This window comes from Bos taurus, chromosome X (assembly GCF_002263795.3).
Source record: "Bos taurus isolate L1 Dominette 01449 registration number 42190680 breed Hereford chromosome X, ARS-UCD2.0, whole genome shotgun sequence".
Taxonomy (NCBI): Eukaryota; Metazoa; Chordata; class Mammalia; order Artiodactyla; family Bovidae; genus Bos; species Bos taurus.
The window spans coordinates 88,222,956-88,799,671 of record NC_037357.1 but is presented as its reverse complement, the minus strand read 5'-3'; the positions used below and the strand labels follow the sequence as shown (position 1 = coordinate 88,799,671).

The 576,716-nt window shown below is 39.8% G+C and overlaps 2 protein-coding genes, 2 non-coding genes and 1 pseudogene across 6 annotated transcripts; 3 read left to right on the top strand and 2 right to left on the bottom strand.

Moving 5' to 3' along the window:
• Positions 1-125,499: 125,499 nt before the first annotated feature.
• SHROOM4 (shroom family member 4) lies at positions 125,500-387,912 on the top strand. Of its 3 annotated transcripts, XM_015461686.3 has the most exons (11): positions 125,864-125,952; positions 129,019-129,110; positions 259,092-259,243; positions 336,638-336,772; positions 339,072-341,559; positions 348,404-348,465; positions 372,540-373,352; positions 377,589-377,738; positions 378,627-378,807; positions 382,662-382,931; positions 383,818-387,912. In XM_015461686.3, the coding sequence occupies exons 3-11, from the start codon at positions 259,128-259,130 to the stop codon at positions 384,085-384,087; spliced, it is 4,485 nt and encodes a 1,494-aa protein (XP_015317172.1). In that variant the 5' UTR covers positions 125,864-125,952; positions 129,019-129,110; positions 259,092-259,127; the 3' UTR covers positions 384,088-387,912. The 3 variants fall into 3 exon arrangements, with proteins under 3 accessions (XP_010820251.1, XP_015317172.1, XP_010820254.1); XM_010821949.4 differs by lacking the exon at positions 129,019-129,110 and having other exon boundaries at positions 125,500-125,952; XM_010821952.4 differs by lacking the exons at positions 125,864-125,952; positions 129,019-129,110; positions 259,092-259,243 and adding an exon at positions 332,422-332,816.
• Positions 302,262-302,334, top strand: TRNAG-UCC (transfer RNA glycine (anticodon UCC)). The gene has a single exon. It is a non-coding gene; the product is annotated as a tRNA-Gly (tRNA).
• Positions 323,785-323,887, bottom strand: LOC112445231 (U6 spliceosomal RNA). Its single transcript, XR_003033599.1, has one exon. It is a non-coding gene; the product is annotated as a U6 spliceosomal RNA (small nuclear RNA).
• A 47,377-nt stretch (positions 387,913-435,289) lies between the features above and the next one.
• LOC784528 (V-type proton ATPase subunit D-like) lies at positions 435,290-436,064 on the bottom strand (annotated as a pseudogene).
• A 55,612-nt stretch (positions 436,065-491,676) lies between these two features.
• On the top strand, positions 491,677-492,159 carry LOC107132069 (histone H2B type 1-H-like). Its single transcript, XM_015461687.2, has one exon. It carries the CDS (start codon positions 491,677-491,679, stop codon positions 492,157-492,159), a length of 483 nt encoding a protein of 160 aa, XP_015317173.2.
• The last annotated feature ends 84,557 nt before the right edge of the window (positions 492,160-576,716 follow it).

Here is a 576,716-nt window from a genome sequence, read left to right as displayed (position 1 = left end):
TTTCCTATGACCAGAATTGAAAGAAGTTGACATGATTATTTCCTGGAAATGTTGCCTGGTGGGCCTGATACATGCTATTGCCCTAATCCCCCAGAAGAGGGCAGGAACTGTCTTTCTAGCCTTTATGGTTGGAGTGTTGAGTTGGAGTGGAGGGACAGGTTATAGGCAACTAGAACAGGATCTACTAAAGGATATTTAGAAGGTCTTTCTGCTTTAGAAAAAGTAATATGTGAAAACATTAATTATGTAAATTGAACAGTTTAGGAGGTGATTATTGACATAACAAAAAGGGTTCTTTGAAACAACAAAATGGGTCACCTCAAATTGCTCTGAGCAACAAGAAACATTAATGTACAGTATGGGTTAACTTTTCAAACTATAATGTGCTGGACTGGTAAGAGGCATAAAAATTTACAAAATTTTACATGAATTATGCATGTTACAGGCATATGTTCTAGACACTACTAGACCCCAGTAGTACAGAAATTAATAAGACAAGTCCTCTGTCTTTCACACTCCTAGTACTATGCTAGGCACTGAGATAGGTTGGGGTACACCAAAATAAAACAGGTAGTTTCTATCTCAAGAAGATAACAACTTTAATAGAGACATAAAAGATAGGATATATTTCCCATAACCATGATATTTCCTCTAAGTAGTCTTCTGAGTTCTTAAAAAAATTACCTATTTTCTAGATGTTATGTTAAAAAAATCATTTTCCTTAAAACAAAGAGTATCATATATTTTATAGAAATCTTTATTAATTTGGCATTAGACTATATCCTTTTGCATATTATATCTTATTTTTATCTTCATATCAACTCTGTGAGTTAAGCATTATATTCCCATTTATAGGTAAGGAAGTTTATCAGACAAGAAAACTCGTCCAAGGTTGTACAGTTCTTAAATGGTGGAATACATTGGGATTTGGATCCAACTAAGAGGAGACTTCGGAGAAGGCAATGGCACCCCACTCCAGTACTCTTGCCTGGAAAATCCCATGGATGGAGGAGCCTGGTGGGCTGCAGTCCATGGGGTTGCTAAGAGTCGGACACAACTGAGCGACGTCACCTTCACTTTTCACTTTGATGCATTGGAGAAGGAAATGGCAACCCACTCCAGTGTTCTTGCCTGGAGAATCCCAGGGATGGGGGAGCCTGGTGGGCTGCCGTCTATGGGGTCGCACAGAGTCCGACATGACTGAAGCAACTTAGCAGCAGCAGTAGCAGCAGCAGCAAGAGGAGACTTGAGTCCCTCTCTTTGTATCTTATAGGTTGCTATATAAACTGTCAACTAGTATTTAGCACCTTAAGAAGACTCAGTTTCCCTGTAAGATAATCCCACATGGATTCCTGAGTATAGAATTTTGACTCTTATTGTTGCTTATGAACCATATGACTCCCAGACAACCAGAAGATTATGTTTTCTTTTAGCTAAGCATGACACATTCTGAAGGTCTGTTTGGTATCAGAGATACCTGCTATTTTTGGAGTTTTTGGTCATTTTTGGATAATCAAGGCATCAGTAACCAATTGACCACATTCTCATCCTATCAGTTTAGTTCAATTGCTCAGTCATGTCCAGCTCTTTGCAACCACATGGACTGAAGCAGGCCAGGCTTCCCTGTCCATCACCAACTCCTGGAGTTTGCTCAAACTCACGTCCATCAAGTTGGTTATGCCATACAAACATCTCATCCTCTGTTATCCCCTTATCCTCCTGCCTTCAATCTTTCCCAGCATCTGGGTCTTTTCCAATGAGTCGGTTGTTCGCATCAGGTGGCCAAATGATTGGAGCTACAGCTTCAGCATGGGTCCTTCCAAAGAATATTCAGGACTGATTTCCTTTAGGATTGACTGATTTGATCTCTTTACACCCCAAGGGACTCTCAAGACACTAACACCACAGTTCAAAAGCATCAATTCTTTGGCACTCAGCTCACATCCATACATGACTACTGAAAAAATCATAGCATTGACTAGATGGACCTTTGTTGACAAAGTACTGTCTCTGCCTTTTAATATGCTGTCTAGGTTTGTCATAGCTTTTCTTTGAAGGAGCAAGCATCTTTTAATTTCATGACTGCAGTCACCATCTGCAGTAATTTTGGAGCCCAAGAAAATAAAGTCTTTCACTGTTTCCATTCTTTCCCTATCTATTTGCCATGAAGTAAAGGGACCAGATGCCATGACCTTCATTTCTTGAATGTTGAGTTTTAAGCCAGCTTTTTCACTCTCCTCTTTCACTTTAATCATAGTGTCACGTGCATATCTGAGGTTATTGATATTTCTCCCGGCAGTCTTGATTCCAGCTTGTGCTTCATCCAGCCTGGAATTTAACATGATGTACTCTGCATATAAATTAAATAAGCACAGTGACAATATACAGCCTGGATGAACTCCTTTCCCAAATTTTTAAAATTTTTTAATTATTTTTTATTGAAGGATAATTACTTTACAGAATTTTTTTTTTGTTTTCTCTCATACCTCAACATGAATCAGCCATAGGTATACATATATCCCCTCCCTTTTGAACCTCCCTCCCATCTCCTTCCCAATCCTACCCCTCTAGGTTGATACAGAGCCCCTGTTTGAGTTTCCTGAGCCATACAGCAAATTCCCGTTGGCCATCTATTTCACATATGGTAATGTAAGTTTCCATGTTACTCTTTCCATAAATCTCACCCTCTCCTCCCCTCTCTCCATGTCCATAAGTGTATTCTCTCTATGTCTGTTTCTCCATTGCTGCCCAGTAAATAAATTCTTCAGAACCATTTTTCTAGATTCCATATATATGCATTAGAATATGATATTTATCTTTCTTTTTCTGGCTCACTTCACTCTGTATAATAGGTTCTAGGTTCATCCACCTCATCAGAACAGACTCAAATGTGTTCCTTTTTATGGCTGAGTAATACTTTGCCAACAAAGGTCCGTCTAGCCAAGGCTGTGGTTTTTCCAGTAGTCATGTATGAATGTGAGAGTTGGACTGTGAAGAAGGCTGAGCGCCAAAGAATTGATGCTTTTGAACTGTGGTGTTGGAGAAGACTCTTGAGAGTCCCTTGGACTGCAAGGAGATCCAACCAGTCCATCCTAAAGGAGATCAGTCCTGGGTGTTCTTTGGAAGGAATGATACTAAAGCTGAAACTCCAATACTTTGGCCACCTCATATGAAGAGTTGACTCATTGGAAAAGACTCTGATGCTGGGAGAGGTTGGGGGCAGGAGCAGAAGGGGATGACAGAGGATGAGATGGCTGGATGGCATCACCGACTCGATGGACATGAGTTTGAGTGAACTCCAGGAGTTGGTAATGGACAGGGAGGCCTGACGTGCTGCAATTCATGGGGTCGCAAAGAATCAGACACGACTGAGTGACTGAACTGAACTGAATATTCCATTGTGTATATGCACCAATACTTCTTTATCCATTTATCTGTTGATGGGCATCTAGGTTGCTTCCATGTTCTACCTATCATAAATAGTGCTACGATGAACAATGGGATACATGTGTCTTTTTCAACCCTGGTTTCCTCAGGGTATATGCCTAGGAGTGGGATTGCTGGGTCATATGGTGGTGTTTTATTCCTAGTTTTTTTAAGAATCTCCATACCGTCTTCCATAGTGGCTGTATCAATTTACATTCCCACCAAAAGTGCAAGGGTGTTCCCTTTCCTCCACACCCTCTCCAGCATTTATTGTTTGTAGACTTTTTGTTGAGGGCCATTCTGACTGGTGTGAGGTGATATCTCATTGTGGTTTTGATTTGCATATCTCTAATAATAAGTGATGTTGAGCATCTTTTCATGTGTTTGCTAGCCATCTGTATGTCTTTGGAGAAATGTCTAGGTCTTTTCTCCACTTTTTGATTGGGTTGTTTGTTTTCCTGGTATTGAATTGTATGAGCTGCTTGTATATTTTGGAAATTAATCTTTTGTCAGTTGTTTCATTTGCTATTATTTTCACCCAATATTAGGGTTTTCTTTTCACCTTGCTTATAGTTTCCTTTGCTGTGCAAAAGCTTTTAAGTTTAATCAGGACCCACTTATTTACTTTTCTTTTTATTTCCATTACTCTAAGAGGTGGGTCATAGAGGATCTTGCTTTGATTTATGTCACTGAGTGTTTTCCTCTAAGAGTTTTATAGTTTCTTGTCTTACATTTAGGTCTTTAATCCATTTTGAGTTTATCTTTGTATATGGTATTAGGAAGTATTCTAATTTAATTCTTTTACATGTAGCCAGTACCATTCTGGAGGAGGCAATGGCACCCCACTCCAGTACTCTTGCCTGGAAAATCCCATGGATGGAGGAGCCTGGTAGGCTGAAGTCCATGGGGTCACTACGAATCGGACACAAATGAGCAACTTCATTTTCACTTTCAGGCATTGGAGAAGGAAATGGCAATCCACTCCAGTGTTCTTGCCTGGAGAATCCCAGGGAAGGGGGAGCCTGGTGGGCTACCGTCTATGGGGTCGCACAGAGTTGGACACAACTGAAGTGACTTAGCAGCAGCAGCAGCAGCAGCAGTACCATACTGTCTTGATGACGGCAGCTTTGTAGTATAATCTGATGTCAGGAAGGTTGATTCCTCCCTCCCAATTCTTCTTTCTCAAGACTGCTTTGGCTATTTGGGGTCTTTTGTGTTTCCTTATGAATTGTGAAATTTTTTGTTCTAGTTCTGTGAAAAAATGCCATTGGTAATTTGATAGGGATCACATTGAATCTGTAGATTGTGTTTGGTAGTATAGTCCTTTTCACAATATAGATTCTTCCTATCCAGGAACATGGAATATCTCTCCATCTGTTTATGTCATCTTTGATTTCTTTTATCAATGTCTTATAATTTTCTGTGTACAGTTCTTTTGTCTCCTTAGGTAAGTTTATTCCTAGATATTTAATTCTTTTTGTTGTAATGGTGGATGGGATTGATTCCTTAATTTCTCTTTCTGATTTTTCATTTTTAGTATATAGAAATGCAAGTGATTTCTGTGTATTGATTTTGTATCCTGTAACTTTGCTAAATTCACTGATTAGTTCTAGTAATTTTCTGATAATATCTTTAGGGTTTTCTATGTACAGTATCATGTCATCTGCAAACAGTGAGAGCTTTACTTCTTCTTTTCTGATCTGGATTCCTTTTATTTCTTTTTATTCTCTGATTGCTGAAGCTAGGACTTCCAGAACTATGTTGAATAATATTGGTGAAAGTGCACACCCTTGTCTTATTCCTGATCTTATGGGGAATGCTTTCAGTTTCTCACCATTGAGAATAATGTTTGCTGTAAGCTTATCATATACAGCCTTTACTGTGTTGAGGTAGATTCCTTCTATGTCCATTTTTTAAAGAGGTTTAATCATAAATGGGTACTGAACTTTGTCAAAGGCTTTTTCTGCATCTCTTGAGATTATCGTATGGTTTTTATTTTTCAATTTGTTAATATGGTATATCATAGGGATTGATTTGCATATATTGAAGAATCCTTGCATTCCTGGAATAAACCCAACTTGAGCATGGTGTATGAGCTTTTTGATGTGTTGCTGAATTCTGTTTGCTAAAATTTTGTTGAGGATTTTTGCATCTATGTTCATCAGTGATATTGGCCTGAAGTTTTCTTTTTTGTGTGTTGTCTTTGTCTGGTTTTGGTATCAGGGTGATGGTGGCCTCATAGAATGAGTTTGGAAGTGTTCCCTCCTCTGCAATTTTTTGAAAGAGTTTTAAGCTTCCCCTGTAGCTCAGTTGGTAAAAAATCTGCCTGCAGTGCGGGAGACCCAGGTTCGATCCCTGGGTTGGGAAGATCCCCTGGAAAAGAAAATGGCAACCCACTCCAGTATCCTTGCCTGGGAAATCTCATAGACAGAGGAGCCTGGTGGGCTGCAGTTCATGGGGTCCCAAAGAGTTGGGCATGACTGAGCAACTAACACTTACTTAATTACTTACTTAGAAGGATAGGCATTCTCTAAATGTTTGATAGAATTTTCCTGTGAGGCCATCTGGTCCTGGGCTTTTGTTTTGGGGTAGATTTTTTATCACAGCTTCAATTTCAGTGCTTATAATTGGGTTGTTCATAATTTCTATTTCTTCCTGGTTCAGTCTTGGAAGATTGGACTTTTTTAAGAATCTGTCCATTTCTTCCAGGTTATTCATTTTATTGCCATATAGTTGTTCATAATAGTCTCTTGTAATCCTTTGTATTTCTGCATTGTATGTTGTAACCTCTCCTTTTTCATTTCTAATTTTGTTGATTTGATTCTTCTCTCTTTTTTTCTTGATGAGTCTGGCTAAAGGTTTGTCAATTTTATCTTCTCAAAGAACCAGCTTTTAGCTTTGTTAATCTTTACTATTGTTTCTTTCATTTCTTTTTCATTTATTTCTGCTCGGATCTTTATGATTTCTTTCCTTCTACTAATTTTGCAGGTTTTCTGTTCTTCTTTTTCAAATTGTTTTGGGTGTAAAGTTAGGCTGTCTATTCAATATTTTTCTTGTTTCTTGAGGTAGGATTGTATTGCTATAAACTTCCCTCTTAGAACTGCTTTTGCTGCATCCCATAGATTTTGAGTTGTCATGTTTTCATTGTCATTTGTTTCTAGGAAATTTTTTATTTCCCTTTTGGTTTCTTCAGTTACCTGTTGGTTATTTAGAAACATGTTGTTTAATCTCCATGTGTTTGTATTTCTTACAGTTATTTTCTTGTAATTGATATCTAGTCTCATAGCGTTGTGGTCAGAGAAGATGCTTGATGTGATTTCAATTTTCTTAAATTTACTGAGGTTTCATTTGTGACCCAAGATGTGGTCTGTCCTGGAGAATGTTCCATGTGCACTTGAGAAGAAGGTATATTCTTCTGCATTTGGATGGAATGTCCTGATGATATCAATGAGATCCATCTCATCTAATGTATCATTTAAAACTTGTGTTTCCTTATTAATTTTCTGTTTTGATGTTCTGTCCATTGGTGTGAGTGGGGTGTTTAAGTCTTCTACTATTGTGTTCCTGTCAATTTCTCCTTTTATGTCTGTTAGTGTTTGTCTTATGTATTGAGATTCTCCTATGTTGGGTGCATAGATATTTATAATTGTTGTGTCTTCCTCTTGCATTGATCCCTTGATCATTATGCAATGTCCTTCCTTATCTCTTGTAACCTTCTTTATTTTAAGGTCTATTTTGTCTGATATGAGGACTGCTACTCCAGGTTTGTTTGCTTCCCATTTGCGTGGAATATATTTTTCCTTTCTCTTACTTTCAGCCTATATGTGTCTTGAGGTCTAAAGTGGGTTTCTTGTAGGCAGCATATATATGGGTCTTCTTTTTGTATCCATGCAGCCAGTCTGTGTCTTTTGGTTGGAGCGTTTAATCTATTACATTTAAAGTAATTATTTATATATATGTTCATATTGCCATTTTCTTAATTGTTTGTGGTTGATTTTGTAGATCTTTTTTCTTCTGTTGTATTTCTTGACTAAGTCGCTTTAACATTTGTTGTAGAGCTGGTTTGGTGGTACTGAATTCTCTTAACTTTTGCTTGTCTGAAAAGCTTTTTATTTCTCCATAAATTTTGAATGAGATCCTTGCCAGGCACAGTAATCTTGATTGTAGATTTTTCCCTTTCAGTACTTTAAATATATCCTGCCATTCCCTTCTGGCCTGCAGAGTTTCTGCTGAAAGATCAGCTGTAAGCGTGTGGGGTTTCCCTTGTATGTTACCTGTTGCTTCTCCCTTGCTGCTTTTAATATTCTTTCTTTGTGTTTAGTCTTTGTTAGTTTGATTAGTATGTGTCTTGCCATGTTCTCCTTGGCTTTATCCTATGTGGGACTCTTTGTGCCTCTTGTATTTGATTGACTATTTCCTTTTCCATGTTGGGGAAATTTTTAACTATAATCTCTTCAAAAATTTTCTCATACCCTTTCTTTTTCTCTTCTTCTTCTGGGACCCCTATTATTTGAATATTGGTGCATTTGATATTGTCCCAGGGGTCTCTGAGACTATGCTCAGTTCTTTTCATTATTTTTACTTTATTCTCCTCTTCAGAAGTTATTTCCACCATTTTATCTTCCAGCTCACTGATTTGTTCTTCTGCTTCAGATATTCTGCTATTGATTCCTGCTACAGTTTTTTGTTTGTTTGTTTGTTTTAATTTCAGTAGTTGTGTTGTTTGTCTCTGCATGTTTATTCTTTAATTCTTCTAGGTCTTTGTTAATTGATTCTTTCATTTTCTCCATTTTGCTTTCAAGGTTTTTGATCACCTTTGCTATCATTATTCTGAATTCTTTTTCAGGTAGTTTGCCTATTTCCTCTTCATTTTTTGGACTTCTGTGTTTCTAGTTTGTTCCTTCATTTGTGTAGTATTTCTCTGCCTTTTCATTATTTTTTTTAACTTATTGTGTTTGAGGTCTCCTTTTTCCAGGCTTCAAGGTTGAATTCTTTCTTCTTTTTGGTTTCTCCCTCTAAGGTTGGTCCAGTGGTTTGTGTAAGCTTCTTATAGGGTGAGATGTGCTGAGTTTTTGTTTGTTTGTTTGTTTTTCTTCTGATAGGCAAGGCTGAGTGAGGTGGTAATCCTGTCTGCTGATGATTTGGTTTGTATTTTTGTTTCGTTTTATGTTTAGATGAGGCATCCTGCACAGGGTGCTATTGGTGGTTGGATAATGCCAGGTTTTGTATTCCAGTGGCTTCCTTTGTGTGAGTTCTCACTATTTGATACCCCCTAGCATTAGTTCTCTGGTAGTCAAGGGTCTTGGAGCCATTGCTCCCACTCCAAAGGCTCAGGGCTTGATCTTGCATTTTGCAGGAGTCTATATATTCTTTTCTGCTGGACAGGTACTCCTGTCCACTCTCAGCTGGTGTTCTGCATGTACTTCTGTGTCTGAAGGTGTATTCCTGATGTATCCATGGAGAGAGAGATATTCCATGTCCACGTACTCCTCCGCCATCTTGCTCCTCTCCTTTCCTAATTTTTAACCAGTTCATTGTTCCATGTCTGGTTCTAACTGTTACTTCTTGACCTGCATACATATTTCTCAGGAGTCAGGTAAGGAGGTCTGGTATTCCTATCTCTTTAAGAATTGTCCATAGTTTGTTGTAATCCACAAAGTCAAAGGCTTTAACATAGTCAGTGAAGCAGAAATAGATGTTTTTCTGGAATTCTCTTGCATTTTCTATGATCCAGCAGATGTTGGCAATTTGATATATGGTTCCTCTGCCTTTTCTAAATCCAGTTTGAACATCTAGAAGTTCTTGGTTCAAGTACTGTTGAAGCCTAGCTTGGAGAATTTTGAGCATTACTTTGCTAGCATGAGAAATTAGTTCAATTGTGTGATAGTTTGAACATTCTTTAGCATTGCCTTTCTTTGGGATTAGAATGAAAACTGACTTTTTCCAGTCCTGTGGCCACTGCTGAGTTTTCCAAATTTGCTAGCATATTGAGGGTAGCACTCTAACAGCATCATCTTTTAGGATTTGAAATAGCTCAGCTGTAATTCCATCACCTCTACTAGCTTTGTTTGTAGTGATGCTTCCAAAGGCCCACTTGACTTTGCATTCCAGGATGTTGGGCTCTAGGTGAGTGATCACATCTTTGTGATCTGGATCATTAAGATCTTTTTTTATATAGTTCTTCTGTGTATTCTTGCCACCTCTTCTTAATATCTTCTGCTTCTGTTAGGTCCATACCATTTCTGTCCTTTCTTGTACCCATCTTTGCATGAAAGGTTCCCTTGGCCTCTCTAATTTTCTCGAAGAGATCTCTAGTCTTTCCCATTCTATTGTTTTCCTCTATTTCTTTGCATTGATCCCTTAGAAAGGCTTTGTTATCTCTCCTTGCTATTCTTTGGAACTCTGCATTGTGATGGATATAGCTTTCCATTTTTCCTTTGCATTTCACTTCTCTTCTTTCCTCAGCTATTTGTAAGACCCCCTCAGACAACCATTTTGCCTTTTTGCATGTTTTTTCTTGGGAATGGTTTTGATCACAGCCTCTGGACAATGTTATGAACCTCTGTCCATAGATCTAAGTCCATAGTTCTTCATGCACTCGACCAGATGTAATCCCTTGAATCTATTTGTCACTTCCACTGTATAATCATAAGGGATTTGATTTACATCATACCTGAATGGTCTAGTGGTTTTCCCTACTTTCAACGTAAGTCTGAATTTTGCAATAAGGAGTTCATGATCTAAGCCACAGTCAGTTCCCAGTCTTGTTTTTGCTGCCTGTATAGAGCTTCTCCATCTTCGGCTGAAAAAAATATAATCCGTCTGATCATGTCCATGTGTAGAGTCATCTCTTGTGTTATGTTGGTGGAAGAGGGCATTTGCTATGACCAGCACATTTTCTTGGTAAAATTCTATTAGCCTGCTTCATTTTTTACACCATGGCCAAACTTGCCTGTTACTGCAGGTTTCTCTTGACTTCCTACTTTTGCATTCCAGTCCCCTATGATGAAAAGTACATCATTTATTTGGTGTTAGTTCTAGAAGGTCTTGTAGGTCTTCATAGAACCATTCAACTTAAGCTTTTTCGGAATTAGTGTTTGGGGCATAGACTTGGATTACTGTGGTGTTGAATGGTTTGCCTTGGAAGTGAACTGAGATCATTCTGTCATTTTCGAGATTGCACTCAAGTACTGCATTTGGGGCTCTTTTTGACTATGAGGTTTACTCCAAACCATGCTGTGTAGGGCCACCTAAGACATATGGGTCATGGTGGAGAGTTCTGACAAAATGTGGTTCACTGGAGAAGAGAATGGCAAACCACTTCAGTATTCTTGCATTGAGAACCCCATGAACAGTATGAAAAAGCAAAAAGAAGAAGTTTGGCCTTAGAGTACAAAATGAAGGAAGGCAAATGCTCACAGAGTTTTGTCAAGAAGACACACTAGTCATAGCAAATACCCTTCTCAAACAACACAAGACATGACTCTACATGTGGACATCACCAGATAGTCAACACTGAAATCAGATTGATTATATTATTTGCAGTCAAAGATGGAGAAGCTCTATACAGTCAGAAAAAAAAGACCTAGAGCTGATGGTGATTCATCAGTTCCTTATTTCAAAATTCAGGCTTAAATTGAAGAAAGTAGGGGAAACCACTGGGATATTCAGGTATGACCTAAGTCAAATCCATTATGATAATACAGTGGAAGTGATTAATAGATTCAGGGGATTAGATCTGATAGAGTGCCTGAAAAACTGTGGATGGAGGTTCGTAACATTGTTCTTGAGGCAGTGACAAAAACCTTCCCAAAGAAAAAGGAATGCAAGAAGGCAAAGTGGTTATTTGAGGAGGATTTACAAAGCTGAGGAAAGAAGAGAAGTGAAAGGAAAGGGAGAAAGGGAAAGATTTATACAACTGAATGTGGAGTTCCAGAGAATACTGAGGAGAGATAAGAAGGTCTTTAATGAACAATACAAAGAAGTAGAGGAAAACAATAGAATGGAAAAGACTAGAAATCCTTCAAGAAAATTGGAGATACCAAGGGAACATTTCACGCAAGTATGGGCATGATAAAGGACAGAAATGGTAAGGAACTATTAGAAGCAGAAGAGATGAAGAAGAGGTGGAAAGAATACACAAAAGATCTATAAAAGAAAGGTCTTAATGACCCAGATAACCACGATGGTGTAGTCACTCAGATAGAGCCAGACATCCTGGAATGTAAAGTCAAGTGGGCCTTAGCAAACATTACTATGGACAAAGCTAGCAGAGGTGAAGGCACTTCCAGCTGAGCTATTTCAAATCCTAAAAGGTGATGCTGTTAAAGTGTTGCATTCAGTATGTCAACAAATTTGGAAATGTCAGCAGTGGCCACAGGACTGGAAAAGGTCAGTTTTCATTCCAAACTCAAGGAAGGGCAATGCCAAAGAATGTTCAAACTACCATACAATTGCACTCATTTCACATGCTAGCAACATTATGCTCAAAATCCTTCAAGCTAGGCTTCAACAGTATGTAAACCAAGAATTTCCAGAAGTACAAGCTGGATTTTGAAGAGGCAGAGGAACCAGAGATCAAATTGCCAACATTAATGGAATCATGGAGAAAGCAAGGGAGTTCCTGAAAAAAATCTACTTCTGCATCATTGACTATGGTAAAGCCTTTGACTGTGTGGATCACAATAAACTGTGGACAGTTCTTAGAGAGATGGGAATATCAGACCATCTTACCTATCTCCTGAGAAACCTGTATGTGGCTCAAAAAAGCAACAGAACATGGAACTATGGACTGGTTCAAAATTGGAAAAGGAGTATAACAAGCCTTTATATCATCACCCTGCTCATTTAACTTATATGCAGAGTATGTCATGTGAAATGCCAGGCTGGATGAATCACAGGCTTGAATCAAGATTGCCAGGAGAAATATCAACAACCTCAGATATGCAGATCATACCAGTCTAATGGCAGAAAGCAAAGAGAACTAAAGAGCCTCTTGATGAGGTTGAAAGAGGAGAGTGAGTAAGCTGGCTTGAAACTCAACATTCAAATAAGATCATGGCATCTTGGTCCCATCAATTCATGGCAAATAGAAGGGGGAAAATGTGAAAGCAATGACTGATTTTATTTTCTTGGGCTCAAAAATCACTGCAGATGATAAGTGCAGCCATGAAAATAAAGATGGTTGCTCCTCAGAAGAAAAGCTATGACAAACCTAGACAGCATATTAAAAAGCAGAGATATTACTTGTTAACAAAGCTCTATACAGTCAAAGCTATGGTTTTTCCAGTAGTCATATATAGATGTGAAAGTTGGAACATAATGAAGGCTGAGCACCGAAGAGTTGATGTTTTCAAATTGTGGTGCTGGAGAAGACTCTTGAGAGTCTCTTGGATAGCAAGGAGATCAAACAAGTCAGTCCTAAAGGAAATCAACCCTGAATGAATTTGGAAGGACTGATGCTGAAACTGAAGCTTCAAAGTTTTGGTCACCTGATGTGAAGAGCTGACTCATTGGAAAAAACCCTGATGTTGGGAAAGATTGAAGGCAAAAGGAGAAGTGGGCAGCAGAGGATGAGATGGTTAGATAGCATCGCCAACTCAAAGGACATGAATTTGAGCAATCTCCAGGACATAGTGGAGGACAGAAGAGCATAGCATTCTGCAATCCATGGGGTTGGACATGAGTTAGCAACTGGAGAACAACAGCAACAGAAATTCTCCACCAACAAGTATGAGAGCTAATATATAGATTCAGTAAATTGCAGGGTACAGGATTAATATACAGAAATCTGTTCCTTTTATATACAGAAATAATGAACCATCAGAAAGAGAAAACAAGAAAACAATCTTACTTAAGATCACATCAGAAAGGGTAAAATACCTAGGGATAAATTTTACTATGGAGGTGAAATACCTATATTCTGAAAACTACTTTGATGAAGACATTTAACCATAAAGCTCCTAGAAGAAAACATATGCAGAACACTATTTGACATAAATTTTAGCGATATTTTCTGGATCAATCTCCTAAGGCAAAAAAAAAAAAAAAGCAAAAATAGACAAATGGAATCTAATCAGACTTAGCATAGCACAAGAAACCATTGAGAAAATGAAAAGACAACCCATGGAATGGAAGAATATATTTTGCCAATGATATGACCAATAGGGGGTTAATGCCCAAAATATATAACCAGCTCATAAAAATATTAAAATACCAAAATGTCAAAAAAGCCAAAAGTGAAATTGAAAGTGAAAGTTGCTCAGTCGTGACCGACTCTTTGTGATCCCATGGACTGTAGCCCATCAGGTTCCTTTCTCCATGGAATCCTCCAGGCAAGAATACTGGAGTGGGTAGCCATTCCCTTCTCCAGGGGATCTTCCCAACCCAGGGGAAAAAACCAAACAATGTTATTAAAAGATGGCAAAAGACCTAAATAGGCATTTTGCAAAGAAAGCATACAAATGACCAATAGGCACATGGAAAAATACTCAACATCGCTAGTTATCAGAAAAATGCAAATCAATACCACAGTAAAATAATCACACCTGTCAAAATGGCTATCATCAAAAAGAACACAAATAATAAATGTTGATGAGGATGTGGAGAAAAGGGAAACTTACTACACTGTCGGAATGTAAATTGGTTTAGCCACTGTAGAAAACAGTATGGAGTTTTCCTCAAGAAACTAAAAATAGAACTACAATATGACCCAGCAATTCCACTTCTGGGTATATATCAGAAGAAAAACAAAAACACTAATTTAAAAATACATGCACTCCATGTATGTACAATGTTCATAGCAGAAGTATTCCCAATAGCCAGGACATGGAAGCAACCTGAATGTCTATCAGCAGGTGAATGGATAAAGAAGAGTTTATACACACACACACACACACGCACACACACACACACACACACACACAATGGGCTATTACTCAGCCATATAAAAAGAATGGAATTCTACTATTTCCAAAAATATGGACGGACTTAGTAGCAGCAGCAGCAGAGAGTATTGCACTTGGTATAATAAGTCAAAGAAAGACAAATAGCCTGTTATCACTTATGTGTGAAATCTAGAAAATAAAGCAAATGTATATAATAAAACAGAAGCAGAGTCTCAGATATAGAGAACAAAGAAGTGGTTACCACTGGGGAAAGGGCAAGAGGAAGGGGCAATATAAGGGTGGCAGATTTAGAGATACAAACCTCTATGTATAAAATAAATAAGCGACAAGGGTCTATTGTATGGCACAGGGAAATATAACCATTATTTTGTAAAAACTTTAATGGAATATAATATATAAAATTATTGTATACCTGAAACTAAAATAGTATTGTAAATCAGGTATGCTTCAATTAAAAAAAAGAAAAAGAAAAGCTGGTATAAATCCCCGGGGAGAGGCCTTGGGCCAAAAAAAAAAGAATAAGGGAGTATAACATCCAGCTCCAACTTGGGAAATGGTTTTAGAAGTGTTTAGTATCGTGCATCGAACCTGGACTGGCGACTCGTTTCATACATGATATTATACATGTTTCAATGCCATTCTCCCAAATCTCCCCACCCTCTCCCTCTCCCACAGAGTCCATAAGACTGATCTATACATCAGTGTCTCTTTTGCTGTCTCGTACACAGGGTTATTGTTACCATCTTTCTAAATTCCATATATATGCGTTAGTATACTGTATTGGTGTTTTTCTTTCTGGCTTACTTCACTCTGTATAATAGGTTCTAGTTTCATCCATCTCATTAGAACTGATTCAAATGTATTCTTTTTAATGGCTGAGTAATACTCCATTGTGTATATGTACCACAGCTTATCCATTCATCTGCTGATGGGCATCTAGGTTGATTCCATGTCCTGGCTATTATAAACAGTGCTGCGATGAACATTGGGATACACGTGTCTCTTTCCCTTCTGGTTTCCTCAGTGTATATGCCCAGCAGTGGGATTGCTGGATCATAAGGCAGTTCTATTTCCAGTTTTTTAAGGAATCTCCACACTGTTCTCCATAGTGGCTGTACTAGTTTGCATTCCCACCAACAGTGTAAGAGGGTTCCCTTTTCTCCACACCCTCTCCAGCATTTATTGCTTGTAGACTTTTGGATTGCAGCCATTCTGACTGGCGTGAAATGGTACCTCATAGTGGTTTTGATTTGCATTTCTCCGATAATGAGTGATGTTGAGCATCTTTTCAAGTGTTTGTTAGCCATCTGTATGTCTTCTTTGGAGAAATGTCTATTTAGTTCTTTGGCCTATTTTTTGATTGAGTCATTTATTTTTCTGGAGTTGAGCTGTAGGAGTTGCTTGTATATTTTTGAGATTAGTTGTTTGTCAGTTGCTTCATTTGCTATTATTTTCTCCCATTCTGAAGGCTACCTTTTAACCTTGCTAATAGTTTCCTTTGATGTGCAGAAGCTTTTAAGTTTAATTAGGTCCCATTTGTTTATTTTTGCTTTTATTTCCAATATTCTGGGAGGTGGGTCATAGAGGATCCTATGGGGAGGGAGGAGGGAGGAGGGTTCAGGATGGGGAACACAGGTATACCTGTGGCGGATTCGTTTCTATATTTGGCAAAACTAATACAATATTGTAAAGTTTAAAAATAAAATAAAATTTAAAAAAAAAAGTGTTTAGGAACTTTGTTGAGAATTTCACTGAATTGTCAGAAACAGATGTCAATCTTTCAGACTATCCACTCATCAGATACTGAAACATGCCACCCAATTTCAGATGGCCTTTCTTCTTCATTTTAAAAACATATTTATTTATTTGTTTTATTTGGCTGTGTTGGGTCTTAGTTGAGGTGCATGCGCTTAGCAGTTGCAGTGAATGTCTAGTTGCCCCATAGCATATGGGAGCTTAGTTCCCCCACCAGAGATTGAACATGTGTCCTCTGCATTGAAAGGCAGACTCTTAACCACTGGACCACCAGGGAAGTCCTGGCCTTTCTTCTTTAGTAGGAGAATATATGCTGTATGAGAAAAACCTGTAGTTTCACTCATTCATATCTATATTCACTGAATGAATATTTATTAACTATATGCTAAGTTAGTTCTCAGTGTGGAGGACACAGATGAGAACAATACTTGTAGTGTCCCTGTACTCATGGAATTTACAGTCAAGTAGGGGAGATAGATAGTATGTAGACAACCTCAAAAGATAAATATTTCAAATTGTAATGGAGTGCTATGAGAAAAATTATGGACCCCCAGGAAACATAATTCAGGGAGAGGGAAAGGTGTGATTTGTTGTTGTTGTTCAGTTGCTAAGTTGCGTCTGACTCTTTGTGACCTCATGGACTGCAGCATACGAAGTTTCCCTGTCCTTCATTATCTTCCAGAATCTGCTCAAATTCATGTCCATTCAGTCGGTAATCCCATCCAACCATCTCATTCTCTGCTGCCCCCTTTTCTTCCTGCCCTCAATCTTCCCCAGCATCAGGGTCTTTTCCAATAAGTCAGCTCTTCACATCAGGTGGCCAAAGTATTGGAGCTTTAGCTTTAGCATCAGTCCTTCCAATGAGTATTCAGGGTTGATTTCCTTTAGGACTGACTGGTTTGATTTCCTTGCTGTCCAAGGGACCCTCAAGAATCTTCTCCAGCACCACAGTTCAAAAGCATCATTTCTTCAACACTCAGCCTTCCTTATGGCCCAACACTCACATCTGTACATGACTACTGGAAAAACTGTAGCTTTGACTATACGGACATTTGTTGGCAAAGTGATGTCTCTGCTTTTTAACAGGCTGTCTAGGTTTGTTATAGCTTTCCTTCTGAGGAGCAAGCATTTTTTAATTTCATGGCTTCAGTCACCATCCACAGTGATTTTGGAGCCCAAGGAAATAAAGTCTCTCACTATTTCCATTGTTTCCCCTTCTATTTGCCATGAAGTAATGGGACAGGATGCCATGATTTCAGTTTTTTGAATGTTGAGTTTTAAGCTAGCTTTTTCACTCTTTTCTTTCACCCTCATCAGAGGTTCTTCAGTTCCTCTTCACTTTCTGCCATTAGGGTGGTGTTATCTGCATATCTGAGGTTGTTTTGTTATTTCTCCTAGCAATCTTGATTCCAGCTTGTGAGTCATCCAGCCCAGCATTCCATATGATGTACTCTGCATATAAGTTAAATAAGCAGGGTGTCAATATACAGCCTTGATATACTCCTTTCCCAATTTTGAACCAGTTTGTTGTTCCATATCCAGTTCTAACTGTTGCTTCTTGACCCACATGCAGGTTTCTCAGGAGACAGGTGAGGTGGTTTTGTACTCTCATCTCTTTAAGAATATCCAGTTTTTTAAGACCCACACAGTCAAAGGCTTTAGCATAGTCATTGAAGCAGAAGTAGATGTGATGTGTGTGATGGAAGAGCCAATTTAGTCAGATGGGTTCAGGAATATTTATGCAAGGAAATGACATTCAAGTTGAGACATAAAGCTTAAGTAGGAATTCATCAATGGCACCCCACTCCAGTACTCTTGCCTGGAAAATCCCATGGATGGAGGAGCCTGGAAGGCTGCAGTCCATGGGGTTGCTAAGGGTCAGACACGACTGAGCAACTTCACTTTCACTTTTCACTTTCATGCATTGGAGAAGGAAACAGCAACCCACTCCAGTGTTCTTGCCTGGAGAATCCCAGGGACAGCGGAGCCTGTTGGGCTGCTGTCTATGGTGTTGCACAGAGTCAGACACGACTAAAGTGACTTAGCAGCAGCAGCAGCAGGAGTTCATCAGGTAAAAATTCATGGAAAGGATGTTCCAGGAAAGAGGTTTCATAAATATAAAGAGTTTGAGGCAAAAACAAAATAAAACCCACCCAGGTGTCCTGGAAGAATGGAAAGAAGGCAAGTTTGGCATGAACACAGAACATAAAATGAGGCCAGAGAATTCAGCAGGGATCAAACCATACAGCCACCATTTAGACTATAACAATTATTTTGTATTTAGGAAAGGAAGCTCTCAAGAATAGTTGAATTCTGGTATGCATCACTGGAGGAATGGTGGTCTTTTTAGCAAGTTTGAAAAAGAGGGAAGATGAGTTTGGTTTTGGATGAGTTTGATTTCAGATGTACATCAAGTAAGTGATTGGATATATTATTTTGAAGTTTAAAAGTGAAGTCCAGAGATACTGGGAGTTGTTGGCATATATGTTATTATTGATGACATGGGAATGGTTGAGTTCATCTGGAGGAGAAAGCACAGTATGAGAAAAGGCAAGGGTCTAGAGTGAAACTTAGATGATTCCAACATTGTGATATAGAGTAGAGGTTAAGAGGGTAAAACATGCAGGAAGAGAGCCAGGGGAAGGCTGGACTCAGAAGCTAAAGAAAAAGTTTCAAGAAGGAAGTGATTAACTATATTGAATTATGCACTGTATTGAATTAAGAAAAGAATATGAGAACAAACAAGTGACCATCAGATTTAGCATTAAAGTTATTGATAACCTTAGTCAGAGCTGTATTTGGTCAAGTAATGGTAGCATTAACCTGATTGTATCAGGGTGGGGAGTGAGTAGGAGGTGAGACAATAAACAAGTGAGACTAGAAATACCTTTCAGAAGTGTGGTTGCAAAGGAGGAAAAAGAGATAAAGTGATAGCTAGAGGAATGTGTGGGATCCAGGAAGTTTGTTTTGTTTTGTTTTGTTTTTTAATGGGTGATGCTAAGTTTTTTTAAATGGGAGAAACTCGTAACTGCTGATGGGAAAGTATCATGTACCAACTCTATTTTTCAGGCTCCAAGGACTATAAATTAGTCAAGGTCAGGTCATAGATAGAATGCTTGGGCCCACTGCCAACAAAAGCAGAATCCCTTGGGGTGTCCTGAGCAGACACAACTGTACTACTCTCAGCTGCTTTTAAGTAAGCTATAATTTAATTTTTCTGATGACCCTTATAAACGGAGAGGGATTTTCTGGTAACTTTTATAGGCTAAGGACCTGTTAATACATTTGTTTGATATCTTGAAGCTGTCTTTAGTTTTTCTCAACATTATCCACACTGTGACTACTTGAGTAATTTTTCTAAAACATACATCTGATCATCTCACTGTCCTGCTTAATGTCTTTCAACTGTTCTCCACTACCTTCAAGATAAAGTCCTAAACTCCTCAGAATGAAAAGCAAGGCACTTTCTGATCTGACCTGTAATTATTTCTCAGGTCTCATCTATATTCTCATGCACATTTGCATCCTGCATGTCTGCTAAGTTGCTTCAGTTGTGTCTGACTCTTTGTGACTCCATGGACTATAGATGACCAGGCTCCTCTGTCCATGGGATTCTCCAGGCAAGAATACTGGAGTGGGTTGCCATTCCCTCCTCCAGGGGATCTTCCCAACCCAAGGATTAAACCTGTGTCTCCTGCATTGCAGGCAGATTCCTTACTGCTGAGCCACCAGGGAAGACCCACATTTGCATCCTACACTTCATTTAAGTTCAAGAACTTACAGTTCTTAGAATCAGGCAAGCTCTTCCTTAAACAGACCCCCCCCCCATATTTTCGCATGCTGTTCCCCTTGCCTAGAATGTCTTAAGCTGAGGTGTTTGACCAAAAAAAAAAAAAAAAAAAAGAAAGAAAGAAAGAAAGTTAAATGAATAAGTAAGTGAATGAATGTGTTTGCCTGTTTCCTTGGCCATTTTTGAGAGTGGCTACATGGCTGTACATGGTCATAAGTAGGGTATTTATTGGGGGAAGTCAGAGTATATTTACATGGTAGGATTTCAAGATATCACTGAGTTCCTCACTGTATTAAACCATCACTCCTGTTAGCTTCCCTAGTGGCTCAGACAGTAAAGAGACTTCCTGCAATGCAGGAGACCCGGGTTCAATCCCTGGGTGGGGAAGACCCCCTGGAGAAGGGAATCGCAACCTACTCCAGTATTCTTGCCTGGAAAATCCCATGGACAGAGGATCCTGAGGGGCCCCAATCCATGGGGTTGCCAAGAATTGGACATGACCAAGCGACTAACACTCACTCACTCACCTGTTAGCTTATCACTGGAACTTATCCCATGAGTTTTGTTTCCCTGAGCAAGGGTTTGGTATTACTCGAAGTCTCTGAGGAAAGGAGGAGTGCTAAAAAAGAAAAAGGGGGCCAGAAAGAGAAATTGAAAGTGGAAGGGAGCTGATGGGAAAAGTTAATAGTAACACTTTGCCCAGAACTGATATTGTGATGGCACTGGAGCAGAAACAAGCCAATCTGAAATATAACCAAGAGCAGGGGGAAAAAATGACTTAAAGCCTAAAAAAAACTTTGAGCAATTTTAATTATCCTGTTGTTGACCTAGAAAAGGCAGATTGAATCACGTATACTCCCAATCCCATATGCCCAGGGTAGAGAACTAAGTGGGATGTAGCAGGGAGTTGGGGCTATTTCCAGAGATAGATCATTTTCAGTAGAGCCCTTGGGCTTGATAAGGACAGACATGGGTGGATTAGGATCCCCTAGCATAAACCAAGTCCATAAGACAAACAGATTAAAAAAAAAAAATCTCAGTTTTTTCCTAGTACCCATGGAGGGACAAAAGTCTGGCTCACAGATATCATAAAACCTTGTGAAAGATGAAGATACCTCCTCCTCTGGCCATTTTCAGACCTACCCTAAAGGAAATCAAACTCACCCAGTCTACCAGGCTCTCCTTGGATGGCTAGGATTGATGTTTATGGGAGGCCAATATCCCAGGTCAAAAGATGTCTACCCTTTTCCAAGAACCTGGACTAGACTAGGAAGGGAGGAATAAGAAAATCAAATTAAGCTCCATTGTACTTTTCCCCTATACTCTAACTCCCTACCAACTAAGAATAATTTTCTTCCATGGGTGAATTTTGTTAGTTCTTTGAAGAAACAGGAAGTTGGAGAACTGGATAAGAGACAAAGCTTGGGAAACATAGGATACAAATGAGCCTGGTAAATAAAATTCCCATAGAAGTTATCAAAGGGTAGTGGAAAGAATATGGACCTTGGACTCATTTTGTTCAAATTCCCCTTTGCCAACTTATCAGGTACATAACCTTAGGAAAGTCCCTCAATGAGCCTCAGCTTCCCACCTGTAAAACGAAACTAATAGTACCAGCTTTGCCCATATGAAGATTGAAGCCCTGGTGCCTAGGTGATAGTCAGTCAATGTTAGTTAAATTTCCCCTATTTGTGGAAAATGGTGGAGTGGTGAATCTTGACCTGAGGGATAAGAATTTTGAAATCCTGAGGTCTGGGTTGAGCAGATCTTATAGACTGTGTATGTAGAGGGGAGGGTCATTGCATGGATGAAGTACACCTCTAGCTGGCAACTATTGTCTGGATACTTTTATGGGTAAGCTGAGTTTGGGGGTATTATGTAAGTGGATGATGTAATAGGCCCTGTGATATCATAAAATCTGGGTTTCTCACTCTGTCTGGCTCAGCTTAGCTTTGTTGAGTTGTCTTGCATAAGCCACTATGTTTTCCCAATTCTAATCACTTTCTCTTCCCTCGTACCCTCACTCCCACCATCAAATCAAGATGTTATACAGAGTAATTATTATTTACAAACTATGAAGCTCTGAATACTCTGTGGGTAAGGAGAAAAGAGGGTAAAATTGAGAGAGAAAGGAAAAAGAGAAAGCGAGGCAGGGTGTCATCAGAGGAAGAAGGTGGTCTAGACAGGTGCTCTGGAAAGATGTTTTTCATAAGAAGGGATGTGGTTTGGCATTTAACATATGAAACTGGAGACCAGAAGTCATAACTATTTCTTCATCAAGAGGGTAATTTTATTGATGGACTCATTAGGAAGATTTTGCTTTCAGCCATGTAAGATAGAAGTTGAGAATATGAGATTATATTGCTTGACATGGACATTTTTACAGGATTGGTAGGAGTTTGTGGTATGCATATGAGTTTGTGGGAAGGACTGGAAAATACTATTTGCCATGCAATCAAATGAGTGATTTTTAAAAATTGATCAGTCGCTTATGTAAGGAACTCTACAGTAAATAGCCATATTAAACATGCTTTTCTCTCACCCCTTATACTCCCTAGAGATGTATTTCTGTCTCTCTCCTTCCTTTTGCATCAAATTTCTGACTTCATAATACATAATTCTAAACTATTTGCTTTTTAAATTAACTAATTAATTTATTTTTGGCTGTGTCATGTCTTAGTTGTGGCATGTGGGATCTTTCGTTCCAGCACACAGGCTTCTCTCTAGTTGTGGCCTGGGGACTCAGTAGTTGTGGTGCATGGGCTTAGTTGCTCCACAGCATGAGAGATCTTAGTTCCCGACCAGGGATTGAATCTGTGTCCCGTGCATTGGAAGGTGAATTCTCAATGACTGGGCCACCATGGAAGTCCCTCTATACTGACTTCTAATCCTGTGATTCAAACAATACTATTAATATTATCTCAGATGTTTCAACAACCTTCACATTGTGCAAATCTCTGTTCTCTTTTTTTGTGATCCTCTAATATTGCTGATTTCTTCCTCTTTGAAATTTCCTTTTCTTCCCCCTAGGCTTCTATGAGCCAGCACATATCAGGTTCTCTTATTATCTTTCTGAGAGCTCTTTCTCTGCTTCTCAAGGCATCATTTTCTGCCCCCTTGGCCCACTCAGAGCAAATTTTCCTCATGACTCTCTTCCCAATTATCTTCTCTTTCTGCAGACTCTTTGCCATCACATTTTCACAGCATCAGCTATCTCCTCTGAGTGAGTTTGATCTCCTTATCTCAATCTCAAGCTCCAGTTAGTATTTTTGCCAGCTGGGCATCTCTGCCTGAATTTCCTGATGTCATCTGCTACTCTGGTCCTAACAACACATATCTACTTTCCCGAGCCAGTTCTCCATCATGTATTCCCTTCTTTTATTGCACCAACACTTTTCTCTGCCAAAAAACCCAATCAATTCAGTCATTCTTGACTCCTGTCTCTCCTTTAGCCTTCAAATTTGGTCTCCACATTTCTATTGATTCTACTTCTCAAAAGTATCTTTTTTTTTTTTCCATAGCACCATTCTTTATTTTCTATTTTTTATTTTATTTTTAATTTCAGCTTTGTTGAGGGATTGACAAATGAAATCATGAGATAATTAAAGTATATGTGGTAATGATTATATATATATATATATATATATATATATATACACACACACATTGTAAAAGGATTCCCCCATCTAGTGATGGCACATCCATCACTCTGCAAACTCACATATTTATCTTTTTTGGTGAGAATATTTAAGGTCTACTCTTTTAGTGAATTTTTATTATATAGTATGGTGTTGTCAACTTTTAGTCACCATGCTGTACATTTAATCATCAGACCTTATTCATCTTGTAGATGAAAGTTTCTACCCTTTCACCAACTTTCCCTATTTCCCCCACCCTCCAGTGCCTAGAAACTACTTTTCTATTCTCTCTTTCTGAGTTTGACTTTTTATTTTAGATTCCATGTATTAACCTCTTTATTACTATATCACGATGTGCTTTTTCTCTTGTTACATTCTTTTTTTTTTTTTAAATCTGTTTATTTACTTGGCTGTGACAGGCCTTAGTTACAGCATGTGGGGTCTTCATTGAATCGTGTGGAATCTTTCCTTGAAGCACATGGACTCTCTAGTTGTGGCTGAAATAGTGCAAGGGCTCAGTAGTTGTGGTGTGTGGGCTTAGTTGCTCGGTGGCATGTGGGATCTTAGGTATCTTAAACCCATTCCTTCTTTGCCATTCCCATTGCCACAACTCTAAGTCTGAATCTCATACTTCTCCCCCAAATAATTAAAATAACCTCTTTACACATTTCATTACTGTTACATATACTCATTTCTTCGACAAACATATATTGAGTCAGTTAACAACATGCTGGGTGCTGGGTATACATGTATCTGATCTCAAGAACATGCAGTTTAGTAGGGAAGACAGATATTCAAAAAGGAAATAAACACACAGAGATAAGTGTCAGACTAGATGTAAATACAGGAAACTGTGGGACACAGAAGGACAGTTCCTAAACCAGACTGCAGGGTTAAGGAAAGCTTCACAGAGAGTTTATCTAGCACAGGAAGATTAATGGGATATTCTAAGCAGAGGGATAAACATGATCAGAATCATGGGAGTGAGAACACACTTTGGGGAAATTTGTGTAACTTATTAGAGATTACTAGTTATGCACCAAGAGAGGTGGGTCAGGATGCTAGATTTATTGGCAGGGATCAGATCATGAAAGGTCTAGTATCCCTGCTGAGGAGTTTAGAGAGTTTGGGAATCTCAAAATATTTTAATCAAGAGAAGAACAGCATCTATTTGCACTTGAAGAAGTTTTCCCTGGCAGTAGCGTGCAGGCTAAATTAGATGAAGGAAATTTCAATGCAAATCCTAGTAATAATAATTAGAATCCAGAAAAATACACTTGGAAAAATAATCAGCAAATAATTAAGAAAGTTGTACAAAGGGCCAATTAATAAGTATCAAGGAGGGTGACTGTTGGTAAAATAATTCCATGGTTAAACCACTGTGATGGTCAATTTTGTGTCAACTGAATTCCCATACATTTGGTCAAACATTATTCTGGGTGTGTTTGTGAGGGTGTTTCTGGGTAAGAATTATGTTTGAATTGGTGAAAGTCATTCTGCTGCTGCTGCTGCTAAGTCACTTCAGTCGTGTCTGACTCTGTGCAACCCCAGAGACGGCAACCCACCAGGCTCCCCGTCCCTTGTGATTCCCCAGGCAAGAATATTGGAGTGGGTTGCCATTTCCTTCTCCAGTGCATAAAAGTGAAAGTGAAGTCACTCAGTCGTGTCTGACTCCCTGCGACCCCATGGACTGCAGCCTACCAGGCTCCTCCATCCATGGGATTTTCCAGGCAAGAGTACTGGAGTGGGGTGCCATTGCAAGTCATTCAGTCGTATGCAACTCTTTGTGACCCCATGGACTATAGCCTGCCAGACTCCTCTGTTCATGGAATTCTCCAGGTCAGAATACTGGAGTGGGTAGCTATTCCCTTCTCCAGGGCATCTTCCCAACCCAAGGACTGAACCCAGGTCTCTTGCATTGCAGGCAGATTCTTTACCACTTGAGCCACCAGGGTTGAATTAGTAAGCCAGATTGTTTTCCCTGATATGGGTTGGCCTATCCAATCTGTTGAAGGCCTGAATAGAACAAAAAAATGCTGATTCTTCTGTGAATAATAGGGAACTCTTCCTGCTTGAGTATTGAGATAGGACATAGATATTTTCCTGACTTTGGACTCAAACTAAAAAATCAATATGTGGAGAGGGGGTGGTGGTCTTGAGCCTGCTGGTTCACAAACTGGAACTTACACCCTTGGTTATCCTGGTTCTCAGGTCTTTGGCCTAGGATTGGGTCTACACCATCAGCTCTCCTGGGTCTCCAGCTTGCCTATGACAGATCTTGGGATATCTCAGACTCCATGAGCATTTAATATAATTCCTTACAATAAATTATATATATAAATATCCTATTCTCTCTCTTTCTCTGGAGAACATTTTTAATACAGATTTTGGTAACTATAAGTAGAGTGCTGATATAACGAGTGCCTAAAAATGTGGATCAAGGTAAATTGGAAGTGGTCAAACAGGAGATGGAAAGAGAGAACACTGACATTTTAGGAATCAGTGAACTAAAATGGACCAGAAAGGGCAAATTTAATTCAGATGATTATATCTACTACTGTTGGCAAGAATCCCTTAGAAGAAATGGAGTAGCCCTCATAGTCAACAAAAGAGTCCAAAAGGCAATATTTGGGTGCAATCTCAAAAATGAAAGAATGATCTCAGTTTGCTTCCAAGGCAAACCATTTAATATCACAGTAATCCAAGTCTTTGCCCCAACCACTAACGCTGAAGAAGATGAAGTTGAATGGTTCTATGAAGACCTACAACACCTTCTAGAACTAGTACCAAAAAAAGATATCCTTTTCATCATGGGGGACTGGAATGCAAAAGTAGAAAGTCAAGAGATACCTGGAGTAACAGGCAAGTTTGGCCTTGGAATACAAAATGAAGCAGGGAAAAGGCTAACAATTTTGCCAAGAGAACACACCAGTCATAGCCAACACCCTCTTCCAACAACACAAGAGACAACTGTACACATTGACATCACCAGATGGTCAATACAAAAACCAGATTGATTGTATTCTTTGCACCTAAAGATGAAGAAGCTCTATACAGTCAGCAAAAACAAGGCTGGTAGCTAACTGTGGCTCATAACATAAACTCCTTATTGCAAAATTCAGGCTTAAATTGAAGAAAGTATGGAAAACCACTAAGCCAATCAGCTATTTCAAATCCTAAAAGATGATGTTGTTAAAGTGCTGCACTCAATATGCCAGCATATTTGGAAAACTCAGCAGTGGCCACAGGACTGGAAAAGGTCAGTTTTCATTCCAATCCCAAAGAATGGTAATGCCAAAGAATGTTCAAACTACCACACAATTGCACTCATTTCACATGCCTGTAAAGAAACCCTTAAAATTCTCCAAGCTAAGCTTCAACAGTACATGAACTAAGAACTTCCAGATGTTCAAGCTGAACTTGGAAAAGGCAGAGGAACCAGAGATCTAATTGCCAACATCTATTGGATCATAGAAAAAGCAAGAGAATTCCAGAAAAGCATCTACTTCTGCTTCATTGACTATACTAAAGCCTTTGACTGTGTATATCACAACAAACTGTGAAAACAGAGACTTCTTAAAAAGATGGGAATACCAGGCCACCTTACCTGCCTCCTGAGAAACCTGTATGCGGGTCAAGAAGCAACAGTTAGATCTGGACATGGAACAACAGACTGGTTCCAAATTGGGAAAGGAATACATCAAGACTGTATATTGTCACCCTGCTTATTTAACTTATATGCAAAGAACATCATGAGAATGTGGGGCTGTATGAATCACAAGCTGGAATCAAGATCACTGGGAGAAATATCAATAACCTCAGATATCCAGATGACACCACCGTTATGGCAGAAAGTGAAGAGGAACTAAAGAGCCTCTTGATGAAAGTGAAAGAGGAGAGTGAAAAAGCTGGCTTAAAACTCAACATTCAAGAAATGAAGGTCATGGCATCTGGTCCCTTTACTTCATGGCAAATAGATGGGGAAAGAATGGAAACAGTGACAGACTTTATTTTCTTGGGCTCCAAAATCACTGCAGATGGTGATTGAAGCCATGAAATTAAAAGACGCTTGCTCATTGGAAGGAAAGTTATGACCAACCTAGACAGCAGATACATCGCTTTGCCAACAAAGAGCTGTCTAGTCAAAGCTATGTTTTTCCCAGTAGTCATGTATGGATATGAAAGTTGGACCATAAAGAAGGCTGAGCGCTGGAGAACTGATGCTTTTGAAATTTGGGTGTTGTTGAAGACTCTTCAGAGTCCTTTGGACTGCAAGGAGATCAAACCAGTCAATCCTAAAGGAAATCAATCCTGAATATTCATTGGCGGGACTGATGCTGAGGCTGAAACTCCAGTACTTTGGCCACCTGATGCGAAGGGCTGACTCACTGGAAAAGACTCTGACACTAGGAAAGATTGAAGGCAGGAGGAGAAGGGGATGACAGAGGATGAGATGATTGGATGGCTTCACCTACTCAATGGACATGCGTTTGATCAAGCTCCGGGAGACAGTGAACGACAGGGAATCCTGGCATGCTGCGGTCCATGGGATTACAAAGAGTCAGACACGAATGAGCAACTGAACAACAACAAAAAGATGTGGAAGTGGCTTCAAATTTCGGTAATGGGTAGAGGCTGGAAGAGTGTTGAGGTACATGCTGGAAATACAGATGTTAAAGGAGATTTTAATGAGATCTCAGGCAGAAATGAAAAGCAGGCTATTGGCAATTGGGGGAACAGTGATCTGGTTTTAATGTGGCAATGAACTTGAGTGAATTGTGTTCTAATGTTTTGTGGAAGGTAGAAATTGGAAGTGATAAAATCAAATATTTAGCAGAGGAGATTTCTGAGCAAAGTATTGAAGATACAGCTTGGATCCTCTTTTATTTTTATAGTAAAATGTGAAAGGAGAAAGATGAATTTAAGAAGGAATTGTTAGTCAAAAAGGAAGCTGAACCTTGAGATTTTGAAAACATTTAGTGTATGCATATTGCAGAAAATGAGAAAGCTTGTTTTGAAGAGAACAGTAAGGGTGTGGCTGACCAAACATTTGATAAGGAGATCATGGGCACACTCAGAAATTTGATCTGATCTGCTGAGCCATGTGTGCAGAAGCCAGGAAGAGTGATGGGATTACACGAATAGAAACACTGCCAGGTGGACCTAAAGAGGACAGAAAAAGTGAACTGAAGGAAGGCTGTCAGACTTCTTAAGTCCCGCAGGACCAGAACACAGAACTCTTTGGCTTGAAACATGCACTATTCTTCAAGAAAAGAGAAAAAAATGGTTCTGAATGTGATTCAGAGACCACCAGGACTACCTCTTTGGTTTCAGAGTGATGTTGTACCCTCAGTGCAAACAAGCCATATGACCTTTGACTAGAGCCACAGGCACAGGGCTGCCTGGAGCCTTGGGGTGGGATTGCCACCTCTGTGGGTCCAGAAGGTGGGGCTTTGAGCCAAAGAGGATCATTTTCTAAACAACATTTAATGGAATTTGCCTTGCTAGGTATTGAACTCACTTGGAACCCTTTACTCCTGTCTTCTTTCCTACTTCTGTCTTTTGGAGTGAGAATGTGTATCCTTTGTTCTTTCCATCACTCTATTTCAGAAACATATAACTTGCCTGGTTTCACAGGTTCACAGCTGGAAAGGAATTTTGCCTCATGATCAATTGTACCTTGAGTTTTACCCATACCATATTTAGATGACTTTTAGATGAGACTTTAGACTTTAGAGTGATACTAGAATGTACTAAGTCTTTGGGGGCTTTCAGGATGGAATGAATATATTATGCATCCAATAAGGATAGGAATTTTGGGGGAAAGCAACAGAATGCTTTGAATTGATTTGTGTCTCCCCCAAATTCATATGTGGAAGCCCTAATCCTCTGTGAGACTTCATTGGAGATAGAATTTTTGTTGTTGTTTTTCAGTTGTTCAGTCAAGTCTGATTCTTTGCAACACCATACATACCACAATTCACTGTCCCTTACTATCTCCTGGAGTTTGCTCAAACTTATGTCCACTGAGTTGGTGATGCCATCGAACCATCTCATCCTCTGTTGCCCCCTTCTCCTCCTGCCCTCAATTTTTTGTAGCATCAGAGTCTTTTCCAATGAGTCAGCTCTCTGCATCAGGTGGCCAAGTATTGGAGCTTCAGCATCAGTCTTTCAAATGAATATTCAGGATTGATTTCCTTTAGGATTGACTAGCTTAATCTCATTACAGTCCAAGGGGCTCTCAAGTCTTCTCTAGCACCACAGTTCAAAAGCATCAATTCTCTGGTGCTCAGCCTTCTTAATGGTCAAACTCTAACATCCGTGCATGACTACTGGAAAAACCATGGCTTTAATTATATGGACCATTGTCAGCAAAGTGATGTCTCTGCCTTTTAATATACTGTATAGGTTTGTCATAGCTTTTCTTCCAAGGAGCAAGCATCTTTTAATTTCATGGCTGCAGTCACCATCTGCAGTGATTTTGGAGCCCATGAAAATAAAATCTGTCACTGTTTCAACTTTCCCCCTTCCATTTGCCATTGAGTGATGGGACCAGATGCCATGATCTTAGTTTTTTGAATGTTGAGTTTCAAGCCAGCTTTTTCATTCTCCTCTTTCACCCTCATCAGAAAATCTTTAGTTCCTCTTTGCCTTTTACCATTAGAGTGATATTATCTGCATATCTGAAGTTGCTGATATTTCTCCTGGCAGTCTTGATTCCAGCTTGTGATTCATCTAGCCTGGGATTTCACATAATGTACTTTGCATATAAGTTATATAAGCAGGGTGACAGTATACAGCCTTGACATACTCCTTTCCCAATTCTGAACCAGTCCATTGTTTACATACAGGTTTCTCAGGAGGCAGGTAAAGTGGTCTGGTATTCCCATCTCTTTAAGAATTTTCCAGTTTGTTGTGATCCACACAGTCAAAGGCTTTAGCATAGACAATGAAGCAGAAGTAGATGTTGTTCTGTAATTCTATTGCTTTTCCAATGATCCAACAGATGTCGGCAGTTAGATCTCTGGTTCCTCTGCCTTTTCTAAAACCAGCTTGAACATCTGAAAGTTCTCAGCTCATGTATTGTTGAAGCCTATCTTGAAGGATTTTGAACATTACCTTGCTAGCATGTGAAATTAATTGTGTGGTAGTTTGAACATTCTTTGGCATTACCTTTCTTTGGGATTGGAATGAAAACTGACCTTTTCCAGTCCTGTGGCCACTGCTGAGTTTTCCAAATATGCTGGCATATTGAATGCAGCACTTTCACAGCATCATCTTTTAGGATTTGAAATAGCTCAGCTAGAATTCCATCACTTACACCAGCTTTGTTCATAGTAATGCTTCTTAAGGCCCACTTGACTTCACACTCTAGTATATCTGGTTCTAGGTAAGTGACCACACTGTCGTGGTTATCCAGGTCATTAAGACCTTCCTTGCATAGTTCTTCTGTGTATTCTTACCACCTCTTCTTAATCTCTTGCTTCTGTTAGGTCCTTACTATTTCTGTCCTTTTGTCCTTTATTGTGCCCATATTTGCGTGAAATGTTCCTTTGGTATCTCCAACTTTCTTGAAGAGATCTCTAGTCTTCCTCATTCTATTGTTTTCCTCTATTTCTTTTCATTGTTAAGAAGGACTTCTTATCTCTCCATACTGTCCTCTGAAACTCTGTTTTCAGTTTGGTATATCTTTATCTTTTTCCTTTACTTTTTGCTTCTCTTTTTTCGCAGCTCTTTGTAAGGCTTCCTCAGACAACCACTTTGCCTTCTTGCATTTCCTTTTCTTTGGGATGGTTTTGGTTACCACCTCCTGAAGAATGTTGCAAACCTCAACAATAGTTCTTAGTTCTTCAGGCACTCTGTCTATCAGATCTAATCCCTTGAATCTATTCATCACCTCCACTGTATACTCATAAGGGATTTGATTTAGGTCATATCTGAATGGCCTAGTAGTTTTCCCTATTTTCTTCAATTTAAGTCTGAATATTGCCTTCAGGAGTTCATAATTTGAGCCATAGTCAGCTCCTGATCTTGTTTTTGCTGACTGTATAGAACTTCTCTATCTTCATCTCAAAGAATATAATCAATCTGCTTTCAGTATTAAAAAGATAAAATCTTTAAGTAGGTGAGTAAGGCTACATGAGGTTATAAGAGTGGGGCCCTGATCTGATAGAACTGGTGTCCTTAGAAAAGAAGCTGAATCACCAGAGATACAGTTCTCCACTATGTGAGGACACAGGGAGAAGGCTGCTGTCTGCAAATCAGGAGCAGAGCTCTCACTGAAAACTGAATTCTGCCACGACCTTGATCTTTGACTTTTCTATCTCCAGAACTGTGAGAAAATAAATTCCTTTTGTTTAGGCCACCTGTCTGATATATATATTTTTTTATTGTAGAGTGACCAGACTGACCCTGATTGCTGCATTGCTTGACTTCAAGACCCTATTTTACCATTTACTAACTGGGTGAACTGGGAGAACTGACTTGGCTATCCTGGTCCTTTAGTTTCCTCACCTCTCACATACAGTTTCATGTTTCTACACAGGTTTTATAACTATAATTTTAAATTTGAAGAGCCCTTACCATGTTGTTGAGTTTCAGGTATTTTCTGTATTTTTACTATTATAAAAATATTCACACATTTAACTTTTTCTTTCTATTGAATTACCCCCTTAGGATTGACTCTCAGAAGTAAGATTACTAGGTCAAAAAATATAAGTATTTTTATTGATTATCCATATTGCTCAATTGCTTCCCAAAAGGACCAAACCATTATGGACTGATTTAATAGGTATCAAAAACTTCCTATTTATTATTTCACTTTACATTTCCTGTTATTACTGATCTTGAACTTGTCCCCACATGTTTATTCACTTTTTACATTTCTTCTTTTGTGAATTATTTTCATGTTCTTTGTCTACTTTTCTAGTACATTCTTGATATTGCTATACATATAGGTATTAATCTTTTTCTGTTGTATTTTATGTACATATTTCCTTAACTATTTCTTTACTTTTTAGTTTTGTTCCTTTTCTCTATAAAGAAGATCTTAAATATATAGTAAATTCTATTGAGCTCTACTTCTGTAATTTTTAAAAACTGAATTAAAAATTTGAAATCATTCCAAAGGATATCTAAAAATTATTCCAATTCTTTTTTCAAAGTTTCTTATGATTGAATTTTTAAAAGTATACCTTGAATTTACTTCTGTGTACTTAAGATGTAAATCTAATATTTTCTTTCCTGCTTGTTCAATTATTATCCTAATACCAATAATTAAATATCCTTTCCACACACCATCAGTATGTATTTTTCACTTCATCATACAGGCAAATACTTTAATAATTATTAATATCAGATCAGATCAGATCAGATCAGTCGCTCAGTCATGTCCGACTCTTTGCGACCCCATGAATTGCAGCACGCCAGGCCTCCCTGTCCATTACCAACTCCCAGAGTTCACCCAGACTCACGTCCATCGAGTCAGGGATGCCATCCAGCCATCTCATCCTCTGTTGTCCCCTCTCCTCCTGCCCCCAATCCCTCCCAGCATCAGAGTCTTCTCCAATGAGTCAACTCTTCACATGAGGTGGCCAAAGTACTGGAGTTTCAGCTTTAGCATCATTCCTTCCAAAGAAATCCCAGGGCTGATCTCCTTCAGAATGGACTGGTTGGATCTCCTTGCAGTCCAAGGGACTCTCAAGAGTCTTCTCCAACACCACACTTCAAAAGCATCAATTCTTCGGCCCTCAGCCTTCTTCACAGTCCAACTCTCACATCCATACCTGACCACAGGAAAAACCATAGCCTTGACTAGACGAACCTTTGTTGGCAAAGTAATGTCTCTGTTTTTGAATATGCTATCTAGGTTGGTCATAACTTTCCTTCCAAGGAGTAAGCGTCTTTTAATTTCATGGCTGCAGTCACCATCTGTAGTGATTTTGGAGCCCAGAAAAATAAAGTTTGACACTGTTTCCACTGTTTCCCCATCTATTTCCCATGAAGTGATACGGTCTATTGATCTGTATTTGGATAAGCACCACTGCCTTTCCATTATTGTTACTTTATAAGAAGTTTTAAAATCTTGTGGGAAGCCTACCTTTACCCATTATTGTTCTGCCTTTCCAGTTTTCTTTGATATTATTTCCCATTTATTTTCTCAGTAATATTTTAGAAGTCATCCAGAGTAATAGATTGGATCATGGTCCCAGTGCTTTCTTTTACATTCTCTTCCTCTAGGTGCTCAATAAACATTTGTGAAATTAAAAGATAGAAGAAATTATATAGTGTGGTGTTTGCTGAAGGATTCCAAGATAAAAACAAGTTTCTATCTGCTTCTCCAAACCCCTTACACTTTGAAAAAACACCTAGAATCTAGAATGTGTATTTGAGAAACCCTACTCTGCTGTTGGAGATTACTGTTTGCTCATGCACTCAACAAATACTTATGGAGTACCTATTTTATCCTAACGTTGTTCTAGGTACAGGGGGTAAAGCAAATGAACAAAAGAGACAAATAAATTAATATATTATGGAAGCCATTTATATATTGGTCTTCCCTGGTAGCTCAGCTGGAAAGAATCCACCTGCAATGCAGGAGACTCCGGTACCCACTCCAGTATTCTGGCCTGGAGAACTCCATGGACTGCATAGTCCATGGGGTTGCAAAGAGTCAGACACAACTGAGAGACTTTCACTTTCATTTTCTTTCTTTTATTTTTATACAGTACATGAATTGACCCAATGGCCAGGCTCCTCTGTCCATGGGATTTCCCAGCAAGAATACTGAGATGGATTGTCATCTCCTTCTCCAGAGGATCCTCCCACCCCAGGGATCAAACCTGTGTCACTTTCACCTCCTGTATTAGCAGGCAGATTTTTTTTACCACTGCGCCACCTGGGAAGCCCCAAAATAAATAAATACACATGCACAAATAAATAATAAAGCATAAAATAAATATATAATATTAAAATAAGTAGCCATATAAAATAAATAAGAAATATGAAATACAATATCTGGTTGATATAGATGCTCTAAAGTAAATCAGGGTGAGGACACAGAGAGCATCTGGGGTAGGGATAACCTTAGAAGGGACAAAGATTTCTCTGAAAAGGTGCCATTGGGCTAAGACCTTAATGATAAGAGTCAGGCTTGAGAAGCCCTGTGAGAAGAGCATTCTAGTCAGAGGGACCAGCAAGCATAAGTATTCTTAGGGATACATTTTATGCTTAAGGAGGAAAGGATAGCTATTGCGATAGAGTGGCACAGACAAGAGAAAGACTGGCAGCAGATGTTGCTCAGGTCTGGGTTCCTCTTTGACTCCCTAGTCTGAGCTTCTCTTTTGATGACAAGCTTGCTGAGCTTGAGTGAGGAAAGTCCTGGGGAAAGGCTGGTTTTTTTCCATGGTTATTAACCATCCAGCCAAACTATATTACAATTGTCATGACTAGCCCCCTCAAGTCATGTTTGCAAGTCAGCATCTGGAGAGTTATTGGCTTGGAACTATCAGGCCTTGGATCACCAGCCTTTCCTCTGTTCTAGAAGAGGCAGAATCAAGCATTGCTATCCATCATTAAAAAGTCTGCAAATAATAAATGCTGATGAGGTTGTGAAGAAAAGAGAACTCTTGTACACTGCTGGTGGGAACGTAAATTGGTAGAGCCATTGTAGAAAACAGCATGGAGTTTCCTCAAAAAACTAAAAACAGAACTACCATATGACCCAGCAAGTCCATTCCTGGGTATATATGCTAAACAAAACCCCACTAATTCAAAAAGATACATGCACCCCAATGTTCATAGCAACATTATATACAATAGCCAAGATATAGAAGCAACCTATATCTTGGGCTGCTCTGGTGGCTCAGATGGTAAAGAATCCACCTGCAATGTGGGAGACCTGGGTTTGATCCCTGGGTTGGGAAGATCCCCTGGAGGAAGGCATGGCAACCCACTCCAGTATTCTTGCCTGGAGAATTTCATGGACTGAGGATCCTGGATGGGCTACAGTCCATGGGGTTGCAAAGAGTCAGGGACATGACTGAGCAACTAAGCACACAGAAGCAACCTAAATGTCTAACAGCAGATGAATGGATAAAGAAGATGTGAGATATATATATATATATCTCACATCTTCTTTAGTATGTATATATACTAATATATATATATATATATAAGTATACATACATACATATATACAGTGCAATATTACTCAGCCATAAAAAAAGGAATGTAATTTTGCCATCTGCAACAAGATGGATAGACCTGGAGAGTATCAATGCTTAGTGAAAAAAGTCAAGAAGAGAAACATAAATATTCCGTAACCTCTTATATGTGGAAGCTAAAAAATAAGGCAAACCAATTTGTATAACAAAACAGAAAAAGACTAATACATACAGAGAACAAACTAGTGGTTACCAAAGGGGAGAGGGAAGGGGCAGGGGAAGGCTAGGGGTATGCGATTAAGAGATACAAAGTACTATGTATAAAATAGAGAAGATAAAAAGATATATTTACAGCACAGGGAAATATAACCATTGTTTTGTAATAACTTTAAATGGAGTGTAATCTATAAAAACATTGACTCACAATGTTGTACACCTGAAACTAAATAATGTTGTAAATCAACTGTACTATAATAAAAAAAAAAGTAAGTTATCTGGGAGAATCAATAATTTGGTTGCCCCCAAATTATTTCTATGAGCCTAGATAGAAAAAAACAGTGAAACTAGTTGTAACTGTTTTGCTCAGAGTGACTAGTTATCAGCTACACATGGTCTTTGAGAAATCAACTTCAGATCTCAGAGTTGATTCTCTTCCTATGGCTGAGCGACTAAACAAGAAGAAGAAGAAATGAATAACACACTGTGTAGCATAGAAGTAGCTTGTTGATTTTTCTATCTAGCCTCATTTGTCTCTATCCACCTCCTTATCCTGCCACATTTGTTCTTCCCACCAGCACCCCTACACACACACTTGCTATTCCGGAAATACTACACTGTTTATAGACTCTGAATTCTCTCAGAATCCCCAGGCCTCCATCTTTGCACATCCTGATTTCTCTGCATCAGTTCGGTTCAGTTGCTCAGTTGTGTCCAACTCTTTGCAACCCCATGGACTGTAGTATGCCAGGCTTCCTGTCCATCACCAACTCCCAGAGCTTGCTCAAACTCATGTCCATCAAGTCAGTGATGCCATCCAACCATCTCATCCTCTGTCATCCCCTTTTCCTCCTGCCTTCAATCTTTCCTAGCATCAGAGTCTTTTCCAGTGAGTTGGCTCTTCACATCAGGTGGCCAGAATATTAAAGTTTCAGCTTCAGCATCAGTCCTTCCAATGAACATTCAGGACCAATTTCCTTTAGGACAGACTGGTTGGATTTCCCTGTAGTCCGAGGGACTCTCAAGAGTCTTCTCCAACACCACAGTTCAAAAGCATTAATTCTTCAGTGCTCAGCTTTCTTTATAGTCCAACTCTCACATCTATACATGGCTACTGGTAAAACCATAGCTTTGACTAGATGGACCTTTGTCGGCTAAGTAATGTCTCTCCTTTTTAATGTGCTGTCTAGATTGGTCATACCTTTTCTTCCAAGGAGCAAGTGTCTTTTAATTTCATGGCTGCAGTCACCATCTGCAGTGATTTTGGAGCCCAAGAAAATAAAGTCTGTCACTGTTTCCATTGTTTCCCCATCTATTTGCTGTGAAATGATGGCATCAGAAGCCATGAGCTTAGTTTTTTTAATGTTGAGTTTTAAGCCAGCTTTTTCACTCTCCTCTTTCACTTTCATCAAGAGGCTCTTTAGTTTTTTGTTTTTTTTTTTTTAGTTCTTCACTTTCTGCCATAGGGGTGGCGTCATCTGCATATCTGAGGTTACTGATATTTCTCCTAGCAATCTTGATTCCAGCTTGTGTTTCATCCAGCCCAGCATTTCACATGATATACTCTGCATATAAGTTAAATAGGCACAGTGACAATATACAGCCTTGACATACTCCTTTCCCAATTTGGAACCAGTCTGTTTTTCCATGTCTGGTTCTAACTGTTGCTTCTTGGTCTGCATACATATTTCTCAGGAGGCAGGTAGGGTGGTCTGGTATTACCATCTCTTGTAGAATTTTCCACACTTGTTGCATTTCTCTGCATGGCATTCTCTATTGCCACCTTTCAAACCCTTAATAATCTTTTAGAAGAAGCTGAAGACATGGTACGTTCTGAAATAAGGCTGCCTGAATTTTTTAAATTAATTTATTTTTTTATCGAAGCATAATTGCTTTACAGAACTTTGCTGTTTTCTGTCAAACCTCAACATGATTCAGCCATAAGTATACATATATCCTCTCCCTTTTGAAACTCCTTCCTGAATTTAAGTTCCAGTTCTGTTTATTAGCTGTGTGGCTTCAGGCAAATTATCTAACATATCTGAGTCTCTGTTCCTCCATCTGTAAAACAGGGCTAATAAAAGTATCTACCTAATGGGCTTTTTATCCAGATTAGATGAGTTAATAAATTTAAATTGTTTACAAGCATATTTGGTACACAGTAACCTCTCATTGCCAGGAGAAACATCAATAACCTCAGATATGCAGATGACACCACCCTTATGGAAGAAAGTGAAGAGGAACTAAAAAGCCTCTTGATGAAAGTGAAAGAGGAGAGTGGAAAAGTTGGCTTAAAGCTCAACATTCAGAAAACTAAGATCATGGCATCTGGTCCCATCACTTCATGGGAAATAGATGGGGAAACAGTGGAAACAGTGTCAAACTTTATTTTGGGGGGCTCCAAAATCACTGCAGATGGTGATTTCAGCCATGAAATTAAAAGACGCTTGCTCCTTGGAAGGAAATTTATGACCAACCTAGAAAGCATGTTCAAAAGCAGAGACATTACTTTGCCAACAAAGGTCCGTCTAGTCAAGGCTATGGTTTTTCCAGTGGTCATGTATGGATGTGAGAGTTGGACTGTGAAGAAAGCTGAGTGCCGAAGAATTGATGCTTTTGAACTGTGGTGCTGGAGAAGACTCTTGAGAGTCCCTTGGACTGCAAGGAGATCCAACCAGTTCATTCTAAAGGAGATTAGTCCTGGGTGTTCTTTGGAAGGACTGATGCTAAAGCTGAAACTCCAATACTTTGGCCACCTCATGCGAAGAGTTGACTCATTGGAAAAGACCTTGATGGTGGGAGGGATTGGGGGCAGAAGGAGAAGGGGACAACAGAGGATGAGATGGCTGGATGGCATCACTGACTCGATGGACATGAGTTTGAGTGAACTCTGGGAGTTGGTGATGGACAGGGAGGCTTGGCCTGCTGCGATTCATGGGGTCCAAGAGTTGGACACGACTGAGCAACTGAACTAAACTGAACCTCTCAATGGAAGAGTTTGCTGTTATAATTTAAATCTTAGCATCAATACTACCTTATATATATGCTGGGGTCACAAATGGGCAGTTTGCAGGCTATATTTTACTAGGATCACATGGTGTTTACATTTTTTATTACAAAACTCACTTTGTTATTGTTTAGTCAATAGGTCATGTCTGATTCTTTTGTGACCCCATGGATTATAGCCCATCAGGCTCCTCTGTCCATGGAATTTCCCAGGCAAGAAAACTGGAGTCTGTTGCCATTTCCTTCTCCAGAGAATCTTCATGACCCAGGGACCAAACCCCCATCTCCTGATTTGGCAGCTTCCCTGGTGGCTTAGATGGCAAAGCATCTGCCCGCAATGCAGGAGACCTGGATTCGATCCCAGGGTTGGAAAGATCCCCTGGAGAAGGAAATGGCAACCCACTCTAGTACTCTTGCCTGGAAAATCCCATGGATGGAGGCGCCTGGTCGGCTACAATCCATGGGGTTGCAGAGTCGGACACGACTGAGCAATTTCACTTTCACTTTCTTTACTACTGAGCCATCAGGGAAGCACACTATACCCTCTAGTTTAGTAGAAATTCTACTACTCCCTGTATCCACCTGTTTTATTAATTTGCCTAGTCTTGGAAGCTTTGGGTTTGAAATCTTTTGTAAGCACATCTCTTTTCTGATGCCCTTGGACAGAATCCCATGGGTTCAGTGCATACCTCCTTTAAAGCAGTTCTACAAATAAGTTCATTTGTATCACTTTTTTTTAGATTTCACATATAAGTGATGTCATATGATATTTGTCTTTCTCTGTTTGAGTTACTTCACTTATTATGATAATCTATAGGCCCATCCATGTTGCTACAAATGGCATTATTTCATTCTTTTTAATGGCTGAGTTATATTCCAGTGTATATGTTTACTACATATTCTTTATCCTTTCATCTATCAATGAACATTTAGGTTACATCCGTATCTTAGCCATTTACCAAAGGGGAACATGGGGTGGGGAGGGATAAATTAGGATTTAGGGATTAACATATACATATATAAAATAGATAATCAATAAGGACCTACTGTATAGCACAGGGAACTCAATTCAATATTCTGTAAAAACCTATCTAGGAAAAGAACCTGAAAAAGAATGGATATATGTATATGTATAACTGAATCATGGGCTTCCCAAGTGGCTCAGTGGTAAAGAATCCACCTGCCAATGCAGGAAATGCAGGTTCAATATCTGGGTAGGGAGATCCCCTGGAGAAGGAAATGGCAACCCACTTTAGTATTCTTGCCTAGAAAATCCCATGGACAGAGGAGACTGATGGGCTATAGTCCATGGGGTTGCAAAACAGTTGGACATGATCTAGTGACTAAACAAAAACAACAGCAAATAACTGAATCACTTAGCTATACACCTGAAACGAACACATAGTAAGTCAACTATACTGCAATATAAAATAAAAATTAAACTTAAAAAATAAATAAATTACATGTGCTATAAATTAATGTCTGACTTAATCAAGATTATAATAGGTTATACTAATTTTGTGTGGTATATTTGTATTTAATGATTCTTAATCACAGTGGGTAAGTACATGTATAGTGGGGAAATTGTGAAAGCACAGATGCTAGTCTTCAAATGACTCTGTAGCACTGATTTCCAATTATAAAAATTTATTTTAGATGATCAAATTAGTAGTAGAGGGAAACTTTACAGTGCTAACTTGGGAATTTCCCCCTACACCTGAGTTTTAATGTCACAAGTTATTAATTACCTAGAATATAGTTTAGATGTATTTTTCTGTAAGACTGTTTAAAAGAACTGCAGGGCTACTGATAGTATCTCACACAATCACCACTGTGCAATAAGCCAGATAGTATAATAAACTTACGTTGTTATTCCAAACAAACATAAAAGCTGTTCTACAGCCTTTGATTATTTTCTTGTTTGAGTCTTCACTGTGAACTTCTTGAGCAAAGGGATCTCAGTATTGCTAGTACCTACATGGCGCTGGTGGTAAAGAACCCGCCTGCCAGTGCGGGAGACATAAGACATGTGAGTTCAATCCCTGGGTGGGAAGATCCTCTGGAGAAGGGAATGGCAGCCCAATCCAGTATTCTTTCCTGGAGAATCCCATGGAGAGAGGAGCCTGACGGGCTGCAGTCTGTGGCGTCACAAAGAGCTGGACATGACTGAAGTGACTTGGCATGCATGCATCCAAAATAGTGCCTTAAACAAAGAATTGCTCAATAAACATTTATCGTGTGGCTGACTGGGTGAATGAGATGAATAGTTGATGTAGACCCTATTGTCACTTAAGAACAGGCTTCTGGAGAGAGTTATGGGGTTTCTTTGCAGGCAAACCTAAACTTAAGAAGCCATTTACAGAGAGCTTTCTGGTCCTGGCTGACTGATTTAAAGAGTTCTCTTTAACTTCTTTCCTCCAAGGCCTTATCTTCTTTGATAGATAATGGAATCAAATATTTGCATGGCAAATAGAAGGGGAAACGGTGGAAGTAGTGACAGATTTCCTCTTCTTGGACTCCAAAATCACTGCGGATGGTGACTGCAGCCATGAAATCACAAGACGACTGCTTCTTGGCAGGAAAGCTATGACAAGCCTAGACAGTATTGAAAAGCAGAGACATTACTCTGCCAACAAAGGTCTGTACAGTAAAGGCTGTGGTCTTCCCAGTGGTCATGTACAGTGGTGAGAACTGGACTGTAAAGAAAGCAGAATGCCAAAGAATTGATGCCTTCAAACTCTGGTGCTGGAGAAGACTCCTCAAAGTCCCTTGGACAGCAAGGAAATTAAACCAGTCAGTCTTAACGGAGATCAACCCTGAACATTCACTGGAAGGGCTGATGCTGAAGCTGGAGCTCCAGTAGTTTTGGTCATCTGATGTGAGCAGATGACTCACTGGAAAAGTCTCTGATGCTGGGAAAGATTGAGGGCAGAAGAAGAGGGCGTCAGAGGATGAGATGGTTGGACAGCATCACCAATGCAATGAACGTGAACTTGGACAAACTCCAGGAGATGGTGAGGGACAGGGAGGCCCCACGTGCTGCAGTCCAGAGAGTCAGACACAACTGGGCAACTGAACAACAACAATAATGGTATCAAACTAGTGGGACTTAGCCACAAAGGCAAAAGAGGCAAAACACAGTGCAACTCCCTATGCCTTTATAAATAACTTGGAATTTGTCAGAATAAGAGGCGTCTTCTAAAATGAAAGGGCGTGAATCCTTTATTGGAAGACCACAAGCTCAGGTTTTGCACAAAATTGTCCCAAAACAACATTCCATCTTTAAAAGTGATGAATTGTTTTTTCCAAGTTATGAAAGTAGGGATGTGTCCATCCATCAGTTGGTTAGGACCCCAGAACCTAGGTCTCTGTGCTTAGAAAATGGACCTTTAATAGTTGTACATACATTTGGGAGTAGTAGGACTGGATGCCATGCATCCCTAATTGTAACAGCGTGATTCAGTGGAAAGATCACTGGATTTCAGACAAAGCTAGGTTAGAGTCTATGGCAAACAGACATTAAGATGGCAACCACAATCTCAATTTCTACCACTCACATACCTGTGTAATCATCTCTCTTTGAGTGGGAATGTAACCTATAATTTGCTCCTAACCAATAGAATATGGCAAAGGTGAGGGAATATTTATTCATGATTACATTGCATGATACAGTTGTCCCTCCGTATCTGTGGAAGAGTGATTCTAGGACTGCCTGCAGATATCAAAATCTGAGGATGCTCAAGTCCCTTACACAAAATGGTATAGTTTTGGTACAAAACCTGTATAATCCTCTTGTATACTTTAAATCATCTGTAGATTACTACTTATAATAAATAAGAAAATATAAATTCTATGTAAATAGTTGTGAATACAATGTCAATATTAATAATTACCAAGCACAACAAATTCAAGTTTTGCTTTTTGGAAATTTCTGGAACTTTTTTCCTAATAATTTTTGATCCATGGATGTGGAGCCTACAGATACAGAGGGCCAACTGCATATGACACCACCCTGGTAGCTGACTTATTCTCTTCTTCTTGACTTTGAGGAACAAGCTACCATGATTCCTACAGTCACAAGGAACTGAATGCTGCCAACAACCACACAGGTGGGGAAGTAGATTGTCCCTTAGTTGAGCCTCCAGATAAGAACTCAGCCCTGGCCAGCACTTTGATTGTGGCCTTGCAAGACCCTGAGCAGAGAATTAATTTAAGCCCTTCTGAACAGACTTTCAACAAAATTAGTTATGAAATAATAAATATTTGGAATTTTAAGCTGCTAAGTTTGTGGTGTGTGCATGCTAAATTGCTTAAGTAGTGTCCAACTGTTTGGAACCCTATGGATCCAGGCTCCTCTGTCCATGGGATTCTCCAGGCAAGAATACTGGAGTGGATTGCCATGCTCTCCTCAGGGGATCTTCCTGACCCAGGGATCGAACCCACGTCTCCTACATCTCCTGCATTGCTAGGCTTGTTTGTTAGCACTAGCGCCATCTGGGAAGCCCTAGGTTTGTAGTGAAAGTGAAAGTATTAACATTCAGTTCTGTCCAACTCTTTGCAACCCCATGGACTATAGCCCACCAGACTCCTCTGTGCATGGAATTCTCCAGACAAGAATACTTGAGTGGGTTGCCATTCCTTTCTCCAGGGTATCTTCCTGACTCAGAGATGGAACCTGAGTCTCCTGCATTTCAGGCAGATTCTTGGTTTTTTTTTTTTTTAATTTAAATTTATTTATTTTAATTAGAGGCTAATTACTTTACAATATTGTATTGGTTTTGCCATACATCAACATGAATCTGCCACGGGTGTACACATGTTCCCCATCCTGAACTCCCCTCCCACCTCCCTCCTCATACCATTCCTCTGGGTCATCCCAGTGCACCAGCCCCAAGCATCCTGTATCCTGCATCGAACCTGGACTGGTGATTCGTTTCTTATATGATATTACACATGTTTCAATGCCATTCTCCCAAATCATACCCCCCACACAGAGTCCAAAAGACTGTTCTATACATCTTTGTCTCTTTTGCTGTCTCGCATATAGGGTTATCGTTACCATCTTTCTAAATTCCATATATATGCATTAGTATACTGTATTGGTGTTTTTCTTTCTGGCTTACTTCACTCTGTATAATAGGCTCCAGTTTCATCCACCTCATTAGAACTGATTCTTTACCATCTGAGGCACTAGGGAAGCCCAGGTTTGTGGTAACTTGTTACAAAGCATAGCAAACCAATAATGAGTCATAGTTCCACCATTAGCTGCGTAGCTCTGGGCGTGCGCCTTCCTCTCTCTTTGCCTCGATTTGCTCATCTATAAAATAAGAAATGATAACCATGCAAATGCTTGCCCCATCTCCTTTTGAGGGGGACTTTAGAAGCCAATGAATGTGGGAGTTCTTTGTAAATCATAAAGCCCTATACAAATGTGAGGAATGCCTATTGTTTTTCTTCCCAGCCTCTCCAGAGCCTAGCAGCTCAAGTAGGTGACCTTGAGAAAAAGAGAAGATTGGAAACAAATAACCAAAAAACTACAGTGGCCTTAACATTGACACTGGCTTGTCTGACCCATGTTGGAATATATGATTTAATGAAAAAGAATCCCTGTGGGTAGATTGAAACATCCTAACTGTTTGGAAGACATCCTAGCTAGATCCTTAAGATGTCTGGCTCCTTGTCTTCAGACTGTCCAGCAGCCAGGTGGACAGTCCTTTTTCCATCCTTTTTCTCTCTACCCCCTCCCATTCCCAGATTCTCACTTTACAGACATCAGTTCTAAAAGCCATTGTACAATAACCTTATTGCTTCTAGATCACTGCCTGAGGATGTGGAGGTTATATAGGGATGTGATGACCTGCTGGGTGGAGCAGAAGGCTGCTGACAACTGAGGGAGAGTAGAGTTCCTTTCAAAACAGACCAGTAGTTCATATGTTTGTTTACAGTTATTCAGCCTTGTGAGCCTGAGCTAGCAAAAAAGGTTTGCTGCTGAGGGCACTACACGACATGCACAGGTTGATCACCCAGCCTGCTCTTCCTTGAAATAGCAGAAATGTAGGTGTTAATCAACCACCTCTTCAGATACCCTGCTCCAAATTCATTCTGCCACATAGCTTGCATGGCATAATGTATGGCATTCAAGACCATGAATGATCTCGTTCCTGCCTGTTTTTTCTTGGTCCTCCTTCCGAAGCATCTTCTGGCTCTTCCTCAGACGCTGGTTTAGAATCTTCTCTTAGCCATTAGGTCTCTACCATAGAACAGAGAAAGCACCACTAACAATAACAACAACAATATGAACATCTAACACATTATGTGCTGGGAACCTTCCTAACTTTATTGTATATATTAATCCACTCATCACCATGACAAACCTAATAAGGAATGTACTGATATTTTTACCTGTTTTATGGATGAGGATATCAAGGTGCAGGTCCCCACTGCTAATGTGTAGTGGTGTGATTTGAACCCAGATACACTGAGCAAGAGAGCTATGCTATGGTTTGCTTTTTGTTTATTTGTTTGTTTCTCCCATCAGACTGCGTGTTCCTTATGAGCAGCAATTTTGTGCCTAGTGCTTAGTACAATGTTTGTCACATAGTCGTGCTTAAAAGATGTTTATTGGATGAGAGGATGAACAAATACACAGAGAAAAGAACACAGAATTTGGAGTCAGAAAGCCTAGTGTCCAGCTTAGTGTCTATCATCTAACAGTTTTGTGGATTTGAGCAAGTGAGTTAACCTTTCAAACTTCCAAAGTCCGCATAGCATTGTGTTTATACATGTGGACTCTGAACCAGGATACCTCTGCTCAAAATGAGGCACTACCACTTACCAGCTGTATGATCTTAAGCAAATCCCTTAGCCTTTCTGGGCCTCAGTTTCCTAAACTTTAAAATTAGAAAATTGTAATAACAATGTCACAGGTTGTTGTGAGGGAAATATGAGCTAATACATACAAAGTGCTTAGAACACTGCCTGGGACATAGCAAGTGCTTGATACATGTTGGTCATTAATGTTATCACGCTTTCATATTTTCCCTTATGAAGATGGAGACGAGAATATTTATCTCACAAGGTTGTTTTAAGGATCATATGAGGCAAGATGTGGAAATACCCGTCATCTTAATAGCGCAGTGTAGCTACTACAACTAAACTTAGAAGTTCAGGCCCTGAAGCTCAGTTTCTATGTAGCTTAATGTTACACTCACAGGCAAAGTGGCAATCCCCCAAAAGTTGGGTAAATACTCTAGTGTTGATTCTGCCGGTAGTAAGGGGCCTACAACTCCCAGATTATGTGTGAGCATGGTGTTATATAAATAGAGACCTTCCCTCGTGTAAGTTGTAGGCCACAAAGTCTTCTGAATATGTGACATTTACCCCTAAAAGAGGCCAGGAGGTGGTCAGAGTTTGGCAGAAAGAGTGATATGACAAGAATAAAGGACTGTTAGGTCTTAAGAAAAGTTTCCACCCTCTGCACTGTCTCCCCTGAGACAGGAGAGTGACTAAGGCACAGAGCAAATGAGGGGCTTGTGTTAGATGAATGTGTTACAGTCCAGGCTACACACTGTCAACTCTGGACGCCATGAGTGAGAGAGAGAAGTGGGGAAGAGGATAAGGACTCAAGCAGTGGTCCAGCAACCCTGGTTCCCAAGAAGAAAGGGAATAGGGAGGAAAATAACCAAACACTGCTCTAAAATATCTTGGGCCCAAGAAGATGATTGCAGTTTACACATACTAAGGTTCCCAGAGACAAGGGTGGCTAGATTTTGCTCAAGCTGTGACCCTCTTTGGCTTGCCTAGGACAAGGGCCTCATCCACTTAGCCTTACTAAGAGAAAGAGGGATATAATAACTTCAAGTGAGAAAAATGCATTTTTTAACAGTGAGGGAAAAGTAGAGTGTCTGGAAAAATCTCCATTTGGGTTGTTGGAGCCCCTTAATGCTGGCAGCTGCTGACTGAGGTTTGAGTGGGAGGGTACAAAGGAAAGGGAAGGGAGGGAGAGATTTATGCCTGGACTGGACTGAGGGACTGGTCTAAGGAAGGCTGGGTTAAGTATAAGTACAATGCCTGGACTGGAACCAGAGGGACAACAGTGAGTGAAGGTTGCAGACATTTTTTCCCGTGTAGAACCTGGAGCAGATCTTTTAACATTTTCTTTTCACTTTGTAATGCCTATAGTGACTAGAATAGGGATGGCCACACAAACAGCTGACTGAATGTTTAATAGAGGAGGGGCTGCTGAGGGAGGCCTTTAGTAAGGTTTGGAAAGCATAGGAGACCTCAGACTGGACGTCAGGGCTCTGCTATACATATGCAATTTTTTTTTCCTTTTAAAATAAACTTTTATTTATTTTTTTAATATAAATTTATTTCTTTTAATTGGACATTAATTGCTTTACAGTATTGTATTGGTTTTGCCATACATCAACATGAATCCGCCACGGGTGTACACGTGTTCCCCATCCTGAAGCCCCCTCCCACCTCCCTCCCCATACCATCCCTCTGGGTCATCCCAGTGCACCAGTCCCAAGCATCCTGTATCATGCATCGAACCTGGACTGGTGATTCATTTCATATATGATATTATACATGTTTCAATGTCATTCTCCCAAATCATCCCACCCTCTCCCTCTCCCACAGAGTCCAAAAGACTGTTCTATACATCTGTGTCTCTTTTGCTGTCTCGCATACAGGGTTATTGTTACCATCTTTCTAAATTCCATATATATGCGTTAGTATACTGTATTGGTGTTTTTCTTTCTGGCTTACTTCACTCTGTATAATAGGCTCCAGTTTCATCCGCCTCATTAGAACTGATTCAAATATATTCTTTTTAATGGCAGAGTAATACTCCATTGTGTATATGTACCACAGCTTTCTTATCCACTCACCTGCTGATGGACATCTAGGTTGCTTCCATGTCCTGGCTATTATAAACAGTGCTGCAATGAACATTGGGGTACACGTGTCTCTTTCAATTCTGGTTTCCTCGGTGTGTATGCCCAGTAGTGGGATTGCTGGGTAATAAGGCAGTTCTATTTCCAGTTTTTTAAGGAATCTCCACACAATTTTAATGTGGTTTCTACAAAAATATACAGCTCCAGCTATGTGGCTAGCTGCTTGACTGCCTTGTACTGCATCCACTGCTCAGTACTGGATTTTAATCAGGATTTCCTAAGCACTTCATTGGGACCTAGTCTCAGGAGAAGGGGATTATAGTAGATAAAAAAGGTTAAGACAGTCTTTGTTCTCTAGCTGGAAAGATAAACTCATGTGTCCCATTATAAAACGTATCAAAGGGCCAAATGAGTGAGCTCAGAGACCCTGGAAGGTGAAAATGACTGAGCTGCTTGACCTTGAAGAATTATTAGATTAGTGAAAGGAGAAAAGGGAAAAGGCAAGAATGGAAGGGAAGAGAAACTCCAGGCAGGGGAGCAACTTGAGTAAAGGTTTGGGGGTAGGAATGAGCATAGTGTCTATTCCAGATACACAATCCTCATGTGATAGAACATATGACCTGTATTCAAGACATTTCTTCTACTCTTTAATCAAACACAGGTTTGGCTATGTAGATAGATGTACAGATGTTAGATGATAGATAGATGACAGATAGATAGATAGATAGTAAGTAATCCTGGGCCAATAAACAGAACCATGTTTAATTATTCTAGGTTGGCCATTAATTCACTATATACTAAATCAGTAATCCATTATGACTTTGGACACATCATTTATTCTCTGTGGCCTCTGCTCTCTGCTCTACAACAGAATGGGGGCAGGCACCCAGACTCTTTAACGAAAGAGATTCACCCTCTTACTAGCCTCTCCCTCACCCACACACCCTTTGTAATGCTGTATACTCCCAGGAACCCAGAGAATAACTGTGAAGTGAACAATGTTTCCCAGATATAATCAGAAGCAATGACACCAAGAGCCAAAGCCCATGACAGCCTGAGTCATTTTTAATCTCCTGCTCCTGGGATTAAACTTTAGATTCCAGGCACTGGGCAGAGGAAGGGGCCCCAATGTGGACATGGTGCCCTGGCTGTGGCAGGAGAAGCAGCCCTGTGTCTTTGGGAGGCAGAGGTTTCAGTCTCCCACCTTGAACCTCAAAGGCTCCCCTTGGCCACCCAGGAAACAGGTGGGGCTGAAGTTGGGCAAGCAAGAAACAGCTGAACCAAGGCACCCATGTGTGAGGTACAGAAGGGTCCACTTCATCTGTCCTCCTCCCTCCAGGCCCTCATCAGACTTGGGCTAGAACATTTTTCAGCTCACCTGCTCCCACCTCTACCTGGTGGAGGACTCACCTTCTCTGCCTTCCTGCCAAGCATCCTCACCCAGTTTCCAAGTGAACTGGGGCAGACCTGGAAGCTTCTTGTCTCAGCTGGTGCAGGATTCTGCTTGACAGAAAGTTCTTCCTGCTGGTAAGCCAATCTTGCTCCCCTGTAACTTCCTTCCACACATCCATGTTCTGCCCTCAGGACAACCAACCAGACAGGAATGCTCCTTGTTCTCAGGAACTGTCCTTCACATATTTGAACACAGCTATAGCTGCCATTCTTGCTCCCTAGCCAGGCTTCTCTTTCCCTCTCTCTCTCTCAGAGTTCTAGTGATATATAATTAACATACTTTATGATTTTTTTCATCCATTTAAAGTATACAGCTCAATTGTTTTCATTGTCTAGTTGCTCAGTCGTGTCCAACTCTTTGTGGCCATGTGGACTGGAGCTTCCCAGGCCCCTCTGTCCATGGGATTCCCCAGGCAAGAATACTGGAGTGGGTTGCCATTCCCTTCTCCAGGGTGTCTTCCTGACCCAGGGATTGAAAACACATCTCCTGTATTAACAGGTGGATTCTTTATCGCTGAGCCACCAAGGCAGCCTGTACAATGCAATACTTTTAGTTTATTCACAAGGCTGGGCAACCATCACCACAATCAAAAAGAAATCTTGCACCTACTATCAGCCCATTTCTCCCCAGCACCTGAAGCCTAGGCAGCCATTAATTTACTTCATGTCTCTATCAATTTGTCTATTCTGGAAATTTTTTATAAATGAAGTTGGAAACATGGGTTTGATTCATACTCTATGAAATTTTGGGTAACTCACTTGACCTCTCTATGACTCAATTTTTCCAGCATAAAAATAGTAATATTCATTTTAACTTCATAGATTAATAATGAGGCTTAACTGAGCTAATGAATATAAAACACCTAATAGAGAGTATGCTTTTATTACTGCTTTTTACAAAGTGAATTTCCGTATCATTGCTCTCACCTTCAACTGATATGTTCTCATTGGAATGGAGCAGAGCAGGACTTAGAGTGATAATGTAAATATTTAGGTGATATTCAATACATTTAGCAGCCCATTAAAGCGTGACCCATCAGAGTGACCTCAGCACTAAAGCAGGTCCTATATATAGGCTTTCTGTTGAACTGTGCACTAACTCACTGATTTCTGAACTATGGAAAGGTCAAGGGTTCGGGGGATTATTAGGGTAACAGAAGAGACACTTGGCAGCTTCTGTGGTACTACTGTTTACCAATCAGGATGGAAGGATTTCAATATTTTAACAACTGCTATGGCTATCCAGAGGCTTCCCAGGTGGTGCTAGTGGTAAAGAACCTGCCTGCCAATGCAGGAGACAAGTGAGGGTTCGATCCCTGGGTCAGGCAGATCCCCTGGAGGAGGGCATGGTGACACACTCCAGTGTTCTCTCCTGGAGAATCCTATGGACAGATAAGCCTGGCGAGCTATGGTCCATAGCGATACAAAGAACTGGACATGACTGAAGCAACTTAGCACATATGTATGGCTATCCCATTGTGTACTGGCTGGAGGTTGGGCCTGAGCAGGATCATCATCTTCCTTGCTGTGGACACTGTACTTCTCACTACTGTATCCTCACCACTTTTTAATAACCACCTCATGCTGCACTGAGAATTGAGATTGAAGCCCTTAAACCTTTTCTATTCAGGCTGCTGCTAAGCTCTCTCATCCCTTAACAACCTCTACTAGATCATGTTTTGAATCTAAGTTAAAAATCTTAGATTTACAAATGTGATTCACTTTGATCATTAAGCTCCTTGACTTCAACTTCATACCCAACCTTCTAGAGGGGCTTCAAGGCTGCCATGCAGGCAGGGCTGGCAATGGCAATAATGACCCCTGGCCCCCACATTTTTTCCTTGGCTCCTCAGAAGTGGAAAGGGCTCTGTTAAGCTTTGCTCTTGACCACGAATTTAGAATATACTACACATTGTGAGAAGAGGAGATGGCTTGAAGAAGGAGGAAATGGAAAGACTATACAAAAAAAATTAAAACTCCAGTCTGAATAGAGATGTGGCAACACCAGACCAATTTCAGTCCCAAGCAGGTCTCCAGGTGGAGGATGATCTGGGAGCAGCACCCAGGAAGGAGTCTTCCAAAGTACAGAAAGAAAGAGCCTCAGGCCAAGTAGAGACATTCCAGGAAATCTAACTGAGAAGAAGAGGAAGGTAAATAGAACAATGACCCCCAAATGAGGACAGCAAATAGGCTTCTGGTCCAATGGTAGTGTGTGAAGTAATGAGTGTCAGGGGCAGATAAATGGGGTAGAAGTGGTATCTAGAACTTCTTTCCTGGAACCCAGACTAGCAAGATATTTCCAATTTCATTACTTGTAAGGTTGCTTTTTGCTATCTGTCTGACTGACCTCTTGGTGGTGGTGAAAGTGGGGAGAGAGAGGGCAGCTAGTATAAACAGCTGGGGCATAGCTCTATCTAGGTTGTGGACAGATAATCTAAGGGTCCGATGGGGTGATGAGTGCAGCCTGTCTAATGAGGAAAGCGGAATCTCTTTCCAGCTAGGCAGTCGGTGTGCTGAGAAGTTTAGTTGGCATCTGGGGACTGGAAAAAGAAAATGTATCTCCTCAGAAGTCAGTGTAGCAGCTTGGAAGAGAAGAGGGAGGGTAGAATTTCAGCTTCATTTCTTGCTCAGCTCTGGTGGCTGAGTATTGCAGGGTTGGGAGCAATTGAAGGGACCATAAGATGCTCTGTATGGGCCTCCAAATGTATGCTCACTGATGCTGACACCTACTCATGAAATGTCTCTTGAATTATGCTAGGAAGACTTGCTAATGAAAACTCTGACCTGTTTAACAAGGCAAAGGTGTCTTTCCAGTGTGAAACCCCCAAATGTAGATTGGATATTTTTCTCCAGAAGACAGGGCTAGGAATCTCCACCCACAAGGCTAGATCTCTCTTCTATTTTGTTTGCTTTCATAATGTTGTGATTAACAGCAGTCTCACCTGGGTTCAAATTCTAGCCCTGCCACTTACTGTTACCTTCACGTCTCTGTGACTCAGTTTCCTCATCTGTAGAATAGGTATAATGAGAAAATCTCTCTCTTAGTGTTATTGAGAGGAATCACATTGTAGATCATACACAATTAGAGCAGAGCTTATCATGTATTAATAATTCAACATATGTGATGATTTGGATTCTGACTCATGATCTGACTTAGTCATAGCCCTTCTTGCTTTACATCTTCTGTAAATATCCCTAACTAAGCCACTTAAAAAACAAGGTTGGCACAAAGAGGGATCTCCTTTTTCCTTCTTACCAGCTTCCCACTCAGTTCTCCAGCCAGTCTGAATACATGGTATATACCTGTATATATCCTGCAGTTACTGTGGTCTCAACTCTCACCTCTACTGTGTTGTTCTAGGACCACTCCTCTCATCCTCTATTCCCCTATATTACCACAGACTTGATCCCCTGGGAAGCTGCTCCTTCTATCTTTTCTCCTTTCCTGTCTGCCTTTTTCTTCCCCTACATCCATCCAATCCATCCAGTCATATAAGCCAGATATCTAAGAGAATAATCCTAGATTAAGAGTCAGAAAACTTTTATTGTAAAGAGTCAGATGGTAAGTATTTTAGGCTGTGAGGGCTAGATATAGTCTCTGTCACAATTACTCAAGTCTGTCATTGTTGTACGAAAGCAGCCTTAGACAATGCTTAAACCAATGGGTGTAACTGTATTCCAATAAAACTTTATTTATAAACACAGGCAATGGGCCAGATCTGGCCTGTGGGCTATAGCTTGAGGATAAGAATCCTTGCAGCACATTATTTTATGAGTAAAATCCAATCTCTTTTCCAATTCATTAAAAAAATATCTCAAATCTGTTCACTTCTTGCAAACTACCTCCACCCTGGACCAAGCCACTGTCATTTCTTCCCTAGACCATTCATTGTAGGAGCCTCCTGTTTTGTTTCTCTGATTCCAATCTTGTTCCCCTACAGTTCATTCTTCACTTGACAGCCAGAGTGTTCCCTTAAATTTAATCATGTTACCCTTCTAATTAAAATCATTCAATAATTTCACACTTTTCTTAGGATAAAGATCCAGATCCTTACTATGGTTTATATCATGCTGCATGATCTGACCCTGCCTATCTTTGTAGATTTTTCACCTACCACTTCCTTCCTATTCACTATGCCTGAGTCACCTGGCCTTCTTTTAGTTCTTCAAACATGCCAAACTCTTATATCCTAGGGCCTTTACATTAGCTGTTTCCTGTACTAAAATTCTGCTTCCTCCTCACCCCTCCACCTCTGTTAATCCATGCTTAATTAATGGCTATTTATCCATCAACCCTCAACCCAAAGGCCATTTTCTTTGGAAAGTCTTCCCTAGTCATTCCCAGACTAGAATAAGCTTGATATTAATACAATTTCAGAACTCCCCATAATTTTCCTTCCTATAATACATCCCAGTTTCTAATTAAGCAGTGGTTTGTATGATTGTTTGAGTAAAACCTATCTTCCTTACTAAGGTATAAGCTTCATGGCAGCAGAGATTGGGCCTGTCTTGTTGATTATACAGATGTAGCCTTTATATTATGTTGATGAAACCAGAAGGGAAAGAGACACGTGTACCCCAATGTTCATCACAGCACTGTTTATAATAGCCAGGACATGGAAGCAACCTAGATGTCCATCAGCAGATGAATGGATAAGAAAGCTGTGGTACATATACACAATGGAGTATTACTCAGCCATTAAAAAGAATACATTTGAATCAGTTCTAATGAGGTGGATGAAACTGGAGCCTATTATATAGAGTGAAGTAAGCCAGAAAGAAAAACACCAATACAGTATACTAACGCATATATATGGAATTAGAAAGATGGTAACAATAACCCTGTGTATGAGACAGCAAAAGAGACAATGATGTATAGAACAGTCTTATGGACCCTGTGGGAGAAAGAGATGGTGGGAAGATTTGGGAGAATGGCATTGAAACATGTAAAATATCATGTATGAAACGAGTTGCCAGTCCAGGTTCCATGCACGATACTGGATGCCTGGGGCTAGTGCACTGGGACGACCCAGAGGGATGGTATGGGGAGGGAGGAGGGAGGAGGGTTCAGGATGGGGAACACATGTATACCTGTGGTGGATTCATTTTGATATTTGGCAAAACTAATACAATTATGTAAAGTTTAAAAATAAAATAAAATTAAAAAAAAATAAAAAATAATTGCAGTTTCGGGTCATGAATTTTAAATCATTATAACTAGGTTCAAACACATATTTATTCATCAAAATAGGAACCATTACAATCAACACATTTTTGCCAACGAGAAATAAGTTTGTTTATTCCTGCAGTGCAAAACTCTGAGCTTCAGGATTCAACAAACTCTTGGAAAGCATTTTCTGCCTTCTGCTGGTTGTTGAAGCGTTTTCCCTGTGAAAAGTTGTCAATATGCTTAAAGAAGTGTAGTATGTTGGTGAGAGGTCAGGTGAGTATGGCAGATGAGGCAAAACTTCATAGCCCGATTCGTTCAACTTTTGAAGCCTTGGTTGTGTGATGTGCAGTCAGTTGTTGTCTGGCAGAAAAATTGGGCCCTTTCTGTTGACCAATGACAGCTGCAAGCATTGAAGTTTTAGTGCACCTCATTGATTTGCTGAGCATACTTCTCAGATGTGATGGTTCTGCTGGGATTCAGGAAGCTATAGTGGATCAGACTGGCAGCAGACCACCCAACAGTGACCATGACCTTTTTTTTTTTTTTTTTGGTGCAAGTTCAGCTTTGGGAAGTGCTTTGGAGCTTCTTCTCTGTCCAACCACTGAGTCGGTCATTACTGGTTATTATATAAAGTCAACTTTTCTTCACACGTCACAATACGATCAAGAAATAGTTCATTGTTGTTGCATAGAATAAGAGAAAACAACACTTCAAAACAATGATATTTTTGATTTTGGGTCAGCTCATGAGCGGAGAAGGCAATGGCACCCCACTCCAGTACTCTTGCCTGGAAAATCCCATGGACATAGGAGCCTGGTAGGCTGCAGTCCATGGGGTCGCTAAGAGTCGGACACGACTGAGCGACTTCACTTTCACTTTTCACTTTCATGCATTGGAGAAGGAAATGGCAACCCACTCCAGTGTTCTTGCCTGGAGAATCCCAGGGATGGGGGGGCCTGGTGGGCTGCTGTCTATGGGGTCGCACAGAGTCAGACACGGCTGAAGTAACTTAGCAGTAGCAGTAGCAGTAGCAGCTCATGAGGCACCCACTTACTGAGCTTTTTTATTTTCCAATTTGCTTCAAATGCCAAATGACCATACAATGGTCAACATTGAGTTCTTTGGCAACTTGTGTAGTTTTAAGAGGATTAGCTTCGATGATTGCTCTCAACTGGCCATTGTCAACTTCTGATGGCTCGCAAACTGGACTCCTCATCTTTAAGGCTCCAGTCTTCTTTGCAAAACTTCTTGAACCACCACTGCACTGTTACATTTGTTAGCAGTTCCTAGTCCAAATGCGTTGTTGACCTTTCAAGTTGTCTCTGCTGTTTTATGACACATTTGAACTCAAATAAAATCACTTGAATTTGCTTTTTGTTTAACATCATTTCTATACTATAAAATAAATATAAAATAAACAGCAAGTAATAAGTCATTAGCAAAAAAAATCGAGAAATGGTCATTAAAATGTATATAACATAACCACATTTATTTAAGAATGTATTTCAATATCCAACAACAAAGTTCAACAATGCAAAACCGCAATTATTTTTGCACCAACCTAATGAAACTGTTTCCATTTTTTAAAAAAACTATGTTGTTGAGGTGTAATTGGCATATAATAAACTACATGTCTTAAAATATACAATTTAATGAATTCTGATGTATGTATATGTCATGAAACCATCCCTGCCATCAGCATAATGCTTATAACCATCACCCCCCAAAATTTCCTCTTACTCCTTTGTATCCTGTTCCTTCCCAGGTAATCATTAACCTGACACAATTATTTCTGACACAATAAGTTGGCTTGAATTTTTAAATTTTTATTTTTCACAACTAGGATATTATTTTTACTGTTGTCATTTTTTCTCATCCAATTCACCACCTCCTCTCCCCACCCTTTTATTGTGGTAAAATATATATAGCATAAAATTTTCCATTTTAACCATTTAAAACTGCACAATTCAGTGGCATTAATTACATTCACAATGTTATGCAATCATCACCAGTGTTGTTGTTGTTATTCAGTCACCCAGTCACTCTTTGCAACCCTGTGGACTGCAGCATTCCAGGCCTCCCTGTCCCTCACCGTCTCCTGAAATTTGCCCAAGTTCATGTCCATTGCATTGGTGATGCCTTCCAACCATCTCATCCTCTCCTGCCCTAAATTTTTCCCAGCATCAGGGATTTTTCCAGTGAGTCAGCTGTTTGCATCAGGTGACCAAAATACTGGATCTTCAGCTTCAACATCAGTCCTTCCAAAGAGTATTCAGGGTTGATTTCCTTTAGGATTGACAGGTTTGATCTTGCTACTCAAGGGATCCTCAGGACTCTTCTCCAGCACCACAGTTTGAAGGAATCAATTATTTGGCACTCTGCCTTCTTTATGGTCCAGTTCTCACAACCATAGGTGACCACCAGGAGGACCATAGCCTTAACTATACAGACCTTTGTTAGCAGGCTGATGCCTCTGCTTTTCAACACACTATCTAGGGTTGTCCTAGCTTTCCTGCCAAGAAGCAATCGTGTTTTGATTTCGTGGCTGCAGTCACCATCCGCAGTGATTTTAGAGCCCAAGAAGAGGAAATCTGTCATTTCTTTTACCTTTTCCCTTTCTATTTTCCATGAAGTAATGGGGCCAGATGCCATGATCTTAGTTGTTTTAGTCTTTAGTTTTAAGCTGACTTTTTCATTCTTCTCCTTCACCCTCATCAAGAGGTTCTTTAGTTCCTCTTCACTTTCTGCCATTAGAGTGGTATCATCCACAAATCTGACCTTGTTGATATTTCTCCTGCCTATCTTGACTCCAGCTTGTAACTCATCCAGCCCAGCATTTCTCATGATGTGCTCAATGTAGAGGTTAAATAAATAGGGTGACAACAGACAGCCCTGTCACACTCCTTTCTCAATCCTGAACCAATCAGTTGCTCCATATACAGGGTTCTAACTGTTGCTTTTGACCTGCATACAGGTTTATCAGGAGACAGGTAAGATTGTCTGGTATTTCCATCTCTTTAAAGGATCACTACGAACAAAGCTAGTGGAGGTGATGGAATTCCAGTTGAGCTATTTCAAATACTGAAAGATGATGCTGTGAAAGTGCGGCACTCAATATGCCAGCAAATTTGGAAAACTCAGCAGTGGCCACAGGACTGGAAAAGGTTAGTTTTCATTCCAATCCCAAAAAAAGGCAATGCCAAAAAATGCTCAAACTACCACACAATTGCACTCATCTCACACGCTAGTAAAGTAATGCTCAAAATTCTCCAAGCCAGGCTTCAGCAATACATGAACTGTGAACTTCCAGATGTTCAAGCTGGTTTTAGAAAAGGCAGAGGAACCAGAGATCAAATTGCCAACATCCGTTGGATCATCAAAAAAGCAAGAGAGTTCGAGAAAAACATCTATTTCTGCTTTATTGACAATGCCAATGCCTTTGACTGTGTGGACCACAATAAATTGTGGAAAATTCTGAAAGAGATGGGAATACCAGACCACTTGCCCTGCCTCTTGAGAAATCTGTATGCAGGTCAGGAAGCAACGGTTAGAACTGGATATGGAACAACAGATTGGTTCCAAATAGGAAAAAAGTACATCAAGACTGTATATTATTACCCTGCTTATTTAATTTATATGCAGAGTACATCATGAGAAACGCTGGGCCGGAAGAAGCACAAGCTGGAATCAAGATTGCCAGGAGAAATATCAATAACCTCAGATATGCAGATGACACCACCCTTATGGCAGAAAGTGAAGAGGAATTAAAAGCCTCTTGATGAAAGTGAAAGAGGAGAGTGAAAAAGTTGGCTTAAAGCTCAACATTCAGAAAACTAAGATCATGGCATCTGGTCCCATCACTTCATGGGAAATAGATGGGGAAACAGTGTCAGACTTTATTTTGGGGGACTCCCAAATCACTGTAGATGGTGACTGCAGCCATGAAATTAAAAGACGCTTACTCCTTGGAAGGAAAGTTATGACCAACCTAGATAGCATATTCAAAAGCAGAGATATTACTTTGCCAACAGAGGTCCCTCTGGTCAAGGCTGTGGTTTTTCCAGTGGTCACGTATGGATGTGAGAGTTGGACTGTGAAGAAAGCTGAGTGCCAAAGAATTGATGCTTTTGAACTGTGGTGTTGGAGAAGACTCTTGAGAGTCCCTTGGACTGCAAGGACATCCAACCAGTCCATTCTGAAGGAGATCAGCCCTGGGATTTCTTTGGAAGGAATGATGCTGAAGCTGAAACTCCAATACTTAGGCCACCTCATGCGAAGAGTTGACTCACTGGAAAAGACTCTGATGCTGGGAGGGATTGGGGACAGGAGGAGAAGGGGACGACAGAGGATGAGATGGCAGGATGGCATCACTGACTCGATGGACATGAGTTTGAGTGAACTCTGGGAGTTGGTGATGGACAGGGAGGCTTGGCGTGCTGCAATTCATGGGGTCACAAGGAGTCGGACATGACTGAGTGACTGAACTGAACTGATGTTCCTATTGCCATTTTCTTATTTCTTTGTGATTGATTTTGTAGCTCTTTTTACTTCTCTTGTATTTCTTGACTGTATGTCCCTTTAACGTTTGTTGTAAAGCTGGTTCAGTGGTACTGAATTCTCTTAGCTTTTGTTTTTCTGAAAAGCTTTTTATTTCTCCTTCAATTTTGAATGAGATCGTTTCCAGGTACAGTAATCTTGGTTGTAGATTTTTTCCCTTTCAGTACTTTAAATATATCCTGCCATTCCATTCTGGCCTGCATAATTTCTGTTGAAAGATCAGCTGTTAAGCATATGGGCTTTTCTTGTATGTTATTTGTTGCTTCTCCCTTGCTGCTTTTAATACTCTTTCTTTGAGTTTAGTCTTTGTTAGTTTGATTAGTGTGTTTTGGCCTGTTTCTCCTTGGGTTTATCCTGTATGGGACTCTTTCTGCCTCTTGGACTTGATTGAAAATTTCCTTTTCCATGCTGGGGAAGTTTTCAACTATAATCTCTTCAAAAATTTTCTCATACCCTTTGTTTTTCTCTTCTCCTTCTGGGGCCCCAATAATTCAAATATTGGTGCATTTGGTATTGTCCCAGATGGCTCTAAGACTATACTCTGTTCTTTTCATTCTTTTTACTTTATTTTGCTCTACAGCAGTTATTTCCACCATTTTATCTTCCAGTTCACTGATTCAATCATCTGCTTCAGATATTCTGCTACTGATTCCTTCTAGAGTATTTTTAATTTCAGTTATTGTGTTGTTTGTCTCTGTACATTTATTCTTTAATTCTTCTAAGTCTTTTTTCTGTATTTATTTATAAATTTATTTATTTTAATTGGAGGCTAATTACTTTATAATATGGTAGTGGTTTTTGCCATACATTGACATGAATCAGCCATGGGTTTACGTGTGTTCCCCATCCTGAACCCCCCTTGCACCTCCCTCCCCATCCCATCCCTCTGGGCCATCCTAGTGCAACAGCCCTGAGCACCCTGTCTCATGCATCGAACCTAGACTAGAGATCTGTTTCACATATGATAAAATACATGTTTCAATGCTATTCTCTCAGATCATCCCACCCTTGCCTTCTCCCACAAAGTCCAAAAGACTGTTCTATATATCTGTGTCTCATTTGTTGTCTCGCATATAAGGTTATTGTTACCATTTTTCTAGATTCCATATATATGTGTCAGTATACTGCATTAGTGTTTTTCTTTCTGGCTTACTTCACTCTGTATAATAGGCTCCAGCTTCATCCACCTCATTAGAACTGATTCAAATGTATTCTTTTTAATGGCTGAGTAATACTCCATCCTGTATATGTACCACAGCTTTCTTATCCATTCATCTGCTGATGGACATCTAGGTTGCTTCCATGTCCTGGCTATTATACACAGTGCTGTGATGAACATTGTGGTACACGTGTCTTTTCAATTCTGGTTTCCTTGGTGTGTATGCCCAGCAGTGGGATTTCTGGATCATATGGCAGTTCTATTTCCAGTTTTTTAAGGAATCTCCACACTGTTCTCCATAGTGGCTGTACTAGTTTGCATTCCCACCAACAGTGTAAGAGGGTTCCCTTTTCTCCAAACCCTCTCCAGCATTTATTGCTTGTAGACTTTTGGATAGCAGCCATTCTGATTGGCATGAGATGGTACCTCATTGTGGCTTTGATTTGCATTTCTCTGATAACGAATGAGGTTGAGCATCTTTTTGTGTGTTTGTTAGCCAGCTGTATGTCTTCTTTGGAGAAATGTCTGTTTAGTTCTTTGGCCCACTTTTTGATTGGGTCGTTTATTTTTCTGGAATTGAGCTGCAGGAGTTTCTTGTATATTTTTGAGATTAATTCTTTTTCAGTTGCTTCGTTTGCTATTATTTTCTCCCATTCTGAAGGCTGTCTTTTCACCTCGCTTATAGTTTCCTTCGTTGTGCAAAAGCTTTTAATTTTAATTAGGTCCCATTTGTTTATTTTTGCTTTTATTTCCATTACTCTGGGAGGTGAGTCATAGAGGATCCTGCTGTGATTTATGTCGGGGAGTGTTTTGCCTATGTTTTCCTCTAATAGTTTTATAGTTTCTTGTCTTATGTTTATATCTTTAATCCATTTTGAGTTTATTTTTGTGTATTTGATTAGAAAGTGTTCTAGTTTCATTCTTTTACAAGTGGTTGACCAGTTTTCCCAGCACCACTTGTTAAAGAGATTGTATTTTCTCCGTTGTACATTCTTGCCTCCTTTGTCAAAGATAAGGTGTCCATAGGTACGTGGATTTATCTCTGGGCATTCTATCTTATACCATTGATCTATATTTCTGTCTTTGTGCCAGTACCATACTGTCTTGACACTGTAGCTTTGTAGTAGAGCCTGAAGTCAGGCAGGTTGATTCCTCCAGTTTCATTTTTCTTTCTCAAGATTGCTTTGGCTATTCGAGGTTTTTTGTATTTCCATACAAATTGGGAATTTATTTGTTGTAGTTCTGTGAAAAATACCGTTGGTAGCTTGATAGGGATTGCATTGAATCTATTGATTGCTTTGGGTAGTATACTCAATTTCACTATATTGATTCTTCCAATCCATGAACACGGTATATTTCTCCATCTATTTGTGTCCTCTTTGATTTCTTTCATCAGTGTTTTATAGTTTTCTATATATCAGTCTTTTGTTTCTATAGGTAGATATATACCTAAGTATTTTATTCTTTTCGTTGCAATGGTGAATGGAATTGTTTCCTTAATTTCTCTTTCTGTTTTCTCATTGTTTGTGTATAGGAATGCAAGGGATTTCTGTGTGTTAATTTGATATCCTGCGATTTTGCTATATTCATTGATTAGCTCTAGTAATTTTCTGGTGGAGTCTTTAGGGTTTTCTATGTAGAGGATCATGTCATCTGCAAACAGTAAGAGTTTTATTTCTTCTTTTCCAATCTGGATTCCTTTTATTTCTTTTTCTGCTCTGATTGCTGTGGCTAAAACTTCCAGAACTATGTTGAATAGTAGTGGTGAGAGTGGGCACCCTTGTGTTGTTCCTGACTTTAGGGGAAATGCTTTCAATTTTTCAACACTGAGAATAATGTTTGCTGTGGGTTTGTCACATATAGCTTTTATTTTGTTGAGGTATATTCCTTCTATTCCAGCTTTCTGGAGAGTTTTTTATCACAAATGGATATTGAATGTTGTCAAAGGCTTTCTCCTCATCTATTGAGATAATCGTATGGTTTTCATCTTTCAATTTGTTAATATGGTGTATTACATTGATTGATTTGCAGATATTAAAGAATCCTTGCATTTCTGGGATAAAGCCCACTTGGCCATGATGTATGATCTTTTTAATATGTTGTTGGATTCTGTTTGCTAGAATTTTGTTAAGGATCTTTGCATCTATGTTCATCAGTGATATTGGCCTGTAGTTTTCTTATTTTGTGGCATCTTTGTCTGCTTTTGGTATTAGGGTGATGGTGGCCTCATAGAATGAGTTTGGAAGTTTACCTTCCTCTGCAATTTTCTGGAAGAGTTTGATTAATACAGGTGTTAGCTCTTCTCTATATCTTTGGTAGAATTCATCTGTGAAGCCATCTGGCCCTGGGCTTTTGTTTGCTGGAAGATTTCTGATTACACTTTTGATTTCCATGCTGGTGATGGGTTTGTTAAGATTTTCTATTTCTTCCTGGCTCAGTTTTGGAATGTTGTACTTTTCTAAGAATTTTTCCATTTCTTCCAAGTTGTCCATTTTAGTGGCATATAGTTGCTGATATTAGTCTCTTATGATCCTTTGTATTTTTGTGTTGTCTGTTGTGATTTCTCCATTTTCATTTCTAATTTTGTTGATTTGATTCTTCTCCCTTTGTTTCTTGATGAGTCTGTCTAATGGTTTGTCAATTTTATTTATCTTCTCAAGGAACCAGCTTATAGGTTTGTTGATATTTCCTGTGGTCACTTTTGTTTCTTTTGCATTTATTTCTACCCTAGTTTTTAAGATTTCTTTCCTTCTACTAACACTGGGGTTCTTCATTTCCTCCTTTTATAGTTGCTTTAGGTGTAGAGTTAGGCTGTTTATTTGACTTTTTTCTTGTTTCTTTAAGTAAGCCTGTATTGGTATGAACCTTCCCCTTAGCACGCTTTTACAGTGTCCCATAGGTTTTGGGTTGTTGTGTTTTCATTTTCATTTGTTTCTATGCATATTTTAATTTCTTTTTTGATTTCTTCTGTGATTTGCTGGTTATTCAGCAGCATGTTGTTTAGCCTCCATATGTTGGAATTTTTAATAGTTTTTCTCCTGTAATTGATGTCTAATCTTACTTCATTGTGGTCAGAAAAGATGATTGGAATTATTTCATTTTTTTGAATTTACCAAGGCTAGATTTATGGCTCAGGATGTGAACTATCCTGGAGAAGGTTCCATGTGCACTTGAGAAAATGGTGAAATTCATTGTTTTGGAGTGAAATATCCTACAGGTATCAGTTAGGTCTTACTGTGTATTGTGTCATTTAAAGTTTGTATTTCCTTGTTGATTTTCTGTTTAGTTGATCTAGCCATAGGTGTGAGTGGTATATTAAAGTCTCCCACTATTATTGTGTTATTGTTAATTTCCCCTTACATACTTGTTAGCATTTGCCTTACATATTGTGGTGCTCCTACGTTGGGTGCACATATATTTATAATTGTAATATCTTCTTCTTGAATTGATCCTTTGATCATTATGCAGTGTCCTTCTTTGTCCCTTTTCATGGCCTTTATATTAAAGTCTATTTTATCTGATGAGTATTGCTACTCCTGCTTTCCTTTGGTCTCCATTTGTGTGAAATATCTTTTTCCAGCCATTCAGTCTGTATGTGTCCCTTTTTTGAGGTGGGTCTCTTGTAGACAACTTATACAGGGGTCTTGTTTTTGTATCCATTCAGCCAGTCTTTGTCTTTTGGTTGGGACAGTCAACCCACTTACATTTAAGGTAATTATTAATAAGTATGGTCCCATTGCCATTTACTTTATTGTTTTGGGTTCAATTTTATACACCCTTCCTTTGTTTCATGTGTTTGGAAGATCCTTTACATTTGTGAAGAGCTGGTTCGGTGATGCTGAATTCTCTTAGCTTTTGCTTGTCTCTAAAGCTTTTGACTTCTCCTTCATATTTGAATAAGTTCCTTGCTGGGTACAGTAATCTGGGTTGTAGGTTTTTCCCTTTCATGGCTTTAAGTATGTCCTGCCATTCCCTTCTGGCCTGAAGAGTTTTTATTGAAAGATCAGCTGTTATCCTTATGGGAATCTCCTTGTGTGTTATTTGTTGTTTTTCCCTTGCTGCTTTTAATATTTGTTCTCTGTGTTTAATCTTTGTTAACTTGATTAATATGTGTCTTGGGGTGTTTCGCCTTGGGTTTATACTGTTTTGGACTCTCTGGGTTTCTTGGACTTTGGTGACTATTTTCTTCCCCATTTTAGGTAAGTTTTCAACTATTACCTCCTTGAGTAATTTTTTATGACCTTTCTTTTTGTCTTCTTCTTCTGGGACTCCTATGATTTGAATGTTGGGGCATTTCACATTGTCCCAGAGGTCCCTGAGGTTGTCCTCATTTCTTTTAATTCTTTTTTCTTTTTTCCTCTCTACCTCATTTATTTCTACCATTCTTCTACCTCACTTATCCTACCTTCTGCCTCCATTATTCTACTGTTGGTTCCCTTCAGAGTGTTTTTGATCTCATTTATTGCATTATTCATTATTGATTGATTCTTTATTTCTTCTAGGTCCTTGTTACACATTTCTTGCATCTTCTCAATCCTTGTTTCCAGGCTATTCATCTGTAATTCCATTTTGTTTTCAAGATTTTCAATCATTTTTACTATCATTATTCTGAATTCTTATTCTGGTAGACTGCATATCTCTTTCTCTTTTCTTTGGTTTGGTGGGCATTTATCATATTCCTTTACCTGCTGAGTATTTCTCTGTCTTTTCATCTTGTTTAGACTGCTGTGTTTGGGGTGGCCTTTCTGTATTCTGGCAGTTTGTGGTTCCTCTTTATTGTGGAGGTTCCTCCCTGTGGGTGGGGTTGGACGAGTGGCTTGTCAAGGTTACCTGGTTAGGGAAGCTTGCGTCGGTGTTCTGGTGGGTGGAGCTGGATTTCTTCTCTCTGGAGTGCAATGAAGTGTCCAGTAGTGAGTTTTGAGATATCTATGGGTTTGGTGTGACTTTGGGCAGCCTGTATATTGAAGCTCAGGGCTATGTTCCTGCGTTGCTGGAGAATTTGAGTGGTATGTCTTGCTCTGGAACTTGTTGGCTCTTGGGTGATCTTTGGTTTCAGTGTAGGTATGGAGGCTTTTGGATGATCTCTTATCAATTAATGTTCCCTGAAGTCAGGAGTTCTCTGGTGTTCTCAAGTTTTGGGCTTAATCCTCCTGCCTCTGGTTTTCAGTCTTATTCTTAGTGTAGCCCCAAGTCTTCTCCATCCATACAGCACTGATGATAAAACATCTAGGTTAATGGTGAAAAGATTCTCCACAGTGAGGGACACCCAGAGAGGTTCAGAGTTACATGGAGAAAAGAAGAGGGAGGAGGGAGATAGAGGTGGCCAGGAGGAAATGAGGGGGAAATCAAAAGGGGAGAGAACAATCTAGACAGTAAACAATTCCCTATGTGCTGTTCACAGTTTGGAACCTTCAGAGAGGTTCATGGAGTTACATAGAGAAGAGAAGAGGGAGGAAGGAGATAGAGGTGAGCAGGAGGAGAAAAGGTGGAATCAAAAGGGGACAGATAGATCTAGGCTGTATTCTGTTCCCTAAGTGTTCTCCACAGCCCAGAACACACACAGAGATTCACAGAGTTGGGTTGAGAAGAGAAGGGGAGGGAGGAGATAGAGGTGACCTGGGGGAGAAATAGGAGAGTCAGTAGAGGGAGAGAGTAATCAAGCCAGTAATCATACTCCTAAGTAAAAATCATACTGAAGATTGGATTCTTAAATGTATAAAATTGATAACAAATATGATAAATCAAAGATGAAAAATCTAGATGTTAGACTCTCAAAAATACAATATTAAAAAAAGATCACAAAAAGTATAAGAAATATATGTGAAGTTTGCTTTAAAAATAGGGGTTTTTTTGCAAGGTAATAATAGGTTATAAAAATGGAAATTAAAGGAGTAATAGAGGACTTACAAAAAGGAAAAAATTAAAAAAAAATTTTTTTAATGATAATAAAAATGTATCTAGGAATCTCTCTGGTGCTGTTGCAGGTAGTGTGGAGTCAGTTCAGTTTCAGATAGTTCCTTATTCCAGCTTATATTTCTCATGATTTATGCTGCTGCTGCTGCTGCTTCTGATAAGTCACTTCAGTCGTGTCCGACTCTGTGCGACCCCATAGATGGCAGCCCACCAGCCTCCTCTGTCCCTGGGATTCTCAAGGCATTAGTAGTGGAGTAGGGTGCCATCGCCTTCTCTGCTCATGATCTATAGGCCCCTTCCAATGTAGTCAGTGTTAACTCCAGGGAATTTAATCTGTTGCACCTGTCACTTCCTAAGCGGTTCCCTCTGTTGATTTGTCTTCTGTTTGCAGGTCTCTTCAGTGGCTAATTTCTGCCCTGACACAAGGGGGCGAAGGTGGTCTCTTGTTTAGGCTCACTGGTTCAGTCATGCTGTGGGGAAAGAGGAACACTGTAAACAAATATCACTGGCGTGTGGGGGGAGTGCTCACAGTGTATGGACCACACTGGGTTTGCCCCTGCTCACGGAGTGTGTGCTTTCCCAGTCTACACTGCTTAGGCTCCAGGTTGCTCTGCAGGGAGCGGGCCCAGGTCTAAGCCACTCAGGTTCAGGTTCTCAGGTACTCCACAAAGGCACAGACTCAGGTGGGCCTGCGTTTTTTGCCCTTCTCCAGTCCGAGCAGCTCAGGTGACCAGGTGCTTGGTGAGTGCACTCTCCCTAGGTGAGGTGCGTCTTATTGCCTCCCCCGTCCCAGCCACTCAGTTTCCAGGGTGCACCCGTCTCAGGTGTGCTGTGTATCTCTTCTGGGGAGCTGATCTCTGGCTGTGACCCTCCCGGTGGATGTCAACCATCCAGAATCTCAGAAAGTCTTGGTTAGAAACTAGAAGCCTGTTTGCAGTTTGGTAGGGGATGCCCTCTCGGGGCCGAGTTTGCCCCTTTCCAGCTCCGGCTGGCACCTGCCTGCCCCCTGCCTCCGGCGGGGGATGGGCCTGTCTACAGCCTGCTAGCTCTCCTCCCATATTCGCTCAGTCCTTTGTTCTGCGAGTGGGCTGGCAGTGCCTTCAGTTCAGTTCAGTTCAGTTGCTCAGTCGTGTCCGACTCTGCGACCCAATGAATTGCAGCATGCCAGGCCTCCCCGTCCATCACCAACTCCCGGAGTTCACTCAAACTCATGTCCATCGAGTTGGTGATGCCATCCAGCCATCTCATCCTCTGTCATCCCCTTTTCCTCCTGCCCCCAATCCCTCCCAGCATCAGAGGCTTTTCCAATGAGTCAACTCTTTGCATGAGGTGGCCAAAGTATTGGAGTTTCAGCTTTACCATCATTCCTTCCAAAGAACACCCAGGGCTGATCTCCTTCAGAATGGACTGGTTGGATGTCCTTGCAGTCCAAGGGACACTCAAGAGTCTTCTCCAACAGTTCAAAAGCATCAATTCTTTGGCGCTCAGCTTTCTTCATAGTCCAACTCTCACATTCATACATGACAAGTGGAAAAACCATAGCCTTGACTAGACGGACCTTTGTTGGCAAAGTAACGTCTCTGCTTTTTATTGTTTTTATTTAATTTTTTTATTTTTTTACTTTATAATATTGTATTGGTTCTGCCACACATCAACATGAATCCACCACGGGCGTACAGTATATTAATGCATATATATGGAATTTAGAAAGATGGTAATGATAACCCTGTATGTGAGACAGCAAAAGAGACCCAGATGTCTCTGGTTTTTAATATGCTATCTAGGTTGGTCATAACTTTCCTTCCAAGGAGTAAGTGTCTTTTAATTTCATGGCTGCAGTCACCATCTGCAGTGATTTTGGAGCCCAAAAAAATAAAGTCTGACACTGTTTCCACTGTTTCCCCATCAGGGGATAGTTCGTTCTCTCTCTCTCTCTCTCTCTCTTTTTCTGTCTCTCTCTCTGGCTATCCCAAAGTTAAGGTTAGCTCCCTCAGATTTTCCTTGGGGCATTCAGGCCTGGTCCTTACCCTAAGCAATGCAACCCGCTCCTCCCCATTCAGCCCCTGCTTACTGATGGTAGATGCAAGCGTCTGGGGTACTTCTGTGCTGGGAGTTGCCATTAGGCACGTAATCTGTGGGTTTTATTTATTTATTTTTCCTCCCAGTTATGTTGCCCTCTGAGATTCCAAAACTCCCCACAGACCCGCCGGTGAGAGGGTTTCCTGGTGTTTGGAAACTTCTCTTTTAAGACTCCCTTCCCGGGACGGATCTCCATCCCTAACTCTTTTGTCTCTTTATCTTTTATATTTTGTCCTATGTCCTTTCAAAAACAATGGGCTGCTTTTCTGGGTGCCTGATGTCCTCTGCCAGTGTTCAGAAGTTGTTTTGTGGAGTTTGCTCAGCGTTCAAATGTTCTTTCAATAAATTTGTGGGGGAGAAAGTGGTCTCCGCTTCCTATTCTTCTGCCATCTTAGCCTTACCCCTCTTCTAGGTCTTTGTTAATTGATTCTTGCATTTTCTCATCTTGTTTCAAGGTTTTTGATCATCTTCACTATCATTATTCTGAATTCTTTTTCAGGTAGTTTGCCTATTTCCTCTTCATTTATTTGGGCTTCTGTGTTTCTAGTTTGTTCCTTCATTTGTGGAGTATTTCTCTGCATTTTTATTATTATTTTTAACTTATTGTGCTTGAGATCTCCTTTTCCCAGGCCTCAAGGCTGAATTTTTTCTATATTTTGGTTTCTGCCCTCCTAAGTTTGGTGCAATGGTTCGTGTAAGCTTGCTATATCGAGCTTTGTGCTGAGTTGTTTTGTTTGTTTGTTTCTTTGTTTTTCCTCTGATAGGCAAGGCTGAGTGATGTGGTAATCCTGTCTACTGATGATTGGGCTTGTGTTTTTTTGTTTGTTGTTTGGATGAGGCATCCTGCACAGGGTGCTACTGGTGGTTGGGTAACGCCAGGTCTTGTATTCAAGTGTTTTCCTTTGTGGGAGTTCTCACTATTTGATATTCCCTAGGGTTAGTTCTCCGGAGAAGGCGATGGCACCCCACTCCAGTACTCTTGCCTGGAAAATCCATGGATGGAGGAGCCTGGTAGGCTGCAGTCCCTGGGGTCGCTAAAAGTCAGACACGACTGAGCAACTTCACTTTCACTTTTCACTTTCATGCATTGGAGAAGGAAATGGCAACCCACTCCATTGTTCTTGCCTGGAGTATCCTAGGGACAGCAGAGCCTGGTGGGCTGCCGTCTATGGGGTCACACAGAGTCGGGCACGACTGAAGTGACTTAGCAGCAGCAGCAGCAGGGTTAGTTCTCTGGTAGTCTAGGGTCTTGGAATCAGTGTGCCTACTCCAAAGGCTCAGGGTTTGATCTCTGGTCAGGAATGAAGATTCCACAAGAGGTTTGTTATGGCATTAAGTGAGATTAAAACAAATATGAGACACCCAAGATGAACCCCAGACAAATGGCAGTTACAAAATCAGGCAAACAATAAATAAAATAATGGAATATACACATATACATATACACCCATAAGCAAAGTCAAAACAGTCCAACAAAAATAAAGTACAATAGATTGACCCAGTGAACCGAGAAAACAAAAAATTATATCTACCAGTTAAGAACAAAACTAAAGCACAAACTGGAAAACAAAATGAAAGCAAATTGTCAAGAGGGAAATAAAGCAATTAAAACAAAACTAACAAATATGTTGAGAGGAAAGGAAAGTAAGAAAAGAAAGAATAGATATGCAAAGTTAAATAGAGGTAGATAAAGAAGATTTATATACATTAAAGATTAACTGCAAGGGGAAAAGAACAGTAGGAAAAGTGAACAAAGGAATAAATATAGAAAAAAATATAAAGTTTTAAAAAGTTAAAAATTAAAATTGAAAAAAGAGAAAAGAAAAAAGGTAGATGAAAGAAAGAAAAAAAAAGAAAAAGAAAAACTCCACAGAACTGTCAAAAGCCCAGAAGTTGATAACAATAAAAAGTATGATTAAAGAAAAGCTCTAAAGTGCAATTAGTTTTCATAGTACCAACAAAATTGACAACTACAATGGGGGGTGTAGGGAAACAAGGAAAAAAAAAACAAACAAAAAGAAAAAGAAATCCAAAAGAAACTGCAGAACAAGTCAAAACACAAGAATAATAAATGTTTCTCTTGAGTTACTGCTGTCAGGATCCTTTCCCTCGCTGGGAGTCACAGTCCACCTCACCTCCCTAGGATGCCCTCCAACACTGTGCTGGTCTCTGGACCTGCTGTGGGGGCAGCTCAGATTCTAATCTGGTCCTACTCCTGTATGTTCTTCCCTCCAACGTCCACAGCTATCAGAACTAGTGTGTTTTCTTTTGTGGGAGCTCTCAATGGCCTTTTATATATTCCATAGACACAGAGTCTGCCTAGTTGATCGTGCAGATTTAATCTGCAGATTGTACTGCTGGTGGGAAGGTTTTGGGACTTCTTCCTTTGCCGCACTGCACCTCGGTTTCAATTGTGGTTTTAATTCTACCTCTGCATGTGGGTCGTCCACTGGGATTGCTCCTGAGGCTGCCCTGGAGGATTGGGTCTGCCCTGTGAGGGCCAGGTGCAGAGGTGGTGCCGCTGCTTGGGTTGCAGAGGTTCTGGCAGCACCAGGTACTCAGGGGAGTTGGTGGCTAGAGCAGCAGGAAATATTGTGCTCTAGAAGGGTATGGCAACCAGTATTTGCCAATACACTCCCTATTTTTGCCTGGAGAACTCCCATGACAGAGAAGCCTGGCCGAACTCACAGTCCACAGGTTTGCAAAGAGTTGAACACAATGGAAGCAGCCCTACATGCATAGACACAAGACTTTTTTTGCCTGTAGCAGCTCTGCCCCAGTGAGGGTTGAGCATGAAGATGGCACAGCTGCTTGGGTCACAGGGACTCTGGCAGTGCCTAGTGTGCAGGGACATGGACTGCCTCAGCCACAGGAGTTATGGCCCTATCAGAGTCTTTTTTCTAGCCTCTGTTACTTGGTGATCCGAAGTCCTCTTTGGCTAGTCTTTCTCTGTAGCTCTGCCCGTTCAGGCACTTAGAGGTCCTTCTGGGGTCCTTCTATGTTGTTTGGTGCATCAAGCACATAGAGGGGGCCCCCTTGGCTGGAGTCCTACTCTGTAGATCAGCACATCAGGCACTTAAAGGGGGACCCTGGGTGGGATCCTACTCTGTAGTTCTGTGCATCAGTCACCTAAGGGAGCACCCTGAGTGGGTTCCTACTCTGTATCTCAGTGTGTCAGGTCGTTGATGGGCCAGCTTCTCTGTTGTTCAGCTGCCAATGTTGATGGGTGGGGAGAAAGGCTATGGTGATGGCTCCACCCCCTATATGTGACTCAGCAGTATCGCCTTGCTTCCATAGCTGCCTGGCTTTCATCCACAGATATTTCCCACCACAGTCTTATCCCTCACATTCCCTCAGTCCATCTCTATGCAGTCAATAGCAGCCCTAGCCCTGGGATTGCTCCACAATCCCTAAACTCCAGCTCCCAGCTGCTGTGCCTTCTAGGGGACCTGAATCCCTGTCCAGGGTACATATGGCTGTGGCAAGGACTATATAATTGTCATTCCATTTAGGCTGCCACAGATCAGCTGTTTCACTCTCAGCCTTAAATGTTTCTCCTCTAACTCAGACAATTGCCCTGATATGGGGATTGGACCCCTGCTTCAGTTCCCCCACCTGCCAAGGATAGGTTGAGTCCTAATAACACTCCTATTTTTCCCCTTAGTTCCTTCATCCCACCGAGTTTTGTGTTGTTCTGTATATTCTTTTCTGTTGGTCAGGGACTCCTCTCTGCTCTCAGCTGGTGTTCTGCATTGACTCTTTTTGATTATAGGTATTTACAGCTATAAATTTCTCCTAAGCACTGTCTTTGATGCATCCCATAAATTTTGGTATATTGTGTGTGTGTTCACTGAAGTGTCTGTTCTTTAGCTTGTGTTCAGCTAGTATTTTCGCAGAGATTTCCTTGAATGACCACAGATTAAAACAAATACCTCTTTCAAACTTTGCAAACTGGTTTTTAGCTAAGCTTGCACAAAGCCTAGGTATCAGCCCAAAGGGAAAGTTTAGGGTTTTCTCAAGTCTTTTCTGAGCGTATGTCTTGCCTTAGGCATGTATGTGGCCTTTTAGATTCCCCTGCACGCATGGTGCTTTTGAATGTCCTAATTTCCCAAAGAAACTCTCCTCAGTATATGTTCCCATGCTTTAGACCAATCTATTGTCTGTTTTGAAAGTTATCTTTTGCTCCAGGTATCTGTGGGTTCTTACTTGAGCTTGCTGTGTTTTCAAGAAGTTTCCAAGGCTTTTTCAGCCTGAGTTTCAAGTTAGATGAGATAGAGATGAGCATCTTGTGTCAGTCTTTCAGGTAACCCCAGTCAGGTTAAAACAGACATGCTCAATAATTTGTAAGCTCTTGTCTTCTTCTGGAACTAGGGACCAGTATCCCACACTGGCAATATGGGCTAAAAATGCTGCTTCTCTGGGGAGGAGTTGAGAGAAGGGCAAGTAAAAGTACCACAAAGATCTCTTACTACTTTGAAGTTGTGTTTTGTTGATTAAGCATTTGACTGGTTGTTGTAAACCCTTGACTGTTTGCCACAGTTCTCAGAAAGTTGGTTCTATTTTACTTGCTTTTGGATGTTTCTGAGGGAGCACAGAACTCCTACAAAATCACTCCAGGTGATTCTGAGGCAAGATGAATTTTAAGAACTTATGTGGCCCAAAAGATGTGGCTCAGATTCCTGGGGCATAGTAACTGGGGCTTTGGCATCTCCGTGTTAGGATTCTTTGTGAAATTCAGACCAGGAGTCAAGCAGTAAGTTGACTTCCACTCATATTACCCTTTTCTACTCCCAAACAGGACAGTCACAGCCGCTCCACCCTGGCTTTATAGCCCTGATACTGGTACACTTTTTACCTAGGTGAATCAAAGTCTGAGTAAAGCCAGACCATGTATGGATGGACACATGAAAACTAGGACTTGATCTTGGCCTAATCCCACTCTATAGAGTCTCTTCAAGAAAATTAGAGGTACCAAGGGAACTTTTCATGCAAAGATGGGTATAATAAAGGACAAAAGTGGTATGGACCTAGCAGAAGCAGAAGATATTAAGAAGAGGTGGAAACAATACACAGAAGAACTCTACAAAAAAGATCTTCATGACCCAGATAACAGGTGTGATCACTCACCCAAAGCTAGACATCCTGGAACATGAAGTCAAGTAGGCCTCAGGAAGCATCACTACAAGCAAAGCTAGTGGAGACAATGGAATTCCAGTTGTGTTATTTCAAATCCTAAAAGATGATGCTGTGAAAGTGCTGCACTCAGTGTACCAGCAAATTTGGAAAACTCAGTGGTGGCCACAGGACTGGAAAAGGTCAGCTTTCATTCCAATCCCAAAGAAAGGTAATGCCAAAGAATGCTCAAACTACTGCACAATAGCACTCATCTCACACACTAGCAAAGTAATGCTCAAAATTCTCCAAGCCAGGCTTCAACAGTATGTGTACCATGAGCTTCCAGATGTTCAAGCTGGATTTAGAAAAGGCAGAGGAATGAGAGATCAAATTGCCAACATCTGCTGGATCATCAAAAAAGCAAGAGAGTTCCAGAAAAACATCTATTTCTGCTTTATTGACTACGCCAAAGCCCTTGACTTGTGGATCACAAACTGTGGAAAATTCTTAAAGAGATGGGAATACTAGACCACCTCACCTGCCTCCTGAGAAATCTGTATACAGGTCAGGAATCAACGGTTAGAACCAGACATGGAACAACAGACTGGTTCCAAATTGGGAAAGGAGTATGTCAAGGCTGTATATTGTCACCCTGCTTATTTAACTTATATGCAGAGTACATCATGTGAAATGCCAGGCTGGATGAAGCACAAGCTAGAATCAACATTGCCAGGAGAAATATCAATAACCTCAGATATGCAGATGACACCACCCTTATGGCAGAAAGTGAAAAGGAACAAAAGAGCCTCTTGATGAAAGTGAAAGAGGAGAGTGAAAATGTTGGCTTAAAACTCAACATTAAAAAACTTAGCTCATGGCTTCTAGTCCCATCACTTCATGGCAAATAGATGGGGAAAGAATGGAAACAGTGGCTGACTTTATTTTTGGGGTCTCCAAAATCACTGCAGATGGTGACTGCAGCCATGAAATTAGAAGATGCTTGCTCCTTGGAAGAAAAGCTATGACCAACCTAGATAGCATATTAAAAGCAGAGACATTACTTTGCTGACAAAGGTCCATCTAGTCAAAGCTATGGTTTTTTTCAGTAGTCATGTATAGATGTGAGAGTTGGACTTTAAAGGAAGTTGAGTGCCAAAGAATTGATGCTTTTGAACTGTGGTATTGGAGAAGACTCTTGAGAGTCCCTTGGACTGCAAGGAGATCCAACCAGTCCATCCCAAAGGAAATCAGTCCTGAATATTCACTGGAAGGACTGATGCTGAAGCTGAAACTCCAATACTTTGGCCACCTGATGCGAAGAACTGACTCATTTGAAAAGACCCTGATGCTGGGAAAGATTGAAGGAGGGAGGAGAAGGGGACGACAGAGTGGCATCACTGACTCGACGGACATGAGTTTGAGCAAGCTCTGGGAGTTGGCGATGGACAGGGAAGCCTGGTGTGCTGCAGTCCATGGGGTTGCAAAGAGTCAGACATGATTGAGTGACTGAATTGAACTAAACTGAATAGAGTCAAGGTTACTACTGGGCTTAATAGCCATGCAAAAGGCCATAGACCCAAAATTTGGCTACTGAAGGAAATTCAAATGAATCTGCAATAAAAGATGTTCTGGGGGCAGTGGAAGCTCCTGAATTTTCATGTGGGAAAAGCTTGAATAATTGTTCTATTTGTAAATGCTAAGGGTGAACAAAAAATAGGAACTTTGTTCTGAAACTGTGTTTGTGTAGTATAGAGTGTATTTTTTTCCTCTGGGAGCTTTAGGAGTGACTAGAGGAGATTTTGAGTTTAAAGCCAGCCTTACCTCTGTCCTGATGCCAAGCCAGGTGAAGTTTTCTTGGCCAGTAATGAGTAATCATTTGCAGAAATGGACTTGAGAATGTGGTGGAAAAGACCAGTCCTATGAGACAGCAGAAATTTCCAGGTTCACTGTCTAGGGTCAGTGTCCTCATCCTCCATGAGAGTATAGATTAATAGCCTAAGCTGGAGTCACCAGACTCAAAGGCATGCACACCCAGTCCTCTGCACTCACGTGCTCCCCTTAGAGTCTGCATACCGCACCCTGCACACATGCTATGAGCCGAGACGCTGCATGAGTCTACTCTAAAACAACAACAGCAAAGCATTTATTTCCAAAAAAGGGACAAGGTCACAAGAAAAAGCCTATAATAATTAACTAAGTCAATGGAAAACTCATTTAAAAAAAATACCCCCCATGGAGGCTTAGGACAAAACAACAGCCTAGTGAATGTTTGGTTACAGTGTATAGCTACTTATTTTGCCCTTGATACACTGCTGTGATTTTTCAGCTTCTTCTGCCAATCTTGCTCAATACAAGTGGTTCAAAGATTAAAGTCCAGGTATGTGAATAGCCCTACTTGTAGCTTTGATGTGTGGGCTCTTCTGAGCCCTGAGGTACCCTGTGTTGATTTTTGTCATTTTTACCCTGGAAAAAGAAATAAAAAGTACACCAGTTAGAATCTAGCAGGAAAACAGAGACTGTATCAAGTGTCTAACAGATGACATTTAAAGAGGGAACAAAGTGGGAGGGCTGAGAGACCAGAGAGGAGAAAGCAAGGCAACCCAGAGGTTAGCCATAGTAGAAACCTGCCTATCATCCCAAGGACTGCAAAAGGACAGGGAGGAAGCAGTGTTACTATTGCCTGTGTGCCAAGTTCATTTTAGAGGCTGCCAGTTGAGAGAAGGTTCCTCAGCAGAAACTAGAACTTAGGAAGAGATGTAGCTACAGTCAAGAGGCCACTTGAATTAGAAAACACTGTGCTTTTAAATCTTTTGTTGAACTTCCCTTCTCCCATTTGTTGCAGTTTTGGTGATACAGTCATACATAGTACTCTGCTCAAGTCTGTACATGGCATGGATGGGTATGTGATAAATGGCATACCAAACAAATCCTCTCTCAGTAATTGCAATCTTGAGTTCAAGGACAGAAAACAGTTGGAACTGTTTCCGCCATATGGTGGTATCTTGAAAAGGTCACACATCCATTCCTGTCTACCTGGATGCCCAGAAACACTCTAATTTGTATTTTGTTTTATTTTCCCCCAAACCTCTGTCAAATCTTCCATTAAAATCCTTTATGTGTTCACATTTGCTTAAGTTGCTTTCCTGATAGCTCAGTTGGTAAAGAAAACAGACCTGCAATGCAGGAGACCCCAGTTCAATCCCTGAGTTGGGAAGATCTGCTGGAGAAGGGAAAGGCTACCCACTCCAGTATTCTGGCCTGGAGAATTCCATGGACTGTATAGTCCATGGGGTCACAAAGAGTCAGACACAACTGAGCGACTTTCACTTGCTTAAGTCTGGCAATTTTTAACTATGATGCTTGCCTATACATCAAGTCCTTGTTTCCAATATTCAGAATGCCCTTCCATGGTTCCTTAGTCTTAAGAGTGTCTCAGTTCAGTTCAGTAGTTCAGTCATGTCCTACTCTTTGTGACCTCATGGACTGTAGCACAGCAGGCTTCCCTGTCATCACCAACTCCTGGAGCTTGCTCAAACTCATGTCCATCAAGTCGATGATGCCATCCAACCATCTCATCCTCTGTACCCTTCTCCTCCTGTCTTCAAGAGTGTCTGCTGCTGCTGCTAAGTCACTTCAGTCGTGTCCAACTCTGTGTGACCCCATAGACGTCAGCCCACCAGGCTCTCCTGCCCCTGGGATTCTCCAGGCAAGAACACTGGAGTGGGTTGCCATTTCCTTCTCCAATACACAAAAGTGAAAAAGTGAAAGTGAAGTCGCTCAGTCGTGTCCAAATCTTAGTGACCCCATGGACTACAGCCTACCAGGCTCCTCCATCCATGGGATTTTCCAGGCAAGAGTACTGGTCAAGAGTGTCTACTCATCATTTAATACCAACTCATATGTTTTTGGAGAAGGCAATGGCACCCCACTCCAGTACTTTTGCCTGGAAAATCCCATGGGTGGAGGAGCCTGGAAGGCTGCAGTCTATGGGGTCGCTGAGGGTCAGACACGACTGAGCAACTTCACTTTTACTTTTCACTTTCATGCACTGGAGAAGGAAATGGCAACCCACTCCAGTGTTCTTGCCTGGAGAATCCCAGGGACAGGGGAGCCTGGTGGGCTACCGTCTATGGGGTCTCACAGAGTCAGACACGACTGAAGTGACTTAACAGCTTAGTAGCAAATGTTTTTTATTATGTGAAAATGTCCCCAGGCCTCACTCTTCTTAGAAAACTTTAGTTGCTTACTGCTCTCATTTTCTGTAGCATTCTATGCTGCTGCGTCGCTTCAGTCGTGGCCAACTCTATGCTACCCCATAGACGGCAGCTGACCAAGCTCCCCCATCCCTGAGATTCTCCAGGCAAGAACACTGGAGTGGGTTGCATTCTATACATATTTCCATTTCAGCACTTATCATAGTATCTGATTATTCCATATTTACTTGTCTGTCTCCCTTTCAGACTGTGAGGTTCTTAAGAACAGTCTCAGGATTCTCAATACCTAGCTGCTTGGCCGGAGAAGGCAATGGCACCCTACTCCAGTACTCTTGCCTGGAAAATCCCATGGATGGAGGAGCTATGGGGTCGCACAGAGTCAGACACAACTGAAGTGACTCAGCAGCAGCAGCAGCTGCTTGGCACATAGTAAATGCTTGACAAAAGCTTCTTGAATGCGTGAATAAGTGAAGAGATAAAGTTGCCAGCCTATCTCCACTGATTACAGTGGAAACCAAGTTTTTTTCCTTCTTTGCTTTTAAAAGGGTATGGAACTCATGGCTTTAAGGGAATAAATTAGTTCAATACATGTTCCTAAGAATAGATATAAAGAGATACTTTTGTGGCTCAGCTGGTAAAGAATCCGCCTGCAATGCGGGAGACCTGGGTTCGATCCCTGGGTTGGGAAGATCCCCTGGAGAAGGGAAAGGTACCCACTCCAGTAATCTGGCCTGGAGAATTCTATGGACTGTATAGTCATGGGGTTGCAAGGAGTCGGACATGACTGAGTGACTTGCACTTTATAAAGACGAGATAGAAGAGAGAGACAGAGAGAGAAAGGGAGGGAGGAAAAGTGAGAGGGAGGGAGAAGAATGAGAATGAGAAGAAGGCAGTGAGGAGTAACAACAAATTACATGGCTGTACAAGGAGATTCTGTTTGGGGTTCAGAGATATTGAGAGAGGTCTTAGTGTGCCACTTGAGATGATGGCCATCAGATTCCCTAGAGATTTAAGGGAGGTAAGTCCAGTGGTATGCTGGTAAATATTTAACAACTAGTTCTCGGGGGTGGGGGGATGGGAGAGGAATACCTTAATTTGTAGCATATGCCGAAGCTCCAATACTTTGGCCACCTGATGAGAAGAGCCAACTCATTAGAAAAGACCCTGATGCTGGGAAAGAATGAAGGCAGGAGGAGAAGGAACAACAGAGGATGAGATGGTTAGATGGCATCACTGACTCAATGCACATGAATTTGAGCAAATTCTGGGATATGGTGAAGGACAGGGAAGACTGGCATGCTGCAGTCTGTGGGGCTGGAAATAGTCTGAGTGACTGAACTGAACTGAAGTACTCCCACCATGGCCAAATTGAAGCTACCAATGTGGCGTGACTGAATGCAGAGTTGAGAAGAGATGTTCTGTAGTATACCATGATGTCGTATTTCCACCATATAGATACAGATATAAATAACTTTGAAATCACAGATCATAAAAAAATATAGTAAAATAATTAATGAATAATGAGAATTTATTACCCTTCTTCAAATGTGCATGCTTGCTCAGTCACTCAGTCGTGTCCGACTCTTTGTGACTCAACCCCATGGACTGTAGCCCTCCAGGCTCCTCTGTACATGGGATTCTCCAGGCAAGAATACTGGAGTGGGTTGCCCTTTCCTACTCCAGGGGATCTTCCTGACCCAGGGATAAAACCCATGTCTCTTGTGTCTCCTGCATTGGCAGGTGGATTCTTTACCACCGTGCCACTTGGGAAGCCCCTTCTCTAAATGTAAATTTATATATGTATTTTTAACTTGTGTAATTGATTGATATAATTTTTAATGATAATTGAGTTTAACCACTTCCTTGCAAAGTTCCTGAAAATTTAACTATGAGCTCTCTTGAGCAGATGTGAGGCAGTAGCACAGTACTGTGGGTAACTCTATCCTTGGGCTACCTAGGATTCAGAGAAGCCCAAATAGGCAGAAATATACCAAAGTGAGATAATGGATGTTGGTCAACTGTCATTGTAGTGTAATGGACAGGATCAAGCCTGCTAGGTTGAAAAGTGCTGGATACTGAGGCAGCAAATCTATAAACACTGGTTTCCTGGTACCCAGAGGAGAAACTATACTTAGTAGCTCCAAATACTACATAGTTTCAAAATGGAATACCTCCAATTCATTGTATAATCTGCCTTATTGCTGAAATTTATCTTTATCACTGAGATAGAGGCAGTGAGCAAAACAACGTGTTCTGTTGAGACCATCTACTGAATATCCTGGAACTGAGATGGTGCATATAGAGCTATGTTGAGGGCTATGCTCTCTGAAATTTGTGCAACCAATAGTTTGGCCTTTCTCCTAAAGTATTCAGTTCATAAAGAATCCCCTTTTACTCAAATAAGAAAAATGTATTTGGAATGCCTAGATACTGGTTCAGATTTTATGCATGAAAATAAAAGGTGGTACCATTTAGAGTCTGCCAAGAAAGTCTCAGCTTCACAAACTCAGATTGTCTCTTTGCAGTGAATTGGGCGTATTTGTGGTTCCTCACTTCAATACTGTATTTTCAGTCTTCCTTAAACCTTGGGTTCCACTTTTACAGGACATTTTCAATACCTTTGAAATGAACAAGGAGGAAATACAACTCAACATCTGGTATCGTAATTACAAAAACATCTACTATGATGGCTCAGTGGGTAAAGAATCTCCCTGCAATGCAGGAGACACAGGAAACACACGTTCGATCCTTGGGTTGGGAAGATCCCCTGGAGGAAGGCATGGCAACCTACTCCAGTGTACTTGCCTGGAGAATCCCCAGTGACAGAGGAGCCTGGTGGGCTACAGTCCATGGGGTTGCAAAGAGTTAGACAGGACTGAGCAACTAAGCACAGCACATGTGCTTAACATACTATATATATCCATCATCTCATGTAAGTTTCAAAAAAAAAAAAAAAGCCTGACAAATGGGTATTATTATTTCTTTTTTTACAAATGAAGAAATTACAATGGATAAGAAAGCTATTGTACATATACACAATGGAGTATTACTCAGCCATTAAAAAGAATACATTTGAATCAGTTCTAATGAGGTGGATGAAACTGGAGCCTATTATACAGAGTGAAGTAAGCCAGAAGGAAAAACATAAATACAGTATACTAACGCATATATATGGAATTTAGAAAGATGGTAACAATAACCCGGTGTACGAGACAGCAAAAGAGACACTGATGTATAGAACAGTCTTATGGACTCTGTGGGAGAGGGAGAGGGTGGGAAGATTTGGGAGAATGACATTGAAACATGTAAAATATCATGTAAGAAATGAGTTGCCAGTCCAGGTTTGATGCACGATACTGGATGCTTGGGGCTAGTGCACTGGGACGACCCAGAGGGATGGTATGGGGAGGGAGGAGGGAGGAGGGTTCAGGATGGGGAACACATGTATACCTGTGGCGGATTCATTTTGATATTTGGCAAAACTAATACAATTATGTAAAGTTTAAAAATAAAATTTAAAAAAAAAAGAAATTACAAATCAGTAAGGCAAAGTATCTTGCCCAAGGTCACATAGCTCATCAGAGCAATCCTGGGGTCTGAAGCCAGGTGTGTCTCATGGGCTTTCCATTACACCATGGTGTCTGAAGCAGTGTTTCTCCACTAGAGAAGCTACTGGTGGGGCCGGGGGGTATGCACAGCGTCAAAGATAAGTAGAAAAGCATATGTCTTTCTTGAGAGTCACATGGGAATTCTGAACTCTGGTCCATAACGTGGAAGCAACCTAGATGTCCATCAGTAGACGAATGGATAAGAAAGCTGTGGTACATATACACAATGGAGTATTACTCAGCCATTAAAAAGAATACATTTGAATCAGTTCTAATGGGGTGGATGAAACTGGAGCCTATTATACAGAGTGAAGTAAGCCAGAAAGAAAAACACCAATACAGTATACCAATGCATATATATGGAATTTAGAAAGATGGTAACGATAACCCTTTATGCAAGACAGCAAAAGAGACACAGATGTATAGAACAGTCTTTTGGACTCTGTGGGAGAGGGTGAGGGTGGGATGATTTGGGAGAATGGCATTGTAACATGTATAATATCATATAAGAAACGAATTGCCAGTCCAGGTTCGATGCAGCATACAGGAAGCTTGGGGCTGGTGCACTGGGATGACCCAGAGGGATGGTACGGGGAGGGAGGTGGGAGGGGGGTTCAGTATTGGGAACACGTGTACACCGTGGTGGATTCATGTTGATGTATGGCAAAACCAATACAATATTGTAAAGTAGTTAGCCTCCAATTACAATAAGTAAATTTAAAGATTACAAAAAATAAAATAAAAGTAATTAATTGCCCTGCCTCCTTATATCAAACATATGGCTAATCTTAAAACAACTTGAAACCAATATTTCCTTTTAAAAGTTGGTACTTCAGGGCAGCTTTTAAATAAAGTTATTAAATAAAACAATACATCTTTGTTCTCTTTTTCTTGTTCTTATTTGTTTTCCTTGCCATACTTTGGAAAGCTTTTCCTGGCAGTTTAGCCTGCACCTCTTGTTCGGCATAAAAATCTCTTTAGTCTTCATCTCAGCTGTCAGACCAGGTTGCCTTCCTATTTTATCTCTCCCTCTTTCAGCCTGAAAGAACACCTTACGTGAAGGCAAAGAGGTAGGAGAGAAAGACTAACAGTGATGTCCCTCCTCTAACATGTCTCCTTTCCTTCCATGAGTAACATCAAGTGCCTCACTACATTTACCTCAGTCATACAGTTTTATAGCCATTTTGCCTGGGCAGTTTTTTCACGTGTGTGTGTGTGTTTCCTCCTTCCCTATTAGCATTCACTCTGCATTCCATCCTTCCCCAAGAGCATCTCAGCAGAGAGTTGCTTACATACATCGTGGCTACCAACATTTAGCAGTTTAGGTTATTGCTAATTTCTTAGCTGGTTCCCTTTAGAAACCCCTTAATAGTGGACATATTAACAAAGTGCTCCACAAAACTGACAGAGACCATATCTATTCCATCTTAACTAAAGAATTTGAATAATATTTGAACTGAAAATTAAACCAGTTTTATTACAAGGGCCCATCCTACCTTCCTTTTCATTCCTGCTCTTTTCTTCCCAGCATCTCCCCTTTTGCAGCCCTGTCAGGAGCCCAGGATCCACTCCCTCCCCTTAACCACCAATAAAAGAAAACTGACTGGAAGCATGTGGACTAGTGGTTCTTTTTCTTTTTTCTTTTTTTTTTTCTTTAATAGAAAATTATTTAATTAGTATACATGTGTTCCCCATCCTGAACCCTCCTCTCTCCTCCCTCCCCACACCATCCCTCTGGGTCATCCCAGTGCACCAGCCCCAAGCATCCAGCATCGTGCATTGAACCTGGACTGGCATCTCATTTCATACATGACGTTTCACATGTTTCAATGCCATTCTCCCAAATCTTCCCACCCTCTCCCTCTCCCACAGAGTCCATAAGACTGTTCTATACATCAGTGTCTCTTTTGCTGTCTCGTATACAGGGTTATCGTTACCATCTTTCTAAATTCCATATATATGTGTTAGTATACTGTATTGGTGTTTTTCCTTCTGGCTTACTTCACTCTGTATAACAGGCTCCAGTTTCATCCACCTCATTAGAACTGATTCAAATGTATTCTTTTTAATGGCTGAGTAATACTCCATTGTGTATATGTACCACAGCTTTCTTATCCATTCATCTGCTGATGGACATCTAGGTTGCTTCCATGTCCTGGCTATTATAAACAGTGCTGCGATGAACATTGGGGTACACGTGTCTCTTTCCCTTCTGGTTTCCTCAGTGTGTATGCCCAGCAGTGGGATTGCTGGATCATAAGGCAGTTCTATTTCCAGTTTTTTAAGGAATCTCCACACTGTTCTCCATAGTGGCTGTACTAGTTTGCATTCCCACCAACAGTGTAAGAGGGTTCCCTTTTCTCCACACCCTCTCCAGCACTTATTATTTGTAGACTTTTGGATCGCAGCCATTCTGACTGGTGTGAAATGGTACCTCATAGTGGTTTTGATTTGCATTTCTCTGATAATGAGTGATGTTGAGCATCTTTTCATGTGTTTGTTAGCCATCTGTATGTCTTCTTTGGAGAAATGTATATTTAGATCTTTGGCCCATTTTTTGATTGGGTCATTTATTTTTCTGGAGTTGAGCTGTAGGAGTTGCTTGTATATTTTTGAGATTAGTTGTTTGTCAGTTGCTTCATTTGCTATTATTTTCTCCCATTCTGAAGGCTGTCTTTTCACCTTGCTAATAGTTTCCTTTGATGTGCAGAAGCTTTTAAGTTTAATTAGGTCCCATTTGTTTATTTTTACTTTTATTTCCAATATTCTGGGAGGTGGATCATAGAGGATCCTGCTGTGATGTATGTCAGAGAGTGTTTTGCCTATGTTCTCCTCTAGGAGTTTTATAGTTTCTGGTCTTACATTGAGATCTTTAATCCACTTTGAGTTTATTTTTGTGTATGGTGTTAGAAAGTGTTCTAGTTTCATTCTTTTACAAGTGGTTGACCAGTTTTCCCAGCACCACTTGTTAAAGAGATTGTCTTTAATCCATTGTATATTCTGGCCTCCTTTGTCAAAGATAACGTGTCCATATGTGCGTGGATTTATCTCTGGGCTTTCTATTTTGTTCCATTGATCTATATTTCTGTCTTTGTGCCAGTACCATACTGTCTTGATAACTGTGGCTTTGTAGTAGAGCCTGAAGTCAGGTAGGTTGATTCCTCCAGTTCCATTTGGTTGAATAATGGAATCATCTGCAAACTTTTAGAACTATTATGATTTGATTGTCTAGGATGGAGGTTGGGCATCAGTATTGTTTCATAGCTTCCTAGATGATGATTCTAATCCTATTCTCTGGGCCTGTCTTCCTTGCCCCACCTTTTTCACTATTAAAATTCATTCTCATCTATCAATTGCTTGGGAAAAGGTTTAATAAATTCATCTGAAATAAGGCATTGATAACTTATAAAAGCTTAATGGGCTAGATGCCAGTGAGACGTTTCATTTTGTTTATGAAAAGATAAAAAGAACCAACTCTGGTGGCCTAAATTTAGGCTTATGGGAGATATTTGGATTGAAAAAGTTTCCCAGCCCCCAAATCATATTATATAGGTTAGTGTCTTGCATGTTTTCCTCTCTCACACACAAAATATCCATTACAAACCTAACTAAAATGAGAGAACTGAATTTTAAAAATCAATGAATAATGGTAATTGATTTTCAATATTTCACAAAGACACATACCCAGATAAATAATGACTGGAGTTAAACATCCATCTATATCCCTTCGGTTTCTTTGCTTACCTGTATTTTGATTAAAAAAACAATTCACAAATTAAAGTTGTTAGGAATGGTAGTGAGTATTTGCTGGCTCTGGCAGATAGTTTTGGATATTCATGTTCAGACAGAACACTAACCTAGAAATTATGAAATGATTTCTCACTACAGGCTACATTCAGCACCCCATCAGACAGGGAGATGATAAGCATTTACACTGGAAAGCTGAAAAGGTGGATGTTTCAACTTGGAAGATAGTAGCAAATTAATCTAATCCTTTATTTGATTGAATTAAGCTCTGAAAGATATTTTTTCACATTTTATTACAGCATTTTTACATGCTGATTTTAATATATGCCGAATTTCTTTCTCCAATAAGTGAAGCTTATCCAAGTCAAACTCTTAGTGACTGAAACATTTGTATCACATTTAAGTCATCTAAAGAAATCCTGATACCATAAAATGGTAATATTTAAGCTCTGAAGTGAAAAGCTCAGGCTGTTCAAAATGCAAAATATCATGCTGAGATATACCACTTGAACTATTCTATTGAAATACTACAGATTGTCTTTGGTATTATCACTGTTATGAAGAAATACTTTGTTTCATTCCTCAAAAATCTTGAGAGTTTATCTTTGTTGAAGATAGACTTCTACATACTGCCCATTTCTTCACTTAGCATCATGAAAAAAGAACACTCAATGGGAGGTTGCTGTTCAGTCGCTCAGTCATGTCTGATTCTTTGCGACCCCATGGACTGCAGCACGCCAGGCTTCCCCATCCTTCACCATCTCCCAGAGTTTGCTCAAACTCACATCAATTGAGTTGGTGATGCCATCCAACCATCTCATACTCTGTCATCTCCTTCTCCTCCTGCCTTCAATCTTTCCCAGCATCAGGGTCTTTTCTAATGAGTCAGCTCTTCATATCAGATGATCAAAGTATTGGAGCTTCAGTTCCAATGGGAGGTATCTTATCATAATTCCAATATTGACCCTCATTTTCAACAGTGAATCAAAAAAAAATCAAGACATATATTATTGACCACTAATTTCATTTGAATACTTGTAAGTATGAATTGACATTCAGGTGCAACTTCTTTTATTCATATGGCTGCAGGATCCTTTCTTGTGGCATGCATACCTGCTGCTTTGTCAATATTGATTTTAGCCTTATTTTTTTTCAGTTATTATCACACATTACAAAATGATCTTTATGTAAATGAATATTAAGACTATACTTTCAGGGATCATTTCTATAGTTCAGATGAATATTATCTTCTCTTGAAGGCTGGTATTTCAGTGATTAATGGAACAAAAATTCAGCGGCCTTTCCTTGAATATGTATATCAAGAACTTGCACTGTGTCATCAAATAATATTATGCAACGTATGGTAGTAACAAAAGGCTTATGCCAAAAGTTTATTCTCAACGTTTATGAATATAATAGTTGCCACAGACTTTGTGGTTAGTGTTATAAGTATCTTAGAAAAGAATGTTGAATGCAGTGCATATTCTAAGCAGAGCAATTTTTTTGATGCCATTGTAATTTGGGCCTCTTACCTTGTTAGTAATAATATTCATCAATCTAGTATTAGAAAGTATTATTTTATGCCATTTCTGGAAACATGACTGGTTACCAGAGTGGTCCCTGTGCTTTCCAAGAAACTGTTATGAAGGCTATGGTGGTGTCAGTGGATCAAGTTTAATAACACTATGATCTCCACACAACAAAAGCCAGTGTTCAAATAGCCATTGTTTTAAATTCCTCTTTCCTGATTTCTGCTGCTACATTAGCAGAAATGTTTTTTTTTTTAATCTTAGAAAAGCCACATATTAATTCTATTAATCATGAAAAAGTAGCAATGTAAATTAAAAGCTTTTTTGACTGTTATATAAAATCATCATATTTTCACATTTACTTGTCCTAATGCATTGATTTTCACATTGTATATTTATACCAAAATCAAGTTCATTATTTATGTTTTTAATATTACCTTGAGAGGTGGCACTAGTGGTAAAGAACCCACCTGCCAATGCAGGACACATAAGAGATGTGGGTTCAATTCCTGGGTCTGGAAGATCCTCTGCAGAAGGAAATGGTAACCCACTCCAGTATTCTTGCCTGGAAAATCCCATGGACAGAGAAGCCTGGCGGACTACAGTCCATGGGGTCACAAAGAGTCGAACACAACTGAAGCAACTTAGCATGTTGAACTACTGTGGTTTTTCATCACTGATTTTGTACTAGAATGAACCACTTTTGAGCCATTAATAATTTGGAAGATTAGAGAGAAAATGCAAAAAATGGTAATGTGGAAACATGCAAAATTAAGAATATAACCAATAACATGACAAATGACATGACACAAACATCTTGTTAGCTATATGTTAGCTGACATGAACCAATTACTGAATTCTTTGTAGTATATGAGCAGTTTCACCTATTAACACCACATTGAGATATCTAGGGAAAAAATATGGTTAGTCAGGTTTAACCCTGAATACTCATTGGAAAGACTGATGCTGAAGCTGAAGCTCCAAAACTTTGGCCACCTGATATGAAGAACTGACTCATTGGAAAAGACCTGGATGCTGGGAAAGACTGAGGGCAAGAGGAGAAGGGGAAGACAGAGGATGAGATGGTTGGATGGATTCACCAACTCAACGGACATGAGCTTGAGCAAACTCTGGGAGATAGTGAAGGATAAGGAAGCCTGGTGTGCTGTAGTCCATGGGGTCACAAAGAGTCAGATACACCTGAGTGACTGAACAACAACAACAACCTTGCCATTATGTCCCATGAGCTCTGGCACAGAATGTAAATACGTTCCATTACCACGAAGAAAACCAACATACACATGGGGGAAATGAGTCTTAGAGAGGCAAAGTGACTTATTCAAAGTTTCACAAGTATGAATCAAACCCAAGCTGCACAAGTTGGGCAATTAGCTGCCTTATTTAGTCATCAAGATAAGCATCATCTCCTTTGGCATTGATAGGGAGTGGGTGAAAGAGATGGGGGTATTTAGTTTGGGAAGGAGAAGCCTGGCTAGGGAGCAAGAATGGCAGCTGTAGCTGTGTTCAAATATGTGAAGGACAATTCCTGAGAACAAGGAGCAGTCCTGTCTGGTTGGTTGTCCTGAGGGCAGAACATGGGTGTATGGAAGGAAGTTACAGGGGAGCAAGATTGGCTCACCAGCAGGAAGAACTTTCTGTCAAGTGGAATCCTATGACAGCTGAGGCAAGGAACTTCCAGGTCTGCCCCAGTTCACTTGGAAACTGGGTGAGGATGCTTGGCAGGAAGACAGAGAAGGTGAGTCCTCCACCAGGTAGAGGTGGGAGCAGGTGAGCTGAAAAATGTTCTAGCCCAAGTCTGATGAGGGCCTGGAGGGAGGAGGACAGATGAAGTGGGATAGGTGGACCCTTCTGTACCTCACACATGGGTGCCTTGGTTCAGCTGTTTCTTGCTTGCCCAGCTTCAGTGCCGCCTGTTTCCTGGGTGGCCAAGGGGAGCCTTTGAGGTTCAAGGCGGGAGACTGAAACCTCTGCCTCCCAAAGACACAGGGCTGCTTCTCCTGCCACAGCCAGGGCACCATGTCCACACTGGGGCCCCTTCCTCTGCCCAGTGCCTTGAATCTAAAGTTTAATCCCAGGAGCAGGAGATTAGAAGTGACTCAGGGCACTATCTACACTTGGCAGCCAACACTGGAGAAATGTGAACAGCTGAGAGGACTTACCTTAACCCTTGGCCATTCTCAAACCACAAGATACCTTCTACTTGAAAACCTTCTAGCTTACCTCTACCAAATCAGAAAGTTGCAATCCCCATATCCAGTGACTCCACATTAGCTTTAAGTATAAATGAAGCAGCAACAGAACAGCATGACTTAGGATGAGGTGAAGAAGACAGGTATTACTGGATTACAATTTATTCAAAGCTTCCTTGGTGGCTCAGACAGTAAAGAATCAGCCTGCAATGTAGGAGAACCAGGTTTGATCCCTGGGTTGGGAATATCCCCTGGAGAAGGGAATAGCTACCCACTCCAGTATTCTTGCCTGGAGAATCCCCATTGACAGAGGAGTCTGGCGGGCCACAGGCCATGGGGTCTCAAAGAATCAGACAGGACTGAATGACTTTAGTAGTGCTATCAGCACACTTTTCAAAGGTCAATGGTAGAAGATTTTAGAGACTTATTTAAACCATCTTTTTGCAATACTATTGTACTATCTATGGCTTCCCTGGTGACTCAGATGGTAAAGAAACCACCTGCAATGCAGGAGAACTGGGTTTGATCCCTAGGTTTGGAAGATCCCCTGGAGAAGGGAATAGCTACTCACTCCAGTGTTCTTGCCTGGAGAATCCCCATTGATAGAGGAGCCTCGCAGGCCACAGTCCATGTGGTCATAAAGAGTTGGACATGACTGAGCAACTAAGCACAGCATAGAGTACACATGGTACTATCTATAGGCAGAATGAGAAGAGGGTTTCAGAGGATGAGATGGCTGGATGGCATCACTGATGCAATGGACATGAACTTGGGCAAACTCCGGGAGATGGTGAGGGTAAGGGAGGCCTGGCGTGCTGCAGTCCATGGGGTCGCAAAGAGTCAGATACGACTGTGCGACTGAACAACAACATAGTACTATCAGTATGCCTAATTATATTTGACAAGAGGATCTCAAGGAATTCAAGAATTCTCTATGTCAGTGCTAGGGGTGGACACAGAATAGATGGCTAAGAGTGTTCTCCTAGGCCCAGGACTGATATACAGCTGGTATGCACTGTGATTAAAATTCTCTGGGGTTAAAATATTAAAATACTTCTGTACTGGCTTGTAAATAGCACTGCCCCAAGCCTCCCAGATGGCACTAGTGGTAAAGAACCCACCTGCCAATGCAGGAGACATAAAAGATGCCTGTTTGATCCCTGCATTGGGAAGATTCCCCTGGAGAAAGAAATGGCAACTCACTCCAATATTCTTGCCTGGATAACTCCATGGACAGAGGAGCCTGGCAGGCTACAGTCCATAGAGTCACAAAGAGTTGGGCTTGACTGAAGCAGTTTAATACACACAAGCCTCTCAAGTACCCCTTTGGCCCTGGCCACTTGAGCCTCCCCCTCCCTAGGCTCCTGCCATGCCTTCCTACAATCTAGGAACTATGGGGAAATGACTCACATGCAGGGGGCCTTCCAGATTCAGCTCCTGCTGAGACCAAAGATAGTTAGATATCTTAAAATATTACCCCTGATTAAGTCTCAGGTCTTTGGGAGAGGGGACATGAGACTTAGGGTCAAATACTCCAATGGTGAGAAGCCAAATTTGGAAAAATTTTAGTGTAATATATATATACACACACACACACACTATATAGAGAGCAAATTTGGGTGCTAAGAAAGAGTCAGTGAAGGGCTGGGTTCTAATTCCCAAAACCATGACCCTTAAGCTCTTTGTAACAAAATAGATTCAGTGTTATAAAGCTTAATAATATGTCCTAAGAGCTTCTGATGAAGGACAAGAAAGGTTTTCTTCAAATCATAAGTTGGGATTTGTCAATTACTATTATTGTTCTTCTGATAGTTCTGAGTACCAGTTTTTTTCATAATGCAGTGATCATCCTTGAAATACCTGTCACATTAATAATATCAGCTAACATTTACTAAGCACTTACTCACCCAGACACTATTCTAAGCACTTTATATGTAGTGTCTAATTTAATACAACTGTTCAGGTAGACTGGCTTCCCTGGTGGCTCAGATGGTTAAGAATCTGCCTGTAATACAGGAGACTCAAGTTCTATCCCTGGGTTGAGAAGATCCCTTGGAGAAGTGGATGGCTACTCACGCCAGTATTCTTGCCTGGAGAATCCCATGGAGAGAGGAGCCTGGTGGGCTACAGTCCATAGGGTCAAAAAGAGTTGGACATGAGTTAGTGACTAAGCACACACACATTCAGATAGATTCACTATAGTCACCATTTGATGTTGAAGAAACTGAAATCCAGGCATTATTTAACTTGTCCAGTGGGAGACCTGGGTTAAATCCCTGGGTTGGGAAGATCCCCTGAAGAACGGAAAGGCTACCCACTCCAGTATTCTGGCCTGGAGACTTCCATGAACTGTATAGTTCATGGTGTCGCAGAGTCAGACACAACTAATTTCACTTTCACTTTCAAGTCATTCAGCTTGTAAGTGGCTGAGCAAGGTTTTCAACTGAGGGAGTCTGACTTCTGAGCCCACATGCCTACCCACTATGCTATATTGTGTATCAACCGAGCCCACTACACCTAATTTAATCCTGCAACATCTACCTTAAGATAGGCATTATCACCCTCATTCTACAGACAAGGAAACTGAAGCTCAGAGATAAAACCACTTGCCCATGTTCACCCTGTCAATTATGATCAGAATTGCAGCTCCAACTCAAGTCTTTTATGCCAAAGGCTGTGAATTCTTGCCTCATGTGCTTTCCCATCTCCCAAATAATTTCCTTTCCTCTAGCACATTTATTCTTCCCTAGCTTTATGTTCTCATGGTCATCTTCAATTTACTAGATTAGTAATTCCTTTCTTGGTAGCCCTGGTAACTTTCAGCCTTTAATATTGACCATATAACTAGTCTATAACCTGCTGCTGCTAAGTCGCTTCAGTCGTGTCCGACTCTGTGCAACCCCATAGACGGCAGCCCATCAGGCTCCACTGTCCCTGGGATTCTCCAGCCAAGAACACTGGAGTGGGTTGCCATTTCCTTCTCCACTGCATGAAAGTGAAGTCGTTCAGTCGTGTCCAACTCTTCGCAACCCCGTGGACTGCAGCCTACCAGGCTCCTCCGTCCATGGGATTTTTCCAGGCAAGAATACTGGAGTGTGATGCCGTTGCCTTCTCCAAGTCTATAACCTACTCCTCATTAAAATGTCCTCTCAGATTTAATGTCCATTGACCTTCACAGGAAGCAATTTTTACTGTGATGGTTGCAAAATGATTTTCTGACTCTAGCACTCTCATTTTCCAAAACATGCACAGCTGAAATCACAAAGTTAACCCTCTAATTACTTCCTGAGCCAGTCAAGCAAACTTTTTTAATGACCTCTGTTTGGGCTGCAACTACAGATACCTGATTCATTCATACTTAGAGAGTAAAGACATTTGATGATCTCACATAGCAAGAAGTATGGAACATAACCAAGTAAATTCCCAGGTTGCTTAATTCAGCAATTCAGTGATGTCATCAAAGACCCAGGATCAGAGGTCAGCTGCCCAGAGGAGACACATGACACACCTGAGATTGCACTCCCACAGCGCACCCAGGAAACCAACTGGCTGGGACCGGGGAGATGATTAAGATGCACAGCCCACCTGGGGCAGTGTGCTTGCCAAGCACCTGGTCACCTGAGCTCCTCAGACCTGCTGCTATTGCTACTGCTACTGCTATGGAGAAGGCAAAGGGCACAAAACACAAGCCCACCCAAGTCTGTGCCTTTGTGGAGTACCTGAGAACCTGAACCTGAGCAACTTAGACCTGGGAAGTGCACAAAACTCAGGGCCCACTTTGGACAGTTCCCCTGCAGAGCAACCTGAAGCCTGAGCAGTGTAGACCAGGAAAGCACACTGGGAAAGTGCCAATGAGCTGGGGCAAACCCATTGTGGTCCATACACTGCAAGTACTCCCCACACACACCAGTGATATTTGTTTGCAATGTTCCTCCCTCCCCACAGCACAACTGAACAAGTGAGCCTAAATAAGTGACTGCCTTTGCCCCCTGTGTCAGGGTGGAAATTAGACACTGAAGAGACTTGCAAACAGAGGAAGCCAAAATAAACAAAGAAGAGGGAACCGCTCTGGAAGTGACAGGTGCAGTAGATTAAAACCCTGTAGTTACATTGACTAAACGTTGGAAGGGGCCTATAGACCTTGAGAAGAAGTATAAGCTGGAACAAGGAACTATCTGAAGCTGAAATGACCCCACACTGCCCTCAACAGCTCCAGAGAAATTCCTACATGTATTCTTATTATTATCATTTTTAAAATTTTAAGTTCTCTATTATTCCTTTAATTTTCCTCTTTATAACCTACTATTACCTTGCAAAAAAAGACCCTACTTTTAAAGCAAACTTCATATATATATTTTATAATTTTTGTGACTTTGTTTTGTTTTTTTCATATTGTATTTTTGAGAGTCTAACCTCTACTCTAGATTTTTAATCTTTGCTTTTTGGTTATCAATTTTATATCTTTAAGAATCTAATCTTCAGTACCCATTTTTACTTAGGGGTGTGATTACTGGCTTGATTGCTCTCTCCCCTTTTGACTGTCCCTTTTCTCCCCAAGGTCTCCTCTATCTCCTCCCTCCCCCTTCTCTTCTCTACTTAACTCTATGAATCTCTGGGTGTTCCAGGCTGTGGAGAGCACATAGGGAATTGATTACTGGCTACACAGCTCTTTTCCCTTTTGATTCCCCCTCTTCTCATCTTGGTCACCTCTATTTCCCTCCTCCCTCTTCTATTCTCCATGTAACTCTGTGAACCTCTCCAGGTGTCCCTCACTGTGGAGAATCTTTTCACCATTAACATAGATGTTTTATCATCTGTGCTGTATGGATTGAGAAGTCTTGAGGCTACTGTAAGAATAAGACTGAAAGCCAGAGGCAGTAGGCTTAAATCCAAAACTTGAGGACACCAGAAAACTCCTGATTCCAGGGAACATTGATCAACATGAGCTCATCCAAAAGCCTCCATACCTACACTGAAACCAAGCTCTACCCAAGAGCCAACAAGTTCCAGAGCAGGACATACCATGTTAATTCTCCAGCAATGCAGAAACTTAGTCCTGAGCATTAAAACACAGGCTGCTCAAAGTCATACCAAACCCACAGACACCTCAAAACTCACTACTGGACACTTCATTGCACTCCAGAGAGAAGAGATCCAGATACACCCACCAGAACAACAATGCAAGCTTCCTTAACCAGGAAACCTTGACAAGACATTAGTCCAATCCCACCCACAGGGAGCAGGCTCCACAATAAAGGGGAACCACAAACTCCCAGTGAACATAAAGGGCACCCCAAATATAGCAATGTAAACAAAATGAAAAGGTAGAGAATGTAAGGAGCATGATAAATGCCCACCACACCAAACAGAAGATGAGGAGATAGGGAGTCTATGTGAAAAATAATTCAGAATAATGATAGTAAAGATGATCCAAAATCTTGAAAACAAAATAGAGTTACAGATAAATAGACTAGAGACAAGGATTGAGAAGATGCAAGAAATGTTTAACAAGGACCTAGAAGAAATTTTAAAAAGTCAATCAATAATGAATAATGCAATAACTGAGATCAAAAGCACTCTGGAGGGAATCAACAGTAGAATAACTGAGGCAGAAGATAGGATAAGTGAGGTGGAAGATAGAATGGTAGAAATAAATGAAGCAGAGAGGAAAAAAATTAAAAGAAATGATGACAACCTCAGAGACCACTGGGACATGTTAAACAGCCCAACATTCAAATCATAGGAGTCCCAGAAGAAGAAGACAAAAAGAAAGGCCTTGAGAAAATGCTTGAGGAGATAATAGTTGAAAACTTCCCTAAAATGGGGAAGGAAATAGCTACCCAAGTCCAAGAAACCCAGAGAGTCCAAAACAGGATAAACCCAAGGTGAAACACCCCAAGACACACATAAAACAAATTAATGAAGATCAAACACAAAGGGAAAATATTAAAAGCAGTAAGGGAAAAACAACAAATAACACACAAGGGGATTCCCATAAGGACAACAGCTGATCTTTCAATGGAAACTCTTCAGGCCAGGAGGGAATGGCAGGACATACTTAAAGTGATGAAAGAGAAAAACCTACTACCCAGATTACTGTACCCAGCAAGGATCTCTTTCAAATATGAAGGAGAAATCAAAAGCTTTACAGACAAGCAAAAGCTCAGAGAATTCAGTACCACCAAACAAGTTCTTCAACAAATGCTAAAGGATCTTCTCTAGACAGGAAACACAGAAAAGGTGTATAAAGTCAAACCCAAAACAACAAAGTAAATGGCAACGGGATCATACTTACCAATAATTACCTTAAATGTAAATGGGTTGAATGTCCCAACCAAGACAAAGACTGGCTGAATGGATAAAAAAACAAGACCCCTATATACACTGTCTACAAGAGACCCACCACAAACCAAGGGATACATACAGGCTGAAAGTGAAGGGCTGGAAAAAGCTATTTCATGCAAATGGAGATGAAAAGAAAGCAGGAGTAGCAATACTCATATCAGATAAAATAGACTTCGAAATAAAGGCTGTGAAAAGAGACAAAGAAGGACACTACATAATGATCAAGGATCAATCCAAGAAGAAGATATAACAATTATAAATATATATGCACCCAACATAGGAGCACTGCAATATGTAAGGCAAATGCTAACAAGTTTGAAAGGGGAAATTAACAATAACACAATAATAGTGGGAGACTTTAATACACCACTCACACCTATGGGTAGAGCAACTAAACAGAAAACTAGCAAGGAAACACAAACTTTAAATGATGCAATGGACCAGTTAGATCTAGTTGATATCTATAGGACATTTCACCCCAAAACAATGAATTTCACCTTTTTCTCAAGTGCACAGGGAACATTCTCCAGGATAGATTACATCCTGAGCCATAAATCTAGCCTTGGTAAATTCAAAAAAATAATTATCATTTCAAGCATCTTTTCTGATTACAATGCAATAAGATTAGATGTCAACTACAGAAAAAAAAGATTAAAAATACAAACATATGGAAGCTAAACAACACGCTTCTATATAACCAACAAATCACAGAAGAAATTAAAAAATAAATCAAATTGTGCATAGAAATGAATGACAATGAAAACATGACAACCCAAAACCTATGGGATTCAGTAAAAGCAGTGCTAAGGGGAAGGTTCATAGCAATATAAGCTTACCTCAAGAAACAAGAGAAAAATCAAATAAATAACCTAACTCTACACCTAAAGCAACTAGAAACAGAAGAGATGAAGAACCCCAGGGTTAGTAGAAGCAAAGAAATCTTAAAAATTAGGGTAGAAATAAATGCAAAAGAAACAAAAGACACCATAGGAAAAATCAACAAAGCTATAAGCTGGTTCTTTGAGAAGATAAATAAAATAGACAAACCATTAGCCAGACTCATCAAGAATCAAAGGGAGAAGAATCAAATCAACAAAATTAGAAATGAAAATGGAGAAATCACAACAGACAACACAGAAATACAAAGATCATAAGACACTACTATCAGCAACTATATGCCAATAAAATGGACAACTTGGAAGAAATGGAAAAATTCTTAGAAAAGTATGAACCAGGAAGCAATAGAAAATCTTAACAGACACATAACCAGCATGGAAATCGAAACTGTAATCAGAAATCTTCTAACAAACAAAAGCCCAGGACCAGATGGCTTCACAGGTGAATTCTACCAAAAATTTAGAGAAGAGTTAACACCTATCCTACTAAAACTCTTCCAGAAATTTGCAGAAGAAGGTAAACTGCCAAACTCATTCTATGAGGCCACCATCACCCTAATACCAAAACCAAAGATGCCACAAAAAAAGAAAACTACAGGCCAATACCACTAATGAACATAGATGCAAAAATCCTTAACAAAATTCTAGCAAACAGAATCCAACAATCATTCTAATAAAAGATCATACATCATGGCCAAGTGGGCTTTATCCCAGGGATGCAAGGATTCTTCACTATTCACAGATCAATCAATGTGATACACCACATTAAGAAATTGAAACATAAAAACCATATGATTATCTCAGTAGATGCAGAGAAAGCATTTGACAAAATTCAACATCCATTTATGATAAAAAAAAAAAAAACCTTCAGAAAGCAAGCATAGAAGGAACATACCTCAACATAATAAAAGCCATATATGATAAACCCACAGCAAACATTATCCTTAATGGTGAAAAATTGAAAGCATTTCCCCTAAAGTCAGGAACAAGACAAGGGTGCCCACTCTCACGACTACTATTCAACATAGTTTTGGAAGCTTTAGCCACAGCAATCAGAGCAGAAAAAGAAATGAAGGAATCTATATTGGAAAAGAAGAAGTAAAACTCTCACTGTTTGCAGATGACATGATCCTCTATATAGAAAACCCTAAAGGCTCCACCAGAAAATTACTAGAGTTAATCAATGAATATAGTAAAGTTGCAGGATATTAAATTAACATGCAGAAATCCCTTGCATTCCTATACATGAACAATGAGAAAACAGAAAGAGAAATTAAGGAAACAATTCCATTCACCATTGCAATGAAAAGAATAAAATACTTAGGAATAAATCTACCTAAAGAAACAAAAGACCTATATATAGAAAAGTATAAAACACTGATGAGAGATGATACAAATAGATGGAGAAATATACCATGTTCATGGATTGGAAGAATCAATGTAGTGAAAATGAGTATACTACCCAAAACAATCAATAGATTCAATGCAATCCCTATCAAGCTACCAACGGTATTTTTCAGAGAACTAGAACAAATAATTCCCCAATTTGTATAGAAATACAAAAAACCTCGAATAGCCAAAGCAATCTTGAGAAAGAAGAATGGAACTGGAGGATCAACCTGCCTAACTTCAGACTATACTACAAAGCTACAGTCATCAAGACAGTATGGTACTGTCATCAGACAGTATGGTGCTTGCAAAAAGACAGAAATATAGATCAATGGAACAAAATAGGAAGCCCAGAGATAAATCCACGCACCTGTGGACACCTTATCTTTGACAAAGGAGGCAATAATATGTAATGGAGAAAAGACAATCTTTTTAACAAGTGGTGCTGGGAAAACTGGTCAACCACTTGTAAAAGAATGAAATTAGAACACTTTCTAACACCATACACAAAAAATAAACTCAAAAAGGATTAAAGATCTAAATATAAGACCAGAAACTATAAAACTCCTAGAGGAAAACACAGGCAAAACCTCTCTGACATAGCAGGATCCTCTATGACCCTTTATTTGGGTCCATGCTCTGGACCCACCCCCCAGAGCAATGGAAATAAAAGCAAAAATAAAAAAATGGGACCCAATTAAACTTAAAAGCTTTTGCACAACGAAGGAAACCATAAGTAAGGTGAAAAGACAGCCTTCCTAATGGGAGAAAATAATAGCAAATGAAGCAACTGACAAAGAATTAATCTCAAAAATATGCAAGCAGCCCCTACAGCTCAATTCCAGAAAAATAAGTGACCCAATCAAAAAATGGGCCAAAGAACTAAACAGACATTTCTCCAAAGAAGACATACAGATGGCTAACAGACATATGAAAAGATGCTCAACATCACTCATTATCAGAGAAATGCAAATCAAAACCACATTGAAGTATCATCTCAAGCCGGCAGAATGGCTGCTCTCCAAAAGTCTACAAACAATAAATGTTGGAGAGGGTGCAGAGAAAAAGGAACCCTCTTACATTGTTGGTGGGAATGCAAACTAGTATAGCCACTATGGTGAACAGTGTGGAGATTCCTTAAAAAGCTGGAAATAGAACTGCCATATTACCCAGCAATCCCACTGCTGGGCATACACACTGAGGAAACCAGAATTGAAAGAGACATGTGTACCCCAATGTTCATTGCAGCACTGTTTACAATAGCTAGGACATGGAAGCAACCTAGATGTCCGTCAGCAGACGAATGGATAAAAAAACTGTGGTACATATACACAATGGAATATTATTCAGCTTTAAAAAGAACACATTTGAATAAGTTTTAATGAAGTAGATGAAACTGGAGCCTATTATACAGAGTGAAGTAAGCCAGAAAGAAAAACACCAATACAGTATATTAATGCATATATATGGAATTTAGAAAGATGGTAATTATGACCCTATATGCGAGACAGCAAAACAGACAGAGATGTAACGAATAGACTTTTTGGCTCTGTGGGAGAAGGCCAGGGTGGAATGATTTGAGAGAAAAGCATTGAAACATGTATATTACCATATGTGAAATAGATCACCAGTCCAGGTTCGAAGCATGAGACAGAGCACTCTGGGCCAGTGCACTGGGATGGCCCTGAGAGATGGGATGGGGAGGGAGGTAGGAGGGGGGTCCAGGATGGGGAACACATGTACACCCTTGGCTGATTCATGTCAATGTATGGCAAAAACCACTAAATATTGTAAAGTAATTAGACTCCAATTAAAATAAATAAATAATTTTTAAAAAAAGTCCCTGGCTCTTTCTATATTTATGTTCTACCATCCTGAGAGTGTAGTAATGTCTCTCCTTTCTTCTATAGCACATATTGTATAAAATTGAAACAGTACAGAGATGACATGGCCCCATATGAAGATCCTTGAATTCATGAAGCATGCTATTTTTTTCAAATAACTCTCTTTTAATTGGGGTGTCCTCAATATCCTTTTTTTTTCTTTTCCAAGTTGTGTCTAATGGTAATTTGTCTTTTTATTATTTTTTTTAATTGGAGGCTAATTGCTTTACAATATTGTATTGGTTTTGTCATACATCAACAGGAAAAGGCAATGGCACCCCACTCCAGTACTCTTGCCTGGAAAATCCCATGGATGGAGAAGTCTGGTGGGCTGCAGTCCATGGGGTCACTAATAGCCAGACACGACTGAGCAACTTCCCTTTCACTTTTCACTTTTCATGCACTGGAGAAGGAAATGGCAACCCACTCCAGTGTTCTTGCCTGGAGAATCCCAGGGATGGCGGGGCCTGGTGGGCTGCCGTCTCTGGAGTCGCACAGAGTCGGACATGACTGAAGCAACTTAGCAGCAGCATACATCAACATGAAATATCCTTTTAAAAAATTACAACCCCATCTCTTTATTCCCTCTCTCCCTTCCCTGTTTCACTTTTTCCTTATCACTTATCATCATCCACCATGTAATATATTTTATTTGTTTCTTCTCCCCCACATTAAAATGTAAATACCAAGAAGGCAGAGTCTTTGGTCTGTTTTGCTCACTCTTACATCCCCAGTAATGAGAACATTCCCAGCACATAGGATGCACTCAATAAGTATTAATTGAGTTAATAAGTGACCACAAGATGATTGCTACAGCATTAACATCACATCCTTAACAACATTCTAAGGGGAAAAGAGACATGAGACAAAGATGCTGTTTTCTTTCAAGGCTTGTAATTTTATCAGAGAAACCCCACAGCAGACTTTTCTTAAGTTCTCATTAGCTAGAACTGGTCATATGCCCATCAGTAGGTCTCACTAGGCAAATAGGAATGGGATTCCCATGATTGGCTTAAACCAATAATGACACATTTCATAGGGCTGGGCAAAGAACAACTCTGGGTTCTTCCTTGAGCATATGAAGTGAGCATGTAAGGTTGTCATTTGAGCAACCTATAATGTTTGGCCTAGTAGCTGCACATACTCAAGAATGTCATCTAATCCCTGTTTTCCTATCTTTCCCTCATATCTGGGAAAGCCCTCTTCTATCAGGTCAGCTCCCATTGGACCTTTCTGTCATTCAATTCAGCACACATAGCATCCAGATCTTGATCTCTAATACCATTTCCCACTAAAAGAAGTCAGAGCTCTTTAGAGAAATGGATGATTCCAGACCTGGAACAGAGTAATTACAAGGTAAGCCTGAAACATCTCATGCCAGAAACTAAGGAAGTGCTCAAGAAAACAATTGGAGACATACCACAAGGATACAGGAACTGTATGTTGAAAGGGTTCCCACTGTCTAAACTTGGAACAATTTAGGCACCAAAATAATTAAGAACAGTAATGAATTATAAACCATTGATCAAAAATAGGAATCCATGAGTGGGTTCATGCTTACAGTTGAATACTGAGGATTGACTAGTAAATGTGGAGGAAGTACTAGAGTTGGAAAAAACCATCATTTTGCAACCATCATGGTAAAGATTGGTTTAGGCAGGGATCAATGGATACAAAATATGGGGACATTTTAATGAGGAGCAGTTTATTTGCAGGCTATTATTGTGTCTTCCTACAGATGCAAGAGAATAAATAGTAACTATACAATGAAATGATTGGGCAACATCTTAGTGTGGGTGCCTCCATGTACAATTCCCTAAGAAGGACAGAGCATCACCTATGTGATATTCTAGCCTGGAATATATAACCTGAACCTAACTGTGAGGAAACATCAGGCAACTACAATCAGCAATATTATACACTTTTAAAAAAGCATAGGATGGAAAAGAGCATATTCTTCAAAAATACTAATATCATAAAATACATACAAAGAAGTGCTGTATAAATGTTCTAAATCAAAAAAAAGAGTAAAATGACTTGATAGCTAAATTCAGTACCCGGTCCTAGACTGGATCTGGTACTGGCAAAAATTTTAAAATAAAAGCTATACATAGCAACCAATTGACACAATTAGAATATGGAATATCTCATATATGAATATGGAAAGTAGATGATATTAAATGTGTGATATCAAAATCATATTGATGTTAATGACATTGATAACTGTGCTGTGGTTATGTAAGAGAATACTGAAGTGTTTATGAGGAAAAGGGTCATGATATATGCAACATGCTCTCAAATGGTTCAGGAAAAATCAGCTATGACATATAGATAGATAAAGAGCTGATAAATTATAGAGCAAGCAAATGATAAAGCAAATGGGCAAAAATGTAAGCAATAGGTTAATCTGAGTAAAGGATATTTGAGTCTTCTTGGTATAATTCTTATTCTTACAGTTTTTCTATAACTTTGAAAACATATCCAAATAAAATATTAAAAAATACAGCTCATGGTCCATCCCATCCTGTTTAGAAGCCTTTCCTACTTAGTTTTGTGAAGGCTCTCAGGGCTCCAGAATAGCGAAGGTTGTCACCTGGGGATCTACATGTTTTGGCCAATGTGAACTCATCACAATTATTCATGGCAGCTCTTCCAGGAGAATAATTACTCAACGAACCTTTACTGTCTTCCAGGCATTGTGTTATGTATACGCTGGGATAAAAGGTGACTAAGCCAACTTCTTGCCCTCGAGAAGTTCACAAATGGGCACATAATCTATGTGTCAAGTACTATAATTAGAGGAATGCAGAGGTTCTAGGAGACACTAGAAGAAAGAGAGCTTATTCAGCTGGGGGTGGGGATCAGAGGTAGCATAGGCATGTGGAAAGGTCAGGGAATGTTTCCCAGATAAGATTCTTGGGTTAAGCCTTAAAGAGGTTAGCCTGTAGACAGTGAGAATGAAGGAAGGACGTTCTTGGTACACGGAAATGAATGAAAGAAGTAGGATAGTATTTAAGAACACAGACTCTAGAACTGGGCTACCTGGGCTGAGATCCTGAATCTGCCACTTATTAACTGCATGACCTTGGGTAAATGAGTTAGCCTTTCTCTGTCTCAGTTTCTTCATCTGTCACATAAGGATAATGTCACTATCTACTACAATGGATAGTTGCTGATGATTAAATTTTAAGAAGTGATATGCCTGGGCCACAACCTAGCACATACATAGGTGCCAAATAAATATGAGCTCAGTTTATGTTCCTTTCAGGAAGCAAGAATTTTCAGTCAGTAGACTGCAGAGTTCATGACAGGGAAGGTGGAGAGAAAGGAGGGCAGAGGTAATGCCAAACTAAGAAATTCATACTTTAGCCTAAAGGCAATGGAAAGTTATTGGAAAGTTTTAATAATTTCATCTAACTTGTGATTTAGAAAGGTCCTTCTGGCTTGGAGAATGAAGCAGGATAAGAATGGAGGCAAGAAAGCCAGTGAAGAGGTCATTGTATCAGTTCAGATGACAGGAGGTGAAAGTCTTGGATAGGGTAGTGAGGCAATGTTATTGATGAGGGAACATTCGAGAGACTCCATGGGAGTAGAAGTCAAGGTTAACTCTCAGATGCCTTATTTGAGCACCAAGATGGATAAAGACTCTGTCCTCTGTGATAGAAAAGAGAGAAAGAACAAGGTTTGGGAGGTAGGGGACAAAGATAATGAGTTCAATTTTCACCACAGTATCCTGAAGGGCCAGTGGGACATCCAAGTGGGGAAATCTATTCAAAGATAAGATATAAAGGCTGGGATTTGCCATTGCTTAAAACTCACAAAGCAAATTCTACCCTTTTCTACTTGTGCGGCCTTGAACTAAGTATATGTCTTTGCCAAGTCACCTTTTCCTCCATTAGAAAAGTATTGCAATGATTAAAATGCCATAGTATAAGTGAAAAGCACTCTTTATTGAATTACCAAGTATGATACAAATGCCAGATATTTTTCTCTTGGAGGGAGCTAACACAGAGAAAGGGGCTCCTCTGGTGGCTCAGACAGTAAAGAATCCGCCTGCAATGCAGGAGACCCGGGTTCGATCCTTGGGTTGGGAAGATCTCCTGGAGAAGAAAATGACAACCCACTCCAGTATTCTTACTGGGAAATCCCATGAACAGAGGAGCCTGGCAGACTATAGTCCATGGGGTCGCAAAGAGTCAGACACGACTGAAGCAATCGAGCACTTAACTAACACAGAGTAAAAGATTTACATTTTAGATTATCTTTTGGTGAAACTTTTCCTCTCTAGGGCAATAAAAAAAGTTTCAAGGATATATAGGAACAGACCTGTCCTAAGGACCTCTTAGGACCTCTGTCCTAAGCCTGGGTCTTTCTCCCCTCCTATTTTATATAAAATAGAAATAGATCAGAAACTTGAAAATAAATCCTCAATGGACTGAAAGAAACCAAAATTGAAATAAGGGACTATGGAGGCCAAAACTTAAGGTAGAATTCAAGCATTCTGGTGGTGCTTCATCTGTATTGAGATCTGGCCAGCTTCCAGACACAATAGCAACAACTCAGACCCTGACTAGAGACAGCCTTGCAAGGCCTTTTGCAAAGTGCTTTGTTCTTATCTACCCTAACGGGGAGGTAGGTGTGGTTTAGAACTACAGGAGCCATACAACAGGTAATCTAATTCTCTGTACCACAGACTTTCTCTGCAAATCCTTAGGGACTTGTCTGCAAAAACAAAACAAAACAAATGTACCCTTGGTCCAATGGCCTTGCTCATAATTTTCCTATGGAAGTCCTCACAAGCCCCCAGATTCTTTTAGAACAGCAGATATGGTATTAGCTATTCAAGCTATAAAACTGTCCTCATTTGTAGAATGTGGGAGTATACAGTCTCCCTGGGAAGAGAGTACACAGTCTTTCTATTAAGTTCAGCTTGTCAGAGATTTACTTATTAACAATGTTTTATTGGGCTGGCATTCATGTTGCATCCCCAGATCTTGTGGCCCTGATCTTTGAGTCAATCATCTTTGAATCTTAGGCCCAATAAATATACCAATTTCTCAAAATCTCTGTTATTCTCTGTGGGGGATAATGAGGAACTTTATTTTCCTCACTTGTAAAGTAGAAACATTAATACTTACCTTACAGGTTTATTGTGAGGACTAAATGAGATTATACATTGAAAGTGCCAGCCCTCCATATTCATTCAAAAATATTTACTGAGAACCTACTATATGACGTGCTTAGTTGCTGAGTCATGTCCAACTCTTTGGGACCCAATGGACTGTAGCCCTGCAGGCTCCTCTGTCCATGGGGATTCTCCAGGCAAGAATACTGGAGTGGGTTGCCATGCCCTCCTCTAGGATCTTCCCAACCCAGGGATCAAACCCAGGTCTCCAGCATTGTAGATGGATTCTTTACTGTCTGAGATACCAGGGAAGCCCATATGCTAGACACTGCTGTATGCATTGAGGATGAAGCAATGAACAAAGACACTTATTACTACCTTCACAGAGGTTATACTTTAGTGGAAGGAGTCTAATCACAAACAACTAAATAAATAAAATCTATAATATGACAGATGATGATAAGAGCTATGAAGAAAAATAAAGTAGAATAGGGGGCTAGTGAGTGCCAGTCAGAGGTGAAGATCATCACGCACAGGAGGTCCTTTATAAATGGTAGCTATTTCTAAGTCTCTTTGGTCTTTACACCTCTAGCATTACTTGGATACACAACCTAAGTGCTTGTAACAGTTCAAAGACACATATGAAAACATAACTATGGACAGAGACTCACTAGATTTTAGGAGTGTGAAGAATAACAAGGCATGATCCATAGCCATGTGGATCATTTCAACATGCTATAAGTGACTAGACATGGGATGAGGAGGACAGAGTGTAGAGGAGAGTCAATTAGCACAGTAAAGGGTCAGGAAAGGCTTTCTGGAGGTATTGATGTCTAGCTGACACTTAAAGGTTGAGAGGCAAGAAATTTAAAAGGGTGAACTTGGCAGAAAAAATGATACTGGCAAAGTCATGAGGACCATAGACTAGTGAGATGAGTAAGAAGGAGCTGTGTGAAGTTCAGGGGATAGAGAGTGAAAGGAGATGAAGCCAGAGAAGTAGGTACAAGTCGGGAGGACATGGAGAGTCAGGTTGTGGACATCACTTAGAAGAAAATTATGGAACAACTGTAAGTTCTTTGGTAGAGAAATCATATGGTCAGATTTGCATGTTAGCAAGATTGTTTTGTAGAAAAAAAAAAGTACAAGAAAAGGGATCATGCTGGCTGCAGTTTGTAAGCTAGATTACAAGAAAGTCAAAACTAAAGGCAGAGCATCCAGATAGGACTCTACTAGAATAGTCCATGTTGGAGAGAATGAGAACTCGAATGACAGGAGACAGAGAGGAAGTGATAGATTTCAAAAGCATTTAGTAAGGCCTTAGTGGCTGATTCGATTAAGAATGAAAAATCAAGGTGACTCCCAAGTTTCTGGCTTGGGTTGATGCTAGTGCTCTGATGGGAAGTACACAATGAAGGATGGATTTCCAAGGGAAAGATGATGGATTTCCAAGGGAAAGATGACAAATTCGTTTTGGATCCTCCAAACCTTATTCAATAGCTTATTCTCGAAAGGTACTCTTTAGAGACTTGGTATACTTTAAGGTTTTGTCATCAGGCATAGCTGGGTCCCGACTATAATGTGGGAATAATAATAAAAATTTACCTCATAGCATGATAATGAAGTGAAGTTGCTCAGTCGTGTCTGACTCTTTGTGACCCCATGGACTGTAGCCCACCAGGCTGCTCCATCCGTGGAATTTTCCAGGCAAGAGTACTGGAGTGGATTGCCATTTCCTTCTCCAAAATATTTCTTTGAGCCCCTTTTTTTTGGGGTGGGGTGCAAGAATACTGGAGTGGGTTGCCATTCCCTTCTCCAGGAGATCTTCCTGACCCAGGGATTGAACCTGGGTCTCCCGCACTGTAGGCAGACGCTTTACCGCCTGAGCCACCACATGATAAGGAAGACATAATGATATAACAAAAGAATTGCTTAGCACAATGCTGACACATAGTATGGATTCAGTACTAGCAATTATTATTAACATCTTTCTTTTGTGGGCTCAGATACCACCTCCCACTTCTACTCAACTCCTAAGTTTGCTTTTAAGGTTTTCTAGCTGACTTGTCTCTGACCTCTTAGCATATTCCTTTGGGGGCTGCCCCATGAATTTCTACAATCTGCATTAATCATCCTGTTTACTTTCTAGTTTCTTTATTGTTTTGAAAAGAGCTTCGTCTTTATTCTGCACATGTTTTCCCTGCTGAGTCACCATCTTGGGCTCCCCTTGACCTTCAGATCACTATGATTCATACTGCTTGCTTAGAAGGAATTTTTTAACAGGTATGCCTCTCCAGGCACCAATCTACTTGGTATCAGCATGAGCATTAAATACCCCCTTTATCATCTAATAATTTTGTTACTAGATGAGACTACCCAGTGTAGCAATTTGTTGATGACAGCTAACATATATTTAGCACCTATTATGCCAGGAGCTTGAAATTTATTCTCCCATTTCATATCTATGAACCTTATAAGGTAGGTACTAGTACTATCCCTGGAGAAGGCAATGGCACCCCACTCCAGTACTCTTGCCTGGAAAATCCCATGGACGGAGGAGCCTGGTAGGCTGCAGTCCAAGGGGTCACTAAGAGTCGGACATGACTGAGCAACTTCACTTTCACTTTTCACTTTCATGCATTGGAGAAGGAAATGGCAACCCACTCCAGTACTCTTGCCTGGAGAATCCCAGGGACGGGGGAGCCTGGTGGGCTGCCATCTATGGGGTCACACAGAATCGGACACGACTGAAGTGACTTAGCAGCAGCAGTACTATCCCAATTTTTTAGCCAGAAATGAACATTTATTTAGCATTTACATGATACCCAGTACTACATTAAGCCCTTTGCATATGCATATTTAATTCTCACACCAAAATGTAAGTACCATTATTAGCCCCAGTATTCAAATGAACAAACCTAGCAAGTTAAAGTAACATGCTTAAAACCACACAGCTGTTAGTGACAACTTGGGGATGGAAATATGAGTGTATTTGCTCCTGTGTCCTGCTGCAAGCCATAATGGGACAAGAAAAGGAAAGGCTTGGGAGTGGGAACCAGACTGAGTACGCATATTTGATAGGATGAATAGGTATGGCTACTGTATATCTTTGTATTGAAAGACAAAATTGTGTGTTTCTCAGTTGGCTTTACTTGTAAGGTGATGATCAGGAAATTGAATTAAGGGGGCTGGCATTTGAAATACTTTCTCTGGCTCCTTTGCATTTCCCACCTTCTACTCAAACACACATTAAAACTTCTGAAGTCAATAATCAAAGACATATGTATACCTATGGCTGATTCATGTTGATGTATGGCAGAAACCAACACAATATTGTAAAGCAATTATTCTCCAATTGAGGTAGAGGGGAAGAGACTATTATTCAACCCATTATCCTAATGCAAGAACTTTCATTTTCTATAGTAGTTTCTAAGTTGTGTCCATATAAAGACAGTTGGACCTGGTTGTATCTATTTTGTATTTTGCTTTATTCATTTAACATTATAGAGTTAATGTTTTATCTTTCCTATGTCATTTACTGGTGAGTCCTAATGTACATCAAGTTGTTCAACATTAAGATCATTTCCAGTTTCTCATTAGTAAAAATTATACTGTATTGAAAATATTTGTGCCTATAGACTTGTGTTTCCCTTCTGCTGAAGTCTGTCCTTAGGATAGAACCCCCAGAGGGACTGCAGTGTCAAAGGCCAGGAACATAATTATGGCTCTTAATGCAAATTACTGAATTGCTTTCCCAAAGAATCAGACCTATTTGCATTGAAGTTGTGAGAGTGCAAGCTCATCACTGGTATATGAGTCTTTTTTCTATTTTTCTTTCTGTGTTTTTAGTTGAGTCTTAACCTTTATTATTTCTTTGATTAGCTATATATTCAAAATAGTGAGAAGGTGGCAAGAAAATAAAAATTACCAATGAGAAATGAAACAACTGGCCACAATTTAAAATCCCTTTCAGATGTATTTGTGTCCATGAAGATTTGCCAGCAGGCTGGTATTTCAGTCATTTTCAGATCCATTTTTCCATAATGAGATGACAGGTAGAAATATGGCCAACCTGGCAGGAGTCCCAGTTGGCAAGGTTAGATGGAGAGTGGGAGGGACATCAGCCAGTGTTGAGGGACCTGGTGGGTGGCACATGTAACCAGGACACAGAAGACAGAATCAGTTTAAGGAAGAACTAAAATCATCATCGGCATCAAAATTTCTTCCATTGTGTAATTAACCTGGTAGTGCCTCCCTTATACAGAAACTCATTTGTGGTCATACTAAGTAGCATCAAGAAGCCGTGCCGGCAACAAAGTAGGAAAGTCCAGATCTACTGCCCCTAGGAACAATATAGAGACAGAATGATAACAATTCTTATTCAGAGCTCCTGCCTCATGTTCAGTACTGTATGAAATGTTTCCTCCAGCTTATCTCTAATCCTTACAACAACCCTATGAGTTGGGTGCAATTAAGCTGATTTTTACTGATGAGGAACCTAAGGCTTGGGGACGTTGAGTTGGCAGGCAGCATGAAAAGGTAGTTAATAGCATGAGTTCTAGGGCAAGAGGGTCTAGGTCAGAAACCTGCATTTCCCATTTACTAGTTATGTGATCTTAGACACATTAGTTCTCTGCCCTTCAGTTTCTTCTATATACTGGTAGAAGATGGTAATAAAAGAAGAGCCTTGTTTGCAAGGATTGAAGGAAACAATATATGAAAAGTGCTTTGAACAGTGATTGCCACAGAATAAGCATCCCCAAAAGTCTGACCTGTGATCATTGCTATTACCCAAGATGCCACAGTTAGTAAGAGGGACGCTTGGATTCTGGCCCAGATTTGCTGGCCTCCAAATCTCATGCTCCTTTCATTAAATCAAAGAACCCACTTAGCACTAGTGTATGATCCCTGGGTTGGGAAGATCCCCTGGAGAAGGGAAAGGCTACTGACTCCAATATTCTGGCCTAGAGAATTCCACGGACTGTATAGTCCATGGGGTTGCAAAGAGTTGGACAAGACTGAGCAACTTTCACTTTCATGTTAGTAAACTCTGTTTAGTCACCCAAATTGTTTGCTTGTAGTCTGATTCTCCTAGGAGCCACCCGCAGTGGCAATGTAAAGATTGGAGTCATCTCCTAGCTCTTGTGGAACACCAATTCTTCCCAAAGGGAAAAGGTCACTAAGAGAGTGAAGATCATAGGTTCTATGTCCAAATATAACTCTTCCAGGGCTGAGACAAGCTTCTATTCTATACTTTTTTTTTTGAAAACCTAGAAGTTGTATTCACATTCAATTTTAAATTCCTAACCAAGTGCTTTGCATCAGGCCAAGTATAATGGTTAAAGTGATATTCAAGTAGAGAGGACCTTCTGTGAATGCTAATGATAATAGTTAACACTTACTAAAGACATTAAAGTGTTCTGGGTACTATTATCACCTCCTCACCATTTCTACATTTAATCGGCACAACAACCCTCTATGGTAGGTACTATTCTTGCTTAACAGAAGAGGAAAGTAGACACAGTGGTTAAGTAAACTGACAGGTCACTTAACTAGTAAATGTAAGTGCTTAGATTTTAATCTGGGCCCTAGAGCCCACACATACAATCACTATACACTACCAGTCCCCAACATTTTGGCACCAGGGACCAGTTTTGTGGAAGACAGTTTTTCCATAGACCTGGCCAGGGCGGTGGGGGAGGGGGCGGATGGGAGGCGGGGAGGGTTGGATGGTTTCAGGATGATTCAAGTACATTACATTCATTGTATTTATTTCTGTTATTATCATACCAGCTCCACCTCAGATCATCGGGCATTAGTTCCCCAAGACTGGGGACCGCTGCTATACACTACTCTCTCTCATTAATGGTAAAAGGCTAATAGGGGCTAACCTTAATCTCTAGCATAGTGCCTGACACATAGAAGGCATTTATTACATAATTTTGAATGAACCATTCATTGTTTATGTCCCCTTACCATGCAACCCAGTAATAATTGTGCAATTAATTAAATAAATTAGTCATATTATTAATTTGCCTAATTATCAAATTGTGTGCCTGGATTAGCCTTCAGTAGGGCTTCATGTAATTTAATCATCTGTTCAAAATGCACTGCAAAGTCATTGGTTCATCCTTCATTGGTTGAGAAAACCTACTAGAAGCAAAGTCCCGATACTATCTTCTGGGATACAGAGATAAATAGACATAGGAACTCACAGTCTAGTGCAGGAGACAGACATATATGCAAATACAAATGATACCGTCTGATCAGAGCATTGAAATGGAGAGGAATATGAGAGGACAGAAGAGGAAAACTAAGGATGAACATATAGTGCTTCTGCTGCCCAACATGTTTTCTTCTGATAACAGAGCTCATTCCACCTAAACGGATACATTACCCAAGGCTGGTATGATGATTAATTTTAAATGTCAGCTTCACTGGGATGAGGGATACCAAGACAGGTGATAAAACATTATTTCTGGGAATGTTTATGAGGGTGTCTCCAGACACCTGAATCAGAAGACTGAATAAAGATCACCCTCATGTATGCCAGTGGGCATCATCCAACCTGTTGAGGAACTGAATAGAACAAAAAGAGAGGAAGGACGGATTTGTTCTTTGCTTGATCTGTCCTTGGACATTGGCACTCCTGGTTCCTAGACCATCAGAGTCAGACTGAATCACACTACCAGCTTTCCTGGTTCTCCAGCTTGCAAGTGGCAAATTAGGGAAATTCTCAGCCTCCCTAACTGTATTCCTATAGAAAACAAACAAACAAAAAGAATTGTTCTATTTCTCTGGAGAGCCCTCACTAATACATCTGGCTGATCAGAGAATTCTGTTTCTCTGGCTGTTATTAGTTCAAGGATAGACTCAATTCAGGAGCTTTTGCTGGGACTATTGATAAAGTGGGTCTGTGTTTCTACTGGGGTTGCTAAATGGTAAGATGCAAATCTCTAGCTCTTGGTGGCTATCTTGGCCACCATGTAGAGAAGGCCTGTGTGAGAACTGAGTCGATATAGAAGAGATCAGAGCCAAGAAATAGAAACATAGCTGATGATGTCATTTGAGCACCTGGATCTAGCTATGCCTAAAATCATCCCTGTGCTTTTCTATTAGTATCAATAACCCTTTTCTTTTTTCTAAAGCTTATTTGTACTGTGTTTCTGTCACTTGCATGCAAAAGAGTTGCGACTGATACAAACATACATCTAGACTCTGTGTATATGCCAGAGTATGCACACATATACAGTGGTGTGTTGGTTAGTTAGGAAAGGTTTACTGGAGGAAATAAGGCCTGAGCTAAATTTTGTGTTGGTAGGAGCTACCTAATGGAGAAGGAAATGGCAACTCACTCCTGTATTCTTGCCTGGAGAATCCCATGGACAGAGGAGCCTGGTAGGCCAAGGTCTATGAGAGTTGGACACGACTGAAGCGACTAAGCATGCTGCTGCTGCTGCTGCTAAGTCACTTCAGTTGTGTCCGACTCTGTGCGCCCCCATAGACGGCAGCCTACCAGGCTCCTCTGACCATGGGATTTTCCAGGCAAGAGTACTGGAGTGGGTTGCCATTGTCTTCTCTGACTAAGCATGCAGGAGCTACCTAAAGCTAAGAGAAATGTATTTTAGACAGAAAGACAGCATGAGTAAAAATATGGAAGTAAGAAACACTGCAAAATGAGGGAGGTGGGGATATTGTAAGCAGTTTGGCATAGTTGAATAATTGAGTGAGAGTCAGAAGAGGAAGTAACAAAGCTGGAGAGCAAGGCAGGGGCCAATTTGTGGAGCACCTGGAATACCATGTTAAGAAGATGGTAATCTGTGTTCCTTATATTCCTTTTCTACAGCTCAGCAGAGTTTTTCATTGTTTCTCTTTGTTATCAGTTCTCCAGTAACATGTACCAACAAAGAATATCAAAGTAGAAAGCTTTCTAGGCTTGGAGTCTAGTCAATCTCGGGATCCGCTTTGGATTCTGAATCACCAGAGGAGCCTCTTTGTGATGTCCTATTTGTTGAGCGTTCTATGGGAGGCAATCATTATCTTCCATTCCATGATTAAGAGATATATTAAGACACTAACCAGAATGTTCCTTCCTTATGACAAAAGTGCCTTTGGTCTTCTAAGCCCAGGGCTATAATTTCAGTGATGATTGAGCATCAACTATATTCATGCCCTGTGCAAGACATTGGGGAGCATATTGAAGAATCAGGCATGGTTCCTGCCCTCAAAGAATATCCAGCACAAGGGAGGAAACAATTACAATAAAATATCATCAGGGCCACAGTGGAGTAATATAAAGGGAGCAGTGGGAACATCAAGAAAGAATACCTTGATCAAAGAAGATATCTTCTGCCAGTGTGACCTTTGAACTGACTTGAAGTGGTAGTAGAGGTTTTCCAGATGCTCAAGGATAGAGTGGAGGGTATTCCAGGCAGGAAAAAAGTTTGTGAAAAGGCCTAGAGGTACAAGAGAACAGATTGTGCTTAAGGTGACTGCCCATAATTTGGTACTTCTATAGGTCTAAGTGTGTGTTGTGCAGGGAGGTTGGCAGAGAGTTTTGGGTGGAAGAGGGGAGAGCAGTATGTAGTGAGGAGCCACAAAAGAAGGATCTTAGTCAAGGGACTTAGATTTTATTCTGTAAACAATGGAGAGTCATTGAAAAAAAATGAACAGAGGTGTTACATACAGTTTGTGTTTTAGAAAGAGCATCCTGGTTACAAAGTCCTGCAAAGCAGAGAATGAATTCAAGGCGTCTGGGTAGAACTGCATCAGGGAGCCCAGTTAGGAATCTATTCTAATGGTCTAGTTATAAGATGATGATGGAATGCCAGTGGGCATGGAGAGAAATAGATGGATATGATAACTATTTTAGGACTATAAATGACATATCTTGATGGTTGAGTGGATGTCAGTGGTTGGGAAGAAAAAGGGAAAAGTATGCTATCCAGGTTTCTGAAGTTTAACTGAAACCAGTGAAAGAAAACACACTGAAAATTCCCCCAGTATTAGAACATCAGGTAATTGTCAGGTTCCTGACAGTTGTTCCAGAATTTAGGAATTCCTTTCTTTATCAATTTGAGTTTCCAGACTCTGAGAGAAAGGAGCCAGGCATTCCCAAATTTGAACATGAGTCCTTATGTGTGGCTTTGTTCATATATCTATATAGGTGAAAGGGTGGATGTATATACATCTAGGCACACATACACATGCCTGGGACTACCTTTCCTAAGAAAATATTTGGATAAAGTCATTTTTTTTCTGAAGTCCATCTGACACTTGTGGACAAAGGCAACTGGTTATTCTTTCCTCTTTGTGCTAGGTCATTCTAGATTTAAGTTAAAGCAAAACAGTTTCCTTTTAGCCAATACTTAATAGATAGCATTCATTTCTACTTACTTTAGAGTAAAAATAATCTATCAAAGAAAAGAAGGATATCTATATCTATATTTTTACTGTTAACTATATGTATACTTCCCCAGAACTTCATCAAGACCATAGTGGGGGTTTTGTTTTGCCCAAATGCCCATTGCATTGGTATACCTTCTCTGCTACTGTAGGAGGGTAAAATGATGGAAACTATTCAAAAGTAAAAAGGCTGGAATTTGTGTATATGTGTATGTGTGACTTTTTTTTCTTTCCAATGGCTGAAGTAATTAAGATAAAAGCTTGATATGCACCAAAATTTTGTTTTATTGATGACTAAGGAGTAACAAATGGCTCACAGAAAACAGCATTTGAGAACTAGGAACAAATGGTTAACAAACAGCTCAAAGCATGCCTTGGACCCTGTCCAAGCTCGGTACCAAGAAGAGGCCATCTTCAAGCCCACATTTTGGATCTGAGCATTCATCTGATTTTCATATCCTTGATATGGAGTCAATCCCTGGCTAAAACTTCTGTAGAGCAACAGTAAACATCTATCACAGCTCAGCTGAACCTCTACTAGATGACTGATTTCCCCAAGGGCAAATTGAAGGTTTCCAGTTGGGCTGACATTACTGTGAGCTTAGAACACAAACAAACCAACTCCTGCTCCAACAAGCCTTCCCAGAAAACACCAACCACAGCAGATAGCAGCCTGGTACACACACACACACACACACACACACACACACGCACACAAACTGTCTAGATTTGTCAGCTCAAGAAGGAAGAAATTCTAAATCTATAGTCTCAAACAGAACACGAAGTCAAGATACTGAGATTCCATGACATAACTGGTATGTTTCTAAATGGGTAAAAGCATGGGTTGAACCAAATGGCAATGGAAGGATTTTTTTTTTATAAAGTTACCCAAGGAGAAAGCGAAATATATTTCTCCAGAGGCATGTACTCACCAGCATTTATTTAACAAAAGTAGTGACTAATATTATAATAGCTTAAAACAGGCCTCTATCATAATGTCTTTCCCTAGCCCTAGGCAAAATTCCCCAGGAATCAAACTCTTTTTGTCCTTTGTTGCAACACTCACGTCCCACTCCTCGCCCCCCGCCCCACATAACATATACACTATTTGAGGTATACTGGAGGGAGGATCTTGCTATCATTTTCATGTAATCTGTATATGAATAATACCAGCCACATTAGACTTTTTCCCCCTCTCCAATAATGATTATCATTGCCATAGATCCCTTCTCTGTGTTGTTGTTGTTCAGTTGCTAAGTCAAGTCCAACTCTTCGAAACCCCATAGACTGTAGCACTCCAGGCTCCTCTGTCCTCTACTATCTCCCAGAGTTTGCTCAAATTCATGTCTATTGAGTCCATAATGCTATCTAACCATCTCATCCTCTGTAGCCCCTTCTCCTTCTGCCTTCAATCTTTCCCAGCATCAGGGTTTTTCCCAATGAGTCAGTTCTTCACATCAGGCCAAAGTATTGGAGCTTCAGCATCAGTCCTTCCAATAAATATGCAGGCTTGATTTCCTTTAGAATTGACTAGTTTGATCTCCTTGCTGTCCAGGGAACTCTCAAGAGTCTTCTCCAGCACCACAGTTGAAAACATCATTTCTTTGGCCCTCAGCCTTCTTTATGGACCAACTTTCACATCTATACATAACTACTGGGAAAACCATAGCTTGGACTATATGAACCTTTGTCAGCAAAATGATGTTTTTGCTTTTCAATACACTGTCTAGGTTTGTCATAGCTTTCCTTCCAAGGAGAAAACATCTTTTAATTTCATAAATGAAATTAAATTTCATCTTTAAAAAAAATTCATCTTTTAATTTCACTGCAGTCACTCTGTCTGCAGTGATTTAGGAGCCCAAGAAAATAAAATTTGTCACTGTTTTAACTTTTCCCCTTCTATTTGTCATGAAGTGATGGGACAAGATGCCATGATGTTAGTTTTTTGAATGCTGAGTTTCAAGCCAACTTTTTCACTTTCCTCTTTAATCGTCATAAAGAGGCTCTTTAATTCCTCTTCACTTTCTGCCATAAGGGTGGTATCATCTGCATATCTGAGGTTTTTGATATTTCTCCTAGCAAACTTTTTTTAAAATAAAACAAAGATGAATGTTTTTAATGATAAAAGGTACAGTTCACAAAGATAGACATCATAAACCATTAGACACCTAACAACAAAGAAACAAAGATACATAAAACAAAAATCAAAAGAAATATAAGGGAAAAGAAAAATATACATAATCATAATGAGACATATTAACATTTCTCTGAGAATATTTTATCAAGTGCAGAAAAAATAATAGGAGTACCTTGAATGATATCATTAATAATTTAAACATAATAGATTTATATTATATTAATTTATATTAATCTTATATCCTACACAAATATATTTAAAATTTTGTATCCCACACATTGTTATTAGATGTCCATAGGGCATTTAGAATAACCAGCAAATCTCCTGGCAATCTTGATTTCAGCTTGTGATTCATCTAGCTCGACATTTATATGATGTACTCTGCATATAAGGTAAATAAGCAGGGTGACATTATACAGCCTTACAGACTTCTTTCCCACTTTTGAACCAGTCTACTGTTCCGTGTCCAGTTCTAACTGTTGCTTCTTGTCCTACATACAGGTTTCTCAGGAGACAGGTAAGGTAGTCTGGTATTCCAATCTCTTTAAGAATTTTCCATAGTTTGTCATGGTGAAGAGGCTTATGTAATTCAATGAAGCTATGAACCATGTCATGCAGAGCCACCCAAGACAGACAGGTTATAATAAAGAGTTCTGATAGAACGTGGTCCAGTAGAGAAGGAAATGGCAACCTACTCCAGTATTCTGGCCTGGAGAACCCCATGGGCAGTATGAAAAGGCAAAGATATGATGCTGGAAGATGAGCCACCACCCCCGCCCCCAGATTGGAAAGTGATGAATATGCTACTTGGGAAGAGCAGAGGGCAATTACTAATAGCTCCAGTAAGAAGGAAGCGACTGGGCCAAAGTGAGAACAGTGCTCAGCTGTGGGTGTGTCTCGTGATGAAAGTAAAGTCTGATGCTGTAAAAAACAATATTGCATAGGAACCTGGGGTGTTGGGTCCATGTGTGTGCTCAGTCACCCAGTCATGTCTGACTCTAGCCCACCAGGCTCCTCTGCCCATGCAATTTTCCATGCAAGAATACTGGAGTGGGGTGCCATTTTCTACTCCAGGGTATCTTTCCAACCCAGGGATCAAACACACATCTCTGCCTTGGCAGGTGGATTCTTTACCACTGACGTCACTCATGAATCAAGGTAAATTGGATGTGGTCAAGCAGGAGATTAGGAAGATTGAACATCAACATCAACATTAGGAATTAGTGAACTAAAATGGACAAGAATGGGCAAATTTAATTCAGATGACCATTATTTCTACTACTGTGGGCAAGAATCCCTTAGAAGAAATGGAGTAGCCCTCATAGTAAACAAGAGTCTGAAATGCAGTGCTTGGTGCAATCTCAAAAACAACAAAATGTTCTCGATTCGTTTCCAGGGCAAACCATTTAACATCACAGGAATCCAAGTCTATGCCCCAGTCTCTGATACTGAAGAAGCTGAAGTTGACTGGTTCTATGAAGACCTACAAAATCTTCTAGAATGAACACCAAAAAAATATGTCCTTTTCTTCACAGGGAATTAGAATGCAAAAGTAGGAAGTCAAGAGATACTCAGAATAACAGGCAAGCTTGGCCTTGGAGTACAAAATGAAGTAGGGCGAAGGCTAACAGAGTTTTGTCAAGAGAGCACACTGCTCATAACAAACACCCTTTTCCAACAACACTCCTCTGTGAGAAACAGCTGAAAGAGCCAAGGTAATTGTTGGGCAGGGTGGGGATAAATGAAGAGAGGGCTTTATAAATCAAAGTAGAATAGTCCAATAGATACAATTGATGAGATTAAAAATGAACACGTTTTGATATCATTTATGAAATAGTCTTGTTTCATTAAAAAATGCTCCAAGTCTCCCTTTGCCTGTGAGTCAACTAGCCCAGGAATATTCTGGGCCCACCAATAATTTTTTTTTCCAAGGAAGCATGGAGAGATGATTAGTAAAGAAGGAATCTATTCTCCCTTTGGTTTCACCTGTAAAAAATGTGACTCTAATTTTGACTCTTACCTTATTTTTCCCAATGGAGTGATGAAATTAAAAAGATGATGATAAAATGTGCTGAGTATCTTAGAAATATGTGCCATAGTACACTAGATAACAATCACAAAACACAGGTTAGATTTCTCTAATAGGATCATTTGCCAATGAGAAATGGGAGCTTTCCTGCTGCTGCTGCTGCTGCTAAGTCGCATCAGTCATGTCCGACTCTGTGTGACCCCATAGACGGCAGCCAAGCAGGCTCCATTGTCCCTGGGATTCTCTAGGCAAGAACACTGGAGTGGGTTGCCATTTCCTTCTCCAATCCATGAAAGTGAAAAGTGAAAGTGAAGTCGCTCAGTCGTGTCCGACTCTTCATGACCCCATGGACTGCAGCCCACCAGGCTCCTCCGTCCATGGGATTTTCCAGGCAAAGTACTAGAGTAGGTCGCCATGAGCTTCTCTAGTCTGTAAATAATCTTCCAACAGTCTGTGAGCCAGCACAGAAAGGGTTTCTGAAATAGTGACTGCTAGCACACAGACAGGAAGTCTGTGACTCCAGAACAGAAGGAAATGGGAAAAAAATGGAATTAAGTAGTTTTTTGAGGTAGAGCCTGCTTCTATGGGAGAAGGTAGAGCCTGCTTCAAGGACCATTATGATCACCATAAGAAGGTGGCCCTCAAAGCCATGTTCAAAGAACACATCTTCATTCTCTCTCCCTCTCTCTCTTCCCTGCACATACTCAGATACGATCTCCCTTGAGGACTATATGCAACTTGGGTGTAACACCCACATACCTTTCTTGCTATATATATGTGGAGAAGGCAATGGCACCCCACTCTAGTACTCTTCCCCGAGGCACCTAGGCAATGTGAGCTGCATTCAGAAACAGGTCCATATAGACATTCAGAAGAGAACATGGAATAGCTAGCTAACTGACCCAGGACACACAAATTGCATAAAATGAGTTGAGTAGGTATATTTGGGGGGTAGTGGTGAATATTAACATTCTCATCCACACTCAAGTTTAGAACCAATTGAGAGACACAGGAAGCAGAGAGGCAGAGATTTAAAATATCTGTTTACTACTGTTAAAAGCTGATTAGAGAACCTGGGAATATGTAGACATCCATAATAGACTTCTTCATACCCTCTTCACTTAGCTCAACAGAATAGACAACTCACCCAAAGATGGGGAAAGAGGCCAAGAAAGTTATTCTAATAGAAGCACTTCCAAAGGGAAATATGAAGAGAGCAGAATGGAAGATTCCAAACCATTCCCTCACCTGCAGAAGAGGGGAATATGACAGAGACACTATTAATAAAGTTATCATAGGATACTTCTCCAGCCTCCCTGCCTTGAAATCCTGGTTTTACCACTTCCTGTCTTAGTTTCCTCACTTGGAAAGCAGTTACTAAAACCTACTTTGCAGGGTCTTTGTAATCTTTGCCAAAAATATATGAAAAACTGTGTTGAATGGTATCTAGCAGTTAGCAATTGTTTTCTGAATGTAAGGTAAATTGGCGGGTAAAGAACCCGTCTGCCAATGTAGGAGATGTAAGAGACTTGGGTTTAATTCCTGGGTCGGGAAGATCCCCTGGAGTAAGGCAAGGCAACCCACATGAGTACTCTTGCCTGGAGAATCCCGTGGACAGAGAAGCCTGATGAACTACAGTCTGTGGAGCCACAAAGAGTTGGGCATGACTGAAGAGACTTAGCATGAATGAATACCAAGTTTTCTGTTGAAACATTGTTTTAATGAATATGTAAGCTCTTTAAAAGAACTGTTATGGTCAGATGACACTATAGACTTAATGCAATCCCTACCAAAATTCCAATGGCATTTTTCAAAAAAAATAGAAAAGAAATCCTAAAATTGGTATGGAACCACAAAAGACACCAGACAGTTAAAGCAATCTTGGGAAAGAAGAACAAAGCTAGAAGCACTATAGTTCCTGATTTCAAAATATATTACAAAGCTAGGTGCTGTGTGCTGTACTAAGTCGCTTCAGTCATGTTCAACTCTTTACAACCTTATGGACTGTAGCCCACCGGGCTCCTCTGTACATGGGATTCTCCAGGAAAGAATACTGGAGTGGGTTACCCATGCCCTTCTCCAGGGGATCTTTCTGACCCAGGAATTGAACCCAAGTCTCTTACATCTCCTGCATTGGCAAGCAGGTTCTTTACCACTAGTGCCACCTGGAAAGTCATAGTAATCAAAACAATAGGATACTAGCATAAAAAACAGACACATAAACCAGTGGAAGAAAATAGAGAGCCCATAAATAAACTCCTGCATAGACTTTCAACCAATATTTGACAAGGGCAATGAGAACATCCAATAGGCAAAGGATAATTTCTTCAACAAATGATATTGGGGAGACTGGATATCCACATGCAAAAGAATGAATCTGTACCCCTACCTTATGCCATTCACAAAAATTAACTCAAAATGGATTAAAGACTTAAATATAAGACCTGAAATTGTAAAACTAAGAGAAGAAAACACAGGGAAAATTTTCATGATGTTGGTCTTGGCAACAATTTCTTGGACATGACACCAAAAGCATAGGAAGCAGAAGCAAAAATAAATATATGGGACTACATCAAACTAAAAAACTTCTGTACAGAAAGCAAAACAAACAAAAACAACAACAAAAACTGTAGACAAGGCAACCTATAGAATGGGAGAAAATATTTGAAAATCATATATCTGATAAGGAGTTAATATTCAAAATCTATAAGGAAATTATACAACTCAGTAGCAAAGAAGAAAAAGAAAAAAGAAAAAGTAAATAACTAGATTAAAAATGGGCAAAGGATTTGAATTTTTCCAAAGAATATATACAAATGTCCAACAGGTTTATGAAAAACACAGCTCACTAATCATCAGGGAAATGCAATGCCTTTCACATCACACCTGTTAGAATGACCATTATTTTTTAAAAAATCATATTAACCATTGTTGGCAAGGGGGTTGAAAAATTGGAATCATTGTACATTGTTCGTGTGAATGTAAAACAGTGCAGCCAGCATGGAATACAGTATAAAAGTTCTTCAAAAACTTAAAAATAGAACAACCATGTGATCTAGAAATCCTACAACTGGGTATTTATCCAGAAGAATTTAAATCAGGATCTTAAAGAGATGTTTGCACTCCCAAGTTCATTGCATCATTATTCACAAGGGCCAAGAGGTGGAAACACCTAAATGCCCATTGACCAATGAATGGATAAAGAAGATGTGAGATATATGAATATATATATGAATACATATGTGTGTGGAGATATATATATATATATATATATATATAATGGAATAGTATTCAGTCTTTGAAAAGGAAATACTGTCATACTACAACATGAATAGACATTGAGAACTTTGCTAAGTGAAATAGGCTCATCACTAAAGGGCAGCTACTTCATGACTCCACTTATATGAAAAATCTGAAACAGTCAAGTTCATAGAATCAGAGAGAAACAGTGGTTGCTGAGGGCTGAGGAGAGGTGGGAATGGATGCTACTGTTCAATGGGTCCAACGCTTCAGTCATGCAAAGTGAAAATATTCTAGAAATCTGCTGTACAACATTGTGCATGCAAATGATACTTTACTGTACACTTAAAATTTTGTTCAGAGGGTAGACTTCATATGTGCTTTTGACACAACAGAAAAAAATCTGATCTTTTACTAGAGCAAGAATTCTGAAGCTAAGGTTTATAAGCCTTGCTGCTGCTGCTAAGATGCTAAGTCACTTCAGTTGTGTCTGACTCTGTGCGACCCCATAGACCACAGCCCACCAGGCTCCCCCGTCCCTGGGATTCTCCAGGCAAGAACACTGGAGTGGGTTGCCATTTCCTTCTTCAATGCATGAAAGTTAAAAGTGAAAGTGAAGTCGCTCAGCCGTGTCCGACTCTTAGCGACCCCGTGGACTGTAGCTCACCAGGCTCCTCCATCCATGGGATTTTCCAGGCAAGAGTACTGGAGTGGGGTGCCATTGCCTTCTCTGCTATAAGCCTTAGCACAGACTATATACAACATGGGATGATCATGTATAGATTTCTAGGAATTTCTAGGGGAGATTGTGCATAGCTTTCCCTAGACTCTCAAAAGAATCTTAATTTAGAAAGGAGCTAGAGGCACTGCTTTGAGGAAAATTGTATTCAAATTGAGCTAAAAAGTAAAAAAGTTCAGAGAATAATTGCTATTTCAGTCTCCTTCCTTCCGAAAAGGTAAACTGGTCAATAGATTTCTAAAGAAGAAAAGACTCTTGTGAGGATTTTTTTTAAACTTCTCTTTCTTGTTTCTGCTGAAGGAGTTTTGCCCACCTCCCCTGTCTGCTTCTTTTTAGAGCCTTTGTGATCCTTCTTGACTTTTAAATACTAGAATGATTTTAAAAATACCATAATCCAAGATTTCATCTTAATCTTCCTTTTCCTATCATTCTATCATTCCTACCATATATCCCTGCATGAGATTATCCACTCCAAATGGCTTCAACCATAATCCAAGTGTGTTTTATCAATCACTATTCCTTGCTTGATATGTGGTTTCCTATTTCTACCTGCCTACTGGACTTTCCAGGCTTCCCTGATGGCTCAGCAGTAAAGAATCTACCTACCAATGCAGGAGACATGGGTTCAATCCCTGGGTTGGGAAGATCCCCTAGAGAAGGAAATGGCAACTCACTCCAGTATTCTTGCCTGGGAAATCCCATGGACAAAGGAGCCTGGTTGGCTAGAGTCCGTGGGGTCACAAAAGAGTTGGACATAACTTAGAGACTAAACAACCAAAAAAAAACCAAACTGGACTTTCTATGTTTTTACCCAAAGGCAATTTAAGGTATTTTAGAGTGAATTTATTATCTGTCCATTGACCGCATCGCACACAGACACACACACACAGAAATACACCCCTGGTCTCTTCATTGCTTTATTTTCACATGGTTCATCTCCATCATTAAGGCTTCGTTTGCACATATACTATGTTTAACCGCTTGCCAGGAAGTAATCCCAGAATTTTTAAAACTGTAGAGGAACTTAAGAAATCAAGTAGCACAATCTTTTCCATTTATAGAGAGGGGCAGTCATCTGCTTAATATCATACAGCAATTTAATGGCAGAACCAGCTTAAAATCCAGGCATCTCACATTCTACCCAGTATCCTTTCCACTACATAATCATGCTCCCACAAACTGTGGAAAGAATGAGATCCCTGCTACTAGAAGGGATTTTTAAAATATACTCTATTTATTTATTTTTGGTTGCAATGGGTCTTTGTTGCTGTGCACGGGCTTCTCTACTTGTGGTGAGCAGGGGCTGCTCTTCATTGTAGTGCATGGGCTTCTCATTGTGGTGGCTTCTCTTGTCGTGGAGCACGGGCTCTTAGGTAGGTGCGTGGGCTTCAGTAGTTGCAGCACCTGGGCTCAGCAGTTGTGGCTCGGGGGCTTAATTGCTCTACAGCCTCATATGGAATCTTCCCAGACTAGTGATTAAACCAGTGTCTCCTGCATTGGCAGGCAGATTCTTATCCACTGTACCACCAGGGAAGTCCTAGCAGTGATTTTTATCAGTAAAGAAGATTATCTGTCCATCTGATGTTCAAAATGGCTACTTATGTGATGTTTTTCACCAGGGATTAGATAATTTATGTTCTTTTGCTGTAATAATGGAAAGGATAAACTGAAGAGTGCTGCAAGACAGCGTGGAGTAAGCCTTGCAATGAAGATAGACTGGTTAAAGGCCAGCTCAGTGCTTGCTTTCATAATAATGTTGTGAGGATTTTGACTTTTTCCTTGCCAAAGTGTTTTCATATGTATTATTTCATTTTAGTCTTCAATAGACCTGGGAGGGATGGAGGTCAGGACTTATTAGTTGATGTTTACAGATGAATAAAATGAGACTGAAAACAGTTCAGTGATTTGCCCAAGATGACCCATTTAGTTAGTGACAAGGCCAGGGCTCAGATGTGTGTCTCCTGCTTCCTAATCTTCTTTCTTTTAGTCTAGACACATAATTCTAGTAGACCTTGAGTGATAACTACAGACCCTGTGAACTGAAATTTATGGATTTCAATATGCTGAAACTGAAACATGCTAAGTTCTAATCAAGTGACAATCATGGAGATAGAAGTCTTAAAAAGAAGGGAAAAAAGCTCAGTTGCAAGGTGGAACAGAGCAAATGAGTGTTATGTCATAGGCTGACATGTGATCCAGAATCAACAAACCCAGCTGCCATTTTCTCAAATTTTCTGCTTTCTAGTGGGAGAAATGCAAACCAAAGAAAAAAAAGTGAACATGATTGAAATGATTTTTGCAGGTCTAAAAATCTTAAAGATTGAAGGTGGTTCCCCATGTGAATCATCTTTAAAGATTCTTTATTTTTTTAAAAAAATATTGGAGTATTGTTGATTTACAATGTTGTGTTAGTTTCTGCTGTACAGCAAAGTGAATCAGTTATACACATCTAAGGAATTTTCAAAAGCAGGTTATAAACATCAAAAACTGCAGTTTTATTAAAGAAAAGTCAGGTCAGCATCATATAATGAAGACAATCCAGGAGACAAAGAAGAAACGATTGGGGGAGGGAGGAGAGCCTGTGAGAGAAATTTCAGTGGCCTGAAGAGGCACACATAGGCTGAAGTGTGTTGAAGAGGGTGTGACAGGTGAGGAAATGCAAGCAAAGAGTGACAACCTTGTCTGCAGAAAGCTGACTGTGGAAGGAAGGGTGTCATGGTGTGTGTTCTTGACGATGAAGAAGAAAGTGCATAAGAAGGCATCAAGAGACTGAACAAGCAAGAACCTTGGAGGGTCCTATGGAGGAGCCACGACTGAGTTGTCAAAACTTTCCTTGCTACTGCGAAGCTCTTTAAAAACTCACTGCCTGAATGTGGCTCCAGAGAAAACGTCTCAGAGAGGGGTGGTAACTGTGTCCAGGTGAAGACTGAGAAATCAGCCCAAGATTTGATAATAAATTCAAATATTGTGGAGACTACTAGCGTGGGTATTTGTTTGGTCAGTTCTAAAAGCTCGGCTCAGACACTACAGCCTCAAGCTTGAACAGATGAGCAGAGATGTTCTGGCCGTTGTCTAAAAGCCGATTCTTCCAAAAGGAACAACATTGTTAATTGACCAGCTTATCAATGGATGCTCTTTCCTGTAGGTTTCTTTAGAAGTGAAAACAATACTGCTAGTCATAAAGTTTGCTGATTCCTGGCTTGGTCATCTCAGTGGGGCAAGTGCAAGGCCGTGCCAGAAACTCCAGATGACTGGAATATACACAAGCACAGTGCTACCCATAAACCATAAACGCCAGCGCTGAGCCAGGGTGCGGCTGAGCCTGGGCAGGGGGCATCCTCAAAGTGCTTCTTTATTTAAACTATGCTCCAGGGCAATGTTTCATAATGACCCCACACACCTAGCTCGCACACACAGAGCAGCCTACTCACACAGCCCCACTGTGTTCCCTGGCGTGCTTGCTTGACTTTCCATCCCTCTAGGCAAGATCCACAAATTAGCAGCTTTGTAACCCTCCCAGGACCCGGTTCTCGGGGCCTTCAGAAGAAAAAGGCAGTCAGAGAAATATGAACGCGCTAATCGGGAAACCAGCATTTCAGCCCACTCAGCCACGCGGGCCATCTACACTAACGACTTTCACCTCCCCTGGCCTTGGCTGGCTGGAGGGGCGGGGAACTAGGCAGTAAGGAGGAGGACCAAAGCGGGGGGGCGGGGGGGAAGCTGCTTGAATGAAACAATGTAACAATTGATGTGAAGCCTCGCCTCACTCCCACTCCCCAGCGCTCTTATAGGCGAGGTCCCACTGACTGACCCTCCCCATTGCTCCGTTTTCTTGTCCATTACGCACTATCCTTCCGCCTCTCCTTTTCTTTTCTTTTTTCCTCCTTCTCCTCCCCCCTCCCCCTCTCTCCAGCTCCGTGTCATTTCCTCCTTGCGCTCGCTCTCTGCCCGAGCGTCTCCAGCCAGGAGAGTAGGCGGAGCTGGGCGGTGAGGGGTGGCGTAGCGCTGGAGGGCGATGGTGGCGGAGCCGCTGGGGGCGGAGGCAACGTAGCCCCCGCAGAAAAGGAGTCCCGCCGCGACTGAGCCTAGCGGAGGATGGAGAACCGGCCTGGGTCCTTCCAGTACGTCCCTGTGCAGCTGCAAGGGGGGGCGCCCTGGGGCTTCACCCTTAAGGGGGGTCTGGAACATTGCGAACCGCTCACGGTGTCTAAGGTAAGAACTGGCTGCTCTGTCTGAGCAGTGCCCAACTTTGAATGGGCGAGCGGGTGTTCAGGCTGCCGCGGGACGCGGCCCTCAGACCAACTTTGAAACTTGGCCGGAGTTGGGGATGAAAGCCCGCTCCCCCCGTCTCCCCCCACCATGGAGCATTAGCTGCACTGGGGGTCTGGCCACCAGCCCCGGCGCAGACACTCCTTCGGGGTGGCGGGAGCGCGGGATGAGAGTGCGGCCGGTCCGAGGCTAGAGTCCCGCGCGCAGACACCCCCGAGAGGGCTCGGGGGCCGCTTCTGCTCCCCAACGTCTGGCGGCTTGCTCCCCTCCGTTGGAGCTGGAGGAAGTGGTAGCTGTTGGGAGTTGCTCCTTGGAAGTTCCCGCGCCCTTGTGGCACAGCGAGGGGCTGGAGGGACAGGCAAGGCGGCTTGGCAGCTTTCTTTGCGGTGTCTGCTCCTGGATCGACCGCCAGGCCATCCCGCCTGGGCAGATTACTGGGCGAGGGTCCGGTGTGGGAACAGAGATGAGGCGTCGGTGGCTTTCGTCAGCCTCACTTCCCACGGCCGGACGCGCGCACATCCATTCAGCCGGCGGGGCGTTGCGGCTTGGGCTCGGCCTTTCCTTCCCACCAGAGTCCTGCCCCAGCGCCGGCGAGATTTCCTGCACGTTGAGGAGCGTGGAGGAAACTTTTGCGCCATGGAGCGCAGCTGTGTTGGAGCTGCCGCCGCTGCCGCCAGAGTTTGTTTGTTTTAGGAGGCTGTGGTCTGCTGGAAGCCAAGTTGCAGCTGAGGACAGGGGAGAGGTGCTCTCCCGAGCTTTCCAGAACCCCCCTGAGCAAGCCACCCCCGAGTAGGAGTGAGGGTAGTGGGTGGGGGCCGCCGGGGCTGTAACTAGGAAGAGAGATTTGCAGGACGACTCACCTTGAGGCACCAGATGGCCAAGGGAGTGAACTTAACGAACTTTATTCTGATTTTTTTGTTTGTTTTAAGATTGTTTTTGTTTCTCTGAAAAGCCCTTCCCCTTCCAACCCGCTCAAATTGCAGTTGAGGTGGAAAACGTGAATTTGTGCTGGAGACAGAAAGATGTGGTTTCTCTGTGGGTAACAAATGTCACTTTATTGTTTTAGCTTTTTAACATAGGTCACATCTCAGGAGAGGGAGGCGAATGCCCCCCGCCACACCCCTGCAGAAACCTGTGCCCTTTTGCCAGGCACCAAATTGCTGGTTAACTTATTAGTGTAGGGGGTTCTCCAGGCCTTGAGGCCACACTCTTAGCAATCCTGGGGAGTTGTCACGGGGTGTGCCTATCACCTTGAGCTGCCTGAGGTATGCTGAGGCAAAACTTTGAGGAGCTGTCAGGGAAAACTGAAATCTTTAGCTTCTCCAAACACCTATAACAGCCTACATCTTCATCCGGCACCCCTTTTCCTCATACTAGTCATTTATTTCTAACCAGCCTAAGATGACTTTGTCACCTACTGGCATGTCACCCCCCACTCCAGTATTCTCTGGAGGGAGTAATAAGCCTTTTTTTTTTTTTTTTTAATTTGAACAGTCTCAAACAACCCCTTTGAGGAGGGGAATCCTGGCCTTCAGGACTTTCTTCTAATCAAACTCCTCCTCTCCCTCCATTCCACCAAGGTCAGAACAGTCTATGTAGCCCTCCATGGTCTGGCAGTTCCTCCCTTTCTTTTTATCCTGACACTACTTGCAGACTTCCCAGTCTGCCCAGACAACCTGCCTTGGAGAGGTCATTCTCCACCTCTGCCCAGGGCTCACCCATCCTAAGAGGCACCACAGAGAGTGGTTGCTGCTGTGCCCTGGGTTGTTTTGTGAGCCAGCACAAACATGGCAGGGGGTGTTACTAAGCACAGGGCAGCCAACAATTTGTGGTCTACCTGGGGGATTATTTGAGGGTAGATGAGGCTTTCCTTGGCCAAGCTGTTGAGGAAGTGACTCGTGTGTTGAGAGGCAGGGTGCCTTTTACTGATTCCCTTTCTGCTGAAGGTACGCTTGACCCCTGTTATATATGAAGGGTCATTATTACACATATTTGGTTATGCAGGGGGTAAAATCATTTCTCCCATATATTCCAAATGGCTTGAATCCTTACAGTAAAAGCCAGCTATATATATAACCTAGTTTGTTGTTGTTGTTTAGTGGCTAAGTTTTGTCTGACTTTTGCACCCCCATGGACTGTAGCCCCCCAGGCTCCTCTGTCCATGAGATTTCCCAGGCAAGAATACTGGAATGGGTTGCCATTTCCTTCTCCAGGAGATCTTCCTGACCCAGGGATCAAACCCATGTCTCCTACATTGGCAGGTGGATTCTTTTCACTGAGCCACCTGGGAAGCCCATATAACCTGGTTGTGTGTTACTCAGTCATGTCTGATTCTCTGTGACCTTACGGACTGTAGCCTGCCAGGCTCCTCTGTCCATGGGATTCTCCAGGCAAGAATACTGGAGTGGTTTGCCATTTTCTTCTCTAGGGGATCTTCACAATCCAGGGATCACATTACAGGCAAATTATTTACCGTGTGAGCCACCAGGGAAGCCCATATAACCTGGTTAGCCCTATATTTAAAGGGGCCATGGCAGTTTTGTAAAGTTCAGTGGTTACCTGTATTTTTTTTCTTGCCTAGATAGTATGTGGCATAGTTCATTAATCCCCTTTTAATTTTCCTCCCTTTATGCTTCAGAACGATACAGCTTTCTTCTTGGAAATAGACTCAGTCTGCACACGTTGGTGGGGATGGGATAGAAGGGTATAGAAAGAGAACTGTATTGGCAGATTGAAAACTTGGGTTCTAATTCTTGCTCTGCCATTCACTAGCACCAGGATCCTGGGTACTTCACTTGCCCTCCCTGGGTTTAGATGTCTCCATGTCTACTGTGAGGTTCAAGTCTTTAAGTAAGACTGGGACAGTCTAGTAGCCAGTCTTTTCTGCTGTGCTAGCTTTGACCCTTTTCATCCTAGAAGGGTTTCTGACTGAGGAAGATGACACTTTGTTCTATTTGCACGCAGTGTTACTGTTTTATAGTGTATTTCCACATCTCTTTTTTTCATTAGCCTTCTACAGCCACCAGGTGAGACAGTCAAGGAAGGTTGTGGAGAAACTGATGGAAAAACTGAGGCTGTGATGCACTGACTGGCATGCATAGGTATGTCATATGGTGAGTCAGTGGTAGGCTCCAAATCTATCATATGTTCTACTACTTGGAGAATTTCTTTGTTAAAAATTTTTATTTTTCATTGAAGTACAGTTGATCTGGGGCTTCACAGGTGGTGCTAGTGGTAAAGAATCCTCCTGCAATGCAGGAGACACAACAGACGTGGGTTTGATCCTTGGGTCAGGAAGATTCCCTAGAGTAAGAAATGGCAACCCACTGCAGTATTCTTGCCTGAGAAATCCCATGGTCAGAGGAGCCTGGCAGGCTGCAGTCCATGGGGTCTCAAAGAGTCAGACACGACTGAACACTCTGCAATAGTATAGTATAGTTGATTTACAATTTTGTGTTAGTTTCAGGTATACAGCATAGTGATTCTTTTGTTTTAGGTTATATTCCATTATAGATTATTACAACATAATGAGCATAATTCCCTGTGCTATATAGTACATCCTTGTAGCTTATCTATTTTATGTATAGTAGTTTGTATCTGTTAGTCTCGTACTCCTAATTTGCCCCCACCTCCCTATCCACTTTGGTAACCATGAGTTTGTTCTCTGTGTCTGTCAGTTTGTTTCTGTTTTGTATATAGATTCATTTGTATTATTTTTTAGATTCCACATATATATGATATATAGTATTTGCTTTTGACTATTTCACTAAGCATAATAGTCTCTAGGTCCATGCATGTAGCTGCAAATGGCAATATATCATTCTTTTTTATGGCTGAATAGTATTGCATGCGCGCACACACACACACACACACACACACACCCCACATCTTTATCCATTTACCTGTTGATGGAAACTTGGGTTGCTTCCATATTTGGCTATTGTAAATAGTGGTGCTATGAACACTGGTGTGTGTGTATCTTTTCGAATTAATTTTTGTTTTTTCCAGCTGTATACCCAGGATTGAAATTGCTGGGTTATATGGTAGTTCTATTTTTAGTTTTTAAAGGATCCTCTATGCTATTTTCCATAGTGGCTACACAGATTTACATTCTCACCAACAGGGTACAAGGGTTCCCTTTTCTCCACACCCTCTACTTGGAGAGTTTCTTGATTTTTCTGGTGGTACTGCAGTTTGTGAAGAGACATGGGGCAATACCACTGAGGAGTGTATTCAGTCTTGGCAGCCTCCCACCCCATTGACCCTTTGCATGCCAGCCTGTGGTTCCATAGTAGGTGAGGACTGGGATGCAGACACTCCCTGGTGGAGTCTAGGCTCGGGAAATAGGAGAGGACTGTTTTGGTCACTCCAATCCACTTATGATGATCTCAGGTCAGGCAGATACAGAGGTAAGGTACCAGAACCATGGTGAGAAATATTGGAGAACTTCCTTTGGTGTCATGGGAAAAAACCCAAAAGAAATTTGGATCTGGTGTGGCATATATGCTTGGAGATAGCTTGTGGAACGGGTGGAGACATCTTGGGAGTGGAGGAGTTTGAGGAAATGTGATTAGTGGGAAAAGAGTGCATAGAGTGTGAAAGTATATTTCATAATTGTTATGGGGGAACATTTGGATCAGGAAATGATCAAGGTGAAGAAGTCATCAATTTCTATATGATCCAGTGATATCCCTGAAGGAGGGAATCACCTGTCAAAGTTGTGGAGACTGATATAGTCTTAACTTCTCTTCACTTCTTTTAACAGTTAAATGACAAAGAAGAAATGTTTAAAAAAAGACAAACAGCAACCCCTCCCCCTAACAACTATTATTATTGATTATCCTGCACATTAAGGAATGGTTTGTGATTTCCTCATACATTGTGGTGTTTCTAAAGAAACATGACCCACTAGAGAATTGGGCCCATGCCTTTGGTTAGCATCTTATACCTTATTGACCCAGGGAGCCTGTCTGAAAGAAGTGGAGATTCTCTTCTAATCAGATTTGACTATTTGGGCTGTTTGCTACCTAGGGCTCTCCCTTTGCCCCCTCTACAGTGTAGACAGTCATCCATGAATTAGGCTCCCTGTGCTGGAAAGGTCCACTTTGGGGGATGGGTGACCTTTTCAAGGTTCTGGTGCCAGTGATTATGCATCAAATAGGGCTTCTCAGAGGTCTCAGAGATTCAAACTGTATCCTCCTGTGGTGTGTGTATGTGAAAGAGAGAGAGAGAGAGAGAGAGAGAGAGAGAGTGTTACTAAGCTGTATTGTAAGATTCCTATACTCATTTTGAGTTCTTGGAAATGTGCCTTGAGGTTGGCTGAGGGTGGAGACCAGTGGGGGATGTAGGAAAAGGAGGAGGAGGAGAATTGGGGAGGAGGACAAGACATGGCAGAAACAGACTCATCCTATGTATTTGCCATCTTCCTGGTCCATTTTTGTGACAGTCTCTATCTGGCACAGTAATGGAAGTGGCCACTAGTTACTTACTGTTCTGAAACAAAGTAGGGTCAGGTGGGGCAGTAGCCTGGAGGAAAAAGAAGTTTCACCTCCTCCGCTTAGTGTGCACTGATGTATTATTTTATCCTCTTTGGACCCAAGATTTCTATATGCCACATGGGGGTAGCCATACCTGCGCCATCTTTATTAGCACAGATGATGTGAGAATAAATTGGGCAAACCTTAATACTGTGTGGCATCCTTAGCCTAGGAAGAGGCCTTTAAGTTTTTAGTCTCTCCTTCATCCCCACTGAAGGACACAAAGTGGCAGCTGAGATTTCAAGAGGATGTGGATCAAGTCAGATTGAGGCCTGGCTGCGATTTGGCTGCAACTTTGAGTTCTTGTTGGGTGCACAGGTAGTGTTACGTGAGAAGTGATAGTTCTGTGAAACCTTCTTAGTTACGTTGCAGGCCAGGACCACCCCCAGACCAGGACTTGGCATTCACAAAGGGACCTTCATGAGGTCTGCTTCTTTGTGAGCTTAGTACACCCTGGTTACTTAGATGAATCCCTTCCTCATCTCTGCTTCTAGAATCAACAAAGATGTCTACTGCCTCAGCTCCCCAACTGCTCCTCTCTCTCAGAAAGTAGGCTTTTGGGTACATGGGGTAGGAATCCATCCAAAGGAAAACAAATCAGGTTGGTGAAAAGTAGTAAAGCAAAGAAAGTGGGTGATATGTCTGCTAACCTTTGGCTGAGCTTTGGCTACACACTGCTTTGGGGCCTGCTGGGCTGTTATAATACAACTGGTAACCTATTGTGATCCACACGTGTGCTCCCTGAAGTGAAAAAAAGGCCAAGCCTGTTAGAGGCTTTTCCTTCTCTAAAACCTCAGACAGAGAAAATTCAGCTCCAGCTGGAAGACACTTGAACATTGCCTTTAAACAGAATTCAAATGATTTTGCCTCATGCTCTCTCCTATCTCCTCCTAGGACTTGTTTTTAAGAGAAAAGAGAAACTCAGATTTGAGGTTGGTGTTTATGGAATGATTATCTAGAGGGAACATCACAGTTTTTATAGTTAGGCTCCTTCAGAACGAGAGGGCAAAAAGATGCTGACCTGTCTAAGAAAAGTTAATGAAGAACAGCAGAGATTAAGTCAAGGGCTACCCTCACTAGCCACACACTCTCCTGCACCCCCACCAAAGGGCAGACTAAACTGAGGCCTACTAACTGAATACTGTTCTTTGAGGTGGCTGGAATCACAGATTCTCAAAGTGAGGCGGGTTTTGTGGAAGTCACCTGGTCTCAATTGATCCATGAGTCTCCTATGCAGTATCCCTGAGCTTGTTCTCCTCTGGTCATGGGGGAGCTCATTTCCTTCTTCGCCAGTCCTATTCAGTGTTAAAAAAAAAAAAAAAACAAAGGTTTTGACTGTAGACAGCTTTTTCTCATGTCGGGCTGCAATCATTCTCCATCTGCCTACTCTCTGTGGGTTCTAGTTTTGCCTTCTGAGACCACAAAGAGCAAGTTATCTGACTTAGGACAACCTTTGGGAGGTCTGAAGACAAAGACTATGTCCCTTTGTCTCAGTTTTCTAGGCTAAAGAGCCTTAGCTCTTTTAGCTGTTCTCTATGGGATCTGAGATCCAGCCTCCTGCTCCCACTCTGGATACACTCCAGCCTGGCCATATTCCTCTTGAGTTAGGGAGCCCACAGCTGAATGCAGTAAGTGAGGAGCTTCTGACTGAAGTTGAGTAGGACCATTCTTTAAAACAACTGAAGACTACTTTGGTTCTTTCTGGCATCCATGCCATATGAAGACTCTGTATCAAGCAAAGTGTTCTAGTGGAAGTATCTATGCTGCTGCTAAGCGACACCTGTCCAAGGCCTCTACATAGGCACCTACATGGGGACAACTACGTAAGAGATCTGGGAGGGGCACATCTCTCACTGTGTATTTAGAATTGTCCCTAGCCCTGTCCCTAGCCCAGGTCAGCCTTAGAAAAAGTGTTCTAAGGGACATGATAGAGAAGGCATAAGCCCTGACTTCCAGGAGCATATATGTTTCTACAAAGAGTTACAGCCAAGGAATTTGTATAATAGAAGAAGGAAGTGGTATTTGGTCAAAAATCAGACCTCCAGAACATCAGATTGTTTGATCTTTAACCAGTTGCTGGCTTTGAATTTGTAGGAATAAACTCTGTGAACTTAATTTTCCCCTTGTGGAACAAATAGGTGTGTTTGAGATTGAAGATGCTGACCGTACGTGACATACAAGAAGCCTCCAATTTACAGAAACCCTGGGTAGGAATTTAGACACGGCAGTCTCTAACCCTGTTAGGTTTTTATTTCTGTGCACATTGTCATTGGCACTGGTTGCAAATCTGCTATTGTTGCTGCTATTCCTCTGTTCTGAGGTCTTCTGTCTGTACCTGGAATACCCAGGGGAGTCACTCCTGCTGAAGGTCTTGCATCCACAGTCTCGTTGCCGCCCCTTCTCCATGTCCTCACATCTACCAGATTGTCACCTGAGTTGAGCAAATGTCTTTTCTTGGTACTAAACTCCTGATGGGGGAGTGTATTGAAATGGAGCTTAATCCTCATTATCACTGAAGGATGAGAGGCTTGGAGAAGAGAGTTAAAGTCTAGGAAACATGTCCCTCTAACACAGTTATTGATAGTTGTCACGTTCAGAACATTTCTGGAGAGGGCTCTTTGGTCCAGAGTATATCCTTGATGAAATCACAGAACCTAACCACCATTTTATAATATTCTATCTACAGGGAACTGCATTCAAATCTCCAAATAAGCTTGCTTATTTACAATTTTAGTCTGTCTACAGGGAACTGCATTCAGAATTTCAAATAAGCTTGCTTATTTACAAAGGTAATCTTGAAAAACAATGTGGAAGTCAGGGATAACAAGTGCTCTAGGTATTTCTGTTACACAGATCTAAGTGGGTTTGGGGTTTCTACTACTCTCACTGCCCAGGTGCTCATAGCCTTCGTGCTGGGGCCAGGATTTGTGTGTACATGCAGTGTTTGCATTGTTAAATCTCTCTGAAACTGAACTTCACAGGTTTACCTGAGTTATCTTGTAATCAGCAAGTGACCCTTTTTTATTAGTTATGTGGGTACCTAGATCACTTTCACTGTTTCTGTGGGGGCAGTTCTTTGTTTCCTGATGCTTCCCTGAAATACCTGCTTTAGACAGACTTCAAATAAGTCATTAATGAAAAAGTTGAGGTATTATATTTCCCTGCTAAAGAGTGTGCTGTAAGAACTGGGAATGGGATAGATGTTTGTCTCTTCACACCCCTTCACCCCATCTAGTATAAACAGGCCAAATGGAAAGATTGTCTTAGGCATTAGTTTTCCAAGGGATGATTTGTTCTTCCTCACATCACACTGGCATGTTTGCTTGGGCACATAGCCATCCTGGCTGGGCACCAAAATTGCAAAGATCAAGATGACTTGGTTTCTCAGAGACTAACTGCCCCCACCCCCGCAAGCCCCACTTTGACTTCATCTCTACTCCCTCCTCTTTCAGTGAAAGTCCATGACTGTGCCATGCCACAGAACGAACACTGCTTGGTAGCAACAGAGACACATTTTCCATGCATCTAGGCTACCCTTCTTTCATGTCCGGCCTTTGGTTTGCAGTCCCCACCTCCAGCACCAAGTTGCTTGAGGCCTACATGTGGGACTGTCTCACTCAAGTGCCACTGCTTCTTTGTTCATTCATTGGCTTCCCTGCTCACTGTCCAAAACCCAGCTTGTTTGTTTTTTTTTTTTTCTTTTTTGGTCACAGTGGGCCCTTCTAGTCTGCTGTACCACCTCTGTCCCTCTTGGCTCAGCCATGCATCTGGTGTGTGTGGGGGGAGGGGAGAGAAGTTCAGCATTAAGGCTGATAAAGTTTGACAACACTCAGCAAATTGGTAGCTGGGTCAGGGGGAACTTTTCTCACGCTGTGTCTCTATCCTGTTTCAGTGGAGGACCAGACCTCTGTTCCATTCCTGATACTCTCTTATCAACTCGCTGAGTAATCTTGGCATGTTACTTCACCTCTCTGTACTCTCCTGTTTCTTCTCAGCCTCTCTGTGGGGCAAGCTTCTGCCTTATTGAAGGGATGCTATGGGCTCCAAGATCTTCTCTCAGAGTTTAGGCTGTGGAGGTGTTAAGGCTGACTGACATTAGGCAGTTCATCCAGGGCTTTGCTTTCCTCTACACTCCTACTTCCTATCTTTCCACAAATGGCTGTTTCCTGGTATGTTCTCAGGGACGACATGTCTCATGGTCTGTTAACTTTCACTCAAGTCTTTTAATGTTACATCTGTGAGGAATGCAGGAGGTGGGACTAATTTGACAGGATCAACGGTTAAGCCCAGTGATGGACAGACTCTTTGTGGTGTCTTCTGGCTTCCACTCTAATGCCACTCAGCAGATTCCCAGCTGTATGGTCTTCTCTCTTCCTGAGTCCCTGGCAGGGAAGTTTTGAGTGGTTCTCCTATACTGCCTTTCATGATCCATCAGAAATTAATTTTTCTTTGGGGGGAGGACGTTGGGGGTAAGATGAGGTAAAGCTGGGAGGAAAGCTGGTTCAACTAGTTATTCTGGAAAGGTGTTAGAGTCTCATGGCTTCTGCCCCATCTTTGCTTATGAGAGGATGACAAGCTAAAGCCTTGTCTTTGTTGGGCTGCCTTGTTGCTTTCCATTTATGTGTGTATGTGTGTGTGTTTAATATAAGTGAAAGCTCCTCTACAAACTTCTGTAGGTAGGCTGTTTTTGATGTCATCTTATCTGACTGAGAGGGTGACTGATGACATTTTGGAGCCTCGGAGGTAACTATCAGGTCTTGACTCGCATGTTCTTTGAAGGACTTGACTGAGAGTTTGGAGCTCTGTGTTAATTAGAAATTGTAATCAGGGAGTAGCAAGGCAACAGGCAGAAAGTGGACCAGGCGAGAATCTGGATGCACTACTTGTGTGCTTGTGCCTCACTGGATGGAGGGAATGCTATTTGGTTGTGTCTCAGCAACCTCTTGAAACAAAATGGGCAATCCAGGCCTAGTATGATAGGATAGGAGACGTAGTGGACCTGCTGTGTGGGAAATACTGGTACTTTTAGGAGTTTTACGTATATTCTTATCTAATTTTACAATAACTCTTTGAGGTAGATATTGATCTCCCCATAAGTGATAGACTCCACATGGATAAACTGACCTTCAAATTGACTTCTGTCTGACTCCACATCCCAAGCTATTTTCATAAGTAAAAGAAAGAGAAGAAGAACTAGGTAAGAGTATGATGGGGGAAGCTGGGAAAAGAGAGAAAGAAAAATTAAAGAAATGTAATCTGCTGCAAAAACTGGTAATGTTACCGATATATGCCCCTCAGGGGTCAGGGTCAAAGGAAAGGTATTGTTTTATTTTGTTCTAAATCTCAAATCAGGGTAAGAAGTATAAGCTTGGATTCAGAAGACCCTAAGTTCAGTCTTCGATTTGCCATTCAATATTTGTGCATCAATGGGCATGTCATTTTCCTTTCTGTGTCTCCATTTCCTCACCTGCAAAACAAAATAATAAAATTCACACTTTTTTCCAGTAGGGAGGGAGATTGAGTTTATCCTTTTTTTTTTTTTTTGAGTTTATCCTTTACCTCATATAAATACTAGATGTGTATGCGATTTAAGAAGAAAGGAAAAGCATTCCACAGATGTCCCTTATTAAACAGAAAATTTCTTAGGGGAATTCTGAACTTAAACAATGAAGTGTATGAAGTTACCAAATCTTTGGAAGTTGTATGAAATGGCAGGACATCTTTAATGCAATGTTTGCTGCTGGCAGACATTGGAATACCAGACATGATTTCTGGCTAATGTTTGAAGAGACAGCAATTTGAAAGGTGATGCTAAGCCTTGTTTGGCTCCTACCTAAGAGCTCTCAATTAAGCCTCCAATCAATCAATCAGTCCGCCAGTCAACACATATTTGTTGAGTACTTTGTAAAGTGCTAGAGAATACAAGAGATAGTCACCATGGAAGACCTGTTCCATAGAAATGACTGTTTTGTTGAAGAGGGACATTACTGCAGGCCTAGGGAACAAAAACCTTACTTTAAGTGCTGAAACCATGGGCTAGGTTCTAAGAGCAACATTTTCAAAAACTTTATTGAAGTATAGTTGATTTACGATGTGTTAATTTCTACTGTACAGCAAAGTGATTCAGTTGTATGTATACATACATTCTTTTCATATTCTTTTCCATTATAGTTTATCACAGGATATTGATTATAGTTCCCTGTGCTATACAGTAGAAGCTTGTTGTTTATCCATTCTGTATATAATAGCTTGCATCTGTTCCCCACCCACCTCCCCCTTGGCAACCACAAGTCTGTTCTCTATGTCTGTAGGTAAGAGCAACATTTGTTCAGTGAGAAGAGATTTCATTGTAGGCTGATGTGGTTGGAAGCTTTGTGGAAAAAGGAAGAATTGAAGCTAGGTCTTGAGGGCTATATAGGATTTAGGTAGGCTGGGGAGGAAGAAAGGCATTCATTCTAGTTAGTACAAGTGCTGCATGTTCTAAGGACACAGACAAGTGACAGGCCGGTTGGTTCACCCTACAGTGAACTAACAGTATGAGCTCCTCAAGATCTGGGTATGTGTGGTTTGTTCATTTATTCACTTGTTAAAGCATCACTATGAACAAAGCTAGTGGAGGTGATGGAATTCCAGTTGAGCTATTTCAAATCCTGAAAGATGATGCTGTGAAAGTGTTGCACTAAATATGCCAGCAAATTTGGAAAACTCAGCAGTGGCCATAGGACTGGAAAAGGTCAGTTTTCATTCCAATCCCAAAGAAAGGCAATGCCAAAGAATGCTCAAACTACTGCACAATTGCACTCATTTCCCACGCTAGTAAAGTAATGCTCAAAGTTCTCCAAGCCAGGCTTCAGCAATATGTGAACTGTGAACTTCCAGATGTTCAAGCTGGTTTTAGAAAAGGCAGAGGAACCAGGCATCAAATTGCCAACATCTGCTGGATCATCGAAAAAGCAAGAAAGTTCCAGAAAAACAGCTATATCTGCTTTATTGACTATGCCAAAGCCTTTGACTGTGTGGATCACAATAAACTGTAGAAAATTCTGAAAGAGATGGGAATACCAGACCACCTAACCTGCCTCTTGAGAAACCTATATGCACAACAGGAAGCAACAGTTAGAACTGGACATGGAACAACAGACTGGTTCCAAATAGGAAAAGGAGTACATCAAGGCTGTATATTGTCACCCTGCTTATTTAACTTATATGCAGAGTACATCATGAGAAACACTGGGCTGGAAGAAGCACAAGCTGGAATCAAGATTGCCGGGAGAAATATCAATAACCTCAGATATGCAGATGACACCACCCTTATGGCAGAAAGTGAAGAGGAACTAAAAAGGTGTTGATGAAAGTGAAAGAGGAGAGTGAAAAAGTTGGCTTGAAGCTCAGCATTCAGAAAACTAAGATCATGGCATCTGGTCCCATCACTTCATTGGAGATGGATGGGGAAACAGTTGAAACAGTGTCAGACTTTATTTTTGGGGGCTCCAAAATCACTGCAGATGGTGAATGCAGCCATGAAATTAAAAGACGCTTGCTCCTTGGAAGGAAAGTTATGACCAACCTAGATAGCATATTCAAAAGCAGAGATATTACTTTGCCAACAAAGGTCCATCTAGTCAAGGCTATGGTTTTCCCAGTGGTCATGTATGGATGTGAGAGCTGGACTATGAAGAAAGCTGAGCACCGAAGAATTGATGCTTTTGAACTGTGGTGTTGGAGAAGACTAAAGTCCCTTGGACTTCAAGGAGGTCCAACCAGTCCATCCTGAAGAAGATCAGTCTCTTGGAGGGACTGATGCTGAAGCTGAAACTCCAGTACTTTGGCCACCTCATGCAAAGAGTTGACTCATTTGAAAAGACCCTGATGCTGGGAGGGATTGGGGGCAGGAGGAGAAGGGGACGACAGAGGATGAGATGGCTGGATGGCATCACTGACTTGATGGACATGAGTTTGAGTGAACTCCGGGAGTTTGTGATGGACAGGGAGGCCTGGTGTGCTGCGATTCATGGGGTCGCAAAGAGTCGGACACGACTGAGTGACTGAACTGAACTGAATTCATGCATTAAATTTATCGAGTGCCTGTTGTAGGAGCTGAGCTATTCTTCCTATGGCCTGTGAAACCAGCACAGAGCCCCATAAATGCCACTTTTATTTGGTTTCTATTAATATTTTCATAGTACATATCTTGAGCCAGGCACTGGTTTTCTATCTTAGTACATATTAGCTCCTTTATCAACCCCATTTTTACAGATGAGGAAATTGAGGCACAGAGAGGTTAAATAACTTGCACACTGTCTTACTGCTTGTGTGCCTGGATAAGTGGATCAGTGGAGATATGCTTGATTGTTATCGAGTAATGAGATATAAAGGTGAATGGATTTGAGTCAGTTATTCTGAAGCACCCAGAACATCAGGCTGTGGGGTGGACTCAGGTTGGAAGTACATACCCATTTTGTTGTTTTTTTGGAAGACTACTGTTAATGTGTTAAAAATAAAGCACCTAACACAGTACCACAGCTGTATATGTGCTTCCACGAGGAAAGACCTACACTGAACAACTGGAGGGGGCATTTTAAACGATCAGTCATCTTGGCAACATGTTGACTGTTGTTAATACATTAGCAAGTTGCCAGAGGTAGTGGTAATATATAACATTGGAATCTGAAGAAATGAGGGAGAGGCAGGAGTTGAGATGAATCCAATATTTCTAATCTAAAAGGCTCTTGGTGGTGATGGAGGTTGGGAGGGCTAACTGGGTTTAGTTCAGTTTTGGATCTTCTGAGACCTTAGGATTATCGAGGTAAGGTGTTCCATAGGCAGTTCAGGAAAAATAAAAGTTTATTTAAGGCCACTGGTCAGTTAAAACAACAAATTATTGTTTCAGGAACATAATGATTAACACAGATGATTTACTAATCTGCTGATTGTTGTGGAAATCAGTGAATTGCCAGACAATCTCATGCCCCAGCAGACATCGGAACAGGCCAGCATTGTTATTTAATGGGCTTTTCTGGTCATAGTTTGGTCTTGCTATCTCCAATCTGCAGGCTGCCTAGTCACCTGAGGTATTACTGGCTGCAGTTCTTTCTGCCTAACCGAGTGTTTTTAAGTGATGGGGAAGTCCAACAATCGAACAAAGAAAAAAGAGAAGAAACTCAAAATATGAAAATTCAGACAGGAATTTGGAAATGTTAAAAGGTTTGAGGCTGTTAAAAAACATCAGTTGTCTTGCCAACTTGTTTAAGGATTGTTTTCTGTATATGAAAAGTAAAATGTGTGGGCTTGATAAGGCAAACTCCACTGGAGTTTCAAGTCTGGATTGCATTTTTGGTGTCAGTAGTTTTATGCTGTCTACATAGTGGAGTATTATTAATCTGTGAATATCATTGTTCATATTTCTGCAGTAGCAAGGGATCTTTGAAAAAACATTATTAAACTTGCAAGTATGATTTGTTTTCAGTGGTGTCTTCACTGTACTTTCATCCTGAGTTTTACATTAAAATAAAAAGGAGATAGGGATTTATTTCACAAATTCATTGCTGCAAATCTGGCTAGAAAACATCACTGTATTAAGAGACTTTTGCATATTTGGAATGATTATCTAACCCGATGCCCTGTATCCTTACAGAAAATTCTCAGGAAAAGTTAACTTTGTGTACAGGTGGGTGTGCCAGTCCCTTGCCTACCTCCATTCTTCTTAGATTTGCTTTCTATAACTGTAATTTTTTTTTTTTTTGCTTTTCTGTGTGATGAAAAACTGAAATTCAGAATGTTGTAAAGATGCTTGTGCCATGGAACTTGGTCTCTTCACTCTCCTTTCCTCCCTCGTAGACAAAACTCATTTCATGGTAAAAATCTAATGGGCACATGGGTTCCTTTACCTAACTCTTCTCTCTGGCCAGGTGAAATAGCTTGTAATTTATATTTGAAACTGATTGGAATATCTAACTGCTGGGGGTATTTTTGTGACTACCCAAGTGCTCTGGCTTTTACAAGAGCCAGCTTGCCAGTTTCTCTCTGCTGTATGAGGTCTGGTGGGAGGATGATATTCTCCCTCTCTGGATGTAAAGGGTTAAATATGTAATTTTCATGTTTTCCCGTGCCTTTGGCTGGAGAAATGCACAGTGTTCTGAAACCTGCCCAGGCCCTGCACATACTGTATCTGCTTAAAGAAGGCTTTGGCTCTTAGCCCTTCTCAGCTGCATTAGGGTTCAGGTTTCATCTTTCTCCCCTTCCAGCCACTAATAAAAGCCAAAAGAATTAAGGATCAGGGAGAGTTAATTCCCACTGCTAAGACCCAGGTGGGGCCCTTCCACCTCCCATCCCATCTTCTAGGTTAGAGCTCTAATTCAGGGCTGAGCTCTAGTCTAAGCCTGTATGTGACAGCGATCTGGAACAGGCCGCAGAAAAGCACTTGACGATCAGGTTTTGCCTTGTGCTGGCATATCTCTCTCTCCCTCTCTCTCTCTCCCCTCCCTCTCTCTCTCTCTCCCCATCTCCCCGCTCCCTTTCTCCCTATCTCCTATCTCCCTCTTTCCCCATGCAGCAACTCTATTGGGATCTTAGAAGAGATGAGGGGTCAAGCCAACCAATGCTATTACAGAGATGGAAATGATGTATCATTGTTCTTTTCTTCTAAACTAGGAGTTTGGGATGAAGCTTCTGCTTTTTTTTTTTTTTTTAAAGTCCCTGACCCAACCTCAGTACAACATTAGGAATCTCATTCAGAATAAGAAATGTCATTGATATTTCACCCAACTTAAAAGAGATGCATAATAATGAGCTCTAAAATAGTGAGCTCAGTCAGAGAGGGCAACTTTGAAGGAGGATTTTGTAAGAACTGGGATAGGCAGGAAGAAGCTTCCTTCTGGAACAACTACACTATTGTAGTTGCCTCCTCAATGGTTTCCCTCCCTTTGATCACCCCCTCCCACTTAAAATTATTTACTGTTTCCCTATTACCTCCAAAATAGAGCCCAAACTATTTTAGCCTGATGTAGGGACTATTGTCCACTGGGCTCAAGTTTTACTTTCTAGCACTCCTTCCAGGACACAGATTTTCAGGCAGAGTGATTTCCTTTCCAACCCCCACCCCCAACACAGCCAGGAAGTTCTGGCCTCCAAATTTCCCATCCTGATGTTCCTTGAGTGACTTACTGGCCACTCAGAAGACCTACTCCCCTCCTCTTCCTTTCGGGCCTAACCTTCAAGCCCTACTCAAGGGCATCATTTCAGTCTGCTTTTGGTGAGGAAAGTCTCTCCCTTTTTGAAATCCTGGACCTCTGATTTTCTAGTAGAAATCTTTGACTGCCCTGTGTCCAGTTTGCTAGACCCAAATCTTCTAGAGGACAATGGCTATGTCCCCTGTATCTTTACTGTTCTCAGCACAGAGCAGAGTAGACTCTCCATAATGTTTGCTGAAAGAGTCAAGTAAAACTTTTGTACTAAATAACAGGTTATGTCCCCCTTTCTTCTCCTCATTCCAAATGAGAAAGAGGAAATGACTTGAAGAGCTGGATATACTAGCTGAGTTTTCCAGTCTCTCTGTGACACCTAGTAACTGGGGTGAGCCTTGGATCACACAAACACACACATGAACTCAGGACAGAGGGAACAAATAGAAGGAAATAGTGGTACATGTGAACATGGAGAGGGATCCCAGACACAACCCTGGATGAGAAGGGAGAGGGCAGCCGTGGAGGCTAGGGCCATCTAACTGCTTGTCCAAGACCTGCCTGCAGTTGGGTTTGCTACGGTTGGGTTTCTTGCCACTGCAGCTCGTGTGCGTGAACTGTGTTCCTGAGGCTCGCCTGTGGGAGCGGCCTGCTGGCTGATGATTACAGCATTCCCTTGCTGTTGGGAAACGTTGCTGTGAGACTCTTAAAACAGCAGCCACCCCTCTTGTTGCTATGTGTTCAGGGAGGGTCGACTGTGAGTCTTTGGCCTGACTCAAGTGTTTCATTGCTTCAACTGAAAGGAGATAGCTTTATGTGAACCTACTCTGTGTGTGTTTGTGTGTGTGTGTATTTTCACTTTTGCTTAAGCAAGCCCTAACGCGTTCTGTCTGACTAGCCTTGGATATGAGTCACCGTCTGGTATTTATACCCAGTGCCTTTTCTCACTGTTTTATTCAAAGCTGAGAATGCTGAAAAGAGCCAAAAGGAACCTTCTCCATCCTCCTTCCTAATGGGGTCTCATCTAATTGGCAGCTGTTTCTGTGGAAGCCAATTAGGTTATGTTAAGGCACTAAAGGAAACACATTGGAGCTCACACTGGCACTACTGTGACAGTTTAAAATACACTGTGGGGCCTTCTCTTAATTTGGTCCTGCCCAGACTATAGTTGGAGAGTTTGGTCTCTGGAGCAAAGTTTAGGAACAGGCCTCCAAAGGGACCCCCCCAGGGAAATGTTTGTCCCTATCAGGATCACATAGTAAGTTTGCAAGGAGTACAAGAATCTGAGAAAGTCTTAGAGGAGGTAATTCAGTCTTTGTAGGCATTGGTGGGAGAAACAGAATGTTAGCATGCTCCTCACTGCTGTTCCCATTAAGGTTCTTCCAAAGTTGACAGTTTTGTCTTGGGAGCGTGCTCCTAGAGTGTGGGAATGGTAATGGTAATGGTAACAGTGGAATCAGGGCCACTGTTGTTATCAAAAGGACAGGGCCTCAGAGAGGAAGGACATGACTTCTAGCATGGTTATTTGGAGGCCAGGCAGCCAGTAAATCATTTGAGAATGAATTAAAAGTTCAAAGGGCAGGCAGGAATGCTTTGGGTGACCTCATAGGTGCTTGAAAAATCAAAGGGATAGCTGGTGTGCTTTTATTTTTTGAGGGCTGGTTCGAAGAAGCAAGGGAATAGAAGTACACAGTAGGAAATTGGCTTTCTGTTTTCATGTGCTTGGGAGCCTTAACTCTGGGCTAGGGATGATCAAAGCTACCATGATTAAATGCCAATTACGTTCTGGGAATTTTATGTGCACAATCTCTAATCTTCTCATCATTTCTCTAAATTAACTGATAGAACTCCTGTTTTACATATGAAAAAAAAAGAGGCTCAGAGAGGCCAAACAACATTCTCAAAGTAACAAGGCCAGAAAGTGGTAGAGCTGTGGTTTGAACCCAAATTGGCCTGACCACAAATTCTATGCTTATCCCACTGTAGTTTGGAATTTTGTTTCAAATCCTCTTTTTGTGCCTCATGTTCTCTAATACCAATATTAACTATTACTCTGCCTATGTCCTGTGTACCATAGCATTGGAGAAGTGGGGGGTCATACAGACCAGTCATTCCCAAGCTTTCCTAGGAAGTTTTTAAATATGTGGATTACACTCCTAGGATTAAATAATACAGTGTATGAGATATACTTAATAGTGTCCCTATTCTGTGCTGTGCTTAGTCGCTCAGTTGTGTCTGACTCTTTGCAACCTCATGGAGTGTAGCCACCCCACCCCCCTAGGCTCCTCTGTCCATGGGAATTCTCCAGGCAAGAATACTGGAGTGGATTGCCATGCCCTCCTCCAGGGGATCTTCCCGACCCAAGGATCAAACCCAGGTTTCCCGCCTTGCAGGTGGTTTCTTTACTGTCTGAGCCACCAGGGAAGCCCAAGAGCACTGGGGTGGGTAGCCTATCCCTTCTCCTGGGGATCTTCCCGACCCAAGAATTGAACCGGGGCCTCCTGCATTGCAGGCGGATTCTTTAGTAGCTAAGCTACCAGGGAAGCTCCCATCCCTATTCTAAGAGACAGAAATTACAGTTTAGAGAGTTTCCATAATCCACTGGACCAGTAAGTAGCAGAGCTGGTATTCAAATTTCGGATTTTAGAGTGACTATTCTTCGTAATGTCCATGGTGCCTCTCACTCTGGGACAAGGTAAGTGATAAACAGAAAATTCTTCAACTGTCTGATAGTGTCTACTTGAACAATCTTTCTCTTTTTAAATCTCAAACCCCAATATATCTAAAGTGGAACTTGTTATCTTCCCCTTGCCAAACAGGCTCTGTCCTTGGCCTCCTGCCTCCCAGTCAGCTAGCATTGAAATCTTGGAGTCACTGCTTATTCACCCCCTATATCCAATCCATCACCACGTACTGTCAGTCCTTCTTCCTTCAAAATAGCCCTCTTATCTACTCCCTTCCTTTCAATTCCTGCGACTCCCACCCTCTTCCAAGCCCTTATTTATTTCTGGACTTCTGGATTCCTGGCTAGCTTTCCCACCTCTAGGCTCACCCATTTAAATTTTACCCTCTAAGTCACTTCCTCTATCTGAGAATTTTAATTTCCCTATCTGTACAGAGAATAAGCTGAACTGACAGGTTGATCTCTGCAGTTCTTTCCAGCTCTGACATTCTAGACGAGCAAATTATCATTGACACTCCTGTACTGCCCTTTCACTTGAATAGTTGCTCTGGCTCCATTCTCCTAGCCTTGCATAAATCTTTCCTCCATATTGTTCCTAGAGTCTTTATGTGAAATCAACTTACAGTTGAAAGAGGCATTTCAAGTTGGCCAACACTCACCCACTGCCTGACTACCATTTATGACGCCCTTGAATTTGGCTGACCAGGCTGTGCCTGAACCCTTCTGCTAATAGTAAAAACTTTCTCATGAGTCAGCCCTTTGCATTGTTGGGTAGCTACAGTTGTAAAATTCTCCTACCACAAACTGACAACAGTTAATTGGCCTTTGTGACACTCTGTTATTCAAAAACTTTCTTCAGTTTTGTTTAAGTACCAACCCTTCAAATTTGGCAACCCAAGTTCTCTATAATATGGTTCTACCTTCTCTCCTAGCCTTACATCCTCTCTACTCCCTTTGTATTTCTTCCAAATAAAATGGCTAATATTTATTGCACACTTACTGGATGCTAGACACTGTTCTCAGTCATTTTGCATGTTTTATCTTATTTAATCCATATAGCAACTATATAAATTCCTATTGTTCTCCCCCATTTTGCAGAGGAGGAAAATGAGGCATATAGAAATTTGAAACATGTATAATATCATGTATGAAACGAGTCACCAGTCCAGGTTCGATGCATGATACTGGATGCTTGGGGCTGGTGCACTGGGACGACCCAGAGGGAGGGTATGGGGAAGGAGGAGGGAGGAGGGTTCAGGATGGGGAACACAGGTATACCTGTGGCGGATTCATTTCGATATTTGTCAAAACTAATACAATATTGTAAAGTTTAAAAATAAAATAAAATAAAATAAAAAAGAATTGTAAATGATTTACCCAGAGTCTCACAGCTAGGACTTCCCAGGTGGCACTAGTGGCAAAGAACCCTCCTGCCAATGCAAGAGACATAAGAGACGTGGGTTCCATCCCTGGATTGGGAAGATACCCTGGAGAAGGGCGTGGCAACCCACTCCAATATTCTTGCCTGGAGAATCCCATGGACAGAGGACCCTGACGGGCTACAGTCCATAGGGTCGCAAAGAGTCGGACACACTGAGTGACTTAGCACACACACACACAGCTAGTAAATAGTAGAGCTATGATGTTAATCCAGAAAGGCTGTCGAGAACACATGTCCGTAATCCCTGCCATACACAGTAAGCCCCGAATATGACAACTCACAATTTCCTACACATACTCATTGCTTTGTTCATCATCTTCTTTCAGTGTCTTCCTAGTCCTACCTACCTGACTAAATCTTGCCTATTCTTTGAGGCCCAACAGAAATTATGCTTGCTTTTTGGTGCCATTCTACTCTTACATCCCTCCATTCTTCTCCATTTTTCTTCCCACAAAATGTTTACAGTTTTCTTTACCTCTCTGCTAGAGCTCACCATGTTCTTTCTAATTAGCAGTGTGAACCTGTTTTATATTACTTATGGAGATTTTTTTCATATTTTAAGTTTATATGAATCTTTGCTTTCTGAATCTGATTTCTTTCTTAGGCTCAAAATTTAATTTCTCTCATTGCCCTGTGATTTGTACATTTGTTCCCAAGTACCATTAGTGACTGGGACAAGAAAGCCAAACAGTTCAAGCATTGCCATCTGTAGTAATATTGTATAGTATGTATTGCATAGTTATTTACATATGTATTATTTTATATATACATTTATAAAATGCAATATAAAATTTATATATTTACAATTTCATATTATAATATTAATTATATATTGTGATATTAAATATTTATTTTAACTAAGAGCTGAATGAAGAACAACCTAAAAATGAAGGAGGAATTTTCTTAGAGCCTCTGTCCCCAAATATGACTGCCTTAATATTTATTACTTCTCATTTTCCCTCTTCCTAGCCCTTAATATTTATTGCTGTGCTATCTACAAACTAATATAAATTTTGCTTTTTTACATCAATGGATAGGTAGATAGAAGGATAGATACTTTACTGCTTAATCTAGAGATTATGAATGTGTGTGTGTGTGTGTGTGTGTGAAATTTAGGGGGAGTAGGTGGTAGTAGTTGTTGGCTGGTTGGACATAGGTGGTTCTTTGGGAATAGAAAGGTTCTTTGCCTTCTGTGCTAAGAAAAAATCCTTAATTTTTCCCCACAGTTTTATTGAGATATGATTGACAAGCAAAGTTGCACATATTTGGAGTGTGCAATGTGATGATTTGATACACTTTTTTTTGGTGAGAACCCTTAAGATCTACTCTCTCAGCAAATTGTATCTATGCGATACAGTATTATTAACTATAGTCACAATGCTGTACATTAGATTCTTAGAACTCATTCATCTTATAACTGAAAGTTTGAACCGCTTGACCAACATCCCATTTCCTGCACCCCATATCCCCTGTCAATGACCATTCTACTCTCTGTTTCTATGAGTTTGAATTTTATTTTTAGATACTACATGTAAATGATACGAGGCAGAATTTGTCTTTCTTTGTCTGGCTTGTTTCACTTGGTATAATGCCCTCCAAGTTCATCCATGTTCTCATGACACTTTGTTTATCCATTTATGTCAATGAACATTTAGGTTGTTTCCATATCTTAGGTATTGTGGTTAATGCTTCAGTGAACATGGAAGTGCAGATACGCTATGAAATATTGACCATATTTCTTTCAGATATATTCCCAGAAGTGGAGGCCATCTGGTAGTTCTGTTTTTACTTTTTCTGAGGAACTTCCACAATGTTTCTGTAATGGCTGCACCAATTTGTATTCCCACTAACAGTACCCAAGGGTTCCCGTTTCTCCACATCATTGCCAACATTCGCTATTTCTTGTCATACGTTTTCATGTAATCTGCTGGTCCTTTGTATTTCAGGTCTTTTGCCCATTTTTACCTGGATTGTTTTTTGTTTTTCTATTGAGTTGTTTGAATTCCTTATAAATTTTAGATATTAACCCATTATCAGGTATATGGTTTGCAAATATTTTCTCCTCTGTAGATTGCTTTTTAACTTTGTTGATTATTCTCTTTGCTGTGCAGAAGCTTTTTAGTTTGATATAATCCCACTTGTTTAGTGTTGCTTTTGCTGCCTGTCCTTTTGGTGTCATTTCCATGAAATCATTGCCAAAACCAATGTCATGAAGCTTTTCCCCTGTGTTTTCTTCCAGGAATTTTATGGTTTCAGGATTTACATTTATGTCTTAATGCATTTGGAGTCTATTTTTAGGAGTGGTATAAGATAAGGATTCAGTTTCATTCTTTTGCATGTGAATATTAAGTTTTCCCAATGGCATTAATCAAAGAGGCTATCCGTTCCCTGTTGTATGTTCTTGACACCCTGTCAAAAATCAGTTGACTGGATGTGCATGGATTTATTTCTGAGCTCTCTGTTCTATTCTGTTGGTCTGTGTTTTTATGTCAGCATCGTACTGTTTGGACTACTGTAGCTCCATAATATAATTTGAAATCAGGAAGTACAATGCCTCTAGTTTTGTTTTTCTTTCTCAAGATTGCTTTTGTTATTTAGGATCTTTTGTAGTTCCATATGAATTTTAGGAGTTGTTTTTTCTATTTCTGTGAAAAATTCCACTGGAATTTTGATAGAATCGCATTCAGTTTGTAGGTTGCTTTGGATAGTTTAAATGAGTTATCAATATTAATTCTTACAGTCTAAAAACGTGGTATATCTTTCCATTTGTGTCTTTAATTTCTTTTATTTTCTGTTCTTGATATTCAGCTTAGTTACTCCTTTTTTAAAAAATTGAAGCATATTTGATTTATACTATTTTGTTAGTTTGATGTATACAACAAAGTGATATACATATATATGTTTCAGATTATTTTTCATTATAGGTTATTACAAGATACTGAATATAGTTTCCTGTGCTATGTAGTAGGTCCTTGTTGTTTACCTATTTTATATATAGCTGGAGGAGGAAATGGCAACCCACTCTAGTGTTCTTGCCTGGAGAATCCCAGGGATGGCGGAGCCTGGTGGGCTGCTGTCTATGGGGTCGCACAGAGTTGGACACGACTGAAGCGACTTAGCAGCAGCATGTATCTGTTAAACCTGTAATCCTAATTTATTCCTCCCCCCTTTTCCCCTTTGGTAACCATAAGTTTGTTTTCTATGTCTGTGAGTTTCTGTTTTATAAATAAGTTCATCTGTATTATTTTTTAGATTCTGCATATAAGTAATATCACATGATATTTGTCATTCTCTGACTTATTTCACTTACTGTGATATTCTCTAGGTCCATCTGTGTTGCTGCAGATGGCAATATTTCATTCTTTTTATTGCTGAGTAATAGTTTATTATATATGTATACACACACACGCACATACACACACACATTTCTATGTTGAGTAGAAGTCTTGAGAGTGAGGAACCTTGTCATGTTCCTGATCTTAGAGGATAAGCTTTTAGCTTAATATTTATTACTTCTGATCTTCCTTCCTGCTTACCCTTAACATTTATTACTTCTGATCTTCCTTCTTGCTTACCCTTAACATTTATTGCTATGTTATCTTCAAACTAATATGAATTTTGATTTTTCACATCAATGTATGGATAGATACTTCAAGGCACTTGAACTTGTAAAATTTAGTGTGTATAAGAGTGTGTGTAAAAATGGACTTAGAGGGAAAGAAAGGTGGTGGTGGTGAGAGAGTCACTGAGGGGGTGATTCTTTTTGGATTAGAAAATTTCCTTGTCTTCTGTGCTAATAAAGCCCCTTTAAGGCGCTGCTTCCTACGGAACTTTCTCCTCCCCCTCCCCTCCTGTTTTCTTTCTTCCCTATGCTCTTCTCTATTTCTGTCCTTCTTTTGCTAGTATTTGTGGTCTCCCATTTGTATTTTGTAAATGACTTCCATCTGAAGAAACTTTAAATTTATCTGCTTGAGTGAGATATGCCTATCTAGCATGTTATACAAGAACATGATTTACTATCCAGAAAGGGCTTCCCTTGTGGCTCAGCTGGTAAAGGATGCACCTGCAATGCGGGAGACCTGGGTTCAATCCCTGGGTTGGGAAGATCCCCTGGAGAAGGGAAAGGTACCCACTCCAGTATTCTGGCCTAAAGAATTCCATGGACTGTATAGTCCATGGGGTTGCAAAGAGTGGGACACAATTGGCTGACTTCACTTTTACTTTCTTTCAAGACAAATTCAGTGTGTAACACATTGTTCTCTAAAGGATCAGGATACTTTTGCTAATTCCCTGTGTGTACCAATTTAATTAGATTTCAGAAGTCAGAAAACTTTATGCAGTTCCAGTTGCAGTGTTCTAGTTCACTGAGCATTAACTAGAAATCACTAGTGGGCACTTTAAAAAAAAGTCTGTTGATGGATTGGCTGGTATTTTACATGAATATAAGCAACCTAACCTAAGGATCTCTTAGTGGGTTTTGCAAAGTAAAAGAATGGGCTCTTGATATCTCTCTCTGGCCACAATATCTTTGTCAACCCCCACTATATTCCTATACACTTTGCATAAGGCCCCTTTTCTTCTCACTTCATATATTCCATCAGACTCTTTAAGGGCATCATAGACTGGTTGTGATTATTACTGAACCATATGGGAAACACATGTCTTCTTTTATTCTTCTTCTACTTTCTTGAATTATGGTTATGTCTCCATAAATGAATTTTAAAAAACCCCTAAAACTAGTTTTTAACTATTGAACAACTTATTAGTAAGTTCAGTTCAGTTCTGTCACTTAGTCATATCCAACTCTTTGCAACACCATGGACTGCAGCATGCCAGGCTTCCCTGTCCATCACTAACTCCTGGCGCTTACTCAAACTCATGTCCATCGGGTCGGTGATGCCATCCAACCATCTCATCCTCTGTCGTCCCCCTCTCCTCCCACCTTCAATCTTTCCCGGCATCAGGGTCTTTTCAAATGAGTCAGTTCTTTGCATCAGGTGGCCAAATTATTGGAATTTCAGCTTCAGTATCCGTCCTTCCAAAGTAGCCCAGTCTTAATTACATCTTTTGTTTCTGTAATATGTTCTGAAGGAGGATGATACTAGTTATTACAGTATGTATTAGTGTGCAGCCTTGATGACCTCTTATTGTTTTGACTAACAATCTTCTGGATTAGAAGAGTCTGGGAGTTATTATTTAGACTCATTTTCCATACTGCGTAAAGCTTGGCTATGAAATAAGTATACTTATTTTTATTTGTTTGGGAAATCAATTCCTATTATACAGATTTTTTTTTTTTAATCTAGTTATTTATTTTTGGCTGTGCTAGGTCTTTTTGCTGTGCATAGCTTTCTGTAGTGGCAGCAAGCAGGGCTACTTTCTAGTTCCATTGTGATGCACGGGCTTCTCATTGCAGTGGCTTCTCTTGTTGCAGAGTATAGGCTCTAGGGAAAGGGCTCCAATAGTTCTGGCTCATGGACTTAGTTGCTCCACAGCATGTGGGATCTTAGTTGCTAGACCAGGGATCAAATCTGTGTCCGCTGCATTGGCAGGCAGATTCTCAACCATTGGGCCACAAGGGAAGTCCCTACAAGTGTTCTAACTATTTTGTTGAGGAAATTTTGATTGATTTTATATTTTACACCTTTATTAGAGATACCAAGGGAACTTTTCATGTAAAGATGAGCACAATAAAGGACAAAAATGGTATGGACATAACAGAAGCAGAAGATATTAAGAAAAGGTGGCAACAATACACAGAAGAACTAAACAAAAAAGATCTTCATGAACCAGATAACCACGATGGTATGATCTCTTATCTAGAGCCAGAAATCGTGGAATGCAAAGTCAAGTGGGCCTTAGGAAGCATCACTATGAACAAAGCTAGTGGAGGTGATGGAATTCCAGTTGAGCTATTTCAAATCCTAAAAGATGATGCTGTAAAAGTGCTGCAATCAATATGCCAGCAAATGTGGAAAACTCAGCAGTGCCCACAGGACTGGAAAAGGTCAGTTTTCATCCCAATCCCAAAGAAAGGCAATGCCAAAGAATGTTCAAGCTACTGCACAATTGCACTCATCTCACACGCTAGCAAAGTAATGCTCAAAATTCCCCAAGCCAGGCTTTAACAGTACTTGAACCAAAAACTGCCAGATGTTCAAGCTGGTTTTAGAAAAGGCAGAGGAACCAGAGATCAAATTGCCAACATCTGCTGGACCATCAAAAAAGCATAAGAGTTCCAGGAAAAATCTACTTTTGCTTTATTCACTTTGCCAAAGCCTTTGACTGTGTGGATCACAACAAACTATGGAAAATTCTCAGAGAGATGCGAATACCAGACCACCTGACCTGCCTCCTGAGAAATCTGTATGCAGGTCAAGAAGCAACAGTTAGAACCATACAGGGAACAACAGGCTGGTTCCAAATTGGGAAAGGAGTATGCTGGTAAGTCACTTCAGTCGTGTGCGACCCCATAGATGGCAGCCCACCAGGCTCCCCCGTCCCTGGGATTCTCCAGGCAAGAACACTGGAGTGGGTTGCCATGAAAATGAAAAGTGAAAGTGAAGTCGTTCAGTCGTGTCCGACTCTTCGCGACCCCATGGACTGCAGCCCACCAGGCTCCTCCATCCATGGGATTTTCCAGGCAAGAGTGCTGGAGTGGGGTGCCATTGGGCTGTATATTGTCACCCTGCTTATTTAACTTATATGCAGAGTACATCATGCAAAATGCCAGGCTGGATGAAGCACAAGCTGGAATCAAGATTGCCAGGAGAAATATGAATACACAGATGACACTGTCCTTATGGCAGAAAGCAAAGAAGAACTAAAGAACCTCTTGATGAAAGTAAAAGAGGAGAGTGAAAAAGTTGGCTCAAAACTCAACATTCAGAAAACTAAGATCATGGCATCTGGTCCCATCACTTTATGGCAAATAGATGAGTAAACACTGGAAGCTGTGACAGACTTTATTTCTGGGGGCTCCAAAATCACTGCAGATGGTGATTGCAGCCATGAAATTAAAAGACACTTGCTCCTTGGAAGGAAAGTTATGACCAACCTAGACAGCATATTAAAAAGCAGAGACATTACTTTACCAACAAAGGTCTGTCTAGTCAAAGCTATGGGTTTTCCAGTAGTCATGTATGGATGTGAAAGTTGGACCATAAAGAAAGCTGAGCGCCAAATAATTGATGCTTTTGAACTGTGATGTTGGAGAAGACTCTTGAGAGTCCCTTGCACTGCAAGGAGATCCAACCAGTCAATCCTAAAGGAAATCAGTCCTGAATATTTATTTGAAAGACTGATGCTGAAGCTGAAACTCCAATACTTTGGCCACGTGATACGAATAACTGGCTCGTTTGAAAAGATCCTGATTCTGGAAAAGATTCAAGGCAGGAGGAGAAGGGGATGACAGAGGCTGAGATGGTTGGACGGCATCACTGACTCGATGGACACGAGTTTGAGTAAGCTCCAGGAGTTGATGAAGGACAGGGAAGCCTGGCGTGCTGCAGTCTGTGGGGTCTCAAAGAGTTGGACACAACTGAATGACTAAACTGAACTGAAATTATACATGTGTAAATGCATATACCATTTGATGAGTTTTGACAATGCCCAAGAAACTATCACCATAATAATGTTAATAAACATATGCATCACCCCAGAATTTTCTTTGTGCCCCTTCAGTATCTACCCCAGAACTCCCAGGCAACTGCTTTCTATCACTATAGGTTAGTTGGCATTTTCTAGAATTTTATATCAACAGAATCATTTAGTATGTACTTTTTGTCTGTCTTCTTTCTCTCAGCATAAATATTTCTATGTTTTTCCATATTCTTACATGGATCAACAGTTTCTTTTTATTGCTGAGTATTATTCCAATGCATGATTGTATTGCAGTTTGCTTATCCATTCAGTTGTTGAACATTTGGATTGTTTCTGGTTATTATGAATAGTTAGCTATTATGAAGAAAACTGCTATATGTATAAGTCTTTGTGTAAACATAAACTTTTATTTTTCTTGGTTAAATCTACAAGTGAAATGACTGTCATATGGTAGGTATATTTTTATTATTTTTAAAAGCTACCAAATTATTTTCTAAAGTGGTTGAAAATATCTTACACCAGCAGTGTAACAGAGTTCCATTCCATACCAACATTTACTATGGTCATTTAGAAAAATCTACCCATTCTAGTAAGTGTGTACTGGTATTTCTTTGTAGTCTTAGTCTGTGATTTTTGATAGTTAGTGGTATTGAGCATCTTTTCGTGCACTTACTTGCCATATCTTCTTTAGTAAAAGTCACTCAGTCATGTCTGACTCTTTGCGACCCCATGGACTATACAGTCCATGGAATTCTCCAGGCCAGAATACTGAAGTGGGTAGCCTTTCCCTTCTCCAGGGAATCTTCCCAACCCAGGGATTGAACCGGGGTCTCCTGCATTGCAGGCGGATTCTTTACCAACTGAGCTATCAGGGAATTTTGCCCATTGTTACTGGTTTTTCTCTTCTGATACTGAGTTGTAAGAGTTCTTTATATATTCTAGATACAAGTCATTTGATGGGTATATGTGATCTGCAAATACTTTCTCCCAGTCTGTTATTTGTCTTTCCATTTGTAAAAGGGTTTTTTAAAAAGATGTCTATATCTCTGTCTCCATCTCTTTCTAGATCTCTCTCTCCATACTAGTGGGTGTGAAGTTATATCTCATTCTGTTTCTAATTTGTGTTTCCTTTAATGACTAATGATACTGAGCAGCATTTTTTCATGTGCTTTTTGACCATTTGTATATCTTTGAAGAAATGTCTATTAAATCATGTAAACATTTTTTTAATTTTTTTAATAAATTTATTTTAATTGGAGGTTAATTACTTTACAATATTGTATTGGTTTTGCCATACATCAACATGAATCTGCCACAGGTGTAAAGGTTTTAATTTTGATAAAGTCCAGTTTAATTAATTTTTTTTAAATTTTATTTTATTTTTAAACTTTACAATATTGTATTAGTTTTGCCAAATATCGAAATGAATCCACCACAGGTATACCTGTGTTCCCCATCCTGAACCCTTCTCCCTCCTCCCTCCCCATACCCTCCCTCTGGGTTGTCCCAGTGCAACTAGAAAACGAAGAAATGAAGAACCCCAGGGTTAGTAGAAGGAAAGAAATCTTAAAAATTAGGGCAGAAATAAATGCAAAAGAAACAAAAGAGACCATAGCAAAAATCAACAAAGCCAAAAGCTGGTTCTTTGAAAGGATAAATAAAATTGACAAACCATTAGCCAGACTCATCAAGAAACAAAGGGAGAAAAATCAAATCAATAAAATTGGAAATGAAAATGGAGAGATCACAACAGACAACACAGAAATACAAAGGATCATAAGAGACTACTATCAGCAATTATATGCCAATAAAATGGACAACGTAGAAGAAATGGACAAATTCTTAGAAAAGTACAACTTTCCAAAACTGGACCAGGAAGAAATAGAAAATCTTAACAGACCCATCACAAGCACAGAAATTGAAACTGTAATCAAAAATCTTCCAGCAAACAAAAGCCCAGGTCCAGACGGCTTCACAGCTGAATTCTACCAAAAATTTAGAGAAGAGCTAACACCTATCCTGCTCAAACTCTTCCAGAAAATTGCAGAGGAAGGTAAACTTCCAAACTCATTCTATGAGGCCACCATCACCCTAATACCAAAACCTGACAAAGACCCCACAAAAAAAGAAAACTACAGGCCAATATCACTGATGAACATAGATGCAAAAATCCTTAACAAAATTCTAGCAATCAGAATCCAAGAACACATTAAAAAGATCATACACCATGACCAAGTGGGCTTTATCCCAGGGATGCAAGGATTCTTCAATATCCGCAAATCAATCAATGTAATACACCACATTAACAAATTGAAAAATAAAAACCATATGATTATCTCAATAGATGCAGAGAAAGCCTTTGACAAAATTCAACATCCATTTATGATAAGAACTCTCCAGAAAGCAGGAATGAAGGAACATACCTCAACATAATAAAAGCTATATATGACAAACCCACAGCAAACATTATCCTCAATGGTGAAAAATTGAAAGCATTTCCTCTAAAGTCAGGAACAAGACAAGGGTGCCCACTTTCACCATTACTATTCAACATAGTTTTGGAAGTTTTGGCCACAGCAATCAGAGCAGAAAAAGAAATAAAAGGAATCCAAATTGGAAAAGAAGAAGTAAAACTCTCACTATTTACTATTACCAGTTTAATTATTTTTAAAAACATTTATAGTTTCAGCTTTTTCTGCTCTGTTTAAGAAGTCTTTGCCTTAAGCAATGTAACTATGATTTCTCTGGTATATTTTCTTTTATAAGTTATATAGTTTAAGCTCTTGTACTTGGGTCTAGGATCCATTTTGGGTTAATTTTTGTTGTGTGAGGTAACAGCTGAGAGTTTTTGGTTTGCTCTTTGTTTTTATTTGTTTTGCATGTGAACATCCAATTGTTCCAGTAACATTTGTTCAAAGATTATCCTTCTATTTAATAGCTTCAGTACCTCTATCAAAAATCAATTGACTTTATACACATGGACACTTTAATATGTTATCTTTGACCTATACGTTTTTCTTTATGCCAAAGCCACATTGTTTTGATTAATATATATTTATAATGTCTTGTCGGAGAAGGCAATGGCACCCCACTTCAGTACTCTTGCCTGGAAAATCCCATGGACGGAGGAGCCTGGTAGGCTGAAGTCCATGGGGTCGCTAAGAGTCGGACAGGACTGAGCAACTTCACTTTCACTTTTCACTTTCATGCATTGAAGAAGGAAATGGCAACCCACTCCAGTGTTCTTGCCGGGAGAATCCCAGAGACGGGAGAGCCTGGTGGGCTGCCGTCTATGGGGTCACACAGAGTCGGACACGACTGAAGTGACTTAGCATAGCATAGCATAGCATAATGTCTTGTATTCAAGTAATGTAATCAATCCCTCCAACTTTGTTCTTTTTTGGAAGTGTTTTGGCTATTTCCAGTTGTTTGAATTTTCATATAATGTTTAGAATCAACTTGTCAATTTCTTTTTAAAAAGCCTGCAAGAATTTTGATTGGGATTACACTGTATCTGTAGATCATTTTGGGGAGAATTTACACCTTAAAAATACTGACTTTTCCAGTGTAGGAACAGGGTACGTCTATTTAAATATTCTTTATCTCATCTATTTTTTGTAGTTTCAGTCTACAGCTCTCAGACGTTTTTTGTCAAATTTATCTCTATTTCATATTTTTGATGCTATTATAAATGATTTGTTTTTTAAAAATTCACTTTCTGATCCTCAATTTCTAGTACATAGAAATGTGATTGATTTATGTGTATCAATTTTGTGTCGTAAACATGAGATGATTAAATAGCATCACTGACTTAATGGACATGAATCTCAGCAAACTCTGAGAGACAGTGAAGGACAGGGAATCCTGGTGTGCTGCAGTCCATAGGGTTGCCAAGACACACCTGGGCTACTGAACAATGACAGCAACCATGCTTATCTCACTTATCAGTTTTAGTTGCCTAGTTATAGATTTCTTAGAATTTTCTACCGGGGGTTCCCAGGTGGCGCTAGTGGTAGAAAAACCTGCCTGCAGTGTTAGAGACATGGGTTCGATTCCTGGGTTGGGAAGCCCCTCTGAAGGAGGGAATGGCTACCCACTCCAGTATTCTTGCCTGGAGAATCCCATGGACAGAGGAGCCTGGCGGGATACAGTACATAGAGTTGCACAGAGTCAGACACAAGTGAAGCGATTTAGCACAAGTGAAGCGATTTAGCAGAACTGAAGCGATTTAGAACTTTCTACCTAACTGATCATATCATCTATAAGTTAAAATGATTTCACTTCTCTTCCTAACAATAACTAGCAGTGTGCAAGTTAGATATGTTATGTAACTTCTCTTAAAACTCAGTTTCCTCATCACTAATATGGAGATCATAGTAGTACCTACTTCTAGGGTTTTTGTGAGAATTAAATGAGATAATGTTACTAGTACAGGACTTGGCAGAATGTAACTCCTAAATGTTCATCTTCTGGGCCCTCCTCCTAGCCAACATCCTTAGTAAGTGATGTTCTCCAAATATTAATTTCCTTTTAAAATATTTGTTATCAATTACTTTATCCAAATCTAAAAACAAACTTGTCAGACTGTTCTAAACTTTGTACATAATAATAATTTCTATGTATTATATATATAATAATACATATAACATTTATAGTATACATCTTCAGTTCAGTTCAGTCACTCAGTCGTGTCCGACTCTTTGTGACCCCATGAATTGCAGTACGCCAGGCCTCCCTGTCCATCACCAACTCCCGGATTAATATTTCTATGTATTGTACATAATATAAACTATGTAATATATTTTCTAAGTATACTAATTGATGAACTTGGACTTTGTTTATTGGCTATAAATTTACCATTTTAAGCCTTTTCCTGGACTCTCTTCAGCTTGATGCTGTTGTCCCTGAGATGTGATGACCAGACCTGTACACAGTTATCCCAGATGAGGGTAAATCTATAGGAAGGAACTGAGGGCAGAGTAAGGTGAGGGAATGAGGGAAGGGAACATCTAATTTTTTTTTTTCTATTCCTGACATGCTTAGACCAATACTTATTTTGACTGAAAGAACAAATTAGGCTGGTGTCAGTCTACAGTAAACTGTCTACAGTGAATTCCGGATCTCTTATTATTCAGAGCTGATAGTTTAGAGCCCGTATTCCTAGAGGCAAAACCCTATACTACCAAAAAAAAATCATAAAAATCATTAATTACCTTATACTTTTCCCTTTTGAGACTGTATTTAGAGTAGTTGGGAGGCCTCTTGGTCTCTCAGCATACAAGTATAAGTATCCCGGGTCAGACAAAAGCCTCCTTAGGAGTGTCCAACCACCCCCATCATTGCAGTCCCATCCCTGTCCCTCTAACCAAGAGCACTCACTGGAAATATATGAATATTTATAGAGTTGCCTGCCTGTGCTCCCTGCCGCTCTTTAACTTGCAGTGGACTTCATCTCTATTTACATGACCAGTGTGGAGCAAAATTAAGAATTTTTGTTTAGAAAAATGGAGATAAGATGTCTATATCAGATTGACCTTTCATGTTAATCTCCTATTATCATCATAGTCTAAATTAGAACAGAAAGATGTAGAATGAAGGAAAATTTGCAGCTTAACTCAGTATAGTTTGATGAGCCTTCTGCCAGAGAAGAGAATATATACCTGAGTGATTTCAAATTAATTCTAATAGTTGGAAGGGTGGGAGGTGTAGGTGGTGATAAGGAGAGGAGAATTATGCGCAGGTGCAAGTTCAATTTGGGACTGTACTGTGGGGAGGATCAGAGGAATCCTAGTAGCCTGGCTATTTAAGTTCCCCAGTGATTCTGCACATACATAGGCAGGCCCCTATCTGTCTTCTAACTTATTTTACCCCAAACTGCTTATGCATTCAGTGAAGCAAAGTTTGGCATCTCTTATGTGTGAAAGGCTCCTTCTAAAACTTTGGTAATTTCTTTCTCTGCCTATCTGTTTTTTTCTTTTTTGGGAGTGGCGCATTGTTTGTTATTGGTTTAGCAAACTATTTGAGAGAATTATTCAATTCATCTCAAGTACAGAATTAGAAATGGAGAGCATCTATGGTCCCTGACTTCACAGCACTTTATCCCATCCCACTCCACCTTCACCAGATTTTTAGTTTATGTAAAGCAAAATAACCCTACAGTCCACAGTTGAAATTATTACTTACATGATCTTACTTTGACTACTTACTTTGGGCAAGTTCCTAGTGTTCTTTAGGCCTCATTTCCTCCATCTGTTGTAAATAGGTAAAACTAAGTTTGCTAAGGACCCTGGCAGCCTCATTCTGATCCTAACTTTTGTTTTCCCTTCATGAATGTGATATGGGGCTTAATAAATTATTTAGAATGCTAGCAATTTAATTTTCAGATTAAAACAATTTTTAACTACCCATTTGACTCTTAACTCTGTTGGGAGTTTTAGCTTCAAAGACACTGGTATCTTAGTATTATTATAAGATATGTGTTCTTGAAAAGAGATCAAGTGAGTTAGAGATTAAATAGCTGGATCTATTTGGGGTTGGCACTTTAATATTTGTCTCTGTAGCTGTGTGTGTGTGTGCGCGCGCACACGCTCAGTCAAGTCTCACTCTGCGATTCCATGGACTGTAGCCTGTCAGGCTCCTGTGTCTATGAAACCCTCTGAGGACAGTCTCCTGAGCTGCCACTGGCCTGTATGGTGCTTTTATGTCAATTACAGAATGATGCTCCTTTATTCATGGGACATTCAGCCCTGTGGAAAGGCACCAGGCTTGCCAAGTGGAACCCAGCTTTCGATTTATTCCCTTAGCTTGGGAACCTTATGCAGTGCTTGGATGCTATGCAATTTCATTAATAGCACTTTTTGTAATATCCTTTTCAGGTAGGACTCAATTTTTCTTGTTTTTCTAACTCTTTAAAATTGAGTTTTCCATATATCAAAATGAATCTGCCACAGGTATACATGTGTTCCCCATCCAAAACCAATACAATATTGTAAAGTTAAAAAAAATAAAATTAAAAAAAATAAAATTGAGTTTTCCAATCAGATCTTATTACTGCAGACACAGACTCAATTTCAACTGTAGCATCCTTTGAGGCTGCCATGCAATCTTTGGTTCTTCTTATTTGCTTTCTTACCCTTTGCCTGGAGTACTATATTGTTGATCCTAGGTCCCATGACCTCTGCCTACTTGTTGATTAGCTTTTAAAAATTATCTTATTCATTTAGGTGGCTAATGTTCACTCACCTGTATGCACAGAGAATTCTGTGTCTGTTTTCCTGCTCTTGTTTACACAGGGCTGATTCTGTACTCTTTTACATACTTCCTTACCCAAAGGATTTATTACTAAGCAGCCATGCAAAGAGGTCCTCACCCATGTGTCAAACACCATATTGGGAGCTTGCTATATCTTTGGCCTCTGGGCCTTTTCTCTTTACAAGATGCTGTCACTGCTATGAGTTTGGAATACTCCCCAAGGCCCTCACTTGCCCTGCCCCCTTGCAGTCTTTTCAACAGGAGGGGAGCAGTACACTATTTTCCTAGATTTGGCCCTAATCTCAGGCATTATCTTCCTCTGACTTCTCTTAAGAACAGTGTGTGGTTTGCCTTAAGTACTGGTGGTGGTGATCATGGTCACCATGTGAATTCCTGGGTAGCAGTATCCAGGACAGGAATGTTGCAGACACATTGTGGGCCTCTCTCATCTTTCTATGTGTTTCAAATTCTCTGATTCCCACATAGAAATAACTGTACCTAAATTCCTGTCAAGAGATAGTCCAGGTAACTGCGGATACAGACAAGTTTTCATTACCCATTTCTTTGCCTGGAATACTGAGGGAGAAATCCCAGATGACTGCCTTTGGCTTAACCTTCACAAAATATCTGCTTTGTGTTTAGGTCACTGAGTACAATATCCATAATACTATTTTAATTATTCAATCAGTGAACCTGTGAACTCTTGCAAAGCTGGATCTTTTCCAAAGTCCGGGTACTCCAAACAGTCAAGCCGTAAACTTTTACCTCATTCTTTATTATCTCTTAAACCCATCAACTCTTTCTTTATTCTATTGCCTTCAAAGGCCCCTGCTTATACACATTAGAGAACATGGACTCTGAAATCCTTCAGGTCTGAATTCAAATTTAACTGTTTAAACTCTACCTTCTATAAAAGAAGACTACTATCAATCTCACTGAAGAGTTGTGAGAATTTAGAATGACTATCCATGCTAAATTCCCAGCACACACTCCATCAGGGAAATACTTCTGTAGTTACGATTGTTAATGGCCTAAATTTTGAAATAATTATCATTCTAAGGCAATATTTGTAATACCTAAAACTTACATAATGGTAACTTGGACCTCCCTGCTGGTTCAGTGGTTAAGAATCCACCTGCAATATAGGGAACACAAGTTCAGTCCCTGCTCTGGGAAGATTTCACATGTTGTGTGGCAACTAAGCCTGTGAGTCACAACTGCTCAGCCCGTGCTTTAGAGCCCATGAGCCACAACTACTGACCCTGAGTGCCACAACCACTGAAGCCCACACACTTTAGAGCTGGCATGCTGGAACAAGAGAAGCCACCACAACGAGAAGCCCATGCACCACAACTAGAGGGTAGCCTCTGCTCACTGCAAGTAGAGAAATCCCACAGAGCAGTGAAGACCAGTGCAGCCAAGAATAAAAATTAAACAAACAAACAAACATATATAGTGGTAACTGTGGTAGATGCTCTTTAAGCACTTCCTAATGTTTCACTCAGTTAATTCTCAAAATCTTTTGAATATTTATTCAGTTCAGTTCAGTCACTCAGTCGTGTCCAACTCTTTGCGACCCCATGAATCACAGCACACCAGGCCTCCCTGTCCATCACCAACTCCTGGAGTTCACTCAAACTCATGTCCATCGAGTTGGTGATGCTGTCCAGCCATCTCATCCTCTGTCATCCCCTTCTCCTGCCCCCAATCCCTCCCAGCATCAGAGTCTTTTCCAATGAGTCAACTCTTCGCATGAGGTGGCCAAAGTACTGGAGTTTCAGCTTTAGCATCAGTCCTTCCAATGAACACCCAGTACTGGTCTCCCTTAGAATGGACTGGTTGGACCTCCTTGCAGTCCAAGGGACTCTCAAGAGTCTTCTCCAGCACCACAGTTCAAAAGCATCAATTCTTCGACACTCAGCTTTCTTCACAGTCCAACTCTCACATCCATACATGACCACTGGGAAAACCATAGCCTTGACTAGACAAACCTTTGTTGGCAAAGTAATGTCTCTGCTTTTGAATATGGTATCTAGGTTGGTCATAACTTTCTTTCCAAGGAGTAAGCGTCTTTTAATTTCATGGCTGCAGTCACCATCTGCAGTGATTTTGGAGCCCCCCAAAATAAAGTCTGACACTGTTTCCACTGTTTCCCCGTCTATTTCCCATGAAGTAATGGGACCAGATGCCATGATCTTCGTTTTCTGAATGTTGAGCTTTAAGCCAACTATTTCACTCTTGTCTTTCATTTTCATCAAGAGGCTTTTTAGTTCCTCTTCACTTTCTGCCATAAGGATGGTGTCATCTGCATATCTGAGGTTATTGTTATTTCTCCTGGCAGTCTTGATTCCAGCTTGTATTTCATCCAGCCCAGTGTTTCTCATGATGTACTCTGCATATAAGTTAAATAAGCAGGGTGACAATATACAGCCTTGGTATATTCCTTTCCCAATTTGGAACCAGCCTGTTGTTTGCTTTACGGTTCTAACTGTTGCTTCCTGACCTGCATACAGATTTCTCAGGAGGCAGGTAAGGTGGTCTGGTATTCCCATTCTCTGTCAAAATTTTCCACAGTTTCTTGTGATCTACACAGTCAAAGGCTTTGGCATAGTCAATAAAACAGAAGTAGATGTTTTTATGGAATTCTCTTGCTTTTTCTATGATTTAACGGATGTTGGCAATTTGACCTGGTTCCTCTGCTTGTCTAAACCCAGCTTGAACACCTGGAAGTTCACGGTTCACTTAGTGTTAAAGCCTGGCTTGGCGAATTTTGAGCATTATTTTCTAGTGTGTGAGATGAGTGCAATTGTGCAATAGTTTGAACATTCTTTGGCATTGCCTTCTTTGGGATTGGAATGAAAATTGGCCTTTCCCAGTACTGTGGACACTGTTGAGTTTCCCAAATTTGCTGGCATGTTGAATGCAGTTTAAAAGCACCATCTTTTAGGATTTGAAATAGCTCTACTGGAATTCCATCACCTCCACTAGTTTTTCTCGTAGTGATATTTCCTAAGGCCAATTTCACTTTGCATTCCAGGATGTCTGGCTCTAGGGGAGTGATCACACCATTGTGGTTATCTGGTTCATGAAAATCTTTTTTTGTATAGTTCTGTGTATTCTTGCCACCTCTTCTTAATATCTTCTGCTTCTGTTAGGTCCATACCATTTCTGTCCTTTATTGTGCCCATCTTTGCATGAAATGTTCCCTTGGTATCTCTTATTTTCTTGAAGTGACCACTAGTCTTTCCTGTTCTATTGTTCTCCTCTATTTGTTTGCACTGATCACTGAGGAAAGGTTTCTTATCTCTCCTTGCTATTCTTTGGAACTCTGCATTCAGATGGGTATATCTTTCCTTTTCTCCTTTGCCTTTAGCTTCTCTTCTTTTCTCAGCTATTTGTAAGTCCTCCTCAGACAACCATTTTGCCTTTTTGCATTTCTTTTTCTTAGGGAGGGTTTTGATCACTGCCTCCTGTAGTGTCACAAACCTCTGTCCATAGTTTTTCAGGCACTCTGTCTATCAGATCTAATCCCTTGAATCTATTTGCCACTTCCACTGTATAATTGTAAGGGATTTGATTTGGGTCATACTTGAATGGTCTAGTGGTTTTACCTAATTTCTTCAAGTTAAGTCTGAATTTGGCAATAAGGAGTTCATGATCTGAGCCACAGTCAGCTCCTGGTCTTGTTTTTGTTAACTGTATAGAGCTTCTCCATCTTCGGCTGCAAAGAATATAATCAATCGGATTTCAGTATTGACCATCTGGTGGTGTCCATGTGTAGAGTCATCTCTTGTGTTGTTGGAAGAGGGTATTTGCTATGACCAGTGCATTCTCTTGGGAAAACTGTTAGCCTTTGCCCTGCTTCATTTTGTACTCCAAGGACAAATTTGCCTGTTACTCCAGGTTTCTCTTGACTTCCTACTTTTGCATTCCAGTCCCATATGATGAAAAGGACATCTTTTTTGGGTGTTAGTTCTAGAAGGTCTTGTAGGTCTTGATAGAACCATTCAGCTTCTTCAGCATTACTGGTTCGGACATAGACTTGGATTACTTTGTTATTGAATGGTTTGTCTTGCAAACGAAAAGCTGGAAAGTAGTGGAGCCAGATTTTTGATCTCAGGCTGGCAACTTCATATCTCATGTTCTTAACCATTGTGCCGTATTAAATACATTTGACCACAGTAAGTTTTAAATATGGCCTTTAAAGCTATTTTGAGTTGACGATCAGTTACTGAGGACCTCCTGGATTATAGGAGTTGAGACAAAGGAAAAATGTAACAACATTTTTTTTTCTGATAAGTTTTTTCCTAAAATTTGTCTTCTGTCAAAATTAATTGAAGAAAATATTATCCTTCAATTGCACTTTAATTTTTAAAAATTTTATTGGAGTATATTTGATTTACAATGTTATATTAGTTGGTATATAGCAAAGTGATTCATTTATACATATACATACATTTGTTCTTTTGCAGATAATTTTCCCTTATAGGTTATGTGAGTTAGTACTTTTTGAATAGTCTTACCATCCAAGAAAAGAGATGGGCAAACACATGTGAGAGAGGCATAAGCACAGCTTGGAAAGAGTAAATGAATCCTTCAGTTAATTATAGCTGTCAGCACTTCATTTTACTTTTACAGCTTTAGGGCCTTCTTGGCCAGTGCATCTCAGACATTACTGTGTATACAAATCACCTGGATACTCTTAGATGCAGACTTTGATTCAATAGGTCTGGCTGAAGCCAGAGATTCTGCCTGTCTAAAAACTCCTCAGTGAGGCTGATGATACTGGTTCAGAGACCACACTTTAAGTAGAAGGCTATGACACATCAAGGGTCTACTGTGTAATAATACCATACTTTCTAGTTAAGCAAAGACCTGTTGAAGACTTTTAAGCTGATTACATTGCGACTAGTATGATAGTTGGAGAATGTCATAGAAAAATTGATTTAAAAATTGGTGTGATATGCGAAGAGTGCCTGGGAACCTGTGGGAGTCTGAGCTAAGGATTAATAGAGTCTGAAAGGTGATTCTTGGTGCTTTGTGGGGGGTGGATAGTGGGGGCCAGAGTCCAGAGGACATCCAGCTCTGAGACTAGTGTGGTAATTCAGACAATGAGACGGTAAAGGCCTGGAGTGTGATTATGGCAGTGGAAATGGGCAGGAAGAGACAGATTGGCTCCAAGAGAGATTGATTTCTGCAAACCACCAAAAATTTAGCACCCTTAGAATCTCCTCAGTAATAGCTCAGAAGTGAAGAGTACTCTAATGTTTGAAAAATCACTTCCATGTCCATTATCTCATTTCATCAGCACAGCAACTATGGGAGATTAGTAGCTACTTTCACCCCCATTTTAGAAAGAAAACTGAGATAATGTAGCAGCAACTTAAACTATGTCTGAGAAAAGGCAAAGCTAATTGCCAGAGAAAAGACCCTGTGAAAAGGGTCACAATTATTCATCTTGTTTTTATAAATTGATTTTTTTCTCATTAAGAGTAATATATTTTGATTATAAGAGTAATATATATTTGAGGTCATACTACATGGCTGTATTGTCTGTATTCTTACCTCAAATTCTTCCACTTAACTTATTATGGCTGTTTTTCCTTGTCATTAGGAACTTTTTAAAAACTTATTTTAGATTACTGTGTAGTAAAGCCCCATATGGATGTATTATAATTTAATTTACTACTTACTTGTAATCGACCTTTTAGATTTCCTTTTTTTTTTTTTTTTGCTATTATAAATAACGTTGTGGAGACCATCTTTGCACATATATCTTGGTCCAAGAATCTGATAATTTACTTAAAAACTCTTTAAGAAGTCTTCTACTGAGTTACAACTGGCTGATTTAATGATTGATAAATGATTGGGTCAGCCTAGGGCTTGAGGAGTTACCCAAGCGTCTCTCATTGTCTCAGATGGCATAGTGAGTTCTTACTGGGCTACCAGATTCAGGAAATCATTCTGCTGTCATCATCGAGCTTGGCTCTCCTCATGGTGGTCCATTCTGTGCTGGGGTTGAAGTGTGACAGTGGGGAGAAATCAAATAGAAGGCCTAACTCCTGCCTGCAAGGGGTTTATCAGCTTTTTGGGGACAGACACATGTGGGATACTTAAGGAACAGATCAAATCAAAACACCAGTGTGTGTAGCTTGAAAGTATGTAGAGAAAACCAGATACATTTATGCCATTATAGGTGATTTTGTTCTCTTCTTTTTGCTTATCTCTATTTTCTGCCATATCTATATGGAAGAGTTGGGAAGGAGTGTCATATGGATCTGGAGGCTGAGTTGAACTGAAATTCTGTCAGTTACTTCTTGTGTAACCTCAGACAGGTTATTGAACCTCTCCATGCCTAATTTTTCATCTGTGGATTGTCGATAATAATAAAATTTATATGCAGATTTTCTGATATGAAGAAACAATCTAAACTAGTAAGTGCTTAGTCCTGTATTTGGTGTACAGTAATGCTGATTGCTACATAATAACTACTATGTAATGTTATTATTAATAGTCGGGCACAACTGAGCGACTGAACTGATTAATATATTGGTATTATTTAAATAAAATTTAAAATATATAGGCAATTATATATGTATGTGTGTATGCATCTGTATATTCTGTTTTAAATATAACTATATACACACATCTATATTTATAATTATATTTAGAAAGAATAAAATAGGAATATCAGGAAGCCTATAAATCCAGTTTTGATTGGCTCTAGTTCAGGCAAGAAGCTTTTCTTAGGTCACCAAGGCAAAGTTGCTGTTGCCTCCCCCTCCTGCCACCACCAGTATTGGGTCCTTGGCTTCTTAACTGTGCAGGACTGGCACTGTTCAGTAGGATGTGTTGAAAGACTACAAGTTGTGGAACCACAAGTTCAAAGCATAGAAGATATATTTTCTAGCCATGTAATTGTTGTTTAGTCGCTAAGTTGTGTCCAACTCTTTTGGGACCCCAGGCTCCTCCGTCCATGAGATTTCCCAGGCAAGAATACTGAAGCGGGTTGCCATTTCCTTTCCCAGGAAATCTTCCCAACCCAGGGATCAAACCCACATCTCCTGTGTTGGCAGGCAGATTCTTCGTCACTGAACTGCCTGGGAAGCCCAGCCATGTAATTACACTGAGTAATTTCTGTGAAGCAACTCCCTGTGTTTCAATTTCCTCATCTGTTAGATGGCAATCATTCTTAGGTCACAGGATTGTTGTAGGGACAATTAAATTGAGTAATAATGGTTGTGTTTGGTCCATGGTTGAGTACCAATTCTTTCCTTTTCCTTTCTTTTCTCACTGGAATTTCTGCCTGTCTTTTGCAACACCATACCCTTCACCTCTTCTCCTGGCCTGGACTAGACACCACCTCCCTCACATCTTACACCTCAACAAGACTTTGGCTCCTAAATCAAGACTTTGGCTTGTTCTCCTTTTTTTTGTCACCCATTGTCAGATGTTGGTCTCATAACTTAAGTAAGTTAAAAATGTCCTTTTTTACTAGCTATTCAGAATTTTGCTTCCCAGACTGTTTCTTCAACCTCCCTTGTACCTTCCCTTGTCAGCATGTCATTTATTTCTCTTTACTTGCCTCAGACTTACCCCACCTCCAGGTCAGTAGAGGTGGGGATTGGGGTTTTCCCATGATTAAAGCCAAACATTTTTCCAGGTTTGGAGTCCTTGCTCTGGCACTGTTCCTAAAAACTGAACTGTCTACTGGTTAACACCCACCTCCCCTGGCTCCATTCTCTGTATTCACACCTAGAGTTCTTTTCTCCTGAGTATGATCTTTAATCCAAACTGGGTCTGCCTCTGGTTTGGCCTGCTTGGTATTGATTTTTTTCTTTTCTTTCATTCTTTTTTTTTTTTTTTTTTGTGCTTCTGGACCAATAGGCACATTGCTGCAGTAGAAAAAAAAAAAAAAAAAAAACCTTAAATCCACCGACTTTCCTACTCAAAGCCTAGTATCAGCTATTCCTAAGGAACTAGGCTGCTAGTTACTGCAGTTAACCACTGCATAGCCCTAAACATGTTCTAGGCCCAAATGGGTATTTTTCTCTGCTCTCTGGACCTAGCATTTTTGAGATGCCAACTAAGTATCCAAGAACTTGGAGCAGATCCAAAGCTGAAGTTTCAGGAGAGCATTGGCACTGCCTGTTTACAGGTACCTCAGTAAGAGTATTGGGAAGCAAGAGAGGAAAAAGAAAAATATATCTACATAGGGAGGGTGATTTAAGATGTGAGGGTCAATTTGCGAAATGATTATATGACAGGATTACATTTTGCCAAAATGATGTTGAAGAGATCAGCCTTTTGTGGGTTTCTTTTCTTTTCTTTTTTTTTTTTTTTATTTCTTTTTTTTTAAATTTAATTTAATTTAATTTTCTTTTTTTTTATTTTTCTAATTTTATTTTATTTTTAATCTTTACATAATTGTATTAGTTTTGCCAAATATCAAAATGAATCCGCCACAGGTTTGTCCTTTGTATAATTCATATGTAGAATCCAGGGCCAACCAATAGTTTTCCTCCTGACATGTAAGCTTCTTTCCTTTTACCAGATCAAAGTTTTAGAACCTTTAGTGTTTGCCTTTATGCCTTGGCTGCTAGGAAAGTTGGAACAAATTTGAGTTTTCAATGAAGCATATATCAACAAAAGGTTTCCATCTTTTTAAATATAATTACCTCCACCTCTGTTTTTTTAAACCTCTTAATTTTATGGTCCTGTGATATAAGAATTTTTACTGTAAGGTACTTCAAATATTTTTGGATATATGTAGTGCTTCCCTGGGAGAAGGCAATGACACCCCACTCCGGTACTCTTGCCTGGAAAATCCCATGGACGGAGGAGCCTGGTAGGCTGCAGTCCATGGTGTCGCAAAGAGTCGGGCATGACTGAGTGACTTCACTTTCACTTTTTACTTTCATGTACTGGAGAAGGAGATGGCAACCCACTCCAGTGTTCTTGCCTGGAGAATCCCAAGGACGGCAGAGCCTGGTGGGCTGCTGTCTACGGGGTTGCACAGAGTCAGACACGATGGAAGTGACTTAGCAGCAGCAGCAGGGCTTCCCTGATGGCTTAATGGGTAAAAGAATCTACCTGCAATGCAGGAGACACAAGAGACTTGGGTTTGATCCCTGGGTCAGGAAGATCCCCTGGAGGAGGGCATGGCAACCCACTCCAGTATTCTTTCCTGCAGAAATCCATGAACAGAGGAGCCTAGAAGGCTACAGTCCATGGGGTTGAAAAGAGTCAGACACGACCTAGTGTCTAACACACAGAGGCACACACACATACACACACACACCTGGTTGGAAGGTCTTGTCATCATTGGTTGTTTTTTTTTTTCTTTCTTCTTTTGCAGTCCTAGAAAGTATTAAAAAGTATAAGGGAGATTCCTCAGTCTTCTTTGAGTGGGGCAACAGACCTTAATGGGAGAAACACCCCTGAAAGCTTAGCTTAGGTGGAGACAGGGAGCTGTGCGTGGTCTTTGGCGTTTTGCTTTTCAGGAGCTCTGTTCTCTACTCCCAAGTTGATCTTTTATGAAATTAGATGCAGGTGGTTCAGGTGAAAAATAGCACATTTTAGACACTTTTAATGACTGCTATTGCTACCTGACACCATTCTAAAACACTGGGGAGGCTGAGTTCAGTCTTCTTCAGCATGAACTTTGTAATATGCAATGATGGGGAACTGGGGTCCTAGCTTCCTGTATCACCTCCAGAAATGCAGTCATGAGTCCTCAGTTTGGGAACTCAAGGAGACAAGTGACATTCAGTTAGCACCTTGTTGGCCTGCACCAGTACAAGGAGCTTGTTCTGTAGACTAGGCTTTCTTGTCTGTTCAGTTCAGTTTAGTCGCTCAGTCGTGTCTGATCTTTGTGATGCCATGAACCACAGCATGCCAGGCCTCCCTGTCCATCGCCAATTCCCGAAGTCCACCCAAACCCATGTCCATTGTGTCGGTGATACCATCCAACCATCTCATCCTCTGTCGTCCCCTTCTCCTCCTGCCCTCAATCTTTCCCAGCATCAAGGTCTTTTCCAATGAGTCAGCTCTCCGCATCAGGTGGCCAAAGTATTGGAGTTTCAGCTTCAACATCAGTCCTTCCAATGAACACCCAGGACTGATCTCCTTTAGGACAGACTGGTTGGATCTTCTTGCAGTCCAAGGGACTCTCAAGAGTCTTTCCAAGACCACAATTCAAATGCATCAATTCTTCTGCACTCAGCTTTCTTTATAGTCCAACTCTCACATCCATACATGACCACTGGAAAAACCATAGCCTTGACTAGATGGACCTTTGTTGACAAAGTAATGTCTCTGCTTTTGAATATGCTGTCTACGTTAGTCATAGCTTTCCTTCCAAGGAGTAAGCGTCTTTTAATTTCATGGCTGCAATCACCATCTGCAGTGATTTTGGAGCCCAGAAAAATAAAGTCAACCACTGTTTCCACTGTTTCCCCATCTATTTCCCATGAAGTGATGGGACCAGATGCCATGATCTTAGTTTTCTGAATGTTGAGCTTTAAGCCAACTTTTTCACTCTCCTCCTTCACTTTCATCAAGAGGCTCTTTAGTTCCTCTTCACTTTCTACCATAAGGGTGGTATCATCTGCATATCTGAGGTTATTAATATTTCTCCCGGCAATCTTGATTCCAGCTTGTGTTTCTTCTAGTCCAGCATTTCTCATGATGTACTCTGCATATAAGTTACATAAGCAGGGTGACAATATACAGCCTTGATGTACTCCTTTTCCTATTTGGAACCAGTCTGTTGTTTCATGTCCAGTTCTAACTATTGCTTCCTGACCTGTATACAGGTATCTCAAGAGGCAGGTCAGGTGGTCTGGTATTCCCATCTCTTTCAGAATTTTCCATAGTTTATTGTGATCCACACAGTCAAAGGCTTTGGCATAGTCAATAAAGCAGAAATAGCTGTTTTTCTGGAACTCTCTTGCTTTTTTGATGATCCAGCGGATGTTGACAATTTGATCTCTGGTTCCTCTGCCTTTTCTAAAACCAGCTTGAACATCTGGAAGTTCATGGTTCACATATTGCTGAAGCCTGGCTTGGAGAATTTTGAGCATTACTTTATTAGCGTGTGAGATGAGTGCCATTGTGTGGTAGTTTGAGCATTCTTTGGCATTGCCTTTCTTTGGGATTGGAATGAAAATTGACTTTTTCCAGTCCTGTGGCCACTGCTGAGTTTTTCAAATTTGCTGACATATTGAGTGTAGCACTTTCACATCATCATCTTTTAGGATTTGAAATAGCTCAATAGCTAGGTGTATCCTACCTCAAATGAGAGACAACACTGCCTCAGGGGACAGGTATCACCACTATCAGGTTAATTTTCCTAAAGCCCCATTTTGATAGTTTCACTTTTCTTTTCACCACTCTTCCTTGAATCTGCCTCATGCGCATCCCTTTTGATCCATCTTGCTCATTGTGCCCTGGTTATTCCTTTTAGCTAAAACCTACTTTATTTACCAGAAAGGAAGTACCTCTCACAAAGTTGTACAAGGAGATGTGGTGTCAGTCAGACCTGAGTTTAAACTTTGGTTTTGTCACACTGAAGCAGAAGGGGCTGACGCTTTCTGAACGTCATTTACTCATCTGTAAGATAAGGTCAAGTGTACTTCTCTGATAGGGAAGCTTCTTCTTGTGAAGCTTAGTATATTAAGGCAAGATCTATCATTTACTGGGCATATATTAATAATCTTCATATCATCATTATTAACTCATGTGCCCTTTAAGACAGGTAGTAAAAATGCCACAAAAGACAGAAAACATCATGTATTATTGGAGATTCCCCTGAAAACTCCTTGTATTGCAATAACACCACATCTATGTATAGAATCCTAGACAGTAATTCTTTAAAGTGTGTGAGTCTCTGATCTGGACTAAAGAAAGGACTAGGATCTTATTCTCTTATTGGCTTTGAAGAAGCAAACTTCCATGAATATGACTTACCTATGAAGAAGGCCATATGACAAGCAAATGAAGGCAGTCTATAGCTGACAACCAGCAAGACTCCAAGAGCCTACAAGGAACTGAATCCTGTCAACAGTCACATGAGCTTGGAAGCAGATTCTTTCCTAGTTGAACCTCAGATGAGACCTTAGCCCTGACCAACACCTTGATTAAAGCCTTACAAGCAACCCAGCTAAGCCATGCCTGGAAAGTGACCCACAGAAACTGAGAGATAATAAGTGTGTGTTGTGTCAAGCCAAAAGAAAAAAAAAGAACAAATGGAAAGTGTTTATAGAGTTGTCTGCATATTCAAACCATTTTATCTCTGTGATGACCATTACATCTCTAGTAGTAAATAAGGGAATCTGTGGAAATTCTACAGATTTTGTTTGTTGGATTTATTTCATGTTTTTAATATTAAACCTTTACCTAAATCCAAGTTAACAGAATTCTGATTGTGCACATATATGTTATATGTAAAGCACTTAGCTCAGTTTCCACCACTACCAGTAAGGACTTAACAAAATGTTAGCTGCTATTTTCCTTAGTAGTAACAGTAATAGTAATACTAATAAGATATGTGACAGCACTCAACACAGAGCCTGGTACATAGTCATTGCTCATTAATGTCAACTGGTTTTGGGTGATTGAATTCATATATTTACTATTCTTTTAAAGGATAGTAAAGGAGCATTTGGCACCTGCTTCTTGTCTTTCCAAGTTTCCTGTCATGGCCCCTTGGCCATCGGTCACATTCCATCCTGAAGTTTGTGCTGAAGTAATTCTGAAGGCCCAGAGTCTGTCTTATTCATCTTTGTACCCCTGCAGTTCCCGGCACATGATAGGTACTCAGTGAAGGAATAGGTGGATGGAGGAAGCCAGGGTTTGACTTAAGCAAAGACTCTCCTTGCCTTTGTGAGATTTTAGGGGCCAGACTTCAATTTGGGCTACTACTGCTTTTCCTGGACTTCTGGCACCAGGCCTTGCTGGTTCTGTATATTCTGAAACCTCGCTCTGAGCTGGAAGCAGTTTTATACTCTTAATGGAGTCTCTCTGACATAAGTACTCAAAAATATAAAATCTGGCTTTGGTACATTGAGTACTTCAAGAGAGAAATAGCCCTTGAGAAAGAAGGCGATAGAACAGCGAGTAAGACCATGAGGTTTAGTCAAGAGGAAACCTTAGTTCAAATCCTAGTTTTGTCACTTCTAGCTATGTGACCTTGGGAAGTCCTTTAAACTTTCTAAGCCTCAGACTCCTCATATGTAAGGTGGGTGACAGTATTACATACCTCCTGAAATTATTATGAGGGTTAAAATACAGTGTGTGTGTGTTTGAAGCTTTGGTGTATAATAACTACTCAATAAATGGTAGCTGCTGTTGTTGCATACCGTATTTTCTCTCCTGTTCAAAATGAACATAGCTTTTTTTTCCCATGTCATCAAGAATAATACTGTTTGTTGCTTTAATATTAATTTAAAAGATATACACACATTTAAAGAAGAAAATTAAAGTTATATTCTACCACTTAGAGATAACCAGATTGATAGGTGTATGTATATTTCACACTTAATTTTTCTGTTTATATGCACATATTAAAAATGAGGTCCTAGAATATATAGTTTTGTAGCCCACTTTTTTATACCTGATAATACATTACAGAAATCTTTTCTAGTCTGTGTAATCATTTTAATGGCTTTACAATATCACACTTTATGACTTGATGAATATTATAAATGTTTTAACCGGAACCACATTAATGTAATTCAATTCTAATGCTTTGCTGTTATAAACTGTACTCTGGTGGCCATTTGTATACATATATTGTCACACACTTGTCTATTTTATTAAGAGATATAGAAGAAGCAGAATTGCTAGGTCAGGCAGAATACACTTTAAATATCATCTCCTTCATTAACTACAACACAGACTAGATTAATTTGTATTAAATGGAATAATGAATGGCAGGAAGCTTTTAGTGTTGGAGGTGTGGCAGACTGATGACTTTAGGGACTGGAGAGAGGAGAAGGCTCGATTTCTCTCGGATTCCCATGAAACACACCTATAGGAACATGCATACATAAGTGGGTGGTTACTGTTTATCCTAGAGGATCTATACCTTACTCCCTCTCCCAAACTTTAAAGATGAAGAAAGCCTCTTGTAATCCTAAATTGGAACAATAGCTTTTAAATATGGCTCTTTTAACCAAATGTCCAGACCTGTTTATTTGCAATCTTTAATTCTAGGAAAGCACTAGAATAAAAAAGGTCTCCCAAACTAGCTCTGCTCTGAGTTCTGCTACACTCTTGAGAACCAAGCCTGAGGGCCTGGCGACTTTATTTGTGTGTCTGGGGGTGGGGTGGGGAGTGTGGGGGTTATTGGGGAGAAAAACTTTTTACTTTTTTGAAGGCAAGGCTGGCATAAAAATAGTGAAATAAATGCCATTTGCAGCAAATGCCATTTGCAGCAAGATTATCATACTAAGTGAAGTTAGTCAGAAAAAGAAAAATACCATATGATATCACTTATGTGTGGAATCTTAAAAAATCATACAAATGAATTTATTTACAAAACAGAAACTGACTCAGACTTTGAACACAAATTTATGGTTATCAAAGAGGAAAGTGGGGGAGGGATAAATTAGGAGGTTAGGATTAACATATACAGTCCCTTGGACTGCAAGGAGATCCAACCAGTCCATCCTAAAGGAGATCAGTCCTGGGTGTTCATTGGAAGGACTGATATTGAAGCTGAAACTCCAATACTTTGGCCACCTGATGAGAAGAGCTGACTCATTTGAAAAGACTCTAATGCTGGGAAGGATTGAGGGCAGAAGGAGAAGGGGACGATGGAGGATGAGATGGTTGGATGGCATCTCTGACTCAATGGACATGGGTTTGGGTGGACTCCGGGAGTTGGTGATGGACAGGGAGGCCTGGTGTGCTGCGGTTCATGGGGTCGCAAAGAGTGGACGCGACTGAGCGACTGAACTGAACTGAACTACTATGTATAAAATAGATAAATAACAAAGACCTGTATAGCACAGGGAAGTATACTCAACATCTTATAATAACCTATAATGAAAAAGAATCTGAAGAAGGGTATATGTGTGTGTGTTTGTGTGTATGAACTTCCCAGGTGGTGCTAGTGGAAAAGAACCTGCCTGCCAGTGCAGGCGAAAGAGATGTGGGTTTGATCCCTGGGTCCAGAAGATCCCCTGGAGGAGGTCATGGTAACCCACTCCAGTATTCGTGCCTGGAGAATCCCATGAACAGAGGAGCCTGGCAGACTACAGTCCATAGGGTCACAAAGAGTCAGACACGACTGAAGCAACATATATATATATATATATATATATATATATATATATAATTATGTATGTATAATAATTACATATATTATATACATATATATATCACTTTGCTGTACAACTGAAACTAGTGCAACATTGTAAATTAACTATACTTCAATTTAAATATGATTTAATAAAAAGGCAAGGCTGATTTGGTCGGTGCCTAGCTTAAGGATCTCTTGGTCATACCTTCATTGGAGAAACTCAGCTTTCCAGCCAGCCTGACATTCCACAGAGCTCAGGCAAACCTAGATATACTAACTCACCCAACCACTCCTGGCTCCCTGTTTTTCTAGCAGCCAGAGTGCCTCTTGAGTGTAACTTTATTATAAGAATTGTTGAGTAGGGGAAGTGTGTGTTGAGAAGTCTTGAATCTGGATCTCCTCATCTAAAAGCCTGAATTCTCTCTGACTTCAAAGGCTGGGCATTCATCCAGGAATGATGCTCTTGGCCTCTGCAAGAGGGTGGGGCCAGGTGTGAGAATACAAACAGACTGTGGGGGCCTGTACGAGGGTAAAAGGCAGCAAGAGAATATGTGACCATGGTGGGGAGCAGATGCCTGTGTACTTGTCTAGCCTGTACCTTATAAAGAGTGCTTCTTGAAGGAATGTTTTCAATGATGCCTGTCAGAGATCTTGGGCTCTTTGAACCTCGAAATCTGAATTGGGTGATGTTTGCCATAAGCAATAATGAGCATGGAAATGATTTATTCTGGGACCTTGACTATATTACTATGAAATCACTGGGGCCTATTGATCCTCAACTGTTTCCTGAGTTCTTGCTACAAATCCATTCTCTCCAATTCCACCAAATCAGTTGTCACTACTGGCTCTGTGTGTGCTGCTTTCTCAAAAAGCAGTACTCTGTGGGTATTTTGGACTTACTCTTTTTCCTTTCTACCCAGGTCTCCAGCTCACTGAGCTGTGAACTTTCACCACCCCTCCCCAATCTGTTTACTTTCTCTTCTGACTGTAAGCAAGCCTGTGTACATACCTTTTCGTGTGTTCACATGCATTTCTGGGTATGCATGCTTGGCTCCCTAAGGTTATTTGTAAGTCTGTTTGGATATGGATAAGCCTTCTTGTCATTAAAGGGATCTCATCTGTGTGTATCTCATCAGGAACCCTGACTGTGTGTGCAGTACAGGCAGGATGTTATTGGCCCCTCTTTCGGACAAGCAGGCTTGAGTGAGACCTTAATTGAATTATGAACAGGGACCTTATCTCATAGTGTTGGGGAAGAGATGGAAGATTACACTGGCTCTGTAAGAGAATATCTTTATTTTTTTCTAGAGCTTGCGGGGGTAGAGTCAATGACTAATGCAGGGTCTAGGGGGAGGAAGGGAGATGGAGGGAGAGGGAGAAGGGGAGAAATACTACAATTAAGTTAAAACAAAGATTCTTTGTTCTGTTCAGGAAAAATGTGGGGTTTGAGATGTGCAGGTGGGCTTAAGGAAAGTGAGGTTTTGAATGGCTCATGTGTGTCCCATCCCCTCTAGACAGCCCTTTGAAGGTTCAGTCTTCCTTATTTTTGCATTTCCTTTCTGGGTCTTGTACAACACAGACATTTAATAGTGAATGGATTATTAAGGCAGAAGGATAGACTCCTAGGCTTCTGAGACTGTCGATGGCCCTACAGAGTCCGACATAACTCCCCAGGAAGGAAGGCTTGAGCCAGGGAGGTCTTATTTCCAGAACTGCCCCTAGACAAGTGTCCCGTCCTCCCCACTTATGAAGTAATTGGCAGAATGGCTAGAACAAGTGAATGATTGTGCCATAATTAGTTTATAACCTGAGGGCATGCCAGTTTGTAGCCCTGCCAGTCTGCTAGCTGCCACCAGTACAGATATGCCTCATAAAACTGCAAGCAACAAAGCTATGGTACTATTCCCTGAGCTTGCTAAGCCAAATGACTCAGGCCTATGAACTGAGGGTAACTGAGCTAGTACGTTAACATTCCCTGAACGCTGCTGCTGCTGCTGCTAAGTCACTCCAGTTGTGTCCGACTCTGTGCGACCCCATAGACGGCAGCCCACCAGGCTCTCCCGTCCCTGGGATTCTCCAGGCAAGAACACTGGAGTGGCTTGCCATTTCCTTCTCCAATGCATAAAAGTGGAAAGTGAAAGTGAAGTTGCTCAGTCGTGTCCGACTCTTAGCGACCCATGGACTGCAGCCTACCAGGCTCCTCCGTCCATGGGATTTTCCAGGCAAGAGAACTGGAGTGGGGTGCCATTGCCTTCTCTGCCCTGAACACTGACCTTTTATATTTTCATTTTATACAAAAGTAACCTTTATTTCTTACATTTGTTAATCTTTGTTTGAACCTAGTTGTAATATTTCTCCCCCTCTCCTTCTCTCTCCATCTCCCTTCCTCCCCCTTCCCTCCTCTACTTTCCTTCCTCCTCCTTTGTTTTGGAAGGAGGAGCACAATGAGGCTAGGGCAGGACAGAGTATCTGGCCTATACTGTGACAAGAATTGAAATAATTTCCTTCTGATATGCTTAAGAAATGGCTCAGTCAGTATCTCCTGCGGGTGTCTCACCCTCCTGGCCTGCTGCTGGTATGATTGTTGTCTAAATATTCTCTTCCAGTGTCCTAAGAGTTCAAGAAACCCAACTTTGGTCATGAGAAATCTATCAACTTGGCAATATAAGTCATATAAATGTGTACCAGAGTGTCACTGCCAGATGTCAGCAGATCTGGATTCTGAAAGTGGGTTTTAATTCTGCAGTTCCATAAACTCTTCAGTCTTTTCCTGACTATCAACCTGCATTGTATTTTTATTTCAGAGGCTCAACATATGGGAATCTTTGGATCAATTAAAGTTGAATTAAGAGTGTTCAGTCTCTCAGTCATGTCTGACTCTTTGCGACCCCATGAACCACAGCACGCCAGGCCTCCCTGTCCATCACCAACTCCCGGAGTCCACCCAAACTCATGTCCATTGAATCGGTGATGCCATCCAACCATCTCATCCTCTGTCGTCCCCTTCTCCTCCTGCCCTCAATCTTTCCCAGCATCAGGCTCTTTTCAAATGAATCAGCTGTTCGCATCAGGTGGCCAAAGTATTAAGAGTGTACAAAGTATTTGTTGCTGGCCAAAGCATTAAGCAGCTCATGTTCCTAGGTAGTGGAAAAGATGTACAGATTCACTAATACAGCTTCCATGGGTTTCTTTGGTGGCTCAGTGGTAAAGAATCCACTTGCAATACCAGAGACCATCTACAATGTGGGAGATGCAGATTCAATCCCTGAGTCAGGAAGATCCCCTGGAGAAGGAAATGTAGCCCACTCCAGTATTCTTGCTTGGGAGATCCCATGGACAGAGGAGCCTGGTGGGCTACAGTCCCTGGAGGTCACAAGTGTGAGACATGACTTGGCAACTAAACCACCACCACTGATACTACTTCTATATGTAAGAAATAAAGCAGTTTGCAGAATGACCAAAATTAAGGAATGGCTCCCATTCAGGGATTATTTTCAGAACTATTAGGATGTTTTTTTTTTCTATCACACAAGCAGAATTAACACCCCTGGCCCCATCCAGGGAACAGACCCAAGGTGGGTAATTCTTCATTTTTTTTTTTTTTATCTTCATTTCATCACAGCCAAGTTTTCACACCTTCAGTTTCTTCTGAGTGTTCTGTTTAGTCGGTTGTCATGGTCAAAATGAAGATGTCATTCTCTTTTAACATTGTCAGCAATCACCTTTTTCACCAAAACGTTCTTATTTCTATTTATCTTGAATTGCCTTTAATGTGTCTATTCACTTCTTTCATAGGCCTGGTCTAGATCTTTCACAGAAGGGCTCTAATATGTTTATGTTAGGGCTTGTATTTGGTTCTTGCATTGATTTCAGATTTGAAGGCTAATCATATGTGGCCTTAAAACCTATGACTCACAGAGAACTGATATTTGTTTTAACAAATTAGTTTGAGATTGGGTCTTTGAGAAATGTTTGAAATTGGGTCTTTGATGATAAATATGACTGTAATTTTCATATGTTTGTGAAATTCAAGCACATTATTATTTCAAAGCAGTAGTAAGCTGTAATAAAACCAAAGAAACCAAAAGTTTAAGTAAATGTATTTTAGTTAATAATAGGCATATGAGCATGACTCTTAATAAATGATTTTGCTATTACTTGTCCCCAAGTTTCTCTTTAATCATAACATGGCCACATGTATTCTCAAGACTTATAATTTATAGAGTTTAAGGCTATCTTTCCTGATCAGAGGTATTTCCATATGAAAATATTTGTAGTATGAACTGAAAGAGTTCTGTTCAAAAACATAGTGTTCATGAAATGCAAACAGTTTTACTGAAGGCTCTGTAATTAAGGCAAAACTATTTGCAATAATGCCTCACTTCTCCTGAAGCCCAGAACATAGCCTGGACCTCGGTAATAAGTTAAGGAAAGAAGAAGGCTTTGAGATCTTGAAACAGCTGTTATAAAGCCCATGGTACAGGGAAAGAGGCCCTCATCCCTTTACTTCAGAGAGACTCACTGATCCTTAATTTAGTGGGAACCTCTCAGTCCCTCGGTTATAGCAGAACACAAGCAGTAAATTAGTATTGGGGGTAGCAGCTACATAGGTTTCTGGAGGTAGTTTACCCTAGAAATAGGCACAATGACAGTTGAGTGAGTACCTAACAACCGAGATAGAAAGATTACATAAAGAAAGATCTGGCAATACGGAATAGGTAGATAGCCTTCTGCACAAAAATATAAGATTGTGGTATTCTGTTGTATTGATATGCCAGATTTTGTTTAGCCATTCTATTATAATTGGGGATTAAACTTATTTAAAATTTTCACTCTTATAAAAAGTGGTACAATAAATGGTTTCTGTACAAATTGCATTTCTTCTGTTCAGAGTTATTGCTTTCTGATATGTTACTAAACATATAATAACCAGGTCAAAGGTATGAGTTATTTTATAGCTGTTGCCTGTTGCCAGACTGTACTCCCAAAAGATTAAACTGTATGTCTATTTTCTCACAGCCCTGCAGTCCTGAATGCTATCATTTTTAATATTTTTGCTAGTTTAATAGGTATATATGTATACTCTCTGGAGAAGGGAATGGCAACCCACTCCAGTACTCTTGCCTGGAAAATCCCATGGATGGAGGGGCCCGATGGGCTGCATTCCATGGAGTCGCTAGGAGTCGGACACAACTGAGCGACTTCACTTTATTTTTTCACTTTCATGCATTGGAGAAGGAAATGGCGACCCACTCCAGTGTTCTTGCCTGGAGAATCCCAGGGACGGGGGAGCCTGATGGGCTGCCGTCTATGGGGTTGCACAGAGTCGGACACGACTGAAGTGACTTAGCTTTATGTATACTCTCCATTTGTTTTAATTTTTATTTATTTAATGAAGCTTTCCATTTCTTAATGTCATAATTTGCCATCTCTTTCCTTATTCATTTTCTTTGAGTGTTGATCAAGAAAAATCTATTGACCTACATTTTTATCCATTCCTTATATTTTGGATAGTTCAACTTTATCAGTTATATTTGTCACATATTTTTCCAATTTTGTTGCTTTCATTTTTATGTGTGCTTTATTATATTTCACTATGCAAAAGTGTTCTTTTTCACATTTATGTATTCAGATCCATTCATCCTGTCTCTGATGTTCCTTTCATTTTTCAATATTCAGAAATTTACCACTCCTCCACAGCTGGGACAAATATGTGATTCTGTCCTCCCACTCCCCCAGGGTGTTTTTTCTTTTTTGTGTTTAATTCTTGGACCCATCTGGAATTTATTGAAGTGTATGGTATGAGGTATGGATCTAAAGTAAAATCTCCATACTGATATCCAAATGTTTTAGCAATTCAATTTGGCAAATATTTCTTGAACTCCTCCTATGTGCTAAACATTGTGCTAAGTACCACAGGAAAGTTTTTAAAAAATGAGGCAAAGCCCATGCTTTCCAAGTGTGTTATCTTTTGTCTGTGTCTGTCTCGTGCTCTTCCTGTTTCTCTGAAGAATGGAAGGGTGGCAGTGGCAGTAATAAGGTAGATGTTTAAATATATTATAACAAAGCACAAGGAAGACTGATATAGGTATTATTAGAGATGTTAAAAGCCAGAAGCTGTGGGAATATAAAGATCTGAGAGATTCCACCTGAGACAAGGAAAGGGCTCAGAGTAGAGGTGACATTTAAGAAGGGCTCACATGGAAGGATTTTATTTATTAAAAAAACACATACTGAATATCTGTTCTGCTATGCCTCATGCTGGTGCTAGGGCTAGAGGTGAGATGACCTAATCCCTGACCTCAAGAAGCTCTCAGACTAGCAAGACATGGTGTGGATAAAGGAAACATACTAGGAGGAGGTAGTAGAAAGGGAAACTAATGTGGTTGGAGAAAATTATAAGTTGGGGAATAGTGGAAATTGAGACTGGAAAGTTAAGGTTGGGGCCTCAAATCTCAAGAAGAGGCATTGATTCTTCCTTTGTTTTGGCATGGAAAAAGGTTTAGAGGTATGAAGGTGCCATGATCAGAGTGAATTTCTGGGCCAGTCAATTTCATTGGGAAGGCTGTTATTTCTTTGAACTGTTCTCTGAAATATGAGTGAGGTAAACGTGTGCACCACTTTGATATTTGGACTCCCTGGCAGTATCACGTCTACCCTTTACAGTGTCTATCAATATGTGTGATACCATTATACAATTGACAGTTTGTGATATCATTCTGATATATTGCAGGTGGTTCCTTTTTAGTAATCCTTTATTCTGTCTTTCAAGTAGCTAGGATCACTTGCTTCTTAAGTTATTTAGAAGACATTTTAGAGTGAGTCCCTTATGATGGCTATAATGAAGTGTCTGATGCTTGAAGGAATAAAGTTCAGATATCAGGAAGATTTGGTTATGGGAAAACAGCTCCTTCCCAACTTCTGCTGGAAAAACAAGGGGCTATGAAACACAAAATTAACTTAAATGCAACTGCTCACATGAACATATACCTAATTAATTTGAGAAATGTTTTATTTCTTGTTGTGGGCACGAAGACTACAGTGTTGAAATTAAACTATTGATAAGTTGATCCAATCCATCTACAAATTTAAAAATGGATTGTTTTCCAGAGGCTAAGAAAAATCTTAATTAGAGGCATGAAAATTAGTGGTTTGGAAGTAGAACTTCCAGAGAGGCTGTGAGGAGCTTAACGGATCTTCTTCCCAGTGAAAAACCACGTAATTGATGAAAATGATCAAAACCAACCATTTAAGTTCTCTGGAAGTTGACCTAGAGGAATTCAAAATATTGAGAAGCATTTATTCAAGGAAATCTAAATTTCACTAAGAACTATGGGAGCCTAGTTGTCACATCTCTCCCACCCAGCTCCATGCTATGGATGCTTTACTCTGGACAATTGTAGCCAAAATATGGGGCTACCTTTACTCTTCACTCCCAGTCACAGGGCAATTGTTTCATCTCAGTGGGGACAGGCTGCCAACATCTCTTTTCCCACACACTCAGTTTTAAGTTGTGGAAGCTCTGTTTTGGGCTGACATGGGCAAGGAGCCTGGGGTCTCCCACCCTAGGTCCCATGTATAGGGCAGAGGTTCCATGATAGAAGATGCAACCATAGAAGACCATAGGCAATCAGCCTCCCCCAGGTCCTGCTTGGAGAGTGGAGGTTGTTCCATAAAAGGAAGGGCATACCAAGAAGATGGGGGCTCCCACCTCTACCTTCCAGCTCTTGCTGGATATCACCCAGGTAAAATCGGGTTGTCACTACACCTTCACCCCAGGGAAACAGTATAGAAATTATGCACAGGGCTTTAGGCAAGACTGGAGGGTCAGCACCCCAGCTCTGTTAAGGGGTCTGGTTTTATTTGGAACAGAGTGTAGAGGCACACCATCCTGAAGGTGTTGTCAAAAATAATAGAGATCTTTGTGTTGAACAATTAGTAGAAGGCTAATCTTTCCATGAAAGTAGGAGCAACAGATGAGATGGCAGACCAGCCAGAAGTTTAATTGAACCAGAGAGAGAGCGAGCTAAAAAGAGCCCTGTTAAAGTCATACTTATCCCTGGGGGTTGGAGAGAAGGCTGAGTACATATGCTACATTGTGTTCCTTCAGAAGCAACCAGAGTGGGCACTTGAGAGCTACTAGACACTTCCTGAATGTGGAGCTGACTTAAAAGCATTTCCCAAGCAACACAGAGATCCATCAGCAAATTCTGAAGCCTTACGGTCTCAAGGGACATAAGCATGACCTCTGATCAATCAATAGCTAAACATTGAACTCCTTGACCCGGGAGCAAGTCTGAGGTAGTTAAAAACAAGCAAACAACCTATTATACAGAGTGAAGTAAGCCATAAAGAAAAACACCAATACAGTATACTAACGCATATATATGGAATTTAGAAAGATGGTAACAATAACCCTGTACGAGACAGCAAAAGAGACACTGATGTATAGATCAGTCTTATGGACTCTGTGGGAGAGGGAGGGGGTGGGGAGATTTGGGAGAATGGCATTGAAACATGTATAATATCATGTATGAAACGAGTCACCAGTCCAGGTTCGATGCATGATACTGGATGCTTGGGGCTGGTGCACTGGGACGACCCAGAGGGAGGGTATGGGGAGGGAGGAGGGAGGAGGGTTCAGGATAGGGAACACAGGTATACCTGTGGCGAATTCATTTTGATATTTGGCAAAACTAATACAATATTGTAAAGTTTAAAAAATAAAATTAAAAAAAAAAACAAGCAAACAAAGAGGAAAAATTGAGCAGTAAGATCAGAGGTTACACAATGCAAAGGAGTTAGACTTTACAAACTTAATTCAGGCAAGCCACCAGACAACAAGGCCTGTGGTGGCAGTGATGGTGGTGAGACTAGTCAGAATATAGAATTGATGCACAATATTATTTAAAGTGTTCAGTTTTCAACAAAAATTACAACAGATGAAAAGAAACAGTGTGACCATTGTATAAGGGGAAAGCAGGCAATAGAGATTACCTTTTTTGGGGTGGAACACTTAACAGATAAACACAAACACTTCAAAATAGCTATTATAAATATTTTTGAAGAACTAAAGGAGTCAATTTAAAAAATGATGAAAGGAAGATATAACAATGAGTCATCAAAGAAAGAATATTAGTAAAGGGATATAAATTATATTTTAAAAAGCAATGACATGAAAATTCTGGAGTTGAAAAGTACAATAACAGAAATGAAAAACTTATCAGAAAGGAAGAAGATAGAATTAGTGAACTTGAAGTTAAAGCATTAGAGATTATACAATTTTAAGAACAGAAAAAAAAAACAAACATGAAAGAAAATGAACAGAGCCTGAGAAATCTATGGGACATTATTAAGTACACCAACATACTCATCATGGGAGTACCAGAATGAGAGGAGGGTGAATGGAGTAGGAAAAAATTGAAGATACAGGGGGTGAAAACTTGCAAAAACATTGTGAAAAACATTAGTCTGCACCTGTAAAAACAAGCAAGGTCTATACCTGGGCATATCATAGTTAAAATGTTGAAAGCCAAAGGGAAAATCATGGGAAAAGAAAGAGAAAAAAAGACTCATCATGTATAAGTGAACCTCAATAGGATCAGTAGCTGACTTTTCATCAGATGAAATGGAGACTAGAGGCAGAGGGATGACATATTCACAGTGCCTTGTTCAGTCACTCAGTCTTGTGTGACTCTTTGCAACTCCATGGACTGCAGCATACCAGGCTTCCCTGTCCTTCAGCATCTCCCAGAGTTTGCTCAAACTCATATCCATTGAGTTGGTGATGCCATCCAACCATGTCATCCTCTGTCATCCCCTTCTCCTCCTGCCTTCAATCTTTCCCAGCATCAGGGTCTTTTCCAATGAGTTGGCTCTTCACATTAGGTAGCCAAAGTATTGGAGCTTCAGCTTCTGCATCATTCTTTCCAATGAGTATTCAGGGTTGATTTTCTTTAGGATTGACTGGTTGATCTCAAAGTGCTTAAAGGGGAAAAAAGAAAACGAGTCCTATGTGCAGCAAAACTTCCAGAAATGTAGGCAAAATTAAGACATTACCTGATAAGCAGGAATGGAGAGAATTCATTGATAACAGACTGGCCTTACAAGAAATATTAAAGGAAGTTCTTTAGGCAGAAAGGAAGCAACATCACACAGTAATTCAAATCCACGTGAAAAACAGAGTGCTGGTAAAGGTAATTGTGTAGTAACATAAAAACAGTGTAACTACATATTTCTTCTCATCTGTCCTTAATTCATTTAAAAAACAATAGCATTCAAGAATCTGTATAATTGAATCTTGGGGCCTGTAGTATATGGAAATATACTTAACAATGACAGCACAAAGTAGCAGGGAGAAGTGATAGTAGAGCAAGAAGTAGTACCAGAGAGTACCTCAAATCCATAGGAGGAAACAAAGAGTATCAGTTCAGTTCAGTTCAGTTGCTCAGTTGTGTCCGACTGTTTGCGACCCCATGAACCGCAGCACACCAGGCCTCCCTGTCCATCACCAACTCCCAGAGTCCACCCAAACCCATGTCCATCGAGTCGGTGATGCCATCCAACCATCTCATCCTCTGTCATCTCCTTCTCCTGCCCTCAATCTTCCCCAGCATCAGGGTCTTTTCAAATGAGTCAGCTCTTCTCATCAGGTAGCCAAAGTATTGGAGTTTCAGCTTCAGCATCAGTCCCTCCAATGAACACCCAGGACTGATCTCCTTTAGGATGGACTGGTTGGATCTTCTTGCAGTCCAAGGGACTCTCAAGAGTCTTCTCCAACACCACAGTTCAAAAGCATCAATTCCTTGGTGCTCAGCTTTCTTTATAGTCCAACTCTCATATCCATACATGACTACTGGAAAAATCATAGCCTTGACTAGACAGACTTTTGTTGACACAGTAATGTCTCTGCTTTTCAATATTCTGTCTAGGTTGGTCATAACTAAAGTTCAATTAAAAAAAAACTTTATATAGTTTTCCCTAGTTAATTCTAATAGCATGATTATTTAAAGAAACAATTATAACACTGATGTTGGGTTTGTAAAGTATATAATCATATATGGCATTAACAATACAAAGGAGGAGATAGGGGATAGAGCCACAATGAAGCAATTTGTTAATATTTTATTGGAATTAAGTTAATATAAAACCTGAGTATGATAAGTTATGGTGTATATTGTAATCCCTAGAGCAACAAATAACATAAATTTAAGAAATAAAGTGAAAAAGTAATTTAGAAGATACATTAGGAAATATCCATTTTCCAGTGGTGGCATAAATTAAGAAATTATTATCTCACATTCTGGGGCCCAGAAGTTGAAGATTAAGGTGTCAACAGGTCAGGTTTCTCCTGAGGCTTCTCTCTTTGGATTTTAGATGGCCCTGTTTTTATTGTTCTCACATAGTCTTTCCTCTGTACACATGCATGCCTTTGTTGTCTCTGTGTACAGATTTCCTACTCTTATTTATTTTAATTGGAGGCTAATTACTTTACAATATTGTAGTGGTTTTCGCTATACATTGACATGAATCTGCCACGGGTGTACATGTGTTCCCCATCCTGAAACCCCCACCCACCTCCCACCCCATCCCATCCCTCAGGGTCATTCCAGTCTACCAGCCCTGAGCACCCTGCCTCATGCATCAAACCTGGACTGGCAATCCATTTCACATATGATAATATACATGTTTCAATGCTGTTCTTTGAAATCATCCCACCCTCACCTTCTCCCACAGAGTCCAACAGTCTGTTCTTTACATCTGTGTCTCTTTTGCTGTCTCACATATAGGGTCGTCATTTACACTGAATTAGGACCCAACCCAATGGCATCATTTTAACCTAATTACCTCTTTTAAAGGCCTTACATCCAAATTCAGTCATATTCTGAGGTACTTGGAGTTAGGCCTTCAATGTATGAATTTTGGGTTGACACAGTTCATCCTATAAAAATTGACAAACCTTTAAGTATGTTGATTGAGAAAAAGAAGAATGAAATTACTGATATCAAGAATGATAAGGATATTAACACATATATATGGAATTTAAAAGACAGTAATGACGACCCTATATGCAAGACAGCAAAAGAGACACAGATGTAAATAACAGACTTTTGGACTATGTGAGAGAAGGCGAGGGTGGGACGATATGAGAGAATAGCATTGAAACATGTATATTACCATATGTAAAACAGATGACCAATGAAAGTTCTATGCATGAAGCAGGGCACCCAAAGCTGGTGCTCTGGGACAACCCAGAGGGATGGGGTGGGGAGGGAGGTGGGAGGGGGCTTCAGGATGGGGGGACACATGTACTCCCAAGGCTGATTCATGTCAATGTATGGCAAAAACCACCACGATATTGTAATTAGCCTCCAATTAAAAGAAAGAAATTAATTTAAATATAAAATGAAAAAAATATAATAGTACAAAGCATCCTGTGTACCCTTACCTAGCATGTGAGGTGACTAAATGGTGAAATCTTATATAACTGTATATAATATAAGAGTATAATATTGTAATTATATTTATATTATCTTTATAATATAAATATATATAATATTTATAAGTACTATTATTATATAATTATATGTTATTATATTACATGATTATATATAATAATAATATATAATTATATTATAATGTAAGATTTCACTAACTGGTGAAATCTTATATAACTGTAATATAATAGTAAAGCCAGGAAACTGACATTGGCTCATTGCTGTTAACCAGCCTACAGACCTTAATTTGTTTTCATTTTTCAGTTAATAAAGGTTAAATTTTTTAACTAAAAAAAAATGAATGATGAGGGAGCATCACTATTGAACTTACAAAAAAGTGAATAAAGATTATAAGAGAAAACTATGAAGAGCTGTGTGCTAAGATATTTGGTAACTTAGATGACATGCAAAAATTATTAGAAAAATTAAAATTGTCACAGCTACACAAGAAGAAATAGAAAATCTGAATAGTCTTATAACAACTGAAGAGATTGGATTAGTATTCTAAAATCTTCCCCAAAATAAAAGCCCAGGCCCACATAGCTTCACTGGTAAAGTCTACCAAATATTTAAAAAAGAGTTAATACCAACCCTTCACAAACTCTTCCAGAAAATAGAAGAGGGAACAAATCCAATGCATTCTACAAGTATTGCCTTGATTCCAAAGCCAAAGAAATCACAAGAAAAGCAAACTAGAGATCAATATTCCTTATGTAAAAGTCCAGGACAAAATACTTGCAAATTGAATCCAACAGCATACAAAAAGGATTATACATCATGACCAAGTGAGATTTATCCTAAGAATGCAAGGGTGGTTTAGCATCCAAAAATGAGTTGATACAAACATTGCATTCATAGAATAAAGTAGAAAAAGAACATGATCAATTTAATAGATTCAGAAAAAGCATTTGGTGAAAATCAACACCCATTTGTGATAAAAACTCTCAACAAATTAGGAAGAGAAAGAAACTCAAGGTGATAAAGGGCTCAGTCATGTCCGACTCTTAGTGACCCCATGGACTTCAGTCTACCAGGCTCCTCCATCCATAGGATTTTCCAGGCAAGAGTACTGGAGTGGGTTGCCATTGCCTTCTCTGAGAAAACCCTACAAGTAACATCATATTTGATAGAGAAAGACTAAGTGTTTTCCTTTTAAGATGAGAAGAAGATGAGGATGTCTGCCCTCACCAGTTATATTTGGCATATTACTGGAGCTTCTTGTCAGGGCAACCAGAGAATAAAAGGTAAATCTGTCTCCATTTGTAGATAACATGAACTTATATATAGATAACTCCAAGGAATGTGCTAAAAAAACTACTAGAAGTAGTAAAAGAGACACTGATGTATAGAACAGTCTTATGGATTCTATGGGAGAGGGAGAGGGTGGGAAGATTTGGGAGAATGGCATTGAAACATGTAAAATATCATGTATGAAATGAGATGCCGGTCCAGGTTCGATGCACGATACTGGATGCTTGGGGCTAGTGCACTGGGACGACCCAGAGGGATGGTATGGGGAGGGAGGAGGGAGGAGGGTTCAGGATGGGGAACACATGTATACCTGTGGTGGATTCATTTTGATATTTGGCAAAACTAATATAATTATATAAAGTTTAAAAATAAAATAAAATTTAAAAAAAAGAATATTTCAAAAAAAACTACTAGAAGTAATAAACAAATTCATTATGTTTGCAGAATACAACATCATCATTAAAAGATACTTGTATTTCTGTACAGTAACAATGGACAATCTGAAAATGAAATTTTGAAAAACTTCCATTTACAATAGCACCAAAAAATAAAATAATTAGGAATATATTTGACAAAATACAAGACTTATACACTGAAAACTATAAAATATTAGTGAAAGCAATGAAATAAGACCTAAATAAATAGGACGATATCCCATGTTCATGAATTAGAAGACAGTATTGTTAAGATGTCAGTACTCACCAAATGGGTCTACTGAGTCAACAAAATCTCAGATGACTTTTTCTCTCTTTTTTTTATTTTTGCAGAAAATGGCAAGCTGATCTTAAAATTCACATAAAAATACAAAAGACCCAGAATAGCCAGAATAATTTTGAAAAGGGAATTTGGAGGGCCTATAATTACTCATTGCAAAACTTACTACAAAGCCATGGTAGTCAAGTCAATATGGTACTGGCATAAGGACAGATATATAGATTAATGGAGATTGGTGGAGATCCCAGAAATAAGCCCTTATTACACTTTTTACCAATTGATTCTTGACAAAATTTCCAAGAAAGTTCAAAGGGAAGAAATGATGCTTAGCTAATAGAATTTAGCCAATAGGATTGATTAAAATTGGTATTTAGCCAGTAAGCTGTCTGCATGCAAAATAATGAATTTGGTCCTAGACCTCACACCATACACAAAGAATTAACTCAAAATGTATAATAGGCTTAAGTATAAGACCTTAAACTATAAAACTCTTCGAAGAAAACATTGAAGTAAATCTTCATGATCTTGAGTTCCACAAAGATTTTTAGATGTGATATAAAAGCAGAAGTGATAGAAGAAAAAAATGATAAATTAGGCTTAAACAAAATTAAGCTTTTTTCATTTTAAAAGATGCCATCATGAAATTGAAATGTCACCCCAAAGTCTGGGAGAATATGCTCTAAATGGTATATTTATAAAGTATTTGGATTCAAACTATATAAAGGCCTCTTACAACTCAGTACTAAAAAGACAAGTTACCCATTAAAAATTAGGATAAGGATTTGAATACCTTTTTTTCCAAAGAAAATGTATGTATTTTCCAAAGGGGCCAGTAGAATGCAAATAGATACTCAGCATCCCATGTCTAGGGAAATGAAAATCAGAACCTCAATGAGATAATATTTCTTGCTCTTAGAATGGCTGTAATAATTGTTTAAAAATACAATAACAGCTGTTGGTAAGGATGTGGAGAAGTCGGAACTCTCTCATACATTGTTATTGAGAATGCAAAATGATACAGTTCTTAGGAAAATAGTTTAGCAGTTCTGCAAAATGTTAAAACATGAAATTTCCATATGAATCAATAGTTTTATTCCTAGATACCTATTTTTTTGTTGTTATTCAGCTGCTAAGCTGTGTCTGACTTTGTGACCCAATGAGAAATGAAAATCTGTTTACATCAAAACTTGTATGTGAATGTTCATAATATCATTATTCACACTGTCCCAAACACCCTAAATATCCATCCAATGATGAATAGATAAATAAGATATGGTATATCCATACAATGGAATATTGTGCAGCAATGAAAAGAAATGAAGCACTCTTATATGTCACTATATGAATAACCAAAATATGATACTTAATGGAAGAAGTCAGACACATAAGGCTAAATTGTATGATTCCATTTATATGGAGTGTTTTTTAATTAATTAATTTAATTGGAGGCTAATTATTTTATAATATTGTAGTGGTTTTTGCCATACATTGACATGAATCAGCCATGGGTGTACATGTGTCCCCCATCCTGAACCCCCCATCCCATCCCTCAGGGTCATCCCAGTGCACAGCTCTGAGCGTCCTGTCTCATGCATCGAACCTGGACTGGTGATCTATTTCACATATAGTAATATACATGTTTCAATGCTATTCTCTAAAATCCCACCCTCACCTTCTCCCACAGAGTCCAAAAGTCTGTTCTTTACATCTGTGTCTCTTTTGCTGTCTCGCATATAGCATCATCGTTACCATCTTTCTAAATTCCTACATGGAGTGTTTTTTCTTAAGCAAATCTATAAAGACAGAGTTAATTGGTGGTTGCCTAGGGCGGGAATGGGGACTGACTGACTGACTAAATGGCTCAAGGGTTTTTAGGATGATGGACATTCTAAAGTTACATTGAGGTGATAGTTGTACAACTCTGTAAATATGCTAAAATACATTAAATTGTACATTTAAATGGGTGAGTTTTGTCATATGTAAGTTATATATCAACAAAGCTGTTAAAAATGCAGTGATGAGAAAATAATAATGTGATGATTTTTATAAAGGATAAGTTCATGAAAACAAATTATAAAATCTATTCCCAGATAAAACTATAACTCCCCAATTTTTATTCCTATTACCTTTTCAGGACCTTGTTCCATTTGTCAGTTTCCTCCATGTGCCCCTTCTGTACCTTTCCATGGATCTCTTTGGATTCTGTATCCCACTTTTTCACTTGCCTTGAGCCTATTTACCCTTCCAGAACTTCTTTCTCTCCGAGCATTATGGTTTGTGCTCTCATCTGTCTCCTACATCTCTCATTTTCATCTTTTCTCTGAGGCTTTATTTCACTTCCAAATCGTGAGTATTTTTCTCAGACTGCTGGTTCTATTTCTTTGATGAAAAGTGGCAGATAATATCTCCTGGGATTATGCATTTGACAGATGTTTACTAAGTACCTGCTGTGTACTTGACCCTGTGATGATACTTGTGGTGGCTTATGTTGCTGATCTTTATACTTGGGGAACAATAAGAATTTTTAATGCGGCACATAAGATATTCTGTGTAGAATTTCTAAACAGATATATTTATGGCAGTATTTGTTCAACCTACTGAAAGGTCTCTGTTTCAAAATTTGAAGTGTGTAATTGCCTTCTCTTAGTCCCTGAGCTGTCCCTGTGTCTTGGGGTTTAAGCCAGTGGTGTGCTGGTAAACAGGATCTCCAGGGACATTAAATAAATAAAATGTGATTTGTATAAATTGTGATTTCCATACTGGGTATACTGCCACCATGGTCAGTTTCAAGTTATTAACATGATATTGAATGCAGAGTTGGGAAACTAGCCAGTCTGAGCCTTCTGGGAGGCAATTGCTTAGTCCTAATCCCAAGAATAGCTTTCATGCTATCCCTGAACTCAACTTAGTTGGAAGGACTTTGGGAAGAAGAGAATTAATGGTTCTGGAATACCAATTCTGTGCCCTTTATATACTCCTCATAACCCTGTGAGGGAGATACCCCTTTCATAGGTGAGTAGATGGAGACTCAGAGAGTTAAAATGGTCTTCCCAAAGCCTCACAGTATACTGCAAAGCTAGGATTTGAATCCTGATTATTTTGATGACAAATCCCATGCTAATTTCATCATACCATGGTACCTCCTATGGCAAAACTACCACTGTTAAGGGGAGAGAATGAGACAATGTATTTTTCTAGTGGTAGTGCCACTAGAAACTATATAATGTTCACCTTCTGAGGACTGGACATAAGCATATCTCCTGAAGTGCATTTTGCTTGCTAGAGGATGTTAGGGTAATCTCTCTGTGGGCAGCAGGGAAAGTGGTGAAGACCTTGGTGTGGGGTAACTTCTTATCCCTTTGACTTATTTGAACTAAGGAGGGACTGAATTGAATAGCCAGGAGTTCTTGACTTCCAGGGGAGTGGTAGAGAGATGCTGAAGCAGCACACAATTCTTTTGGGCATCAGGTGAGACCTAGAACTGTCCGTTTGAGATGTCACTGCCTTCCCTGGGGAGAAGGCAATGGCACCCCACTCCAGTACTCTTGCCTGGAAAATCCCGTGGATGGAGGAGCCTGGAAGGCTGCAGTCCATGGGGTCGCTGAGGGTCGGACACGACTGAACGACTTCACTTTCATTTTTCACTTTCATGCATTAGAGAAGGAAATGGCAACCCTCTCCAGTGTTCTTGCCTGGAGAATCCCGGGGACGGGGGAGCCTGGTGGGCTGCCATCTGTGGGGTTGCACAGAGTCGAACACGACTGAAGCGACTTAGCAGCAGCAGCAGCCATCCCTGGAGGCAGTGGTTTTCAAATCAAATTGGAATATAAGTGATTGAATCAATTTTCTGAAAACAAATCTATGCCTAATTTTTTATTAGAAATAAAACTCCATAACAGCAGGGATATTTGTCTATTTCGTATATTGTTAGATCCCTGTTATCTAGAACAGTGCTTGACAGTCAATATGTTGAGTGGATAAATGGATGATTTGCCCCCAGGCCTTCAGCTCTTTTCCAGACCTGGCTACTGCTTGAAAGTAAGTTTTTCTTCCTCAGAGATTTCTAAGAGATCAACACTGGGGCTCCTCACATTTTTCCCTGCTAAAGATCTCATTAGTTATTATGTAAAGACAAATGATGTCACATGGTGATGAGATGCTTTAGGAAGTCCTCTTCACTGTCTTTGGGTGGAATAGCTACCAATCATTGAGTGTTTATGGTATGTTCCCACCAGGGTTCCCTGGTGGCTCAGATGGTAAAGAATCTGCCTGCAATGCAGGATTCAACCCCTGGGTTGGGAAGATCCCTTGGATGTGGGGAGCGAGCTCTGCCCCTGGCAAAGGTCATGAGGAAGGAGGCTTGACATACGCAAAGGCGGGATCAAGCCTCAGGAGTCTCCCTGGAAATTCTCGAGCAATCTACCCCCAAAACCAGAGTCTGCCTACTTTCTGCTTTGTGCTTTCACCTACACCTCTGACTTTACGGGGGGGCTGTCCCCCACTACCTCTCTCTGAAAAAAGAGTTAGCTTACAGCTCCAGTTAATAATTCCTGGGTGTGACAGTGTTTCAACCTACAAACTCCCTTGGAAGTCCTCTAGCCTGCCTGAATAGGTTTTTCCGGCCACACGTGATTGCTCAGAGCCTCCAAACTGTGAGAGGCATGAGATGTTCCAAACTGTCTAAATACAGATTCCTTTGAGCAGTTAAAAGATTGATTAGAAATTGTATTGGTGAAGGGATTTTCACTTGTTGGGCCAATGTTTGCTGCTAAGTCTCCATATCCCTTACCTGCTGTGTCCCTGGCAGTGTATTGATTAATATAATTGGTGTAAATAGTAGCTTTAATGTTTGTAATCTGGGACCCTTGAGTTAATTCTTTTTCTTGTTATAGCCCACCACACCTTTGCTCTGTAGGAATGCAGCTTTATCTAATGCTTTTGGAGGGTGGCGCTTGACTTATCACCGTTAGAGAAAAATAAGTTTTCTAAAGAAAGGGTCTTAAAATGTTAACAGGCCTCCGGGCCAGAAGATGATGCAAATCACCTAAGCTTTTGCATATGATAAGTTTGCAGGAAGAAAGCCTGGCTTGCTGCATGACTCTACCCCTTCCCCCATTATCCTCTGTGCATAACTTAAGGTATAAAAACTACTTTGGAAAATAAAGTGCGGGCCTTGTTCACCGAAACTTGGTCTCCCCATGTCGTTCTTTCTCTTACCTTCTGGCTGAATTATTCAGCCTCTTTTCTCCACTGAATTTTCTCACTGAGCTATCCTTATTTCAGCCTCTTTTCTCCACTGAATTTCCTCACTGAGCTATCCTTATTCTATTACTCTTTATATCCTTAATTAAAGTTTAATTAAGCAGTTGTTTCCTGATCCTCGCCAACGCCGTCCCCGCTTCGAATTCCCTGGATCAGCCGGGGCTGGTCCCCGGCACTTGGAGAAGAACATGGCTACCCACTCCAGTATTCTTGCCTGGAGAATCCCATGGACAGAGGAGCCTGGCAGGCTATAGTCCATGCGGTCACAAAGAGTGACTGGGACACTAACAAACATAAAAATGGTATGCTATGTAGAGAGATAAATGTTTTACGTGCGTTAACACATTAAATCCAATACAGTATACTAACGCATATATATAGAATTTAGAAAGATGGTAACAATAACCCTGTGTACGAGACAGCAAAAGAGACACTGATGTATAGATCAGTCTTATGGACTCTGTGGGAGAGGGAGAGGGAGAGGGTGGGGAGATTTGGGAGAATGGCATTGAAACATGTATAATATCATGTATGAAACGAGTCGCCAGTCCAGGTTCAATGCACGATACTGGATGCTTGGGGCTGGTGCACTGGGATGACCCAGAGGGAGGGTATGGGGAGGGAGGAGGGAGGAGGGTTCAGGATGGGGAACACAGGTATACCTGTGGCGGATTCATTTTGATATTTGGCAAAACTAATACAATATTGTAAAGTTTAAAAATAAAATTAAAAAAAAAATCCTCATAATGACCTTGTGAAAGAGACACTTAATTAGGTCCACTTTATGAATGAGGAAATGAAGGCCTGGAGAGTTTACATAGATTGCACCACAAGGCTATACCGTTAGTATGAGGAAGAGCCAGGAGTCAACCCCAATTTTCCACAACAATTAATCCTATACTTGCTCTAATATACTACAATGCCTCTTTTTCTGTGTTACTAATCATTCATTGATTCAGGGAACGTTTATTAAGTCCCATGCTCTGTTGTATGCCAGACACTTAGACCTTCTGAAGGGAAAGGGAATCTTCCTCTGCTGAAATGTCATTAGAACACTTACATTTTCTAACACCGTTTTCCCCTATTTCCCATAACTATGATCCCTAGTAATTTGGAGCTAACAAGAGACATCAAGTAACTTTACCTTTCCTCTTCCCAAATGCTTCAGGAAGTTCCCTTGGTTAAGAGTATCTTATTTAGCCCCAAAAGATGAATAGAATCTCAAACAGTGGTTTTAAAAACTGTATCATAGCCAACTCCCAAAGATTTTCTTTTGGCTTTCCATACTTGAGATGCTCCCCCTAAAATGTTTACCTTATATCAAGTAAGTTAGGGCCATATAAATACAGCCTTTCATTTTAAGACTGTTCTTTCAAAAATGCTAAATCTATTTAATGCTAGTTAAAGGGGCCAAAGGGGCTTTAAAGGGTCACATAAGGAGTCCCAGCAATGCAAGTTCTGCCTCTTAGGATTGGAGACTCAGAAGGAGATGCCTCTTAGGATTGGAGACTCAGAAGGAGATTGAAAGGGATTGGATTAAACCCAGGGTTGAACCAACCATTCCTTGATACTTCTGTTAAAGTTCTTGTTCCTTTTGCTGTTGTTTTGTTCTTCAACAGACATTTATAGAATGTCAACTATGTGGCAGGCCTGGTTCTAGGCTAGCGCTGTCCAATATAAATATAATGAGAGCTATGTATATGCCATTGTAAGTGTTCAAGTCACATTAAAAAAGTAAAAAGAAATAGGTGACAGAATTCCCTGGTTTCCCAGTGGTTAGAACTCTTGTTCTTTCACTGCCAGGGCCCAAGTTCAGTCCCTAGTCAGGTAACTAATATTCCACAAACTGTGCAGTATAGCCCCCCCACCAAAAAAAAAATAGGCAAGATAAATGTTAATAATAATATGGACCTAGAGGTTATCATACTAAGTGAAGTAAGTCAGACAGAAAAAACATGATATCACTTATTTGTGGAATCTCAAAAAAGATACAAATGAACTTATTTACTGAACAAAACAGACGCACAGACATAGAAAATAAACTTACAGTTACCAAAGAGTAAAGAGGGGGAGGGATAAATTAGGATTTTGGAATTAACCTATACATATTACTATATATAAAATAAACAACACAGACCTATTGTATAGCACAGGGAACTGTAATCAATATCTTCTAATAATCTATAATGGGGAAGAATATGAAAAAGATTGTCTATATTCTTTTTCACTAAATCACTTTGCTGTACACCTGAAACATTGTAAATCAACTATACTTCAATTTAAAAATTGGGAAAAATTTAATCACTGTTTAACCCAGTATATCCAAAATGTTTGCATTTCAACATGTAATCAGTATAAAATGCTATTAATGATATGTGTGGCAATCTTGTTTGCTTATTAAGATTTTGAAGTCTGGTGTGTGTATTATACTTACAAACACAGTTCAGACTAGTCATGTTTAAGTGCTTGATAGTCACGTCTGACTAGTGGGTAGTTGGTGGACAGGACAAATCAGTGTTAGGCCTTGCTGTCAGGAATACTGGAATGTATTAGATACCTTTCTGCGAGGTGTTGAGGAAAGGCACATCAGTGGGAATGAGCCTGATAATTTGTTCAGCAGAAAGCTATTCTTTCAATTATTACCTACATGGAATGCAAATCACGAGGTTAGAACCTCATGTATATATTTAACATTAACAGTTCTTTAAATTCCTTCTACATCTCCTCCACTACTTCTGGGAGAGTAACTCTCTTAAAGAACAACATCTTTTGATTCTGCAAACATTCTTCAAGGTAGGGAGGTCCCAGACCTCTGGAGAGTGGCCATGAATTTAGGCAGAAAGTGATTTAAGGTGGGAATTTCAGAGTCATCAAAGAAGAAGCCTCTGGTATTCAAGACCTTCAAGTGAGCCAGGGAAAGTACCAGCAAAGAACTACCTACTAGCCTGGAAATTCTCTCTCTTTTCTCTGTACTCTACCTTCCCCCATTACTCAGTTTCTTCTCCCAGGACAGTCCATCTCTCAGGGGCTCCCTGTTTGTCCTCTGTTCTCTGGAGTATGTATAACTGTTTGTGTGAGAGTGTGCAGTCATGTGTGTGGCTGTGTGTGGGAATGTGTCTGTGCTGTTATGATTCAGCTGTGAAAGGGATGGATGGGTGAGTTTACGGCCCCAGTAGTGTATCTAGGAATAATCAAGTAAAAAGAATTTTCCTAGATTTTGTCCTCTCAGAAGGAGACACAAATTAATGGAGGCTCTGAATTAGGTGCTGAGCTCACCTGACAGTTTGTAGCTACAGACTCTCCCTGTCGTTGCAGAGGCTATCTGGCACAAAGGAGGATTCAAAACTGGAACTGGATTTTTCTCCTTTGGAAAACAGTATTTTTAATCTGTTTTCTCACACAAAGGGCTTTCGGAGTTATCTTAGCTTTTAGATAATCTTCCTTGATTGGTGACTTAGAAATGTGTTTTTAAAGCCCTTTGGAGAAGGCAGGTTTCTTTTTTCTTTTTTTAACCTTTCAGGGTGGAAAGAAAAGAAGGGGTGAGAAGGTAGTACTTTTCAGGTGGAGCCGTTGCAGCAGGCCTTAAGCCACATCAGGGATTCCCTTAGACTGCTTGTAAAGGCAATCAAGCTAATGGGGTTAATCATCTGAAAAGTAAGACAGGTGGCCATCTCCTGTTCTGAAATAGAACAGTCACAGATTAGCTGTTGTCTGCTTTCCCCAGGGAGAAGATGTGGCTCTAAGCCAGTGTATCAAAAGAGAAGAAAAAAGGCATATTCCTTAGGATTAAGGTGTGGGTCAGATTTACCCTGTCTGCTCTATCAGAATAGGAAGTGCTTGAGGGACCATATTTCCCAGAGGGCTTAGTCTGCTATTGAAGAACCATGTGCAGCCAGGAGTGACTAAACCTGGGTTTAAAGCTAGATGGTGATCAAAACAAGGAATCTTTGTAAATATTGGGCACAAAAAGTATGGAGTAAAATGTTTATCCTCTCTTTTTAGTCAAGATTTACTGAATACCTTATCAGAACACCCTGTATTATCTTTATCTTCCCAGATATAGGAATAGTATAGATTAAAGGGGAAAGTAACTTTTACTTAAAGAAATGTGCCAAGCACTTTACATATTATTAAGGCCATCCTATGGGGTAGATAGCATCTTCCCTACTTTATCAATGAGGGGACTAATACCTCTAAGACTTATGTGGCTTATAGCCAGTGAGGGGGAATTCAGACTTGGATATGGCTTATTTCACAGCTTATTCTTCCCACTGCCCTACACTGCTGTCTTAAACCTTACTGTTTAGCCAAGGAGACATGACATCTATTCTCAAAAAACAATTAGAGAAAAGAAAGTTCCATGGTAATGATAAGCAGTAATAATTTAAAGTAGAGACAGCATATCTTTAACATGATCAGGAACAGTTCTAAGGTCAGAACAGACTTTGTACTTCCCTAATGGTATTGCTTAGTTTCATGTTGGGTAGTAGGAAAAGTTAACAAAGAATTGTCAACAATACAGCCCAATATTACTAAAGAAAATGACTATGGTCACCCTCCTCCAAACCACCTCAAAAACAAACTGATCCAAAATTTAACAATGAACCCCAGCTCTGCTTGGTATACAGAATATCATTGGCTCCTTAGCTAACATTATTTTACCATAGTGATAGAGAAACATCCTTTTTGGTAGGGCTAGGTCTGAGTTACCCCAGTGAGTGAAGAAATGCTAGTTCTCTATTGTTCCCCCAGGAGGTATAGCTGAGCATTCAATGCCTGATATTCTTGAAGATAAAAAATTGTATTATTTTATTCTGTTATCATATCAATCCACATAACAACTTCACAGTTGATCAAAGCAGTAGTACCACATAAGTCCATCTATATTCTGAACTATGTTGGTTTTGTTAAAAGCCCATAATCATAGAGTCCATGATTTCAGTTAGAGTGATAGAATTCTCTCATTGCCTCATAAGTGTTAACAAAACCAGCTGTCTTGTTACAAATGAATAAAGAAAGAAGAGTTCAAATAACAGTGCTTCCAAAAATACGTTCTTCTATATGTGTCTTTATGAAACCTTGGGTGAAGATAATGAAGGCAAGTTTTAAATTTCATCTCCTTTTTGTTGAGCAAGAAAGACTCTTACTGTTGTATATGGGTGGTATATTAAATGGCGTCTTAATGGCTTGACAAATCTAATGGCCAATCTCTTCTAGTAACCCATTTCAGAACAGTCTTAACCAAGCTGTGGTTAGACAGCTTTTATTAAATGCCCAGTACTTTACTACTACTGTCTACCATTTTCCAACCTGATCATTTGCTTGAGGGTGATGAGGGATGATGATGAACATTATAAGGTTTCTTCCCTTATAGTCCTTAAAATCAACTGAGGTCAGTGCAGTTAGAAATAATTCAGAGACTTGACTGCTTCAGAAGAGGTGTAATCATAAAAACAGGACCTCTTTGAACCACATTAAGAAGGAAGCTACTGACAAATTCAGAAATTCATCCCTTTAGGAAGGGCAATGAGGATTCCTGACTGAAACCCTTTGTACACTTTCCCATGGAGAAGCATTGGCCTTTAGTAGCTGATGTTGGCCAGGCACGCTGGCACATGTGGCACTCCTTTCTGATCTCTCAGTATTAGAGTCTCATTGCAGATAGATCAGGGTGTAGGCCTTCCCTTCCTGGAAGTGTTGCCTAGAAGAGGCCAAAATAATGAGGCGGCTTCCTGCTCTTCTTGGTGGCTTATGACAGCTTGAAGTCCCTAAGAAATGTCTTTGTTGTCCAAGACCAGTTCACTATGGCTTTGATAATCCTCAAGAGATAGATGATGGAGGTCTTCTAAAACTAGATTTCTAGTGGCGGGGCATAGCCGAGTCTGGAGTTAGCAATAGAAGGCAGTTCAGGATATCAACAATTGTAAGCTTGCTGAAAGTCTACTTTTATTTTTTTATTTAGTTTTTATTTTATATTTGGGTATAGTTGATTTACAATGTTGTGTTAGTTTCAGGTGTACAGCAAAGTGATTATATCTATTCTTTTTCAGATTCTTTTCCCATCTAGGTTATAGAATATTGAATAGAGTTCCCTGTGCCATATAATAGGTCCTTGTTGATTATCTATTTTATATATAGTAGTAAGTACATGTTAATCCCCAAAAGTCTCGTTTTAGAGAGAATCTCCCTGTAGCAAGAATATGAAGAATAATGTTCCCCACACTTTGTATGCCCTAACTAATCCATATCTGACAATATTCTTCAAGTACACCAACAATATCTTTTCTACCACGTTGTCTTTGCACATGTTGTACCCTTCTTAGAAGATCCCCATCTTCTTTTCATATAGTAAACTCTCAACCATTCTTCAAGGTACAGCACAAATGATAGATTCTCTGTATATCTTTCCCTTATTCTGACCTTACCAGTTCTGTGGTCCCAGAGCCTTTTGTATAGATCTCTATTCTAGTACTGCTCATACCAGGGAGTAAATCATCTATGAGGAGATCTCTGATCTTTTCAAAGGTGAGAATTGTATCTTACTATCTGTTATCTCCATTAGCTAGAACAGAGACTGGCCTGCAGCAGGCTGAACCAGGTAAATGCTGATTAAGTAACTGAATTATTTATCCAGATGTGGCTGGGGTTGCATATTTCTGAATACCATCGTCAGTAGGCTTTATTTGATATCATACCCTGTGTATGTATATTTCAGGGACTTCTTATTTAAAGAAATTATTAAACTTTTTGACCCTTTTTGTTTGTTTCTTTGAGGGAAAGGTACATTTGTAGCCTTCAAGTGAATTGGTCCAATGCCCAGATTCCAGTGGAACACCACGGGCTCCCTCTTGTGAGCCAGTCTCAGAATTTCTCCTCTAATTAATTTTTTAGGAGGTCGGTGGACAAGTAGCTCTTAGTAGAGTTGTTCTAATAGTTGGAATGCTTTGGCTTCTAAGTGTTGTGTACTTAGAAACATTAAGATCTTCACTTGACAAGGGTAACGAGGCCATTCTAGGAATCTTTGTTGTTGTTTTTGTTCAGTCTCTAAGTCGAGTCTGACTCTTTGTGACCCCATGGACTGCAGCATGCCAGGCTTCCTGTCCATCACCAACTCCTGGAGCTTGTTCAAACTCATGTCCATTGAATCCATGATGCCATCCAACCATCTCATCCTCTGTTGTCCCCTTCTCCTGCCTTCAATCTTTCCCAGCATCAGGGTCTTTTCCAATGAGTCAGTTCTTCCATCAGATGGCTAACGTATTAAAGTTTCACCTTCAGCATGAGTCCTTTCAATGAGTATTCAGGACTGATTTCCTCTAGGATTGATTGGTTTGTTCTTCTTGCTGTCCAAGGACTCTCAAGAGTCTTCTCCAACACCACGGTTCAAAAGCATCACTTCTTTAGCACTCAGTCTTCTTTATGGTGCAGCCCTCATCACATCCATACATGACTACTGGAAAAACCATAGCTTTGACTATATGGACCTTTGTTGGCAGAGTGATGTCTCTGCTTTTTTAATATGCTGTCTAGTTTTGTCATTTTTGAATCTTTACCAGCTCAAAAATCTGAGCACCCTGGAGTTACAAGGCTTCCTGGAGGTCATCTTTGTAACCTAATCTCACAAATCAGCTAGTGACAGTTTTGAGTTGCTTACCATTCTGGAGGTTTCTCTGTCTTTTATAAGATTATTCCTTTTAAGTAACTGAAATATCCCTCCAACTGGTCCATACAAAATAGTCTGTACCTTCGCAATAACTAACTGCCTTTTGGGCAGTTAATGACAATGTTGGATTCCTCATGACATATTTTATATATTCAGTATTTTTCAACATTTTTGAGCACCTTCCTAGTGCTGGGCACCCTGGTCTAATCTTCTCTGGGTCTCTCAACTGTTTGCCATATGTCAAGTTCCTCTGAACTACTTATATAGATAATTTCCACCTTGTCACGGGCTCAGAAGTTTGTATCTTGTTACATATTATTCTTGTTAAATGCTTTCCATTGTTCCACCAAGTCCAGATCTTTAAAATCCCATCATATGTGAGAACTACCATGTTCTAGGTGAGTCTGCTATTTTAGATCATCAGTATAAGTTCCTAGTTACTGGACTTTGAAATAGTACCTCTCTTGAAACAGTATGATGTAGTTAAATTGGAGGGCATCAGGTATTCAATTTATTTAACCTGAGACTATTGGAGTGCCAGGTCTCCTTCCTTCATAGGGTTATTGTCAGGGTTCATGATACTATCTCTTAAGCAAGCATTAAGCCCTGTGTCTGAACACTTAGTGGGTACACAATGGAAGTTAATGTCCCTCTCTTCCTTCCAGCCTTGTCCTGCCTACTACTGCCCTCTACTGAGGAGAGTTGGTAACTGCTTTGAACTTGAGTTTCTGGTTTGAGCCAAGTAGCTCTGTTCCATTCCATCTCTTTTTAGCCCTGTAAGGAATAGGCAGTTTACATGAGATACAACACAAACTGGTGAACCAGATTCAATTTTGTGAATTAGTCCTTGTAAAAATATTGCAGTAGGTATCTTTGCCAATTTCTGACATAGCAAAACTGAATTAGAGTTTTATATTGCATGGATAGCTAACCATTGGTGAGATTTTTTTTAAGTATTACAAGATCCAAAGGTACTAATCATGGACGTTTGGAATATATAACCCAATTTGTGTTGTTCATTGTCATGGAAATAGTTAAAATCACAGCCTGAATCAATTTCATTCACAATTTTTCTGGATAGTATGATTTCCATGTTCTTTTTGAAGGAGGAACATTTATATGAATTGGTACTTTTAATTCCCTACAGGATGATGTAGGTTTGTGTAAGAACAATAAAAATACAGGACCCAAGAGGTTCTTAGTGCCACACTGGTGAAAGGCCATATCATTAGATTTCTCTTCCATGAGAGGATTTTGGGGTGTGGAGGGAGATCCTTATGCCTGGCAATCAGACATTATAGTAAAAGGTAGTGAACAAAGGGCATTCTTGGTGTCAGATCTGAGTTTCAATATCACCTCTGCGCCATTCACTAGGTATATGATCTAGACGAGTCTGTTGACCTCACCTTACCTCAGCTTTATCTTGTGTAAAATGGGGAACAATTATATCAACCTTGAGGACTTATTGTGAGTATCATAAATGAGATAAACAGTTCTGTACCACTTAGCACAGTGCTTGGCATACAGAAGGCAAGCAACAAATCATTGCTCTTAGGATCGATTCCAGTTAATAGCGGTTAAGCACCTTGGAGTGCAGTATCATTTCCCTAGTGGAGAGTGAAAGGAGCAATATCATGTACATGATACAGGGACTCAGTTCCTGGGTTCACATAGAATCTGAGCCACCCTGGATGCTTCAGATTCTGTTAGAAGTTTATAGTCGTTCTCCCGAAGGGCAATGGGAATTCACTGGGTTGCTTAATAGCCATTGGTGCCATGTGAGCAAAAACAGTGAGAAGAATTCTGGGGAGTAAGGTGCTACTTGGCTCTGGCCAGGTATTAATATTTTAATATTAATATTAAATGCAAGTATTAATATTTGGATTTACCGACCCACACAGGAGTGAAATGCTGCTGCCATTTTGGGGTTCTATAAACATATATTCATGAATCTGGTGAGCCAGTCACCAGAGCTCCCTTTTGAGAGGAGGGAGGTTGCTGGAATCTTTGTTTCCTGTTGAGGAATCTTGCCCTAGAGACAAAAAGAAAACCCTAAACTGTTCTCACAAGAAGAGAACAATCTGGCTTAGGAGGGTTCCTTAGTAAAGGATAAACTTCGCCATCAACCAGCTTTGTAAATGAAAAACAGGCACACCAATTAATCTATGGTGATAGAAAGATGATCAGCCTGTGAGGGAGCCAGGAAAGGGTATGTGGTGGTTCACAGGGCAGAAGGAAACTTTTGGGATTAATGAGTTTTGACATATATATGTTCACTATCTTAATTATAGTTACGGTGCATACGCTCATCTAATAATGTACTTTAAATATGTACAGTTTAAAGTATTTCAACTATATCTTAATAAGGCTTTTATTTAAACCCAGTGCCTATAATACCTGGCATGTAGTGTTGTTCGTTGTTCAGTCTCTCAGTTGGTTGTGTCTGACTCTTTGTGACCCCATGGACTCAGCACACAAGGCTTCCCTATTCTTCACCATCTCCCAGAATTTGCTCAAACTCATGTCCATTGAGACGGTGATGCCATCCAACAATTTCATCCTCTGTCATCTCCTTCTCCTGCTCTCAATCTTTCCCAGCATCTGGGTCTTGTAGTCAGCTCTTCACATCTGGTGGCCAAAGTATTGGAGCTTCAGCATCAGTCCTTCCAATGAATATTCAGGGTTTGTTTCCTTTAGGATGGACTAGTTGGATCTCTTTGCAGTCCCAGGGACTCTCAAGAGTCTTCTCCAGAACCACAATTCGAAGGCATCAGTTCTTCAGTGCTCAGCCTCCTTATGGTCCAACTGTTGCATCCATACACAACTACTGGAAAAACCATAGCTTTGACTAGACAGACCTTTGTAGGCAAAGTAATGTCTCTGCCTTTTAACACGCTGTCTAGGTTTGTCATTGCATTTCTTCCAAGGAACAAGCATCTTTCAATTTCATGGCTGAAGTCACCATCTGCAGTGATTTTGAAGCCCAAGAAAATAAAGTCTCTTACTGTTTCCATTGTTTCCCCATCTATTTGCCATGAAGTGATGGGACCAGATATCATGATCTTATTTTTTTTTTTTTGAACACATAAATGTTATTTCTTTACTTCGTCACCTAAGGAAGAAAAAATGTCTAAGTGGATTTTCCTCAAATATTCCAGTAATACAAATTTTTATTCAGTACAAATACAAAATATTTTAACTTATAGAGATAATGAAAAAAATTTTTTTTTCTTTTTTTTTTCAATTTTAATTTAAAAAAATTATACATGTGTTCCCCATCCTGAACCCTCCTCCCTCCTCCCTCCCCATACCATCCCTCAATGTTGAGTTGTAAGCCAACTTTTTCACTCTCTTCTTTGACTTTCATCAAGAGGCTGTTTAGTTCTTCACTTTCTGCCATCAGGGTGGTGTCATCTGTGTATCTGAGGTTATTGATATTTTTCCCAACAGTCTTTATTCCAGCTTGTGCTTCATCCAGCCCAGCATTTCACATGATATACTCTGCATATAAGTTAAATAAGCAGGGTGACAATATACAGTCTTGACGTACTCCTTTCCTAATTTGGAACCAACCTATTATTGGTTCTTGACCTGCATACAGATTTCTCAGGAGATAGGTAAGGTGGTCTGGTATTCCCATCTCTTGAAGAATTTTCCACAGTTTGTCGTGATCCACAACACAGTCAAAAGCTTTGGTATACTCAATAAAGCAAAATTAGATGTTTTTTTCTGGAATTCTCTTGCTTTTTCTATGATCCAACGAATGTTGACAATTTGATCTCTGGTTCATCTGCCTTTTCTAAATCAGCTTGAACATCTAGAAGTTCACAGTTCATGTTCTATTGAAACCTGGCTTGGAGAATTTTGAGCATTACTTTGCTAGCATGTGAGACGAGGGCAATTGTGTGGTAGTTTGAACACACTATTCTTTGGGGTCGCCTTTCTTTGGGATTGGAATGAAAACAGACCTTTTCAAAAAAGTCCATAAAAATTCATAAAATTCATAGCCCCAGTCTAATCACAAAGAAAATATCACACAAATACCAGTGGAGGAACATTCTACAAAATACCTAACCAGCACTCCTCAAAAATGTCAAGGTTGTTAAATACAAGGGGAGTCTGAAAAACCATCAAGAAAAAGAATAGCCTAAAGAGATGTGCCAACTAAATGTAATGTTGTATGTAATGTAATGTTGGCATCCTGGAACAAAAAAAAAGGATATTAGGTAAACAATAACAAAATCTTGAATGTTATGGACTTAAGGTATCAATAATGGTATCTGTATTGATTAGGTATCAATATTGATTAATTTTAGTTATTACAAGTGTATCATATTAATGATACATATTAATAATAGGGGACATTGTGTGGAGGACATTGTGTGGAGGGAATCTTGTGCTATCTTTGCAGTTTATATATCTAAACTACTCTAAAGTAAAAGTTTAAAAGGAAATAGCACTAACATCATACTTAATGATGATAAGCTTTCTCATTAAGACCAGAAACAGGGCAAAGATGTCCTCTTTCACCTCTCCTTTTCAACATTGTACTAGAAGTCCTAGATAATGCAGTAAAACAATGCTGCTGCTGCTGCTAAGTCGCTTCAGTCGTGTCCGACTCTGTGCGACCCCATCCCTGGGATTCTCCAGGCAAGAACACTGGAGTGGGTTGCCATTTCCTTCTCCAATGCATGAAAGTGAAAAGTGAAAGTGAAGTCGCTCAGTCGTGTCCGACCCTTAGCGACCCCATGGACTGCTGCCTACCAGGCTCCTCTGTCCATGGGAGTTTCCAGGCAAGAGAACTGGAGTGGGGTGCCATTGCCTTCTCCAAGTAAAACAATGAAAAGCATATTTTGGGATGGAAGAAATAAAACTATTTGTCAATGACATGGTGGTCTATGTCAAAAATCTGAAAGAAGGGACAAAACAACTTGAAGTGAATAAGCAATAATAGCAAAGTTGCAGGACACAAGGTTAATGTAGAAAAGTACATCACTTTCCTATATACAAGCAATGAACAAGTGAAACTTGAAATTAAAAACATATCATTTATATTTGAAATACTTAGGTATAAATCAAACAAAATATATGCACAAACTATATGAGGAAAACCACAAAAAGTCCAACGAGTGAAATTTAAGAACTGAATAAATGGATAGATATTCCATGTTTGTGGACAGAAAGATGCAATATTGTCGAGTCATTTCTTTTCAAATTGATATATAGATTCAATGCAATCTCAGTCAAAATCCCAGCAGATTTCTTAGTGGATATCAGCAAATTAATTCTAAAGTTTATTTGGAGAGGCAATAGACCCAGGATAATCAGCACAATATTGAAGGACAAGAACAAAGTTGGAGGACTGACACTACTTGACATTAAGATTTACTACAAAAGTAATCAAGAAAGTATGGTATTTGCAAAAGAATAGAAAAATAGAGCAATGAAACAGAATGAAGAGCACAGAAATAGTCCAATATAAATATAGCCCACTGTTTCTTGACAAAGGAGCAAAGGTAATACAATGGAGCAAAGGTGGTCCTTTCAACAAATGGTGTTGGAATGACTGCACATCCACAAGCAAAAAATAACAATAATAATCAAGACAAAAACCTTATACCCTCCACAAAAATTAACTCAAAATAGATCATAGACTTAATGGGGAATATAAAAATATAAAAGTCTTAGGAGATAGGAGAAAACCTAAAAGACTCTGGGTAAGGTGACGGATTTTTTAATAAAACACCAAAGGCATGATCCATGAAAGAAATAGTTCATAAGCTGGACTTCATCAAAATTAAAAAATTCTGCACTGCAAAGACACTGAGAATGAGAAAACAAGCCACCAGCCTGGGAGAAAATATTTTCAAAAAACATCTTTATCCATTCATCTGTCAATGGATACTTAGGTTGCTTCCATATCTTGTAAATAATATAAATAATGCTGCAGTGAACTTGGGGCAGAGGGTTCAGATATCTTTTCAAATTAGTATCTCTAGTTTCTTTGAATAAATATCCACAAGTGGAGTGGCTGGATCATATGATAGATCTAGTTTTAATATTCTAGGAAATGGCTGGATCATATGATAGATCTAGTTTTAATATTCTAGGAACCTCCATACCTCCATAGTGGCCAAACAAATTTACATTTATACCAACAGTGCACAAGGGTTCCCTTTTCTCCACATCTCCTCCAACACTTGCTTCTTAGCTTTTTTAATAGTAGTGGGTTGCAAAGAATTGGACACTACTGAGTGACTATCACTCACTCACTCATTCTGATAGGTATGAGATGATATCTCAAGGTGGTTTTTATTTGCATTTTTATTTGATTGGTTACATTAAGCATCTTTTAATGTGCCTGCTGGCTATACGCCATCCTTGGAAAAATGTTTCTGCAGATCCCCTACTCATTTTATAATCAGGTTTTTTTTTTTTTTTAATGAAGTTGTGTGATTTCTTTATATATTTTGAATATTAAACACTCGTGGGATATTTTATTTATAAATATCTCCTCCCATTCAGTAGACTGCCTATTTGTTTTGCTGGTAATTTCCTTCACTGTGCAAAGGCTTTTTAATTTAATATAGTCCCATTTATTTATTTTTGCTTTGTTGCCTTTGGCCTGAAGAGACAGACTTTAAAAAAAAATTTCCAAGACTTATAACAAAGAGCATGGTCTATAATTTCTTTAGCATCTTTTATGGTTTCAGGTCTTAAATTTAAGTCTTTAATCCATTTTGAGTTTAGTTTTGAATTTTGTAAGAAAGTGCCCCTTTTTCATTATTTTGCATGTAGCTGTCCAGTTTCACAACACCATTTTTTTTCTTTTTTTTTTAATTTTATTTTATTTTTAAACTTTACATAATTAGTTTTGCCAAATATCAAAATGAATCCACCACAAGTATACATGTGTTCCCCATCCTGAACCCTCCTTCCTCCTCCCTCCCCATACCATCCCTCTGGGTCGTCCCAGTGCACTAGCCCCAAGCATCCAGTATCGTGCATCGAACCTGGACTGGCATCTCGTTTCATACATGATATTTTACATGTTTCAATGCCATTCTCCCAAATCTTCCCACCCTCTCCCTCTCCCATAGAGTCCATAAGACTGTTCTATACATCAGTATCTCTTTTGCTGTCTCGTACACAGGGTTATTGTTACCATCTTTCTAAATTCCATATATATGCGTTATTATACTGTATTGGTGTTTTTCCTTCTGGCTTACTTCACTCTGTATAATAGGCTCCAGTTTCATCCACCTCATTAGAACTGATTCAAATGTTTTCTTTTTAATGGCTGAGTAATACTCCATTGTGTATATGTACCACAGCTTTCTTATCCATTCATCTGCTGATGGACATCTAGGTTGCTTCCATGTCTTGGCTATTATAAACAGTGCTGCGATGAACACTGGGGTACACGTGTCTCTTTCCCTTCTGGTTTCCTCAGGGTGTATGCCCAGCAGTGGGATTGCTGGATCATAAGGCAGTTCTATTTCCAGTTTTTTAAGGAATCTCCACACTGTTCTCCATAGTGGCTGTACTAGTTTGCATTCCCACCAACAGTGTAAGAGGGTTCCCTTTTCTCCACACCCTCTCCAGCATTTATTATTTGTAGACTTTTGAATTGCAGCCATTCTGACTGGTGTGAAATGGTACCTCATAGTGGTTTTGATTTGCATTTCTCTGATAATGAGTGATGTTGAGCATCTTTTCATGTGTTTGTTAGCCATCTGTATGTCTTCTTTGGAGAAATGTCTATTTAGTTCTTTGGCCCATTTTTTGATTGGGTCATTTATTTTTCTGGAGTTGAGCTGTAGGAGTTGCTTGTATATTTTTGAGATTAGTTGTTTGTCAGTTGCTTCATTTGCTATTATTTTCTCCCATTCTGAAGGCTGTCTTTTCACCTTGCTAATAGTTTCCTTTGATGTGCAGAAGCTTTTAAGTTTAATTAGGTCCCATTTGTTTATTTTTGCTTTTATTTCCAATATTCTGGGAGGTGGGTCATAGAGGATCCTGCTGTGATGTATGTCAGAGAGTGTTTTGCCTATGTTCTCCTCTAGGAGTTTTATAGTTTCTGGTCTTACGTTGAGATCTTTAATCCATTTTGAGTTTATTTTTGTGTATGGTGTTAGAAAGTATTCTAGTTTCATTCTTTTATAAGTGGTTGACCAGATTTCCCAGCACCACTTGTTAAAGAGATTGTCTTTAATCCATTGTATATTCTTGCCTCCTTTGTCAAAGATAAGGTGTCCATATGTGCGTGGATTTATCTCTGGGCTTTCTATTTTGTTCCATTGATCTATATTTCTGTCTTTGTGCCAGTACCATACTGTCTTGATAACTGTGGCTTTGTAGTAGAGCCTGAAGTCAGGTAGGTTGATTCCTCCAGTTCCATTCTTCTTTCTCAAGATCGCTTTGGCTATTCGAGGTTTTTTGTATTTCCATACAAATTGTGAAATTATTTGTTCTAGCTCTGTGAAGAATGCTGTTGGTAGCTTGATAGGGATTGCATTGAATCTATAAATTGCTTTGGGTAGTATACTCATTTTCACTATGTTGATTCTTCCAATCCATGAACATGGTATATTTCTCCATCTATTAGTGTCCTCTTTGATTTCTTTCACCAGTGTTTTATAGTTTTCTATATATAGGTCTTTGGTTTCTTTAGGTAGATATATTCCTAAGTATTTTATTCTTTCTGTTGCAATGGTGAATGGAATTGTTTCCTTAATTTATCTTTCAGTTTTCTCATTATTACTGTATAGGAATACAAGGGATTTCTGTGTGTTGATTTTATATCCTGCAACTTTACTATAGTCATTGATTAGTTCTAGTAATTTTCTGGTGGAGTCTTTAGGGTTTTCTATGTAGAGGATCATGTCATCTGCAAATAGTGAGAGTTTTACTTCTTCTTTTCCAATTTGGATTCCTTTTATTTCTTTTTCTGCTCTAATTGCTGTGGCCAAAACTTCCAAAACTATGTTGAATAGTAATGGTGAAAGCGAGCACCCTTGTCTTGTTCCTGACTTTAGAGGAAATGCTTTCAATTTTTCACCATTGAGGATAATGTTTGCTGTGGGTTTGTCATATATAGCTTTTATTATGTTGAGGTATGTTCCTTCTATTCCTGCTTTCTGGAGAGTTTTTATCATAAATGGGTGTTGAATTTTGTCAAAGGCTTTCTCTGCATCTATTGAGATAATCATACGGTTTTTATTTTTCAATTTGTTAATGTGGTGTATTACATTGATTGATTTGCAGATATTGAAGAATCCTTGCATCCCTGGGATAAAGCCCACTTGGTCATGGTGTATGATCTTTTTAATGTGCTCTTGAATTCTGATTGCTAGAATTTTGTTAAGGATTTTTGCATCTATGTTCATCAGTGATATTGGCCTGTAGTTTTCTTTTTTTGTGGGGTCTTTGTCAGGTTTTGGTATTAGGGTGATGGTGGCCTCATAGAATGAGTTTGGAAGTTTACCTTCCTCTGCAATTTCCTGGAAGAGTTTGAGCAGGATAGGTGTTAGCTCTTCTCTAAATTTTTGGTAGAATTCAGCTGTGAAGCCGTCTGGACCTGGGCTTTTGTTTGCTGGAAGATTTTTGATTACAGTTCCAATTTCCGTGCTTGTGATGGGTCTGTTAAGATTTTCTATTTCTTCCTGGTCCAGTTTTGGAAAGTTGTACTTTTCTAAGAATTTGTCCATTTCTTCCACGTTGTCCATTTTATTGGCATATAATTATTGATAGTAGTCTCTTATGATCCTTTGTATTTCTGTGTTGTCTGTTGTGATCTCTGCATTTTCATTTCTAATTTTATTGATTTGATTTTTCTCCCTTTGTTTCTTGATGAGTCTGGCTAATGGTTTTTCAATTTTATTTATCCTTTCAAAGAACCAGCTTTTGGTTTTGTTGATTTTTGCTATGGTCTCTTTTGTTTCTTTTGCATTTATTTCTGCTCTAATTTTTAAGATTTCTTTCCTTCTACTAACCCTGGGGTTCTTCATTTCTTCCTTTTCTAGTTGCTTTAGGTGTAGAGTTAGGTTATTTATTTGACTTTTTTCTTGTTTCTTGAGGTGTGCCTGTATTGCTATGAACTTTCCCCTTAGGACTGCTTTTACCGTGCCCCACAGGTTTTGTGTTGTTGTGTTTTCATTTTCATTCATTTCTATGCAAATTTTGATTTCTTTCTTGATTTCTTCTGTGATTTGTTGGTTATTCAGCAGTGTGTTGTTCAGCCTCCATATGTTGGAATTTTTAATAGTTTTTCTCTTGTAGTTGAGATCTAATCTTACTGCATTGTGGTCAGAAAAGATGCTTGGAATGATTTCTATTTTTTTTGAATTTACCAAGGCTAGCTTTATGGCCCAGGATGTGATCTATCCTGGAGAAGGTTCCATGTGCACTTGAGAAAAAGGTGAAATTCATTGTTTTGGGATGAAATGTCCTATAGATATCAATTAGGTCTAACTGGTCTATTGTATCGTTTAAAGTTTGTGTTTCCTTGTTACTTTTCTGTTTAGTTGATCTATCCATAGGTGTGAGTGGGGTATTAAAGTCTCCCACTATTATTGTGTTATTGTTAATGTCTCCTTTCATACTTGTTAGCATTTGTCTTACATACTGCGGTGCTCCTGTGTTGGGTGCATATATATTTATAATTGTTATATCTTCTTCTTGGATTGATCCTTTGATCATTATGTAGTGACCATCTTTGTCGCTTTTCACAGCCTTTGTTTTAAAGTCTATTTTATCTGATATGAGTATTGCTACTCCTGCTTTCTTTTGGTCCCTATTTGCATGGAAAATCTTTTTCCAGCCCTTCACTTTCAGTCTGTGTGTGTCCCCTGTTTTGAGGTGGGTTTCTTGTAGACAACATATGTAGGGGTCTTTTTTTTGTATCCATTCAGCCAGTCTTTGTCTTTTGGTTGGGGCATTCAACCCATTTACGTTTAAGGTAATTACTGATAAGTATGATCCCGTTGCCATTTACTTTATTGTTTTGGGTTCGAATTTATACACCGTTTTTGTGTTTCCTGTCTAGAGAATATCCTTTAGAATTTGTTGGAGAGCTGGTTTGGTGGTGCAGAATTCTCTCAGCTCTTGCTCGTCTGAAAAGCTTTTGATTTCTCCTTCATACTTGAATGAGATCCTTGCTGGGTACAATAATCTGGGCTGTAGGTTATTTTCTTTCATCATTTTAAGTATGTCTTGCCATTCCCTCCTGGCTTGAAGAGTTTCTATTGAAAGACCAGCTGTTATCCTTATGGGAATTCCCTTGTGTGTTATTTGTTGTTTTTCCCTTGCTGCTCTTAATATTTGTTCTTTGTGTTTGATCTTTGTTAATTTGATTAATATGTGTCTTGGGGTGTTTTGCCTTGGGTTTATCCTGTTTGGGACTCTCTGGGTTTCTTGGACTTGGGTGATTATGTCCTTCCCCATTTTAGGGAAATTTTCAACTATTATCTCCTCAAGTATTTTCTCATGGTCTTTCTTTTTGTCTTCTTCTTCTGGAACCCCTATGATTCGAATGTTGTAGCATTTAATATTGTCCTGGAGATCTCTGAGATTGTCCTTATTTCTTTTAATTCGTTTTTCTTTTATCCTCTCTGATTCATTTATTTCTACCATTCTATCTTCTAATTCATTAATCCTATCTTCTGCCTCTGTTATTCTACTATTTGTTGCCTCCATAGTGTTTTTAATTTCATTTATTGCATTATTCATTATATATTGACTTTTTTTTATTTCTTCTAGGTCCTTGTTAAACCTTTCTTGCATCTTCTCAATCCTTGTCTCCAGGCTATTTATCTGTGATTCCATTTTAATTTCAAGATTTTGGATCAATTTCACTATCATTATTCGGAATTCTTTATCAGGTAGATTCCCTATCTCTTCCTCTTTTGTTTGGTTTGGTGGGCATTTATCCTGTTCCTTTATCTGCTGGGTATTCCTCTGTCTCTTCATCTTGTTTAAATTGCTGAGTTTAGGGTGTCCTTTCTGTATTCTGGCAGTTTGTGGAGTTCTCTTTATTGTGGCGTTTCCTCACTGTGTGTGGGTTTGTACAGGTGGCTTGTCAAGGTTTCCTGGTTAGGGAAGCTTGTGTCGGTGTTCTGGTGGGTGGAGCTGTATTTCTTCTCTCTGGAATGCAATGAAATGTCCAGTAATGAGTTATGAGATGTCTATGGTTTTGGGGTGACTTTGGGCAGCCTGTATCTTGAGGCTCAGGGCTGTGTTCCTTTGTTGCTGGAGAATTTGCTTGGTATGTCTTGCCCTGGAACTTGTTGGCCCTTGTGTGGTGCTTGGTTTCAGTGTTGGTATGGAGGCGTTTGATGAGCTCCTGTCAATTAATGTTCCTTGGAGTCAGGAGTTCCCTGGAGTCAGGGTTTGGACTTAAGCCTCTTGCTTCCAGTTATCGGTTTTATTTTTACAGTAGTTTCAAAACTTCTCCTTCTATACAGCACCATTGATAAAACATCTACATTAAAGATGAAAAGTTTCTCTACTGTGAGGGTCACTCAGAGAGGTTCACAGCGTTACATGGAAAAGAGAAGAGGGAGAAGGGAGTTAGAGGTGACCCAAATGAGATGAGGTGGAATCAATAGTGGAGAGAGTGGGCTAGCCAGTAGTCACTTCCTTATGTGCACTCCACAACTGGACCACTCAGAGATGTTCACGGAGTTATACAGAGAAGAGAAGAAGGAGGAAGGAGACAGAGGTGGCCAGAAGGATAAAAGGGGGGAATGAAAAGGAGGGAGATAGATCCAGCCAGTAATCAGTTCCCTATGTGTTCTCCACCATCTGGAACACACAGAAATTCACAGAATTGGGTAGAGTAGAGAGGGGTTAGGGAGGAGACACAGGCGACCTGGTGGAGAAAAAGGAGAGTCCAAAGGGAGAGAGAGCAGTCAAGCCAGTAATCTCGCTCCCTAGTGAAAAATGGGTCCTGAAGATTGGGTTCTTAAAGGTACAAAATTGGTAACAAATACATAGAGGCAAAAATTAAAAATCTAGAGTAGAGTCTGGAATTTCAAAAATATGATGTTAAAGAAAAGAAGAAGGAAAAGAAAGAAAAAACAAAGTAAAACAAACAAGGTTGTGAAAATTATAAAGAAAATACAGGTACAAAATTGATAACTAATACCAAAAAGCAAAAATTAAAAATCTAGAGTAGAGTTTGGAATTTCAGAAATACAATGTTAAAAAAAAGGAAGAAGAAAAATAAAGAGAGAAAACAAACAAACAAACAAAAACAAACAATGTCGCAAAACTTATAAAGAAAATACAGGTACAAAATTGATACAAATACGAAAAAGAATAAATTAAAAATCTAGAGTAGAGTTTGGAATTTCAGATATACAATGTTATATAAAAGAAGAAGAGAAAGAAGGAGAGAGAAAAAAAAAGTCACAGAAATTATAAAAAAAAACTATAGGTACAAAATTGATAACATACACCAAAAAGCTAAAATTAAAAATCTAGAGTAGAGTTTGGAATTTCAAAAATACAATGTTAAAGAAAAGAAGAAAAAAAAAAGGTCAAAAAATTATAAAATATATATATATATATATGAAGTTTGCTGAAGAAGAAAAAAATAGGGTCTTTATTTTTTTGCAAAGTAATAGGTTATAAAAGTGAAAATTAAAGGAACAATAGAGGACTTAAATTTTTTTTTTATTAAAAAAAAAGAAAGAAAGAATGATCGTAAAAATAGTAAAAATATATCTAGGACTTTCTCTGGTTTTGTTGTGAGTATTGTGGGTTCAGTTCATTTTTGGCTAGTTCCTTGGTCCAACTTATATTTCTCAAGATCTATAGGCCCCTTCCTATGTAGCCTGTAGTAACCACAGGGTTTTAATCTCTGAGGCATTTCCCTCTGTTATAACTTCTTCTGTTTGCTGGTCTCTTCAGTGTCTAGTTTCCGCCCTGACACAAAGGGGACGGTGGAGGACACTTTTTTTTTTTTTTTTAGGCTCACTTGTTCAGTCGCGCTGTGGGGAGGGAGGGAGGGATGCTGCAAACAAATAACACTGGCGTGCGCTCGCAGTGCCTCAACCACACTGGGTCTGCCCCCGCTCACGGCGCATATAGCCTCCCTGCCCACACTGCTCGGGCTCTAGGTTGTTCCGCCGGCAACAATCCGAGGCCGGCCCTGGGCTGCATGTACCTCCCAGGTCCAAGCCACTCAGGTTCAGGCACTCGGGTAGTCCTCATAGGTGCAGACTCCGTTGGGCCTGCGTTTTGTGCTCTTCCCAGGTCCGAGCAACTCAGGTGATGAGGTGTTTGGCGAGTGCCAATGCTGCAACTTATCGCCTCCCCGCCACTCGGTTATCTGGGTGTAAAACCGGCGCACCTTCTCAGGCAGATGTTGACTGTCCAGACCCCCAAGAAGTTTTAGTTAGCAAAGAAGCCTGCTTACAGTTTTATAGATAATGTTTCTCTGGGGCTGCTATTGCCCCCTTCCGGTTCTGGCTGCCTGTCACCGGAGGGGGAAGGTCTGCAGCTGGCTATCTCTGTTCAGTCCTTTGTTCCGTGCGCGGGCCTGGTGGGACAACACCATTTATTGAAGATACTGCCTTTTTCTTACTGTATATTCTTGCATCCTTTGTTTTAAATTAACTGCCCATATAAGTGTGGGTTCATTTCTGGGCTCTATTGAGGTCCATTTATCTGTCTGTCTGGTTTTGTGCCAGTACCATACTGTTTTGATTACTATGGTTCTGTAATATAGTTTGAAATCAGGAAGCATGATACCTCCTGTTTTTATTATTCTTTCTTAAGATAGTTTTGGCTATTAGAGGTCTTTTGATTTTACATACAAAGTTTAGAATTACTTGTCTAATTCTGTGAGAAATGTCACTGGTATTTTGATAAGGAATGCATTAAATCTGTAGATTGCCTTAGGTAGCCTGGTAATTTTAATAATATAAATTCTCCCAAGCCATGAACATGATATATCTTTCCAAGTATCTGTGTCATCTTAAATCACTTTCATCAGTGCTTTATCATTTTCTGAGTATAGGTCATTTACCTTCTTAGATTTATTCCCAGGTATTTAATTTTTTTATACAATTGTGAATAGGATTATTTTCTTAATTTTTATTTCTGCTAGTTTATTTTAGTGTATAGAAAAGCAGCAGGTTCCTGTATATTAATTTTGCACCCTACAACTTTACCAAATTTATTAATGAGTTCTAGTAGTTTTGGTGGTATCTTTATGATTTTCTATGTATAGTATCATGTCATCTGTAAACAGTGACAGTTCTTTATTTCCAGTTTTGATTCTTTTTATTACTTTTTCTTGTCTGATTGCTGTGACTATGACTTCCAATACTATATTGAATAAAAGAGGCAAGGGTGGGCATTCTTGTTCCTGATCTTAGAGGAAATGCTTTCAGTTTTTCACCATTGAGTATGATGTTAGCTGTGGGACCTTTATTATGTTGAGATATGTTCCTTCTAGGGGATTCTTTAGGGGCTCAGTGGTAAAGAATCCACCTGTAGTGCAGGAGATACGGGTTCCATCCCTGGGTCGGGAAGATCCCCTGGAAAAAGAAATGACAACCCACTCCAGTATTCTGGCATAGGAAATCCCATGGACAGAGAAGCCTGGTGAGCAATGATCCATAGGGTTGTAAAAAGTTGGACACGACTTAGCAACTGAAAAACAACAATGTTCCTTCGATACCTACTTCCTTGAGAGTTGTTATCATAAATTTTGGATTTTTTCAAAAGAATTTTCTGCATCTATTGAGATGATCATATGATTTTTACTCTTCAATTTGTTAGTGTGGTATATCATATTGATTGATTTGTGGATATTACAGAAAAGAACTAGCTGAATATTCATTTCATTCATTCATATATATTTAATGTTAATTCTAAAATACATGTTGAATTGCATGTACTCTGTTTAGCCAAAATAATCTTGAAGAAGAAGAACAAAGTTGGAGGACTCACACCTCTTAAATACAAATTTAGTAATCAATTAGTATAATAAGACAATGTGGTACTGGCATAAGGAAAGACATATATAAATAAATAGATACTCTTAGATATCTGCCTAAAAGAAATGAAAACATTTATCTATGCAAAAACTTGTATGTTTCATATTCTTAGCAGCATCATTCCTAATAGTCAAAATTTAGAAATGTTCCAAATGTCCATTAATGGTGACAGAATAAATAAAACATGATACATCCATAAAATGGCATCCTCTTTGGTAATAAGGCTTTCTTATCTCTTCTTGCTATTCTTTGGAACTCTGCATTCAGATGCTTATATCTTTCCTTTTCTGCTTTGCTTTTCGCTTCTCTTCTTTTCACAGTTATTTATAAGGCCTCCCCAGACAGCCATTTTGCTTTTTTGCATTTCTTTTCCATGGGGATGGTCTTGATCCCTGTCTCCTGTACAATGTCACGGACCTCATTCCATAGTTCATCAGGCACTCTATCTATCAGATCTAGGCCCTTAAATCTATTTCTCACTTCCACTGTATAATCATAAGGGATTTTATTTAGGTCATACCTGAATGGTCTAGTGGTTTTTCCTACTTTCTTCAATTTCAGTCTGAATTTGGCAATAAGGAGTTCATGATCTGAGCCACAGTCAGCTCCTGGTCTTGTTTTGGTTGACTGTATAGAGCTTCTCCATCTTTGGCTGCAAAGAATATAATCAATCTGATCTCGGTGTGGACCATCTGGTGATGTCCATGTGTAGAGTCTTCTCTTGTGTTGTTGGAAGAGGGTGTTTGCTATGACCAGTGAATTTTCTTGGCAAAACTCTATTAGTCTTTGCCCTGCTTCATTCCATATTCCAACGCCAAATTTGCCTGTTACTCTAGGTGTTTCTTGACTTCCTACTTTTGCATTCCCGTCCCCTATAATGAAAAGGACATCTTTTTTGAGTGTTAGTTCTAAAAGGTCTTGTAGGTCTTCATAGAACCATTCAACTTCAGCTTCTTCAGCATTACTGGTTGGGGCATAGACTTGGATTACCGTGATATTGAATGGTTTGCCTTGGAAACGAACAGAGATGTCTCTGTCGTTTTTGAGATTGCATCCAAGTACTGTATTTCGGAATCCTTTGTTGACCATGATGGCTATTCCATTTCTTTTGAGGGACTCCTGCCTGCAGTAGTAGATATAATGGTCATCTGAGTTAAATTCACCCATTCCAGTCCATTTCAGTTTGCTGATCCCTAGAATGTCTACATTCACTCTTGCCATCTCTTGTTGGACCACTTCCAATTTGCTTTGATTCATGGACCTGACATTCCAGGTTCCTATGCAATATTGCTCTTTACAGCATCGGACCTTGCTTCTATCACCAGTCATATCCACAGCTGGGTATTGTTTTTGCTTTGGCTCCATCCCTTCATTCATTCTTGAGTTATTTCCCCACTGAACTCCAGTAGCATATTGGGCCCCTATGACCTGGGGAGTTCCTCTTTCAGGATCCTATCATTTTGCCTTTTCATACTGTTCATGGGGTTCTCAAGGCAAGAATACTGAAGTGGTTTACCATTCCCTTCTCCAGTGGACCACATTCTGTCAGAAATTTCAAGAAAATTAGAGATACCAAGGGGACATTTCATGCAAAGATGGGCTCGATAAAGGACAGAAATGGTATGGACCTAACAGAAGCAGAAGATATTAAGAAGAGGTGGCAAGAATACACAGAAGAACTGTACAAAAAAGATCTTCACGACCCAGATAATCACGATGGTGTGATCACTGACCTAGAGCCAGACATCCTCGAATGTGAAGTCAAGTGGGCCTTAGAAAGCGTCACTACGAACAAAGCTAGTGGAGGTGATGGAATTCCAGTTGAGCTATTCCAAATCCTGAAAGATGATGCTGTGAAAGTGCTGCACTCAATATGCCAGCACATTTGGAAAACTCAACAATGGCCACAGGACTGGAAAAGGTCAGTTTTCATTCCAATCCCAAAGAAAGGCAATGCCAAAGAATGCTCAAACTACCGCACAATTGTGCTCATCTCACACGCTAGTAAAGTAATGCTCAAAATTCTCCAAGCCAGGCTTCAGCAATACGTGAACTGTGAACTTCCTGATGTTCAAGCTGGTTTTAGAAAAGACAGAGGAACCAGAGATCAAATTGCCAACATCCACTGGATCATCAAAAAAGCAAGAGTGTTCCAGAAAAACATCTATTTCTGCTTTATTGGCTATGCCAAAGCCTTTGACTGTGTGGATCACAATAAACTGTGGAAAATTCTGAAAGAGCTGGGAATACCAGACCACCTGACCTGCCTCTTGAGAAATCTCTATGCAGGTCAGGAAGCAACAGTTAGAACTGGACATGGAACAACAGACTGGTTCCAAATAGGAAAAGGAGTACGTCAAGGCTGTATATTGTCACCCTGCTTATTTAACTTATATGCAGAGTACATCATGAGAAACGCTGGGCTGCAAGAAGCACAAGCTGAATCAAGATTGCCGGGAGAAATACCAATAACCTCAGATATGCAGATGACACCATCCTTAGGGCAGAAAGTGAAGAGGAACTAAAAAGCCTCTTGATGAAAGTGAAAGTGGAGAGTGAAAAAGTTGGCTTAAAGCTCAACATTCAGAAAACTAAGATCATGGCATCCGGTCCCATCACTTCATGGGAAATAGATGGGGAAACAGTGGAAACAGTGGCAGACTTTATTTTTCGGGGCTCCCAAATCACTGCAGTTGGTGACTGCAGCCATGAAATTAAAAGACGCTTACTCCTTGGAAGGAAAGTTATGACCAACCTAGATAGTATATTCAAAAGCAGAGACATTACTTTGCCAACAAAGGTCCGTCTAGTCAAGGCTATGGTTTTTTCTGTGGTCATGTATGGATGTGAGAGTTGGACTGTGAAGAAGGCTGAGCGCTGAAGAATTGATGCTTTTGAACTGTGGTGTGGGAGAAGACTCTTGAGAGTCCCTTGGACTGCAAGGAGATCCAACCAGTCCATTCTAAAGGAGATCAGCCCTGGGAGTTCTTTGGAGGGAATGATGCTGAAGCTGAAACTCCAGTACTTTGGCCACCTCATGTGAAGAGTTGACTCATTGGAAAAGACTCTGATGTTGGGAAAGATTGAAGGTAGGAGGAGAAGGGGACGATATAGGATGAGATGGTTGGATGGCATCACGGACTCAATGGACATGAGTTTGAGTAAGCTCTGGGAGTTGGTGATGGACAGGGAGGCCTGGCGTGCTGCAATTCATGGAGTCACGAAGAGTCGGACACGACTGAGCGACTGAACTGAACTGACTTGGTAATAAAGAGTATTTAAGTACTGATAAATGCCACAACATGGATGAACCTTGAAAACGTGCTAAGTGAAAGAAACCAGGCAGAAAAGACCTTATATTTTATGATTCTGCTTATAAGAAAGGCAAATCTAAAGAGACAAAGTGATTAGTGGTTACCTACGGTTGGGGGTAGGAACATGGACTGACTTAATATGAGCTCAGAGTTTCTAATTAGATGTGGTGATGATTGCACAACTCTATAAATGTGCTAAAAACCTTTGCAGTATACTTAAGATGGATGGATTTTATGGTCTGATAATTTTGTGGCATATAAATTTATTTCAACAAAGCTTTTCATTAAAAATTATAAATAGTTATTCCCCTAAATGCTATATATATATTGTCAGAAGACTTCGGATAAGACTTGTCATTATATCTCAAGGGAAATGATATTAATAGAAAGGGAGTGAGATGAAAAATAAAACCTGTTTTCCTGGTATTTTTTATTGAAATCTAGTTGATTTACAATGTTGTATTGTTTCAGGTGTACAACAAAAATGGTTCAGATATATATATATATATAGATATATATATATATATCTTTTTAAGATTCTTTTCCTTTATAGATCATTATGAAATATTGAGTATAGTTCTCAGTGCTGTACAGTAGGTCCTTGTTGGTTATCTATTTTCTCCTACTCTTTTTTATGCAATTGGAATTTCAAGAATGAAGTTGTCCATGAGCAGAAATCTACTGTTCTTAGACTGGGAGAGATGTTCACATGACCCAGCTTCTTATCTAGGCTGTATTTCAGAATTGTAGAGTTATATAGAGAGGGAAGCCTGGGAGGTTTTTGTAAGATTCTCCAGTTCTGCCTTTACCTATAAAGTGCTTTTGGTTCATTTTAGTGATTTAATTTCCATTGTTAATAGGGAGAACCCACACCTTGTGGGTTGTGCTGGTGCTATAGCAGCTGCTGATGGATGACCAGAGCAAAATCAATCAGAGTGCTGATTGCAGAGGAGCCAAGGGTTGCATCTGGCCTGCATGTTAGAGAGCATATCCCTCATGTAGGCTTTTGCCTGACTTATGTACATTTATCCTAGCTGAAACCCCACTGCCATCCCTCCACAGCCACATTCCCTGGCCTTCCCTGAACAGTGCTGTGGGCCCCCTCCCTCCTCTGGAATTTTAAAGAAAGATCTTTTCAGCATTGCTTTGAAATTTCATTTTCTCTCCCCCTCTGCTACTACTTAACTCAAGGACAGAGGAAATAGCTGCAGTCCAGAAACACACATAATAAAAAAAGAAGGCAAAGAAAGAAAGAGAAGTCCCAAACCCGTCCCAAATCTTTAAGAAAACAATTCCCATAGGATTTGGTTTTGAATTGCCATGCAGTGTGGGGAATGTGAAACATGTGCTCATCAGAGCCCTTTCTGCTTGGAGCCTACCTGACTTCTCCCTCCCCAGCTGGCTGGGCTAGGCTAACCCAGAGGAGCTACAAAGCTGCCAGCTCAGAAGATGGAGACAAATGGCAAGGCCCCAAAGGACAAAATAAGACTGTTACTAGTTTTGAGGCAAAAGCAAGAGATGCAGTGTTCAAGGGCTGTGGGGGTAGATGCTGCAAAGCCTGGAATCCACACTTTGAAGTTAGACTGTGGCTGACTTGCAGTGACTTTGCTCGAGGCAGCATTTTCTGATCTGGGCCTCCATTTGCTTTACCACCTGACTGTCACCTTGACTATTACCACACTTTCCTGACTTGGTCTCCCTGCAGCCAGTCAGTGCCTCTTCTGAACTGTCTGCCTACATGGTTGCCTCACTGCTCAGAGATATGATCTCTACTCCCTTTCATTTAGTTTTTCTCATCTCCTCCAAGAGAAAAACACAATCTTTAACATGATAGATGAGATCCTTTATAAACTAACCTCAACTGCTCTAGCCTCGTGTTTCATCACCCGTACTTATTCTCAAGTAACCCCACAAACTATTTACCTTTTTCCTGAAGGCATTTTTTTTTCTTTCCTTCATCAGCCCCTTCGCATCTGCTAGTCCTTCAGCCAGGAATGAATACCCTTTTCCTCTTTTTCTCCATTACATGATCTCTCACCCATCATTTGAGACCATGTGCTTACTGGGAGTGGTTTTCAGCTTTTTTTTTTGTTGCCAGAGCTCACTGAATATACCACAGGAAGGCAGTGTGATGCAATGGAAAGAACCCAGACTATTAAGTCAGCCAGACTGTGTGATAATGGGTAAACAACTTAATTTCTTCTGAACTTCAGTTTCCTCACCTGTAAAATGGGAATGTACAAAGTAGTTGATGTTTATACGTGCCAAGCACAGTACCTAGTATGTGATAGGGCCAGGTACTTGGGCAATGTCGCATGTTATAAAAGAGATGATAGAAAAATCATTCCTTCATCCTCAGTTAGGATTCTATGGAGGCATTTCCCTCTCGGCAAAATAGTGGGTGGTGTTCTCTGAGACTAGCTTTACCTAGTTGACTTCTTGAGGCTTTCCTGTCTTTGGCCACTCTAATGTCTAAACGGTGTTTTTCAAGTATCCTGCTTTCTTGGGATCAGTTATCAGCCGCCTTCCCATTCATGTCCCTTGGAAATTTAAATGGGCAGGTATGAGAGGGGAGGGGTGACATTTTAGTATCTCTTTCTTCTCCTCCTCATGTCCTAGTCTTGTCCTCAAGCCTCAAAGAGATTGTCGAGCAGTCACTCCATGTTGGCTTCATTCTTTCCTGCAACGTTCTCCCTGGGCTTTTTTTCCGCAATTGGGATTTCAGAAATTAAATTGTCCATGAATAGGAATCTACTGTTCTCCAATTGAGATGGACATACATATGAGCCCGTTTCTCATCTGGACTCTATTTCAGAAATGTATACAAGATGTCAAAAATATACCACTTGGAACGAGAGCAATATTTATTTTTTTAAAAAAATAGAGGGAAAAAAGTTGCCTTGCTTCAATTCCTACTGGAATGTAAAATAACTATGTGCTGATGCTGCACTTTGACAGCATTGATTTAGTTCTCCTCAGGGTCACTGGATGAGCGGTGCATGGACACACACACATTCAGAGTGTTTTGTTGTGAACTGGGAATTTCAGGCATTCTGATGCTAGAGCAGGGCTTTACTGGATCCAGTCATTCATTAACAATGCTTTATTAAGTGTTCCCTTGTGTGCCAAGCCTTGCGCTACGCAGGGAGAAGAAAAGAAGCCAGGGAACCAGAAATTACAGATGGAGAAATCTTCTAGAACACAGTAGGGGAGAATAAAGGAAGCATTAAGGCAATAATACAAAGTAAATTTTAAAGGAGAACGGGTTGAAGTTACTGAACTGGAGTCCCAGGACAGATTTCCTGGAGGGGATGGCGAGACTTGAGCAGGGCCCTGGAGGATAGGGTTGGAGACTCTGAGTCACTTGAAGTACTCTCTTAGCAATGCACATTAGAATTAGTATTTGTTTGCAGAATGTGGGAGCAAGAATGCTCAGTAATTATTCTGAAGGAGGCTACATAGAAAGCTGAGAGGCAGAAGAACAGAACAGGAACAAGAGGCAGAAGGCATCTTAGTCCTAGTGGTACCACTGGGCAAGTCCTTTCTCTCTGAACCTCAGTTTCCCAATCTATACAATGGAACTAAATGATACCAGTCTTACCCACCTCCCAGGACAATTGTTAAGAAAGGAAATGAGATAATTGTGTGACTGTGCTTGGAAATGTAGAAAGGATAGTTGGTATTATGAAGGTAGATGTTTATATTGCCTTCATTCTCCTGTAGCTGGAACTAGGATGACCTCAGTATTTGAATGCATTTTTCTTGGCAGGCCTCTTACCTGTCACAATTATAGCCTGCCTGCCACTAGTTGAGTGTGTATACTTTAAACAGGGTCTTTCATACAAGTATACGTGTGTGTATGTATGTATTCATAAGCTTACACTGGGCTAGGATATTCAGAGAAGGCAGTGGTACCCCACTCCAGTACTCTTGCCTGGAAAATCCCATGGACAGAGGAGCCTGGTAGGCTGCAGTCCATGGGGTCGCTGAGAGTCGAACAGACTGAGCGACTTCACTTTCACTTTTCACTTTCATGCATTGGAGAAGGAAATGGCAACCCACTCCGGTGTTCTTGCCTGGAGAATCCCAGGGACGGGGGAGCCTGGTGAGCTGCCATCTATGGGGTCGCACAGAGTTGGACACGACTGAAGTGACAGCAGCAGCATTAGCAGCAGCAGGGCTAGGATATTAGAGCCAAGACAGCATAAAGACTGGAGAACACTTAGGAACAAAAGTGATATATAGAGATGGGGATTTGTGCAAACATCTTTTAGCCAGCTTAAAGAAATGCATGCCTGTTTTCCATGGGCATGACAGGGCATGTAAGCCCTGTCATCTATTTTCCTTGGTGTATTGCAAAGCCTTTCTCTTTTTCTCCCTGATTGCAGGCTGCCTCAATATAGTTCATACTGCTGCTAAAGTGCTCTTTCCACCCACCATGGAATTCATGGGGTCCTTGGTGCCCATAAAGTAACATACATGTTCATTCACATGACATTGAAGCAGGGCACTGAAATATCCACAATTCAGTTCAGTTCAGTTCAGTCGCTCAGTCATGTCCGACTCTGCAACTGTATGAACTGCAGCACGCCAGGCTTCCCTGTCCATCACCAACTCCCGGAGTATACTCAAACTCATGTCCATAGAGTCGGTGATGCCATCCAACCATCTCATTCTCTGTCATCCCCTTCTCTTCCTGCCCTCAATCTTTACCAGCATCAGGGTCTTTTCAAGTGAGTCAGCTCTTCGCATCAGGTGGCTAAAGTATTGGAGTTTCAGCTTCAACATCAGTCCTTCCAATGAATATTCAGGACTGATCTCCTTTAGGATGGGCTGGTTGTATCTCCTTGCAGTCCGAGGGACTCTCAAGAGTCTTCACCAACACCACAGTTCAAAAGCATCAATTCTTCAGTGTTCAGCTTTCTTTATAGTCCAACTCTCACATCCATACATGACTACTGGGAAAACCATAGCTTTGACTAGATGGACTTTTGTTGGCAAAGTAATGTCTCTGCTTTTTAATATACTATGTATGTTGGTCATAGCTTTTCTTCCAAGGAGTAAGTGTCTTTTAATTTCATGGCTGCAGTCAACATCTGCAGTGATTTTGGAGCTCCCAAAAATAAAGTCTGTCGCTGTTTCCATTGTTTCCCCATCTATTTGCCATAAAGTGATGGTACTGGAATAGCCACACCTCTTGTTAATATTGTGGGATATTTTAATACCAGCTTTTCTTCTTTGTTCCCTCAAGACCTCTCCTTCTGCCCTTTTCCCCACTCCTGGGCCCTTTTTAACCTCCTCAAAGCCCAGCATCTAAAGATAGTACCCAGCATAGCAGGAAGCCTAGAGGACAGTGTTTTGTACATTGATCTACATCAGTTCTACTTGGTCAGTGCTCCTGCTGTTCTCCTTTTTAAATATTTTGAGGATTATCTCTGCATTCATGGTTCATTTCATCCAAGCTCATTTTTTTCTGGCCTCATCTCTCACAAGTTCTCCCCACAGATGGCAATAACACTGAAATTCTCATATTCTATATCTGATACAACTGTTTCTCTCAAATATACTAGAAACTTCTTGAGGGCAGAGACAGTGATTCCATCACATAATTTCAAAGCCCAGCTCAGGATCCAATACATAGTAGACACTCAATACGTGCTTGTTTCTTAACATAGAGAATACTGGTAGATGGAACCACTCTGTTTGTAATCCTGTAAATTACTCCAGGGTCCAGACCTGAAGTTGGTGCAAGGCACTTCTCTGGTCTTACTATATCCTTCCTGAATAGTATTCACATTTTTAGTGTCCCTGAATTGGAGGGGAAGAGAAAATACTATTTCCATTCTTTTACTATGAAATGGAAATATTTCAAAGGTGTTTCTTAACCACACAAAGAATGCTTAATAGAATTGAGACATAAAGTCACATCTCTGGAACTTTCGCTTACACACAGCGCTATAAAGTCCTTTGGGATTTCGGGGTGAAAACTGCTGCCCAGCTGTGAGTAATTGTAGATTGCTGCCTTCTGGGTAGGTGTTGGCTTGAAACCTCTCTAAGGGGGCATGAGGCCTTCCTCCAGCACTACCAGGGAAGACACCAGTTTGTGGGGATGAAGGTAGAGAATACATTACATCTCTCTCGATTTGGTTGCCAGCTTCTGTCTCATTAGCATGTTTTCAAAATTGGCGGTCCCTTGAGCAACAAGCTAACTTTTGTTTCAGGAACCTTTCTGACACTCTGAGTTCCATCTTCCCCACCCCAACAAGAATAGTCCACTGTAAAAAAAAAAAAAGAAAAAAAAAGAATAGTCCACTGTAGCCAGCTAAACTGTGAGGACTATAGGGAAGACCAAGCTGGGAAAATGGCTGGACCCCGTCTTCAAAGAACTTAGTGTTCCTTTGGAAGCAGACCTCTTCCATCAGGTATGACTTAGGCTGCAAGTAACTGAAACTGACTCTAACTGGAAATTATCTCACATAACAGGAAGTCCAGGGAAACTGTAGGCATCAGGATGGGTTGATTCAACTGCTCATAATGACTGTCAGCAGGTACTTGGTTTACTTTGTTCTTATCCAACAGGAAAGAGAAGAATATAATAGCTAGGAAGTCCAGGAAACCGTGTTGGTGCCCAACATTCTCAATTCCACCTATATAGATAGTAAAGAACATGAACACTGGAGAACAGTAGGGTAGATTCAGAGTACACACTGAGTTCACATTAGCTGTGTGGTCTTGCACAAGCCCATTAACTGCTGTGTGAGCACGTTCCCTTATGTGTCAAACGGCAATTGTTATATCTGACTTGCTTCCTAACAAGCTCATGATGGGGAGGGATCATGTGACATAAGATAAAGCATTTGGTAAGCCAAATACAGTACCATAAGACTGTTAAAAATTACTTTTATCAGACAAGATGTACATGGAATACCTACTGTGCACAAGGTACTGTTAGATTACAAAGTTAAAATAAAATTCAGTTAATACCCTCAAGTTCCCCCAGAGTCCAACAAACATCTACTAAACACCTGTAGGTGCTGAGGAAACAGATAAGAGAAATACATAGTCTCTGCCCTCTGGGAGTTCCCAGTAGGGCAAAGGAGACAGACCCATGGACAGACATCTTCAGTGCAATGTGGTAAGTGCATGGGACAGTAGAGGTGTGTACAGAGAGCTCTGGGGAGTCATAGGAATTATTAATCTATCCAGGCTGTACAGGGAAGGGATAGGATTAGTGTCAGGAGCTTATAAAACAATAAGAAGATAAGAAAAGAATCATTTGGCACAAGCACGCACGCACGTGCGTGCACATACACACACAAACACACACACACACACATTTATTTATTTAACAAAGCCCCCAAACAGCTTTCTTACTTTATACTTGAGGAGCAAACTAAGGAGTAGAGTCTGTAGAAAACAATGAGTAAACAATGGGGTGATGAATTCTTTCCTCCTTCATCTCCATATGTTGTGGTTAACCCACATATGCTCCCTAGAGGTTCTAATCCACATCTGCAGTCTGAAACTTAAGCATCTCCATGGACCTCAAAATGTCATGGAACACTGACCCACACTGATAGAACAATATCCTCCTAAGTTGCTTCATGATAATAGCATATCCTCTGAGAGTTGCAGAAGGTTGGACCCCTAATCACTGGGTATGTGTATCAGCTTTTTCAGAAAAGATTATTTGTAGAGTCTCACATATGCTATCATTAAAAATTACAATTCTCTCTCCTATGTTGCTGTCTTAATATACCTTAAACTAAAACTGTATTCAGAAATGGTTTATGGACATTTTAAAAACAATACAATATTCTTTAAACATAAAGTGATCTTTGTTTTTTTCACATGCTGTTTTCATCAACCTTAACAGTTCCTTGAACCTGCTAGTTGTGCTGCTAGGAGAGAGCATGCAAAGTCTTAGAATCTACTCCTTGTCTTTCTGTCTGACTTACTTCACTTAGTATGACAATCTCTATATCCATTCATGTTGCAGAAAATGGCATTATTTCATTATTTTTAATGAGGAGACAAATGTCATGATATTGCTTATATGTGGAATCTAAAAAAAATGATACAAAGAAAGTTATTTACAAAATAGAAACAGACCCACAGACAGAAAACAAACTATGGTTACCAAAGGAGAAGGTGGGGAGGGATAAATTAGGAGTATGGGATTAACAGATATACACTACTATATATAAATTAAACAACAAAGACTTACTGTATATCTTTCCTCTAATGGAAAACAATCCGAAAAAGAAGTATATATATATAACTGAATCGCTTTGCTGTACACCTGAAATGAACATTGTAAATTAACTATACTTCAGTAAAAAGAAAAAATTTTAAAGTATCTAATCCTTCAGAGTTAGATGTTGAATCTCAGTGACAAAGTGTTACTTGTCACCACTTTCTTGTGTAGAGAGATTTGCTGCTCAAAGCTTTCTGCTTCCTAAAATGCCTTAGTTAGAGCCTGATTGGATTTGACCACTAGAAAGTAGACTGCAGTTCTGGTGCCTAGTTTCCTGTGCTTCAGAGGCTCACAAAATACCTCCCTGGACAGCTTCGCAGGCCTGGGTTTCTGTTCTTTGGCTGACTCTGTGCTTTATTACCTCCTGAAGTACTTAGCCACTGCCTGTTCTTAAGTTACTCCCCCAAGCCCAAAGTTTGACAGTACTTTCCTGGGGGACACAGCCAGCCTCCCTATTGCCCCATCCCAGCTGAAGGACTCAAAAAAGCCAGAAGCAACCACTTGCATGGGACTGGCCTTGGAAATGGAATGGCTCACCTTTCTCACACCAATGTATGAAGGAGAGGATCTATATTGAGGGGAAGAATGCTGAGTGAATCCTTCCAGAAAATGAACATAAAAGCAAGAAGGGGTGGGCATGTTCTCCAAATGGTAGGGCTCTTTATTATGTTGGGAATCATCCCAGAGCTGGAAAAGATGCCAGAGCTCTGGTAGAGGGTGAGCCCATGGGCTAATAATCAACATTTTGACCTTGGGTTCAAATGGATGTGGCAGAGTAACCTTAGACCACATTGCAACATCTATCTTTTCTTTAAATTTTACTTTATACTCCTGTCCCCCCAAAATTGCTTTCTAGTTTTTGTTTATTCATTTGCAAAAGGGAGTTTGCAAACCCATAACATCTAGTCAAGGGATTGGTTAAAACATTCGAGTTTTGTACAAACACTATAATCTAAGGTCTTGGTCCAAGCTGCAAACAATTTCCAAGAAACAAAAAGTGCACAGCAAGTGAATTGAAGCTAACATAAAAGGATTTCCAAGGATGAGACCTTGTGGATCCCACAGGGTAGAGCAATAAGAAGCACTTCTTTGTGAGTTCCCTGCTCAATATAGCTCTAGTTAAATGCTCACCAATGTAATTCCACCAATAACCATTCTATGAGGAAGGTGTTATTATTCTCCCCATTGAACAGATAAGAAGGCAAGTTTCAGAGAGGTGACTTGCCAAGGTCAAACTCTGCGGCTAAATGGTAGAGCCAGGATTTGAACTCGTGCCTAACACACAGTGAAGTCTCATCTCATGCATATTGTTTGTGGAATGAGTAAATTAATGAAATCTTTTTGACAGTTATATCCAGGAGCAGTTTTGGGGCCTGTTAGTATGTTTCTGACATTTTATAACAGAGCTTTTCAAACATACAGAAAGAATTGAAGGAATTTTACATTGCACATTCATTTACCTATTATTATCATATGTGCTTGTACTCAGTCACTCAGTCATGTCTGACTTTTTGCAACCCCATGGCCTGTAGGCCACCAGGCTCATTATCATATACCCATCTATTGTTGATATGTTATACTTATTTGATCACATATATGTTCATTTATTGATTTCATCTATCCATCCGTCAGCCCCCATTATTTTCTGATGCGCTTCAAAGTAAATTGAAGACATCAGTACAGGTCTCTATAAACATTTCAGCATACATATCATTTATCCTTGTTTATGTTTCTTCTTTTGAGGTAATATTTACATACAGTAAGATATACAAATCTTCAGCATACCATTGAGTGAGTTTTGACAGACCCCGCACCTGTGTATCCCAGACCCCATCAATATATAGAACGTTATCATCAACATAATTTTTCTCAAGTATGCTGCTTTTAATTGTGCTATACAACTTCCTCAATTCCATTGAAAGCCAGACGTCAATGATTCTAACTGGGAGGCTGTGTTGAGATTGCTTTTCCTCACTGACCGTTGCTCTGGGGGTGAACCAGGTGGCACTTAACAGGATTTGGTCCTCAGGGCCCTTCACTTTGATAAATTTCACCTGGAAGCACTTCTCCTTAACTTTATCAGTTTAAACTGAAGTGAAACAATTAATTTGTTTTATTTTATTGTAATTTAATGTCAGTAATGTATAAGGGCCTGCTCTTTTCAACAGGGACTCTTTCATCTGTGTTTGTTTAAAGTAAAAATAATGCTGCTAAAGATAAAATCTTCCTGGCTTGGACCTCAAAGTGAGCTCCAGTTAGTTCACTGAAACTCACACGAGGGCTGAGAGATGAAATATACACAGAACACCCAAAAGAGTGTGTGTGCGCCTGAGCAGGCTTTAAATGAGAAACCCAAAGGGCCTTTGCCCTATTTGAAAAGGGCATATTGGAACAGATAAGCAGGGTTACCTCCTCAAAACCTTGGCTTAAAGTAATTTGGTTTGTAGTAAGAGTCAGGCTATTTTATGATCCGGGGATTGTGAAAAGGATTTAGGCTGAATTAGCAGAGATACTGATGGGCCTCCCAAATATTGCCTGTGGTTTTGGTCCTTTTGGTTAATGGTACTGTTGCTGGTGGGCAATGGGATGATCACCACTAGGATTTCTGATTCAGGAATTTTCAGAGTTTAGAGTTTATCAGAATTACCCTGAGGGATTGAAACACAGATGATTGCGACCCACCTTCAGAATTTGATATTCAGCATACCTCAGGTGGGTTCTGAAAATTTACACTTCTAACAGGCTCCCAGGAGACCCTGCTGCTGCTGGTTCGGGGACCACACTTTGAGGACCACTGCTTGAATGAATGAATGAGTAGGACCTCTTATATTGATACAAAACTACATTTTCTCCCTGTATAACCTTATGGTATTATTGATGTTGAACACTATAAATAAGAACAGGCTCTCACTCCCTACACTACATTACCATGTATGGTATGCTTGTTCCTACTTAGTTTTAGAGTTGGAGGAGGGGATACTAGAGAAGATATACACACTACTTCTTTCTCCGACCTGCACAGCAGGAATTTCACTTTGTACTGGGCTTATTATGACTCTGGCTTTTCCACAGTCCTAACTGATCTTGCTGCAGACAAGGAAAGAACCCAGGCCTCAAACCACATGGCACAGTTTTCATTCCCTCCTGTGTCAGGACCTTTAGAGATAATATGTGGCTGTGGGACCATGTGTCCCAGATTTCCAAAGATAGCTCTGATTTCACATATTCTGTCCTCTTGTCCCCATAAATATAATTGTCAGACCATGTCCCGCTTTGGGCTCAGAAAATATTGTTCCCATATGCATGGCTTAGGGGCCCTGGGGAGCCAAAAGCAAGTCTTCCCTTTCTTTCTTGAGATTGTGAAGGTCAGGGCACAAAGAGGCTCATAGAAAAGGCTAAAGGGTTGGGGTGAATCTAAACATCTGAGATCAGCAACAAGCTGCTTGTTGCTTTTTTTCCCTCCAGGCATCTCTCAGTGATCTCTGTTACAGATCCTTGAATGTTACGATATGAGATTTCGAGTGCCTAGAGGGACTGAACTGGGCCTCTGACTGCCTCTCTCTCCTCCCCACCCCCCAACCGGAAGGACCACACAGAAATAGCCCAGACAGAAGAGCCACTCCAAAAAAGGAAATTCCACATCCTTCATTGACTGACCACTCGGTCTAATATTTACCTACTTTCTCTGGAAGGAAGTTCTTCCTTCTTGCTAACATCAGTCTCCCTCATTGTGATTTCAGTTTCTTTTCTCTTGTTTTGCTTTCAGTCAAAATTGAGAACAGCTGGTCCTCACCCTCTACATTCTTTATGTGCTTAAAAGTCATATTAAACCGTCCTTCCTGGGCCCAGGTTTAACCATCCTTGGAGCTCCTTTATCCTCCTGCATGTATCTGACTTGCCAACCGTTTAATCATCTTTGCCACGGGGAAGTGGCTTAGGCAGTTTGGACCAACAGTGCAGCAAAGCCTAAAGCTTTATGGCTTGTGCTAATGGGCATGCTAAATGTTTAGTAGAGACTATTTTAGAGCATGCAGTTGTGAACAATTTAAAGTGGACTATACATGGAACCCATTTCCTCTCCCAGCTCCCCCAACAGGGCCTCCCCTTAGCAGCTGAAATGAGTTAGTGGCAATCAGCACAGAGTAGGAATCCTGTGGTTTCTGCCCTTCCCTCCTGCTGGTTCTATGACAGCTAGTCTCTAAAAATAAGCTTTCTCCTTAGTATGGCCAGTAAATGTGACTTTGGAATCAGCTGGGCAAAGAGTCTAGGAATCATGTTAGCCAAAGATCAGGGGGTGCTAGTGCTGAAGCTCCATGTGGGGTTTAGGAGAGGCTGGGGGTGAGGGCTGGGGTTAACAGGGATCTGTGAGAGACTAGATCCAGAATGTTTGCTGTCTACAGGATGATTGCACCTCAGGGTTGGACATGCCTTTTTTTGCAAGTTTGCAGAGGGCTTGTCTTGGCCTTTTGTTTGTGTGCTTGGCCTCTGTCCACTCGACCAACTCTGAAAGTGATACCAGAAATCTTTGGCAGAATCCCAGCCTCATTCCTGTTTGGTTCCTAAAGTAGAGGAGAGTAACTTGCCACACAGTTCTCTGGGTTACCTACCTTCAGTGGGATGCATTACTGAGCTGTTCATGTGGTGTGGGAAGGCTGTTGTCTTAGGTCACGCTGCAGGATGGGTTCAGGGCCTCTGCTGATCAGAATGAAATACATCTAGCTGATGGTGCTGCAGAAGAAAAGCATAGGGCCAACTGATATTTGTCCTATTCTCATCTTCTTACTGTTGGCTCCTCCTTTTTAATAAAACCTTAAAGGCTCTCCTCTTCATAAACACTAGCCAGGCTGTTTGTCACAGCAAAACTATAGGAGCAGTTAATGTACCCAGCCATAAAGAAGGAATAGAAAGAGACAGAGATGGAAAAAAAAAGGTTTCATTTGTATGAGGGTGTCATTGAAGACTTCATCAGGTGGGAGTGGGGAGAACTGTTTGATTGAAGTATTAGCTACCTTGGCACTAAGCCAAGGCAAATTTCCAGAGAACCACTAAACTCTTTGTAATTCTGTGTAATTCACAGCAGCCACAGGTAATCTGAATCAGACTCGACAAAACTTCCCTATCAGTTATTATCCATTAGTGATGAATGCATACTACGGATGTTTAAACTTTTTAAAAGTCATATCATGGTGGCCACATTTTCTAAAATCCAAATCAGGAAACCTAGCTTCACAAATTTTTTTTTCAGATTTATGAATATGTTTATATGGAAAACCTCACAAAGGTATAAATCCTAAATTCCACTTAAATACTGAACAAATGGCCTTTAAGGAAGGAACTATAGTCACTGTGAAACTGGGTCAGGGTTCTCATTCAAACATTGGTGAGGGTCTCCCACACACACCTTTTTAAGGATCTGAGGAATTGGTTAATTAAGCACTAAATCAAATTAGAATATGGTTTATGCCTATCATCTGAATTTGCTCTTAAAATTCTCAGGGATGGTAGACTGAAAGAGCCTGTTGTAATTTCTTTAACACAGGAAGGTGGAGTAGATGTTACTTTGAATTCCCAGATGTCGGGAGCAGTTAAATCTCTTTAGTGTTCATGGTCTCTTTGTGAGGGCTTGTGTGTGTTTTAAATTAACTTCCTAAGGCTGGGAGCATTGCAAACTAAAGAGAATCGTATATGGATACAAGGTATTGTTGCCATGCACCTAAGTTTACTTAAAAGCTTCATTCCTCCCACCAAATTAGCATTCACCTCTGAGCACTCATCACAAAGAGGAGATGTTTAACTCAAAGAACAATTATTCTGGAATATTCTGAGCCAATAATAATGATGTTTTTTAAAGGCTTGGAAAACTAAAGTACCTCTTTAGTCAGAACTCTTTGAGTTTCTAGTTAAGGATCATGAATAGCAATCTACCCATGGAAAACATGGGCTTTGTCACAATCTTGAGGAAGAAAATATTTGAAGCCTAATCGTGGGCTTTCCTGGTGGCTCAGATGGTAAAGAATCTGCCTGAAATGCAGGAGACCTGGGTTCAATCCCTGGGTCGGGAAGATCCCCTGGAGAAGGAAATGGCAACCCACTCCAGTATTCTTGCCTGTAGAATCCCATGGACAGAGAAGCCTGGAGGGGTCCATGGGGTCGCAAAGAGTTGGGCACGACTGAGTGACTAACACTACTAGATTTTCTATCTTGGGCAAGGTGTGTAACATCCCTGAACCTCAGTTATATGATAAGAAAAGTTAAAATAATGTTACTTGTCTGCTGTTGCTAAGTCGCTTCAGTCGTGTCTGACTCTGTGCGACCCCAGAGACAGCAGCCCACCAGGCTCCGCCGTCCCTGGGATTCTCCAGGCAAGAACACTGGAGTGGGTTGCCATTACCTTCTCCAGTGCATGAAAGTGAAAAGTGAAAGTAAAGTCACTCAGTCATGTCCGACTCTTAGCGACCCCATGGACTGCAGCCTACCAGGCTCCTCTGTCCATGGGATTTTCCAGGCAAGAGTACTGGAGTGGGTTGCCATTGCCTTCTCCAGTTACTTGTCTAGAATCAGGCAAATGAATGGAATGATATTCTGCTGCTGTTGTTCAGTCACTCAATTGTATCTAACTCTTTGCAACCCCATGGACTGTAGCATGCCAGGCTTCCCTGTCCTTTACCATCCCCCAGAGTTTGCTCAAACTCGTGTTCATTGAGTCATGATGCTATCCAACCATCTCATCCTCTGTTGCCTCCTTTTCCTGCCCTTAATCTTTCCCAGCATCAGGGTATTTTTCCAATGAATCAGCTCTTCACATCAGGTAGCCAAAGTATTGGATCTTCAGCATCAGTCTTTCCAATGAATATTTAGGGTTAATTTTCTTTAGATTGACTGGTTTGATCTCCTTGCAATCCAAGGGATTCTCAAGCATCTTCTCCAGCACCACGATTCAAAAGCATCAATTCTTCAATGCTTAGCCTTCTTTTTTTCCAATTAATTATTTTAATTGGAGGATAATTATTTCACAATACTGTGATGGTTTTTGCCATACATCAGCATGAATTGGCCACAGCTATACATGTGTCCCCCAAATCCTGAACCCTCCTCCCACCTCTCTCCCCACCCTGTTCTGGGTTGTCCCAGAGCACTGGCTTTGGGTGCCCTGCTTCATGCATCAAACTTGCACTGGTCATCTATTTTACATATGGTAGTATATATGTTTCAGTGCTATTCTCTCAAATCATCCCACCCTCGCCTTCTCCCCCCGAGTCCAAAAGTCTGTTCTTCATATCTATGTCTCTTTACTGGCCTGCATGTAGGATTGTCAGTACTGTCTTTCTAAATTCCATGAGTGAGAGAGTGAGTGAAGTCTCTCAGTCGTGTCCGACTCTTTGCGACCGCATGGACTGCAGCCTACTAGGTTCCTCCCTCCATTGGATTCTCCAGGCAAGTGTACTGGAGTGGGTTGCCATTTCCTTCTCCAGGGGATCTTCCCAACCCAGGGATCGAACCTGGGTCTCCTGCATTGCAGGCAGATGCTTTAACCTCTGAGCCACCAAATACAGGGCTTCCCTGGTGGCTCAGCAGTAAAGAATCTGCCTTCAATGCAGGAGACCCAGGTTCAGTCCCTGGGTCAGGAAGATCCCCTGGAAAAGGAAATGGCAACTCACTTTAGTACTCATGACTAGAGAATCCCATGGACAGAGGAAACTTGCAGGCTGCAGTCCATAGGGTTGCACAGAGTTGGACATGACTGAAGTGAGTAAGTAGAAGCAGCATGCGTTAATATACAGTGTTTGTCTTTCTCTTTCTGACTTACTTCACTCTGTATAATAGGCTCCAGGTTCATCCATCTCATTAGAACTGACTCAAATGCTTTCCTTTTTATAGCTGAGTAATATTCCATTGTGTATATGTACCACAACTTCCTTATCCATTCATCTGCCTATGGCTATCTAGGTTTCTTCCACGTCCTAGCTATTGTAAATAGTGCTGCAGTGAACATTGGGGTACGTGTGTCTCTTTCAGTTCTTGTTTCCTTGGGGTGTATGCCCAGGAGCAGGAGTGCTGGGTCATATGGCAGCTCTATTCCCAGTTTTTTATGGACCAGTTCTCACATGACTACTGGAAAAACCATAGCTTTCACTATATGGATCTTTGTTGGCAAAATGACATCTCTACTTTTAATACATTGTTTAGGTTTGTCACAGCTTTCCTTCCATAGAGCAAGTGTCTTTTAGTTTCATATCCTGAGGTCCTTTCTAATTTTAATTTCAACAAAAATTTATTGAACAAACACTATGATCAATACAGACTTTTATTTTCCTAGGTCCAGTAATAGGACTGTGAAAAGACATTGTCTGACTATCTCCCATTATAATGCAAGTATCCTAACAAATGTCAACATATATAGTAATAAATAAAATAATGCAAAATGATAAATTCTATGAAGAAAATAAAACAAGTAATATGATGGAGGGGGCTTCCCAGGTGGCTCTAGTGGTAAAGAACATGCCTGCTAATGCAGGAGACTTAAGAGACCCAGTTTTGATCCCTGGGTTGGGAAGATCCCCTAGAGGAGAGCATGGCAACCCACTCCAGTATTCTTGCCTGGAGAATCCCATGGACAGAGGAGCCTGGCAAGCCTCAGTCCATCGGGTCGCAAAGAGTCAGACATGACTGAAGTGATTTAGCACGCACACATACAGTGTGATGGAAAATGATGGCAGTTGGGGTGGAGGAAACAGAGGAGTCTACTTGATATTTGTGGTCAGGGAAGGCCTTCTTAGGCCTTGTGGTATTTGAGCTGATACCTGAATGATGGGATGCTACATAAAGATCTAAACAAGAATGTTCTCAAATGGTCCTGAGGTGAGGATAGACTTGACCTCTCTGAAGAACAGAAAGTTTGGTATGGTCTCACTATATGTAGGAAATGAGGCCAAAAAGGCAGTCATAGCCAGATTGTGTAGGGCTTTTTACACTATAAAAGAATATATATTTTTAAATTTACACTGTATTTACACTATAAGAATCATTCCTTGGTCTCTCTGTCTGATTCAATTAGTAAACATAAGTGCCAGATGTTAATGATAGGGGTACTTGATATTTACCCATAAGAAATCCAGGGAAAGGCACAGGGGTAGGGGGTTTAAAACAGAGAACAAAGCCTAAATGCTCAGGAAAGAGAGAGGTATGGATGGAAGAGTGTATGTACACAGGGAGAATGACTGAGGAGGGATGGAGAAAGTTTGGAGGGAGGAAGAAAAGCTCCAGAGTAACCTTGACTATGAGGAATATCCTCAGTGCCTAGGTTTGTGTAATCTGTGGTCTGAAGAAGTCAACCATTATAGGGGAAGGGGTAGGGATCTGCCCTTGTGTGTAAGATTAAAGAAGTGAGTGAGTGAGTAGGGACAGGAAGTAAAAGTCTGTTTTTCTTTTCATCGAGCCTTAACCTGAAAAGCAAGTCTGCTCTAACTAGGAGAAAAGCTTCACACTGCTTTACCCTTATTGATTCCTCAGACCTTGAACTCAAATGCCCATCATTTCCTCCTTATTTTCTTTCCCAAGAAATCCTGGTATTGCAAAGGAAAATGTGCTCTGATATGAGTCCCTACCCAACACTAGGGGCTTCCCTGGTGGCTCAGTTGGTAAAGAATTTGCCTGCAATGCAGGAGACCTCGGTTCAATCTGGGGTCTGGGTTGGGAAGATCCCCTGGAGAAGGGAATGGCAACCCACTCCAGTACTCTTGCCTGGAGGATCCCATGGACAGAGAAGCCTGGCAGGCTACAGTCCATGGAGTCGCAAAGAGTGAGACATGGCTGAGCGATACACATCCAACACCAACACACAAACAATTGAGTACATTTCCTCTCCCTTTTGATTTTTTCATTTGTGGAAACTCAGTTTTGTTTTCTGTTATTTGATGCATTTCGGTGAGCCAGAGAGTGATGGTATGTCACTTCTCAGTCACCACACAAATAGGACAGTATCTTGGAACTAAACAGTATAATGGCTTACTTGTTACCAGCATTGTAGCACTATGTGAAAGCAGCAGCAAGTGTGCCAGTTTAAGTTAAAATGGGATCTATCCTAGGGTCAGTAAAGAATAGTATTGTTGTTAACCTTTGCAATGTCCACCTGGGTAGGTTATTTCCATGGGAGTTGTTTGCTTTGTTAGCAATTGTGTACAAGGATGGGAGGAAATTAAATGCCTGTTTCCCTCACTCTTTATCTGATACTGTTCTGAGAGCTAAGTGAAGACCCAAGATTCAAATCACTGCTGCAGGACAGGACCTGGGCAGAGGCAGTGTTCTGGGAGAGGAATGCAGAGGCCCAGCTGTGGACAATAGAAAGCAAGCCCCGCAACCCCTTGGTCCACATCTGGTAGAGGGCATGTGGGTTCCTAGGAAGCTGGACAAGTGGGTTCCAGGCAGTAGAGCAGGCCTAGTGGTTTTCAGAGGCAGCCTTTTGTCCCTTCCCTGAAGGGTGTTAGTCCTTTGGTCTTTTTCCAGTCAGAAATGACTAATGTTGGGTATGTGGACTCTTTAGAAACTGTCTTTAGCTTTTTTCATAATGGGTTATAAATAAAAGGCTTCAGGGAATCATAAATAAGTTATTGAATGAAACTGGCTTTGGTATGGTTCAGACTCCAGATAGCTAATCATGTCCTCCTCTTGGGTTGGAAGGCTATATCTAACCCATTTGCATTCAGCTAGAAAGTTAAAAGGACACTATTGACCGAGTTGAAGAATAGTTTTTAAATCAAAAGTAGCTTGGTACTAGAGAAAGATTATATTAATCCAAGTAGAATTATTTCCATTTCTGTGTAGTAATCTGGTAATTAAAGTAACACTCATATTTATTTTTAATTTGGGCAGTTCTTATAAGCATTTATGCACAGTTCATAAATGCCAATAAGTTAATGTGTCCTATTTACAGTATTTTTTTTATCTTATGTGGTATATAAAAGACTATTGGTCTTTTCAGTCCCCTAGGCTCAGCCACTAGTTTTACACTCCATGGTCTCTTGATGCTAGGGGGAGTCATCAAGGACTTTAAGTTTTAGACTATTAAAACCCTGTACAAGGGAACTTATATCATGGTTGTATATAGTGAACTCTTTTGCTGGCAACTGCTTCTAGAACTCAGAAACAAAGTCTTTAACCTGCTGCCATATCCATTTGTTGAGCTTTTGATCTTTTTCCACTTCAGTCCTCCCTGAACTCTGTCTACCACGTCAGCTTTGCAAGGTTCTTTCTCACTTGTACCACTGAAATTCATAGCTTATTAGACGGCTAAGAAGCATAGGTAATACAGTAGGAGGCAGTAATGTTATCTGAAGAAGAGATCCTTGCCAGTGTGACAATGGCCTGACCTAAAGTTCTGCTTCTTAGAGTGGGTAGCAGGAATCCTAGGGACCATGACAAAGAAACATACCTGAGATAGACAGGAAAAACAAAGGTGGATGGCTCTAAGATTAGATAAGGGATTGATTCTGGTTTTATGATATATCAACATAGAAATTGGTTGGTGATTTAAACTTTTCATCTTTACTAGTTGACAGGTAAAGAAAACAAAGTGCTTGTCTCCAGCGTTATTTCCTACTAGAATCACCTACTTTATTGGAAGGAGGTGGGTGGGTGGCAGGTGGAGCAGATGAATACTATCTCAAAGCCCAGAGGAACAATCGGCAAATTCATAAGTTTTAGCCCTATCATAAAGGCTTACTCTTTAAGTGAAATACTTTTGCCTTGATTAAAGCTATGAGTATGTGGATATAGTGCCCAGTCCTTGGGTCCTACCTCAAAAAGTATAATCTGTATAGTGTAGAGTTCTTAAAAGTATCTCTTAAATTAAAGAATAAGTGTTTTATATATATATATAGAGAGAGAGAGAGAGAGAAACTTATTTGAGGTTGGCAAATTTTGGGGGCAGGATACAAAAAGCAATGATCATAAAAATACAGTATTATATTGGAGTTCTTCAAAATAAAACATATGTTCATTTTAGATGTCACTATATATATAAATTCACATATCTCAGTGAATTTTAGATGTATATATATTTCCCATGTAATCAGTTCCCAGATTAACATGTAAAACATTTCCAGCACCTCCGAAAGTTATGCTCATGTGCTTTCACAGTCAGTACACCCTCTCAGAGGGAACTACAAATCTTTTTATCACCATAGATTAGTTTTGTCTATTATTGTTCTTTAAATAAAATAGAATCATACAGTGTTTGTTTTAATCTGGTCTGTTTTGCTCAATGTAATATTTTTGATAGGCATCCACTTCATTGTGTGTATCAGTAGTTTGCTCTTTTTTTTGTTGCTAGGCAGTATGCTAATTTGTGTATAGGTATGTCTTGATGGGTCATTCTTGCATGCATGCATGCTAAGTCACTCAGTCATATCCAGCTCTTTGCAACCCCATGGACTGTAGCCTGCCAGGCTCCTCTGTTCATGGAATTCTCCAGGCAAGAATACTGGAGTGGGTTGCCATTTCCTCCTCCAGGAGAACTTCCTGACCCAGGGATCAAATCTGAGTCTCTTATGTCTCCTGCACTGGCACCACCTGGGAAGCCCCAGGGTCATTCTTATTTTTTGTCTATTGTAAATAAAGCCACTATGAACAATCAAGTCTCTTTTTGTGGACACATACACTGCTTTCTCTTAGGTACACTTGGATGTACAATTTCTTGGTCCTAGATTAGATATACAGATTTCCAAAGTGGTTGTACAATTTTATACTCCAACCAGCAATGTGGAGTTTATATTGCTGTACATATATTTTTAGTGAAGTTCCTGTTCAAGTCTTTTGCCAGTTGTCAATTGGTTGTCTTTTTCTTATTGATTTTCTGAATATAAATCCTTTGTCAGATATATGCATTATGAATATGTTTCCAGTCTGTGGCTTGTCTCTCCACATTTTTAGTGACATTTTAAGGAACATATTTTTATTTTGATGAACTCCAATATAACACTGTATCTTTTATGATTATTGCTTTTTTGTATCCTGCCTAAAAAATTTTGCCCTCCTCAGGGTCATAAAGATATTCTGTGTTTTCCTTTAAAAGCTTTATAGTTTTAGCCCTCTCATTGAAGTCTGGCCAAATTTTTTTTAGTACAAATTTACATCACTGAAAATGTTTTGAGCACATGTCTCCAATGTACATTATTTTATTTAGGATGATACAATATACCACCACCAATATTAAATACTGATAAGGCTTATTTTTTAATTAGATAAGCATAAATGTAATCAGAACTTCCATTATCACCCTTTCCAGTAGATCATTTGTGTATAGCCTGGGACATATAAATCCATCCTACAGACTACTGTCCTAAACCACCAAAAACTAAATAACATTTTTGACAAACACTGATAACATTAAATGTCAGCAAAAGATTTCAGTGTCAACAAATGGCTAGAGTTGACAAAGTGTGAACAGGATCCCAATAAGCATATTTGCTGATAATGTAAGAAACTCTGAGTTTGCTCTTGCACAGTGATTTTTTTTCCTTCCTTACCTGACTTACGGAGACAGCAGGACTGATTGACTTAGTAGGAGGAACAAAGACCAACTTGCTTTTGTTTGCTGATGTAGGATACGGAGCACTTAACTCCCTACCCCTTTCCTCATCATCAAGTTCTTAGAGCTGAGCTTGGCTCTGGATTGAGTTTTTGCAAAGATGTTTAGAATTTGACTTGGGATAATCCCTCGGGGAAATTTAATGATTTGGAGCATTGAGAGCTTTCCTTATGAGGATTAGTAAAATAGATGGCAGTTAAGCAGCTTGGGAGGAACGAGTTGTCTATAAAGATTGGTCATAATCTAGGGCACAGTTCCCTTGGTCCAAGGTCAGGAGAGCCAGTGGTTCTGATCCACAGAACTTTACATTCTGGGGCAGCCCCTTGTAGGATTCTTAGTTGGTAAGGGAAAGAATATCTTCTCTGGTGTCCACCTCCTCAATCTGGTTCCATATAGGAATTACTACTTAGAACCATGCCTATTTACATCTTTTTAGTTGGTTGATGTTATTTAATTCTCATTTATTTAAGAGAGGGGCTTTTGTTTTCTGTTTTGCCTTTGGGGAAGCTGGGGTAAGGTAGGGAAGTTTAAATTAGAAGTGACAGTTCCTTGTTTTTCAAATTTAGACTACTTTGGAGTTTGGGAGGAATTTTGAAGGGAGAGAGTGACAACCTAGAGGGATGGGAGGTAAGAGGGAGGTTCAAGAGGGAGGGGATGTATGTATGCCTATGGCTGATTCACATTGATGTATGGCAGAAACTAACATAATATTATAAAATAAGTATCCTCCAATTAAAAATTAAAAAAAAAGAAACAAGTTAGGGCAGGTAGTTTGTCTGCAGCCCAGACTGTTGAAAGCCATGGAAAATAGGCTGCGGAGATTTCAAACCCTGCATCTCCCTTCTCCAGGTCACTCTGATTGATTCCTCCTAGCATGAGCAGATTCTAGGGGATACCAATGGGGTAAGAGAGGGAAGATCAGAAACATCCCCAACTTGTGGTCTGCTCAAGTCAAACTTAGTTTCAGAATAAGCACAGACTTTATCTATAATTTGATGATCCATTCCTGATAGCTAAATTTCTCAAAGCCAGATTATCTCCATCTCTACGTTTTCTCTCTATTGATTACACAGAAAAGGCCAAATTGCTGAATTGGTGTCTGGAGTGTTACTCAAATGGAAACAGCAATGGCACCCTACTCCAGTACTCTTGCCTGGAAAATCCCATGGATGGAGGAGCCTGGTAGGCTGCAGTCCATGGGGTCACTAAGAGTTGGACACAACTGAGCGACTTCACTTTCACTTTTCACTTTCATGCATTGGAGAAGGAAATGGCAACCCACTCCAGTGTTCTTGCCTGGAGAATCCCAAGGACGGCGGAGCCTGGTGGGCTGCCGTCTGTGGGATCACACAGAGTCGGACACGACTGAAGTGACTTAGCAGCAGCAGCAGCAGCAGTGTTACTCAAAACTTGAAAATCTTTACAAAAGTTATAAAAAGACATTCAGAGAATATACCTTTCTTTTTGATGCACTGTGTCTTAGTTGTGGCATCTTTCAGCAGGGAATGCTGGCTCTTCTTGTGGCATGTGGCTCAGTAGTTGCAGCTCGTGGGCTTAGTTGTCCTGCAGCATGTGGAATCTTAGTTCCTTGACCAGGAATCGAACCCCATGTCCCCTGCACTGGAAGGCAGATTTTTAACCACTAGACTACCAGGGAAGTCCCAGAGGATATACTTATTTTTTAAAGCCATATAGTTACTATTGGGCTTCCCTGGTGGCTCAGGTGGGATAGCGTCTGCCTGCAGTATGGGAGACCTGGGTTTGATCCCTGGGTCAGGAAGATCTCCTGGAGAAGGAAATGGCAACCAATTTCAGTACTCTTGCCTGGAAAATCCCATGGATGGAGGAGCCTGGTAGACTACAGTCCATAGGTTTGCAAAGACTGACACAACTGAGTGACTTCACTTTCACTTTCATAGTTACTGTATTCTGAGTGGACCTTTTCCATTTATGTAGTTCAAAAAAGTTAATTCACACAATTAGCTATGTTGTTTGCCTTCTTAGACAGTAGACAAGCTGGTGGAGGTAGGAGAATGGCCAGGTACAGTGGTCCCTAACCCCTGTGGATACCAAAATCTATGGAAGCTCAAGAATCTTACAGTTCACCCTCCCTTTAATATATGATTTTGCATCCATGAATTCAACCAACCAGGTGAACCTGTGAGTTCAGGACTGTGGTATAATCTGGCTAGAAGCCCTAGAACTGGACAGTGAAGTTTCAGTTAATTGCCTAGTTTTTCCAATAAATATTTCATAGCAAGCAGAGGTATTCACAATTATGCCATTGACTTTTTAAAAAACTTTGTATTTTGAATTGGGCTACAGCCAATTAACAATGTTGTGATAGTTTCAGGTGAGCAGTAAAGGGACTCATCCATACATATACATGTATCCATTCTACTTCAAACTCCCCTCCCATCCATGCTGGCATATAACATTGAGTAGAGTTACATGTGCTACGGAGTTGGTTACCCATTTTAAATATAGAAGCGTGTACATGTCCATCCCAAGCTCCTTAACTATCCCTTACCCCTTTTATTCCCAACTGCAACTGTAAGTTTGCTCTCTAAGTTTGTGTGTCTCTTTCTATTTTGTAAATTCATTTGTATCATTTCTTTTTAGATTCCTCATATAAGAGATGTTGTACAATATCTGTCCTTCTCTGTCTGACTTACTTCACTCAGTATGACACTGTGGAGTGTCACATTCAAGCAACCATCCATGTTGCTGAAAATTGAATTATTTCCTTTTTCTACTGGCTGAATAGTATTCCATTGTATATATGTACCACATCTTCTTTATTCATTCCTCTGTTGATGGACATTTAGGTTCATGTCTATCATGTCTTGGCTATTGTAAACTGTGTTATAATGAATATTAGGGTGCAAGAATCCTTTTGGATCATGTTTTTCTCCAGATATATGCCCAGGAGTGGAATTGCAAGGCCATATAGTAGCTCTATTTTTAGCTTTTTAAGGAACCTCCATACTGTTCTCCATAGTGGCTGTACCAATTTACATTCCCACCAACAATGTAGGAGGGTTCCCTTCTCTCCACATCCTCTCCAGCATTTATTATTTGTGGTGTGAGGTGATTTCTCATTGTAGTTTTGATTTGCATTTCTCTAATAATTAGCTATGTTAAACATCTTTTCGTGTGCCTCTTGGCCATCTCTATGTCCTCTTTGGAGAAATGCCTATTCAGGTCTTCTGCCCATTTTTTGATTGGGTTGTTTGCTTTGATGCTGTTAAGCATCATGAGCTGTTTGTAAATTTTGGAGACTAATCCTTGTCAGTCACATCATTTGCAAATATTTTCTCCTGGGCTGTCTTTTTGCTTTGTTTATTGTTTTCTTTGTTGTGAAAAAGCTCTTGAGTTTAAGTGGATCCCATTTGTTTATTTTTGTTTTTATTTCCATTATTCTGGGAAACAGATTGAAAAAGACGTTGCTGTGATTATGTCAATGTTCTACCATGTTTTCCTCGAGGAGTTTTATAGTGTCCAGTCTCACATTTAGATCTTTAACCCATTTAACTTATTTTTGTGTATAGTGTTAAATAATGATCTAATTTCATTTTTTTTTTTACAAGTAGCTGCCCAGTTTTCCTAGCACCATTCATTGAAGAGACAGTCTTTGCAAAATTGTGTGTCTTCCCTCCTTTGTCATAGATTGACCATAGGTGCATGGGTTCATTTCTGGGTTTTCTATCCTGTTCTATTGATCTATTTTTTGTGCCAGTACCATACTATTTTGATGACTGTAGCTTTGTAGTATAGTCTGAAGTCAGGGAGCCTAATTCTTCCAGCTCCATCTTTCTTTCTCAAGATTGCTTTGACTATTTGGGGTCTTTTGTGTCTCCATACAAATTTTAAGACTATTTTGTTCTAGTTCTGTGAAAAATGCCATTGGTAATTTGATAGAGATTGCATTGAATCTGTAGATTGTCTTGTGCAGTATAAGCATTTTGAGAATATTGGTTCTTTCAATAAATGAACATGGTATATCTTTCCATCTATTTGTGTCGTCTTCAATTTCTTTCATCAACATCTTATAGTTTTCAGAGTACACATATTTTGTCACCTTATTAGGTGGGTCTGTGCATGCTATGTTACTTCAGTTGTGTCTGGCTCTTTGCAACTCCATAGACTGTAACCCGCCAGGCTTCTCTGTCCCTGGGATTCTCCATGCAAGAATACTGGAATGGGTTTCCATGCCCTCCTCCAGGGGATTTTCTTGACTTAGGGATCAAATCCATGTCTCTTACATCTGCTGCATTGGCAGATAGGTTCTTTACCACTTGCACCACATGGGAAGACTAAGCTTTCACTTTTGGGCTTGCCTGGTGGCTCAGATGGTAAAGAATCTGCCTACAATGGAGGAGACCTGGGTTCAAGCCATGGGTTGGAAAGACCCAATCCATGGGTTGGAAGACGGCATGGCAACCCACTCCAGTATTCTTGCCTGGAGAACTCCATGGACAGACAAGCCTGGTGGCTTATAGTCCATGGGGTTGCAAAAGGTTGGACATGACTGAGTGATTAACAGTTTCACTTTAGGTAGGTTTATTCCTAGGTATTTTATTCTTTTTGATGTGATGGTAAATGGAATTTTCTTAAATTTCTCTTTCTGATCTTTCGTTGTTACTGTATAGAAAAACAACAGATTTCTGTATATTAATTGTATAACCTGCAACTTTACCAAATTCATGATGAGTTATAGTCGTTTTCTGGTAGCATGTTTAGGATCTTCTATGTATAGTATCATGTCATCTGCAAATAGTGACAGTTTAACTTCTTTTCCAATTTGGATTCCCTTTATTTTTTTTTTCTTCTCTGATTGCTTTAGCTAGGACTACCAAAACTATGTTGAATAAAAGTGGGCAGAGTGGACATCTTTTTCTTGTTTCTGATCCTAGAGGTAATGCTTTCCACTTTTCATCATTGAGTGTGATGTTAGCTGTAGGTTTGTTGTATGTGGCCTTTATTATGTTGAAGTATGTTCCCTCTATGCCCACATTGTGGAGAGTATTTTTTTTTTTATCACAAATGGGTGCTGAATTTTGTCAGAAGCTTTACTGTTTGTATTGAAATGATCATATAGTTTTTATTTTTCAATTTATTGATGTAGTATATCACATTATTGATTTGTGGATATTGAAAAATCCTTGTATCAGTGGATAAATTCTAGCTGATTATGGTGATTGATATATTTAATGTATTGTTGGATTCAGATTGCTAGTATTTTGTTGAGGATTTTTGTGTCTATGTTCATCAGTGATATTGCCTTAATTTTATTTTTGTGTGTGGTATCTTTGTCTGGTTTTGGTATCAGGGTGAATGAGTTTGAAAGTTTTCCTTCCTCTGCAATTTTTTGGAACATTTTCAGAAGGATAGGTATTAACTCTTCTCTAAATGTTTCAAAGAATTCACTTGTGAAGTCATCAGGTCCAGGACTTTTCGTTTGTCGGGAGTTTATAATCAGAGTTTCAGTTTCAATGCTCGTGATTATTCTGTTCATATTTTCTAATTCTTCCTGGTTCAGTCTTGGGAGACAGTACCTTTCTAAGAATGTGTCCATTTCTTCCAGGTTGTCCATTTTATTTGCATACACTTTCTCATAGCAGTTTCTTATGATCCTTTGTATTTCTGTGGGGTCAGTTGTAACTTCTCCTTTTTCATTTCTAATGTTATTGATTTGAGTCTTCTCCCTTATTTTTTCTTGATGAGTGTGGCTAAAGGTTTGTTAATTTTGTTTATCTTTTCAAAGAACAAGCTTTTAGTTTCTTTGATATTTACAATTGTTTTCTTTGTCTTTATTTCATTTATTTCTACTCTGATTTTTATGATTTCTTTCTACTAACTTTAGGTTTTGTTTGTTCATCTTCCTCTAGTTTTTTAGGTGTAAGGTTAGGTTGTTTACTTGAGATTTTTCTTGTTTCCTGAGGTAAGATCGTATTGCTACAAACTTCCCTCTTAGAACTGCTTTTGCTGCATCCCATAGGTTTTGAATTATTGTGCTTTCATTTTCATTTTTCTCTAGGTATTGTTTTATTTCCTCTATGATTTCTTCAGTGATCCATTGGTTGTTTAGTAACATATTGTTTAACTGCCACATGTTTGTATTTTTTTATAGTTTTATTTCTTGTAGTTTATTTCTAGTCTCATTGCATTGTGATCAGAAAAGATGCTTTATGTGATTTCAATGTTCTTAAATTTACCAAGGTTCACCTTGTGGCCCAGCATGTGGCCAATCCTGGAGAATGTTCCATGTATACTTGAGAAGAATGTGTAGTCTGCTGCTTTTGGATGGAATGCTCTATAAATATCAATTAACTCCACCCGGTTTAATGTGTCAGTTAAGGCCTGTGTTTCCTTATTAATTTTCTTTTTTTTTTTTGGTGGGGGTACCCTACCTGTCTGTAAGAAACTGCAAGAAGGTTAAAATGTCTCTCCTGCAGAAATTTCCAGGTGAAGAATGCCACTACTGTGCCCGTAGATGGGAGATTATGCATAAATTAGCACTAGTTCTGGGGGAGTTAAAATCAGTCACCATTAATCTTTGAGCAAAATTGTGTAGCCATGATTCCCAGGCATCCCCTGAGACCTTCCTGGGTATTCTATACCCTGCCTCTAGGTAGAGGTGATGGAGGAAAATCTGAAGCTGTACCACATGCTGAAGTCCTTATTAATTTTCTATCTGTATGATCTGTCCATTGATGAAAGTGGGGTGTTAAAGTTCCTCACTGTTATTGTATTACTTTCAATTTCTCCATTTGTGGTTGTTAGTATTTACCTTACATATTGAGGTACTCCATGTAGGTGCATATATATTTGTAACTGTTCTGTCTTCATCTTGGATTAAATCCTTGATTATTATGTAGTGTCCTTCTTTATCTCTTATAACAGTCTTTGTTTTAAAGTCCATTTTGTCTGATAGGAGTATTGCTACTCCAGCTTTCTTTGATTTCCATTTGCATGGAATACCTTCTGCCATCCCCTTACTTTCAGTCTGTAAGTGTCCCCAGATCTGAGGTGGGTATATAGTAGATAGCATATATTCAAGTCTAGTTTTTGTATACACTCAGCCAGTCTATGTCGTTTGGTTGGTGCATTTAATCCACTTAGATTTAAGGCAATTACTGATACATATAATCATATTGCTGTTGTTATTGTTTAGTCTCTAAGTCATGTCCAACTCTTTTGCAATCCCATGGACTGAGCCCACCAGGCTCCTCTGCCAATGATCATATTACTATTTTCTTAATTGTTTTGAATTTATTTCTCTGTTGCTCTTTTCATTTTCTTGTGTTTCCTGCCTAGAGAAGTTCCTTTAGCATTTGTTGTAAAGCAGGTTTGGTAGTGCTATATTCTCTTAACTTTTGCTTGTCTGGAAAGCCTTTGATTTCTCCATGAAACCTGAACAAGACTCTTGTTGGGTAGAGTATTCATGGTTGTGGGTACTTCCTTTTCAGAACTATAACTATATCATGCCATTCCCTTCTGGCTTGTAGAGTTTCTGTTGATAAATCAACTGATAACTTTATGGGAGTTCCCTTGTATGTTATTTGTCATTTCTTCCTGGTTGCTTTTAATATTTTATCTTTCTCTTTAATTTTTGTCAGTTTGATTACTATGTCTTGGTGTATTCCTCCTTGGGTTTATCCTACCTGGACCTCTCTGACTATTATTTCCTTTCCCATGTTATGGAAATTTTCAACTACTAGCTCTTCAAGTATTTTCTCGAGTCCCTTTTCTCTCTCTTCTCCTTCTGGGATCCCTGTAATATGAATGTTGGTGTGTTTAATGTTGTCCCAGACTTCTCTTAGGCTGTCTTCATTTCTTTTCATTATTTTTTCTATATTCTGTTTTGTGGCAGTAATTTCTACCATTCTGTCTTCCAGGTCACTTATCTGCTTTTCTGCCTCAGTTATTCTGCTATTGATTCCTTCTACTATATTGTTCATTTCTGTTTGCTTGTTCTTTGGTTATTCTAGGTTTTTGGTAAACATTTTTTGCATCTTTTCCATTCTTTTTCCAAGTTCCTAGATCATCTTCACCATCATTATTCTGAATTCTTTTTCTAGAAGTTTGCCTATTTCCACTTCACTTAATCGTTTTTTCTGGGGTTTTATCTTGTTCCTTCATCTGAGATATAATCCTCTGCCTTTTCGTTTTAATTAACTTGCTGTAATTGTGGTTTTCATTCTGGAGGCTACAGGATTGTAGTTCTTCTTGCTTCTTCTGATTGCCCTCTTATGGATGAGGCTATTTTAGAGGCTTGTGCAAGGTTCCTGATGGGGAGAGTGGTGGTAGGAAAAACTGAGTCTTGCTTTGGCGGGCAGGGCTGTGCTCACTAATACCATAATGTCTGCTGATGAGTGGGACTCCATGCCCTCCCTGTCAGTGGTTTGGCCTGAGGTGACCCAGTCCTAGGGTCTACAGGCTGTATGTTAGGGCTAATGGTGACCTCCAAGAGGGCTCATGTCAAAGGGCACCTCCCAGAACTGCTGTTGGCAGTGCCCCTGTCCCTGCGGCAAGCCGCCACTGACTCATGCCTCACAGGAGACACTCCAACACCAGCAGGTATATCTGGTTCAGTCTATTATGAAGTCACTCTTCCTTACCCGTCAGTCCTGATACACACAAGATTTTGTTTATGCCCTCCAAGAGTGGAGCCTCTGTTTCCCCTAGTCTTGTGGAGGTCCTGCAATTGAATCCTGTTGGCCTTCAAAGTCAGATCCCCTGGCAATTTCTACTCCCTTTGCCAGATCCTCAGGTTGGAAACCCTGATATGGGGCTCAGAATCTTCATAATAGTGGTAGAACTTCTTTGGTATTACTCTCCAGTTTGTGGGTTGCCTACCCTACAGATATGGGATTTGATTTTATTGTTATTGTGCCCCTTCTACTGTCTCATTGTGTCTTCTCCTTTGTCTTTGGACATGGGGTATCTTTTTTGGTCGGTTCCAGCATCCTTCTGTCACTGGTTGTTCAATGGCTAGTTGCAATCTCAGTGTTCTCACAGGAGGAGGTGAGCACATGTCCTTCTATTCCACCATCTTGAACCAATCATCATTGACTTTTAATACTGCTCTTACACTATAGTAATAAGGATTCAGTACCTGCTGGTTATTGTTAATGATGATGTTTTTCCTGCTGACACATTTTTTCCACAAGATAAATCTGGTTTAACTTTTCTTTCTTTCACTTTCTCATATTTCCTCATTTAGTCAAAAGACTTAACCAAGTATCTGCCGTGTGTGTGCTTAGTCATTCAGTCATGTCCAATACTTTGCAACCCCGTGGACTATAGCCCACCAGAGTCCTCTGTCCATGGAGTTTCCAGGCAAGAATACTAGAGTGGGTTGCCATTTCTTACTCCAGGGGATCTTCCTGATTTAGGAGTGGAACCCTCATCTCCTGCATTGGCAGGGAGATTCTTTACCACCCCCCGGGAAGCCCAAGTATCTGCTAATATCTTTTGTTTAGTATAAAAGCTACTAGAAAGCCAGTAAATACTGTTAAGTCCATTTTGTTTGTCTTTACTCTCAAGAAGCCAATTTGTCACTTTGTTGACAGATATTAGAGCACTTCATGCTTCATGGATTCATCAAAAATTTCCAGTTCACCAGCTCATTAGCACAAAATAGGGCTTCAAGAGTCTATTTCTCTCAGTGTCCCAGCTGTGCTTTTACAAATGTTCCAACCTTGATGGACCACTCTGAAACAATGGATAAAGACCACAGGGAAATGAGAGATGGATGTTGATTAGTCAGTTTCATAGGAGTGAAACATGAGTGAAGGCAAAACACAGTGGGATTATCTGTGTCAGCAGAATGATAATGCATGACTTTGCTAACTGTACACAGGTCACTGAATGTCAGAGATCCACAGGTCCTCAGAGGTCATCTAGTCAGACCCTCCACTTTTTAACCAATAAGGGTAGAAGAGGCCAAAGGAGGGGAAAGAGACTTGTCCAACGTCAACCAGGCTTCCCCGGTGGCTCAGTGGTAAAGAATCCACCTGTCGATGCAAAAGATGCAGGAGACACAGGTTCAATCCCTGGGTCAGGGAGATGGCCTGGAGGAGGAAATGGCAGCCCCACTTCAGAATTCTTGTCTGGGAGATCCTATGGACAGAGGAGCCTAGTAGGCTACAGTCCATAAGGTCGCAAAGAGTCAGCCACAACTGAGTGAACACACACACACACACACACACACACACACACACACAAGGTCTGTCATCCCTTCCCAACTTTCCAAACACCAGCCAGCTTTTGGCCATTTGACTATGCAATCAGTTTTCAATTATTTGAGCCACTCACTGCTAGCCCAATGATCACTTAAATATTCCAAAGTGACACATAATTTAACCATTGTTTACACTGGGCTTTGTAAAGATGTGTGTTTATTACTGACATTCCAGTGTGTATGGGTACAATCTGAGAATTCACCACACTTCAAATGAAAGAAGAAAGAAACCCTGAAGGGCTGATTCAGGAAGAGCTGGAAAATTGACTAGCCATATTGAATGGATAGCATCAAATGATGCTATACAGCCCCTCAAGCAGAACATGTTATTCCAAACATGTTTGTTGATTCACACCTCTCCTGTACCCCAACCAGTTATAAGTTGCACTGTAGGAAGGGAAAAACAATATCTTTTATAGAAGAATATACATATTATTTTTTCTCCCTTTCTTCTTCTTTCCCTTCTCTTTCCTTTTCATTGCTTTTCCTTGCTAGAAAAAATGAACAGCTGCTTTATCTTTTATATAAACAAATATGTGGTTGAGCCATTGACCTGGAGAACTGGTTGTCAGGATGCCAAACAATAAATGGAAAACATGCTGGATCCCATGAATATAGAGGTGGAGGAAGGAGAAGGAAGACCAGTGAGCAATACTTTTTACTAGAATCCAAAAGTCAGGAGGAGTAAGAAGGAATCTGTTGTATAGCTCAGTGAATTCCCTGGGTCTGGGAAGGAGCTAGTTTGGAGTATAGTCCAAGGGCTCTTGAACCAAATGGAGTTTCATTTCCTGATCTGGCCCTGTCTGTACTTTGGGGTTGTGCTGAATGCTCATAATTTTCTGGTTTGTTGTCTGCAAATCCTCACACTTGGGCTAAAATGGAATTATTATTATTCATGTTCTGAAGGTGATGCTGCTGATGACTGAGAAAGGGCATGAAATAGAAAAAGTGGCATGAACAATTGGCTTGAGGCTACATTCCAAGAAAGAGTCCCTGCAAGGATTCAGATGGTGGCAGGCAGAGTGGCAGTAGGGAATGAAAAATGCCTGAGCTTTTGATGCAGCCATAATTAAGCATTTTGGTTTAAGAGGTACCCCCCTTTCATTTTCTCATCTAGAATAAACAAATCTTGTTGATGTAACAAAGTGCTTAATAAACCCGAGGTGGTACTTAATATCAATACATACTGAAGGAAAGACTTGCTATGGTTAATGGTAATATGGATAATTGAGTTATATGAATTTAAAAATAGGTAGAGTAAATTAAGACTAATGTACATCAACAGGAAAAATCTATTAGTATTCATTAGTTAGACTCCTGTTTATGGTTCTTTGTTAGCCTAAGGAAGCCCTTTCCGATAACTAATGCCTGTTGAAAATCCTGCCTAATAACTTTCCATGGATGCCAAAGGAATGAGTCATTCACATAGAACTTCTGACATTCAAATATAGCATTTTGCTTCTTTTTCTTTTTTTGGCAGCAGTGACTGTGAAGTAATAATAATGATGACAATGGAAATAAGAGATCCTAATTAATTTGCTGAGAGTTGTTCCCCATTTACCAATATTGGCTTGTTTTGTCTTAAGTGGTGGCCCAGGTACTAGACAAAGGTATATATATATTCAATGTCACTTGGCTAACCTATGATTTGTCAGACAAAGGTTAATTTAAAAAAATGTTGGATTAGCAGCAATAAATTTAATAACAGTCTGTGATTTAAGTCAGAACTGCAGTTTATTTGATGGGATTTTTTAAATCCTGAATTAACATTTTTCTCTGAGCTCAGGAGGTCTCATCTGCCAAACTGCACATGAGCCGGCCAACCAAAAGCTCATCAATATTCTAACTTACACAGTATGGGGATAGATTGGAGCGATGCTATAAAAGACTGAAAGAAAGATTGGAACAAGAAATGTAAAAATACCTGCAGCAAAAACCAGTCCTTAGTTGTCCAGTTTCGAACCTGACTTTCCCTAATAATTATATGGTTTAATCATCTTCAACTTTTTCTTGCCCCCAAGAGAAACAAACAAACAAACAAACAAACATCTCTTCTTGATTCCATTCATAGGTTGGACCTGTTTTCACCCGCCCATCTCCATGGACGTATGAACTTAGATGGTAATCCACCCCTGAATCTGGGAGCTATGTGTGCCTCATTCATTTCTGTATCTTTAGCAGTTAGCGTGTTGTCCCTTGCATACAAAAACTTTACCAAAAATTAACCAAAAACTTTAGAATAGATTAAAGGATGGATGAGATGACTCCTATCACCAGGATGGAATTAATGTTCCCATAGGTAGAACTCACCTCTGTGATAGAAAAAATGTTACATACAAAGGTAGATGTAAATAAGGATCCTTAGGGGACATTCTGCTTTGCTTTCACCTACTCCAGTGGCTGTTAGTTCTTCCTTTGGTTTCAATGCCCACCTCCCAGCCTCACTACATTCCTGCCAAGATTGCCCTTGACCAATGGAAATTCTGTAGGCTGTGGTGGAACAGTTAATACCTATATTCCCGTTTTGCCCAGTGCCCACTGTGTGACAGACACTGGAAGCACTGTGCTAGGCGCTTGTTGAAGAGGTATTGATAAATGACCTTTGTATATTTTACAATTCCATTCACAGAAGGTTGAGCTGGAAGCCACCTTCAAAGTCTTCAGAGTCAACCCCCTTGCTGCAATAATCAGAGCTCACATTCATTGAGAACTTACTGTCCCCAGACATTTCATATACTAATGGCCCTGTGAAGTAGGGACGCTTATTTTCTGTATTTCTCATTTGGGGCCATTGATACATGGAGATGTTAGGTAACTTCCTTGGGGTCACACAGCTAGGAAATACTAGAGCCAAGACTCATGCTCAAGTTTGTCAGACTTCAGAGCCTACTGAGAGAAAAAAACTTGCCAAAAGTCATTTTGAGCCTAGTTCTTCTGGCCCTAATTTGTTTTCACGGATTGCTATTCTATGCTCACACACTGAGGTTTCTTAAAATATCATTTTGTTATTTGGAATCACATGTCTCCCCAAATGGACTGTGGATTCCTCCAGGGCAGATATTGCATTGTATCTGTGGTGCCTTCTCCCTTGAGGGCATGCCCAGGCTTTGCTTTCAGTAAATAATGGACTGTGACCAGCTTCTTAGCTGTTCTTTCGAGCATCTTGGTGTCATCCCCCAGGACTTCTTGTGGCTCAGAGGTTGGGAGGAGCCAGGAAGTAGAATTTTGGGGAAGGAGTCACCTCACCACCTGCTTTCTATTTTGTTCTCTACAATACAGATCGAAGATGGAGGCAAGGCAGCCTTGTCCCAGAAGATGAGGACTGGTGATGAGCTGGTGAATATCAATGGCACTCCATTGTACGGCTCCCGCCAAGAGGCTCTCATCCTCATCAAAGGCTCCTTCCGGACCCTCAAGCTGATTGTCAGGAGGTAAGGTACAGGGAGATTTGCTGTAAAGTACAAGGGTCACTGAAACCGCTTGGTTGGTAATAAAGCCTCAATAGAGGTATGTCTATCAATATCAAGGAAAGAGGTGTTTCACATGAACAGAATTTTGCAGACAACTGAAGCAGAATGGCATAAGAGAAAGGGCCTTTGGTTCAAATCCTAGTACTGTCACATGCTACCCATGTTATCTTGGATAAATTTATTTTACCTCTGTAGGACTTAAGAATCCTTATTTGCCTTTGAGAGAACTAAATGACTCATTACACACCAAGGGCCTATCTGAACTACTGTTTTTCCATCTACTCCTTCACATGAAGCTGCCACTGCTGAAACACATATATTTAAAGAGACCCTATTCCCAGCATGGTAGGCCCTCTGGAGGCTGTGGCAAAGTCTAAGATGAGAAGTCTGCCCTTGAGGAGTATGCAGTCTAACAGGGTAGAAAAGACACACGTATGACAAATTAATTAGCAATACATTTTTAAAGAAAACCATAAAGGAGATTCCAGAAGATAAGGGTGATTGTCAAATGAATTGCTGACTGAAATTGCTGTTAGAGTTCAAGAGAAAGAAAAGGCACTTCAGAAGAGATGATTAGAGTAAGATTTCATTGAGAAGGTGAAATCTTAACTAAAAGATGGGTAGAATTTGATAAGAAACCATCAGGAGGGGAAAAGCTTTCCAGGTAAGTAGAGTGGCATACCAGGGGCTTCCCTGGTAGCTCAACTGGTAAAGAATCCGCCTGCAATGCAGGAGACCCCAGTTTGATTCCCAGGTCAGGAAGATCCCCTGGAGAAGGGTATGGCAACCCACTCCAGTATTCTTGCCTGGAGAATCCCCATGGACAGAGGAGCCTGGTGGGCTACAGTCCATGGGGTTGCAAAGATTCGGACATGACCGAGTGACTAAGCACACACACAGTGGCATAAGGAGGAGGAAAATAAGGACAGTCATTCTATTGTTGTCAAAGCATCTGCCTATTGGTGAGGTTTCCATTGGTCTCCCTTTCATTTTGCTGCTGTATATTTGTTTTGTACTACTGGAGTTCATACTTCTCCCCTTCTGTGTGTTTCCTTTATCTTATACATGTCCCCAAGCTTTTCCATCTTAATTATTTTTATTAGAAAAAAATTTAAGTGTCTTCCTGCAGTCATACTTCCCCTTCTGGCTTCTGCCCCATCTTCTTTTAATTCATATCCAGAAGGAGAGTCTATACTCACTGTTTCCTCTTACTTACCATTTAGCTTTCCACCCGCTGCAGTCTGAATTTGACCCCCAGAAGTCCACTGAAACTGCTCTCTTTCTCTCTCTCTCTTTATATACACACACATGCACACAGTGTATATATAAATGTATGTATGTATATATGAAACCTCCTAGTTGTCAAAGTCAATGGGTTATTTCCAGTCTTCATCGTATATGACTTACATTTGGAATGTGACGTTGTTGCTCTGGATTATGCCCTTCTTTGTGAAACTTTACTTTCTTGCTTTCAAGATATTCTATTGCTTTCTATTTCTACCTCTCTGTTCATTTTCTAAATGAGGTTCCTCTACCACCTGCTCTTCCTCTGCCCATCCCTTTTAAATGCTGGTGTTTCCCCTAGTTCTATCCTTTCTATTTTCATTAATATACCATGGAAAAATCTCACCTGATCCCCGAGTTTCAACTATCATCTATATGTTGATGACTATATCTCTTATGCCCCAGACCCCTGTGGCCAACTTCCTACTGGACATTTATACTTAGATTTCTCAGAAGCATTTCACACAAAACATGCTCAAAACCTAATACATCATCTTCTTCTCACAAGCTCCTGATCTCAGTGACTGGGACCACCAGACCCTTAGTAAACCAAGCCGTTGTTTATTTCCTCCATTTTTCTCCTGCTCTATGTCCAAATGATCTCAGTTAGTAAAGATGAAAATATATAGGATCCCACTGATTTATTATATTATTAAAGCCTGCTGGTCCTTAAGATTAAGCCATGCCTGCCCATGTACCTGGTGGCACTAATGGTAAAAACCTGCTGGCCAGTGCAGGAGACATAAGAGATGCAGGTTCGATCCCTGGGTCGGGAAGATCCCTTGGAAGAGAGCATGGCAACCCACTCCAATGTTCTTGCCTGGAATTTCATGGACAGAGGAACCTAATGGGCTACAGTCCATGAGGTCGCAAAGAGCTAGACAAAAGTTGCTAAAGCAACTTAGCATATATGCATGTCCATGTACCTAGGTAAAAAGTAATGTGTAAAATAATGTCTTATACACTAGACACACTGTCACTGTCTTGGATAGGTCATGATTTAGGTTTTAAATAAGGCTTCTTGAAGGAGCAGCTTGGTGAATTTGAAAGTTTTTTTTAAATTTATTTTTAATTAGAGGATAATTGCTTTACAATATTGTGTTGGTTTCCACCATACAACAACATGAATCAGCTATAAGTATACATATGTTCCCTCCCTCTTGAACCTCCCCCCCACCTCCCACCCCATCCCAGCCCTCTTAGTTTGTCACAGAGCATCAGATTTGAGCTGCATGCATCATACAGCAAATTCCCACTGATTATCTATTTGACTATGGTAATGTATATCTTTCAATGCTGCTATCTCAATTAGTCCCATCCTCTGCTTCCCTCTCTGTGTCATTTTGGAGTCAGACAGACACATGTATGCTGTTTCCTTGTTCTGTCACATGGGAAATAATAGTTCCTATGTAATAGCATTATTGTGATGATTAAATGAAGCAATTTATGTAAAATGCCTTTATCATAATGGGTTCTCTGAACTTCAGCCCCACTCCTTTCCCTAGGATATAAAGGAAGCATAATTGGAGTAACCAACCACCATTATGAAATAAGGAGAGCAACAAACTGTATTGTGCTTTGCAAACTAACCTTCAGAGACAAGATTTGCTGGGAAACCATTAGGAATAAAAAGATCTGACAGGAAATAGAGACCCTTGTGAAATACTGGTTATACAGAGATATCAACACTTAGAAAGAGTATAGACATGATCTGCAGCAGTGGCTTCTGATCCAGTCATAAGAATGAGAGTTTTCAGGTGTGTCAATCACTTATCCTCCATTGATGAGTTTTATGTCTTCATTCTCCCTGCTGTGGTGACATCTGCCACTGCTAGTCACTTGGAATAGCTATAATTATGGCCTTGGAAATGGTGGGACCCTTTGGTTTTCATGGTGTGGCAGGTCCTATGGCTCCCTAAGCCTACATTTTCTATCCTTTCAGCCTCCTTTCAACCCCTGTTGGAAGAAGCATTCAGTAACATAATTTATTAGGCGATGCTGCCCTCTTGTGGAAAACTTCACTTTCACCTATGTACTACCCTGGGGATGCTTTAGGACATTTATTCCTTCTTTTCCTTAGTCAAAGTTATTCTTCTAATTTATGAAAGAGCTCTTGGCACATAAATGAAATATCTCCTTGAAATTTAATATTTACCCTAGTATTTTATACTAAGGTGGAAAGTCTTTGAGTAAAACAATCAACTGACAAAGATTCAGCACTGAGGTTTAAGTCCAGACGTGAGTTTTGGGGATGGATATAAAGGAGGAACTTTAGGAAATGGCTTATTCTGAAAAGCCAGCCCAGCTCTTCCTCCTATATTGCATTTTAGATAATGGTTAATGAAGTCAGAAATCTAGGTGTTGCCCTCAGTGCTCCTCTCTTGCCTCAACCCACTTCAATTCAAGTTATACCAAGTCTTGAGTATTCTACTTGCTGGAAGCCTCTCTGTAGCTCTTAACTTAATCCAGTTGTTCATAATTTATTATCTGTGCTGGCTTAGTCACTCAGTCATGTCTGACTCTTTGTGACCCCATGGACTGTAGCCTGCCAGGCTCCTCTGTCCATGGGGATTCTCCAGGCAAGAATACTGGAGTGGGTTGTGATGCCCTTCTCCAGGGGATCTTCCCAACCAAGGAATCGGACCCAGGTCTCCTGCATTGCAGGCAGATTCTTTACCACCTGAGCCACGAGGGAAGCCCAAGGATACTGGAATGGGTAGCCTATCCTTTCTCCAGGGCACCTTCCTGACCCACGAGTTGAACCAATGTCTCCTGCATTGCGGGCAGATTCTTTACCAGCTGAGCTACCATGGAAGTCCCATTTCTTATCTGGACCATTGTAATAATCTCACTGGCTTCTCATCCTTTAGTCTCACCTTCTTCCAATCATTCCATTCTCCAAATAGACATCTAATCATGTCACTTATATATTTATGGAAAAAAACAAGACCAATAACTATATAATCATAATTGTCCCAACAGATTCATTTTACATTGATAGAAAATGCAAGCTATGTTAAGGATTTGTATTCATGAACCATTTTTTGGAAAAAAGAAGTACCTAAATATATGAAGAAAATAACCTGCAAAACAAGAAGAAAAATTATAAAAATGTCTATATGGGAGACTTTAACATAATTTAGCTATAACAGATAAAGTAGACCTAAAATATATATTTCAAGGACTTTAAAACCATAATTCATAAGGCCAAATTAATGTCAAAAATTACATTTTATGGACAGTGTTTTCAAATATTCTGATAACATTTAAAAATGATCATATGATATACCACAAAGAAAACCTTTGCAAATTCTCACAAGTAGAAATCACACTTTCTCTGTTCTCTGATGATACTGTAAAACTTTTATAAACTTGAAAACAGATTTAAACAGAAGTCTTGGAGGTGGTCCTGAGATGACAGAAGAATAGGACGGGGAGACCACTTTCTCCTCCACAAATTCATTGAAAAAATATTTGAACGCTGAGCAAATTCCACAAAACAACTTCTGAATGCTGGCAAAGGACATCAGGCACCCAGAAACGCAGCCCATTCTCTTTGAAAGGAGGTAGGACTAAATATAAAAGACAAAAAGAGAGGCAAAAGAGTTAGGGATGGAGACCCATCCCGGGAAGGGAGTCTTAAAAGAGGAGAAGTTTCCAAACACCAGGAAACCCTCTCACCGGCAAGTCTGTGGGGAGTTTTGGAAACTCAGAGGGTAACATAACCGTGAGGAAAAAATAAAGAAGTAAATAAAACCCACAGATTACGTGCCTAATGGCAACTCCCAGCAGAGAAGTAGCCCAGACACTTGCGTCAACCACCAGCAAGCGGGGGCTGGACAGGGACGTGCAGGCTGCACTGTGTTGGGTACAGATGGGGCCTAAATAATACCCTGAGGGCAATCTGAGGGAGCTAACGTGAGATATCAACCCAGCAGAGAAGTAGCCCAGACGCTTGCGTCAACCACCAGCAAGCGGGGGCTGGACAGGGACGTGCAGGCTGCACTGTGTTGGGTACAGATGGGGCCTGAATAATACCCTGAGGGCAATCTGAGGGAGCTAACGTGAGATAGCAACCCAAACTCTGGGCTAGAGAGAGAGAGAGGGAGGGAGGGAGGGAGAAGGAGGAGAGAGAGAACTATCCCGCAAAAAGCCCTAACCTAAGGCACTGCCCGGCCAGCTCTCAGAACAAAGGACTGAGCGAATACCAGAGGAGAGCTAGCTGGCTGCGGACTGGCCCATCCCCCGCCAGAGGCAGGGAGGCATGCGGGGGGCAGCCAGAGCTGGAAAGGGGCAATCTCGGCCCCAGAGACAGCATCCTCTACTAAACTGCGATCAGGCTCCCAGTTACTAACCAAGACCTGGGATTCTGGATGGTTGACATCTGCTGGGAGGGTCGCAGCCAGAGATCAGCTCCCCGGAAGAGACACACGGCACACCTGAGAAGGCGCACCCTCTGCACACCCAGAAAACTGAGCAGCTGGGACAGGGGAGGTGATAAGATGCAACCCCCCCACAACCCCGGAGGAGAGTGCTTGCCAAGCACCTGGTCGCCTGAGCTGCTCGGACCTAGGAAGGGCACAAAACACAGGCCCAACCGAGTCTTCGCCTTTGTGGAGTGCCTGAGAACCTGAACCTGAGCGGCTTAGACCTGGGAAGTGCATGCAACCCAGGGCCTACCTCAGAAAGTTCCCCTGCAGAGCAACCTGGAGACTGTGCAGTGTAGTCTGGGAAAGCACACACGCCATGAGTGGGGGCAAACCCAGTGCAACCGAGACACTGTGAGCACTCCCCACACATGCCAGTGATATTTGTTTGCAGTGTTCCTCCCTCCCCACAGCACGACTGAACAAGTGAGCCTAAATAAGTGACTACTTTCGCCCCCTCATGTCAGGGCAGAAATTAGACACTGAAGAGACCTACAAACAGAAGAAGCCAAAATAAACAGAGGGAACCACTTTGGAAGTGACAAGAGCAACAGATTAAAACCCCATAGTTAGTTAGCACTGAATACATTGGAAGGGGCCTATAGATATTGAGAAGTATAAGATGGAACAAGGAACTATGTGAAACTGAACTGACCCCACACTGCCCTCAACAGCTCCAGAGAAATTCCTAGATATATTTTTACTATTATAATTTTTTAATTAAAATTTTTTTTTACTTTTAAGTCCTCTATTAATCCTTTAATTTTCATTTTTATAACCTACTATTACCTTGCAAAAAAAACCCCTATTTTTAAAGCAAACTTCATATATATTTCTTATAATTTTTGTGATTTTGCTTTGTTCTTCTAATAGTGTATCTTTGAGGCTAACCTCTATACTAGATTTTTAACCTGTGCATTTTGGTATTTGTTACCAATTTTGTACCTTTAAGAATTCAAACTTCAGTACCCATTTTTACTTATGAGTGTGATTACTGGGTTGACTACTCTCTCCCCCTTTTGATTCTCCTTTTTTTCACCCAGGTCACCTCTATCTCCTCCTTCTCCCTTCTCTTCTCTACCCAATGATGTGAATCTCTTTGTGTGTTCCGGGCTGTGGAGAATACTTAGGGAACTGATTATTGGCTAGATCTGTCTCTCTCCTTTTGATTCCTACTTTTCTCTACCTGGTCACCTCTATCTCCTTCCTCCCTGTTCTCTTCCCTATGTAACTCCGTGAACATCTCTGAGGGTTCCAGACTGTGGAGAGCACATAGGGAATTGATTACTGGCTAGATTGTTCTCCCCCCTTTTAATTCCCCCTTTTCTCCTACTGGTCACTGCTATCTCCCTCTTCCCTCTTCTCTTCTCCATGTAACTCTGTGAACTTCTCTGGGTGTCCCTCACTGTCCCTCACCCTTACTGGGTGTCCCTCTTTTCACCATTAACCTAGATGTTTTATCATCGGTGCTGTATAGATGGAGAAGTCTTGAGGCTACTGTAAGAATAAGACTGAAAACCAGAGGCAGGAGGCTTAAGTCCAAATCCTGAGAACACCAGAGAACTCCTGACTCCAGGGAACATTAACTGATAAGAGCTCATCCAAAAGCCACCATACCTACACTGAAACCAAGAGCCACCCAAGAGCCAACAAGTTCCAGAGCAAGACATACCATGCAAATTCTCCAGCAACACAGGAACATAGGCCTGAGCTTCAATATATAGGCTGCCCAAAGTCACACCAAACCCATAGACATCTCAAAACTCACTATGGGACACTTCATTGCACTCCAGAGAGAAGAGATCCAGTTCCACCCACCAGAACACCGATGCAAACTTCCCTAACCAGAAAACCTTGACAAGCTACTCATCCAATGCAACCCACAGGGAGGAACCTCCACAATACAGAGGAATGACAAACTACCAGAATAAAGCCACCCCAAACATAGCAATCCAAACAAGATGAAAAGGCAGAGAAATACTCAGCAGGTAAAGGAATATGATAAACGCCCACCAAACCAAACAAAAGAGGAGGAGATAGGCAGTCTACCTGAAAAGAATTCAGAATAATGATAGTAAAGATGATCCAAAATCTTGAAAACAAAATAGAGTTACAGATGAATATCCTGGAGACAAGGATTAAAAAGATGCAAGAAATGTGTAACAAGGGCCTAGAAGAAATAAAAAAGAGTCAATCAATAATGAATAATGCAACAAATGAGATCAAAAACACTCTGGAGGGAATCAACAGTAGAAAAACACAGGCAGAAGATAGGATAAATGAGGTAGAAGATAGAACGGTAGAAATAAATGAAGCATAGAGGAAAAAAGAAAAAAGAATGAAAAGAAATGAGGACAACCTCAGGGACCTCTGGGACAATGTGAAATGCCCCAACATTCGAATCATAAGAGTCCCAGAAGAAGAAGACAAAAAGAAAGGCCATGAGAAAATACTTGAGATAATAGCTGAAAACTTCCCTAAAATGGGGAAGGAAATAGTCACCCAAGTCCAAGAAACCTAGAGAGTCCCAAACAGGATAAACCCAAGGTGAAACACCCCAAGACACATATAAAACAAATTAACAAAGATCAAACACAAAGAACAAATATTAAAAATAGCAAGGGAAAAACAACAAATAACACACAAGGGGATTCCCATAAGGATAACAGCTGATCTTTCAGTAGAAACTGTTCAAGCCAGAAGGGAATGGCAGGACATACTTAAAGTGATGAAAGAGAAAAACATACAACCCAGATTACTATACCCAGCAAGGATCTCATTCAAATATGAAGGAGAAGTCAAAAGCTTTAAAGACAAGCAAAAGCTGAAAGAATTCAGGACCAACAAACCAGCTCTCTAACAAATGCTAAAGGATCTTCTCTAGACAGGAAACACAGAAAGTGTGTATAAACTAAACCCAAAACAACAAAGTAAATGGCAACAGGATCATACTTATCAATAATTACCTTAAATGTAAATGGGTTGAATTCCCCAACCAAAAGACAAAGACTGGCTGAATGGATACAAAAACAAGACCCCTGTATATGCTGCCTACAAGAGACCCACCTCAAAAAAAAGAGACACATACAGACTGAAAGTGAAGGGGTGGAAAAAGATATTTCAGGCAAATGGAGACGAAAAGAAAGCAGGAGTAGCAATACTCATATCAGATAAAATAGAGTTTAAAATAAAGGCCGTGAAAAGAGACAAAGAAGGACACTACATAATGATCAAAGGATCAATCCAAGAAGAAGATATTACAATTATAAATATATAAGCACCCAACATAGGAGCACCACAATATGTAAGGCAAATGCTAACAAGTTTGAAAGGGGAAATTAACAATAACACAATAATAGTGGGAGACTTTAATACCCCTTTCACACCTATGGATAGATCAACTAAACAGAAAATTAACAAGGAAACAAACTTTAAATGATACAATGGACCAGTTAGACCTAATTAATATCTATAGGACATTTCACCCCAAAACAATGAATTGCATCTTTTTCTCAAGTGTACACGAAACCTTCTCCAGGTTCAATCACATTCTGGGCCATAAATCTAGCTTTGGTAAATTCAAAAAAAATTGAAATCATTCCAAGCATCTTTTCTGACAACAATGCAGTAAGATTAGATGTCAATTACAGGAAAAAATCTATTAAAAATTCCAACATATGGAGGCTAAACAACACGCTTCTGAATAACCAACAAATCACAGAAGAAATCAAAAAAGAAATCAAAATATGCATAGAAATGAAGGAAAATGAAAATGCAACAAACCAAACCTATGGGATACTGTAAAAGCAGTGCTAAGGGGAAGGATCATAGAGATACAGGCTTACCTCAAGAAACAATAAAAAATCAAATAAATGACCTAACTCTACACCTAAAGCAACTAGCAAAGGAAGAAATGAAGAACTTCAGTGTTAGTAGAAGGGAAGAAATCTTAAAAATTAGGGCAGAAATAAATGCAAAAGAAGCAAGAGACCATAGCAAAAATCAACAAAGCTAAAAGCTGGTTCTTTGAGAAGATAAATAAAATTGACAAACCATTAGCCAGACTCATCAAGAAACAAAGGGAGAAGAATCAAATCAACAAAATTAGAAATGAAAATGGAGAAATCACAACAGACAATACAGAAATATAAAGGATCATAAGAGACTACTATCAGCAACTATATGCCAATAAATGGACAACTTGGAAGAAATGGACACATTCTTAGAAAAGTACAACTTTCCAAAACTGAACCAGGAAGAAATAGAAAATCTTAACAGACCCATCACAAGCACAGAAATTGAAACTGTAATCAGAACTCTTCCAGCAAACAAAAGCCCAGGACCAGATGGCTTCACAGCTAAATTCTACCAAAAATTTAGAGAAGACATAATACCTATCCTACTCAAACTCTTCCAGAAAATTGCGTAGGAAAGTAAACTTCCAAACTCATTCTATGAGGCCACCATCACCCTAATACCAAAACCTGAAAAAGATGCCATAAAAAAGAAAACTACAGGCCAATATCACTGATGAACATAGATGCAAAGATCCTTAACAAAATTCTAGCAAACAGAATCCAACAACATATTAAAAAGATCATACATCATGACCAAGTGAGATTTATCTCAGGGATGCAAGGATTCTTCAATATCCGCAAATCAATCAATGTAATACACCACATTAACAAATTGAAAAATAAAAACCATATGATTATCTCAATAGATGCAGAGAAAGCCTTTGACAAAATTCAACATCCATTTATGACAAAAACCCTCCAGAAAGCAGGCACAGAAGGAACATACCTCAACATAATAAAAGCTATATATGACAAACCCACAGCAAACAATATCCTCAATGGTGAAAAACTGAACGCATTTCCCCTAAAGTCAGGAACAAGACAAGGGTGCCCACTCTCACCTCTACTATTCAACATAGTTTTGGCCACAGCCATCAGAGCAGAAAAAGAAATAAAAGGAATCCGAATTTGAAAAGAAGTAAAACTCTCACTGTTTGCAGATGACATGATCCTCTACATAGAAAACCCTAAAGACTCCACCAGAAAATTACTAGACCTAATCAATGAATATAGTAAAATTGAAGGATATAAAATTAACACACAGAAATCCCTTGCATTCCTATACACTAACAATGAGAAAACAGAAAGAGAAATTAAGGAAACAATTCCATTTACCATTGCAATGAAAAGAATAAAATACTTAGGAAGATATCTACCTAAAGAAACAAAAGACCTATATATAGAGAACTATAAAACACTAATGAAAGAAATCAAAGAGGACACAGATAGATGGAGAAATATACCATGTTCCTGGATTGGAAGAATCATAGTGAAAATGTGTATACTACCCAAAGGAATCTATAGATTCAATGCAATCTCTATCAAGCTACCAACGGTATTTTTCAGAGAACTAGATCAAATAATTTCACAATTTGTATGGAAATACAAAAAACTTCGAATAGCCAAAGAATCTTGAGAAAGAAGAATGGAACTGGAGGAATCAACCTGCCTGACTTCAGGCTATACTACAAAGCTACAGTCATCAAGACAGTATGGTACTGGCACAAAGACAGAAATATAGATCAATGAAACAAAATAGAAAGCCCAGGATAAATCCACGCACCTATGGACACCTTATCTTTGACAAAGGAGGCAAGAATGTACAATGGATTAAAGACAATCTCTTTAACAAGTGGTGCTGGGAAAACTGGTCAACCACTTGTAAAAGAATGAAACTAGAACACTTTCTAACACCATACACAAAAATAAACTCAAAATGGATTAAAGATCTAAACGTAAGACCAGAAACTATAAAACTCCTAGAGGAAAACACAAGCAAAACACTCCCCGACATAAATCACAGCAGGATCCTCTATGACCCACCTCCCAGAGTAATGGAAATAAAAGCAAAAATAAACAAATGGGACCTAATTAAATTTAAAACCTTTTGCACAACAAATGAAACTATAAGCAAGGTGAAAAGACAGCCTTCAGAATGGGAGAAAATAATAGCAAACGAAGCAACTGACAAAGAATTAATCTCAAAAATATACAAGCAACTCCTGCAGCTAATTCCAGAAAAATAAACGACCCAATCAAAAAATGGGCCGAAGAACTAAACAAACATTTCTCCAAAGAAGACATACAGATGGCTAACAAATACACAAAAAGATGTTCAACATCACTCATTATCAGGAAATGGAAATCAAAACCACAGTGAGGTACCATCTCACCCCAGTCAGAGGGCTGCTATCCAAAAGTCTACAAACAATAAATGCTGGAGAGGGTGTGGAGAAAAGGGAACCCTCTTACACTGTTGGTGGGGATACAAACTAGTACAGCCACTATGGAGAACGGTGTGGAGATTCCTTAAAAAACTGGAAATAGAATTGCCATATGACCCAGCAATCCCGCTGCTGGGCATATACACTGAGGAAACCAGAATTGAAAGAGACACGTGTACCCCAATGTTCATCACAGCACTGTTTATAATAGCCAGGACATGGAAGCAACCTAGATGCCCATCCAGAGATGAATGGATAAGAAAGCTGTGGTACATATACACAATGGAATATTACTCAGCCATTAAAAAGAATACATTTGAATCAGTTCTAATGTGGTGGATGAAACTGGAGTGTATTATACAGAATGAAGTAAGTCATAAAGAAAAGCAGCAATACAGTATACTAATGCATATATATGGAATTTAAAAATACGGTAATGATAACCCTATATGCAAGACAGCAAAAGAGGCACAGATGTATAGAATAGTCTTTTGGACTCTGTGGGAGAAGGCGAGGGTGGGATGATGTGAGAAAATATCATTGAAACATGAATATTATCATATGTGAAACAGATCACCAGTCCAGGTTCGAGGGATGAGACAGGGTGCTTGGGGCTGGTGCACTGGGATGACCTGGAGGGATGGGATCAGAAGGGAGGTGGGAGTTCATTTAGGATGGGGAACACATGTACACCCATGGGTGATTCATGTCATTGTATGGCAAAACCACTATAATATTGTAAAGTATTTGGCCTCTAATTAAAATAAATTAATTAAAATTTAAAAATAAATAAACAGAAGTCTTCAACTACATGAATATTTCAGAACACATTTATATGCAAGTATTAACTCAAAGAAGCCCTGACAGACTAATAAAAAATAACAAAAATGAAATCATGAGTTATTAAATCTTTCAGAGCCATGTTCAGAAGTAAATTCATAACCTTAAATATTTCATTATTAAAAATAAATGAAATCATGTTACTAAGAATCCAATATAATACAAAGTCAAGGAGTAAGCTTTTTTAATGGGGGGATGAATTAAGTAGATAAGCCTCTAGCAAATTTAATCAAGAAAACAAAGATAAATTATAAATAAAAATTTAAATTATAAATGGAGTATAACAAGAAATAAAGTATTTCTTAAATCATAGGACACTATTAAATTGAACTACTATAAATTTGAAAATCTCAGAGAAATTAAAAAGATCTAATAAAATGTTAAATTATAAGCATTACTGAAAAGTTGCAAACTAAATAGACCTATAATTGTAGAAACATTGAAGACAATTATCAAAGAGAAACTTCTAAAAATACTTAAGGTCAGATGTATTTATCTGTGAGTTCTTTCAAACTTTCTAGGAATAGCCAAATTCAATTCTATAGCAGTGTTATACAATTGAAAATCTTGCAGTTATTCATATTCGTTTTGAAGGTAGCATCACTCTGATACTAATGCTTGATAAACTGCTCCAAAAAGAACATTCTATCCAGTTTGTGAATTCTGATGCAAAACCTATGAATGAAATTCTATCAAATCTAGTTCAGTAATGTTGGACAATAACAATACATTGCAATTGTTAAAAGATAATTTTTGAGAAGGTAAAATCTTAACTCTCATAGTGATAGATAAACATGTATTAAACATTTTTATTTAATATTAATGAGGAAATTGTAAGGTGTTATTCCCAGTTCAAAAGATAAGCCAAAGAAGCACAAATTTAATTTGAAACCAACACTAGATCTCAACAATAAGGAGCTATGAGGAGAAATATATTCCATTCACGATAGCAACCAAACAATATAATTCTTACAAATGACTTTAATAGGAAATACATGTGAAAGAAAGAGGTTGTATATGCTGGAAATTACAAAATTGTACAGAAAGAGAAAATACATGGTTATCACATGGGTAAAGTTTCAGTGCACTGTTGTAATATTAACTTATAAGGTCTGGTCCCATTACTTCATGGGAAATAGATGGGGAAACAGTGTCAGACTTTATTTTGGGGGGCTCCAAAATCACTGCAGATGGTGACTGTAGCCATGAAATTAAAAGACGCTTACTCCTTGGAAGGAAAGTTACGACCAACCTAGATAGCATATTCAAAAGCAGAGACATTGCTTTGCCAACAAAGGTCCGTCTAGTCAAGGCTATGGTTTTTCCAGTGGTCATGTGTGGATGCGAGAGTTGGACTGTGAAGAAAGCTGAGCGCCGAAGAATTGATGCTTTTGAACTGTGGTGTTGGAGAAGACTCTTGAGAGTCCCTTGGACTGCAAGGACATCCAGCCAGTCCATTCTAAAGGAGATCAGCCCTGGGAGTTCTTTGGAAGGAATGATGCTAAAGCTGAAACTCCAATACTTTGGCCACCTCATATAAAGAGTTGACTCATTGGAAAAGACTCTGATGCTGGGAGGGATTGGGGGCAGGAGGAGAAGGGGACGACAGAGGATGAGATGGCTGGATGGCATCACCGACTCAATGGACATGAGTCTGAGTGAACTCCAGGAGATGGTGATGGACAGGGAGGCCTGGCGTGCTGCGATTCATGGGGTCACAGAGTCAGACACGACTGAGTGACTGAACTGAACTGAAGAGTGTTTTTTAACATGTATTTTTAAATGATTGGGGAAAAGAAACAAAAGACAAATAAGCTTTCATAACATGTGAAAATCATATGAAACTCGCATTTCTTTGTCCATAAAGCTTTATTGGAACAGAACCATGCCTATTCATTTACATATTGTCTATAACTGCTTTTATACTATGATGGCACAGCTCAGTAGTTGTGACAGAAACTCTATGACCTAAAATATATTTATTATTACTCTCTTTATAGAGAAAAATGTACTGACCCCTAGACTAGAATAACCATGAGAGGAGGGGCTGCTCCATATTCATTGTTGTGTCCCCAGCACCTGGTACACTTTATGGTACATAAGAAAGACTAAGAATTTTTTTTACACATCCTGATGTAGGGGAGTAGAGAATGTATGTAATTGGTCCACTTGATAGTTTTCATGGTCACCTAAGTTGATATATGAGATTGTGTCCAGTCCTTTTTGAGTATAGTTATTTGTGATCTTGTTTTTAACTCATCAACTCTAGGTACATTGATCAGAAAAAAAAAAAATTCTAGTTTTTTTTTTTCCCCTGCACACCTGATGTTCAGATCTTATACCAACATGGTTAGTAAAATGATCTATCATATTTGGGGGCTTTATGCCACCTGCCAACCTCCCTAGTTGATCTTTCTCTGTTGTGATTATACCCCTGCCATCTACAATTAAATGGAAGGGAATATATCCCTTCACTGTTCATCTGAAACTATCACAACATTGTTAATTGGCAAAGTGAAAGTGTTAATCGCTCAGTCGTGTCCGACTCTTTGTGACCCCATGGACTGTAGTCCACCAGGTTCCTCTGTCCACGGGATTTCCTAGACAGATTTTTTACCATCTGAGCCACCACAGAAGCCCTCAATACAAAATGTTTTTGGTGTTAATAAAAATTACATTAAAAAATAAATGGACAATCTAGGTTGCTTCCATGTCCTGGCTATTATAAACAGTGCTGCGATGAACATTGGGGTACATGTGTCTCTTTCAATTCTGGTTTCCTCGGTGTGTATGCCCAGCAGTGGGATTGCTGGGTCGTATGGCCGTTCTATTTCCAGTTTTTTAAGGAATCTCCACACTGTTCTCCATAGTGGCTGTACTAGTTTGCATTCCCACCAACAGTGTAAGAGGGTTCCCTTTTCTCCACATCCTCTCCAGCATTTATTGCTTGTAGACTTTTGGATTGCAGCCATTCTGACTGGCGTGAAATGGTACCTCATTGTGGTTTTGATTTGCATTTCTATGATAATGAGTGATGTTGAGCATCTTTTCATGTGTTTGTTAGCCATGTGTATGTCTTCTTTGGAGAAATGTCTATTTAGTTCTTTGGCCTATTTTGTCCATCAGCAGATGAATGGATAAGAAAGCTGTGGTACATATACACAATGGAGTATTACTCAGCCATTAAAAAGAATACATTTGAATCAGTTCTAAGGAGGTGGATGAAACTGGAGCATATTATACAGAGTGAAGTAAGCCAGAAAGAAAAACACCAATACAGTATACTAACACATATATATGGAATTTAGAAAGATGGTAACAACAACCCTGTATGTGAGACAGCAAAAGAGACACAGATGTATAGAACAGTCTTTTGGACTCTGTAGAGGGGGGTGATTTGGGAGAATGGCATTAAAACATGTATAATATAAGAAATGAATCACCAGTCCAGGTTCGATGCAGGATACAGGAAGCTTGGGGCTGGTGCACTGGGATGACCCAGAGGGATGGTATGGGGAGGGAGGTGGGAGAGGGGTTCAGGATGGGGAACACGTGTACGCCCATGGCAGATGCATGTTGATATATGGCAAAACCAATACAATACTGTAAAATTAAAAAATAAATTAAAAAAATGCAATCTGAAAAAAATTTTGAAAAAAATAAATGGAAGGGGTTAAACTGTTAAAACTCATTAAAATTGTGTTAGTCTTGTTATATATTAATATATCAGGGATAGGAGAAGCCTCACAGTTGACACAGTGTTAGAGAAGTCCTGGAAAGGCAAGAGATAGCATAAGTATGAAAGTACTTTCATAGAGCAGGGATTGGTAAACTGTAGTCTGTGGCAAAATCTGGTCTGCCACCTGTTTTTATAAAGTTTTATTGGAACACAGCCGTGTTTATTGATCTACATGTTGCATTTAAACCACAATGGCAAGGTTGAGTATTTCCTTTGGAGAACATATGGCCCTCAAAGTTCAAAATATTTACTGCCTAGCTGTTTATAGAAAAAAGTTTGCTGACTCTTGGTATAAAGCATTCTCTAAAAAGAAGACCTTGAGATTCTATCTAAAGGTTAAAAGGACTGAAAGAAAACCATTAGTGTGTACAAGTGAGACTGAATTTAAAAAATCACAGAATGTTTAAGCCAACAATATGAGGCCAATTGATGAATTCTTGAGATTCAATTACTCTTTAGAGTTTTGGTGATGATGTGGCTGGTATAAGGCAAAATGAACAGCATTTATATGTGTCTGCTTGCTTGCTTCCTCTTATTCAAACGATGTATACAGTACTATATATAAAACAAACAACATGGACCTACTATATATAGCACAGGGACCTATATTCAATATCTTATAATAACCTAATATATAAAAGAATCTGAAAAAATATATGTATATATATATATGTGTGTGTGTGTGTGTGTGTGCATTTGTGTGTGTCTGAACCACTTTGCTGTATACCAGAAACTAACACAACATTGTAAATACTTCAATAAAAAATATATTTATTGAATGCTTCTCTAATCTAGATACTGGGCTAACTGCTGGGGACAGCATAAAGAAGAAAACAGACACATTCCCTGCCCATATGGAGCTTATAGTCTATTCTGTTTGACGCTGGCATGACATTGAACAAATTTACATAACTTGTTTTAGCCATTCTTATTCCTCCTGTATAATGAGAATACTAATGCCTCTTGTAAGATTGTTTTAAGGATTAAATGAGATTTTATATATATATATTTTTTTTTCCCAAATCATTCAAAGAATATTTATTGAGTGCCAACTATGTGCTAGGCATTACTCTAGGTATTGGTCATATAGCAGTTAATACAGCAGACTTAAAGAGAAAATTTTGCCCTCAAGGAAATTGCATTTTAGTCAAATATATGAAAGTACCTGAAACAAAGTAGGCATTTGATAACTGTTCTTTTCCTTTTCCTGAGTAAATAAAAGGAAGGCAGTGCTTTCAGTACTGATTTTAGCAGGGAGTACAGTAGTGGTTAAAACTTCATTATACATATTTCCTTTTAATAGCTAGCACTTTTGACAGCGTATTCAGTGTATTATTATCAATCATAATCGTCAAATAATCATTAGGTTAGATAGCACAATTTGTGAAAACAACTAGTTCCAGATTGGTTTATTTCTCATTCCTTAAATTTGCCTTTTTGCCTTTTCTATGCTGTTCCTTGACTTAGAAAGTTTTTCACCCCTCCCTGCTGAACCAAAGCCTGGCCATACATTGAAGTCAAGCTGTAATCAAAAGAAAATGTACTGTCAGAGCTAAAAGGGGTCTCTCTAATCACGATATTCAGTGACCCCATTTTATAGGTGAAAAAAAAAACTGATGCCTAGCACAGGAAAAGACTCTTAAGTTCACATAGCTTGGAAGTGACAGAGGTAGGACTAAACCAGCAGCTTCTGCTTACCAGTCAAGCATTCTTTCCACCATTTCTGAGATGTCTCACATTTGCTATCTCCTCTAGGAATCCTTCCTGCACTTGAGGGAAACATACTCTTCCTGCACCCAAAGTACATTCATGATCCTATCCTTTACCTTATATTTTCCCTCTGCTAACTCTTTTATGAATTGATCTACATCCAAGTGTTTCACCTCTCTCTTAGATGCAGGAGACTGCCAGATCCCTCTGCCCAGCTTTACCTTCTTTTTGAGCTGCAGATTTCTATTCCAAAGTGTGTATTAACCTGTACCCAACTTCCCTGCCTAATATCTCTATTTCAGACCATGGCATATATCCCACCCCTGGAAGTCAGGCTCACAACTATAGAATTCTCTTCATTCCCTCTTTTATCCCTAATTGTCATCAAGTCTTTTCTGAGCTTCTTCTGCAGTGTTTCTAATATCCAACTCATCTATCTCCTTTGCCTTCTTCCTGCTACTGCCAGATACTCATTACCTCTTGTCTGGATGTACTCCAACCCATTTTCTGCAGTTCTGCCAAATAAATCTCCCTAAAGCACATCTCTGTAATCATTTCAATCAGCAGTAATTGTGCTTTGGGTAAGCCTTATGAGTTATGAGATCTCCATTGTGTTTAGCCTGGATCATGTCATTCCCTTTCTCAAAAAAAAAAAAAAAGCCTCAATAACCTCCAAAATTAAGTCCAGCCACTTCTTTCCAGTGTTGAAGACCTTGTATGCTATGCTGTGCTAAGTCACTTTAGTCGTGTCTGACTCTGTGCAACCCCATAGATGGCAGCTCACCCGGCTCCCCCATCCCTGGGATTCTCCAGGCAAGAACACTGGAGTGGGTTGCCATTTCCTTCTCCAATGCATGAAAGTGAAAAGTGAAAGTGAAATCGCTCAGTCGTGTCCAACTCTTAGCGACCCCATGGATTGCAGCCTAACAGGCTCCTCTGTCCATGGGATTTTCCAAGCAAGAGTACTGGAGTGGGGTGCCATTGCTTTAATAACACTAAATGACTCTTTTCTTTCTATCCTTATCTCCCTGAAATTCAAGGGATATGCATTTTAAAAAGTTTGTCTTCTTTGTTGTTCAGTTGCTGAGTTGTGTCCAACTCTTTGTGACCCCATGGATTGCAGCAGGCCAAGCTCCTCTGTCCTCCACTATCTCCCAGTTTGCTCAAATTCATGTCTAGTGAGTCAGTGATGCTATCCAACATTTCCCCCTCTGCTGCCCCCTTCTTCTTTTGCCTTAAATCTTTTCCAGCATCAGGGATTTTGCCAACGAGTTGGCTCTTCACATCAGGTGGCCAAACATTGGAGCATCAGCAGCAGTCCTTCCAATGAGTATTCAGAGTTGATTTTCTTTAGGATTGACTGGTTTGATCTCCTTGCAGTCCAAGGGACTCTCAAGAGTCTTCTCCAGCACCATAATTCAAAAGAATCAATTCTTTGGCACTCAGCCTTCCTTATGGTCCAAATTTCACATCCATACATGCCTACTGGAAAAACCATAGTTGGACTATGGCAACTTTTTTTGGCAAAATGATGTCTCTGCTTTTTAAAATGATGTCTAAGTTTGTCATAGCTTTCCTTCCAAGAAGCAAGCATCTTTTCACTTCATGGTAGCAGTCACTGTCCACAGTGAGTTTGGAGCCCAAGAAAATAAAATCTCTCACTGTTTCCACTTTTTCCCCTTCTAGTTGCCATGAAGTGATGGGACCAGATGCCATGATTTTAGTTTAGTTTTTTTTTTTTTTTTTTTTAATGTTGACTTCCAAGCCAGCTTTTTCACTCTCCTCTTTCAGCCTCATCAAGAAGATCTTTAGTTCCTCTTCACTTTTTGCCATTAGAGTGATATCATCTGCATATCTGAAGTTGTTGATATTTCTCCCAGCAATCTTGATTCCAGCTTGTGATTCATGCGAGCACTTTGCATGATGTACTCTGCATATAAGTTAAATAAGCAGGGTGATGATATACAGCCTTGTTGTACTCCTTTCCCACTTTTTAACCAGTCGTTCCATGTCTGGTTCTAACTGTTGCTTCTTGACCTGTGTGTAGGTTTCTCACCATACAGGTAAAGTGGTCTGGTCTCGATGAATTTTCCACAATTTGTTGTGATTCATACAGTCAAAGGCTTTAGTGTGGTCAATGAAGCAGAAGTAGATGTTTTTCTGGAATTCCCTTGCTTTATTTATGATGTAATGAATGTTGGCAACTTGATCTCTGGTTCCTGTGCCTCTTTGAAACCCAGCTTGTACATCTGGCACTTCTCAGTTCATGTACTGCTGAAGCGAATGCCATTGTATGGTAGTTTGTACATTCTTTGGCATTTCCCTTCTTTGGGATTATAATGAAAACTGACCTTTTCCAGTCCTGTTTCCACTGCTGAGTTTTCCAAATTTGCTGACATGAGTGCAGCATTTCAACAGCATCATATTTTAGTACTTTAAATAGCTCAGCTATAATTCCATCACTTCCACTAGCTTTATTCATGGTAATGCTTGCTAAGGCCCACCTGACTTCACATTCTAGGATGTCTGATTCTAGGTGAGTGACCACACCATTGTGGTTATCCAGGTCATTAAGACCTTTTTTTGTATAGTTCCTCTGAGTATTCTGGCTACCTCTTCTTCATCTCTTCTTTTGTTAGGTCCTTACTGTTTCTGTCCTTTATTGTGCTCATCCTTGCATGAAATACTCCCTTAATATTTCCTATTTTATTGAAGAGATCTCTAGTTTTCCCCATTCTATTGTTTTCCTCTGTTTCTTTACATTGTTCATTTAAGAAGACCTTCTTTTTTAATTTAATTTATTTAAAAAAATTTTTTTAGGATTTATTTTCTTTACTTTACAATATTCTTATCTCTCCTTACTATTCTCTGGAACTCTGCATTCAGTTGGGTACATCTTTCCCTTTCTCCTTTGCCTTTTGCTTCTCTTCTTTCCTCAGATATTTGTAAAGCCTCCTCATACAACCACTTTGCCTTCTTGCATTTCCTTTTCTTTGAGATAGTTTTAGTCACTGCCTCCTGTACAATGTTGTGAACCTTTGTCCATAGTTCTTCCCGCACTCTTATCTACCAGATATAATCCCTTGTATCTATTTGTCACCTCCACTGTAAAATCATAAGGGGTTTGATTTAGGTCATACCTTAATTGGCTAGTGGTTTTCCCTACTTTCTTCAATTTAAGCCTTAATTTTGCAATAAGGAGCTCATGATCTGAGCCACAGTCAGCTTGTTTTTGCTGACTGTATAGAGCTTCTCCATCTTTGGCGGCAAAGAATATAATCTACCTGATTTTCCACGTGCAGTGTCATCTCTTGGGTTGTGGGAAAAGGTATTTTCTATTACCAGTGTGTTCTCTTGACAAAACTGTTAGTGTTTTCCCTGCTTCATTTTGTACTCCAAGGCCAAACTGGCCTGTAGTTCTGGGTATCTCTTGATTTCCTACTTTTGTGGTCCAGTCCCCTGTGATGAAAAAGACATCTTTATGGTATTACTTCTAGAAGGTCTTGTATGTCTTCATAGAACCATTCAATTTCAGCTTCTTTGGCATCAGTGGTTGGGGTACAGACTTGGATTACTGTGATGTTGAATGGTTTGCCTTGGCAATGACCAAAGGTCATTCTGTTGTTTTTGAGGTTGCACCCAAATACTGCATTTCAGATTCTTGTGTTGACTATGAAGGCTACTCCATTTTTTCTAAGAGATTCTTACCCACAGTAGTAGATATACTGGTCATCTGAATTAAATTCGCCCATTCCTGTCCATTTTATTAATAGTTTACTGAGTCCTAAGATGTCAGTGTTCACTCTTGCCATTTCCTGCTTGACCACGTCTAATTTACCTTGATTCATGGACCTAACATTCCAGGTTCCTATTCAATATTGTTCTTTATAGCATCGGACCTTACTTTCACCACCAGACACATGCACAACTGAGCATGTTTCCACTTTGACCCAGCCATTTCATTCATTCTTTCTGGAGCTATTAGTAGTTGCCCTCTGCTCTTCCCCAGTAGCGTATTGGACACCTTCTCACCTTGGGGGACTCATTTTCTGCTATCATATCTTTTTGCCTTTCATACAGCAAGAATACTGGAATGGGTCACCTTTTCCTTCTCCAGTGGACCACATTTTGTTAGAACTCTTCACTGTGACCTATTCATCTTGGGTGGCCCTGTATGGCATAGCTCATAGTTTCATTGAGTTACACAAGCCTCTTTGCCATGACAAAGCTGTGATCCACAAAGTGGATCTTTTCACTTGGAGACACCCAGTTCTTGTGTTCTGGTCCTCATTCCCCTCTACTTCCTAGAGAATTTTTTTTTCTTTAATTCCCACTTTCTTTTTTATACATACAGTCACCCTGTTATCGTTCTCTTTGCCTTGGGTCCATCCTCTGTGTCTGAAAACCAGTTCAGGTTTTTCCCATCTTGAAAATAACCTTTGTCAGACCTATTTTATCTTTAGATATTACTCTTTTCTCGTTCATGCTAAACTACCTTGAAAAGTTGTCTACACTCACTATTGCTACTCTGCCACCTTTCATTGACAAGCATAACTCATAAGAATCTAGTTGTCCCCCACTACATTCCTCTAGTGACTGTGACTGATATTACCAGTGACCTGTTAGTTATTTAAAGTAATGGTCTTTTTTTCCATTCTTATCTTCCTCCACTTCTGCATTAGTGTGCTAGGGCTGCCATAATGAAGTACCACAAGCTGGGTTCCTTAAAAAACAGAGATTCTTTCACAGTTACGGAGACCAGAAATCTGAAATCAAGGTGTTAACAGGGCCTTTCTCTTTCTGAATGCTCTAGTAAAGAATCCTTCCTTGCTTCTTCCTGGCTTCTGGTGGTTGCCAGCAACTCTTGGCATTTCTTGGCTTTTAGACACATCACTCTAGTCTCTGCCTCCTTCTGTACATAGAATTTCCCCTTTGTGTCTGTGTCTGCATGGCCTTCTTATAAGGATACCATTTATTGGATTTACAGCTAACCTTAATCTTGTATAACCATATATTAACTAGTTATATCTGCAAAGGCCCTATTTCCAAATATGGTTGCACTTTAAGGTTCTGAGTGGACATACATTTGTGGGGGGAAGCAACCCATTACAGCCTCTCCTCAGTACCTAACACTGTTGAACACTGCTTCCTTCTCAAAATTTCCTCTTCCTTTGGCTCTGGCAACACTGTATTTCCCCTAGTTTTTCTTTGGTTTCTCTTTTCTATTCCTCCACTTTCCCCTTAAGTATTGTATTCTCCAAAATTCTATACAATGTTCTCTACTTTTCTCACACTATAAAATCTGAGTGATTTTTAATTCATTCTCATTCTATTCTGTACTTCTCTCTTATGTATCCTATTGCTTTCTGGATATTTGTATGCCCCCACATACTTCTCTGGAGAAGGCAATGGCACCCCACTCCAGTACTGTTGCCTAGAAAATCCCATGGATGGAGGAGCCTGGAAGGCTGCAGTCCGTGGGGTCGCTAAGAGTCAGACACGACTGAGCGAATTCACTTTCGCTTTTCACTTTCATGCATTGGAGAAGGAAATGGCAACCCACTCCAGTGTTCTTGCCTGGAGAATCCCAGGGACGGGGGAGCCTGGTGGGCTGCAGTCTATGAGGTTGCACAGAGTCGGACACGACTGAAGCAACTTAGCAGCAGCAGCAGCAGCAACATACTTCTCAAAAATTCCACATGTATGTATCAAACTTACCAACCTCTACCTCCAACACCTGATGAAATCTTCTCCTCTTATGTACCTCTATATACAATGGGTAAACAGTTTCCAGTGAATTCATTTTTCTCAACTATTGGCTTCTGTATCTAATTGACCAAGGCTTGGCAGTTTTTACCTACTGAAAATTTATCACATTTCTCCTTACTTATGTGTTCACTGCAATAGTCCCCCAGCTGGTTTATTTTATCTTCAGTTTTTCCATACTCTACCCCCTCCCCCGCTGCCCCCGAATTGAATCTGTTCTCCATAGTACAATGAGTCTTCTTTTTAAATGTGAATCTGGTCATGAAAACCTAACTCACCATAACACTTCAAAGTTCCCTATTTGTTTAAGATAAAATTCAAAGTCCTTAATTTTATTGAACAAGGCCCTTTAGAACATAACCCTTTTAATCTCCATACAAGCTTCCACTCTATGGAATGCCCATGCTATGCCCAACTTCCCAACTATAACATCATCTCTCATATCTCTGTCTTTTCACATTCTGCTCCTTCTTCCTATCATGATGACTGCTCCCTTCACTTGTTTGCTTAGCTAACTCAAGATTTAGCCAAGGCTTTAACACTTGTAAGATGCTTTCCTTAGCTCTTTCATCCCTGAACCGTATTAAGTTTTCCTCCCATAAACAATACTCTCTGATTTCTTCCATCTAGAACTGCTTATTCTATATTGTAGAAGCATATTTACTCATCCATTTCCCTCTGTAGATTTTGGGTGGTGTCCATGTGTTATTTATCCTTGTATTTTAACACAGCCATCATAGTGCCTAGCAGGAATACAAGTTCGATACTCATTGAATAGCTAATTGAATCAAATGAGTTTATGCCAGGCAAGGTCAATCAGGGTTACTGGAGTGAGGATTAAAGGCTGAGAACCCCAGGGATGTTGGGTTGTCAGACCTCCAAATGTTAATATCTGAAAATTGAGATGGTGAGTTCAAGAAAATAAATATGAGTCAAAGATGAGTCTAAAGTTTCTTGCATAATAGGGTACATGGAGTTGTAAGAACTAGGATTTATTGAGTCCCTACTAGACACTAAGCATTTAATTCAGTATTTTATATACATGATATCAGAAGGAAGGAAAATAAAGAGCTTAGTTCTAGACCTGCAGAGATTGAAGCATCTATAAGACCTCTTAATAGAAATGTTCAGCAGACAACTGTAACTATAATTCTTGGGTATGGGAAAGAAAGAAAGACTCAATAATTAGATTGAGAATTAATTGGGTAGATGGTAATTGAAGTCATAGGTCAGGTGGGAGGGATCTTACAAAAAAGGTAGCATAGAGGAGAAGGGAAGAGGACTGGACAAAATCCTGGGGAATGTATATCTAAGAGCTAAGCACAGGGAGAGGAACTCTTCCTTTGTCCTTCCGTCTCTCCTTCTCTTCCTTCCTTCCTTTAACAGACAAATATCTACTAGGGCCATCTTCTGGGCCAGGCACTCTTATAGGAACTGGGAATATAGCAAAGGGAAAAACAATTCTTTCTTTCATGAAGCTGATATTCTAGTGGGGTAGAGAAAGTAGACAATGATTACAAACAAGTAAATATATTATCTGATATTAGTTTTGGGCTTCCCTGATAGCTCAGTTGATAAAGAAGCTGCCTGCAATGCAGGAGACCCTGGTTTTGATTCCTGGGTCGGGAAGATCCACTGGAGAAGGGATAGGCTACCCACTCCAGTATTATTGGGCTTCCCTTGTGGCTCAGCTAGTAAAGAATCCTCCTGCAATGCGGGAGACCTGAGTTCAATCCCTGGGTTGGGAAGATCCCCCAGAGAAGGGAAAGGCTACCCTATCCAGTATTCTTGCCTAGAGAATCCCATGAACTGTATAGTCCATGGGGTTGCAAAGAGTCGGACATGACTGAGCAACGTTCACTTCACTTAATATCAGTTTGTGATAAGTTCTATAAAGGAAAACAAAGAAGTATAAGAGCATATAAAATGACTGAGGGTGGGTATGATGGTGGCAGAGGAGGCTTTAGCTAGTTCAAGGAAGGCTTCTCTGAAGATATTTGAACTAAGAAGTAAATGATGAGAGAGAGGCAGCCATATGAATATCTTGGGAGAAGAGCATTCCCAGCAGAAGGATATCAAGTGTAAAGACCCTTAAATGGGAAAATGCATGGTGTATTCAGAGATCATAAAGAAAGCTTTTGAAACTGGAGTGTAGTAAGCAAAAGGATGCATAAAAGGAGATGAAGTTGAAGAGGCAGTCAGGGACACAATCACATAGGGCTTTGTAAGCTTTGGTAAGGAGTTCAGATTTATTCTAATTGCAAAGTGAACCCGTTCTATGCAGAACAGCACTGTGATTTGTTTTGAACTCGGAGATGAACACCCTGGCTGCTGTATGGAAAACAGACTGTAGGGGGCAGAAAGGAAGCAGGGAAATTTGTTAAGAGTATAATTGATTCAGGCAAGAGATGGTTATGTCTTAGCTCAAATTTTAGTAGTGAAGATAGTGAAAAGTAGTTTGGATGTGGAATTTGTTTTAGAGTTGCTAATTGATTAGGGTAAGTTGGGCAATGTTATGGTATGGAGAGAGAGAGAGAGAGAGAGAGAGAGAGAGAGAGAGTGTGTGTGTGTGTGAGAGTGCACAGGTGCACTCAGTCGTGTCCGACTCTGTGACCCCATAGAGGGTAAGCTCACCAGTCTCCTCTATCCATGAAATTTTCCAGGCAGGAATACTGGCGTGGGTTGCTAGGTCCTCCTCCAGGGGATCTCCCTGACCCAAGTATCAAACCCAGGTTTCCTGCATCTCTTGCATTGGCAGGCAGATTCTTTACCACTGTGCCACCTGGGAAGTCTATGGAGTGGGTAGGTAAGGAATAAAAGATACCCTGGTTTTAGCCTGAAAATCAAGGTGGGAAGACTGAGGTGGGAATGACTGGAAAAGGAATGTTTGGTGAGTGGTAAGAAGAAATAGGAGATAAATAGCTTGGTTTTGTACATGTTAAGTTAAAGATTTCCATTGGGTAGCCACATGCTAATATTTACTAAGAAATTAGATGAATCAAAAATGTCAATGTTAAATATTTAAATTATCACCCTCTGATAAAGCTTTGAGACTAGATGAAACCTCTAAGGGGTTAAGTGTAGACAGCAAAGAGTCCTTGGACTGAGCCTTGGGGTACTTCAATATTTAGAGGTAGGACAGATGATCAGTCCCCCAAAAGCTGAGACATGGCCAGTGTGGTAGGAGAAAACCAAAACAAGGTGGTGTCGGCAATCCAAGTGATGAAACTGATTAAAGAAAGAGGGAGTAGTCAGCTGTGTCAAATGTTAATGAGACATTGATTCTGAGAATTGACTTGATTGTGGCAACATGGAAGTGATTGGTAACTTTAACAATGGAATGCTGGAGATAAAAGCCTGAATGGATTGTTTCATGAAAGAATGGGAAGTGATGATAACAAGTTTTCCTAGGAGTTAAGCTGTGAAGGGGTACAGAAAAGTGGAATATTAACTGGGAGGCAATTGGAATCAAGACTGGGAGGTTTAGTACTAAATATCTGACTGCTAATGGGATAATCCAGTAGTGAGGGGAAAATAAGTGGTGTAGAAAAGAAGGGATAATTTCAGCAGCAAAAGCCTTGGGAGGTCAGATTAGTAGGGGATTGAACTTTGATTAAAAAAGTAAGGATCATGATCTATATTAAGAAGAGGTATGACTTCCCTGGTGGCTCAGACAGTAAAGAATCTTCCTGCAATGCTGAAGATCTGGACTCGATCCCTGGGTTGGGAAGATGCCCTGGAGAAGGAAATGGCAACTCACTCCAGTGTTCTTGTATGAGAAATCCCATGGACAGAGGAGCCTGGTGGGCTACAGTCCATGGGGTCGCAAAGAGTCGGACACAACTGAGTGACTAGTAGATGAAACATGGAACATGTCAAGATAGGTTGGTAATGAAGTGATGGAAAGATGAGGATGTTCTCTTTTCAGTACTACTCTTTTTAAATCAAAATAAGAGGAAGATATCAACTGAGTGTGAGAGGAGAAAGGGGGTGTAAAAGAGAAAGGACAATCAGAGATGTAGGAGCAGGCATTATGGGAGAGTGGTATCATGGAAACTAAGGGCAGGGAGAGGATTTTAAGAATGAGCAGGCCATCAATCAATGGTGTTAAATGCTCTTGCATTCAAATTGTATGAATATTGAGAAGAGGCCATTTGGTTTACTAATTAGATGATTGGTTGACATTGACAGTAAAGACTTTGTTAAAATATTAGGGGCAGAAGCCCAATTTCAGTGAAGGGTAAATGGAACATAAATATATTAGTAAACAACATTCTTTAGAAAAGGAGGTAGGGGATAATACGTTGGAGAGAAAGACCTATTTATCTTTTTTATTAGACTGTGAGTTCTTGAAAAGAAATATGTCAGATTTACATGGTATACCTAGTGACTTGTACGGGATATAACACTGCTGGTTTTCAATAAAAATTGAGTATGTGAGTGAATGAATGAATTCTGCACCCAGATAGAGTCAACTAAATCCTCTAAGATATTCTTCTGAGAAATTGGATCTGTTCTACTACCCTCAAAACAACTGGTTGGGGAAAAAAAAATGGCCAAAGAAGTGCTTCTGTATCCTAGAGAAATAGAATAATCAGTTCAGTTCAGTTCAGTCATTCAGTCGTGTCTGACTCTTTGCGACCCCATGGACTGCAGCATACCAGGCCTCCATGTCCATCACCAACTCCTGGAGTATACTCAAACTCATGTCCATTGAGTTGGTGATGCCATCCAACCATCTCATCTTCTGTCATCCCCTTCTCCTCCCACCTTCAATCTTTCCCAGCATCAGGGTCTTTTCAAATGAGTCAGTTCTTTGCATCAGGTGGCCAAAGTATTGGAGTTTCAGCTTTAGCATCAGTCTTTCCAATGAATATTCAGGACTGATTTCCTTTAGGATGGACTGGTTGGATCTCCCTGCAGTCCAAGGGACTCTCAAGAGTCTTCTCCAATACCACAGTTCAAAAGCATCAATTCTTTGGCACTCAGCTTTCTTTATAGTCCAGCTCTCACATCCATACATGACCACTGGAAAAACCATAGCCTTGACTAGATGGACCTTTGTTGGCAAAGTAATATCTCTGCTTTTTAATATACTGTCTAGTTTGGTTATAACTTTCCTTCCAAGGAGCAAGTGTCTTTTAATTTCATGGCTGCAGTCACCATCTGCAGTGATTTTGGAGCCCAAGAAAATAAAGTCTGCTTCTGTTTCCACTGTTTCCCATCTATTTGTAAATGAAGTGATGGGACCAGATGCCATGATCTTAGTTTTCTGAATGTTGAGCTTTAAGCCAACTTTTTCACTCTACTCTTTCACTTTCATCAAGAGGCTCTTTAGTTCCTCTTCACTTTCTGCCATAAGGGTGGTGTCATCTGCATATCTGAGGTTATTGATATTTCTCCCGGCAATCTTAATTCCAGCTTGTGCTTCATCCAGCCCAGCGTTTCTCATGATGTACTCTGCATATAAGTTAAATAAGCAGGGTGACAATATACAGCCTTGGAGTACTCTGTTCCCAATTTGGAACCAGCCTGTTGTTCCCTGTATGGTTCTGTCGCTTCCTGACCTGTATACAGATTTCTCCGGAGGCAAGTCAGGTGGTCTGGTATTCCCATCTCTTTCAGAATTTTCCACATTTTGTGGTGATCCACACAGTCAAAGGCTTTGGCATACTCAGTAAAGCAGAAGTAGATGTTTTTTGGAACTCTCTTGCTTTTTCAGTGATCCAACGGATGTTGGCAATTTGATCTCTGGTTCCTCTGCCCTTTCTAAAACCAGCTTGAACATCTGGAAGTTTACGGTTCACGTATTGTTGAAGCCTGGCTTGGAGAATTTTGAGCATTACTTTACTAGCGTGTGAGATGAGTGCAGTTGTGTGGTAGTTTGAGCATTCTTTGGCATTGCCTTTCTTTGGGATTGGAATGAAAACTGACCTTTTCCAGTCCTGTGGCCACTGCTGAGTTTTCCAAATTTGCTGGCATATTTAGTGCAACACTTTCACAGCATCATCTTTTAGGATTTGAAACAGAATAATGGAAATAACAAAGGAAGAAATCCAAATGCAATCTGTGATGCCTGGACACCCACACCACTGCCTAGTGTATAAGCAGAGACCTGGAGGGTGTAACCCCAAAACTGCAAGAAATTAGATGATGTTCTCTGCATAGAATAGGAAATACTGAAGTAGCTAGAAGTTGTGACAGGATAGTAAAGTTTTCTCTGCCAGTGTTAGCTTAAGAATCAGCCAGTTCAATCTTGGAGAGGAGAGGGAATAGGGTTTGATAGCCGTATAGCTATATTTGAAGGGTATAAATATAGCAACAAATGAGGAATTGCAGAGATTGTGATAAGGGTTGATCAGAGCATAATTAAATGAAGTCAAGACATGGGCTATTTTAGCTAAGTCTCAGTGAAACCATCTTGACACTGAAAATTACTGGATTGTGGGCTAACCGTTGAGAGGAAATAGTGGAAACCCTTCTACTGAGTCATTTAGAATTATTTACAATGAGGCAGGACAATGTAGTTGAGAAATACTGTAACATAATACAAGGAGTGGTTTTGCTCAGTTCCCAGAGGGATGGACTGGATGTGACCTAATAGCTTTTTCCTACACTAATTTGGTTGATTGTGTCAGAGAAAAAACTGGTTGATCATTTTGTTTTCCTGCTGTTGAGTTACTCATACTTGAGCTGACCACAGGGCTGTAACAAAGAGAATGTTCATTGATTAGGCAGATGACAGAATATGGAATGGGGAGGGGGGGCAAACGATAAACTTCTTCAAAACTTAAAGAGTTCGTTAGGAACAGGTGAAGCTCCCTAAAGACCTTGTGTTGTTCACCATTGATTTCAGGACACGGATCCAGAGCTTGGAATTTGATGAAGAAATATCTGATGAGTTAATGAATGGCACCTTGGGCAGAACACTAAGGAACACCAGTATAATACAAACAGTGGACTGATAGATTGAATATGTTCCTTAACATATTTGAATCAGCTTTCTCAGTTTCTTTTCAATGGGTTCTTCTAAGGATGAGCATATAGATAAGATACTTGGCACTTAGCACCTTAAAAAGTATTAGCTTTCTTTCCTTTTTTATTTTTCCAGACTCAGTCTCTCCAGATAAGTCATATTTTGTGTTTATGTTTTACCCCATTGGGAAGAAAAAAATTATATGTTTTCTCTTAAAAATCATAGGTATTGATGTTAAAACAGCTTAGCTTAACATTAACCAACACAGCAGGCAATTTAAGAGCAATTTTTAAAAACAATAAACAGCTAAGGCACTACCAGGTATGATACTCCTTCACTTGCTTTTATCAACCCAACCCCAAATCTTAATGCAAAAATAAAAAAGCTCTTTGGCAACACGTCCTCATCCTTGGGACTTGCTCAGTATCCAAAACACCCAGGGCTGCCTCTCTCCGTGATTAACTATAATTCACACTGTGTTGGTCATAGATAAGCTGTTCCACTAGCCTTCGCTGTTACAGCTAACCAGTGGAAGGAATTCCAAATTTACCTTTTCCACCTCCTTGCTTCTGGATTTTGTTATATCATTTTTTGGTCCTTCCACACCAGACAGAATTTATAAATAAAAATAATAGTTTCATTAAAGAAGTAATATCACTAAATGTATAAAAATCTCTTTCTTTCTTTCCCTTAAACAGAAGATTGTTTTTCTCTTTTGTATTTCTTCTCTTCCTTCCACTTTGCTGCTTTTTGAGCTGGATTTAGGAGACATTGGCTTAATTTGGATACAATAACTGGGTTTGACTAATATCCCAGGGCAGCTCACTTCCTTTAGCAACACTGCCTAATACTTTTTTGTCTGAAATGCTCAGTCCAAGGGCTTATATGTCTTGCATAGAACAGAATGTTTTGGACAACATTTAAACATAGTTTTGATCTGAGAGTTAAAGTGATCCTATCATAACAGCTAAAGATGGGTTCAGAAAATTTGTTGATCAAGGAAGTGTGATAAAGTGATTAATGTATAGAAAAGTCATTCTCAGGTGAAGGCTTTGTAAAAGAATCAAGATTATTAAACCTAGAGAAGGTAAAGTTTTCAGACTGTGAGAAATAGCCACTTGCCATGGATGGTTTAAAAAATAAAAAGAAAAATGCCAGCTTAACTCATTCCACAAGCAATTTAATGTTCATGAATGATTTTCGCCTTGTAAATAAGCCATGTGTTGGATTCTTTATATATTTCTTTTGCAACTCAGGAAGACATGATGTAATAATTGCCTTTAAGTATTGAAAGATATTCTCTAGGAGAAAAATCTGCTTTTATAGAATGCTAGGAATTGGGTCCTGTGGTCTCCTCTAACCACCCCCTTTTCCCTGTCAAGCCTAAGACTTCCCTTCAGCCGCTTTATATTTCTTCAAAAAAAAAACAAAAAACACCTACTTTCCCATGCTGTCCATACCAGAAAATACATTCTGTGATACACACAACAGAATGTCTAACTGTTTTCTTTTTCCATTAAGGACAACACAAAAGGAAATGTTATCATTTGTAATAGAAGGAATTTTAGCTAGGTCTTCTAGAGGACTTCCAAATAATTTTCTGTAATCAGTGATAATTTACCAAAGAAAGCTATGGAATTTTATTTACTGACCTCAGCAGATCTTTACCTCCCCAGAGATGCTGTGCTGAGACAGAATAGGAGAAGGGAGTTGGCAGCAATGGCTGAGAAATGGATGAACTACAGCCTTTTCATCTCTTTATTTTATTCAAGCCAGAGTTCTCTAAATGTTAATGCATTGAGGGGAATCTAAACTACTTTTGTGAAGACTGAATGGCAAGCAGTCAGAAAAGAACATTTGGACTTTGCCCCATTAGTTTCTTTTTGTCTTTCACACATATACACATATCTAGCTTCTCAGTCTGTCCTTTCAGTACATAACATAATTTATTACCATGGCTTCAGCTACCTGAATACTGATGACTCTTCCATTTACAACTCTAGCCCAAACTATTTTGTGAATACCAGACTCATATTTTCAGTTGTTGAAGGACATTTTTGTCTAGAAACAAGAGTACCTCAACCTCAACTTGTTGATATCCCCCCTCCACAAACAAGAACCCCTCTTCCTTTCCTGTTCCTTATCTCATGTAATAGTCCTAGTCCCGTAAGATAAGACCTAGAGAAACATCTTGATCCCTCCTTTCTCTTAGCTACCCATTTCACTTTTGTCTAATCAGTTACCAAATCCTGTTGATTCTAATAGGTCTTCTTTCATATCTCATGCTTTCAGCCTCTTTAAACATAGTAAACATTTCCTGAACACACAATATCTTATTTTTTTAATTTAATTTTTATTTTATATTTGACTAGAGTTGATTTACAATGTTGTATTAGTTTCAGGTGTACAGCAAAGTGATTCAGAATATATATAGATATATATTTATATATATATATATATAATTTTTCAGATTCTGTTCTCATAAAGATTATTACAGAATATTGAGTAGAGTTCCCTGTGCCATACAGTAGGTCCTTGTTTGTTATCTATTTTATATATAGCCTGAGCCCAACGGCTCCTGGACGGGCATGGTGGGCGAGCTCATCAACCGGATGCTTCCCTCTTGCCGCCTCGGCTTTGTCTTTGCTCAAAGCTCAGACGGGAAAGAATCTACCTGCGATGTGGGAGATGCCCTGGAGAAGGGAATGGCTATCCACTCCAATACTCTTGCCTGGAAAATCCCATGGACAGAGGCTACAGTCCATGGGGTTGCGAAGAGTCAGACATGATTGAGCGACTAACAAAGACTTGAGTGAATGAAGGAGACGAGGAGTCAGAACTGGAGGGACTGGACAACTGGAGGAGGTGGAGAAAGCTTCCTGTGGGAGGCAGAGCTAGGAGGGGCAGCCAGGGACTGCACCTCAGGTGTGCTGTGCCCCGGCACTTGCCAGGAGGTGGACTTTGAGGTTGCCCATTGCTCTCGCAAGTCCACTCTTCCAGTAGATGTTTATTGAATGTCTAGTCTGTGCCTGGAGAAGGCACAGGCACCCCACTCCAGTGCTCTTGCCTGGAAAATCCCATGGATGGAGGAGCCTGGTAGGCTGCAGTCCATAGGGTCGCTAAGAGTCGGACACGATGAGCGACTTCCCTTTCACTTTTCACTTTCATGCACTGGAGAAGGAAATGGCAACCCACTCCAGTATTCTTGCCTGGAGAATCCCAGGGGCGGGGGAGCCTGATGGGCTGCCGTCTATGGGGTCGCACAGAGTCGGACACGACTGAAGCGACTTAGCAGCAGCAGTAGCAGCAGTGTGTATATGTTAATCCCAAACTCCTAATTTATCCCTCCCCTGACATTTCCCCAGTGTTATTACATAAATTTGTTTTCAAATATGTGAGTCTGTTTCTGTTTTGGAAATAAGTTCATTTGTATCATTTTTAAAAAAGATTCCACATATAAGTGATATAATAAGATATTTGTCTTTCTCTGGCTGATTCACTTCAGTATCTTCTGACAACTCTTTGCCATTTACAGATATTACTCTTTCAGCTTGGAGTAGTCTCCCATCCCTTCTTTAATTGGTAAGCTCCTACTCATTTTAAAGGGCCGCACTATACATAAGCCATTCCTCATGAGATTTTAACAGGAACTGCATTAAATCTGTGTATGAATTTGGGGAAAAACTGACATCTTTACTACGTTGAGTCTTCTAATCCATGAACACAGTCTGTCTGTTTACTTAGATCTTTGATTTCTTTTATCAGCATTGTTGTCCTTCTTAGCATACAGGTCCTATACAGGTAACTGGTAGATTTACACCTAGTATTTACAACTAGATTTACACCTTTTCCTTTGCAGCCAGTGTAAATAGATGTAAAAAAAAATTGCTTCCTCATATCTATTGTTAATGTATAGAAATGCAATTGATTTCTGTGTTGATCTTGTAGGCTTCAAAACTGAACTTAGGAGTTCTAGGAATTTCCTTTGTTTTTCAGATTCCTTGAATTTTCTATGTATGTCATCTATAAATAGGGACAGTTGTATTTCCTCCTTTCCAATTTGAATGTCTTTTTATTGCTTTTACTTACCTTATTGTGCTGGCTATAAATTCCAGTGCTATCTGAGTAAGAGTGGGGAGAGTGGATATCCTTCCCTTGTTTCTTATATTAGAGGAAAAACATTGTCTTCCATTATTAAGTATGATATTAGCAGTAGGATTTTTATAGATGCTGTTTATTGATTTGATGGAGCTCCCCTTTATTCCATGTTTGCTCAAAGTTATCATAAATGGATATTAGATTTTGTCAAGTGCTTTTTCTATATGAATATATGAGTTTTCTTCTTTAGCCTGTTGATACGGTATATGAAATTGACTGATTTTTGAAAACTGAACCAGCTTTACATCACTGGAATAAACCCTACTTGGTCACAATATATCATTCTTTTTATATATTGCCAAATTCTATTTTATGATATTTTGTTAAGGATTTTTTTTTATTACAAGTGTCATGAGGTCTGTAGCTTTATAAATCTGTCATTGTCTGGTTTTTATATCATGGTACTACTAGTTTCATAAAATAAATTGAGAAGTATTACATCCTCTTTGATTTTCTAGAAGATACTATGTAGAATTGGCACTGATTCTTTTTTAAGCATTTGGTAGAATTCTCTAGGGAAACTATCTGGGTCTGAGGATTTCTTCAAGGAGAGTTTTTTATTTACAAGTTAAATCTCCTTCATAATTATAGGACTATTCAAATGATCTGTTTCACATTGGGTAAGGTGTGATGCTGCTGCTGCTAAGTCGCTTCAGTCGTGTCCAACTCTGTGCAACCCCATAGACGGCAGCCCACCAAAGGTGTGATAGTTTGTCGTATTCAAGAAATTTGTCCATTTCATCTAAATTGTCATATTGATGTTTATAAAGTTGGTCATAGTAGTTCCTTGTTGTCTTTTTTATATCTGTGAAGTCTATAGTGAGAGCCCTTGTTTCAGTCCTGATATTGGTAATTTATATCTTCTCTCTTTTTCCTTTGTCAATCTTTCTAGAAGTTTGTCAATTGTATTATCCTTTTCAAAAAAATCAGCTTTTTCCCCCATTGATTTTCTCCAATTTTAAAATATAAATTTCATTGACTTTTGCTCTTTATTATTTCCTGCTTTTTGCTTGCTTTGGATTTCTTTTTTAATGTATTTTTTAATTGAAGAAAACTTGCTTTACAATGTTGTGTTGGTTTCTTCCATACAACAGTGTAAGTCAGCCATAATTTATACCCCCTCTCTCTTGAGCCTCCCTCCTCTCATCCTATTCCACCCCTCTAGGTCATTAAAGAGCACCAGGCTGGGCTCTCTGTGTTGTATAGCAACTTCTCACCAACTATCTGTTTTATACATGATAGTGTAAAATATGTTGATACTACTTTCTCTATTTGTTCCACTCTCTCCTTACCCTACTGTGTCCACAAGTCCATTCTCTATGTCTGTGTCTCCATTCCCTGTAAATAGATTCATCAATACCATTTTTCTAAATTATATATATATATGTTAATATACAATGTTTTTCTTTTTCTGACTTAGTTCACTCTGTATAACAGGCTCTAGATTCATCTACCTCACTAGAACTGACTCAAATGTGTTCTTTTTATGGCTGAATAATATTCCATTGTATATATGTACCATATCTTCTTTATCCGTCCATCTGTTGATGAATATCTAGGTTGGTTCCATGTCCTAGCTATTGTAAGTAATGCTGCAGTAAACATTGGGGTACATGTGTCTTTTAGAATTGTGACTATCTCAGGGCTTATGCCCAGTAGTGGGATTGCTGTGTCACATGGTAAGATTTATTCCTACTTTTTAAAGGAATCTCCATACTGTTCTCCATAATGATTGTATCAGTTTACATTCCCACCAACAGCATGGGAGGTTTCAGCTTTTATTGTTTGTAGGTTTTTTGATGGTGGCAATTCTCCTTGGTGTGAGGTGATAACTCATTGTACATTTGAATTGCCTTTATCTAATAATAAGTGATGTTGAGCATTTTTCATGTATTTATTAGCCATCTTTATGTCTTCTTTGGAGAAGTTCTTCTGCCCATTTTTTGATTGGGCTGTTTGTTTTTCTGACATTGAGCCTTGGGTTTCTTTTACTTTTCTTTTTCTAGCTTTTTGACATGGGAGTGTAGATAATTTATTTGGCACTTTTTTTTTTTTTTTACTTTTCAAATATAAGCATTTAATGCTATAAATTTTCCTCAACATGGCTTCATCTGTGTCACACAAATTTTGATATATTGTATTTTCATTTAACTAATGTAATTTGTATTTCTCTGGAGAGTTCCTCTTTGATCCATAGATTACTTAGAAGTGCATTGTTTAGTTTCCATTTGTTTTCTAGTCATTCCTAGTTTAATTTCACTGTGGTCAAGGAATATACTGTATATGGCTTCAGTTCTTTTAAATTTGTTCAGGTTTGTTTTATAGCCCAGGATATAGTCTATCTTGGTATATGTTCAATGAGCACTTGAAAATAATGTGCATCCTACTGTTAGGAGAAGTAGTCTATAAATGTAGATTGGATATTGTTGGTTGATGGTAATGTTGAATTTTTCAATATCCTTAATTATTTTCTGTCCAGTTGTTCTATTAATTGCTTAGAGAGGAGTGCTGAAGTCTCCAAGCTTAACTGTGTATTTCTGTATTTTTCCTTCCAGTTCTATCAGTTTCTGCTCATGAATTTTACATTCTGTTGTTTGATGCACATAGATTTAGGATTATCAATTCATCATGGTGTGTTGACCCTTTTATCATTTGGCAATGTTGTTCTCTTTCTCTAGTAAATTTCTTTGCTCTGAAACCTGCTTTATCTGGTATTAATTAATATAGCCATTCCTTCTTTGTTTTGATTAGTATTTACATATATGTTCCTATTTTTTTACTTTCAACTTCTATTATTTTATTTGAAGTGAGTTTCTTTTGATTGTATGTAGTTGGGTCGTGTGTTTTTATGCAGTCTTCCAATCTCATCTTTCAATTGGCATATTTAGACTATTTAAATTTAGTGTAGTTATTGATGTGTTAGGGCTTAAGTTTAATATTTTATTTAATTTTCTCTTTGTACTCTTTTTTTCTTACCTTACTGTGGATTACTTAAACATTTATTAGAATCCCATTTTTATTTATATCTAGTTTTTAGGTATATCTCTTCATATAGACATTTTAGTGGTTGCTATAGGTATTACACTGTATATACATAAATTATCTGTCTATTGGTGTTGTCATTTTACCATTTTGGGTGAAGTATAGAAAATTTATCTCCTTTTACAACCCTCTATCCTCCCTGATTTATAATAAAATTGTCTTCAATATTTATGCTACATACATTTACAATCATATCAAGCATTGCTATAATTTTTGTTTCCACCATCAAACAAAATTTAGAAAACTCAAGAGGAAAAGGAAGTCTATTATTTTTACCCATTTTTCATGATGTTTTCTTCCTTCCTGATATTTCAGGATTTCGTCTCTTGTCATTTCCTTTCTTTTAGGGAGCTTCCTTTAGCCATTATTTTACAATAGGCCTGCCAGTGATGAATTCTCTCAGTTTTCCTTCATCTAAGAATGTCTTGATTTCCCCTTCATTACTCAAAGATATTTTTCTCTGGATATAGGGTTCTGGGTTGATAGCTCTTTTCTTCCAGCACTTGAAAAATATTGTGGCACTTCTTTCTGGCTGCATTGATTTATGATGGGAAATCATGTCTTTCAAGTAATTATTCCTAAACAGGTAAGATATTATTTATATCTCTCTGCTTTTAACATTTTCTTTTGTCTTTAGCTGAGACTTTTGGCTAAGATGTGTCTTGGTATGAATTTCTTTGGGTTTATCCTGTTAGAATTTGCTTAGCTTCTTGAATTTCCAGGTTTATGTCTTTTGCCAAATTTGGGGAGTTTTCAGGTACTATTTATTCAAGTAGTTTTTTAGTCCTATTTTTTCTCTCTTCTCTCTTTCTGGGACTCCAGTGCCATTAATGTTAGATATTTCATTATAGTCCCACAAGATCCTAATATTCTCTTTATTTTTTTCAGTCTGTATTCTTTCTGTTGTTTATTTTGGATAATTTTTATTGTTCTGTCTTCAAGTTCACTGATTCTTTTGTTCCCTTCATTATGCTATTGAGACTATTCATCTAGATTTTTATTTTGAATATTGTAATTTTAAGTTCCAAAATTTCCATTTGGTTCTTCTTCATATTTTCTATTTCTTTGATAGGAATTTCTATTTTCTCGTTTGTTTCATGCATGTCTATAGTTGCTCATTGAAGCATCTTTATTATGGTCACTTTCTCATTTGATTCTAAGATTTTTAGCATTGTGATATTGGTGTCTATTGATTATCTTTTTAAATTCAGTTTGAAATCTTTCTGTATTCTTTGTATGACAAATGATTTGCAATTTAAATCTGGACATTTTGAGTATTATGTTATGAAATTTTGGGTCATATTTAAACTTCCCATTTTAGCTGGCTTCTTTTGACACCCCTCTGGCAGGGGGAAGGAGTTGCTGCCTCCATGCTGGCACGTGGAAGTAAATGTCCAGATTCCCTGTTGGAATGTACTAATACTCGAGGAGGGAGGCCCCTTTCTCCTGCTAAATCTGTCCTTGGTGTTCCCCATGTGGCCTCCTCTGGCACCACAGAGAGCAGAGTGGCCTCCTTACTGCTGGGTAGTAGTGAAAATTCTAACTCTCCATTAGGCCCCCTCTGATACCACCTAGAAGGGAAAAAAGTAGAAGCAGTGACAGATTTTTTTCTTGGGCTCCAAAATCATTGCAGACAGTGACTGCAGCCATGAAATTAAAAGATACTTGCTCCTTGGAAGAAAAACTATGACAAACCTAGACAGCATGTTAAAAAGCAGAGACATCACTTTGCCAACAAAGGTCTGTATAGTCAAACTGTGGTTTTTCTTTAGTCATGTATGTATGTGAGAGTTGGACCATAAAGAAGGCTGAGCACCAAATAATTGATACTTTTGAACTGTGGTGTTGGAGAAGACTCTTTTTTTGTTTTGTTTTGTTTTGTTTTTTTGTTGTTTTTCTTTTATTTTCCAACCCTATGGAAATTTATTTTTTAATTTTATTTTATTTAACTTTACAATATTGTATTGATTTTGCCATATATCAAAATGAGAGTCCCTTGGACAGCAAGAAAATCAAACCAGTCAATCTTAAAGGAAATTAACCCTGAATATTCATTGGAAGGAATGATGCTGAAGCTAATACTGTGGCCACCTGATGTGAAGAGCTGACTCATTGGAAAAGCCCCTGATTCTGGGAAAGATTGAAGGCAAAAGGAGAAGAGGGAGGCAGAGGATGAGACAGTTAGATGGCATCACCCACTCAGTGGACATGAATTAGAGCAAACTCCAGGAGACAGTGGAGGACAGAGGAGCCTGGGGTGCTACAGTCCATGGGGTCGCAAAGACTCAGACACAACTTAATAACTGAACAAGGATGACACACCTCAGTAGGGAGAGGGAGTTGTTTCTTGTTACCACAGGTTGGAATTACATTCTCTTGCTTCTTACACGATCCCCATTGAAGTTGTGAATAGAGGAGGGCTTGCTACCACTCAGCATGGATGAAAATCCTATCCTAGTATTCAGTCTTTTCTGCTACCACCTTGGCCATGGTGATGTCAGAAAAGATTTCAGTACAGCCTGGCCATAGCAAGCTCTGGGAGTTGGTGATGGATAGGGAAGCCTAGCATGCTGCAGTCCATGGGGTCACAAAAAGTTGGACATGACTGAGCAACTGAACACCTGACCAGGGTGAAGTCTTGGCTCTCCACTTAGCTTTTGTTGGTGTGAGTGGAGATGCTGGTCACAGTTTTTCTGTAGTGTTTGGTTGGAGTAGAGCGGTTATATCTAAAAGTTTTCTGTCTTGTTTGTCTACCCCTAACCTGGTTCTCTGCATAGGAAAAACAGGCTTCTTTTGAGATTTGTTTTGTCTGTGCCCATTTAGCATACCCATTGTTGCTTCTCAGCTCCAAGCCTGGGTTATATAACTCAAAAAGAAAATCCAGGAAACTTATGACTATATTTTCCTTGGGATGAAAGGTCTCTTAGTCAGTCAGCTTTTTCAATATAATAAATGTCTATCAAGGATGTGGAGCAACAGGAACTCTCACTAATTGTTAGTTGGAATGCAAAATGGTATAGCCACTATGGACGATTGTTTGACAGTTTCTTACTAAATATACTCTTACCGTAAGATCCAGCTGTCACACTCCTTGGCATTTACCCAAATGAGATTGATACTTGTGTTCACTCAAAAACATGTACATGGATGTTTATAAAAGCTTTATTCATACTTGCCAAAACTTGGAAGCAACCAAGATATCCTTCAGTAGGTGAATGAATAAATAAACCGTGGTATATCTAGACAAGGTGATATTACTCAGTGTTAAATATATTGATACATGAGCTAACAAGCTGTGAAAAGACATGGGAAAATCTTAAATGTGTATTACTAAGTGAACGAAGCTGATCTGAAAAGGCTTACTGTATGACTCCAGCTATATGACATTCTTGAAAAGGCAAAACTATAGAGACAGTTAAAATACCTGTGGTTGTCTAGGGTTACAGGGGAGCAAGGAAGGGATGAAAAGGCAGAACACAGAGGAATTTCAGGGCAGTGAAACTGTTCTGATGATTCTCTAATGTTATAAACAGTGTAATTATGCATTTATCCAGACCCATAGAATGTACAACACCAAGAGTGAACCCTAATGTAAACTATAGACTTTGGGTGATTATATTGTATCAAAGTAGGTTTATCACTTGTAACAAATGTACCATTTTGGGGAAGAATGTAGATAATGAGGAAGATTACATATGTGTAGGGGCAAGAGGTGTATGGGAAATCTCTGTACCTTCTTATTTTTGCTGTGACTCTATACTAAAAAACAATCTTTTGTATTTTCTTTCTTTTTAAAAAATTTTATTGGATTTTAGTTGATTTACAATGTTTTGTTAGTTTCAGGTGTACAGCAAAGTGACTGTTATACATATAAAAGTCCAATGTCTTTTTAAAAGTAGCTAAACTAAGCAAACCTTCAGCAACAAAGGTGTTTGTTTTAGCTGATGAAAGAAACATGAATCCTGAAGGCAGTCATTATTTTTCACCAGCCCTTATTATTTAATAGCTTCTTCAAGCCTCAGTCTTAAACTTGGATCCTGATGAGTATGCCAATCCTGGATCTTATTGCAAGTGTCAAGATCTCTTCTGGGGATTTGTCCCTGAACTGCCAGCTCTGGACTTCAGGCCAGTTTCTATTTTGAGTGAAAGCTCCAATCTAGCAAGAGTACATTGATTGCTTTCCAGCTAATCAAAGGGAAAGCATTGGTTTGCTGTTCTGGCATCCTTGTTCAGCTAAAAATGATTATGTCTCTGGCTCCTAATGCAAAGATATATTCTTCCTTCTTTTCCTGTGATGATGGTGCAGAATATCCTTCAATTTTGTTAAGTATAAAGTTAATGTATGCCTTTGAATAGTCTTTGAGGAGTTATACAGGGTATTTTTTTTCTCCCTAGGGGAAACAGCAGAATATTACCTGCCCTCCTCTTTCTCTCAGTCATAAAATTTGTGTGATTTAAATTTACATACAGTGAAAGTTACTTACCTGAGGTTGTACGTCTTTGCACTTCAGAAATAGATTTCTTAAAGTATACTCATGTCCCTTCCAACAGAATGGAACATTTGAAACAAAAATTTAAAACTAGTCTTGGTACATGAATTTTGTATGAAATTAGGAGATTTTTTTCTTGTGATATACTTCCTTCTCTCTCTCTTTGTGTGTCTGTGATTCTTCGCTACTCTGTACTTCTTGAGAGAACCTTGAGGTTTAATAAATAAAAGTTTAAGTAGAGAGAATTCCCTGATGGTCCAGTGGTTAGGACTCTGTGCTTCCACTGCAGGGGGCCTGGGTTTGATCCCTAGTCAGGGAACTAAGAGGCCACAAAAAAAAGGGTAAGTGGAAGAGGGCACTCATGAAGTGATGGAGAGTATAGTTGATCTCTTACATGTGAATCAGTATCACAATTTTGATGACTCTCTCAGAACTGGAAGAATTGCTAGAAGCCTTTTTCCATGCCACAGTAAAAAGAATTTCTTCTTTCCTCCCTGATGCTCATCACGTTAAACACTTGCCATAGCCATTGGTTTGCCATAACTGGACAGGGAAAGTAGCTCTGTGTTGTCTGTGTATTACATCCCAGGATCTGAGTGACTTGCTAGGCTGAGACCTCATGTGATCATGAGAATTTAGTTAGTAATGGCACTGTAACATCTGTTGAATTCTCACCAAAATTATATGAAATATATATTACTTGAGAAAACCAAGGCTCAAAATGGACATGTCAGTTGTCTAAAGCCATATAGCCAACAAGTGCCAGAGCCAGGACTTGAATCTGATCTCTGTGTGTGACTCCAGAATCCATCTCTTTTTCCTGTATTCACATTGCTGTGAATTCCAGTCATGGGGAATCTATCATAGTTCTACAACTCACTGAGATAGTGATGTATCCATTTTCTACCAAGTAGTTCATTTGACAGAGAAGGCAATGGCACCCCACTCCAGTACTCTTGCCTGGAATATCCCATGGATGGAGGAGCCTGGTAGGCTGCAGTCCATGGGGTCACTAAGAGTCGGATACGACTGAGTGACTTCCCTTTCACTTTTAACTTTCCTGCATTGGAGAAGGAAATGGCAACCCACTCCAGTGTTCTTGCCTGGAGAATCCCAGGGACGGGGGAGCCTGGTGGGCTCCCATCTATGGGGCCGCACAGAGTCGGATACGACTGAAATGACTTAGCAGCAGCAGCAGCAGCAGTTCATTTGAAAATGTTAAGACCAGTAAGGGATGAACTGAGTTCTCCACAGGAATTTGGATTCAGGCTGAAGGGTTTTTCCAAGGTGCTTTCCCACCTAAGTTTGAAGAGATACAATCAGAACTTTCAGATTTAATAGACATACTGTAAATATCAGTTCTGCCCTCCTATCCCAGCACTTACTACAGATCAGATGCTTGTAGATCAGGTGCTTGGAGCTCTCAAATGCATCATGTTATTTAATCATCATAGCTCTATTATGGGAGAAGGCAATGGCACCCCACTCCAGTACTCTTGCCTGCAAAATCCCATGGATGGAGGAGCCTGGTAGGCTGCAGTCCATGGGGTCGCTAAGAGTCGGACATGACTGAGCGACTTCACTTTCACTTCTCACTTTCATGCATTGGAGGAGGAAATGGCAACCCACTCCAGTGTTCTTGCCTGGAGAATCCCAGGGATGGCGGGGCCTGGTGGGCTGCCATCTATGGGGTTGCACAGAGTCGGACACGACTGAAGCAACTTAGCAGCAGCAGCAGCAGCAGCAGCAGCAGCTCTATTATGAGGTATAGGGATGAACATATCCCCATATTACAGGTGAGGAGACAAAGGTACAAAGAAATGAAGTAACTGACATGTCCATTATCTCATAGTCAGGTCCATCTAACTCCATAGTATTGAAAAAATAATTTGCTCTCTATAATACCTCATTTGGTTCCTACCTACCTATCTATTTTACTTCTGTCTCTGTAACATTTTCAGAAGCTTTAAATTGAATATTTTAGTTGAGATCTTCAAGAAATCCTTGTATGACATTAAAAATCCGTAGGCTGTGCGTGCTTTCTCACTTGCCTCACCTTGTTAGTATTATCTTCAGCAGTAAGCTTGCACCTCAGTAGAGCTCAGAGCAAAAGATGTAAGTTGCTCTGAGAGGACAGTCACCCAGGCCTTAGCTGTGCCTTGACCTGGAATGCTTGCTCATCTTGACAGAATAATCTGAGTTAATCAGCTTGTGGATAGGGTGAGAGTTCAGGTTCTAGGTGTGGGTCTGTTTGCAGCTGAACTGATGGGTTTTGGCATCTTAATTAAGGGATTCAATAGCCATCTGCTGGGTGAAGACATCTTCCTTTCTCAACTGAAGCTGGGTCAGTCTCAGTCAGTGGGAAAATGTTGTCATTTGTATTCTGTATTCCTCCTGTTTCTTTGGGTTGTGCTATGTTTAATATAGCGTGCATTAGGAGATATTGAAAAAAGAGTTTTTAATTTAGTCTTTTTCTCCCAATACGTTTAAACTGTTTCCAAAGTGCCTGTGTGTGTGTGTATGTGTGTGTTAGACAAATTTCTCTGAAGAAGTTGACACCTCATTATGTGTAGGTTATTGCATTTGTGGAACAAAAATCTCCCTTAATATATATTTCCCTTGATATATCTATGTGTCATAAAAAATTAATTCACTTGATATGAACGTGTTTTCATTTTGGGACACGACTGAGCAACTGAACTGAACTGAATAGGGAAATATATTCTAGTAGATTAGTTTATAATGTTTCTAAATAATAAATCATAAACACAGTAAAAGAAAACAGCTAAAATGTACATATTTGAGAGTCAATTATATGTTGATTAACCTTATTGCTTTTGCCATAATTCTTACTATTGCCATTTTCCTTTGCTGTCAAAAAATTCATTTTTGGAACATAAAATGCATAATTATGAATGTTAATATAGCACCCTGCTGCATCTCATCTCTCTTTGTGTTATGGCACAAGTTTACTTTGGGGACACACAGATACTTTCTGTCATTATTCATAGTAACTGTTATTAGATGCTAAAGTTGAGATATTCATTATTTACCTGTCTTGTTAGAAGCTATTCTTACATCAAGACTATAGAAAAACCATGTTTATAATTCAACTAAGAAACATAGAAGCCTGTTTAAAAATTAAACACATTAACCTGTGTTACAGACCACCTGACCTGCCTCTTGAGAAACCTATGTACAGGTCAGGAAGCAACAGTTGGAACTGGACATGGAACAACAGACCGGTTCCAAATAGGAAAAGGAGTATGTAAAAGCTGTATATTGTCACTCTGCTTGTTTAACTTATATGCAGAGTACATCATGAGAAATGCTGGGCTGGAGGAAGCACAAGCTGGAATCAAGATTGCTGGGAGAAATATCAATAACCTCAGATATGCAGATGATACCACCCTTATGGCAGAAAGTGAAAAGGAACTAAAAAGCTTCTTGATGAAAGTGAAAGTGGAGAGTGAAAAAGTTGGCTTAAAGCTCAACATTCAGAAAACGAAGATCATGACATCTGGTTCCATCACTTCATGGCAAATAGATGGGGAAACAGTGTCAGACTTTATTTTTTGGGCTCCAAAATCACTGCAGATGGTGACTGAAGCCATGAAATTAAAGATGCTTACTCCTTGGAAGGAAACTTATGACCAACCTAGAGAGCATATTCAAAAGCAGAGACATTACTTTGCCAACAAAGATCTGTCTAGTCAAGGCTATGGTTTTTCCAGTAGTCGTGTATGGATGTGAGAGTTGGACTGTGAAGAAAGCTGAGCGCCGAAGAATTGATGCTTTTGAACTGTGGTGTGGGAGAAGACTCTTGAGAGTCCCTTGGACTGCAAGGAGATCCAACCAGTCCATTCTGAAGGAGATCAGCCCTGGGATTTCTTTGGAAGGAATGATGTTAAAGCTGAAACTCCAGTACTTTGGCCACCTCATGTGAAGAGTTGACTCATTGGAAAAGACTCTGATGCTGGAAGGGATTGGGGGCAGGAGGAGAAGGGGACGGCAGAGGATGAGATGGCTGGATGGCATCACTGACTCGATGGACGTGAGTCTGAGTGAACTCTGGGAGTTGGTGATGGACAGGGAGGCCTGGCGTGCTGCGATTCATGGGGTCGCAAAGAGTCGGACATGACTGAGCGACTGAACTGAACTGATAGAAGATGGAGCAGTGGACTTGGGGGTTCTCATTGCAGGCTCTGAGTACACAGTAGAAATACTGGACAAGTCTTTAACCATCTTATAGTCTTATATTTATGAATAATTCAGGGAAATGAGTCCTACCTGACAGGAATCCATAAGGATTATTAAATAATCAATATACTTACATTAGTACTTGATACTGGGTACCTAACTAGTGAATGTATACTGTTTTTAATATGACATTTGAAAGTGAAAAAGAAAGACATTTTCTAAACATTTATTCACCAAATATCTCTTTAATTACCAAGTTCTCATATTCATCGATTTAATAAGTGTTTTTGAGTTTGTGTGCTTAGCATATACAGACAGCAAGGAGATCAAACCAGTCAATCCTAAAGGAAATCAACCCTGAATATTCATTGGAAGGACTGATGCTGAAGCTCCAATACTTTGGCCTCCTGATGTGAAGAGCTGACTCTTTGGAAAAGACCCCGATGCTGGGAAAGATTGAGGGCAGGAGGAGAAGGGGGCAGCAGAGGATGAGATGGTTGGATGGCATCATTGACTCCGTGGACATGAGTTTGAGTAAACTCTGGGTGTTAGTGAAGGACAGGGAACCTGATATGCTGCAGTCCATGGGGTTGCAAAGAGTTGGACACAGCTTAGTGACTGAACAGCAATAAGCAATATGTTAAATAGTGTAGTGGGGCTCACAGCAGGAGTGTGTTCTAGCCATGAACTCTAGTGGAGGGAAAACATATATAGGTAAAACGGTTGAGAAAGGAGGTAGGTGATTGTCAAAATGAGTGATACCAGCAGCAAGTGGTTGTAAAAATTGGAAGAAGAACATCACAAGGAACTTGAACAAAAGAAGGGGAGGTTGGCTCAATTCCTAAACAGAATGTGGTAAGGCATAAAGAGAGGATGGAGAAACTAATACAATTATGTAAAGTTTAAAAATAAAATAAAATTAAAATTACAAAAAAATAATAATAATAAAAAAATTAAAAAAATTTAAAAAAAAAAGAGAGAGGATGGAGAGAAATGTGTATGTAGGTTTGAGAAATATTAAGTGAGCCCACCCAGATTAAGATTTATAAAGAGGATCAGTGAGAGGTGAATTTGAACCATCTAATAGAAGGCCCAGAAAAGCAAAGTTTATCTAGTAGGCCATGAGGAGTCATTGCAAGATTGTGAATAGGTGAATAAGAATTGGTATCTGTGGGAAACCAGTAGGGAGGCCATGTGACATGATTGCTTGTATAAAGTAGTGACAGTAGGAATGGACAGGATGAGTTAATAGGGGATATATTTCAAAGCTAGGATGTGGAGACTAATTCAATATAAAAGCCAAAGAAGAGAAGGAAACAATTTACAAGGTTTGAGTTAGTCAGATCTTTAGGGATTTAAGACACAACAAAAAGATAAATTAGGAAGAGCTAGGCTTGATGTCAATGTTTTTGTTTTGTCTTTAATTTGAGGGGATTGATGGGAGATGTAAACATTCAATTGGCAATTGTAGAGTATAGGTAGAACTGCTGTGGTTTTGGGTTCAGATAAAGACTAGTGATTGTTCTAGACCCATAGAATGTTACTTGTAATCTAAACTAATCTCAGTTATACAGATATCTTCTGGTGGTCACTTCATCTTAAAAAACATCAGCTCTCCTTAATTTTTGTCCTCTTGCAATTACCAGTCTCTTTTCCATCACAGCCAAGCTTCTTAGGCAGTTGAAAAGTATCATTACACTCATTGTCTCCATCTTCTTCCCATTTTCTCACTGCAGTCTGGCTTCTTCCACTACATGACAGTCTTCTCTATAGGACCAAGATGAATTAGTATCCTCCAGATTGAATAAAAACTCAAGGAGCATCTTTTCTTCTTTTCCAGTCAGCAATTTTTCAGTAGCAGAAGGAGTACAATGGAAGGCACATAGCCATTGCTATTTAATAGCGCTGGTGTCAAATCACATATCAGCTGGCTGACCTTCTGTAAATTAGTTAACCAAAATTTTCTCATTTGTAAGATGAGAATAATGATATTTACCTTAAGCCCTTTAAAATAGTTGCTTAATAAATAATGGCCCTATTTAACTTTTTTCTGAAAATTTCTTCTCTTTGATTATGAAATATATCTTTCTCCTAGTTTTTTCCTACTACTTATCTTCAGCTCTCTTTCCTTAATTTGTCACTTGACTATAGGTGTACCCTAGAAGAGTAGTCTTCAAACTTGAGTGTGCATTAGAACCCTCTGGAAGGTTTGTTAAGGAACATATTGCTCCCCTCCCCAACCCAAGTTTCTGATCCAGTCAGGGTCTAAGAAATTTTCAGGTAGTGCTGGTCTGAGGACTGAACTTTGAGAACCACTAACCTAGAGTTCTGCCTCAGACCCTCTTTCTCATTCTGTGAACCTTTTTTGAGAGGCTTCAGATATCACTGATGACTCTCAGATTTCTGTATCCAGAGAAGATCATACTCCTAGACACCAGATTATCATTTTCAACAGCATGTTACTATTTGCCACCAAGATGTCTCCCAAAAACATCATAATCCAACATGCCCAGGTTTATTCTAAAGTATATGTGCTAAGTTGCTTCAGTCATGTCCAACTCTTTTGCTACCCTGTGGACCACAGCCTGCCAGGCTCCTCTGTCCATGAGAGTCTCCCAGCAGCAGTACTGGAGAGGGTTGTCATGCCCTCCTCCAGTGAATCTTCCCAACCCAGGGATTGAATCTGCATATCTTACATCTCTTGCATTGGCAGGCGGGTTCTTTACCAATAGTGCCACCTGGGAAGCCCATCTAAAGTACATATGGAAATTTAAATATAATACATATATATGATCTATAAGAGTAGTCAAGCAAAGTCTGAAAAGGAAGAGTAATAAGGGAGAAAGGGACCAGTCCTGTTGAAACATATTATAAAACTACAGTAATTAAAACAGTTTGGTACTAGCACATGAATAGACAGATCAATGGACCGTAATTGAGTCTAGTAATTGATCCAAAGGCACAGTTTAGTGTATGGTTTTTAACATATGATTTTATTAGTAAATATTGAAGGTCTTTCTAAGCACGACACAAAGGAAATCATAAAGGAGAACATTGTTAAATTTGACTACATGAAAGTTAAAATTTACAGTACCACAAAAATACATAAACAGAATCCAAAGACAAAAATCTGAGAAGGATTTGTATCTGATATGAGAAATGGCTGGTTCCCTGTATATATAAAGAGCACTTGAGACCGAGAATCACTTAGAAAAATATCAACAAACCATTATTTTAAAAATAGGAAAAAAAAAAACAAAACTAAACAACCAGTCCAGGGAAAAAGAAAAGTGGCTTATAAAATAAATAGATACTCAACAACACTCATAATTAAAGAAATATAGGTTAATTTAATCAATAATTCTCACCTTAACACCAATACAACTTTCACTAATCAGAATGGCAAAAATCAGAACATGTAATACATATTTTTTGACAAGCATGTAGAGAAATGTGTACTCTTACACCTTAATACATACCTTGCTACTCAAAGTGTGATCCTAGGACCAGCAGTATCTGCATAAACTGAGAGCTTGTTACAAATTCAGCCCTATCCCAGACCTACTAAATCAGAATCTGCATTTTAATGAGTTCCCAAAGTGATTTGTTTGCACATGAAAGTTTGAAAAGCACTGCTCTAAAATATTGTTGGTGGAAAAGCAAATTAACATAACTTCTTTGGATTTCAGGAGACTTTATCACAATTAAACATTCATATGCTCTGAACCAGAGCTCCACTTACAGGAATTTATCTAACAGATATAATCATATATGTGTGTGTGAAGAGTTGTTCAAAAATATTCATTGCGACATTAAAAAAATTAGAAACAAACTTAATATTCATTAATTGAGTAATGGTTAAATAAAGTATGAAAATTCACACAAGTACAATAGTAAGTGGTTATTAAAAATTTGTGAAAAACTACATGCAGATACAAAATTATCTCCTACATATATTGTTAAACACAAACAGCAAGATCTTGAACAGTACTCTAGTATGCTTTTTTGTGTGTCCTGTTATTGTAATAGCTATTTTACAGATAATGTAAGTGAGGCAGAGATGTTGAATAACTAGTCCAAGGGCACACTGTAGCAGTGGCAGATTCAAATCTAGACAGTCTCATTCCAGAGCTTATGTTCTTAAAACTATGTCATACTATGCCTAGGGATAAACAAGAAACTGTTAATGATGGTTTCTACCAGAGTATGGGGAACTCATTTTTCATCGTATATGCCTTTGTACTGTTTGAGTGGTTTACCTTTCACAAATATTGCTTTTAGTTCAGTTCAGTTGCTCAATTGTGTCCGACTCTTTGTGACCCCATGGACTGCAGCACGCAAGGCTTCCCTGTCCAACACCAGTTCCCAGAGCTTGCTCAAACTCATGTCCATCTAGTCAGTGGTGCGTTCCAACCACTTCATCCTCTATCATCCCCTTCTCCTCCTAACTTCAATCTTTCCCAGCATCAGGGTCTATTCCAATGGGTCAGTCCTTCACATCAGGTGGCCAAAGTATTGGAGGTTCAGCTTCAAATTCAATCCTTCCAATGAATATTCAGGACTGATTTCCTTTAGGATTGACTGGTTTGATCTCCTTGCTGTCCAAGGGATCTGAAGAGTCTTCTCCAACACCACAGTTCAAAAGCATCCATTCTTCGGCGCTCAGCTTTCTTTATGGTTCAACTCTCACATCCATATATGACTACTGAAAAACCATAGTTTTCACTGGATGTACTTTTGTCAGCAAAGTAATGTCTCTGCTTTTTAATATGCTGTATAGGTTTGTCAGAGCTTTTCTTCCAAGGAGCAAGCATCTTTTAATTTCATGGCTGCAGTCACCATCTGCAGTGCTTTTGGAGCCCAAGAAAATAAAGTCTGTCACTGTTTCCATTGTTTCCCCATCTATTTCCATGAAGTGAAGGGACTGGATGCCATGATCTTGGTTTTTTGAATGTTGAGTTTTAAGCTAGCTTTTTCACTCTCCTCTTTCACTTTCATCAAGAGACTTTTTAGTTCCTCTTCACTTTCTTCCATAAGGGTGGTGTCATCTGCATATTTGAGGTTATTGATATTTCTCCCAGTAATCTTGATTCCAGCTAGTGCTTCATCCAATCCAGCATTTCTCATGATGTACTCTGCATAAAAGTTAAATAAATAAGGTGACAATATACAGCCTTGACATACTCCTTTCCCAGTTTGGAACCATTCTGTTATTCTATGTCCAGTTCTAACTGTTGCTTCTTGACCTGCATACAGATTTCTCGGGAGGCAGGTAAGGTGGTCTGGTATTCCCATCTCTTGAAGAATTTTCTGCAGTTTGTTGTGATCTACACAGTCAAAGGCTTTAGCGTACTCAATCAAGCAGAAGTAGATGTTTTTCTGAAATTCTCTTGCATTTTCTCTGATCCAGCAGATGTTGGCAGTTTGATCTCTGGTTCCGCTGCCTTATCTAAATCCAGCTTGCACATCTGGAAGTTCTCAGTTCACGTACTGTTGAACCCTAGCTTGGCGAATTTTCAGCATTACTTTGCTGACACGTGAGATGAGTGCAGTTGTGTGGTAGTTTAAACATTCTTTGGCATTGCCTTTATTTGGGATTAGAATGAAAACTGAACTTTTCCAGTCCTGTGGCCACTGCTGAGTTTTCCAAATTTGCTGGCATGTTGAAAGCAGCACTTTCACAACATCATCTTTTAGGATTTTAAATAGCTCAGCTGGAATTCCATCACCTCCACTACCTTTGTTTGTGGTGATGCTTCCTAAGGCCCACTTGACTTCACATGCCAGGAAGTCTGGCTCTAGGTGAGTGATCACACCATCCTGGTTACCTGTGTCATGAAGATCTTTTTTTGTATAGCTCTTCTGTGTACTCTAGCCACCTCTTCTTAATATCTTCTGCTTCTGTTAGGTCCATACCGTTTCTGTTCTATATTGAGCCCATCTTTGCATGAAATGTTCCCTTGGTATCTCTAATTTTCTTGAAGAGATGTATAGTCTTTCCCATTCTATTGTTCTCCTCTATTTCTTTGCATTGATCACTTAGGAAGACATTCTTATCTCTCTTTGCTATTCTTTGGAACTCTACATTCAGATGGATATATCTTTCGTTTTCTCCCTTAGCTTTCATTTCTCTTCTTTTCTCAGCTATTTGTAAGGCTTCCCCAGACAACCATTTTGCCCTTTTCCATTTCTTCTTCTTGGGGATGATTTTGATCCCTCCCTCCTGTACAATATTATGAACCTCCGACCATAGTTCCTCAGGTACTCTATCTTTAAAAATATAAAAACTTAAAACTCAACTTGTCCAAAACTGGACTAATTTCCCTCCCTACTCTTCTTGGTGACAGACTCAGTCATTTGCTGAAGTGAGATATCTGTACACACTCTGGACCCCTTCCTTTATCTCTCACATTTGTCCAACTGGGAACCAAGATTTATTGGTTTTACCTCCTATACCATTCTCAGACAAGACTCAAATCTGCCTTACCACTCTATCCCTGAATCATGGATCATGTTGGACTATAACATTCATTTCCTAACTGGTCCACCTGCTTCTTTCTCCCTAAAAAAAAAATGCTAGCAGATGCATCTTTCAAAAATACAAATCTGACCCTGACATTATCATGCTTAGAGTTTTTCACTTGGCTCCTCAGTGCCTGTGGGGAAAGTCAAAATTCATTAGCATGGCAATCTGGATCTTCTATGTTTTGTTCAGCCTGCCTCTCTAGATTTACCTCCTACCACCCCTCCTCATACACTCTACCTTCAGAACAGTATGTTTTTCTCAAATTTCCTTGATTTTTACAAGCTACTCTTATAGAAGTACTTTTCATCTTGGTCAATTCCTACCCTTTCTTCAGGACCAGACCTCATGTTTGACCTCCTTTATGTAAGTTTCTCTGGTTTCAGGCTCTTGTTGTTGTTTAATCACTAAGTTATGTTCAACTCTTTGCGACTCTGTTGACTGTAGCCCACCAGGTTTCTCTGTCCATGGGATTTCCCAGGCAAGAATACTGGAGTAGGTTGGCATTTCCTTCTCCAGGGGATCTTCCCAACTCAGGGATCCAACCTGTGTCTCCTGCATTGGCAGGTGGATTCTTTACCATTGAGCCACCAGGAAGACCCTGCAGGCTATTAGATATTATGTATTCTGTGCTAGGCAGGTCAGGATACCCAAAAGTCCCATGACCTCTCAGTTTCCCATAGGAAAGAGCTGCTTCTCTAGCTCTTCCCCTCAACTAGTTCAGTCTTCTCCCCATGTTTCCCATAGGCCCCAGAACTCTTCTGGTTCACCTAGGACATCTGGGAGACTTTCCCTTTTAGTCTCAATTTTAGATTCATCATGCCCCCTCTTCCGATCCTTCTGTCTTTAGGCAAGGGAGATTAGAATAGTGGTTAAGAATATGGACTCTGGAGCCAGGCTGCCTGAGTTTGAATACCATCTCTGTGACTTTGTAGATCTGTGATCTTGGGCAAGTTACTGTATCTCTCCAGGCCTCTAATTTTCCTCTCTGAATAATGGAGATGACAATAGTAGCACCTGCTTTGTAGGATAGTTACGAGTATTAAGTGTTTTAATATTTGTAATACATAATAAACACTGTAAGTGCTTTTGAGATAAAAAAGCCTAAAATGTGAGGTGAAAGAATCTTCTCAGATTGACATAGAAGGCAAGCCTTTTTCCCTCCTGGAGCTGTTTTCTACTAAAGATAGCTCGTTAGTATTAGGAACAAGTATATATGAGTCAGCAAGAACCCCCATCCCTTTTCAAGTCTCCTGTACTTCTGGCTTGTTTCCCCAAATGGATGACAGATTGAAAGCTTCTTGAGGGCAAGGATCATAGTGCAGACTTTTTAGATTCCTTGTGTGTGTGTGCTAAATTGCTTCAGTCATGTCTGACTTTTTGTGACACTATGGACTGTAGCCTGCCAGGCTTTTCTGTCCATGGGATTCTCCAGGCAAGTGTACTGAAGTGGGTTGCAATGCCCTCCTTTAGGGGATCTTCCAAACCCAGGGATCGAACCCACATCTCTTATGTCTCCTGCATTGGCAGGTGGGTTCTTTACCACTAGTACCACCTGTGAAGCCCTTTAGACTCCTGAAGATCCCCTGGAGGAGGGCATAGCAACCCCCTCCAGTGTTCTTGCCTGGAGAATCCCATGGACAGAGGAGCCTGGTGGGCTATGGTCCATAGAGTCACAAAGAGTCGGACACAACTGAAGTAACTTCGCATGCACACATGCACAAACAAATAATAGACACAGGATTTATTTCCATCACTCTTACAATTAAACCCCAAATCCTTACAATAACCCATTCACCTGGCCCCTGGCTCCTTCCCCAACCTTATTTCCTACCTCTCTTTGTCTTGTTTATTCTGCTCCAACCACACAGGCTTTCATGCTGTTTTTGGACCATGACAAGCTGATCCTGTCTCAGGACCACTGCTCTGGCTGATGCCTCTGCCTAGAACATTTTCCCTCAGTATTTTCTTGGCTCCTTCCGTGACTTTGTTTATTAATACTTTTGTTGTTCAAGTATCACCTCCTAACAGAAGCCTTCCCTGACCACACACTCTAAAATAGAATTGGCCTTCACATAGATAGACCTGCCAGTTTATCCCTTACCCTGCTTTCTCTATCTTCATAGCACTTATCACTACCTGTCATATTCTATATTTATAGAGTTGAGTTCCATGGAGACTATTTTGTGTGTTTTATTGATTGGTTTGTCCCCAGCATCTTGAATGGTGCTGTCTTGGCTCTCAATAACTAACGAATGAATCGATGAATAAATAAATGAATGAATTCAATGCAAGTGCCTTATAGAAGGGGAAATACAACCAATTCTGTTCACTCCTAGCGTCTTGAAAATTTTATAATTCTCAGTCCATGGTTTTGTCTTTCTGCTTCAGCATTTTCAAATTAAATCCATATCTATGTATGAGTTTCGTTTCAATTTGACGAAAATCACCTTGACAAAAGTTAAAATCCAATATATGTCAAGTCCAGTTTTCCAAAGAGTAACTGATTTGTTTGTTCTCCATCTCATGGCGGGGAGGAATATACATGACTTTGTGTGTATGTGTGTGTATGTGAGAGAGAGAAAGAATGAACAGTTACCTGCAGTGAGGAAATTGGGTGTCCAGGTTCCCCAGAAGGAAAATAATTTTGTTTCAATTGCTGTATATTTTTTCTCAGTTGTTGCTTCCAAATCCATTAAAAAAAAAACCCAACCGAAATACAAAGAGATGAAAAGCCTGATGAACTAGAGGTTTGTAAACGTAAATACATCAGATCAGGGAATTTCCCAGGGGCTCATGCAGAGCACTGTAAAACCATATGAAAGCTTTATGAAGAGAAACTTCAGCAGAGGAGATAGATATATGGCAGCTGCTTGCCAGCTCATGTCTCCACTCAACAATGGAAGTTGCGATGTGGGAACTGCCCTTTTGGTTCTGGGATGTGCCTCACCATGAAGTAGAATGTTCCTGCCCCTGGAGCCCGAATTCTGTTCAAGCAGATACCCTCTATTGTATACATAGCCACTAGCTATGTGTACAACTGCCGCTGGCAGTTGAAGGGAGGTTCCCAGACTGCCTTGGAAGACAAGACCCCAACATAAGTAAAAGCAACAGCAGCCAGTATTTTGAAGAAGCCATTTGAAAATCTGTTTAAAATGTATGGTAGCATTTTTTTTTAGAGTGATGGGTCTCAAACTTGAGCACGAATCAGAATCACTTGGAGGGCTTGCTAAAATTCAAATGGCTGGGCTCCACTCTCAGAGTTTCTAACTCAAAAAGTTTGGAGTAGGGCCCCAGAATTTTATTTCCTTCAATTTCCCAGGTGATGCTGATGCTTCTATATGTGACAAACTTTGAAAACTATTGTTTAGGAAAAAACAGAAATTTTGAAGCAAATAATTTGGATTCAAGCCTTGTATGATTTTACCTCTGAACCTGACATGGAGGTTCTTCTTTTCTAACATGGAGTTTATAAGGTTCTTGTAAGAATTAAATGGACTGGTGTCCATGAAAGTTCTTTGGGAACTATAAATATTAGCAGTTATGGCTTCACAAATAGTACTTGCTGCCACCCCCATCATCTTTTCCTGTGCTTTGTCACCTCTCTACCCGACTTTGTCCTATCAAGTTCATCAGGCATCTAGAAAGAAACCAAAGTCAAGAAGGTCCTAAGTAGTAAAATGATTTTAACCCAATGAGTATGGCCATGATGCTGACTTTGACTTGATCTCCTTTTCCTTCTAACTGGCCTCTTCTCAACTTGCTCCTGTTCTTCCAGCTCTGGCCACATCTCACAGCAGAGAACAGCAACTAGTGCTGATATTGGGGTAAAAAAAATGTCAGGTAGAATTTTTTTTCTTTTACTTAATAGAATAAGCAGAGGAATCTACTTCCAAACAGGAAAGTATTTGTTGGGGAAACCATCTTGCTAGGTTGGTAGGCTCTGAGCTGATTTCCCTAAGGGCAAAATCCAGATGTTTAAAAGAGTTAAGTGGGATCATAAGTATAATTGCAGATTCCTAACTTAAGAATGTGTCAGACAGCTGTATTAGACAGTTGCCAGGGTAAATGATATGTCTGTATATGAGGGAGTCCTTTTTCTTTGGAAACCTTTTCTCATTTAAAAGTAATACACATGTTATGTACACAATTTTGAAATTTTCTAAAATTATAAAGAATGAAAATATCCCTTAATTCTGACACACAGAGATACTTAATGGTAAGATATTAGTAATTTTCATCTAGCCTTTTAAAAATTTTTATTTATTTGGCTGTGATGGATCTTCACTGTAGCATGTGAACTGCTGATGGTGGCATGAGGGATCTAGTTCCCCTACCAGGGATCAAAACCAGGCCCTGTGCATTGGGAGCTCGGAATCTTAGCACTGGACCACCAGGGACATGCCCATACAGGCTTTTAATATGTGTATGCTTGTACATGAATATATGCATATGGATATTTGTTTTTTGAGTTGGGCTGATACAACATACAGGTTTGCATACTGTTTTTCCTCTTTTGTAATAGCAGACTATGGGCTTCCCTGGTGGCTTAGCAGTATGGAATCTGCCTGCCTTAATTTCTCTTTCTGTTTTTCAATTGTTAGTGTATAGGAATGCAAGGGATATCTGTGTACTAATTTTATATCCAACAACCTTACTATATTCATTAAATCAGTTCAGTTACTCAGTTGTGTCTGACTCTCTGCAACCCCATGGACTGCAGCATGCCAGGCCTCACTGTCCATCACCAACTCCCAGAACTTGCTCAAACTCATGTCCATTGAGTCAGTGATGCCATCCAACCATCTCATCCTCTGTTGTCCCCTTCTCCTTCTGCCTTCAGTCTTTCCCAGAATCAGGGTCTTTTCCAATCAATCAGTGCTTCACATTAGGTGGCCAAAGTATTGGAGCTTCAGCTTCAATATCAGTCCTTCCAATAAATATTCAGGACTGATTTCCTTTAGGATTGACTGCAGTCCAAGGGACTCTCCAGAGTCTTTTCCAACACCACAGTTCAAAAGCATCAATTCTTTGGTGCTCAGCTTTCTTTATGGTCCAACTTTCACATCCATATGTGATTACTGGAAAAACCATAGCTTTGACTAGACGGACCTTTGTCAGCAAAGTAATTTCTCTGCTTTTTAATATGCGTCTAAGTTTATCAGAGCTTTTCTTCCAAGGAGCAAGTATCTTTTAATTTCAAGGCTGCAGTCACCATCTGCAGTTCTTTTGGAGCTCCCCAAAATAAAGTCTGTCACTGTTTCCATTGTTTCCAAATCTATTTCCCATGAAGTGATGGGACCAGATGCCATGATCTTGGTTTTTTGAATGTTGAGTTTTAAGCTAGCTTTTTCACTCTCCTCTTTCACTTTCATCAAGAGGCTCTTCAGTTCCTCTTCACTTTCTTCCATAAGGGTGGTATCATCTGCGTATCTAAGGTTATTTATATTTCTCCCAGTAATCTTGATTCCAGATTGTGCTTCATTCAATACAGCATTTGGCATGAGGTACTCTACATATAAGTTAAATAAGCAAGGTGACAATATACAGCCTTGACATACTCCTTTCTTGATTTGGAACCAGTCTCTTGTTCCATGTCGGTTCTAACTGTTGCTTCTTGACCTGCATACAGATTTCTCAGGAAGCATATAAGGTGATCTGGTATTCTCATCTCTTTAAGAATTTTTCAGTTTGTTGTGGTCCACACAGTCCAAGGCTTTGGCGTGGTCAGTAAAGCAGAAATAGATGTTTTTCTGGAACTCTCTTGCTTTTTCAATGATCCAGCAAATGTTGGCAATTTGATCTCTGGTTCCTCTGCCTTTTTTAAATCCAGCCTGAGCATCTGGAAGTTCTTTATTCACATACTGTTGAAGCCTGGTTTGGAGAATTTTCAGCATTACTTTGCTAGTATGTGAGATGAATATGATTGTGTAGTAGTTTGAACATTCTTTGGCATTGCCTTTCTTTGGGATTGGAATGAAAACTGACATTTTTTCAGTCCTGTGGCCACTGCTGAGTTTTCCAAATTTGCTGGCATATTGAGTGCAGCACTTTCACAGCTTCATCTTTTAGGATTTGAAATATTTCAGCTGGAATTCTGTCACCTCCACTAGCTTTGTTCATAGTAATGCTTCCTAAGGTGCACTTGACTTCGCTCTCCAGGATATCTGGCTCTAGGTGAATGATCACATCATCTCGGTTATCTAGGTCATTAAAATCATCTTTGTATAATTCTTCTGTGTGTTCTAGCCACCTTTTCTTAATTTCTTCTGCCTCTGTTAGAGCCGTACTCTTTCTGTCCTCTTGTTAGAGCCGTACTCTTTCTGTCCTTTATTGTGCCCATCTTTGCATGAAATGTTCCCTTGGTATCTCTAATTTTCTTGAAGAGATCTCTAGTCTTTCCCATCCTATTGTTTTCCTCTATTTCTTTGCATTGATCACTGAGGAAGGCTTTCTCATCCCTCCTTGGTATCCTTTGGAACTCTACATTCATTGATTAGCTCTAATAATTTTCTGGTGTTATCTTTAGGGTTTCCTATGTAGAGGACCATGTCATCTGCAAACAGTGAGAGTTTTACTTCTTCTTTTCCAATCTAGATTCCCTTTATTTCTTTTTCTTCTCTGATTCCTGTGGCTAGGACTTCCAAAACTATGTTCAATAGTAGCAGTGAGAGTGGGCACACTTGTCTTGTTCCTGATTTTATAGGAAATGCTTTCAGTTTTTCACCACTGTGGATAATGTTTGCTGTGGGTTTGTCGTTTATAGCTTTTATTATGTTGAAGTATGTTCCTTCTATGCCTGCTTCCTGGAGAGTTTTTATCATAAATGGGTATTGAATTTTGTCAAAGGTTGTCTGCATCTATTGAGAATATCATATGTTTTCAATCTTTCAGTTTATTAATATGGTTATCACACTGATTGATTTTTGAATATTGAAGAATCCTTGCATCCCTGGAATAAAGCCCACTTGGTCATGATGTAAAATCTTTTAAATATGTTGTTGGATTCTGTTTGCTATAATTTTGTTGAGGATTTTTGCATCCATGTTCATCAGTGATACTGGCCTGTTGTTTTCTCTTTTTGTGCCATCTTTGTCTGGTTTTGGTATGAGGGTGATGGTGGACTTATAGAATGAGTTTGGGAGTTTGCCTTCCTCTGCACTTTTCTGTAAGAGTTTGAGTAGGATAGGTGTGGCTCTTCTCTAAATTTTTGGAAGAATCCACCTCTGAAGCCATCTTGTCCTGGGGAAACAATCCCATTCACCATTGCAATGAAAAGAATAAAATACTTAGGAATAAATTTACCTAAAGAAACAAAGGAACCATAGATATAAAACTATAAAACACTGATGAAAGAAATCAAAGATGACACAAATAGATGGAGAAATATACCATGTTCATGGATTGGAAAAATCAATATAGTGAAAATGAGTATACTACACAAAAATAAACTCAAAATGGATTAAAGATCTAAATGTAAGGCCAGAAACTATAAAACTCTTAGAAGAAAACATAGGCAGAACACTCTCTGACATAAATCACAGCAAGATCCTCTATGACCCACTTCCCAGAGTAAAAGAAATAAAAATAAACAAATGGTACCTAATTAAACTTAAAAACTTTTGCACGATGAAGAAAGCTATAAGCAAGGTGAAAAGGCAGCCTTCAGAATGGGAGAAAACAATAGCAAACAAAATAATTGACAAAGAATTAATCTCCAAAATACACAAGCAACTCATGCAGCTCAATACCAGAAAAACAACCAACCCAATCAAAAAGTGGGCAAAAGAACTAAACAGACATTTCTCCTAAGAAGACATACAGATGGCTAATAAACACATGAAAAGATGCTCAACATCACTCATTATTAGAGAAATGTAAATCAAAACCACAATGAGGTATCATTTCACGCAGGTCAGAATGGCCACCATCAAAAAGTCTACAAACAATAAATACTGGAGAGGGTTTGGAGAAAAGGGAACCTTCTTACACTGTTGGTGGGAATGCATACTGGTGCAGCCACTATGGAGAACCGTGTGGAGATTCCTTTAAAAAAAAAACTGGAAATAGAACTGCCATATGACCCAGCAGTCCCGCTGCTGGGCATACACAGTGAGTAAACCAGAATTGAAAGAGATACATGTACCCCAATGTTCATTGAAGCACTGCTTACAATAGCTAGGACATGAAAGCAACCTAGATGTCCATCAGCAGATTAATGGATAAGGAAGTTGTGGTACATATACACAATGGAATGTTACTCAGCTAGGAAAAGGAACACATCTGAGTCAGTTCTAATGATTTGGATGAAACTGGAACCTATTATACAGATTGAAGTAAGTCAGAAAGAGAAACACCAATACTGTATATTAACATATATATATAGAATTTAGAAAAACGGTAATGATAACCCTATATGCAAGGCAGCAAAAGAGACACAGATGTAAAGAACAGACTTTTTGACTCTGTGGGAGAAGGTGTGGGTGTGATGATTTGAGAGAATAGCATTTTAACATGTATATAACCATATGTAAAATAGATGACCGGTGCAAGTTTGATGCATGAAGCAGGGCACTCAGAGCCGGTGCTCTGGGACAACCCAGAGGGATGGAGTGGGGAGGGAGGTGGTGGTGGGGGCGATGTTTCAGGATGGAGGGGCACATGTGCACCTGTGGCTGATTCATGTTGATATATGGCAAAAACCATCCCAATATTGTAAAGTAATTATCCTCCAATTAAAATAAATTAACTTAAAAAAAGATATGCATCAATAGGAACAGACATGGAGACAGAGATAGAGATGGAGTTAGAGACACTGATATAGAGAAATAGAAACAGAGATATGCAATATACAGAAGTCCTCAAAATAACTTTTGTTTTGTACATGAATAAAGACATTCTAAAAGAATGGCTGGAATATGGTTGGCAGCCTATAAATATTTATTGAATGAATAAATAATGCCTTATTTATGTAAGAAAATTTAGGGAAACAGAAGCGCATTTAAATATTTCACTTTCTATAGTTCTATTCTGGGTAAGTGTTTGAAATTAAAAGTTCAATCATATACTCAAAGGGGTATAAAAACGTTTCTCAAATTAACAAAGAAGAAAAGAATCTGGCTGCAATGCAGGAGATGCAGGTTCTATACCTGGATTGGGAAGATCCTCTGGAGAAGGAAATGGCAACCCATTCCAATATTCTTGCCTTGAGAATCCCATGGACAGAGGAGCCTGGTGGGCTACAGTTGATGGGGTCACAAAGAGTCAGACACGACTGAGCAACTAAAGAACAACACAACTATGGTAGACTATTGTTCCTTCATGTAGATACACAGTACTTCACCTAACTTCCAAAATTTTGAACAGTTCAGTTCAGTTCAGTCGCTCAGTCGTGTCCGACTCTTTGTGACCCCATGAATCGCAGCATGCTAGGCCTCCCTGTTCATCACCAACTCCTGGAGTTCACTCAGACTCACATCCATCGAGTCAGTGATGCCATCCAGCCATCTCATCCTCTGTCGTCCCCTTCTCCTCCTGCCCCCAATGCCTCCCAGCATCAGAGTCTTTTCCAATGAGTCAACTCTTTGCATGAGGTGGCCAAAGGACTGGAGTTTCAGCTTTAGCATCATTACTTCCAAAGAACACCCAGGGCTGATCTCCTTCAGAATGGACTGGTTGGATCTCCTTGCAGTCCAAGGGACTCTCAAGAGTCTTCTCCAACACCACAGTTCAAAAGCATCAATTCTTCGGCGCTCAGCTTTCTTCACAGTCCAACTCTCACATCCATACATGACTACTGGAAAAACCATAGCCTTGACTAGACGGAACTTTGTTGGAAAAATAATGTCTCTGCTTTTCAATATGCTGTCTAGGTTGGTCATAACTTTCCTTCCAAGGAGTAAGTGTCTTTTAATTTCATGGCTGCAGTCACCATCTGCAGTGAGTTTGGAGCCCCCCAAAATAAAGTCTGACACTGTTTCCACTGTTTCCCCATCTATTTGCCATGAAGTGATGGGACCAGATGTCATGATCTTAGTTTTCTGAATGTTGAGCTTTAAGTCAACTTTTTCACTCTCCTCTTTCAGTTTCATCAAGAGGCTTTTTAGTTCCTCTTCACTTTCTGCCATAAGGGTGGTGTCATCTGCATATCTTGGAGAAGGCAATGGCACCCCACTCCAGCACTCTTGCCTGGAAAATCCCATGGATGGAGGAGCCTGGTGGGCTGCAGTCCATGGGGTTGCTAAGAGTCAGACACGACTGAGCGACTTCACTTTCACTTTTTCACTTTCATGCGTTGGAGAAGGAAATGGCAACCCACTCCAGTGTTCTTGCCTGGAGAATCCCAGGGGCAGGAGAGCCTGGTGGGCTGCCGTCTATGGGGTCACACAGGGTCGGACACGACTGAAGTGACTTAGCAGCAGCAGCATCTGAATATCTGAGGTTATTGATATTTCTCCCGGCAATCTTGATTCCAGCTTGTGCTTCTTCCAGCCCAGCGTTTCTCATGATGTACTCTGCATATAAGTTGAATAAGCAGGGTGACAATATACAGCCTTGATGTACTCCTTTTCCTGTTAGAACCGTTAGGATATTCCTAATTTTACATTATAAATAACCCTGCAGCTGTTGACACTTCATGTACATAAATCAATATATTTATTTCTAATTGCTCTCTTAGGATAGAATCCTTGGAATGGAAAGATTAGATTAAAGGGTAGGAACATTTTTAAAATTTTATTTATTTATTTTAATTGAAGGACAATTATTTTGCAGTATTGTGATGGTTTTTGCCATACATCAGTATGACTCAGCCATAGGCATACACATGTCCCCTTCTTCCTGAACCTCCTCACACCTCCCTCCCCACGCCATCCCTCTAGGTTGTCACAGAACTCCGGCTTTGGGTGCCCTGCCTCATACATCAAACATTTTTAAAAACAAATATAATCTACCAACCATAAAATTAATTACTTTCAAGTGTGGAATTAAGTGGGTTTTAGTATGTTCACAAGGTTGTATAGCCACCACCACTCTCTAATTCTAGAAAAAAATATGCAGTGCTTCACAAATTTGCTGTCATCCCTGTGGGACAGCCATGCTGATCTTCTCTATATTGTTCTGATTTTAGTATACGTCAGCTAAAGCAAACACAGTAGGAACATTTTTATGTCTCTTGATAACATATGGCAAGTTTCCTTGAGGCAAATGTATACCCAATCCATTCCCATCCAGCAGTTTATAAGAATACTTCTTTACCTGCAACTTTGCTGACAGTTTTTAAAAATATATTGCCAATATCATTGAAAATTGCATTTTATTGTTTTGTCTTTTTGATTAGCTCTTCTTCCTCTTTAGCTGTTCTGTAGAGATATGTCATCCACTCTATTTCCTTTGCATGCATATACTGTGGGCAGTCACATGCACTCGGCTGCCCCCTCTCTGTGGATAATGACCACATGTCCATACCCTACCCTAACCTCTTTCTAGCACTACAGCCCAGATATCAGGCTGCTTGTGGGGCATGACTATCTACATTAGACAGCATATCAAACATGCTCATGTCTAAAGTCAAACTCGTGTCTCTGGTTCTCAACTTCCCAATCTAGATAGTGATACCGCTAGCTGTTTCATGGCCATCTTAACTTCTCTTTCCTCCATATTTAATTAGTAATCCAAGTTTCTTGATTCTGTCTCTTATGTCCTTTCTCACATCCTTTCATTCTGCTCCACTCTCACTGTCACCTCTCCAGTTCTACCTTTTATTAAGTCTATGGCACTAGCCTACTCACTTCACTATTCTTTCAGTATTTATCCACATAATTCATCCTACCTGTGGCTATGAGAAAAACCTTCCTAACATACTGCTTTTACCATCTCTTTCATCCTATTCTGGAACCTCCAAAGCCTCTGTCTTGCCTGTTGGTAAAGTAAATGTTAGGATAAACACTTAAGGCTCACCATGTTGTTGCATCATTCTAATTTTATTTCCTGTATGCCTTAGAAAAACTCTATGTTCTTCCTTCAGTATATTCCTGCTCTTCCCACTCTTGTTTTTACAAAACACCTCGCATGACCTCTTCCCCAGTCTCCTCCTGCTGAAATTATCCTGAGTTTTCAAAATTAGAGGCTCTGCAAAATCTTCCTTGATTCAACTATCTGTGCTTTCTCCTTTGTTTCCTCCTTGACTGTCTGGTTTTAGACACCACCAATTTTATAGCATTTTCAACAAAAAAAATAAGAAAACTTGCTTAATAATGTTTTTATTACATGAATGGTTTTAAATTTTTATTGAAGTATAGTTGATTTACAATATATCATGTTAGTTTCAGGTGTACAGCAAAGTGATTTGGAGATATATAAAGATATATAATATTCTTTCTAAAAATTATTTTCCATTATAGGTTATATAACATATTGAATATAGTCCCCAGTAAAGTAAAACCCTTGTTCTTTTTTTAAACTCTCATTTTGTTAGCATTTCCTTTATGACACGATATTCTACTCTGTTTAGTTACATCGATTTTTTTAAATTAATTTATTTTTTTATTGAAGGATAATTGCTTTACAGATTTTTGCTGTTTTCTGTCAAACCTCAACATGAATCAGCCATAGGTATACATATATCCCCTCCCTTTTGAAATTCCCTCCCATCTCCCTCCCCATCCCACCCCTCTAGGTTGATAAATTCAAACAGAGCCCGTTTGAATTTCCTGAGCCATACAGCAAATTCCTGTTGGCTACTTTACATATGGTAATGTAAGTTTCCATGTTATTCTTTCCATACATCTCACCCTCTCCTCCCCTCTCCCCTTGTCCATAAGTCTATTCTCTATGTCTGTTTCTCCATTGTTGCCCTGTAAATAAATTCTTCAGTACCATTTTTCTAGAGTCCATATATATGTGTTAGAATATAGTATTTATCCTTCTCTTTCTGACTCACTTCACTCTGTATGATAGGTTCTGGTTCATCCACCTCATTAGAATGGACTCAAATGTGTTCCTTTTTATGGCTGAGTAATATTCCATTGTATATATGTACCACAACTTATTTATCCATTCATATGTTGACGGACATCTAGGTTGCTTCCATGTTCTAGCTATTGTAAATAGTGCTGCAGTGAACAATGGGATACATGTGTCTCTTTCAGTTTTTGTTTCCTTAGGGTATATGCATAAGAGTGGGATTGCTGGGTCATATTGTGGTTTTATTCCTAGTTTTTTAAGCAATCTCCATACCTTTTTCCATGGTGGCTCTATCAATTTACATTCCCACCAATAGTGCAAGAGCATTCCCTTTTCTCCACACCCTCTCCAGAATTTATTGTTTGTAGACTTTTTGATGAGGGCCATTCTGACCATTGTGAGGTGATATCTCATTGTAGTTTTGATTTGCATTTCTCTAATAATGAGTGATGTTGAGCAGCTTTTCATGTGTTTGTTAGACATCTGATGTCTTCTTTGGAGAAATATCTGTTTAGGTCTTTTTTTCACTTTTTGATTGGGTTGTTTGTTTTTCTGATATTGAGTTGTATGAGCTGCTTATATATTTTGGAAATTAATCCTTTGTCAGTTGTTTCATTTGCTATTATTTTCTCCCATTCCAAGGGTTGTCTTTTCACTGTGCTTATAGTTTCCTTTGCTGTGCAAAAGCTTTTAAGTTTAATCAGGTCCCACTTGTTTACTTTTGTTTTTATTTCCATTACACTAGGAGGTTTGTCATAGAGGATCTTGCTTTGATTTATGTCATCGACTGTTCTGCCTGTGTTTTCCTCTAAGAGTTTTATAGTTTCTGGTCTTACATTTAGGTCTTTAATCCATTTTGAGTTTATCTTTGTGTATGATGTTAGGAGGTGTTCTAATTTCATTCTTTTACATGCAACTGTCCAGTTTTCCCAGCACCATTTATGGGAGAGGCTGTCTTTGCCCCATTGTATATTCTTGCCTCCTTTGTCAAAAATAAGGTACCCATAGGTGCATGGGTTTATTTCTGGGCTTTCTATCTTGTTCCATTGGTCTATATTTCTGTTTTTGTGCCAGTCCATATTGTCTTGATGACTGTAGCTTTGTAGTATAATATGAACTCAGAAAGGTTGATTCTTCCAGCTCCATTCTTCTTTTTCAAGACTGCTTTGGCTATTCGGGGTCTTTCATGTTTCCATATGAATTGTGAAATTTTTTGTTCTACCTCTGTGAAAAATGCCATTGGTAATTTGATAGGGATCACATTGAATCTGTAGACTGTGTTTGGTAGTATAGTCATTTTCACAATATTGATTCTTTCTACCCAGGAACATGGAATATCTCTCCATCTGTTTTTGTCATCTTTGCTTTCTTTCATCAGTGTCTTATAATTTTCTGTGTACAGTTCTTTTGTCTCCTTAAGTAAGTTTATTCCTAGATATTTAATTCTTTTTGTTGCAATGGTAAATGGGATTGATTCCTTAATTTCTCTTTCTGAGTGTTTTATTGTTAGTATATAGAATAGTTACATAGGTATTTTTATTCATTCCCTGGTGATGATGGTTTAGTTGCTAAGTCATATCCAACTGTTGCAACCCCCTGGACTATAGCCCACCAGGCTCCTCCGTCCACAGGATTCTCCAGGCAAGAATACTGGAGTGGGTTGGCATTTCCTTCTCCGGGGAATCTTCCCAACCCAGGGATTGAACCCATGTCTCCTGCATTACAGGCAGGTTCTTTACTGTCTGAGCCACCAGGGAAGCCCCATATTGACCCCCCCTACCACACTATAAATTTCTCGAGCACAGGAATCATATCTTCTTCATTTTGGCATGTTTCATAGTACCTCTTCAAGCACCTTAAATGTAGATAGGAGTTCCATAAATGCTTGAATAAAAGAATGATAAAGACTGCTAACTTTTTTTTTAAGAACTACTAATGACTCAGTTTCGGGAATGAATTCTGTGCTAAGAAGTTACAGATGCCAGGCAACTCTGATGGCATGACTTCTTCTTTATCCCTCACTCTCCACATCCAATCCATCAATGAATATTGTCAACTCTACCTCCAAGATATCTGTAATCAAACCTCTCTTCTCTAACCCTACTACTTCTTCCCTAGAACAAATCACCATTATCTCTTACCTATAAAAGCCTTTTTAAACTGGTTCCCTCACTTCTACTCCTGCCCTGCCTAAATCTATCAGCCTAGTGAGATCTTTATAAAACTTAGATCATTGTCACCTTCTTAACAATCTCCAGTAGTGTATTTCCCACTACATTGGAAATAAAACCCAAACTTCCTACCTTGACCTTGAAAACTCTGTGATCTGGCCTTCGCACTTCCCCAGCCTCATGTCCCTGTACTATCTACCTTGCTCACCATGTTCCAGCTCTGCTGAGCACTGATTCTCATTGTCATGTTTGCTCAAAGGAGAATGAGTAGGTTCTCTTGGTTCTATTGAGGTTCTCACTGCTACTGGACATTGTCTTTGGGCTTCATGCATTTAGTAGTGGAGATGATTTAGGGAGTGGCCAGAAGCAATTCTAAAGGGTTTTGAGACTTGACTTTGGGCAAAATCTTTGTGGAGTTCATCATTTTCCTGAAAATTGGTACTCCAATACTGAGTTGGAGATATTTGGCTTAAAATGAAAAGAAAGGAAATCTTGTATTATTCCTGCATTCATTCCCAAGGGATGCTGTGGTATTACTGATAGAAACTAAGGCTGGAGGACAAACATCCTCCACCTTCTTTATCACTCTGGGTGTTGGTTTAGGAAATTGGGCATCATAGCAGAAGCTGACTCAACAGATGCTATTCTGTGAACCTGTCGTCATTTTCCCTGTGTGCTCATATGAAGTCGCCCTCAGCCCTCTGGTGTTACACCCTTAGCTTTTATATGTACAGGGCAGAGAAAAAAACTCTCTTTCATTATTCAGATTCTTGACTTGCTCCCCTTGCTCCTAGAAGCTGCGAAATATGCACCATCCACCTCCTTGCCTTTGGGATCATTGACAAGAAACAGTCTATGATGGGTATGTTTTATCTGCCTCTACATAGATATGTAAACTAGAATATGTTTCACAGCCAAGTCTGAAAGAGAATTCTAAGTACTGTGTTTCTAAACTACTAAGCATTTTTCTAGCCCCTAATATTTGCAGAGCTCTCCCACTTCTTTCATATGGTTGCCTCCCTCCAACCTCCTTTAGAAAAATAGGTGTCCCCATGTTTTAAAGATTCTAATGTGAAAAAATGGAGAAATGAAAGCGGAAAGTCAAGTGTAAAGGCCCTAACCAAATGAGGGTATTACTCTTTACTTTCATACTTGGAAAGCCAAAAGACACCCCTTGACACACATCACAGCATTTGAGGGAGTCTTTACTCCCAACCCAGCATTCCCTTCCTTTCTTATTCACTACCCTGGGCTTCTTTTTAGCCTTGAATGTATCCTGAGGTAGAGGGTAGAGAGGCAGGGGATTCAGCAGATTTCTATGAAAGAACTTGACCTGGCTATTCCAAGAGGGGAGGGGAAGTAGAAGAAGTGGGGAAGGTGGAAGGGCAGAACTGGGTACCAAAAGTCCCCTCTACATAAAGTACCTATATCTCAGATGACCAAAATTATAGCTTCCCAACTGACAAGAAAGGTCTTGTCTTAAAGTTCTCTTTAAACTCATACATATGTATATATACACACATATACATAGATATACACATACTTACCCATACATGCACATGCATACATGCATACTTACCCATACATACACTTTCACACATTTACATACATATACATGTTCGTCCTTGGTTGGGTCTGTATAAGGAAGGTGTCCAGATCAGCAGGGTCGTCCAGCTAACAGTGTGAGGTTGTGAGGAGGCCTTCAGAGATCTGTATCCCTTCATGGTGATCAAGCGGCTTTTGCCTCCTTCTGCCAGATAAACAAGCCATGCATTGTTTTGTCCACTGGCTGTGGACAAAACAGGCTTCCCTTCCTGCTGAGCAGGCCAGAATGAGTTTGAATTCCTTCATGTGGGGCAGGTAGAATGTGCTGGGAGGGGCGGAGGAGGCTGGAAGAGCCATAGAAAGTCAACAGAGCTAATCAAGGACACCACTTTGTGCTTCTCCTTATCTAAACACTTTCAGAAGAGGAAGGAACCTGTGGTAGGTTATGACCCAGACCTCAGGCTAAGCATAACCCCAAGCAACAGGGGTTGTATTTTCCTTCTTGCCCTGGGTTGGATCAGAGCTAGGGTTCTCTTTTTGCTTACCCCCTGCCTTCCTCCCTCCAAGTAGTTCTTGAGGGGTCTGCTGAGAGCTAGGCTTGGAGACCAGTAGTTGTGTTGGAAGGTATTGGGGTGGCAGCCCTCTAGAGCAGCTAGAGAGTGACTCCTTCTAAAATTGGTCCACTTCCCTCCCCTCACCTCTCACAACAGCCTTTACAAGGGAGCCTTTCTGACAGATCTGTCATTTCCACCTGCATGTGCCCACCCTCCTTGCTCCAGGCCAGGTTCTTATCCTCTGAGTGCTTGGAAAAGATACAGTCATCTTTACCTTCCCCTGAACAGAGGAGGTGATGCTTGCTCATGTTGTCTGGAACTTAGCTCTGCTAAGTGAGAAGTTACCCCCTTTATCCCAACCCCACATCCCAGTCTCTCCTTTCTAAATCCTAAACTGGCCAAACTGCTGAAATTCCTCTCTTATTATCCTCTCCACAAGGATTTCTTGAGTATATACTGCCTGTGTCCATCTGTCCATCATATCACCTCTTCTGGTGACTTCCCAACTCTCATACTCCCATCCTGCCTCCCTACCTAAGGCAATCCCCAAAACATGCTTGCACCTCTAGTCAAAACTTCCTCAACCCATCTGACCATTGACAGGGCCAGGCTGCTATCACATTTGTTATTCTTTATTTCATTAGGAAATGGGGGTCAGGGAAGCATTTTTATGGACTGAGTTACAGAGTGGAAGGAGAAAGGCACTTGGTGACCAGATTTGGGAAGGCTAGGTACCCAGGCCTGAGTAATGGGATTAGAAGTGACTATTTACTCTGATGCTGTTTCAGAGCAGGGGTTATTCCCTAGTGTTGTGCTATTGCTAAAGGTACTGTATTCCCTAGTGTATTGTCAGAATGTGGTTATTACACCACCAACATCACCATCACTCTAGAGCTTCTTAGAAAGTCAGAATCTGGAGCCTACTCTAGATCTACTGAATCAAAATCTGATTCAAGATGGCCAGGTGATTAGTCTGGCCACTGAAGTTTGAGAAGTGCTACTCTAGAGAGTTAGCCTTGATTTTTGAACCTTCTCTTAATTAGTCCTCTTGCATTCCTCTTCATTTGGCTTGAAGAAATTCTTTTTCTTGCCACTAATAGTACCTTATCCATTATTATTTTGGGTCAAGGATGATATTAATAATGGATATCATTTACTGAATGCCTTTTGTGTGCCAGGCATACATTGAAGATGAGGAAATTGAGTCTCTGTGACATGCCCAAAGCCAAACAATTAGTGTGTAAAAGCTGAATCTTCAACCCAGATCTGCAGGCATACTAAATCCCCAAACTCCTACCTTACAGGACTTCTGATTACCAGAGGAGGGTCTGTGGGCTTACTTGGATGGCACCTGCCTTTTATAGGCACATGTAAACAAAATTCCTTTCAAACTTCCCCAGGAGGTCCAGAGGGCAGAGCAGGTAAGGGGCCACTTGGCATGGTTTCCCCAGAGAGGAAGGGCCCTTGGATATTTCTTGGTCTGAGGAAGCTCACATAAGCTCTCTCAGGCCAGAAATGGCTGAAATTGAGACCAGAGGCCAAAGGAAACTGGCCTGGAGATCCTGGAGTATTATGAAGGGAAAAATCCCAACTCTGAATCCCCAAGAAGAATTAAATTCTGATGCTTGAGCTTGGGCTTAGGGTATGTAATAAACTTCTGTGGGGCTTCTCTGGGTCCTGGCTGTTGCATAGGTCAGTGAGACATCATGTGGACCCTCAGCCTGGGGCTGGGGACTGTTGCCTCAGAGTGTGCCATATAGTTGGAGAGGTTGTTTGTGACAATGGGCTTTAATGTTTTATTTTGCAGAGAGGAAACAGAAGCCCAGACAGGGGGAGTAAATTGCCAGAGGTCAGAGTAAAGTCATGGCAGAGGCAGGGATGCTGACTCCAAGCAGCACTGTTATGGAGTTAGAGTCTCTGGTGTGAAATGCAGTTTCCTCTGGGTCTGCTCAGATGCCCATAGGATGGGCAGACTCTGAAAATACGGTCCAGAATGGTTTGTGAATCTTTCTGTCTCAACAGGATATTCATTCTGGGAGATCTCTAGGTTCCTTGCCCCCAGGTACGTAAAACCAGCTGTAGTGCTACTTTCTTGGCTGGACCTGGAGGCTGCTGGGCCTGGCTGATCTGGGTTTTCCTTTTCTGGGGCTCAGAGGACCTGCGGAGATGGCTGGGTGGAGTCAACTCAGTCCAGGAAGCACAGGAATTCTTTTAAGTGTATGTGTCTGGGGTATTTTTCTCTCTCACTTGCGTGTATTTAAAAAAAATTTTTTAGACACCCACTTTATCTTTCCCAAACATCATTTCCTTGCTCCTTTCCTGAGTTCTAGCAGTGGCTGGGGGCCCAGCTTCCTTATTGGCCTCTGAGCTATGTAAGGGGGTGGGCCAGAGCTCAGAGGAGGCTGGAGTAGGGAACAGGAGGGCTGTTTGTGCTGCTGGAACTGCCTTTCATCCTTCCCTTTGCCACCAGGGTGCTGGCTACTTTCTGGAGCAGCGTCTTCACTCCTATCCAGCTCTTGACACTGGCCCTCATTCCCTAAGGTGGTGGCCTCCTCTAGGCCCAACCAGGCTGATGGCCATACCTTGCCTTCGGTGCTACTCCTTTCTGTTCTTGGAATTGGGACCTGACTGTGCCTGAGCCCCTTGGAGCACACTCAGGGACTTGGGCTGATGGCCCCTTCTCTCACGAGGTTTTAAAGGAAGGCAAATGAGTCTCAACTAAGGGAGGATCCAGCCTGCAGAAAGAAGCCCCAGGGGCTGGCTGGAGGGGTTTTGAGGACCGTCGGAGCTGGCTGGATACCTAGCCCTCTCCTAAGCTATCTCCCCATCCTGGACAACTTCCATGGTAGGTACTACTGGTAGCCATGGCCGTCATGGCTGTTACCCTTCTTCCCCCTTCTGCTTTCTTTCTTCAATATCCCTTTCTTTTTGCTTCCTAAGAAAGGAATTTGGGGTAATGAATGATGTGTGTATGTGTGTGTGTGTGTGTGTGTGTGTGTGTGTGTGTGCTCAGTCATGTCCTACTCTGCAATCCCATGGACAATAGCCTGCCAGGCTCCTCTGTCCATGGAATTTCCAGGCAAAAATACCGAAGTAGGTTGCCATTTCCTACTCCAAAGGATCTTCGTGACCCAGGGATCTAACCCATGTCTCCTGCATCTCCTGCGCTGGCAGGCAAATTCTTTACCACTGTACCACCTGGGAAGCCCCAGTGAATGCTTTTCTCTCAGTGTTCTCAAAGCCTCCACTTTCTTGCTTCTATCTCCTTTAAGGTTGTTTCCTACTCCTGGAGAAACCCTAGAGAGAGTAGGAGGCTTTGTAAGCTACCTTTCAAAGTATGGCAAGGGTGATGCTAGTGGAACCCTGACAGTGGATGGGTAAATCTGGGTGGAAGGATTCTTGAACTATCAAGAAGGCTAAGTCTGAGCCGACAACTCTTATTACAGTACCCTCTCCTTATTGACCATATGCTATACATCAGTATGTGTCCCAGAAACTTTGACAGTGTTCTGCCTCATCCCCATAGTAACATAACCAGGTAAGGATTATTGTTTTTTGTTTTTTTTTTTTTCTGATAATAAAACCGAAGCTCAGATGGGTTAAGTGACTAACACAGAATCACACATCCAAAGTGGTAGAGTTAGGCTATGAACCTAGTAGATCTGACTCATTTGTCTTTGTCTTATCACCTTTGGGCTTGATATAGTTCATAGGATGAGAGTAATGTACATGAAATGATGATGATCAATATCAAACATTATTTTTGATGGGCTAAATTGTGGGGACTAGATTACTAAGGACAAGCTCCATGGAGTAGACATTACTTGAGTAGTACCTTGAAGAACAGGCGGGACTTAGAGTACCAAAATGGGAGGGGGCATTCCAGGCAGAGGGAACAGTCACAGTCATAACTGAAACTCTGTTCTAGGCAGTTGACAAGCACTGTATCATTTGAACATTACAACCCTATTAATTAGGTACTATCATCACCATCTTACTGTCATGGCAGCTAGACCTCTGAGAAGCAGAGCTTGTAAGTGGTGGAGCTGGGATTTTAATCAATGTCCAATTCCAGGGCTTGTGTTAGATTCTACTAGAAAACCAAAAGCAAAGGCACAAAGCTGGTTGCAGAGTGTGATTGGAGCAGAGACATGAGAGGTTAGGTTGGGTGGGTAAAGATAGCTTAGAAAGGGCTTTGAAAGTCAGGTCCAACTGGTGAAGATTCTTGAATAGGAGAGTACCACAATCCAATTGGTATTTGACATATGATCTAAAAGCAGCGACTGGAGGTAAAACCAGGTGAGACTGGCTGCCAGACTAACATAGTATTTTGGTTGCAAAATGTTAAAGGCCTGGACTAGAACAGGAGCTGTGGGTGACAGGTTCTGTGGAGAAGTATGGTTATGTAGAATAGTCTCAGTGAGAATGGTATGGGTGTGGGGAGAGAGAAAGAGGCCAAGCCAAAGAGATATTGTAAAAGAAGCTTCAGTAGAACTTTATAAGGGATCGGATGGTTGGAAAAAAGGTGGTATCAAGGCTGATTGCCCACATTTTAAACCCTGGACTCAGAACTTCAAAAATGCTGGATATGGAAGAAGAGCCCCAAATAAGAGAGGTGCCCAGATCTCCACTGTATCCTCAGTGCCTGGAACTGTGCTACATAGTTAGATACACATGGTACGTAGCATCTACTCGTACATAGTACTTCTACGAGATGCTTTATAAATAGTTGTTAATGGATGGCTCCTGGGTAACAGCCACTGGAGAGATTTCTAGCAACATGGTTTTGTGTGTGAAACTCTGGAGCAGACACCTTCCCCAAGGTCTTCTAGTGCCTTCAGCCTCCCTGCTGGCACTCTGAAATCCATAATAGAACAGTGGTTAAATATGTGGCCCTCACTTCCTCTCCTTCCCATAAATTTTCACTGCCACAGCTGATCTGTGGCTCTGGTTCCTGACCTTTGGCAGGCATCTTCCACTGCCCTTCCTTTTATATCTCCTTCTCTGTGTCTGGCCTGTTACCACTCAACACATGTTTTCCCCAGCAAGGCCATTTTCCTCAGGACTACTTTTTCAGGCCTTAGCCCTCTAGAGCTCTGCCCTGCTGGGATTTTCTGTATTTCTGCCAGGATAAGGGGCATTCCCTGCGAATATGGATTCAGCTCTAGTCTCTCTACTGCTGCTCCTGGGAGGTAGAGAGCTGATTTATCCCACTCTATAACAAGCATGTTGAAAACCAGGGGCCTTATCTTAGTCAACTCTGCTTCCTCACTGTCTAGTATGGAACCTGCCACAGTAATTGAATGAAAAAATTAGTAAATAAACTATCATCTGTTTATCTTTCTGTCCTCTCCTTTATTTATCATCTGTTTCTCTTACTCTGTCATCTTGTTCTCTGTCATCCATTTCTCCCTGTATAGTTCCCTGTACTCTTTCTCAGACTTCTCCATTTCTGTCATTTGTTTATATCTGTACCATCTCTTCCCTCTTATCTGTTATTTACCTGGCCCATCTGATATCTGTCTTTCTCTTCTTGTTTCTTCTCCTCTCCTCACCTCTCCTACTCTGTCCTCTCCTCTCTTCTCCCTTCCCCTTCCCTCTCCTTCCTTCCCTCTCTCTCTCTTCTTCCCCCTGCCCTCTTCCTTTCCCCCCCTCTCTTATTCTTGTCCTCCCCACTTTCTCTCCCTCTCTCTCTCCCTCTCTCATATCAATCTTCTCTTTATCCTCTGGCACTACCTGTGCCCCACTCTTGTTCTTCCCCACTAGCAAGGGTGGCTTCTATTCATGTGAAATATACCAGAGCACAGGGACGGGTCCTGAAGAAGCCTGTCAGTGCAAGAGCTGTGGCTGCAGCCTCCCGCACTGGACAGGTACTGTGGTTGCATCCAGGGCCTTGGCCTCAGACCTGTTTCTCTTTATTCACCCCTGCCCTGAAAGCCAGTCTTCCCTGTTAGCCTAGTACCATGCCATCTATCACGTTGTCCTATTCTCCCTGGCTGAAATGGGGGTTTCTTGCCAAACCTCTACCTACAGACTTAGCAGCCTCACCTCTGTGGCCATCTTGTCCTTCCCTCTCTCAGTGCCTTTACCAGTAAGTTCTCAGGAACAAAGCCTATGCTTGATTGATCTCTGTATCCCAAGAGGTATGCACAGATGGTACACAGTACACAGACAACAAATGTTTATCAAATTGAATGAGCCCAAAACTGGAGAATTGGCAGTCAGTTGGTGTTGACTTGTTCAAGCTTCTCAATGATTTACCTATTCCTTTCTTAGATAAAAATGGGAAGATTGGCTACATTTATTTTTTTTTTTTCAGAGAAAACTTAGAGTGGGCACACTGTTCATTGAGCAACAGTACTCACATATTCCACAAATATTTATTGAGCATCTACTATGTGTCTGGCATTGCTGTACATGCTTGGGATATACCCATGACCAAAAGAGCCCTATGACTCTCAAATTCTGAATGTCCACGGATTGTCTTTGGGGTGAAGGAGATTTGAGTTCTGGGAGCTGAGGGGGTAGCTGCTAAGATTTCTACACCAGTTCCTTGCAAGATGTGCTACTTCATTTAAGGGAAAGAGGGGGTGGGGGCGGAAGCTGCCTGGGAAGTGATTTCAGCTCTGGTTCCCTAAGTTGACTTCCTGTGCTTTTTTGCTGTAGGAGAAACGCCCCTGTCAGTAGGCCGCACTCATGGCATGTGGCCAAGCTGCTGGAGGGATGCCCTGAAGCGGCCACCACCATGCATTTCCCTTCTGAAGCCTTCAGCTTGTCCTGGCATTCCGGCTGCAACACAAGGTGAGTCTGGAACCTTCCCTTCAAGACAGGCTGGAGGCTAGACCACCCGGCCACGCAGGAGTGCTCTAGTCCCCGTTGGAGGCTATAGAGCCCAGAGTGCTATCCGGGAAAATGAAGGGGGGTGGGGCAGTCCAGAGGGCCTGGCTTCCGGTCGTCAGCTATTGCTAACTCTCTGTGACTTTGGGACAGTCCCTTTCCTTTTAGAAAATGTTTCCTTGAAATATTTCACATGGCTTGAAGACACCTCTCTTTCCTGTTCTTCACCTTATTTCCTTTGCAATCTCTTTCCCTGGCTCCCCCATCATCCTAGTCTCTGTTGTCAGTGACCCCGTGACTGGGTTCTGGTCCTCTTCTCTAGCTATAGTGACTCACAGTGACCTCATCTAGTGTTTCTCATCCAACTCTGTCACACAACCAAAGCCTTCAGAATGGGGACCTCCCTGAATAACAGGGTCCACCTGCAATAAGGATCTCTCAATTTAGGGAGCTACCCAGCAAATGCAGAGAACTTTTTAAGCAAGCCCAGAGCCAGCAAAGCTGCTAGCTTAAGCTGCCTTTTCCCTTCCACAGCAAGATCTTACCGCCGAGAAGGAATTTCTGTTGATGAGGCTCAGGGAAGCTAAGGGTTGAGTTTAGCTTAGGTATCTTTATTTGATATCGGAAGCCAGGGGCTCAGGGCAGAGGCAGGGGCAGTTTTGTTCTGAAAGGATACACAGAAACACATTCTGAGCTTGGCTTCTGTTTAAGTCGGGGTGTGGCTGTTTTCAGCAGGAAGGGTGGTGGGGTGGATAGCAAATCTCCCTGCCAACAAGGAATTGATGGATTCTTAGCCCAGAGGTCAAGTAAGCGGAGTGGCTAAGGGGCAAGGCGGTGAGAAAGAATTAGAAGAGGCTAACCTGGAGGATCTTGTGGGTGCCTGCCACTGCTCAGCTCTGGCGTTCAGAACTATGGCCTTTCTGAGCCACCTGCAACCTCTGGGGTTCTAGTGACAGGGAGTTACTGGCATGACTTGGCTCAGTTTGGCTTTGTGTGTGGGAAATGGTACTTAAAATTCAAGATTGTGTTTGATCCTAGTACCGTCATTGGTCTCCCAAGTTTGGCTTTGCTGTGGGGGAAGAGGGCAGCCTGGGTGGGCAGGGGCCACTATAATGTCAATAGTCATAGTAGAGGGGATGCTGATAACAATACTCATGAAAACAACAATCAAGAGAGGTGCTACTCTCAACCAGGTGTTGAACCCTCACTAGGCGCCTAGAGCTTCACTTTTATTATCTGATACCACCCGCAAAGCAACCCTCTGGTACAGATACCACTATCATTTCCATTTAACAGACAGTGTAGCAGAAGAGCCAGGACATTAGACTCACAGAGGCCCGGGTTCAAAATCCAGCTCTGCTTCTTTAGCAGCTGTATGAGCTTGTCATTTTACTTTCCCCCTCTAAGCTTTGGTTTTCTCACTTGTCAAGTGGAGATAATAATCTCTCCCCTTCAGTTTGAAACGAGACATTAGAAAGTGTCTGGCACATCATAGGTCCTTGGTAAACAGTGAGGAATACTATTATCAAGAAAAGAACAGGGGAATGCTAAAACTGTGGCCCTGTGTGGGCTGTGAACGAGAGCTGGGTAATCTTGAGAAAATTACTCCCTCACAATCACTTCCCTTTGTAGGGCTTGCTTGACACCAGTAGTTCTCGAAAGTGTGGTCCCTGAACCAACAGCTGTAGCATCACCCAGAAAACTGTCAGAAGTAAAAATTCTCAAGATCCACCCAGACCTAAAACTCTGGGCATGAGGCCTAGTCACTTGTGTTTCTTTGAACCCTCTGGATGATTCTGATGCATGATCAAATTTGAGAACCACTGATTTACAAAATAGGCTGACTGAAATTAAATTAGCCCTTTAGGGCCCCTCTCAAATGCTAATCGTCAGTGCTTGTTTCTCCAAGCAGAGAGCCGAGAGCTGGCTCCCAGGAGACAGCAACAGGCCAGAAGCAATTCTAGACTTACTTAAGGCAGAGAAACAGAGGACTACCCCTAGTGAGTTCTTGCACTGTTAGTCTTTGGATCTTGCCCTATTCTTCCTCCACGTATCATCTTGCCTCCCATTTTACCACATTTCTGTGGCATCCCCAGCGTCCTTCTCTTCCCATTTCCCTTCCTTCCTCTTTTGCCATATCTCCCTCTCCTTTGTGGCATGGGTGCCTCTGGGTTGCCTTGCCTTCTCCTGTGGCAGGGATGGCCAAGGTGGGGAAGTAATCTGGTGACGTGGCTAACTAACCGGTGTGTCCTGTGTCTTGCAGTGACGTGTGTGTGCAGTGGTGTCCACTCTCCCGGCACTGCAGCACTGAGAAAAGCAGCTCCATTGGCAGTATGGAGAGCCTGGAGCAACCAGGCCAAGCCACCTATGAGGGCCATCTTTTGCCCATTGACCAGAGCACATACCCCAACCAGCGTGATTCAGCCTATAGCTCCTTCTCAGCCAGCTCAAATGCCTCTGACTGTGCCCTTTCCCTCAGGCCAGAGGAGCCAGCCTCTGTGGACTGTATCATGCAAGGCCCAGGGCCAACTAAAGCCCCTAATAGTCGCCCTAATGTGGTCGAGACCTCAGGAGGTGGCTGGCGCACCAGTGGGGGTCACCTGACTGCTAGCTCCCAGATGTCATCCTGTCCTCAGGAGGTCTCCCACTCAGAGCCTGCCAAGGCTGCCAGGGGTCCCCCTCAACCTCCAGTGAGGCGAGACAGTCTTCAGGCCTCCAGAGCCCAACTCTTCAATGGAGAGCAGTGCAGGGCTTCTGAGCTTATAGATTCCTTGCAACAGAAGGAGAAACCTAGCTTGGACACCATGCTATCCCCAAGGAACCCTAATAGGTTCTGCTGCCTCAGCGGGCAAGACCAAGTGACAAATGAAGGCCATCAGAACTGTGAGCTCAGCCAACCTCCTGAATCTAACCAGAAGGGCTCTGAGAATCTACCGATGGAGGCCTCAGCCAAAGCTGTTGGAGTCCCAAAAGCATGTGACAAAACTTCCAGCATAGGTTCCAGCCCACTCAACCAGGCTTCAGCAGAGCTAGCTAAGACTTCTTCTTTTGGCAGCTCTCCACACCTCACAGGACCCACAGGGCATCGCCATAGTGCCCCTGAACAGCTGCTGGTGTCCCACTTGCAGCGTGTGCACCTTGATACTAGGGACAGCAGGGGGACAGAGCTCCAAGCTGGGCAGGATGGGCAGGAGTGGACCGTATCCCCTTTGCACATGCACAGTAGCCACACAAGCAAGAAAAGCCCATGTGCCCCTGCAGGAGGAACCCAGGACCAGCCGAGCAAAGACAGAAAGACCAAGCCAGTGGATGATAGACCTCTGGGTTCAGGTCATCAGAGCCCAAGCAGTTCCCCACATGGAGAGGCTGACGGACACCATCCAGAAAAAGGCTTCCAGGATCCAAACAGAGCAAGCAGAGCTGATAGTGAACTGGTCAGCCAGCAGTCCTCTGGCTCCCTTGCTCAACAAACCAGGGACTGTTCTTCAACCTCTAAAGTAGCTGGCAGCACAGAGGCAACTGAGGAAGGGGACAGTGAGCCCAAGGAGTGTGGCCGGGTGGGCAGTAAGCGAAATGGAGGGTTCCGGGGCCGCTCGATCCAAAACCGGCGGAAGAGCGAACGTTTTGCTACCAATCTACGTAATGAAATTCAGAGGAGGAAGGCCCAGCTCCAGAAAGGCAAGAGTCCCTTGTCACAGCTGTGTTACACCAAGGAGCCAGTGGAAGAGACCGAGGAGACCCTGGAAAGTCCTCCACTTCCTTCCTCTAACTCAGCCCTTCTATCTTCATATAAAAAACCACCAAGCCCCAGAGACAAGCTCTTCAACAAGAGCATGATACTCAGGGCTAGGTCTTCAGAGTGCCTCAGTCAAGCCCCTGAGGGTCAAGAATCTAGGATTGGCTTGGAGGGACGAGTGAGTCCTGGCCAGAGATCTGGCCAGTCCTCTTTGAGCCCAAACACCTGGTGGAAAGCATCTGACCCATCCTCGTCAGACTCTGAAAAAACAAACGTTCACCATGGAGTCTGTGGAGGTCACTGGAGATGGTCACCAGAGCACAACCTGCAGCCACATGTGGCACTAGCCATGGAAGGCCCTTCCAACCCAGGTGACAAGGAATTGAAAGCGTCTACTGTCCAAGCTGGGGAGGAAGCCATCCTCTTGCCCTTTGCAGACAGAAGAAAGTTCTTTGAAGAGAGTAGCAAATCCTTATCTACATCTCATTTGCCAGGTTTAACCACTCATAACAAGACTTTTACCCAGAGACCAAAACCTATTGACCAAAGCTTTCAGCCAATGAGCTCCAGCTATAGAGAATTGAGGCGCCATCCCATAGACCAATCATATCACTCCACAGACCAACCCTATCATGCCACAGACCAATCATATCATTCCATATCACCCCTTCAGTCAGAAACTCCCACTTACACAGAATGTTTTGCAAGCAAAGGTCTAGAACAATCCATGTGCTGTAAGCCACTACACTGTGGTGATTTTGATTACCACAGGACGTGCTCTTACTCCTGCAATGTCCAGGGAGCTGTAGTCCATGACCCTTGCATTTATTGTTCTGGGGAAATCTGTCCTGCTTTGCGAAAGAGAAATATGATTCCAAACTGCTACAATTGCCGGTGCCACCATCACCAGTGCATCCGGTGTTCAGCTTGCTGTCATAATCCCCAGCATGGTACCCTCGAGGACAGCAGCTTGAAACCTGGCAACACTTGGAAACCCAGGAAGCCGACAGTGCAGGTAAGGACTTGGTTCTTGGATGGATGAGCTTCATTATTCTCTTTGCAAAGAGAAAGCTAGGTAAATAATTTGAAATATAACAATTATAATGCCTTAAAATTATATAGTGCTGGGTCCACCAGCTGGTATCTTACTAACTTTGGGCAAGAAATCATCATTTTTAGAGGTAGAAGAAAATAACTTTGCTTCACAAAACCAACAGAAGTGGGCTTTATATCCTGACTGTATAATTGGTATCAGAGTGACCTTTTGCAAGTCATCCAACCACCAAGAGTTGCAGTTATGTGATTTTTTAAAGGGAAAAAGAATTTTTACCTCATCAAATGGCCAGTGCTAAATAAAGTCTTATTACCTCATCTTTAAATTGGAGGAAAATAATGGCTGCCTTATGAATTAGTTGGGTGGATCAAATGAGTTTGTGTAACAGAGTGCCAGGCCCAGTACCTGATACAAAACAGCATGTACAGTAAGTCCCCTACATACAAATGAATTCCACTCTGAGAGTGTGTTCATAAGTCCACCCAAGTTAGCCTAGGTACTTAACTAACACAATCAGCTATATAGTATTGCACTGTAATAGGTTTATAATACTTTTCACACAAATAATACATAAAAAAACAAATAAAAAAAATAAACATTTTTAATCTTACAGCTCAGTACCTTGAAAAGTACAGGAGTACAGTACAACAGCTGGCATACAGGGGCTGGCATCGAGTGAACAGGCAAGAGTTACTGCCTGGAGGTGGGAGATGGTAGAGCTGAAGGATCGTCAGCAGTAGGAGATGGAGGGCAAGCTATAATTTCACTCACGCCTGACGTTGATGGCACAGATTCTGGTTCCTTGCTGGATTCAATTCTATCTACCATCTTGAAAAAAACAGTTCAGTGATGTCTAGTAGTAGCTCTTTTATTTTCGTCATAGATGACCTGGTAGCCCTAGATTGCATTCTGAATGCCTGCTGCAACCTTTGTTTCATTCTACATTCTACATTCAGGTCCTGTGCTTCAAAAACTAACAGTGCCTCCTCAAATAAAGAAAATCCCTCTGGCGTTTCCTACATCGTGTATCTCTTCAGTTATTCTTCCTCTTGTCACTCTGCTCTCTCAGTTACTTTCACTTTTGTTCCCATCATTACTGCTTGGCACTTCTTAGCAGTACTGCTTTTATGCTTGCTTCTGGAAATCCTGTGCTTGAAATAAAGATACTGTACTACTGTACTCTACACAGTACTGTACCGTAAAGTACAGAAAAGCACAACCACTTGTAGAGGATGCGTGCACGTGACAATGTACACCAGACATGTGAACTGACTTACATGATTGGACATGCGAACATGGTATTTGCATCTTTGAAACTTGAATGTCCGTATGTAGGGGACTTACTGTATTGCCTTTCATTTCCTGCTTTAAAACTATTTGGAGCTGTAAAATTTGCAAATGTCTCCCAGGTTTTGCTTCCAGAGGTCTGACTTTTCTGAGAACAGAAATCCTTTCCCTTTGCTCCCGTATGAAGAAGAGACCCAGGTCTAAATTGGCTGTAACTATACACCCTAGTTATGATCTACATCCCTAATACAAGCCACCACCATCCCCCATGGTATTTCTAGGACTTCCCATGCCACTGCCTGCTTTAAAACTATTTGGAGCTGTAAAATTTGCAAATGTCTCCCAGGTTTTGCTTCCAGTGGTCTGACTTTTCTGCTCTTCTGAAGGACAAATCCTTTCCCTTTGTTCCAGTCTGAAGAAGAGACCCAGGTCTAAATTAGCTGTAACTATATACCCTAGTTATGATCTACATCCCTAACACAAGCCACCACCATCCCCCATGGTATTTCTAGGACTTCCCATGCCACTGCCAGCTCACTGCCAGACTACTTCCCCATAGCTTTCCTAGTGCCACCTTTTGGCTGGTGCATTCAAACCAGAAGTTAATTCCTGTGTTGAACTGTTGATGCATAGACTGACACTTCTGAATGACTTAGCATATGTAATTGCTCAGTACATATTCTTTGTTGAAACAAGGGAATTCCCTGGTGGTTCTGTGGCTTGAACTTGCACTTCCACTGCAGAGGGCAAAGGTTTGATTCATGGCCAGGGTACTAAGATCTTGTATGCTGCCTATGGCACAGCCAAATAAAAAAGGAAAAAGAAAGACACTTAGGGGTAAAAGAAGCCTTACACAAGAGAGTATGTACTCTACTATCCCTTCATATAAAGTTATAAAACAGCTAATCTATAGGAAAAAAATTTCAAAACAGTGGTTGCCTGTGGGAGGTGTCACAGAGATTACCTGGGAAAGAGCATGAGGAAATTGTTGTGTGATGATCTATATCTTGAAAAGAGAGTTACACAGGTGTATACATTTTCCCAAACTTAGCAGATGTATACTTAATGTTCGTGCATTTACTGAAAGTAAATTTTGCCTAAAATATTGTAAACAAATATAGAACTTTATTTAATGGATATGTATGCTTGAGTTTTTGAAATGCATTGATCTATGCAGCTTATTTTCTAGTTTTCAGCATATAGGTGTTACACATATTTGTTATATTTATCTCTTAAGATTGCATGTTTCAATGCCATTGTAAATAATATTGTTTTCTTAAGATCAAATTAAAATTCTTTACTACTATATAGAAATGCTATTTAATTTTGTATATTGGCCTTGTATCCTGCAACCTTGCCAAACTCACTTTTCTTGGTAGATTTTAAAAGATTTTCTACAATCATGTCATCTGCAAATGGTTTTGTCTTCATTTCCACTGTGTATGGCTTTTCTAGGAGAAGGGGTCCTATTGCACTCCCTAAGACCTTCAATACAGTGTTTAGTAGAAGTGGTGAGAGCAGATACTGTTGCTTTGTTCCCAATTTTTTATTATTAAGTTTGATGTTAACTGTAGATTTTTTGGTAGGTGCAGGTTGAAAATATTCCCTTTTATTCCTAGTTTATTGTGTTAGCTTTTATCAAGTGTGGATGTTGGATTTGTTTTTTCAAATACTTTTTCTGTATCTATAGAGATGATCATATAGTTTTTCTCTTTTAATCAATTGATATAGTGAATTACAGTGATTGATTTTTAAATATTTATGATTTATTTGGCTGCATTGGGTCCTAGTTACAGCATGCAAGGTCATCTGTTGTGGCCCTTGGGCTCTTCCTTGTGGTGCTTGGGCTTCTCTCTAGTTGTGGTGCATGCTCAGTAGCTGTGGCGCATGGGCTTAGTTGCCCCAAGGCATGTGATATCTTGGTGCCCTGACCAGGAATTGACCTCCCGTCCTCTGCATTGGAAGGCAGATTCTTAACCACTCCCCACCAGGGAAGTCCTACATTGATTGATTTTTGAAACAAGAACTAGCCTAGCACTGCCAGAATAAATCCCACTTGGTTATGACATCTTAGCCTTTTTATATGTTACCAGATTTGGTTTGCTAATAGTTTGTTAAGGTTTTTTTTGTTTGTTTGTTTATGCATTGATGTTTCAGGGATTTTAGTCTATAGTTTTCTCATGATGTCCATGTCTGGTTTATATATCTAGATATTGACCTTACCAAATCAGTTGGGAAATGTTTTCTTCTCTCCTATTTTCAAGAAGAGTTTGTATAGAATTGGCTTTTTTTTTTCCTTGCATGTTTGTTAGAATTCATCATTGAAGACATGTGTGCCTAGAGTTTTCTTTGTGGAAAGATTTTTAATGACAACGTCAATTTATTTAATAGATACAGAGTTATTTGTGCTATCTATTTCTTCTTGAATGAGCTTTGGTAGTTTGCCTTTCAAGGAATTTGTTGATTTCATTTAAGTTTTCAAATGTATGGGGAAAAGTACTTTGAAATGCATAAAGAATTTAAGATGAATTTGTGGATGGATAACAGAACAAATAGATATGTGATAGGGTAAACATAGTAAAATACTAATTGTAAAATCTATACAATGGTGGATATACAGATATTCATTGTAAACTTGCTCAACTTTTCTATATGTTGGAAAATATTCATAATAAAATGTAGGGGGGAAAAGGAGAGGAAATATGAAATAGTGGTTTAAGGGCTTGATGGTAGAACCAGACTACCTGGGTTTGAATTCTTAAGCATTCCCATCTAAAAAATGGGAATAATAATAGTACCTATTTCATACATTGGTTGAGAGGATTAAATGATGTAACATATACAAGGCACTTAGAACAGTGACTGCCAGATAGTAATTATCTTTTAAGGGTGAGTTATTATCTTTTAAAATAAAGGGAGATTTGGGCTTACCTTGAGAAATTTTTGCCAAAAGAAGGATCTGCAAGTAGACAGTGGAGGAAAAGGGTTAATGTTGGGGGTGGGGTACACAGAAGATGGTTGCAGAATTGTCAGCCAGTAACTCCATGAAGGAAAGCAGTGAAATTTGCACATTGTAGTAGCTGGCAGCAGCAATACAGGTGTGCCTGTGCCCATCCATGCCTCTTCTTTTATATTCTGAGGGAAGGACATATTGGTCTCCTAATGTCTGTTAGATGAGCTAAGTAGGTCTGCTTAGACGCTAGGCTTTTAGACATATGGACGGCCATCCACGAGGCATTTTGTGCCCATTTCTACCCCTGCCAGCTGAACCACCTTCCCCTCAGACGTGGGAAAAACTTTTAGCATGGGTTAGGATTCCCCAGCTTAGCTGGCTAGGTAGTTGTAATGGTGGCTATCTGAAGTAGGATTGAGATCCTGCTCGTTATGCCCCCTGGATGTGGTTGGGAAGCTAACTGGCTCCTATTCGGTGCTGTTAAGAAAACTGAAATCAGCACACATCTAAATCTTTCATGCTTCATGCCAGTTAGTTTTGCATATATATAAAATTATTTCATTTAGCAATTATATGAGAGATGTTATAATAGGACCCCATTTTCCAGCTAAGAAAGCTGAGGTCACACATCTTACAAGTGGTGAAGCCAGGATTTAAACAACATAATGATTACCAACATTTGAGTGTCTACTGTGTACCAGGTGCTGTTCTAGGTGCTTTACAGGTATCAACTCACATGGTTGTCAAAGCAATCAAGAAATAGATACTGTTATTATTATGATCACTATTAAATAGCTTGAGAAAATGAGCTAAGATAAACTGCTGTGTAGTCTGCCTGAGGTCACACACAGTGTGGGATTTGAATCCATGTAGTGTAGCCTCCAAGGCCAGGCTCCAAGTTGTGCTACGCTGCCTCTCCATAAGCTGATTGCAAAGCCCATGCCCTCTCCAGTCTGGCAGGATGCCTTCTAGCAGTACAACTTCACTCAGGCACCAAGTTCCTACCATAATCAATCCTCATCCGCAACAAGTCGTGGAGATAACTGCCTCTTTGATTCAAAGAGTGCATACAATTTACAGCAACCTAAGTGGCTCAGCGGGAAAAATAATGTAAGGTGATACTGGGGACTTGGGGGATTGAGAGTTGGGACAGGACTTTGTTTGCTTTGGACACTGCTATTTTCTGAGCACTCCCCATAGGGCTAGACAGGGAATGGACAGGAAATCCTGGCTCCCACTGTGGCCGAATGAGTAATACTGTCTTTGAAAGCAGGGACATCTCACAAGGGCGTCAGGCACAATCTGAAGTTGAACAAGTGGTTTTTGCTGCTCTAACTTGACAGGTACAGGCAGAGAGACTGTTCTGGTTATGTGAAAGCTGTGAAACCTCATCTATTCTATGGCCACTAAGATCCCTAGCCTCCTACATGCCAAGTGCTGTACTAGGCATTCTCTGCACACATCCCATTTTATCCTCACTCCTGGGAACCCAGCAAGGCTAGATAGCACAGTCCTTATTTTCCAGATAGGAAGTTTGAGGTCCTGGGAGGTGACATAGCTGCTCTCAAACAAAAAATATCTTAACCAGGATGACTGACAACCACATCTTACCTACACAAGGTAGTAAAATTTTTTTGCTGAGGCAAAGGTAATAAAAACTTGAACAGGACCAATAATCGCATTGGGGAGAGAGACTTTGGAAGGTCAGTGAGGTTTAGGAAAAATTGCATTCCCAACGGAATAAGTTCTGAGTCTCTAGGTAGAAGGTATGGAATGCTGAAATTAGAGAGGATGTCAAAGGCAAATTTTCATTAGGCTTGGAACTAGGATAGAAGGCAGGGACATTTCTACAAATGGCATATGCAGCTTGGGCTGCAGGGAAAGAATGCTTGGGCAAAGCCCTTATGGATAAAATGCCCAGGGTGAAAAGTCTGCTCCTGTAATATGGGGAATGTGGCACCCAGCACACATGTTCCCCAGAAATGAGCCCACCTCAGCCCCTTTCAGCAGGTCTGGGAGGAGGAGGAAGGGCCCCTACAGTACTGGGGTTGGCTGGCATGCATGTTCTCTAGCTGCCTCCCCCAGGACAGGGTTGTGGCAGCAGGAGCTTTAGTTCTCAAAGTCATCTTAAGGGCTGCAACGTCCAAGAAGATGCTTTCTTTGGTGGAAGAGGCTAGAGGAATGAGCAGGTCCACTAGGAAGAGCAAATAAAAAGATCTTTGCAAGAGCCAGAACAAACAGCAAACATGCTAAACTGGTTTTTAACATGGTTTGGGAGGGGAGTAGAGAAAAAGGGTAACTCAGAGTTTCTAGATCACACTGAGGTCTCTGAGTGCTATCTTAGACTCTGCATGGCCCCAGCAGTGCAGAAGGCCTCCTGACAGAAAGACAGCCCTCTAGGTACATAGTTCTCTACCCTGCATAGGAGAGTAAAAGGAATCAGCTGGTGGGGGGCAGCGGTGGCACCTGGCCTTGGACAGGCTCCTGACCGATTCACAGTTTTGAAGCCATCTAGATTACCTGGCTGTTCAGAGCTCCCTAACTTATCAGAATTTTGCTTTGCAGGAATTTCCTGGGGACAAATGGAAACCAATAACAGGAAACAGGAAGACCAGCCAGTCAGGGAGGTAAGTTGACCACTTATGGAGTTGGGTAAGTTAGTACCTCTGAGGTTTCCGTGGAAATTGATAAGGTTTTCTATTTGCTGTGTTTCCTTTGAGGAACCTGGTCTGGTGTCAATACCAAGGGGTTGACGTATAGATGGAATCCAGCCTGCCCCCCAGGCAGCTGGGCTATAGACCAAACTGACTGGTAGCACATTTTGGAATACATCATAGTCAGGAGTGTTGCAGGACATTATGCTTATCAGCTCAGAGGCCTGAGGCAAGTGCCCAGGCACAAGGACGTGGGGACTAGACCATGCTGAAACATAGATGGGAAGGCATAAACTATGCTTACCTTCCCAGTGGCCACTGGGTGATTGGAGGAGCCAGAGAGGAGGCAAGGCTGTCCAGCTACTGCTGTGCCTTTGCTTCAGAGTGTTTCTTGTGTTCTGCCACCTTTCTTTTTATAGGACTCATTGAGAGCTTCAGGTCTACTCATTAAAAATCCAAGGCAGAGCCTGCTAACGATAGGTTAGAATTCCTGAAGAAGGTAGAAACATTTTTACAAATGGTGTATGTAGCTTGGGCTGGAGGGGAAAGAGGTGCTTGGGCAGAGCCCTTAATAATGCCTTTAATAATTTATACTAATTTAATAATTTAATAAAAGGCAGAGCCCTTAATAATGTCCAGAGTAGAGACTCTGCTCCTGTAATGTGGGGAACATGGCACCTGGCACTCATGCTCCAAAGAGATGAGCCCACCTATCATAGTGATCACGACAAGGAGACAATTACCTCCTCCAGGGTCCTCTCCCATCAGCCTGGTTGGAACCCCTTTTTTGTGACGTTTCTCTTCTATCCAGTGATATACTTTTCAGCCAGTTCTTCTCCAGGACAGTATTAGATATTCAACACAACCCCTTTCCTCAAAGAGCTCACAGTCTAGTAAGGGTGCTCGGTCACATCTGACTCTTTGTGACCCTATGGACTGTAGCCCACCAGGCTCCTCTGTCCAAGGGATTCTCCAGGCGAGAATACTGGAGTGGGTTGCCATTTCCTTCTCCAAGGAATCTTCCCAACCCAAGGATCGAACCCATGTCTCCTGTATCTCCTGCATTGCAGGCATATTCTTTACCCGCTGAGCCATTGGGGAAGCCAAAATTATACTGATTCTTTTACTCAAACTCCACAAATGAAGGACAGGCAGGGAAGATGGCTTTTAGCTGTGCCTCTGTCGGGGCACCTAGGGAGAGGACTAGAATCTGGGTCTCTTGATCTCTGAAAATCCCAGGGTTCTTTCCAGGGCTCCACATTATCCCCTGTGACTTGGTAGTCAGGCAGAAATAATTTTGGTTTTCTTCTGACTCCAAAATCTGGGAAACCTATCAGTTTTCCAGTTGGCAATGGAAAGAGAGGAAGTCAACATTTATTGATCATCTACTAAGTGTCATTCATTGGGTTGGATCTTCTTATACCCATAATCTCCACATAATCTCCAATTTCCACAACAGTTAATTGTACTACCTGTTGTATAGATGAGGTCTAAAGAGGTTATATAACTTAGCTGAGGTCACACAGCTAGTTAAGTGATGGAGCCAGGACTCAGACCCAGGTTGGTCTGGTCCCAAAGTGCATGCTTTTTCCATTATAACTGCTTCAGTCAAGATCCCAGAGGAAACCCTTCAAATGGACCCCTCATCATAATTTCTCAGGAATCTGAGGCCTGGGTGGGAATACTATGGGATTCTGTGGCTGGTCTTGATTCCTCACTATAGGCTGATTTGTACCACGTTCTTGGTGAACTTTCACCATGGTCTGGTGGGTCTGCTGAGTTTCCCATATTAGACTGAGACTGTCGAGAAAGGAGACCACCCCTTGGTCATGGATGCCTCCATGCCTAGCACACTGCCTGACACAGAGAAGCTGCTGGAGATATTTTTGTCATTTGCCTACCAAATGAAGAAACAGAGCCTCTTCCACCATTGAATGGGTGAAATGACACAAAAATAATAATGCTGACTTAACATTTCTTGAGCACAGTGCTCGATTCTAGGCACCATTCAAAGCACTTTGGAAATATTAAATATACCATAACCTTAAGGGGTATATACTATTAATTGGAGAGCCAATCGACAGAAGAAACTGAAGCACGCACAGATAAAATCATTTGCATAATGTCCCACAGCTAGACCCCGGTTGTTGTTTTTCAGTCGCTAAGTCATGTCTGACTTTTTGTCACCCCATGGACTGCAGCACACCAGGCTTTCCTGTCTTTCACTCTCACCCAGAGTTCGCTCAAACTCATGCCCATTGAGTTGGTGATGCCATCCAACCATCTCATTCTCTGTCTCCCCATTCTCCTCCTGCCTTCAATCTTTCCCAGCTTGAGGGTGTTTTCCAATGTGTTGGCTCTTTGCATTAGGTGGCCAAAGTACTGGAGCTTCAGACCAGGTAATCTAACTTTAGAGACACTATACTATGCTATGGTGCTTCTCCAAAATGGCTGTCTTACTAATCAGCCAGTCAAATAAGAGGATTTTATTTAAAACCTGGTGTGTGTAATGCCTGTTTTGAAGTAAGCAGGGAAATATTAGAGAAAAGCATCAGGAAGCATAATGCCTGCTCATCCCTAGCTTGAGCAAGGAAGACTAATCTATACAAAGTTAAGTAGCAGTAATGATAAATTACCATTTGCAAGACAACCTAGGTGCCACCAGCTAAGTTATACATACTCTGTTTTATCTTCCCCAAAACTCTGTCAGATAGGCATTGTTATAGGGCGTTGGTTCTCAAACTTGAGTGTGCATTAGAAATACCTGGAGGAGTTATTTAAAAAAAAACTGGGATAGATGGTAGTTCCCACCCCACCCCCAGGGAGTGTGATTCAGTAGGTTTGGAGCATGGCTTAAAATGTGCATTTCTAACAAGCTCCCCAGGTGATGCTGATGCAGCTGGTTCTGGGATCACATTTTGAGAACCATTGACTCAGATAAAGAATCTGAGGTTCAGTGGTGCTAAGTAACTTATTCAAGGTCTCACAGCTATTAAAGGAACAGGCCAGGTCTTCAACTCAAGCCAGTAGCTATAAGGTGAAAAGTGGTTTAAACAAACAAGAAAAGCCTGACACATTATAACAGGCCAATACATGTGAAGTATCATTGTGCCCTATTTAAGTTCATTGGGGGTTAAGAAAACTGAAGGCTGGAGTCTAAAGAAGGAAAGGACCAGAGAGGACACTAAGCAGGCTGTATTGCAGGAATAAACCCTGCTGGTTGTTAAGCTTTCTGGCCTTGAAGTCAGTCTGTGTGCTAAGTTGCTTCAGTCTGACTGAAGTTGCCTCATATCTGACCCTTTGGGACCCTCTGAACTGTAGCCCACCAGGCTCCTCTGTCCATGGGACTTCCCAGGCAAGAATACTGAAGTGGGTTGCCATTTCCTTCTCCAGGGGATCTTCCTGACCCAGGGATTGAACCTGTGTCTCTTATATCTCCTGCATTGGCAGACAGATTCTTTACCTGGGAAGCCACCTGGGAAGCCCTTTGAAGTCAGTCTGCATGGGTTCAAATCCAGGCGTTCTGTTCTCTAGCTCTGTGAACTTCGCACATGGCTTTCTCTCCATGCCCCCACAACCTTTCACTCCATCCATTGGTTTCCTTATTTCTGAAATGGGCTAAGAGTACTTACCTTCTATGACTGTTGTGTGGATTAATTGAGTTAGTATATGTAAAGCATTTAGGACAAAATATGGCACCATAAACCTTCAGTAAATGTTAGTTGTAAAGAGGAGGAGGATGAGGAGCAGCAGCAGCAACAGTAACAGTAGAGAAGAAGGGTCAAGAGTGAAGTATTGTGCCCGGATAGCTAGGCCTTGAAAACTAGATAGGATGGCAAATATGGAGGCAATTGAAGATTATTGGTCAGGTAAGTGACATGGTAAATATGGCACTTTAGATAATTTGGCAGCATTTGCAGCCTAGATAGGTTGGAAGGAGACCAGGTTGGGGCAGTGATCCAGACATGAAAGAGTGTGCCCCTGTATTGGGAAGGTAGGGTACAACAGAAATAGAGAAGAAGGGACAGATAAATATGTGTGATATTTGGGGGGGGCGTTTATTGTGAAAGCAATAGTACAGGAAATTAAAAACAGAATAAAAGGTATCCTAATTCTTACCACCCTAACACCCTGATTGTTTTCATTTCCCTGCCAGTCTTTATCTATAGGTATAGAGGATTGGCAGGGGTCTCATGATTATAATAACTGTGTAGATATAATTTTGTGTGTCCTGCTTCTCTTGTTTCACTAGGCATTTCTTGGTAAACAGTTTTTCCTGTTGCCATAAAGGCTTCCTCAGTAGTTATATATTTTAATGGCTGCATAATATTTCACCAGCTTAATGTGCTCTAATTTGCTTAATCATTCCCAAATTGGTGGATAATTAGGTTTTTTTCCAATTTCTTGCTATTATAAAGTAATGCTGCTGAAAAATTTTGAGCAGCTATAACCTTTTTCTAATTTTGAATTATCTCATTAAAAACAATTATACAGAGTTGCGATTACTAGTTAAAAGAAAATGAACATTCTTATTGTTCTTGATTTATTTCCCAAACTGCTTTCCCTGAAGGTGTTTTACTCTGCCATTAGCAGTATATGAGAATACCAGTTTCCTGTAAAATTTGCCATCATGGAAAATTTTCTAATGAAGTAGGTTTAAATGGTACCTATTTTAATTTTAATTTGCTTACTTGTATTATTCTGTTTTGAAAATTTTTCATGTATTTAATATTTGCATTGCTTCCCATGTGAATTGTTGGTCCAGATTATTTGCTCACAAATACATGACAACTTTTGAGGTTAAAAAAAAAAAAAAAAGTAGAAAGAACTCAGTGATTGGAACTTGGGAAGAAAGGAGTTAAGCTAAAAAATAATTCTGAGCCCCAGTGACTTGGAGAAAATTAATGATATATTGGGGGCAGGTGAGAAGGGGACCTGATTTGGTAGAAATGACAAGTTTGAGTTGGGATATGTTGAATTTAAAGTTAGCGAGGAAGACAGGGAAATGCTTTTGAGCAGACTTGTTGATCACCTGGCCAACGAGAGTAGGATGAAGAAGAACAGCCAGCAAAGGAGATTGAAGGAGCAGGCATCTGGAGTGGTAAGAAAGAGAAGTATGCCAGGGCACCATCACAGAAGATAAGGAGAGGACTGCTATTGGCTTTGGCAGTTTGGACTCACAAGTGAGCTTCAAGAAAGCAAACTTAGTAAAATGGTGGGCATAGAAACTAGAAGGGATGATGGTCTATAAAGGGAATGCATAGAGAAGAAATGCACACAGCTTTACACATCCTAAATTCACCCGTTTTAAGTGTACAATTCAGTGAATTTTGGTTAATTTGAAAATGGAAGTGTTAGTTGCTCAGTTGTATCCAACTCTTGGGACCCCATGGCTCCTCTGTCCATGGAATTTTCCAAACAAGAATACTAGAGGGTGCAGCCATTCCCTTCTCCAGAAGATGTTCCTGACTCAGGGATCGAACACTATGTAACCATCACCACAATCCAATTTTAGAACATGCCCATCTCCCTAAAAAGATCCCTTTTGCTCAATTCTAAAGTAAAAGTTAAGTGTTAGTCACTCAGTTGTGTCTGACTCTTTGCAACCCCATGGACTGTAGCCCACCAGGCTCCTCTGTCCATGGGATTCTACAGGCAACAATACTAGAGTGCGTAGCCATTCCCTTCTCCAGAGGATCTTCCTGACCCAGGGATTGAACCCAGGTCTTCTGCATTGCAGGCAGATTTCTTACCATCTGAGCCACCAGGAAAACCCCTTGCTCATTTCTAGTGACTCTCTATTCCCAACCTCAGCCTCAAGCAACCACTAATGATTCCATTTATATGAAATGTAGAGGATAGGCAAATTCATAGAGATACAAAGTAGATTAGTATGTTGGTTGAGCCTGGTTGCTTGAGCCTGAGGTTAGAAATAGAGAGTGATTGCTCATTTCTAGTCACTGTCTATTCCCAATCTCAGCATCAAGCAGCCACTAATCTACTTTCAGTCTCTATTAATTTGCCTATCCTGTATATTTCATATAAATGGAATCATATAATATATGGGCTTTTGTGTCTGGCTTCTTTCACCTAGCATGCATTAGAAGTTCATCTTTAGTATAGCATGTAACAGTATTTCATACTCTATTTTTTTCCAAATATTTCATTGTATGGACATACCACATTTTATTTATCCATTCATATATTAATGGACATTGGATTGTTTCCACTTTTTAGCTACTGTGAATAATGCTGCCATGACTGTTCACATACAAATTTCTATGTGGACAGCTGTTTTAAATTCTCTTGAGTATTTAGGAGTAGAATTTCTGGGCCATATGATAACTCTGTTAACTTTTTAAGGAACTGCCTGTTTTCCAAAGTAGCTGTACCATTTTACACTTCCAACAACAAAATAGGAGGGTTTCAGTTTCTTTTCATTAGTTTTAATGAAATGATTATATGTTACTGTGTGATTTGAAAAATAGTTTAAAATAAGAGTGCTTGAAAAGACATATCTTCATGTGAGAAATATCAATAACTTCAGATAAGGCAGATGACACCACCCTTATGGCAGAAAGTAAAGAGGAACTAAAGAGCCTCTTGATGAAGGGGAGAGGAGAGTGAAAAAGCTGGCTTAAAACTCAACATTCAGAAAACTAAGATCATGGCATCCGGTCCCATCACTTCATGACAAATAGGTGGGCAAACAATGGAAACAGTGACAGACTTTATTTTCTTGTGCTCCAACATCACTGCAGATGGTGAGTGCAGCCATGAAATTAAAAGACACTTGCTCCTTGGAAGGAAAGTTATGACCAACCTAGAGAGCATATTAAAAAGCAAGACATTACTTTGCCAACAAAGGTCCATCTAGTCAAACCTATGGTTTTTCCATTAGTCATGTATAGATGTGAGAGTTGGACCATAAAGAAAGCTGATTGCCAAAGAATTGATGCTTTTGAACTGTGGTGTTGGAGAAGACTCTTGAGAGTCCCTTGGACTGCAAGGAGATCAAATCAGTCAATCCTAAAGGAAATCAATCCTAAATATTCATTGGAAGGACTGATGCTGAAGTTGAATCTCCAATACTTTGGCAACCTGATGCAAAGAGCTGACTCATTAGAAAAGACCCTGATGCTGGGGAGGCTTGAAGGTAGGAGGAGAAGTGGACAACAGAGGATGAGATGGCTGGATGGCATCACGAACTCAGTGCACATGAGTTTGAACAAGCTCTGGGAGTTGGTGCTGGACAGGAAGCCTGGCATGCTGCAGTCCATGGGGTCACAAAGAGTTGGACATAACTGAGCTACTGAACTGAACTGAAAAGACATTTATACATTTAAAACTATCTAAAAAGAAGTTGGCTAAGAAAAGGAAGGAGAGAAATGGGGTGGTAGTTAGAGAGGGAAGAAAGGTTTAAGTTAGTGGTTCTCAAAATGTAGTCCTAGGGCTTCCCTGGTGGTCTAGTGGTTAAGAATCTGCCTGCCAACGCAAGGGACATGGGTTCTTTCCCTGATCCTGGAGGATCCCACATGCCACAGAGCAACTAAGCCCATGTGCCATCGCTACTGAGCCCGTATTCCCTAGAGCCTGTGCCCTGCAACAAGAGAAGCCACTGCAATGAGAAGTCTGCCCAATGCAACTAGAGAGTAGCCCCCCTCACCATAAGTAGAGAAAGCCCTCAGGCAGCAACAAAGACCGAGCACAGCCAAAAATAAATTAATTAATTAATTAACTAAAAAATGTAGTCCTGGGACCAACACCCTCAGTATCACCTAAGAACTGAAGTAGAAAGGAAAATTATTGGCCCCTACCCAGATCAACTGAATCAGAAACTGGGGCAACATGGCCCAGAGATGTGTGTTTTACAAGCCCTCCAGGCAATTCCGATATAAGCTAAATATGAGAACTTCCGATTTAAGTGAACTTTTGATCAGGATTTGGGAAATTGGCTTAAGTTTAAAAACAGAAAGGGGAGGTCAAAGGAAAGGTCATATTGATGCTGAGTATGGAGCTGGCAGATCATAGTTTATGATCTCAAGGAAGATGAGAAGGCCTAGGAAAGGTCAAGGGCAAAGATGACATTTAAAGAGAAATTCTGATGGAGCTTCCAATTACCTTCCCCAGACTACACACACATTTCTAACTTTTCTTATGTCACTTCTACCCCACTTCAGTACTCTTGCCTGGAAAATCCCATGGATGGAGGAGCCTGGTGGGCTACAGTCCATGGGGTCGCGAAGAGTCACACACAACTGAGCGACTTCACTTTTCACTTTTCACTTTCATGCATTGGAGAGGGAAATGGCAACCCACTCCAGTGTTCTTGCCTGGAGAATCCCAGGGACGGGGGAGCCTGATGGGCTGCCGTCTATGGGGTTGCACAGAGTCGGACACAACTGAAGTGACTTAGCAGCAGCAGTAGCAGCATGTCACTTCTGTCACAAGTAGAATGATGAGTATAGGTGGGAAAATTAAATGTATATTCTTGAGCCACTCTGCCTGGAAGCCTGCAACAAAATTTAATTCCAGGTAGTTGTGCTCTTGGTTGTCTCCCTCCACTGTTATTTAGTTTGTGTGCAGAGAATGCAAATGCATTTTAATATTAGCAGGAGGGGAAAAAATTGGTGAGTAGCTCTGCTGGGAGGAAAAGGTACATAAATGTGAAGTATTTAATAGCTCAAAGAAATTATTTTATGGATTACCTCTCTTGGTTTTCTGTACTTACAATTGCCTCCTGTGGTCTTTTCCATTTTTCCACTTTGCACAGACCTTTAAGATGTGTAGGGTGTATATACACATATATAGCCACAGTTAATCCTCACAGCAACTCTGTGTGGTTAAGCCTTATTTTCCCGATTTGACTGATAAGGAAGCTAAGACTAAGGAAAGGTATTGCTATACTATTATTAATAACAACAACAAAAGGTATACTATCTAACATTTATTAAGTGTTTATTGTATATCAGGCACTGCTATAAGCATTTTCATGTGAATTATTTTATTTATTACTAACCATGACCCTATAAGATAGTTACCTTTTACTGACACAGTTTTAAAGGTGAAACTTATTCACAGATAGATTAAAGTCACTTGCCTAAGGTCAAACAAGCATCTGACTCCAGAGCCCATTACTTCTGGAATTATACAGCAAGAACATGACTAAATTGGAGCATTACCCAGGTTTTTCAGTTCTAGGCCTAGGGCTCTCTTCCTTCTTTTTATCATACCACATCATAAGCAGAGTGCGGACCATCCAGTACACATTTCCTGTTTGCCAATTGAGTGAAAGAAAATGGGTAATTGAGAATTGAATCTCATTTCATTAGGTAGAGTACACTTTTCAGGAAGGCTTTACCAGCTAAGAAGAATGAAACCTTCAGAGGCAAGAAAGGATTTGTCAAAGAGCATGACAAAATGAATTTAAATACTTGGGTATTAATTTAATCCTGGCCACACAAAACTTATTCAAGGAAAATCAAGAAACTCTAATGGGAGAAATAAAGACATGAATAAATGCATAGCTATTCTCTGCTTCAATTTGGGAAGACTAATACAGTAATGATTACAATACTCCCTAAGTTAATATATAGATTTAATACACTACCAATTAGAGTCACTGTGGGATACTTTATAGAACTTGTTAAATTCATAGTGAAATTTATCTGAAAGAAAAAGTGGGCAGGAAGACCAAAGAATACATTTATATAAAGAGGTAATGGTGGTAGACTTACCCTATCAGATTTTAAAGTTTGCCATAAAGTGACAGTTATTAAAACCATATGATAGTGGGTTGAAAAAATGTCAAACAGTGAAATTAAATAAAAAAGAGATTCTAGGAACAGATTCTAAGACTACAGAGCACATTGGAGGCAACTGTGAACTGCAGAAAGCAATCATCTTTCTTCAGTAAATGTTGGGAACTGTAGGTATCAATATGGAGAATAATTAACTTAGAGCTGCAGCACATACAATACTCTATAGTATAAATTTCAGAAAGCAGACCAGTGGAATAGCATATTCATTCCAGTTATGGATGGAAGATAAATTTGTGTCTATTAAATGGAGGATATCATCAGAGACAAGATGGATGATTGTTATATAAAAGTTGGGGAAAGAAACTTTTGTACAACAAAATGTAATAAAAAGCTAAATAAGAGAATGAGAAAAATGTCTGGGGTCAGCATCACAGATAACAGTTGACTGTCCAAAAAATATAAAGAATGGATACAGATTATAGAAGGTCAGCTTTCAGATTCAGCTTCATAAGGGACAAAGAAAATAAACAGCCAATTTACACTTGAGGAAATAAAGACAGTAAAATCATTGCATGGAAAAGTACAACCTCTGTACCAATTAAACAAGTACAAATAAAAACAACTTCAAGGTATCACAATCAGCTTATTAAATTATCAACAGTTGATTGAAATTATAAATAGAAATTACAAAACCCTATCTTGACAAGACTTGAGGAAACAGTATGTGTTTCATGGAGCAGTATAAATTAGTTCAGTTTTCTTAAAAGACAATCTAGAAATATGTGACAAGAGTTATAAAACTGTACATACTCCTTGATCTAGCATGCCCCCCAAGGAAGTAACCTAAAAAGGGAAAAGTAACTTGTTTAAAGATATTTGTAGTAGTGCTATTTATAATCATGGAAAAGATTTACCAATCTAATATATCATGTTGGTATAGAATATAGCCATTAACTATGATGGGTATCCAAATATTGGGTCTTGCACAGATTTGACTACTTGTAATAATATTAACAACAAAAAAAGGCTAAATTCTAAACCATGTTGAATCTGATAGTAGCCATGTACAAAGAAGATTCAGAAAGGCATCTGGTAAAATGTAAACAGCTGGAGCTGAATGCATGTGGTGTTCTTTGGGTACATGTCAACTTGCTAGAATTCATAACAAAAAAGAAAATCTGAAGAAGAGGCAACCCACATTGGTTTGATGTAGGCCTGCAAAGTTAAAGATCAAGGGCTTTGGAAAAATCCCTGTACCAATGACAGACAGTGTTATTTAGCAGCCATGCTTGATCTCTCAGCTAGAATTTGTTTTGCTAGAATTCTCCATCAGCTAGCATTTCTGCTTATCTGTCTTGACTTTTCTGAGGCAGTACATCACCAGACCTCTGTGAATCTTCAAATTTGTCACCATCACTACAACATAGAACCTCTCCCTCCACTCCCACTAATGAACATTTTATTATCTGACTTAGAGCCATTACTTTCTCAAGACCTTTACATTTGCTCTTCACTTCCATCATCAGCACTAGTTGGCAAGTAGTTTGCATTACAGAGAAGCATTTTTTCTCTCTACCAGGGTTACTGTGCACCTGTGTACCTTGATAGCAAATAGAGACCCATCAAGCCACATTAACATGCAAATGCCAAGTGGTTGACTAGCCTCCCTCCTTTGCTTGGTGACTTGCCCTGCAAACCAGTATTATAATACCTTGAAAGTCAAATTCATACCCTTTGCATAATGATAAGTTACTACACTTCATGGACCTTTAGGGTTACTCTTAAAGGGTTAAAACCTCAAATGGTATATACATGCATGCCAAAGAACTACTCTATAATAATAATTGCCGTTCATAATTCAGCACCCAGATTGCCTTTTAAACTATTGGAGATAAAATTATGTTCTTTGTAACTTTGGTATTAAATCTATCCCCCTGTCTTTGAAATTCAGTACCTTAACACCTGGTATCAGAGAAGGCAATGGCACCCCACTCCAGTACTCTTGCCTGGGGAATCCCATGGACGGAGGAGCCTGGTAGGCTACAGTCCATGGGGTTGCAAAGAGTCAGACACGACTGAGCGACTTCACTTTCACTTTTCACTTTCATGCATTGGAGAAGGAAATGGCAACCCACTCCAGTGTTCTTGCCTGGAGAATCCCAGGGACAGTGGAGCCTGGTGGGCTGCCGTCTATGGGGTCGCACAGAGTCGGACGCAACTGACACAACTTAGCAGCAGCAGCAGCAGCAACACCTGGTATACATGGGCATTCAAATATACAAAAATTGCTCTCTCCCTCTGGCACATCCATTGTTTAACAGTGGTGGGGCACTGAATTTCCTTAAATAGCATCAAGATTCCCAGAGCTTTGTGGACCTCCAGTATACTCATTTTATTTTGTAAATCTTCATCCCACTTGTCACATGGGTGGTATGTATATAGTTAATTAAAATTCCTTTTTGTTTTAAGAGTTTTTAAAAATGGGTTTATACCTCTTAAGATACCCTAGTAAGTTGGGAACCTGGAAAATAATGACTGATTAAAGCAGTGTATCTCAAAGTATGATTTGGGAGCAGCAGTACCATCATCATTCTGAAAATTGTTAAAAATTAAATTTCTACACCTTGCCCTAGATTTACCAAATCAGAAATTCTGGGGATAGGACTGAGCCACCTGTGTTTTAATAAGCCTTCCAGGTGATTCTGATGCATGTTTAAGTGTCAGAACCACTGGCTATTAGAGAATAGAGCCTCAATAACCTTAGGCAGCCTGATCTTCTGTTAAATTGTGCTGGTGGATATCAAACCCTCCTGACATCTCAACAATACATTATGTGCACTTAAAATGTCTTTTATTAAATCTTTTGAGAAGGTTATGAGAATGCTGAAGAGTCAGCATGTTGTGCTGGCATAAACCATGGGCATTGGAGTCAGATGGACCTTGGTTGTAACTTCTCCCGGCTGCTTACGTTGTTTAACCTCCCTGAGTCTCATTTCTAACATGGGCAAGAGAATGCTCAAGCCACAAGATTGTCTCAAGGATGAAATGAGATCAAGTCTCTTAACTGTCCAGCCCTGTGCCTGACACATGATGGACTTTGAGTAAACAAGAGCGATCGCTACCCTCCGTTAGCACCATGTTTGTGACACTACATAGAATTCAGAGGAATAATGGGAAAACCTTCTTGAAAACTCCAAGCTGGGGTCACTGGAGAGAGGGATCTAAGCTTCACCCAAGATAGCCACAATAAAGCAAGGACTTCTCAGATCTCTTCAAAGGACACTTTGCACCAGACTCCTGGGAGCTGTATCATGCCAGAGCAAATCATGCCACTTGTGTTTGCTGTTACCAGACTAATTGTTCCTTACTTGAAGTTCTGTGGCCCCAGAGGTAGAGAAGGGTGGCAACAATAAGCGTTTTGGGCCCTTCTCCCTCCCTGTGTACCCTCCTTGTGTCTCACTTCCTGGATCTTACAAATATTTCCTTCAGCAATAAGCTGGGAGTGGCTGTTTCTCTTGGAGCAGTCGTATCTTTTAGCTCCTGAGAAAGGGGGAAGGGGAGATGGAGCTGGAACTGTGCCATCTCGCGGCTGAGATCCTGGAATGCCAAGCTATTGTGGTGAGGTTAAAAATAAAAATTCCAAACAAGAAAGCTTCAAAAGGCCAAAGGAGGCAGGGGGAGACTTTTTCAGCCTCTGCAAATATTAGTTTTCATTTTCAATTACTATGAACCCCTCCCCAAAGAAGATTGTAACAAAAGGGGAAAATCTATTTATCAGAAGCACAGTCTACCTGTGCCAAGAGGAAAAGAGAATAACAGCCCAGGACTTGGCACATGATTTGCTTTTGTTTTTGAGATGTAGTCTCCTTGGCTGGTGTCAGCAAAGCCCTTTCTCAGACTTAGCTTCCATGCTTCCTCCCCTCTCTTCAGCAAGGAGCCAAAGTCTTTGAGAACACCTTGTGATGAATGTAGCGCGAGTACCTTTTGCCTCACTCCAGGAGTCCTTGCTTCAGTGTGATTGTCCCTTGGAGCCAAATAAGGCAAGTTCCAGTCCAGACACTACTACTACTCAGTAGCTGGTAAAATTAATTTCCCTTTCTAAGCTTCAGGATCCTCATTTTCAAACTGGCAGTAATGGCATAGTTACTTCAGTGAGCTTGTGTGAAAAGTAATAGAAATACATAGGCAGAAGTGCCTACAACAGTGCCTGACACATAGCAAGCAATAAGTAAGAAACCATAGTTCTTTTTCCTTAATGAAGTTCCTTATCCTCCACTCTAGGGAAGAATCCTTACTTGTTCGCAAAGAAAACTGTAGATTTCTATGCATATAGGGCCTCTAGAGAACACTGTTCTTGGTTTGAGCCTGAAACACTTCAGTGGAAGCCTCCCATTCACCAGTCTAGGGCTTCCCAGGTGGCACTAGTGGTAAAGAACTCACTTGCCAATGCAGGAGATGTAAGAGACTCAGGTCATGATCAAACCCATGTTCGATCCCTGGGTCAGGAAGATCTGCTGGAGAAGGGAATGGCAACCCACTCCAGTATTCTTGCCTGGAGCATCCTATGGACAGAGGAGCCTGGCGGGCTATGGTTCATGGGGTTGCAAAGAGTAGGGCAGGACTGATGTGACTTAGCATACATGCATTCACCAGTCTACTTCAGTTGTTAGTGCCTGGAAAGCAAGGACTATGGGTTTGGCTCCCCTTAGATCTGGTCATCTTGCACAGTGTAATACTGAATGACAGCTTGGAATGACATATATACACACTGGCCCAGCTGATCTCTTTGAGGGCAGTCCTTACCCTTTTCTGGAGTCTTGCCTATTTCTGCTCCCCTCATGTAAGTGACTCTAAAAGGTTTAGGCTGCCCTTATACAGACCATGTTGGTGGGAGGGATGTGCTTTTCAAATTCGAATTTATGCAGAGAATAGCAATGTCCAGGTTGCCTTGCTGGAGCCCCATGCCACGGATAGTGTTATAGTGCCATGGATTGGGTCACTGAATGTCCCTACAAGAGTGTGCTCTTTTCTTCCAACTGGTTCTGGAGTTGGCTACTTAGAGGTAAATTCTGTAAGGCTGACATAACTGATTAATGCCTAAACAAAAAACAACTTAGAATATATAGTCTTGTTGTTCTTCACACTGCTTTTAAGCCTAAACTTGGCTTTTATTCTTCCTCCTTTTTAAGTAGTTGAGAAGAGTGAGTAAATGAACCTATGGTTAAAATCCTTGTTAATCTAGTGCCTCCTGGCTCAGCAACCATGTATCTGAGCTAAGACCCAAGTTCTCTTCGTTTCTTGGCTATTGAGTAGGGCTGAACATTAACCAGAGGATGGTGCAGTTCAACTCTCTTGATAAGAACAAGGAGTAGGGCTGAAGCATATAGAAGTGAAGGTTGTACGCTGCACAGTTTGTATAATCATTTGCAGGGACCCTGAGTAAGTGACTTCACTCTAACAATAAGTATCCTAGTCATATCCGACTCTTTGTGACTCCATAGACTGTTCCCTGCCAGGCTCCTCTGTTCATGGAATTCTCCAGGCAAGAATAGCATTCAGTTCAGTTCAGTCACTCAGTCGTGGCCGACTCTTTGCGACCTCATGAATCACAGCATGCCAGGCCTCCATGTCCATCACCAACTCCCGGAGTTCACTCAAACTCACGTCCATCGAGTCGGTGATGCCATCCAGCCATCTCATCCTCTGCCGTCCCCTTCTCCTCCTGCCCCCAATCCCTCCCAGCATCAGAGTCTTTTCCAATGAGTCAACTCTTCATATGAGGTGGCCAAAGTACTGGAGTTTCAGCTTTAGCATCATTACTTCCAAAGAACACCCAGGACTGATCTCTTTTAGAATGGACTGGTAGGATCTCCTTGCATTCCAAGGCACTCTCAAGAGTCTTCTCCAACACCACAGTTCAAAAGCATCAATTCTTCAGCACTCAGCTTTCTTCACAGTCCAGCTCTAACATCCATACATGACTACTATAAAACCCATAGCCTTGACAAGACGGACCTTTGTTGGCAAAGTAATGTCTCTGCTTTTTAATATGCTATCTAGGTTGGTCATAACTTTCCTCCCAAGGAGTAAGCATCTTTTAATTTCATGGCTGCAATCACCATCTGCAGTGATTTTGGAGCCCCAAAAAATAAAGTCTGACATTGTTTCCACTGTTTCTCCATCTATTTGCCATGAAGTGATGGGACTGGATGCCATGATCTTCATTTTCTGAATGTTGAGCTTTAAGCCAACATTTTCACTCTCCACTTTCACTTTCATCAAGAGGCTTTTTAGTTCCTCTTCGCTTTCTGTCATAAGGGTGGTGTCATCTGCATATCTGAGGTTATTGATATATCTCCCGGCAATCTTGATTCCAGCTTGTGCTTCTTCCAGCCCAGCATTTCTCATGATGTACTCTGCATAGAAGTTAAATAAGCAGGGTGACAATATACAGCCTTGACGTACTCCTTTTCCTATTTGGAACCAGTCTGTTGTTCCATGTCCAGTTCTAACTGTTGCTTTCTGACCTGCATATAGGTTTCTCAAGAGGCAGGTAGGTGGTCTCGTATTCCCATCTTTTTCAGAATTTTCCACAGTTTATTGTGATCCACACAGTCAAAGGCTTTGGCATAGTCAATAAAGCAGAAATAGATATTTTTCTGGAACTCTCTTGCTTTTTCCGTGATCCAGCGGATGTTGGCAATTTGATCTCTGGTTCCTCTGCCTTTACTAAATCCAGCTTGAAGATCTGGAAGTTCACAGTTCATGTATTGCTGAAGCCTGGCTTGGAGAATTTTGAGCATTACTTTACAAGCGTGTGAGATGAGTGCAATTGTGCTGTAGTTTGAGCATTCTTTGGCATTGCCTTTCTTTGGGATTGGAATGAAAACTGACCTTTTCCAGTCTTGTGACCACTGCTGAGTTTTCCAAATTTGCTGACATATTGAGTGCAGCACTTTCACAGCATCATCTTTCAGGATTTGAAATAGCTCAACTGGAATTCCATCACCTCCACTAGCTTTGTTCGTAGTGATGCTTTCTAAGGCCCACTTGACTTCACATTCCAGGATGTCTGGCTCTAGGTCAGTGATCACACCATCGTGATTATCTTGGTCATGAAGATCTTTTTTGTACAGTTCTTCTGTGTATTCTTGCCACCTCTTAATATCTTCTGCTTCTGTTAGGTCCATACCATTTCTGTCCTTTATCGAGCCCATCTTTGCATGAAATGTTCGTGGTTCTGTCATTTATGAATCGCCTTTGCATGTACCTAGCATCATTGCTAGATCCTTTTTATATGGTTAATCCTCACAGCAGCTTTGTAAGATAGATATTTTACTAAAACTGAGATAGATAAACTTTGCTCAAGGTCACAAAACTTTTGGGCTCTGGAGACAGATTTTTAAATTTTACTGGAAGTCAGACTCAAGTCTTTCTAAACACTGTGTTCTTTCCAGTCTGCTTTGTTGTCTTCCCTGTGCCCTGGGAAGGAAAGAGTGGTAAATTTAATGACTATCACAGAACAGGGTTATTTCTCACCAGAGCTACAGGACATTGACCCCACCAGAACCTTTGGAGATGTTGCTTTCACCACCTGCATCTCATAAGATCTAGATTGGAGATGAAGGTGGGGAAAAGTGGGAGAGGCAAAGACAGAAGGTAGGAATGTGTGTGCTGAGGGTTGGGGCACATACTATATAGATGGGAAGCCAGCCTAACTGGAACAAGTAACTCTATCCCCAAACCTCTTCCCCCAAACCACAACACTCTCATCTTTTTCACCCTGGATCTTTGTAGAAACAAAGATACTATAGAAATAGTATGACCCCTGAAATATTGATATTAGAATCCCTTGGGGCAGTTGTTTATAGATTCCTGAGGTATTAAATCTCAATTTTTAGAGGTGGAGCTGAGGAATTTGCATGTTAAACAACATCTTCAGGTAATTCCAATTAAGAGCTACTTTCATTAGGAGCAACTGCCCCAGACCAATGGTTTCCAACTTTTTGGATCATGCACCCTTCTCAGAAAGGGTCTTTTGAACCTTTAATATGTGTTGGTAGTTTATTAATAAATTCCTTATATCTGCTAATGTTCTAATATTTCTGTTTTACGTGCAAAATGGTGAGTTTTGCATTAGTATTCTTCGATGAAAATAATCTCTGGTTTTCCTTTATGTATGTTCTAGTCGCTGGGTTTTGGTGTTGATGTTATACAGGATTCTTTTCATCTCCCTTTATTCTCTAGATTCCAAAATCTAGAAAGGGTAAATAGCATATGGGTTGTCTGATGCTTAAGGTTGGTAGAATTAACACTGGTGGCTCAGACAGTAAAGAATCTGCCTGCAATGCAGGAGACCTGCGTTCGATTCCTGCGTCAAGAAGATCCCCTGGGGAAGGGAATGACTACCCACTCCAGTATTGTATTGTTGTCTGGAGAATTCCATGGACAGAGGAGCCTGGTGGGCTACAGTCCATGGGGTTGCAAAGAGCTGGGCACGACTGAGTGACTAGCACTTTTACTTTCTTTCAGAATTAACACAAGACCATGGGAGTATAGGGCTTCCCTTGTGGCTCAGCTGGTAAAGAATCCGCCTGCAGTGTGGGAGACCTGGGTTTGATTCCTGGGGTGGGAAGATCCCCTAGAGAAGGGAAAGGCTACCCAGTCCAGTATTCTGGCCTAGAGAATTCCATGGAATGTACAGTCCATGGGGTCGCAAAGAGTCAGACATAACTGAGCGACTTTCACTTCACTCACATGAGAGTATGCTATCTTTTGGTCAAATTTATCAATTGTTTTTCCTATGGTAACTGGTGGTTTAGATATTTTCATTTTTCTGGAATCAGTTTTGGTAATTTTTGTTTTTCTAGAAAACTATTCTAAGTTTTCAAATTTGTTTTCATAAAGTAGATCAAAGTGTTCTCTTACTGTTTTCATTTAGTCTGTAGCTGTGGTTATTTGTCCATTTCTAATTTTGTGCATTTAGGGTTTTTAATTAGCAAGTGGATAATCTGTTTTATGGTTTTTTCTTTTAAAGAAAGTTGTTGGCTTTAATTATTAGTTCTAACATTTGTTTTCTAGTGTATTAATTTCTGCCACTAGATTTATTTGCTTAGTTCTATTTTTGTGTCTCTTAACCTTCTTTTGTTGAAAGCATAATTCATTTATTTTGTTTTTATGTATTAATGTAAGTATTTAAGACTATCATTTTTTTAACCATTGCTTTAATCATCCATATTCTCTTACTTCTGATATTTTCATTATTGTTATTTTCTAGGTAGTCTACAATTTTAGATTGTCTCCTTTTTTACTAGAGTGGAGGATATTTTCTCCCTTTCATTTTCTATGTGCTAGAAATAATTGTTTTTCATTAATTTTTAATGTTATTGTATTGTGACTAGATACAAGTCTGTGTGTATTAGTCGCTCAGTCATGTCTGACTCTTTGTGACCCCATGGACTGTAGCCAGCCAGGCTTATCTATCCATGGGATTCTCCAGGCAAGAGTACTGGAGTGGGTTGCCATTTCCTTCTCCAGGGGATCTTTCCTCCTCAGGGATAGAAACTGGGTCTCCTGTATTGCAGGCGAATTCTTTACTGCCTGAGCTACAGTAGTAGCTCTTCTACTTCTACTTTTTGGTTTTATATGTAGTCAATAAAAAAATTTTTAATGGGCCCTTAAAAAGAAAGTCGAGTCTGTTTTTGGTATATGAAGAAATTTAGATTTTTTTTCATTACTTTTTGACTATCATATCTGTCATCAGCTGAAACAGTCTCATATTTTGTTTCTGCTTTTTTCTACCTATACATTTTCTATATTTTTGCTTTATGAATTTTGATGCTATATTACTTGGTACATAAAGATTCAGGATAATTAGATTTTGTCTTTTTTAATCGTTAATATTATAGTGTCCTTCTTTGTCTTGTTTATTACTTTTTGCTTTTACTGCAACATTTTAAAAATTATATGAGTATCATGGCCCCTGGAATTTTTTTAATTACCTCATTTATTAAATATTTATGAATGCCTACTATGTGCCAGGCACTAGGTATCAGATGAATGACACACACAAGATCTCTGCCCTTGTGGGAATGTATGCTCTGAGAAAAACAAAACAGAAAAAGGATAATTAAGGATAAGTTGTCTCTATTTTAGATTAGGTGGTCAGGAAAGACCTGTCCGCCCGATAGCATTTATCATCCTTTTACTTCACACTCACCGTCTTGTTTGTTTGCTTCCTGACCAGGGGAAATGGCAGGTGGAACAGTTTGTACACAAGGAATTTTTATAATCTTAAGAAGCTAGAGGTGGGCTAAGGTCCAAATGAGAAGAGAATGGGGAATGTGTGGCTATGAATTTCTGATCCACATGAAGGATGAGCTAGCCAGGATGGGGACTGGAAATGAGGGGAGTGAAGGAGATTTTGCTTTCCATTCTGTCTCATTTTGGCCACCATTATATGTATTATTATTTTTAAGGAAATATTTTCAGGCTCCAACATGACTACTGAATGGGTATTCTGTCTGATGGTTTAATTCAACTGTTGGAATTTCCTGTCAGGAGGCAGTACTTAGCATGATGCTGATTGCTCACAGGCTAAAGCAGGAAACCAGATCTTCTGGCTTAGAGAGTTTAACTCTTCAAACTCTGAGACTAAAGAGATGTCCTTTGCTTTGGTCATTCTTTATTATACTGAAGTTTGACTTTTCATACATATTTAAGTAAACCTAGACTTCTTTTCCTTGGATATACTTTTCTATTACAAGATGAGAATTTCTTATTTCACCTCACAAGTGACAGATTTTAAGTTTTCTGATAGTTTTTTTCTTATAAGTATATAATATATACATATATAACACATATATTAACATTTTATACACACACACCCCCTTAACTCTTGAATCTGGAATTTATTTTGATATATAATATATGGTACAGCTTCAAATAACACTGCTCCTCTGCTATTGTCTCAAAAATATATTAATACATCTTTATCTTCTTGTTATGGAAGGTGAATTATACATTTTTATAGTTTGATATTAAATATGTCTCTGGACTTTCAATTCCATTCTATTAATCAGTAAAACACTGTTTTAATTACAATTGCTTTATATTATGCTTAATGCCTTACTTAGCTCCCATTCTTCTGTAGCAAAGTATACATTTCATTATACAGTAGTCCTCCCTTATCTGTGGGGGATACATTCCAGGACCCTCAGTGGATACCTGAAAACACGGATAGTGCTGAGCCCTATATATACTATGTTTTTTCCTATACATATATACCTATGATAAAGTTTAATTGGGTGGTGTGTGTTAGTCACTCAGTTGTGTCCAACACTTTGAGACTCCCACTATAGCCTGCCAGGCTCCTCCGTCCATGGAATTCTCCAGGCAAGAATACTGGAGTGGGTAGCCATTTCCTTCTCCAAGGGGAATTAGGCAGAGTAAGGGATTGACAATAATAATTAATAATACAATAGAACATTATAGACATATTCTACAATAAAAGTTATGTGAATTCTGTCTCTCTCCTTGATCAACTTCTCAACTCTGCCAGAAACATGGCAGTGGCTTCTTCATTGGCAGATGCAGCCTTTCCAGTAACTTTTATGTTTTTCAGTACATACCTATTCCTGAGTCTTTATAACCATCCCTTACTTACAATAGTCACTTATTTCAGGGAATCCCTTGCTGAAGTCTTCATATAGGCTTCGTGTTTTCTGGTGTAACACGTTGCTGTCAGCCGGAACATGTTCTCCATTTATGTCTTGCATCCACAAATGTAATGCCTTTTCATCTTAACTAAACCCTTCTCATGCACTGTGGCCACAACTTTTGCACTTTGAGGTATGATAGCAGAATGAGCACAGGTTTTTTTCCTCTCATAATTTGACAGAAGATTCATTCTTACTGTAGATCTTAGCAACCTCAGCATTTGTTCCCTTTCTTTATTAAGTCAAGAACTTTCACCTTTTCACTTAAAGGAAGATCTTTATGGTTTCTCTCTGGCAGATCTAAATTGCCAGCATCACTACTCTTGGGCCTTAGGGCCATTATTAAGTAAAATAAGGGTTACTTCTACACAAGCACTGTGATACTGTGACAGTCCATCTGATAACCTAGATAGCTACTAAGTGGCTAATGGGTGGGATCCACTGGACAAAGGGATGATTTACATCCTGGACAGGGTGGTGCAGGACAGATAGAGATTTCATCACACTACTCAGAATAGCACACAATTTAAAAGTTTTAGTTGTTTATTTTGGGAATTTTACATTTACTGTTTTTTGGACTGTGGTTGAATATAGGTAACTGAAACCATGGAAAATGAAACAGTGGATAAACGGGGATTGTTGTATCTTTCTTTATTTTGCAACTTAACAAAAAGCATTCTACAGTTAAAAATTCCTGTTGAAAATTCTGTTTAGAATTGCATTAGAAGGGTATATTTAAAATCCAAAATAGCAGATACTTCTGAATGGCCTGCTTGATGTTTTTTGGCACGAGAACATGGACAGAAAGTATACATGCCAAATTCATGATATAGCTTGCATGTAGAGAGGCGGCAGGGTTATAGAAGTAGGGGGTGAAACAAAGGGGTATTATTTATTTATTTTAAAAATTCATGGGGAATTCCCTGGTGGTCCAGTGGTTAAGACTCTGCCTTCCAATGCAAGGGACATGAGTTCAATCCTTGGTCAGGGAATGGAGATCCCACATGCTGCACTGTATGGTCAAAGCAATAAATGAATAAAATTTAAAAACTAAAAATCATGAAACATAGATGGCAACATATTAAAATATCTTAATTCTGGGAAGTAGGTGGGGATATTTATTATAGCAATCTCTGTATGTTTTAAAACATTTGAAATGTTTCACAGTTAAAACAAAAACAAATGTAGCAGGATAACTACACTTGCAAGCCCCAGAACACAGCACATTCAATCTGAGTGAGTGGGGTGGTGTGTATATCCAGACTTTGGAGCAAGACTCTCCATGTTTAAATCTAGAAGCAACCTAGATGTCCATCAGCAGATGAATGGATAAGAAAGCTATGGTACATATACACAATGGAGTATTACTCAGCCATTAAAAAGAATACATTTGAATCAGTTCTAATGAGGTGGATGAAACTGGAGCCTATTATACAGAGTGAAGTAAGCCAGAAGGAAAAACACCAATACAGTATACTAACGCATATATATGGAATTTAGAAAGATGGTAACGATAACCCTGTATACGAGACAGCAAAAGAGACACTGATGTATAGAAGAGTCTTATGGACTCTGTGGGAGAGGGAGAGGGTGGGAAGATTTGGGAGAATGGCATTGAAACATGTAAAATATCATGTATGAAACGAGATGCCAGTCCAGGTTCGATGCATGATACTGGATGCTTGGGGCTGGTGCACTGGGACGACCCAGAGGGATGGTATGGGGAGGGAGGAGGGAGGAGGGTTCAGGATGGGGAACACATGTATACCTGTGGTGGATTCATTTTGATATTTGGCAAAACTAATACAATTATGTAAAGTTTAAAAATAAAATAAAATTAATTAAAAAAAAAATAAAATAAAATAGGGGGAAAAAAAAAAAAATCCTAGTTCTGCCACTTACTGCTAATAGCTCTGTGACCCAGAGCAACGACTGGGTTATAATTGTAATAGATACTTCCTAGACTTGTTGTGAGGATTAAAGAAGTTAAGACATGGAAATCGCTTAAAACCATGTCTGGCACCTAGATGTTAGCTATCAATGTTATATATCATATATTAGTATTACTAATATTTTTTTAATCCCCCTCATTTTTTTAAATTTTATTTTATTTAACTTTACAATATTGTATTGGTTTTGCCATATATCAAAATGAATCTGCCACAGGTATACATGTGTTCCCCATCCTGAACCCTCCTCCCTCCTCTCTCCCCATACCATCCCTCTGGGTTGTCTCAGTGCACCAGCCCCAAGCATCCAGTATCGTGCATCGAACCTAGACTGGCGACTCGTTTCATATATGATATTATACATGTTTCAATGCCATTCTCCCAAATCATCCCACCCTCTCCCTTATATGGAATTTAGAAAGATGGTAACAATAACCCTGTATACGAGACAGCAAAAGAGACACTGATGTACAGAACAGTATTACTAATATTATTACATTTACTACCTATATTATATTGTTTTGTTGCCATTTTAAAATTTACATAAATGAGGTTATCTAAAGTTATGGGACCATCTGCAGTGTGCTTGTTTTATCCAGCCTTCATCTGCTGTTTTGCAGGGAAATGGCTCATTCCAAGGCTAGCTTTTCATGGGCAACCCCATTCCATCCTTGCCTTGAGAACCCAGCACTGGACTTGTCAAACTACCGAGCAGTCTCTTCTCTTGACCTCCTTGGAGACTTTAAGCACTCCTCCAAAAAAACAGAGGAAACCTCCGTTTATGAAGAGGAGAGCTCCCTAGCCTCCATGCCTCGCCCACTGCGCAGCCGTGCCTTCTCAGAAAGCCACATCACCCTGGATCCTCAGAGTTCCCAGGTCTGGGAGCAGCATAGGAAGGAGCTCTTCAACAAAGTTGATGAGACCCAGCCAGATGCTCTGGGTGCCAGGAAGAAGGCCTTTCCTCCTCCTCGTCCTCCTCCTCCCAACTGGGAGAAGTACAGGCTCTTCCGTGCAGCCCAGCAACAGCAACAGCAGCAAAAGCAGCAGCAGCAAGAGGAGGAAGAAGAGGAGGAGGAGGAAGAGGAAGAAGAAGAGGAGGAAGGGGTAGAGGAGGAGGAAGAAGAGGAGGAAGCGGGGGAGGAGGAGGAGCTGCCACCCCAGTATTTCAGTTCAGAAACCACTGGTTCTGGTGCCCTCCATCCTGAGGAGGTTCTGGAGCAGCCCCAGCTTCCGGCCTTTGGCCACCTGGAGGCCCCGAGGCAGGGCTCACAAAGCCTCCCAGCAGAGCCAGAATCCTTTGCTCTGCGTTCCAGTGATTTCCTGCCTCCAGTAAGGGGCCACTTGGGATCTCAAGCTGAAAAGGCTCAACCTCCTTGTTATTATGGCATTGGTGGGCTTTGGAGGACATCAGAGCAGGAGACCACTGATTCCAAGTAAGTGCTTATGAAAGACACTAGGTCCCTGAAGAGGGGGCAGCATGAGTTTGAATTCCATCTCCACCATTTGCCAGCTGTATGACCTTCGACTGGTCAATTAAACTATTCCCAGTCTCATTTTTTCTCACCTGGAAAATGGGCATGATTCTACCTATTTCACGTGGTTCTTGTGAGAATGAGGATAATCCACGTAAAGGACATAGCCCCATGCTTAGCACATAGTAGGTGCTCAGTAGGTGGCTCAGACGATAAAGAATCTGCCTGCAGTGCAGGAGACCCAGGTTTGATCTCTGTGTCAGGAAGATCCCCTGAAGAAGGGCATGGCTACCCACTCCAGTATTCTTGTGTGGAGAATCCCATGGGGTCACAAAGAGTCAGAGTGACTGAGTGACTAACCCTATCCTAAATAGCACTATTGAGATACTGTATTTATCGTTTCTAGTTTGTCTTTAAGGTACTCATCAGTTTCTGGCCCCTGAGGGAGAAGGCATTAAAACTTTGTTGCCTTTTCCAGAAGCCTGGTTCAAGTCCTCTTCTGCCTTTTCTTTTGCTTGCTCTCTAGAATAAATCGCCAGCTCACAACCTGACTGCCTGGGCTTCTAAACTCTTCCCCTGTGCCCAGTATCAAAGGTGTTCCTGGAGTTGACCATTCCTTACAACAGCCAAAGGCATTCTTTTCACCTTCCACTTTATTCATCACCCCACCCTTACTTCCTCTGCCTCTTTCCTCTGAAGCATTTGCTTCAGCAAGCAAATGGTACTACCAAAAGTGGTAGTTGACAGAGTTAGCTGTCTGGGCAGAGAGGCTGAAGCAGGAGTGTAGTTTGACTGGAGAACTGTTCCCTTCACCGTGCCCATGCTCAGCAGCATGCCCCACACTGTGTGGTTGTCCTCTGTGCTCCAAAACAAGAGCTTTGACTTTCAGTTCTGCCAGTCCTCCTGCAGAGAGCTCCACCCACTCTCTGCAGGAGGTGGGGATAAGGGGCAGGTGTCTATCCTTTAAGTGCTTTCCTTAAATAACATTACAGAAGGAACTTGCCTGAGTTTTGTTGCTATTAGAAGTACCTTGTTATTGTGTCTTTTACTGATGGACAGATCTGTTACTTGATTATCTGGAGCTGCTGCTGCTAAGTCGCTTCAGTCGTGTCGGACTCTGTGCAACCCCATAGATGGCAGCCCACCAGGCTCCACTGTCCCTGGGATTCTCCAGGCAAGAACACTGGAGTGGGTGGCCATTTCCTTCTCCATTGCATGAAAGTGAAAAGTGAAAGTGAAGTCGCTCAGTCGTGTCTGACTCCTAGCAACCCCATGGACTGCAGCCTACTAGGTTCCTCCATCCATGGGATTTTCCAGGCAAGAGTACTGGAGTGGGTTGCCATTGCCTTCTCCATATCTGGAGCTAGCTAAGAAGTTTTCCAGCCTCACATGCCACAAGCCCAGCACTTACAGGGCCTGGCTCCCAGACATGGAGATCTCTTATCAGATCTCTAATGGCTCTTTCTCAAGCTGCCCATCTATCTGAAAGCATTCTTATTGTAATTAGAGAGCATCATGGAGTTTCCATGATCTATAGTGAACTTTGTTATGAGTAAGAAATAAAGTTTTATCATTTTAACCCAATGAGATTTCTAGGTTGTTTATTTATTACAACAGTGATGTAGCCCAAAGTTAATAATACAACACAGATGGGGTTTTGATCCTGAACCCAAGTTCTAGTATTGACCACTTGATTCCCCATCTCACTGATTATGATAGAAATTGCAGCTCCTTGAATACCTAAGGCTACTCTTAAAATCCTGTGCTCTAGGTCTTCTAATAATTTTATAAGTACCTAATATTCTATTAAACCCCATTCTTTGAAAATACACAAAAGAAAGCTTTGTGGAAAGTGACTGTGGATTGTTATCTATCACAGCAGGGAAAAGGTAAGCCAACATAGCACATAATCGACACTTAATATTTTGGAAGAGGGAATGAATAAATGAATGAATGAATACGTATTAAGCATATGCTATATGCCAGACACTGCTTGTCATTTTAAATCTATTATTTCATTGAATCCTCCCAATGACCCTATGAGCCCTTATCCTTATTTGACAAATAATGAAACTAAAGCTGAGTAAAATAAGGGACTACTTAACTCTGAATTACACAGAAAAGACTCAAAGCCAGATCTGACTCTAAAAATCTATGCTTCTTTTCCCATTCTGGGCAGCCCCTCTCAGGGAGCTCTGGTTCCTGCAGTAGCCAGGCCTTCACTTAGATCTCATGTCTCCTGGAAGGCAATGTGCACCAGAGGTAGTAAAGCCCCAGGCTTACCCCTTCCAGCCTCCTAGTCCTTCCTCTTCTATGTACTTCTGTTCACTGTGGCACCTTGTCCAGAGAGAAGGAAATTGCTAGTACTAGGGATTTTATAACTTAGTCTACAGATTTGTTTTTGCTTAATGACTGTGGGATGTGAGGGGAAACATTTGCACAAAAACCTGGCTTGTGGTGGCAAAAAATCAATTATATATGCTTCTTTGAGTGATGGAGATTTAAGGAACATCATTCCCAACATAGCTAATATTTCATTGCCTGTTCTCTGTGTGCCAAGTATTGTTCTAAGCACTTTTGTGTATTGACTGACTTAATCTTCACAACAAACCTATGAAATAGATACCATTAGTCTCCTACATTTTTTTAGATGAGGAAAGTGAGGCACAGGGATATAAAGTAAGTTGCAGAAGATCATAAGTAGCCAGAACCCAGATTGTCTGGCTCACTGTGCCCACTGCATCACCCCGGGAACTCCTCAAGAAGATCCTATTCCAGACCCTCAGAGCACAGAGTTCTACCCAGCAGGAAGTTTTTAAGGTTTTATAAGAGAAAGTAGTACTAAGGGCAAGTAGATGTGTAATATTTTGAATCTAAAATGTAAAAAAAAAAAAAAAAAAGACATCCTAATTTCAGCCAAGTTAAACTAGAGTATCTCTATAACCCACATACTCTTTTGTTAAAAAATGTCAGGATACACATAGAAGCAGGTGAGTGGAATTATCGAGTGTTGGTTAAATCTAATAACTGATTCAAGTACAGGTATAGTTTGCTTTATGGACTCTGTGCATTTCTTCTCAGTAGTCTGGAGAAGGAATCTGCTTTTCATATCAAATTTTGTTATCAAAGTCAGATTATGATCTTATAGATCTCCAATAACCTTTGCCCTATTAATGGAGTGAATGAGGAAAGGAGCCTAGAACATAGTGCCTGATATGATACACTATAATATAGTACAGGGCCATGTCTGCTAGGGAACTGAGTCACATCCACTTTCAAAATTTTTCTCCAGTTTTATTGACATATAATTGATGTATAGCTGCATTCTTTAAAAAAATAAAACTTCTGTGCTTGCTTTCAGTATTTCATAACTCTCAACTCACACACATGCCCTAAATATTTTTCTTATATAATTCTTTTAGGAATTCCCCAAGTTCATACATTCATATTCCCTCTAGAACATTCTCTCTTCTCTGCTAACATATAATCCAGCCAGAAAATCCCTTACATGCAGGGTTTTATATGACGTCAAGTTGTCCCTTTGGCAGTATAATATAGTGGCTAAAAGCACAGATTCTGGAGTTAGGTCACCTGGGTCTAAATTTTGAATTTGCCATCTACTGTCTGATGACCCCGGGAAAGTCACTTTACCTCTCAGTGCCTCATGTTCCTTATCTGTAAAATGGTTGTCCTGAACATTACATTTTATATCTATATTTACACACACACCCACACATGTCTTAGGACAGCTCCTGGGCATAGTAAGCACTATGTGAATATTAGCTAGTAGCAGTCTTATCCATGCTATTAGCTTAAAAACCTACACATAAAATGAATACCTAGGATGAGAAATATTGGCATGCCTAAATTTCTTTTGTATGATGAATTAGGAGACAGCATAGTGTGAATCAGTAAATAGCTGTGGAGCCTTTTACCCATTATTTTTGACCTTTATCTAAGAGCTGCAAATAGCTGCAAAAATGACTAATGAGTGTCTCCTATTTTTCCTTTCAAACTGCTAGAGGTTAGTGAAGGGGCAGTGACACAGACAGGTGGAGGGTAGCGGTGGCTGGGAGGCAGCAAGAACATAGTGGGTATGGGTCTCCCCCTTACATAAACCATAGATGGAATTATTTGCCTCTCCATTACTGAACCCTAACATTGAAGCATTTCTTCTCATTTCTTTCCTCACATCAGACCAGAAGCTTTGATGGCGGAAGAGTCCAAATCCAAACCAGCATGGAGCCAGAGCTACTTCTTTCCTGAGGAGCAGTTCTCTTTCATGGGCTGGGGCTCAGATAAGCAGCACCTCAACCCTTCAGGCTTCAGTGAACCCAAGACAACAGGGTTTGCTATTACACTTGTCAAGTCCATGGGCACCGCTTGTTTTATTCCCATTTTATTCTGCAGCCATGGAAGAGGCTGGGGCCATTGGGGATATACCAGAAGTGAAGAGATGTTATCTCTTCTCAGGCCAAAGACCTGCGCCACATCAGGCAATCTCAGAAGAGCTCACGAGAGATGTTGTACACCATGACAAGTCTCTGGCAGGGGTACTAAACCCAGCCTCCAACATGGTGACAATTGCTGAGGTCCTGGGTGACCTCTTTGCTGTGGGAGAACTGCAGTGTGTGTGTGTGGGGAGGGGGGGTTATTTCCAGCAGGAGTGGCACCGCCAAGAAAGAAGAAATGATGAGGGTGTCCAGGAAAGCCATGGGATGCCTTTGTAAGCCAGCAGACTAGATAGACCTGGGGGTGGGCTGGCATCCAGGATGGGTAGGAGGGAGGCCAACAGTCTTAAAGGATGAATAGCTAAGGTCTCAGACATGTTCTTACCATGTAGCCCCTTCCTAGGGACCCGTATATTGAGACCATGAACCAAGGAGAATCATTGATGATCAGAAACCCAGAACTTCAGGAGACTATTTTTTTCTGGATTTTAGTAGGGTATTAATGATGAAACCCATTGATCACTAAAGAAGTCTCACTAGCTGTGGAAGTCAGGGATGTAGAAATAGCCTTCTCATTTCTTCAAGTTGGCCTTAACTTGGTTTCTGGAAAAAGCCTTCATATGGCCTGTTTATGTTTGAACAGGCCCTCCTAGTCCATTATTTCCTTATTTTACAACTCTTTGGTGAACCTGGGTCCCATTTTACAAATGGAGAAATAAAGAAGCAGAAAGGTTAGCAGATTCTCAACAGAGGTACTCAAATGTTCATTTTTTTGTTTCCACAGACAAGATTTTCAGCACTTCTCACCTCCTCAGGGGGCCCCAGGGATCCCTACCTCTTATTCAGCTTATTACAATATTTCTGTGGCCAAAGCAGAGCTGTTGAACAAGTTGAAAGACCAACCTGAGATGTTAGAGATTGGCCTAGGAGAGGAGGAAATTGACCACGAACTGGCTCAAAAAAAGGTGATGTTTTTGGCATGCCTTAGAGGTTTTCACCATTTGCTTGAGTGTGGCTAGAGGTTGACCTGCCTTCTACCTTCTCCAGAATATCTTGGTGCATTCCTATATCTTCAGTATAGAAATCAAATAGCCTCTCTAGGTTTCTCACAAATGCAGCTCCAGTCTCTTTTTGATCTAGGCAATAGCAATAATAATAATACAGTAACCATCATCATCATCATCACCACAGTGTTGCTCAAATCCTAAAAACAACTCCACAAGGTAGGCATTACTGTGTTCTTTTTACCAGTTGAGAGGACCAGGCTACCCAGAGTTACAGACTAAGGGTAAATCCAGGACTCGGAGTCAGTGCTCTCTGACTTTCTACTCTGAAATAAGCAAGCCTTGTTAAATAACTTGTTATCCAAGGCACATCCGAAGTTTTGCTAGTGAGCTCTAACCGGTGGCAGCAATTGATTGTATTCTCTATAACTTTCTGGAGGAGAGAACAGACTGACCAAGAAAGAAAAGAAAAAAAAAAATTATAGGCCAGTCAACTTTAATATTTATTTGCAAGTATAATCAATTATCTCTTAAAAATACTAGAATAGATAAATGGAGATGATGTTGTTGTTCTGAAGCCTCCCCTTTCTTCCTCTAAGTACCCCTAGCGTGGGTTTCTAATCAAATTCCTGGAATCACTTTGCCCTCCCTGCACTTACCCCTTTTATTTCATAAGCAAATAGGGTTTCCATGGCAACCTCAAAGGCCCAATTTACTACTTGGTAGACATCTGAGCTCAATGTAAATTGCTCTTCTGCCCATATTTATTATGAAGGACACAACCTGTACAAAAGCTCAAGGCCATTTGCAAGAGACCCCCACCACTTTCCAATCTGAAGCAAAGGGTCAGGGAAAGAATAGGAGACATGGTGGAATCAAAGTTTTATTGATTCAGATGCCTGCTTCCTTGGATTCCATGTTTCCTGAGCATGACAAGGCTCCTCCTGGCTTAGCCAGGACCTTTTTATTAGGAGCAAGCCTAATAAATGTCTGACGAGGAGAAGCAAGAAATGATCAGAAATGGCAAAGCACAGAACAGCAGATAGTGAATTGAAGTGATTGTGGGTAGACTAGGACAGTTTTTGTCTCTGAAGAAAATAGGTGAGGAAGGTCACCAATCTGCAATATCCCAGAACAGTCACTCAGCTCTAGCTGGTCTGTGATGACTCCACAGCTCTATCCACTACACTTTCCCTAGAGTTGAAGTTCAGGTTGCAAAGCCAAGTGCTGAGAAACAAAGGGCTGTGTCCACTTTCATCACTCAGGTCTATGGAACCAAAGAGCTGGGGTTGGGTAGGTGATTTTCCAAGTTGATCATTTGGCCCCCAGCCTTCCCTTGTCCTTGGCATTGAGTTTTGTTTGGGAAATTAGAGGGTGTGGATATAACAGAGCCTCTTGGCATCTAATTGTGTTGCCTGATTCATATCATTGATCCTTAATTCCCAGTGGGTTTTGAAATTTTCCCTATATGTCTACCTGTTACATTTTACATTAAGATAATGGTGATCTCCTGACTTTTGACCGCTTCTGAAATATGACAACTGGCCCAGACCCAGAGCAGGCTCTCTTGTCCTTTGTCACCTTGGACATCTCTAAATAAATGACTAGAAAGGAATATGCTCTAGATAACTACAGGCCTATGGTCTGAGAGTTCCTGGCCAGGAAGACTACACTGAAGCATATTTCCTATATACAAGACAATATTCTAAGCATGTAGCATGTATTAATTATGTTATGTATTTCATTCACATAACAACACTATGAGTTAGTAATACTGTTACTCCATCTTTTAGATGGTAAAATTGAGGCACATAGAAGTTGAGTAATTTGCTCAAGTTCACACCACTATTTTGTGTCAGAGCTGGAGTTCAAACCCATGTAGTCTGGCATCAGAGTCCTTGCCCTTAACTATAATGTGATACTGACTGCAAAGGCTGGGGGCAACCTGGGACAGGTCTATTCTTGTAAGGACCTTGCAGCTAGACAGGTTGCATTAGCTCAGAGTGCCTGGTGATTGTGGTGGCAGTTGCAGTAGCAGTAGCAGTAACAGCATCAATAAATATGTATCGAGCACTTAATGTACCAGGCACAATACTAAGTATTTTACTTCTATGATCTCATCTAACACTTACAACAATGGAGGGTTGGGGGCAGGAGACATACTTCTCCAATTTATAGATGAGAAAACAGAAGTCGTAGTAGGATTGAGTATCTTGTCCAAGGTTACACAGTTTGGAGGAGGTGGAATTGAAAACCAGATGTCTATAACTCCAAAACACCACTCTACCACACTACCTTCCCATAAGTGCAGTTCCACAACTGGTTACACCTATAGGGAGACAAATCAGAAGACACATATAGTGCTTCCCTTGAGAAACTTAGCCAGTAGTAGGAGAGGGATCAGATGCACACACAGAAAACAAAAAGTGAGCAACTTCAAATTACACTCTCAAGGGTTCTCATTTCAAAAGACTGAAGAGTGTAGAAAAGAAAAAGATAATTGAGACAGGAGTTATGGAGACAGGAGCTTCCAGTAGGGAGAGTGGGTCAGAGCTGGGCTCTAAAGAAAGAATGGGAATAGCCAAAGTAAAGGAAGAGATAAAGAGCTGGCAGAACTTCATAAGCAAATCAGGAACATAAGACTGATTGTTGTGAACACGTGAGGAGCTAATCCTCAGAGGTTCTGAGGAGTGAGATAATAATAGATATAATAATAGCTGAATAATAATAGCAGCTGCTTTTATTGAGTACTCAGTCTGTGCTAAACCTTTGGCATGCATTATGTCACTGAACCCTTATTACAATTCAGTGAAATAGGTACTGCAGTTACCCCCATACTACAGATGAAATAAAACTCCATAAAGAAATTCACCTAAGGACTTCCCTGGCACCCCAGTGGTTAGGACTCCATGCTTCTATTTCAGGGGGCACAAGTTTGATTCTTGGTCAAGGAACTAAGATCCTGCATGCTGTGTGGTATAGCCAAAAGAGAGAGAGAGAAAGGAAGGATGGGAAGATTTGGGAGAGTGACATTGAAACATGTAGAATATCATGTAAGAAACGAGTTGCCAATCCAGGTTCAATGCACGATACTGGATGCTTGGGGCTGGTGCACTGGGACGACCCAGAGGGATGGTGTGGGGAGGGAGGAGGGAGGAGGGTTCAGGATGGGGAACACATGTATGCCTGTGGCGGATTCATTTGATATTTGGCAAAACTAATACAATTATGTAAAGTTTAAAAATAAAATAAAATTAAAAAAAAAAAAAAAAGAAATGCACCTAAGGTCACATAGCTAGGAAGTGGCAGAGCTAGCAGTCAAACTTAGTCATTGTGACTCCAGAACTCCAGTCTTAACCAAAAAGCCTCAGAAGTCAAGCTGAGTGGGGGAAGATCTAGCGCAGTGCCATCAACATCAGAGGTACTAAAATGGAGTCAAGGAGAATTAAGGAAGCACAGGGAAATACTTGATGGCAGTGCTTTTCCAACCTATGCTCTCACAGACATTCCTTTTTATATTTAACAAACAGCAAGTATTTAGTGAATTACATTTGGCAAATGAGAATTAGCCGGTGGGTACCACTCATCTAACACCAAGACGTTTGGTGGTGACAGAGATTCCTGGCAGACCTGAAGGGATGGGGGAAAAGGCACCCATCCAGAAAACTGAAATTGCTCATGACTCTCAGGTTTCCTTTGTTTCCAATGACGAGGGTAGAGCCCACTATCTGTGACTTGAATCTCAAAACAGATGTTCCAGGCACAGATCTGTTTCTGTCGGTCCCCATTCTCATCCTTTGCTTTATTTCTCCTAGGTACAGCTTATTGACAGCATTGGCAGAAAACTCTCTGTCCTGCGGGAGGCCCAGCGAGGACTGCTGGAAGACATCACTGCCAATTCTGCCCTTGGGGAGGAGGTGGAGGCCAACCTAAAAGCCCTCTGCAAATCCAATGAGTTTGAAAAATACCGTTTATTTATCGGGGACCTGGACAAAGTAGTCAACCTGTTGCTGTCACTCTCTGGTCGGCTGGCACGGGTGGAGAATGCTCTCAACAGCATCGATTCAGAGGCCAACCAGGAGAAGGTAGGGTTGAGGTCTCCAGGGTATGGATGAAAGGAAGTGCCATATGCTTCTTCCCAGGACTTCTCCTTTCAGGTTTGGCTAGTCTGGGAGGCAGTAGATCGTAGTGTGAAGAATATAGGCACTGGCTTTTAAGTGGAAATTCTGGCTTTAGCACTAATTAACTGTGTGATTGTGGGCAAAGTCACCTAACCTCATCCTGTCTCCATCTCTTCAAAAGTGGGATGACCCTACTACCTATCTCATGAGGTTGTGTGACTTGAATTAGGTAATCTATGTTAATAATTTAAAACAGAGCCTAGAACAAGGTAATACTGAATCAGTGCTAGCTGCCAGTGATAGTAATAATAGTATCAAGTAGTTGAGATTAGGAGGCTGTCTATTTCATAGGTTGGAGCATTCTATGTACATTCTTAAACCCAAACTGCATTACCTCTTCCTGTCCAAGTGGATTTTAGATAAAAATTTGAATCCATAGTAAAAGGCACATATGCTTTTGCATACACACATGGATACATCCTCTCACACTCACAAACTATTTTGAAAACCATCATCACAGTGATGGTTTTTCACCAGATGGAACATGTGCCAGCTGGCTTTGTCAGAGCCTTCCTCCACCCCAACCCCAGTGGTGGTCCACAGAGTAAAAACAGTTTAGGGATGGAAAACAGTGGTCACACATCCCCCTGTCCAGAATTGCTGTTGTGTTTATCCTCCCCTTGCTACAGAAAGGAAAGTCTTTTGCATGAAGATGGCCTTCAGGGCAGGAAATCTAGACCTGGTGACTGAGCAGAGGGGCTAGTGGGTTTGTGGGAGCATCCTTCGTAGAGTACTGCATTGATGAGATAACTGGATTGGGATGGCCCTTATTGGTCTTCTGCTTCCCCAGTTGGTGCTGATAGAGAAGAAGCAGCAGCTGACAGGGCAGTTGGCAGATGCCAAGGAGCTGAAGGAGCATGTGGACCGTCGGGAGAAGTTGGTGTTTGGCATGGTCTCCCGTTACCTGCCTCAGGACCAGCTCCAAGATTACCAGCACTTTGTGAAGATGAAATCTGCTCTCATCATTGAACAGCGAGAGCTGGAAGAGAAGATCAAGCTCGGGGAAGAACAGCTCAAATGTCTCAGGGAAAGCCTGCTCCTGGGGCCCAGTAATTTCTAATTTCTACCAGCAGACTGCCTACACCATCCCTGCCCCACCACAGTGGGAAGTGCTTTCAGTCCTTGTTAGCAGTTTATTAGCAAATTAGATAGCAGTTAGTTAGCAGTTTGTTCCATATTCTCTCACTGCCCCTTAACCTAGTGGTGTTCCCAACCAGCTAAGAAGTCCTGGGGAGGCCCCAAGCTTCTACCTGAGAGAGAGCAGAAGCAAGAAGTAGGAGCTGAAGCAAAGTGTGATCATACAACCACACTCTCCTTCTCAGGTTGTATGGCCAAGTACTCACCTCACAACAGAACCAACAAAGTGCCTTCCTTCTTCTTTGTACTAGGATACCAGGAGCATCCTGCACTCACCACCCACCCAGACTTTGAAGTCTCAGAGAGCAGTTGCCCGTGCAGCTCCACTCTGTCCCAAGGCTTGTGGCCCAGACATTTCCCAGGGAGATCTGACTGTCTTGAGGACTTTACCTACCACCAGCTTTAGGGTCTCACTGCAGCTTTGCAGCAGGAAGCACAGACAGATAGATGACCTTTAACAGAACGTGAGCAAAAGTTGAGAATCCCCAGGTACCCTGCTAGAAGGAGCTATGCTTAAACAAGCTGGCTCTACTCCCACCTTCCACAGCATCTAACTGAGGGGTAGGAGGCCTATTTTTAGCCCTGGCTAGTGTGGCCCTCCCCTTGTACTAAGGCTTTGACTTACCACTTGAGGTTTCATCTTGCCTTTACATTACTGGGGGTTCCAAGTGCCTATCCTAAAGGCATCACACTATGGGGAATAGCTCTACTAAAGCTGACTTCTCGATACATGTTTTATTATTGGGGGAGAGGGGATTGTTATATTTTAAATTGCCTTTGGATTTTATTTATTTTTATGTCTTTATTATTTTTTTCTTTTTTAAACTAATAAGGTAAGAGGGGAGTTGGAGAGGGGGAAGTTAGCTGAGAAAGAAAGTATTTTCTGCAGATCAGCCTTAATCCACCATCGCTAGGTAAGTGGGCACCAAGGCCTTGAATTCTTCCCACCATAGCTGACAAGAGTCTGAGGGAGGAGTTCTCACTTCCAACTCAGAGCTATGGCCTGGCCCTATATTTCCCTTGAAGTCTGGATGACCATGAGCTTAGCGTTCCCCAATAGGCTTCAATTTTTTCTTGCTTTCTTTTTCTTGAAACCAAAGAAAGGGACAAAGGTTCAGTCATTTCTCTTCCATTTCCAAGCTGAGGAAGGCGTAGAGGTGAGCTCAGGAAGAGCTCCTCTATCTGTTGTTTTCTTAGCCTATGGCCTGGCTCAAGGAAGCAAAATTCATTGATAGCTGGAAGCTCCAGCCAGGGCCAGCCCCTCAGAACAAGTTATAATCCAGGATCTTAGGCACACAAATAATGAATGCTGCTCCTATGGTGAAGGTCCTATCACCAGTAGCCAGTTTCTATCCTGGAAAAGCCCCCAGGTGAGTGATGGCAGGAAAGGAATTGTGGCCAAACTCTGCCCTGTTATCCAGCTCAGTTACCTGTTCCTTGTTAACTGGGGCCCATGCTTGATATTGTACAATGCTGCTCAGACAGCCCAGGCGTCACTTCTAGTCACTGCTGAGTTCCTCCGGGTCCTTGGAGGTTAACTGTAGCAGCAAAGGTGCCTCATTCAACCAAAGAATTTGCCAAGGAACTCTGCTGCTGCTACAAATACTGGTTGCTAGCTTCTGTTTCCTCTTCATTGTATTTGGAAACAATGGAAGAATCCTTGCCAGCAGGGTGTCCTGGGGGAGGGGGGGACCTGAAGTACACTGTTGCTGTCAGAACCACTGTTAAAATATCAACCTGCCATTCTCCCATCAAGTGGAGGATTATACTTTATTCAGGATGGCTGATGGCTTATGAAAAGGCTAGGTTTATCTAAGCCAAGGTTGAGGAATATGGAGGAGTACTTCGAGTAGAAGCTGTGATTGCCATCTTTTTTCTTTTTAACAGGCTCTTAGACAAAGAGTGAGCAGGCTGAGACGTCCTGCTACTGGGGCAATGAGGCCATTGTATCCCATCTTTCTAAGATTTTTTTTTTTTTAGCCAGAACAACTTTTTGGGAATAGAGCCCAGGGAAAAGAGTGGCCACTTACATGGACACCATGACATGGTCTGGGCTTTTGTAGTCAGCATTAGAGTGCTGTGTGCTGTGCCTAGTTGTTTCTGACTCCTTGTGACCCCATGGACTGTAGCCCACCAGGCTCCTCTGTCCCTGGGATTTCCCAGGCAAGAACACTGGAGTAGGTTGCCATTTCCTTCTCCACAGCATTAGAATGATTGTACCTTAAATGTACCTTAAGTATATCAGACTAAAGTGGAGTTGGAGAAGACTCTTGAGAGTCCCTTGGACTTCAAGGAGATCCAACCAGTCCATCCTAAAGGAAATCAGCCCCGAATATTCATTGGAAGGGCTGATGCTGAAGCTGAAACTCCAACACTGTGGCCACCTGATGCGAAGAACTAACTCATTGGAAAAGACCCTGATGCTGGGAAAGATTGAAGGCGGGAGGAGAAGGGGACGACAGAGGATGAGATGGTTGGATGGCATCACTGACTCAATGGACATGAGTTTGAGTAAACTCTGGGAGTTGGTGATAGACAGGGAGGCCTGGCGTGCTGCAGTCCATGGGTTGCAGAGTCGGACACAACTGAGCAACTGAACTGAACTGAAAAAATACCATTGACTCTGGTTGTTTGTGTCCCTTATCCCACCTCCAGTTATTCTAAAATTGGAATCAGAGCACAAGAATGCTTTCTTCACACAGAGAGTCAATTTCCAAGGCACTTAATAAAAGAATCCCCAAACTGTATTGAGCAGTGAAGCTTGGCAGACAAAGGTGAACTACCAGACAGGCACAGATGCCCCACACTGCTGATGTGGCAGGCTCATTGTGGTGATAGCACTACAAAGTTGCCAGTATTTCTTGAGATGCAGTGTCTCTTGCCTATTCTCATTTCTTGGGCTCAGGCCTCCACCTGCCAGAAAGTAGCAGTTTGGAAGGCAGGCTGAGGAACTTCTCTAAAGACAGAGTTATTGGTCTTGACTTCTGCCTTCTCCTTTCAAATACCCATAGAGGCCACAGTGGATAATGGGTAAGCACAGTGGTTGAAATACAGAGAGAAATCAGTGTAAGGGGCTCTGGGTAATTGAGTCTCCTTGAGTCCTACCAGCTGCAAACTTAGCCAGGGAAGGGCAGTAAATACTCAAGGGGAACCCAAGAGAAAGGACAGAGACACTGAAAATAAAGCCCCAGAAAGGGAGAGAAAGAGACTGGAAGCCGAGGAACAGAGAGAGTGAAAAGATGAAAAGCCACTTTCAAGGGCCAGATTCAGGTTCTGTTCTCCATTTCACCTGATGTGCCCCAAAGCTGCCAAGGGGCACCAGAGCCTCAGCCTTAACTTCAGTCTCCCTAAAGGTGCTCTTCTGCCAGTAGCAGGCCCCAAATGGAGGAAGCTAGGCGCATTTTTAGACTACTTCCTCCTGTCTGGGGTTTGGTGTCTCCCACCGTTTTTGCCAAAGGAGTTGTCTATGCCGGTAATATTTCTGTAACAGCATATTATATTCTTTGCAAATTAGTAGGTCTTTAGAGGGGGGTGGGGCAGGGGCAATTTCTGTAGAAAAAGAACAAGTGTTTGTTGTACAACTATTGGGGGGGCATCTATCCCATGTGAAGCTATTATTTTTCTGAATCTTATTGTTTCTGCATTTGTGTCCTCCACCAATCCCTTCTTGGCTGACATTGATAATGCCTGCCAGATTGTCATCAAGGGTCATGCTTCAATAAAAGGTGCTAAGGACAAAAAAAAATAATTCTCATGTGTTTTGACTAAGGTGATGGAAATTCCCTAGCATTCTGCTGACAAGTGTTGGAAAGGAATTTGGTCACCTATCCATAGTCCTTCATAGATAACCATATGATCAGAGCCTTACCCACAGTCCTAAACCCTTACCCTGGCCCCTTAGGGATAGCACTGATACTTCACCATCTGTTATCCCCAGTACAATAATTGAAAATTCATGAAGAGTCAACAATAGGCATGATCTCAAGTGTAGACTGCAGCAGTATACAGAGTCCAGTTCTGGAGTCAATCCTGATCAGAGGTGAACCAATTTGTAAACCTCCTCCAATCCTGAATTCTGTCTACTAGTATCATCTGACTTCTACCTGATAATTTGGTCTCATACCTTTACTCTTAGTTGCTGATCAGTTCTCCAAGATAACCTCAAAATTCAGACCCAAATGCACTCCAGGCAGGTCCTGTGACCCTGAAAAGCTTACTTGCACCTCCTCCCATCTGTATATTATTCATATCCTAACTGATCTCGGCAGTGGAGTGGAAAGAGCCCAGTTTGGGCATTAGAATGAACTGTGTTCTAATCCTGATTTTGCCACTTCTGTGAATCTGGCTTATTTGCTCAGCTTCTGAGTTCATTTTCTTATCTATAAAATGGAAACTGTAATATGTATCTTACAGGACTGCTGTGGCTTAAAAATAAGAAATGATAGCCACCAGCTATGGAGAGATTGTTAGAAAGGCAGGATCCCAGTTTGCATTCAAAACCCACTGACAATAGTCTACATTTTAACTAGACTCCCAGGAGATTCATGTGCATATTAAAAGATGAGAAGCACTGACTTATCACAAACAGGCTCAGTAAATAGTAACTATCATTCTAGTCATTATTTATTCAACTCATTATTTTCTAATCCAGACATATCCTTGCTTTTCTCATACTTCTCACAACTGCCTGCCTATATGAATTTAGCAAGGTTGCAGCATACAAGATTGATATATAAAATCACTTCTGTTTCTGTACACTAGCAATGAACAATCTGAAGACAATTCTATTAATAGTTGCATCAAAAAGAATAAAATATTTAATACATTTAACAAAAGTATAAGAATTTTATACTAAAAGCTAAGAACATTGTTGACAGACATTTTAAAAATCTAAATAAATATAAATATATAAACCCTATGTTTATGGATTGGAAGACAATATTATATCACAGTACCACTCATATTGACCTACAGATTCAGTGCAAGCATTGTATTGAATGCTTTTTAGAATCCTTTTGAGAATCCTAGCTGGCTTCTTTGCATAAATGGAAAAGTCAAACCTAAAATTCATTCAGAATTGCAAGGGACCCAGAATAGTCAAGACAGTCTTTAAAAATAACAAAGCTGGAGGACTCACACTTCTCAATTTCAAAATCAAATCTCACCACAGAGCTACAGTAATCAAGATAGTATGATATATGCACAAAGATAGACATATAAAGAAATAGAATAATATTGAGAGTATAGAAATAAATCCTCATATTGATGGTCAGTTAATTTTCAATAGTGGTGCCAAGACAATAGAATGGAGAAAGAATAGTCAACAGATGATGCAGGGACAACTAGATATCCACATGGACAAGAATGAAGTTGAATCTCTTCCTTACACCATACAGCAAAATTAACTTGAAATGGATTATAAAACTCAATGTAAGTATTAAAACTATAAAATCCTTAGAAGAAAACATAGAAATAAATCTTTCTGGCTTTGGGTTAGGCAATGATTACTTAGGTAAAACCCCAAAAGCACAAGTGACAAAAATATCAGTAAGTTGGAGTATATAAAAATTTAAAACATTTTTGCTGCAAACAATACCATCAAGAAAGTGCAAAGACAGTCCACATAACTGGAAAAGTATATAATATTGGGCTTTTATTCAGAACATGTAAAGAACTCTTATGACTCAAAAATAACCAATTAAAAATGGGCAGACTTGTTTTTTTATCAAAATAGACATTCCTCCGAAGAATATATGTAAATGATCAGTAAGCACATAGGAAAATTCTCAAAGCTAAGGAACCATAAATCGAAACCACAATGATATACCAATTCATACCTAGTATGATGACTATAATAAAGTCTAACAAGTGTTGGTGAGGATATGAAGAAATTGAAACCCATACATTGCTTTTGGGTAAAATGTAAAGCGATGTGGCCATGCTGGAAAGTAATTTGCCAGTTTCTTTTAATGTTAAACATAGAGTTTCCATATGACATAGCAATACCACTCTTCGGCATACACCCAAGAGAATTGAAAACAGGCATTCAAACAAAAATATGTACACAGATCTTCAAAGCAGCATTATTCATAACAGCCAAAATGTAGAAACAACCTAAATGTCTATCAACTGACAAAGGGGTAAACATTGGTGGGTTATTATTCAGCCATAAAAAGGAATGAGGTACTGACATCTGCCACAACATGGATGAACTTTGAAAATGTTATGCTAAGTGAAGGAAGCCAGTCACAAAAGGTCACATATTATGTGATTCCATTTATATGAAATGTCTAGAATAAGCAAATCTACAGAGGCAGAAAACAGATTAGTGGTGACCAAGGGCTGGTGGGATGGGAGAAATGAGTGCATGGAGTTTCTTTTGAGGGTGATGAAACTATCCTAAAATTGGATTGCCATCAAGGTTACCCAACTCTGTGAATATGCCATAAACCATTTAATTGTACACTTTAAATGAGTGAACTGTATGGTATATGAATTATTTCTCAAAAGTGTTCTTTTTTGAATTTTTGACTGTTTCTATCAGTCTCATTCCTATTGACAAAAATCTGAATTGATGGTAAGCATGTAGTTCATGTCTGAGCCTGAAAGATACAATTTTCATACCATTTTTATTTTAAGAGGGAACTTATTACACCCTTTCCCTTGCAGACTTGGCAGACCCAGCAACACAAGGAGTAAGAGTAGTCTCAGCTCTGTCTCGTGACTTCAGTACGAATAATAGGTATGGGACCTATAGAAGAGGGCAATCTTTCTTGATAAGGAGTATAGCAGAATGGATAAGGACTTCAGCTCTTTAGGCAAATAAATCAGGTTTTAGATCCCGACTCCACCAACTTACTATGTTACCTATACAACTTACTTGACCCCTCTCAAGCTTCATCTCTAAAAGGGGGCTAATAAAAAGTACCACCTCAAAGTGTTATGAAGATTAAATGAGAGAATCCATATGAAGCACCCAAAATAATGCCTTCTATACAGTAAGTATTCAATAAACATTAGCTGCTAGATTTATTATTTTTATTGAGGTGAGTTTGAAGCAAAACAATATAAAGAAAAGTAAGGGCTTCCCTGTAGCTCAGATGGTAGAGAGTCTGTCTGCAAGGCAGGAGACCCAGGTTCAATCCCTGGATTGGGAAGATCCCCTGGAAAATGGAATGGTTACCCTCTCCAGTATTCTTGCCTGGAGAATTCCATGGGCAGAGGAGCCTAGCTACAATCCATGGGGTCGCAAAGAGTCGGACATGACTGAGCAACTAACACAATTCAAGGCACCCTCAGCTTTGGAATCAGACTGCTCTGTTAATGTGACCTGGGAAAGTCACTTCATTTATGGAGATTTAGCTCCTCCTCTGTAATAAAGATAATAATTCTTCTCTAGGGAGGCAGTTTAAAGCCTTGGCATGGGACCCCACACCACCTGGTTTTGAATACTGTCTCCACCACTTACAAGCTGTGTGACCTTGAGCATATTTACCTTCTCTGTGTCTGGGTATCCTCTTCTGTCCACTGGAGGTAACAAAAATACTTATACTTCCTTGGGTTGATGTGAAGAAATACTGAATTAATCCATGTAAAGTGCCTTGTACTTCTCTGGTGGCTTAGATGGTAAAGTGTCTGCCTACAATGTGGGAGACTCAGGTTCAGTCCCTGGGTTGGGAAGATCTACTACAGAAGGAAATGGCAACCCACTCCAGTATTCTGGCCTGGAAAATCCCATGGACGGAGGAACCTGGTAGGCTATAGTCCATGGGGTCGCAAAGAGTTGGACAAGACTGAGCAACTTCACTTTCTTTCTTTCTTTCCTTAAAGTGCCCAGAACAGTGTCTAGCATGGAGTAAGTACTCCAATGTTAATGGTGTTATAAAGCTAAAGTAGAAAACATATGAGATCCTTGGTAAAGCTAGGTATGTAGTAGGTCCTCAGTAAAAGGTGGTTCCCTTCCTCACCCATCCTGCTCTGTGCACCAGGTCAAGATTTCCTTGGACTAGCAGAGAAAATGTTTCAGACTAAGAAGATCTTCATAGTAAGTGAGAATTTTCTGGCTGGCTCAATATTACCATCTACTGGGAACAATGTCATCTCTAAGCTGCCTGCAAGATGACCACCTGTATTCCTCAGAACATACCCCATTCAGAGCAGCAAGGAAAGAATTCTTTTGCCTGTGGACTACTTGGGCTCCAATTTGAGGATGGCTTAGGAATATCTACTTCTCAAAATTTCTCTAGATTTGGCATAAATGTAAATGTAATTGAGTTCCCTATCCTAGGATAGGCACTTTTACATATCTGCCACTATTTTTTCCTATCTAGATATACAATTTTTAAACAAAAATTCTCATTTAATCTACAACATGTCTGTGGCTTTTAAATACTTGATTTTTATTCAGAAGTGAACAAAATAGGTAAATTGTCCATCCTCATGAGGCTTCCATACTAATGAGACAATTCCATAATACTTTATATATAGAAATACATACACATAGTCATTTCTTTTTACCATGATGTTGTTGTTCAATCGATCAGTCATGTCTAACTCTTTGTGACCCCATGGACTGCAGCATGCCAGGCTTCCCTGTCCTTCATCATCTTCTGGAGCTTGCTCAAACTCATGTCCATTGAGTCAGTGATGGCATCCAACCATCTTATCCCGTTTTCCCTTCTTCTCCTGCTTTCAATCTTTCCTAGCATCAGGGTCTTTTCCAGTGAGTCATCTCTTCACATCAGGTGGCCAAAATATTGGAGCTTCAGCTTCAGCATCAGTCCTTCCAAATGAATATCCAGGATTGATTTCCTTTAGGATTGACTAGTTTGGTCTCCTTGCAGTCCAAGGGACTCTCAAGAGTCTTCTCTAACACCACAGTTCAAAAGCATCAATTATCTGGTGATCAGCTTTCTTTATGGTCCAACTCTCACAGCTATACATGACCACTGGAAAAACCATAGCTTTGACTATATGGACCTTTGTTGGAAAAGTAATGTCTCTGGTTTTTAACATGCTATCTAGGTTTGTCAGAGCTTTTCTTCCAAGGAGCAAGCGTCTTTTAATTTCATGACTGCAGTCACCATCTGCAGTGATTTTGAAGCCCAAGAAAATAAAGTTTGTCACTGTTTCCATTGTTCCCCATCCATTTGCCATGCCATGAAGTGATGGGACCAGATGCCATGATCTTCATTTTTTGAATGTTGAGTTTTAAGCCAGCTTTTCACTCTTCTCTTTTACCTTCGTCGAGGCTCTTTAGTTCTTCTTTGCTTTCTGCCATAAGGGTGGTGCCATCTGCATATCTGAAGTTATCAATATTTCTCCCTGCTATCTTGATTCCAGTTTGTGCTTCATCCAGCCCAGAATTTCTCATGATGAACTCTGCACATAATTTAAATAATCAGGGTGACAATATACAGTCTTGATGTACTCCTTTCCCAACTTGGAACCAGTCTGTTGTTCCATGTCTGGTTCTAACTGTTGCTTCTTGACCTGCATACAGGTTTCTCAGGAGGCAGGTAAGGTGGTCTGGTATTCCCATCTCTTTAAGAATTTTCCACAGTTTGTTGTGATCCACAGAGTAAGGCAAAACAACTTTTTTTTCCTGGATTCCATGGCTATTAACAATAGGCTAATAAATTCATGACTTTTTGCTACTGAAATAACTAAAATATTTTTATGTTACTTTTTGGCAGCAATATTCTTATTTTCTCACTGAATGGAATTTGTAATGGGATTTTTATTTTTTAATATTTATTTATTTTTGGCTGCTGTGGGTCTTTGTTGCTGCATGTGGGCTTTCTCTGGCTGTGGCAAGCCGGGGCTTCTCTCTAGTTGTGGTGCTTGGGCTTTTCACTAGGGTGGCTTCTCTTGTTGCAGAGCACAGGCTCTAGAGCACAGGCTCAGTAGTTGTTACACACGGGCTTAGTTGCCCCAAGGCATATGGAATCTTCCTGGACCAGGGATCAAACCCATGTCCCTTGCATTGGCAGATGGATTCTTAACCTCTGGACCACTTGGGAAGTCCTATAATGGGTTTTTTAAAAAATGCTTAGCAAAAGGATAGCAAACCACTATCCCTGAAGAAGTTGATTTAGGGATGGTTTAGACAGAAAGGCTAAATTCCACTATTAATAAAGATAACTAACATATCACATAGAAAGTGAAAGTGAAGTCGCTCAGTTGTGTCTGACTCTTTGCGACCCCATGGCCTGTAGCCTACCAGACTTCTTGGTCCAGGGGATTTTCCAGGCAAGAATACTGGAGTGGGTTACCATTTCCTTCTCCAAACATATCACATGGAACTAGTGCCTATTTTGTGCATGGTTCAAACATAGCCACTGACTAAAGGTTTCTTGACAAAAGCTTCTCTCCTACTGGGCAATGTAAAAATCTTAAAAGATCTGTTTGTCAACTAAGTTTCTTAAATATGTCCCTTCACCCTGGATTTGCTCACTGCTGCTAACTGAATAAAATAACAAGGTTTGAATTCCCATTTTCCTCCCAGCTACTGATTTTCCATCTGAAAAGGATAATTAATGGAACTCACTTCCTTAGGTACTGAGTTGTTCATATTTTTTGCAGAGGAAATAATTTGGGAAAAGGCCATGAGTGATAAATCTTTCCAACTTGAAAATGCATTAGGTTAAATGTGAATAAGTCAAAGTGCTGGAAAAAATAATCTGATTTGTCCACATTTTTTAGTTTAAGAAAAGTAAAATAGCAGAACAAACCATTAGATACAACAAATGATAAATTATAATTGAATGAAATCTCTTATTTGGGCTAAGCTTAAAGAGCTACTGTTTAGAAGTCTCATACATGACTATATACTTAAACACCTTTTACAAATAGGAAAACTTCCTTTTTCTTTCAAAAGGAGGCCATGGTAAGAGTGAGGAGAGGCAAATAGAGAAGAGTAATGAAACTGTGGATAAATTAGATAATGCAATGCATTTAGGGCATAACTTTGGTCACTTTTGCACAGTCTGATATTAAGTAAGTCTGTTGTAAGAATCAGACAAATTCAATTTTGACAAAGCATAGTCTAAACCATGTCTGTTACAGAACAATCTGAAAATGAGAAAAATCACATGTTTTCTGGACCTTGCTGTAATGGCAATCAGACCCTTAGACCTAGAGCCATCTCTGCCCTCCCTCTGAGACCAAGTGTTCCTTTGTCGGGTCTGTGGAGGGGATACTTTTGTGGTTATTAAAGAAGTAATATCCTTCTTGGCTCCAGACTCTGAGTATAAGGTGCATGTAACACTTCTCCATACCAGGCTCCCAAATGGCATACATGGCCAGGTCCTTCTAACTGACCTCACTGCCCACAGGATAAAGTCCTGACTCACTGCATACATGGCTATTTGTGATTTATCTCCTGTGAATCTATCTCTTCTCCAGCTAGGACTCCTGACACCTCCTCATATTCATTGTCAGCTCTATCTAATTCTCCAAACATGTCATGCAGTCTCATCCCTCTGTGTTTTCCAAGAGACATGTTCCTCTCCCTGAAAATCTCTCCCCTGACTTCCCCCAAGTAACTAATTTCAGCTTGTCCTTTGATGTCAACTCAGATTTCACCTTTTTCAAAAGTATCCCTTTATTATACTATAAGAAAATTTTTATGCTTTCTGTCTTTTACTTTAGGCTGTGGGCTTCTTGAGAGCAAGAAGTAACTTATACCACTAATATTGATGACAGTGGCTCTGCTTCTGTTGCTGCTAAGTCACTTCAGTTGTGTCCGACTCTGTGTGACCCCATAGACGGCAGCCCACCGGGCTCCCCCATCCCTGGGATTCTCCAGGCAAGAACACTGGAGTGGTTGCCATTTCCTTCTCCAATGCATGAAAGTGAAAAGTGAAAGTGAAGACGCTCAGTCGTGTCTGACTCTTAGTGACCCCATGGACCACAGCCTACCAGGCTCCTCTGTCCATGGGATTGTCCAGGCAAGAGTACTGGAGTGGGGTGCCATTGCCTTCTCTGACAGCGGCCCTAGCTCATTGTAAACACTTCAGAAATACAGGGTAGTAATGTTTTATGAGAGTGAGGCATTCCTGAAGACTTTACTGTGAGCCTCATATTCTGGAAATATACTGGCTTCTCCACCTCAACACAATTATTAAATATTGGAGTGTCTTAAAACCTGATGCCAGCCTCTCTTGTTTTCTCACTACATTCTCTCGTCCCTCTTGTGTTCTCACTTCCCCTCTCTTCCATCAGAAGATTCATCCATCCCATCATTACAGTTTACCTCCCATATAAAGCTGCCTAAATTTGTATCTCTAGCTTAGATCTTCTCTTAGTTCCAAAGTTTTATATCTATCTGGATGGCTCAATGACATTTTAAACCCCATGTATGAAACTGAATGTAACCTTTCCCTCACCAGACTGATTGCCTCAAGTGTTCTCTATATTTCAGTGAATGATACCCCTATCCAATCAATCAGGAAAGCCAGTCCTCTTAGATCATCTTGGACATCCTACCTGCTCTCACTCCTTCCACATGGAATCCATCACAATGTGCTATCAGTTTTGTCTCCTAATTATGTATCAAATCTATTCACTTCTTTTTAAAATTAATTTATTTTTTAACTGAAGGATAATTGCTTTACAGAATTTTGCTGTTTTCTGTCAAACGTCAACATGAATCAGCCATAGGTATACATATACCCGTCCCTTTTGAACCTCCCTCCCATCTCCCTCCCCATCTCACCCCTTTAGGATGTTACAGAGCTCCTGTTTGAGTTTACTGAGACATACAGAAAATTCCCATTGGTATCTATTTTACATATGGTAATGTAAGTTTCCATGTTACTCTCAACATATATCTCACTCTCTGCTCCCTTCTCCCCATGTCCTTAAGTCTATTCTCTGTGTCTATTTCTCCACTGATGCCCTGCAAATAAATTCTTCAGTACCATTTTTGTAGATTCTGTATATATGCATTCACTTCAGTGCAGTTCAGTCACTCAGTCATGTGCAACTCTTTGCGACTCCTAGAACCAAAGCGTGCCAGGCCTCCCTGTCCATCACCAACTCCCGGAGTCCACCCAAACCTATGTCCATTGAGTCAGTGATGCCATCCAACCAGCTCATCCTCTTTCATCCCCTTTTCTTCCTGCCCTCAATCTTTCCCAGCATCAAGGTCTTTTCCAGTGAGTCAGCTCTTCGCATATGGTGGCCAAAGTATTGGAGTTTCAGTTTCAACATCAGTCCTACCAATGAACACCCAGGACTGGTCTCCTATAGGATGGACTGGTTGGATCTCCTTGCAGTCCAAGGGATTCTCAAGAGTCTTCTACAACACCACAGTTCAAAAGCATCAATTCGTCAGTGCTCAGCTTTCTTTATAGTCCAACTCTCACATCCATACATGACTACTGGAAAAACCATAGCCCTGACTAGATGGACCATTGGTGAAAAAGTAATGTCTCTGCTTTTTAATATGCTATCTAGGTTGGTCATAACTTTCCTTCCAAGGAGTAAGCGTCTTTTAATTTCATGGCTGCAATCACTGTCCACAGTGATTTTGGAGCTCAAAAAAATAAAATCAGCCACTGTTTTCACTGTTTCCCCATCTATTTTCCATGAAGTGATGGGACCAGATGCTATGATCTTAGTTTTCTGGATGTTGAGCTTTAAGCCAACTTTTTCACTTTCCTCTTTCACTTTCATCAAGAAGCTCTTTAGTTCTTCTTCACTTTCTGCCATATGGTTGGTGTCATCTGTGTGTCTGAAGTTATTGATATTTCTCCTGGCAATCTTGATTCCAGCTTATGCTTCTTCCAGCCCAGTGTTTCTCTGATGTACTCTGCATAGAAGTTAAATAAGCAGGGTGACAATATACAGCCTTGACGTACTCCTTTTCCTATTTGGAACCAGTCTGTTGTTCCATGTCCAGTTCTAACTGTTGCTTCCTGACCTGCATATAGGTTTCTCAAGAGGCAGGTAGGTGGTCTGGTATTCCCATCTCTTTCAGAATTTTCCACAGTTTATTGTGATCCACACAGTCAAAGGCTTTGGCACAGTCAATAAAGCAGAAATAGATGTTTTTCTGGAACTCTTGCTTTTTTGATGATCCAGCGGATGTTGGCAATTTGATCTCTGGTTCCTCTGCCTTTCCTAAAACCAGCTTGAACATCTGGAAGTTCACAGTTCACATGTTGTTGAAGCCTGGCTTGAAGAATTTTAATCATGACTTTACTAGCATGTGAGATGAGTGCAATTGTGCAGTAGCTTGAGCATTCTTTGGCATTGCCTTTCTTTGGGATTGGAATGAAAGCTGACCTTTTCCAGTCCTGTGGCCACTGCTGAGTTTTCCAAATTTGCTGGCATATTGAGTGCAGCACTTTCACAGCATTATCTTTCAGGATTTGAAATAGCTCAACTGGAATTCCATCACCTCCACTAGCTTTGTTCGTGGTGATGCTTCCTAGGGCCCACTTGACTACACATTCCAGGATGTCTGGCTCTAGGTGAGAGATCACACCATCGTGATTATCTGGGTCAAGAAGATCTTTTTTGTACAGTTCTGTGTATTCTTGCCATCTCTTCTTAATATCTTCTGCTTCTGTTAGGTCCCTACCATTTCTGTCCTTTATTGAGCCCATCTTTGCAGGAAATGTTCCCTTGGTATCTCTAATTTTCTTGAAGAGATCTCTAGTCTTTCCCATTCTGTTGTTTTCCTCTATTTCTTTGCATTGATTGCTCAGGAAGGCTTTCTTATCTCTCCTTGCTATTCTTTGGAACTCTGCATACAAATGAGTATATCTTTCCTTTTCTCCTTTGCTTTTTGCTTCCCTTCTTTTCACAGCTATTTATAAAGCCTCCTCAGACAGCCATTTTGCTCTTTTCCATTTCTTTTTCTTGGGGATGGTCTTGATTCCTGTCTCCTGTACAATGTCACAAACCTCCGTCCATAGTTCATCAGGCACTCTGTCTATCAGATCTAGTCCCTTAAATCTATTTGTCACTTCCACTGTATAGTCATAAGGGATTTGATTTAGGTCATACCTGAATGTTCTAGTGGTTTTCCCCATATTCTTCAATTCAAGTCTGAATTTGGCAATATGGAGTTCATGATTTGAGCCACAGTCAGCTCCTTGTCTTGTTTTTTGCTGACTGTATAGAGCTTCTCCATCTTTGGCTGCAAAGAATATAATCAATCTGATTTCAGTGTCAACCATCGTGTGATGTCCATGTGTAAATTCTTCTCTTGTGTTGTTGGAAGAGGGTGTTTGCTTTGACCAGTGTGTTCTCTTGGCAGAACTCTATTAGCCTTTGCCCTGCTTCATTCTGTACTCCAAGGTCAAATTTGCCTGTTACTCCAGGTGTTTCTTGACTTCCTACTTTTGCATTCCAGTCCCCTATAATGAAAAGGACATCTTTTTTGGGTGTTAGTTCTAGAAGGTCTTGTAGATCTTCATAGAACCATTCATCTTCAGCTACTTCAGTGTTACTGGCTGGGGCATAGACTTGGATTACCGTGATATTGAATGGTTTGCCTTGGAAACAAACAGAGATCATTCTGTCGTTTTTGAGATTGCATCCAAGTACTGCATTTCGGACTCTTTTGTTGACCATGATGGCTACTTCATTTCTTCTAAGGGATTCCTGCCCACAGAAGTAGATATAATGGTTATCTGAGTTAAATTCACCCATTCCAGTCCATCTTAGTTTGCTGATTCCTAGAATGTTGATGTTCACTCTTGTCATCTCCTGTTTGACCACTTCCAATTTGCCTTGATGCATGGACCTAACATTCCAGGTTCCTATGCAATATTGCTCTTTATAGCATCAGACCTTGCTTCTCTCACCAGTCCTATCCACAACTGGGTGTTGTTTTTGCTTTGGCTTCATCCCTTCATTCTTTCTGGAGTTATTTCTCCACTGGTCTCCAGTAGCATATTGGGCACCTACCAACCTGGGGAGTTCATCTTTCAGTGTCCTATCTTTTTGCCTTTGCATACTGTTCATATATGCATTTATATATGACATTTATCTTTCTCTTTCTGACTTACTTCACTCTGACTAATAGGCTCTAGGTTCATCTACCTCATTAGAACTGACTCAAATGCATTCCTTTTATGGCTGAGTGGTATTCCATTGTGTATGTGTACCACAATTTCTTTATCCATTCATCTGTCAATGAACATCTAGTTTGCTTCCATGTTCTAGGTATTATAAATAGTGCTGCAATGAACAATGGGATACATGTGTCTTTTTCAATTTGGTTTCCTCAGGGTATATGCCTAGGAGAGGGATTGCTGGGTGATATGGTGGCTTTATTCCTAGCTTTTGAAGTATCTCCATACCATCTTCCATAGTGGCTGTATCAATTTACATTCCCACAAACAGTGCAAGAGTGTTCCCTTTACCCCACACACTCTCCAGCATTTATTGTTTGTCGACTTTTTGATGGTGGCCATTCTTAACAGTGTGAGGTGATATCTCATTGTAGTTTAGATTTGCATTTCTCAATAATGAGCAATGTTGAGCATCTTTTCATGTGCTTGTTAGCCATCTGTATGTCTTCTTTGGCGAGATGTCTGTTCAGTGGTGAGATGTCTGTTTAGGTCTTTTCCCCACTTTTTGATTGGGTTGTTTGTTTTTCTGGTGTTGAGTTGTATGAGCTGCTTGTATATTTTGGAAATTAATCCTTTGTCAGTTGTTTCATTTGCTATTATTTTCTCCCATTCCAAGGGTTGTCTTTTCACCTTGCTTATAGTTTCCTTTGCTGTGCAAAAGCTTTTAAGTTTAATCAGGTCCCACTTGTTTACTTTTGTTTTTATTTCCATTACTTTAGGAGATTGGTCATAGAGGATCTTGCTTTGATTTACGTCATTGACTATTCTGCCTATGATTTCCTCTAAGAGTTTTATAGTTTCTGGCCTTACATTTAGGTATTTAATTGATTTTGAGTTTATCTTTGTGTATGGTGTTAGGAGGTGTTCTAATTTCATTCTTTTATGTGTAGCTGTCCAGTTTTCCCAGCACCATTTATGGAAGATGCTGTCTTTGCCCCATTGTATATTCTTGCCTCCTTTGTCAAAAATAAGGTACCCATAGGTGCATGGGTTTATTTCTGGGCTTTCTATCTTGTTCCATTGGTCTATATTTCTGTTTTTGTGCCAGTACCATACTGTCTTGATGACTGTAGCTTTGTAGTATAATCTGAAGTCAGGAAGGTTGATTCCTCCAGCTCCATTCTTCTTTCTCAAGACTGCTTTAGCTATTCAGGGTCTTTCGTGTTTCCATATGAATTGTGAAATTTTTTGTTCTACCTCTGTGAAAAATACTGTTGATAATTTGATAGGGATCACATTGAATTTGTAGATTGTGTTTGGTAGTATAGTCATTTTCACAATATTGATTCTTTCTACCCAGGAACACGTAATATCTCTCCATCTGTTTATGTTGTTTTTTATTTCTTTCATCAGTGTCTTATAATTTTCTGTATACATTTCTTTTGTCTCCTTAAGTAAGTTTATTCCTAGATATTTTATTCTTTTTGTTGCAATGGTGAATGGTATTGATTCCTTAATTTCTCTTGCTGATTTTTCATTGTTAGTATATAGAAATGCAAGTGATTTCTGTGTATTGATTTTGTATCCTGCAACTTTGCTAAATTCACTGATTAGCTCTGGTAATTTTCTGATACTATCTTTAGGGTTTTCTATGTACAGTACCATGTCATCTGCAAACAGTGAGAGCTTTACTTTTTCTTTTCCAATCTGGATTCCTTTATTTCTTTTTCTTCTTTGATTGCTGTAGCTAGGACTTCCAAAACTATATTGAGTAATAGTGGTGAGATTGGACACCCTTGTCTTGTTCCTGATCTTAGGGGCAATGCTTTCAGTTTTTCACCATTGAGAATAATATTTGCTGTAAGCTTATCATATGTGGCTTTTACTATGTTGAGGTAGGTTCCTTCAATGCCCATTTTTTGAAGAGCTTTAATCATAAATGGATGCTGAATTTTGTCAAAGGCTTTTTCTGCATCGATTGATATTATCATATGATTTTTATCTTTCAATTTGTTAATGTGGTGTATCACACTGATTGATTTGTGTATACTGAAGAATGCTTGCATCCTTGGAATAAACCCAACTTGATCATGGTGTATGAGCTTTTTAATGTGTTGCTGAATTCTGTTTGCTAAAATTCTGTTGAGGATTTTTGCATCTATGTTCATCAGTGATATTGGCCTGTAGTGTGTGTGTGTGTGTGTGTGTGTGTGTGTTGTCTTTGTCTGGTTTTGGTATCAAGGTGATGGCAGCCTTGTAGGATGAGTTTGGAAGTGTCCCTTCCTCTGTAATTTTTTGAAAGAGTTTTAGAAAGATAGACATTATCTCTTCTCTAAATGTTTGATAGAATTCTCCTGTGAAGCCATCTGGTCCTGGGCTTTTGTTTTTTGGGAGATTTTTTTTTATCACATCTTCAATTTCAGTGATTGTAATTGGGTTGTTCATAATTTCTATTTCTTCCTGGTTTGGTCTTGGAAGACTGAACCTTTCTAAGAATCTGTCCGTTTCTTCCAGGTTATCCATTTTATTGCCATTTAGTTGTTCAACATTCACAAAACTAAGATCATGGCATCTGATCCCATCACTTCATGGGAAATAGATGGGGAAACAGTGAAAACAGTGTCAGACTTTATTTTTGGGGGCTCCAAAATCACTGCAGATGGTGATTGCAGCCATGAAATTAAAAGATGCTTACTCTTTGGAAGGAAAGTTATGACCAACCTAGATAGCATATTAAAAAGCAGAGACCTTACTTTGCCAACAAAGGCCCATCTAGTCAAGACTATGGTTTTTCCAGTGATCATGTATGGATGTGAGAGTTGGACAGTGAAGAAAGCTGAGCGCCAAAGAATTGATGCTTTTGAACTGTGGTGTTGGAGAAGACTCTTGAGAGTCCCCTGGACTGCAAGGAGGTCCAACCAGTCCATCCTAAAGGAGACCAGTCCTGGGTGTTCATTGGAAGAACGGATTCTGAGGCTGAAACTCCAATACTTTGGCCACCTCATGCAAAGAGCATCAGGAAAGAGCATCAGGAAAAGACCCTGATGCTGGGAGGGATTGGGGGCAGAAGGAGAAGGGGACGACAGAGGATGAGATGGCTGGATGGCATCACCGACTCGAAGCACATGAGTTTGGGTGAACCCCGGGAGTTGGTGATGGACAGGGAGGCCTGGCGTGCTGCAATTCATTGGGTTGCAAAGAGTCGGACATGACTGAGCGACTGAACTGAACTGAACTGAATAGTCTCTTATAATCCTTTGTATTTCTGCATTTTCTGCTGTAACCTCTCCTTTTTCATTTCGAATTTTGTTGATTTGATTCTTCTTTTTTCCTTGATGAGTCTGGCTAAAAGTTTGTCAATTTTGTTTATCTTCTCAGAGAACCAGCTTTTAGTTTTATTAATCTTTACTATCGTTTCTTTCATTTCTTTTTCATTTATTTGTGCTCAGATATTTATGATTTCTTTCCTTCTAATAATTTTGGGGTTTTTTTGTTGTTGTTGTTCTTCTTCTTTTTCCAGTTGTTTTAGGTGTAAAGTTAGGTTGTCTGTTCGATGTTTTCCCTTTTTCCTGAGGTAGGATTGTATTGCTATAAACTTCCTTCTTAGAACGTCTTTTGCTGTATCCCATAGGTTTTGTCATGTTTTCACTGTCATTTGTTTCTAGAAATTTTTTTATTTCCCTTTTGATTTTTAAGTAACCTGTTGGTTATTTAGAAACGTATTGTGTAATCTCCATGTGTTTGTGTTTTTTACAGTTTTTTTTTTTCTTGTAATTGATATTTAGTCTCATAGCATTGTGGTTGGAAAAGATGCTTGATACAATTTCAATTTACTGAGGTTTTATTTGTGACCCAAGATGTGGTCTATCCTGGAGAATGTTCCATGTGCACTTGAGAAGAAGGTGTATTCTTCTGCATTTGGATGAAATGTCCTGCAGATATCAATGAGATCCATCTCATCTAATGTATCATTTAAGACCTGTGTTTCCTTATTAATTTTCTGTTTTGATGATCTGTCCATTGGTGTGAGTGGGGTGTTAAATTCTCCTACTATTACTGTGTTACTGTCAATTTCTCCTTTTATGTCTGTTAGTGTTTGTCTTATGTATTGAGGTGCTCCTATGTTGGGTGCATAGATAGTTACAATTGTTATGTCTTCCTCTTGGATTGATCCTTTGATCATTACGTAGTTGTTCTTCCTTATCTCTTGTAATCTTTATTTTAAGGTCTATTTTGTCTGATATGTGGATTGCTACTCCAGCTTTCTTTTGCTTCCCATTTGCATGGAATATATTTTTCCATCTTCTCACTTTCAGTCTATCTGTATGTGTCTTTAGGTCTGAAGTAGGTTTCTTGTAGAAAGCATATATATGGGTCTTGTTTTTTTTTTTTTTTTTTAATTCATTCATCCAGTCTGTGTTTTTTGATTGGAGCATTTAATCCATTTACTTTTAAAGTAATTGTTCATATATATGTTCCTGTTGCCATTTTCTTAACTGTTTGAGGGTTGATTTTGTAGATAATATTCTTGTCTTGTATTTCTTGACTATATACGTCCCTTTAACATTTGTTGTAAAGCTGGTTTGATGGTACTGAATTCTCTTAACTTTTGCTTGTCTGAAAAACTTTTCATTTCTCCATCAATTTTGAATAAGATCCTTCCCAGGTACAGTAATCTTGGTTGTTTTTCCCTTCCAGTACTTTAAATATATCCTGCCATTCCCTTCTGACCTGCAGAGTTTCTGCTGAAAGAACAGCTGGCAAACCTATGGAGTTTCCTTTGTATGTTACTTGTTGCTTTTCCCTTGCTGCTTTTAATATTCTTTCTTTGTGTTTAATCTTTGTTAGTTTGATTAGTATGTGTCTTGGTGTGTTTCTCCTTGTGTTTATCCTATACGGGACACTGCACCTCTTGGACTTGATTGACTATTTCCTTTTCCATGTTGGGGAAATTTCCAAAAATAATCTCTTCAAAAATTTTCTCATACCCCTTCTTTTTCTCCTCTTCCCTATAATTCAAATGTTGGTGCATTTGATATTGTCCCAGAGGTCTCTGAGACTATCCTCAGTTCTTTTCATTCTTTTTGCTTTATTCTGCTCTTCAGAAGTTATTTCCATTTTGTCTTCCAGCTGACTGCTTTGTTCTGCTTCAGATATTCTACTATTGATCCCTTCTAGAGTATTTTTAATTTAAGTAATTGTGTTGTTTGTCTGTGTGGTTATTCTTTAATGCTTCTACATCTTTGTTAATTGATTCTTGCATTTTTCCATTCTGTTTTCGAGGTTTTTGATCATCTTTACTCTCATTATTCTGAATTCTTTTTTCTTTTTCACGTAGTTTGCCTATTTCCTCTTCATTTATTTGGACTTATGTGTTTGTAGTTTGTTCCTTCATTTGTATAGCATTTCTCTGCCTTTTCATTATTTTTTTTAACTTATTGTGTTTGAAGTCTCCTTTTCCCATGCTTCAAGGTTGAATTCTTTCTTCCTTTTTATTTTTGCCCTCCTAAGTTTGGTCCAGTGGTTTGTAGAAGCTTCATATAGGGTGAGATCTGTGCTGAGTTTGTTTTTTTTGTTTTTCCTCTGGTGGGCAAGGCTGAGTAAGGTTGTAATCCTGTCTGTTGATGATTTTGTTTGTATTTTCTGTTTGTTTGTGTTTGGATGAGGTGTTCTGCACAGGGTGCTACTGGTGGTTGGGTGATGCCAGGTCTTGTATTCAGGTGGTTCCCTCTGAGGGAATTCTCTCTATTTGATACTCCCTAGGGTTAGTTCTCTAGTAGTCTAGGGTGTTGGAATCAGTGTTTCCACTCCAAAGACTCAGGGCTTGATCTCTGGTCAGGAACAAAGATTCCACAAGTGGTTTATTATGGCATTAGGTGAACTTAAATACCCAAAAATGAGAAACCCAAGATGAACCCCAGACAAATGGCAGTATGGCAGCCTGATTTACAAAATCAGGCAAATAATAATTAAAATAATGGAATATACGGCTACGGCTAAGTCACTTCAGTTGTGTCTGACTCTGTGCGACCCCATAGACAGCAGCCCACCAGGCTCCCCCATCCCTGGGATTCTCCAGGCAAGAACACTGGAGTACATATATACATATACCCCCATAAGCAAAATCAAAACAGTTCAACAAAATTAAAGTGCAATAGATTGACCTGGTGAACAAAGGAAACCAAAAATTACATCTACCAGTTAAGAACAAAACTAAGCACAAACTGGAAAACAAAACTAAATCAAGGTGCCAAGTGGGGAATAAAGCAATGAAAACAAAACTAACAAATATGTTGAGAGGAAAGGATAGAAAGAAAAGAAAGAATAGATATGCAAAGTTAAATAGAGGTAGATAAATAAGATTTATATATGTTAAGGATTAACTGAAAGGGGAAAAGAAGAGTAGGAAACAAAGGAATGAATGTAGAAAAACAATAATAGTTTTTAAAAATTTAAAAAAGAGAAAAAGAAGAAAGAAAGAAAAAGAAAACTCCACAGAACTGCAAAAGCCCAACGTAGAGGCAGAGGTTTATAACAACAATAAAAAATGTGACTGAGGGAAAAAAAAGCTCAAAAGCTTAGAGTCTTTCTTGAGCCTCTGGTAGCTTGTAATCAGAAGGCCTCTTTGGCCAGTCTTTCTCCATTGCTCTGCCCATTCAGGCACTTAGAGGGCTCCCTTGCCTGGGGTCCTTTTCTGTCCTACTGGCTTGGGTCTTACACTGTAGATCAGCACGTCAGGCACTTAAAGGGACACCCTGGGTGGGGTCCTACTCAGTAGTTCAGTGCCTCAGCTACTTGATGGGCCAACCTCTCTATTGTTCAGCTGCTGAGGCAAGTTTTGTGTGGTTCTGTACATTCTTTTCTGCTGGTCAGGTACTTCTGTCCACTCTCAGCTGGTGTTCTGCATGTACTTCTGTGTCTGCAGTTGTATTCCTGATGTATCCATGGAGAGATATGTACTCCATGTCCACCTACTCCTCCACCATCTTGTTCTCCTCCCATTCACTTCTATTTCCATAACTATTGCCTTCTAACCTACAGTATTAGCCTGCTGGCTGTTCTCCATATATCATGTCTTGCCCGCTATAGTCTATTCTTCATGCTGTACACAGAGAAATTTTGCCAAAATTGAAATATGACTCTTTGACCTCTTCTCTTGCTTAAGTCATTTAAACAGATTCCAAATCCAGACCCATCACCAATGAAACTGCATGCTCCAGTGTCTAAGGACACATCACTTTGGCATCAGCCTCATTATCTGGCCAAATCTGATTCATTTATGGCTTTGGCTTTTTTTCCTCCAGGATATTGAGATATAGTTGACATAAAACATTATGTAAGTTTAGGGTGTACAATGTGATTATTTGATTTGGTGTTGTTCAGCTGCCAACCTGTTCTTCACAATCCCTTGGACTGCAGCACGCCAGGCTTTCCTGTCCCTCACCATCTCCTGGAGCTTGCCCAAGCTCATATCCATTGAATCGGTGATGCCATCCCACCATCTCATCCGCTATCACCTTCTCCTTCTGCCTTCAGTCTTTCCCGGCATCAGGGTCTTTTCCAATAAGTGAACTACTAGAGGTTCAAAAAAAGACTCTGATAGGGCCATGACTCCTGCAGTGGAAGCAGTCTGTGTCCCTGCACATTTGACGCCACCAGAGTCCTGGCAACCCAAGCAGCTGCACCACCTTCATGCTCAACCCTCACTGGGGCAGAGCTGCCACAGGCCAAACAAACAAACAAACAAAGTCTTGCATCTATGCACTCAGGGTTGCTTTGGTCCTGTTCAACTCTTTGTGGCCCTGTGGACTGTGGCCTGTCAGGCTTCTCTGTTAGGGCAGTTCGCCAGGCAAGAATACTGGAATGTACTGGCCAACACTGGTTGCCATACCCTTCTAGAACACTATATTTGCTGCTGCTCTAGTTCCCAACTCCCATGAGTACCTGGTGCTGCCAGAACCCCTGTGACCCAGGCAGCTGCACCACCTCCACACCTGGCCCTCCCTGGGGCAGACCCAAGTCCTCCAGGGCAGCCTCAGGAACAAACCCCAGTGGACGACCCACATGTAGAGGTGGAAATAAAATCACAGTTGAAACCTGGGGGCAGTGTGTCTAAGGAAGAAGGCCCAAAACCTTCCCACCAGCTATACAGCTGCAGATTAAATCCACATGATAACTAGGCAGACTCTGTGTCTATGGAATATATAAAAGGACATTGAGAGCTCCCACAAAAGAAAACACACTAGTTCTGATAGCTGTGGACATTGGAGGCAAAAACACACAGAAGTCGGACCAGCTTAGAACCTGAGCTGCCCCCACAGCAGGTCCAGAGACCAGCACAGTGTTGGAGGACATCTTAGGGAGGTGAGGTGAACTATGACTCCCAGCGAGGGAAAGGACTCTGATAGCAGTGACTCAAGAAAAATATATATTATTCTTATGTTTTGACATGTTCTAAATATTCTTTTGGATTTTTTTTTTTTTTACTTTTTTCTTTTTTTCCCCCTCTGCTGTAGTTGTCTATTTATTGGCACTATGAAATCTAATGCATCAAGTGGTCAAAGTATTTGAGCTTCAGCATCAGTCCTTCTAGTGAATATCCAGGGTTGATTTCTTTTGAGATTGGCTGGTTTGATCTCCTTGCTGTCCAAGGGACTCTCAACAGTCTTCTCCAGCACCACAGTTCGAAAGCATCAATTCTTTGGTACTCAGCCTTCTTTATGGTCCAACTTTTACATCCATACATGACTACTGGAAAAACCATAGCCATGACTATATGGACCTCTGTCAGCAAATTGATGGTTTTGCTTTTTAATACACTGTCTAGGTGTGTTATAGCTTTCCTTCCAAGGAGCAAGTGTCTTTTAATTTCATGGCTGCAGTCACCATCTGGAGTGATTTTAGAGCCCAAGAAGAGGAAATCTGTCACTACTTCCACCTTTTCCCCTTGAATTTGGATGAAGTGTTAGGACCCAATGCCATGATCTTAGTTCTTTTTTTTTAATATTTAATTTAAGCCAGCTTTTTCACTCTACTCCTCATCAAGAGGGTGTTTGGTTCCTCTTCGCTTTCTGCCATTAGTCATATCATCTGCATATCTGAGATTGTTGTTATTTCTCCCAGCAATCTTGATTCCAGCTTGTAACTCATCCAGCCCAGTATTTCACATGATGTGCTCTGTGTATAAGTTAAATAAACAGGGTGACAATAAACAACCTTGTCATACTCCTTTCTCAATCCTGACCAAGTCAGTTGTGTCATACAAGGTTCTAACTGTTGCTTCTTGACCCGCATACAAGTTCTTTAAGAGTTTTCCACAGTTTGTTATTATCCACACAGTCAAAGGCTTTAGCATAGTCAATGAAACAGAAGTGGATGTTTTTCTGTAATTCCCTTGCTTTCTGTATGATCCAGTGAATGTTGGCAATTTGATCTGATTATTTGATACACATACATATTGTGAAATATTTACCACAATAAGGTTAGTTAAAACAATGTTGATCTCATATGATTACCATTTTGTTCTTGTTGTTATGGTGAAAGCATAGTTTCGTAGCAACTTTCAAGTATATGATCCAGTCTTGTTAGCTGTAGTCACTGTGCTGTGCCTTAGATTCCCAGAACTTATTCATCTTATAACTGAAAGTTTATGCCCTTTGACCAACATCTTCTCACTTCTCCAACTCCCCACCCCTGGAAGCCACCATTTTACTCTTTATTTCTGTTAGTTTGATGTTTTTAGATTTTATATATGTGAGACCATACAGCATTTGTCTTTCTGTGACTGATTTTTTTCATGTGGTGTAATGCCCTCAAGATCTACTCACTCTGTGGCAAATGAAAGGTTTCCTTTTTTGGCTGAATAATATTTCATTATATATTATATATGTGTGTATGTGTGTGTGTGTGTGTGTGTGTGTGTGTGTGTTATTGTCTGTGCAATATCCAGAGCAATTAGGCAAAAAAAAGAAAAAGAAATAAAAAGCATTCAATTTGGAAAGGAAGGAGTAAAATTGTCTCTACATGCAGATGACATAATGTTGTATATAGAAAATGCTATATATGTGTGTGTGTGTGTGTATAATTTTGTTTATCCATCCAGCAATGAACACAAGTTTTTTTCCATGTCTTGACTATTATAAATGATGCTGCAGTAAAACATGGGAGTGCAGCTGTCTCTACAGGATAGTATTTCATTTCTTTTGAAAATATACTTAGAAGTGGGGTTGCTGGATCATATGGTAGTTCTATTTTTAATTTTTCAAGGAGTCTTCATACTGTTTTTCATAGTGACTGTACCAACTCACATTCCTACCAACAGTGCATTAAGGTTCTCTATTCTCCATGTCTTTACCAGCATTTGTCATCTCTTGTGTTTTTGGTAATAAGTCATCCTAACAGACTTAAGTTGATATTTCATTATGCTTTTGATTTTTATTTCCCTCATGGTTAGTGATGCTGAGCCACTTTAAATGCACTTGTTGACTGTATATCTTTTTTTAAGAAATGTCTATTCAAGTCCCCACTCCAGTACTCTTGCCTGGAAAATCCCAAGGATGGAGGAGCCTGGTGGGCTGCAGTCCATGGGGTTGCTAAGAGTCAGACATGACTGAGCGACTTCACTTTCACTTTTCACTTTCATGCATTGGAGAAGGAAATGGCAACCCACTCCAGTGTTCTTGCCTGGAGAATCCCAGGGACGGGGGAGCCCGGTAGGCTGAGGTCTATGGGGTTGCACAGAGTCGGACATGACTGAAGTGACTTAGCAGCAGCATTCAAATCCCCGGCCTGTTTTTTTTTTTTTTTTTTTCATGTTGCATGTAAAATTTAATTAGAAAATTCATAGTTCACAAGAGTACATATATTTTGTTGATAGCTCATGAGGACATTATCATAAACTTACTTAAGATACAGAACAAAATTCACAGCTTGACATTTAGTACTATAAAATTTTAAGGTGAATCCACGGATATTTTTGTTAATAAGGTACACTTGAAACAATGCAGACTACCAATGAATTGACGTTTTATTGTATAACCAAGATCTGTTGGTTTTACAATATGTCTAGTAATCAATCACTTCACCAATAATTTCAATGAGAGATCCAGTTGAAAAGACCACTGACATATACTTCTGGGGGGACAGTTAAAATAAGAAGCACTAGCAGCTTTGATTTCCATTTTCATGAATACATACAAGACAGATCTATATTTTTACAGTTAAAAGTTGTTCAAAAAGTCAAGCCCTGAAGTATTTCTTCCCCTAAGAGAATAGTTCTGATGTTAAAACTTTGTTAAAAAAAAGAGAGAGAGAGAGAGAGGTAGTATGTGAAAGTATTTTTACTTAAAATGTTGAACCCCTGCACCGCTCGTAATATAAATGAAATGTAACCTTCTACTTACTAACATTTTGCCATTCAAGAGTTAAAAGTAAAACTCAACAGAATGTTAAACCTGGAATGCCATTAAAAAATAATGGTTAAATAAGTGGAAGAATTTCTATGAATTCAACAAAAAGTACACTGTGTTACATAACATTGTGCAGTTAATGGTTTAGTGATAATGTTTAGTGGTACAATGTGAACAAAATACGTTGAAGTATTCTGAGTCAAGTGATCTTCATTTAATCAACTTTACTTCATATACTTTTACCATATAAAATATCCTTCAAAACGGAGTCATTCAATTTTTCATTGTTTTACTAGCACACAATTGTTATAAGGTATCCATTCTAGCCCTACCATAAAATTAATCAATAAATAACTCTGAGCGCAACATCTGTAAGCCAGGGAACTCGTGTAGTTCATACTATTCTTAGTCTTTATATACAAGCTACGGTAGTGCCTGTGCACCTCATACAATGAAACCAGGCAAGGAACGAAAAGTTAGCAGCCTTACTCTTACCTTGTTCTAAGTGGATGCATCAGAAAGTAATAAATAGCCTCTTAACATTAATCAAGATACACTCTACCTGTCAAAGGTGAATACTACATGCTTTCCATAAAGTGTAGGCAGTGTTCCTACAAACCCCACTAAGGAAAACCCAAAACTTTCATATAAAAAGTGCACAAGGCTGTCCTGTGTATAAAAATCTCTTAGTTTGGGTGTTGTTTTTTTGTTTTTAATGAAAATCATTCACACTACTCAAACATATTAAAAGGGTATAAAAGCAGACCAACAAAATACACAAACAAGAAAGGAATGATTTTCAATGAGATTCTGAATGAGGACAAGAAGACATGGGAGAGAGTCTCCCACATCAGCAGGGGCGATGGAACTGCCTTTCACGACATCTAAGGGATGCCTGAATGGAAGCCTGTTTTTTAACTGGACTGCTTGGATTTTGGCTATTGAGTTATATGAGTTTCTTATATATTTTGGCTATTAATCCATCATCAGATATATGGCTTGCAAATATTTTCTCCCACTGCTTTTCATTTTGTTGAGTGTTTCTTTTGCTGTGCAGAAGCCTTTTAGTTTGATGTAGTCCCGCTTCTTTATTTTTGCTTTTGTTGCCTTTGCTTTTGGTGTCAAAAAAAAAAAAAAAATTCATTGTCATGACTGATGTCAAGGAAATTACGACCTGTGTTTTCCTCTAGAATTTTTATGGTTTCAGGTCATACATTCAAGTCCTTAATACCCTTTGAGTTATTTTTGTGAGTAGTGTAAGATAGAGGTATCCAATTTCATAGTTCTGCATGTGAATATCCAGTTTTACAGCAATATTTATTGAAGAAGCTATTCTTTCCCCATTGATTATTCTTGTCTTTCTTGTCAAATATTAGTTGACCATATATGCATGTATTTATTTCTGGGCTCTTGATTCTGTTCATTGGTCTACATGTATGTTTTTATGCCAATACCATACAGTTTTGATTACTACTACAGTTTTGTATTACAAAACTACTATAGTTTTGTGTAAAGGAAATCAGTCCTGAATATTCCTTGGAAGGACTGATGCTGAAGCTGAAACTCCAATACTTGGGCCACCTGATGAGAAGAACTGACTAATTGGAAAAGAATCTGATGCTGGGAAAGATTGAAGGCAGGTGGAAAAGGGGATGACAGAGGATGAGATGGTTAGATGGCATCACCAACTCGATGGACATGAGCTTGAGCAAGCTCCAGGAGTTGGTGATGGACAGGGAAGCCTGGCATGCTGCAGTCCATGGGTCGCAAATAGTCAGACATGACTGAGTGACAGAACTGACTGACAGTTTTGTGATATAGTTGAAAATCAGGATGTGTAATGTCTCTAGCTTTGTTCCTTTTCAAAATTGCTTTGGATTCTGGGGACCTTTCATGGTTCCATATTGCAGTCCAGTCTGCCTGTGATGCAGGAGACCTGAGTTCAATTTCTAGGTCGGGAAGGTCCTCTGGAGAAGGAAATGGCAACCTACTCCAGTATTCTTGCCTGGAGAATCCCATGGACAGAGGAGCCTGGCAAGCTACAGTCCATGGGGTCACAAAAGTCAGGCACAACTTAGCAAATAAACCGCCACATGGTTCGTATTAGGATTGCTTTTTCTATTTCTGTGAAAAAATTCCACTTGGAATTTTGATAGGGATTGTGTTGAATTTGTAGAGGGTTTGGGGTAGTATATCAATAACCTCAGATATACAGATGATACCACCCTTATGGCAGAAAGTGAAGAGGAACTAAAAAGCCTGTTGATGAAAGTGAAAGTGGAGAGTGAAAAAGTTGGCTTAAAGCTCAACATTCAGAAAACGAAACGAAGATCATGGCATCTGGTCCCATCACTTCATGGGAAATAGACGGGGAAACAGTGGAAACAGTGTCAGACTTTATTTTTGGGGGCTCCAAAATCACTGCAGATGGCAACTGCAGCCATGAAATTAAAAGACGCTTACTCCTTGGAAGGAAAGTTATGACCAACCTAGATAGTATATTCAAAAGCAGAGACATTACTTTGCCAACAAAGGTCCATCTAGTCAAGGCTATGGTTTTTCCTGTGGTCATGTATGGATGTGAGAGCTGGACTGTGAAGAAGGCTGAGCGCCAAAGAATTGATGTTTTCGAACTGTGGTGTTGGAGAAGACTCTTGAGAGTCCCTTGGACTGCAAGGAGATCCAACCAGTCCATTCTGAAGGAGATCAGCCCTGGGATTTCTTTGGAAGGAATGATGCTAAAACTGAAACTCCAGTACTTTGGCCACCTCATGCGAAGAGTTGACTCATTGGAAAAGACTCTGATGGTGGGAGGGATTGGGGGCAGGAGGAGAAGGGGACGACAGAGGATGAGATGGCTGGATGGCATCACTGACTCGATGGACGTGAGTCTGGGTGAACTCCGGGAGTTGGTGATGGACAGGGAGGCCTGGCGTGCTGTGATTCATGGGGTCACAAAGAGTCAGACACGACTGAGTGACTGAACTGAACTGAACTGGGGTAGTATGGACATTTTAACAATATTAATTCTTCTGATATGAACATGGGACATCATTTCATTTGTGTCTTTTTCAATTGAGAAATTGAATGTCTTACAGATTTTGGTATATAAATATTTCACCTCCTTGGTTAAGTTTATTCCTAAATATTTTATTGTTTTTGATGCTACTGTAAATGGGATTATTTTCTTTCTTTTTTTAAATTGTTATTATATTGAAGCACAACTGATTTTACATGTTGATTTTATATCCTGAAATTTTACTGAATTTGTTTTATTAGTTCAAACAGCTTTTAGCGGGGTCTTTAGGATTTTCTATGTACAACATTACATCATCTGCAAACAGAGAGAGTTTTGCTCTTTCCTTTCCAAAATGAATGCCTTTTATTACTTTTTTTGCCTAATTGCTCTGGCTAGGGCTTCCTGTATTTTGTTGAATAGAAGTGGTGAGAGTGGGCACCCTTGTTACTAACTTTAAAGGGAAAAGCTTTCCACTTTTTCACCAATGAGTAATAATGTTAGCTGTGAGTTTTTAATATATGGCTTTTACTGTGTTAAGGTATGTCCCTTCTATACCCAATTTGTTGAGAGCTCTTTTATCATGAAAGGATGTTTAACTTTTTCAAATTCTTGTTTTGCCTCTGTTGAGATAATCATATGATTTTTGCATTTTATTCTATTAATGTGGTGTGTCACATTTATTAATTTGTATATGTTGAGCTATCCTTACATGTCAGGGCTAAATCTCACCTGATCATGGTGTATAATCCTCTCAATATGCTGTTGGATTTGATTTGATAGTATTTTGTTGAAAATTTTTACACCTATATTCATTAGGGATATTAGTTTGTAGTTGCTTTCTTTGTAGTATCCTTATCTGGCTTATCATGATGCAGAGTATATCATGAGAAACGCTTGGCTGGAGGAAGCACAAGCTGGAATCAAGATTGCCAAGAGAAATATCAATAACCTCAGATATGCCGATGACACCACCCTTATGGCAGAAAGTGAAGAAGAACTAAAGAGCTTCTTGATGAAAGTGAAAGAGGAGAGTGAAAAAGTGGGCTTAAAGCTCAACATTCAGAAAACGAACATCATGGCATCCGGTTCCATCACTTCATGGCAAATAGACAGGGAAACAGTGGAAACAGTGGCTGACTTTATTTTTCTGGGCTCCAAAAGCACTGTAGATGGTGACTGCAGCCATGAAATTAAAAGACGCTTACTCCTTGGAAGGAAAGTTATGACCAACCTAGACAGCATATTAAAAAGCAGAGACATTACTTTGCCAACAAAGGTCCATCTAGTCAAGGCTATGGTCATGTATGGATGTGAGAGTTGGACTGTAAAGAAAGCTGAGCACCGAAGAATTGATGCTTTTGAACTGTGGTGTTGGAGAAGACTCTTGAGAGTCCCTTGGACTGTAAGGTCTCATTTTAAGATCCAACCAGTCCGTCCTAAGAGAGATCAGTCCTGAGTGTTCATTGGAAGGACTGATGTTGAAGCTGAAACTCCAATGCTTTGGACACGAGATGTGAAGAGCTGACTCATTTGAAAAGACCCTGATGCTGGGAAAAATTGAGGGCAGGAGGAAAAGGGGACGACAGGATGAGATGGTTGGATGGCATCACCGATTCAATGGACATGGGTTTGGCTGGACTCTGGGAGTTGGTGATGGACAGGGAGGCCTGGTGTGCTGCAGTTCATGGAGTTGCAAAGAGTCAGACACGACTGAGTGATTGAAATGAACTGAACTATCTGGCTTTGGTATCAGTGTAATGCTGGCCTCAAAATGAGTTTGAGAGTGTTTCCTCTTCTCAATTATTTGGAAGAGTTTGAGAAGAGTCAGCATTAATTCTTTTTTAAATGTTTGGTCGATTTCACCCACACGAGGCCACCTGGTGCTGGGTTTTTCTTTATCAGAAGGTTTTTGATTACTGATTCAATCTCCTTACTTGTTATTGGTCTGTTCAGATTTTCTATTTCTTTATGATTCAGATTTGGTAGGTTGTATCTTTCTAGGAATTTATCCTTTTTTTTCTAGGTAATCCAATTTGTTAGCATATAGTTAGTTATTCATAGTAGTCTCTTTTTACCCTTTTTAATGTTTGTCCTTTCATTTATAATTTTATTTATTTAAGTCATCTTTCATTTTTTATTAGTAAGTTTAGCTAAAAGTTTATCAGTTTTGTTTATCTTTTTAAAAGCCCAACTCTTGGTTTTGTTATTTTTTCTATTGTTTTTCTCATTCTCTACTTTACTTATTTTTGCTATGATCTTTGTTATCTACTTACTTCTGCTAAATTTGGCCTTAATTTGTTTTTGTTCTTCTAGTTCCATGAGGTTATTTATTTGAGATCTTTCTTTTTTCTTAATGTAGGCATTATAACCATCAACTTTCCTTTTACTACTGCTCTTGCTTCAACCTAAGTTTTGGTGGTTGTGTTTCCATTTTCATTTATTTCAAGATATTTTTGATTCCCCTTTTGATTTCATCTTTGACTTGTTGATTGTCTAGGAGTGTGTTTTTAATTTCCACATGTTTGTGAATTTTCCAGTTTTCCTTCTTTTATTGATTTCTAATTTATCATGTGGTCAGAAAAGATACTTGATATGCTTTCAGTCTTTTTAAATTTCTTGAGACTTGTTTTGTGACATATGATATATCCTGGAGAATGTGCTGTGTACATTTTAGAAGAATGTGTGTTATGCAGGTGTTAGAATGTTTTGTGTATGTCTTTAGGTTCATTTGGTCTAAAGCATAGTTCGAGTCTAATGTTTCCAGGTTGATTTTCTATCTGGGTGATCTAGATCCATTATTGAAACTGGGATATTGAAGTTCCTATTGTCACATTATTGTCTGTTACTCCCTTCAAAAATGCTTAGTATGTTTAGGTGCTCTGATGTTGGGTGCATATATATTTATAATTGTCAACCTCTTCATGAATTGAGCCTTTCATCATGGCCTTCTTTGTTTCATTACAATTTTTGACTTAAAGTCTGTTTTGTCTAGCGAATGAAATTTTTCCATTTGCACCAACGTGGATGGACTTGGGGGGCATTATGCTAGGCGAGATAAGTAATACAGAGAAAGACAAATACTGTATGATATCACTTATAGGTGGAACCTAAAAGATACAAGGCCATGTACACACTGCTATATTTAAAATGGATAACCAACAAAAACCTACTGTATAGCACACGGAACTCTGTTCAATGATATGTGCAGCCTTGATGGGAGGGAAGTTTGGAGGAGAATGGGTACATGTATATGTATGGCTGAGTCCCTTCACTGTTCACCTGAAACTACCACAACATTGTTAATTGGCTAAGCTCTAATACAAATTTTTTTGGTGTTAACAAAATTTTAAAAATACAACAAACTATCAAATAAAACAAACAAACAAAAAGCAGACTCACAAATGTAGAGAAAAAATAAGTGGTTACCAGTGGGGAGAGGGAAGGAAAGGGGGACAATAGAGGGGTAGAGGGAAAAAAGGATTATGGGATTATATGAAATCATGTGTGTGAAATATACAAATTGTAAAGAATTTTAGAATTTTAAAAATCTTTCATTCAATAAAAAAATAAAGTCTGTTTTGTCTGATATAAGTATAGTACCCCTGCTCTCTTTTGGTTTTCGTTTCTGTGGAATATCTTTTTCATCCCTTCACTTTAAGCCTATGTGTGTCTTTGAAGCTGAAGTAAGTCTCCTATAGGCAACATATAGATGAGCCTTATTTTTATTTAATCATTAAGTCACCTTCTGCCTTTTGATTGAAGAATTTAATCTATTTATATTCAAAGTAATTATTGATAGGTAATAACTTACTATCAAAATCTTATTTTTTTATTATTATTTTTTTTTACTTTACAATATTGTATTGGTTTTGCCATACATCAACATACATCTGCCACGGGTGTACACGTGTATTGTTTTCTGACTGTTTTAAAGTTCCTTTGCTCCTTTTCTCTTCCCTTACTGTCTTCCTTTGTGAACTGATAATTTTCCACAATAGTGTACTTTGACTTCCTTCTTTTTATCTTGTGTTCATCTATTATTCATAGAATTTTATTTTGCAGTTACCTCAATGCTTACTGGAAATACTTTTTTTTTGTATAACAGTATATTTAAATTAATAACAACTTAATATTGATTGTATACAAAAACTCTACCCTTTTGCACCCCATTTTATTGTTGATGTCCAAATTTACATGTTTTTATACCATGTAGTCATTAAAAGATTTTTGTAGCTATTTATAATACTTCTGTCCTTTAATTTTTATACTAAATTTATGTGGTCAACATAGGACCATGTTACAGTATTGTTGTTGTTGTTCAGTCCCTCAGTCATGTCCAACTCTTTCTGACCCCATGGACTACAGCATGCCAGGCTTCCCTGTCCTTCACTATCTCCCAGTTTGCTCAAACTCATGTCCATTGAATTGATCATGCCATCCAACCATCTCACCCTCTGTTGCCCCCTTTTTCTCCTGCCTTCAATCTTTCCCAGTATCAGAGTCTTTTCCAGTAAGTCATCTCTGCATCAGGTGGCCAAAGTATTGGAGCTTCAGCTTCAGTATTTGTCTTTCCAATGAATATTCAAGGTTGATTTCCTTTAAGATTGACTGGTTTGATCTCCTTGCTATCCAAGGGACTCTCAAGAGTCTTCTCCAGCACCACAATTCAAAAGCATCGATTCTTCAGCACTCAGTCTCATTTATGGTTCAACTCTCACATCCATATAAGACCACTGGAAAAACCATAGCTTTGACTATATGGATTTTATCTGCAAAGTGATGTCTCTGCTTCTGAATACTCTAAGTTTAGCATAACTTTTCTTCCAAGGAGCAAGTGTCTTTATAATTTCATGGCTGCAGTCACGGTCCATAATGATTTTGGAGCCCAATAAAATTAAGTATGTCACTGTTTCCATTTCCCCCCCATCTGTTTGCCATGAAGTGATGGGACCAGATGCCATGATCTTAGTTTTTTGAATGTTGAGTTTTAAGCCTGCCTTTTCACTCTCCATTTTTACCTTCATCAAGAGCCTCTTTAGTTCCTCTTTGTTTTCTGCCATTAGGGTGATATCATCTGCATATCTGAGGTTATTGATATTTCTCCTAGCAATCTTGATTCCAGCTTGTGATTCATCCAGCCTGGCATTTCACATGAAGTACTCTGCATATAAGTTAAATAAGCAGGGTGGCAATATACAGCCTTGATGTACTCCTTTCCCAATTTTGAACCCAGTCTGTTGTTCCATATCCAGTTCTAACTGTTGCTTCTTGACCTGCATACAGTTTCTCACAAGGCAGGTAAAGTGGTCTCGTATTCCCATCTTTTTAAGAATTTTCCAGTTTGTTGTGATCCACACAAAGTCTTTAGTGTAGTCATAAGCAGAAATAGATGTTTTCTGGAATTTCTCTTGCAAAACTATGATCCAATGTTGGCAATTTGATCTTTGGTTCCTCTGCCTTTTCTAAATCCAGCTTGTACATCTGGAAGTTCTCAGTTCACATACTGTTGAAGCCTAGCTTGAAGGATTTTTGAGCATTACATTGCTAGCATGTGAAATAAGCACAGTTGTGTGGTAGTTTGAACATTTTTTTGGAATTGCCTTTTTTAAGGATTTAAATGAAAACTGACCTTTTCCAGTCCTGTAGCCACTGCTGAGTTTTCCAAATTTGCTGACATATTGAGTGCAGCATTTTAATAGCATCATCTTTTAGGATTTGAAATAGTTTAGCTGGAATTCCATCACCTCCACTAGCTTTTCTGTTGTAATGCTTCCTAAGGCACACTTGACTTCACACTCCAGGATATCTGGCTCTAAGTGAGTGACGACACCATCATATTACAGTAGTAGCGTATTCTAAATCAGACTACATACTTAATATTACCAGTTTGTTATATATTTTCTTATGTTCTCATATTACTCATTATCATCCTTTCATTTCAGTTTGAAGAACTCCTTTTCGCATTTCCTGTAAGGCAATTTCTGGTGGTTATGAGCTCCCTCACCTTTTGATTTTTGTGGAAGTCTTTATCTCGTCTTCATTTCTGAAAGCAACATTGCTAGGTAAAGTCATCCTGGTTGGCAGATTTTGCTTTCAGCACTTTGAGTATATAATCTCATTATCTCCTGATCTGCAATGTTTCTGCTGGATTCCCTTGTATGAGATTTTTTTTAGATTGCTCTTTTTAAAATTTCTTCTGTATTTGATTTTAGACAATTTTATTATAATGTTTCTTAGAAAAGATTGTTTTGGAATGATATTATTGAGTGGCCTCCTAGCTTTATGAATTTGAATATCCAAATCTGTCCAGATTTGGGAACTTCTCAGCCATTATTTATTTAAACTTTCTCCTTCTCTTCTCCTGCTGAGATTCCAATGATGCCATAGATTGTTTCTTTTAATGGTGTCCCATAAACCCTGTACACATTTTTCATTCTTTTTTTCCTTTTGTCTCAATAATTTCAAATGATCTGTCTTTAAGCTCATTGATCTGTTTGGTCCAATCTGATGATGATGCTCTCTATTGAATTCTTCAGTTCAGTCATTTTATCTTCAGCTTCAAAATTTTTGTTGTTCTTCTTTATAATTTCTGTCTCTTTGTTGGACTTTGTATCTTGTTTTTGTATTTTTTCCTGATTTTGTTAAATTGTTTATCTGTGTTCCCTCAGCATCTTTAGAAAAATTATTTTGAATTCTTTGTCTGGCAATTCACATAGCTCCATTTCTTTGAGGTCGGTTACTGGAAGTCTAGTATGTTCCTTTGCTGGTATCACATTTCTCTGATTCTTTGTGATCCCTGTAGTCTTGCATAGGTTCCTGTACATTTGAAGACACAGTCACCCTTTCCAGGCTTTATGGACTGACTTAGGTAAGGAATGGCCTTCACTCACAAGTAGGGCATGATGGGACATGATATGACCCTGGATCTAGTGGTGTAGGGCCCAAGTGCAGGGGCATGTGTGGCTCCAGGTCTGAGGGTAGTCATGATGTCAGCTCAATATTCTGGGGTCCACAGCATCAATAAATGTGTGGTGAGAACTTGGTGGGTTGCAGTGGCTACAAGGGTTGGTGGGGTCCTCAGCTCTACCTCCAGATCTAGCAGCTAGGGACCAGGAGAGGCAGTGGTGGTAGCTGGAGCTGATGGCATGCCCATGCTTAGCTATGGGGGCCAGCTTCAGGTTCCTGTATAGTGGGAGGGGCTGCTTACAGACATACACAGTGGTGGGGGCCAGGACCAACAAAGGGCTTGGGCCAACTGTTTATTTACTGGCAACCATGGAATACCTGGTGATCAGCATGCACTCCTGTTGCTATAGAGTCTCCTCATGAGTGCATACATAGCAGTGGAGGCTGGGGGAGGGAATCAGGTAGAGTTATACAGGTGCACAAATGGAGAAGCTAGCAGTAGCTGAGATCAGTGTTTCAGGCTAAAAACAGGAGACAGCCAGGTCCACAGCAGTTTCAGGGGCCTTGTTTGTTGGCACACACTATAGCAGCTACAGGATCTCCACATGGTTATGTGCACGACAGTGGATTCAGGTGATGAGAGTCAGACCAGGAACATGCAGATGTATAGATAGGGGACAAGGGGAAGCTAGCTGCAGGTGAGCCCATTGGTGCTAGCTAGTGACCAAAGCTAAACCTATAAGCAGCCATAAGGACCTTGACTACAGGATCCTGAATTGGGCACAGGCATCACAGTAGAGACCAGTGATGAGAGGCAGGCTGGTGGTGTGCAAGTACACAGCTAGAGGGACTAGCCCCAAGCACTCACATAGCAGTTAGGGACAGTCACAGGGATCTAGGCTGGTGTCACATGGCTAAAGAGGCCTGGGCTGGCTACTAGTGTAGATCTCAGGCTCCAGTAGGAGCAGGGGGCAGAAGGAGCTAAGAGGGTCTTGTGTAGCTGGCATCTGTGATTCCAAATATCGTGGGTCAAAAAATGGTGAAATCTGCATGAGATCCACACGGATTGTGCTGACCATTGGTTTCTTTAGTGCAAAAGCTGCTGGGTCCTCTACAGAGCAGGTCACTGGGAAACATGAACCCTCCTGCTTCATAGCTCATACTGGTAGCCCTGCTTCCTTCCTTGTTCCTTACCACTTCTATATGCTTCAGCTTTGCTAGTCTCTGGGTGAGAAAAACCTGAAAAGGGTCCTCCATTTGGTGCCTTGAAAGGCAGGGGAAGCTGGTCAGTCAGCCCTACTCTCCCTTTCCTGGCAATGGAACTCTTTCTAGCTGGGGAGTTACTTCTTGGCACTGAGTAATGTCAGGTTGGGGGATAGGATGATGAAGGCAAAATGAAGCTGTTCTTCCTTCTCTTTGTGTGGTTATTCTTAGTTTTCTTGTTCTGTTGTGTTGCTAAAGTTTCTTAAGTGGACTCTTGTGGTCTCCCAGAGCTGTTTCTATTTACGAATAGCTGTGTAATTGTTAACATTTGTGGGAATACAGAGGCTTGGTCTCCTACTTCACCATCTTGATATCACTCCTTAGCTTTGGCTTTGATATCTGAAGACCAAGTAGCCGATATATTCTTCAATTTTGAATTAATTAGCTTTTGTAGCAGCAACAAACAATCTCTAAATTTCAGTGGCTTACAACAACAAACATTCCCTATGATTCTCAATGAGGGCTAATGGTTAATTACAGCTTTGCTGTTTGGCTAGGTTCAGGTGGCCTCATTAATCTTCTCATTTGGTGACCCAAACTAAAGGAACTGCCACACCCCTTTGGCCCACTCTTCTCTTGTTGAAAGTCTTAAGCTTGAAAGAGACAGAGCCAAACCATGAAAGGATGTTTAAACCTTTTCTGATATGAGGTATACCATATCCACTGTATTATCTATTGTTATATGATAAATTATAAAAAAACTTAGTGGCTTACAACAACACATTTATTGTCTCACATTTCCTGTGGGTCAGGAGTCTGGACATTGCTTAGCTGGGTCCACTGCTTAAAGGTTTCACCAGCTACTGCTGACTGTCAGCAGAAGGCTACCTTCATCTCCTAAAGGTTGCCCTCAATTCCTAGAGGCTACCCACGGTTCCAGTGCATTTGCAGTTCCTAGAGGACTCTCCATAGTTCCTTGCATTGTGACAACCGAGCTAACAACTTCACGAAGCTAGCAAGAAGAGTCTCTAAAGTAATTCTCCTAGCAAGACTAGATCTTATATCATGTCATATAATCACGGAAGTGACATTTCACCACTTTTGACATATTTTATCAGTTAGAGGCATGTTACAAGTCCAATCTGCACTCAGAGGGTAGAGATTGCAAAAGGGCATGAACACCAGGAGGTGAGGATCATGGAGACCATTCTAGAGTCTATACACCACATTTACTTACATTCTGTTGACTGAAGTTAGTCACATGGCTGGCCGATCCCCAAAACAATAGGGTAGTAAGGTGTAATCTTCCTAGAGAGTGGGGCTTCAAGCCAGGAGGGAATGGCAAGACATACTTAAAATGATGAAAGAAAATAACCTACAGCCCAGATTATTATACCCAGCAAGGATCTCATTCAAGTAGGAATAAATAATTTTGAATATATAATACAATCTTCCAAAAACTTCTGGCATTCTTAAGCTGTATATAATCAATAACACTATGATCAGCTGTCATATTCATTAGCATAATAATGATAGTAATATGAACAAGGGAAGTCAGTAGGACTTATTGTTAATATCTTAACATTCACTTTAAAACATAGACAAGCATTTTAGATGGAACTTGAAGATAAAATATTGTTATATATTCTTTATGTTTCAATTCTTTCCATCAGTTGAAGAATAAATGTATATTATGGCAAAAGCAAAATATAACAAAAATGGATGCTGATTGTAACACCTGTTAGTTTTACCTTTATAAAGATTAACTTTCAAATAGTTAAACAGAGAAGTATATTGGTAATTAATACAAATTTTGAGGTTATCACTAGACAACCTTAAGAAGAACAATATTTCGGTTTTGAGCTAAAATTCTTTTAAAATGTTAAGTAACAGAGATCTAAATTATAATCTATAATCTATATTATAGATTATATCTATAGATTATAATATATATATATATCTATTATATCTATATATATTTATATATATCTATAGATCTATAGATTATAATATCTATATTATATTATAGATTGCTGCTGCTGCTAAGTTGCTTCAGTCGTGTTCGACTCTGTGCGACCCCATAGACGGCAGCCCACCAGGCTCCCCTGTCCCTGGGATTCTCCAGGCAAGAACACTGGAGTGGGTTGCCATTTCCTTCTCCAATGCATGAAAATGAAAAGTGAAAGTGAAGTTGCTCAGTTGCGTCCGACTGTTAGTGACCCCATGGACTGCAGTCTACCAGGCTCCTCCATCCATGGGATTTTCCAGGCAAAAGTACTGGAGTGGGGTGCCACTGCCTTCTCCAGTCTTATAGATTATATCTATATAATCTATAATATATAATCTATATTATAATTCTAAACCGTAGACTTGTTTGAGGTATTAGCATTCATAATAATAAGCAAAATACCTCTAAGTACATACTTAATTTTTAGTTATTAATTTCATCCTTCTTTCAAGAAAAAAAAATCTTGCATGGGAATTGTTTACATCTTATAAGGATGGCTTAAAACCAGTATGTCAACTTTGCCACCTCTGATTTTTCAAGGAAGGTAAATCTCAAAAGTGGAGTTTAAAGAAATTGTTCCAAAGGAAATGATAATTAAACTAAAACCCAAAAGAGTTAAACAGGCGAAAGTTAAATGAAGAAGGTGGAGGAAAATTCCAAGTAGAACAGGTGGCATATAAAAGAATGAGATGGTTGAGTACATGTTACAGGGGCTGAAATGCTGTGGAGAATATATATTAATTTATGATGCCACTACAACTTAATGACTTAAAACAGCATGCATTTATTATCTCAAAGTTTCTATGTATCAAGAATCCAGGCAAACTTTATCTGGGTTCTCAGTAAGACTACAATAAAAGCCTTAGCCAAAACTGGTCTCTAGAGGATCAACTAGAGAAGGTGCCACTTCCAAGCTTAGTCCAGTTATTAGCAGAATTCTTTTTCTTGTTGCTTTAGGAATCGTGGCAGGTTGCTTCTTGCAATTCAGCAATGGAGAGCGAGCAACTGCAAATTTAGCTAGTAGTATTCCCTGGTGGCTCAGATGGTAAAGCATCTGTCTACAACGCGGGAGACCCGGGTTCCATCCCTGGGTCGGGAAGATCCACTGGAGAAAGAAATGGCAATCCACTCCAGTACTATTGCCTGGAAAATCCCATGGACAGAGGAGCCTGGTAGGCTACACAGTCCATGGGGTCGCAAAGAGTCAGACACGACTGAGCGACTTCACTTTCCTTTTCCTATGGCCAAGACGGCAGGGTCGGAAGATGCTGAGCTCACCTCCTTCCACGGACATACCAAAATTATAACTATTTATGGAGCAACTATCTGTGATAACTAAAGACTAGCATAAAATATTTTCCACAACTAAATATATAAAGAAGGAACCACAGTGAGAATGGTGGAAGAAAAAATATAATCAGGACCCACACCTAGGTAGGCAACCCCAAAATGGGAGGATAATGACAATTACAGAGGTTCTCCTCAAGGAGTGAGAAGTCTGAGCCCCACATTAGGCTATTCAGCCTGGGGGATCCTGCCTTGGAAGATAAGCCCCTAAACTTCTGGCTTTGAAGGCCAGTGGGGCTTGCATATGGGAGAGCTGGAGAGCTATAAGAAACAGAGACTCTCTTATTAAAAGGCATATGAAAATTCTAACATGCTCAAAGTGCCAGCACAGAGGAAGTAATTTGAAAGTAACCAAGGTCAGAAACATTTGTCAATCTTGGAGAACCTGGAGAGACAGGTGGCAACTGGGACTCCCTCTGCAAACATAGATACTGGGAAACTCATTCTACCATGAGGACACTGGTGCTGGCAAGCATAATTTTAGAGTTCTCTCTAACCTAAGAGCACCAGGAACATATTCACCCACTAGCAGGTTGCCACAAAACCCGTGACAAACAGACCCCACAGCCAGCCACCCTGTGTCCCAAGCCCTGCCTACTAGCAATCCTGGCATGAACACCAGGACCCACTGGGCCAGAGAACAAGCCATGCTGGGACCTAGCCCTGCCCACTAGTGGGTTGGCAGCCCCCATTTAAGGCAGGGCCTGGCAGCCAAATAGGCCAGGGGTCAGTCCCACCTACCAGTGCACACACAGTAATCAGGCCCACCATAACATAAGCTCCCCAACCAACTCACATGGGGAGACATGTGAACACATAGAACACAGAGCTCTGCTCACCAAAGGGGAATGCACAGCTAGGCCACATAGGATGTCTCCTACGTAAGGCCAGTTCTTCAAGATCAGGGAATGTAACTGACAAACCTAATATATAGAAATAAACACAAAGGATTAGGCAAAATGAGGAGACAAAGAAATATGTTCCAAACTAAGCAATCTGAATTCAACAATACATTAAAAAGATCATACACTATGATCAAGTGGGATTTGTTCCAGGGATGTAAGGATGGCTCAGTATCCACAAATCAATCAATGTGATATACCACATTAAAAATTGAAGAGCAAAAATAATATAATAATCTCTATAGGTGCAGGAAAGATTTGACATAATTCAATATCCATTTATGATAAAAATTCTCCACAAAGTGGGTATAGAGGGAACATACCTCACATCAGCCTCAGAGGTGAAAAGCTGAAAGCATTTCCTCTAAGATTGGGAATGTTTCAAGGATACACTCTCTCACTACTGTTTTCAACATAGTATTGGAAATCCTAGCCATAGTAATCAAACAAGAAAAAGAAACAAAAGGAATACCAAACTGGAAATAAAGTCATACTGTCACTATTTGCAGATGACAATGATGCTACATGTAGAAAACCCCAAACATTCTGCCAAAAAACTATTAGACTAATAAGTGAATTTAGTAAAGTTGCAAGACACAAAATTAACATATAGAAATCTGTTGTGTTTCTCTAGACTAATAAAAAACTATCAGAAATAAAAACTAAGAAAACCAATACCATTTATAATTTCATCAAAAATAATAAAATACCTAAGAATAAATCCAACCAGTGAGGCAAAAGACTTGTACTCAGAAAAAATAAGACATTGATAAAAGAAATTAAAGATGACATAAATGAAAAGATATAGCGTGCTCATGGATTGGAAGACTTAGTATTGCTAAAATGACCATACTTACCAAGGCAATCTATAGATTCAATGCAATCCCTATCAAAAAACAATGTCATTTTTCATGGAACTAGAATAAACCTACAGCTAGCATCAGCCTCTAAAATTTGTATGGAAACACAGTAGACCCCACATAGCCAAAATAATTTTGAGAAAGAAGAGTAAAGCTGGAAGAAACATGCTTCCTGATTTCAAACTATATTTCAAAGCTATAGCAATCAAAACAGTATGGTACTGACATAAAAACAGACACATAGATCAATGTAAAAGAACAGAGAGCCCAGAAATGAACCCACATGTATATGGCCAATTAATCTATGACAGATGAAGTAGGAATATACAATGGGGAAAGACTGCCTCTTCAAAAAATGGTGTTTGGAAAATTGGACAGCTACATGCAAAAGATTCAAACTGGACATCTTTCTCATACCATAAATAAAGGTAAACTAAATGAATTAAGGACTTATATGTAGGACCTGAAACCATAAAATGGTTTTTGAAAACCTGAAAACCATAAAATGCCTAGAAGAAAACATAGGCAGTATGCACTTTGACATCAATCTTAGCAATATATTTTTTGATTTCTCTCCTCAGGCAAGGGGCAAAAGCAAAAATGAACAAAAGGGACTATAACAAACTGAAACTCTTTTGCAAAATGAAGGAAACTATCAACAAAATGAAATGGCAGCCTAATGAATGGGAAAAGATATTTGCAAATGATATATTTAATAAGGGGCTAGTGCCTAAAATATACAAAGAACTCATATAACACAGTATCAACATAACAAACAACCCAATTAAAAAGTTGGCAGAGGACTTGAATAGTCCTTTTCCCAAATAGGACATACAGATGACTAAAAGACATAAAATATGCAATATCACCAATCATCATGGAAATGCAAATCAAAACTGAAAGGCAGTATGACCTCATATCTGTCAGAATCATCATCATCATCAACTATCATCAAAGAGACAAGAGATAAGAAGTTTAGGTGAAGATGTGGAGAAAAGGGTACTCTCATGCATTCTTGGTGGGAATGTAAAGTGGTGTAACCACTATGGAGAACAGTGTGGAGGTTTGTCAATAATTAAAGATAGATCTATCATACAATCCATCAATTCTACTTCTGGGTATTTACCCAAAGAAAACAAAATCCACTTACTCAAAAAGATACTGTACACATACGCCAGTGTCAGTGCAGCACTATTTACAATATGAAGATATGGAAGCAAACTAAGAACCCATCAATGGATAAAATGGACTATTACCTAGCCATTAAAAAGAACAAAATCTTGCCATCTGCCACAACACTGATGGGCCTAGAGGGAATTTTACTAAGTGAAATAAGTCATACAGAGAAAGACAAATACCACATTATTTCACTTATATGAGAAATAAAAAAGTAAAACAAATGAACAAACAGAACAGAAACAGAGATACAGAAAGTACACTGGTGGCTGCCAGAGGGGAGGAAAGTGGAGAGATGAGTGAAATAGGTGAGAGATACTAAGTACAAACTTTCACTTATAAAATAAATGTCACGGGGATATAATGTACAGTGTAGGGAATATAGTAAATAATAGTGTAATAACTTTGCATGCTGACAGATGATAACTAGACCTATCATGGTGATCATTTTGTAATATATAAAAAATCAAAACATTATGTTGTACACCTGAAGCTAGTGCAATATCATGTCAATTATCTATCAATTCAAAAAAATAAAAATAAATAAAACAAGCCAACTAGCAAGACAGAGTCTTACATAATGCCGTATATTCACAGGATCGACATCTCATCACCTTTGCCATCTTCTGTTGGTTAAAACCATGGCATCTGTTCTGCCCACGTTCATGGGGAAGGAGATTACACAGAAATATGAATACTAGGTGATAGGACTCTTAAGGGGTTACCTCAAAACCTGTTCACCCCAGAGAGACATGGTGGTTCCAAGTAGGTGGTAGAGGCTCACTTAATTCAGTCTGGACAAATGCTGCTTGGCCAGGTATCAAAAACATTTAGCCAAAGCTGAGGCCAAACTCCTAAATCCTCATATATTGAAATTCTTGTATACAAGAGTAAATTTGAAATTATATCAAAGAATTAACCATAAATTTATTGTTAAAGTATTAGTAATCAATTTTTTTAAAGTTTATCATTATAATCTGGGAACAACATTTCTAAGCACTATCACACTGCCTACCATACTGTTGAAACTCTCCTTCATGACATTTTTTGGCCACAATGTTACATTTATTTGTATGACTAGTTGATTAATATTTGAGTATTATGCTGAATTCTAATCTCCAGAAGAATAGGAGCCAGTGTCCAGTTTTGCTTATAGCAGTACTTTTGGTGTAATAGGGTTCTCCCCCATGTCTCCCTTACTCCTACTACCTATCCTCACCCCTCATGGCAAGGGAGATTGTTAGCATCATAAAAGTGCATTAAAATTATTCCATCTGAAGTGATCATTAAATAGCGAGAGGCGTTTATGAACAAGGAAGTTCACTTTAAGCTTTTAATAATTGTGAAAATTTTGGAAGCAATCTAAATGCCCAACAATAGAGGAATTATTATAACATGGTTCATTTAATCCATGCATAAAGAATATAAGCTATTCTTTCCTTTATTAGGTGGTTACCCTTTCCAGATATACAGAATATGAACAAGATTGCTGCCCAAGCAGCACCATCTGCACTTTCTAGTAACGGTGTAGTGAAATGTTCATGTACTTTGGAGTTGAACGTACCTAAGTTTAAACTCCAATTTTACCAATCTTGGATGGCCAAATGGAGGTCTATGTATCCTGAATGAGGTTTGTCTAAAGCAGCGGTTTTCAAACTGTGGTTCTTGAAGGAGCAACAGTAGCGTCACCTGGGAACATGATAGAAATGCAAGTTTTCTACTCTCAACACAGACACACTGAATCAGAACCTACAGGGGTGGGGCCCAGCACACGTTTTAACAAGCTTTCCAAGTGATTCTGAGTCATCTCAAGTGTGAGACCCCAAATTCAAGTCACATTTGTTTTACGGGTCCCTTCTTGATTATATTGGTCTTCAACCACAAGGTGGCAACCTCTGTCTAAAATCCAATGGGTTGACCAATGGTTACAGTATGGTTGACATTGGTCTAGCCACCTTACTGTCTAAAATGTAGTAAGTATTAATAGTAATGTGATATAGGGATGTATGAGAGAAGTGGGAGATCAGAGAAAAAGCAAAGAGGTGGAATGAAGAATAGGGATGGAGGGGGCTTTATCTTTGCTCTTAATATTGCAAGTTAACTAGGATGAAGAAGTGGTGGCAATGGAGTCAGGGTTCCTGGTATCAGGTTATTTTCCATCTAACAATTCAGCTCATTCTGGGTCCAAAACTATGCGCATGAATGTTGGAGAGTTTGTGGACAGCAAATTTCATCCACACTTTTCATCCTTTAATACACAGACACTACTCAAAGGCAAGTACCTCGCCACACCATCACCTACACTCTTCCTATAGTTATACTCTAATCATGAATTCCTTATCCACTTCTCATTACTGTTTCTCACTTTTAAAATTTTTCTATAGTTCTCCCTGGAATTCCATTGCACAGAATAGCAAGCTCAGACTGTGAAAATGTTCTTTGTTGCCCTTATTTATTTATCTCTCCTTAACTGTGACTTAGTACTCCCCTGAAGATTGTGCTTTCCACGTATCCCTCTCTGGTAAAATCTGTTAATTTATGATTCCCCAGAAATCATATGGTTTGATAAAGAGGATAGAGAATGATAAATTCCAACAACAGAAGTCTCAAAGAAGGATAAAATTTCTCATTTCTGGCAATGGGATCCATGCAGGCATGTCACCCAGCACCTTAGATTCTCAGTTCTGTTAGCTGCCTCAATTCCATTTCACTTGAGCCACTGTCACCCATGACCACACAGTGGATTTTTCAACACCTATACAAAATCCACATTGGAAATCCTTTTTCACTCAGTTATCTTTTTCTTCTTTCCTGTTTTCTATAGGATAGATGGAATTTTCATTTCCCGGTTTAGAAGTTATGCATCCTACCTTTGTTCTTATTGTGGTTTCCCTTAACACCTGGGTTTATTTACTCCTTTAATTTATCAGTATATTTTCCTCTTAACAATACAAGTATTTGAAAATGTTTTTATGTCTTTTGGTTCTATCACACCTACTCCATCATTCTGATAATGTTTAAAACTTGAGTTCTGGGTTACTAGGGATATACTTTTTCTTTCTGCTCAGTATTTTTAATTTTTCACATCAGCAATAAACTATATCACGATATTTAATCATCCCTACTTTTCATATTTCTTGAAGCATCTTTTTTTTTTTTTCTTATTTGAAGACTTCCTCCAAAATTGTCTTCAACAAGGATCTTTGTGTGGCAAGACTTCTGAGACATTGTATGCCCCCAAATATATTTATTATTCTACTATATCTAAATGAAAAATGACTGGATATAAAATTATAGGTTAAAACATGATAGATCCAGTCTCTTAAAAGTATGACTTGATTGTAATATTTAACTTTGCTAATAATAAGTCTGTTATAAATTTACTTCTTTCCTTTGTAGAGAATTTTATTTTTTGTATATGGTAGCCTTGAGAAGTCTTTGCTATTATTAAATTCAATTTTTATGTGTGTATGTGTACATACATATACATATACAGGTTTCACCTTATCTCTCTTGGTCTGTGTCAGCCACAGAGTTTTTGAGGAGTGGGGGAAAGAGAACCAGATACTATAGAACCTGTTGATCATTCCCATTTGCTGCTATGATCAAGGCTTCATCTTGATACTCTTTGAAATAAGCAGCACTATTGAGGATCCAGTGTTCCCAGGTAGTAATCTACCAGCCTTGGGGATTTGAAAGGGATGGAAGAGAGTGATACCAATACCCACACCTATTTTTAAGTACTCAAGCAACCAAGCAGGGCTTTTTTTGCTGCCTGATATACTCTAATATGTCCACAAAAACTGTTAACTGTGGTTTGGGATGTTTCTGTTGATTCCTATTATGAAGGTAGATAATGTAGGTACCATGGCAATTAGAGGAAATAGAAGAGTGAAACATAAAAAGCTTTTATTAAACATCCTCTCAGTATTGTCTCCAACTATCCTCTATTTTAGATTGCAAAAACCACAGCCATGCAGATTGAAGTCACATAAACAAATGGCTTTTATTCTTAGCTGGGCCCGGCCCCACTCAGCTATCTCTTTGTCAGCTTCCTCTCCCATTTGTTCAGTGCCTATTCAAATCTGCACCACACTCTTCAAGCCCCTCCAGTCCCTCTTCTTTTCAGCAATAGACTGAGAAACCACACCTTACACAAGACCAGAGTTACTCTCTCATACATGAATGCCAGTCCTGGAGCATAATATAGAACACAGTGAAAATTATACTTCCAGTTGTGTTAGACAGGCCCTGGAAGAACTTTGAATCCTATGTCAAAGGAAAAGGAAGACAGTGAAATGACAAGAATGGAAAATCATAGGCCACTCTCTGTATGCTGTGAATGTATCACTCAGGAGTGAAGCAGAAATCAAGACATTCTCAGACAAAGGAAAACTAAGAATTTTTCATCTGTAGGCCTAGGCTGTGCCTAAAGGAAGTTCTTGATGCATAAAAGAAATATTTTAAAAAGGAATCTTGGCACATCAGAAAGGAAGAAAGAACAATGGAAGAACAGAATTATAGGTAAATGTAATAAACTTTCATTCTCTTCTTGACTTTTCTGAATCATGTTTGATAGTTGAAATAAAAATTATAATATTGTCTGATATGAGTCTCAAGGTATATAGAGGAAATAGTTGATAAAATTATATTATGAATGGGAGAAGGTTATTAAATTTAAAGGGAAATGCTTCCCAGGTGGTGCTAGTGGTAAAAAATCCACCTGCCAATGCAGGAGACATGGGTTCGACCCCTGGGTTGGGAAGATCCCTTGGAATAGGAAATGGCAATCCACTCCAGTACTCTTACCTGGAAAATTCCATGGACAGAGGAGCCTGGGGGGCTATAGTCCATGAGGCTGCAAAGAACTGGACATGACTGAGCACTGAGCACACACACACACACACACACCTCACTGGAACTAATAAAATGTCTACACAGCCTATAGACTTTGATAAGTTATATAATATGTAATATGTATAGTATTATGTAATATCTACAGCAACCACTTTAAAAATTTATATGAAGAAATGCACTAAAAAAGGACACTAGCTAATTCAAAATGAAATTCTAAAAAATCTTGAAGTAACCCATAGGAAAGCATGAAAAAGAAAACAAAGAGTGGAGAGAATAAAAAGAACATGAACCACTCCCACCAAGCTCACACAATGAAGGACTTAAGCCCTAACATATCAATAGTTAAATTAATTGTAAACTATCTAGGGACTTTGATCAGACAAGATGGCAGAGACTCATTTCTCCCTGCCTCTCTCTGTTAACAACTATAATATGACACAAGAAGCAAACATAGGAGGACTCTGAATGATAGAGGAAAGTAGACTGCTCAAGACCCCAGTCCTGGAGAAAAGATATGGCAGATGGGCATCTTACAACTCCTCACTCAGCAATAGAAGGCAACCAAGCCTGGCATCTCCTGACCCGAACATATTGGATGAAGGTGGCTCAGGTAGGTTCATGTTTTATCCAGATTAAATGGGTATTTTATGATGACAACTCCAGTCAGGCCCAGTGGCAATGGTAAGGGTTATCAAGTGGGAACTTAAAAAACAAAACGTGGCCAGGGAAAATAATCTTTACTTCTGTGGGTCAGAAAGTTTCTTCTCTAACCTAAAGATGACCAGTGGCACCAGCAGGGGTGATACCACCACCACAAGTGACCCAGTTTGGAAAGCATTCTCTCTCTTTTTTTTTTTTTCATTTTTAAATCATTTTACTGTTTATACCATAGTCACATTTGAATTAGCAGAACTGTTCCCATGACAGACCAGACAGAAACCTGTTATTCAAGGAAAAAAATAAGTGAAGGCTTTCCTAAAGCTTAAGGAGAGATGTCCCATAGTTACTAACACAAGAATGGCTTGTAGCAATCTCAGACAATGGTGCCAAGGTGTGTGAGCAGGTAGAAACAAAGGGTGCTCCAGAGTAGCTGGCCTATGAATGTGTGTTGGCCTAAGACCACTGCCGCTTCCTAAAGAGATTTTCTTATTATGTTTGGCAAGCAGATGACTTGTAACAGATGTATAACTGAAGTAGGGTGACACTTCTGCAGCAATAATTCTACAGGTTTTGGGACAGGTTCTACAAATTTCATTGGTGATTAATTGTTGCATAATTATGATTCTGAAAAGGTAGATCCCATAAACAGACATCCAGGGAAATTTTACAACTGGTAAAATTCTTAAGCCAAAAAATAAATAGCCACACATAACAAACCTACACACCATAAATTAAAATGGTGACATGTTAGGCCTTCTGAAAGAACCAGAGCAGGAAAGCTTATTCAAACAGAAAATCTTCATCCTTCTTTTCAACCAGGAGATTAGCAGGCTCTATCATCTCTTTGGCTGCCCTCCGTTGCTCCAAGTCCTTATCAAACTTTTCCTTGAGAATCTTTTTCTTCTCCTGAATTTTCCTTAACCTGTAGAACTCCTCTTGCTCTCTCTCATCCAGCTCTGTGATAATATAAGCAAGGGTATGTTCAATCCGGGGAATGATGACATGTTCTATAGCATTTACATGCCTGTCAGTTATCTTAATAGCTTCATCCAAAGTAACAAAGGAAGTCTGCAGAGAAGCCAGTTCCACCAGTAGTTCCACTGCTTGGGCATAATTCCTCTTCAGTTTAGCCAACTGTTCCCCACCTCCGGCTAAACCAGTCAGTTCATAATTGTCAGTTCCTTCATGATAATGTTCAAATACTGGCAATGTCACACCTGCTACATTATCTTTCTTTGCTCTAATCTTCACTTGGGCCTTATTTACATTTTGGATAACTGTGGTGCTGAAGTCCCCTGCTGTGAACTTGGCCTCAGCAAGTGAAAAAGCAACCTCTCTCATCACTTCACCCATCAACATTTTAGTCTCTATTATCTTCTTAAGGATATGTCGAAATCAAAGAGTTAAGGATCAGATTTTTTCTTCAGGAGGTTTCGACCTGTCTGTGCTCCTTTTAACTGAGCCTTCATGATGGTCTGTGCCCTTCGTGAGGGAAAGATTTCAATTCAGTCTTTGCCCGACATTCTGACGATGATTGTTCTGCTTGGGTCCCTGGACGGGCAACCGTGGCTGCAACAACTCAGCCACTGAGTCTTTCTCTACCTGGAAAGCATTCTTTGTATTTTGTAGTTGAAGACTCCGTTTGCTCACCTAGGAACACTGATAGATCTGACAGCACTGGAAGTGGGGAAACCCACTACCACAAGAAGCAAAATTCAAGAAACAGAAGTAGTGTGCTCCTTATATAAAATATCCTGAAAAAGACAAATTATTAGAGAAGAAAGCAGTTTTGCCTGGGATTGGAGATAGGAGCAGGGCCTGACTACAAAGGGATTCAAGAAATTAGGACTGGGGGATGGTGGTAAATATTTAAAAACAGGATTTGGTGGTGGCCGCATAACACTATGAATGTACTAAAAACACTGAAAGGTATACTTACAATAGCTGAATTTTATGGTATGTAAATTATACTTCAATAAAACTTTTTAAAAATTCACAGGTAACTAAAACTAGAAAGAACTTCTTTAACCTAATGACAAGCATCTATAGATATAATCATACTTAATATAAAAGACTGAATACTTTTCCCTTAAGACCATGGAAAAGACAAGCATCCTTATTTTTACCACTCATGTTTAATACCATATTGGAAGTCCTAACTGGTGTGAAAATGCAGGAAAAAATAAAAGGTATACGGAATATAAAGGAAGAAACAAAATTATCTCTATTCAAAGATAACATGATTTTCTATGTAGAAAATTTCATGAAATTTACAAAAAAGCTAGTAGAACTAATATATGAGTTTAACAAGGTCTCTGGGAGCTCAGCTGGTGAATCTGCCCAAAATGCAGGAGACCCTGATTCGATTCCTGGGTCAGGAAGATCCCCTGGAAAAGGGATAGGCTACCTACTCCAGTATTCTTGGGCTTCCCTGGTGGCTCAGATGGTAAAGAATCCACCTGCAGTGTAGGAGACCTGGGTTCAATCCCTGGGTTGGGAATTCCCAATACCCTGGAGGAGGGCATGGCAACCCACTCCAGTATTCTTACCTGGAGAATCCCATGGACAGAGGAGCCTGGCAGGCTATAGTCCATGGGGTTGCAAAGAGTCAGACACGACTGACGACTAAGCACAGCACAGCACAGCAATGAACAACCAGATGTCAGATGTTTTTTAAAAAACAGTATAATTTACAATTGTACCAGAAAAAATGAAATAGGTAAAAAAAGAAACTAACAAACTATGTTTAGGATATGTACACTGAAAGCTACAAAACATTTAAGAAAAATATCAAATAAAAACTAAATAAATGGATATATGAACCATATCCATGGATTGGAAAACTCAGTATTGTTAAGAGGTCAATTCTCCCCCAAACTTGTTCTATGGATTCATTGCAAACCCAATTAAAATCCCAATGGGATTTTTTTCTAGATATTAATAATATAACTCTTAAATTCATATAGAAAAGTAAGGAAACAAAAATAGCTGAAACAATTTTGAAAAAGAACAAAGTTGAAGAACTCACAATATCTTGTTTCAAGTATTAACTATTAAGCTATGGTAATGAAAACAGTGTGGTATTTGGAGGAATCAGTCTATCCAATGTTAAGGCTAACTATATACCCATAAAAATCAAGGTAATTATTGTATTGGCACATATATAGATCAATGGAAAAAATACCCGAACTAGAAATAGTTCAATACAAGTAGAGTCAACTTATGTTTCACAAAGATGCAAAGGCGATTTAATGGAAAAGATAGTCTTTTTGACAAATGGTGCTGGAACATTTGGATATCCACATATTTAAAAAAAGAACCTTGATCTGTACCTCACACTTTATATAAACATGAACTCAAATGGATCATAAACCTAAAATTTTAATGTAAAATTATGACTCTTAAAAGAAAAAAATGAGAGAAAAATTTTGTGACATTTGATTAGACCAAGGGGTTCTTATATACCACACCAAAAACACATGCTATTAAAGAAAAAATCGGTGAGCTGGAACTCATCAAAATTAAAAACTTCTGCTCTGTAAAGAACACTGTTAAGAGAATAAAAAGACAAGCCACAGAAAATATTTGTAAAACTGATATCTGGGAAAAGACTTTTGTCCAAAATATATTAGGAATTCTTAAAACTCATTAATAAGAAAACAACACAATTTAAAAATGGACAAAACAGCAAATACCTCACCAAAGAAGATATTCAGATGGCTAATAAGCATATGAAAAGATGCTCAAATGATATGTTTGTCAAGAAATTGCAAATTAAAACAACAATGAGATATAACTACATGCCTATTAGAATAGATATAATCCCTGATAATACCAATTGCTAGTGAGGACAAGGAGCAACATGTGCTCTTGTTAATTGCTGGTGGGAATGTAAAATGGTACTCAGCCACTTTGGGTAACAGTTTGGCAGTTTCTTACAATGTTAAACTTAGTCTGATCACACAGTTCAGCAATCTTGTTCCTAAATATTTACCCAACTGATTTGAGAATTTATGTCCACACAAAATCCTGCATGCAAATGTTTATAGCAGCTTTATACATAATTTCAAAAATTTTTAACAACTAAGATGTCCTTCCAGGTAAATGGATAAACAAACTGCAGAACATCCATACTATAGAACACTATTCAGCAATTAAAAGGATTAAGCTATTAACTTATACAATGGCATGGATTAATCTTAAATGCATATTGCTAAGTGAAAAACCCAGAGAAAGCTATTAGTCTATTTATATGACATTCTGAAAATGTGAAGACTATAGAGACTGAAAACAGATGAGTGTGCCAGGGGTTTAGGGAGGAGCAAGATTGACTAGGTGAATCACAAAGGATATATTAGGGCCATGAAACTATGCTATATAATACTGTACTGGTAGATATACTGCCCATTTGACAAAATCTATATGTTACAAAATAAAAAGTAAACCTGAATGTATGCAAATTAAAAAATCAACTAGGAAATTGGGACTCTCAGGATGGAATGTAGACTGTGACAAAATTATTTAACTGTGTTACAAAAGTATGACACAACCTCACTGAAGGGGATGGGGAAAGGATGTTCTAACCTACGAAACTGAAAATTACTAGACTACACACTGTAGGAATAATAATAAAAGTAACTTTACATAAGCACTTAACCACAGGTTGTTTTTCACAAGGGTACAGGCTAACAATTCTAAAACCGCATGTATACCAGAATTTCAACAAATAAACGGACAGCAGACAATATAAGCCAGGTTTCTTACTGTTGGAATAGGAGGTTATAGATAAACAAGAGAGAAAGGCTAAAATGAACCATGTAGTACTCTGTTAATATCAGAGACATCAGTATAAACTCATATTTAACTTAATATAGACACTGACATAGAAATCACTGTTGTTGTTCACTCAGTCATGTCCAACTCTGCGATCCCATGGACTGCAGCACGCCAGGCTTCCCTGTCCATCATGATCTCCCGGAGTTTGCTCAAACTCATGTCCATTGAGTTGGTGATGCCATCCAACCATCTCATCCTCTATCATCCCCTTCTCCTCCCGCCTTCAATCTTTCCCACCATCAGGGTCTTTTCCAATGAGTCAGCTCTTTGCATCAAATGGTCAAAGTATTGGAGTTTCAGCTTCAACATCAGGCCTTCCAATGAATATTCAAGATTGATTTCCTTTAGGATTGATTGATTTGATCTCCTTGCATTCCAAGGCACTCCAAAGAGTCTTCACCAACACCAGTTTGAATGCATCAATTCTTTGGCATTCAGCCTTTTTTATGCTCCAACTCTCATATCCATACATGACTACTGGAAAAAACCATAGCTTTGATTGTACAGACCTTTGTCAGCAAAGTAGTCTCTGCTTTTTAATACGCTGTCTAGGTTTATCATAGCTTTTCTTCTAAAGAGCAAGCATCTTTTGCTTGCTCCTTGGAAGAAAAATCATTGTAGAAATATGTGTATACATAGGTTAGTCTACATACATATATTCCCCAGCTCTGTCCACTGAAAAGGCCTAGAAACAATGATACCCTAGTAGCAACAAGTACACCCAGCACCCAGATCTTGGTTTTTAATGCCATTTTCCAGTAAAAGAAACAAAAGATACTTGCAGAAATGGATGATTCTAGGACAGGCGTCTTGGAGCACCAGAAAGTAAGTCCTCAAAAAAGCCACAATGATGGAGGTATATCAAAGGGACATAAGCACCAAATGAAAGAGCTCCCAAAGGCCAAAGCTGGAACAATTTGAGCAACAAAATAAAATAGATTATCTTTCTATATAATAATTATATATTTCTATATAATTTTATAAATAAAATAGATTATATATATTTTGGATTATAACCCAAAGTACAAAATCAATATCCATAAATCCATACTGATATAAGTGATTGAATAAACAAATAAATGGAAGAAGACAAATATTCCATGCATAAGAATTCAAAATAATTTCTGTAGCTACTCTGCCTCCAAGGAAGAGGTACATAACTCCCCTCTCTAAGTATGGGCTGTGTATCATGACTTCCAAAGACTATGGTACAGAATAGAGGAAAAAATTAACTTTACAGTGGAGAAACCTGACAAACACTACCTCAGTCAGGTAATCAAGGTTGACATCAAATGCTATATGTCATGTTCACACTATTTACCCTTGGTAAGATGTTATGAGAAAGACACTTTATCTCTGTGGTCTCCCTCCAAAAACCAATAATTTCTGTAAAATTATAAGAAAAACATGAGACAAATCCCAGGTGAGAAAGATCTTTTAAAATATCTGACCAGTACTCTTTAAAGCTCTCAAGATCATAAAAAAAAAGAAAATCTGAGAAACTGTCACAACTAAGAGGAACCTATAGAGAAACGACATCTAAATGAAATGTGGTATCCAAAATGTCGTCATGGAACAAAAAAGGATATTAGGTAAAATCTAAGGAAATCTGAATAAAGTAATAACTTTATTTAATAATACTGTGTCACCACTGGATCATTAATTTTAACAAATGTTCCTTACTAATAATATGTTAATACTAGGGGAAACTGGGTATGGGATATATGAGAGCTATGTACTATCTTGGCAAATTTTCTATGAAGGTGCTTGGCAAAGTGAAAACAAGTCTCAATATAAATAGTTACTAGGGAAATGAAAATTAAAACCACATTGAGATACCTCTATACACCTATCAGAAAGGCTAATTTTTTAAAAATCTAACATTATCATGTGCTGTCAAGGACCAAAGCAACTGGAATTATTATACGTTGTTAGTGAGAATGAAAAATGGTACAGTAACTTTGAAAAACTATTTGGCAATTTCTTTTAAACACACACTTACCACAAAACCCACAAACACCACTTCTGGACAATTGCTTAAGTGAAATGAAAACTTAACTTCTCACAAAAATCTGTATATAAATATTTGTTGTAGATTTATTCTTAATTGCCAAAACTAGAAACAACTCAACTATTTCTCAAACAATAAATGGATTAACAGTAGCACATCAATATGATGGAATATCATTCATTAATAAAAAGGGAACTATTGATACATAAAAGAAACCAGACTTAAATGGCTACATAGGATTCCATATATATATAATGTTCTGGAAAAGGCACAACTATAAGACTGGAGAATGTATCCATTAGTGACAGAGGTTAAGGGTTGGGGAGGAAGTTTTAATTACAAAAGAGAAGTTTAAAGATATTTTGGGAGGTAATGGAACTGCTCTGTGTGTTCACTGTGGTGATGGTTAGACACTATTATGCATTTGTCTAAATTCTTAACTGAACACCAAAAAGAGAAACATTAACATATCTACATTTAAAATAAAACCTAAAACTCAATTAGAGTTGGCCCTCTGTATCCACAGTTCCCCATCCACAGATTCATCCAATCATGGATTGTGTACTATTGTTATTTTTGTGTGCTTATTTGTTCCTTTTTATTAAAGTATAGTTGATTTACCATATTAGTCTCATCTATAGCATAATAATTTATTATTTTGCAGATTCTACTCCATTATGGGTTATTACAAGATAATATCTATAATTATTTGTGCTATACAGTATATCATTATTGCTTCTCTATTTTATACACAGTAGTTTTACCTGTTAATACCTTACACCTAATTTGTCCTTCCTCCTTTCCCTCTCCCCTTTGGTACAAGTTTATTTTCTGTTATCTGTGAGCCTTTTTCTGTTTTGTACATACATTCACTTATATTATTTTTTAGATTCCACATAAAAGTAATATCATACAGTATTTGTCTGACATTTCATTGAGTACAATATCCTCTAGGTACATTTATATTGCTACAAGTGTTACAATTTCATTTTTTATTGCTGAGTAATATTCCATTGTGTGTGTATATATATATATATATATATATATATATATAGCGCGTCTCTTAAGCCAATTGGCTGTTGATGGGCACTTGGATTGCTTCCATATCTGGGCTATTTTAAATAGTGCTGCTATGAACTTTGGAGTGCATTTATCTTTTTAAGTTAATGTTTTTGGCTTTTCTGGATATATACCCAGGAGTGGAATTGTTGGATCATATGGTAGTTCTATTTTTGGTTTTTAGAGGAAACTCCAACTTTCTTTCATAGTGGTAGCACCAATTTACATTCCCACCAATACTGTTCAAGAGTTCCCTTTTTTCCCACATTCTTTATAACACTTGTTATTTGTGGACTTCTTTTTTTTTTTCCATTTAAAAAAATTTATTTTTTACTGAAGGAAAATTGCTTTACAGAATTTTTCTGTTTTCTGTCAAACCTCAACATGAATCAGCCATAAGTATACATATGTCCTCTCCCTTTTGAAACTCCCTCCCATCTCCCTCCCCATCCCACCCCTCTAGGTTGATACAGAGCCCCCCTGTTTGAGTTTCCTGAGCCATACAGCAAATTCCCATTGGCTATCTATTTTACATATGGTAATGTAAGTTTCCATGTTACTCTCTCCATACATCTCACCCTCCTGTCCCCTCTCCCCATGTTCATAAGTCTATTCTCTATGTCTGTTTCTCCATTGTTGCCCTGTAAATAAATTCTTCAGTACCATTTTTCTAGTCCATATATATGTGTTAGAATATGGTATTTATCTTTCTGACTCACTTCACTCTGTATGATAGGTTCTAGATTCATCCACCTCATTAGAATGGACTCAAAGGCATTCATTTTTATGGCTGAGTAATATTCCATTGTATATATATACCACAACTTCTTTATCCATTCATCTGTTGATGGACATCTAGGTTGCTTCCATGTTCTAGCTATTGTAAATAGTGCTGCAATGAACAATGGGATATGTGTGTCTCTTTCAATTTTGGTTTTCTTCAGGGCATATGCCTAGGAGCGGGATTGCTGAGTCATATGGTGGTTTTATTCCTAGTTTTTTAAGGAATCTCCATACTGTCTTCCATAGCGGCTGTATCAATTTACATTCCCACCAACATTGCAAGAGTGTTTCCTTTTCTCCACACCCTTTCCAGCATTTATTGTTTGTAGACTTTTGATGATGGCCATTCTGATCGGTGTGAGGTGATATCTCATTGTAGTTTTGACTTGCATTCCATTCTCACAGATGTGGGTTGGTACCTCATTGTTTTGATTTGCTTTTCTTTAGTGATTTCTTTTTAACATTGAGTCTTATGACCTGTGTGTATATTCTGAATATTAACCCATTGTTAGTCAAGGTACTTGCAAATATTTTCCCCCATTTCTGTAGGTTGTTGTTTTATTTTGTTGATGGTTTCCTTTGCCGTGCAAAAGCTTTTAAGTTAATTAGGTTCCGTTTGCTTATTTTTTCTTTTACCTGTTTTGCCTTAGGAGGCCAATCCAAAAAAAATCACTATGATTTATGTCAAACAGTGGTCTACCCAGGTTCTCTTCTAGGGGTTTTATGCATTTTGTTATATTTAGTTCCTTAAACCATTTTGAGTTTGTTTTTATATATGGTATGAGATAACATCCTAATCTCATTGTTTTACATATGAGTGTCCAGTTTTCCCAGTACCACTTGTTAAAGAGTCAGCCTTTTCATATATATGCTCAATTCAGTTCAGTCGCTCAGTCGTGTCTGACTCTTTGCGACCCCATGAATTGCAGCATGCCAGGCCTCCCTGTCCATCACCAACTCCCGGAGTTTACCCAAACTCATGTCCATTGAGTCGGTGATGCCATCCAGCCATCTCATCCTCTGTCATCCCATTCTCTTCCTGCCCCCAATCCCTCCCAGCATCAGGGTCTTTTCCAAAGAGTCAACTCTTTGCATGAGGTGGCCAAAGTACTGGAGTTTCAGCCTCAGCATCAGCCCTTCCAATGAACACCCAGGACTGTTCTCCTTTAGGATGGACAGGTTGGATCTCCTTGCAGTCCAAGAGACTCTCAAGAGTCTTCTCCAACACCACAGTTCAAAAGCATCAATTCTTCAACTCTCAGCCTTCTTCACAGTCCAACTCTCACATCCATACATGACCACTGGAAAAACCATAGCCTTGACTAGACAGACCTTTGTTGGCAAAGTAATGTCTCTGCTTTTTAATATGCTATCTAGGGTGGTCATAACTTTCCTTCCAAGGAGTAAGTGTCTTTTAATTTCATGGCTGCAGTCACCATCTGCAGTGATTTTGGAGCCCCCCAAAATAAAGTCTGATACTGTTTCCACTGTTTCCCCAACTGTTTCCCATGAAGTGATGGGACCAGATGCCATGATCTTCGTTTTCTGAATGTTGAGCTTTAAGCCAACTTTTTCACTCTCCTCTTTCACTTTCATCAAGAGGCGTTTTAGTTCCTCTTCACTTTCTGCCATAAGGGTGGTGTCACTACTATGTATAAAATATATAACTAATGAGAACCTACTGTATAAGCACAGTGATTTAAATGGAATGGAAATCTGAAAAAGAGTGGATATACATATACATATGACTAATTCACATTGTTCTACAGCAAGAAATTAATACAACATTGTAAATCAACAACACTCCAATTAAAATTAATAAATAAAAAAATGTACTGCCTTTTTCCCATTGTATATGCTTACTTTGCCTGGAAAATCGCATGGATGGAGGAGCCTGGTAGGCTGCAGTCCATGGGGCCGCTAAGAGTCAGAGACGACTGAGTGACTTCACTTTCACTTTTCACTTTCATGCACTGGAGAAGGAAATGGCAACCCACTCCAGTGTTCTTGCCTGGAAAATCCCAGGGACGGGGCAGCCTGGTGGGCTGCCGTCTATGGGGTCACACAGAGTCGGACACGACTGAGGTGACTTAGCAGCAGCAGCAGCATGCTTACTTTTCTATCATAGATTAATTGACCATAGGTGTGTAGGTTTATTTCTGGGCTGTCTATTCAGTTCCATTGATCTATGTGTCTGTTTTTGTGTCAGTAACATGCTGTCTTGATTACTATAGTCTAAAGTCTGGGATAATTATACCTCAAGCTTTGTTCTTTCTCAAGAGGGCTCAGGGTCTTTTGTGGTTCCATTTGACATTTAAGATTATTTATTCTAGTTCTGTGAAAAATGTCATGGGTATTTTCATAGGGATGGCATTAAATCTGTAACTTGTTTTGGGTAGTATGTCCATTTTAACAATATTAATTCTTCTAATCCAATAGCATGGGATATCTATTCATTTCTTTGTATCATCTTCAATTTCCTTCATCACTGTTTTATAGTTTATAAAACTATATTTATAGAGTATAAATCTTTCATCCACAATTAAGCTTGTGTGTTAGTCAGTCAGTCCGACTCTATGTGTTCCCATGGACTGTAGCCTGCCAGCCTCCTCTGCCTATGGAATTCTCCAGGCAAGAATGCTGGAGTGAGTAGCCATTCCCTCCTCCAGGGGATCTTCCCAACCCAGGGATCAAACCCAGGTCTCCTGCATTGCAGTAGCCACCAGGGAAGCTTATCCCTAGGTATTTGGTTAGCCAAAAAGTTAATTTTGGTTAGCCAAAAAGTTCATTCAGGGTTTTTTTTTTTTTTTTTTTTTTTTGGTAATGTCTTATGGAAAAACCAAATGAACTTTTGGGCAACCCAGTATTTTATTCTTTTTCATGCAATTTTAAACGAGACTGAATTTTTTTTTTTTTTTGGTTTCTTTTTCTGATATTTCATTATAGTGTGTAGAAATATAATAGATTTCTTTACATTAATCTTGTATCCTGAAACTTCACTGAGTTCTAATAATTTAGGGGTGGAGATTTTAAGGTTCTCTATATAGAGTATCATGTCATCTGAAAATAGTGACAGTTTTAACTCTTCCCTTCCCATGTGGAAAGTTTTTTCTGTCTTTCTTCTCTGATTACTGTAGTTAGGACTTCCAGTACTATGTTAAAAGTGGCAGGAGTGGGCATTCTTGTCTTGAATTTACAGGAAAAGTTGTCAGCTTTTCACTGTTGAGTGTGATGTTGGCTGTGGGTTTGAATAAATGCCCTTTAATAGGTTGTGATAGGTTCCTTCTATATGCTCTTTGATGAGGGTTTTTATCAAGAATGGATGTTAAATTTTGTCAAATGTTTTTTATGCATCTATTGAGATGGTCATGTGATTTTTATCCTTCCTTTTGTTAATGTGGTTTATGACATTAATTGATTTCAGGATAGTGAACCATCCTTATGATCCTTGAATAAATCCAGCTTGAAAACGGTGTATGATCCTTTTTATATATTATTAGGTTCAGCTTGCTAATATTCTGTTGATTGTTTTTGTATATATATTCATCCAAGATATTGACCTGTAATTTTGTTTTTGTAGTGTCTTTATCTGGTTTGGTATCATGGTAATGGTGTCCTCATAGAATGAATTTGGGAATGTTCCCTCCTCTTTAATTTTTTGGAATAGTTTGAGAAGGATAGGTATTATTTCTTCTTTGTATGTTTGGTAGAATTCCTCTATGAAGCCATCTGGCCCTGAAATTTTGTTTGCTAGGAGTTTTATTATTATGATTATTATTACAAATTCAATTTCACTTCTAGTGATCAGTTTGTTCAAATTATCTGTTGCTTCTTTATTCCGTTGTGGCAGACTGTATGTTTCTAGAAATTTGTCTCTTATTTCTAGGTTGTCCAATTTGTTGGCATACAACTGTTCATAGTGTTCTCATGATTCTTTTTTTTTTTTTTTTGTATCTCTATGGTATTGGTGTTACTTTTCCTTTTTCATTCCTAATTTTGCTTATTTTTGTCTTCTGCTTGGTGAGACTGGGTAAAGGTTTATCAATTTTGGTTATCTTTTCAAAAATCAGCTCTTTGTTTCATTTTTCTATTTAAAAAATGTTCTATTTTATTTCTTTCCACTCTGATCTTTACTATATTCCTCCTGTTCACTTTGGGCTTTGTTCTTTATTTTCTGATTCTTTTAGGTGGTATGTTAGGTTGTATATTTAAAATTTTTATTGTTTCTTGAGAAAAGCCTGTATTGCTATAAACTTCCCTCTTAGAACTCTTCGTGTAGCATTTCCCCAACTTTTTGGAAAGTTATGTTTCCATTTTTATTTGTCTCAAGGTATTTTCTGAGTTTCTCTTTGATTTATTGACACATTTTTTTTTTCAGTAATACATTGTTTACTCTCTGCTTTGTTATTTTCCTATTTGTCTGTTGTTGATTTCTAGTTTCATATCATTGTGTCAGAAAATATGCTTGATAAAATTGCTATCCTCTTGAATTTGCTGAGGCTTGTTTTGTGACCCAGTATGCAATCTATCCTGGAGACAATTTCAGGTGCACTTGAAAAGAACATGTATTCTATTGTTGTTGGATGTAATGTTCTATAGTGAAAGTGAAAGTCACTCAGTCATGTCTGACTCTTTGTGAACCCATGGACTATATAGTCCATGGCATTCTCCAGTCCAGAATACTGGAGTGGGTAGCCTTTCCCTTCTCCAGGGGATCTTCCCAACCCAGGGATCGAACCCAGGTCTCCTGCATTACAGGCAGATTCTTTACCAACTGAGCCACAAGGGAAGCCCAAGAATACTGGAGTTGGAATATCCAAGAATCAAACTGGGGTCTCCTGCATTGCAGGCAAGTAATGTTCTGTAGATGTCTATTAAGTCCAACTAGTCTATTTTGTCATTTAAGACCACTGTTGCCTTATTGATGTTCAGTCTGGATGATCTGTCCAGTCATGTAAGAGGGGTATTAAATCCCCCTACTATTATTGTCAGATTCTCCCTTTATGTCTGTTAGTATTTGCTTTTTATAATTACAAATTCCTGTATTTTGGTACATATATATTAACAAATGCAACATCCTCCTTTTGTTTTGATCCCTTTATCATTATATAGTACCTTTCTTTGTCTTTTGTTACAGCCTTTGTTCTAAAGTATATTTTGTCTGATATGAGTATTGCTATGCTTATTTTCTTATCATTTATATTTGCATGAAATATCTTTTTCCACACCCTCACTTTCAGTCTGGGCATGTCTTTAGTTCTAAAGTGAATCTCTTGTAGGTAGCATATTGAGGGTCTTATTTTTTCTATCCAATCACTCACCATAGTTGGAGCATTTGGCTCACTGATATCTAAAATAATAATTGATAGGTATGTATTTATTGCCACTTTATTGTTTTTCCAATTGTTTCTGTATTGTTTTTCCAATCTTTTCTGTTCTTTCTTTTTGTTTCTTCCATTGTGGTTTGATTATTTTCTGTAGTAGTATGCTTGCATTCCTTTCTTTTTGGTTTTGTGTATCTATTGCAGGTTTTTGATTTATGGTTGCCATTGGGGTTCATATAAGTTGACCCATAATTTTATTTACTTGATTTAAACTATGTCATTTAGCTTCAAATATATTCTAAAAGATTATTTTCATTCCCTTCCCCCATATTTTGTGTTTGTGATGTCATAGTTTACATCTTCATGCTTATTATTCCTTTACTGTTTATTTTAGTTACAGTTGCTTTTTACTATTTTTTGTCTTTCAATTTGCATAGTGGGTTATTTAGGTGATCTTTAATCCTTACTGTACATTTGCCTTTCCTATTGGGATTTTCCATTTCCTATAGATTCTTGCTTCTTTTCCATTTAGGAAAGACCCTTCAACATTTCTTTTATGGAAGGTTTAGTATGGGTGAATTATTTTAGTTTTTGCTTGTCTGAGAAGTTCTTTATCTCTCCTTCTATTCTAAATGATCATCTTGTTGGGTAGAGTATCCTAGGTTTCAGGGTTTTTTTTTTTTTTTTTTTTTCTTTCAGTCTTTTGAATATATCATGCCACTTCTTTCTGGCCTGCAAAGTGTCTGCATAGAAATCAGCTAATATCCTTATTGGTGTTCTTTTGTATATGACTCTGTTTTCCTCTCACTGCCTTTAGTATTCTCTCTTTAATTTTGCTATTTTAATAATTATACATCTTGGCGTGTGTCTGTTTGGGTTCATCTTGTTTGAGACCCTCTGTTGATTCCTGTACCTGGATATCTATTTCCTTCTTTAGCTTTGGGAAATTTCAGCCATAATTTTTCAAGTACATTTTCAATACCCTTCTCTCTCTCTTTCCTTCTGGAACCCCTATAATGCAAATGTAAACATGTTTAATGTTATCCCAGGGATCTCATATGTTGCTTTCATTTGTTCTCATTTGTCTTTCTGTCTGCTAGTCTGGTTGGGTGATTTCCATTATTCTATCTTCCAGGTCACTTACACATTCTTCTGTCTGCTTCTATAGTGTTATTTTGATTTTGTCTTTTTTTTTTTTTTGGTATTTTATATTTATTTGTTAAAATGACCTCTGTTTAGATCACTTCTCTTCCCAATTCAGTAAGCATTTTTTATTACCAATGTTTTGAATTCTTTATCTGGTAAGTTGTTTTTCCATTTTATTATTTATTTTTCAGGGGTTTTCTCTTGCACTTTCAAATGAAAGTTGTTTCTCTGCCTTTTCATTGTACTTATTTTTCTCTGTCTTTGTGAATTTAGGTGAAACAGTTACCTATTGTGGTCTTGAATGGGTGTTCTTATGTGGGCATGTACTTACGCAGACTTCAAGTGCCCAATGCCTTTCTTGGGAGGGACGGATTTGTTGTGGATGTCAGTCATGTCTTTCTTCAGGGTATTCTGGCAGATATCACCTTGGTAGGGAGTAGAGTTGGTGATGGAGAAGCTAGAGCCTACCAAAGGTGTATAGAAGGACTTTCTCTCTGCTCAGTGGTTATCACCACCCTTTCAGGGGTGGAATCTGCTCCCAAGTCACTGGAGCAAAAGTCCTGAGGGTCAGGGTCAAGCTGGCACTGTTCCCTTTAAGTGTGTGTTTTTCTTTCTCCTCATACTGGGACCTTTGCCCAAAGGAGGGGCGTACTAAAGCCAGTGGGATTGTATGCTTACAGAGGTGTGATGCTCTCCCTCTGTAGGTGAATATGACTGTGTCAGATGCAGCACACAGACACGTCTTTTCCCTAGTTGTGGCCAGTCTAATGCTGCTCTGTGGCTTGGAGTGAGTTTGGCTTGTGCTGGGGTGCACTGAGATGCTTGTGGGAAATCCAGCCACTGCACTGCCATCATAAGTCAGGGCTCCTTCTGGGGTACCATTTGAGTAAGTACCAACAATGGCTGCTGTGTCCCACCTGAGTTATATCCTGGGCCCCCAGGTCACCTCTGCATCCCTAGATATAGTATTTTCCAGGTCCTGGACACCCTGGATCCAGTGCCAAGCTGTGATGTGGAGTGAGTGGGACTATAGCATTCACTCAGCTCAAGGTAGGGAGTGTGGTGAGGTGGCAGTTGCTAAAGCAGAACTCTCTCCACCCTGCTGGTGGCACACCAGCACTTTCACACTCCTCACAAGTAAAGCCTAGGTATCTCTAGCCTTTCTATCTATCCCAGAAGTTTTCCAAGCAGCCAAGGGAGCTTGTCTCCTATATGTAGGACCACGGTACTGGGACAGACAGTCTGTGGCTGAACCTGCCCATTCCCCAGGGAGTGTTAGGCTGAGAAATATCCCTTTTCCTCTGAGTTCCCTCTCAGGGGCACAGGTCCCAAATCAATGCTTTTCTTCTCATCCTACCCTATTGCCTGTGTATTTTTCTTAAAATCTTGGTTGTACAGGAATCCTTCTAATTTCTGGTTAGTTTTCTGTAGTTTTCTGTGAGATTTGTTCCACACATCAACATATTTTTGATGTGTTTGTTGCAGGGAGGTGAATTCCACATCCTAGTCTGCCATTTTGATCTCCCTGTAGATTGTTAGCTTCCCTCATAGCTCAGTCAGTAAAGAATCTGCCTGCAATACAGGAGACCCAGGTTCAATTCCTGGCTTGGGAAGATTCCCTGGTGAAGGAAATGGCAATCCACTCCAGTATTTTTGGCTGAAAAATCCCATGGACAGAGGAACCTGGCAGGCAAGAATTGGACACGACTTAGTAACTAAACCACCACCACCTGGATTGTGTACTTTTTGTAATCTATGGTTGAATCCATGGATTATAAATGTGAAACACATGTATATAGAGGGCTGACTATGGGACTTGAGTATCTGTGGCTTTTAATATCCACAGTGGGTCCTGGAGCCAATGAGCCCCCAGATACTGAGGGAGGACTCTATATTTCTACATTCCATTAACAAAGAGTTAGAAAACAAAATTCTTATAAGACATCTCTACAATAGAATCAAAAACTGTTCTGGACACAGTAGCAAATCTAGCAAATTATGTGCAATAACACTTTAGGAAAAATTATGAAAATTAATTGGGATACATTGCTTTGACTGAACACATATATATATATATATATATATATATATATATATATATATATACACGTGTGTGTGTGTGTGTGTGTATAAAATTCCCAATACGATGATGTTAAGAAGTGAGGGCCTTTGGGAAGCAATTAGGTAATGAGAGTATAGCTATAATGAATGGGATTAGGGCTTATTAAGGAGGTCACAGAGATCCCATTTACCATTGCATCAGAAAGAATAAAATACCTAAGAATAAAACCACCTAGGAAGGCAAAACAACCATACCCTGAAACTATAAGATGTTGATGAAAAAAATTGAAAATGAAACAAACAAAAGGGAAGATACACTGTGTTCTTGTATTGGAAGAATCAATATTTTAAAAATGTCTATATTACCCAAGACAATCTACAGATTCAAGCAATTCCTATAAAATTACCAATGGCATATTTGAAAGAATTGGAATAAAAAATTTAAATTTGTATGGAAACACAAAAGACCCTGAGCAGCCAAAACAATCTTGAAAAAGAAAAATGGAGCTATAAGAATCAGGCTCCTTGACTTTGGATTATACCACAAAGCTATAGTAACCAAAAGAGCATGGTACTGGTACAAAAACAGAAATATAGTTTGATGGAACAGAATATAAAACTCGGAAATAAAGCCACGTAATATGGTCTATTAATCTTTGACAAAAGAGACAAAGATATACAATAGAGAAAAGATAGTCTCTCTAATAAGTGGTATGGAAAAACTGAACCTGTAAAAAATCAAGTTAGAACATTCTCTAACACCATACATAAAAATAAACTCAAAATGGATTAAATACCCAAATGTAGGACCAGATACTATAAAACTTCGAGAAAAACAGAACATTCTTTGACATAAACTGCAGCAATAGCTTTTTGGACCTGTCTCCTACAGCAATGGAAACAGAAGCAAAAATAAATAAGTGGGACCTAATTAAATTTAAAAGCTTTTGTACAGCAAAGAAAATCATAAACAAAACAAAAAAACAACCTGCAGATTTGGAAAAAATATTTTCAAATAATGTAGCTGACAAGAGATTAATCTCCAAAATATATTAACAGCTCATACAGTTCAAGATCCAAAAAACCAAACAGCCCAATCAGAAATGGGCAGAAGATCTAAAAACACATTTCCCCAAAGAATACATAGAGATGACCAAAAGGCATATGAAATGAGTTCAACATCATTAGATTATTAGAGAATTGCAATTACTAGAATTATTAGAGAAATGCAAATTGAAACTAGAGTTAAATATCACTTTACACCAGTCAGAAGGGCCAACATCAGAGAGTCTACAAATATTAATAATAAATGCTATAAAGGGTGTGGAGAAAAAGGGACTCTCCTACACTGTTGGTAGAAATATAACTTGGTACAGCCAATATGGAGAACAGTATGGAGGTTCCTTTAAAAACTAGAAATAGAGCTTCCATATAGTCCTGCAATCCTGCTCCTGGACCTATATCCAGAGAAAAAAATAATTCAAAAAATAGATGCACTGCAATGTTCATAGCAGCACTATTTACAATATCCAAGACATGGAAGCAACCTAAGTGTCCATCAACAGATGAGTGGATAAAGAAGATGTGGTACATATATACAATGGAATATTTCTCAGCCATAAAAAAGAATGAAATTATGCCATTTGCAGCAACATGGATGGATCTAGAAATTATCATACTAAGTGAAGTAAGCCAGATAGAGAAAGACAAATATCTTATGATGTCACTTATATGTGAAATCTTAAAAAAAAATGATACAAATGAGCTTATTTACAAAACAGAAATAGACACACAGACATACGAAACAAATTTATGCTTACCAAAGGATTAGGGGAGGAAAAATTAGGAATTTGAGATTAATGGATACACATTACTATATGTAAAATAGATAACCAACAAGGGCAGGAAACTATACTCAAAATTTTGTAATAATGTATAATGGAAGAGAATATAAAAAAAAAAAAACTATACCAAGATACCAAGATTTGTTATAGATCTATTGTCATAAGGAAGTGCAGTATTGGCACAAGTAAACCAATGAGACACACTAGAACATACCAAAGCACTCTCAAGTATGTGGATACTTGTTTTTATAACAAAATGGTACTAGAAAGGAATGGATAAAAGAAGATTTTTTGATAAATGGTGCTGAGACAATGGGACATCTATATGGTAGACAAAACTAAATGGAACCCTATTTCAAACCAACACCAGGTATTGGTTTATAATCGAACCTATAGATTATAGAACTAAAAAGCAAGTGGCAAAACTACAAAACTTTGAAAATTATGTATGAAAATATCTTCGTACCCTTGGAATAGGGAGAAAATATTTACAAAACATGAAATAGGACTTATAGCTAACATTTTTTTAAATTTCATGTGCATTGATAAGAGACAGACAGCCCCTAGAAAAATTAGGAAAAGGCTTGAAAAGTCACTTGACAAAGAAGGAAATCCAAATGATCAATAATCATAAAATATACCCATTTGTAAATATAAAATTTTAAATATGACAAATGCCAATTATAGAAAAGGGTATGAATCAATAGTAACTTTTATACACTATTGGTGGGAATGTAAACTGATACAAGCACTTTGTAAAACAGTTTGGTATCATCAATTAAAATACTATGACCCAATGGGTATATCCTCAGTAATGAACAGAACAGAAATGTGTGAATATATACACAAATGATATGAAACTTTATTCATAAAAGCCTAAAGCTAGACACAATCTAAATTCTCGATGGCCAATACACACATGAAAAGATGTTCAACATCACTCATTATTAGAGAAATGCAAATCAAAACTACAATGAGTTATCACCTCACATCAATCAGAATGGCCATTATCAAAAAATCTACAAACAAGAAATGCTGGAGAGGATGTGTAGAAAAGAGGAACTGTCCTGCACTGTTGGTGGTAATGTAAATTGATATAGCTACTATGGAGAACAGTATGGAGATTCTGTTAAAAATGAGGAATAAAACTACCATATTACCCAGCAATCCCACTACTGGGCCATAAAACCTGAGAAAACCACAAAGCAAAAAGACACATGTACCCCAATGTCCATTGCAGTGCTATTTACAATAGCCAAGGCATGGAAACAATCTAGATATCCGTCAACAAATGAATGTATAAAGAAAATGTGGTACATATATACAATGGAATATTACTCAGCCATAAAAAGGAATGAATTTAGTCAATTGTAGTGAGGTGGATGAACCTAGAGCCTGTTATACAGAATGAAGTAAGTCAGAAAGAGAAATACAGACACTATATATCAACACATATATATGTAATCTAGAAAACTAGTACTGATGAACCTATTTACAGGTAAGGAATAGAGACATAGACATAGAGAATGGACTTGACACAGTGAGAGAAGGAGAGAATAGGAGGAATGGACAAAGTAGCATTGATATATATATATACACTACCATGTGTAAAATAGGTAGCTAGTGGGAAGCTGCTATATAACACAGGGAGCCCAACCTGGTTCTCAGTGATGACCTAGAGGGGTGGGATGGGAATGGAGAAGGAGGCTCAAGAGGGAAGGCATATATGTATAATCATAGCTGATTCACATTGTTGTATGGCAGACACCAACACAACATTGTAAAGCGATTATCCTCCAATTTAAAATAAATAAATTCCCTTCAATGTGGAGTGATATTTTTTTCTGATTTATACAATAAACTATCATGCCTCTGCAAAGACAAAAATATGATAGTACATGAAACAACATAGATAAATCTCACAAATATAATCCAGTCATAAATTTCAAGACAAACAAAGTTTAACCACAGTGTTTAAGGATATATACCCAGGTGGTGAAGGTATAAACAGATGGTAAAAAGTCACATCATATTTAACTTTTAGCAGGGTGGAGGGGTGTGTGATAGGAAGGAACCGAGGCAGGATGCCCTTTCTGGGTGCTGACAGTTTTTTTCTTATCTCAAGTGATGGTTATATTAATACATGTGTATTTATTTTGTCATAATTCATTGAGTAATATACTCATGATTAATGTATGATACTTACATTTCAATATTTAAAAAATCTTTAAAAACAAAGAATGGAGGCTATCTGACAAACTGTCTCAGCTTGCCACCCCCTCCCCCCACTCGCTAGTCAATGCATCTGTGTGTATGCTCATCCTTGCCTTTTTCCCTCTAGCCTCAAAGATATGGCATCTCTTCTGTCTCCTCTAAGCCACTTTGCAACTAAATTACCCTCTTTCTCCAACATCTTTGACTTATCAATCCACTGTTACATCCTATCACCCCACTCCAGTACTCTTGCCTGGAAAATCCCATGGATGGAGGAGCCTGGAAGGCTGCAGTCCATGGGGTCGCTGAGGGTTGGACACGACTGAGCGACTTCCCTTTCACTTTTCACTTTCATGCATTGCAGAAGGAAATGGCAACCCACTCCAGTGTTCTTCCCTGGAGAATCCCAGGCACGGGGGAGCCTGGTGGGCTGCCATCTATAGGGTTGCACAGAGTTGGACACGACTGAAGTGACTTAGCAGCTACATCCTATAAATATGCTAAAGCAATCTAGTATGCCCCCACATTTTTCTTTCCTTCTTCTTTTTCCCCTTCCACCTCCCTTTCTCTTTTCAAAGGTTAATTTACACACACACACACACTCTCTGTCTCTCCATTTCGTTCTTCAATCAATTGAAATCTGGTTTCCACACTTTGTCTCACTGCCCTCTCTCTTTAAGTTCAGCAATGACCTTCCTTACAATCGTCATTGGCTGTTTCAGGTGTCATCTTTTTGGCCCTTTCTATTGTATATTATATTAGTAATCAAATTCATTGAAATCCTCTCCTCCTCTGGCTTCCAGGACATTGCTGTTTCCCAGATTTCCTTTTGCTTATGTTACTATTACTAAGAAGAAGCATATTTTATAGTTAACAATCATGTATCTTTTTTTTCCTGTGTCCTCAGCAACTTTCTAAGCATTTACATATATTAACTTATTCCTCATACAACCCTATAAAATAGATAATGTTGCTATCATCTTTTTACAAGTAAAGGAATGGAGGCACCTAAGGTCATCAAGATAAGTGGCAGGGGGAGAATTTGAACCTAGGTAGTCTGGATCCAAAATTTGTTCTCTTCACTTTTACCTCTCCTGCATACACAGTTGCAATTGAGGGCTTTCTTTCTTCTTTTATTTAACTGTTGATGTTCCCTGGAATTTATCCTCAACCCTCTGCTCCCCTCACTCTAAAAGTTCTCTTCAGCTAATCTTGTCCACTCTCAGGATTTAAAAAACCATCTATACGCCAATGAACCCCAAATCTTACCAACAACCCTGACTTCTCTTTGGGATTGGCCTCGTGTATCCTGTGGGAGATGATATACACTTAGAAGGGTCTGGTTCAGTTGCAAAGTTGTGTTCAACTTTTTATGACCCCATGGACTGAAGCATGCCAGGCCTCCCTGTCCCTCACTATCTCCTGGAGGGTACTGCACTTGGATTAATACTCTGTTGTCACTACCTTGAATTCTTAATTCTTGAAAGAGTGGATCTACATTTTCATTTTGCAATGGAACTTGCAAACTATGTTGCTGTTTCTGGCTAAGCTTATGATATATATTCAATTACCTAATGGACAGCTCCACCTTTCTCTCCAGATCTACACACATGTCCTTCAAATACCAACCTTACTAATATTTTATCTGATACCCTAACTTCAGTTGATGGTAACAGCCAGTCATCCAACCCAGAAACCTGAGAACCATCCTTAATTTCTCCTTGTAACTTCATCCAAACCTGCCAAGACCTGCCACCGTAACTTGCTACCTTTTCTTTGAATCATCTTCTCCTTTTCATCACTGTTGCCCTAGTTCAGACTCTCATTTTCTTTTGTCTAGAATATTGCAATGATTCTCTTTAAACCCATCTTTCCTGATGCTGCCAAGCAGGGCTGCCACACTGTATAACTCCAGGTAACATTATTCACACTGTGCAATGTAGTAGCCCTAATAACAAGACTGAATTTTCTTAAATGCAAATCAGTCAGTTCAGTTCAGTTCAGTCACTCAGTCGTGTCCAACTCTTTGCGACCCCATGAACTACAGCATGCCAGGCCTCCCTGTCCATCACCAACTCCCAGAGTCCACCCAAACCCATGTCCATTGAGTCAGTGATGCCATCCAACCAGCTCATCCTCTGTCATCCCCTTCTCCTCCTGCCCTCAATCTTTCTCAGCATCAGGGTCTTTTCAAATGAGTCAGCTTTCCGCATCAGGTGGCCAAAGTACTGGAGTTTCAGCTTCAACATCAGTCCCTCCAATGAACACCCAGGACTAATCTCCTTTAGGATGGACTGGTTGGATCTCCTTGCAGTCCAAGGGACTGTCAAGAGTCTTCTCCAACACCACAGTTCAAAAGCTTCAATTCTTCAGTGCTCAGTTTTCTTTATAGTCCAACTCTCACATCCATACATGACTACTGGAAAAATCATAACTTCGACTAGATGGACCTTTGTTGGCAAAATAATGCCTCTGCTTTTGAATATGCTCTCTAGGTTGGTCATAACTTTCCTTCCAAGGAGCAAGCATCTTTTAATTTCATGGCTACAGTCACCATCCGCAGTGATTTTGGAGCCCAGAAAAATAAAGTCAACCACTGTTTCCACTGTTTCCCCATCTATTTGCCATGAAGTGATGGGACCAGATGCCATGATCTTCATTTTCTGAATGTTGAGCTTTAAGCCAACTTTTTCACTCTCCTCTTTCACTTTCATCAAGAAGCTCTTTAGTTCTTCAATTTCTGCCATAAGGGTGGTGTCATCTGCATATCTGAGGTTATTGATATTTCTCCTGGAAATCTTGATTCCAGCTTGTGCTTCATCCAGCCCAGCATTTCTCATGATGTGCTCTGCATATAAGTTAAATAAGCAGGGTGACAATATACAGCCTTGCTGTATTCCTTTTCCTATTTGGAACCAGTCTGTTGTTCCATGTCCAGTTCTAACTGTTGCTTCCTGACCTGCATACAGGTTTCTCAAGAAGCAGGTCAGGTGGTCTGGTATTCCCATCTCCTTCAGAATTTTCCACAGTTTCTTGTGATCCACACAGTCAAAGGCTTTGGCATAGCCAATAAAGCAGAAATAGATGTTTTTCTGGAACTCTCTTGCTTTTTCAATGATCCAGCGGATGTTGGCAATTTGATCTCTGGTTCCTTTGCCTTTTCTAAAACCAGCTTGAACATCTGGAAGTTCACAGTTCACATATTGCTGAAGCCTGGCTTTAAGAATTTTGAGCATTACTTTACTAGCGTGTGAGATGAGTGCAATTGTGCGGTAGTTTGAGCATTCTTTGGCATTGCCTTTCTTTGGGATTGGAATGAAAATTGACCTTTTCCAGTCCTGTGGCCACTGCTGAGTTTTCCAAATGTGCTGGCATATTGAGTGCAGCACTTTCACAGCATCATCTTTCAGGATTTGAAAGAGCTCAACTGGAATTCCATCACCTACACTAGCTTTGTTTGTAGTGATGCTTCCTAAGGCCCACCTGACTTCACATTCCAGGATATCCAGCTCTAGGTGAGTGTGAGTGATCACACCTTCCTGGTTATCTGGGTCATGAAGATCTTTTTTGTACAGTTCTTCTGTGTATACTTTGTTAATACCCTACTTAAAACTCTTCAATGGCACCTCAGTTACTACAGGATAAATTCCAAACTCCTTAGCATTCCAATCAAGCATGATCCCGGCCTCAAAAATCTCTCCTGTCCTTCATTTCACATTATATCAATCAAGGTAAACTGGAAATGATCAAACAGGAGATGGCAAGAGTGAACATCGACATTTTAGGAATCAGTGACCTAAAGTGGACAGGAACAGATGAATTTAATTCAGATGACCATTATATCTACTACTGTGGGCAAGAATCCCTTAGAAGAAATGGAGTAGCCCTCATAGTCAACAAAAAAGTCCAAATGCAGAACTTGAGTGCAGTCTCAAAAATGACAGAATGATCTCGGTTCATTTCCAAGGCAAACCATTCAATATCACAGTAATCCAAGTCTATGCCCCAACCACTAATGATGAAGTTGAACAGTTCTATGAAGACCTAAAATTTTTCTAGAACTAACATCAAAAATGTTAGAAGATAACATCAAAAACGCCAAAGAATTGATGCTTTTGAACTATGGTGTTGGAGAAGACTCTTGAGAGTCCCTTGGACTGCAAGGAGATCCAACCAGTCCATTCTGAAGGAGATCAGCCCTGGGATTTCTTTGGAAGGAGTGATGCTAAAGCTGAAACTCCAGTACTTTGGCCACCTCATGTGAAAAGACTCTGATGCTGGGAGGGATTGGGGGCAGGAGGAGAAGGGGACGGCAGAGGATGAGATGGCTGGATGGAATCACTGACTCAATTGACGTGAGTCTGAGTGAATTCCAGGAGTTGGTGAGGGACAGGGACGCCTGGCGTGCTGCGATTCATGGGTTCACAAAGAGTCGGACACGACTGAGTGACTGAACTGAACTGAACTGAACATCAAAAAAAGATGTCCTTTCATCATAGGGGACTGGAATGCAAAAGTAGGAAGTTAAGAGATACATGGAGTAACAGGCAAGTTTGGCCTTGAAGTACAAAATGAAGCAGGAAAAAGGCTAAAAGACTTTTGTTAAGAGAACACACTGGTCATACCAAACACCCTCTGCCAACAACACAAGAGATGACTCTACATATGGACATCACCAGATGGTCAATACCCAAAATCAAATTGATTATATTCTTTGTAGCCAAAGATGATGAAGCTCTATACAGTCAGCAAAAACAAAACCAAGAGCAGACTGTGGCTCAGATCATAAACTTATTGCAAGATTCAAACTTAAATTGAAGAATGTATGGAAAAACACTAGGCCATTTGGGTATGACCTAAATCAAATCCCTTATGATTATACAGTGGAAGTGACAGATTCAAGGGATTGGATCTGATAGACAGAGTGCCTGAAGAACTATGGAAGGAGGTTCTTAAGATTCTACAGCAGACAGTGATCAAAAATGCATAAAAGCAAAATGGTTGTCTGAGGAGATCTTACAAATAGCTGAGAAAAGAAGAGAAGCAAAAGGTAAATGAGAAAAGGAAATATATACCCATCTGAATGCAGATCTCCAAAGAATAGCAAGGAGAGATAAGAAAGCCTTCCTAAGCAAAAAATGCAAAGAAATAGAGGAGAACAATAGAATAGGTAAGATTAGAACTCTCTTCAAGAAAATTAGAGATACCAAGGAAACATTTCATACAAAAATGGGCACAATAAAGGACATAAATGATATGGACCTAACAGAAGCAGAAGATAATAAGGAGAGGTGGCAAGAATATATGGAAGAACTATACAAAAAAGATATTAATGACTAGGATATCCATGATGATATGATCACTCACTTAGAACCAGACATCCTTGAGTGTGAAGTCAAGTGGGCCTTAGGAAGCATCACTACGAACACAGCTAGTGGATGTGATGGAATTCCAGCTGAGCCATTTCAAATCCTAAAAGATGATACTGTTAAAGTGCTGCACGGAATATGCCAGCAAATTTGGAAAACTCAGCAGTGGCCACAGGACTGAAAAAATGTCAGTTTTCATTCCAATCCCAAAGAAGAGCAACACCAAAGAATGTTCAAACTACAGCACAATTGCACTTATTTTACATGCTAGCAAAGTGATGCTCAAAATCCTTCAAGCTAGGCTTCTACGGTATGTGAACTGAGAACTTCCAGATGCACAAGCTGGATTTAGAAAAGGCATGGGAACCAAATTGTGAACATCCATTGGATCACAGAAAAAGTTAGAGAATTCCAAAAAAATATCTATTTCTGCTTCATTGACTATGCCAAAGCCTTTGACTGTGTAGACCACAGCAAACTGTGGAAAATTCGTAGAGATGGGAATACCAGACCACCTTACCTGCATCATGAAGAACCTGTAGGCAGGTCAAGAAACAACAGTTAGAACTGGTCGTGGAACAATGGACTGGTTCCATATTGGGAAGGGAGTATGTCAAGGCTATATACTGTCACCATGCTTATTTAACTTATATACAGAATACATTATGAGAAATGCCAGGCTGGATGAAGCACAACCTGGAATCAAGATTGCCAGGAGAAATATCAATAACCTCAGATATGCAGATGACACCACCCTTATGGCAGAAAGCTAAGAGGAGTTAAAGAGCCTCTTCATGAAGGTGAAAGAGGAGAGTGAAAAAGCTGGCTTAAAACTCAATATTCAAAAAACGAAGGTCATGGTATCCAGTCCCATCACTTCATGGCAAATAGATGGGGAAACAGTGTAAACAGTGACAGACTTTATTTTCTTGGGCTCCAAAATCACTCTGGATGGTGACTGTAGCCATGAAATTAAAAGACACTTGCTTCTTGGAAGAAAGGCTATGATAAACCCAGACAGCATATTAAAAAGCAGAGATGTTACTTTGCCTACAAAGAGACATCTTGTCAAAGCTATGGTTTTTCCAGTACTCATGTATGGATATGAAAGTTGGACCATAAAGAAGGCTGAGCACTGAAGCATTGATGCCTTTGAACTGTGGTCCTGGAGAGGACTCTTGAGAGTCCCTTGGACAGCAAGGAGATCAAACCAGTCAATCCTAAAAGAAATCAACCCTGAATATTCATTGGAAGGACTGATGATGAAGCTGAAGCTCCAATACTTTGGCCATCTGATTCAAAGAGTTGACTCATTGGAAAAGACCCTGATGCTGGAAAAGATTGAAGGCAGGAGAAGAAGGGGACGACAAAGGATGAGATGGTTGGATGGCATTGTGGACTCAATGGACATTAGTTTGAGCAAACTCCAGTAGATGGTGAAGGACAGGGAAGCCTGGTGTGCAGCAGTCCATGGAGTCACAAAGAGCCGGACATTACTGAGTGACTGAACAATAATAACAAATACTTGGTATTTCCTGTTCACACCATGCTTTTTTCTCTTCCTGGAATGTCTTTTCCTCAGCCTTAATTTTCTTAATCCTTTTCATCTGGGTAATTTTACAGTATTATGCTTCAGAGCTCAGTCAGTTCAAACAATATCATTTAGGAAGCTTAGTCTGAAACTCAACCCTCAACCACAGGCTGCTCTAGGTATCCCTCCCTCTATCATAGCACTTGTAACACTCTATGATCATTGCCTGTTTATAGTCCCCTCCTCTGAGTATAGGTGATGTAGTGGTAAAGAATCCACCTGCCAATTCAGGAGATGCAGATGACACAAGAGACACGGGTTTCATCCCTGGGTCGGGATAATCCCCTGGAGTAGGAAATGGCAACTTACTACAGTATTCTTGCCTGGAAAATTCAATGGAGAGAGGAGCCTGGTGGGCTACAGTCCATGGGATTGCAAAGAGTTGGTTGCGCGCGCACACACACACACCTTTCAGTATAAGCTCCTTTAGAGCCAACACTCAGTGTCCTCAGCACCTAGCAAAGTGCCAAGCCAGACAGAATTGACCCAAGCAAAAGACAAACTCTCCACTAACCTCAGGGTAGGAAAATTTTTTTTCAGAAATCCTATTAAACTATTTAAAATGGCAAAGAGTATGCATGTAACCCTGTTAAAGAGGATGAAAATGATAAATATATCCAGGTCCTATATGAAGCTAGTATGCAGGATTTCAGTCATACTGATTGTGAAAATATTGAAATATTTTTATACTAGCCAGTAAATAGCTATTTAATACTGAGGCTCTCCAACTCCTTCCGCTGCTCTTCCAGGCCTTCCCCTAAGATGCTGCCAGATTTATCCATGATCTAGCACTAATGTCTCTTTTGATTGATTATTGTCCATGCTAAAAAATATTTTGAATATTATATCTAAATTTACTCTTCCTCAATTGTGCAGCACTTCCTCCAACAGCATTTTTGGCTTTCCTTTTTATTTCATGATCCTTGGGACCCTGGCATAGATTCTAAGCCAAACAATCATCCACTGGAAAGAGTAAACTACAATCTAAACAGATATTTAGCATTATCAGGACTGACATTTATCAAGCTTTCCCTGCAATTGGATCACCCTCTTTTTTTGCAAATTAAATTTTTATGTGTATGGCAGGGCAATATACTACTAAGTTAATTTCCAAATAGCTTTCTCTTTTTCTTTTCAGTGGAATTTATTAATAAACAAACCATGGAACCAGGAGGTTTGGAGCAAATCTAAGGTTGAAGCATATCTAACAAGCTCCCAGGTGATACACATACACACTGAACTCTCATCTAAATTCATCGTGGAGATGAGATTAGTTGCCAAGATGGAGAGGGGACATACTATCCTGAAAGAGGAACAATGAGATCTTTGTTGCTAGAGCCTGATTACCAGGTCCTTCCTGGACTGCCTAAACCTAAGATTCTGATATAATTGAAAGGAGGTGAAAGGATCCCACAAAGCAATTGATATTGGACTTCTGGCCAATACTGCTGAGTGGGAATTCAAATAGGACACATTAATTTCTCTAACTTAATCTGCATAGATTTTATTGCACTTTTAAAAATGGATATTGCACTTTTATTTAAAAAGAGTATGAGATGGTTGAATGGCATCTCTGATTCAATGGACATGAACTTGGGCAAACTCCAGGAGATGGTGAGGGACAGGGATGCCTGGCGTGCTGCAGTCTATGGGGTAGCAAAGAGTTGGACACAACTTGGCAACTGAACAATGGAAAATGGATATATATGACATTTCATCTAATAAGCCTAATACATAAGTTAAAAACCAATATTGTTTTAGCTGCTAAACGTAATACTAACTCTGAAGTTACACTAAATTCTGCAATAAATCTTCAGGTCTGTATACCTCGAAGTTGCTCAAAAATGAAACTTTCAAAATTGTACTTATACTAGAAAGCATCTGTATTCAAAGTTATCCCAACAGCAAGAGTAACATAAGATGAAGCAAGACCACAGTTACAATAAAAGTCTATTTTTTTAATTTCACAAATCAGAGCATTGATTTTATTTTAATTAAGCATTTAAAACATGAGTTGTGTTATTTTTCATTAGACTTTTAATTTGAGATAATTATAGTCCCATGGAGTTGTGAGAAATAATCCAGAGAGATCCTGTGGACCCTTCATTCAGTTTCCCCCAATGGTAACTATATTACAGTACCACAACCATGATATTGACATTGATACAATCCACTGATCTCATTCAAATTTATCCAGCATTACTTGTACTCATTTAAGTGTGTACTTAGTTCTACACAATTTATCACTTTTTGTGTATCCACATCATAGTCAAGATACAGAACAGTTCCATCACTGCAAGAATCTCTTGTTTTGCCCTTTTATAACCATACGCACTTCCCTCTGACAATCCTCCCCAGAACCAAAACTCTTAAGTCCTGACAACTGTAAACTGTTGACAATTTCTATGATTTTGTCATTTAAAATTTCTTCCATAAATGGAATCATATTGTACATAACTTTTGGGGATTGGCTTTTTTATTTAGCATGATTACCTGGAGATATCTTTTTTCTATTAATATATTTTTCAGTTTGCATTTTGTTATTTTTTATAACTTCTATTTCCTTGCTGAGATTTTCTATTTTTTCATTTGTTTCTAGCATGTTCATAATTGCTCATAGAAACATCTTTATAATGGCTTCTTTAACATCTTTGTCAGATAATTCCAACATATGATTCATCTCTGTGTTGGCGTCATTTGATTGTCTTTTCCTTTTAAAGTTATTTTCCTGGTTCTTTGTATGACAGGTGATTTTTAAATGTATTCTAGAAATTTTGGCTATTGTGTTAGGGAAGTCTGCTGCTGCTGCTGCTGCTGCTGCTGCTGCTGTTGCTGCTGCTAAATTGCTTCAGTCGTGTCCGACTCTGTGCGACCCCGTAGACAGCAGCCCATTAGGCTCCTCTGTCCCTGGGATTGTCCAGGCAAGAACACTGGAGTGGGTTGCCATTTCCTTCTCCAATGCATGAAAGTGAAAAGTGAAAGTGAAGTCACTCAGTCATGTCCGACTCTCAGCGACCCCATGGACTGCAGCCCACCAGGCTCCTCCGTCCATGGGACTCTTCAGGCAAGAGTACTGGAGTGGGGTGCCATTCTAGTCCTATGCAAATCCTCCATTTTATCAGGCAGTCTACTTGTTTAGGTTTAGCACATAGGTCCTGGCCAATTTTTGTTTGCCATGATTCCAATAACAGTTTAATCTTCAGAGCCTTTGCTGTGCTTTGACTGGCTTGGATTAACTGGTACCTGATGCACTCCAAGTGGTCTGTGCTGGTTTAGCTAGTGGAGGCAAAATTTTCTTCTCTAGTCTAGATTGTGTGGTGCCTCTAAGTGGAGAAAGGAAGTCTCCGTGACGAAGAACACTCTGCACTTGGGCCACTTGTGACTGCATTTCTCCACCCAGGACAGCCTGGCCGGTCTATGTGGGGGAGGGGATTCTTAGGACCATGAGTGCAAACAACTTTCTTAGCTGGGTCACTTGCTCTAGAGGGGTCCCACTTTCATAAGACTCCCTGGCCTCCCAGTACCCCTCAGTAGGGAAGGGCATCTCAAGGACTACAGAACAAAGGGGTGTATTTCCAGGATTTATAGTTGTACCTAGTAGGGAAGAGCAGAGAGCAATGTTTCTATGCCATCTTATCTGGACCAGAAGCCCTCTTGTTTCTCTTTTATGCTACTTAAGATGTCTTAGTATTAAACTAATCTTTCTTTTTCTAAATTGTATAGAGCATTTTAAAAAATATTGTTCTTGCTCTACATTTAAGAAACTTAACATCATCTCTCACCTCTACAGCCAACTGGGTTATTCACCAATAAATTAACTGAGATAGTCACTGGTGTTTTATTTAATATTATCACTTAGGAAAACATTTTCTTGTTGTGTAACATAAATACAGAAAAATAAACACATCTTAAGTTTACACACCAGCAAATTACCACAAAATGCTCATATTAATATAGTGTTTCTTGAGACTAAAAATAATCTGGATATCTATTTCATAAAAATGTGAACACACTTAACACTACTAAACTGCACACTTAAAATGATTAAGATGGTAAATTTTATATGTCTTTTTTTTTTTTTACCAGATTTTTAAAAAGGAATCTGGAGGAACAAAACACCTAAATTCTGAATAATGCCAACAATGCCTCCAAACTCACAGCCTAGCAGGGGTTTAGCAGGAGCAAATTCCTAGTATATAGACCCTATGTCTTTAGCTCCTTTTTCCTTCTACATATTCAGGAAAACAATTATTGATGACTTTCACCTATGAAAGAAAATAAAGAAATGTGGCATCTGTTTGTTATACCTTAAGTGTTGTGGGAAAAGCAAAGCACAATTGTTCTAGCTGAAATCAGTTTGGTATAGTAGCCCTGCACTTTTCACTACACAGTCATCCTGTCATCAGTGTGTGTATGTATATGAATGTTACTCTGCTGTGTCTGACTCTTTTCAACCCCATGGACTGTATGTAGCCTGCCAGGCTCCTCTGTCCATGGAATTCTCCAGGCAAGAATACTGGAATGGGTTGTCATTCCCTTCTCCAGGGGGTCTTCTTGACCCAGGGATTGAACCCAGGTCTCCTGCATTGCAGCCAGATTCTTTACCATCTGAGCCATCAGTACTGTTGTGCAAATTAAGTGAAATAAAATAGGTGAATGGTTTTCTACATGGTGTGCATACTCAGTTGCTCAGTCATGTCTGAATCTTTGCAACTGTGTGGACTGTAGCCTGTCAGGATTCTCTGTCCATGGAATTTTCCAGGCAAGAATACTGGAGTGGGTTGCCATTTTCCTACTCCAGGCAGGTGTTGAATATGGAGACAAATGAGAGGGCAGTATAGACCCATAAACAAATGCTGATAACATCCCTTAAAAGGAAAACCAAGGAAGAATAGTCAAGGGGTAGGACTTAATCTGTGTGCCAAGCATCATGAATAGTGATTTATAAATGATATTCCATTTAACCTTCTACAATTAATGCTAAGGAACCACTAATTTTCCCACTTGACAAATGAAAAATCTTAATCTCAGAAAGATTAGGACAACTAGGCCCATGGACACACAGCTAAAAAAAAAAAAAAAAAGTAACAGAACCAGGATTTGAATATCTTCTCTCCAGCTTACAAAGCCAAGCTTGTCCAAAGAATAAGGCTCAAACCCATTTTCATGGAGTGCAATAATCCAGCTCCAGCAGATCCTCCCAGCTCTCTCTCTTCACATTTCCCTGTGTATTTCATGCTCTCAACTGAATAATCCATCTCTTATCCTTTCCCCCTTAACCAATCATTACACATTTACATGCTATTGTTTCTCACTTCTATTATTTGTTCATAATGCCCTCAACTTGGCATCCTCTCCCTCTCATATTTGCATGGCTAAATCACCTCTTCTTGGAAATCTTCTCAAGTCTCCATTGTCCCTGTCTCCTTAACCTGCCCATCCTCATATGTTTCCACTATGCATTTTGCTTATTTATATTGAATTGCCATTGTACATTTACTTTTTTCTCATTATCTAGGGATACATTTATTACAAAGGCATTTGACAAAAATTTTTCTTGTATATTTATATCTATGTGAGCTCTTGAAGGCACAAACCACTTCTTATTCATCTGTATTATGTCTAATATGTTTCTTGGCACATACTTGTTATCCAATAAATATTTGTTCAGTGATTAAATGATTGAGTGAACAGATAAATGCCTCTAAACAGTGTTCTTCCTCTTCAGCCATTCATCTATCTTGTTCTGAATTTTTGAACCATATTCTTGTGCCAACCACCTTTATGTTTATTATTTACTGAATTTTTTCTTTAACTCAAGTCACTTTTCAATATTTTAAATCAACCTAGCCTTATTTTAAGCAATCATGGGCTAAATATATACACATAAAATATGTTGTTGGTATTCAGTCACCAAGTCATGTCCAACTCTTCACGACCCCATGAACCACAGCACACCAGGCTTCCCTGTCCCTCACCATATACATATATATATATATATATACACACACACAATTACCAGGTGAGCCACAAGGGAAGTCCAATCTCCAATACATATTTCAATTACATTAAAATGACTACTGAAAAAATTTTGGTGCTTATCCATTTACCTCCTAGATCATCTTGTAACCTCCAGAGGTACACATACCATGCTAAGGAAATAATTACCTAATGTCACTGCTGTTGTTGCGTGCAGCCTGGATCTGATCGGCAAAGGAAGCTGAAGAGGTAAATGGCAGTGGGATACCTTTGTGTTATATCACCAGGGCAGGTGACTGAGTCAATACTGAGACTATCTTGGTTACAGCAGGAAATCCCCAAACTGCAGCAGATGCCTATGATACTGTTTGACTAGTCTTTGGAGTATGGCATTCTAGACCCCAGGATACATATGTGGTTCAAGGGGTTCAGCCCAGCTATATCTGGCCCCATCATGATGCACCTGGCTCTGTTAAAATTGAGTTCTGTGTTCTATGTTCTATGTTCTATGTTCTATGTTCAAGCCTTCCCTGGGTGGTACACACTGTATATAGTACTATATGTGAGACAGTATAGCCTATTGCTGACTGCTCACTGGATGACCTGGAACAAATTTTCTGAACTTATTAATAATTTTCTCACCTATAAAATGTATATGTTATATATATGCCTCAATTGTTCTCAATCCTGACTATACATTATAATTACCTGGGGATATTTTTTTTAATAGTTTTTGACAAAAATTTTTATTTAATTGGTGCATTGAAGCTTGGACCCTGATACAGTTTTTCAAGTTCTTCAATGTGCAACTAAGGTTTAAAATCACTGAGTTCACTGGATAAATAAAGAATTTAAAAAGCACCTGGAACACAATAAATATGCTAGAAATGTAAGATATTATTAGTGTTATAATTATTACTAATAGGCTTATTCATTGGTTATCCTTTCTAGTTTTCATCTGGTAGCCTATAATCTGCCTTACTCTGAAAAGCCTACACATCCCCCACCCCAAAGAACAGGCCAGCTGTTTGAATCATGTTTTCTCATGATGACTTTGAATGTCATCCTCTGCTCTTCTAGCACAGCTTCTGTGACTGGGACCATATGTGTTCCACACACCCTGGTTGAAGCCACTCATGACTAAGTTTGTGGGTAATTATTAACTACACCCCCATGGCTTGCTTCTCTGTAGAATGAGATAGAGTGGGTGGCCATGGCAATCACCATAGTCAGTTTCTTCTCTAGCCCTCCCTCTTATCCAGGAACATCAGGGTACAAAAGAATGAGCTGTTCTTCTAGCTTAGTAATGGGACGGGAAAAGGGGATGAGGCCAGCTGTATGCATGTGAGTCGCATATAAGCTGCGTGTGAAACCCAGGTGAGTTTTTTGTTATGGAGTGTTTTTTTCCCCGCTTTTCTCCCATACCATCAGTGACTGAAGCTGGTTTTGAACCTAAGGAAGGCTGCTAATGTGGCTACTTGTTAATGATCACCCTAAAAGCAATAGTTAGTGTTTATTGAATGCCATGCACTGTGTCAAAGTGCTTATATAATCATCCTATTTAGTCTCCAGAGCAACTCTTGGAGGAAGTGTCTATTTTTATTATCTTCATTTTCAAATAAGAAAACTAAGAGGCCCAGAGAGATGAAGTAACTTGCCCCAAGGTAGAAGGTGAAAAGTAGCCCAAGAAATCTGGCTGTGGAGACTGGGCTTTTACCCTGATTTCTGAATTTAGTCCTAGAGGTGCAAAAGACCTGAGAGATCTCCCAATCCAACCCTCTTGTATTATCAATGGGGAAACTAAGAACTAACTAGGGAAAGGGACTTTTTCCTGAACAATGGATATCTTTTAAGAAAATTCATTTAATGAATACTTATTGAACTCTAATGCCAGGCCCTGTGTTGGGTGCTAGAGATAACACAGTTGTTGTTGTTGTTGTTGTTTTTAAAGCAAAAGTCCTTGCCCTAATGAAGCTGATATTGTAGGGGAGAAACAGTCTTTAAACAAACTAGTGAAAAGTAGTATATTAGAAGTTGACAAGTACTACATGCTTCTCTCGTGGCTCAGACAGTAAAGAATCCACCTGCACTGCAGGAGACCCAGGGTCAGTCCCTGGGTTGGGAAGATCCCCTGGAGAAGGGAATGGCTACCCACTCCAGCATTCTTGCCTGGGAAATCCCATGGACCAACGATCCTGGCAGGCTACAGTCCATGGGGTTGCAAAGGGTTGGATATGATTGAGCGACTTAAGCATACACAAATGCCCATGCACATGAAAAATAAAACATAGAAGAGGCAAATGGAGTATGGGGTGATTGCAAATTTAAATAGAGCAGTCAGGGAAGAGCTCACTGAAAAGGGGTATTATTTTAATTATGATCTGAAGAAGGTGAGGGAGTGAATTATTTGAATATTTGAGAGAAGATTTTTCCAGGCAGAGAAAACAGCTAGTGCAAAGTCCCTGTGGTAGGGGCATGCTTGTTTCTGTCCAAGGACCAGCAAGGAAGCAAGTGTGGCTGGAGCAGAGTGACTATGAGGCAAAGCAGTGGGACCTGATACTGTAGAGATGAAGAGGGGACAAATCAGGCAGGGATGTATAAGCCATTACAAGACCTTTGACTTTTATTCTGAATGAGATAAAAAGTCATTGCAGAATTTGAAACAGAGGAGTGATGTGATCTGACTTGATAATTGAAAGTCTCCCTCTGGCTTCTGTAAGGAAAATGGAGAGGCAAATACAGAGACTAAAAGGAGTGAATGGTGGCTTAAAACAAGGTGGTAGTGGTGAAAAGGATAAAAACATGGTCAATTTTTGAGAAAATTTGAAGGTAAACCCAGTTGTAAAGGAAGCATAGCTGTGAAGTGTGAGAGAAAGAGAAAAATCAAGAATGTCTGGTTCAGACTCCCCCATAACACTCCCTGTTGGGCCCAAGAATTTCTTTGGCCAAGCAGCTGCCATTACTTCTCATTCTTTCTCCCTGTCTCAGTTTTAATACAACTTCTAGAATACTCTGGAGAGTCTACTGGCCTCTTGGAGAATTACAGGAAAGAGATGAAACCACAGAATTATTGAGTCACTATAGTGAAGGTGCCCTATCCTGATTCAAATTACCTGCCCCAAAACCACTGCAAGAAAACAGAATATACTGAAATTTGAGACCATTTGCAGTCTTTTGCCTGCTGGATAAGGCAGTCATTATGGCCTGAAAAGGAAATGGTGTGATTTCCCTCACCCTTCGTGCAGAAGGTCAGCAAAGGCCTACGTGACAGCCTGCAGGCAGAACGTCAGGGAGAGGAACACTCTACACCAGTTAGAGGTCATCTTTAAGAAGTGCCTCAGGTCCCATGGCAGATATTTGGAATCCAGAAGGGGGAAAATTCTTTAGTTTTCTATTTTAGGTAACAGCTCTACATTCAGATATTTTCAGACACATGAAAAGTAAGAGGCTTTGCTTCTTCTCCCCTCCCTGATCTTTTGAGTCCTGACTATCAGGATTTACAGTTTCAAGATGCTTGAGAATAGCAGCTAATTCTAGTCATGCTTTCAATTATGCACCTCTAACAACTGCATTTCCAGGAAGATATTAGGCAAGTCAAGAGTTTCCTTAGGAGATCCACAAAATAAAATAATACTTCATTAGAGAGGAAAGAGAGTGTATGAAGAAATAAGGAGAAGTCGAGTCCCACCTGGATCTCTGGACAATGTGTTTCCACAGTTATTCACTGCTATCTTCCCAGAACTGGACTAGGGTAGTTAAAAGGGGCAGGGCAATCTCCAGAGTCTAACAGTGACATATAGATCAATATCAAGAAGAGAAGTTGAGCTATAGCTTCCTTATTTCTAGTTGTCCTCAACCCATTGGTAACTCCCCAGAGAGATCACTACTCCCTAGGAATGGTGGGTACACATGTGGGGCAGTTTCCCTAGCTCAAGCCTGTCTTTGGTCATACTTGCCAACTGGAAGGCATCAGGAACCCAAGGCTATAGGTTTCTCAGTAGTCTGAGGGACAAGCTACCGGGAAAAGAAATTATTATTTTAAGTGAATATTTTCACTAGAAATTCTACATTGATGGGCTTTGAGGAATCACTAACTAAAAAAACTTTAAAACATTTATTTCAAAAGCTCTGCTGTACACTGTACCAGTCATAAAGTAATAGATAGCCTCCATTGATGGTGACCTACTCTGTGCTGGACACATTATAAATTGTTATTCATTAATCTTCACAGCAACCTTACAGAATTAGCACGGACATACCAATCTGAAAGGTGAGGAAATGGAGGCCACTGACTTTATCCTATGCCACACAGCTTATCAATGGCAGATTCAGGGTTCAAAGCTGGGTCGGCCATGCTTATTATATAATTGTTGCAATGTCTCTAGAATATAAAATCCTTTGAGGTTGGCTCCCTATTTACCTATCAAATTCTTCTATCTCACGGCTATCCCATTTGGGCCTCTATCCGCACACACCCTCATGAAAATATCTTGCACAATCCGGGAGGTAAGTAGGGTACTATTTAAGACTGTAAGCTCTAGAACCAGGTTGTCTGGATTCATAATGCCATTTTGGCCACTTTCCTGTTGTGTGGACTCAGTTTCCTAATCTGTAAAATTGGAATAATAATAGTCTCTACTTCATAGGCTTGTTTCAAGGATTAAATGAGATAGTGCACATAAAGCTCTTAGAATGGTGTTTGGCATAGAGTAAAAATTCTCTAAGTATTACGTAGTATTATTCTTGGCTCTGGGCCTTTCTTATTTCTGTTACATTTTCTTTGAAGAGTTCCCATCCTCTTCTTTCCAGGTACTTCTCAACTAACCTTCAAAGCCCAGCTCAAACCCCACATCCTCCAAGATTTCTTTGACCATCACAACTTTCCAGTACTTAATGTCTGGACATATCACCCACTCTCTGTTCACAGGCCCTAGCCTATGCTTTGAACCTAGAAGGTACTCAGTAAGTCCCTTTGGAGATGCATAAATGTGTGAATAAAGCAGTCATGTGCTAGCTGTTTTCCTTTTTGGTGAAAACTCTTCCCAGCTGCCTTCCCCACTCCTGCCCAATTAAGCAATGCAGACATTCCTGTTCTTTTATAGCTTAGCTTAACAAGACTTGGATTTCAGGGTAGGATTTTTTTGCCCAGGCAACTTGTTCACTTCTCACTCTCTGCCTGGTCTCTAGGAGACAGATTAACCTAACTTGATAACATTTTGTCTTCCTGACTAGGTGCCTTAGCTATATAGTGAGAAAAGTGTATATTTCCTCCTTTTTTTTTTTTAAACTGGCCTGAGGATTTGAGGGGATTATGGGGGATTCTGATTTGAGGTTTTGAAGTTTCTCTTCCAAATCCAATTCATGCCACTCTGTACTTATTCTACCAGGGTGATCGCATCAATTCACATAATTTTAATTTCCACCTCTCTGTTAATGGCTGCCATGAAGTGTTGTGCTGGTAAATATTTAACCATGGGTTCTCTGAGGGAAAAGAAAAACTTCCTGATTTATAGTGTTTGCTAATTTCCATTGCGTAAATACCTCCAGAATGTTGGGTTTCAAGTTACCAGCAGAACATCACTGAACAGAGAGATGGAAAGAGATACAAGATAGCATACCATCATATAACATTTCCACCATACAAACACAAAAATATAAATAATCTCAAGAGCATAGAAAAAAATAAGAAGTGGTGAGTTTTTAGTTTTTACTTTTTTAATAAATTTAATAAGTTTATATAATTTAAATTTCAATAACTATTATATTTAACATCCAGCTCACTAAATCTCTGAAGATTTAGCAGTCTCTTACAATCCATTACAAGCCAGCTCCAGCCCACCACTGATCACATGTGATGGTCTCCCAAGCGATGGTCTCCCAAGCATATGTCTGCAGCCTAGATCACTTTCCTCAATTCCACACCTGTGTACACAATCTAGATTTCACCTCTACATGGATGTTCAACAGATCTCTAACACATCTCAACAACTGTAGAAAGTGAAAATGAAGTCGCTCAGTCATGCCTGACTCTTTTCAACCCCATGGACTGTAGCCTACCAGGCTCCTTCATCCATGGGATTTTCCAGGCAAGAATACTGGAGTGGGTTGCCATTTCCTTCTCTAGTCAACAACTGTATTCTCCATCAATTCTCACTGTCCAAAGTCTGCTTCACATTTTGTCTTCCCTGTCTCAGAAAATGGTACCACTAGCCACCAATCACCCAAGTCAGAAACCTGGGAATCATCTTTGACTTCTCTCTCTTTCCCACTCCAGTACTCTTGCCTGGGAAATCCCATGGATGGAGGAACATGGTAGGCTACAGTCCATGGGGTCGCAAAGAGTCAGACACGATTGAGTGACTTCACTTTATCACTTTAAGTTACTCAAATATCCCTGGGCCTTGTCAATCCTAACTTTTTGGCCCTTCCCCCTGCTATTGCCTTAGTTTAGGCTTCTTCATCTCATGCCTAGAACATGACAACAATCTCCCAACTGGTCTACCTGAATTTCCACCATATCTCCCTAGTAATCTATCCTACACAAAATGACTAGAATGAAATTCAAAACTCACCATGTCAATAACAAGCTTAAAACTCCTCAGTGGAGATTGACTTCCAACAATGGCAATGTGAGGAGCTCCACTCACCACTCCTCAGTGAAACTGGTGAAAAGTATTTTGGAAATAATAAATCTCTGGAAATGGTCCTAAGAGCAAACAGCAAATGAAGAAACATCTGTTCAAGAAAAGCTGCAAAAAATCAGTTAAAATGGTAAGAATCTGTGGTGTTTGAACCAAGACCACATCCTCCATCCCCATTTTAGTGCAAGTTGGGTAACTGCACTCCAAACTTCTGCAGCTGATAACACAGGGTTCCTTCTCCCCAGCTCCTAATCAGAAGGTTTTCTTCCCATGAGAAGCAAGACTTCAGCATTTCTCATCCTGTCCTCAGCTACACATTGCTAAGCCTAAGTCCTGGGTGACTGTGCTCAAGAGGTGGTGTCTCACTTCTTCCACTCAGCCTCCACTCATGGCATGGAGACTCAGCCTTAATGAGCCATGCTGAGAATACTGGGGCCCTCATTGTCCTTTCCCTGCCTCTGCTGCTGCTGCTGCTAAGTCACTTTAGTCGTGTCCGACTCTGTGTGACCCTATGGACAGCAGCCCACCAGGCTCCCCTGTTCCTCCATGGCAGGAGAGGAAAGCCAAGAGGACTTCAGGTTACGAAGTGCCGCCTCCCCCGCCCCCACCACCAGAAAATTAGCTCCTGGAGTGGGAATATTGCTCAGAGAGAGGATTGCCATTTCCTCATCCAGCTCCAGAGCATTGGCTCCGCGATTTTGCCTGGGGGGCAGGGGAGAGAAGCAACCATAAAACAGATAGACTCTTACCAAAGGAACTGATTCTATTTGCAACAGATCTTGAAGATGTACAAACTTAAGGAAACTCTCAAGAGTGGTGGAGGTTGCAGTGAAAAGCAATTGAGAGGATTGGGAGGTGTTCAAGGATTTTAATAAAGATACAGTCTAGGCTGTGGGCAGGCTAGTTTACAAGAGAGAACTTGGGAATAATTCAGCTTGAGGAGCCCTCTTAGGGTCAGAACGAATATCAAACACTGAACTCAGAAACTATTGCTTCTTAGAAAATGAAAATCCTGGAGTTTAAAAATATAATAATTGAACTTCTTGCTTCTGTTCCTCATAAGGAGCTAGGAACGTTGCCACTCCATCCTAACAACAAGTAAAAAGCTGAACAGATCAAAGCATCAACAAATCTTCTTGAATCCATGAGAGAAAAGAAGACACAAGACAAACTGCTACTGTTAAGATTAGAGACAGACAGCCAAATAAGGATTATCATAGATTACTTCAGAAGAAACTTACCAGCAGAAACCACCACGGGAACCAGTGCCAGGGGGTTGGAAATGTAATTGACAGTTTTCTGGAGTCTAAATGCAGAAAACTCTGAAAAACTTAAAAACTCCATAGCAACCCAGCTGTGGTAGAGTCCCAGAGTACTTTGGGATTTACCTCCAGGAGCTCAATCAGTTTCCATAGTAAGTACTAGAGAAAAATCCCCTTAGGCTTCCAGCAGAGGAAGGGAAAAAGAACCATTTTGAGGTACTCCAGAGAACTGCTCTTAACAAGGGCTGCCGTCAGGGAAACCTTATTAATCAGAGTAACCTGCTAGAGTATTATCAGAACGTTCCAGTGGAAGAGAAATATCCAAATCTAGCTGTCTCTAGTCATGCTCTCCCACTGAGGGGGAGAGAAAAAGACTGAGAAACACTCATGAAGTTCCAAATCCAGAGGTATATGCATACTAAAATACTAGAACCTACTCATAGAACTATAGAATGTTTCCCATACCCACACTTCACCTCTACATTAATAAAGGCCCATTTGCAACGTATTTTAACCTTGTATATTTTGTTCAGCTATCAAGAAAAAAATTATAAGGCAAGTCAAAAATTAAAAACACAGTTTGAAGAAACACACCAAGCAACAGAACCAGATATGGCAAAGGTGTTGGAATTACCAGACAGAGAATTTAAAGCAACTGCAATGAATATGCTAAGGGCTTTAATTGATGAAGTAGACAGCATGCAAGAACACATGATCAATGCAAACAGAGGGATAGAAATCCCAGAAAAAGAATAAAAATTAAATTCTAAAGATAGAAAACACTATAACAAAAACAAAGAATTCCTTTGATAGGCCTCTTAGTAGATTAGATATGGGTAAAAAGGGGATGTCTATGCTAGAAGATATACCAATCAGATCAGATCAGATCAGTCGCTCAGTCGTGTCCGACTCTTTGGGACCCCATGAATCGCAGCACGCCAGGCCTCCCTGTCCATCACCAACTCCCAGAGTTCACCGAGACTCACGTCCATCGAGTCAGTGATGCCATCCAGCCATCTCATCCTCTGTCGTCCCCTTCTCCTCCTGCCCCCAATCCCTCCCAGCATCAGAGTCTTTTCCAAAGAGTCAACTCTTCGTATGAGGTGGCCAAAGTACTGGAGTTTCAGCTTTAGCATCATTCCTTCCAAAGAAATCCCAGGGCTGATCTCCTTCAGAATGGACTGGTTGGATCTCCTTGCAGTCCAAGGGACTCTCAAGAGTCTTCTCCAACACCACAGTTCAAAAGCATCAATTCTTTGGTGCTCAGCCTTCTTCACAGTCCAACTCTCACATCTATGCATGACCACAGGAAAAACCATAGCCTTGACTAGACAGACCTTTGTTGGCAAAGTAATGTCTCTGCTTTTGAATATGCTATCTAGGTTGGTCATAACTTTCTTTCCAAGGAGTAAGCGTCTTTTAATTTCATGACTGCAGTCACCATCTGCAGTGATTTTGGAGCCCCCAAATAAAGTCTGACACTGTTTCCACTGTTTCCCCATCTAGTTCCCATGAAGTGATGGGACCATGATGCCATGATCTTAGTTTTCTGAATGTTGAGCTTTAAGCCAACTTTTTCACTCTCCATTTTCACTTTCATCAAGAGGCTTTTTAGTTCCTCTTCACTTTCTGCCATAAGGGTGGTGTCATCTGCAAATCCTCAAAAACCTAAAAGAAAACAAAGATTAAAAAAAAAAAAAGATATCCAAGGACTAAGAAAACCTTCCAAACTAGAATCATATGGAGAAGGAAGACAGGAATTAAAGAAATATTTGAAACAATAATGACTGAAAATTTATGCAAATTAATGTCAGACACCAAACCGTAGATGCAGGAAGATCAAAGAATACCCAGCAGGTTAAATATCCAAAAAGCAATACCTAAGTATATCATTTTCAAGTTACAAAATGTAAAACATAAAGAAAAATCCTACAATAAGCCAAAGGGGGAGAAAACACCTTACCTATAGAGGAATAAAGATAAGAATTATATCCAGTTTCTCTTTAGAACCATACAAGTAAGATGAGAGTGGAATGTAATATTTAAAGTATTGAGAGAAAGTAACTACTAACCTGAAATTCTGTACCCAACAAAATTATTCTTCAAAAGTGAAGGAGAAATAAAGACTTTCTCAGACAAAGAAAAATTGAGGGAATTTGTTACTAGTAGACCTGCTGCTGCTGCTGAGTCACTTCAGTCGTGTCCAACTCTGTGCAACCCCATAGACGGCAGCCTACCAGGCTCCCTCGTCCCCAGGATTCTCCAGGCAAGAACACTGGAGTGGGTTGCCATTTCCTTCTCCAATGCATGAAAGTGAAAAGTGAAAGTGAAGTCACTCAGTCGTGTCCAACCCTCAACGACCCCATGGACTGCAGCCTACCAGCCTCCTCCGTCCATGGGATTTTCCAGGCAAGAGTACTGGAGTGGGGTGTCATTGCCTTCTCCAACTAGTAGACCTACTTTTCAAGAAATGTTAAAGGATGTTCTATGGAGAGAAAGTAAATAATATAGGTCAAAATCTTGAATCTACAGGAAGAAAGAAAAAGTATCAAAGAAGAAATAAAGATAAAATTAAAAGTTTTATTTTTCTTAGTTGAGCTAACAGGTAACAGTTTATTCAAAATAAAAATAGATACAGTGTATAAATAATATATGCTTATAGATATTTTATATATATTTAAGTATACTTATATATAAAATGAATAACAAGAATGATACAAGAGATAAGAAGAAGGAGCAAGTATTGTTTTGTTATTATAAGGTACACTACCTTTGAAGAGGTACAATGTTATTTGAAAATACACTTGGATTAGTTACAAATGTATGTTGAAAATTCTAAAGTGTTAATCACTCAGTTATGTCCAACTCTTTGTGATCCCATGAACTGTAGCCCACCAGGCTCCTCTGTCCATGGAATTCTTCAGGCAAGCATACTGGAGTGGTTAGCCATTCCCTTCTCCTGGGGATTTTCCCAACCCAGGGATCAAACCCAGGTCTCCTGCATTGCAGGCAGATTTTTTATCATTTGAACCACTAGGAAGCCCTGCAAATTCTAGGACAACCACTAAAAATGTATAACTGAGTGCTCAATTAAAACAACAAAAGGCAAAACAGAGTGAAAGACAATATGAACAAAGAACATACTGATTCTATATCTTGGCTATTATAAATAATGCTGAAAAGAACATTGAAGAGCATATAACTTTAGGAATTAGTGGTTTTGTTTTGTTTTGTTTTTGAAATACCAAAGAAGTAAGTTTGCTTGTATTCTTAACTGAGACACTCCAAACTATTTTCCATGTAGCTGCACCAATTTACAATCCCAACAGTGCATGAGGGTTCCCTTTTCTCCATATACAAATCCTTGTATTTGTTGTCTTTTTGATGATAGCAATTCTGACAAATGTGAGGTGATATCTCATTGTGGTTTTAATTTGCATTTCCATGTTGATTATTAATGTTGAGCATTTTTCCTGTGTCTGTTGTACATCTGTATGTCTTTTTTTCAATGTCTATTAAGTTTCTCTAATTTTTACTAGTTTTTTTTTTTTTATGTTGAGTTTTGTGGATTCTTTGTATACTTTGGATATTAAGCCCTAATCAGATATGCCTTTTTCAAACATCTTCTCCCATTAAGTAGGTTGCATTTTCATTTTGTTGACAGTTTCCTTCACAGTGTGAAAGGTTTTTAGTTTGATTAGGTCCCATTTTTTAAATATTTGCTCTTGTTTCCCTTATCTGAGGAGACATAGGCAAAAAAAAATATTGCTAAGACAGATGCCAAAGAGCATACTGTCTATTTTTTCTTTTAGGATTTTTATAGTTTCACGTCTTACATGTTTTACATTTAAGTCTTTAGTCCATTTTGTGTTCATTTTTATGTATGGTGTTATAAAGCAAACTGATTCTTTTATGGGCTTCTCTGGTGGCTCAGCTGGTAAGGAATCCACCTGCAATGTGGGAGACCTTCCCTGGGTTGGGAAGATCCTCTGGAAAAGGGAATGGCTACTCACTCCAGTATTCTGGCCTGGAAAATTCCATGGACTATATAGTCCAAGGGGTCACAAAAAGTTGGATATGATATATGTAGCTGTCCAGTTTTTCCAGCACCACTTGTGTTTTCTCTATTATTTATTCCTGCCTCATTTGTCATAGATTAATTGATCATAGGTGTATGGGGTTATTTCTGGGCTTTCTATTTGGTTCCATTTATCTATGTATCTGTTTTTGTGCCAATACTGTACTGTTTTGATTACTATAACTTTGTAGTATATTTTGAAATCATGGAGTGTGAGACCACCTTTGTTCTTCTTTCTCAAGAATTTTTGGTTATCAAGGGTCTCTAATGTTGTACTATTTGTGGCCATTCTGTGAAAAAAAAATGCCTTTGGTATTTTGATAGAGATTACATTGAATCTATAGATTGCCTTGAGTAGTGTGGTCATTTTAACAATATCAATACTTTCAATCCATGAGCACAGTGTATCTATCCATTTGTTTGTATGACCTTCAACTTCTTTCACCAGTGTCTTATAAAGTTTTCTGAGTACAAATCCTCTTTGCATAGATTTATTCCTAGGTATTTTATTCTTTTGGTGCAATTATAAATGAGATCATTTTCTTAACTTCTCTTAAATTATCTTTCTGATAATTTACTGTTAGTCTAAAGAAATACAAAAAATTTATATTAAATTGTGTCCTACAGTATTACTTAAATTATTTATTAGTTCTAATAATGTTTTGGTGGCATCTTTAAGATTTTATATAGTAAGTTTAGTGTCATGTCATCTGTAAACAGTGACAGTTTTGCTTTTTCCATTAATATTTAGATTCCTTTTATTTTTTTTTTCCTGTCTGATTGATGTTGTGAGGACTTCAAATACTATGTTGAGAAAAAATAGCTAGAGTGGGCAACCTTGTTTTGTTCCCGATCATAGAGAAAATGCTGTCAGCTTTTCACCACTGGGTATGATGTCTGTTAGCTTGTCATATGCGGCATTAATTATGTTGAGATATGCTTCCCCTCTGGCTCAGCTGGTAAAGAATCCTCCTGCAATGAGGGAGACCTGGGTTCAATCCCTGGGCTGGGAAGATCCCCTGGAGAAAGGAATGGCTACCCACTCCAGTATTCTGGCCTGGAGAATTCCATGAACGGTATAGTCCATGGGATCGCAAAAAATCGGACGCAACTGAGTGACTTTCACTTTCACTTTCATGTTACCTCTATAACCACTTTGTTAATAGTTATTATCATAAATGGATGTTGAATTTTGTCAAAAGTTTATCTATTGAGATTATTATATAATTTTTCTTCTATTTGTAAATGTTGTGTATCACACCAATTGTTTTGCAGATATTCATCCAGATTTGAAACATTGGGATAAATCCCACTTGATCATGGTGTATGATCCTTTTCATGTACTGTTGAATTTGGATTGCTAATACTGTAAGTTCCCTACACATGGAAGAGTTTCATTCTGAGAGTGCAATTTGTTTGAAAGTGCAGCAAAGTTAGCCTAGATACTCAGCTAACACAATCAGCTATATAGTATTGGACTGTAACAGGTTTATAATACTTTTCACACAAATGATACATTAAAAACAAACAAAAAATAAAGAAAACACTTTTAATCTTATAGTATAGTACCTTGAAAAGTACAGGAGTACAGTACAACAGCTGGCATACAGGGGCCAGCATCAAGTGAACAAACAAGAAGAGTTACTGACTGGAGGAGGGAGAGGAGGTAGGAGATGGTAGAGCTTAAGGATTGTCAGGAATAAGAGACAGAAGGCAAGCTGTAATTTCATTCATAACTGATGTTGATGACACAGGTTCTGGTTCCCTGCTGGTTTCAATTCTATCTACCTTCTTGAAAAAATGATCCAGTGATTTCTGGGTAGTAGCCCTTTTTTTCTCATCATAGATGACACGGTAGCACTGGATTGCATTCTGAACAGCTGTCCTGTGCCTCAAAAACTAACAATGCATCCCCAAACAAAAAAATCCCCTGCTATTTCCTGAACTGTGACTCTCTTTGGTTCCTCAGTTACTACTTCTTCCTGATTTTCTTTGTCCTTTCTCTGGGCCTTCAGTTACATCACATCTTCATTAGCAAGCTCCTCATGTTGCACAGCAAAGAGTTCAATGTTATAAGGAACGAGTAACATCTACCATCTTTTCACCTCACTCCACTCTCTCAATTATTTTCACTTTTGTTTCTATCATTATCACTTGATGCTTCTTAGCAGTACTGACTATTACTACATCACCACTGCTTTTATGCTTGCTTCTGGATATCCTGGGTCTGAAATAAAGATACTATACTACTGTATTCTACACAATACTTTACAGTAAAGTGCATAAAGGCACAACCACTTGAGGAGGATGCATGCACATGACAATGTATGCCAGACGTGTGAACCAACTTACGTCACTGGACATGTGAACGCACATTCACATCTTTGAAAGTTCACAACTTGAAGGTTTATATGTAGGGGACTTTTTTCTGACTTGTGTTTTTCTGAGGATTTTTGCATCTGTATTCATCAGAGAAAAGTTACAACCAATATTGACCTGTAATTTTCTTTCCTTATGGTATCTTTACCTGGTTTTGACATCAGTGTGACATGGCCCATGTAGAATGAGGTCAGAAATATTCCTTCCTCTTACATTTTTTGAAATAATTTCAGAAGGGTTTATGTTAACTCTTCTTTAAATGTATGGAAGAATTCAATCATGAAATGGTCTGGTTCAGGACTTTTATTTACTGGGAATACTGTTTTATTCCAGATTCAATTTCATTACATATAATTGTTGATAGTTTCTATTTTTTCCTCAGTCTGAGGGAGGTTATACATTTGTAGAAAGTGTCCCCTTTTTTTGATTGTCCATTTTATTGGCATATAATTGTTCTTAAGAATCTCTTACAATTCTTTGCATTTCTGTAATACCAGTTGTAACTTCTCTCTCTGATTTTATTTATTTGTGTCTTCTCTCTTTTTCCTTGATGAGTCTGGCTAAAGGTTTATCAATTTTGTCTATCTTTACAGAGAACCAGATTTCAGTTTCATTGATCTTTTATACGTTGTTTTTAGTTCTATTTCATTTATTTCCGCTCTGATCCTTATTATTTTTTTTTCCTACTAAGTTTAGGTTTTGTTTGTTGCTCTTCTTAGAGTTCCTCAATGTGTAAGGTTAGATGATTTATTTCAGATTTTTCTTATTTCCTGAGGTAGGCTTGTGTCACTGCAATTTCCTTTTAAAGACTCTTCCCTTGCATTCCATAGGTTTTTGGATTATTGTGTTTCTCTTTTAATTTGTTGCCGGATATTTTTTTATTTCCTCTTTGACTTCCTCAGTGGTGCATTGGTTGTTTAGTAGCATATTGTTTAGCCTTCACATGTCTTCAGTCAGTTCAGTCGCTCAGTTGTGTTCAAATCTTTACCACCCCTTGGATTACAGGCTTCTCTGTCTATCACCAACTCCCAGAGCTTGTTCAAACTCACGTCCATCAAATCGGTGATGTCATCCAACCATCTCATCCTCTGTCGTCCCCTTCTCCTCCTGCCTTCAATCTTTCCCAGCATCAGGATCCTTATCAATGAGTCAGTTCTTCATATCAGGTGGCCAAAGTATAGGAGCTGCAGCTTCAGCATTATTCCTTCCAATGAATATGCAGGGTTGATTTCCTTTAGGATTGATTGATTTGATCTCCTTGCAGTCCAAGGGACTGTCAAGAGTCTTCCCGAATGCCACAGTCAAAAGCATCAAGTTTTTTGGTGCTCAGCATTATTTATGGCCCAACTCTCACATCCATACATGACTACTGGAAAAACCATAGCTGTGACTATATGGACCTCTGTCGGCAAAGTAATGTCTGTGTTTTTTAATGTGCTATCTAGGTTGGTCATAGCTTTTCTTCCAAGGATCAAAAGTCTTTTAAATTCATGGCTTCAGTCACCATCTGCAGTATTTTGGAGCCCAAGAAACTAAAGTCTGTCACTGTTTCCATTGTTTCCCCATCTATTTGCCATGAAGTGATGGGACCAGATGCCATGATCTTCGTTTTTTGAATTTTGAGTTCTAAGCCAGCTTTTTCACTCTCCTCTTTCACTTTCATCAGGAGGATCTTTAGTTCTTCTTTGCTTTATGCCATAAGTGTGGTGTCATCTGCATATCTGAGGTTATTGATATTTCTCCTGGCAATCTTGATCCCAGCTTGTGTTTCATCCATTTTGACATTTTGTATAATGTACTCTGCATATAAGTTAAATAAGCAAGGTGACAATATACAGCTGTGATGTACTCCTTTCCCAATTTGGAACCAGTCTGTTGTTCCATGTCCAGTTCTGTTTCTTCTTCATCTGCACACAGATTTGTCAGGAGGCAGGTAAGGTGGTCTGGTATTCCCATCTCTTTAGGAATGTTCCACAGTTTGTTGTGATCTACAGAGCCAAAGGCTTTAGTATAGTCAATGAAGCAGAAATAGATGTTTTTCTGAATTTTTCTTTTTCTATGATACAACAAATGTTGGCAATTTGATCTCTGGTTCCTCTGCCTTTTCTAATTCCAACTTGAAATCTGGAAGTTCTCCATTCACATATTATTGAAGCCTAGCTTGGAGAATTTTGAGCATTACTTTGCTAGTGTGTGAGATAAGTACAACTGTGCAGTAGTTTGAACATTCTTTGAGATTGCCTTTCTCTGGAATTGGAATGAAAACTGACCTTTTCCAATCCTGTGGCCACTGCTGAGTTTTCCAAATTTGCTGGCATATTGAGTGCAGCACTTTCACAGCATCATATTTAGGACTTAAAATAGCTCAACTGGAATTCCATCACCTCCACTAGCTTTGTTCATAGTGATGCTTCCTAAGGCCCACTCAACTTTGCACTCCAGGATGTCTGGCTCTAGGTGAGTGATAACACCATTGTGGCTATCTGAGTCATTAAGATCTTTTTAAAAATAGTTTTTCTGTATATTCTTGCCACTCTTCTTAATATCTTCTGCTTCTCTTAGGTCCATACTATTTCTTTCCTTTATTGTGCCATCTTTGCTTGAAATGTTCCCTTGGTATCTCTAATTTTCTTGAAGAGATCTCTAGTCTTTCCCATTCTATAGTTTTCCTCTATTTGTTTGCATTGATCATTTGGGAAAGCTTTCTTATCTCTCCTTGCTATTCTTTGGAACTCTACATTCATTTGCATATATCTTTCCTTTTCTTCTTTGCCTTTTACATCTCTCCTTTTCTCAGCTATTTGTAAAGCCTCCTCAAACAACCATTTTGCCTTTTTTGCATTTCTTCTTCTTGGGGAAGGTTTTGATCACCGCCTCCTGTACAATATTATGAATATCTGCCCATAGTTCTTCAGGCCCTCTATCTATCAGATCTAATCCCTTGAATTGATTTGTCACTTCCACTGTATAATCATAAGGGATTTGTTTTAGGTCATACCTGAATGGTCTAGTGGTTTTCCCTACTTTCTCTAAGTCTGAATTTGCAATAAGGAGTTCATGATCTGAGCCACAGTCAGCTCCCAGTCTTGTTTTTGCCGAATATATAGAGCTTCTCCATCTTCAGCTACAAAGAATATAATCAATCTGATTTTTGTATTGACCATCTGGTGATATCCATGTGTAGAGTCATCTCTTGCATTGTTGGAAGGGGGTGTTTGGTATGACCAGTGCGTTCTCTTGGCAAAAGTCTTTTAGCCTTTGCCCTGCTTATTTGTACTCCAAGGCCAAACTTGCCTGTTACTCCAGGTATTTCTTGACTTCCTACATTCCAGTCCCCTATGATGAAAAGGACATCTTTTTTTTGGTGTTAGTTCTAGAAGGTCTTTAAGTCACATGTCTTAGTCATGTGCAATTTTTTTCTTGTGGTTGATTTCCACTTGCATACTGTTGTTGTTGGAAAAATTCTTGAATGGTTTCAATTTTATTAGATTTGAGGCTTGTTTTGAGCCTAGTATGTGATCTATGCTAGACAGTGTTCCTTGTGCACTTGAAAATAATGTATATTCTTCTCCTTTGGGATGGAATGTCCTATATGTATATTAAATGCATCAGTCTAACATCATTTAAGGCATTTCCATATTGATTTTCTATCTGGATGATCTATTCAGGATGTAAATGAGATGTTAATGTCTCCTGCTAATATTGTGTTAATGTCAACTTCTCCCATTAAGTCTGTTAATATTTGGTCTATATATTTAGTTTTTCCTATTTTGGTTACATATGTATTTATAAATGTTATATCTTCTTATTGGATTGAAGTTTTTATCATTATTTAATGTCTTTCTTTGTCTCTTGTTACAACTTTTGTTGTAAATCTATTTTATCTTATATAAGTATTGCTACTTCAGCTTTCATTTTGTTTCCATTTGCATGAAATACCTTTTTCTATCTCCTCACTTTCAGTGTATGTACGTACTTAGATCTGAAATGAGTCTCTTGTAGACAGCATTTATATGTCTTGTTTTTAATCCATTCAGCCATTACCTGTATTCAATTGAAGTATTTTGTCCATTTACATTTAAATTAATTCTTGATAGGTATATAGATGCTGTCATTTTGTTAACTATTTTCTGGTTTTTTGGTAGTGTTTTTGTTATTCTCTTCTCTATGACTTGATAACTAACTTTGGTATATGTTTGGATTCCTTTCTCCTCTTTGTGCATAGGTTTTTGGTTTGCAGGAGCCCTGAGGTTTATACATGTTGTTGCTGTTCTGTTGCTCAATCATGTCAGAATCTTTGCCACCCCGTGGACTGCAGTGTGCCAGGCTTCCCTGTCCTTCACTATCTCCCAGAGATTGCTCAAACTCATGTCTATTGAGTCGATGGTGCCATCCAACCATCTCATCCTCTGTCGTCCCCTTCTCCTCCTGCCTTCAATCTTTCCCAGCATCAGGGTCTTTTCCAATGAGTCAGCTCTTCACATCAGGTGGCCAAAGTATTGGAACTTCAGATTCAGCATCAATCCTTCCAATGAATATTCAGGTTTTATTTCCTTTAGGATTGACTGATTTTGTCTCCTTGAAGTTCATTTAAGTTTATGTACTGTTGAAGCCTAGCTTGAAGGATTTTTGAGAATTACCTTGTTATTATGTGAAATAAGCACAATTGTACAGTAGTTTGAACATTCTTTTACATTGCCTTTCTTTGGGATTGGAATGAAAACTGACCTTTTCCAGTCCTGTGGTCACTGCTGAGGTTTCCAAATTTGCTAACATATTGAGTGTGGTACTGTAACAGCATCATCTTTTAAGATTTGAAATAGCTCAGCTGGAATTCCATCACCTCCACTAAATCAACTAACAGGAAGGGATCACAGCCTCATGCATCAGCAGAAAATCGGATTAAAGATTTACTGAGCATGTCTCTGCCCACCAGAGTAAGACCCAGGTTTCCCCACGGCCAGTCCCTCCCATCAGGAAGCTTGCACAAGCCTCTTATCCATCTTATCCATCAGAAGACGGATGGAAGAAGCAAGAGCTATAATCCCACAGCCTCCAGAATGAAAACCACAATCACAGAAAGCTAACCAAATTGATCACATGGATCACAGCCTTGTGTGGCTTAATGAAGCTATGAGCCATGCCATGCAGAGCCACCAAATACAGATGGGTCATGGTGGAGAGTTCTGTTGTTCACTGGAGAAGGAAATGGCATAGTATGATTCCTTCTGTTGTATTTTTAATTTCGGTTATTGTATTCTTGAGCTGTTTGGTTCTTCTTTATATTTTTTAGTCTTTGTTAAATTTCTATGTTCATTCATTCTTTTCCTGAATTCATTGATCATCTTTACAATCATTAACTTGAACTCTTTATTGTGTTGATTGCTTATCTCCACTTGGCTTTATTCTTCTGGGATTTTGTCTTGTTCCTTTGTTCTGAACCAATTTTTCTGTCATCTCATTTTGCCTAAGTTCCTGTGTTTATTTCTATGTGTTATGGAGGTTTGGTTACATTTACTGATTTTAGAGAAATGGACTTATGTAGGATATGTTCTACTGCACTCAGAAGCATACTTCCTTCTGGTCACCAAAGCTGTATGCTCTAAGGGTACCATCTATGTGGGCCCTTATGTGTTAGTGGAGCCATCTACTGTGGGTAGACAGATGGGTGTGGCTGGTCCCTGGCCCAGTTGGCTTTCAGGCCTGCCTCATGCTGGGCTGCCTGCTTGATGCTGGGCACGGCCAAGTCCTGGTGCATCTGGTTGTGTAGACAAGTAGAACTGGGAGCTAGGTGGCTCCAAGGCCAAGGGGGCCCAGGGCTGGTACCAGCCCCCAGTGCTAATAGGCTAGAGGAAGTACTCCAGAGCTATCATTGTCAGCACCAGTGTCTTTGTGGTAGAATGAGCTCCCCAAAATGGCTTCCAAGTATCTGTGTCTCCAAGGTAAGTCCCAGTAGCCTCCTGCCCTTCAGGAGACACCAAGATCAGCAAGTGTGTATAACTCATATTCCTTTCAAATTATTGCTGCTGTACTGGGACTTGGAATGTGTAAGAGTTTGCATGTGCCATTGAAGAGCAGAGTATCAGTTTCCTACAGCCCTTCAGCTCTCCTGTACAGAAACCTATTGGCCTTCAAAGCCAGACATTCTGAGGACTGTCTTCCTAGTGTAGGATCCTGAGTCTGGAGAGCATGATGTGGGGTTTGGACCACTTGCTCCTTGGATAGAATTTCTGCAATTGTAATTATCCTCCCTTTTTTGTGGGTCATTGACCCAGAGGTGTGGGTCTTGACTATACTCCATCTATACCCCTTCCTCCTGTCTTGTTATGGATTAAAGCTTTACTGAGCAAGGCAAGCCCACCAGAGCAAGACCCAGTTTTTCCCATTGCCAGTCCCTCCTATCAAAAGGCTTATGCAAGCCTCTTAGCCTCATCCATCAGAGGGCAAACAGAAGAAGAAAGAAGAAGCACAGTCTCACAGTGGCTAAAATAAAAACCATATTACAGAAAGTTAATCATGATGAAAAAGCAGAAAGTTATGCCCCAGATGAATGGACAAGATAAAATCCCAGAAAAACAAATAAATGAAGTAGAGATAAGCAACCGTCCAGAAAAAGAATTCAGAATAATGATAGTGAAGATGATCCAGTATCTCAGGAAAAGAATGGAGGTAAAGATTGAGAAGATAAAATAAATGTTTACCAAAGGCCTAGAAGAACTAAAGAACAAACAAAGAGAGATACACTAGATACAAACTAGACACAAGCAGATATACTAGAAGGAATCAATAGCAGAATAACTGAGGCAGAAGAATGGATAAATGACCTGGAGGACAGAATAGTGTAAATCACTGCCATAGAACAGAATGTAGAAAAAAAAAAAGAATGGAAAGAAACAAAGACAGCCTAAGAGACCCTTGGGACAACATTAAGCACACCAACATTTCACATTATAGAGGTCCCAGAAGAAGAGAGAAAGGACCTGAGGAAATATTTGTAGAGATAATAGCTTAAAACTTCCCTAACATGGGAAAGGAAATTAGTCAGCCAAGTCCAGGAAGCACAGAGAGTCCCAGGAAGAATAAACCCAAGGAGGAACACACTGAGACACATAGTAATCAAACAGACAAAAATTAAAGACTGATAAAATATTAAAAGAAACAAGGGAAAAACAACAAATAACATACTAGGGAACTCCCATCAGGCTATCAGCTGATTTCTCAACAGAAACTCTACAAGCCAGAAGAGAATGGCTTTAAATTATATATTTAAAGTGATGAAAGGGAAGAACCTACAACCAAGAATACTCTACCCAGCAAGATTCTCTTTCAGATTTGATAGAGAAATCAGAAGCTTTCCAGACAAGCAAAAATTAAGAGAATTAAGCACCACCAAACCAGCTTTATGACAAATACTAAAGGAACTTCTCTAGGCAGGGAACACAAAAGAAGGGAAAGACCTACAGAAAATAAACCCAAAACAACTAACAAAATGGTAATAGGATCATACATATTGATGCTACCTTAAATGTAAATGGATTAAATACACCAACCAAAAGACATAGACTGACTGGGTGGATGAAAACATGTGCATGTATGCACTTTAACTTACCACATCACTCTGCTTGACTCCCCAAATTGTGTGTAATTGTTTTATATTGTTAAGTTAACCATGTTCCCATTATGGCTTGCAATTGTAATTCTCTTTTATTTTTTGTCTGGCTACTGATTGTGAAAACTGATAAATATCTTTTATTATTATGATTATATAACTATTACTCACTTAATACCATTGTATCATGATTGATCAACAGAAAAATAATAGAACTGTGTATTGCCAAAAATAGAAAAACCTGCAATCACTTTTTAAATTCCAGATGCGTATCAGAATTATCTTGAAATTTTTTTTTAAAATACAAATGCTTGGGTGTTGCTTTTTTCCTCCAAAGCTCCAAATGTTTCTAATGAAAACAACTAGGCTATATGATGAGCTTTTACTTTTATCTAGTTTGTTTCACTTTTTCTAGTTCATATTCAGTGCTCCCATTTCATTTAGTTTACGTTCTCTAATTTCTCCATCTCTTCTTTTTTTGATGTTCTTTCTCAAGTTTTTATCAAGTGTAGTGGAAAAGCTTTTGTATACATATATATAAATATGTGTGCTTCTCTGGTGGCTCAGAGGTTAAAGCATATAATATATACATTAGAGAACATGAATTTTTGTCTATCTAAAAAATTATGACATTTTGATTTCACTTGTTTGAATTAGTATGAATAGAATGCTAGATTTTTAATTGAAAAATAGATATGCAACAAGCAACAAAGATAGACTGTATAGCATAGGGAACTATAGTCAATATCTTGTGATAATCTATGATGGAAAATAATTTCAAACATAATCTATGTGTATTTGTATAACTGAATCACCTTGCTGTGCACCTGAATCATTGTAAGTCAACTATACTTCAATAAAATATATATTTTAAAAAATAGAAAAAGTAAGTGGATGGAAAAAATTATACCATGCTAACACTAACTAGCACTTCTGCACAGCAGAAGAAATGATCAACAAAATGAAACGACAACCTATGGAATGGGAAAAATTATTTGTAAGCCATATATTTGAAGATCTTTCTGTGTTGTTTGGTATTGTCATTATAGACATGCCTGAACCGGCTAAGTCTGCTCCTGCCCCTAAAAAGGGCTCTAAAAAAGCTATGACCAAGGCCCAGAAGAAAGACGGCAAGAAGTGCAAGAGCAGCCGCAAGGAGAGCTACTCTGTGTATGTGTACAAGGTGCTGAAGCAAGTCCATCCGGACACCAGCATCTCGTCCAAGGCCATGGGAATCATGAACTCCTTCGTCAATGACATTTTCGAGTGTATCACTGGTGAGGCATCGTGCCTGGCACATTACAACAAGCACTCGACTATCACATCCAGGGAGATCCAGACTGCCATGCTCTTGCTGCTACCTGGGGAGCTGGCCAAGCATGCTGTGCCTGAGGGCACTAAGGCTGTCACCAAGTATACCAGCTCCAAGTAAATATGCCTAGCCGCTGTTAATGGAGAAGGCAACGGCACCCCACTCCAGTACTCTTGCCTGGAAAAATCCCATGGATGGAGGGCCTGGTGGGCTGTAGTCCATGGGGTCGCTAAGAGTTGGACACAACTGAGCGACTTCACTTTTCACTTTTTTTTCCACTTAATATCCAAAAAATATAAAGAACTCAAACAACTCAACAGCAAAAACCCTAACAATCCAATTAAAAATGGGCATAGGACATGAAAAGACATTTTTCCAAGGAGACATGCAAATGGCCAACAAGTACATGAATAGATATTCAATATCACTAATCACTGGGAAGTGCAAATCAAAAGTACAATGAGGTATCACTTCATGCCTGTTGGAATGGCTTGCATCAAAAAACAGAGTTATTAAACCTGGTGAGGATGTAGAGAAAAGGAAGCCCTATAGCACTCTTGGTGTGATTGTAAAGTGTTATAGACATTTTGGGGGAAAAAATATAGAGCTTTCTCAAAAAATTAAAAATAGAACACCACATAACCCAATAATTCCACTTCTTCATATATATCCAAAGAAAATGAAAACTATATCAAAGAGATATATGCACACTTATGTTCACAGCAGCATTATTTATAATAGCCAAAATATGGAAACAGCCTTAGTGTCCATCAACAGATAAATGGATAAAGAAGTTGCTATACACACACACACACACATACACACACACACACACATACACACACACACACACACATACACACACACATGATGGATTATTCATCCACAGAAAGAAGGAAATCCTGCCATATGTGACAACATGGATGGACTTTGAGAGCATTATGCTAAGTCAGACAAAGAAGGACAGATACTATATAATTTTACTTATATGCGGAACCAAAAGAAAAAACACGCATAGGAAAAGAGGTCAGATTTGTAGTTACCATTGGCAGGAGGCAGAAGAGGTAGAATTGGAGGAAGATGGTCAAGGGAACAAACTTCCAGTTATAAGAGAAATAAGTACTAAGGATATAATTTGCAATATGGTGTACAGTGTAGAACACTGCTGTATGGTATATATGAAAGTTGTCAAGAGTGTAAATCCTAAAAGTTGTCATCCTAAAAAAATGTTTTTTTTTTTTTTCATTTTGTTCTTTTTGTGTATCTATATGAGATGATGTATGTTAACTAAACTTACTGGGCCAATTATTTCACAATACAGTAGCCCCATCCTTATCCATGGGGTATACTATTCCAATATCCCCAATGGATGTTTGAAACCATGGATAGTACTGAAACCTATATATACCATGAATTTTCCTATACATACATATGATAAAACTCCAGGAGATAGTGAGGGGCATGGAGGCCTGGAATGCTACCTTCCATGGGTTTGCAAAAAGTCAGACACAACTTAATGACTGAACAACAAAACCATATGCTAAAGCTGAATTTATAAATTAGGCACAGTAAAAGATAAACAAAAATAACTACTTATAAAATAGAACAATTATAACAACTTTCATGGCAAATAAAAGGAGAAAAGGTGGAATCAGTGACAGACTGGGCTCTAAAATCACTGTGGACGGTGACTACAGCCATGAAATTAGAAGATGATTGCTTCTTGGCAGAAAAGCTATGACAAACCTAGACAGTGTGTTAAAAAGCAAAAACATCACTTTGCAAACAAAGGTCCATATAGTCAAGGCTATGGCATTTCCTGTAGTCACATTAGGTTCATGAGAGCTGGACTGTGAAGAAGGCAGAGCACCAAAGAATTGATGCTTTCAAACTGTGGTGCTGGAGAAGACTCCTTAGAGTCCCTTGGACAGCAAGGAGATCAACCAGTCCATCCTAAAGGAAATCAGTGCTGAATATTCATTGGAAGGACTGTTGCTGAACCTGAAGCTCCAGTACCTGGTCACCAGATGTGAGCAGCTGACTCGTTGGAAGAGACACTGATGCTGGGAAAGATTGAAGGCAGAAGGAGAATAGGGTGTCAGAGAATGAGATGGCTGGATGACATTATTGATGCAATGGACATGAACTTGGGCAAACTCTGGAAGATGGTGAAGGACAGAGAGGTCTGGCATGCTGCAGTTCATGGAGTTACAAAGAGTTGGCCATTATTGGGTGACTGAACAACTGCAACAACAATACAGTAAAAGTTATGTGACTGGTCTCACTCTCTTTTTCCTCTCTGAAAATATCTTGATGTATAAATTTAATGCCTTTTCCATCTTAACTGCACATTTATGCACTATCGCCATAAATTTTGCAGTTCAATGTATGACAGCAAAACTAGCATGAATTTCCTTTTTATTCACAATTTCATGAATAGAAGAATTGTTCTTACCGTAGATCTTAGCAACTTCAGCATATGATTTTTTTTCTTTCCTTATAAAGTCAAGAACTTTTACCTTTTCACTTAAAGGAAGCACTTTATAACTTGTCTTTGGCATATCCAAATTGCTAGCATCACTATTCTTGTCCTTTGGAGCCATTATTAAATAAAATAAGGCTTACTTTGGGGCTCCAAAATCACTGCAGATGGTGGCTGCAGCCATGAAATTAAAAGACGCTTTCTCCTTGGAAGAAAAGCGATGACAAACATAGACAGCATATTAAAAAGCAGAGACATTACTTTGCCAACAAAGGTCCGTCTAGTCAAAGCTATGGTTTTTCCAGTAGTCATGTATGGGTTTGAGAGTTGAACCATAAAGAAAGCTGAGCTCAAGAGAACTGATGCTTTTGAACTGTGGTGTTGAGAAGACTCTTGGAGATATCCTTGGACCGCAAGGATATCCAACCAGTCGATCCTAAAGGAAATCAGTCCTGAATATTCATTGGAAGGACTGGTGCTGAAGCTGAAACTCCAATACTTTGGCCACTTGATGTGAAGAACTGACTCATTGGAAAAGACCCTGATGCTGGAAAAGATTGAAGGTGGGAGGAGAAGGTGACAACAGAGGATGAGATGGTTCGATGGCATCACCGACTCAATGGACATGAGTTTGAGTATATTCCGGGAGTTGGTGATGGACAGGGAGGCCTGGCATGCTGCAGTCCATGGTGTCACAAAGAGTCAGACATGACTGAGCGACTGAACTGAACTGAATTGAATGCAAGCACTGTGATTACCTCAACAGTGGACTGGATAATTGAGAAGGTGACTAAATGACCAACAGACAGAATACACTGGACAAAGGGATGATTCATGTCCCAGGCATGAGGAAGCTGTATGGTGCTTCAGACAAATGGATTATATGTGTGTATGTATGTATGTATGTATGTGTGTGTGTGTGTATATATAATGGAATATTACTCAGCCAAAAAAAAAAAAAGAAATTCTGCCACTTGCAGCAGTGAGGATGTACTTAGAGTAATTAGTGAAATTAGTCATATAGAGAAAGACATACTTTATGTTATCACCTATTGTGGAATTTAAAATATAAAACAAATATATATAGCAAAACAGAAATAGATTCAAAGAGAAGACAAACTAGTGGTTACCAGTGGAGAGAGGGAAGGGTGGAGGGGTAAGACAAAGGTATGGAGATAAGAGATACAAACTACTATATATAAGATAGATAAGCAACAATATATATAGTATACTGTATAATACAATATATATTATATAATACAATATATATATTGTATAATATAATATTTATACTATAACATGTAATATATTTTATAATATAATAATATTATGTATGTATATACAATATGTAATATTGTATAATACAGCCATTATCTTGTAATAACTTTTAATGGAGTATAATCTATGAAAATACTGAATCACTATGCTGTACACATGAAACTAATATAATATTGCAAAGCAACTATGGTGGTTTAGTCACTAAGTTGTGTCCAACTCTTATGACCGCATGGACTGCAGCCTACCAGACTACTCTGTCCATGGGATTCTCCAAGCAATAATACTGGAGTGGGTTGCCATTTACTTCTCCAGGGGATCTTCCCAACCCAGGGATTGAACCTAGGACTCCTGCATTGTAAACAGATTCTTACTGACTTGAACTATGAGGGAAGCCCTAAAGCAACCATACTTGAATGTTAAAAATTTATCATGCTACTTAGAATTTAAAACTTAAAAATTTTAACTTCATGAATTATATATTTCTGGAATTTTCTACTTAATATTTTCTGTATACAATTGACCACAGGTAACTGAAACCATAGAAAGCAAATCTGCAGGAGGGGGCCCTAAGATGGCAGAGGAATAGGACGGGGAGACCACTTTCTCCCCCACAAATTCATCAAAAGAACATTTGAAAGCTGAGCAAATTCCACAAAACAACTTCTGAATGCTGGCACAGGACATCAGGCACCCAGAAAGGTAGCCCATTGTCTTCAAAAGGAGGTAGGACAAAATATAAAAGATAAAAAGAGACAAAAGAGGTAGGGACAGAGATCCATCCAGGGAAAGGAGTCTTAAAAAAGAGAGAGGTTTCCAAACACCAGGAAACACTCTCACCGGCAGGTCTGTGGTGAGTCTTAGAATTTCAGAGGGCAACATAACCAGCAGGAAAAATAAATAAATAAATAAAACCCACAGATCCAGCAGAGAAGCAGCCCAGATGCTCGTATCCACCACTAGTGAGCAGGGGCTGGACAGGGAGGCGCGGGCTGCACTGCTTAGGCTAAGGACCGGGCCTAAATGCCCCAAGGGCAATCTGAGGGAATTATCGTGAGATAGCAGCCCAGACTGTGGGATAGCCAGAGAGAGAGAGAGGAAAAAAAAAGAGATAGAGAGAGAACTATTCAGCGAAAAGCCCTAACCTAAGACACTTCCAGGCCCACTCACAGAACAAAGGACTGAGCAGAGCTAGCCAGCTTCTGACGAGCCCACCCCCCTGCCGGAGACAGGCAGGTAGGGGCAGCCAGAGCCATGATGGGGCAATCACGGCCCCAGAGAGGCATCCTCTACCAAACTACAAGCAGGCTTCATTGCAAACCAAGACTTCTTGGGATTCTGGATGGTGGACATCTGCCGGGAAGGTCGCAGCCAGAGATCAGCTCCCCAGGAAAGACACAGGGCACACCTGAGAAGGCGTGCCCATTGTACACCCAGAAAACCGAGCGGCTGGGATGGGGGAGGTGATACGACACACCCCCCCACCTGCGGGTGCACTCGCCAAGCACCTGGTCACCTGAGCTGCTTGGAGCCAGGAAAGGCACAAAACGCAGGCCCAACCAAGTCTGCGCCTTTGTGGAGTACCCAAGAACCTGAACCTGAGCAACTTAGACCTGGGAAGTGCACGCAACCCAGGGCTCGCCGCAGACAGTTCCTGGCAGAGCAACCTAGAGCCTGAGAAGTGTAGACCATGAAAGCACACATGCCGTGAGTGGAGGCAAACCCAGTGTGGCTGTAACACTGCAGAACACTCCCCCCACACACCAGTGATATTTGTTTGCAGTGTTCCTCCCTCCCCACTTCACAACTGAACAACTGAGCCTAAAAAAGTGACCACCATCGCCCCCTTGTGTCAGGGCAGAAATTAGACACTAAAGAGACCAGCAAACAGAAGAAGCTAAAATAGAGGGAACCACTTTGGAAGTGACAGGTGCAACAGATTAAAACCCTGTAGTTAGCACCGACTACATAGGAAGGGGCCAATAGATCTTGAGAAGTATAAGCCGGATCAAGGAACTATCTGAAAATGATCAATCCCACACTATCCACAACAGCTCCAGAGAAATTCAAAGATATATTCTTACTATTATCATTTTTTTAAATAAAAAAATTATTTTTAAGTCCTTTATTGCTCCTTTAATTTTCATTTTTATAACCTACTATTACCTTGAAAAAAAAGGACCTGATTTTTAAAGCAAACTTCATATATATATTTTATAATTCTTGTGACTTTGGTTTTTTTTTTTTTAATATTATATTTTTGAGAATATAACCTCTATACTAGATTTTTAATCTTTGCTTTTTGGTATTTGTTATCAATTTTGTACCTTTAAAAACCCAGTCTTCAGAACTGATTTTTACTTGGGGGTGAGATTACTGGCTTGATTGCTCTCTCTCCCTTTTGACTCTCCTTTTTCTCCACCAGGTTGCTTCTATTTCCTCCCTCCCCCTTCTCTTCTCTACCCAACTCTGTGAATCTCTTTGTGTGTTCCAGGCTGTGGAGAACACTTAGGGAACTGATTAATGGCTGGATCTGTCTCTCTCCTTTTGATTCCCCCTTTTCTCCTCTTGGCCATCTCTGTCTCCTTCCTCCCTCTTCTCTTCTTTGTGTAACTCCATGAACATTTCTGAGGGGTCAAGACTATGCAGAGCACATAGGGAAGTGATTACTGGCTAGCTTGCTCTCTCCCTCTTTGATTCCTCCTCTTCTCCTCCTGGTCACCTCTATCTCCCTCCTCCCTCTTCTCTTCTCCATGTAACTCTGTGTACCCCTCCAGATGTCCCTCACTATGGAGAAACTTTTCGTCATTAACCTAGATATTTTATCATCAGTGCTGCATAAATGGAGAAGTCTTGAGGCTAATGTAAGAAGAAGACTAAAAGACAGAGTCAGGAGGCTTAAGTCCAAAACCTGAGAACACCAGAGAACTCCTGACTCCAGGGAACATTAATTGATAAGAGCTCATCAAAAGCCTCTATGCTGCTGCTAAGTCGCTTCAGTTGTGTCCGACCCCATGTGACCCCATAGATGGCAGCCCATACCTACACTGAAACCAAGCACCACCCAAGAGCCAACAAGTTCCAGAGCAAGACATACCATGCAAATTCTCCAGCAACACAGGAACATAGCCCTGAGCTTCACTATACAGGCTGCCTGAAGTCACACCAAATCCACTGACATATCAAAACTCACTACTAGACACTTCATTGCACTCCAGAGAGAAGAAATCCAGCTCCACCTACCAGAACACCGACACAAGCTTCCCTAACCAGGAAACATTGACAAGCCACCAGTCCAACTCCACCCACAGATAGGAACCTCCACAATAAACAGAAACCACAAACTGCCAAAATACAGAAAGCCCACCCCAAACACAGCAATATAAACAAGACGAAAAGGCAGAGAAATACTCAGCAGGTAAAGGAATGGGATAAATGTCCACGAAACCAAACAAAAGAGGAAGAAATAGGGAATCTACCTGATAAAGAATTCAGAATAATGATAGTGAAAATGATCTAAAATTTTCAAAACAAAATGGAGTTACAGATAAATAGCCTGGAGACAAGGATTGAGAAGATGCAAGAAATGTTTAACAAGGACCTAGAAGAGATAAAAAAGAGTCAAAATATAATGAATAATGCAATAAATGAGATCAAAAACACTCTGGAGGGAACCAACATTAGATAACAGAGGCAGAAGATAGGATAAGTGAGGTAGAAGATAGAATGGTAGAAATAAATGAAGCAGAGAGGGAAAAAGAAAAAAGAATTAAAAGAAACGAGGACAATCTCAGAGACCTCTGGGACAATGTTAAACGTTGGAATATTCAAGTCATAGGAGTCCCAGAAGAAGACAAAAAGAAAGACCATGAGAAAATACTTGAGGAGATAATAGTTGAAAACTTCTCTAAAACAGGGAAGGAAATAATCACCCAGGTCCAAGAAACCCAGAGAGTCCCAAACAGGATAAACCCAAGGTGAAACACCCCAAGACACATATTAATCAAATTAACAAAGATCAAACACAAAGAACAAATATTAAAAGCAGCAAGGGAAAAACAACAAATAACACACAAGGGGATTCCCATAAGGATAACAGCTGATCTTTCAATAGAAACTCTTCAAGCCAGAAGGGAATGGCAGGACATACTTAAAGTGATGACAGAGAAAAACCTATAACCCAGATTACTATACCCAGTAAGGATCTCATTCAAATATGAAGGATAAATCAAAAGCTTTACAGACAAGCAAAAGCTGAGAGAATTCAGCACCACCAAACCAGCTCTCCAACAAATGCTAAAGGATCTTCTCTAGACAGGAAACACAGAAAGGGTGTATAAACTCAAACCCAAAACAACAAGGTAAATGGTGACAGGATCATACTTATCAATAATTACCTTAAATGTAAATGGGTTGAATGCCCCAACCAAAAGACAAAGACTGGCTGAATGGATACAAAAACAAGACCCCTATATATGTTACCTACAAGAAAGTGAAAGTGAAAGTAAAGTCACTCAGTCCTGTCCAACTCTTTGTGACCCTATGGACTATAGTCCACCAGGCTTTTCTTTCCACGGGATTCTTCAGGCAAGAGTACTGGAGTGGGTTGCCATTTCCTTCTCCAGGGGATCTTCATGACCCAGGGATCGAACTCAGGTCTCCCACATTCCAGGCAGACACTTAAACCTCTGAGCCACCAGGGAAGCCCGTCTCTATCTACAAGAGACCCACCTCAAACCAAGGGACACATACAGACTGAAAGTGAAGGGCTGGAAAAAGGTATTCCATGGAAATAGAAACCAAAAAAAGCAAGACTAGCAATACTCAGAAAAAATAGACTTTAAAATAAAGGCTATGAAAAGAGACAAAGAAGGACACTACATAATGATCAAAGGATCAATCCAAGAAGAAGATATAACAATTATAAGTATAAATGCACCCAACATAGGAGCACCACACTATGTAAGACAAATGCTAACAAGTGAAGGGGGAAATTAACAATAACACAATAATAGTGGGAGACTTTAATACCCCACTCACATCTATGGATAGATCAACTAAACAGAAAATTAACAAGGAAACACAAACTTTAAATAATGCAATAGACCAGGTATACCTAATTGATATCTATAGGACATTTCACCCCAAAACAATGAATTTCACCTTTTTCTCAAGCGCACATGGAACCTTCTCCAGGATAGATCACATCCTGGGCCATAAATCTAGCCTTAGTAAAAAAATTTTTTTTTTAAAATGAAGTCACTCCAAGCATCTTTTCTGACCACAATGCAGTAAGATTAGATGTCAATTACAGGAGAAAAACTATTAAAAACTCCAACATATGGAGGCTGAACAACACGCTGCTGAATAACCAACAAATCAAAAAAGAAATCAAAATATGCATAGAAATGAATGAAAATGAAAACACAACAACCCAAAACCTATGGGACACTGTAAAAGCAATGCTAAGGGGAAGGTTCATAGCAACACAGGCTTACCTCAAGAAACAAGTTCAGTTCAGTTACTCAGTCATGTCCAACCTTTTGCAACCCCATAAACCGCAGCACAGCAGTCCTCCTTATCCATCACCAACTCCTGGAGTCCACCCAAACCCATGTCCATTGAGTCAGTGATGCCATCCAACCATCTCACCCTCTGTCATTCCCTTCTCCCTCTGCCCTCAATCTTTCCCAGCATCAGGGTCTTTTCCAATGAGTCAGCTCTTCATATCAGTTGGCCAAAGTATTGGAGTTTCAGCTTTAGTGTCAGTCCTTCCAATGAACATCCAGGACTGATCTCCTTTAGGATGGACTGGTTGGATCTCCTTGCAGTCCAAAGGACTCTCAAGAGTCTTCTCCAACACCACAGTTCAAAAGCATCAGTTCTTCTGTGCTCAGATTTCTTTATAGTCAAACTCTCACATCCATACATGACCACTGGAAAAACCATAGCCTTGACTAGATGGACCTTTGTTGGCAAAGTAATGTCTCTGCTTTTTAATATGTTGTCCAGGCTGGTCATAACTTTCCTTCAAAGGAGTAAGTGTTTTTTAATTTCATGGCTGCAATCACCATCTGCAAGAAATAAGAAAAAAGTCAAATAAGTAACCTAACTCTACACCTAAAGCAACTAGGAAAGGAAGAAATGAAGAACCCCAGGGTTAGTAGAAGGAACAAAATCTTAAAAATTGAGGCAGAAATAAATGCAAAAGAAACAAAAGAGGCCATAGCAAAAATCAACAAAGCTAAAAGCTGGTTCTTTGAGAAGATAAATAAAATTGACAAACCATTGGCCAGACTCATCAGGAAACAAAGGGAGAAGAATCAAATCAATAAAATTAGAAATGAAAATGGAGAAATCACAACAGACAACACAGAAATACAAAGGATAATAAGAGACTTCTATCAGCAACTATATGCCAATAAAATGGACAACTTGAAGGAAATGGACAAATTCTTAGAAAAGTACAACTTTCCAAAACTGAACCAGGAAGAAATAGAAAATCTTAACAGACCCATCACAAGCATGGAAATTGAAACTGTAATCAGAAATCTTCCAGCAAATAAAAGCCCAGGACCAGGCGGATTCACAGCTGAATTCTACCAAAAATTTAAAGAGCTAATGCCTATCACACTCAAACTCTTCCAGAAAATTGCAGAGGAAGGTAAACTTCCAAACTCATTCTATGAGGCCACCATCACCCTAATATCAAAACCTGACAAAGATGCCACAAAAAAAGAAAACTACAGGCCAATACCACTGATGAATATAGATGCAAAAATCCTTAACAAAATTCTAGCTAACAGAATCCAACAACATATTAAAAAGATCATACATCATGACCAAGTGGGCTTTATCCCAGGGATGCAAGGATTCTTCAATATCCACAAATCAATCAATGTAATACACCACATTAACAAATTGAAAGATAAAAACCACATGATTATCTCAATAGATGCAGAGAAAGCCTTTGACAAAAGTCAACATCCATTTATGATAAAAACCCTCCAGAAATCAGGCATAGAAGGAACATACCTCAACATAATAAAAGCTATATATGACAAACCCACAGCAAACATTATCCTCAATGGTGAAAAATTGAAAGCATTTCCCCTAAAGGCAGTAACAAGACAAAGTGCCCACTCTCACCACTAATATTCAACATAGTTTTGGAAGTTTGGGCCAAAGCAATCAGAGCAGAAAAAAAATAAAAGGACTCCAGATTGGAAAAGAAGAAGTAAAACTCTCACTGTTTGCAGATGACATGATCCTCTACATAGAAAACCCTACAGCCTACCAGAAAATTTCTAGAGCTAATCAATGAATATAGTAAAGTTGCAGGATATGAAATTAACACACAGAAATCCATTGAATTCCTATGCACTAACAATGAGAAAACAGAAAGAGAAATTAAGGAAACAATTCCATTCACGATTGCAACTAAAAGAATAAAATACTTAGGAATATATCTACCCAAAGAAACAAAAGACCTATATATCAGTTCAGTTCAGTTCAGTCACTCAGTCGTGTCCGACTCTTTGTGACCCCATGAATCGCAGCACGCCAGGCCTCCCTGTCCATCACCATCTCCTGGAGTTCACTGAGACTCACATCCATCGAGTCAGTGATGCCATCCAGCCATCTCATCCTCTGTTGTCCCCTTCTCCTCCTGTCCCCAATCCCTCCCAGCATCAGAGTCTTTTCCAATGAGTCAACTCTTCGCATGAGGTGGCCAAAGTACTAGAGTTTCAGCTTTAGCATATATAGAAAACTATAAAACACTAGTGAAAGAAATCAAAGCGGACACAAATAGATGGAGAAATATACCGTGTTGATGGATCAGAAGAATCAATATAGTGAAAATGAATATACTATCCAAAGCAATCTATAGATTCAGTGCAATCCCTATCAAGCTACCAAAGGTATTTTTCAGAAAACTAAAACAAATAAGTTCACAATTTGCATGGAACTACAAAGAAACTTCGAACAGCCAAAGCAATCTTGAGAAAAAGAATGGAACTGGAGGAATCAACCTGCCTGACTTCAGTCTCTACTACAAAGCCACAGTCATCAAGACAGTATGATACTGGCACAAAGACAGAAATATAGATCAATGGAACAAAATAGAAAGCCCAGAGATAAATCCATGCACCTATGGACACCTTATCTTTGACAAAGGAGACAAGAATATACAATGGAGAAAAGACAATCTCTTTAACAAGTGGTGCTGGTAAAACTGGTCAGTCACTCGTAAAACAATGAAACTAGAACACTTTCTAACACCATACACAAAAATAAACTCAAAATGGATTAAAAATCTAAATGTAAGACCAGAAACTATAAAACTCCTAGAGGAAAACATAGGCAAAACACTCTCTGACATAAATCACAGCAGGACACTCTATGACCCACCTCCCAGAATATTGAAAATAAAAGCAAAAATAAACATATGGGACCTAATTAAACTTAAAAACTTTTGCATAACGAAGGAAACTAAGCAAGGTGAAAAGACAGCCTTCAGAATGGGAGAAAATAATAGCAAACAAAGCAATGGACAAAGAATTAATCTCAAAAATATACAAGCAACTCCTGCAGCTCAATTCCAGAAAAATAAACGACCCAATCAAAAAGTGGGCCAAAGAACGACAGTTCTCCAAAGAAGACAGAGAGATGGCTAACAAACATATGAAAAGATGTTCAACATCACTCATTATCAGAGAAATGCAAATCAAAACCACAATGAGGTACCACTTCATGCTGGTCAGAATGGCTGCTATCCAAAAGTCTACAAGCAATAAATGCTGGAGCAGGTGTGGAGAAAAGGGAACCCTCTTACACTGTTGGTGGGAATGCAAACTAGTACAGCCACTATGGAGAACAGTGTGGACATTTCTTTAAAAACTGGAAATAGAATTGCCTTATGACCCAGCAATTCCACTGTTGAACATACACACCGAGGAAACCAGAATTAAAAGAGACACGTGTACCCCAATGTTCATCGCAGCAATGTTTATAATAGCCAGGACTTGGAATCAACCTAGATGTCCATCAGCAGATCAATGGATAATAATGCTGAGGTACATATACACAATGGAGTATTACTCAGCTATTAAAAAGAATATATTTGAATCAGTTCTAATGAGGTGGATGAAACTGGAGCCTATTATATAGACTGAAGTAAGCCAGAAAGAGAAACACCAATACAGTATACTAATGCATAGATATGTAATATAGAAAGATGGTAACGATAACCGCATATGTGAGACAGCAATAGAGACACAGATGTATAGAACAGTCTTACGGACTCTGTGGGAGAGGGCGAGGGTGGAATGATTTGGGAGAATGGCATTGAAACATGTATATTATCATATGTGAAATGGATCACCAGTCCAGGTTCGAGGGATGAGACAGGGTGCTAGGGGCTGGTGCACTGGGATGACCCAGAGGGATGGGATGGGGAGGGAGGTGGGAGGCGGGGTTCAGGATGGGGAACACATGTGCACCTGTGGCAAATCCATGTCAATGTATGGCAAAACCACTACAATATTATAAAGTAATTAGCCTCCAATTAAAACAATAAATTTATATTAAAAAACAAATATCAAGAGAAAAAAGAAAGCAAATCTGCAGATAATTGGGGTTACTATGTATGCAAATCAAATTATTTTGTTGTACATCTTAAACTTATATAATGGTATATGTCAATTATATCTCAATAATACTGAAACAAATGTAAACCCCCTCTGCCAATGAGCATTGTCACCAAATTTCTTTCCTCTTTAAATAGATTAAAATTTTTTTCTCATATTTGACTTTTTTGTCTATTTTATTCCCTAGCACCAACTGATCTCTATATCTAAGCAATTCTATTTCTTTCTGTTCTATTCCTTTCTCTCCAGTCCCATCATTATTGTATCTTTCTTTACCTTTAGCAGCTTAGGCTTGACCTTTTGCAGTAGTCTTCCAACTGCTCTATCTCCATCCTTCTCTGCCCTGTTACCAGTTCCGACTACCCAATGAAGATTACTCAAACAAAAATGTAGTTACATTTACCAGATGACATGCACAAGAATGTTTATAGCAGTACATTTGTGATAGCTCTAAACTCTGTACAACATACCAATAATAGAATGAATACATATATATTCTTCTATAGGCATACAATGCACTGCTTATGAAAATGAATAATCTAAACCTGCAAACAATAAACAGATGGACAGAGAAAAAATTTGATCAAAAGCTACAGAAAAAAACATTAAATGGTATGCTATATAATTCCATTTATATAAAGTTCAGTAACAGGCAAAATTAATATATAATGATCAAAGTAGTATAGTGGTTTTCATTGGTCAGTAATAGTGACTGGAAAGGGAACAGGAGGTCTTTGAGAGCTGGGGAAGGGGAAAGAGAATGTTCTGCTTCTTTATGAGTTTCAGTTGCACGGGTAGTTTCAGTATGTGATTATTTATTACCTTATTATCCATGTGCTTTTCTGTATGCACATTATAATTTAATAAAAATGTTTAGAAAATAACAAAATTATGGAGCCAATAAATCTTTAAATGAATCTGATTCACTCTTTTTCCGAACTCGGTACAATAGAATGAGCACAAGCTTTTGGCATCTGACAGGCCTAAATTAGAATATGAACTCTTCCAGATAATTGTATACAATCTTGGACATATCAGTTCATCAATCCTCAGTTTTCTCATCTGTAAATTGGGAGTAATAACATCTTCCTTGACTAATATTCCACTGTATGGATGTACCACAGTTCATTCATTAAGTCACCTACTGAAAGACATCTAGGTTGCTTCCAAGTTTTTGGAAGTTATGAATAAAACTGCTATAAACATCTCGATGCAGGTTTTGGTGGGAAATAGAATTTCAACTCCTTTGAATAAATAGCAAGGGGTAAGATTGATATATTAAGAGTATATTGAGATTTGTGAGAAATCACCAAGCTGTCTTCCAAACTGGCTATACTATTTTGCTTTCCCACCAGCAATGAATGAGAATTCCTGATGCTCCACATCTTCTCCAGCATTTGGCATTTTCAGTGCTCTGGATTTTGGACATTGCAATAGGTGTATAGTGGTTTCTCCTTGTTTTAATTTGTATTTTTCTGGTGGCATATGATGTGAAGTATACTTTTATATGCTTATTTGCCATCTGTTTATATTCTTTGAAGAGGTATCTGTTAAGATCTTCATCCCATATTTTAATCAAATTGTTTTATTGATGAGTTTTAAGAGTTCTTTGTACATTTTAGATATTTCTCAGGAGCTTTTAACTCTCAAGATAGTCCACACTGAAACTCTAGAAATTCACTGAAATGATCATTTAGGTCTTCCTCCCATTTCCTTGCTCCAGCAGTTTCTGCTCCTTGTAAGCTGTGTTCCTCTGTAAGTCTCTGTCTCTCCAGATTTGAGTACAGCAGTTTGTTCTATTACCTCAACTCTCTGATAAATCTAAGACAAATAATTGATTTTAAGTTTGTTTAACTCTTACTGTGAAGGTCAGAGTGACCATTCCTAAGTTATTTGCATGTTGGAACTGAAACCAGAAGTTCTCTGTTCAAGCATTTTTATAATACACGCTTTGTTGTTTGCTGTTGTTTAGTCACTAAGTCATGTCCAACTCTTTGTGACCCCATGGACTGTAGCCTGCCAGGCTCCTCTGCCCATGGGATTCCCCAGGTAAGAATACTGGAGTGGGTTGCCATTTCCTTCTCCAGGGGGTCTTCCTGACCCAGGGATCAAACCAGGTCTCCTGCACTGCAGGTGGATTCTTTTTACCAGCGAGCCACCAGGGAAGCCAATGTTTGTGCCATCTTGTTTGCTTCTTTTCCTACATGAGTTGAGATTTTCATCATTCTTTGTATGTTAGTAATTTGGGATTACAATTTGGACATTTTAACTACTCTGTTGTGGGACCTTAGAATTTGTTTAAATCCTCTAGAAAAGATTAATATTTTGTTTCAGCAGACACTTGACCTTGTTTAGCTCAAGCCACAATTTCCAACCTACTTTTTGTAGGCTGTGGTTCCAACGTCAGTTTAGTTTTCAAAGTTTTTGCAGTGCTATTTGGATCTGTCCTGTATGTGCACCACCCAGTGGTCAATCTAGAACCTGGACTGCAGTCTGTCCATTATCTCAGTTCTCAAAATCTGTGTGATGCTAATGGAGATAAAACCCATGCATGAACAAGTCAGGATTTTTGTCCAAGAATTCAAAAACATTTTTATGGGATCATTTTCACATATTCCTTCTCTGCTATCTCTTTAGTGCTTTCTGGTTTCCTGGGTCTCCCCTTTTCTGTCCTCCATCCCCAAACTGCCCACTTGTGTGATTGTGCTGCACCCGGAGTCAAATCAACAGGAGAACTGAGGGCATGTAGAATAATCAATGGAATTTGGCCTGGCTTTCTTAGCATCACAGCTCCACTGAACAGAGCAGAAATTTTCTTTTTTTCATAGATTTGGATCCTTTGGTTTTGTGTTGCCATTCACATTCACTGCTACTTAATCTGCTACTGAGGAGTCACTTGTAGGCTGGGGCATGAGAAAATGGAGAAAAAGGAAAAAAAAAAAGAACCAAGGGATTTCTTCTTCTCTCTGAGTTCTAAGAGTTCCTATTTTCTTTCGTTGATCCAGGAGTAGAATGTTTTTTTCCCTATTATTTTTCTCTGTCTTTACTATAGTGCTCACTTTTAGGTTTTGAGTTGCACTGACTTTAGGTCAGAATATTCCAGAAGAGGAAAAATAGTAAATTTGAAGTTAGTTCAGTGTTACTTTGATTTCTGTCAGTCTTCCTCTGTTGATATTTACTTTTCACAGTTCTAAAATAACTGCATATGAATTCTTTCCAGGTTTTATAGTTATACTCAACTGGAGAGAATGGCTGGGCATATATTTCTTCAATCTACCTGGAATCAGAACTCCTTCAGGAAAATTTTTGAAGCATAAATCAGATTATGTCACTCCCCTATTCTCAATCCATCACACTTACAATAAACTTGAAACACATACTTCCATCTAGTTTTCAAGAAAGCAATGTAGGAACAAACAGCAACTTCATTTTATTTATATCAATATCAACCCCTGTCAATGAAGAGATTATTAACAAATATGAATTCTTGCTGTTATATAATACACCCTCTGATTTCAAGAAAGGGGAAGCGAGAAACAAATAATAGTAAAACCAAATGAAAATAACAGAAATGAGACAAGAACTTTCCCAAGGAGAAACAGCTATCTGCTGAATATGTGAGCTCAAATGTAAATCTATGAAATTTCAACAGAAAAAGAGCCTTGTGACTTAAAGTGCTCTTATAAAGCCTCATGGAGGTGATAACACTTGCAAGAACCTCATTCATTCAGCAAATATTTATTGAGAAATTTTTGTGTGCTAGCACTCACTCTGACATTTCTTTTTTATATAATTCTCCCCTTTGGCTTTTGGATGTCTTGACTTATTTAATCATAATGTTTTAAGCACTCAGAGGCTGTTTATGAAATAAAACATTAGAATTAGTGTTTGAGAACATAAGCTAAATATTATATAAGGTATCCCAAGTATTAAGCATAGTGTTTGGCATGAGAAAAACTCTTAATACATAATAGCTGCTGTTATTGAGACCTAGTATAAATAAATATACATTAAATATATCCCTGGCAATGCCTTTAAGGTTAATTATTATTCAAATACATGGAAAAATGAGATGGTATATTGTATATGTTGCAGTGAAAGGGAGACTGTAGAGGGAACATGAAAGAGGGCATGGGTGCAGAAAAATTGAATTTGTAGCAAGAGACTGGTGAAATACGCCACTCTGTTTTAAATGAAAACTGTGCAAAAGATAATAATGGGGTCAGAAGATTAAGGGCCTTGGGTATTGGGCCTGGGATTCTTAACTCTATCCCATGGTGAGTAAAATGACAATGAAGAAACACCTTGACTTCAAAAAACAAACAAACAAACAAACAAAAAGGAACAAGTGCAACAAACATCAATGCAAAAGAGTTACAAGTATCAGATCAGATCAGATTAGTCACTCAGTTGTGTCTGACTCTTTGGGACCCCATGAATCGCAGCACGCCAGGCCTCCCTGTCCATCACCAACTCCCGGAGTTCACTCAGACTCACGTCCATCGAGTCAGTGATGCCATCCAGCCATCTCATCCTCTGTCGTCCCCTTCTCCTCCTGCCCCCAATCCCTCCCAGCATCAGAGTCTTTTCCAATGAGTCAACTCTTTGCATGAGGTGGCCAAAGTACTGGAGTTTCAGCTTTAGCATCATTCCTTCCAAAGAACACCCAGGGCTGACCTCCTTCAGAATAGACTGGTTGGATGTCCTTGCAGTCCAAGGGACTCTCAAGAGTCTTCTCCAACACCACAGTTCAAAAGCATCAGTTCTTCAGTCATCAGCTTTCTTCACAGTCCAACTCTCACATCCATACATGACCACTGGAAAAACCATAGCTTTGACTAGACGGACCTTTGTTGGCAAAGTAATGTCTCTGCTTTTCAATATGCTCTCTAGGTTGGTCATAACTTTCCTTCCAAGGAGTAAGCGTCTTTTCATTTCATGGCTGCAGTCACCATCTCCAGTGATTTTGGAGCCCAAAAAAATAAAGTCTGACACTGTCTCCACTGTTTCCCCATCTATTTCCCGTGAAGCGATGGGACCAGATGCCATGATCTTAGTTTTCTGAATGTTGAGCTTTAAGCCAACTTTTTCAATCTTCTCTTTCACTTTCATCAAGAGGCTTTTTAGTTCCTCTTCACTTTCTGCCATAAGGGTGGTGTCATCTGCATATCTGAGGTTATTGACATTTCTCCCGGCAATCTTGATTCCAGCTTGTGCTTCGTCCAGCATTTAAGTTATATGTGCTTCTCATATAAGTTAAATAAGCAGGGTGACCATATACAGCCTTGATGTACTCCTTTTCCTATTTGGAACCAGTCTGTTGTTCCATGTCCAGTTCTAACTGTTGCTTCCTGACCTGCATATAGGTTTCTCAAGAAGCAGGTCAGGTGGTCTGGTATTCCCATCTCTTTCAGAATTTTCCACAGTTTATTGTGATCCACGTAGTCAAAGGCTTTGGCATAGTCAATAAAGCAGAAATAGATGTTTTTCTGGAACTCTCTCGCTTTTTCAATGATACAGCAGATGTTGGCAATTTGATCTCTGGTTCCTTTGCCTTTTCTAAAACCAGCTTGAACATCTGGAAGTTCATGGTTCACGTATTGCTGAAGCCTGGCTTGGAGAATTTTGAACATTACTTTACTAGCGTGTGAGATGAGTGCAATTGTGCAGTAGTTTGAGCATTCTTTGGCATTGTCTTTCTTTGGGATTGGAATGAAAACTGACCTTTTCCAGTCCTGTGGCAACTGCTGAGTTTTCCAAATTTGCTCGCAGGTATTACCTAATAGATTTAAAGGACTAGATCTGATAGATAGAGTGCCTGATGAACTATGGACAGAGGTTCATGACATTGTACAGGAGACAGGGATCAAGACCATCCCCGTGGAAAAGAAATGCAAAAAAGCAAAATGGCTGTCTGGGGAGGCCTTACAAATAGCTGTGAAAATAAGAGAAGCGAAAAGCAAAGGAGAAAAGGAAAGATATAAGCATCTGAATGCAAAGGTCCAAAGGATAGCAAGAAGAGATAAGAAAGCCTTCCTCATCAATCAGTACAAAGAAATAGAGGAAAACAACAGAATGGGAAAGACTAGAGATCTCTTCAAGAAAATTAGAGATACAAAGGGTACGTTTCATGCAAAGATGGGCTCGATAAAGGACAGAAATGGTATGGACCTAACAGAAGCAGAAGATATTAAGAAGAGGTGGCAAGAATACACAGAAGAACTGTACAAAAGAGATCTTCATGACCCAGATAATCACAATGGTGTGATCACTGACGTAGAGCCAGACATCCTGGAATGTGAAGTCAAGTGGGCCTTAGAAAGCATCACTACAAACAAAGCTAGTGGAGGTGATGGAATTCTAGTTGAGCTATTTCAAATCCTGAAAGATGATGCTGTGAAAGTGCTGCACTCTTTTAGCTGTAATTGATTGTTATTATAAAGGAACACTCTTGATGTTGTAGTTAGGTGTGAGAGGAAGGGAAATATTCTATAACCCTAAGATTGGATGCCATTTTTTAGTGGGCTTGTGTTTTTACACAATTTGGTGATCTCTCATTATTTTATTGAATTTTCAAATCCATTAACATTGAATATTATTATTGAGAGATTGGATTTGTGTCTCTTGTTTTACTTTTGGTTTCCTGTATGCCTCATGTCTTTTCTGTCCTCTTTTAATGCCTTTTTTTTTGCATTGAGTGAGTATTCTTAGTGAAACATTTTAGTATCATTAATGATTTTTTCACTATGTATTCTTAGTCATATTCTTACTGGTTTCTCTAGGAATGGCCACATACCTCTTAACTTATCAGAATCTACTTTAGAATTATACTAACTTAATTCCAGTATGTGGAGTAGAAAATGGCAACCCAGTCCAGTATTCTTGCCTGGGAAATCCTGTGGAAGGAGGAGCCTGGTGGGCTACAGTCCATGGGATTGGAAAGAGTCGGGCACAACTGACTAACTAAACAACAAATTCCAGTATGATGTAGAAACTTTATTCCTATAAACCTGTATCTTCTCCTCTTTTGTGCTATTCTGGGCTTCCCAGGTGGCTCAGTGGTAAAGAATCCGTCTGCCAATGTAGGAGATGTGGATTCAATCCCTGGGTTGGGAAGATTCCCTGGAGGAGGAAATGGCAACTCATTCCAGTATTCTTGCCTGGAAAATCCCATAGACAGAGGAGGATGGCAGGCTATGGTCCACAGGGTCACAAAGAGTCAGACACGACTTAATGACTGAGTACACACATACATATCTACATATAATAAAACTAATATATATTGTTTTAATTATCATATTGTATAAATTTATATACTTGAAAGAAACTCAGAGAAGAAAGAACAGCTAGTATATTTTATACAGTTTATTATAGTAACCTTTTTAATTAACTATTTTCAGTTGTCTTTATTTCTTTCTGTGCATTCAAGCTACCATCTGGTGTCCTTTTCTTACTCCAAATCAGCTTTTTCCTGCCTGCATCCTTTGCCCTTTTATTATCAAATGGATTACATTCTATATGTCATAGGCTCAAAATATGATTGCTTTTTAAAATATCAACTAACCAACATATAAGCTTTATTGGGCAATTCCTGTGTACTAGAACATATTGGGATAAGAAAAATTCCTCTAAGATCTTATGTCATATGCAAAAGGCAGCAGATCTACAATGAGAGGGATTTGGGGTAAGATGCTAGGGCTATCTGTACATAGATATTAGATGGCAAGGATGATTAATGAAGAACAATATCCACAAGCAGCAAAATATTACTGTCCACTTTGCTACAAAAGACTGTTCAAAAAGAAAGATCTTTGTGGTGAGCAAAGTACAAAGTTAAGCAAAGCAATAGTCTCAAGAATCCTACACTGAGCATGGGCTCAGAAATTTGTTGATCCTGAGCTTATTTGGCCTCCTTGTCCATGTAGTTCTTCCAGAATTCAATTAAAAAAAAAAAAAAAAACCTACATTCAACCTGTCATGATGCCATAGAGTTACTACTTTCTTTAAGGTAAAGATGGAGAATATCTGTTTATTCTTATCAGCATAAGTGACACTTGTGTTTGCAGAGGACTCAAACTCCCCTGTTTGGGAGGTAACTTTGATGGGGTTGTGACTTGCTCTCCTCAGGTGTCTCCTGCACACGTGGGACTGACTTATAGTGAGGAGCATGTACCTCAAGGGCATTTCAGCACACCTTACTGACTGTAGGAGGTACAGGAAGAGTTGTTAGCACCAGGCTTCATTGCTGCAAGGCAGTTCTCCCTCTGGATTTGCTTTAGATAACATTTGTTTCCCAGGTAAAACAGAAGTATTGGAATAGTGCCTTACCTTGGTCTGGTAGTCTTGACTCCTGCTGAAATAAGCTTAGGACAGAAGGAGAGTCTTTGACATTCAAGTATATTCAATGGTGTAAGAAAATCACTGGAGTATTACCTAGAAATATCATGGGCCCATAACAATTTCATACATGCAAGTGTCCCATAGCTCATTTAATACAGTCTGTATGTTTCTCATGTCATTGAATGGCTTTAGGTCACTTTAGGCTTCCTCGCTGTAATTTATTTAGTCCTTGATCTGCTACTAGGTTTGTGTATGATCTTGCCAGCATGTTGGGGTGGGATATGTGGTTGCAAGCTGATGTTTAAGACTTTGCATATCTGTTGAAAAATTTGCTTTTAAATTGACTATACTGTTATAATTTTTTACAAAATTACCTTTATAAGTGTTCATTTCTTTCTTATGGATTTTAATTACTATCTGGTGTGTCACTTGCTTTCAGCCTGAGGAAGTTTCTTTAGTATTTCTTGCAAATCATGTCTGCTAACAACAAGTTCTCTCAGGTTTTGCTGATCTGAGAATGTCTTTATTTCTTCTTCCTTTCTGAAAGATACTTTTACTACTTACAGTTGATCCTTGAACAATGCAGGAGTTAGGGGTGCCAACCTTCCTTGTAGTCAAAAATCTTTATATAACTTAAAGTCAGTTTTCTTGATATGTGATTCTTTTATATCTGTAGATACAGAGGAACCTTGGATACAGAGGAACCACATATTTGCACCCTTGGGTTCAATCAACTGTAGACTGTGTAGTATGACAGTATTGACTACTGAAAAAAATTATGTAAAAGTGCACTGACACAGTTCAAACTCTTTCTGTTGAAAGGTCAACTGTATCAGACACTTGCTTGGCAGACTTTTTACCTCTTTTAAGATGTCATGTCACTGCTTCCTGGCCTCTATTGTTTCTGATGAGAAGCCATTTATCCATCTTATTGTGTCATCCTTGAACATAATGAATCATTTTTTTTCTCACTGATTTCAAGATTTTTTCTTTGTTGTCTTTCAGCATTTTGACTATTGATATGTTTGTATGTGGATCTTCTTAAATTTATTCTTCTTGGACTTTATTGATCTTCTTGCATATGTAGATTAAGATTTTCGATCAATTTGGGAAAATTTCAACCAATATTTTGATGTACTTTCCTGTTCATTTCTCTCTCTCTTCTCCTTCTGGTATTCCCACCACGCATATATTGGTATACTGAATGAGGTCCCATATTTATCTGAATCCCTATTCAATTGTTTTTTGCTCTTTTTCCTCTATGTTCAGATTGCCTAATATTTTAAATATATCTTCAAGTTCACTGACTTTTTTCTTTCTTTTGCCCACTCAGATAGATCTATTGTTGAGCCCTGTTACTGACTTTTTTCATTTTGGTTATTGTACTTTTCAAATCTAGAAATTTGTTTTGATTCTTTTTTATAATTTATCTATTTTGTAAGATATGTCATCATACTTCTACCTAGTTGAACAGAAAATCTTTATAATGAGTCTGTGCCTACTTAGTCAATATCCAGGTCCCCTCAAAGGCAGTTTCCATTGCATGCTTTTTTCCTGTATATGAATCATACTCTTCTGTTTCTTTGTATGTCCCAATTTTTTGTTAAAATGGAAATTTTAGATAATATATTAAAACAGTTCTGGATATAGATTTCTTCTCTTCCATTTAGGTTTTTATTGCTTGATTGTTTGTTTGTTTTGTGATTTAGTCAGACTATTTCAGTGAAGTCTATTTCTCCCTTGATACAGAGCTTCTGTTGCTCGTCAGAGGGTACAGCCTTAGACATGCACAGTTTTCCTGCCCACCAGGAATGACTGTAGTTTTAATCTGTCTCTCTTTGACTATCTCTCTCCCTAGTGTTCTTATTAAACTTGTGGCTAATCTGCTCCTATTAGTATTATACCCAGCTGTTGGCCTCTGTTAATTGTTCATGATTGCTCTATAGTTTTCAAGAATGCTTTGCAGCATAAATTGCTCCACGGTCTGATCTAATTGTAGTTGCATTCCTTGGCAGAGATACAGTGTTGCCAGTCTTTTAGGCTTGCTCAGATCTGCTTCTGGGAAGAAATTTTGCATTATAGATCAGGAGCTGGTGGGTGGAGTGGGAATAAGAAATGGGAAACCTGTTAGGCACTAGATACTCCACCTAGATCCTCCCTCTAGTCAGTGGTGTATGTGTGTGTGTGCCTGAGTATGCAGGAGGCACTGATACATGCAGGAGGCACTGGTGTCACCCCCAATTGCTGACACAATGTAGTATGCATTTTTGCAGTCAAGAACTGCAGAAGATAGGATCTGCAATGTTCACTGGTCACTGATTCTACCTGGAATAGGTCTTCCTCCCTGGAAATCTTGGCATTGTGGGAGCTATGACTCAATACCAAGTGCTTTGAAACAGCTCTCTCATAAGACAGAGCTCTGCTGGAAAGAGGGACTATTTTCTTCATCAGCTGCCCTGCCCTGCCTGGATTCTCCATATATCCTGGGAGTTGGGGTGGGGAACAGGTACATCCTGGCTACTGCCACCTATTGTATATAGATCTTCCACGTAACAGAGCTATGGAAAATGAATTGCTGAAGTTTACCAACTTCCAAAAGCACACAAAATAGCTTATCCATCCCAGGGGTCTGGGGAGATGAGAATCGTCACTTGGCAGCAGAGACTGTTGAAATAGTTCTGCATGACAGAGCTGCCAGGGATGCCTGCAATATCTGCCTCAAAAGCCCTGACTTCTTTCCACTATTCTTGTTTTTATATATTTTTAAAATAAAACCAATACAATATTGTAAAGTTAAAAAATAAAATAAAATAAACATTTCTCAACTTTGTTAAGACCTTTGATCAATCTCCAGAGGCTTTGATAATTTTGCCAGCTTACTAAGTGTTTTTCTGAGGGAGAAATTTCCTTCAGCTCCATAGCCATTCTGGAAGTTGGAAGATCGTCCTTTTCCCTTTTATAACCACTCGTGTACAGTGAGTTGTTTACACTTAGCCTCTCCACTTCCTCATTACTTTCCCTCCTCAACCTACTGAAGTCGGGCTCCTGCCCCTACTATTCCCATGTGGTAGGAATAGTATCTAATACCATGTTTCCTGGTAATCTCCTCTCAGTCAAATCAATGGACACTTTTCAGTTCTAATTACACCTGCAACTCTTAGCAGAATCTGACTTATTGGACCAATCCCCTTTTGAAACTCTCTCCAATGTTAGTTTTTGTAATGTTTTTCACTCCTGAGTCTCCTACTTTTCCAACTATGCTTTGATATTCTTTCAGACTCTTCTTTATTTACCTTCTTCTCAAATGAAGAGTTTTCCAAGACTCTCCTTCTTGTTATTGCTTCTTCCTCTATAAACTCTCCTTTGGAAAGTAAATTCACCCTCTTTGTTTCAAGTACTTCTGATAATAAAGTGCCTCCCAAATCTACATGTATATTATCTTGCCTGGAACTTAATACTTGTGTATCCAAAAGCCTGCTGAAAATCTTCACACTGATGTTTCCTGAGCTCTTCAAATTCAACATCTATGAAACAAGCCTTATTGTCTATCTCCCCTGAAACCTGTTCCTTCTTCTGTATTTTAATTTTCAATAAATTGCTCCATATCCACAAACTCCTCAGTACAGAAACCAGTAAGTCATCCTTAATTGCTTCCCTTTGCTCCCCAGCAATCCAATCAAGTAACCAAGTCCCATTAATTTTATCCTTTTTAAAATATGTACACATGTACACCCATGGCTGATTAATGTCAATGTATGGCAAAAATCACCACAATATTATAAAGTAATTAGCCTTAAATTAAAATAAATTAATTAATTTTTAAAAACTCTCAGATTTTATCTTTAAAACTCTCAGATTTATTCTTTCGTCTCTAGTCTTTCTGCCCCTGCCTTAATTTGGCAACCATCATGTATAGCCTTTACCTAATGGTCTCCATGTTCTAGTCCAACCCCAGTGCCTCCCCATTCTTGATACAGCAGCCAGAATGAGGTATCTATAATATATATAAATGATGTTATTCTTATTGTTGTTCAGTCACTAAGTTGTGTCCGACCCCATGGACTGCAGCTTCCCAGTCCTTCACTATCTCCCAAGGTTTGCTCAAACTCATGTCCATTGAATTGGTGATGCTATCCAATCATCTCATTCTCTGTTGTCCCCTTCTCCTCCAGTTCTCAATCTTTCCCAGCATCAGGGTCTTTTCCAATGAGTCATCTCTTTGCATCAGGTGGTGAAAATATTCGAGTTTCAATATCAGCATCAGTCCTTCCAATGAATATTCAGGGTTGATTTCCTTTAGGGTTGACTTCTTTGATCTCCTTGCAGTCCAAAGGACTCTCAAGAGTCTTGTCCACACCACAATTCAAAAGCATAAATTCTTCAGAGCCCAGCCTTCTATAAAGAAGGAGGACCATAAGGTCCAGCTCTCACATCCATTCATGACTACTGGAAAAACCATAGCTTTAAATATATGGACCTTTGTCAGCAAAGTGATGTCTCTGCTTTTTAATATGCTGTCTAGGTTTTGACAGTTTTCCTTTCAAGGAACAAGTGTCTTAATTGCATGGCTGCAGTCAACATTCACAGTGATTTTGGAGCCCAAGAAAATAAAATCTGTCACTGCTTCCACTTTTCCCACTTCTATTTGCCATGAAGTGATGGGACCAGATGCCATGATCTTAGTTTTTTGAATGTTGAGTTTTAAGCCAGTTTTTTTCACTGTCCTTTCACCCTTATCAAGAGGCTCTTTAGTTCCTCTTTGCTTTCTGCCATTAGAATGGTATCATTTGCATATCTGAGGTTGTTGATATTTCTCCCAGCAATCTTGATTTCAGCCCATGATTCATCCAATCCAGCATTTCGCATGATATATTCTACATATAAGTTAAATAAGCAGGGTGACAATACACAGCCTTGACATACTCCTTTCCCAATTTTGAACCAGTCTGTTGTTGCATGTCTGGTTCTGTTGCTTCCTGACCTGCATACAGGTTTCTCAGGAGACAGATAAGGCGGTCTGGTATTCCTGTCTCTTTAAGAATTTTTCACAATTTGTTGTACTCCACACAGTCAAAGACCTTAGCATAGTCAATGAAGCACAAGTAGATGTTATTTCTGGAATTCCCTTGTTTTCTCTATGATACAACGAGTGTTGGCAATTTGATCTCTTGTTCCTCTGCCTTTTCTAAATCCAGGTTGTGCATCTGGAAGTTCTCAGTTCATGTACTGCTGAAGCCTAGCTTGAATGATTTTGAGCATTACCTTGCTAGTATGTGAAATTAAGAAATTGTACAGTAGTTTGAACATTCTTTGGCATTGCCTTTCTTAGTGGTTGGAATGAAAAACAACCTTTTCCAGTCTTGTGATCACTGCTAAAAAATTCTATGACAGCTCCTCATCACCAGAAGGATAACATTCAAATTTTTTATGTTCTATAAAGCCCTACATGACCTTACCCCTGACCACTTATCTGATTGTATCTCTTACCAATTTCTGCCTTCCTCCATCTCTTCCAATCATATATCCAAAGTTACCAGATATTCTGTTAATGAACATCTTTCTTACTTTAGATTAAGTCTCCATTTCTCATGATAACAATTCCAACCAGTTCATGATCTCTTTGTGTTACTCAGCAAATGAACCAGGCTTTTGGTTGCTGTCTCATCTTCTCAGAAGCTCTTTAAAAAGTTAGAGTATCCTACCTACATATCTTCACTGCCTGACAATGTCTATAAATTCTTTAAAATTCATCCCAAAACCAACTCTTTCGTGAGGCCATCCTTGATATGCCTATACTAAATTAGGCATTGTCTCCTTCACTAGGCCTGTAGGTTTCAAGTGTAGTGTTCATCACTGTATCATGAGTCCTAGCACAGTGCCTACTCTAACCGAAGTTAAAGTGAAGGTGAAAGTTACTCAGTCATGTCTGACTCTTTGCAACCCCATGGACTATATAGTCCATGGAATTCTCTAGGCCAGAATACTGAAATGGGTAGCCTTTCCCACTCCAGGGGATCTTCCCAACCCAGGGATCAAACCCAGGTCTCCCACGTTGCATGCGGATTCTTTACCAGCTGAGCCACAAGGGAAGCCCAAGAATACTGGAGTGGGTAGCTTGTCCCTTCTCCAGCGGATCTTCCTGGCCCAGGAATCAAACTGGGGTCTCTTGCATTGCAGGCAGATTCTAGCCTAAGTGGTCTGTAAATGTTTCTTAAGTACATGAGTGATGGTTACCACTTAGATACTCTACCATTGTTTTGTTTTTTTTTTTTTTTACATGTTAGTGCAACACTTTCAATAACCCTGCACAATTTGTAGTATTATTATTTCTTTTTTGTACATGACGAAACTGAGGCACAGAGAAGCAAAGCCCTTGTCTAAGATCATATGGCTGATCAGTGGCAGTAACTGAATTGTAGCTCAGTTCTTCAGCACTCTGAAGCTTACACTTTATAAACTTCTGGAGTTAACCGCAGGCTGGGGATATAGTGAGTAGTATAAACAAAGGTGCAGAATTGAGAAGATAGAATACATATATGGGAAACAGTAAAGAGTTCGGCTAGTTTATAGATTTATAGAACCTGGCATGATAGGAAGAGATCTGAATGTAGATAGCTTCAAATGCCAAACAAAGAAGCATGGACTCATTTAGCAGACATATATAAGAGTGACATGCTGAATGTGTCCTTTTGAGAATATTAATCAAGTGTCACTGTGCAAGACGGATTTGAAGCCAAGAAATTGGAGGACAGGAAACAAGTCAGGGCTGTTGACGTTGCTCAGCAATCTTGTTCCTCAGCACGTCCCTCTGTCTTTCCTCTCAACATGTTCCAAGCTCTTAAATACATTTATTCAGCCCCTTACCTGCCCCATTGCTTGCACTTTCAGCAACTGACCTTTTTGAGATGAGTTAAAGGACTTCGGTAGGAACGCCTTCCATTCTTGACTTTCTACTGCCGAATTTATCTCTAGCTTGTCCCTACCTATTTTTCTTGGTAATGATAGCTACCATTTTGAGCACTTACTATCTCATGCAATCCTTGAAACTACACTGTGAGAAAGGTTTAGTTATCCTCAGTTAATAACTGAGAAAATTGAGGCCTGGAGTGGTTCAGTGCTTGGCAAGTTCATCCAGATAGCAAGTGGCTGATTTGGGATTTAAACCTAGGGCTATCTGATTCTAAGATCACCGTATTACTACTACGGAATGGGAGTGAAAGGCATACCGCTCTCCTCTTGGGCTCCATTCTTTCCATCTCCTTTCACCTACAAAGGGGGTCTTTTCCAACAGCTATTCCGTTTTTCTCCAGTAAACTGAACCTCTATTTCTGCAGACTTTTCCCTCTCAGTGAATACATACCCTAAATTCTCATGCACTAAAAAACAATATCAAGCCAACAAAAGAGTTCATTTAACCCATTTTTCCCCTATAAACATCATCCTAGTTCATATTCTTCATTCCATGTGCTGTAAATATTTGTCTACCCTGTCTCTACTTCCTCACCTCCTACCCTGGAATCTGGTCTCAGTTTCTACCACTACACGATATCACTTTTGCTAAAGCCACCAAATTGACAAATTTTACTTCAGTCCTTATATTACCTAATCTCTCCGTTTCAGTCTTTTCTCCTTGTTCCACTGTGTCCTCTGTTATTAACTTTCACACCATCACTTTACTTCAGGTCCCCATCATTGCTTGTCTGCATAAACCTTTCTCCACTTTTATCATCTCTCAGATGGATTCATTCTCCACACTGGCCATAAGACTGAGTTTTCTAAAATGTAAATCTAACCATATCATTGCCCTGCTTAAAATCCTTCAATTCAAATAAAAACCTACACAGTTCATTATACATGACCCTTATAGAATTATGGTCCTTCATCAACATTTAGCTTCATCTTTCTCCTCTCTTTCCTGCATACTCTGTTTTCCAGCCATATTTAATGTCTTTTTTTTTTTCATTCCCTGATGCCTTTCATGTGCTTTGCTTCCTTTTTTCCACACATTTCTTTTCCCTGATCACTAAACTCCTCTTACTTTAAGAGTCAGTTCAAATGTAGTTTCCTTTGTTCTATCTGACCTGCCTGCCTGCAATTTCTCCACTCCTATCTTTTCACATGTCTCAATCCATCAGACACAGTTTGTTGCTTTGTGCTCTGTTTCAAAACAGGACCTTTAATAGCAGTAACAGATTCCAATAACAATCATTAGTATGTTCCTCAAAGACAAAAACTGTGTCACAAACATTGCTGTATCTTCAATGCCTGGTACAGAGCAGATGCTCAATGAATGTTGAATTTAAAGAATGAATTGTATGTGTGTATATATATATAATTTATATGTAAAATAAATATCCAATATATAAAAATAACAGAGATCCAGTCAATGATAGCAACCATAGGAATATAACAGAAGAGAGAATTGACCTTGACTGGGTATGGAAAAGAGATGAACAAAACATCAAAGGTAATTGGAAATGTTGGTATCAATGGCAGAGAATGGAAAGTTAATAGGATTGAAGCATACATGATGATTGCCGAATTAAGGCAGGGGCAGAAAGACTAGAGACAAAAGAATAAATCTGAGAGTTATTTGAAGGATAAAATTAATGTGACTTGGTGACTTGATTGAATTGCTGGGGAGCAAAGGAGAACAACTAAGGATGACTTACTCTGCACTGGAATGCCGAAATGGGATTGGTTATATTAAAGGTAAACCTGATACATCCAGCTAGCAATTCAGACCACTGGAAAGAGAGGGACAAATCTTGGGAAAGAAATTGAGATTTCCAATACAGAACCTGAAAATAGACTTCTCATATAGAAAACAGATGTCAAGGGCTTTTCTGGTAGCTCAGTGGTAAAGAATCCACCTGCCACTGTGGGGAACACAGGTTTGATCCCTGGTCTGGGAAGGTACCACATGCAGCGGAGCAACTAGGCCCATGTGCCACAACTATTGAGCCTGTGCTCTACAGCTTAGGGGCCACAACTACTGAGCTCACATGCCACAACTACTGAAAACTGTGTCCTAGACCCGTTGCTCTGCAACAAGAGAGGCCACCACAATGAGAAGCCTGCATACCACAACTAGAGAATAGCCCCTGCTCTCTGTAACTAGAGAAGAGCCTGTGCAGCAACGAAGACCCAGAGCAGTGAAAAATAAATAAGCAAACAAATAAACAGAATTACTTTTTTAAAAAAGAAAACTGATGTCACAACTGGAATTGGTTTGATTGAAATTTCCCTCTGTCACCTTATCTCCCACAGATTTGGGGAAGATAGTTATTAAGACCTTCCTATGTATAAACTAGGACCAGATTACTTTGGTTGCATGTATGTGATTGAATGAGTGATGAGGATAGACATCTAGGTTCCCTTTCAGTCACCCATTTATTCAACAAGTGCCTACTTTCTATCAGACTCTGTGCTGGGTACTGGTCTTAACAAGACGGATTAAGTGCCTGCCTTCATGTGATACACGGGATTGTGAATAAGGCACCATAAAACAAGTAATCACGTAGATGTATATAAAAGAGATATGTATGGCAAAACCACTGCAATATTGTAAAGCAATTAGCCTCCAATTAAAATGAATAAATTTATAAAAATAAAATTAAAAAAATAAAATGTCAGAGTTAGAACAACAAAAAAGAAATATAATAGAAAATTATGAAAACTATGATGACATGAAAGTAGAGAATAACTAGGGGAATTCCCCAAGAATTCTTTGAGGAAGTGATACTTGAGACCTTAATTTTCATCAACTTCCTCAGTGGTCAGCTACTTAGAAATAAGGCAAAAACCATAAATTAGGAATCATTTAATGTCAGGGAGGCCAGTGGCACATTCAACTGATCCTCTCAACCTCACTCCCATGCATATACACACCACCACCACCATTGTCCTCATCCCCACAAATCTGCCCAGCTGTAGCTTCAGAGAAGCAAAGACTGTTGGAATCAAGGGATAGGATGTGCTTTGTGGTGGCTAGTCTCCAAAAATGACCCCCAGCGAACCATACTTCCCAGTGTTCACACCTTTGCATAGCTCCCATCCCACACTGATTTTGAGCTGGCACTGTGACTCATTTTCACCAATAGTATGTAGCAAAAATGATGTTTTGTAACCTCTGAAGTCAGGTCTTAAGGGATCTGAAGTTTCTGTTTTCGCCACTTAGTACTCTCCTTCTTGAATCCAACTGTCTTGCTATGAGGCAGCCCAAGCAGTCTTGTGAAGAGGGCTGAATGAAGGAAAACCAAGCCCTCAGCCAACAGTCCAGATGATTTCTCAGACAACAGTTAGTAATGTGAATGAGATCATTTTGGACCTTCTAGCCATCCCAGAGGGCTTCCCAGGTGGCACTAGTGGTAAAGAGCCTGCCTGCCTATGCAGGAGACTTTAGAGACAAAGGTTCAATCCCTGGGTTGGAAAGATCCCCTGGAAGAGGGCACATCAACCCACTCCAGTATTCTTGCCAGGAGAATCCCATGGAGAGAGGAGCCTGGTGGGCTACAGTCCATAGGGTCGCAAAGAGTCGGACATAACTGAAGCAACTTAGTACAGCACAGCACAGTCATCCCAGCATCTCAACTGACAGCACATGAAACAAAACTGCCATGTCAACACTGCAGAATAATGAAATTTAAGAAACCATTATTCTTTTAAGCCACTAAATTTTGCAGCAGTGATTGAAATAAGTCCTAACATCCATGAAAGACCAAAAGAAAGATAATATGTTAAACCAAAGGAGCATAAGTTCTTTTTTTGTGACTTTTTAGTCTTTGTTTATTTTGCATTTTCCAACCTTTTTCCTTTTATAAATATCAGTAATTTCTTTTGTAATTATAAAAAATAAACTTTCTAAGAATTTTAAAGTAGAAGCATGCTGGGATGATTTGGGTGTAGCCTTTGTCAGAGGATTGAGTGGTCAACTTGGTATTGAATAGATGACTGCCCACACAGTGCTCTTGCTGACTCTCCATTGATTGCACCAGTGTTTTTTACCTAGTCAGAGCAGTATCGGTAAAGTATCTTCCTGACTCATGAATCCAGTCCACAATTAGGGGTTGAATAAAAGGCACTCCAAACTTATTTGGAGATTAAGGAGTAGAACGGAGTAAAGCAAGGAAATACATCAATAACATAGAGAAACCACATCATGCAGCTAAAAGAGGTTGAAAGGTTTGGGGTCTTGGGTAGAGAATAACTGGACATTTCCGGAAATAGTTGAAACCCTGCTATTGGGAGAAAAGTCTGCAGCAGAACTTTAAGTATGTTAACAGAACTCTTGTCTTTCTCAATCCTCACCTTCCTGTTGCTGATTTCTTCGGCAAGAGGCATGCAGATAATGCAGGTAAACTTCAACTTGCCAAATAAGCAGATGAAAATGACAGCTGTCCAACTGATACTCTCTATCAGATAAGAACTCTTCCTTCTCTTGTCAGAAAGACATCCCAGTTGGCACCTAGAAACTTTGTGGCAGCAAAACAATGTAGATTAATTGGACACAAAAATGCATTTTCATGTCACTTGCCACAAAAGCAACGAGTTGAAAATTGCTATTTCAGCTTTTAAAAAGACATTTTTAAAAAACTTTCTTCAGATTTACCCCTTTGGCAAAGACAGCTAAGTTTTAAATCTTTCCTCCTCTGTTATTCCATTCAATTAGCAGGTGACAATCCCTTTCCATCCAATATGTTGATTAAATTTGCATCAACTTATTCAAACTCAGTCAACCAGCAACTTAGGTGACAGTCTTCTCTTCAGTATGTAAAATGTAGCATAAACAGATATTCACAGTTTGATCATAAATATTTCTGCTTCGAAAACACAAAAAAATGTCGTTTATTGCCTGCCTCCAAATTAGGAATAAGCTAAATCAAAACCAAGTTCAACATTCAAAATAAAACCAAGGTTATTATGAAACAGCAGAATGAGAGAAGAAATGCTTTAACAATTTCAAGATAAATCATCAGTCTCAAATTTGTGGTTTAGTTAAAAAAGCTTTGCCAAATCCTACTTGTTGAAAGAAACAACCAAAAAAAAATGGACAAAGGGATGTGATTAGTCAGTTCCCTTCTTGTACCTTGATAGTGTGGGTGTTGGACTGTGCATGAGCTGAAGGTGCAAGAAAATGAACTCAACAGTAAAATGCATTCTGCTTCTTAATCAACTATAGTTTGATCACCTCCTTTTTATCTTATACTAGAATTACAAAATAAAAAGAGTTCTGGTTCAGGAAAATACTCTGTATGAAAATCAAGGTCTGTAGAAGTAAGATACCTTCCTTCAGTGACACCTAGAAAGGCTGGTAAGAAGGTGACTGAGGGATGAGAACTTTGAGAAAATGTGGATTTTGAAATTGATGATGAAAGCTTTAAAACATGACCAGCCACTTCAGGAGCTGGGTATATAGGAAAGGGGCTTTGTTCTAGGTGATTCTGTAGACAGCATCTGAGGAACCTACAATATTTAGAATTTTACATAAAGGGCCTTGTTTATTGAGTCATCAGAAGAGATGTAAGAAAAAGTTCTGGTTTTGAATGAACAGCGGTATTCATTCATTGATTTATTCAAAGCATATTTATTGTGTTACTACTTCATATTATGCCTTGTTATAAGTTCTGGGGATATAGCAGTGAACAAAACAATGTCTTTGCTCTCACAGAACCTGAATTTTAGCAATTAAATTGAAAATGGCAGTACACAAAATTTTTAAATGCTTGTTAAGAGCAGGATTCATTTGTGAGTGATGTCTATAATTTCACTTGTACAACCTGTGCCTGACTCTTGAACTGACTTAAATTCCCTCATTGGTGTCTATATATCAACATCAGGGAGCCACACTGCACCCCCCAAGAATCTTCCCTTTCTGCTTCAGCTCATGACTTCCCATCCTTCAACCTCCTGTGGTTGACTTTTAGAGGGTTCTGGATGCATTAAGAATGTTAACTCCACATTATGGAATAGAACCTGCAGCTTGTTCCAGCCTCAAAGGAAGGTCCTAAGTGTCCCAGTCTATTGGCTGAAGCTCATACTAGATAAGAGAAAGTAGTGAGAGTGAAAGTAGGCCAGAAGGTAGGGGATGGATCTGGAAAAGGAAATGGCAACCCACTCCAGTATTCTTGCCCGGAGAATCTCATGGACAGAGGAGCCTGGTGGACTACAGTCCATGGGGTCGCAAAGAGTCAAACATGACTGAGCAACTAACAATTTCACTTTCTTTCACTTTCCCTTGTTAGTACTCTCAACCAAATTGAACACAGGATAATACACAGTTCTTCATATCTGTGTACGAAAATCATTACCTTCTCCTCCACATTATGGTCTCTTCTTTTCCTGTACTCCCAAACTCAATGAATAAATAATACCAACACCCACCTATCTGCATCAGGTGAAAAACCTAGGAAATTTCCTTTGACACATCCTACCTCTTCATTCCCACTTTATTCAACAAATCCTATAAGCCCAACCTGGCAAACATATTCTGAATTCACCTACTTCTCTCCTGCCATAGATACCTCCACTGCCTCCTCCATAGTCCAAGCCATCATCTCTCATCTGACTACCACAATATCCTCCCACATGCATACTTGCCACCTTCAACCAATCCACGCTGCAGTCAGAGTGACCTTTACAGAAAGCCAATTGGGTTGTGATACACACGTTTAACTACTCAGTGGTTTCCCACTGCTTTTAGAAAACAGAACTTCTTAACATGGCCTTCCATGGCTTGACCCCTACTGTATCTCCAACCACACCTCAAAACATACATCCCCTATTCTCTACAATCAGTCACACTAGCCTTCTTTCAGACCTTCTTCCTTCCCATGTCTCAGTTGCCATGGGGGTCTTTGAATACACTGTTCCTTCAGCCTAAAATGTTCTTTTTCTTCACCTACTTGGTTCTTATTCATTCTCAAATCTCTACTACATAGCAATTCCCCTAAGAAGCCTTACTTGATCTGCCAGTCTCAATTAGGCCTTCATAATTATTCTCTCACAGCATGTGGAAGTCTTTCTTCCCAGTACATTTCAAAGTCCGACCTTTAGGTTTGCCTAAGTGATTATTTAATTGATGTCTATCTCCCTCATTAGACTGTAAGCTGGGAGAAGGGGCAGGGATTGTATTTGTGCTTCCCATTGTATCACTGATGCTTAGCACAGTAGGAAACATACAGTGAGTGCTCAATAGAAATTTGAATCCAGTCTCCTTTATCCCTTGCATTCCAGACATACTAGCGTCCTTTCTATTCCACTAACCTGTTCTTTGAACACTCTCATGCAGGAGCTTTGGCACGTTCTGCTCTTATACCTGTAAAACTCTTCCTCCAGCTCACTTTCCTAATTGTTCAGGTCTATGCTCAAATATTTTCTTTTTGAGCAAATATCTGTGGGGTGAACCCTTGCATAAAGTGTTACTATAGGTGATGGTAAGGATCATTAACATAGTCCCAGTGGAATATAAACTTCATGAGAGCAGAGATTTGGATCTACTTTTTTCCACTGATATATCCCCAACTCTTAGAACAGCACTAGAAATACAATTGGTACTCAACAAATATATGCTGAAAAAAATGGGTTATTCCAAGCACCTAACAAAACTTGCCTATATTATGCAATAAGACAATTTGAAAGACCACTGAAAAATGAAATCATTGGAAAATTAGTTGGAAGCCATCTGAAACAATTTGTGTGAGGAAGAAATGTTGGAATATTTACCTGTTTCTTAGAGATTCCATTAATGAGGGACACAATTTGAGGTCTCTCAGAGAGTGAGGTTTAGGTATGAAGAATTTCTCAGCTTCTATTCTCTTCCTCCCAGAATTGCCTAACATTGACTTATTTATTTGACAAGTTATTCTCATAAGGATTAGTCTGATTTTCCTAACTACTATACAGTGTAAACTCCTTGAGACAAGTGAGTATATTTCCCTCTTCTCTAGGAAAGACTCAATAGTTGCCCAACTCAATAGTTGCCCCATTTAGGAAGATGCTTCTGAAGCATCCTTTTTGCTTCTGCTTGAACTAATGCTCCTTTACCTTTTTCCCTCCTTTTCCAGAAATACTGGAAGTTGTGGGGAGAGAAGAATGGAGCTGTAATTATTACTACAAAAAAAAAAAAAAAAACTTCTGACTGCTCTCAGTTTAATAAGAATACTGTTTTTTTTTTTTCACATATGATCAAACTAGTATATTGCAGAAATAGAATAGAGATGTATTTCTTAATATAGTTAAGAGAAATACAGCATCTTCTCAATGGATCCAAAAGATAATGGACTTATATCTAAAATCATTTGCTGGAAACAAGTGATAGAACCAAATCACAACTCTATACCGCAAGCTTCATAATTCATATAATTGAGAGAGGGAACTGTAGGACTCATCTAATCAGTGTCATTGGGTCCTGAGTATGGTTCAAACATCAGAAACAAAATACAGAGTATGCTAAAAGAAAGTTTTCAGTTTTCCTGAGGTTACTTACTAACAAACCTAAGATTTTCTTTATTTGCTCTTCCATGAGATGTGTGTACATCCTTTCAAGTTTCTTAAACAGAATATAACAAAATAATAACTATGGACTGCAAATAGCCAGACTTTGAACTTCTTGGGTGAATATGACCTCAAACTATCCCTAACTATTCCTTCTAATTATTTCAACATCAAGAGGGAAAGCAGTGGATGTCTTTTCCTTTATTTGTATAAAGCATTGCCAGGCTGTCTTTATAGAGCTGACAGGCTCTACACCTAGAAAAAGAACCAAACACCACAACATATGCCATTCAAAGTCTTCAACCTACCAGGCCCATTTACAATGGTCCTAATGTGTGGGTATGAAAAATGTGCCAGGCAGGGGCCTGTCTTGGCTCTGTGAATTGATTCTTGGTAACTTTCAATCTCCTGTAGAGATGACCCCCTCCACATGCGAGTCAACTCTAAGCCTGTTCTGACACATGAGACACATACCAGAATGCCCCCGACTAGATGGATGAGGGAACGTCAGAATGTGTAAGCAGGAAAGGGAAATGAACTATGACACCAGAACAATCATATACAACAAGAAACTAACTTCACTATCTTTCATAATTGTCTTTGTTTTGTTTTCTCAAAGGTATCCCTAAAACCAACCTATCTATTATGAACTATCCTGCCTTATGACTCAGTAAGCAGTATCTAGAACCAGGCTGCTTCAATTCAAATTTCAGTTCTTCCACAGGAGCCTTGGGTAAATGGTTTAACTTTTGGTGTCCCTATTTCCTCCTCTAAAATAGGGCGACTAATAGTACCTACTTCCTAGGGTTTCTGTGACAAGAAAATATGTTTATAAGAGACTGTATTAAAAGTGCCTAAGTCATAGGACATTGATATTCAATAAGGGTAGCTATCATTATTTAACTAATGGGTAGGGTAATTAGCCAGTTGTATCAGCCACTTCATGGGAAATAGATGGGGAAACAGTGCAAACTGTGGCAGACTTTATTTTTCTGGGCTCCAAAATCACTGCAGATGGTGACTGCAGCCATGAAATTGAAAGATGCTTACTCCTTGGAAGGAAAGTTATGACCAACCTAGATAGCGTATTCAAAAGCAGAGACATTACTTTGCCAACAAAGGTTCGTCTAGTCAAGGCTATGGTTTTTCCTGTGGTCATGTATGGATGTGAGAGTTGCACTGTGAAGAAGGCTGAACGCCGAAGAATTGATGCCTTTGAACTGTGGTGTTGGAGAAGACTCTTGAGAGTCCCATGGACTGCAAGGAGATCTAACCAGTCCATTCTGAAGGAGATCAGCCCTGGGATTTCTTTGGAAGGAATGATGCTAAAGCTGAAACTCCAGTACTTTGGCCATCTGATACGAAGAGTTGACTCATTGGAAAAGACTCTGATGCTGGGAGGGATTGGGGGCAAGAGGAGAAGGGGACGACAGAGGATGAGATGGCTGGATGGCATCACTGACTCGATGGATGTGAGTCTGGGTGAACTCCGGGAGTTGGTGATGGACAGGGAGGCCTGGCGTGCTGTGATTCATGGGGTCGCAAAGAGTCGGACACGACTGAGCGACTGATCTGATCTGATCAGCCAAGACAAACTATGCCTAAACTTTAGATCAGACAGCCATGATTTGTAAACCTATTTCTTTCAGTACACTGACATGTTGCTTGCTTTCCCTTAGCTTTCAAATTAAAAAAAAAAAAAAAGGCTTGAGTTCAACTTGTGTCCCTATCACTGTGTGATATTCATTGAGTTACTTAACCTGACTGTCTCACTTTCTTCAATTACAAAAAGAGTATAATAAGAGCACTTTCATGATAAGGTAATGGTGAAGATTAAATGGGCTATTTCACATAAAATTCTTGAGACAATGCCTTCTAGGAAGACTGAGTGGGACAAGGGAAATATTGAAGAAAGCCCAGGGAAGTGAATTTTAATGATGAGGAAACTGGAATACAGAGATTAAGTAGCTTATCTAAAATCTTACAATTAGAAGTGGTATATCCAGGATTTGAGTATAGTCTGAATGTACATTTCCCTCGAGTTTTTTTTCCCCTTCCTTATTGCCCAACTCTCCCTTGCATGAACTTCCTTCTTCAGAGTAGTATAACCACTGGTCCCCAAATGTACCTTTCCCCAGCACACCTTCGTACACACTGCATCCTTTGCTTGAAATGCTGTTTCCCCTTTCTTAGCACTTCTCTTAATCAGATTCTAAGTGAAATTATACCCTGCAAAATGGAGCTGCAGTGACTTGGTCTCCAGCCCACACTGATCTATTTGCCTCTCAACTCTGGAATTCTCAGTGTCTTCATCAAACTGTTGACTTTACTACTAGCGACTAACACTTTTTTTTTTTTTGCCATGAGAAAAGTACTTTATTAATCTTTCAGAAATACATTAGATTGAATCAATTATAGATCTTTCATTAACATAATTTGATTTTTTTTCATCTTTGCACTATGTAGACTGCAATAAACATAAACCAAACATTTTGAGTAAACCTTTATTTTTTTAATATAAATTTATTTATTACTGAGGTGCCTAGTGTTTGCCCAAGTATCATGCTAAGCAGTTAAATGCATGATCTCATTTAATCCTCCCATAAAGCTCAGAGCTAAGTACTTTGATTAACAGCCTCATTTTATAAATGAAGAAACTGAGGCATAGCAAGGCTAAGTTATTTGTTAATGGCTCATAAATGGAGGATACAGGGTTCCCATTCGGGGTATGTAATCCCTAAGACCACACTTTCCCCCACAACATTCCACTGGTTGATGTCCTTAGGCTTCTCTTCACATGTTTCTCTCAGCTCCCTAGCTTAATTCTTAGCTAATTGAGGGGAACAACTGTGTCTTATTTATCTTTATAGTTCCAGTGTGTCTAGTAGCATAGTACTGTCAAGAAAGAGGTATCATAAATATCTATTCAATAAAAATCGGCTTCCAACTTAATCCACAATTTCACCTTGAATACCAAACAGAAACAAACTTAAATCATGTTTATGGATGAAATTAGGCAAGGTAGTGTGGCTTGATCATCAATTTCATTAGTCATTAGTGGCAGGGTGATGTCTGCATATTCTGGAACCTGAGATAAGCTTCTTTTTGTCTTTCTGTCTTTCTTTCATCACTCACTCATTCAATAAACTGTGATAGAGGTAAAATCATACATAAGGTGCTATGGAAGCACAGAGAAAAGAATTGACTGGGGTAGGGTGGGCAAGGTAAAGGTGTTAGAAAACATTTCTCAGAGATGGTGGCATAGCCCCATTCAGCAGCCACTGCAGTGCCATTTCAATAAATGGATGCATAATAAATGGCAGTAATAATGCCATTACCTAAATAAATAATGGAAATGGAATAGAGTTGGCAGAGATCACTAGATTTTAGAATTCTTAGTGAAAACAAGTTAGAGAAAGGATCTTGAGGCTTAAGGGCATTGGATTTTCCAGGGCTTAAAGCACTGGTTCTTTATAAGAAATAAAAGATGGAGGAATAAAAAAAAATCCCCACATGCCTCTTATGTGCTGTATATTTGATGTATATTATTTCCTTTAGTACTAGAGTTTTTCTCCCATTTTATAGTAATGATGCTGAAGACAGGAAGTGAAGTGATTTATAAATGATGAAGATCAGTTTAACTTCAGTTTTAGGTCTCTTCATGAATACTGGGAACAAACTCATATAGGCCTTATTAATTATAAAGCATATTTCTTAGGGTGTTACATTTAGTAAGTTGTTTAATTCTCTTAACATCCCATTGAGGTAGGTACTAATATTGCCATGTTATTTTACAGAAAATAAAATTGAAACAGAAGGAAATTAAGCAATTTGCACTAGATCATACAGCAAAAGTGCTTCCCTGATAGTGCAGTTGGTAAAGAATCTGCCTGCAATATAGGAGACCCGGTTCCATTCCCGGGTTGAGAAGATCAGCTGGAGAAGGGATAGGCTACCCACTCCAGTACTCTTGGGCTTCCCTTGTGGCTCGCTGGTAAAGAATCTACCTGCAATATGGGTGACCTGGGTTTGATCCCTGGGTTGGGAATTCCCTAGAGAAACGAAAGGCTACCCACTCCAATATTCTGGCCTGGAAAATTCCATGGACTCTATAGTCCATGGGGTTGCAAAGAGTCGGACACGACTGAGAGACTTTCATTCACATAAAGCAAAAAATGATACAGCCAGAATTCAGACGAGATCAGGTGTGTTCAGGGTGGTATGGCCGTAGACTAGAGCCAGAACTCAAACATGAGTCATCTGTCTCTTAAACCATATATACTAGGCTGTTTCCATTATGTTAGGCCTCCTAGTTAGCTAGGAGGATGCATTTGCTTTCCCAATTCTACCAGAGCATTAGCACAATTCTTTCTGTAAAGTTGAGACTAGGATAGGTATAATAGAGAGAAGGAAAAGAGAACTGGGGTCAGCAGGGGAAACCAGCATTTCTTACTACCTCTTTTCTTCCCCTGCCTTACTCTAAGGTCAGAGAAGGGTGGGGTGGGCGACAGCCAAGGGGCACTGAGGTCACAAACTTCTCCCTCACCCTTGTCACTCAATCTAACAAGGGCATAGTCAGTCTTTTTAGGGATACTCCATGATGAACCCCCTCAACCTTATCCTAGAGAAATGCACAATGACTGACACTAGATCCTTACATTTCTCCTCAGTTTGCCCTATGTTCTACCCAGAGATACCATGCCAAAGAGCATTGGCAGAGTTAACTCATGATGGGGGTGTCCCATTTAAGGAAACTTCAGGGAAAGCACGACATTTTCTAGTTCTGAACTGCAAGGACACAAGGTAAGGAGTGAAAGAATGTTCTGAAAGTGAAAGTCACTCAGTCGTGTCAGACTCTTTGCAACTCCATGGGCTATACAGTCCATGGAATTCTCCAGGCCAGAATACTAGAGTAGGTAGCCTTTCCCTTCTCCCCTGTGAGAAATCACTGTCCTTCCAGCAACAAGCCTGTTGATTTGTTGGATATGGGTTGTCAAAATTAATGTCTTTCCTGACCGCCTCACTATCCAACTTACCTTTCACTTCTGTTGCCTCGGTTTATAACAAAATAGCTGACTATGTGTCATTAACATTTGTCAGGTCACTTTGGTGAATGATTTTCTATAATGTTTTTTAGTTGGTTTTAATAGATAGCCAAGTAGAGCAGACAGGAGGGGCTGGTCCCAACTGTGTCTCCTAAAGGCACTTCCTTTAATGAAGGCTGGGGAAGCCTGGTATGCTGTAGTCCATGGGGTTGCAAAGAGTCAGACACAACTTAGCGACTGAACAACAACAAAAGGCACTTCCATCTGAAACACCAATTGCTCGCTGCATGCCACTCAGTGAAATTCAACTCAGGTTCCCCCACACATTTGGAATTGAGTTCATCATTCCAGAGGCTGATTAAGCTGACCAGGACACCCCAGCTTACAGAAAGGCATACACTAATTGAAGTGGGCACTCTCCAATCCTATCATGAATAAGAAATGGTGCATATACTTGATCACAACTCCCTTCACAAGTTTCCAATCTGCAAAATAGTACAGAGAGTGGTTTGTAACAAGCTAGAGAATTACCATTCTAAGTGTTTTTCTGCAGCTTGACTTCATTACATCTTGAATTAAATCAATGTTGTGGCACCCACTCCCAGTAGAGGTGATGAATGGGGGTTAGCTCTGAAGATTTCAGAGAAAGAAAAGAGCTTCTCCAACCTGTAGGCAGAGAAAAGTGTTGGCTGAAACCAAGCCTGAAGCAACTGTTGTGGGAAAAGAGAGGAGGAGAGGAAGGGGGAGGGGAAGGGAGATAAGAAGTGAGAGTGAAGGGTGAGAGTGAGTGGATAACTGGATAGCAAAGACCAGAGAGAAGGTGAAGGATGCAACAGCTGCTGATCAAGCCCCAGAGCACAGAGCCAATATATATGGGAAGTTTTTTTTTTTTTTCCTCTGGGAAATAACTAGATCAGGAAGCATATTAAGAACTTCATTGAGCAGAACTGTGGCTACAGCTGCTTGGAGCTATGGATTGGGGAGGGCAAAAGACAAACTTCTAGGTGTGGGAATGACTTGAGGGGGTCAGGGGTAGAAGAGGATACAGAACAGAGGAAAATGCAACAATCTGTAAAAGAATAGAAAAAAAAAAACATTAAAGGTGAGATTCAGATGTTGACATTCCCTTTGCTGTTTAGTATCAGAGTCTCACGGGAGAAGAAAGAATTACACAATCCTCAAGGTGAAAGAAAGACATGTGCAGAATCACTGAAGGGAAGAGAAAACATCAGTAAACCATTCAAATGATGATTTGTTGTCAGGATTAGATACCCAGTGATATTAAGTAAATATTCACAAGGAGACTGTGTGGTGGGAACATTAATAATTCACACATTGGGATGCTTTCTGGGGATCTATTTGATACGATTCAAATCTGAGGCATGACAGAATTTGATGTAAGTTGGAAGCCTCAGTGATGGCTGCCTATTGTGGAGTTAGAAGTAAAGCTACAAAGGAAAGAATCAGATGAATTTTAGAACTAAGAAACCAGCTAATTGAATCCTCCCCTTGACAGATAAAGATGCTGTGGTTCATAAAGGAAAGGTATTTGCCTAGTGAATTACTGTGGGCTTTTAGGTCAGGAACAAGTGCTCCCCATACAGTTGATCACTCGTCTATCTGTGTATGTCTAGAACTGAGGATAATTGGGACAAAGAGACACCAGAGCCAAATGCCATCTCCCACCCCCAAACTCATCTCCAGGAATCAGGAAGTTGATAGATCCAGAAATAGGTGTAAACAAAAGAGAAAAATGCCTGTGAGAAAGGTCTGGCCATCATAGCAAGAAATGGGCTTTCCATCTCATTATCTCAAGTAATTAAATGGAAACAGCACCAAATAACATGCAGTCAAAATGAAACTCTAATATCATTTATAAATTGAAAAGCATTTTTGAGATGCTTTTGTGTATTCCATACTATGTAAGTCTGTGAGAGATGTAGGTGAGACATGATGTTTAATTTGCTCTCCCAAAGGAGATCCTATGTGGGTGAGGAAAACAGCTCTAGCAAGTGAATCTGGCTACTAAAAGGCCTGGGTTTTCCAGATCAGACCTCATTTAAAATATTCTACTCCATGATCCCGATTGTATATTCATAGTTGCAAAATAAAACATCTTAAACAACTTGGTTTAGAACTTTTGGTCATTCAATTATTCTATCTATCTATCTATATATATATATGTTACATATATATATTAGGTGTCTGCTGTGAGGCAAGCATTGCACAAGGTGGCTAAGGATACAGTGATAAACAAGACAAAGTCTCTGGCTTCATGGAACTCATAATCTGGTGAGAGACACAGACAAGTAAACACACCATTATAGACATTGGATAAAGGTTGTCACGGAGTGGAACAGTGCTATAGGAACATAAAGGAGGGGACACTTTTATGCTTCTTGGAGGCTGAAAAGACTTCTGAGAGGTGGTGATAGCTAAGGCAATGACTAAAGGAAAGCAGGAATTAACAAGGCAAAAGAGAGAGTTAGGAAGGAGTGAAAGGCTATTCCTGGCAAAGAAAATAACATGTGCAATGTCCCCAAGGCAAGAAAGCAAAATATGGAAATTACTTAAGGTCAACTAAGTGTCAAATTGTTGGTGTATATCACAAGGTCAGAAAGGGAAAACTAAAGGGTTTTTGAAGGGGAGGGGGTGACAAGTAGGAATGAAGTCTGGGAAAAATTCTAAAATACTGGATATTGGCAAATATAATTTTGACTTTCAAAAAATGGGGGAAAGGGAGTTCCACAAACTATTAACCAGTATGTCTGTGTTAACCCAGGTCCATATTTCTAAATGTATTGGTAGTTTAAAAACATATTTAAAAAAAATAAGTAGGCTTTACCAAGTGTTAGCCATGACAGGCTAACTTCATTTTCTTTATTTATGGAACTTTTAACTTAGGGAAATGCTACAAGCAGGGCATATCTGTATGCCAGACAGTTTCTCCTGATAATTTTTTCAACAGCTGGAGAAATGAGGGTGGTTGATAGTAGAATTTGATGATTCCCAATAGGGTGAATGAGCATCCCCAAACATGTAAATGAAATCAGATGTGATGGAAAACTTAATAAGGAGGCACAAAAATCTTTCCTCTTAACCAGGCCATAAGTACTCTATAACTAGAATGACCATATAATTTATCATCCAAACTGGAACATTTTGAGAGTGACAGGGGTAATTTTTAACAATTATATCAGTGAAATATGCATGAACCAGGACTGACCCCAGGCAGATCAGGGTATACAGTCCCTGATCTGTAACAATTTACCACATGAACGAATGTACAAATGCATGAATCTCACCTAAGAATACCACTTCTTAAGTCCTTTTAAGTGTGCTATAGTCAGGAGACGGTATCAAGGATCTTTCTGATTCTCCACTGCTGCTTCCCAAGAACTACTCCTCATATAAAAAAAAATCATTTTTTGGGGTTTATGCTTTCAGCAAGCAGTCAATACCATGCAAAAACCTCCTGGTCATTCTTCCACACTTATTTAAGACTTTGGAACCTACCCCTAGTTTCTTCCTGTCTCATACAAGTTTCAGTGCCATCCTCAGGGGACTTCAATGGTCACTAACCCATTAATCCATGTGGCCTCACAGTTCTTTTTTTCTGCTTTTTTTTAAAAAAAATTATTTTAATTGGAAGATAATTTCTTTACAGTATTGTGATGGTTTTAGCCATACACCAACATGAATCGGTCACAGGGATACATGTGTCTCCCCCATCCTGATCACCCCCTCCCACTTCCCCCATCCTATTCCTCTGGGTTGTCCCAGAGCACTGGCTTTGGGTGCCCTGCTTCATGAATCAAACTTACACTGGTCATCTATTTTACATGTGGCAATGTACATGTTTCAATGCAGTTCTCTCAGATCATCCCACCTTTGCCTTCTCCCACTGAGTCCAAAAGTCTGTTCTTTACATCTATGTCTCCTTTACTGCCTTGCATGTAGGACTGTTGGTACTGTCTTTCTAAATTCCATACATATGCATTAATATACAGTATTTGTCTTTCTGACTTATTTCACTCTGTGTAATAGATTCTGGTGACCTTCTCTTTTTCTGTTTCAACTGTAACCACACCTTAGACTTTTTTAACACTTGGAACAGTTCCATTTCTGAAACTTGAACTTGAATATCCTATTATCTGACCATGCTTTCCTGTTTCTAACTCTCTTACTCCCTAACTCCTAGGACATCAATTTTTCAGTCTCATTGAAACTTTGTTACTTCCTTTAACCACCATAGAACCCTTGAGCAATAAATTTCACCTCTTTACTGTCCTCTCCCTGACACTGCCTTTCCATCTTGTCCCTCCACTGCACCCTAGCAACCAAACTTTTATAGGGTCACCTGCCCTTTCTTCACCTATCCTAGGCTGAATGTGATAGAGAAAAATCACACAAATCTGATTTTTGTGTGAAAAATCACACAAAAAAATCTTGATCTCCAATCTTTGCCTGATCTTCAAATGACCAGAAAATCTTCCCATGCTACCCTAATCAAATTCCTTTTTCAATACCATCGGTGGCTGTTTGAAACTTTCACCAAGTACTTCAAGTCCCAATACATTCAGTAGATGAACTTGCCTCCTATCTACTAAGAAAGCAGAGGTCATCAGGATAGAAATTCTCCCAACTTTATTTCTCTACCTAGAAACTTATCTTCGTCTGCAACTACCCTAACCTTATCCCTCATGCCTCAGAGGAAAAGAGGTATCTCCTTTTAACCAAGGTTTATTTCTCTATCTGTGCCCTTTATCTCATATTTTGCTTCCTCAAGAATGTTGCTCCATTATCTTTTCTCTCTTCTCTACCTTCAACATCTCCTTTTCTACTGAAATGGCCCTTTTCAATGTCTCCAGTGACTACTTGGACAAAGTTTGTTTGTTTTTTCAAAATTTTGTTTAACTTATTTTGAAGTAATTATAGATTCACAGGAAATTACAAAGATATTATAGAGTGGTACCATGTACCCTTCATCCAGTTTTCCCCAATGATCACATCTTAATTATAGTACAAAATCAAAATAAGAAATTGTATTGGTACAATGTGTGTGTGCCATTTCATCATATCATGTGGATTCCTGTAATAACCACAGCATCAAGATACGGAACTACACCATCACCATAAGGGTCTTCATCATGCTACTCCTTTACACTCCAAACACCTCCTTACCCCCATTATCCTTAACTCTGGCTAATCATGGAACTGTTTTCCATCTCTATAATTTTGTGATTTTGAAGATGTTATATAAATGGCAAATAGTATGTGACTTTTTGAGATTTGTTTTTTTCACTCAAAACATTTCCTTTGAGATCCATCCAAGGTGTTGAATGGTTCATTCATTTTCATTGCCGAATAGTATTCCATGGTATAAGTATACGATAGTTTACCCATTCATCTGTGTAGGATATTATGATTATTTCCAGTTTGAGGCAATTAAAAACAAAGAATTTTTAAACTATCCTAGAGCCTGTACATTTCCATATAAAATAAAAAATTTGTCTAATGTCTACAAATAATCTTGTTGGGATTTATAAGGACTGCAAAGTATAGCAAAATCAATACAATGTTGTAAAGTAATTAGCCTCTAATTAAAATAAATAAATTTAAATTAAAAAAAAAAAACAGTTTAGGGAGAATTGTCATCCTTACTAGGTTGAATCTTCCAATCCATGAACACAGTATATATCTCCATTTAAATATATTTTTAATTCTTTCATCAGTATTTTATAATTTCAACATACAAATCTTGTACACGTTTTGTTAGATTTACACCTAAGTGTTTAATTTTTATTTTTGAGTGATATTGTAAATGGTGCATGTGTGCATGCTAAGTTGCCTGTCGTGTCTGACTCTTTTTGACCCTATGGACAGTAGCCTGCCAGGCTCCTCTGTCCATGAGATTCTCCAGGCAAGAATACTGGAGTGAGTTGCCATGCCCTCCTCCAGGGATCTTCCCAATATAGGAATCAAACCTGCATTTCCTGTGTTGGTAAGCAGGTTCTTTACCACTAGCACCACCTGGGAAGCCCACTGTAAATGGTACTGTATTTTAAATTTTGGTTTCTACATGCTCATTGCTGGTGTATAGAAATAAAATTGACTTTTGTAGTTGACTTCAAATCCTATGTATTTGCTGAACTTACTGATTAGTTCCAGGAATTTTATTGCACCTTCCCTGAGATTCAATACTTAAGACAATCATGTCTTCTGGAAATGGAGAAAATTGTATTTCTTCCTTTCCTATCTGTATGCTTTTTATTTCCTTCTTGAACTGGTTAAAACTTCCAGTGCTGTGTTGAATAGCAATGGTGAGAACAAAAATCCTTGCCTTGTTTTAGATCTTAGGAGAACATTCAGTCTTTAACCATTATGTTACCTGTGGATCTTTTGTATATTTTCTTTATCAACATTAGGATGTCTCACTCCATCCTAGTTTGCTGAGAGTTTTTGTTATGAATGAGTGTTGAATTTAGTCTACTGTATTTCCGCATCAATTGATATGAACACCTTATATTTGTCTTTTAGCCTCAGTGTGCTGGATGACATTGCTTGATTAACAAATAATGAAGCCATTTTGAATCCTTGAAATAAACACTCGTCTTTCTGTTAGTGATTTCTAGTTTGATTCTATTGCAGTCATAGAACAAATTCTGTATGATTTCACTTCTTTTAAATTTCTCGAAGTTTGCTTTATAACTCAGGGCATGGATTCTCTTGGTATATGTTCTTTGAGCACTTGGAAAAAATGTGTATGCTGATGTTTTGGAGTAAAATACTGTATAAACATCCTGTTGAGTTCTTCTATAATCCTTGTTAATGTTCTGAAAAGTTGTTCTACTGATTCCTAAGAGAGAATATTTGAAGTCTACAATTATAATTCAGGATTTGTCTATTTCTTCTTTCAGTTTCACCAATTTTTGCTTCAATATTTATGTAGTTTGTTGGTTTGTTTCTATACATTTAAAATTCTTATGTCTTCTTGATGAATTGATCATTTTATCATGACGTAATATTCCTCTTGTAATAATACAAGAGTTTCAAGGAGGGTTTCAAAGAGGCAGAGGAACCAGAGATCAAATTGCCAACATTTGTTGGATCATGGAGAAAGCAAGGGAGTTCCAGAAAAACATTGATTCCTGCTTCAGTGACTACACTAAAGACTTTGACTGTGTGGATCACAACAAACTGTGGAAAATTCTCAAAGAGATGAGATTACGAGACATCCTTACCTGTTTCCTGAGAAATCTGTAGGCCAAGAAGCAACAGTTAGAACTGGGCATGGAACAACTGACTGGTTAAAACTTGGGAAGGGAGTACTACAAGCCTGTATACTGCACCCTGCTTATTTAACTTATATACAGAGTACATCATGTGAAACACTGGCCTGGATAAATCACAAGTTGGAATCAAGATTGCCAGGAGAAATATCAACAACCTCAGATATGCAGATGATACCACTCTAATGGCAGAAAGCAAAGAGCCCCTTGATGAGGGTGAAAGGGGAGAATGAAAAAGCAAAGCCAGCTCAACATAAAGAAACTAACATAAAGAAACGCAACTCAACATAAAGAAACTAAGATCATTGCATCTGGTCCCATCACTTCATGGCAAACAGAAGAGGAAAAAGTGGAAGCAGTGACAGATTTTATTTTCTTGGGCTCCAACATCACTGTGGACAGTGACTGCAGCTATGAAATTAAAAGATGTTTTCTCCTTGGAAGGAAGGCTATGACAAACCTATACAGAGTATTAAAAAGCAGAGACATCACTTTGCCAACAAAGATTCATATAGTCAAAGCTATGGTTTTTCCAGTAGTCATGTAAGGATGTGTCTATAAAGAAGGCTGAGCACCAAAGAATTGATGCTTTCGAATTGTGGTGCTGGAGAAGACTCTTGAGAGTCCCTTGGACAGAAAGGAGATCAAACCAGCCAATCCTAAAGGAAATCAACCCTGAATATTCTTTGGAAGGACTGTTGCTGAAGCTGAAGCTCCAATACTTTGGCAAAGAACCATTGGGGGAAAAAAAAAAACAAACCTGACACTGGGAAAGATTGAAAGCAAAAGGAGAAAGCAGCGACAGAGGATGAGATGGGTAGATAGCATCACTGACTCAGTGGACACGGATTTGAGCAAACTCTGGGAGATAGTGGAGGACAGAGGAGCCTAATGTGCTGCAGTTCATGGGGTCCCAAAGAGTCCAACACAATTTAGTGACTGAACAACAACAAATATTCCTCTTTGTTCCTGGTGATTTTTATTTTTTGCTCTGAAATCTGCCTTACATAAATTCAATTTATCCCCTTTTGCTTTCTTCTTTTTTAAAAAGTTATTTGTTTGTTTGTTTGTTTTTGGCTGGGCTGGGTCTTTGTTGCTGCTCGGGCCTTTTTTTTAGTTGTGGAGAGCTACTCTGTAGTTGTGGCGCACTGGGCTTCTCATTGTGGTGGCTTCTCTTGTTACAGAACATCGGCTCTAGGGTGAGCAAACTTCAGTAGTTTTGGTTCCCGGTCTCGAGCACGGGCTCAACAGTTGTGGTGCCCAGAGTTAGTTGCTCTGCAGCATGTAAGATCTTCCTGAACCAGGGATCGAAGCCATGTCTCCTACATTGTAGGGCAGATTCTTTACCACTGGGTCACCAGGCAAGCCTCTTGCTTTCTTTTGATTAATGCTTGTATAATATATCTTTTTCCATACTTTTAATTTCATCCTATATATATATATATATATATATAAATTATATTTGAAGTGAGTTTCTTGTAGATGGCCTTTAGTTAGAATTTTTTTATTTCAATTCACTCTGTCAATCTCTGTTTTTGAATTGAAATATTTAGACTTCTTGAATTTAATGTAATTATTGATACTAGGGCTCTTAAGCCTACAGTTTTATTTTTAACAAATCTGGTTTTCTGTTATTTGGTTTCTCAGTTCTCTGTTTTTTTCCTTGTGCTGTGCTGTGCTGTGCTGTGCTAATTCACTTCAGTTGTGTCTGACTCTTCATGATCCTGTAGACGATAGCCCACCAGGCTCTTCTGTCCATGGGATTCTCCAGGCAAGATCACTGGAGTGGGTTGCCATGCCATCCTTTAGGGGATCTTCCTGACCCAGGGATCTAAACTGTGTCTCTAAAGTCTCCTGCATTGGCAGGCAGGCTCTTTACCACTAGTAACACCTGGCCTTTCCTCTCTATAATTTATTTGAACTTTTTAGTTTAGTTTTAATTTACTTCTTTGTATAGCATTTGAGTGATTAATCTTAGTTCTCCATTATACATGTATAACAACACATTCTACTGGTGTCAGTGTTTTTCTAGTTACAGTTAAGTATAGAGACCTTACTTCTCTTTATGTTCTTTGCTCTCCTACATTTATAACATAATTGTCTTAAATATCCCCTCTATATACATTGAGTACAGCATCAGTGTTATCATTTTTCTTCAATCATCAAGTATAATTTATAAACTTATGAGAGGGAAAGTGTATTAACTCTCTAGGGCTTCCATAACAAAATACCATAAACTGGGTGATTTAAACAACAAAAATTTGCTTTCTTACAGTTCTGAAGGCTCAAAGTCTAAAACCAAGGCATTTTTTTTGTTTGTTTTTCCAGGGCCTCTCTGCTTAGCTTGTAGGTGGTCATTGTCTTGCTGTGTAGTCACATGATTTTTTCTTTGTTTGTGTGCATGTCTGTGTCCTAAGCTCCTCTTCCTATAAATAAGATCACCAGTCACATTGGATCAGTGTCCACCCATATGACCTTATATTACCTTAATCATCTCTTTAAAGGTTCCATCTCCAATACAGTCACATGCTGAGGTCCTACAGGTTAAGACATCAACATCTGAATTTTAGAAGTACACCATTCTCTCCATAACAGAAAGCTTATTGTATTTACCTATATTTTTGCTCTTTTGGCTGTTCTTCCTTCCTTTCTTATGTTTCAAGATCCCTTATTTTATAATTTCTTTTCTGTTTTGAAAACTTTCCTTGCCATTCTTTTAAGGTAAATAGGTCTGCTAGCCCCAGTTTCCTTCCTCTGAGGATGTCTTTATTTCTCCATCGTATCTAAAGGATATTTTACTAGGTATAGAATTCTGATTCAGAAGTTAGCTTTTTTAAGTTCTTAAAAAATCTTGTGCCATTTCCTCCCAACCTTAATGGTTAATTCACTATCATTCTAGTTGTTTTTCTCTTGTAGGAAACACATTATTTTTCTGTTACTTTAAGATTGTTTTTATTTGTCTTTAATTTTCAAATCTTTTACAATGATGTGTCTTGGCACAGATTTCCTGGCATGGATGTTTTGAGTTCACTTACCATCTTGAATCTGTAGGTTTGTGTCTTTTGCCAAATTAGAAGAAATTTCAGCCATTTATTTTTCTCCAAATACTTTTTTAGCCCCACCCTTTTTTCCCTCTCCTTCTGGAACACCAATAACATGGAAGTTAGTGAGGCCTTCTTTGTTTTCAGTCTGTTATTCACATTGGGTATTTTTCTATTGCTCTAATTTCAAGTCCACAGAGTCTTTCCTCTGCCTTCTCTATCCTGATATTAAACCCATCCATTGACTTTTTGAATTTGGTTATTGTTTTGTAAGTTCTAAAATCTCCACTTGCTTCTTCTTTATATCTTTCATTTCTGTGCTGAGAATTTCTATTTCTTTGATAAAAGTTTTTCTTTTTTCATTTATTTCAAGAATGTTTGTAATTACTCACTGAAGCATTTTTATTGACATTTATTTATATTTGTTTTGATAATTGTAACATCTCTTGGTGTCATCTTGCTGTTGGTGTCTGTTGATAGGTTTTTGTCATTCAAGTGGAGATTACCCTAGTCCTTAGTATGAAGAGTCATTTTTTAAAATTGAAACCTGGACATTTGGGGTATTTTGTTGTGGGACATGGGTTTTTACTTAAACGTTCTGCTTTACAGGTCTTCTTTGATACCACTCTGGTGTGGGAAGGGTGGGTGTTGCCATTACTTCCATGCAAGAATTAAAGTCCAGGTTCTCCATAGGCCTCCACTGATATTTAGGGGGAGCATTGTTAAGAGTCTCAACTCTCCACAAGGCTTCTTCTGACATCACTCCAGCAAGTAGAGGGTGAGGTCTGTCATCACCGCCAGGTGGAAATGAAAGTCCAAGTTCTCCCTGTGATTTTCACTGACATCCTAAAAGGGTGGTCCTATCACCTCTTGGTGAGGAGGAAAATCCAAACTTCCCACTCACACTCTCTGACACTTCCCTGGAAGGAGGTGGTGTGGGGTTGGGTACTTTGTTACAGCCTGGTCAGGGTGAAATTCTGCACTCATTTTGTCTTTTCTGACAATGTGGGTGGGGGAGTGGTCCACAGATTTTTCTGTGGTGTTGACTTGGAGTTTTCTATCTTGCTATTTTCCCCCTCTCCTGGTCTTTTGTCTGGAGATAACAAGCTTTTCTAGGCTATTTTTTCCTGTACCTATTGTTGTTGGCTTCTCTAACACCCAAGCTGGGATATATGAAACACAACAGAAATCAGTCCAGTGTCATTCCTTTGGATCCAAAGTTTCTAGCTGGTCTGCCTTCTTCTCTCTACCTAATAGTCTTTTTGTTCTATAGAAAATTTCCAGGGTTTTTAGATACATTTAGTGGGCTTTCCAGGTGGTGTAGTCATAAAGAATCATCCTGCCGTTGCAGGAGATGCAGATCTGATCCCTGGGTCGGGAAGTTCCCGTGGAGTAGGAAATGACAACCCACTCCAGTATTCTTGCCCAGAAAATTCCATGGACAGAGAAGCCTTGTGGGCTACAGTCCATGGGGTCACAAACAGTCGGACATGACTCAGTGACAGTACGAGCACAAGTGGGCAGAATAAGGAAAACTATGTCTACTCAATCTTACTGGAAGTACGAATCCCATAATCCCAAATAATCATCTTACATCTTTGATTTATTTGACCTCCCTGCAACATTTGACACTGTCAACTACACCTTCCTTCTTGAAATTCTCATATTTTGATTGCTATCCTACTCTCTGCTTTCCTTCAGAATCATCTTGCTGCTCATTCTTAATCAACATTATGGATTTCTTTTCCCCACTCATTTGATAAATTTTGGAGTTTCCCAGGTTCTACATCAGATTTCTAATTTTAGCACTCTATGCTCTATCAAGATTGACTTTCAGACCTATCAAGTTCAGCTTTCTTGGTCAAACTCTCCATGTGTATATCCAGTTGCCTGCAGGGCATAAACAGCGTAAATATCTATGCTGCTGCTGCTGCTAAGTCGCATCAGTCATGTCCGACTCTGTGCGACCCCATAGACGGCAGCCCAACAGGCTCCTCTGTCCCTGGGATTCTCCAGGCAAGAATACTGGAGTGAGTTGCCATTTCCTTCTTCAATGCATGAAAGTGAAAAGTGAAAGTGGAGTCATTCAGTCATGTCAGACTCTTAGCAACCCCGTGGACTGTAGCCTATCAGGCTCCTCCGTCCATGGGGTTCTCCAGGCAAGAGTACTGGAGTGGGTTGCCATTGCCTTCTATAAGTACCAGAAATATAAATACCTATAAGTATCAGAAATTTAACATGTCAAAAACTAAACTCATCATTTTTCACCTGAAACCTGATTTTTTGCTGGTATTCTTGAAGGGGTGGTTAAGGATATAGTGGTTAAACATACATACTCTGTAGCCTAGATTCCCAAAGTTCAATTTATTACTAGCTACATAGATATGGGCAAGTTATTTAATTTTTCAGTGCATCAGCTTCATCATTTGTAATGCGAGATAGTAATTATCTCATAGGTTAAAGGATGGATCATTATGACTTAAAAATTTTCAAAGGCTTTCCCCCTCCTTCAGGATCCAATTCAAAGTCATTATCAGAGTAAATAAAGTTCAGTCCCATGTTTTGACACTTTCCCTGTCATTTCCTCCTCTGACATTGCTCATGCAGTCTATGCTGTATTAAATTTGTAGTTTTCAGAATGTACCATGTTCTTCCTATCCCTACTGCCTCAAACAGTTTGCCTGCCCTTTTAAAATAAATATTTTCATCTTTTAAGAAACTACTCAAATGCTCAAACTCAAACCCCTGAAGAGCCTTTCTTGATTTCTTTAACACATATGTAAAGTTCCACACACATCAACTCATTTTATTCCTACAATTCCATGGATGGATGATATAATTATCCTCATTTTATTGATAAAGAGAATGAGGCACAGAGGGATCACACAACTAATAAGAGGTTAAGTGAATATATCACTCTAGGCTCATCCCTCCCAAGCCCAAGCTGAGACTTGGTACCCTTTTTATGTGCTTCCATTTAACTCTAAACATGAGATCAACTTAGCATTTATCTATTAGTCTTTAAATTGTCTATTCCTACCACAATATGTAAAGTTATGGGGCTGTTTTTGTATCTCAGCCCTGGCACAGGACCTGGCCCTCTAAATGTTTTCTGAGTGAATGAATGAGATAATGAGTTGAATGAAAAAAAAGTTAACAGGACTGAATGTAAGGGGTTGCCTTTGAGTCCCAAGAACAAGCTATACAATGTAAGATGGGCAGTGTATCTTAACACCAGCCTGTATAAGAACTATATAGATGTGTGGTTTGACAGGTATCCCTATTCCAATCAACAGTAGGGTGTAGCTGTCAAAAAAAGTCTAAAGGAACGGCGACCCTCATTAGCTCAGATTTTCATAACTAGAATCACTGCAACTTGGTTCTGTCCTCATTATGTGCCTTCCTGGCTTAGATAAGGCACAGTAGTACATTTCAAGTCTAAGATGGCATCAGGTGGAGGCTATTTCCAAATTTCAAAAGCATAAAAATGCAAAGTGGCTGAGGGCCATTGGAAGATGCCATTAACTTTAAGACCCATTCTGTCTTCAAAGAAGACATCTTAAGGTTAAAACATGAGTATTTGCAGTCTTAGCCCCACCACTTGATGGGACCTAAAAGAGCTTCACTAGCAATCCATTGGCAATGCTAAGTCTAAGCACAAAGCTTTTGTATAACCTCTGAGTTACAGCACTTCCTTAAAACTGATTTCCCTTTTCCCACTTCCTCTCACTTTTTTATATTAGTCCACGCATTACAACAGGGAGTCTGTCCATCTCTATTTTTTTCTTAAGATTCTATTTCTGTGGTCTTAAGGCCCTACTCCAAACCCAAAGCCCATGGATGAGACTGAACCCAGATCTCTGAACTCCCCAATCCCCAAATGCAATCTATAGTTAATATGGTAATTTTCAGAAGCTCTTGACTTTGAGGACCCCTATAACCTTTGGACTTCTGACTGTCAGCTTTTTCTGGTGGCCAAAGCTTGTCTCATCCTTTGGACACAGTGCTTTAGACCCACTGATGGCCCCTCAAAGGCTGGCCTCTGCAGCCCAGTTAGTGTCCACAGTACTGCTTTGCTCCACTATGAAAAACAGTCTCACAGCTGTGACAAGAGCAGGGCCAAAAAGCACTTCATCATGGCTTGAAGCCTGCTGCAGTGTTTAAAGCATATTCGCCACTTGATTATCAGCCTGTGGATCATTTACTTTGTGAATTATCTGTGGTCATTTAGAGCCCTTGTTTGCCCCTCCTCCCAATTGCAGAGGCTGCATCCAGGCGCCTCCACTCCCAACCACCAGGCTCCCCTTCTCCCTTTGCCAACAATTCTTATGTGCTCAGGAAATGCAAACTCATTCTAATATTGGCCCAAGAAAAGCAGAATTAGGAACAGCGGTGGCTATACGGAAACTCTTAAATCCATCTCTAAGACAAAAAGAGAGAATTCAGAGCTTATCAATATCAATGATAACCTCAAGTAGTGCATATAATTAAGAGTGGGCTTGATTCTCTGAAGGCATGCTGAGGTACATATAAACATGTAATCTGATGAAACTCATGCAGCAAAAATAGGCACTGTATATATTGTAGCTGTCCAGAGGTAGATCACTTTTGATATCAGACTAGAAATCAGAGAACTAGATGAAACACCAGAGAAAAAGGATGGAGTGGTCTGAAAGCTCATTGCCACTGAAAAATAAAAGATTTATAGATGCTAAAGAGGTAGGAGTAGGGAGATGAAGAACTAACAAATAGGAAAGAAGGGAAAGAAGAAAAAGTGGTGGGAGAAATACTTGTAGATACCCTGGGGATGTTTGATGATAACAATGATGAAGACGGAGAAGAAAATCAGCAGTGCTGACTTTCTGCCTGCTGTTGGTTAGGGTAATGCAGGGGACTCCAGGGTAGTACAGTGTGGAGCAACTGTAAGTCAGTATGGGGTGGCTCAGGGCTGTCTGCAAGGATGAGCTATAGGTATTTGCATTCATTGTTCAACAGGCTCAAAATAAAAAGGACATCAAAAGATAGGGGAAATAGTTTAAAAAAAAGAGAGAAGAAGAAAAGAAATGATGAGGAAAACCAGAAACTGCAGCCCTAAAGAAGCTGGGAAAAGGACAAAGAGAAGCATATGGCAAAGAGTCAAGCTAAAAAGTACTTAAGGTCCAGCTATTTTAAGAGGTGCCTAAGGTGGAGAGCCAAATGAGACATAACCTTAGTCATCATTGTGCCCTAAATGCCTAGTTCAGTGCCTGGCACATTGTGAGTATTCACAAGGATTTTGTGTGATTTGGGATAGGTATATGTGTGCATGTGCACACAGGTACATATGCATACTCCTGTAGAAAGTTAGGTGCAAGCTAAAGAATAAAATTCTCTTCAGAGATATGACAAACCTAGCAGAGTTTATGCCTATCTCTATCTGCATGAATGCTTGATCCTCCAGACCACATCAAGCCTCAATCATGCCCCTCACCACTTGGGACTCTGATTGCCCTGTTTATGGTTCCCATCTTGCTCTGAGAGTCTGATTATACAGGTTGTTGCCTTTTCTGGGTACTCATTGAGCATAGAGATCTGTTGACCACAGCTATTCCTAAAACAGAACTAGACACATAATAGGTGCTTGAAAAACAGTAGACTGAGTGAATTAACTAAGTAGAAAATCCCAGTATTCTTTAGATAAATCACAGATTGATCTTATTCTCCAAGAAACTGTCTTAAAGTAGAAAGGAACAGCAACTTCCCAGTAATGGTGGCTGAAGGCTGCTTATTGCTTTGGAGAATATATTGGGAATCACAAAACGGTTCTTAGTCAACCTACCTTCCTAGAAGAACCCCTTAATATATTCCTACTGAATGATGACAGCTCTGCTGCCTACAAAATGTAACCTCACATTTTAGGACAAAGGCTAATTTTAAGGCATTTTTATTTTTATTTTTTCACTAAAACAAATAAACTCTGTGTATTATTTTAAAGACTTTCTAAGGAGTTTCCAAGGATGAATCTTATTTTGCACATAACCAAAAAGGTCCTTAGAAATGCCTTAACAGAAATAGGTCTAGGAGATGATAATGACACCTAACACTTGTGAGACACAATCTAGTTTGCAAAGGTTCCTCATATCAATTGTCACATTTAATCCTCACAGCAAGTGTAAGGTACAGTTTATATTACCATTTTATAGATTAAAAAATACTGAACCATAATGGAAAAGAATATATATATATATATATATATATATATACACACACACACACATACATATATACACACACACACAAATGTATACAAACACACACACACCCAGACGTGTGTGTGTATAACTGAGTAACTTTGTGACTTTGCTCTACAAAAGAAATTAACACGACATTTGTAAATCAGCTATATTGCAATAATTTTTTTAATGTAAAAAAAAGCTGAGGTTTGGAGAACTGAAGTGACTTGCTGGTAAATGGTAAATGTAGGAATCTGCATTTATTGCAGGGATCAACTCTATCTAGAAACTTTAGCTGCCCAGATCCAGATCCATCTGCAAGAGCAGCTTGTCATGCCCTTCTAATAACTATGATTTAAAGCTCTTTCCTTTGGGAACTCTCTTATCCTATAAGGAGTCAGCCACAGCCTGGTTTATCCCCTCACCCACTAGCCTTCTTTTAGAGGGCCCAGTCTTTGGATGCAGATGAGTGATCTATGTAAGGCCTACCTGGATGCAAACGAACAGGTCACTAACCACTATGAGCCTCATCTCATCTCCATGCAGCAGTTATGAGGATAAAGTGTGACAGTGCACACCAATCTTCCAGCACAGTACTGATAGCAATGACAACAATGGTTGTCCACTATGTGATCAACTATGTTTCATTTTTAAAATATGACACACACACACAGAAATTCATGCTCACAAATGTTCATGCACGCATGTACATACACACAGGTGCACACATTATTACAGATCCAATGGTGCACACTTTCCAATGGTTTCCAGGGGGTGCAGTTGTTTACATTAAAATAATTCAGAAAACTAAGATCATGGCATCTGGTCCCATCACTTCATGGCAAATAGATGGGGAGACAATGGAAACAATGAAAGACTTTATTGTTTTGGGCTCCAAAGTCACTGCAGATGGTGACTGCAACCATGAAAAAGTAGCTTGCTCCTTGGAAGAAAAGCTATGACCAACCTAGACAGCCTTTTAAAAAGCAGAGATGTTCTTTTGCTGACCAAGGTCCATCTAGTTTAAAGCTATGGTTTTTCCAGTAGTCAGGTATGGATGTGAGAGTTGGACTATAAAGAAAACTAAGCACCAAAGAATCGATGCTTTTGAACCATGGTGTTGGAGAAAATTCTTGAGAGTCCCTTGGACTGCCAGGAGATCAAACCAGTCCATCCTAAAGGAAATCAGTCCTGAATATTCATTAGAAGGACTGATGCTGAAGCTGAAACTCCAATACTTTGGCCACCTGATGGAAGAACTGACTCATTGAAAAAGACCCTGATGCTGGGAAAAATTGAAGGCAGGAGGAGAAGGGGATGACAGAGGATGAGATGGTTGGATGACATCACTGACAGGATGGACATGAATTTGAGCAAGCTCTGGGAGTTGGTGATGGACAGGGAAGCCTGGCCTGCTACAGCCCATGGGGATGCAAAGAGTTGGATTAGACAGAGCAACTAAACTGAACTGAATGTTAAACAATTTATGTTTCATGCATTTTTCTGTGTGTATTCTATATTTCACACACACACAAAGTTGTTGGTTTTTTTTTTTGTCTGTTGTTTCCAATTGACAAAGTTAAGTATATGCTTGTGGAGATTTTTTATGAAGTATTAAAATGTAGAAAATGATTATAACATAGTGCTTCTGAAATATATAAAAGTAATCGGTTGTCTTTATTATCTCTGGAACAACATGTCACAAATGATAAGACCTCCATTAACTCTGAAAGCCCCATAAAAGGTCTTACTTTGCCCCTTTTTAAATGAAGGCAATAACCTCTAGAAGATCCACAGAGATTGGTTTGGGGTACAAATCTCTGAAAAAAAATTGTGTATGTGTTACTGTCCTCTAGAATCCTGTTGACATTGCATGCATGCTTAGTCACTCAGTCATGTCCGACTCTTTGCGACCCTAAGGACTGTAGCCCACTAGGCTCTTCTCCAGGTGAGAATACGAGAGTGGGTTGCCATTTCCTCTTCCAGGGGATCTTCCTAACCCAGGGATTGAACCTGTGTCTCCTGTATTAGAAGGCAATTTTTTTTTTTTTTTTTTTTTGCCACTGAGCCACCTAGGAAGCCCGTTATCTGAAGCCAAATGACTAATTTGCAGCCCACTCCAGTACTCTCGCCTGGCAAATCCCATGGACAGAGGAACCTGGTAGGCTGCAGTCCATTGGGTCGCTAAGAGTCGGACAAGACTGAGCGACTTCACTTTCACTTTTCACTTCCATGCATTGGAGAAGGAAATGGCAACCCACTCCAGTGTTCTTGCCTGGAGAATCCCAGGGACAGTGGAGCCTGGTGGGCTGCTGTCTATGGGGTTACACAGAGTCGGACACGACTGAAGCGACTTAGCAGCAATGACTAATTTGATACAATGCTGCCATGAAAAAAACAAACACCCAATAATGGTCATCTCACCTCTCTTTCCCAACCTACCCAGGACTAGTTGGGAATATAAGAATGGTGGTAGCTACTGCGGTATTTGTTATTGGATATTTCTTTGACTTAACCAAAGACACTTCATTACCAGTGGCTAATGAAAAGAACCTGATTGCTAAGGAGCAGCTGTACAAAATCTCTTACTGCAGATTCAAACTATAGTAACACAATAAAATGTCACGAAATTATTATCTTCAGTCACCATATCCTCTGCCTCTGTCTTCCTTTCCCTGTATACACCCTCAAGCCTTATTATATGCTGTTTCCTCTGTCTAGAACACTGTCCCCCGTTTTCATTCCAGCTCTTACTTTGCTAACCTATATTCTTGTTGTTGTTGTTCGGTCACTAAGTCATGTCCAAGTCTTTGTGACCTCATGGACTGCAGCAGACCAGGCTTCCTTGTCCTTTACCATTTCCGGGAGTTTGCTCAAATCCATGTCCATTGAGTTGGTGATGCTATCTAATCAACTCATCCTCTACCTCTGCCTTCTCCTTTTGCCCTAAGTCTTTCCCAGAATCAGGGTCTTTTCCAATGAGTCAGCTCTTCACATTAAGTGGCCAAAGTATTGGAACTTCAGCTTCAGTAACAGTCCTTCCAATGAATATTCAGGGTTGATTTCCTTTAGGATTGATTGGTTTGATCTCCTTGCTGTCCAAGGGACTTTCAAGAATCTTCTCCAGCTGCTGCTGCTGCTGCTGCTAAGTCACGTCAGTCGTGTCCGACTCTGTGTGACCCCATAGATGGCAGCCCGCCAGGCTCCTCTGTCCCTGGGATTCTCCAGGCAAGAACACTGGAATGGGTTGCCATTTCCTTCTCCAGTGCATGAAAGTAAAAAGTGAAAGTGAAGTCTCTCAGTCATGCCCGATTCTTCGCGACCCCATGGACTGGAGCCTACCAGGCTCCTCCACCCATGGGATTTTCCAGGCAAGAGTACTGGAGTGGGGTGCCATTGCCTTCTCCCATCTTCTCCAGCACCACAGTTCAAAAGCATGAATTCTTCAGTGCTCAGCCTTCTTTAGAAATGGCAACCCACTCCAGTATTCTTGCCTGGAGAATCCCAGGGACAGAGGAGCCTAGTGGGCTGCCATCTATGGGGTTGCACAGAGTCAGACATGACTGAAGTGACTTAGCAGCAGCAGCAGCAGCCTTCTTTATGGTCCAACTCTCACATCCATACATGACTACTAGAAAAACCATAGCTTTGACTATAAGGACCTTTGTTGGCCAAGTGATGTCTTTGCTTTTTAATATGCTGTCTAGGTTTGTCATAACTTTTCTTCCAAGGCTACCCAAGCTAGATTTGATGCCATTCCTCTTTACTCCCATAGCACCCTTTACTATCCCTCTCATAGTCCTGATCACACTAGATTGTACTGGCTTGTTTATGGTCTGGTTTACCATGGTAGTCTCAGCATCTATCACAGATTCTGGCACAGTGGCACAATGAAGGCTATTGAATGAGCAAATGAAAGAAAATTCATTTCTATGAAGCCTCCCCCACCTCTCTCAGTCAGGACAAACTGTTCTTTCCATGTTTTATAGCACTTTTTTACAGACCTCTATTCTAGGCTGTCTCATGTTATAATTAGTTGCGTACAAGATGTCTTCCCTCACAATGTTTCATGCTTCTAGGGGCAAGGAATTAACCTTATCTATCTCTGAATTTTCCCTAAGACCTACACTCTTCCTTATTTGTACAAAGTAGACCTCAATAAATGTTTGTTGAATTGAATTGAATTTTTCTGCCCTCTAGCCCCACTGTCACACAGTTGATGATTAGTAATGAGTGGTTCATGATCTGTAAACAAAAACTTAACTGCACTAGAGAAATTGCTATTTTAAAGAACCCCTTAGCAAATGTTTGGGGGTAGCAAAAAAAATATGGATGGTGTAATGTGAGTAATTATCTCTTAGTTTAGCTGGTTTGTAAATCCAATATTTCATAAATAGATTCTTTTTACTACAAAAAGAGGCATACTCTTGTGATTACTTCAGATTTTTCAATTTTACTGTTTTGCTTCTCAGAATTATATATGTATATGAAATGGTCAGGATTAACCTATATATATTTGTGTGTGTGTGTGTGCGTGTGTATGCCAGAATTAATTTAGAGAACTAAATGAGAAGACACTGAGATGTCATATGCATGCACATACACACGTATGGGAAAAGGTTGCAAATTAGAGAGACCTTTTTGGTCTTAGCTCTAATCTGAGAGGGCACAGTTAACTGAGATGAGAGGCAGCATAATGAACATAGCCTGACACTTTTGCAAGGCACTAATTTAAACTCAAGGCATGTATGCTGCTGCTGCTGCTGCTGCTGCTAAGTCGCTTCAGTCATGTCCGACTCTGCACGACCCCATAGATGGCAGCCCACCAGGCTCCTCCATCCATGGGATTTTCCAGGCAAGAACACTGGAGTGGGTTGCCATTTCCTTCTCCAATGCATGAAAGTGAAAAGAGAAAGTGAAATCGCTCAGTCGTGTCCGACTCTTAGCGACTTCATGGACTGCAGCCTTCCAGGCTCCTCCGTCCGTGGGATTTTCCAGGCAAGAGTACTGGAATGGAGTGCCATTGCCTTCTCCGCAAGGCATGTATATTCATTCTTTAATTTGTTGCTTATATTGCATACTTTGGTCACAACTTTGAAAAATTAAACAGAACATTGCCATCTCTACTCTACCGGTCTCCCAGTAGAAAAACTTTCCCTTGCGCAGTCCGTTTCCCACACAGCTTGCCAGAGTTTTCTAATGAAAACATAAATCATATCACATATGTATACTGCTTGCAACTCTCGAATGGCTTTACACAACATGAGGGCAAAAATACAAACTCCCTATCTCAGTCTAGCAGATCTCAGATGACTCAAACCCTACATACTTCTCTTAACTATTCTCCACCTCACTCTGATTGTTGTTCAATTCCTTGAACAAGTCGCTATTCCCAGCTGAGACTTTGCAAATAGTTTCCTTGCCTTGAATACTCTTCTCTTAGCTCTTCCCAAGGCTGATTCCTTTTCATCTTCCTGGTCTCCAGTCAAATACCATACCCTGACCACTTTACTTAAAGAAATACTCCATCCCAACATTGGTCACTTTCTAAAGTCATTACCTTTATAGCACTTGGGCTTCCCTGATAGCTCAATTGGTAAAGAATCCACCTGCAATGCAGGAGACCCCAGTTTGATTCCTGGGTCAGGAAGATCCACTGGAGAATGGATAGGCTACCCGCTCCAGTATTCATGGGCTTCCCTTGTGGCTCAGCTGGTAAAGAATCCGCCTGCAATGCAGGAGACCTTGGTTCGATCCTTAGGTTGGGAAGATTCCCCAGAGAAGGGAAAAGCTACCCACTCTAGTATTCTGGCCTGGAGATTTCCACAGACTGTATAGTCCATGGGGTCGCAATGGGTCAGACATGACTGAGCGACTTTCACTTCACTCTACAGCACTTAACTGCCATCTAATATCATTATCTTATTTATATACTTGCTTATTGTGTGTCTTTTTCTTTAAGAAAGTAAGTTCTATTAAAGCAAAGGCCTTGTACACTGCTGTATCCTCTGCAGCTAGAATAGTGCCTCATACAGAGTAAGTGTTTAATAAATATTCATGAAATAAATGATTGTGAAAATCAGTTGGGATCCTTTTCAGTACTGAGATAGTTCAGTGTCTTGCCAAAGGCTGAAAAATTCAATCTGACTCAATTTAATTTAGTCCAGCAAGCATTTATTTGTGTTATTCACCTCTGATTCTCTAGAACCTAAGAATAGAGCCTGGCACATTGTAGATGCTCAACTAACCATGGTTAAATGAAGGAACAAGCTGTGCACCTACTGTGTGCAACAATGAGATAGGGATAGTCCCTGGGAAAGGGGGCCACAATAATGAAGAAAGCAGTCCAAGAATTATTTGTTGACTACCAAATGGCCAAAGGCAGAGGCTTGGTCTGGTCTCCATGGCAACCTTTCAACAGAAAGCATACGAAGGAATCTATCTTATACCCTTCTGTGAGGCCAAATAGGAGCTGTAAAGAAGTAGAGAGAAGGAAAGGAATTTTTTTCCAAGGCTCTATGTCACCTCTCCTTTCTACTAACAGGGTGTGGATCTTCAAACTGCATGCGGGAGGTCTGTTTGGGGAGAGGCCTCTCCGTCAATCTTGTTTCCACCAGAACTCACTGATGGAGGAGTAAGTACAGCACAGCACCAGTTTCCTAGTAAGGGGATCCCTGGAGGCCTACCTGAATCACTGCGGAGGAGGAGTTTCCATGGAGAGGGCTTCTTCCCTTAACTCCATTAGGCCTAGATGAAAGGTGGGGATGGCAAGTGGGAAGGGGCCTAGCCTGGATTAAAGCTGCAATTTACGAAGCAGGAAGGAGGCTCTGTGCCACTTCTTCCTACAGCTGCATCTCGCCCCTGCTGCCCTATTGGTGACATGTTCTGGAAAAGTACTGTCTATACTGTAGATTGTACAGAAAGTCTCTTTCTAAAAGCATCAGTTCAGCAGGGCTGAGCTGGATTATCTATGAAGAATTGGTCCCGAGATATGTTACTTCTATTTTTCCAAACTCTCCAAAGAAGGATAATACTGGCCTCATTTTACAAATGAGAAAACTGAGACTCAAGTTAAGTAGAAGTTTAAAAGTTCAGACTCTGAAGCCAGACTACCTGAGCTGAGTTCCATCACTTAACCCTTCAGAGCCTCAGCTTCCTCATCTCTAAAGTCATGGTGAAAATCCACAGGTATTACACAAACACACACACACACACATGCACACACACTAATCCTGTGAAAGTGCTTAACACATTATCTAGTAAATAGTACATCATCGTTCAATAAATATTAGCTGCTGTCATTATCCAAAGTTACCCAAGTAGTGTGGAGTCCAGATTCAAACCCAGCTCTGTCAGGCCCCAAAACCCAATTGCTTTCATTATACCATGGGTTCTCAAATCTTAGCATGCACCAGAATGACTTAGAGCATGAGCTAAAACACAAGTTACTAGGCTTTGCCCCTAGAGTTTTAGGTCTCGGTGGACTCTAAGAATTTACATTTCTAAGAAGTTCCCAGCTGCTACTGCTGCTATTGGTCTAGAGACCTTACTAGGGACCACTGCACAAAACCCCTAAACTGGAGGTTTGCTTTCAAAGAACATCTAAAACCAGTTCAAGAGATTTTAGATGATAATAAGGTGTGAATTCTTCCAGAGCAACTGCATTTTAAATAGGGGATTATAGAAGCTGAGAGACTGAGGCTCTGCCTACAGAGAACCACAAAGTAGGGCTGCATTTTTAGAGCCAGGAACTTGCCCCTCCAATCATAAAAACTATATGCCTGCTCTTCATCTAGAGACTATACAGCTACTGTGAGCAACATAAGAAGGCCCAAGGGGATAATCTCCTCTTGACTGCTCATCAAAGCCACAATGGCAAACAGCCAACCCTTGAGGGGAGGTGTTCAGGACTTTTCTAGGGCTTTTTGGGGCTTGTCCAAATCACATTATTGGCATTGGTTCAGGTCTGAGCTCACACCTTGGGGATTTGAGAGCTAATGGGATATATGGAGCCTATAGGTCTGTTTTAACAGTGAATCCACTTGGCTGGGATGGACTTTTCCTTTCAGTGGAACAACTGTAAAATACTGTCTCACCAACAATTCATTTCAAAAAGGATGGAACATAGATACATGGGCCTTTTCAGTTCTCCCACTAATTAAAGTATATGTCTGGGAATTCTGCACTCTGGAACATCCATATCAACTTTCCTAAACTCCTATCTACAGTCCAGCTACCATTGGAGGTAATAATGCATCACATAGGGCTTATGCAAAGCCCCTCTCCCCACTGCTTCTTAAGACTCTCTGTGCTATGCTTGATGCCCATAATAACTATCCACTTCTACTCTAGACTCTCAATTATTTATTTCCCCCTTATAACAACACCATCATAGGTATCCAGAGACCAGATTCAGATCCCTGATAGACAATATTTCCCTAATTTTCCAAGAAACATTGGTTCAAAATATAGTCTTTTGGCATAGGCTGCTCAAAATACAAACATCCCTGGCAGAATAAGACTTCAAAACACAGTAATTCTTAATACCTTAATGTCAGTGATTCTGGAAGTCCTTTCCAAGTGTCAGCAAGCTAGGAAAAGATGGGGCATACAATGCAAGCTTCTAAAGAGCTGGGCCTATGGTTGCCATATCTCCATATTCATATTCCCAGGAAGGTCCTGCTTTTATTCTGCCCTGTTTCTTTTCATATTTTGTTGTTTCATTGGGAAAGCCAGTTAAGAGTGTGCATGCATTAGCTACTAAGTCTTTCAGAATGTATCTATACATTGAAAACATAGACATTTTACCTTACTGTGCCAGGTCTCCAGTTTTGACTTTTGTAAACAATAGATAGCTTTCTTTCCAGACAGTGTAAGTCCTATCTGGCTGTCTGTCTGTCTCTCTCTCTCTGTCACACACACATATACATGTCTCTTTATGTAATGTTACAGCTGGAAATGCCTTCATGATCATCTATTGCCCATGTTTCTCAGTTGGAGGAATGTATTAGAATCAGCTAGGTCACTTTATGGCTGCAAAGAATATAATCAATCTGATTTCAGTATTGGCCATCTGGTGATGTCCATGTGTAGAGTCTTCTCTTGTGTTGTTGGAAGAGGGTGTTTGCTATGACCAGTGCATTCTCTTGACAAAATTCTATTAGCCTTTGTCCTGCTTCATTCTGTATTCCAAGGCAAAATTTGCCTGCTACTCCAGGTATTTCTTAACTTCTGACTTTCACATTCTAGTCCCCTATAATGAAAAGGACATGTTTTGGGGCGTTAGTTCTAATGAAAAGGGGCTTCCCTTTTCACAACTAAGCGACTTCACTTTCACTTTTTAATGAAAAGGACATCTTTTTGGGGTGTTAGTCTTGTAGGTCTTCACAGAACCATTCAACTCTAGCTTCTTCAGCATTACTGGTCAGGGCATAGACTTGGATTACTGTGATATTGATTGGTTTGCCTTGGAAACGAACAGAGGCCATTCTGTCATTTAAAAAATTGTATCCAAGTACTGCATTTTGGACTCTTTTGTTGACTATGTTGGCCACTCCATATCTTCTAAGGGATTCTTATTCACAGTAGTAAATATAATGGTCATCTGAGTTAAATTCACCCATTCAGTCCATTTTAGTTCGCTGATTCCCAAAATGTCGACGTTCACTCTTGCCATCTCCTGTTTGACCACTTTCCATTTGCCTTGATTCATGGACCTAACATTCCAGGTTCCTATGCAATATTGCTCTTTACAGCATTGGACCTTGCTTTTATCACCAGTCACATCCACAACTGGGTATTGATTTTTCTTTGGCTCCCTCTCTTCATTATTTCTGGAGTTATTTCTCCACTGATCACCAGTAGCATATTGGGCACCTACCGACCTGGGTAGTTCATCCTTCAGTGTCCAATCTTTTTACCTTTTCATACTGTTCATGGTGTTCTCAAGGCAAGAATACTGAAGTGGTTTGCCATTCCCTTCACCAATGGACCACATTTTTTCAGAAGACCAGGAGTTGACTATGGCTCAGATCATGAACTCCTTACTGCAAAATTCAGATTTAAATTGAAGAAAGTAGGGGAAATCACTGGACCATTCAGGTATGACCTAAATCAAATCCCTTACGATTATACAGTGGAAGTGATAAACAGATTAAAGGGATTAGAGCTGATAGAGTGCCTGAAGAACTTTGGATGGAAGTTAGTGACATTCTGACTTCCCTGGTGGCTCAGATGGTAAAGCATCTGTCTACAATGTGGGAGACCCGGGTTCAATCCCTGGGTCCGGAAGGTCCGCTGGAGAAGGAAATGGCAATCCACTCCAGTACTATTGCCTGGAAAATCCCATGGACAGAGGAGGCTGGTAGGCTACAGTCCATGGGGTCGCAAAGAGTCAGACACGACTGAAGTGACATTCTACAGAAACAGGAATCAAGACGATCCCCAAGATAAAGAAATACAAAAAGGCAAAATGGTTGTCTGAGGAGGCCTTACAAATAGCTGAGGAAAGGAGAGAAGCAAAAGGCAAAGGAGAAAAGGAAAGATATACCCATTTGAATGCAGAATTCCAAAGAATAGCAAGGAGAGATAAGAAAGCCTTCCTCAGTGATCAATGCAAATAAATAGAGAAAATCAATAGAATGAAAAAGACTAGAGATCTGGTCAAGAAAGTTAGAGCTATCAAGGGACCATTTCATGCAAAGATGGGTACAATAAAGGACAGAAATGGTACGGATCTAACAGAAGCAGAAGATATTAAGAAGAGGTGGCAAGAATACACAGAAGAACTATACAAAAAAGATCTTCACAACCCAGATAATCACGAAGGTGTGGTCACTCACCTAGAGCCAGACATCCTGGAATGAAAAGTCAAGTGGGCCTTAGGAAGCATCACTATGAATAAAGCTAGTGGAGGTGATGAAATTCCAGTTGAGCTATTTTAAATCCTAAAAGATGATGCTTTGAAAGTGCTGCACTCAGTGTGCCAGCAAATTTGGAAAACTTGTGGCCACAGGACTGGGAAAGGTCAGTTTTCATTCCAATCCCAAAGAAAGGCAATGACAAAGAATGCTCAAACTACCGCACAATTGCACTCATTTCACATGCTAGTAAAGTAATGCTCAAAATTCTCCAAGCCAGGCTTCAACAGTACGTGAACCATGAAATCCCAGATGTTCAAGCTGGTTTTAGAAAAGGCAGAGGAACCAGAAATCAAATTGCCAACATCTGTTGGATCATTGAAAAAGCAAGAGAGTTCTAGAAAAACATCTATTTCTGCTTTATTGATGATCCCAAAGCCTTTGATTGTGTGGATCACAACAAACTGTGGAAAATTCTAAAAAAAGATGGGAATACCAGACCACCTGACCTGCCTCTTGAGAAATCTGTATGCAGTTCAGGAAGCAACAGTTAGAACTGGACATGGAACAACAGGCTTGTTCCAAATTGAGAAAGGAGTATGTCAAGGCTGTATATTGTCACCATGCTTATTTAACTTATATGCAGAGTACATCATGAGAAACGCTGGGCTGGATGAAGCACAAGCTGGAATCAAGATTGTCCGGAGAAATATCAATAACCTCAGATATGCAGATGACACCACACTTATGGCAGAAAGTGGAGAGGAACTAAAGAGCCTCTTGATGAAAGTGAGAGAGGAGAGTGAAAAAGCTGGTTTAAAACTCAACATTCAGAAAACTAAGATCATGGCATCTGGTCCCATCACTTCATGGCAAATAGATGGGGAAACAATGGAAACACTGAGAGACTTCATTTTGGGGGTTCCAAAATCACTGCAGATGGTGAGTGCAGCCATTAAATTAAAAGACACTTGCTCCTTGGAAGAAAAGCTTTGACCAACCTAGACAGCATATTAAAAAGCAGAGACATTATTTTGCCAACAAAGGTCCATCTAGTCGAAGTTATGGTTTTTCCAGTAGTCATGTATGGATGTGAGTTGGACTATAAAGAAAGCTGAGCACCAAAGAATTGATGGCTTTGAACTGTGGCGTTGGAGTCCCTTGGACTGCAAGGCGATCAAGCCAGTCTATCCTAAAAGAGATCAGTCCTGAATATTCATTGGAAGGACTGATGTTGAAGCTGAAACTCCAATACTTTGGCCACCTGATGTGAAGAACTGACTCACTGGAAAAGGCCCTGATGCTGGGAAACATTGAAGGTGGAGGAGAAGGGGATGACAGAGGATGAGATGGTTGGATGGCATCACCGACTCGATGGACATGAGTTTGAATAAACTCTGGGAGTTTGTGATAGATGGGGAGGCCTGGCGTGCTGCAGTCCATGGGGTCGCAAAGAGTCAAACATGACTGAGTGACTGAACTGAACTGAGCTGAGGTCACTTTTTAAAACAAGGCACCTAGGCCTTATTCTGTATTTATTGTGGCTCTCACAAGGAGACCTGAGCAACTAGATCTTCTAATGCACACAGTTGGTTGATCTAGTTCAGGCTCTTCATTTTTAAAAAATTTAGAACGTGAAGTCCAGGGAGGGAAGGCACTTGCCCAAGGTTACATTGTCAGTCATGACGGAACTGAAATAACCAATCTTGAAATAGCCAATTCATTGCCTTGACTCACAAATTTGTCCAGAACTATTCTGGTGACCCAACAAAAGCTATGAAACAGTGAACACAAAGATAAGGGATAAAGGAAAAACAGGGAGAAGGAAAAAGAAAGCACAGTGGATTTCAAATGATTCAGGAGCTTTGATGGGGATAAGGACCTGGGAAGTTGTGAAATTTCCAAAACTTACTAACTGAACAGAATCTGCACAGAAACTATTTGCAAGTCATACTGCAAATTCTATTGGGAATTATATGATCCTTGAGCTCAGTCACTGTCATCTTTGTATTGCTATTAGTCACCTTAGGTTGGTCTTCCATTCCCCCACTATAATCTCTTCAATTGTCCTTATCCCCAGGCTGTGCTGTGTGACACTTTCACCCCACACTGAATTCTACCCAATCTTCTGTCTCTTTTTGGGTCAGACAGGCTCCCATCTATCCTTTGGTGTTACAGCCACTTGTGGATGGGCAGAGACAATGTCCCTACGGACTTATTTACATGAGTTAGTTTTCTTTTCAGATTTATTTTTGAGAAGGAGGGAACTGAAAGGCTCCAAAGCTTTTTCTACCAACACATCAATGATATCCCAATCGAGAGGAAGGATTTTTTAGTTGTCACAGCTGTCTGTTTGAAATAGGGTCCTGAAAGAAATTAAACTATTATAAATTCAAGATTAAGGAAACTGGCTAGAAGGCTTGTAGCATCAATTACTCAACCATCTTAACCTTCTATCAATACACAAGTAACCCCTACCATGTGCATTTGTGATTTCTGCCCTTCTGAGCCTTGATAACAGAGGTCATAAAATTATGCTGAAGTCATTTTCTTCAGCTTTGAGTTTTATTTTATTGTGTGAAATACATGTATAGTTACAAAATTGAAAAGGTACAAAAGGATATAATTTTACATGAATCACTTCCCCTTACCCACTCCCGCCCCGTTGCTGACCTCCACCCTTTTGCTCTGTCATTCAGTTCTGTGTACACAAAAGATACATAGTTTACACTCTTGTTTATCTTGCTTCTTTTACATAATATTTCTGTATAGTTTCATATCGATATGTATGAAACTACCTCATCCTTACTGCCTATAGTAACCATAACCAATTGGTGGGTAGTTCAATTCCTTATCTTATGCTTTTACAAATAATGCTATATTGAGTAATCTTGACCATACATCAATTTGCATACATACATCTTTATCAATATGATAAATTCTTAAGAATAGAATTATTGGGTCAAAATCTAATATTTTAAACTAAGTTTTAAATTAATTTTCTGTTTATACCCAATAGGAGTCATAATATTCTAGATTTTCTGAGAGAAATAAGGATGTTTTAATTCTATTTTTTTAAACTTTTTATCTTGTATTGGAGTAGAGCTGATTAACAATGTTGTGATAGTTTCAGGTGGACAGCAAAGAGACTCAGCTGTACATATACATGTAAATTCTAGAAACTCCTCAGCATGTATTAAGAGCAAGACTTGAAAGCCTATACATAATTTTACTATAAGCAAGAGTATATAAAGCACACAGGATGACAGATAGGAAATTTCTGTCACACTAGAAGAAGAAATCTTTTCCAGTGCTGAGAAGAGCCATAGGTCAGTGTCTTCATTCACCTACACACCTTTTCAGAGGCTGAAAATGAAAGTAGGAAATGGAGGTGCTGATGATAATAGTGATCATGATAAAAAGAGCTGGTTAGCTTCAGAAGGAAATCTGAGAACAACAGGATTGCCTTAAAAAATTGACGCTTTAGGGATAGAGAAATTCTAAGAGGGCTGGTCAGCTAGTCAAAGCCTATAAACAGAAAGCCTAGATGCCACCGAGTACCTGGACCTCAAAGCCAGAGGTTCTCAAACCCATAGACTATAGCAATATTCAAGGTCATCTCTCAGCTGAAAAGACCAGCCAAATCTCAGCTGACACATGCATTGAACACCTAGTGCTTAGGTAGAACGGCAAATGTCTAAGGTGAAGCCAGTTAGTTGCCTGGCCTATGGCAAGTGAATCACCACTGGTCTCCCCTTCCCCATGACTATGGGACAACTCAAACATCCTCCTTTTAATTTGCCACTATCTTAAAAAGAGCTTCTCCAGTGGCCCAGTGGTAAAGAACCCACCTGCAATGCAGGAGATGCAGGTTTGATCCCTAGGTCAGAAAGATCTCCTGGAGGAGGAAATGACAACCCACTCCAGTATTCTTGCCTGGAAAATCTCACGGACAGAGGAGCCTGGTGGACTATAGTCCATAGCATCACAGAGAGTAAGACACGACTTAGCAACAACAACACAACTTAATGACAATACATCCCAGGAAAAAAGAGATTTGGGGAAATTCCTTAAAGAGATTGAACTTGTAATTGAATGACACAAGGAAGTTAAGAAATTTTGTGTGGGATTTGAAGTAGAATACACTCTAAACCAAGGAAATGGCATTGCGTCCAGTACCTTGAGTTTTTTGTTTGCATATGCTGAAGTCATTTTATACATAGATTTTGGCTCCTCCATTACATTCCCTAGAGTATTCATCACCTATCTTCTCTACTCAGTCAAGCCCCCCTCTATGCAATCCTGCCTACCACTTTACTGAAAACATCATTCTAAGTGAGCACCATAGAATTCCCTTCTCCTTACATTTCTACCCAGCATTCTGTTTCCTTCTTTGTATTAACTACCTTCTCTGCAAAAACTGTCTATGTCCCTCTATTTGCCCTTTCCTTAACCTCCAGCCCTTCAGCTTCTAGCCCCACCACTCTCCTATACTCTTCTACTTTTTTTTTTCTTTTTTTAAATTTTATTTTATTTTTAAACTTCACATAATTGTATTAGTTTTGCCAAATATCAAAATGAATCCACCACAGGTATACATGTGTTCCTCATCCTGAACCCTCCTCCCTCCTCCCTCCCCATACCATCCCTCTGGGTCGTCCCAGTGCACTAGCCCGAAGCATCCAGTATCGTGCATCGAACCTGGACTGGCAACTCATTTCTTACATGATATTTTACATGTTTCAGTGTCATTCTCCCAAATCTTCCCACCCTCTCCCTCTCCCACAGAGTCCATAAGACTGTCTTACTCTTCTACTTTTATCAGTAAACCCATGAAATGAAATAATAATTTTAGAGTATATGGCACAGTTCATGACACAGAATTCATGTTTGATAACATTGTAGGTTTCCTCAAACATATGTGTATGTGTGCACCCATGCATACACACACACACACACACACACACACACACACACACACACAGAGTCAACTCCAATGACTTTCCCTCTCTCATTCTTTACCTCTTTGTAGCATTTGACACTATTGACCACTCTCCTTCCATTTCTCAAAGTTTCTCTCACTTGATTCCAGGAACACTACCCATTAGTGTAGTGCCATAATATTTTTCTCTTTTCCTCCTATCCCCTCCAAATACAGTCACAGCCCAAGGTTCACAATGGAAATCCCTTATGTCTCTACATTGTCTCTCCCATAAAGCACTGCTACACAAACCATAGTTCATGTATCAGTACTGATACTCAAATTATTAGTTACTAGTCCACAATGAGATAAGAAGCTTGTCCAGAATGTAAATCACTCACATCACTAAGCACATAGATTAGCCCAGCTGGCAGTTTTGGGTAACAAAGCTTTCTCCATGAAGAAAGCAGTGCACTGATTTACATTCTACCCAAAGCGTCTGCTCTCATCACAGTCTGGTGCCTTGAGAAGTATTGCCTTTGAGGTCCTACATTGTTATGGCTTCACTACTGGCTTCTAGTCAACATCCCTAACCCCAGCTTCTCCCCCAAAGTTCCAAACCTGCATCTCTAGCTGACTTAGACCCTAACAACCAACAACAACCTGGATATTATATTAGCTCTTTAAACTCAACAAATCAAAAACTAAACTCATACCTAAAATCCTTTTTTGAAACACATAAAACTACAATAAAACCAAATACATCTTTTTATATAAATTTTTATCATATGCACAATATATGCATTCATTTTCCTTATAAATTTTTTGATGTTACAGATGAGGCTCATTCTGCATAACCATTAATAGTCAAGGTCCACTCCTTTCCTCCTCAGAAATAATCCTTGTTGACAGTTTGGGTTTTGGTATACTTCTAGATCTTTTTCTACATGTGTACATATATACATACAGAATATGTACTTATAGAAAACATAGGCATTTGGGCTTTTTCATCTCAGTGTTATATTGCAATGTATCATTTAAAATCTATCAGTGGAATGTGAATGGAAGTGATACATTCTACTGCTAAACCTTGGTGCTAAAATACAAGTCCTTCTGCTCTCTCTCTTTCCCTTCTATTGTGACCATGGAGCCCATATGTGGAAGATAGTGGTTTACAATATGGCAGAAACTGGATCTCTGGATGACTGTGAGAAGCAGATGATCCTTCACTGGCTTCATTGGACCATCTGTGTGAACAATATATCATTGGTCATATATGAACAAACAATATATTTTTATGGTTTAAAGTCACAGAGATTTCAGGGTTGTTTATTACAATATCTAGCATTTATTATCCTGATCAATATATACCTGTAGGTTGTCTTAAAGCTTTTGCCACTTCAAATAATGCCAAAATGAACAAGTTTTGCACATGTCCATTTGCTTTCCTGTGATAAATTCCTTTCTACACTTTATCCTCTACTTTGGCTCAAACTTCATGGTCATTGTTAACTATTTACAATTTTGCCCTCCTCCCCATCCAGTTAGTTATAAAACTTTGGTAAATTTTACTTGGTAATGTCTCTTACATTTCTCCTTTTCCCACCCCCTCTAATATCAACTCAGGTCAACCTCCTATCTGATCTCACTGCCTCAGTCCTCTACCTGCTCTAATCAATCCTCACAACCATAGTTGATCTGAGTTTCATACACTTCCACTTTGATCAAGAAATTATCATGAGCTCCTCATTCCATATACAATAAAATATAAACTCTCTGACCTGACACTTAGTCACAATCCAGTCCATTTCTACCTTTCCAACTTTAACATTAGTTACTTCCCCTAAGAAACTCCACTTCAATCAGAAATATTTTCCTTAAATATAAATTTGCTGCCTATATTTACAATGCTGCTTCTCTTTAGTTCCCCTTTCTATATATCTGAGTCCTACTATTTTTAATGATCATTATATCCTCTCTCTTCTGTGAAACTATTTCTGACCAGTTTACTTCACTGTAACTTCCAAGTCCACTAATTCCATCAGCAACTTTATTTCCTCATTTGGCTCATAGACACTCTCTGGTTTTTAACCTTTCAAACAATCAATTTCATATCACCACCCACATCAAGACCTTTCTGTAGAATAATACAGCTTTCCTGCTTCAGGACATCATCTGTTCTGAAATTTTCTACCATACATGTATTTTCTTCCCACTTAGGAATCCTGTGTTACCTCCTTTTTGTCTCTGTTCCACCATGTATTTCTCCTTTTGGTATTTTTTCGTAAATATTCTTATATCTTCAAGCACAGCAGCATTTCTCTTCTGGCACTTTTCCATTGACCCTAAAAGACTCCCTCATTTTCTCTTGTCCAAATATGGGTCAAAATGTGTAAGACTGGACGCTTACAACTTTTGCTACTTAAAGGAAAGTGGAAGCAGCAAAGATCTTGTGGTCATGTTGGGCAGTTACTGGGGATTTTATAAAAGAGGGCAGAGGCTAGGTAAAAAAATATATATATATAGAAGTCACTTCAGGAGTTCCAGATAAAAGAAATGGATGAAGCAGTCTGGAGGAGGGAAAAACCAAGGCAGAAAGAAATTGGAAGAGCTATACAACTAGGGAGAAAACAGGCTGGATGGAAACTATGGACCAAGTGTTTAGGAGGTGAAAAGGTAACCAAGAATCTATGATACCTACTCCTAGGTAGCCAAAAATCTATGATAGACTTAATGTTTTCTTCTTTGTTCCATTTCTGATTCAACCAAAGGCTATAACTATGGTTGATGAGTGTAAAAGCAGTGCTGATGCAACCAAATTAATGAATTCAGAACCATGTGCTTTAAAGTGAAATTAAATATGGTAGAAAAAAAAACCTGTGCAACGTCTTCTAAAGTCCTTAAAAGTGCCAAAAGTCCTATTTAGAAACTCTACTGAAGCCTTCATCTTATTTTATCCCATTCCTAATTAAACCAGTTTCTCTTCAAGTACCAGCACTAAAACACGTCTTAATAAACTTTATAATTTTATTTAATTATCAGTGCATTATTTCTCTTGCTTGACCACATCCAATATACCTTGATTCATGGACCTAGCACTCCAAGTTCCTATGAAATATTGTTCTTTACAGCATCAGGCTTTATCTCACCACCAGACACATCCACAACTGAGTGTCATTTCTGCTTTGGCCCAGCCACTTCACTCTTTCTGGTCAGTCAGTCAGTTCAGTCGCTCAGTCACGTCTGACTCTTTGCGACCCCATGAATCGCAGCACGCCAGGCCTCCCTGTCCATCACCAACTCCTGGAGTTCACCCAGACTCACATCCATTGAGTCAGTGATGCCATCCAGCCATCTCATCCTCTGTCGTCCCCTTCTCCTCCTGCCCTCAATCCCTCCCAACATCAGAGTCTTTTCCAATGAGTCAGCTCTTCACATGAGGTGGCCAAAGTATTGGAGTTTCAGCTTTAGCATCATTCCTTCCAATGAACACCCAGGACTGATCTCCTTTAGAATGGACTGGTTGGATCCTTCTGCTCTACCCCAGTAGCATGTTGGACACCTTCCATCTGGTGGGCTCATAATACAGTGTCATATCTTTTTGCCTTTTCATACTGTTCATGTTCATGGGGTTCTCATGGCAAGAATACCAGAGTAATTTGCCATTCCCTCCTCTGGTGGATAATGTTTTGTCCGTGAATCAAGGTAAATTGGATGTCATCAAGCAGGGGATGGCAAAAGTGAACATCAACATCTTAGGAATCAGTGAACTAAAATGGACGGGAATTGGTAAATTTAATTCAGATGACCATTATATCTACTTCTGTGGGCAAGAATCCCTTAGGAAAAATGGAATAAGTACTCCTCATAGACAACAAAAGATTCAGAAATGCAGTACTTGGATACAATCACAAAAGTAGGAAGTCAAGAGATACCTGGAGTAACAGGCAAGTTTGGCCTTGGAGTACAAAATGAAGCAGGTCAAAGGCTAATAGCGTTTTGTCAAGAGAACACACTGGTCACAGTAAACACCATTTTCCAACAGTACAAGAGACAACTCTACACATGGACATCACCAAATTGTCAATACTGAAATCAGATTGATTATATTCTTTGCAGCCTAAGATGAAGAAACCCTTTACAGTCAGCAAAAACAAGACCTGAAGTTGACTGTGGCTCAGATCATCAGCTCCTTATTGCAAAATCCAGGCTTAAATTTAAAAAAGCAGGGAAAATCACTAGGCCATTTAGGTATGACCTAAATCAAATTCCTTATGATTATACAGTGGGGGTGACAAATAGGTTCAAGGGATTAGATCTGGAAAACAGAGTGCTTGAAGAACTATGGACAGAGGTTCATAAAATTGTATAGGAGGCAGTGACCAAAACCATCCCAAAGAAAAAGAAATGCAAGAAGGCAAAGTGGTTGCTGAGAAGGCTTTACAAATAGCTGAGGAAAGAAGAGAAGTGAAAAGCAAGCGAGAAAGGGAAAAATATACCCAAGTGAATGCAGGATACCAGAGAATAACAAGGGCAGATAAGAAGGCCTTCTTAAGTGAACAATACAAAGAGAATGTGAAAGACTAGAGATCTCTTTGAGAAAATTGGAGATATCAAGGGAACTGTTCATGCAAGGATGGGCATGATAAAGGACAGAAATGTTAAGGACCTAACAGAGGCAGAGAGATTAAGAAGAGGTGGCAATAATACATAGAAGAACTGTACCGAAAAAATGTCTTAATGACTGGGATAACCATGATGGTATGGTCACTCACCTAGAGCCAGACATCCTGGAGTATGAAATCAAGGAGCCTTATGAAGCATTACTACAAACAAAGCTAGTGGAGGTGATGGAATTCCAGCTGAGCTATTTAAAATCCTAAGAGATGATGCTGTTAAAGTCTTGCATTCAATATTTCAGCAAATTTGGAAAACTCAGCAGTGGCCACAGGACTGGAAAATGTCAGTTTTCATCTCAATCCCAAAGAAGGGCAGTGCCAAAGAATGTTCAAACTACCAGACAATTGTGCTCATTTTGCATGACAGCCAGGTTATGCTCAAAATCCTTCAAGCTAAGATTCAGCAGTACATGAACTGAGAACTTCCAGATGTACAAGCTGGATTTAGAAAAGGCAGAGGAACCAGAGACCAAGTTGCCAACCTTTGTTGGATCGTAGAGAAAGAAAGGGAATTCCAGAAAACATCCACTTCTGCTTCATTGACTAAGCCAAATCCTTTGACTGTATGGATGACAACACGTTGTGGAAAACTCTTAGAGATAGGAATATCAGACCACCTTACCTGTTTTGTGAGAAATCTGTATGTGGGTCAAGAAACAACAGTTAGAACCTTACATGGAACAATGGAGTGGTTCAAAATTGGGAAAGGAGTACATCAAGGCTGTAAATTGTCACCCTGCTTATTTAACTTATATGCAGAATACATCATGAGAAATGCCAGGCTGGATGCAACACAAGCTGGAATCATGACTGCAGGGAGAACTATCAATAACCTCTGATATGCATATGACACCACCCTTATATCAGAAAGGGAAGAGAACTAAAGAGCCTCTTGATGAAAGTGAAAGAGAGTGAAAAAGCTGGCTTAGAACTCAACATTCAAATCACGAAGATCATGGCATCTGGTCCCATCATTTCATGGCAAATAGATGGGCAAATAATGGAAACAGTGACAGACTTTATTTTCTTGGGCTCCAAAATCACTGCAGATGGTAGCTGCAGCTTGCTCCTTGGAATGAAAGTTATGACCATCCTAGACAGCATATTAAAAGGCAGACATTACTTTTCAGACAAACTTCTGTCAAGTTGAAGTTATGGTTTTTCCAGTAGTCATGTATGCATGTGAGAGTTGGAACATAAAGAAAGCTGAGCACTGAAGAATTTATTCTTTTGAACTGTGGACTTGGAGAAGACTCTTGAGAGTCCCTTGGACTGCAAGGAGATCAAACTAGTCAATCCTAAAGTAAATCAGTCCTGAATATTCATTGGAAGGACTGATGCTGAAGCTCCAGTACTTCGGCCACCTGATGCGAAGAACTGACTCACTGGAAAAGACCCTGATGCTGGGAAAGTTTGAAGGCAGGAGGAGAAGGGGATGACAGAGGATGAGATGGTTGGATGGCATCACCGACTTGATGGACATGAGCTTGAGAAAGCTCTGGGAGTTGGTGATGGACAGTGAAGCCCAGCCTGCTACAGTCTATGGGGTGGCAAAGAGTTGGACACGACTGAGTGACTGAGCTGAGCAGAGTACATCACATAAGGTGCTGGGCTGGATGAATTACAGGCTGCAATCAAGATTACTGGGAGAAATATCAACAACCTCAGATATGCAGATGATACCACTCTAATGGCAGAAATGGAAGAGGAACTAAAGAGCCTCACGATGAGGGTGAAAATGGAGAGTGAAAAAGTCTGCTTAAAACTCAACATTCAAAAAACTAAGTCATGGCGTCTGGCCCCATGACTTGATGGCAAATGGAAGGGGTAGAAAGTGGAATCAATGACCCATTTTATTTTCTTGATCTCCAAAATCACTTCAGACAATGACTGTGGCCGTGAAATGAAAAGATGCTTGCTCCTTGGAAGGAAAACTATGACAAAGCTAAACAGCATATTAAAAAGCAAAGACATCACTTTGCCAACAAAGGTCCATATAGTCAAAGCTATAGTTTTTCCAGTAGTCATGTATGGATCTTCCCAACCCAGAGATTGAACCCAGGTCTCCCACATTGCTGGCAGATTGTTTAAGAAGAATGTTTAAAAACATTCTTTAAAGAGAAGGTTAAGTGCCCAAGAAATGATGCTTTCAAATTGTGGTCTAGAGAAGACTCTTGAGAGTCTCTTAGAGACTCTCAAAGAGATCAAACCAGTCAATCCTAAAGGAACTCAACTCTGAATAGTCATTGAAAGGACTGATGCTGAGGCTGAAGCTCCAATACTTTGGCCACCTGATATGAACAGCCCATTCATTGGGAAAAACTCTAATGCTGGGAATGACTGAAAGCAAAGGAGAAGAGGGCGACAGAGGATGAGATGGTTGGATAGCATCACTGACTCAGTGGACATGAATTTGAGCAAACTCCAGGAGATAGTGAAGGACAGGGAATACTAGTTTGCTGCTGTCCATGAGGTCGCAGATTCGGACATGACCTAGCAACTGAACAACAACAACAACAAAAGCACGTTATTTCTCATACTAATTTTTATAACAAATATACAGCATTTCAGCTATGTCATGGGACAAATCATATTTGTGGATGCACCTTTATCAGATCAGATCAGATCAGTCGCTCAGTCATGTCCGACTGTTTGCGATCCCATGTATCACAGCACGCCAGGCCTCCCTGTCCATCACCAACTCCCGGAGTTCACCCAGACTCACATCCATCGAGTCAGTGATGCCATCCAGCCATCTCATCCTCTGTCGTCCCCTTCTCCTCTTGCCCCCAATCCCTCCCAGCATCAGAGTCTTTTCCAATGAGTCAACTCTTCGCATCAGATGGCCAAAGTACTGGAGTTTCAGCTTTAGCATCATTCCTTCCAAAGAAATCCCAGGGCTGATCTCCTTCAGAATGGACTGGTTGGATCTCCTTGCAGTCCATGGGACTCTCAAGAGTCTTCTCCAACACCACAGTTCAAAGGCATCAATTCTTCGGCGCTCAGCCTTCTTCACAGTGCAACTCTCACATCCATACATGACCACAGGAAAAACCATAGCCTTGACTAGACGAACCTTTGTTGGCAAAGTAATGTCTCTGCTTTTGAATATGCTATCTAGGTTGGTCATAACTTTCCTTCCAAGGAGTTGCGTCTTTTAATTTCATGGCTGCAGTCACCATCTGTAGTGATTTTGGAGCCCAGAAAAATAAAGTCTGACACTGTTTCCACTGTTTCCCTATCTATTTCCCATGAAGTGGTGGGACCAGATGCCATGATCTTCGTTTTCTGAATGTTGAGCTTTAAGCCAACTTTTTCACTCTCCACTTTCACTTTCATCAAGAGGCTTTTGAGTTCCTCTTCACTTTCTGCCATAAGGGTGGTATCATCTGCATATCTGAGGTTATTGATATTTCTCCTGGCAATCTTGATTCCAGCTTGTGTTTCTTCCAGTCCAGCGTTTCTCATGGTGTACTCTGCATATAAGTTAAATAAACAGGGTGACAATATACAGCCTTGACGAACTCCTTTTCCTATTTGGAACCAGTCTGTTGTTCCATGTCCAGTTCTAACTGTTGCTTCCTGACCTGCATACAAATTTCTCAAGAGGCAGGGCAGGTGGTCTGGTATTCCCATCTCTTTCAGAATTTTCCACAGTTTATTGTGATCCACACAGTCAAAGGCTTTGTCATAGTCAATAAAGCAGAAATAGATGTTTTTCTGGAACTCTTGCTTTCTCGATGATCCAGCAGATGTTGGCAATTTGATCTCTGGTTCCTCTGGCTTTTCTAAAACCAGCTTGCACATCAGGAAGTTCATGGTTCACATATTGCTGAGGCCTGGCTTGGAGAATTTTGAGCATTACTTTACTAGTGTGTGAGATGAGTGCAATTGTGCGGTAGTTTGAGCATTCTTTGGCATTGCCTTTCTTTGGGACTGGAATGAAAACTGACCTTTTCCAGTCCTGTGGCCACTGCTGAGTTTTCCAAATGTGCTGGCATATTGAGTGCAGCACTTTCACAGCATCATCTTTCAGGATTTGGAATAGCTCAACTGGAATTCCATCACCTCCACTAGCTTTGTTCATAGTGATGCTTTCTAAGGCCCACTTGACTTCACATTCCAGGATGTCTGGCTCTAGGTCAGTGATCACACCATCATGATTATCTGGGTCGTGAAGATCTTTTTTGTACAGTTCTTCTGTGTATTCTTGCCATCTCTTCTTAATATCTTCTGCTTCTGTTAGGTCCATACCATTTCTGTCCTTTATCGAGCTCATCTTTGCACGAAATGTTCCTTTGGTATCTCTAATTTTCTTGAAGAGATCCCTAGTCTTTCCCATTCTGTTGTTTTCCTCTATTTCTTTGCACTGATGGCTGAAGAAGGCTTTCTTATCTCTTCTTGCTATTCTTTGGAACTCTGCATTCAGATGTTTATATCTTTCCTTTTCTCCTTTGCTTTTCCCTTCTCTTCTTTTCACAAGAAGATGGGCGGGTCATGGTGGAGAGATTTGACAGAATGTGGTCCACTGGAGAAGGGAATGGCAAACCACTTCAGTATTCTTGCCTTGAGAACCCCATGAACTGTATGAAAAGGCAAAATGATAGGATACTGAAAGAGAAACTCCCCAGGTCAGTAGGTGCCCAATATGCTACTGGAGATCAGTGGAGAAATAATTACAGAAAGAATGAAGGGATGGAGCCAAAGCAAAAACAATACCCAGCTGTGGATGTGACTGGTGACAGAAGCAAAGTCCGATGCTGTAAAGAGCAATATTGCATAGGAACCTGGAATGTCAGGTCCATGAATCAAGGCAAATTGGAAGTGGTCAAACAAGAGACGGCAAGAGTGAATGTCGACATTCTAGGAATCAGCGAACTCAAATGGACTGGAATAGGTGAATTTAACTCAGATGACCATTATATCTACTACTGCGGGCAGGAATCCCTCAGAAGAAATGGAGTGGCCATCATGGTCAACAAAAAGAGTCCGAAATGCAGTACTTGGATGCAATCTCAAAAACGACAGAATGATCTCTGTTCGTTTCCAAGGCAAACCATTCAATATCACAGTAATCCAAGTCTATGCCCCAACCAGTAACGCTGAACAAGCTGAAGTTGAACGGTTCTATGAAGACCTACAAGACCTTTTAGAACTAACACCCAAAAGAGATGTCTTTTTCATTATAGGGGACTGTAATGCAAAAGTAGGAAGTCAAGAAACACCTGGAGTAACAGGCAAATTTGGCCTTGGAATACGGAATGAAGCAGGGCAAAAAGTGATAGAGTTTTGCCAAGAAAATGCACTGGTCATAACAAACACCCTCTTCCAACAACACAAGAGAAGACTCTATACATGGACATCACCAGATGGTCAACACCGAAAT

Bases quoted from the DNA above. Each gene is read 5' to 3' on its own strand.
- SHROOM4 (XM_010821949.4), top strand. From the start codon at position 125,836: ATGGAGAACCGGCCTGGGTCCTTCCAGTACGTCCCTGTGCAGCTGCAA. The intron at 125,953-259,091 runs GTAAGAACTGGC...TCTACAATACAG, and splicing joins AACCGCTCACGGTGTCTAAG to ATCGAAGATGGAGGCAAGGC. The intron at 336,773-339,071 runs GTGAGTCTGGAA...TGTGTCTTGCAG, and splicing joins CATTCCGGCTGCAACACAAG to TGACGTGTGTGTGCAGTGGT.
- LOC107132069 (XM_015461687.2), top strand. From the start codon at position 491,677: ATGATCAACAAAATGAAACGACAACCTATGGAATGGGAAAAATTATTT.